Raw genomic sequence first — 444,143 nt, forward strand, 5'->3', positions numbered from 1 at the left:
AAATAGTCTGTCATTTGGTCTGTTTTGACACTACCTCCACCAGCAATAGCAAAGCAAACCGTTATTAAATAATTATTTTTAAGGGTTTTTTTTTTTTTTTTTTTGTCGTTGACATTGTAAGAAGCCAATCTGAAGTCACAGTTAATAGAGTAGCCTTTTCCTACCCTTAGCAATAGTTTCAAAGGCTGTCCCCTTGTAATCCTTCCTCAGATACCAAATCCTTCTTACCACCCCACTCAAGATTCGCTTTGCACACAAGAAGATGAGATTCACACGCACAGGGGATTTGTGCAGTAAGTCACTATAACTCAATTTCCCTGATACTCATGTGAGAGAAAAAGAAAAAAGGAAATGACCAAAAGAAAAAAGAAAGAAAGCCCAATGAACTTGGCAACTTGAAAGAGAAATTCAATCAATTGACTCAGAAGTTGAGGGAATCGCAGGCTCTATAACTAAATGCAAATAGACTTTCAGTAGAGAAAAGTGTGTGGGAGGCATTGGAGGAGTGGAGAGAGGAAGGAAGACAGAGATTTCTTTGGTACTTACCTGTATGGCATCGACTTCAAGTCGTCTTTAAGTGGAACTGACGGTATTACAAACACAATAAGCACTTCTAGACAAACTGGAATAGCAATCACTTCAGGAGCCGAGAAGCATTCACAATTTTGCTGTTGTCAACGCTTTCAGTGGCTTTAATTTTCAATGGTAAGCACAACTTCTATATAGTGTTGTCAAAACCGCAATGAAGTTATGTCATTGAATATTAAAGGCCCAGCCTGCGGAATGCCAACACACAGATTTGAATTTCATGCTCGCTCCTAAACATCAAGACAAATATGTCTAATTTCATAAAAACCTGGCCAGCCCCAGGGAGGCTGACAATCATATCTATTGTTACCCAAGTTCGCTGGAATAAAACCTGGCCCTGCTCAATGTGTGAGGCCAAAAGGGAGGAGGAAAAAGAGAGAGAACAAAAAAAAAAGAGAGAGAGAGAGAGAGAATTATTAGATAAACAGTGAAAGTAGACTGACTTTCTATGGCCATTGTCAAATATTCAGATTCCCTGAAGAGTTGATACCAGCCAGCCAACCTCATCCTGCTAGCCTGGATTTACACTTAATGAGCATCTTTTTTTTTTTCAATTTTTTTGTTTAGATTTCAGTAAACCTTTATTTTATTTACTTGTATGTGGTACTGAGAATTGAACCCAGTACCTCACAAAGGCAAGCACTCTACCACCCAGCTGCAACCTCAGGATTTAATGAGCATCTTTAGGAAATCATGTTGCTAGGTTATGGAATGGATAATGGGAAATGTTCAGGAAGTAGGAAATATAACCAGAAGGGACAGGAAGTAGCTCATCAAGGGCCATCCATTACATGTCAAAGCATTTGGACTCTATCCTGAAGGCAGTAGCAATCCCAGTAGGATTTTAATCATAAGTGAAGTCATACTTGTTTCCTAGAAAGATTACTTTAGCTTCAAAGGAAAAATTGGATCAAGGGAGGTAAAGCTGGAAAGAAATAGAACAGTTAAGAATCAAATGCTTCGTGAGTCTCTGAACTGGGGCAGCTCTCAAGAAAACAGCAACAACAACAAAAAAATAAAAATGGGCAGCTCTTAGAGGTAATCGGAAGATCAGAATCCTTCACACTGGATTAAATAAGGGGGCAAAGAAGGAGCAGTACTACGGGATAACAATTAGGTGTCTTGCTCCAACAATTGAATGGATGACAATCCATGTTTGTGAAGTGTTGACTATGTGCTAAGCTCTAATTCAATGTGAAGGCCCAGCAAGTATAATATGGTAAGTTGCCCAATTAGGAAATGGTAGATCCAAGATTCAAAAGCTCACACCCATGTCAACGGGGTCTAGAGTTCCCTCTTCCAACCACTGCACCATACTGATGGCAGAACTTGCTCTGTGATCAAAGGAATGAGTCTGAGTTTAGGAGCTGAGTTAGTAAAAGAGCAGAGGACAGAGGGTAGAAGAAATATGGAGAGCAGTTAGAAAGAAAGGAGGAAACCACAGAGAAAGCATAGTGCTGGAGGTCACAAGAGGAAAGATATTTACCACAGCTTGCAGGAAGAATAATGTAGAGCCATATGCTGCAGAAAGTATGAGAACTGGAAAAGCCCGATGGATTCAGTCATTTAGAGGTCATTGGAGAATTCACTGGGATTCCATGAATTGGAAGGGAGACTCCAGGGACTTAGAAGAATAGAAATGGATGAGGAGGGTGAGAATCTTCAGCATAAAAGGCAACACAAAGGAAGAGAGATGAACTGTTCAGATGCTGAGGGTACAGAGGCAGCTAGATGTTGAAGAAACTAATTGGATAGGGATGGAGAAGGTGGTAAGGATATCTGAAAGGTGGGAGTAGGTGATTGACTCAGAAGTATCAGTGGGCAGCAAATGTCTAAAGAAGAGCACTAAGGGTATGGAATGACCTAATTTAGGAATGTGGGAGTATCATGAACATACCACGGGGTGGGCCAGGTAATGCTAAGACCCTGGTGAGATTGTGGTTCCACCATTAGCATAGGTATGGTGCCACCAGGCTAAGAACAGGTGTATAGTAGGGTGTACAGCTGAATATTTACAGGACAGTTTTATGCAGTCATCTGATTAAGATGGACAAGAGAACAGTGGACAGATACATGAATCTAAGTAAATGACTAGAGAAGTGTGTGGCTAGAAAGATGGATGACAAATTCTTAAGTTTGACCCCAGAGAAACTATTCCCATCAGACCAACATAAAGCAAGGAATGAGTCAAAGCAGAAGTTCACAGCCTCCATTCGGAGAAGAAATACAAGCATGAGCTAATTAAGTTTTAAAGAACCTTTAAGTGCAGGCAGCTGTGCCTTAGGAAGGCTAAACTCTGTGGCTATACCCTCGTTCCTAGCCTAGGGCAGCTCAGACCACCCAAGGGAGGGTCATGGCATGGATGGCCTCTTCTTGAGCTCAAGTTGAGAGTCATTACTTCCAGATGGAACACTGTTGTTTGAATCCTCATTTCTCTTTTCTCTTTCTGCACACACCCTCTTTTCTTTTCCTGAAGATGCAGGTCAAATCTTGCCTTCTTAATAAAACCTTGCATGTCCCACATCACTCTTCCTGGGTCCAACGTTTCATCACACACCAAGTTTAAGCTGTGTCCTATTTGATCCTGAATCATACCCATTAACCAGTCTGATTTTCTACTTCATGAATCAGTGTAGCACAGCTGAGAAAACTATCATGGTTTCTTTCTGAGCCAGAAAGACCTGATTTTAAATTCCAGTTTGAAGACTGTACAGCAGGTCACTTGGTATCTAGCTTTTTGTCTATAAAGTGAGGGTCTGATACTACAAGGTTACAAGGAGAATTGGAAATAGTCTGCCATTCAACCTAACATATTTTCCAATGCCTGACCATATTAGTTGTTCAAAAAATAAGAATAGTGCTTTCGTTGTCATCAATGATGTTGTTTTGTCCACCTGCATTGCCTCAAGCATACACAGTGGGCCATTATTGGTAGATGTCTTTTATGTCCATGCCAGAGGGTGACTGTAGTTAAAGTCCTCCAACCAAACTGTAGAGCAGAAAAGGGTAAGGATAGAAACCCTGGGAGATGAGATAATAGAGTCTCCAGAATTATCACCAAATTCCGTCCCTACAGAGAGAACTGTTCATTAACGAGGGCCAAGAAAGAAATGGAAGGCACCCAAGCTGGAGTTTGAAAAAGAATTTAATGATGAAACTAGCTGCAGGTTTCAAAAAGCCAACAGAGATGTCAAGGCACCCAAGGATTTGTATAGCAAAGGGTGTCGCTATTCTAGACCGGAAGGAGAAAGAGGAGGGAGAAAAAAAATGGTGTCACCAGAACGCGATAAGGGCTAGAGCCCTGGAGAAGGACTCCTCTTTCAGAAGCTGCAGGTGTGGAGAAACTTCTGCAACCAGAACTTCTGCCTTAGGTGGGCAAAGAGCAGGGAAGAAAGACCTCTACTTCACTTTCTTCTCTATGCCCTGAGTATTCCGCCTCCCTTAGGCTGAATCCATCAGGAAGACAGAGCTGCAGGGACTCTGGGGAATTTAACATGCAGGGGTCTGCAAGCCAAGGCAGACAATGGTACAGTAAAGTACAGAAAAGGATAGGGGCGGAAGTGGCAGATGGAGTGTAATCAGCACGATTAGCAAAAACAGAGAGGCAACTGAGAGGATGTTTGCAATACATTCATCAGACCAAGAGTTAATATTCTCAGAAGGGGCTGCACACCTAATTGGTAAGAGGTGAGTACTATTGCTGATATTTTAGTGGTATTGGGGATAGACTAGGAAAACCAAGAACCCATTCAGACAGAGTGAGAGTCTTATGCCGGCAGCATGCTGGGGTCTCATGACTCTGTATCTTAAGCCAAATTAAGGGATGATGATCATGAAATCCTCTTAGCCAGTCTTGGTCTCATATCCAGATATCGCCTTCATATGGAAATAAAATATAAATAAACTGAGACCTGGCCCAGGGAAGAGAAGTAGCCCTGACTGAAACAGGCCTGAAGACTGAGCAAGTAGGTATCAATCAATTAAAAGAAAATCCTCCTAAGAATGACGGTGGCGGGTGGTCATCACTTTGGGGTCAGGGGTAGTATGACACAGGCAGAGGCCACAGAGGCTCTGATGGCATTGGAGAGAGATTCTTATGTAGCTCACAGACCAGTGGTTATTTTCTTCCTGGAAGGGAATGCAATCTGGGAAATAAGCTATGGTGCTCAGGGGATTAATGGTGCAGCCCCTGCCAGGAGCAGGTGGTAGCTCAGCGGGCTGGAGAGACTGGAGCCCCATATCCCTTCCCCACAACAACTGTGAGTTTTATTAAGAGATGCTCAGATTCCATGAGAGTGGGGATTATGCGGAACTCATCTCACCACACATTTGACTCTGTTGATTAAGTTTCTTTCCCTAAGACCTGTGATGTGAGTGCTTAGAAGGTTGATAAGGGAGAAGCCAGTCCCTGAAAACCTCATTGGGGACAGCAGGTTCACAAGGACTCTAGGCACTTTTCACCTAGGCCCCATACCAGTTATGCCCTTGTAAAAATGACATGAGTGAGGGTTTATAGTGGGTTTGTGATATAACATGTAAAAATTTTTCTGAAAAGGCAAATATGAGATATTATAAAACAGTCCAAGAAATATATCTTCATATGTAAATGAGACATAAAGCTAAATTTTCCTCTTCAAATTAAAATATGCATATTTATAACATGCATATATGTATGTAGTACATATGTGTGCAATATATATAATACATAAATATATTACATTTATTATATATATATAAACACAGTATGTATATACGTGTGCATGGGTGTGTTTTATATATATATAATATATAAAATATATATAATATATATATTTAAAACATATATATATTTTACAGAAAGTGGTTGGGCAAGCAGGCAGAAATGCTGGTGACTGGAGGAACACAGGCTGAATAATATGGCCCTAATTAGGCCACTGTCTCAGTTCCACGAGAACTGATTATGTGTGCTCATTTTATAGAGCTGTGAGGAATGTGAGGTAGAGTGTGGTCTCTTCTGACATCTCTCATAACTCTCAGTGTGGAGTCCATATTTGATTACCATGTGCTTATTAGAGGTCCATACTGAGAAGATGGCCTTTCCGTGGTACCCCTTCCAAGTTTGCACACATGTGTATAGCTAAAAACACCTCCTTGGTTGGCACCCTGTTCCAAATACCATCATTTCTCTCCTGGGTTACCATTTTTGTCTTCTAACTGATCTCCCAGTTTACACCCTTGCTATCTACAGTCAGTCAACTCCCAACACAGGACAAGTCATTTGTCTGTCCATAACCCATTGGTGACTTCCCATTTTACTCACAGAAAAAAACAAAGTCCTTCAATGGTCACAACCCCTCATGAGGTGGTCCCATCACCTCTCTGAACTCATTAGTGTGGCTCACAGCCTCTCAGTCCAGTCACACTGTACAATTGTCCCCTCGTTCCTCAAACATACATCACATTGAGGTTTCAATATAGGCTGTTCCCTCTTCCTGGATACTCCTCCTACAAATGCCTGCCTCATTAATATCTTACCTACTTCTTCTACAATGTCACTTCAATCAAGCCTGCTCTGACCCCCCTATTTAAAATTATTTTCTCCCCAACCCTCACAGTCTGTCTATCCCTTACCCTGCTCTAATTTTTTTCATTGTTTCCACAATGCACAACATTCTAACATAGTATTTCATTTCCTGTTATGTTTCTTGTCTCTTATCTGTCTCCTTCTCTACAATGTAAGCTCCCCAAGGACAATGATCCACACGTTGTTTATAAATACTTAGAAGAGTGCCTGGAATGTACAGAGCTCTCAGTAGGTATCTTTTAAACGAATGAACAAATGAATGAAAGATCAACCAGGTGCCACATTTTAAATCGAAGGTCTATATTCCATCCTGTTTGTGCCTAACATAAATCTTGTCACAATTAATGTTTCCTAAGGGCTAATTGATGATGTCATGTATTCAACCAACATTTATTGTGCGCTTATTTTACCTAAAATACCATGGGAGACACTAAGAAATATAAGATATCCAAGCTGCTCTCATAAGTTATTATTTAATTAACGATGAATTTGACATCACAGTGGTCCCCAGTATCCAATTTCTCCTCTCCTCTGGAAACCAGGAAAATTGTATTTTTTAAGCTGCCTTGGAGTTGGGCAAGGTTATGTAACTAACTGGCCAATGATGTAAGCAGGAATGATAAGTGTCACATCAGGAAAAAAGTCAGTGAAAAAGTACAACCTACTCCTGGAACAGTGACAAAAATGTCCTGAGCTCCAGGGGAAACTTCCTGGATGGAGAAGACCTGCTTATCTTACATCCTGAGTCCCCACATTTAGGTCAGTTGCTTGGAGAATTACCTTGACCTGCAACTGCACACTATAGTTATAAAAAATAAAAAATAAAACAGAAGTGTTGGAGCAATTGTCATTTAGACAGTTTTTGCTCCTGCATAAGCTAGGCCTTCCTGGTTCACATGGAGGCTGGAAAAATCATGAAACTGGTAAAGACAATGAAGCCAGATGTCGAATGTGACCAGTAAAAGATACAATCATTGAAGGATTTGTTAAGAGGCAGGAGTGATGGAGAACTGTTGGGTAGACCCAGCGGAAGAACTAAGGGAATTGTAAGGATGAGCAGGATTTAAATAAGCAGAAGACAGAAAGAACATTTTAGTTGGACAAGTGGATTGAACAAAATCATTTTAATGATGGTGACGATGATGATGATGGTGGCCCTTGAGGAGAGTGCTCAGCTAAGACTGCCCCAGGAGAGGCTGATCAAGTCACCAATCAATGAAGCCCTCCTTACAGGAATAAGCCTGCTTTGGGGTGGGTCCCAAACAGGTAAAGCACATTTCACAGGAACAATGTTACTTAAAATTCAATTTACTCTTTTTTGTTGATTTAGGGTGGCTGTTTAATTAGTTTTTAGCATTGCACGTTGTTTATGTTCACCGTTTCAGTAGAAGTTAAAAGTAAGAAAGTTTACTATGCCCTTGATTTGTAGACAAAATAACTTAACTGTTCCAGATTTCTCTCCTGTCCCCTTGCCACACAGCTGATTTAACAGTGTTCCTGACCTGGTGAATTGCTTCTAAATCATATCACTGTGTTTTCTGAGTTTCTGTTGTGTGGAACTTCTCCTATAAGACAACCTCACTAGAGCCGAGAAAACACATCTCTCAATGTTTTTAGTGATAGGTTGTCTGACATCAAATGCAATAGACCAAATGAAAATTTGTTTTCTGGAAATGGCATCATCCTTAATAAGAAAAATTCCACAAAAAAAATTTTAAGCTGAGAAGTTTACTTCTGAGTTAATTAAGGCTGGTCCCTGGGCAAGCCTAAGACCAAGCTTGAAAGGGGTACCATGGAAAGGGGGACCATCTTCTCAGTATGGGCCTCTAATAAGCACATGGTGATCAAATATGGACTCTACCCTGAGAGTTATGGGAGATGTCAGAAGAGACCACACTCTACCCCACACTCCTCACGGCTCTATAAAATGAGTACACATAATCAGTTCTCATGGAACGGAGACTAACTGTGGCCTATCTAGGGCCATGTTATTCAGCCTGTGTTCCTCCATTCACCAGCATTTCTGCCTGCTTGCCCGACCTCTTTCTGTAAGCCAAAAAGAAAAAACGATTTCTGAGAGAAATCAAAACATAGACAGCTAACAGAAAGTAAAGATTACCTAAAGTTCTAAAATTGAGACAGGGATGGGGTTGATGCAAACACAGCATATGAAGGAATGGTCTATTTTAGGAACATTCCTATTTGTGAAAATTGCAATAAGTAGTTAGAGGATGTGATCTTTGAAAAAGAGGTTTTCCTCAAAGCCACCAGGACTTCATTTCTAACTTCTCTTCCTTTACTAATTTGGACTCTCTGTCCTTCCAGGACAGTGTCTCATTGCCCAAACCCTACAACACACACACACACACACACACACACACACGAGTGGGAGAAGTACAGTGGTTAAGAGCTTGAGAGCTTGGATGCTAAAGCCAATGTACTTAGTTCAAACCCAGCTTTATCACTTTGTAGATATGTAAACCAAACCACAGAGTCACTTGACCTCTCTTTGCTTTGATGGTCTTGTCTTAAAATGTGAATGATCATGGTATTTAGCTTTAAGGGCACTATGAAGAATCACTGGGATATGTGTGTAAAAAAGAATGGAACAGTGCCTGACTTTCTATTGTTGATCTTATTGTGTGCATTTCAATTCAGTGGATGGTTAAAGCAGTCTTTTGAGACGCTAGGGCTATGATCTATAAGCAAAGTATTTTGCACCCTTGAGTCTACTATATTCTTCCTAGGAAGAAGAGACATACATATAGAGACTAACTAGAGAAGATTCTAGAGCCATGGGTACTTGTGGGCCAGATTACAGGTCCTGAGTAGTTATATGCCAGACATATGCCCAGCTCTCAGCCCTTACTTTCATGTCTGACTTTCTTCTCACCTGAGTGCAGTGGGTCAAACATGTAAGCAAAGTCAATACATATTGGGGTGCCACAATTCCCATGGAAACTTGACCTTATCACATATTTCCCTTTTCACACCTTGGTCCTAAGGAGTAAGACTTCCAATGGTGGCCTGTGTTACCAGCAACGTTGAAAAGAGGGGCTAGTAGGTGCTTTGCTCTGTTCTCTGAGCTACTGTTTCTTAGACAGCCAAGAAGCACCTCTCAAAATGCTCTGACTTGCTGCAGCAGCTTCTGGCTTCCAATCTGGAGTCGGTTCTCTCTGCAGGAAGACAACGACCCTGCACAATGGATCTTGTGTCTCACTCATGCATAGGGCAGAAGTGAGAAGAAACTCTGCCATTTTGCTGGCATTATTTATTAGAATAATGAAAGATTTTAGGAACAGAAAAGCTTCTAAATGTTGCACTAACACCATCCCATTTGTGCTCAAGTGTAAAACAATTTATAGCTATGTGTGGTGGCACATATCTATAACCCCAGCTATTCTGGAAGCCAAGGCAAGAGGGTCAGAAGTTCAAGGTCAACCTAGGTAACTCAGCAAGACCCCATCTTAAAATTGAAAAAAATGTATGGGGGGGGGGGGGCTAGCTTAGTGGTAGAGTTCAATCCCTAGTCCCATAAAAACAAAACAGAAAACAATTCCAGTTGATAGGACATGGGGGGCTAGGATAGAAGATAGCAGAATTTAGCAGATGCTAAATGGTTCAGATTAATATTCAAGGAGATGGTTAGAAATGGCAAAAATACATCGGAAATGAGAATCTGCAAAGTGCAATGGCAACTGGTGCGGTACCTGCTGAGGACCATTATTGCCATTATTGCAACACACATATCCATGTGCAGAGTACAAATGCACACATATCTATTTATTTATGTTAGAGGAAATTTCGTACTACAAGATATAACTGTGTACATTGTCTCATTGGATTTTCACAATTGATCTGTTGGATTGGCCAGCTATAATATGATTCTTCACATCACAGGGAGGAAATTCAAGCTTAGAAAAGCAACTTGTTTAGTTCTTAAAATTGAAAAATGTGGAATTTAGATTTCAATCTGCAAGTTTAGTTAGTTTTTCAGATGCCTGTTCCCCTCTCCACTTTCCCCTCCTCTCCTCTTCTTTTTTCTTCTCTTTCCTCCTCTTACTTTCCTCCTTTTTCTTTGTCTCTCTGACTCTCACAGTCCTGTGCTTGGAAAAAGGCTGCATATGTGCATGGAGCATCTGGAATGTGTGTGCTCGCCAAGCCTGTTGATATTCCTCATGAGGAATGAGTCCCAGAGGTTAGCATGATGACTGTCAGTGTGTGTCATGCCATCTCCCTCCTCCCAGAGGACTGGAGCATCTACATGCACACATCTTCTTACATAAGCTCTCTTACCACTGGGGAGCACAGTGAACCCAAAGTGCAGGGGACTTCTCAGGGATCCCATCTGCTGAATCATGCTGTATCAGGTACTTGATATCTCAGCATGAAAACAGGAAAGGGACAGAAGAATGGGGGAGTTGGGACAGTAACCAACATTGAAAAAAAGAAAATGCCTGTATGACTGTCTGAGTTGCCTGAACTCAGGGATGTAGATTCACATAGGGAGCTATAGCAATAAACAAAAACAAATAGAAAAAGAATTGAACAGTATGAAGGAAAATTTCAGGCTTCATATGTAAATATCACTGTCATAGAGCCATATCTGGTTAGCCAACTGGCCCAGTAATGGATCAAAACCCAGAGACTTAGCAATGTACAGAAAGACAGAATCTGGTCTCTGAGGTCTTCCTTTTCCTAGGGATCTCTAGAATCTTCCTTGGTTCAGGGTTCTTGTAAGAATTCTAAATGTTATTGCAGATGCTCTGACACCATCCCCCAGGTGTGTGTGTGTGTGTGTGTGTGTGTGTGTGTATATATATATATATATATATATATATATATATATATATATATATTCCATCCAGTCTTATACTCATCAAAGAGATCCTGAGCCAATAACCTCTCTTTACATCAGAATTACATCAGACTCTGACCTCCTCCAAGATGCTCTCAGGGAAAAATTGATAATCTCATTTCAATATGGGTGATAATGCCCATAAAAGTGGTTTCCATATCTTTGTCCTAGTAGTATCTATGGCTTAGACCACAGAATGAGCCTGTAGAAAAAGCAGATTCTCTGGCCAAAGTTCCATGTAGAACACACACCTCATTTTTCTCCAGCACCCAACTCAGGGAATGGAGAGCAATGAGAAGCTCTAGCCTTGGTACAGCCTTCGTTTGGATTGCTAGGGACAAGAATGGCGGGGTCCTAGACTCCGTAATTCCCATGAAGTTGATACTTCTGAGAAATGAGATCCTGATGTGCACTCCAGAGGCAGCAGGAAGGAGGACCTTTCCTGCACCAGCAGGCCTCGCCCATCCCGACTTCTTCCTCTCCTGAGCTCCAGACCCTGGCTCCCCAGAGGCCTCAACCCTGAGGAAGGCAGACCTGCCCTTTCTGGTTCACTTGCTCCTTGGCACCCTCCCCAGGCCCTGCAGTGGATCTCTCAGAGCCAGCCCCTCTGGGAGTCATCGGAACCTTTGAGTTGGTATTGGTTCCCCTTTAGAACCAATGTCATATGGTCATTCCCCTGTGATACAAATTGATTTATGGTTAAGCCTAGGTATTTAAGAAACAAGTCATTGTTCTTCCTCTCTCGCTCCTGCCCCATTCACAACACAAGCTTCTCCATATTTTTTTCTTACCCTCAAACTTACCTTCTAAATTTTTCTGGACTTTACCCCTCTGTGCTATTGGTGTGTAGCAGCAGAAAACTTTTTTTAGGCCAGTGGGACTAAGAAACTTCACCAGAAAGGGGGTGAGGTTTACCCAGGTGGGAAGAAAGCAGGGACCAAAATTAGTAAAGACATTGATGGCAAAAATTACCTTCCTGCAAGAAGGACTTAGAGATCCTGGCCTTGCTGAGCCAGAGGGTTTGAGTAAGGAGGGAACATGAGATCTGAGAAGAGTTAGCAAACCACACTGATCAGCGCCTCTAAATGAGAGCCAGCCATATAGGTTTTTCCTTGGAACTCTGACTCCATCAGAGAACATTCCTTGGGAATGAACTTAGTGAATGGAGGCATTTGTGGTCATAACAACAACATTTGCATCTGATCAAACACTGCTTTAAGTTTAATGGGTGCCATTGCAGATTACACACCTCCTTAAAAGTTATGCATATGTGAATCTTGTCTTCAAAGGAACTACAAGCTCCTCTAGGACAAGAACAGAATCTCCCTTGGCATTGCTTTCCCTCTTCACCACCATCCTCCATCCACAGTGCAGGGCTGAGTATGCAGTAAGGAGGTCCTGTGTTGTGACTGTGTGAAAAGCCACCCTTGAATGCAGGAGAGCCAGGTTTTCACCTTGAACGTGTCTAATTATCTTGTGATTTTGGAAAAGTCATTTGAATTCTCTGAGCCTTTACTTTCTCACCTTTAATTTGGGTTAACCACACACTTGTGCTACTCTATTTCTCAAATGGCTAATCAGTTTTAAAATGCCTTGGACTAATATATTCTATTCCAACCTTGATACTTCAGATCCTATCATTCACAGATTCTCTTATTCCCTCTTTAACTGCTTGGAAGTGACCCCCAAAATCCTATGACGTGACAGAAAGTCACCATTTTGTCAGGGGCTGGTGTCCATTCAGGAAAAGTACAGTTAGCCTATCAAGTGAGCCTGCAGGCTCCCAGCACTCATCTGTCCCCAAGGGCAGCAGTTCTGCCATTTTCAGGCACTACACCTCATTAGGAATCTGAAGGTGCCATGCCAGTTGTTATTTGTCTCTCCACACCATAATAACATGTTTGAATTCCTCCCATTACCACCTTTGGCCCAACCTAGTCTATTTTATCTTCCTTGGGCTATTGTAGTATCTCATAACTGGTCAGTTTACTTCTGCTATACCCTCGATGGACTATTCTTAGCACAGCAGTTGATATGATCCTTGAAAATCACAAGACACACATTGTTGTTTCTTCATTCAGACTGTCCCGTGTCTCCCCAGTGTCCCCATCAGACCCAGGGCTCTCTGAGGGCAGACTACTGCTCCCAGCTCACAAAGGGCACTGCGTAAACATTCGTAGAATGAGTGAGTGATCGCTGTACTGCGTTTGTAGAGAGAGGGAATTATACATGACTGTGTTTTTCATGCGTTTGAGATTCACAAAAGCCTCAGGATATAATCTCACAGATGTCAAGACTCTCCCACACTACAATAGTAAATAATCCATACATATTTAATTGTATATGGAAGTGAATTGAACAACACCTAAATCCACATTTCCAGACAATGCCCAGAATAGGTGTACAAATAAATCCACGATTGTGCAATGAAGCATGAGGTTAGCACACATGCAACCCAAGCGAGGGTGGGGTCCCAAGAGAGGGTGAGAGGGCGAGAGGATGACACCCCTCCACAGGCACAGGGAGCCCTCCTGGGCTGGCTGGGGCAGGGCAGTTATCACTGCCTGCAGGGGAGGGGCAATGCACCCGGTGACTTGCTGAGAGAATTCTGTGGAGTATGTTAATTTCTGTGGGACTTCAGAGGCCCCATAACTCTTGGAGATTAATAAGAATCTGGGAAGTATCTGTCTTCGCCGGCTGCTTTCATTTGCGCAGTAATAAAGCTCGCCTTTCTTGTTTAATAAAAACAATGTGGAAACAAATGGTTCTGTGCACAGAGGAACTTTAGAGAAATGAATTCGGTGGCACGGAGGGAAGCGTTTCATCACACTGCCGGCTCCCCAAATCTAAAGAGAAGCCATGTTTCCTTTTTCTTCCTCCTTCCCACGCTCACAAATGCCACCCATATTTTGGTAGTGCGTCTGGACCTCGCCCCAGTGCACCAGGCAGAACGGAAAGTGTCTCCGTGGGCCCGCACTTGTTCTGTAAATAGAGGAGGCTGAGATTTGGCTCCTGAGACCCCAGAAGCTGGAAGGAGGTGGGTGGAGGCCTAGCCCCAGACTGACAATAAATACACTAAGAAAGAACTAGCTTTCCTGTTACGAGAAACCTGCCTGGTAAGAGAAACAGCCCAAGGAAGGGTTCAGAAGTATTACTGAGACATGAATGGCTAATGGATGCCAGGGAAGTATTGGGGTCCCTTCTCTCTTTCATTTGTTCATCATGCATTGGTCGAAGGCTTGAGGAGAAAACACAGTCTCCCTGCAACTGTCTCAGCCCCTGAGCCCAAGCACCAGCTAAATCCATCACTGGCTGGAACTTGTTTTCTCAACTGAGGACACTGAACTCATAGAAGAGACTGCGTAAAAGCAGCAGGCTTTGCTAGAAATGTTGGACTTCCTCTCTGGGGTCCTGTGTGACCACTTGGGAAATGGCAGTGAGACTGGTGAAGACCTGAGAGGCACTTACAATAAGGAGAAAGACTCGCAGAGGGCCTCCCCCCCTGCAGGAGAGCTCAGAAAACACAGGATTTATTAACTGCCTACTATGTGCCCTGCCCTGATGGCCACTATCCCCAGGGGGACATACGAATCACAGTAATGAATTAGAACCTCATTAAATTAGACAAGTCGGGGGTCTGGCCTATCTGCATTAATGAAGATCTGATTTATTAACTATCTTTAAAGAAATGCAGTTTTATTACTTTCAAGTATAAGCATTGATTCATATCAAGTGCCAACAAGCATTGCCAAGTGGAGGTCCTGATGGCCCTGCCTTTAACGAAAAGATAAGATTAATTTGTAATTAACAGCATCCATTTGCATGGAAACAATTAATGGGCTAAAGCCCTCATAAAAACAGTGCAATCTATTAACTAGATTAATAATGCCCCCCTTAGAATCTAGGATAACTTATTAGTTTTTTCAAGAAAAGGCAAAGGTCAGATTTCCAGGGGCTTGAGTGCTGTGCTGAGCCCAGAGAAAATTATAAAGATGTCCAAGCTTGTTTTCAGGGTCCCTGTCTCCCTTATCTCTCTTTCCTTCTCAGTTTCTTTCAGCAGGCCCTTATTAAAGGCAACTGAAAGAAATTTAAAGACAAAAATTATAGGATGACCCTTGACCTCAAGGAGATTCCAGGCTGGCTGGGAAGACAAGATGCTCACACGTTAAAAGATTAGGGAGAAATCCAAGCACTAGAACAAGGCAATGTGTAACTACTAAGTAAATTCCAACTGCAGTAAACTAGTTGTGCCAGGCACTGTGGGAAATCCTTGAAATTGTATTTGTTAATTCATAACAAATGAATTTTGTTCATGAAATTTGTCCAAAGCAGCCATTACAACGTCATTTCCCATTCCACAAACGAAAAAGCAGAGGCACTGATTGCTCTGTATCTTGCCTACAATCACACAGCTGATAAGACCTGAGGTTGCCTTGCAATACCTGGTTATTACCCTCCTAAAAAAATGATCCTACAATGAACCACACCCCCAAGTCCTCACACCACTGTGTAGATAGCTCCTCTTGAATTTGGGCTTTTTCTCTGGCTCACATTTGACCAACTGCAGAGGTAATGTCTGACTTCTGTGGCTAGATCATAGGACACCCCATAGCATCTGCCCAAGCATGCTGCAAGGAATCCCAACACTGCCAAATGCAGAGGCTGTGTGAAGAAAGATGTCTGAACAATTCTCACCTACTCTGAACATCTCCACTGAGATACCAGACATTTGAATAAAGACTCCATCTGGACAGAAGCCCAGTTGAACTTTTAGTTGACTCCAATACCAGTTGCCAGGTGACTACAAGCACAAGAAAGATCCCAACCAAAACCTACAACAGCCTATCCGAGTCCAGCCAATCCATAGAATCATTATTTTATATAATTCTGTGCAATAGATAACCAGAACTATCTGATAAGATGCTAATGCAGAGTTAAAAGCTTAGCCACCATGCCATACCAGCTGTTAGGTATGTAGACCACCATTGTTGAGGACATGTGTCTCCCCACCTTATCCTTCATTCTTCCCTCAGTTGAATAGCATCAAACAGGCCTCCTCCTTTATTCTGACCCCAGTGCTCTGAGAATGGTGTTCAGTTTGTGAATAGCCTCAGCTTCCATAGACTAGCATCCATGAGACAAGTGCCAAAACATTGAGCAGAGGGAAGAATGTGCATGTCCCTAAGACCCATTTTCATTCCCTATTTGTAACTGATATCATGAAATTCTATCCTGAGTAACCCATTCAACCTTCTCCCTTTCTGGTGTGAGTGTTGTGTCCTGGTCTCTGATTTTAAGCTCATGTGCCCCTCCTCCAATTCTCATTTGCCTCTCTGGATCCATAGAGTTTGTGCTCTTGAGCTCTGCAGGTGCCTATTTTTATTTGGGAACTAGGTAGGTATCTCTCTGAATTCAAGTGAATTGTCTAGCATCTGACCAACTCCTGGATATTGGTCTACATTGGTCAATCTCCCAACAATGAGTTCTTCCCTGAGTAAAACACTGTGACCTATTCTAACTTTGGGGTCCTCTTACCCCACTATTCCCAACCAAACAAGCTGAGATTCATATGCAACAAGGGGGACAAATGACTACAGCTACTCAAAAGGTGACATTGCTTAAGACTACCACCAGGAAAGTGTGTTTTGTCAGAGTCAAAGTCTGTTACTAGTAAAACAAAGCTCTTGTTGTAAAATTGCTAACAGCCTTACATTGTGGGGTAAATAAATTTCATGAGCTTCTTTTCAACCCCCCCCAAATCCCCAAACCTCCCACCAAGTCAGATGATTACATCTGCCATATATATGGCTGGACACTTCCATAATTGTCTGCATCCTTGAGATGTTACTTAGGATCCCTTTCATAACTAGGAAATAAACTGGGCTTCAACTGGAGGATGAGGCCATCACAAAAGAAAGAAAACTTCCCTCCTCTTCCTCTCAGCTGTCCATACTGCCCAACCCTGTGGGCTCCAAAAGAAACCCCTAGATGAGAAATTTCCTCCCAGAGAGCATGGGACAAGCAAGGACACATCACAAGTGAAGGTATCTTTCTGGAGACAACCTTGCCTCTGGCAGAGCCCATTAAGGAGAATAACATGGCAGTCCTCAGGATCCCCAATCTGGAGGCAATACCCTCATGAAACTTGGACTGTCTCATTTTACTGACTTTATGAATTGGAACAAGTTTCTTAACCACTAAGGCTAGTACCCTCCTCTGTAAAATGGAATGGTTGGTATTTATTACAAAATTTAGATGAGAAAATACTTTCAAAACTCTTATGCATAATAGTAAGATATATATATTATCATTAGATATATCTATTACTGGTTTTCATATATTTGAGTCAACTTATAAGTTTTCAATATTTGACTTCAAGTCATGGCTCCAAACTCAATTTATGTGACTAGAATAAGTTGGTTTTGTGTATCATATTTTCTTAAATTCTCACAAAACTACTATCTCACAACTGGATTTTTATAATGAGACATGGAGAAGTGCAGTAACTTGTATTATCATCCCAAGTTTGGAAGGTAAGAATCTTTAGTTTAGAATAGGCAATGATTTGGCCAAAGTGGCAAAACTCCTTGAAAAGTGAAAGCCAGCTTTAAACTCTGTCTTGAAACTTGAAATTGACCACCATGACCTTTGGAATATAATGATTCATCTGAGCTTATACAGGCACTTGCTCAAGCAGCCACTTTCTGCCCTGCCATAGAAGAAATATAAGATCAGAAGGGGAAAAAAAGTACCCAGGCCTTCTTCTGAAGTGGTCATAATAGAGCAGAAGACACAGAGGAAATATAAGCATTAACATTATTTTTAAATAAATACAAAAAATTATGTGTCAAGATTAAGAACTATAGAAGCTCTAAAACAAGAAAAGAGAGGATAATACTTGGGAGACAAATATGGTAAACTGTGTCAAGGGTCTCCCCAGAATGGATGGGACCGCCCACTTTTGAAGAAATACATCAGCCCAACCAATGAATACGTGGGCATGAGAATTTGGGGTGTCACAAAGGGAAGCACTCCCCAGAGCCTACATGCAGAAAGAGTTCTTATAAGGGAACTGGTAGAATGTGTTTTATTCATTTTCTTCTCCCTGGTCTTTATTTTTTGAGCCACTGTTCCACTCTGAAGATGTAGCCTACAGAGACCCAGAAGAGTTACATTTCTCTTCAATGAGGGTCTACTTCCAGGTTTATCCCCCAACTACCCCTTTATTTTGGACACTAATCCAAGATGTTTATTTGAGGATCATTGGAGGGATCCTCCAGAGTACAGAAACAAGACAGGAAGGAATCAAACTAAGAAACAAGGGTTCCAACCCACAGTTGAGGCTTATCCAGCCAGCAAGCCTGCTGCCCTCTTCAGATCTCAGGGATTCCTCTCCAAAATGCCCAAACTAAGAGAGGATTGACGCTGTCCACTAGTAATGTAACACCATGGAGACATCCCACCCCATTCACTTTTGAGTCAACTTGGGACCTTAAGCTGGGATGTGTCCATTAAACACTGATAAAATAAAGAATGGAAAAGTGAGAAGAATGGAAGGAAGAAGGGAGTCTCAAATGGTTAGTGGACTAATCAGCAAGGACGTCCTTATTGACCACCTGTGCTTCTCCAGCACATCACAGGGCACTGTTGAAACACACAAAAAAGAACATAATCCAGATAGAGGCAAGACAGTGTCAACAGGTGTTCACCTAATAGGACCAATAAAAACCAGAGTAACATAACACTTAACTAGTCATAAGTGTAAGAAGTGGATGCTTGGAAAGCAAATGTGGTAGTGAGTGGATTGAAAAGGAGTGGTCAACCTGAGTGGCTTGAAGGTTACCTAGGATAAATGATGGAGGAAGTTTTCCCAGGTGAAGGGAACAGTTTGGATGAAGGCCAGGATATCAGTATTTAAAAAAAAAAAAAAAAACACGTCCAGAACATTCAGGGTACAGTATTGCTAACATGTCTAGTTCACATCACAAATACGGATGGACACACACCACACACACAACCCTCAGGACCACTCAAGGCACAAGGGATTTGGAGACTTCCTCTCTAGCAGCTACCAGGTCAGGACCAGTCCTGAGGACCTAAGAGGGTGAGAAACCATGTAGACCATCTAGACCTCTTACCCCTTCCAGAAAGCCCTGGAATGCCAGCAACCTGGATTCTGCTCCAACATCCCAGAGAAGGGGTAACACAAGGTCACTTGTCCACTCTTGATAGAAAGTTTATTCTGTAAGAACTTAAATCATTCTCACAAAATATTTTCCTTATGATCACAATCATCCTTATTGCGAATGTGCCTCTCAGTTTCCCCCATGTCCTCTCCTCTCTGTGGACTCTTCCAGGACACCACAGGACTCCTCAAGGGTGCTCGGGGCATTGTCCTCCTGGGAGGCCCCATGCTGATGGCTTCTGCTCTCTCTCTCTCAGCACAGTGCCCAGGGTTAGGCTACCACTTCCTTCCAGAATCCAGGCCCCTACACCTTGACCACTAAAGAAAGCCCATCTGAGGCTCCAACCTAATCATATAGTGCGTGTTTCTGGACATTAAATGGCAGCAACTGTCGTGAGAAATGTCAAGTTTAATAACACAAGAGACCCCACCCACAACTACTCGCCTTCTCTCCCTATTGACACAATCCTTTGAAAGCTGTGGGAGGTAGGAAATTGCTCACTCTCTTTTAATCAAGGACACTCTTTAAGATGCTTAAGTACAATACTATTTAAAAATGGGCAGTTTTATATAAAGGAAAGAAGAAAAATATAGCAGGAATGTACAGTATATCAGATTGAATTAGTTTTTCATGCCACAACATGTAAACAAATCTGTTTAATTAGAACACCTTGTTTTTATTGCATTCTGAGCAATTTTTCAATGATGAGGAGGAAATAAGACAGTGGGGAAAGGATTCTAAACTTCCTCAGGCACCCTCTGGAGATTTTCTGTACTCCCCCTGATGACCTAGGCTCCAAGAGTATTCCTTTATATTCTCCAAAAATGCCCCTGGTACCCGCTCTTTGTATTCACCCCCACTTCTCCAGCTGCCTTCAAAATAAGGACCTTCATTTGCAGAGATTTCAGCAGATTTTATGCACAGAGGTGAAATGAGATAAGGTCTCCGACATGAAGAAAACTGGGGACCCCTCAAAAATGGAGGGGCCTGGACCTGAAAAGCCTACCAGTCTCCAGCCAACAGAGAGGAGCAAGCCCTGGACCTGAGTCAGACATCTGGTTCACCATAGCACTGAGGGCAGTTCCCCTGCTCAGGCTTCTGCCTCCTCCTGAGGCAAGTTCAATTTTTGCAGGTAAGAGCTTGATGGAGAGCCCCTGATGGCCCCACAATGGGATCGTGACCTACGTATCAGACTTATGTTCTGACCTATGTATCAAACCTATGTTCCATACATACCCACCTATGCAGAGAGGCCTAAATGAAAGGATCTGGGAAGGGTTTATAGAAGGCAGCTTGTTGCCCCTCACCCCATTCAGAGCCCAAAGGATGCCCTGAGCTCCCCCCACATTCCTGCTTTGGTTCTCTCCTCTCCATTGTGAATCCTCCAAGGTGCTTACATGCACCTATTCTTTCTTCCTCACCCCCACCATGGCACTCACACCTGCAGGAGTATGTTTGTATTTTTGGTTTCTGGTCGGTTTCCTAACAAGCAGAAGATTTAGCTTTTAATCCATCTGTTGGGTGCAAAGCATAATATATTCTGGGAGTGGATTAGGGGACTAAATTTGGGAAATGTGTTGTCAAAATGTGGGTTTGCGATGCAAGCTTGTTGATGAGGGTGTCATTTGGTGTCTGAAGGCCTTTTTGGAGTCGCTGCAAGAAGAGGGTTGAGGACGAGGAGAGCAACAGGTGTGTAGAACTCATCCTCCTCAGAAGGGTGGAGGTGGAAATATTTCTTTGGGGGATTCCCAATCACTGCATTCTGGGCTCTCCTCTTCCTCTTGCTTCCTCTCTCTCCTATTGCAGGACCCCTCCACAGTACCACCCTCCACACACTGACTTATATTTAGTCACACACAGAAGTGACAGCTACTAATAAAACATGGATCTTTCTTGCATACGTGCATTTCAGTGATAATGAATGCCTTATGTTCTCATGTGGTGGAACGGTGGGCATCAACCAACATTTAGAGATGATATTGGAAAGGAGAGATGGACTCCCATCTCACAGACAAAAAAACAAGTGCCCACTGGACCTATCACTCATGTAACCCCCAAGATCAGCTTGGCCATTAGGACACAGGTTCCCTCTTGCATCTGGAAGTGATCAAAAAGGCTGCAGTTTGTCTTCTTTCTGGCAGTATTCATTGTAATATTCACCTGAAACCTAGGACCAGAAGGAGGCCATAGGAGGGGGTACCTAGAATTCAGGAGTCAGCTGCATACATGGTAACAGAAAAGCAAAAGCCATAAGATGACAGGGTAAGCTGGTAGATGGAACTGAGGGTGTGCAAACAGTGGAATCATTACTTACCCTTCCAGGTGGGGCTGGAGCATCACAGAAAAACAACATGCATCTTAGAGAAAGTTGATAATAATGAAGAAAGCTGTCCAAAGCATCTTGATTGGTCAGACTCCAGTAGATTGTCTGCAGCTAGGGAACATTTATGGCCTCTTGGAGAGGCTGACCACCATGCTCTGGGCATAGACCGACTGTGCAAAGTAGAGAAGGCTGACCCTCCCTCAATACAACAATAGATCAAAATGATAAGATAACAGCCTCCATAGTATACATTTGATACAACAGCTTGGGGTGCAATCTTCCCATCAGACTTCTCTGCCCTTTTCACAGCTGACTTGAAGAAGATGAGACTGAAATCTCCTCTGAATGCTGCCTTTGCTTGTAGCTGACCACACTATCTTCCATCAGTGAAGCACCAAGTATTACCATCCGCTGCCCTGCTCTAGGCAAATGCTAATGCACTAGAGCATATGAAAAGCACAGTCCTTGGTTTTAGGAAACTCACAGTTCACATGGGACTGGGGTGGGAACTTCACCTAGAACATAGAGAGCAGCTCCAAACAGCCAGGAGTAGGGGTAAGGCCCAGAGTGGAATGTGGGTACTGGTAAAGTTAAGTAAAAAAAAAGATCAGGATCATCTAGTGGGAAGCAGCAGACACTGAAGACCCCACTCCTCCCAACACCAGTGCCTAGACCTTGCTTTGGAGCAGACAGCTTTCATGAGACCCATGCTAATTGAAACCTCCAAAACTATCCACCAGAATTATCTTCTTCTCCCACTTCTTCTTAGTGTGTCTCAATAGGACCCAGAAATAGAGCTTGTCTGTACGGCCTCGTGGACTATTATCAGTGAACCCAATTTTGCTTCCTCATGGTCATATCTGGGCAGCAAAGGAAATGGTTCAGGGTTTCATATTCAGAAAATAAAAAATGGTACTACTATGCCTGAGTGGAGATATGATAGATGACAGGAGAGGAAACACTAATGCTAATGGTGGGACTGAGACTGCCAATGGGACTTGATGCAATCACTGGACAGGAGAGAATCATAATAATGTAATGAATGTCCCAACTGGGGTAAGGAATACCAGAAATAAAAGCCGGAAAAGCTTCACCAGTTCCATTGGTGGTTTCCATATCACTGTCCTTTCTCCTTTTCTCCTCTGCATTATCTGTTTTTACTCATATGGATTATTACCATCAGCACATAAACATGCCATTATGTTTTCCACTAAATAAAAGCTTCTTGACCTCATATCTCTTTCTGGCTATTGACCTATTTCTTTATTCACCTTGAACAGACCTTCTCAAAGGGTCATCTACACTCTAAAATTCCTTTCCTTTCTTTCTCACTTGAACCCAGTTCAATCCACCTTCCACCCACACCTCTCAACCTGAAAGGTTCTTACCATGAGCCCTACTGATGTCCACATTTCTGTATTTACCTGCCAATCCACAGTCTTCATCATATCTGACCTATGACCTACCAGCAGGATTCCACAATGTCATCTACCTCCCAGGGGATTCTTCTTCTTTCTCTCTCTCTCTCTCTCTCTCTCTCTCTCTCTCTCTCTCTCTCTCCCACTCTAAATAACTCCTCAATCTTCTTTTCTTCCAACACTCATCTCCTGGCTGATATGATCAGGATCAAAGACTCTAAATACTGCCATGGGCTAATGAATCCCAAATTCATCTCTCCAGTCTAGATTTTGCCCCTGAATTTGAGATGCATATCTCAGACTGCCTATATGACAATCTCCACTTGAGTGTCTGTGCCCTCTCAAATACATGTCCAAAATTGAAAACCTAACTTTTTGCTGCCTTCATCCTTCTCCACCAACAACATTTCCCATCTCAGCCACTCAGGCCAAACATCGTGACTCCTCTTTTTCTGTCATATCCCAAATCTCATCTGCCACTTGATTCTGTTGACTATAGCTTCAAAACACACCCAAATCTGACAAGCTCACGAGCTCCACCATCACCTTCCAAGACCAGTGGACCATTACTTCCTCTCTACATTGCTCGCACAGCCTCCCTTGCCTCTTTAGGGGTGTTTCAAAGCACAGAGCTCTAGCAGGTGCTTTGAAAGGTACTTCTTGTCATTTGATATAAGAATCCTGTCATGCATATGTTTGAAACCTTCCATTGACTCCCTATTTCACAAAAGCACTCACAATGTTCTATGAGATCATCTCTCCCCATGGCCTCTCTGACCTCAACTCCTGTTACTCTTCCCCTCACCCACCCTCTCCAGTTACATTTTCCTTCTTGCTGCTCTTCAGATACACTCTGCATACCTAACTTAGGGTCTTTATTCTGGAGTTATTGTGTCTAGGATATTCTATCCCACAGCTTGCTTGACTCACTTAAGCACTCCTTTCCAGTCTCAGCTCTCACTTTCTCAGGGAGGACCACTGACCACCTTATTTAATCCTGCAACCTGCCTGCCTCCATATCCATCTTGCTCAATCCTCTTATTTTCCTTTGCATTCTTTCATAATATACATCAAAATACTAAATCATTTGTTTGTTTTTATGTGCATATTCCCCTACCAGGATTTAGGCTCTACACAGGTAAGAATCTTTCCTTCGTTCTCATCTTTAGCCCAAGTGCCTATAGAAGTGCCTGGTACACAGGTGCTTAATAAATATTTTACAGATTACCTTGTTAACCACTCATACATAGCCTGCTTCACTCACTCCTCCAAGCTAAGGTCTCTGTGATGCTGCTCTTTAAGACAACAAGTGTCTGAACATCTGAAAAGGATGCTTACAACAGCTACAACAACGCTTGTATTGCTTGCAAGTTATGCCACCTACCAAGCACATGAGCAGGGCTGGCGGTGTACCAGATGCCATGGTAAACTCTTCACAAGAAGTATCTTTTTAAATTTTTTATTCTTTCAGTAAGATAATATGGTAAAATGCATAATAAGATAAAAACATTTCACTCCCATCTCATTTGCAGCATCCACACTTTGGGGTCCCCTGTATGAGTGAGGTGTACTTTTTCTCTTCTCGCATTTCCTTTGAATATGGCTAATGATGTATGAGTGGAAATGAAAGCATCAAGTTCCAAACCTAGGCTCTGGAAGCTCACACATATTTCCTCCAGCTGTCTAGCACTTCTGCCATTCTCTTGAAAAAAGAACATGGCTCACTGGATCTGGAGCAAAATGCCATGTGGATCAGAGCCACCTCAGCAACACCCAGCCTAGATCAGACACCCTTGCTGATCCTCAACCATAGGAGTGGTGAAAGTGATGGTTGTTTTAAGCTTTGAGATGGTTTACTATATAGCAATGGTTAGGTCTTCTTTTCATCTTTAAAATAGAAGATGAAAAAAACGAGCCTGAGCAAAAACAAGTCGTCCTCCCGAGATCTCAGAGTTGCTGAATGGTGAAACCAGGGCCTAATTCACGCCTTCTGACCCCAGAGCCCTGCACTAACTGATAGGCACACCCACCAGCTCTGGGCTTGCCTTTCTTGCTCTTCTGTAGCACACATTGCCTGGATACGCTCTGAATGTCTCTCCAAATGTATTTATTTATTCATTCATTTGATCACCCATATTTCTGAACACTAAAAAAGTCAATTGAGTATCACAACGTGCCAGTAGTTTTAAAGTTGCAGGAAATGCTGAGCGAGAATCTGAGCTAGATAAACAGAAATGTAGCAGAAAAGGAGGAAACCCATAGAGTTTGGCTGGAGAAAGCCATGCTCAAATGAAATGGAGGACAATGAAAAAACTGACAGTGCTGGTGATAATTGCTGAAAGATTCCAAGGAAATAGACTCTGGTGTGCCTTGAAGCACCCAGATTTAGGGAAAGAAGCTTGAGATGGCTGGTCAGTTTTTACCTGGGTGCTCCTGGAGCACTGTCTTCCTTCCTTACAGATACTCCTAACATCCATGACCTTTTGCTTCTTTCTCCTCTTGGAGTAGATAAGAGAACCTAATATTATTAGTTACTGCCACTCAAGGTTAAAAATAGACAAGCCATTTTCAGGCTTCATCAAAACAATATCATGATGAATCACTTATTTTTTAGGATTATGAATATCCAGAAAATATTAAAACCTTCTCAAAAGAGTGATGTAATTCTCATTGCAAGCGAACATGATTCCATATAAAATTTTTGGCTTGCCGGGTGCCATATGGTTAATAGGTGGCATAATTAAAATGAGAGCCAGAGTCTTGGAGAACGAAAAGGAACAGGGATGGAGAAGAGGGACAGGTCATTCTCTGACCTTGGTTAAGTTAGTTAGCCTTCCTGAATCCCTGTTGCTCTACTCATCAATTAAAAGTGAGAATAATTCATAAGGCTATGGTGATGGTGAGTTAAGTTAAAAAATAAAAGGTCTCACATGGTGTTTGGCATCTATCTGGAAGTAGAAAGAAAGCATCATACCCTCCATTCAGTAAATATTCAGTGAATGATTCCACATGTGCCAGGTTCTGTGCCCTCTGTGGGAATGCAGAGGTGCATAAAATGCTCTCCCTCGTGGAGTTAAGAAAATAGTAAGAGGGACGGACAAGTAAAATTGGCAGATACAACACAGTGAGCCATGTGCTATGTGCAGGCGAAAGATGAATTCTCACTGATTTGCAGTTTCTGACTCACAGTTCCCAAACCTGAAACCTTTGTCAAAACCTCAGAAGAGGTTTCAAATGGTAATGCAAAGAACATTTCATCCCTTTAACAAGATGAGAAGGACCCATTCCCAGCACCCTGATGAAGCTGACATCCAACCCAGAGGGAAATGGCCCTGCACTATAAAAGCCCAATGAAAGACACTGAACCGCATCCAACCAAGACCTATGGCTGTCTCCGTTCTGCGTTAATCCCACTCAGACATTGAATGTTTGCTTCACAGCCTCATGTAATCCTCATAACATTCCTAGAAAATGAGAGCTATTATTTATCCCTTTTTCACAGATTAATGAACCGGTGCTGAGAGAAATTCAGTAACTTCTCCAAGGTCACACAGGTGGGAATTGACAGCTAGGAACCCACAGGACTGGGACTTAAATCCAGGAGCTCTTAAGCAGTTAGGGTCCTTCCTTCTTAATAGGTCTGTCTGATAAGGCAAAAGACCCAGCAGACATTGTGCAGGGTGCTCTTGCAGATCTAAGCCTATTTATGATTGCTCAGTTACCAAGAACCACAGGACCAAATTGGGGTTATAAACATAAGAGCTGTGGACAATCTGTGCAGCGTGAGTTATTAGGAAAGACTGTGAAATAGAGGTAGGACTTCAGTTCGTGCCTGGGTGGAGAATAAAAGCAGCATCCACTCTGTAATTCTTTTGATAAAGATGCATGTTCTGTGCACTGAGCTGCAGTTTATTTCTTATTCATCTGCCTTTGTTCTCTTTCTTAGAACATCTTAGATGCATAAAGAAAGAAAACAACTGAGCTTGTTCTATTACTGTAATTACAGCATGACACAGTGGTGATTGGAGAGTAAACCACCTCAGGGGCTGTGGAAAGGAGAGACAAATGCCAAGAGAGCTACCCATGTCTGTAGGAGGGCAGGTCACAGGGCTTGCAGACAAGGAAAGAAACTTCTCGTGATACAGGATTCTTGTCTTCTCGCGGAGTTAAGAAAATAGTAAGAGGGACAGACAAGTAAAATTGGCAGATACAACACAATGAGCCATGTGCTAGGTACTTCTCGTGATGCAGGATTCTAGAAAGCCCAGGATGACCCTTAGACTCGGTATTAGTTCATGATTCTATCTGCTTCACCCTCCCGCTAGGAATGATTCTCTCTTCTCTGACTTCCCATAATAGATTAACTAGGCCTCTTTGGGGCCTCTGGTCCTTTTCATTTTGTATAGAATTATGTATGTGCTGCTTACTTCTCTGTCCAACTTTAATCTCTGTGAAAACAGGGCTCTGTTTTAAGGTATCTTTGGCTCCCTCACAGCCCATACTCTAGCACCTGTGCCTATGATACAGTTCATAAATGTTTATTGAGTGTTGAAGATACAGTTTCATTCCCCGAGGGGGGAAAAAAAAACAAATCTCCCACATCACACTGGCTTCCTTCAAGGGTCTGGATGAGAACAAGGAAATTCCATACAGTTTTCATGAATATCTGGTCCTTGGAAAATTCTGTTTTTCTAAGAGCAGATGTGGAAGACCATCTAAGGTTTAGCTGATGAAGACCATAGGTGAGACCTGAGAGGAACATCAACTATTCAGATGGGAGACAAAGATGAAGGCTGCAGCCCTGGGGGCTCCCCACTCATCTCCCCATCACTGCTTATTCCCAGCCTCTCCTCCCCTCTCAAAATCATCATCATCCCTTGCCCTGACCACCACCTCAGGACAGGTCCTCATCACTGTGTGTCCTCCAGTATTTGAGAAAATCCTGACCCCAGTCACTCCTTTCTGCTTTCTCACCTGAACAATATCACTGGATTAACTTTCTGAAACTCTTTCATCTCACTTTAATCAGAGTAAGAAATGAATAAGCATTGTGGTTGAAAGCAGAGCTCTGGAAATAGCTAGATTTGGACTCAGTCCCAGCCCTACCACTTATGAGGCCTCAATCATCTCATCTGTAAAATGAGGATAATAATAGTACTGCCTCGTAGGCAGTGGTAAGAATTAAATGAAATATCACGTCCATATACCAGACTACCTGGCTCCTAGCAAGCCCTCAAGAAATGTTAAGGAACAGGAAAAATAATTTCCCTACTCCCAGACCTGAAATATCTCTCAGTGTCTATGAGTTGCCTCCCTTTACCTGGTCTTTCCGGCCCTCTGGATTGCCAGTGAAGTTGCCCTGCAGCTATGACTACCCCAGCCCCCATGAGGAGCCCTCTGGTTCAGCCAGATGCTCCTCGTGTCAACATAAGCCCAGGACACTTTCAGGAAGATAACCTCTCCTTCAGTTGATTTTTTTTATTTGTTTTAATTAGCTACACATGACAGTACAATGATCTTGACATATCAAATCTTGTCATCCAACCTGTGGGTAAATACTTGGGAAGCAATCTTTGAAAGACCTTTAATCAGAACGTATTTTAAGGTAAGTCCAACTTAATTCAAGAATGAAGTCCGTGTGTGTGTGTATGTGTTAAAGGAAAACCAGTGTTAAGTTATCTGTTGTTATTATGGTTAAGGCCTTTCATGCACAAGAGCAAAAGAAAAATATACAAATAAAAAAGATTACTGGATTAGACCACACAAACACTAAAAAAATGTCCCTATATCTAAAAACATGCCATAAATAAAGCTGGAAAACAAAAGACCAAATCAGGAAAAGAAAATGTTTGCGCCATATATGCTGAACAAAAATTAATAATTTAAAAGGGCTGTTACTAATCAATAGGAGAAAAAGACCAGTAGGGAGAAATAGGCAATGGATTTAAACTGGCAAATCACAGAAAAAGAAGCCCAGATGGGAAAGAAACATATGGGAAAATACTAGCCTTCTAATAATTAGATAATATCAGAGTAAAGCTGCACTTTGTTTTCTCAAATAGGACATCTTCCTATTGTGGTCAATAATGATCAGTATTGTCAAATCTGCAAATAAACAGGTTTCTTACCCTGATGGGACAGGCGGTGAGCACAATCTGTCCTGAAGCCACTCCAATGAGAGGCACAAACTGTTTTTAAAAGATATATCCTCCCTACTCCTTCCCTCCCCTCCCATGATAAGAAGGGCAGCAGAATAGAATAGACATTATGATTGCTGTATGTATATAGGTGACTCTATGACCAGTGTGATTCTGCAATCTGCACAATTAGAAAAATGAGAAATTATACCCCAATGATTCAAATGTATGAATTGCCAAGATCATTGTAATATCATGAGTAGCTAATAAAAATAAAATAAAATAAAAGATATATCCTCTTGTGGGGGGTGGGGAGGGACTAGGGATTAAACCTAGGGTGTTTTACCACTGAACCACATCCCCAGCCCTTTTTATTATTTTTATTTACAGGCAGGGTCTCACTAAATTGCTTAGGGCCTCAGTAACTTGCTGAGGCTGGCCTCAAACTTGCAATCCTTCTGCTTCATCTTCCTGAGCCACTGGGATTTCAGGCTTTTGCCACCACACCTGGCAAGATACCTAATTTTTGATCAGTAATTTTGCATTTAGAACTTAATCACAAAAGAATCATCCTAGATGAGCACAAAGATTTCTGCACAAAGATTTCCATCATTACTGTTTTTTGGACTGGAAACAAAAATAAAATAGTTTAAATTTTCAACAATAAAACGTTGAAAAGTAAATAATAGTATATTCACAGGCTAGCATGCTATGCAGCCATTCAAGATTATATTTTAGACAAATATTTAATAGTTAAAAAAAATTCACCAAATTTTGTAAGTGAAAAAGTTAGGGAAGATTCCAAATATATAGTTTCGAATATATTCCTAGGGGAAGAAAATCTGGGGGTGGGGGATACATATGGGAATGCTAAGTAGCTGTCTCAGCATAGAAGAATTATCCATAATTATAATTTTTTATTATCATTTCTTTTCTAGGAGCAGAGAAGATGAATATAAGTTTAACGTAACGAAATGCACCTTCCCCAGACTACCAATGTAGCTCAAGTTCCTGTTCCTCCAAGAGGTCTGCTTGGACCCTCCAGATCTCTCTAAACCCTTCATCCTTCTCACTCTTTCTGCCATTAATATGCATGTTATACAATTACCCATTCAATCAGATGCTTTCTTGTATTGATGTCTACCCCAGGCTTGAAAATATTAATTCCTCAACAAGATTTCATTTTGACAACTGGATTAACCTTACTAGTGGCAGATTATATTTCCCAAAATGCAGGGAACAAATTCTTTCATCCACATGCCCTTCCTGACATTAATACTTTTCCTATAAAGAAGCAGGGTCTGTATTCTCTGTCCTTTTATCTGAGTGGGCCTGTACCTGTGGCAGAAATGATGCTATGGGACTTCTGAGGCTGGGACATGAAAGAACTTAGTGTATCCATCTAGCTCCTTGGGATGCTATTTCTTGAAACCCAACTGCCATGCTGTAAGGAAGCCCAAGCCATGTGAAGAGTCCAGGGATGTTCTGGTGAACAGCCCTGGCTGAAATCCCAGTCAACAGGCACCAAGAACCACCAATATGCAAGTGGGAAAGCCTGTGAGATGATTCTAGTCCCACCTACTATGTGTTTGCAAACACATTAGAGACTGAACCAGAACTTCCTAACTGAACATAGTCAATCACCTGAACTTTGAGAGCTGATAACAATAAAATAACTGTCGTATTTAAGTCATTAAGTTTGGGGTGTTTCAATTTTTGTGATTGAGATTTGGAACTTACACTTCCTTTTTTTCTTCCTTTTCTTTGCTACTTCATAGACCTCTCCCCTGGAAAATTTTCAGTCCTCAATCCCCTGGTCCTATAAAAACTAATCCATGTAAGCTTGTTATATAAATGAATGAATGAATGAGAGTTCTAACCTTCATTTTATTCCTTACTTCAAAACTTGTGCATGATAGCGAATCTTAATAATATTTCAACCTAAGAGAAATATTTCCAGCAGAGCAAATCCTTTTTATTCATATTCTGATCTTTATGTTTCCTTCTGTATAATTCCTTTCAGTTGCACCTCTAGCTACTACCCAGCATGCAGAAAAGTTAGTCACTAAAAAAAGAAGAGTTAATAAAATAAGAGGACCCATGAAGACATTGACGGCTCTGGGGTTGCCCTTTCTCTGGAAGCAGCCTCTTTCCTGGAAAAGTCAGGAGCTCTTTGCTAACCAAAATGTTAATTAGATACTGTTATCTTCACACCTTCAGTAAATGAGATTGAAAACTACAGAACTACAGCCCCAAGGAGCAGACAGACCCATTGACTTATGCCCATAGTCCTGGCATCAGTGCCACCTATGTGGTGTGAATTGAAGAACAAAGAGCCTGTTGTATGCAAATCCACCACTTCAGATCTCCTCGAGGGCTAAGCATTTTCCTCTTCAGGGTCTTTCATTACAAAAGAAAATCTCCTGGGGAGGGAGCACATGCTCATGGTGTGACAGAATCATCAGCAGCACTATCATCCTTCTGCCCAAACATCACAGAGCGACCTGTTCATAAGAGTTGGTCCCTGGACTGAGGTGTGTAAGTGTGCATAACCAAAGCAAAGGATTGTGGGCGAGGATGCCCACAGAGAAGAAAGAATTCAAAGAAGAAATGTCTAGAAACACTGAAATCTAGCTTCCCTATTCTACAACTTCAACAATATTGTTTGACCTTCTATTCACTTGATGGGAAATGGTTAAATCTGGCTCTTCATTTTTGTGGATTTTTTTTTTTGGTAATCAATGAATTGGAGTTACCTGCAACTAGTGTAGTTCCCCTCTTTTAGTAGGCCTCAACAGCTCTACCTTATCCTTTGCTTTTGCAAGTGCCCTCAATGTCATGAGCAGGAAGAGTCACCTGGACAGCAAGCTTCCTTTGCCTCAATGCTTCTCATCTCACCAGCTGGACCCAGTGACTCAAAAAGTTAAGAATGTCACGACTCAAAGGAGGAAATAGGGAAGAAGCAGGATCTATTCCAAGCACAGCTTTATATGAAATGCTCTTTAAAGGCAATGGGATCCTCTCCCAGCCTGAAGAAGAGTTTCATGATTGACTTCCTCACCATTTTTCTCTCAACACTGTTCAAAGCAAGGATGTGAGGATGATTGGCTCCTTTTCTGCATTTACCCAACATTTTAGAGGTCACTGACTTGTGGCCACCCATATCAGCTCGAGTTTGCATCTCAATGTGCAATTTTCTGGCCTCACTAGACACCCCACCAGAAAGCTGCTGACATGGGATTTGACATACTTGACACCAAGTATTTGGTTTGATAAGAATCGAACGCAAGAAAAAGGTATTTTCTTTTCCCTTTTTCCAGAGGCATGCTTATTTTTTTCCTGCCAATAATCTTTGCCAGACAAGAAAATGAAGTTCAAGGTAAAGTTTGTTCCCTACGTTTCTCAGCAAATTTCTAAAATCAAGCTCGCTGCCATTGTCATCGCCATCACTGTCCCTACCCTCACTATGTTGCCTCATATTCTATCTTTCCTAGCACCTAAACAGGTTGGCCTCATTACTTTCACCATCTCCATCACTAGTGCCAATTAATCATCACCATTAACATCCTCCGAATAATGGCCTTAGCAAACCCCAACTGGGAGAGGCCTGTTCCCATCGCTGCAGGAATTTCCATATTAAGACTTTCAAGCTCGAAAGCTCTGGAATACACTAATGGAGAGAAAGCGTGTTGGAAAAGACCCCTGGGAGAAGGTGGGAGGGAAAGCATGCCCCAGTCGCCTCTCAAAATATCCAGCAAGCAGCCATCGGGGAGCATGTGCCCGTTCTTTGAACTCCCTCAAAGTACCTTCCCTCTGTTCTAAATCCAGGACCATCTTTGTACAGGGCTTGCTGTTTCTGGATTAATCCTTGGCCCTTGTTCAAGCCCTGGACTGCGTCAGGATGTTCACAGACCCCAGCAGGCAGGCACTGCTAAACAAGCTTTTCCGGCAGGACCCCTTTCCTGTGACACGGATTCCAAGCCCCAGCCCTGAGCGTCTGTGCTCCACAGTCTGAGAAGGCAGCTGCGCCTCGTTCTCATTTCCACTCGCGTCTTCCTGGAGGAGGACCCCACACCTCCACCATCCCAGTCATCGGCTGCTCGGTCCTTTCCTGAGGCACTCTATTTTCAGCTCCATATCATATCACGGACTCTCCTTCCCCATGGAGCAAGCTGGCGAAACATTTTTCCTTGCCTAAGCATTTGCTTCATCTCTGACTCAAATCTCAAATGCAATGAGGGGGCGAGGAAGCCAACAGGGCACCAGGAGGGAAGCCTCTGCCAGCACACTGCACCTCAGTCCACGAGCCACTTACTGTGTGAGGCTAAGCTTGACAGCTCCCCTCTCTGAGCCCCCATCTCACTTCCTGTTGTCGGAGAAAGGGTTTTGCACCATCTGCTTCCTTAGGTGTGGCAGGAGACTAACACTATTTTCCTAAGTGCATTTCCAAAATTAAACACTTTCTCTTGGGGTTTTTCTCCACAAAGGAATCTTTATCGAAATGGTCGCCTTTGTCATTCTTAACTAGCAGGGCATTCCTTCACATCACTGTCATTGATGTCATCGATGATGTCATGAAGCAGGTAGCATGTCAGCCTTGAGACTGCCATCCCCAGGATCTTTTCAATGCCTCCCAAGAGTTCCCTAACTAAAGATGGGTGCTGCATCTGTTGGCAATGTTGACATTATAAAAAATGATATTTCTACTGTGTTTAATGTTTTCCTGCTTCTTTTGGTCTCTGCCCGGTTCCTTGAGGACTTGGATGATGAAGGGAGAGAGAGACAGAAAGTGCCACCTTAATGTGAACCTGTCTGTTCTGAATGGTCCACTGTAATCCTTAGACTACTCCAGTCACTGGTTGCCAAGGCAATGCCATCACCCAACCCACCACCGGGGGTCTAAGGGCAGATATGGTGCTGACTTCCCTGTTGGTGCACCTCAGGTACAGTACAATCTTGCTAGGGTCTAACTAGAGTGGCTTGGTGGATGTAGTTTGGTCAGATGAACCTGGATATGAGAAGACCAAGGAGAATTACACCTTGGCTTCACCAAGCCAAAAGAGAAATCTGCCCCATATATTTTTATACAGTTTTCTTGTCCTCTTTGTTGCATTTACATTTAATATGTTGTCTAAGTCCCAAACAAGCCTGTGAGCAGATCACAGTGGTGTTATTCCCATTTTACAGATGAGAACCAGACCCTGCACATAGAACATCTTTCAAGGTCTTGGTTATCTGGATATTTGGGGCTGGCATCCCAGACTGTTGTCACTTAACACTACACTGCCCACCACTTCCCTGAGTAGAATGAATGTAAGCCACAAAACAAGCCTGAAACCAGCCAAAGGAAGCAAAAAAAAAATATGAATGGATTGTAAAATGTGAGTTCATTGAGAATAATAACTGTTCAGACATGCACCGGTGAGGACACATAGAACACAGAAGGCCGAAGTCACCCGGAACCACAGACACTCCATAAGTCATCAGTGCCGAAAGAGGAGTTGGGGATCAGCTCATGAGACCCCTCCAGCTTGTAGATGAGAAGAAGAGAGCCCTGCAAAGTCACTGGGTAGTCGAGGCCACTCCAGAACTCAGCTCATCTGTTTCCAAAAGCTCTCCCCTCTGAACTTTTCCCTCTCCTTCCACAAGAAGGACATGACCTCCTCACAGAGGTGGAGGCTCCAGCATTTCACTCTGAGCCAGGAGAGTTGGCCCTCGGCCATGGACACAGGCAGAGTAACCGAACACCCAGCCAAGGAACTTCAGAATAACCAGTGAAGCATTCTGTGAAATCGTCTCTTCGGCAAGCTGCCTCGGGGCCTGAACTAACGCCATTGGGTACCTAGTAACATGAGTATGACATGCAGGACTCCAGTACAGATGTGAAAATGCCATATAGGATTGTTGATACCCAGAGAAAATTTTAGCCATGATACCCTGGTGTGACTTAATCAAATATCCATCGGCAGAGGGCAAGGTTCTGAAAAGATAGACCATGCAACAAATGTGTCTTGACAGAAAGAAAGGGGTTCCTGGCTGAACATGGAGCTCTGGCTAAGAGCTTAGTCTAAGCTCTGACTCCTCCATCTGGAGACCAGCCCTGGATACTTGGGATCAAGAGGAAGGGAAAAGTGACAAAGACATATGGATAGAGAAACCTACTGGACCAAATAGTCAAAAAAAAAAAAAAAAAACCACATGCAAACTGGTTATCTACATCTATTTTGTACTGCTGTAACAGAATGCCTGAGACTGAGTAATCTATAAAGAACAGAGATTTATTTCTTACAATTCTGGAGGGTGAGAAGTCCAAGGTCGAAGGTATGGTGAAGGCTTTCTTGCTGCATTATCCCACAGCAGAAAGTAAAAGGGGCAAGTGTATACACGTACTCATGTGGAGCAGAGAAGAGGGTCAAACTTATCCTTCTATCAGGAATCCATTGCCTCAATAACGAACCCATGCCTGGGGTAACTAACTCACTCCCACTACACCAACATTAATCCTTACCACCTCTTAAAGATCCCATCTCTGAACACTGTTGCACTGGGGTTAAGTTTCCTACAAATGTACTTTAGGGGTCACATTTGAACCACAAGACTGACTTAAGTATTCTAAATAAATAAATAAATAATTTTTTTTTTAATAAAAAGACTGTATTGGCTTATGAAACCCAAATGTTGAAAGGTGCTCTGGCCCCAGATCCAGCAGGCTCTCTTCTCTGCCTCGCTCTGACTTCCTTCAGTCAGTTGCATTCTCCTCAAAAACAGCAAACATTGTCCAGGACAGCTTCAGACTCACAGGCCAGCAGCTTGTCACCAGCAATAGAGGTATGAACTCTGAGTAGCTAACCTAAGACCCTGTGTGCCTCCTAACTAATCACTGAGCTCTGATTGGTCAGATCTAGGCTACACTGCTTTCCAAAGCACCACTGGACTGACAGCTGAAACTGTCAGTCAGGAGGCTGGATCAGTCAGGTGGGCAACACTCTCAGCCCACCCAACCCCCATGCTATTGCTGCATTGATGAAGATCTTCAGAAGCCAGACCCCAATTTGGGAGCATCTCTGCTGAGGGACCCCCCTGGCTATGACAGATGCCATAATGATGGGCTCCTGGGGCTCCAGGGTCTTGAGCCCCACACAAGGATAAAAATTCCTGGAAGAAAACTCGGGGCATTCCAGGACTGAATAGCACATTTCCTCCAGAAGGAAACTGTCAAAAACACCAACCAAAGTCACATCATTTGTTTGTTTATTATTTGTTGATTGTCTCTTCCAATATAACTATTAGCCCTGTGAGATCAGAGACCCTGAATATGTTCTCACTTGTTGATTCCCAGCAGCAAACCCGGTGGTCCCTGGCACAATTTAGGGGCTCAGTAAACCCATCTACATGGCCGGAGCCCAGAATACTCCTGAGGCTCTCCCCTGAGCTTCACCTCTACTCAATGCTGGTACTTCTGCTGCTTTTTTGGGTCCCAGGATAAGTTCTGACCGAGTATAAACAGAGATCCCTTCCCTGGGTTCCCTGAGCACAAGGAAAACTGGCCCAGTATTGCTCTCACCCTCCCATGTTTCAAGTATACAGGGGACTCCTCCTCCCCCTACTAGGGCCTACAGATGCTTTGCTGAAGTTAAGCCATGGAGATCGGCTCGTGAAAGTGTGATGCCCCCTCCAAGGGAGGAAGAGCTGGGGCTACTGCAGGTTTGTTGAGGGACTGGCTGGTCCAGATCCCCTGGGTCTGAGTGAGGCAGCAGGAGACCAGAGCACAGGGGGATCCCGGGGTCCGCATGGAAGGAAGACCCACAGGTAGGGGAGGGAGCTATAGATTGGGAAGGGGACATGCACATGGTCTAAGCAAAGCTCTGCTTTCCTTGCTCAGACCTCCCATTTCCTCTGTCTGGGGGAGGCAAGGAGGAGTTGGGGAGGTGGCTGTCATCTTCCTTTCTTCTCAGACACCTGTAATCACAGGCTCCATCAGACTCCCTGTCCCTATGTGGAAGCTGCTCACCACAGCAAGAACCTCAGCCCCAGACTGGAGTTGCCTAGCAACTCAGAGTCCTGAAAAGAAAGCAGAGGAGCTAGACAGAAAAGGGCAGAGGGAATGGGCCTGTCAGAGGCAGGAAATAGGTGCCAACAGCCTTAGGCATAGGCTGCAAACTCAGGGCAGCTTCACAAGCCCCCAGCACCCTCTACCCAGCATGCTACCATTCCCTACCCTCAGATAAGTGTGCAGCATTCCACACCTAGAGATGCTTCCCTTTCAAACCACTCACTTTCCTTCAAATTACAAATACCTGGAGAGGATCTGACTTCTGGGCTGTCCCATGGCAGTTTGGGAGGAACTTATCAGACCCTTCTGAGGAAGAGGGAAGAGAAAATGGGAAGTGCATTATGAGCCCATCCTAATCCATCCTGGGTTTTCCACTCTTTTGTCTATTAAGCCCATTCCATTCTTCTCCATTCATAATCTGCTCACTGGTGCAGGGCAAAAGTGTCAGGTTTGGGTGTTTGACAGCCAACTGCATGACACTTAATGTCTGCTTACTTCATAGAGCTTCAGTTTTTTCTAAAATAATCCCCATTCAGGAGTTGTTGTGAAAGGTAAGCAAGATAATGTATTTGAGATCCCTGTACAATGTTTGGCATATAGAAGGCACATAGCGTGTGCTAGTTTCCCTTCTTGCAGACTGAAATCACAATGCCATAGTCACTGGGACACCTGAAGTCTATATAGCCCTCCTCCTCTTTGGTGACAACTAACTAGACTCTAATTTGGGAAGTAAAATTTAATTCCAAGACTACAGAAATCCCTGGGAGCCAACCTTGACCTCCACCCTTGCCCTTGGAGAATGCATTGCTCAGTGGGCAAAGCTGAACCCCGTCTGCCAGAGAGCAATAGAAAATGGCTCAGTGTGCAGCTCCTGTGTTAATTGGGTGTTCCATTGACTTTATTTTTCATCACTATTGGGGCCATTCTTGCATCTAGTTGCCTGTTTTGGGTTATTTCAGTTACTGCATGGTGATGCTTATGGCTCCGTCTACCTATCATCATTACCGTGAAAGCCAAAGACTTTAAAGAGTTCTCTGGCCAGTGTCAGACCTCTTGATAAAACCAGGGGTTCATTTCAGACCCTTGGGTCAGGATTTAAGATCAAGAGTCAACTAGCAAATAGAAGTGTTTTATAAACTAACAAATCTTGTGTTGCTCTATTCATCCATCTATCCTCTACTTAACAAGTTGGGCTTAGTTCTGCACTAAGTGTAAGGGATGCATAAAAAAAGAGAGAAAATGCGCCAGACTGAGTTTTCTGCCCAATAAAGGAAAATTTTAAAATAGCACATTATTAGAATTCAAATAAAACTGTTTCTCTTGTCAGGGCAGGAGTAGTTCAGAGAAATACTGGAAATGGCCAGCCATGGAAAAGGGCTCCTGGGACAGAGGGCACTTTTTGAAGCTCCCTACTTCCACCAAAACTGGAGAAAAAAAAAAACAATTTTCAAAAGCAATTTGACCTTTTCCAAATTTCACATTCCTAGACCCAACTGAACCCTAGAAAAAAGGGTACCTAAGGATGGAGAGAAAAGTGACAGGCAAGCAAGGACCCCAAAGCTTGAAGGATATTAGAACTGATGGTGAATTGACAGGAGAGAAAAGAAGAGGGGACAAGTGTGCCCCTGGTGTCATTTCCACAGCTGCCTGTTTGGGTGTCTGATTAACAATCTTATACATCAGCTTGGCCTTGAGTCTTCATTCATTCATTGCTCTCACAGTAGAGCAGTTCTGTCCACCATGTTGCCAAGGCTGTGTGGTGTGGAGTGTGCAAGTGTGTGTGTGTGTGTGTGTGTGTGTGTGTATCCACATGTGTATGTTGAGAAGATTTCTGAATGTGCTGCTGAGGCAAGGAAGGCAGACCCACAGTGCATGCAGACAGAGCTTGAATTGCGTGTGTGGATAAAGCTGCACAGATTCGTGATGAGAAGCACCATGATCTCAACATAAGAACTGGTTTGCAAGCCTGAAGTTGGGAATTTGGGGAAGTGTCTGGCCATTTTGTTTCTTTCGGGGTCTCCGTCCAGATTTATTCATGGGACAAGATTTTGCAGCAGAGATAATCTAAAATAAAAGCCCGAGCTTCCCAGAGTCATCCTGGTGATTATCAAGCCTTCCTATCCTGGCTTGGATCATATTTCATACTTGAGTCTCAAGTGGGCTGATCTCTGAAGGGGACAAGATAGAAATCATGAACATGCCCTAATGGCTAATTCCTCAGGAAAGATCATGCAGGAAAGAGACCCCATGGACCAACCCTTCTTCATCCTCACTTCTGTCCTGCTCAGAAGGTCCCTTCATACCTCCAGGGTTTGGCCTTTCATTCCCACTCCCAGCTTTTGACTGCAGCATTTCCTGCTCCAGGAATCTTCTTCCCCTGCTCCGTGGCTATTCAAAACCTCTGCATCTGCTAGGCTAACACCACAGCACTCTCTCCACTGTCTCCTCTCAGATGTCTTGTGCAAACTGCTTCTTGGGAAGTCTACTCCACTTTCTCAATGTTTTGTCTTCCTGAGGCAACTCTTCCCCAGTCAAAGACTCTGACTTAGACTCTTTATAAAACCTTCCTCTCTTGAGTTGACTCTGGAGCAGCCATGTTGCAAGACTCTGGAATAGGGTGCAGTTCACATGAGCAGAGGACTTCGGTGTTTACACAAAGCCACTTCCTGAGAAAAACACAATTTGAGACTCACAATACTCCCTGATGGAGAACAGGAAAGAGCTTAATATCCCCACATTACAGAAAGGAAAGAGGAGGTTCAGAGAGATTCGTGGTTTACTGTAAAGCCATATAGCCAGTCTGGCAAATCTAGGCAGCCAGTCCAATCTACACTGCTCTCCCTGCAGTAGGAGAGAGACCTTCAAATCAAAGCATTTCCTTGATACCACTCAGGTCCTCATTTCAACTGTTTGTTGAAATACATAGCTTAATGCCTTCTAGACAAAGTGTCCCTCCAGCTGCCTTCCAACTACACTTGGTATACAAACCCACCAGCGGTGCTAAATCATTAGTCCTATCTCTACCCAGCCATGTCAGAAGGAGGTTTAGAAATTCGATCACTGTTGTTAAAGGTTGATAAGTGATTAAAAAATAAACACTTAAAAGGCGATTTGAGTTAGAATGGGTACTAATCCCTTAATCCACTCCCCCAACCCCAATGGCAGAATTTCAGAGGAAAGAGATCATTTGGACCCATACTGTTCAATATGGTGGCACCAGCCACATGGGGCTATTGAGTACTCGAAAACTAGCTGATCCCAATTATGATATGCTTTCAGTATAAATAAACATAGGTTTTTCAAAGAAAAGTATGTAAAATATCTCATTAATAATTTTAATAATCACAGTATGTTAAAATTAGAATGCTTTAGATATATAAAATTAAATTTTTTAAACTAATAAAATTAATTTCACCTGCTTCTTCTTATATTTTTTTAATGTGGCTACTAGAAAATTTAAAATTTTATCTGTTGTATTTGTAGCTTGTATTATATTCCTGTTGAATCACACTAATGTGGACAATAAGATTTTTTTCTGTTATTTCAAATAACTCTATGCAAGTAGTTATACACTCAGATTATGTTTGAGGTCCTATTATTTGCAGAAATAAAAGTTCAGAACTGAGTCCTTTAGGAGATGGTAATATTTCTTCTCCAAAATCACCCCCGGCTGTCAGCTTCCTAAGCTTCCCAAGGTTGATGACCACCCCACCATGTTTCTCACTACGTGTCCCCAGCCAAGCCCAGACTGAAACCCCTGTGCCAAGCTCACTGCCCCGCCTGGGAGTCTCTCTAGTATCTTTTTCTTCCACCATATCGGGGCCTGGCCCCTGAAGGAGGACCCCTAGTTAAAATCATGCCCTAAAATTCCACAAGCTGCCATGGGGCACTGAGATGTTATGCTCTCTAGGGAATCTCAATGTCTTCAGAGAGGTTTCTGGCTTTGATCAAAAGATGTAAGGATTAAAGACTGTTTAAATCAAGGTTAATGTCATTTGGTTAGAGTGGAATCCAGGGCCTTCATTGATTGTGTCCTTTGATTGAAGGGAAAAGCCATTTCCTTTAAATACTGTAATCTCAACCTCCCAAGCTGGCACTAAAAAGAGAATCTATTTATGAAAGGCAACTTCTGCCCAGGGTCTCAATGTGTCTCCAAAGTTCATCTTTGCTTAAAGGTGAATTTTGTACCAACACACTGGCCCAAGGAAAACACTACTTCCCCTTCCACACTTGGAGAGAATGCTGATAGAAGCAGGATGAGTTCAGGGACACAGACAGCGAGCTAAAGTCAGTGGTCAAGTCCTGGACAAGAAAGAGAGTCACTTCTTGTCCATCCTCCATGGGATTGCTCACATGGAGCTTCCATCCCTTGATGGGTGGGGAAGGTCAAGAGGACCATAGCTTGCCTCCAAACATTCCACACAAAACAAAGAAGGCCACCCTCAGAGGCCACAACTGGCCTTGACTCTTGCAAGAAGTTCACATGAGCAGAGGATTTCAGTGTTTACACAAAGCAAAAAAAGAAACACATCAACAGCCATTTTCCAATAGAACCAAACCTTGAAACCCCTGAAACATGAATCCACAAAACTAAGAAAGTCTGAAGATCCCAGGCTGCCCCCTCACTCCAAGGGTGGGGTAAGGGACACATAACGATGTCGTTTTATATGATTAAAAATATATTGCATAAATAGCACCAAGAAAATAGAATAAAATATAAACTAAAAACAAATGGTTGAGTCAACTCATCTTTAATGCTTTTCTGTGTAACATCTATTTTGTATAATGGAATACGACTTTCATACTCTGACTGCAAATTTAACCTTGGCCACAAGTTATGATGTACATTACAATACACTTTTATTATGTTACACAGTATTGTGGTGGTTTTTTTTAATCTATTGCTAAGCCCCTAACAGTATGTCTGCGTCAGTGAAGCCCATCTGTCACAACCACAGTGGAGACATTATTATGTAAATAGTTCTAGGGCCTCCTTTTGGGGGAATTTAATATACTGTCCTAATATTCCAGCCGGAAAAAAAAATGCTTATGAAAAAAACCTTTTTTTTTTTTTTTGGTTTGTTTCATTTGTAGAGAAAGGCAGGTCGAGTTGCTAAAGGTTGTATTTTTTTTAAAAGAGTCCAAATCTCTTTTCTTCTGTCTCTCACTCACAATGTCTTTAAAAGCTAATGATATGGCTCCTAATAAAATAAAATAAAATACATGAGAGACTTCTTTTAAACACACCAGCTGAAGTATAGAGCATTAATATCGCACAGCCTAGTGCATTAGCCATCTTTTCTATATTACAGTCATATTTCAATAAACTAAGTTTTCTTAGCAGGTGCCATCTTGGATTATTTCTTTATTAGACAGAGTTATAAAATATGCAGAAAGGTATGCTGAATTTTTTGTTATTTATTACCGGATTTAAACCTTTGCCAAAATTCATACACCTAAATCTTCCTCCTTAGAGATAGAGAGGCAACACCTGGAAGGACAGACAGGCACTTGTGCTCACAGGCCTGTGAGCTGGGGGAGTGTGGAGGGGAGGAGGGTGGTACTGAATGGAGCGTGGCTGCAAGCAGAAGACATCAGTTCCCCAGACTTCTTGTGCATCTTAATTAACCAAGTTGGGATTTTAGGACAGCTTCATATCAGCCAGAACCCTGACTTTAGCCCCTGATCACAGGTGCTAATTATACACTCCAGAACATTCAATCTAGACAAGAGAGAACAAATTAGGGGTAAAGTGGTCCCGTGATTGTATGGGTGGTTCACACCAGGGACTGTAGGAATCCAACAGGGAGGACTCCTATGTAGGGCTGAATTTTTTAGGGAAGCTTCCTGAGGAGGCAGTGGGGGATCAGCTGTGGCTTCAAAGAACACTGGACTTCAGCGGTTGGAGTGGAAGGAAGAAGCTCCCAGGCACCACCACTCAGGTATGCATTTCTACGAGTTCCAGGCAGGAGAAAAGACAATGCAGCCCTGGAGACAGAAAGAACAAAGGAGCTGAGAAAGAGGCAAGAGGATCAGAGAGCAAGTTCCCCAGGTTAGCTTGCTGGGATCAAGACAGTTGTGGAGATCATTGGATCATGGGGTGGGGGCAACTGAGCAGCTTTCCAAGGAGAACCATCACAAATTAAGCAGAGGTCAGAAAGCCAACCCTGGACCCGAGACAAAGTAGGCGTGGTGAAGGAAGGACGGTCATTCTTAGGGCAGCCTGATGCTAGTCCCTACTGTTCCTCCCAGTCCAGCCAGGTCTCAGGTCTAAGAAGGAAACTGTGTTAAAAGGAAAATACAGGGGAAAAAAAAAAAAAAAAAAAAAGCTTTACTGAAAATGCCACCAGCCATTTGGCAAAGACTTTTCTATTTGTCACCCCACAAAATCATGTCACAGACGGGTAATGAGACATTCACTGATGTGTTCCTCTGACTCCACTCACCTTCCATCCCTAGAGTCAGCCTGGGACATGGCAGAAGGGGCTCTAGCCATGTGTATGGAGGGAGACTGGGGTGCCCAGTGGAAGACTACAATGGACCAGGGACAGAGGAGGTAAAGTGGGACATGGTGGCTCAGAGAAGAGGTGACAGCAGAGGAAGCAGGATTCCAACAGGAAGGTCAGCAGTACCTGGTGGGCATGGCCACTAACCAGACAGGGGAAAGTGCATGTGAAACACCATGTAGGGAACTGAGGGTCTCAGGAGGAGAATGTCTGTGTGCTCCAAAGCAAGTAGCTATAATGAATGTGTCTCCATCTTCTTCACTCCATAGATTGGCCTGCAAGTTCTCTGGGGGTTCAGGTTGAGAACATGACTCTTGGGCTAATGTTAGTGACTAGGGCAACTGCTGAGTCTTCTTCATTCTGCTGTCCTCAGTAAGAATTCAGCTAATTCTTCCTGACAGAGGGACCCTCTTGAAGTTCAGCATCCTCCCTCTCCCTGCCTCCTAACAAAGCTAGTTCAAGTCAGGAGGCAAATAGGAGCCCAGAAAAAGTGTCTTTAGCAATGCTATTTATTCAGAGGCTTCTCACCAGGGATTGTAGTAAGGTTGTACCCCATCCATCCGAGTCAGCCAGAAGCCCCCAATCCTGTCAGGTGACAAAGTTCACAAGGATCTGCTTGGTTCTTCCTGTGCACACAGAGTAGCTCAAGACAGCCAAGGAGAGGAGAGGATATGAGGAGGAAGAATGGGGGCTTTCCCAGAGAGCCTGAGTCTGGCTTTGAAAAGTGATAAAAATTTTGATTTGTGACAGGAGGCCCTGGAAGCAGTGAATGGCCAGTGCCCTGATGTTCTCCCTCCTGTCACTCCTCAGAACAGTCAGGATTCAAGCATGTCAATTCCCCTTATCCAGGCCCAAGTCGCATCTCTGCCTGCCATTTGTGCTGTATGATTAAAGGCTATTTTCATAATCTTTCTGACCACGTCCTCATTTGTGAAATGGGATAATGAGGCTTATCTTATAGGACTGTTGTGAGAGATGAATTATCAAATAGCACAGAGTAAGTCTTCAGCAAATGGTAATCATGCTCCTGCCTCTTGGTGTTTGGGATTTATATCCATGAACTCATATAAATATATGTGATACCTAATAATGTTTCAACTTGTGCTGTCCCCTGGGGGTAACAAATCCCACCCTTCAATCCCACCTCCAAGACCTTGCACGGGACCTTTCTCATTGTTCAGACATGCCCTCCTCTCCCAGTTAGAACTTCTAGGTCATGTGGCAACTTCTGAGAGATTAATTATCTGTCAGCTGGGAGGCCACGGGCAGTTGTTGCCCAAGGATGAAAACCAGAAATAGGGGACCCTGGAAGGGACTAAGAGACACCATAGAAGCCAGGGAGGTCTGAAAGACATGTTTTCCCTCGTTCTTGGGCTAGAAGTTGGTTCTTATACCTGAAACCATCTGGCAGCCCCCTCCAGGATGGGCAGCAGATTAGAGACCCCTCCTAAGGGACCCATCAAAAGCCTGAGATATACTGGGAGCAATGGCACATGCCTGTAATCCCAGCGACTCAGGAGGCTGAGGCAGGAGGATCGTGAGTTCAAAGCCAGCCTCAGCAAAAGTGAGATGCTAAGCAATTCAGTGAGACCCTGTCTCTAAAATAAAATACAAAATAGGGCTGAGGATGTGGCTCAGCGGCCGAGTGCCTCTGAGTTCAATCCCTGGTACCCAAATAAATAAATAAATAAAGCCTGAGATTCTGCAGAGAAAAAAAAAAAGGCAGGAAGGAGAACTAATAGCTTCCTACTTCCATCTGAACTTTTTGTATTCAAACTCAGGAATCAGATAACAAATAATACTAAAATAAGATTGCATTAAATATCTTTTCTTCCCAAATCATCAGAAAGAAACTGCAGTTCCTTATTCTACAGATGATTAGATTGATATTCAGAGACCCAACTTGCTAAGGACCACAGAGTGACTCTGCATATCACACCCTGACCCCCCCTTTCCATGTACTTTTCATAGACCTAGAATTATTCAGGTAGAAGTCAGGGCAGTGTTGGTGCAGCCAGTCAGCTGCTTCTGATCTGGAGTTGTGATGCCCAATAGCGAAGGCTTCTTGCCCCAGCTCACCCCAGGGTTGGCCAAGTCCAGAGCTGATTTAGCTGTTGGCACCAGTGGCTGATTAATAAGAGGAAAAGTAAGCACTGTGGGAGGGGCATAAGTGGGAAGGTATAGTTAATGTGTGGGGGAGAAGTCCAGGGAAGAGGCAGCTCCATTTGGAAACACCCCCACCAGGATGCAGATGTTCCAGCAGCCGGCTGGGCAGCAGGCCTGGCAGGAAGCTGCTCTGGCTTTGACCTCAAAATCCATGCCTTTCCCCAGCCCCCTTCTTGCCCTTTCACTCTGCTCTTCTGGCTCCCTCCCCCGCTGCCTTCTTCCTTCCCTTTCTACCATCTCTTTCCTTGCTGCGTTTTCCACTCCTCCACCCTCACACCCATGTCCCTCTCTTTGACCTCTCTGATGCTAAGGACTTCATCTGGAAGATCAGCCGACCCTGCAGTCAGTGTCTTATTTTCTTTCTTCTGGCCAAAACCAGGGAGTGCAGACACAAGCAAATTGTTCGCGTGGGGAGGGGGGGGAATCTTAGGGACATTCTCAATTTCTTATTCTCTCTCTATGATGAAAAAAGAGAAGGAGATAAATAGCCTGATAAACACCTAGAACTCAAGAATTCACCGGGTACAAATCATTTCATGTATTTGCTTTATCCCCAGTCTCAGTCAAATCCCCTTCCCCATTCTTGATGACAACCCATGGCTGTCCTATCATTTCCAATCATTAAAAAGTACAAATGAGCTGAACCTTATTTAGAACTTGAGAGCTCCCAGTTCTTTTTTGGCTTTCCCAGGTTCCTTGCCTATGGAGAGCATACACATTTATCACTTCCAATGGTGTATTAACCATGTCTGTGTGGGCAGGGACTCAAGAGTGTCTAAGGGAGAGGCTGGGGGACCCCGACACCAAAGTCCAGTCCTTTAATGAATCTGTTGTGTCAATGTCACTCAGGACTTGGGCTGCGCACTCAGGTTGGACCCTTCACTGAGCCTAGGAAAAGGGGGGATGGATAATAAAGCATTGCTCAGTGCTTGAGTCCAGTTACCCAGAACACACTACATCGAAGAGAGCAGGACTACTATCTGGACATCTGGAAAACAGTAATTTCTTACTGTGATATTTTTGTTTCCTGAAATCACAAACCACACGTCGACCACACAAGCCAATTCTAGGAGATGGGTCAAAAATTGCAATATCATTCTCCTACCACATTCTGGGGAATTAAAGAACAGAAAAGGAACTTCTTTTTCTCAAGGTCACACAGTGTCTGGAATCAAAACCCTTTGTTCTGTAATAGGTCTTCTGGCCATATTGCTTCTAACACACTTTCTCCCATTCATAGGTCATTCCTTAGGTCTGCCAGAGATAGGGCCAAGAGATATAAAACTTTGGGGATATCTTTTACTTTGTTCTTTTTTCCAAAATGGTCAGATTATGGGAGCCACTGAGACTCCTCAAGGGAATAATGGAGCTTGGAAGGTTTGAATGACAGTGATTCAACACATTCTCCATTTTTCCTTGGGTCCCCCATAAAGATAAGACCCAAGAAGAACTCAACAAATGTGTTTGGATTTCCCAAAAACCCATGGAGGATTTCTTCATGCAAAGGACTTGTCAAGAGCTTTTTGATGAGTTCAAGGTAAATGTATCAGAAACAGATGGATTAAGTTTGCCTTCAACTCACATGTGCTGGAGATTTGCAGCTGAGAAAATGCTTAGACCTGTGCATTTCCAGGGACTGGTCCATTCCAAAAAGAGTGGGATGTTTTGCTGAGTCCCAAACACTGGCTTCTCCTGTCCCTAAAAATAACTGAGCTGTCCAGCTGTTGGATGGAGATTTTCTCTTTTGGTTTTGTTTCATTTGATTTTCTCACAAAGCACCAGAGTGATAAATGACTTCAAAATCTGGTAGAATGTTCTAGGGGAATCAAGCATCCACACACACAAAAAAAAAAATACTGTCACAATTACATCACTGCCCTCACCAGACATTCTGTCCCTTGAATATTACCTGTCATTATTTACCCATCTGTCAATGTCAACTCCAGTATCTACTTCCTCTAGGAACATTTTAGGATTATTTTCATCATCAATCAATCATTGAAACAATTTTTTGAGCACCTACTATGAATCTACAATGTTTTGAGGATTCAATAAGTATATAAGGCAAGGCCCTTGTCCACAGTGAGTTTACAGTCTAATTAAGAAGTTTCTACAACCTCATGAAGGTCAAAATGAAGGATACAAGCATTCAGTGACTTTAGGAATTCAGAGAATGAAGAAAGCACTATTCATATCAAAGGGGCAAGAAACCATGATAATAATATTCATTAACTCCTTCCTTTTGAGGACTTTTACAAATGTTAGATCTTCACAAAAATATCTTTAACAGGGAGTAGGATTTATTTTAATAGAGGATAGAGAAGATGAAATGTCCTTTCAAGGTCACACCCCTATTAAGTGATGAAGCAGGCTAAGAATCCAGACTAGTGACTTGTAACCTAAGCACCTGTGCCTTATGTTGCATCACTTCTTGCAAAGGTGTAAAGTCAAATAGGTAGGTAACTATGGTAACTTGAAGACAACCGGACTCATGTAGACATTTCTAAATATGTTCAAAGTACACCAGCACACTTCACCACCCCATTTTCTTAATTATTTGTGCCATTTGGAATTTTCTCCTCTTCTCTCCCACTTGTAAAGATTCAGTACAAATTTGTTTTCTTGGAACAAATAGGACAATGTCTCTCACTGGTCAACTAATTATAAATGGGGCTGCATATCGCTTTTAACGTTTTTTTAGACTTTTACCTAACTAAACTTTGATTATTGTTTAGTACATCAGTGTCTTGTCTTTTGCAAAGATTAGCTGCTCGCTGATGAGGGTTTTAAACCCAATACCTGGCCCCAACTGTTTTGAGAGTGTCCCATGTTATGTTTAGTAATCATGTATAAAATTCCTGCCCGATGATAAAGACTCCCACATCTGCAGCCCAGCTCCCATAATGCTACAGAACTCTCCACCTGCATGTTCCACATGCTACTCAAGCTCCTATGTTGAAAATTCTACCATCTTCCCCTAAAACTAGCTTCTCTTCCAGAAGTTTCTCTTGCCAACAGAAATAACATAATTCTCCCAGTCTAGCTCCGAAAGTGATCATCAGTGTTGATTTTTGATGATCAAAAATCAGACTAATAATCAACCTCAAGGCCTGTTGATTATTCATATGAAGTTTCTTATAAGTAAAGGGTATCCTATCTTGCACTAGGTGACCTGGAAGAGATAAAGGAAAGGGAACATTCCTAAAAGAAGTGCTTGTTAAGGAAGGGACAAGATACACAAGGAAACAACTAGATGGCAATGCAGGCCCCTGTGTGACTAGCTCCCATTGTCAATGCCATTCTTCAGATGTGGGCACCATGAGCTTGAGTTAAAGTAGCCCATAGATGCTGCCTGGAAGAGGATTCCAGAGATCTTCAGAGGCAGGGAGGACTGAGTTTGGAAAAGAAGAATTAGAAGGCTCTAGAATCCATCCTGTGGTGACAAATGAGAAAGAAAAATGAATGGGCCCTGCTCCTACATATCAGAAGTCTTCCAAAGAGAAGAAAAAGTGAAACTAGTACAAGGAAATATTTTAAATCCAAACAAGGAATATGTCATGTCCAATGGGACTAGCTTAGGGAGCTAAGAAAAAGATTCCGGAACCAGCATTCAGAACCTGGACTTCTTACTGCTCTTCTGGAACAGGGCCTGTGGAATCTCCCCACAACAGGATTCTGGGGTTGTTCTTTCCTGGCCATTGTGCATGCTGTCTGCAAGGAAGAATCAGTATTCAGTGTGATCTTTTCACACAAGAGCCTCTCCACCGGCCCCCAGAGCCCGACTTGAGGTGCCTCTATAAGTAGGACCCTCACTCAGGACCACCTCAGGGTCCCAACGTAATTTTTCAAAGACACAGATTAAGTCAGTGGGCTATTGAAATTCCCCACCAGAGGAGGCATTGGGGATGACTGTGCTTAGCATCTCTCCTCTCCTCTTTTGCCTTGCTACAGCAGCCATGAAAATAAAATTCCACCCTTACCTGCAACCCTGTAAGAATTTATTACTTCGGTTTATATTTGTTCCCCTCTGACTCTCCTAAAGACAGTTGCTCCTGGAAGAGGATGTTGGAGACACATTGGTAGCAGCCATGAAAATGCTGCCTTGGCAATGATGGAGACTCACGGGAGCATAAATGACGGAGGACCCCAACTCCTGAGATTTAAAATCCATCATGGAAACTCCCATGCACTGCTCCAAACCAATGTCTGAATGAGGCAGGGACCCCAGGCTAGCCCATTCCTTTGCTGGTGGCCTTCAGTTCAGGGACTCTTAGGGCTTTGTCAGCATTCCTTAGTCTGAGTAGAATACTTCCATGCAAGCTGCTCCTTCTCCAGATATACGTCAGATATATGTCAGATATACATCAATATCTGATACTTCTTCAACCTTCCCTGTCTCCCTTCCTTTTTCCTATACCAGAGGTAATTTTCTACCTAAATTCTCCCCCTGCTTAGAGAACAGGGCAGAAACTATCAATGACCTCATTCTCACAGAGGTGCTAGATATTTAATGTGTTCCCAACATCCCCCTTTTGGGAACAACTGCTTTTAGGAAAGTTGAGAGAGAACAAGTATGAACCAAAGTAGTAAATCCCTGTGGGGTTGCAGGTGTGGGTGGGGATTTCAGGTCCTCTGACAGGTGGGTGAAGGATTTGCATACCTTAATTTCCCAAGGCTAAAGGATACCTACTCAGAATTCTCAGCAATCACAGTTCTGCCTACGTCTACCAGCAGGTAGGTAATATTTCTTAATCCTAGAAAAATGTAGCCCATCAATATCATCATTAATAAGAGATATTTTTAAAAACCTCAGCCAGAGTTTATTCACTGACTTTAGAACTCCCAACCCCAAAGAGTGTTACTCCTTCCACCTCCACAATTACAGAGATAATCAGAATATGTAGCATACTACATACAGACAAGCCCTGAGGTGGCTAACAATTCCAGTCAGTTCTTTCTTCTTAATGCATGTCTTCCAGAATACTTTTCTTTGGAGAATAAAACAGCAAAAGAAAAAAGAAAAAAAATGGGAAAGATGATTAATTTTTTTTACATAAAATAGTTTTAGGAGTTGTAGACCTGGATGATGCCTAGGAAAAAGAAGGAAGAGGAGACAGATGAGAAAGAAGAGGAGGAAGAGGGGGGGGAGGAGGAGGAGGAGCTGGAAGAGGAACAGGAGGAAGAAAGAAAGTAGGGGCAAATATTCTTTATCTCTCGACTTGGCCCATATCTTCAATATTACAAAATTATACAGTATATCTAGAAAAGGACCTGAAATACAATTGTACACTCTAATAAATAATTTTTAAATGAGTTCCTGTATAATCAGTACAAGGAGGAGATAAAACATGTCCAGCATCCTCAAAACCCTCCAACTGTCTGCTCTGTCAACCTCCAAAGGAAACCACTGTCATAATCTCAATACAGCAATCTCTTGCCTGCTTTTCTTATCTAGTTTGCAATTCTAAACACTGTGGTTTATTTTGCCTGCTTTAGAATCTTATATGAAAGGAATCAACCATGTGTGTTCTTTTAGGTTTGGATCCATTTGCATAATTAATTGTGAAAGTTAACCACATTCTGCATGAAGCAGCAGTTTGCTTGTTTTCTTTATTGTATAGTATGCCACTAAATGAATATACCAACTTTTATTTCTCCATTCTACTGATAATTGATATTTAGGTTATTTCCAGAATGGGCTGCCATAAATTATCTCTTGACATATTTGTGCTCAAATTTCTATTGACTGTGTTCTAAGTAATGAAATTGGTTAAGTCATAGGGTGTGGATGTCCTCAGCTGTGGAAGCACAAACTCTTTTCCAACATTATTGGGTCAATTTACACCATCAACAGTAGTGCATAACAGCTCTGATTGTTCCATGTCCTTATGAAAACTTGTTAACAACAGACTTTTTAAATTACTAAGTCTGTAGTTATAGAGTGTTACCTCATTGTGGATTTAATTTTAATTTTTCTCATGATTACTGATCACTAGTGAAGGTGGACACATTGTCATGGAAACACATTGTCTTTTTGTAGAATCCCTACTCTGGTCTCTTGCCTGTGTTTCCACTGGACTGTCTTTCTTTTATGGATCTATAAAAGCTCATTATTCTGGAAACTAGATTTTTGTTAGTTACATATATCATAAACATCCTCTCTCACAATTGGGGAAATCTTTACTCTCTTGATGGCTTCTTTTAAGACTAGAAATTCTGCATTGAATTCTGTAATCAGAATTCAATATAGATAATATATCAATCCTTTTTCTTTATGATTAGTGTTGCTTGTTTTCTCTCTAATTTTTTTCTCTCATCTGACATTCTGAAAATATTATCTAGCTTGTCTTCCATAAGGTTTATGATTTTGCCTTTTTTTATAGTTATATTCACAACCTATCTGCAAATGTTTCTTTGCTTTTGCGGGGCTGGTTTGTTTGGTTGGTTGGTTTTGTTTTGGTACTGGGGATTGAACTCAGGGGCATTTGACCACTGAGCCACATCCCCAGCCCTATTTTGTATTTTACTTAGAGACAGGGTCTCACTGAGTTGCTTAGTGCCTTGCTTTTGCTGACACTGGCTTTGAACTTGCAATCCTCCTGCCTCAGCCTGCCCAGCCACTGCGATTACAGTCATGCTCCACCACGCCCAGCTGCAACTGATTTTTTTAAATGGCATTAGGTAGGGATTAAGTTTCATTTAAAAAAAAAAAAAAGAAAGAAAGAAAAAGGAAAAAGGAGATCTACTTTGTTCCCTAAGCATTTAACAAATATTTGCCTAGTGCAATATTGTGTCCAAATCAGGTGCCCATGTATCTGTGGGTCTGCTTCTATTAACCTACTGTTAAAATAACACTACTCCATTTTAATTATTGCAGCTTTAAAAGAAATCTTAGTAATTGATGGAATAAATTTTTTCTCTCATTCTTCTTCAAGAGTGTCTTAACTATTCTTAGCATGATTACATCTTGCACATCTTTTTTTTGATTTATTCTTAGGATTTCATTTTATGTTTTTGATGCTATAATAAGTAGTGTGCTTTAAAAGTTCATTTTCTAACTGTGTATGGCTGGTATTTGAAAATCAATTGTTTTTTTAATACAGAGCTATTTACAGAAAACTTGATAAACTTACTTGTAAGTGCTAATAATTTATCTGTAGATTTTTTTAGATATTTTTGCATACAAAATAATGCAATATATAAATAAATTTTTACAATTTTATTTCTTGCATTCCAACTCAAATAATATGTATTTTTTAAATTTTTCTTTCTGCATTGACAAGGACATCCGGTGTAATATTGAATAAAAATAATGAGAGTGGACACCTTAATTTTGATCAAGATCTCAAAAAAAGAATCTGTCAACATCTATGCAAAAGTGTTATTGAAGATAGTTTTTGTAGCTATCCTTTATCAGGAATATTTTCCTTCATTATAAGGAAGTTTATATATCTATGACTATTTTGTTCACATATTTTATCATAAATTTTATCAGTTTTCCTGTACCTATTAAAATAATGAAATATTTAATAGCATATTCCACTAATGTGGTGAAATCCAATAATTGATTTTTAAATATTAAACAAATTCTGTATTTACAGAATAAACTCACATCAGAAGTGACAAATCACTGTGTCCCATATATTGCTGGGCTTGACTTTCTGATGCCTTATTTAAGATGTTTGTCTAAGTGTTCAGGAGAGGCATTGACTTGTAATTTTCCATTCTTTTATCATAGGTTTGGTATCATATTTATGCAAGCCTCATAAACAAGTTAGAATATGTTTATTTATTTTCCCTATATAGAAGTTTGGTTTAAATTGGCATAATTTCTTTGCTGTAAATTTTATACAGTTTGCTGATGAAACTTTTTTCTTAAGTTTTCCTTTTTATGAGAATTACAAATTAAATTCCTTTACTAATTCCAGGACAATTCAAACTTTCACTTTCTTTTTATGTTGCATTTAGTAGGTGTAATTTTTCTAGAAATTTGTCTATTTCAAATACACTTTCAAATTTATTGCATAGAGTTGTTTACAACATGCTCTTTTTCCCTTTTTACAGTCTTAGATCCATAATGATAGCCCTTTTCGATTATTTGCACCCTTTCCTCTTTTCATAATTAATTCTACCAGGACTTTATGAATTATTTATTATTTTCAAAGAATATCTGTGCTGTATACACTACTGCCAGTTAGTCACTTAGGAACTAGGTTATCAGATCTACTGTCACAGCAGCACACTATTGTAGTGCTTGTGTTCAAATAACACTGACTTTTCTTATGAATTACCCCAAACACAATAATAGTAATGTTGGCCACTCAGATATGCCAAAGAGAAGCTATAAAGGGCTGTAAGTACAAAGGTGAAAGTAATACTTTTATTAGAATATATTTTTATAATTTTTATTTTATTTTTAGTTACTGATGTTAATCTCTTACCATGCTTAAATTATAGATTAAATTTTATCATAGGTATGCATGTATAGGAAAAGCTGTGTATGGATGTGCGTGTGTGTGTGTGTGTGTGTGTGTGTGTGTGTGTGTGAGTGTGATTCGGGATTATCCAGAAGGTCCCTGAGGGTCTTAAAATATATCCTCCATGAATAAGGGAGGACTACTATGCCTTTGCTGTTGTTAAATACAATATGCCATATATATTTTTAGGTTAAACTTTATTCATTTTTTTAGACTTATATATCTGACTCAATTTTTTCTGTTTTTCTCTCGGTTAATGAGAGAGGTAAGTTAATACCTACATATATTGACAGTTGATTTGTTAATTTTCCTTTTAGGTTTCTCCATTTTTATGTTTCTATATATTTTAAGGTCATATTTTTAGGTGCATCTAAATTTAAAATTGCTATATCTTCCTCTAAAGCTGAAAACTTTAATGATGAAGAAATCCTTTCTACTTCTACTAATGTTCTTGCATTTAATTTTCTACTTTTTATATAATAAATATAGTATATATTTTTTTATATTTTAAATTGTATTAGCCTCCTGTTGGTAGTTTTGTATCTTTAAAAATCTAACCTGATGAGCTTTGTCGTTTTTCTATAGTGTTTAAGCCATTTTCATTAATTGCTTTATGTAATCATCAACATACATGTGTTTAATTCTACCACTTTACTATTAGTTGCACATTTACTTTTTGCTCTTCATTTCTTCTTGTATCTTTTTTTCTGAACTTTTTTCTTCTACCAGAAGAATGTTCTTCCCCTTCTATTTAGTATAAGAGTACTGGTGACAAATTTCCTTTTTTTTTTTCTTTCTTACAGTGACTTTCCTTTACCTTGGCCCTTGAATGGTATTTCCCAGGAGATAAAAGTTTTAGATGGGTAATTATTTTCTTTTAGCACATTATATCATTATATTGTCTTTGGGTTTTTTTCTTTTTTCCTATGGGAAAATCGCTTATTTTTCTAATTGTTATACTTTGAAGATAATCTTTCACTCATAACTGCTTTTTAATTTTTTTAAAAAAAAATTAAATTGAATTTCTGAAATTTTAAAAGCATATGATACATGGGGCTTAACTTTTTGCATGTGATTCATGTTGGTTTTATATCTCATCTTAATATCTTTTAACATTTTATTGAAAATTTCTCAGATATTATTTCTTCAAATATTTTCTCTTCTCTCTCTATCTCTCTCCTATTTCTGAGACTTCAAACATATCACTCTTTTCTCTATTTTTATTACCTCTTTTCTGTTTTTTTCTTCTTTCTACCTGTGTATGATTAGACTTTCTTCTGGATATTTTCTTTTGACTTGTATTCCAGTGAATTAATTCTCTCTTCAGCTATGTCTAATCTTCAGAGAAATTATTCCATAAAGTTCTTGACTTAAAGTATTATATTTTATTTCTATAATTTCCATATAACTATTTTATCAAATTTGTTATATCAGTATTATAGCTTTTTAATTATCTATTGAAATTTCCATCTGTTTTCATTTGCTTGAAAATAGTTCATATAGTTGTTCCGAAGTCTGGGCCAGACATTTTAATATCTGAAAATTCTATGGGTATTATTTGGCTAGTTCTTGCTTGTGTTGCTTTTGTCTCTTTATATGTGTATTTATTTTTGTGTACTAGACAATACATTTGAAAAGATATTTATTTATAGAAGTAATTTAAGGTATAGAATGACATCTTCCAATAAAGATGATTTTCACTTGCTCTTGACAAAAATCTTAGAACAATCTTGATAACCTTGACATAGTTTCAAATATTGAGAATTTCTGGGTCGTTCAATGGCTGGAGGCAGACTGGAGTTTTGAGAGAGTTCTTTTCTTCTTGTTTACTTATTCCTATGATACAACTTTCCAGAGTCCCACTCTAGTTTGAAGGTGATTTATCAGTGCTTATATGTCTAGATTTTGATGTTCTCCTGAGCAATTCTTGACTACTTTACTAGCTTTACAGTGTCTTCAGGAAGCTTTTTGCTATTGTTTTTTTTTTTTTTTTATTTTTTCTAGTCCTAGGCAAAAGAGTAGTCTGAAATCAGTTAGTCTACCAATTCTGATACCATCCTACATCTGATACATGAATCCAATTCTACCTTCTGACTCCAGAAAGACCTCGGTGTGTCCCTATCACTTCCTAGAGACTAGCAATGGAAATTGAAAGCAATATAGTTTTTTACCCAGAGGACTCAGCTTTAATTCATCTCTGCCCTAGTCTTTGATTTTTGTGCCCTGTAGTATCAGCTGAGCTACTGTCTTATGTCTGTGACAAAATAATGCCCACTTCAATTCTTGCAAACTCATTTTGTTCTTGTCTTTGTGCCTAAAGACAGGCCCGTCTCTCTATAGCTTCCAAGAATGGGGTCTCATCTTGCTCTTTTTCATCTCTTCCTGCACTGCAGTAGCTCTGTGTAAGCAAGATTTCATCACCTGCCAATGTTCCTGGGATGCCACCTGCTGGCCAGGTCATCAGTTGGCAATACCTGATACCCTTCTCTTTTTGAGATACTCTGTGCTCCTCCCAGGACTTCTCTAAGATTAACCATTAGACAGCACAACATTGGTACCCTCCGTGAATTCTTCTCAGCGCTTGCAATAAGAGTTTCTACTGAAAAGTGGAGGTTTTTCACAACCATGTTCTTGGGTTTGCCCACCCAGGGCTGCCTAACTAGCCCCAGCTCCACCAAATCTCATCACAGCTTCCTTCTTGGCACCTAGTCCCAATTGGAGGCAACCTGGCCACAACATGTAGAGAAGGACCTGAATCATAAAGAGGGGACTGTATCTATTCATTTACGCATTTATTCATCCACTGACTCACTAATTTCCTTCTTCATGACCTGGAATTCCAGAGTGAGGGAAACAGTAGAAACCTTGGTAAGAAAGTAAAATAGAACGTTTAACACTTAATTATCATTATATTAACTTCTCAAAAACAATTAGTCTTATTATCAAGTGGACTTTTCAACACTCTGTAGTGGTAATACTAGGTCTAGAAGAATAATTTGTCCAGAGCTTGGCTAAAAACTATAAAACCTTGTGCCCCAGATAATACCTGTTTGTAATGAACACAGTACTCATTTTCATGTAAAGAATGTTTCTGTAGAAGCTTTTCTTTATTTATTCATTGAACAAATATTTATTTAGGCAGGCTCTGAGCTGCGGAAACAGAGGAAAGGGGACCAGAGGCATCGTCCTCAAGAGGTTCCATTCTGCTGAAAGATGTTTACATTGCATTATGCCAAGGGTCATGATGGAGAGCGCATGCACAAAAGGGACTCTGAGCCTGGACAAGGACAAAAAGCAGTGGGGAGGGGGACATTCCTGAGCGCTGGTACTGGCCAAGGCATGTCAGTCAGCAGCCAGAGGTTTCCCTTCTGACTCTGCTCACTGACTTTACAGATAAAATTTTTCAAGCAAAAGCAAAATTCATCTCTTGTGGGTCTGAGTGATTGCTAACTCTAAATTAGTGAGTTTGAGTTAATGAGGTTTAAGATGGTCATTTTTCCCCATATAGTCCAATGAGTCCTTGCTCTGCTTCTGATGCCCCTAGAAAAAAGACTATTTTGTATCTTCATTTTTCTTGTGCCACCTACCCAGTTTCCATATTCAAAGGTCCAATTATAAATATATAGTACTAATACTAGACAAACTGACCCAAAAGCCTCCAAAAGTCCCTATTAGAAGAGTTGACTGCACCCACCCTCTGTTGTTCTTCTCTGTTTATTTACTAAACTGTAAACTAGTAAGCGTTTGATAATCTTAAACTGTGTACCTGGTCCTTAGGTGCTATACACTTTTTACACAGAGTTCCAGATTCTAAGTATGCTTAGAATCTAGATGAATGCAAAAAGATACTTTTATGATTATCTAGGCAGCATGCATTTATTTATTCCACAAATCATCACTGGATATTGAGGTTGTGCTGAGCATTGTGATGGACATTGGAAGCCTTCAGGCAGTAGAACAGGTTCACAAGCCAACAGAAGACTATAGTATTAGATACAGGGAGCCATCTAAGATTTCCTCAGCAACAGCAAGCAGATGACCACAGATTCTGATTACTATCCAGGGTGCCATCATGTTCAACAGCATATAGGTCAACCTGAGTTTTGGGATGCTTTCCATACTGACTACACCTTCCACAGGGGCCTTCCCATGTGGATCCATCCAACCTCTTCCACATCTGGATGGATCAGATCTGAGGTGAGCACATTAATTTATGAAAAAAAAAATCTCTATTTTGGCCACCAGCCTTTGAAAGGGTGCCTACCGAAATAGTGACAATGGTGATCAGGTGAATACATGATATTCTCTCTCTCTCTCTCTCTCTCTCTCTCTCTCTCTCTCTCTCTCTCGGTGGAGATACAGTAAGCCAGTTGATAATAAAACCACAGAAATTATACCAAAAGTATTCAGTCTGAAAAGGTCTTGAGTCTTCCATTTGCCCAAATGAATAGAAGGAACAAGTAAACAGAAATTCTTAAACCAAACTGAATAGAGGAAGTGGCTGGTTGTTAGCAGAAGGAACAATGAGCTCTTGTCTCAAAGGAGGCATCAAGAAAACCCATGCACTAGAATTGGCCTGGATTCTGAAAGCCCTCCCAGGGCCTGGTTACATCACACCTCACATGCACTACTCCCCTGAGTTCTCATTCCTGGGGAATCCAGGGGTGCTGCGTCTGGCCTTGCTTGATAGAAACCCCAGCTCTTGCTATTAATGAAACATCTCACTTTCACCCTAAAGATCCTGAATTCTGTGATGGGAAAGACCCATTTCCCTCCTGGCAGAAGGCCACATCTATGCATGTCCCTCGGTTTGTGTTTCTTTGACACATGGTTGTGGGGCTGAATCTCGTCATGCACACAGGCTGTGGCTATTGCAGGTTGCTGAGGGAGATGTGGGTCATCACTGTTAGAAGCAAATTGGTTACAGTGAAAAGGACAGTGTTACTGAGGAGGTGCATGGTTGCAAGTGAGGGCCATTTAAGTCCTAGGAGAGGAAAAGGAAGGCCTCTCCCTGAGGGAGGAAGGACTTGGACCCTCCCGGGTGGCCCAGAGGACAGAGGCATTCATTCTCACCTTGCAACCTCTTCCCACGCTCTGATCCATCAGATCTGGGTCAGGACAAGTGGGTGGGTGAGAAAGAGAGGTGTGAAGTGACAAACCACAGGTGACAAAGAGGGAAGAGGCCACAGGACATATTGCTCCTCTAGGGGACACTGCAAATTGTGCCCACACTTTATGCAAACAGAGTCCATATTTATGCAAATACCCCAAGATCTCTATTAGTTGCCAGAGGCACAAAGTCCTGCTAGAAGACTTAGAGGGGAGGCTGTTGACTGCACTCTCCTTCAGGAACTTTCTCTTTCCTGGGCTGAAATGCAAAAGTGACATTGACCTCACTGCCTTCTCTTAGAGCAAAAAGGGTTAAGACACAGGTTTCAAATGTTGTTTCTTTAGGAAGGTAGCCCAGGTAACAAGCAGACATGACTTTATTTAGGACCAGAGCCCTTTTGGGGATTGCCAGTTTCATAACAGTTAGACACCAAACCCAGAAAACCCATGATCTCTGTGTCCCTTGCTGGTTCCATCCTGGTCCCACTTCTGGTTCTCTCTCCCATGCTACAAACCTCCTTCCTTCCCAGCTCTCCACCCACTTACCCCACCTCAGGGCCCTCAGAACTTACTAATGCTGATTTGATGCTTATTTCATGCCAAGAAAGTCAAATGCAATACACATTTGAAGAAGTACCTTCAATGCCTGAATCCACAAGGATAAGTATCTCATGGAGGAACTCCAAACAAATATTTATTCTGAATGGTGGTGTTATGGTTTGGATGTGAGGTGTCCCCAAAAGCTCACATATGAGACAACACAGAAAGGTTCAGAAAAGATATGATTGGGTTAGGAGAGCCTTAATCCAATAAGCAGATTAATCACCTGATGGGGTTAATTGAGTGATAACTGAAGGAAGGTAGGGTGCAGTTGGAGCCAGTAGGACATTGTGGGGGTGTGGCTTTGGGGTATATATTTGTATCTAGCAAATTGAGATCTCTCTTTCCGTCTCTCTTCTTTCTGATCATCACATGAGTTGCTTCCTTCCACCACGCTCCTCTTCCATGATGTTCTGCCTCACCTTGAGCCCTGACGAATGGAGCTGGCTGTCTATGGACTGAGACCTCTGAAACCATCAGCCCTTCAACTTTTCCTCCTCTATGATTGCGCTGTTTGGGTCTTTTAATCACAGCAGGAAAAAAAATACTGACTAAAACAGATAGAAAGCAGTGGTCTCCCCTGGGCTTCCAAACTCAATGCACGAGCAACCCCTCCCCAAACCCTACCAATGACAATTAGGACTTGACTCAGTGCTGAGGCCACCATCACATGATGACTCCTCCCTTCCTGGGAATCCCTAATTCTGCATGTTCGTTTCTCTTTCCCAGTAGCTATGTCCTCTAAGGTAACTCTCTTGAAGGAAAGAAAAAAAAAAAGGCTGAATTTTTAGGAAATAACTTCCCTGGAGGCATAGCCAGGGCTGGCTTCTGGAATTCATTTTCCAGCTAAGCACTTTAGAACCGTGTTCCTTGTGGTTATTAGCACTAGTGACAACAGCCTTTTCCTCCCTGAGCCACGCAGATTAAGGAAACCTAAGACTACATTTCTAAAATTGTTTCCATTTCAACCCACAGAGAATCGATACAGGAGAAGAGCATCGCCTTAAACGCTAATGTTATCCAAACTCAAATTCATCTTTGATGGATTGGTGGCTGTGCTTTCTTAAGGCCAGACCAGGATAAATATACACAATTCTTGAGATTCTTTCTTTTTTCTCTCCCCACTCCCATCCCCCATCCACAGAGAGTGCAGTGAATGATACACTTACACCCAGCCATCCCTTCAGGACACAATCTGTATGGGGGAATTGGAAACTATTTCCAGTAAAATGGTCCTGGGGCTCTGCTAAGGATGTCAGCCAGCATTGACTATATGACTCAGGAGTCCCCAGTGTGATAGAAGTCATGGCTCAAACTAAAGAGAGCTTCCAGCACAGGGTACAGAAACAGGCATCAGGACCCTCTGCAGCCACCATTGGACCCAGTCCCTCCTCTTTCACATGGATGTGATCCTTTGACTCCCACCACTTCTGCGTATGTGTATTCAAGCCCAGTTCTGACCCTGGTACCTGGGACCAATCATGGCTTGAAGCAGGAGGAATTGACAAAGCCCCAGTCCTATGTTTTCAGGTTTGACATCCAATCATTGTTGTTCTCAGATATCTGCCTTGCTCCCTTTCTACTTCCAGAATGTCCCCTCCTCACCTTCCTTTTCTTCAGGACTCAGATCAGGCATCACTTCCTCCAGGAAACCCCCTCTTCTGTGGCCCCTTTGCTGAGTCAGATGTCCTCTTCTGTCCCTCCCCATTATATTCTCGGCACACCTCCACTATAATGTTGGTCACCTGGAACAGCTAGCAGCTGTTTGTATATTTCCTCCACCGTGGTGTGACAAACTGAGAACAAGGTCCACGTCTGATTCAGCAGAAGGTACAACACAACACCTGATACATGATTGACAGGAGAAGGAGGAATGAATGGATGAATAAATGAAGCCCCAGTTTGGTCCTGGAACCCAATCAACTAACAGAGCTTCGGTTTTTAATTCCAAGACAACGTTGAAAAATGGGGATCAATACTGATTAGTTGATAATCTGTCAACAAGTGGACTGTTGAGGACTTTGCTTCGGGGCTCAGCCATGTGACTTGCTTTGGCCAACAGAATACTAGCAAGCATGACACAAGGACTAGCTTGGCAAGCTCTTGCTCAATGAAGCACACCCTCTCTTGTTGCCAGGAACCCTCTGACACCATGAACAAGACTGGACTTCCTGTAGAAGGTTAAGAGCCCCTCACCAACCTTGCCATGCTATGCTTGGTGGTCACTGTCAACTGGATTCCTATTCATGAGTGTCCCAGGGACCCCATTGCTGGTCAATCTCTTGTTACAGAAGTGTAGGCTCTGATTATTGTATCAATGGGACACTGGTCTTCGCCCACAGACCTGACTCTCCTTCTAGTACTTTCAACCTGACGAAGGTAAGTCAGTTCCTCGAGGACTCTGTTCTTACTCCCTTCATGGGCAACTTACAGCTTGGTTGTGTACTAGGTATCTCCCATCCCAATGTGCCCAGGCTATACCTGGCTAAGTCTTTAGATAGGTTACTAATGGAAAAATGATCCAACAGAAATTACAAACATGATACACAGAGAAACCAGACACTATTGGCATTTTTGATACCTTGGAGTCAGTACAGGCTAGCTAAAAATGCAGCTTGGAAAACCAACACCCAAGCAATGTTCCAAAGCAAGATTGAAAAATAAATCTAGCACCACCCCCAACCCAACAACTGCCATGAGAAATTGGAGAGTAGCAGAGTAAGGTGGGAAACAGAGGAAACAGCAAAATATCAATCAATAAAGATGAGAGGAGACCTACTGTGGGTCACCCCTGAGATCTTCATCTGAAAAATGAAGGTAATTACCCAAAATTAGAATAATCAGCAATTAATATAAGCTCCCTGTGATGCTGTATCTGATTGCATAGGGTGTGGGGGGGGGGGGGGGGCGGGCAGGGGCAGAGAGGCCAGTGAGATGGTGCTGCAGCAGGAGGTCAGTGTTTGCTGTGAGAGGGATGCAGGTAGGATGGCTGGGTGGGTGGTAGGTAGGTAAATGACAGAGTGGCCTGACCCAAGATGGGTAGTAAGCCGTACCTGTGGTGTAGAGAAAGGAAGAGAGCAGTTTAGAGTGGGTCCAGCTCTGGCCCTAAATTCTAAATGATAAATCTGATTCAACCACAGTTCTCACTCCCTGGAGTAAGGGAAAGCTTGAATTTAGCCAAAATAGAACTTGCATGTCCCAACAAATAGAACTTATGACCAGATCTAGGCTGCCCCTGCATTTTCTCACCTGGTAAGATTTTATCCATGAGAAATATACCCAAATTCCCTCTTTCCCCAACTCCCCTCGTTTGGGCTCCATGGACAGTTCTGTTCTTGGAAGTTGTCCCTCTTAGCCTAAGCATTTTTTATCCAAAATTGGTGAGACCTGCCCTCACCTCTTCCATTGGGACTTTGCCATTTCTTCTCCAATACAGGCCTTGCTGTCTCCACTTCTGCCCTACTGAGTGTTTACTAGACCATAAAATTATCACAAGGTTCAGCACTACATATTTTGTCTCCCTTCTGATCAACAGAGCAGACTGATGTATCGTTACAGTTGTCATTATCATCATGGCATACTGGAAGTGGTTGTCCTGGCTTTCCGGGCACAATGGTTGTTAGAGTCTGTAAACAAGTCAAAATAACACCTGGCATTTTGCCAGGGGAATGTTAGAGTTCCTAAACAAGTCTGGATGGTGCCTGGCAAAATGCCAGAGGGAGTGGTTTGAGAAGTAACAAAAGCGAGCCATTAAGTGTGGAGATTCCTGATTGGTTGACTGCTGTATCTAGTTTATGCTAATTAGATAAGCTGTGTGGAATGTATAAATACCGCTCCTGTCCTACAATAAACGGCTCCTACTCCTGCTGTATCAACGTACACAAGTTGTTCGTCACCCCCCAGTTATTTTGCTGCAGCCGGACTGCGGCAAATGGTGACAGTCTAGGCCATTGGCATGGCTGTTTGGTGGGTGGGAAAATATCCGAGCGATGACAGTGCAAAATGGAAAGTCACCTTCTAGGGAGTTTGGCAGAAGTTTAAAGATTCCATCTCTCGGGTTGGACAGAAACAGAGAGTGGGGAGAAGAACAGATTATGAAAGTATCTTAGTGTTGGTCCCAATCCTAGATTCCTCTTACATGGCTGGCTGGGAGCTAAGCCAAGAAATGGGAGTCTTGATTTGAGACATGGCTGGAGCCCAGGGGAAATCTCCAGAATGGAAAACCATCCTCTGGAGGCTGAGACCCCACTGATGAGGACTTTTATATAAGCTATGGGACTGCACATTCAGTCCCCTCCCAGAGCTTTAGGAGATGGTACAAGTGTAGGCCCATAGAACCCCATGGGGACACTGAGTCACTGAATCCCTCCAGGAGATCCTGGTCTCAATGTTGTCTTGGGAGCCCATCCCCTGTGACCTTTGGCCCGGTAGAAGATCTCTTGGCCATGGAAAGTATTCAAGAGGGTCAGGAATGGCTAATTCTCTTTGTCAGTTTGCTCACCAACTGGAGGATGGACTCTAACCAGGGGCTGTGGCAATGACATTTATTAAAGAAATCAGAGTGATATGCCTTTTGGGTGACTAATTTTTATGACCGACTAAATCTAAAATTTCTTTTTCCTGAAGGAATTCCTCACTGCTCATAATACAAAATTAACTACTAATTTTATATTCTCAGAGGACAAAGGTGACATCTTTTTGGCTTGGTTGTTGCACAGTATGTAACCACATAAATGGAAAAATTTGAGTGAGGTTGTGTCAATTTTCCTGAGCGAGAGAGAGAGAAAGAAAGAATAGGGGCATTGATTACTAATTGACAAGTGGTATTTGTTGTAAAAATATCCTTTCCTTTCCAGTTTCAAGTTTGTAATAAAGCAATTTTAGTTCCAGCAAAATCAAAACCAGGACCCTGAAGTAGCTTGGCTTAGCAAACCTACTCAAGACTATTTATGGCTTGTTTGTTCTTTTATTCATTTATTAAACACCTGCTATGTGTAGACAGAGCATTATCCCTGCCCACAAAATTAATAGAGACATTGGGGGCCAGAGTTAGAAAATTCACATGGATATTGCTAAAGAAAGAATGAGATCAGGCAGCGAAGTGAGAAAAGAAGAGTGAAGATTCTCTCTGCATCAATATCACAACCAATGGATGTTTCCTTATGTTTAACAGGAGCCTGTGCGTTCGCCAGTTCCTGTGCTGCACCTATTTTCTCCTTCTGTCATATTAATTCCATACTATTTATTCTGATATCTAATCATATCAACCTCAACTGGGCAATTCCAAGAGTGAAAATCCAGTGCAGATCTTCACCCCTCCACAGAGCTAACCTCAAAGTCCTTTAAACCTGCTTCAGCCACAGCTGTGGCATGTGTCCTACCTCCCAAGTACCTCTGTCATGCTATGTTATTTCCTGAGGAGAATTCTATGTCCCCAACTACTTCCTCAAGGAACCAGGCCTTCTACTCTTAATGCCCTTATATAGGTCAGAATATACAGTTGCACTAAAAACATTCCCAAATAAGTACATTACAAGGTAAATGAATAGATTGCTTATCCTAAGCCAGTCAAATTATTGAATCAGATATTAGAAGACTTGTTCGCTTAGTAACTGAATCATCTGAAAGTTAATTTCTACTAAACTGTAAAGGGTTAATAATTAAAAACTGTCATTTCTTCCAGATGACATTTGTACTTAAGGAACTTCAGAGCCTTAAACCAAAGAATTATGTTAAGTTGGTCATTAGGGTAGTCGGATTTAAGCCAAACTCATGGTGCTACATCCAGTAACCTACAGGCAAGTTCTGGTTCTCCTTCACACTATCACCACTATCCCTGATGGCATTACAAGAAGATACCTGTTTGTTTAATGAGACCTAACACCAGGGGACATATAAGCAGTCCAGCCCCATATTAGCAAACTCTGACTGCCCCTGCACCAAGGTAATGGTGAGAAAGCAACTACCACCAACAGCACTCCTGTCCACGCGCACATCTGTGTACACACACACACACACACACACACACTCGCATACGACTATCCCTTTGAAGTCTCGCAGTTCCCTCAAAGAACTACTTCTCTCAGGAGAGAGTGGGTTTTTAAGATAAACTCCTTTAAAGGTTGTGTGCCCGCCAGCCACGGATACAAGAAGCATAATTAAGATGGAAAACAACCAAATCCTGCAAGGAGCAGAGGCAGAACAAGACTGGGCCAACTCGGTGAAAAGGCCTCTCTCCCCTGTGGCTCTGTGCTCAAGAGCTCTCCACAAGCAGAGGAATAAGTGAGGGTGGAGAGGAACACATGAATAAAACAAAAGGTGCATTTACAGAGCTTTGTTGGGCACCCCTTACACTGCCCCCTGCTGGCTTGGCCCCTAGGATGACAGTCCAGTCTGGGGCTAGATCACCATGTGCCACTATATTCTTTCCCACTGGCCCTAAATGTGGTAGTTAAATTAATTCAGGTGGGAATCATTCTGAGATCTCAAGAGCAGGGCAGATGGTGAAGGGAGGAAGCCCAGAGGAGAGATAAGAAAATTACAAGGACTACTAATCTGTGACCAAAAGCCCCAAAGAGTTGTGGTGAGGTCAGCCTGGGCTCCAGCATCCCTGAGATACCTAGAACCTCAGCTCAGAGGATGAAGGCACAGCAGCATGAGCCATATGACAGGTGTTAACAAATGCAGATAGGAACAGCCTCATGGTATAGGCATTTGGTTCATTTATAGCCAGAAACCAACACCAGCTTGGGAGGCAAGGAGAAGGTTCAGGTTTACAAACTAGGCAAACACTTGCCAAAGAGTCAAGGCCAAACCTAGGTGCCCAAGGATTAAAGAAGCATCTGCCCCTTCCAAAGAACTAGATGGCAAGATAGGAAAAAAAAAAAGAAAACCAGTTCCAAAGATGGTACCATTAGGGATTAGGGAATAAGTTTTGGAATCAGGTAGATGTGGCCTGTAGATCCAATCTGTTCTTCATTTGAAAAATAGGACACTCACCTCCCTATGGAATTGGTATGAAGACTGAGTGAAACAGTGAATGAAAACGTGATTATTACAGAGCCTGGAATGATGAACATAGTGCTAATGGCAGAAATGGAGGTGCTGGTGTTGAAGGAAAAGTCACAACAGTGATTTCTTGAGTCACAACCACATTGTCTATTTCAGGCTCCACTGGCTTTGGGGCTGAGGCACCTAAAATCTAGCCTGCCAGGATCAATGCAGAAATTGAAGAACTGTAGGCAGAAAGCAGTACCAGCTCCACTTTGCTGCTAGAACTGTCAGAAGCTGGGCTCAGGAACACAGCTCATCTCCACTCCTAGGTATATCACCCCTAGCTCAGATTACAGGGTTAAAAGACATACTCACCATCAGCCAGCCCTTATCAGACAGGTGATCTGCATAAGATCACTCAGCTGGTTTGTAACAGAACAGGAAGCAAAAGTGAATTCTCCTAGCTCAGAGCCTAGTGTTCTTGCCATTACTACTTGGGGTCCATGCCACAGTGATCTGTAGGAAATGTCCAATCCTAACTCCCTCCTGTCCTCACTGGTCCTACTATCTGCAGACAGATCTATCCTCCTAGAGTAGCGTAGCTCTTCCCAGGGGAAACAGTGCTAATGAAAACATCAGGTACAGAGAAGGTACGCTTTCTACTTCTTAGATGTGGAAGCCCCCTGCTCACTGAGGCACAGGGAGCAGGTGTGGATACCGCGGTGGGAACACCATGAATGCCAGCTTTCCCCGGGAATGAGATCCTGCCCTCTTTTCTGCCATATCTTTCTTCTTGTAAAGAGAAACTGACTTCTGTATTCCAAACATGAGACATGAATCAGAACTAAAACTGTTTCTTAAATTCACAATTAAGAAACAACAGCATTTACACTAGATATTTTTGTCTAGAATACAAGGGTAGCCTATGAATAAAATACACACAGTTGGAGAGAATATTCATGTCACAACTCTCTGCCAACACAAAGGCTAGTTGACACCACTAAAAGGAAAGTCCTGTTGACTTTAACCATATTGTGCCATTTTTCGGAATAGATACATACACACTGAAAATCATATATATTAATCATATACGTATCAAGCACACAGTTCTATCCAACCAGAGTTGTTTAATCATTGTTTTGGGATTTTGTATTCAGCTCTCGCATGAGCCAACTTGGGGTGTTGTGTTGATTCAAAGTGGTTAAATTGAAATGAATTAATCTAACTCCATGAATTGCTGGGTAAAAATGAGTTATTTAAAGTAAAGTGACATGAAGTGAATCTAGGTTGGTTCGTTTTAGATTAGGTAACCAAGGCTTTTAACACTGTGCTGGTGGCCAATGGATATGGGTAACTGAGAACTCTGGAAAAGGTGCATCTAGCTTGGCCAAAGCCATTATTGGCTCCTGCAGGGTAGGCCCATGTGGGCGAAGGGAATCCAAATCTGGTATCAGTGAGTTCATTGTGCATCTTCCTAAAGCTCATAGACCAAGAGAACAAAGGGGACCAAAGATATGCCACAGCTTGGGCAAGGCTGTACCCTGTCTTGGTCATTCTCTCTTAATTTAATGTTATCTTCTCTATTAATATAAAATTTAACTTTTCACCTCAAAATTAAATCTGTGTGGATGTGGAGCTGCATAAAAGAAAACACACTTGGGGTGGGCCACACAAACCTGTAGAGTATTTTAGGCATTTCCTCTGTGTCTTCTACCTCCCTTTCATGAATCGAATGTGTTCTATATGGTGAATGTTCATGTCTTTTCTTCCCCACCAAGCCCATGATTCTACTTCTGTCAATTCTTCCTTTCAACTCCCATTGTTATATAAGCTGAATGTCTTGGAAATAGACATATGTCTTAAAAATAGGCCTCTGTATATAATTTAGCTGTGAATGTGGTATTCAAGCAGTCTCCAACTTAAGAGCAGGCTCTGTTCCAAAAGTTTGAGTGTATGTCAGTTTTCTAGTACTCAAAATGCATTTTCCCATAGAAACCATGTTGTGCGTGGTGGTTAGGTCCCCCCGCAGCCCACGGAAGCCTGCTGAAGCCCTTGTAAGTGGAGCACAATACTATCCCAATACTATCCCTAGACCCTACCATGGAATCTTAACCTGAGGTTGGTGGGGCATAGGAGGAGAGCAGCCACTCTACCTGCCTCCAGGACAGCCTTTTCCAGTCATTCCCCCCTCCCTGAAGACAGACAACCTGGCTGGGAATCTATTTCCCTGCTTTGTACTGATATATTGTGGAGAAAACATCACTTGGTTATAACAGGCAAGATGGGAAAGAAAACAGGAAGATGGAGGAATTCCATCAAGGGTTTGGAAATTGAGATGCAGGGTCCATCTCTCTGAGAATGTGGTGAGATTTGGTGACCACTTCTAGTACTAACAGGAGTCACGGGATCTCCCTAAGCCCTTGGTGGCCAGTGGAAAAGAAAAAGGAGAGAGAGGCTCAACGAAAGTAAGAAGGAAGGTGCTTAAGGCTCATTTCATTATCTTAAACACCCCTAGTGCCCAGGATGTGTGTTAAACACATCCAAGAAGCAGCAAACCAGGTTAAGGTAGGAACAGATGAAAAAACAATATAATGCCCCCTTTATATTGACAATCATCTCTGGGTACAAAGAAAACAAAACAAGACAGAATGAGAGAGATCAGAGGAGGAGGTGCCAAGTGAACATGAGCTCCTCTCAAGGGCACCCAGTAGCACCCAGCCATCCCAAGGTATCTGGGAATCCTAAGCCTATGGCAACTTGGGCACCCTAATAACCAGACTCTGAATAGGAATCCCCTTGAGCTCTCTATCAAAGTGATTTCTCAATTCTTCCCAACTACAGTTTTTAATTTCAGGTTTTATTGGGGGGTTTTAGCATTTAGCCTTAAGTCATCTTTTCAATGAAGAATTTATATAGATAATGTTTGGAGAATTAGAGTCTACTTTTTCACTACTATATGAACAACCATGTAATAGATAACCCATCCTCACAGTTCTCACTAAATTCCTTCTACCTCCAGATTTCTCTCAGGACTGAAAGAGGAAAAGTAACTTATTAGCAAAGTTTTCAGCACTTCTTCTAATTGTCCTGAATTCTCTCTCCTTGTGAAGCCTCCATCACTGATCTGTGGGAGACAAAAATTCACTGGTTCTTATCCATCAAGAGATAGGAGGGGTGATTGGGCCCACCTGCCATCCCATCATAAGCTGCCTTGGGCTTTATCACCCAAATAAATACAGGCTTCCACCATTAACACAGAATGGGGTAAACAAAATGTGGTATGTGTGCACGGTATAATCTTCAGCCCTACGTGGGGAAGTTCTGACTATTTCTATAACATGAGTGAACCTTGAAAACTTTATGCAAAGTGAACTAAGTCAAATACGGGAAGCACAATCAGAGTGTGACTCCATTCTATGAGGTACATAGAATGGTCAAATTCAAAAAGACAGAAAGTAATACAGAGGTTGCCAGGGGTTGGGGAAAGGGGTTATGGGAATTTATTATTTAATGAATGCAGAGATTAAATTTGGTGTGATAAATAAGCTCTAGAAATGGATAGAGGAGGTGATTATATAACAACATGCATGGGCTTAGTGCCCAATGAACTTGACAAATAGAAATGGTTAACACATGGCAAATGTCATATACTTTTAACAAATAAATATATAGAGAGACTTTCAGCCTTTGCTTAAATACTCCATTTTATCCCAAAAGCGTGTATGGAGACATGACTATGTGTCAAGCATTGTTCAAGGAGTTTATTGGGGGGAGGGTGATAATTTTAAACATGATCAGAAAAGGACTGATTGTGAAGATGATGTCTGAGCAAAGACTTGAATTGTAAGAGTGAAGATGCCCTGCCAATGTGTGGAGGGAGCATTTGGCAGAAGGACCAGCCAGTACAAAGGCCCTGAGGCAACTTATGCCTGGATGTCTGAGGAAGAAATCATGCTGATGCGATTTGTATAGGTTCATGGTTGTGACTGCTGTAAGGCAGGAATTATTAAGTGGAGCCCTTTTACAGGCAGGTATGCTAGAGCAATGAGTGGTTAAGGGTGTATATAATCAATCCAGGTCTCGTCCACAAAGGAGTAATGAAACTGACCTAGACCACGAATGATCTTCAATGAACTACTGTTTTCATTAAGACACCACATTCCACTCCTTTTGTAACCAATCATTTGAGCCTCTATGGAGTCTCCTTTCTGTAAACTAAATTTTCTTTCTGTGAGGCACAGTGCTAAAGAAGCTCTGGGATAGGGGTGGCAACTCCTCACTCAGACTTTCAACAAATCCTCTTTTTTTTTTTTTGCATTTCATACTTTATTTATTTATTTATTTATTTATTTATGACAGCAGAATGCATTACAATTCTTATTACACATATAGAGCACAATTTTTCATATCTCTGGTCATATACAAAGTGTATTCACACCAAATTGTGTCTTCAAACATGTACTTTGGATAATAATGTTCATCACATTCCACCATCATTTCTAACCCCATACCCCCTCCCATCCCCTCGTACCCCTCTGCCCTATCTAGAGTTCATCTATTCCTCCCACACTCCCCCTCCCTACCCCACTATAGATCAGCCTCCTTATATCAGAGAAAACATTAGGCATTTGTTTTTTGGGGAGATTGGCTAACTTCACTTAGCATTATCTTCTCTAACTCCATCCATTTACTTGCAAATGCCATAATTTCATTCTTTTTTATTACTAAGTAATATTCCATTGTGTGTAAATGCCACATTTTTAATCCATTCATCTATTGAAGGGTATCTATGTTGGTTTCACAGTCTAGTTATTGTGAATTGTGCTTCTATGAACATTGATGTGGCTGTGTCCCTGTAGTATGCTGTTTTTAAGTCCTTTGGGTATAGACCAAGGAGAGGGATAGCTGGGTCAAATGATGGTTCCATTCCCAGTTTTCCAAGAAATCTCCATACTGCTTTCCATATTGGCTGCAACAATTTGAAGCCCCACCAGCAGTGTACGAGTGTACCTTTTCCCCACATCCTTGCCAACACTTATTGTTGTTTGTATTCATAATAGCTGCCATTCTGACTGGAGTAAGATGAAATCTTAGAGTAGTTTTGGTTTGCATTTCTATAATTTCTAGAGATGTGGAAAATTTTTTCATATATTTGTTGATTGATTATGTATCATCTTCTTGAGAAGTGTCTGTTCAGGTCCTTGGCCCATTTATTGATTGGAATATTTGTTGTTGTTGTTGTTGGTGGTGGTGGTGGTGGTGGTAGTGGTGCTTAGCTTTTTGAGTTCTTTATATATCCTAGAGATTAATGCTCTATCTAATGTGTGAAAGGTAAAGATTTTATCCCAAGATGTAGGCTGTCTATTAACCTCACAGATTGTTTCTTTTGCTGAGACAAATCCTCTTTTTAGACCCCTCTCTATGAAGTCCAAAACTTGCTCTCACCTTCTTGGAGTCCTGGCATCTTTTATTATTATTAATTATTATTATTATTATTATTATTATTATTAAATGAAAAATACAATAAGTAAATGAACAGTATGCATCAAGCAACAGAAAATTGGTGCTAGTGTATATAGTTATAATTCCAGAGGCTCTTGGACATCAGATGCAGATGGGACACACCATGGAGCCAGGGCCGAGTTGGAACAGTGGAGTCGTGGGGAGCCCTACTGAAAGCTTGCTTTAGGAATTGGAGTGAGGAAGCAGTGTCTTCCCTGCTGTGGTTTTACCTAAGAGTCTCTTCCAATTTTAAGCCTTTTGTCCTTAAACTCCTTCTTTCTTGCTGGAACGCTATTGGAGTAGGAATTCCTAAAATTTTCCACAAATTCTCTCTACTCTGGTGAGCATTTCTGTTATATAAGGTTGTATTTGCAACTGGGCTTTCGAGAGATTTTGAGAATATTTCAAAACATTTAATATATTGTGTTCCCAAACCATACTTGATCAACCTGTTAAAGGCCACAGCTGGCCTGGGGTTGTAGTTCAATGGTGGAGTTCTTGCCTAGCATGTGTGAGGCACCGAGTTCAATGCTTAGCACTGCAGATAGATAGATAAATAAATAAACAGGCAAAAAAACAAATAAATAAAATAAAGGCCCATTGACAACTAAAAAAAAAAAATTTAAAAGAAGACACACACAGCTCCATCAAAGGAAGATGTATGTCATATTCATCGTCATAGCCCACTTTCTCAACATAGCATCTAACCTTAACTGGTGCTCAGTATCTGTGGAATATATTAATGACTGGCCCTGAGCAGTACAACAAAGTTTCAGTATTGAAATATGTCTCCAGGGCTAGGGATATAGCTCTAGGGATATATGCTTGCCTCACATGCACAAGGCCCTGGTTTCAATCCCTAGCACCAAAAAAAAAAAAAAAAAAATCTCCATATCCCCATTTTCCCCCTGGTATACTTAGGAAGACTAGCGGAAATTGTTCCATTTTGCAGAATAGAACCATAAAAGATTGGATAGTTTATTACTGTGAAAAAAAGAATCACCCCAAAACTTAACAACTTATAATGACACACATTTATTATTTATTATTATTTCCCACTTTCTGTGGTCAGGAATCTAGACATGGCCAAGCTGGGTCTTCTATCTCAACATCTCTTACAGGCAGCCATCCACATGTCCCCTGAAGCCACAGTCATCTTGAGGTTTAAATGAAACAGGATCCACTTCCAAGCTCATGCAATGATTGTTAGCAGAAATAGGTTCTTCATGGGCTATTGGGATAGAAGTCTGAGTTCCTCGCTGATTTCTCACTGGCTAGAGACTACCCACAGTTTCTTGCCATGTGGTCTCTCCGCCATAACAGCTTGCTTCATTAAAGCCAGTGAGCCAAGAAGGCAAGAGAAAGAAAGCTAGAAAGATGAAGTTCACAGTCTTTGATAACTGTTATGTCTTGAACATTGTTCGTCCCCTCCAAACTCATGTTGGAGTTTAATCCCAACATCGTGAGGCACTTAATACTTCTTAATGCCATCTTAAATGATGGTAATTTAATCCAACTATGGTGTTTAGTAATGAGGCTTTGGGGTGGTGTTTAGAATTAGATAAGGTCATCAGAGTGATGCCCCCAAGATTGAATATTGGTGACTTTATAACAAGAAAGAGGAACTAAAGAATACATGCATGCACACCTCTCACAATGTGATGCCCTGAGTTGTCCCTGGACATGCAGATGTTGCTCTGGCCCTAGCCTAGAACCATGAGCCAGAGTAAACCTCTTTTTATTATAATTTACCCAGTTTGAGGTGTTTTGTTATTAGAAACCGAAAACAGACTAAGATAATCACCTTATCTCGGAAGTGACAGTATGAACACTGTGGGACAAGGGTAACTGGGAGTCATTTTAGAAGCAGCCCATCACGAGGGGTGCTGAAGGTACCTAAATCCTCCCATGCAGTGGGTCTGTGATCTAGTGGATTTCAACTTCCCTCCCTCCTCCTCGCCATCCTGGATGAGTGCTGTGTGGCAGGGCTGATAGAGTGCCCACAGGTGGATTAGGAGGGAGGGAAGCAGAGTAAGGAAGGAGGGAGGGAGTACCAATCCATTTACCCAAACTTATTCTGGAAGAGAATTTAAATCTTTCAAGTTATCAAACAGTTGACAAAAATGAGAAGTGACTGCAGGTGTGGATTTATTACCACTAATTCCAAAGCTGTTCCTAATGTTTTAAAGGACTTGCATGTAATATATCTGTTTGGTTTAAATTTGTAACTGGGACCTAGAAAGAAGCAGCAAGCTGGTCAGGGAGCACTGAAGTGCTGAGTTTGCCTGGCACTTTGTATGTGGGGTTTTCTAGTAGGGGTGTTGCTTGCATTGATTCTGGTCCAGAAAACATTGCTCTCAGGGTGTGCTACTGACAGATCTCTCACTTGACCCCACCCCCACCCCTGTTCTCTGGTGCTGTTCAGCAGCTCACCATCCCCTACAGAAAAACAGAAGGGGCTTGGGAAATAGCAATCGTGGGCCAGGGGAACCAGGCTCAAGTCAGAGAGCCTTAATCCAGATGACTCTGAACCCAAATATCTTCCCCTCCTCTATCTGCAATTCCCTCTACCTGAGTCCTCCCCACTGCATCCTCAGTTCTCTCCTCCTGGGGTTTTGTCCCCTGCCCCTTTTGCAAGCCAGGCTTGACTCAGGAAGGCTGAGGCATCTGCACGCCATCTCTGTATCTATCCAGTGTGTGGGGGGAGGTGTGGGGATGGGGGAAAGAGGACTGAAAATCACAACATGTTATTCCAATCCCTCTAAAGAGAAATGGAGCATAATGGGAATGGGGGATAAGGGTTGATACTCAGTTAGAAAAGAAGGGGAGAGGCACGGGGTGGGAGGAGTAGAGAATTATACACCTGGTACACTTTTCTCCTCAAATTAGGTTTTCCTGTTTGGTGCTCAAGGATATAGGTAGCTTGCCCCATCAGTGGATCCAGAACACAGTCCCATAGCTACCTAACTGTGTGTGGCACGGGATTGGCCACATGCCAGACACAGCAGCTGGTCTTCCTCATGATAAGTGGTGACAAAACTCTCCCTCTCCTTCCATCTTACAAATTACGTACATAGATACATACACAGGGCTGTGGTTTGGAAGTGTCCCCCCCAAAGGCCCATGTGTTAAGGGCTTGGTTGCCAGGCTATGGTACTATTAGGATGTACACAAACCTTTAGGAGGAAGGTCTCATGGGAGGAGTTAGGTCATTGGGGCATGTCCTTTTAAAGGGCATATCAGGACCCCAGTCCCTTCCCTAACCCTCCCACTCCCCCTCCCTCTTTCTCTGTCACCATGAGAGAGAGAATTCCTCTGTCATGCTTTCCTTCTATGGTATACTGTGCTGCCACAAGTCCAAAGCAACAAGGCCAAGCAACCATATAATGAAACCTCTGAAACTGTGAGCCAAACTAAATCTTTCCTTTTTGTAAGTGGTTTATCTCAGGTATTTTGTCACAGTGATGGAAGCTGATTAACACACATACATAAATGTATCTATTTATCTGTTCTTGTCCCAACTGTTCCGACTATTTTATATCACTCGTTTTCATTACAGGAGGCCATTCCCAGGTGTACAGTCCTGGAGTGCACCATTAGGAAACCCTTTCAGGGGACTTCAGCTGAGGAGAAGGCCCCTCCATGTTGCTCAGGTTTATTAGCCTTCTTTTGTACCACTATGCTGTGAGCTGAGATCCCCAGACTAGAAATGTAACCTGAAAGTGAGGCCTTAAAGGGACAGAGGATCTTTGAAGCCTGGAAGAGGCTTATGATTGTTGGAATCTTCCTACCACAGGGCCTCATGAGACACTTAGGCCACAGTCTGGCTATGTAGGGACCCGAAGGGAGGAGGCCAGCACTACCTGAAGGGAAAGCAGTCTTTCCAGCCTATGTTTTTTGGCAGGAAGAAGTCAATCATAGCTAATGTGGTAGAAATAAAAATGCCCCCTGGCAAAGATGTCCACGCCCAAATCCCAGGAGGCTGGGAATATATTCCCTTATGTGGCAGGGGTATTAAGATCACTGATGAGAGGAATGTCACTGATCAGTTGACCTCAGAATAGAGACGTCCTCCTTGGGCTGGGCACTTGCCTTACATGTGTGAGGTACTGGGTTCAATCCTCAGCATCACATAAAAATAAATAAATAAAGTAAAGGTATTGTGTCCATCTACATATAAATATTTTAAAGAAAACCAGGGAGGTCCTCTGCGATTATGCAGGTGGGATCGATGCAGTCACAGAGGTCTTGAGAAGAAGAAAGGGGGAGATCATAGTGGGGGCATCAGAGAGACGTGGTCTAAGGAAGACTCAGCCAGCCTACAATGGATATAAAGATGACAGGGACCATCAGCAGAAGAATGTGGGCTGCCTCTCCAAGCTGAAGATGGCCCCAAAGGAGAAGGGTTCCCCCCAGCTAGAGCCTCCAGAGGAATGGAGCCTGCCAACACCCTGGTTGTAGCCCAGTGAGATTTGTGTCATATTTCTGACCTTCAGAACTGTAAGATAATAAATCTTATTTTAAGCAACTAGGCTTGTATAAATTTTTGAAGAGTAGCCATAAGAATCTAAGAGGAAACAAGGCAGTGTTGTCCGAGTGCAACGAGAAAAATCTGTGAGGTCCATAGAAGTGACCCAATCCCTCACCTGATATGGGCTGGGAATTGCTGAGAACTTGTCCATTCCGACACAACTTTGCACTCAGAACTCTGCGGGAGACACTAAGCAGGCTCATTTCCCTTCTCAGTGGCCAAGGTCTATCAGTGAGGCCCCAGACACCGCCGGAGGAGCTCTGAGACCCCTTCTTGGAAACCTCTGGAGTCATCAATTTTGGATAAAATGTAGGAATCTCTAGCCAGTGAGCCACCCAGGGAACTCTGCTTCTCTGACCTCTTCACAATCCATGCTGTTTTGTTTATGTTCCCTACAGTGATTTACAGGTGAACTCTGAAAGGAAAGGGCATTGTGGTTTGTTTCCCAAACAGCAATGATAACCAGAAGAAGAAGAAGCAACAGGAGGAGGAGGAGGAGGAGGAATGAAGGAAAGAAAAAAGAAAGGTGGGGGAGAACTTTCCCATTTTCCATTTTGCAGTCAGCTGGGGCTGCCACAAACCTATGCTAGAGAAATAGATGTCGTCACTAGGGAAGAAGAGTGCCCTGATGCAGCCCTGAGGCAGACAGCAAGAGAGAAAAAGCTTAGGAAGACCATGAGAAGGTCATCCACATAGGCACGGAGCCAGGACCAATAAGAGGAAGCCGGTGGGTATGTCCCCAGGGAGGCCACTCTGCTTAGGGTGGAGCTGGGCTTGGCATGTAGTTGGCACTCGGGAAACAAGGAATATTTTTCTTATTATTCCTGCATAATAAGAAGGAGTCTTTTTGAGTATATTATCAAATTGTCTCTCCATTAAAAAGATGACTCTACATTGTATTCTTTTATGCCAATTATTTTATCTGATTTTTCCATAGCTGTGGTTGACATGATAGGACAGAATGCATATTTCTCCACTATTTCAAAATTTTTTAAATGTCAACTTGAAATCCATCCCTGAATGGATTTGGGGGAGATGAGGCGCTCAATAGGCAACAAGAGACTCTCAGAGCACCTGGGAGACATCCTCCATGACTTCAGCTGAGTGCAGAAAGACTGATCTTCAGACCTTATAGCTGGCCATTGACTTACACCCCACTCCAAGGTCTTTGCTTAGGCCCCACCACAACCCTGTTCCGAGTTCACCTAACTGCCTTGTGTCCAGCTGAATGGGAACAGGGCAGTTGAGGGGCCAGCCACTTGGCAGAATATCACCCACCGAAGCTCAGAGCCACACCCTGGCAAGACTTTCAGCCATTTCTGCCTCCTTCCAGTTCCCAAAGGGAAAAAAAAAATACTGATTGTAAACATCACTTTAAAAGCATGCCATCCCATAGCCGGCTCGGCTGCAATACATCAGCCTGAATTGTACTCATTTATGGTGAAGCATTTTATATTAATGTTTTCATTGCTTATCACAGACACTGGCTTTAAAGTGCTTAAGCCAGCTGTACTGAGTTATTTATTAGGCTTTTCTTTTTTTCCAAGTTGCCTTTTCCTTAAATAAAGTGTTTGTTTTACTTTCATACATTTAAGAATCCCTCTTGTCTCCTGCCCTTCTTTTCTGAGGGATGATGTGCACACACTCCCTGTTTCTCAAGAATATGCTTAGTACCATTGGAAGTCAGGGGGACTGGGGCCAGTGGTGCCCATGAAAAAACAAGCTTCTAGCAAGGTAGAGCTGACTCTGCAGAGCCATTGAGTTTTCCTTCTGCCACGTCTTCCTTTGCTTGCAAGTTGGATTCTATTGCCACTGAAATATTGAAGATCTTCAATGGTGGCCTAAAGTCGACTGATTTGACATCTGGGCTATAATCAATGGTGTTAATTATCTCCCCCTGCCATGTTCTCCTCCTGACATTCTGACAACCATTCTGTCCCCTTCATTAACTCCACCTTCCTCATCTTTGATAAATGCAGGTGGTCTAAGTGTCAGGCCTCAGGCCATCCCCTTTAGAACTAACACCTGTATAAAGTCCTCTGAATGGTAAGACACCCCATTTCCCTCCCCCACTAGTCTCTCAGAAGGCTGGCAGCAAGACAAAAGTTTGGAAGGTTTGTCTCTGGAGGGTCATATTCTTTATACTTGTGACTCCAGAGTTGAGAGTAACAAAATTTCAAGCATCCACTCACTCCATCAATGACCATCAAGTAACAAAGTCCAACAATGACCACAGAATCCCAATCAGCAACATGGTCCCTTGCTCTAAAATATGAACAAAGAACCACAAAACAACAGACATTCAAAGAACTCTAACCAAAACAAAACAGAAATTGGAAATAAGGGATTCAGAGAAAGCAAAGGCAAAGCAGGAAATAAAAGAATTTAAAAAAATACAGTTAGAAATCTTCAGAAAGAATTAAGATACGTATCCATACAAAAAGAACAAAAATATATTGTAAAAAAGAACAATTGGAAATATTTAAAAAGAGTGTGTTTGTTAAATTTTGGAGAACCACAATAAAAAAAAATCACAGACTTCTAGAAGATAAATATAAACAATTTCTTAGGAAGTAGAGAAAAGAGTACAATGTAATGTGTGAAAGAAATAATAGGAAAAGTAAGGCACCTATCAAGGAGATCCAATAGTCTCTCATAAGAAATTTTAATGAGAGAGAGAAAATAAGGGAGGCAATTACAAAGATAAAATCCCCAAAAGATTTCCAGAATGGAATGGTTTGAAAGTCTAGATTTAAAGGGTCCATCAAAAGGTCAAATGCAATTGAGGGGGAAAAAAAAGAGCATTGCAAAATTTCAAAACATTGTCTATAAAGGGTAGGACTGAACACTATGAAAAAGGAGGAAAAGAGGTATCATACACAAGAGTGGAAATGTTTTCAGGCTTCTCAGGTGCAACACCAAAACCTGGAACACTGTGGAGCCAAGTCTTCAGAAACCTATGGGGAAAAAAGTATCCCCATCCTGGAGTGTTACAGGCAGCCAAATGCTAACTCAAATTGTGAAGAAAGAACCAAGACATATTAAAATATGCAAGAGTTCTAAAATTCCACCCGCACTCATGTTTTCACGAGAAGCTACTGAATGGAGGATCTCCACCAAAGCATGGGGCAAAGCAGATGGGAGGTGAGGGCCAGAAAGGAGATCCATTCAAGGAGAGCAGCTCAAGGAAGACCAAGACAGAGGTGTGCAGCGGACCCCCCAAAAAACAGTTTCATATCCAATGGAGCATGGAAATGGGGCCACAGAAAGGAAAATTCCAAAGAAAACCAACGCTGCTTCATCACCCAATGGGCTTGACTGCATCTGGTCTAACTTAGTAGCTCTGCTGGGGAGTTTGTGAAAGAATCAGTGTTATGTACATAGGAAAATGGCAAACTTTCAAATTGTACAGTTATTAGCTCCTGGAAGAATAAAAAGTTTAGGAAAGAAAATAATTATATTTGCATTCCTTTGTGAGGACTTTCATAGAAACAAAACTGAAAATCCTAAAAGTTTAATTAACAGAAAAATACCATATATCCATATCAGGTGAAAGGAAGGAAAAGAAGAAATGATACATTAAGCTAAAAGAAAGACTAAACTTCTGCAGACGAAAGTTAAAAAATAATGACTTCAAGATACAGCAATATTATAATATAATTTAGAAATATGAAAGCAAATGACAGTAAGAAGAGCTAAAAAAAGTTGAAAATGACTAAGACTCAGGGATGAGGAAGGGTGAGCAGAGATAGCTAGATTTTTTTTTCTAAGTCTGTAAGAAATTTGAGTTTTGTATACATGTCCTAGAAAAAATAAATTGGCAAGAAATTAACATTTAATTTAGGTGAATAATCTTAAAGGTTTATGCATAGCTGTGTGTTATGGAAAAGACAAGTGTCCACTTGGAGCAGATGTATATTGGGGAGGCAGAAAAGACATGGTCCCTGTCCTCTTGGAATCTCTCTCTAGACATGGCATGCTGCATTTACCTCTGGACCCTTTATATATTTTTCCCAGACCACTTGGCTGTCTGGGAAAGGCTAACTCATTTATTAATGTATTTTTTACACCTTTCTTGACACACCAGGTAAACAACTTTCTTCGGGGGCCCACTACCCTTTAGGCAAACCTCCAGTGCAGCAAGCTTCTTATTATATTGTGTCCATTTATTTGCAGGATTGTCTCTTAACTAGTCCATACATTTCTAAAATACAAGGGTTTCATTTTACCCTTGGCATGTCCTTAGGGCCTAGTATAGTGTCCAACTCCACATCAAAGTCCAGTAAGTACTTGTCAGATAAATGCAGGAATGATGCATATAGGATACATGCAGAGCCACGCTGTATTTTCTTGTCACCCCTTGAAAGAAACACTAATACTGGTTGGCTAAATAAACAAAGAAGTCTGAGAGAGCAGCAAATATCTAGGGAATTGATTGTACCATCCTCCCTGGGCCAGTATATAGATTGCCCAGCAGGAGCCCCTAGCTCCTCAATGGAAGCTAAAGTACTACATTATTGCTTCCATAGTACTGGGGACCTAAGGTAATACAAAACAATGTGCATGACCCAAGAAGAAAGGAAGGCAGTATTTTGGAAAGGGAAGGCCAGGGCCCTAAAGACACACATTGATGACAGTGGCATATGTCTTTACTTGTGACTTCCAGTAGGATGACCAAACAGCACTTGGGTTTGCCAAATGTTGCTCTCGGATAAGTGTCCATGAAGGAAGAAGCCAGCGCATCCTCCAGAATGACATACCATGTCTAATACAAGGGGCAAGATGTGCTGCTGGAGCATAAGCCTGTGGGTACCATCAACACTGCTTACACAAATCTTTTGCATTCTTTCCGCAGAGATCCCTAAAAGAAATACCCCATCTCTGACCCATCTCACACAGCCATTATCTCAACTGGACACCTACTTCATAGGTTGAGTCTGAAGGGGAAGAGTCCTTACTAAAGAATCAGAGGGCACTTCAAAAGATCTGCTGATGCCACTTCCTCCCTACCAAAAGGATCTCTAGCAATTGAAAGTGAAAATAAATTTCTCACACATCCATCCAGCCCAGGAGGGTTGCTGGTCAGCTTTGTGACATGGTTTAAGTGTAGACTAAAAAGACCACACTGCCCCAAAATATCTCCCCACTGGCCTGAAATTTATTCCACTTCATAACCATGCCGAAAATTCCACCAATTAGAAATTCATTTACAAGCCCCTCTTGTAAAATGTGCAAGAGTGATTAGCTTTATTTGCTGCCGCTCTAGAATCTAAAATTAGGACCAAAGCCTGGGCCTAATAAAGAAAAATTGATGGGCTTTCGTTTGACTGAAAAGCGTCTTGTCAGTTCTTGCTCTTCATCAGGGGGCTGGCAACTCCCAAAGAATAACAGACAGATGATACGTAAGACAAAATCTTCTCCTTCTTGGACAGCTCTAGAGAGGTAGAAAGTTCTTACTTTCAATGGATTAAAATTTGCTTCCTGACACTCTCAGTGGTTTGCCCTAAACCTGACCTCAGCAATATAAAGTCAAATCGTTTGTCCCATATCAAATATTCTAAGCCAGGTTTCCTCTCCCTGGGAGTTCCTGCAGCCCTTCCTCCAGGTCTAACAACTGGGCAATGTGTGTGTTCATGATCCAATTAAATAAGACAGAGCTTTAGGAGTCATTGCCTGCCACCCAGAAAATGGCCATTATTTGGATAAAGTCATAGGGTGACATGCAATAATACCTGCATGTTCTCTGCTTCACACTGACTAAGCCCTCTGGCATATGCAAGGGCATTTGGGGCTGGAGCCATGACATAGGAGTTGGAGGACCCATCAGGCATCAGGTCATAGGAGAAGTCAAGTAAAAGAGAGGGACTCAAGAAGGTAACTGCACCTGGGCTTGTTGGTTCTGGTAAAACATATACAAGGGAGCAAGAGACCTTGATAGTGCACTTTGATCAAGCCAGGGACTCTTTGCTTTGTACTTAATTCTGCTCTTGAAGGCTCAATACCTGGCTCTTTGGCTGCACCAACCTCTCACTAATGAGACTTTGAGCAGGCTTATCAACTCCCATGAGCCTGTTTTTCCATCCACTAAATGAGAAATTTTCTATCTAGCCACCTCTTAGTTTTGTGAAAATTCCATGAGATATGAACTTGGGAATACTTGGAAGGCTGCACAGCCAGGGGTGGAGACCAGGATTGACTTTGTGTTTGTGGGGAAGGCCCAGGTCCCCAGCTGGGAAATATGGCCAGAAGGAGCACCAGCAGGCTGAATGAAGCACATTTCTAATTAAGGCAGAATCCAAGGGCCAAGTATTCCAGAAGCCTAATCATCAATTTATGGCCTCCTGTGCCTTTTTATAACAAAACAATATCTGATGAGGCAACAAAACAATATCCGATGAAACTTTCTGCATAGTATTATCTTTTTCCCAGATTTATTGTTGTATAATTGATGAATGAAAATTATACATATTTAAGGTGTATAATATTATGAGTTAATACACATGCACAATGTGAAATGATTACCACAATCAATCTGATTAACATATCCATCATCTCACATATTACCTTTGTGTGTGTATGTGTGTATGTGTGGTGTGTGTGGGTGTGTGAGAACACTTAAGATCTATTCTCTTAACATATTTCAAATATGCAATACAGTATTATAAACTATAATCACACACTGTATTTCATATCCCCAGAACTTATTCATCTTGTAAATGAAAATTTGTAACCTTTTATCAGCATCTCCCCATTTCCCTCACCACAGACACTGCAAACACCTTTCTACTCTCTGCTTCTGTGGTTTGACTTTAGATTCTACCTATGATCCTTCAGAATTGTCTTTTTGTGTCTGTTTTTTTTTTTTTACTCATCATAATGTCCTCCATGTCATATCTTCCAACATATTATGAAACATGGATGTTGAGGTTGGTCCCACAGCATGGCCAGTTTCATGGAGATACCTTATTGGCTACACAGGTATATAGAAAACTCATTGGCCCATAAACAGAGACATTGGTTTGGGCCATTTTCCAGCTGATCCTGATCTTTACATTTGTAGATAGATGGGAGCCAGAGGTGAAGGGGAATGTAGAGCTCCTCATATAGAAGGTAGAATCAGAGACATGAAGAAGAAACATGGTGAAATCTGTAGATATTCTAATGTGGCCTTAACTGAGGTGTGACTATTTCATGATTTAATTCCTGTGGAAGTCAAGACAAGTTACTCTTGTCTGGGTCCCAACACTTCCATTGAGTGTGGGTGCAACTTAGAGATTCTCCAGGCCTCCCTTAGGAGCAGGACAAGATGATCTTTTTTCTCTAACTTCCATTTGTACCCTTGCATTCAATTTCCTTCCACCGCCAAACAGGAATAACTCCTTCAACATTCAGCCTTCATTTTCCATGTTCAGAAAGGTCTTTCCCATTTTTTTTTTCTTGCCACCTTTGAAACTCTGCAAGAACACTGTGAATAAACCCAAGCTATCTTACTGGAAATTAAGAGTGCCCCAGGCATCCCAATCAATAGTCAGCCAATTTCTGGCCAATAGCCTTCTAACTTCCACACATGTGAGTGAAGCCATCCTAGGATTCTCAAGGCACCAGCCAATTCAACAGCTAACCAGACACCTAAGAAAACCTAACAGTGACCAGCTGAAGCAGTCCAGAAGAAAAAATTGCTAGTATAACCACATAATCATGAACTAAATAAATAGTTGTCATCCTTAAATGAACTAAATAAATTATTGTCATTCATAGTATTATGTAGTAATTTGTTATGCAGCAAAAGCCAACTGATACAACTTCCCCCTTTTTCTATCTTTAACTTAGCAGGTCTAACTCTTGATGAGAGGCACTGAAGGCAAAGATCTGTTAGTTATATTAAGAGTCCAGGATCCCTTTGGGAGAGAAACAATTTGAATCCCTATAGCATAAGCCTCAGAATAAGGAAACCCATCCATGTACATCACGGTGACCATGATCAGTCATTCAATCAAAGTAGATAGATAGCAGCTAGTAACATCTATAGTGCTCAATCTGTGCCAGATACTTTTCTAAGAGAATCTTTACATTTTAGTATCTCATTTGATTTTTTACAACAACTCACCACACAATCCTGTGAGATGAGAAATTTTTTTAATTTCCATTTTCCAGATGGGCAAACCAAGGTACAGAGATGATAAATCATTCTCCAAAGGTCACCCTAAGAGGAAGAGGTGAAGCTGGAATATGAACTGAAGAGTCACATCTAGAGTCCTTGTTCTTATTCAAGATGTAAACCTGCCAAGTCATAGCAAGACAGAATGACTGTCTTTTGGGCAGACCCCCCCAAAAAAAAAAAATGATCTCCCAAGAAGAAAGAGGGAATATGAACTGATTACCTGAGATCAGTCCTAGGGCCCAAGAAGGTTCATGGCATGAAACATGGTAGAAGCTAGAAGAAGCAAGTCATTCTGGAGAAGTGCCTTGGGGGAGCATATGAGAGTGTGGGAATGAGGCACAGCTTAGGAAAACCCAGGAATGTATGTCTGGACACTTAAGGTCTTCATCAGGGCTCCAGGCAGAGACCCAGAGACAACACAGCCTTACAGACCATAATACAGCAGACACTACCCTCCAAGGAGCAGTGCCAGGGTTAATGGATCTGTCAGTTTCCTCCCTGCTTGAGGAGAATGTGCAAGGGGGAAATAAAATGAAGAACTGCACTTTCTGATAATAAGAGCAGTTGATGTCTCCAGTGATGGATCAGGGAAATAAAACAGAGGTGACCATATCTGCACCCAAAGCAGGAGAAGTGGTCTTAGTGTCTTCATAAAGAGGACTGCAAGGTTTATAAAGTGCTTTATTTGCATATTACAATAACCCTGCAAGGTGAATGGAACAGGCGCCATTGTATCTGCTTTTTCAGATGATGAAACTGTGGCTCAAAGCAAGTCCCAGAACCAATAGGAGGCAGAGCCAAGACACTAATGCAGAGCCTTGCCCTCCAGATCCTCCGTTCCCCTGCTCTGGGCCATGGCTCCTCTCCGTACACATGATAAGTGATGTTAACAATCAAACAGAAGTCATAATTCAGAAAAAAAAATCCAAGGATGGACACCGGTGACTCATCAAAAGAACAGACAGTCAGAGGATTCCAGAGAAAATCACTGTATCCCAAGGTAATCATCATGGCTTCAAGGAAAAGGAGGGGACCTGAGCTTGCTTTAATTCACTCCAGCAACTCTTTGTTTCACAGACAAATGGCTCTTTGAAAAGTTGCTGATGAATTCCATCCAGTCATTTTTTAGCAACAAGTTGCTTGAGGCTGATCTGCAAAATAGTCTGCGACTTGATGTAATCCATTTTTACCCAAACTATTTTATGTGCTAAACAAATTGTGGTGATTTTTTTCATGTTCGCTCATTTGCTAGGTTAAAGCAGAGACTTTTCTAAGGTAACAATCCCAGATCTCAACCCCAAATACCTGCCCACTATGGGCCAATTACCAGCTGGTGCTGCTTTGATGGCAAACACAACTTTCCATTGCTGACTGTTGAGCTACTGGAAAAAGAACCAAGTGAGAAGAGGACCCCCTGGCATCAGACGTCGGCATTTTGGGAAGCAGTTTTTATTGTGGAATGGAAGAGAGAAATCGCTGAAATGGGAGGAATTATCATTTCTGGAGTCATCTTTGGATAACAAATTGCTGAGGCCTAAATATCCACAGATTATTCTATCTGAGTTTATCTTGTTGCGACAGATCCGCATGCTGTAATCAATCACGCTGCGTATCCATAAAACAGCTTGATAGTACACATGTATTCTCCTCAAAATAAAGTTGTAACATTTACGCATAATAACTTATTGGGCTGCAGGCTTTGCCTGACGTATGCTCAATATCATCTGACGTTTTATTGGATCCCACACAAACTTTGGCCTAATACAGTCATTCTACAGAGAAAAGTTAATTGAAGTCTTGACTATAATAAGGAAAATTTAAAAGAAAGAAGGATCTGAGGTGACCTACTAAGGGCTGTCGAGAGGCCAGGGTGGCTGAAATAGGGAGAGAAGGACAAGGCAGGGTTTGGAACCCCCCAACTTGTGGACCACATGCTCTGGAACAGAACTCAGATGACTCATTCATAAAGAATTTGGCTAAAATGTAATTTATACAGAGATGTAGCTTCAGGTTTTCTCCCATGACTGTCACTCTCTGTCGCAGCTGTAACCTATTCATTTCTCCCACAACACTTCCTACCATGTGTATAAATATTGCTTTCTGGTTTACTTGATTATTATCTGCATCTCCCCACCCCAATTCCATGAGGTGAAGAGTAGCTGTCCTAAGCACCGTGGTGCCTGCAGCACCTAGCATATAGAGGCACTCACCACACAATGGACAGATGACTGAAAAGTAAATGAGTAAATGAACAGATTAAGCCAGGAACTCATCCTTTCCAACACTCTCAGGGAATTTACACATCTCTATTCTGGGCAGCCTCTCTGGCCAGGTTCCTATGCTCTACCTCTCTTCCTACCTCCATCTGAATCCACTTTGCCTGTGCCCATCCTCTCTTCAGTGTAAACAAGCTAAACATCCCTTTGTGTGTGGCATACATGTCCCTCTGCTCTCTACCCTGAAGAAGTCAGGTGGGATATGGAAGCTGATCTTGGGGACACACCTTATGAAACCCCAGGAACTAAGAAGTGCTGTATAAATATGTAATCCTTTCCTTGTTGAAGCACTCAGCGGATTGGGTGGAATGTAGGTCTGTGCTAGTCATTCTCAGAGCATCAATGTCACCCGTGGAGCTTGGTCAGCTCTCCACCCTGGGCTCTGCTGTTGGAGTGTGGACAGCATGGTTCCTGAAGTTTCCCTGATGTTTTTGTTATGTTCTAAAGTTTGAGATCAGCAGAACCAGACAATGACTTAGGTCTCCTCTTGCTTCAATTCTAATTATAGTTTGTAAATGTTCTTTGAGAGAGGTGAAAGAGGAAAAATGAATAAATGAATTTTTCTTTTTGAAAATTCAATAAGTCTTGGACAAAACAAGTCACCCAAATAGGGAGAGCTGAACATCTGGCCCTTCTAGTTTATTGAAAATAAAATCAAACTAGAGTGCTCATTGTCTACTGAGGATGTCATGTTAATTCTCCACCCATCTTTGGTTTACATAATTTTTCAACCATCAAAATTGTGGTAGTTGTTTCCTCTATAGTCTTTCCAAGTAACACCCATTTGTTTGGGGGAAATGATGGGATATGATCAATCATGTGAAAATCAGATGACAATAGAGCAATGAGTCTGCCTTAGCCCTGTCTCTCCAAGAGCTTGAAAATTTGTATGGGATGGTCCACTCATTCTCTCACTTATTCACTCATCAATCAGACGTATTGAACCCTGTGCTAGGCTTCAGAAACTGAGCTAAGTGCTAAGTACCAAACAAATAGAACAACATGGTCCTAGCTTCCTGCTTAATCATCATTGCTTAAGAGCAATCAACAGTTCGTGGGTACGTGATTGAGAAGCCTGTTAGTATGGACAGTTTCTAGGAGTTAAGAAGACATAACTCTCACAAAAAAAAAAAAATCCTAGACATTATCCTGATGATTAATCCATTCAATTTTCCAATGCTTCATTTTTATACCCTAGTGGGATATAAAAGGCTGATTTCATGTAACTAGGTGAGGCTACTCTGCCCCAGCAAAATATACGAATGAGCAAGGTGAGTTGAACTGTAAATTAAAGAAATGGATCTGGTGCCTTGGCTCCTCTGCTGGGCTGGCTGGACCTTGCTGGAATTGGGCTGCATAGCTCCACAAGCCCGCGTGTTTGACTGGTTACCATGGCCGTGAGGTGGGGAAGGAGGCCCAGGAGCACACTGGGCATAGACAGAAGAAAATCAGCCTAGTGAATCCGTGCTGCTGAGATAATCACAGATATTAGGGGGTCAGGAACCTTCTCTTCTTCTCAGTCCAGTTCTTGTTCCTTGCACAAAGCAGCTGAAAATGGTTTGCATTGGCCTGAGCCAACCTGGGTATTAAGTTGCAAGTAGAGACTCAGGGATTAGGGCCATTTCACATGCCACACCTGTTCCCAGCCACATGGGCCTTAGGTTTGTTCATCCTTCTCTGCGCGGACCATGCTATCTCTCAACAATGATTTGCACAGTGCCAGGAAGGCCCCTAAAGCTGGGAAATGCCCCAGATCAGAAGGAATTCATCACTGATGGCATTCAGCCTTTTCTCCCCAGTTCCTGTTGCCAGCATGTCTTGCTCTCCTAGCCAGGACCTCTGTTATGCCCAAGATACAGAGGACTCCCAACCTACCACACTGCACACACCCTTCACTTTAGTTAATTTAAAGTCGGGCTAGAACTTTCCTAAGGAGCTCTTATTTTAAAAAACCCTGGGAGCACAAAGAAGAGAAATAGATGAGTGCAATAATGCTACACATTTGTATAGCACTTTGCAGTTTACAAAGCACTTGCACATTCATTACCTCATTTACCCAGCATGGATTCCTTCCCCTGACTTAAGTAAGGCCTAGCCAAAGACAGGCAGGGGCTCCCCGAGGAGTTTTCTCCATCTCTGCCACTCTCTGAATCCATCTAGACAACACTGTCAAGCCAGATAGGGTCCTAATAGTCCCCAAAAAAATCCAATTCCTGGCTGCAACTCTGATTTTCCCCTTCCCCAGTTGGCCCACCTCTCTCCTTAAGGCTGCTTCTGGAAGTATTCCAACTAGCTTCTAATGGTGATTCTAAGCATCAAGGGAAGTCATTTCTTATTTCTGGGACAGCACTGGGTTCCATCACTTTCAACTCCTTTTTGGAGAATAACAATAGCTAACACTCCAAGAGCACTTTCAGGGTGGCAGGCACTGCATTTCACATGTATTTTCTCATTTCCTCCTCCTCCTGAAAACCACCAGGTGGATGGTATGATCTCCCCTTTATAGTTAACAGAAGTAATGAATGGATTGGGTGGGATGAAGACATGAGACTGAGCCCACTTTCTTCACTGAGTCTTTGCTCTATGGACACATGCATTTGAGACGCCTTTCTCAAGCTCTTCCCATATGGCCAGACACAGCCACAGGATGCAAGGGTAAATCAGGCTATGTTCTGACATGGGCTGGCAGGTCACCACCAGCCTGCTATTGACAATATAGTGTAATAAGTGATAACTCAAAGACCAGAGCCCTGTGTAGGGCCTGAGAAAATGCCCAGAGGGCATGACATCGGTTACGAAGAGAGGAGGATTGCCCAGTGGACAGAGCAACAGATGCAAGGGTTTGGAATTAGAGACCAGACACATCTGAGAAATGCAAAACACTCAATGTCACTGGTCAGGTAGAGCACAGTGAGTTGTATATTGGCTTAAGAGAACTGGGATTAATCTTGAAATCTCTAAAGCACTATTGATAGGTTTTAAGCAGAGACATTATACAAAAGAGACTTTTCCTGAAGTTAATTTTTAAATTAAGTCCCTGCTTCACATCTTGTTTTTCTGTGGTTGCCTCTTTCCAGTAAAAATGAGTTCTAATGGAGAACTTGTTAAGTAAGGTTCTCTGGTTGCTAATTAGCTCTATATAAAGAGAGGTGAGATGATATTTCCCATCCTGTGCTCTTTTCTCTCTTTCCCCTACTAGAGACTTGGGGAGCTTAAACTGTTTGGGTCCAACATGCTGATAGTGAAGTCCAGGCACATGTCTCTGAATGCTTATAGCTTCATTTCTTCTGGATATACCTTTACATTGGTTGCCTACATACAGTAGTCACCTGCTGAACACACAGTGCTATCAGAGTTTACAAATTGCACACCACTGTCAAAACCCTGTTTGTCAGACACTAAAGGGCTTGTGTCACCACTGACCTTGCTGCCTACATGGCATCTGCTCTTGCCTACACCACTGGGAAATGCCGGGCAGGACCAGGGCCAGGCTTGCAGCAACCTAGACACTGGCATCCACTTGCCCTCAGGAAGAATTATTTGTTCAGCTCAGCATGTGATTGCAGCAGGCACAGGCATAGAGAAGTGAGGGAGGAAAGAACCTTGGCAGGCCATCCAGGTCCACCAATTCAACTCTGGGGAATGATAGCCAGTTCCTTCTTGTATCTGGGATTGTGTCTTATGTTAGTTCAACTCTCCATAGCCCACAGCTTGCAGCACGTATGTGAACTTGTCTTTGGCCATCCTCCTATTCACAACCAGAGTGCTTCTTGGTTTCCACAGATGGGTGAGGCCTCCCTAATTGGGCTCTGAGCAGTTTGTGCTATGATCCGGCCATTAGACATCAAGACAATGAACATGCCTTCTTTGGGGTGGACCTTTTGCCCCTGGTCCAAGATAGACTGGAACAGATTGTGCTGAGAACCATGTACAATTGTACGGAGTGGTGGGCACACTGCTTTCATCAGATCCCAGAAGGGATCCACAGTCCCCCAAAAGGTTAATAAGCCCTGGTTTGGAAGGTGATGGCTAATGTGCACACATCGACCCTATTGCAAACCTCCCAGTCCAAGGCCAACCTTGCCCACAGGGGGTCTGTCCAATCACATCCAGTTGACCCAACTAATGCAAACATGGCAATAATTTATTTCAGTTCAAAGAAATGCAAATTGGGTTAATATCCCTTTCTCTGAACCATCACACATTCAATGTAAACTAATTCATTTCCACAGCAGTGAATTTTTCTAGAAACAAATGATACTCTGTTCTGCACAATTCAAACTAGCACATTTTTTAATGCAACAAACATTTATAAACCACCCATCCCTCCCCCTTTCCCTCCTTCCTAAAAATACCCATTGCAGCACTGACTTCGAGCCTACAGCCTGTCATCCCAAACTGCTGTATTGTATTTATATAATGGGACCGTTTCAATCCCAGTCATCAAATTACCCTGTTTATTATTATCCCCATTTTACAGATAAAAGAACTAGGACAGCGGGAGGTCAGCTGACCTGACAGCCCCAAGCCCCAGAGCAGGGCTAGAGTGGAAAAGATGCATTTCTAGGCTGCCACAGCCGGGGAAGAGCAGAGGCATTCTAGCTGGGTGGTGCATCTAGAGAAAGCAAGAACTTTAGGGGTGACCATGCAGTTAGTTTCTTCCCATAGGCAAGGGACAGTGCAGAGATAACCCTGCCCAGACACATGTTGTGTGGCCTCCTCAGCCACTCCCTGCTCCCCTCAGTCATTCTGGACAGGTTTGGGTAACCACATGCAAAAGCAAAGGGGAAGTTCTACAGAGATGCAGTCACTTGGGACTGGCCTGGCGATCTGGAGCCCCTGGGCTTTGCAACAGTGTCAAAGAAATCTGAACCCTCCCCATTCAGAGCTTGTCCTCCCCCAGCCAGGACCTTCCATGGGTCTTTCCCCACACCAAATAGATATCCAGGCCTCCTACTGTAGCCTGTATGTTTGGCTATGGACAGCAGACCATGTGGGCATCCCCCCTATAACCACATATTCCCCAACTAACAAAGGTTGCCATGTTTCCACTTCATGAAAATGTGACAACAGTATGCATTCAATAGAAACTGTATTTCAAATAGGGAATTTTGATCTTTTCCTAGCTAGCGATGTGGGTCCAATCATCTTGCAATGCTGGGTGATGGCAGTGATCCACAGCTCACAGGCAACTGTGGGAGCACTAGGGAAAACATCCCCCACAGCAAGACTTTGCATGTCCTACTTCCTTTATCTGTAAAATGGGGGTAATAATCAACAGGATTATCCGATGACTGGGATTGAAACGGTCCCCTTACATAAATACAATCCAGCCTTTGGGAATGACAATCTATGCTGTCTACAGTGCACTGTGTTGCCAAGAAAGAATGCTGAGTATTAAATGCATTTTTGTATTACAATATCAAGTGCATCTTTGACTTATATTATTTCTAACTTATGGTGGGTTTATTGGGATGAGCTCCATCATAAGTTAAGGACCATCTGTACACCCAAAGTTTCATTAACTTATTGGGGGCACATAGATCTTAATTTAAAGAACTAAACTCAAGGGGGCAGGATTGTTTGTGGACCCTTCCAATACAATGAGAGAGTAATCTGGAGACTTCATTCTGGTGCCTGTCAAGGTGCCATATCCAGTTAAGTCTCCTATCCAAGAGCTCTCAATGAGCTCTCCAGCCCCGGGTTCCAACTGCCTTGGACCCCACATCTATACCCAAGTGCAACCCTGCAGAGTCCCAGTTTGAGGTCCCCTGACACTTTGGCCTCCATGGGGTCAGCCAGAGGCTGCACCAGATCCACCATCTCAGCACTGTCCCGCAGCAGGACGCATTATTAATAAACACGCAGCTTCGAGCATTTGCTCACGATTGTTTGATATTTCAGTTTTCAGTAATTTTCTCAGTTAATAATTTATTAAATGGATTATTTGTCATTTCAATTTATTAAAAATTGATAAAGGGCTCATTTCTTTTTTCCCAAGCTAGGACATAGGGAGAGCTATACAGGCCAGAGTACAAATTAAAGGCTCCCTGCTTCCTTCTCTCCTCCTGTCCCTGCCAGTATCTGCCCTGTGGACACCCTTGGGTACCCTCCCTGGCATTCCCACACCCAGCTCATGTGATGAGACTGGAGAGGCATGCCCCACCCACACCCAGGTGCTGCCACCACTCCGAATGGTGGCTTCTTATTTCAGCTAATCCCCCAACCAAGCAGGAGGCAAGCTCAGGCCCTACTGCTGCCTGGCTCAGCAAGGAGAAGGTTTCACCAGTTCGCTCAGCCTGCTACAGACTGCAAGGTCCCCACCTGAGGTGGGGCTGCATGTTAAGGATGAGGCTAGGGCGCAGTGGGCCTCCAAATACTGATGCTGGGAGGAAGGAGGGATTTAAAGCAGTGAAAGAACTCACTCAACATGGCTGCCTCTCTCCCCAGCCCTCCCATTATGATTTCACAGCTTTTATAGTCTAATCATGGTCCTGCCTGTGTTTACAGAACAGGCACACAGAGACTGTTGAGGGGAAAGATATAACCAAGACGCTCTCCTGATCCTTCCCCTCTCCTCTCTTCTCTCTGTCCTGCTTCCTCTGCCTCACTGTAGCCCACCAGCCATTATCTGTTCCCTCGCTCTCTCTCTCTCTCTCCACTCTCTCCCCACATCCACAGCCTTTCTCTGTTTCTGTCCTCTTCCTCATTCTCCATTCCTTTATTCCTTATACTCTCTCCACCCACCCCCCATCTTTCTCCCATTTGCTTCCTTGCCTCTCTGGCCCTTCTTCCCCCATAGCCTAGGCCCTAAGCCTGCGGGAATACCTGGATTCCCCTGTCTGTGAACTTGACAGGGAAGAGGCCTCATGAAGCGTCTGTGGAGCTTCATTACCAGTGTCCTGGGAACACTGCAGCTCTGCAGTTGTTTCCAGGCTGAGCTTAGCCCTGGGGCCAACCCACAAGTGTGGGTCCCAAACTCAGCTCCCAGAGTGCCCACCCAACCACAGTCTAAAAAAGGAAAAACAACCTTAGTGCCTTTAGGACCAAAGACGGTGCAATTGAAGGTCCACGCAGCTCCTGCAGAATCACAAAGGGCAGGGGGAAGGAAAAGAAGAAGCCACAGTAGGAGAGGTGGGTGCCTGGAGCAGCCACGGCCCTCAAAGTCACTTTAGCCAAGAGCTTGTGGTCATCATTTTGTCATTTGTGTCTGGCTTCACGGGCTTCTTGAGGTCCCATGTATCATTGTTTTCCAGAGCACTTTTCCAGGGATGAGTTTAATGGCCTTATAAAAGTCACATTGTGCACAAATTGGGAAGTTTCTGAAGCACCGCGCAGGCTCTCATGCATATACACTCACGAAGTTCCCACCGCCGAGCAGGGAAGGCAATTCAAGGCACAAAAACATCCTTGGGTAAATTACTTCCTATTAGTATGTCACATATTTCTTAGATACGACTGTAGTTCCAGGAGGTGACAGCAGCAGTTGACAATAAAACTTTGCACTCTTTTTTATTTATATTTTCCCTGCCTTTCTATTTTGTTTGTTGTATTTTTTTTTCTTTCCCCTCTAAGTTACATAAGAGCACATTGAACTTGAGCTTGTCATGCCCTGGCTCTGGTGAAACAATGCCTCTGGGGTTTGTCTGGACCCCCCTCTCTATGGGGTTGTCCAAAAAGACATCTAACTTCAAGTATCATGGTGGAGCTTCAGAGGGAGTCCCAGCTTATCAGTTAGATAAGAAGCCTGGCGTGGGGCTCTTATAATCCAGGAATTTGGATTCCCTGCCTAGCCACAGCTTCTTGCCTCTCTTCAGATTCATAATTCTCCACTCAATAACTGTCACGTGCCTAGATCAGAGCTGGATGGTCCAGAGGAGAGAGAAGGAAGGAGTTCATGATCTAGTTCCTGAATAAGTCCCATCCAGTAAAACAGTCTCCTCAAAAGAAGAGAGTACGTGGTAGGTGATAAAGTGAGCTTGTTAATCTAAACATGCTCTAGGAGCTGCGCTGGACCAAGGTCAGGCTCAAAGAGTCTACGACCTCAAGTTAGGCATTCACAGACTGATAAAGGACAGTGCTACTGCTAGTAATAGGTAACAGACAGACATGAACAGTGGGAACATGAGGTTAAGGGGATAATTCTATAAACTGGGCCTTCTGTGTTGACCCCTACATGCTTTCTTTTAAAAAACAATTTACCTGTGACCCTGCCTGGCTTAAGCCAATAGGATATGCTACGTTCCTCATCAAATAGCCTGTTAACTTTAGGTGAAATGCAGACCCAAAAGCTTCTACCCTGGCAATAAGAAGAAAACAAGCTACTCTGGAGTGGGTGGGGGTAACTTTTGTGACCTTTACACATACCAGATTTTAGGGACTCAAGGAGACAGGATAATTAAAAACAAAGACCCCATCCCCACCCCTCCCGCCTGCAACCATAAAATCTGAAAGAACAAGTTCCAATAAGATCCAGTCAGCATGAGTCAAAGTGACCTAGAGTTGCCTTGGATCTTTAGCATGTCTTTTAATACTAAAATCTCCCCTCCATGGGTTAAGACCATGTACAATGGGGACTTGAAATTTTAATGCAGTCCTGCTTTCAGACAGAAGTCAAGCAGCTGTGGAGCTTCAGAACTCTCTGGAAACTTCCCTGGAGCCCCCAATAAAACTGGAAGACAAGAAGAGCATGCCATCTTTCTACTTTCTAAGAGGACTTACTCTCTCCCTTGAAAGTGTCCCCTTTTCCTTTTTCCTAAACAAATTTATGCCTGCCACCCTGAGCAATTCATATGAAATCTTTCCGGCATGATCACAAGAACCAGTGAGTGAGGACATCTGCAGTTGCTTAAAATCCACAGATAACCTTGATCTGTAACACTAGGAAGGGACGCCATTTCATCTTTGGAAAAATGAGGTTTTCCCTTCTGATGTTCTTTGCAAGCACCATGGCACCTTGGCATTTATCAAATCCATCTGAATGAAGAAGGAAATCCCTGGGGAGAGTTTCTAGCAGGATATTGAGACTTCCATACAAAAGTTTTCTCTCCATTGTTCAAAGAACTTAAAAAGTCCCTCAAGCAAGTGGATGTGTCCACTTTTCCAGCCTTTGGTCTGAGGGGGAAACACGCAAGGACCTCTAACTTATGCTAAAATTCTGAACATTGCACCTTAGCTGCTTAACTGCAGCTCTAGACCCCATTAGAGGAAGACAGGAAAGCCCTTCATGCTGCAGGACAGAGATGCCCCAAACATCAAGAGGATGGCCTTAGGCATCTCTCTGTCATCCAACAAGGGGCCAAACATTTCCTGTCTTCTCACCTCATAGTCTAGTCCCTTCTCCCACATCCTGGAGGATTAAGAACACCAACTTAGTCTTGGGGGGATGAAGCCTCATCTGGCTCCATTCTTCCCTTTTCTCTCCCAACCACAAGAGCTTGAGTCCTGTGCTCCTCAATCCAAGTTCACAGCAGTTGAGCAAATGGCGGCCCCTTTGCCTGCTCCCTCCTGGGAGCACCCAGCTCATTTTCATTTTCAGACTCTCAGGTCTAAACAGGCACCCTGCTCACGTTTAAGGCTGAAGAAAAGATTTGTTTGTTCTTCCTGGAGTGTTTCAGCCCTGCCCCTATTATGAGAATCCAGATTCTGGAAAAAAAAAAATCAGAACCAGAATATTCAAATGGAGTTCATGTCTACTGACGAGGTCAGTAGGATAGACCTTTGAAGGAAGTTGCTCTGTGTTTATAGTAAAAGAGGTCATTTGTTCTATAACTGGGCAAAGAAACAGTGACAGACTATGGAATAAGGGGCCCAGGAGGAAAGAGACATTGTTTTGTGCAAATACTAATATATTGGGAATTCCGTTATTTTTAAGTTTTCAGCTAAAATTTTCAATACTGCCTTAGAAGTCATTGAAATCATGGAGAAAGTGTGCCACTAAAAAGTTAAAAAAATAATATATCAGATCAACTCTCTAATTGTGAACTGCCTTGTGTACCACCACCCCCCTTTTATTTCTTTTTTTTGGTCAGTGTACATGCATCTTGAATATTTTAGGACTCTTTGGACCTCAATTCTCTAACACTTATAATTCAAAATTGCATCTCCCCCTGCCTTCTCCCAGGACTCTTAATTTCGCTTCTCTCTCTAGCATTATTTATTTAAGCCTCCTAACTGTATTATTTATTTTAACACCATATCTGTATTATTTATTTTACTGTAGCTCCATAACGATATTATTTAAGTCTATAAAATAAAGCTTTCTCCCTTGAACTCTCTGTGCAAAATAAAATTGTATTGTACTGAAACATTCTTTGAAATGCCCTTCTTTTCTACCACTGGATAATAATAATAATAATACTTTGCATTTATACAGTACCTTTCATCCTGGGATTATTTAAGTCTGCAAAAGCAGTTTGTCTGAATTCTGTATGCAAAAATCAAGTTGTATGATAATATTCTTTGAGATGCTCCTTATTTCTCACCACTTGCTGGCACAAAAATGCTCTGTCTTTGTGCACCACTCTTACCTAGGAATTCCAAAGTGGCTCTCTCAATGATGCTCATCTACTTAGAAATGACTAAGTAAATATCACCCCCCATTTTCTGAGTGTTGAAAAAGGAGCAGCAAGATGATTCCCATAGGCAAGAAATATGTGTAAGTGAGAGGGTATCAGAGGAAAGATTTCCACCGCCCCACAAGACTCCTCTCTACCATTGGAACAGCTCCCTGAGTCCCCCACTTCTGGTCCATCTGTTTATAGCAAAGAAACATGGAGCTCTGGAGCTGGAGCTACTGGTTTAAATCCACTTACTCCTGAGTGGTACATCTTGGAAAAAATCCCTTCCTTCCTGAAACCTTTATTTGTTCATCTTTACTCAGCTTCTTCCCGCACACTGGGGAAGTCCAGGCCTCTCCCAAACTGAGCTGGTCCTTTCCACTCCTAGCCACTAGTCCATCCTTAATTGACTCTAGGTCCATCTTTGGAAAGAGCATCTTAGTTAGTTCAGGCTAATGGACTTGGAGTCTTATAAACAACAAATATTTATTTCTCCCAGTTCTGGAGGCTGGGAAGTCCAAGATCAAGGTGCCAGCAGATTCTTTGTCTGATAAGGGCTCATTTCCTGAATCATAAATGGGTGTCTTCTTACTGTGCCTTCATATGACAAGGAGGGACACTAATCCCTTCAACTCCCAAGAGGTCCTGCTTTCCATCACATTGGAGATAGAATTTCTACATGTCAATTTTGAGGCCACTCAAACTATAGTAAAAAAGCAAATAAATAATGGCCCCTTACATTTTCCAATAATGGCAGTCAGTATATGTCATTTTCTTTTTGGACAGCCTTGGATCTTAAGTTTCAAGCCACGTACCCTGGAGCTGGATCACATGTTATTTTTGCCATTTTTAACTGCCTCTTGTGAATGAAATTTTATTTATTGTTTGATTCATTCATCAAATCTTTATTGAGTATCTACTATATATGGAACACTCTTTTGGGCCCTAGGGAGAGAGCCATGCACCAAACCGTCAAAAACAATCTCAGAGCTTAAAATCTTGTGGGAATATATAACCACCACTAGATCAGTAAAACTAAGCCGTAGCATGACTCACACCTTCTTCCTCTGAAAAGCACTGAACAGAGCTTGGCATACACAGCAGGGGAGCCAAAGAGACTTTCTACCTGATTTTTAAAATATTAATGATGAGGAGATACACGACTTCAAAATAATTTTAACAATTTTCTCCAGTTTCAAAAAACATTTTTAGAAAGTTGCCTTTAGCTTCAAACTGGTTGTTAAGTCCCTAACTATCCTTATGATGTTTTATGCAATCAATGTAACTCTTTCCAGAAGTACATCCCTGGGAATGGGATAGTCCATTAGATGGGCTGGTACCTTTTGGTGTCTGGGGGAAACAATGAGAGTCATTCAAAGGGCCAGCACTGTGCCTAGCCAGTAATGGCAGCTAAATAAATCACATGGAAGCATCCTTTTCCTTCCAGGGGTTCTGATTCTAAAGTCATTTGATATCTGAGAGGCTGAAATATTTGGGCTGATGAAAAAGAGCTGTCTGATCTCTCCAGAAAGTTCCCTCCTTGAGAAGACACTGGAGCACAGAGCAGAGAGCCTGTCTCTTCTGAGACTAGTGTACTATCCCCAAGCACTTTGCAGTTTAGCTGGAGTTACTACATGCCACAGCATTGAGTTCTGGCACCCTTCCCTTGTACAGATAAACCCTTTCACCTTCATTTGTTCTCTTAACCCTCACTCCGTGCCCCCCACCCTACCCTGCCATCTATTATATTCTCTGAATGCTATATATTGTAACTAATCCCAGTGTGATTTAGTACTTTGCATTCTTCCTCAGGTTGTTTCACCTTAATCCATTTGCAGGACAATGCTGCTCCTTGTCTTATCAAGGGGTATCCACAGGAGGAAGTGTAGTCGATCCTCAATAAATATTATTTTCATGTCATTTGGTTTGATCGTGCAGGTTGGATGAAGCAGCTATAATTAACCCTTATTTTAACAGATCAGCAAGAGAGATGGGCCCCACTCCCAAGCTCCCCTGATTTCTAGCCCATCCTATGTAAAGCTACATATTGTGTGTGGTTCCTGAGCACCTTCTCTGTGCTTATAATTATGGTGGGCATTGAAGATACATTAAGGAACAAGTCACATTTCCCTCTAAACAAGGACCACAGTCTAGCTGGGGAGACAAAAAGAAAAGAAACAAACGAAAAATGTTGCATGGAAGTTTCATAGGGTAATATCAGGGCCTCACAGAGTTCACCTAACCGAATCATACCAGGGCAAAAATGCTTTTGTACACAGTGACCCTGACAGAGCTGTGTAAAAAAACAGGTACACTCAGGCAGAGGGTCCTAAGGCAAGCAGAGAATGTTCAGAGGCTGAAATATTTGGGCTAAAGTTTCTAGAGCCAAGGGCCAGATCCTGAAGGATCATTCAAGTCCCACTAAAGAATTGGGACATTGCTGTGAGAATACCAGGAAAACATTGGAGATGTTGCAATTGATTAATCAGAGAAGTAACTTGACCAAACACAAAGAAAGGTCCAATGAGGTCAAAAGTGGACGCTAGAAAGGAAGACAGAGGAATGAGAGATAAAGCCTCAAAACAAATGAGAGGAAATTTGTTGAAGAAATATTTGTTTAAAATGTTTCTAAATTGATCTTATATGTAGAAACCCCTATAGAAGTCCACAAAAGCAACTGTTGAGAGCCGATATATGAATTCAGCAAAGTTGCCGAATACAAAATCAACACACTTCTATTCGCTAACAATGAACAATCAGTTACATTTCTAGATACTAACAAAGAACAATCCAAAAAGCAAAAAAGAAAACAATTCCATTTATAAAAACACCAAAAAGAATTTTTTTTAAGTTAGTTATGAACTGAACCAAGAAGACAAAAGACTTGGACACTGGAATCTACAAAATACTGCTGAAAGAAATTAAGGAAGACTGCAATGAATGGAAAGACATCCCATAGTCATAGATCAGAAAGCTTAATATTGTTAACATGTGAAATACTACCCCAAGTGTCTATAGATTTAATAGGATCCCTCTTAAACCCTCAATAGAACTTTTTTGCAGAAATAGAAAACTCCATTTCAAATTTCATATAAAATCTCAAGGAATCCCAAATAGCCAGAGCATTGTTGAAAAGGAACAAAATTGGAGGCCTTATACTTGCTGATTTCAAAACTTACATAACTACAAGAAGACAGCACATCTTCCTGAAACATCTGGAGATGGGATGAGGGGGGAAGTGTATGAAGGAAGTTGGGGGATAGTCAGTGGCCCTCATCAGCAAGGGGGGCTGGTGGGGCTCAGCCTCCTCCCCCAACCTACTCTTTTGTTCCTGGAGGCAGAGTTTGAAGGTAAGTGCCTGGGTCCATTTGCATAAGCACCCTCCTGTTGAAGAATGGAGTCAGTGAAACATACCCATGGACTAGAGTAGGTCTGGCTGAGGCCAAATGGAATAAAAGGAGAGCAAGGTCCCTGGAAAAAAGCAAAAGGACTCTACTGGGAGAGAGCCTGAACTCTATTTTAGGGCTGTATTGGCTCAGGGGAGAGTACTTCAGAAGAGAAAGGGCAGCTTGCTGATGCAGGTCCTCCTGCCAACTCATTCTCCCTGATGCAGACACAGGGAAGGAAAGAAGGGTTGTGATGGCTGGGACCAGTCACCCCTTGCTGTAGGCTGCCTCAGTCTGCCTGGTGAAGAGGTATTCTCCATCACACACCTGGGAAGCCCATTGCTGGGCAATCTTAAGACCCCACTGTGTGTACCTGGAATCAGAGAAACATCAAGGTAGACTGATTCCGCCCTCCAGAGTTCCAGGTAAAGGCTGAATCTTTTATAACAAGCATAATTTAACATTGCTATTGAAAGCAGCAGAGCTTTTCCTAAAACCCTCCAGATGCTTCAGGAAGATACACCATCTTTCTTCCCAAGGAGAAAGCATGGCTTTGCCTGAGCCCCTCGGCCTAGCCTGAGAACACACCAGCCTCTGTTCCAGCAGTGCAGGTCTAACAGAGGGAAGATCAAAATGCCAGTGGGTCTCTTCCTCTGGTGCAGCCTCCACCACGTCACCTCAGGCAGTGTGGACCTTTAACTAATGAGAGATCTTTTCAGCAGAGCATCCCTAGACATAGTCCCACTGCCACTGTAGAAATCCAATCAAATTCCTCTCCTGGCCAAAGAGAGAATTCTCCTCTGGATCCAGGTAGAATCAGGAAACATGACACATGATGGAGAGTAAAAATATGGGGCTTCTCAGTGCATTCATGGGGCCTTAGCACCAGGAAGACCCATGGTGTGTGCCACCAGATTCTAAAACCCAGCAAACAGGTGCTGGATGCCAGCAGGGGCCGCAAGGCAGCCCAGGTGTGACTTTCTGAAGAGCTGGGTTCAGAATCGATTATGCAGCAGGGCTATTTATTGACCACTTTAGATTCCATAGAAAAGGAAAAAAAGATAATCCACCACGAAAATGAAATCCTGTCAGTAACCCCAATAGGCTTGCCCACCAACTAACGAGAACAAGGTAAATTTGAGCTCAATTTACTCAGATGGATAATAAAACTTTCAATTATGGTTGCATTATTTGTTGCTATATGGTTGAAAGATTAGGTGACAATATGCAAAAAATAGTTTCTTCATATTATAATATTTAGTAATGTCATTTTATTTTTTATATGTTTCATTAAATTGTTTTGTGGCTTTATTATCTACCCAGATGCACAGCCCAGAAATACAATTATTCAGATTTAGAAGCAATAAAATTTGGCATGCATTTTCTCGTATTCAGAATTCCTGCATGTTAAAAAGAAATTATAGCATTCTTCCCACATTGCACCGCTCTGAGGCCCTTACAGACCCATTCATTAACCAAAGACATTACAGAAAGCACACCATTTAGGTTAAAGGGCCCTTCAGATAACAGATATGCATGCATGAAGCAAATATTTCACTGTAGCCCCGCCTTTTGATTATGACAATAATAGAGGCAAACGGATACGCGTTTGCTGTAATGTGCTGCTCAATGATGGATCCATTGAGTGGTGAAAACTCAGATTGCAAAGCAGCACACAGAGAAAGCATTATGACAACAAAACCTATCTCTGTAGCTATCGGGAAGTGGGAGTTTTACTATTTGGAGAAAAATGAAGGGCTCCTGGAAACGTGTATCTCAGACAAGCTCTATAAGATGTAAGAATCCTGAACATACTTTGGCTGCCCATGGAGTGGTGGGGGTAGACAGGTGGGAGTTGAGGGACTGTGGCACCCTCTGCCCCAAAATATGCTTCCATTGACAAGTCGCACAATCAACAGAATCCCTTTGTTAAACTGCAAAGATATACCTTAGGAATATATATTCACCGTTGGAACCCTAGCATATGTTTAACATATAATTACTCAGGTTCATAGAAATGAACCTGCAGATACATCAAAGAAATTCACATAAAGCTATGTCAAGAGTTGGTTTGGTTTTAGAGATGGTTTTAAGGGGAAAGAGGTATCAGAGAGGGATAAGAAGGTGCAAAATTTGACCTTATGCACTAAATATAGGAAAAGATATGTTGCAAATTGAAAAATACGTATGTGGCATACATACAGGTTGAGCATCCCTAATCCAAAAATCTGAATCCAACGTGCTACAGAACCTGAAACCTTTTGTGCACCAATTTGATACCCCAAATGGAGAATACTACACCATGAATCTTCATATCATGCACAAAATTATTAAGTGTATTGTATAAAATTATCTTCAGATTATGTGTTTAAAGTGTATATGAAACAAAAAAAAATTGTGTTTAGACTTGGGTCCCGCCCACACGATATCTCTATGTATATGCAAATATTCCAAAATCAGAAAATATACAAAATTCAAAACACTTCTGACCCCAAGCATTTTGGATAATGAATGCTCAATCTGTACAACAACCCCTGCCCCAAAAAAGGAGATCAGTAAGAAAAACAAAGATGACCATAAATCCATACGAAAGAAGCAAATAAAATGATAGAAAGGGACAGAAAACATGAATAACCATTTCTCAGAAAACTCCTATAGCCAATAAACATTTGAGGAAATATCAGGAAAATGCACAGTGAGATGTCTTTGATGCCTAATTGATTGCCAGAATTAAGAAAAATTATATCATGAAGTGGCTAGAGATAATAGAGATACACAGAATGCCAGCAGGAAAGAAAACTGGTGAAACTTCATTGGAAAAGAACTTGACATTATCTCATAAACTTAAAAACAGATAAATATCCTATAACTTGCATATTCCACTTGCAAGTACTAAACTTAAGAAAAACTCCAACATGTATGCACAAGAAGTCCAAAAGAATTCAGAACAGTATTAGTCCTAATATCATAAACCTGGAAATATTCTAAATGGGTAAGTTCTAAGTGTATTCCACAATAAAATATTGTGAGACACTCAAAACTAATGAAGTGCATCTATATACAACAATGTGACTGACTCCTGGCAATACAATAATATTGAAAAAAGTCAGTTCCAGGAGACGACAAGCAATGTGCTTTTCCTTTTCTAAAATATTAAAAATAACTAACCAAGCAATATAATGTCAGGAGTGCACACACACAGTAAAACTATATTTTAAAGCAGATGATGAGCACAAGATTCAGAAAAGTGACTCACTCTCCTTGGGGGTATCAAGAGATGAGCTAGAGAAGCAGCAAAGAAGAGTAGGCAAATCATGCCAGTCCCTGGTTCCTGTGGCAGACTGTGCCTTTGTGACATAAGCACCCACATACAAGGCAAAGAAACCACTTACAGACAGTGACGGGGTGTGCCAGGGACCAAAGATTCTAGGCATTAAAAATACTACATAATTACTCAGCATTCAGATCCCTTTGGCATACTACATTCAGTATGTAGTATGTATATAGAAATATACATACATACATATATATGTAGAATATATATGTATGTATGTATATTTCATCCAAACACACCAGAAAAATAATGAGTTGTTTCTAAACGGGCAAACAAAAATAATCAACTACTGGTAAAATTATAAGAAGCAACAAATTAGACATCCTACAATGAAATTTTTGCTTATCAAAAAGACTGGGGAGGGTGGAATAGCACACGGGAGTAGAGGAATAATGATCCAACTCACATAACTTACTTACAGGATAAGGTTCCCATGGAAGGAAAGCCACAAAAGGTGAGTGAAGGCTTAAAGGAGAAAGGACACCATCCAGTGTGATGGCCCTCAACTGTGCCTGCTACAGAAGGCATCCCGGTGAGTTTAAAACATCCCCAGGTGTTATACAGTGTGTCAACAAGACCCAGAACCAGTGCTCCTGTGGGAAAGAATTAGGTTGGAAGTCAGAGTACCTTGGGATGTTCTAGTCTCATCTCTTCTATGACCTAGAGAAACTTAATAAATAAAGTTTATTTATTTATAAATTATAATATATAAATTTATTTATAAATTATAATAAATAAATAAATTTAATAAATCTATCTCCCTGAACCTCCCTTTCCTAAACCTTCCTTTCCTGAAGTGGATGATGTCCCAGGTAAGAAGCAAAGGCAAAAGACCCCCATAGACTAATTTCTTGATCTCCTCTCCTATTTATATTTTGGGCAGGAAAAATGGTAATCTCAGCAAAAAGGACTTTGCTGGCATCGATCCAAGAGCAGGAAACTGAACAAGTCATCAGTTTCATGGCTGGGTGATTAGCTATAGCCTAGAGGCAGTACAGTCTAGTGGTTAAAAGCAGGATGCTGGGAACTTCCAATCCAGATGGCTCCATGAATTCTCATTCTTAAAAACACTCTCTTCTATAAACAGTGAAAATTTTGAAAGATTTTTTAAAAATCAAAAAAAAAACAAAAAAACCATAGCCAATCTCCAAAACAAGGTATCAATTGCTGTGGGCCAGAAAAAGAATAGATAATCAAGGGATTGAATAGACCTATGGATCTTCTGGACCCCAAAGCTGGAGGCAGGAATTGTAGTCCTGAAATTCAGCTTCTGCAGGTTGACAGAGATCCAAGGAGTCCCAAATGAAACAGGACGTGCATGAATCCAGGGCTGAAGCAGAGGTCCCATCTGAGTGGAAGGAGGCCAGAGGAAAGCAGTAGCTTACAGACAAGGCAACAGCCCTAGGAAGAGACTGTACAGTGAACAAAGAGAGCAAAGAAAAAAAGGCATGGAGGGAGGCTAGGAAATAAGAACAGCTGTAGAATCTGCAACTGGGAGATACACAAGAGCCCCCAAATATGCATCTAGCTGGAAGCAGCACAAAATGTATATGAAGTGGAACGTTTCCTAGAAAAATATGTATCAGCAAAGTTGACTCAAGAAGAAATAGAGAGCCTGATTAAACTTTTGAAAAAATTGCTTCAGTTATCAAAATCTTCTTCCCAAAAAATCATCAGATTCAGACAGTCTTAAAGCTAACTTAGCAAATCTATAAGGAACAGATAATTCCTATCTTGTTTAAAATATCCAGGAGAAAGCAAAAACAAGGAAAGGTAACCTCTCTAGCTTTATTGATATCAAAATATGACAAGGACAATACAGGTAATAAAATTATAGACATTCTTTTGAATACAGATATAAAATCCTAAATAAAATATGTGGGAACCAAGTCAGGAGAGTATTATTTGAAATATGACCAAATGCTTTTATCAAAGGAATGCATTTTTACTATAATATAAGGTAAAAGATAAATATTATACAACTTTCTCTATAGGCACACAAAAAGCAATTTTATTAGATGTCCGGGCCAAGTAATAATATCAAGATTAAAAAAAAAAAAAGACAAGAATTGGAAAGGAATATTCAAAACTAGGTTTATTTGTATGTATGTGAAGCTAAAAGCATCTATCAATTAGAACAAATAATAAAGTTAAACATGCCATATGAAAAAAAATAACCTTTAAAAAACTAATAATGTTTCTATGCATCAAAATGCATGAATAAAAGAATCCCACTTGGAAAAGCAAGAAAACTATAAAGTTGAATAAAACTAAAATATCTGGGTAAAAACTATATAGAGAAAAAATTTAATTATTACCTAGAGTCATAAAATAAACCTAAATAAATGAAAAGACATGCCATTTCCATGGTTGGGAAGACTTACAAATTAATACAGAAATTCAGTGTAATTATACAATCCAAATTTTGACAAGGTTTTTCATGGACTACATCAATGATCCTAAAATGCATGTGAAAGAATAAAAGGCCAAAATTACCTAAATACAAAATTGAAGAATATGGGAAGAGATGTGTCCTGCCCACAAGTTTTATAATAAAGCAATAGTGTGGTACCAGCACAGCAATAAAAAACAGGAGAATGGAGCAGAACACAGAGTTTAGAAAAAGACATTTCATATAGCACAGAAACAGATCATAAACTGAGTGCCGTGGCACATGTCTGTAATCCCGGCAACTCCCGAGGCTAAAACAGGATGATCACCAGGTTCAAGGCCACAGCCAGCCTCAGCAACTTCGCCAATCCTAGGCAACTTACTAAGAATCTGTCTCAAAATACAAAATAAAAAGGACTGGGGATATGGCTTAGTGGTAAAACACCCCTGGGTTCAATTCCCAGTACCCCCCAAAAAAAACTTGCAATTCTCCTTCCTTAGTCTCTGGATTGGCTGGGATTACAGGAGTGTACGCTGCACCCAGCACATTTTAAAAAGACAAATATCTCAACCTCTTAAAAAATGGAATATAATGCAAGTACAGCAGAATATTAAGATTGGATAATAAGTACATGGTGTGTGTTATTCTCTGAAGTTTCATGTGGTTGAAATATTTCAAAATAAATTTAAATAAAAATAAAAGCAGGGCTTTAGCATCAGACAGGCCTACTGTGTCAAGTTTGAGTTCTAATACTTACCAGCAACTATAAATGAGACCCTTGAACTTCTCAGCTATGGATCTCACTTCCCTTATCCAGAAAACTGAGTAGTTATAATAATACACACCTGTGAGTAGGGGCTTCATACAGGATTTCACAATAGCTAGTACCTAGTAAAAGCTAGTTTGAGTTAATAATGTTATTAATTCCATTGTCTCCTATTCCTCTCTCACAGGTAATATACTTAAATCTACACCAAAACAAAAGTCATATTGAGACTTTGACCTAGCTAACACAACACATGCTTCTGAGCAGTGTGTGTGATATGATTGTTTCTAAGGAGGATGGACATCTACAGTCTTGGACAACTCTAAAGTATAGAAGTAATAAGAACTTGGCGTCCACACATCCATCAGAGTCCCCTAACAGCCCTAAAGCATCTACTCTCTGCCCTGACAACTCTGCGACTTCCTTCTTAGGTGTTAACCGATAACAAAGGTGTTAATGAACATTCCTGGGTTTGAAGAGAGGTCTCAGAAACAAAATATTCTTCTGACTCAAAATACTGGTATTAATGGCAGATGAATTCTGCCCTAAACTCCTTCAATCACACCAATTTCTTATAAAGTAGGACTGGATCTGGAACTGCAAAAGTCATGTGCCCTTACTTCTAAACCAGTAATTTTTGCATTTACATACACACACACACACACACACACACACACACAATTTTCTCACCCACCTCTGCTACTCATAATAAGTAGAGAAATCTAGAATAGGCTGATAATTTTATCCTAATATCATGTCATGGTCTGCCAGATAAAGGTCTTGTCCCTGGAAGTACACACAGTCTCCCTGGAGAGGGACAATCATCCCTAGAGTCAATTATCCAAAGAGGTGGCAGGTTCCCGAAAGGCAGGCCTCGGGCAGGGAAGAGAATCTTATTTCTCTCAGAGCCTCATTTTATAGGCACTGTTCTTCAAGGAGTCAAGATGCCTGGGGTGAGCTCCTGGGTAATCGATGCTGAAGAGATGCCCACCCTATGGAGACAGGCTGGCTGCTGGGACGGGCTGAATCCCATCGCTTCCAGAGACCACACCACAGCTTCTTCCTTGGGTTTGCTTCTCTGGCTTTGGCTATGGTTTGAATGTGGCTTTCTCCTTTGAAATTCTTACTGGAGTTTAATGACAATTGTGAGATATTAAGAGGGTGAAAATTTACTCCAACTACTGTGTAAAAGTGGGGCCTTTGGGACATGATTAAGATTAAATAAGATCATCTGGGTGAAGCTTCCATGATTGGATTTTCATGATTAGATAAGAAGGGAGGCAGTGATCAGAGGCGCACATGCATACACATACACACACACACACACACACACACCCATACACACTCCCTCTCTCTTGCCATGTGATGTCCTGCCACCCTGGGACTCTGCCAACAAGAAGACCATCACCAGATATGGCCTTTCAAGCTTGGGCCAGAACTGTGAGCCAAAACCTACTTCTTTTCTTTATAATTACCAGTCTGTGGTATTGTGTTATTAGCAACAGAAAATGAATGAAGACAGCTTACTTCCCAAGTCCTCAGTAAAGTATTGCCAGCCCTCTCATCCTGTGCCTATATTTGTCTCGTTAATGTGCATTTCTGTGTGGTAATTAATGATAGGTCCTCAAACACAAGCTCATTTTTATGTTTTTAACTCATAAAGTGAGACCAGGATTATAAAGAATATTTAAATATGGAGTTACATGTCTTCCTATAACTCAACTATAACTCATGCCCACAAATCCTCACAACCATCCCTTCTTCCAGTGGGGAGATATTTTTTCTTCTATTACCAACTACATCAACTCTGTCCATGTGACAAATCACTCCATAATTTAGTGATTTGAAATAACAATCATTTATTATAACTCATGATTATGTGGATTGGCAATCTGGGCTAGGCTCAGCAGGGTAGTTCTTCTACTGGATACCTCAGGGCTTACACCTATGGCTGCATAGGTCACAGGTATCATGGAGGCTGTTAGGTCTAGGATGGCCTCATTTCTCTGGCAGGCAATTGGTGGCTGTCAGCTGGAGTGACCAGGTGACGGGACCATACGTTTCCAGCAGGTTAACCCCAGGACAGTGACATTGTGATAGGTAGGGTTCCAAAAACAGCAAAAGCAGACAACAAAGTATAGTTGTTTATCAGGCATCTGTTGAAACCTTATCTGGTAATGTACCCTTGATTTAGAAAAAGCACATGACCAAGCTCAGAGTAGAAAGATATTTATACCAAGGTACAAATACGAAGAAAGGGATTATTAATCATCTGGATCTTATTTTATGACACAGAGAAGAATTTTTCACAGGCTCACATGTCCACCCATGTTCAGACACTCACATCCACCTTCACCCATCAAGGTAAATTGCAAATCCTCACACCAAAGTGTATATACATGCACCTCACAGTTATGAACATACCCAAACATGGACTCACCCCCAAAGAGAGATACACACAATTCATTCATATATACAGGCACCAAGTCAATTAACAAAGCAAGGTTTTTGCTGTATGTACTCTCAGCACTTTAACTCTCAGCTTTTCCTTGAGAAAATCTGGCAGAGCAAATTGTGGAGAAGGAATCCACTACTACACACCATCCTTTGATATGAAGGGTTAAGTGTTTAAAGATGACCCAGCCTGCCAGCTGCAGGCCTGTCTCTGTGGTCTGATTTCTCAAGATGATACAGCTCACTTCCCAGCAGTGATTGCAAGATTTAAATCTAAGTCAGGAGAGAGAAAAATGCAATTCTTGGTACGATGTTAGTTAGAGCACAGCTAGAGACAGCATAACCAATGAACAAAAAGGGTTTCGCAGAATTGTTTAAACATTTGACTAGATGGAAAATAAGGAGATGTATTTCCATGGAACTTCAGAGCTCAGGGCCTTCGACGATCCCTTGGATATCTAAAATAGACATATGCTCTAGAAAACACGTGGCTTTTTAAATAAAGATCTCCTCATTTTCTACTCAGAGCATATGACTTTGCTCTGTGATTTCACGTCTCTTTGCATATATTGTTGACAACTTATAATTAATGTTTACCTTACATATTGTAAGTAACAATATTTCTGGGAAAATATGCTAAAATAAGATTATATACATTTCCATTTCTCCCAGGTTCCTGATGGCTTTGGGGTGGGTGAGGTCGGGAGGCACCTTTTCCCTATAGGAGCAAAATTTCCAGAGAATTATATCTAAGGAGTCAAACAGGGTTTTCACGTGTGAATCATTCTTATAAGGTCACCATATCTTCCTGTAATCTCACAGTCCAGGACTAAACTGCATGACCTCCACTACTACCAACACTACCATCTGAACCACTTTGTAAAGCCGACACTCTACCCCTTAATGCCCCCAGATCCCAGCCAAGTGCAATCCCATCTCCCCTGCCCAAATCCACTGGCTGCTGGGTCAGACCCATTCAGTGGAGAAACTGTGGAAGCTTCACACAGGTGGAAAATGACCACTTTGTTTTCAGAAAACAGGTTGTGATTGGCAAGGACAGTAGTTTAAGGTACATATCACATCTCTGGCCTGACAATGTAAGAGTAGCTACAGAGACTCATGGTGCAGAGACTTCGGGGCTGCAAATTCAAGTATTCAGAGGCCCAGACAGGAAACTGAAATTGAGAAGGCAGCTGGGTACAACCAGAAAGTGCATGATGCCTTCTGCTCAGCCCAGAAATCAGGGCCTAACATGTCCCTACCTTCTATAGTCTCTCACATCTTAAACGTGGCCAACTAACTCAAATTATGTCCATCTGCAAGCCAGAGTACTCAATTAATCAATCGATCAACCCAGGAAAAAAGAAAAGATACTTTTCCAAAGCACACACTATGATCTTAAGAAACCCAGTTACAAAGGAAAGAGTAGAAAAGCCTCAACTTCCATTTTCCTAAGATATCTTTGATCTAATGCCAAAGGGACTCATGTCCTAATGTAGGCCCTTGAGCAGGGTCCCTTCTGCCCCACCAGCCCTAGGCTCTGGGACCTGAAGACGGACTTTTATTTCACAACTGGAGAAAGCAGCTATCACCACACATAATGCAGTGTGAGAACACACACCTACTACCTAAATTAAAGCCTTTCCTGGTTTAAACTTCTAAGTCCTCAGCATTCTTCCCTCTAAGTTCTGTTTTACTCATAACCGGTTTTTAATATAAAGGGCCAGGGAGCCAGAAACCTCCTGACCTAAGTGCCTCGGTCATTTCTCGCTTCCTTTTCATCCAAGAGAAGCCCCCTTAGTGTGACTCCCCAAACTCACATATTAAGATATTTGTGTTCAATGTCTTAATTTTCCACCTTTTTAAAATTTTTTTTTTACTTTGGAAGGGGCTATTTAAAGTCAAACAGATTCTGGATTTCTCAGTTCAGGGAATCAACTGTAACCACATTTCCTCCTCTTGGCAGAAGGTGACAGATAACTGTTGAAGACCTGCCCTGGGGAGCCCAAGTGGTCCATCCATACACCTGACACCTCCCAGAAGCTCTGGAGGGGCCAGTGATCCTGATGGGTGCAAACCTGACCTAGGTGCTCCACAGCCTTGAACCCAGTCCTGTTGCTAGGTGGTGACCTATTGTTCTGTGACCATCTATCTACATACCTAGACCACCCCTCCCCCAGAGGAATTCTCCAAGGACAGAAGCCATGTCTTATTTTGTCATCAAGGACTTTACAGGGTACATCTGATAGCTTTGTCCCAAAAGAAAACAGGAGCACCTTCATCACCAACAGCTATTCCCTTTGTGCCAACGGGCAAATGGGCAGGATTTGATGAGGGGATCAGGATCCAGACAGGAAATCACACCTTGGGAGAACATATTTGCTTCTTCATCACATCAGTGAGGCAGGGGACTACATACTGGCTAAACTGGCCAGGGCTGAGGAAAGGTGGAATTCCCACATGGAGAGACCCTGCCACCCTGACTACTCGTGCCCGAAGGGTAATAATGACAGCAAGTTAGACTTTGTGCTATTTACCATTCATATGGGTGTTTCTTGTGTCCCAGGTGCTACACTAAACATTTGGCAAGTATGATCTCATACGATAAAACAGAAATAGGTCATGCTCGTCCCAGCTCCACAGGTATAGATTGTGAGGTGCAGAGCAAGCAAGTAGCTTGCTGATGGTCATGCTGCTGGCAGGTGGAAGAGTCAAGTTCAGATCCAGATTGCCTACTCCAAAGCCCGTTCTCTCAATTCCTGGGCTGTAAGATAAGAAATTAGGCTGAAACTGCAGGTCTACTTGGTGGGAAAACATGCTTACATTCCAGTATGTGCTTCAAATCCTTTTGGACCATGGGAATGCATTAAATAACAACTTATAAATAAATAAGGATCTTGATAAATTCATCCGCAAACTGTTGCCTAAAGTTAATCCTGCCTCTGAGCTAGAGTCTCCCCTGAGGGGAGATGCAGGTGCCAGACTTCAGAAGGGGCTGACATTGCAGAACAGAGGGTGATGGGAGAAGGAGAGGAGAAGGAGAAGCAGGGGTTCCCAGGGCAAACTACTGTCAAGGTCCCCAGAATTGCAGACACTATCTTCACAAAGCCCCTTTGTCCTCCACAGCTACCACAGGGTTCAGGACCCTGATAAGCCCTATCCATCATGTGCTATTGACTCACAAGGATTCCCTTGGCTCCCATCCCCTCCATCCTGACAGCCCTCTCACCAACATCAGCCTAACTTCCTGAAGCACAACTCAGATCCTGTCGTGTCTTGTCCCAGCTCCAACGCATTCAGGGACTCCCACTGCCTTCCGATTGAAGTCTAAAATCCTCAGCTCAATTCAAGGACTTTCACACTCAGCCTCCAACCAACCACCAAATTCGTCTCCAGCTCCTGGCTCAGACACCCAGGCTTGTGCTACAGGCCCAGAGCACGAATCACTGCATCCCAAATGAGCCTTGCCTTCCCACTCTCATGGGTTTCACTCTCCCTAGTATACCACCGTCTTTTCTCAGGTTGCTGACGTTCACAGAGCACCTCCTAGGTATTCTGCATCTGGCTTTTAAGATCAGACCTCTCCTCCAACACTTAGTCCAAATGCTGCCTTCTGTAGGAGGAGTTTCTCAGCCTCCTGAGGAGAAGTAACTTTATCCTTCTCTAATGTGCCCAACGACTTGGCCTTGAACCACAGGTATACATCTGTCGTCCCTAGCTGTACAAGCTCCTGGGGGACAAGAATGTGACATCAATGGCACCTAGCCCATCATTGATGATGGTGAGCTTTGAACCAGTTAGCCCTGGACTTATGGACTTCAGAGTTCCTGGATTATCACTTCCCATTGTCATGTAAATCACAAGGAAGAAAGTATGTCATTGAAATGATCACCAAAATATCAAGGAATGAATTCTCTGAAGCATCTAACTGTTACAAAGACATAATAAAAGTTGCCCAGTCTCCTGGATAATTTTGATTTATCTAACATTTTTCTACTGTGTACCTATACAATTAAATAAACTATAGAAATCCATAACACTTTGTGCTGTCAGACAAGGACCATGCAAGTCGTGATAAAGAGGATTGAAAATACCCTGCCCATTCTTGGGCTTAGATTCTGACCTCTAATGTTAAAAATAAAAGTGGGTGTCAGGCTCAAGACCTATTCATTCAGTCAGCCAGTTGGAAACCATTTATTAAATGCCTGCTAAGTCGAGCCTTGCAGTTTAGCTACAAAGTAAATACAGTTCCTTCCTCCTGGTGTTTCTACTCTGCTCTAGAACACAAGACCTATTCAGATGAAAGAACTGAACTAAACAATTCCTATGTAAGAGACAGGTCATGTAAATTATTAATAAGAATACTGAGGAAAAATCAAAGTAAAAAATAAGTCCAAAGAAGTTGGGAATCATCAGGAAAGATGATTTGAGCCTTCTTACTTCTCGGTAGGGCAATAATTTTCAAAGCTTAGGAAAGTTCTGTATTAGCCATCTTCTGGGATGAGGTCCACATAGTTTTTACAGATAAGGGAGATGCCAAATTACAGATAAGGGTATCTGGTCCTTTAGGCCTTTTATTTTATTCATTTATTCTTCAATTCACTTACTTAAATAGACATTTTTTGAGTGCTTACTATGTGTCAGGCTCTTTGCTGGTGCCTAGAATACAGTGGAAACAAGAGGGACACAGTCCTAATGTACCACTGGAGAGAGTCTCTTTTATGCTTGAATTTCATACATTCAGATGGAGGCTGCGGCTGGGGATATAGCTCAGTTGGTAGAGTGCTTGCCTCGCATGCACAAGGTGCTGGGTTCAATCCCCAGCACCACATTAAAAAAAAAAGAAAGAAAGAAAGAACGAAAAGAAACAGATGGAGACTGCTATTCAAGTGAATTGAATTTCTAGGTACTGAGTGAACAAAGGAAAGGGAGAGCAGGAGAGATGGCAGGACTTAACGAGAATAAATACCAGCCATCACTGACAACATGTCAAGCTTTAAAAGCTTAAGACGGTGGGAGTGGGGGGTCATAGGACTCTCATGGGGGAAAAAAGAAAGGAAGGAAGCCCCTGTCCAAGAAAAAGGTCAGCCCTGCCTCCACCACTCCAAAGCTGAGACTTGGCATTGGTGCCATAAACAGCAGAGCCAAGAAATGGGGGGAAAAAAAACAATGAAATGGGCCTGCCATCAATGAGGAAGCATCGTGCAATGCCAGCACTTGATTTGGAAAGTATTCATAAGGCTTTCTTGGCTAGGATATTTAAGACAAAAATAGAAATATTCTCATCAATGATTTATAAGATTTCTTTAGAGATGGGGCAGAACCCAGTATAACAAAGAGCAAAAAAGTCCTACCCCCTATTTGTCACTGTGCTGGAGAGCATGGGTCGGGGGACACAGATCCATGTGAGGGTGCTCTTTATTCCTAACCCAGAAGTGAGAGCTGAGAAAAGCTACCAATTTAGTCAGTCGGAAGCTCAGAACTCCAGCCACTTTTTAGAGTCTCCCAACCACAATTTTATTCTTCCCCAGGGTTGAAACCTCCAGACATGACATCTGTAAGTTGCATATGTATTGTAAAGACTCATATGTGTTATAGAGACCAACAATTATATTAACAAGTTAGCCGCCAATCAGATAGGAACATTATTCTAAACAAAAAGAATCCTCTTCTGAATTCAATCCTTGGAAGAGGAGGGAATGGGACCAAGGAATGAAATAAGAACAGAATTAGGAAAAAACAGCAAGTAAAAGAATACCTCCCCTCAATAAAGGAAGGTCATTTCACAGTTATGGCATGAGTTTATTGTAAGCCCATTCTTGGATTCTGTTCATTTTCAATTATGCATGAATTGAATTGCCTCCATCTCCTGGACTCCACGGGAAACATATGGGATGGGAGTAGGGAAAAGCACCTCAGCCCTGTACATTGCCAGGTCCCTGGCACCACCTGCCTCCACTCTGTCCTGCATCAGCTCCCCAGCTGATCTTCCTCAACCCAAAATATAATCTAGCCACCATCACAGTGAGGGCAATCTTCAACACCCTATTACCACACTATGACACTGTGACAAAATACCTGAGGGGAAAACAACTTAAAAAAGGAAAGATTTAACTTGGGCTCACTGTTTCAAAGGGTTCAGTACATCATCAGCTGATGTCATTACTTTAGGCCTAAGGTGAGACAGAAGAGCATGGAAGAAGTGTGTGGCAGGAGAGAGCAGTTTACCTCATGGAAGTTGGGAAGCAGAGAACAAAGAAGAGAAGAAGGGACTGGGGGATATAGCTCAGTTGGTAGAGTGCTTGCCTCACATGCACAAGGCCATGGGTTCAATCCCCAGCAACACCCCCAAAAAATAAATAAAGAAGAAGAAGAAGGGGCTGGGGACAACATATATCCTTCCAGAGGATCTCCTAGTGACGTATTTTCTTCAACTAGGGTCTACCTCCTATAGTTTCCACTTCCTCCCAATAATGCTATCAAATTATGAATCCACTGGGCCCTCATGATCCAATCACCCTCCCAAAGTTCCTAACTCTGAATGCTGCATCACAAGGGACCAAACCATCAACACATAAGCCTTTGGGGAACTTTCCAGAATCAAACTACATTCTTGATCCACTTGCAGATCAAAATCCCATGCAGACTGAGGTTCAAAGTTCTCCAGACACCCTTCAGGCAATGTGCCTTCATTGTGCATAGAGGGTTCCAGGCCCTAAGGATACAGAATTGCTTAATGCAGGGTGCCACCATCAAGGAGCTTACAGTTTACTGGGGCAAAGAAAGGAGAGGAATCAACAAGTAATTAATGAGATGATTGCAACTGTGCAAATGGCTGTGAGTGCAGAGCACATCTGCCTGTACAGATGAGGAAGGCTCTCCATGCAGCAGAGATGTTCACACACAGAAGGGAAAGCTGAGCAGAAGTTAGACCACAAGAAAGGAGAAGGGGACTCCAGGAGGATCACAGGATGACATAGACCATGGACAGAGAGGATGAGGATGAGAGCCACTCATCCAGGACATGGAAAAGGAGGAGATGACAGGGGAAGGATCCAGAAGGAAAGACACATGGGACAGGGTGGGTTATAAGGATCCTAGGATATCAAACCACCAAGAATGGGCTCTATCCTGGAGGTAATGGAAGCCAGTGACAACTTTTAAGGAAGAAAATGACAAAGTCAATCTATGTTTTAGAAAGTTCATTCCATGCCCACAGCAAAGTACATGTGGGTCAGAGAAAAGCAGGGCCAACGGCAGAGACCAGTAAGCAGACCATGGTGACAGTATGAGTGAAAGAATGAGGGCTCATGGGAAGGAGATGACGGTGGAGAACTAACAGGACTTGGGGAAAGAGGCCTGTCTTGGATAAGGGAGAGGATGTCGTCATGAATATTCCAGGCCTGACTGAGATGACCAGATGGATGATGGAGCCTTCAGCCAAAATGGGGACTTCAATGAGGGAGATGCTTTCTCTCTTAGGAAGAGAGAAATTCTGAGTGTGAGGTTCTTCGCCATGGAGAGTTCCAGAAGTTGTAAAGAAGAGGCTAGCTCAGTAAGAAAGAGGTGACCAGTACAGGCCATTAGGGTATGGAGGAGAACTGCTAGTCAGTACATGTAGGGAGCGGCCCTGGAAGATGAGGAAACCTAACGAAAGTTCAAGAGTGGAACCAGGGTAATCCCAGTATCTAAGAACTACACAAAGTAAAAGGCTTAGGAGAGGAAACTAATGGGACACGAAAGGTAGACAAAGAAAATAATCAACTCTTGGAAGAAAAGAAAAAGACTTCTAAGAGCAAGTGGTTAACAGCATTAAGTCAAAAAACTAAAAGTAGCTATTGGATTTGGCAGTTAGGAAGCCCCATGGCTGACTTTAGTAAGAACGGCTTTGGTGAAGTGGGAGAGGCAACACCAGAGTGAATTGTCAACTAAAGAGAAAAAATTAGGGAGTGCAAAAAAGGGTAGTTGCCTATTTCAAAACCTTCTGTAGGGGAAAAAAATGAAACAAGGGGTGTCTCAGAATAAATGCATGTCACCACTTAAAGGAACTGGCTGCAACAATTCACAATAGCCAAGTTACAGAAACAGCCAAGGTGTCCATCAACAGATGAGTAGATAAAGAAAGTGTGGTCTATATACACAATAGAATTGTATTCAGCCATAAAGAAGAGTAAAATTATGCCATTTGCAGGAAAAATGGATGGAAGTGGAGGACATTATGCAAAGCGAGATTAGCCAGACTCAGAAAGTCAAGTGTCATATGTTTTCTCATATGTAGAAGCTAAAAAGGAAAAAGAAAAGAGGAGGGACCTCATGGAAAAAAAGGAGAGACCCCTAGACCGGAAGATGGGAGAGAGGAATGGAGGTAAGAGGAGAGGGAATGAGGACTCATGCGGGCATGAAATAGACTGAATTTTGCATTGTGTATGTATGAATACACCACATGGAGTCCCACTATTATGGATATGTAGAATGTACTAATTTAAAAAATTATAGAAAAAAAGAAAGAAACCAGCTCCCTTGGCTAGGCAGACTGGAAAAGCTTTAGGGGTGCTAGAGAATGGATTCCTCCAATGAGTGTGGGAATAAAAGAGGGGACACTGAAGGTCCAATCCAAGCCCAAGATTCCATGCCTTCATGGAAAATAAGATTAGTCCAAACAGTGGTTTCTGCAGCCTATTTAGAATTGAACGCCAAACTTCAGCATCCGGACACCAGGACTGGAGGAGGAAAGAGCACTTTCCTGTGCCTTTTGGATGTGAAGCAAGTCGCATGTACCTTTTCCCTAAAGGATTATGTGAACTGACTTGGGCAAGAGAAAAAAAATTCAGGTAGGAAGAATACCATGGAGGTTACCCCCAGGGAAAATCAGCTCCCTGGAGGAGGGAGCCAGGGAAGGAAGATGAGGCTGAAAGCAGACTGCATAACTGTGGAGCCAAGCCTTCCTTCCTCCTCGTGCTTCCCCAAGGACCAAGACATTGCTCCCTTGGACTCCTGATAATAGCAAAGCCAGGGTAGCTGCTGGGCCTCCACCTCCTCAGCCACAGAGTTCTGCCTGGACAGCGGCAGAGCCAGCTTCCGGGGAACCAGCATCCCCACTGCCTGTGTCAGCCCTGGCCCAGGAACACAGAGCAGAAAGGAGAGGAGGAAAGAGACAGATAGATTGATGGAGGAAGAAACCAGAGACAGAGAAAGAGAGACAGAGACAGACAGAAATGCTAACAGCAAGGAAATTAACATCTGTTGATATAGAGTGTGTTCGTGATATGAGAGAGAGAGAGAGAGAGAGAGAGAGAGAAATCCAGGGTCTGTATCTAACCCTGATCACATCACCTCTCTGAACATTTAACTGCCAAAATTGTAAAATAAGAAAAGTAGATTAGAAGATGACTAAGGTTCCTTTCCATTTAAAAATCCTGTTTCTCAAATTCTGTATCTGTATATATAGAGCACCCCCAGAGGCCAAAAGCATTAGCAGCACAAAGAAAACAGAATGAACCCGGTGAAGAAAATATACTCACACAAACACACACACACGTGCACTTGTTGTGCACGCGCAGGAGGGCGGGTGCTGTGTGGAGGGGGTGTCTATATTGAGAAAAATGGTTGGAACTTCCACACTTAAACCTGCCTGCTCAGTTCATATGCACATCTACTCCAGGTAAGTGCTAAACTCAGCTAAACTAAATACTTAACAAATGAATCATTTTAGGTTGTCAAGCTTTCTAGGTAGCTAAGGATTTACCCTTCAAATGATCAAAACTAATTTTAAAAGCCACCCCAGAGAGAAAATTTTTTATTATTATTATTATGAATATTTTAAACAGACTGCCAAACCTGACTTAACTGCCAGCTCCCGTCGGCACTTAGTTTTCTGTTCTTTCAGCACATGGGGCCACAGGCCATGCCAGAGTAAATAAGCTGCAGGACCATCCTCCAGGGTCCCTTGCATGGGGGGAGGGGCACAGACCTGCAGAAGCTTCCTGATCCAGAGAGAGAAAACAGGGAAGGGCAGGCTTTCTTGCTGCATACCAGCCACCTCAGAGGGAATCTTACACACTGGAAGTGTGGGACAGAGCAGAAAGGAAAAGGGCAAATTTTTTAAGAAAGTCAAAAGCCTTGGGGCTGGGCTGACTTTCCTATTTGGGTGGCTCTGGGCCAACCATCAAGGGTAGTAAAAGGAGAGCAGGTCTAGGCAGAAAGCTGGGTTTAAACATATTCATCCCTGTTATAGGTCAGATATGAGCAATGCAAGGCTCTTCTGAGGTGAAATGAAGAGAGTTGTAACCTAATAAGGGGACCCATGCACTCATGTGGATTAGTGGTGTGGTAACTACAGGAAGGTAGGGTGTGACTGGAGGAGATATGGCACTGAGGGGCATGCTTTGGGGGTTTATATTTTGTCCTTGGTGAGCAGATCTCTCTCGGCTTCCTGGGGCCATGTTCTGAGCTACTTTCCTCTACCACACCCTTCTGCCATGGTGTTGTGCCTTACCTCTTAGGCACAGAGCTATGTTGTCAGCTGACCACGGATTGAACCTCTGAAACCAAAATGTGAGCCAAAATACACTTTTCCTCCTCCAAGTTGTTCTTGTCAGGCCTTTTGGTCACAGCAACATAAAGCTGACTAAAGCAGTCCCCTGTCCATCCCACCACCTGCCGAGGTGCAAGAGAATTCCAGAAGCTATCTGTTCGCCTTCTTGGGTGGGAAACACAGGAGAACTGGAGCCAGGGTCTGCCCCAGGCCTCAGGCTGAGGCCTACACAAGTTGCTGCAGAGGTTGCAGGTGGGTGGAGCAGGAACCAGGACCAGAGGCTACTGGTGGATGTGACAGCGAGCTGGGCTCCAGAGATAGAGATCAAGGAGGTAGCTGCTGCTGCACTCCACAGAGCTCATCAGGGCCCCAGAGCACACAGCACGAGGACAACCTAACGCCCCTCCCCAATCGAAGCGTCTTCTATCTCTGATGCCCCCTGGGTTAGAGGGAAGAGGAGCAAGAACACCTCCAATGACAGATGATTTGACCATACCAGACTGGAATGCCTCAAAAAGAGAGCTAGGGACATTAAACCAGTAGGTTTGAAGTCTTCTTATACCTTGGCATGGGTAAGACTGGGCACAAGGGGCAGGAAAGTAAAATGGCAACTAGAGAAAATAAAGACCACTCCTCAGTGTAAAGCTCTCTGCTACAGTTGGTGGTCTCTCCTCACCTCCACTGCCCCTGCTGAGGGATGCTTCCCAGCGCCTGCATAAGAAGTCCTACCCAGGACTAAAGGCCAGCAGCCCAATCAATAGGGTGGTGCCAGTCTGAGAGACAGAGCAGGGCAGGCACAGGGGCAAAAGGTATTTACAGCCAGGGGACAAGAGGAAGGCTGGGGTCATGAGGGTACTAGGTCTTCTGCCTCCCTGAGTACCAGGGCTTAGGGAAGGGCCCTACGGCCTCTTCTGGTGGCACAGGACAGGGAAGCTGGATGACTTCTTTAGGGGCCACACAGCCCCTTGGCAGTCTGCCTTTGAGCCAGGCTTGGACCTAACCTGTAAGACTTGAGGGGCCAGAGAAAGCCTCAGGATACTTCAAAACTGTGTCCCAACAAAGCTTTCTTGCTAATCATTTTCAAGAAGAAAGGCTGAAGGCTTCCAGTGCTTGACAGCTCCCAGGCAGACCGTGAGAGCAAAAGGAACAGTGAGCGAATAAAGGGAGTGTCCTCTGGGTTCTGCTGGAGGGGACTGGTCTGGGGCTGCACAGATGGGTGGGCCCTCCAAAGACTGGGCCTTGGGCTCTGCCCCTCCTCTGCTGGCAGCCCAGAGCCCAGGGGCATTGCCAATAAGACAGCAGTGAGGAGGACCCTCCAGGCACAGTGCCTTTCAGAGCCTGACTCTATTCTTAGCCCCTGGGTCTCCCTGGCATGACAGTCTGGGAGACACCTAACTCTACTTGTCACAGGCCCCCAAGGTCCCCAGGTCCCACAGCCCATCATTACCCCTGTGCTCTGGACCATGTGCACACATAAATAGATACTTGGTGACAAAACACACACACATACCAAGGTACTCAGCACTAGGACAAAGGCCTATTAGGACTTGGACACCGTCTTTTGTCCCTAGTCATTTAATTATTAGGTTCAGAATGGTGTGGAAATGCTGATGCCCTAAGATTCTGCCATCCTCCCATGGGGATGCAGGACCTGCATGTTTTTTGCCTCCTAGAAATCTACTTTTGTCATTGCCATCATCACCACCCTTGCCACAGGCAGAGCCAGAAGATTCTGTAGAGATAGCCCAAGTGTGGAACACAGAGATTTGTGACACCCTGGTGAGGAGTGATAGGACTCAGGCTGCAGGATGCTCATGAGAGCAGCCTCCATGTTCCAAAAGGGAGAGCGTAGGCAATGAGAAAAGCTCTGCTGCACCCAACTTGTGCACAGAGATGCTCTACCAGTCAGATGGCAGCAGAACTCACACTCTGCACACACAGGACCAAGGATACCTGGTGCCAACTCAAGAGCTCAAAGTAAAGTAGGCCAGTGTCACTACAGTGGTGGGGAAAACTCTATAAGAGAGGTGGCATCAAACAAGCCACCAAGGTGGGCTAGGGCATGTTATGAGGAGATTGCATGGCATAGGATTTTTAAAAGTAGGCCCCCTAATTGTGAATATTCACTGTCAATTCTTGGCTCTGTGACCCTACGAAAGACACCTAATCTCTCTGATCTTAAGGATTCTGGTATTTAAAATACCAGTGCCTCCCTTAAAATTCCCAGAGGGGAAGAACATAGCCTAGAAAAAGGTTGACCACTAGTAAGGAAAACAAAGGCACAAATGTCAGATGAGGGTATTGTGTGCACAGGGGTAGGAGCCAGAGGACAAGGATGACTGAAGAGCCCGGAGGGTCAGGCTCCAGAAGGCCAGGGCTCACAGGCTGGAAGAGGCTATGGCTGAAGGGGCCATCTCTGAGGCCCCATTTCTGAGGAAGCTGCAGCCATGAAGGTGGTGGCCCTGCCAAACACATTGTCAGTCCAGCCCTGTCAGGGACCCTCTTCCCATTGGCCGTGACTCTGACAGGGAAATCGGCAGGCCAGCCGCGCAGGCTTGGGCAGCGCAACAGACAAGGCCCTGGGGACAGCTTAAGTGGACAATAATTGCAGGTTATTATATACCGGGCTGCAGCCAAAGCCAGGCGGCTATTAAGTGTGATTGGGAGAAATAATCCAGAGGAAGAGGATGGATGTGAGGACCAGGCGGCTCTGTCTGTTCTCAGGGCTGCTCAGAGGCCAGGGACTGTGCAGAGACAGGCACGGGGTGGGTGCTGAGAGGAGCTTATTGATAGCACAACACCCTGTGCAAGGGAAGCGATTCCATCGTCATCTCTCATCCTTTCCTCTTCCCGCCAGGTGTGCAGAGTGAGGATTAAAGTGCCCATTCCACAACTCAGGGACTGATGTCCAAAGAGGGCAATGAGTGACCCAAGAGCACACAGAAAGCCTCCACTGAACTCCTTCACAGGAACCAGATGAAGCCCCTTTGTTAGGTGATGGCCCAACACAGCAGCAGTTCTTGGCACAAAGTCCCCCCAAATGGGCTCCGGCTTTGGCCTTGGTAGGTGGACATGAGACTGAGCACAGAGCCCTCGGAACTGGGGGCAGCAATAAAGGAACCAAAAGGGCACAGATCCTACCACATGGGCACCAGGCCAGCAGACAGCACCATGGCAAGGGAATGGAAATTGGGGAAGAATCAGGATAATAATGCAATTGGTTATTTCTCCAAGTTCCATTTCCTCATGAGATACCATTCTGGGATGGGGGAATTTTATGTCCATTTTACAGATGAGGATACACCAACCAGGAACAATTACATGAACTGAGGACAGCAGGGCAGTGACGCTGTGACCAGAGCCTGTAGAACCCACACCTGGAGACCTTGTCAGAGGTGACCTTTACTCCATTCTGCCACCAGACTAGGAGGATTTATGGGTGTTTTTTTTTGTTTTGTTTTGGTTTTCCTCTGCTAACCAGACTTTCCCATATCAGTACACAAGATGGTTCTCCTTCTGGGATACAGATGGCTTAGGGTCAAGCCCCAAGGCGTGTCACTGCGTGTATACAATGTGTGCATGGAACATTCTCCTACCCCCATATTCTCAGCTCTTCTAAGCCCACAAGTCATTTTGGAAGTAAAGAAAGGCACCATCACGCCAAAAACACAGGCCAGGGGATTCTTAAAGGAGATTCTCAGAGGCAAAACCATGCCCTTCATTATTTAAGAGAAGCAACTTTTAGGGAGTCAACCCTACCCTGATGCGGACCGTGATGAAGGCCAACAAGGGAACATATATGATGGTGGGTGGGGGGCTAGCCATACCAGCAAACACACATCTTCAGGATCATCCTGTAAAAGACTCAGGGCCTCCTTCAGGTTCTGCCAGCCTGCCCCTCCCTCCTGGGATGGACTCCCTCCAGCCAGACCTTCCCAATCTGTGTGGACTCAGCCTAGCCCAGTGACTCTGCTTTGCATCACATGAGAACAGAAACCTGGCTCGAGGAAGGATCAATTACACTGTGACTCAGGGAGAGGGCACAGGGCCAGGGAATGAGTCACAGCAGCTCACCCACCCACCAGAGTGGGGGCAGTGCAGGCCTGTGTGGGAGCCTCCCTGGGTCTGGGTGTGCAGGAGTGTGTGGATAGGCTCCCCTCCAGGTGTGTGTGCTGTAGGGTGAACACCTCTCTGAGCCTGAGTGCTGGTGTGCATCATCGAACTACTGGTATGGGAAAACCTCATGGGAGTCCCACCCTGTCATGTCTCCCCCCAACACATACACTCCTACCTGGAGACTTCACCCTCTTGTTCCAGTTTAGAAGGGGGCAGACTGAACTCCCACTATGGATCCCTCTCACCTACTCAACAATTCTGGAAGGACCACTGAGAAGCAGCCCCGAGTATCTTTTCTTTGCAAATTTCCATGTGCCATTAAGAGATTCTAAATGTTATTTTCTGCAACAGTTTATGCCTGGAAAGGAGAAATTTTGTTTACTTTTTAATGAATATACTCTTAATAATCATAGCTAACATTTGTTGGGCACCTGCTATGTGGCAGGCACTACACAATTATTTCCTTTCTTAATGTTCATGACAATTATATGCAATATCATTATCCCTGTGTTTCAGATATGGAAACTGAGACTCTGAGAGCATGACTGTCTGCTCTCAAAATCCAAACTTGTTCTAAACACAATGGAAACACGTGTATGTGGGAAGAAATTTAAGTCTTATATATTATTTTTAAGCAATAAATGTTCAGTTGTATTTATAGACTATATTTTTTTAAATTGTACTCTTTAAGCTAAATTTATGTTTAATATGTCTGTTTAATAGGGGACCAGAATTTTTAAATACAACTCTACATGTACACTTTGAAGACTAAACTTACTAAAAGAAGGCTGCCATCTGGAAAGTATTGGGGGGTGACTTTCTTGAACCCCTGTGGTATCTTCTTTGAAATATGGCATCAAATCCTCATCCACTGAGAATAGAAATGACCTATAGAAGATGGGCCCCATATGGTGACTCTCCTTCTCAGCACATGTGTGTTGGGGGAGAGGGTGATTTCTCCCTTTGTACCCATCCTTAAACACCCAGGTACCTTCCTTATCTGGTCCTATGCCACCAATTACACACTTCTGTGTTGTCAACCGTCAGCATGTGTTCATTGAATGCCACCCTCATCCTTCCTAAGAGCCAGCCCAGCTGAACACTCCGACCTGTGGCCACCTGCCACCCTTAGAACATAAGCCTGCCTAGGGCTCGGGTTGTGGCTCAGTGGTAGAGTGCTCGCCTAGCACGTGCGAGGACCTGGGTTCTATCCTCAGCACCACATAAAAATAAAGAAATAAAATAAAGGTATTGTGTCCAACTACAATTGAAAAATAAATATTTTTTTTAAAAAAAGAGCATAAGCCTGCCTTCAGCCCAACCTAATTACATAAGCACCTTCTCCATCCTCAGCCTCTGCCTCCTCTCTTCAGACTACACAGCCACAACCTTCTTGTCAAATTGTCATCAACACCCAGCTTCAGAATGCTTGAGGAGGGCTCCACCCAGGTGGGTGAGTCTGAGGTCCCCAGAAAACACCCTTTTGAAGACCTGGCCTGGTGAAACACCCTGCATTCTCTTCTTCCTGCAATCCCATCCAGTTAAGGTCCCCCGGTCCCAACCAGCCACCTCACTCCTTCATGTCACCTGCATAGCCTGCAGACATTAAGTCCCTTAACCCCTGCACTATGTGAAGGGTTGCAGGCTGGACTGCAGGAGCCTGGAGGCAACAGGGAAGTTAGCATTAGAGAGCCTAGTTAGAAGTAGTGGATCCAGTGGCATTATCAGAGAAGTCTTGGCCATGCTAAAGTGACATTTATCCACAGCATTGTGTGTGAAATAAATACAACTTACTATTCTAGTTTCCAAAGTGAGCCCAGTGTCTGAAAACCTCAGGGCTCGTGTACAATAAATTAACATAATTAAAAACTAATTAGTAAAACATCACAATTAAAAGGACTTGTAGCGGCAACGCCTCTCAGGTAAGAAGAAGGGGACAGAGTACCAGCAACCAGTACACAGGGAAGGCTCTAAGAAGAGGAAGACGGCCATGAGACCTTATGGCCCCTCAAGGCCTCCATCCCCAAGGAGCACCTTGAGGAACTGTCCTGAAGCACAAAGCACATAAGCAGCCCAAATTTCCTACTCAGGTCTAGGCACCAGACCCAACAGGCTGAGGGGGCTGCCCTTCTCCTCTGCAGGAGGAGAGTCAGCCAGACCCTCAGCCCCCACAGCCTGTTAGCAATGCTCCGATAATATCGGCTGCCCAGAAATTGATCTAAGCACTCTATCTGCACTTACTCATTTAATCTTCAGGACAACTCTATGAGCTAGGTTCTGTTATTTTTCAAATTAGGAAACTGAGCCACAAGGAGATTAAATAACTTGCCTGAAATCACACGACTAATAAGTGGGAGAGGTAGGACTTGAAGCTAGCGAGGCAAAGCCAGAGCACAGGCTCTGCCAGCTTTGCCAGAACACAGCCAAAGCCACTTTTTTCTGTTGACCCGGGCACTGTCCTTTTCATAAAATATAAATTCTCTGGGGAAGATAAGGAGTCCATTTCTAATCCTCCAATGCAATCAAGCTCATCCAATCTAGGTACCTCCTTCTAGAACCCATTTACACCCTCAATCCCCATTCACTCACCTTAGAGTAATTCTTTACATGAAAACCACAGGTCAACATAGACGAGCCACTGTGTCATCTTCTTGGATGTGATGTGAGGAAGGAAAGGAGGGTGGAAGGAAGGGATTACAGTCTCCATTTCACAGGGGTGGGGGAAGCTGAGATCCAAGGAAGTAATGGCTCAGGACTCCTGCTGCCTTCTGGCTCTCCCAATCGCACCACATAGGATCTCCCTGGCCGATTTTGTGCCCCTTTATTCTCACACTGCCCTTGCATTTGCAGCATGTCCTCATCAAGTGAGGCCAAGTTCGAGTTTGGCATGGAAACCTGGAATAGAAGCTGATCAAAGGCATAGAGATTCCCAAAAGCCTTGCCAGCCAGAGTTCGTGGGCAGGGAAGCCCTGACAGACCAGGGGAGCATGTTGCTGGGGCTCAACCAGCAAGGTAAACAGCTCAGAGGACCCTTTTCTGCCAGCATTAGCATCTATCAGAGCCCCTGGAGACAGCCTTGTCTTTCTGGGGGAGACCTTAGATTTTGCAAACACATATAGCACCTTCTCTCTCAGTCTCTTCCTCCCCTCAGAAGGTTTGATTTCCTGGTCAGACTCTCTATGGGCTCAGGTAGGGACCCAGAGGTCCTTCCATGGTCTACTCTAGGTAGTAGGACACTCCTAAAATTAAGTGTAAAGTGGTAGGAATTGTTTTTCTCTTTCGTTCTCATTCCAGTAGTTCTTTATACTATTAAGTCTTCCTAAATTATTCAAGGACGGAGAAGCTCTGATATTGTAATGAAGACCTATACAGAGCAGAGACTGCCTTGGAGCCCCATCTTTCCAACCCACTGGTATCCACGTGGAAACCCCTCTTCATTTTCACTGGAGAACTCACTCCCAGACTGGCAACTCTAACATGCCTCAACCTGCAAGCCACCTCCTTTCTGTCTTCCCAAGCTCAACTGCCCCTGACTATAGGGACAGATCAGGGCTCTCCCTTCCAGAAAGCCTTCTATGGATACCACTGTTCACTTGAGCTCCACCTTCCTGGGGGCTCATATCTACTGAGTCTGCTCCTTTCACTCATGCCCTTGGGTGGCCACTGGGTTCTCTGAGCCGGTCTCTTTGCCCAAACATATGAGCTCACTCCAGAGAGTAGAGGAGACCCTTATCTCCAGGCTGCCTCCCTGACCTCTGCAGATCTGGAGAGAGCAGTCACTCCATAGAAACATCTGGAGACCTAGGCTCTTGATAGGGGGAGCCCAGCTTAGATGGAAGCTCTATTTTCAGCTGGGTCACATCGCAACCTTGGAGAACTTCCTAGCCCAAGTCCAGGCCATCAGCCAGTTCTCTGGCACCCTGGTACCCTCTGTATTTGTTTTAACAAGTGCTCTGATTTCCTCAAGGCCAGTACCCACACCTAACTTGAATTGTTTTCTATTTTTTTTTTTTTTATATTTTCTCCTATGTGGAACTTCTCATGCCTGGAGGACATTTAACCATCTGTTGCCATTTGCTGTTCTGAGGTTTTTTGCTGGATATGACTTTGGTCTTTCTAACTAGACAGTGAGTTCTTTGTCCTTTCTCTGATGCTTCCAGTGGGAGATCAGAAGGACTGGGTTAACACAAGAATGATGGAGTGGTGATGCCTCCAAGCCAAGCAGCAAAAACTAATGAGGTTAAGTAGTTGTGTGTCCTCTGAACTTTGTCTGTCTTGCCCACCCTGCTTTGGGGGTACCAGGGATCAAACCTAGGGGCAGTCGGCTACTGTGCCACATCCCCAGCCCTATTTTGTATTTTATTTAGATACTGGGTCTCACTGAGTTGCTTAGCACCTCACTGTTGCTGAGTCTGGCTTCGAACTCAATATCCTCCTGCCTCAGCCTCCCAAGCCACTGGGATTACAAGTGTGTGCCTCCATGACTGGCTGAACTACCTATTTTCATCTGCAACCTAAATTCCTTCCCAGAGAGTGTCAGCCTGGGCCTTCAGCTCCCCCATCATTAACGCTTAGATGAATTAACACAATATTGACCCCTGCCCAAGTCGGATTAGCTGTTGGAATCTATAAACTCCATCCTGAGTGCCTACTGTGCACCCATCACTATAAAAGGGCTTCAGAGAAGGAGGAGAGATCACTGGATTCCTACTATCCACAAGTGCACCATCTAGATGGAGAGAGAAATTTACAGGCAAGAGAGCCAGAGCACATCCAAGGATGTGTGGCCACAGCCAGGGCTGCAGAATGTGGTTCAGTTGGCACCAGATGGAAGAGAGTGATGGGGGCTCAACTAGAGGGAAGTAATGAACAAAGGGCACCCCCTCCCTCCTTGAAGGAGGGGAGGATGAGCAGGAGGCAATAGTGAAGCCTGAGTTCTTAACTCTCCAACCCAAGACCTCAATCCCACCTGGGACATCCTGACACCCACCAGAGATGAATCAGCAACAAAATTGACAAACCCAGACCGAAAATGAGAAGCACTTGTTCCCAGCTCCCACTTCCATTTGCCAGTCTTCTCCCTCCCTCCCCCCTGCCTCTCTCTCTCTCTCAGTGGTTGGAATAATTGTGGCCATGAAGTGGCACTTGGATAAAAAGTTTTAAATCTGCTTAAATGTCACAGTGAATAATACTTTGCCCCTATCTTTACCTAATTACATTTCTCTTTGATGATCTAAGGTTAAAAAAAAATTAACTCAAGTCTTCCTAGAATATCAAGGGCAAGGATGCCAAAGATCCAACCTAAACATGTTCCATACTATTTTCTCAGGGGTCCTGCTCCTTTACTGCATTCATTTGAGATACCTGTCTGTATTATTTCCTCCTCCATGCTCTGCTGTGGCAGAGGGAGAGGTGAGAGTCTAAGGGATCCAGCTCTGTGCCTTTAAGAGATCAATGCCTTGGCAGAAGCGGCTTCTGCTGCTGTTTACACAGGTAACTCAGTCACAACAGAACGGGTGTCCTGGCTTTTTCTGCCCCAGCAAGCTGGGGGAAGATGGGACAATTCTCCATATACCTGCCAGAAAGCTGAGAGGTGAGGGATGTACTACTCCCCTAAAAGAAGATAACCTAAACCCAAAATGAGCCAATATCAGGTGGGCTAGAGGAGAGGGTGGGAAACTTGCCTAAGAAAGAAAAAGCTCACCCTGGCCTTGGGTCCTCATATGAAGAGGCACAGAACAGAGGAACAGTCTTGCAGGGACCTGGAATGGGCATCTGGAATAGGTGCTCCCATTCATTAACAACTCTACTCCCCCATTCATTCCTGCTCAGGGACGGCTTTTATTTATGTATTGGCTATTATTATTAATAATAATGTGAATAACTGAACACCTGTGAATGATTTACTTGGCCCTGGAGGTGGCGGGGGTGATGGCAAGAAGAAGAGGGTAAACCTTGACCCTGTCCTGTGCAGCCCCTCTTTTCCAGTTGCCTTCAGCTGTCTGCCTTCACTTCCCATTGTCATGACTTTGCTTTGAGGGGGTGGGAGGCAGAGAGAAAAAAGAAACCTCAAGTAGGAATTACTCTCCTTAACTCCCCTGTGATGGCAGAAAATATATTCCACTCTGCTGTGAGATCCTTGCAAGCACCAGCAATGCAAGATGATGTTGCAAGAGATATTTTAGATAGTTATTAGACTCTGCTGATGTGTCCTGGGAAAGGGGGCTCTCAACCTGGTAAGCGCCTACACACACACACACACACACACACACACACACACACGCATGCGTGAATGAGCACAGAGTATGGATACAAACAGCATCTGTGCACATGACCAGGCTGCATTCACACAGGCACACAGTCGGAACTAGACATATGCACACAGCTCCTGCCACACACATAAACCCTCCGTGTACTCATCAGAGACATGTCCACCTAACTACAGTATACCACAGGTACACCAAGCACACAGCTATACCAGGCAGACTCTATATGAAGTTTCTGTTTCATTCCATCAACTTAGGCGATTCTTGGACCAACATATAATACTGGAAGATGTGAGCCCGTGGAACGCCAGTTACAAAATCAACTATACTTACAAACGACTCCATCAAGCAAAGGCAGGAGAATCTAAAATGAAAGGATGAAGTTCCACAGTTCTCAGAATAGTACTTGCTCTTTGGTTTGGGCCCCCATCATCAGGAAGAGGTTTCCGGAGAGGACTGGGGCTCTGGGGCTGCGAACCTCAGGGTATGGGAACCTCCGGGCCTCGGCCTCCTCCAGCGCTGGAGAGTACGGCTTTGTGGTTGTACCAAACGGGTTGGCCTGGGTTTTCAGGCTGCTGGGGTTTCGTTTGTTTAAATAAAATTTTAAACATATTGACTAGTAACTTAAGGTAATTCATGGGTAAGAATAGAAAAGCCCTAAATACCCGAAAGTGGCCCGTCGGGACTCGCCGGGGTTAGGCCAGCAGCTCCGCCCAGCCGTCCCAGCTCCCAGTCCTGCAGCCCGCAGGAGAGCGGGAGCGTTATTCTAATTGGCCCCCGCTTCTGAAGCCAGGAAAAAGAAAGAAAGAAAGAAAAAAAAAAAGCTGTCCTGGAAAAGCAAATGTAGAAGAAGGGCTGCAGGTAAACACCATTAAAATGAAAACCTGCTGCCCCAGCCAAGTTCACCACCAGTCTTCGCCCCCAGAGGCGGGGCTGCTCCGCCCGGCTTCCGCGCCTGCCACTCCCTCTCTCGCGCAGCGGGTGTTCCAGCCCCAGTGGGCTTCGGGGGGAGTCCAGCGGGACTCGGGCAGGGCAGCCGGACTCTTGGCTTTATCCCACAGACGCAACTCCCTGCCTCGCACCTCTGGAGCCGGAGGTGCTGCAAACGAAACCCGCAGGGGCAGCGCATGCCGCGCGAGTCAGGGTCCGGCTGTAGCCCAGTTAGCCATTCAGCGGCTTTATTTCTTTGATGGTGAGTTAAGAAAAAAAAAAAAAATTCCAACTTGAACCAGTAAAGCAAACGAGGGCAAAAATTAAGTCGTCCCCGGTGTTGGCTCACAAGCCACCGCGCCCAGCGCCTTCCTCGCTCCTTGGCAGGCGAGCGGGCCCGGGCACTCCGCTCCTACCTTCCTCCCACCAGCTGCTGGCCCAACCGGCCGCTGCTCTCCGGGACAGGGGAAGCCGTCCGGGACCGAAACACCCACCTCCCGCCTTCGGTGGCGGGCCAGGACGGAGAACGAACCGGGAATCTCTACTCCCCGAACCCCTGGCATGGCCCGTCTGCTCCCCAGCCCCATCCTCCCAGGTGGCTCGAGTGGCGGTAGATGCCAGGTGAGAGGGATAAGATTTGGGTTGGTCTGGAAGGCTGGGGATGCGAGAAGGAAAAAAGCGAAGATAGACACAGACAGGGAGAAACAGGGAGAGCGCGCGCGAGAGCTCTTGTCTACAGATTTATCCACATAATATATATTTATGTAGCTTTTTTTTTCTCTCGACACTGATCAATGCGCACTCGGATCGCTGGGCGGACTCCCTCCAAGCCAGCTCGCTTTTTCTAGTCTAAATAAATAAATAAATAAATAAAGCCAGATGGGAGAAAAAAGCGCCCATTCCACCTCCGCCGCCGCCCCGCCCGCCATCCATGCCTTCGCTTCGCCCGCCTGTCGCCCTAATAGAGCGCAGCTCGGTGGATAACTCCCCCCTACATACCCACACGAAAATGAAAATCAAATGTTTTTAAAATAGAAAAAGTTGCACCTGCTGCTATTACAAAAAGAAGCCCCAAAAGGCAAAGAGAAGAGGCCGGCAGCCCGGTTCCTAACAGGCACCCGCTGCCCGCTGCCGCCGGGCCCGGAATCTCAGCGCCTCCCGAAGAGCCATGCGCCTGGCGCTATTTATAGCCGGGGGCCGTCTCGGACTGTACCACCGCGGCTCCGCGGGGCTGCCGACAGGGGAGGCGCGGCAAGGCCGGCGCCGCCCCATGCCGCCCTGCCCCCGGCCGCCGCCCGCCGCGGTGCGGGCTCCCCCCCACCAGCGCGCCCACTCCCGGCCCCCCGCGCTCCCTTCCTCCGCGCGCGCACACTCGCCGCCCCCACCCCTGGTCTGGCTGGGAACTTGAACCGGTCCAGCCTGTTTAAACGGAAAGGACAGAGATCCTGTCTGTTCAATGTAAAAAAGAAAAAAAAAAAAAAAAGAAGAAGAAGAAGAAGAAGAAGCAGAAGAAGAAAAAGAAGAAAGAAAATAATCAGATCAGACCGAGAAAAGGAGAAAGAGAGAGCGAGAAGAGAGAGGGAGGGAGAGAGAGAGAGAGGGAGGGGAGAGGAGAGAGAGCGCGAGCGAGAGAAGAGAGGAGAAAGAGAGAGAGAGAGAGGGAGAGAGAGAGAGAGTGAGAGAGAGAGAGAGAGCAGAGAACGAGAGGAGAGCGAGGTGTAGAGAAACCGAGGGGGAGAGAACCCGAGTGTGTGTATGCGTGTGCGTGTGTGAGCGCGAGCGAGCGAGTGAGGGAGAGGAGCGAGAGAGTGCGAGCGAGAAAGAATAAAAGGAAAGAAGATTTTCTCTATGTATATAAAGATGGCCACGTTAGCAAACGGACAGGCTGACAACGCGAGCCTCAGTACCAACGGGCTCGGCAGCAGCCCGGGCAGCGCCGGGCACATGAACGGATTAAGCCACAGCCCGGGGAACCCGTCGACCATTCCCATGAAGGACCACGATGCCATCAAGCTGTTCATTGGGCAGATCCCCCGAAACCTGGATGAGAAGGACCTCAAGCCCCTCTTCGAGGAGTTCGGCAAGATCTACGAGCTTACGGTTCTGAAGGACAGGTTCACAGGCATGCACAAAGGTGAGTGCACCTTTCCCTCCCAACTTTGCCAGGGAGAAGGAGCGGGCGGGCGGCCGATCGGCCGGCGACTGACGAGCGGGAGATGGGCGAAAGGGAGCCGCTGGCGGGCGGGCGCCGAAGAGGGAGGCGCTCGGGCAGCGGAGACCTGAGCTGGGGTGCGTGGGGGAGCTGCTCGCTGGGGCAAAGCTTGGTTTTGGGGGAGAAGCTGATAGGAGCTGTGCCGTGGGGAGAGCAGCGGGAGCAGAAGATGAAGAGAAAGAGGGGATGGTGGGGGAAATGGGGCTTGGGTTTTTGAGTAAAGCGACTTGAAAGATTGGGATAGGGACTGCTGCACCGGGCGAGACCTGGACGCTGAGCGGACTGGCAGGCGCTCGCGGGCCAGGGACCTAGGGTGCTGTCCATCGCCGTGGTGCTGAAAATACTACAGGAGATGGTCTCTTCATCCTCCGCTCTGGGCCAGAGTAGCAGGAGCACAGCCGTCTAAAAGGGAGAGAGGTGACAAATTCAAAGAATTTTTTTTTATTTTGCCATTAATTTTACAGTAAACTCTCCTTATCGAGCTGTGTGCCTCAATAATCTGGTTGTTGTGTGAATGGTGGTGTGGAGAGTGGGGGGAAGGGGGTAGCTTGAATGTTTGAAGGAAGGAGTAATAAAACCTAAGGCAAGAATTAGCAAGGACCCTGTCATCCCCTGGGTGGAGTGGGGGTCTGGGAAAACTGGATAGTCCCTTTCCCAGGAAAGCTGAGCTTTTGGGGGAAAATCGTATGTGTGTGTGCAAGATATGCTTTTTGAAGGGTGCACCCGAATTTATCCCAAACTCACCATGCAGAGTCCTTTATAGTATATTACTGCTCCCTTGAAGCAATTATTGCTAGTGAGTGCTTGGGGGAGGGGGAGACAAAATAATCAAAGAATTAAAACCTAACAACTTTTTAGGAAAGTGGTCATGGGAATTGTCTGCAGTCTGCCTGTTTTCTCCTTGTTTTATTATCTTTAAGGCAGAGCCCCAAATGTGTTCAGTTGTAGAATGTGTGTGGGTGGCTGGTGGGTGACGAAATTAGCCCAGTGCTCCGCTCCCTAACAGTAATGTATAGGATGTGCAGCGGGGATTAATCGGTGCTGGAGCTGTGTGGGCAAGTTAAATGCTTTCTGAGAGAGATTGATCGCCAGGCAGGGAAGGAGCACGGGGCTAAGGAAGTTGTAGGGGATGTGTATGGACGTTCCGTTTTTAATAAACAGTAGTGTGGAGAACCGCCGAAGATGCTGTGTTAGAGCTGGTGGTTTCAAAGATGAAAACACACGTACACCCACCCCCACATAGAGAGCAGCCTCATCCTTGGCCACAAATGGGCTCTGAACAGAGCTGATCCTCTAGCACATTAGGTGCAGGGCGCAAAGCTGTCTGGCTCTCTAAGCAGCAGTGGTTTTCACTACCACAACCACCCTCCTTCTCCAGCCCTCCCTTCATCCGAATACTAAACAGAGCTCCAAACTCTTCATAGTTGGAGTCCCAGAGAGCAGTTTTTATTGGCTTTAGCATCTTCCAGCTTGCCTGCTGAGGAGTAAATCTTAAAGTTAATGGCATGTTGAGTAGCACAAAATCACAGCAGAATGGAAATATACTGGGTTTGTTGGGGTGGGGTGATGGTGGGGGCTGTAATGGAAAGAGAAACCAACCTTTATCCAATATGGAGAAAATGCCTGTCTGTTCAAAAGATAGATTGAAAAGGTGGAGTGGGGAGGCAGTCTTCAAAATAGTCAAAGAAAAAAAAAAAAAACACTTTCCCCTCCCTCTCAAGTGAATCATATCTTTGTAGTTTTTCCCTTTCCAATCAAGCTCCCTAGGAGCTAATCAAGGTTTGTATCAAACCTTTGTCATTCTAATACATCCCCAGTTTTAAAAATAGTAATAATAAAAATTTTAATAGCATAGGTAGGGAAGTCTCTTGCCCATCTTAATGATCAGTTCTTGTGGTAATTTAAGATTTCAAACTTGAAAGAATTTAGAACCCACTATAGGCAAAAGACAGTTGTGAGGATCTGGGTGTCCTGTGGGATCTGAATTGGAGCATTTCATTTGCTTCTTTATTTCAAATGAAATAAACTTTAACAATATTTCTTGGTCTCTTCTCAACAATCACTTGCTGATATTACTTTGTTTTTGATGTAATGAGGACTCTCTGGTATTATAGTAAAGAAGTAGAAATTTTATCATTTGTATCAGGGAGATAGAGAAGGTTATTATATGTATATATCATATACATATCTATATGTAGCTATCTATATATAGATATGTACATGATGTATATACACATATCATATATACATATATATAACCCTCCAGAATTCCTAGGACAGGAAAAACTTCATTTTCTAAATAATTCCTCTCCCAAACTGTCTCAGTCAGTGATAGGCAGGCCCGGTGGCTCCGGCACACTGGGTGCTTCGTTGTCGCAGCTCACCCGTCAGCCTGAGCATATATCTTTCCTTATGAAACTTCCTGCCTCTCCATCCCTTTGATTTTTCGAGTTGAGGTTGGGGCACAATGTCTCTAGCAGTGCCTGGAAGCTCCCAGAGAGCTGAATAAATGAGACCGTTTCCAAGGGCTGGTTTATTCAGTCCTAGTAGAGTTTGAACTCCTCCTTCAGTGATGCAGCCTGATTTATTAGCTAATCCTTATAAAATAAGCCTCTGGCCACCTTAAAAAATTACATGCTTGCCATTGGTGATTAATTACTGTTAAGTCAAAAAGCATGATGAGGTTTGAAGAATGAGGATTGCATTTGGCTTCTACATTTCCCCCATTTGTACATTGACAACGTGAGTCTAGGGTAGAATCATGCCTTTGTTAAGCCTGGTTTCAGGGCATGTTTGTGACTCTTGCTCTCCCCTTCTTGAATGTCTAACTTCTAATGAATCATTCTGGGTTAAAATTGAGAGACCCAACAGGGTACTGGCCTCCAGCATGGATGGCATATGTATGTTATTAGTTTTTAAAAAGCAGTAAAAACTAAATGAAATGCATGAGATTTCAGGTGGGTATCCATTTGTTGGGCACCTGCCATTTCAGGTAACTAAAGAAAGAAGGAGTTCTAAGGGTTAATGGAATACCTGCCATGCGTAGAGTGCACCTTAAAAGGCAATTACTCCAGTCAAATTGGGAGTCTGTGGAGGAGGGAGTGGGTGGGTGTTGTGGAGAAAACCCAGCTATGTCTGAGAAAGGCTGTTGGGCTGGGAAGTAGCAAATAGCAGCTGTGGACCAGGGTAATTACTGTAAAGGTATATTTACCCCCTGGAGACCAGCAAGCATTGGGGAGAGGGGGATCTGGGTGCTGGGCAGAGGCAGAAAGGAAAAAAAAAAGCCCCAAATCAAAATTCAAAGAAACAACACCCCAGGAAGAAAAACCACTTTAATGCAAACTCTCTGGTTAACTCAGTCTTCTTTTCTCCCCCATTGGACGCACTTTTCAAAAGATTGTTTTTCTGGCCTGCAAAAAGAAAGACATTTTACTATTGATTAAAGAAGAGTGAGGCAAATTCCCTGGGTAGCTGCAGAAATGAGCTGAGGACCAATTTTGCCCCTTTTTGTAGAATTTTTCTTCCTTGGAGAAGGGAACAGATCACCCACTAGTGTACTTCTCCTCTTCTCTCATTTTTAATTTACTTCTCTATTCTTTTTATTTCCTGGAGAACAAATAGAGGCAATGACCAAAGATACATATATACAAACACACATACACACACACACACACACACACACAGTGGATCACACATGAATAAGCCGGCAATCCATTCATAACTTTGGTCCTGTCTAGCAGGATAGGAGGCAGCAAAGACTGAGTTACTGGGAGACATAAAGACTAGTGCTCTCTGGATAGCCATATTATAATGCATTATCTTTGAAGTCATTTAAGTCCAATTTAAGTGGTATTTAGTATAATATTTATGAATTAATGTAATATAAACATAGGGCTGTCCCCAAAGGTTTAAACAGCCTTTACTACTGATGTGTGCTTGTTCCCAGAGCCTGCAATGCATTTTAATCTAAACAGCTAAGTCCCTATCATAGTACCTCCTGTTATCCATTCAGAGCAGATCTGTGCCTGGGTAACTACTCTGCCTTGAGATTTCTCCCACTTCATGGAGGAAAATGTACTCAACTGACAGTCTGGGCAGGGCAGGGGTTCCCAACCCAGAAGCCACAGCTGCAGGGACATCAGCCTCTCGGACTTTCACACTACACCCAGAAGGAGGGTGGAGACAGAGTAAAGGAATCTTCTGTGGATTTAGCTCCAGAAAGTGTATCATTTTCAGATATGCTCACCATCAGCTGCACAAGCTCCTGTTTCCTACCTGAGTAGGAAGTGCCTGAAGCCCCTTGATTTGGGGTGTGACCGGGAAAAACTGGAAAGACAAGGTCTATTATTATGTTTTGGTGATTTATGACTATCTTCATGAAATTACACTTTATGTTTGCATTTAAATGCAACAATTTTCAGAATATTGCATTTCCACCTCTCAACTTTAGCCGAGGTAGCTCATAGGTGAATTAAAACCACGAGGCTGTGTCTGATTTCTGTTTTAAAATGAGTCTAAGAGTGAAGTTAAAGTATCAGCATCAGCTCAAAAAGATGAACTTTTTCTTAATTACTTTGGAAAATAAAAAGTCATTTTTTTGTACAGGAAAAAAGATTAGCCGAATGACTGGTTACATACCTATAGTTTTTAAAAGAAAGATTTGCATTGCCAGATATAGGGAAAATAGAATACACAGCATATGAAAACAAGAAAAACACTTTCAAAAAATAAGTTTTACCAAAGAAAACGATCAGTAGCAATCATTACAAGACTAAAGTGCATCAAGGCAACAGCCAACATTTAAAAAAAAAAAAAAAAAAACTCCAAATTCCAGATGTTAATGTGTTCTATTTAAAAGAAAAGAAAAAAATTATTAGGAAATTATTGGTTTATTTAGGAGACTGGTGGTTATTTTTATTTGTGCATAATTTTATTTGTCTTTAAAACAGACTTTCTCAGAATCAATACAAAGAAACAAATTAGCAGGCACCTGTGTACTTAATATGTATTCATGTACAAACATGACTAAGTGCATCCCACACATGTGAAAACCAGGGCTGGCCTAGATTTCACTGTAACTCAACAGAGAAATATTAACACTTTCGACCTCCACTCCTAGGCTTTAACCAGAAGTCTGGATTGGGCTGAAAGAAGCCCCTTGGCATACTGTCACTCCCCTCATCACCTGTTCCGGTTGGCTGAATGTTTGTGGCTTCTGGGACACAAAGCAAAATAAAACAAAAACAAAAGCTTTTCTTGAATGAACTCATAGCTTGAAAACAACCTAAAGGAAAACAGTTACAAAATTTTATGCCATAGATGTGCCCCCACATACAGTCATATTGTAAATTTCTCGGAGTTCTTTCAAAGAGCTGTTATCTTGGGGGCAATCCTAATGCCCCATGACCTCAACACTCCAGCAGCTTGCTCATGGCCATCCTCATCACTACTATTAGCATCCTCATCCTCATCATTATAGCTTATACACCAGGAGAGAGAGGGGCTGCCGAGTGATGACCAGGGGAATAGCTGAGGACACTATCACATTGGTTGAGAAAAGAGCTGGTCCCAACTTTGTCTGAGATGAGTTTGAGGAAAACTGCTGACTTCACATCTTCCACATCATCAAGAAATTGTCAGCTTCCAAGTTGACTGAGGAGGGATTTCAGTTAAAGAGGATGTAAGGTGAACTTCCTGTGGAGGAGAGGGAGATGTAACAAGAGAATGAGGCCCAGTGTCACAGGCAGGAAAACTGAAAGTTCTAGGGTCCACATGCCAGCAGGAAATTGGGCATACTGGTTGACGGTGGCCGAAACTGCAGCAGCTCCTGAACTTGGAAGGGGAATCCCAAGTGACATGCAAAGGTAGAGGGTGTGAAAACCAGTGTGTCTGTGCATACCAGAGGGTAGAGGGAGAGAAGATGCTGCAGCCTATGTGGGTGTTGTTGGTGTGAGTGTGTGTGTGTGTGTGTGTGTGTGTGTGCATGTATGCACATGTGTGCACATGCATGAATGTAAGTGGTATGAAGATGATGTTAGGGGCAGTTTTATGTTGCAAGGTGATATGCAGAATCAGGAAGAAGTGTGACGAAGGAAAGGGGAGAATTTGGAGAGAAGGACACTGTCTACATTTTTATATACATCTTCTGGCTGTAACTCCATGGCTGGGGTCTGTCAATGATCCAAGTTCCAGTGTGGAGGTGTGCTCTTTTTTATCTGCCTGATTTCCCTACCCAGCCATCCAGGTTTGGGAGAGAATCTCATCCTCATCCCCCACCCCATCACCCTTTGAAGTCTGGCCTGCTTTTTCTCACCCATTGACTCATTTTAGAAATGACCTTCCATCTGGAATCTGAGTGGCCAGCCTCAGAGCCCAGCTCTCTGCAGGACTAATTTTCACCACCCACTGCTTACCTACCCCACTCACTGGCCCCTGGCATCCCAGCCTACTTTCCTCTTGCAGAGTCTCTCTCTCTCTCTCTCTCTCTCTCTCTCTCTCACTCACACACACACACACACACACACACACACACACACACAGTACTTGACAGGCTTAGTCAAGACAGGTTTCAAACAGAATGCTGCATTTTCCCTAAACACAAGTAGGGTGTGGCAGACACACAGCCACACTCCTTTTGGGCTCTCTATAATAAGAGACGCCCCCATTTATTTCTGTCTTTTCTAAGCCCTTTAAATACACAGCCTCTCCAAGAATCACAAAAGGCATCCTGTGTCACCCAGAGAGCCTAGGGGACTGGACTAGAGCCCACCTTCCAACTTAGCTGTAGCACCTTTCATCATCAATTCTCCTTCTTCTCTTTCACTGAAGAGACCCAAACCCCAAAGTGGGGCCTGATAAATAAGGAAAATGTTCTAATTGGCCATATAAGGAGGCAGTTAAAGGTGCTGGGGCAGAAAGACAATTATAGGGATAAAAAAAAGGCAGCAGAGGGATTTTCTGAGTTGATGTACTTGCCCTTAGAGCTTCCTCCACTTCCACCCATCAAGTTCCAAGTGGCCCTTGGATAGGTATAAAACCCGAGCCACAGACCTCCCCACAGGAACCAGCAAGGCTGCCGGTGGGAAAGCCCAGGTGTAATGCCCTGATTTCTGAATCCCTCAAGAGTAGAAAAGGATGCTTTCGGGATTATACATTCACAGTTTCTCCCCTTTCACTTGCTCCACATTTGGTTTCTCTTATCCTTCCTTGTATCTCCCCTCCAGCATGAGCTGACTGAGACTCTCAAACAGAGCATTCCCAGCAGTCCCACTCAGGAACAAAACCTATGTGGTCATCTGCAAGATGTAAATAAATGGGTGCCTTCATAGAGGCAGATGTAGTCCTGGTTCTGTGAGGACAGATGGCCAAAAATATTGATCAAACTCAGGAAAAAAAATGATAATGAAATGGCCTCCCACAAGAGTTTAATTGACAGAGACTTCCAAGGCCAGCTCTAGACAGTGCATAAACTGACCATGATGTTACTTTATTGCAATACACTCTGCTTTAATTAATTATCACCTTTGTTAAAAAGTGGCTACAGATCAACGGTTTCTAGATACTTGATAATACTAACAAAGCCCCTGATGCCTTGGGCTGCCCCACAGCTGGCCAGTGAGACCAGCAAGTTTCTTGTTTGCTTTCCTCTTCTCTGTTGACTTCCCTCTTTGTTAAAGACAGACGTTCTTGCAGCAGATCTGCTCTGTCCTAGAACCAGGATTATGAGCCGCATAGTCTGTCAAGGGCAGGGGACTGCAATTCAGCAGCTATTTCTAAAATAACAAAATTCAGAGTAGTCCACCTTAGAATCTATCTGATGGAAATGAGGATTGTGTCAATAGAAGGAAAAAAAGAGTTTGGAAATGGGGTTTATAAAAGAGGTGTGTGTGTGTGTGTGTGTGTGTGTGTGTACATGCACCAGGGACTTTGTGCACATCCACATAAATATTATGGGATCGATACTTTTCCCATCCACTGCCCATATCTCTTAACTTCTCCCTCCTGTGACTTGAGCACCTGTGCCACTGTCGTATTTCATGCTGAGAAATGCACGCAACTGAAGCATGCATAGATGATGCTGTATTGAACCAAATTGTTGTTTGGATTCAGTTGTGAAGTCTTCTTGCCCACTGAAGGACCGCTCGCCTGGGCTATGTGATACCTAAAGAATCCACTTTTCAAGATATGATGGGAACTTCACTCCTTGGAGTCCCCCAAACCTACAAACTGACAGGTGACTTACTTGAAAGCAACCCGTGGAGTTGTTCTAGGCAGATTTGAATGCCATACGTGGCTGTTTGTTCATTATTCTAATTTAATGATGCAGTCACACCTAATTAATCCATGTCTGGTTTATTCATACACTATGTCTGAGGATCCAAAAGATCTCTCTAGCTAGCCAGCTTCCCTTCACAGGGACAAGCAAGGGGGCATCCCTGACAAGTGAGCATGTCTGGGTTCAAGCAGGATGGGATCACTATAGAACGAGCCAATAGAGGCATGGTCCCTGATGCCACCGTCCACAGGAAGGCATGATAGCAGTCACAGAGATACATAGCAATGAGCTCTGTATGTCTGTGTACACACACACAAAAGCATGCCTTCTGCCATGGAATTCCACAGACACACTCCCTTCTCGTAGGCAGCAGGCCACACCCCACCATGCAATCAACAAGGCTGGTGGCATGTCAAGTGTCATTTTCGGGGGACTTTGGTGCAGACAGTCAAGAGGTTGAGCTGAGCTGACCTCCTTCCTTCTGGCCTTAAGAAAGTGGAGTCAGATTAATTGCTGACAGTATACACACAAATAAAGAGACTGAGGCTGGGAGTAGCCTGTGTCTCAAGTACAGCCTGCAGCATGGCCTTCAGTGAACCTTCCAGTAGCTGGTTCTGGCCAGACAGCTCCCAGTGAATGCTGTCTCTTGCCTGGCAGGTAAATTGAGAGAACGAGGCATCAACCTAATAATATCCTTATAAAGCCAAGCCTCCTCGCGCAAGTCCTGGGAGAAAAGAGGCATCCAAAGATCAAACACTACATCACAGTGTATTTGTAGGAATTCTCTGATTCTGCTACCTCCCTATAATGCTTTAATTGACTATTTGATCAGCTCTAAAAGGGCCGGTGTTCAAGACAGACTCACTCACACACACTAATACACACACTTACATGCACACTCAGGTATATATGAACACACTCACATGCCCACACACATACACCCACCATAAAAATATGTGCACACAAACATATTCTCTTACACACCACATGCCATCATGTTCACACCAGTTCATCCAACATGGGTAGATTTTCACAGGAGATGCTTGAAGGTGAGTGAAAAGCACACACCTAAGATTGTACACGTCCTTCCAGTAATGTGCTTATCAATACCTTTTAAAGAAATGTGACAGCCAGCCCAGAGTGATTCAGTTGTGTGGACAAAGGTCAGCATATAGATATCCATTATTAATAATATCAATATCTTGGTTGACCAATATAACCAGAAACTGTATCATGTCGCTGCTGATGGGCGAGGCTGGGAGGACTCCGCAGCAATAGCAGGAAATTACGCCCATGTAAAATTAATCATATTGACTGGTTCTAAGAATATACAGGGAGGCAACAATGTTGGTAGTGCTTGCATGGTAGAAGAGGGGACCTTGTTCCCAGAGGCTTCATGAACTCCCAGGAGGAAACCAGCAGGTATGGAGGTGTTCCATGTGACAAGTGAGAACAGTCTCCCTTATCCGGCCTCTGCTTTTCAACAGGGTGAGGTGGAGGAGAAGTGTTCTCTGAACAGGAAAAGAAAGAAATCGGATCCCCTAACCATTCTCCATCCAACATATCTATATCTTTCTGTCCAATCAATACCTGGCTTGGCTTGGTCTCACCGGATGAGACACAGAGAACATCCTTGCCCCTGCTGTGGGAAGAGGTCTATCTCCAAGGGAGTGGTGAGAGCAGTGTCCCTGTTTACATGGTAGGATACTGGCCCTGGGAGAAGTCATTGTGCACTCTGTAGATTGGGTGTCCCAGAAAGAAATGCACCCAATCAGATCAATCACCATGATTGAGTTCTTAGGACCAGAGCCTCAGGCTGCAGTTCAGTCAGCATTGCTGGTGGGGGTGGGAATGTTCTGGACTTTGGAGATCTGCTTCTTGCTGAGGCTCACCTCTCATTGTAGTGAGTGAGAAGGAGAGGGAAAGCCATGTTTCCTTGGCCTTGGAAATCCCTTGGTGAATGCACCATCCCTCATTCCCTTGCCCACTAAAGCCTCAGCTCAGAATGTCCTTGACCCTGAATATTACCTGGAGGTATCTCAGAATGGAAGAGAGCAAGCTCAGGGAGTGTCTCCAGGGACAACCAAATACCCAATAGGCTTTTCTAGGTTCTCAGAGACCCCTTTAAGGCAGCTTGGGGGTCGCCTGCTTTAGAGGTCGGCCCATCGTGGGATGATGATAAATACAAGAGGGGCTGCCAGCCCAGAGCAGTGGCACTTACTTGCCTGTAATCCCAGCCACTCCGGAGGCTGAGGCAAGAGAATCACAAGTTCAAGTCCAATCTTAGCAATTTAGCAAGAGCCTGTCTCAAAACAATACATTTTTTTTTTCTTTTAAAGGGGTTCAGAGTGTAGTACTTGCCTACTGTATGTCCTGGGCTCCACCCTCCAGGACTAGAAACAACTGAGGAGAGAGCGGGTGGGAGCTAGTGGAAAAGCCTTTGATTGGAAAGGAGGGTGAGGAAACAGATGCCTGTGACTGGGGTGGGAGGTGGAGACCTCTTGCGGAAGGGCGCTTCTTTTCCGCAAGGAATGGCGCTCGGTCTGCAGTAGACAGGCTACATCGGATCCTCCTCCACCCACCCAAGCCGGCCACCAAGGGGCAAGTCTCCTGGCTGCAAGCACACTCAGAGTTTCCCCCAGGCTCTTACATCCAGCAGGAGGGATCAAGCCACCTGGAGGGTCACGGTCATTCCTTCCCCAAGGCGCCCTACCCAGTCTCCCTTGCTGAGCCCCAGCCAGTTCCCAGAGTTTGGGACAGGCTCCTGGCTGGGTGTATGGGGAGGGCCGGTCCTGGTGCCAGAGCTCCGACCTCCCCCAGAAGTGTCTTGTCCCCTCTCCAGTCACAAGGCTTGGGTGTAAGTAGCATCAGGAAGAACAAACGGTTGCGTGGAAGCCCGGCCACTCCTTTAGACTCTTTCCATACGTTGGGGAGGAGCCCCCAAACTGTGTGGGGAGAAGGACTCCTCTCCTCTGGCTGTCTCCTGCCCTCTGACGGAGAGAGGAAGAACTCTCCGCGCACTGCCGCGGGCCCCTGAAACCAAAACGCCCTGCGCCTGCCTGCCGCAGTCCAGGCTCCGCCCCAGCCATGGAGCTGTAGGTTCGTCCCCGCCCGCAGGCCACTCCCTCAGGTGAGAGTTGGCTGCCCCTGAAACCAGCAGGTCTCTGCCTAGGTGGGTGATGTGGGTCCCTGGGTTAGTTCCCTCGCTTGCCAAGTTAGGACTGGGCCTAAGGCTCCAGCAAAATCGGACACACACAAGAGAACCAGAAAATCCAGAAAGTGTTGTCTCTGTACCTATGTGAGTTTGATTTCGTTTAAATCATTAATAATTGCAGTCTATGGTTTAGTTTGAGTTTTATTCTGAATTCCATATGTTGGGGAGGTACCATATGTCAGAAGAGGCACCGGAATCTTTTCCAAACTTAGGGGCCCCACTTGCTACTTACCTCAACTTCTGCAAAAAAAAAAAGAAAAGAAAAAGAAAGAAAGAAAGAGAAGGAAAGAAAGAAAAGAAAAGAAAAATCTCCAAATTTTCCCACAAGAGGCACAGGAGCAAACACTGCACCTGAAGAAAAGGGTAGGCCTTAGTGAGGGTTGATGGAGTAGTGATCAGCTGGAACACCTGCCACTGGGGTCCTGCCTGTTCCTGCCTATTTACCACCAGAGGCAGGAAAGTCGCCATGGTTTGTTTTGGGCTTTATTATATTTTCCAGTGGTTTTACTGAAAATAATAATAATAATAATATCTTCCTCTGTACCATCGTCTTGACTATTTCAATAAGCAAATGGTTAGACTTATTTTACACTAAATACTGTTGGAATTCTGTTGAGCAAGTTTGGAAATCCCTTGGAAGGAGGAGTAAGGGGAGAGGCCTGTGTTCGGGCAGCCAAGTTGGGACTCCAGGGAGAAGAGGGGAAGGATGGAGGGTACCCTGGAGGGAAGTGTGTGGGTGGGCTGCTGTGAGCAATCCTTGGGCAGACCAGGTCACAGTGGAGGCTCAGAAGGGACTGCTCTTCTGAAAGGGAGACCTCGATGTTCAGGGGGACCCAGCTGAAATAAGTGGGGAGCCGTCAGGAAAGGCCATACATGCAGGCTACCCTCATCCAGCTAGAGCCAGCAGGAGCCTGACTTCTGTTTTCTCCTGGTGTGATACCTTGTCTGCTCCCCGTGCCACCTCCAATGCCCTAGTTTGTTTTTCCCTTTGTTTCTCAGGTTTCTCTGCAAAACATTAACTCTGAATGTTCTGTCCTCATCTCAGCTGAGCTAGTGATTAGGAGGGCTGGTCATAGCAGAGGCCATGCGGCCAGGAGAATGTTCCACAGACCAGCAAAGCCGGAGGAGGGGCCTGCTGGAAAAGAGAGGCATCACTGATCTAACTGCATTTGGCCTCTGGGATGCCCTGGCACTCCCAGCTCTTTTCTCTGGTGCATGGGCAATCTTTCCTGCAAGCAGGGAAAGAGAATGGGGAAGTATGTCATGCCCTGCCACCAGAAGCCCCCAGGACTGATGGGGGAGACATAGGCCTCTCTCAGAGAGGCACAGATTCATAACAATTCAGTCACCCTAAGTGAGTGTCAGGCTCTGACCTCGGAAAGTGAGTCTCACCAACACAAGGTAACTGGATGTGGTAGGAGGTGGCAACCCCATAGACACAAAACTGCCACTGCAAATGTCCTATGTGGGGAATGTGGGAACCCCCAGAAGACAAGTTCTCAGGTAGGGGGAATGAGGGACTTGGAGCCAGGTGGCCAGGTAGAGAGGGACAGCAAAAACCCAAGCAGGCAGATGGGGAGAAGACGGCACAGGAGACTGGAGAGCTGACAGGTCCGAGTGTTTTGTTTCGTTCCATTATGTTTTGTTTTTGTCCCACTGCAATGAAGTCTCATTCTCAGGCTGGTGGACAAAGGAGTTTCTCCTTTTGACTAAATGCAGACCCACTGCCAGCCGGGCTGAGGGAGAAGGGAGGCAGTTACTTCCAAGGAAATCAGTGACACACACAGGACCTGCCAGGGCTGTCCTTGCTCCTCACCTGCTTTGGGGCTGCAGTGTCCTTCAGCTGTCCCAACTGCAGCCCACTTGGGCTGAGAAATTACTCATAGAATATTTAAACCGTGGCCATGTTCCCTGTCACCGAGGCAGGCATCCAGATTGCCCCCACAGGCTCACTCAGACCAAGGTCCCCAGCGATGCACGGAGGGGTTCTGGGATTGGAATCTTCCCGCACCCCACGCCCTTCCTCTGCACCCCCCCCCCAGTGCAGAAATGGCTGGATGGCAGCCAGGCAGTGAGGATGAAGCTGGGGACAGAGTTTCCTGGGGTGACACTGGTCTTACAGCTGTAGGAATCTTGGCAGGGCCTGGGAAGAACTGCTCCCAGAATGGACAGCACACATGGGCAAGGGTGCAGAGAGCTCCTGGGTAGCCCATGCACTGTAGGAGAGAAGTTGGGTGCCTCTCCCATTTTGGAAGACAGAGACAATAGAGGAGGTGGCCTTTGGGTCAAATTCATCAGGGGATGGGGACTCCCCTCATATAGGTCTCCCATGGACCTTGACCCTGGCATTTTTCTACCTCGGGGATATCTCAGGGGAGACCAGAACTGGGCTAGTCATAGAGCTAGAGTAAATGCAAGGCCTAGCTCCTTGCAGAGAGGTGGAAGTCACTAACAGTGATCTCCCAGCACCATTCCAAACCCCAGGCACTTTTCCTCTTTTACACTGCTCCCCCAACCTCAAGCCCCAAGCCTCAAACCCAAGCCACCAAACCAGGACCCCTGGCTCTTAGGCAGTGAGCCTCAATTGAAACTGACCTCTTTCTCCTATCCTTTCAAATCCAGCCCCTTGCTGATCTGACAGATCACACTGGGCAGATGTGCCCCTGGCAGCTAGTGGACATTAATGTGTCACCATCTCTGTGGCACATGCATTTCAACAGACTTCAGAGTCCAAGTCTTAACCCAAAGGAGCATCTCCAAAATTGGGGGAGGGAGGATTTTCCCGCACAGGCCAGGCCAGGGGATGCTGAGAGGCAGGGAGGTCTGTGGGCAGCATGGGCTTGCAGGCCTAGAGTTCAACTTGCCCCGCCGCATCACCAGAGGGACCCCAGCACGAGGGGGGTGGGGGCTAATAACTTAGCCATCCTCCCAGCAGGGCCAGCAGATCCACAGAGGATGTCATGCCGGAGGTTTAATCAAGTATTAAACATGGTCCGTAAACTTAAACCAATGTCATATCTGGAGCACCAGGTCCCTCTCAGGGAGCAGCCATCCCTGCTAGGGAAGATTCCAGTGTAGTTTTGTCTGGGTGCTGAGATAGGGGATTCCTCATTCATGCCCCCTCTGGGGACAAAGGGGAGAGACCCAGGGACCCTGGCAGGTGAGACTTGTGACAGTCCTCCTCCATTCTATTATTCATTTCCTCTGATTTTTATCTAATCTCTCCCTGATTGTCCTGGTGAAACTTAATAGACAAAGTGAATTTTTATTACATCATCAATATAATCGCCAGCTAATCAGCGGACACACAGGGGCCACCACAAGCCCTATAGCTCCTCATCTGGCTTCATAAATAGTGGGAACAATCACTGACAAGCCCAACTCCTCCACCGTCTTCCAAGAGGGCCCCCCTCCCTGCTGCGCCCCTTGTCCAGGTCTAGCCTGGGGTTTTCAGTCTTCCCACAGATCCCCCCACCCACTGGGCCACATTGCCGGTGATGGCGATATCTTCCCAATTAGTATTTTTAGTTTTCTTCCTTCCAGCTTCAGCTGTTAAAATCACAGATCTGGGGCTTGTGTTTCGAATGCCAAAATAGCCTAATGTCGACTGATTTTGATTCTACTTTCTTCTACATTGGGAATATGATATGTCATAAGATATTACATAATCCTCCGGATCACAGTACATACTATAAACTACATCATATGCCAGAATAAGTCACATGTCCTACTGTACATCTATAACCTATGTACGAAGTTGTTTGCATCAAAGTCACAGCATGCATCTTACATACCGTATCACAGATAATTCTTGCATTTTATTTATATTATCTCATGCCTCCCATTTCTATAGCATTTTAATCTGTAAAGTATTTTTTGTATCTTACTTCTTTTTAGCCCTGTCATAACCAGGTGTAGTTGAGACCTTTTTTTTAATAAGGAAAAAATGGAAAAGGAACAATGAAGGAAATTACAACCCAGTCAAATCCTGCCAAGGTACATGAAGCTGCTCAGGCTTGGGACGGATGCTAGTGAGTCAGGGCAAGTGGCCTGGGTGAATTGAGTTGCAGAGGCGTGACTGCTGATCAGGCAGTCTGATTCCTGGTGCTTGGCCTGCTAGCAAAGGGTCCCCATCATTTAAGGAACAGATCACCCCACCAAAACCGCCCTAAGATAAAAGCACAACTGAGTGCACCACTTTCCAAAGTAAATTGGGAAACCGGGCTCATTCAGTAACGGAAACACACCTTCTCCCCTGCTGTCTGGAGTCCAAGCCACACTGCTCGGCTGTGGCTTGGATTCGGGGGAAATCAGCAAATATTACTGAGTGCTAAATCCTGTAAATAAGGTGAGGAATGAGGCTAATGGATCGGATTTGGGGATCTGCGACACCATTGACTATTTGGGAGGAGGGAATGGGGTTCTCGCAGGATATCAGAGCCAGCTTTGGGAGTGACCGGCCACCCTTCAGAGAGCCGCTCTACCGACTCGCGTGCAGAGCGCTGGTTCCACCATCTCCTCGGCCGCTGGTCTATGTGTGTCAGGGTCCGTGCATAGGCTCCTCTCGGTCAGGCAGTGATTGGCTCTGGGCACAGCCTGCTGCAGGGCAGCTGGTATGCCAAGGATGCACCGCACCCAGGAGCCCGATGCCAGAGTCCTTGCCTCGCCCTGCCTGGGGCTCTCCTGGAAACCCAGCCCCTTTTCACTTGTCCTCTTCTACATCAATGCATTGGAATCTGCTCTATCTACCTCTCAGGGTCATTATGAGTGTCAAATGAGAAGGGAAAACGCAGTGTGAATATTTAAATATCCAGGCTCTTCACCATGGATTAAGGGCTGGCAACCCTACCAGACCACTGAACGGCTCTGACAGTCCTGCCTACTCTCAAAACAGGATGCAAGGGGACTGGGACAACACGAGGGCTCACAGGTGGACAGGAGGGAAGATTGACGATGCACCTACTAGGTGACACACGGAGCCTCTCACCCATTTTATCTCATCAAATCCTTTTGACAAAACTTCCACGGAGATGTCACTGTGCCCCTTTGAATGTCGAAGAAATGGAAGCTCTGAGAGCAATAATTTAACCAAGTTTCAAGCACCCAAATCTGTCGTATTCTCAAGCCCACCACATTTCCATGACTGCACACTTCCTTTGTGGAAATAAGTAAAAAATGTCATCTCTTCATTCGCCTTTGTTTTGCAGATGGGGAAAGTGTTACCAGTTAATGTGTTCTTAGATCATTGCACACCATCTTGTTTGAAGGATCTGAAAACACAGACACATGTACATAGGGACATGCACACTTGAAAGGGCACACACAGACACACCCGTGCACATATACACAGTCACACACCTAGAGACTCACGAATAAATATAAACACATACAAAAATACACTCAGATATGGGCACCCTTGCACTCAAGCACACACACAGACTCAAAAGTGCTGCTATACTCACAAACACATTCACAGACACACGTGTGTAGAAACACTCTGTCATACACATAGACACACGTGAAAATGCACACAGAGATACACTCATGGATACACTTGCATACCCTCACACATACCACTCCTAATGACAAGGCTGAATTAACCACAAGGCCATAGATACAATTGAGCATCCTACTCAGCAGGAGAAGTACAGTCAGCTTGTTTGGAGAAAGGGGTGACAAGGGCCCAGAACAAAGGGGAGACAGGAGCAGAGAGGGCCCCTCAGCTAACCTTTCAGCAGAGGCCAGAGGTCAGAAGTCCTCTCCCTGTGCAGCCCAGGGGTGCATCAAGGCTGAAGCCAAGTCTTCCTTAGAAATCAACAAATCCACAGAAGGCCTTCTCCAAGAGACACTCCCTCTACAATCTTCCTACTATGGCAACCCACAGGATCCCAGCCAAGTTTCTATTAATCTGACTAAGACCAAAGACAGATCCTAGAAAAATGTTGGGCAGGCCCTTCCCAGGACCACCCAGCCCCATGAATTGGCCATGGGCAGCTCTCAGATAGTAAGATGGGATCTGCAAGCATAAAAGGTGGCTTCCAGAAGGTGGCAACTGAAAAATCAGGAAAGAGTAGGGGAGGTCTATATTTGGAGGTTCTCCTGGAGGCCAGCTCAGGCTACCTCTTCTGTGGCCCAGAGCAAAAGACAGTCTGTGCACACTCCAGCCTGTGCCTTGCAACCAAGTCTGCTTCCAGCCCTCTGGACTTCTGTCAGTCCATGGGAACACACTTGGCAGAGAAAGTGGCCCTGTTCACTCAAACACATACAGACACACTGAGCAAAAGGCTTGACATAGGCAAGAAATTTATCAAGGAACTGGAAACCACTGTTTTTCCTTTCTTTAAGACAAACTCCTGACAATCTGGGGATGAGGTCACTATGGTTTTCTCACATGATGGATGAGCAGACCATTTGAAAGTTGAGGCTTTCCAGGAGTGAAGGGGCAACCTGGTTTAGCAGCATCAACTTCTGCTGTATGCTGGATGGGAGATGTGATAGGCTGCTGCTGGAGGTGGTGCATGAGTTGCTCTTCTCTGCACAGACACCCCATGCCAACAGGCTGCAAGGGCCAAGGTTCGGTGGGCACCACTAGGTGTATTCTTAGACTTTGCATCTATCTTGTGTCCTGTGTGTTGTGTACACACGGGTGTGTTGGTGTTGTGTGCATCAGATTTGAAGGGCTATGCTTTCTGCCCTGGTTCTGGAAAGAGAAGAGGAGATGCACAGGGGCTTTCTCCATTCCTCCAGGGCTGCAAGGCTCCCTCATCTGGGGCTCTCTGGTAGCGCCCCATTCCTTCCTTCCCAGCTCTAGGGCTAAGAGCACCTCTGTCTCAAGGTTGAACCTGTGGCTCTGAGCAGAGCTGCAAGATCCGGAGCCCCTAGCTGCGGCTGCAGTGAGAACACTGTGCATGTGTTTGTGTGTCTGTGTGCACACGTGGGTGTGTGCTGTGTGTGCATGCCACCTCCATGTGAGTACACTCCAGTCTCAGTCAGTGAGACCCAAGCAAGGAGATGTGTGGACGTGTGTGCTCATACATGCTGAGTTTATGCAGGCATGTGTGGGCTGGTACGGCTCGGCTGGGCCAATTTTTAGTGACAGATTGTGTGTACGTCTATAACTACAGTTTCTACCAAGTGCATGTAAAAAACAGAAAAGATGAGTCCAACTCCCTGGGTGGGCACTTCTGCAGTTCTCTGCAAATGTGTGTGAGCTTGGATCTTTGGGGGGCCTTTGGCCAGGGCATAGGGGAGGGTTGTGGGGAAGAAAGGTTCTGCACACGTAGTTGTGTGCAGCTTAATTGGGGACATGGAGTCAGACAGTGTCCTCCAGAGACCTAACTGCTTTCCTGGATGTGCGGCTGGGCCATCTGTGGCATTTTCTCACACTCTGCCCACAGATTCCCTGGGAGACCGGAAGAAGAGGGGATCGACTCCCCCAAAAGGTGGCCCTGAAGCCTAGCTCCCTTTGGAGACAACTGCAAGTGGAAGGCCACGTGTGTGTGTGTGTGTGTGTGTGTGTGTGTGTGTGTGTGTGCGTGCGCGCGCATGCATAAGAGAAACAGGCAGCTCTGGGGAGAGAGAGGCCCCCCACCCCCCACCTCCATCTGGGCTGGAGCAGATGGTTGCTCAGACCAGACCAGTGAGGCCAGAGGCTGCGCCTGGAAGCTGCATGTCCTAAGGGAAGGACATTGCCCACGAGGGCCAGGGGGAGCCCAGGAAATGCCCTCAAGCTGAAAGCATCTCTGTCTCATGGGCCTCTCCTTCTGTCCAGACACGTTACCCCAGAGCCTAGCTACAGGTGTCCTGCTCCTTTGCCTCATCTCTGGGCCCTTGGAAGCTGAATCAGCTGCTGGGGTACCCACACAAAGGCAAGGCCTCCGGAGCCTGGCTCCCGCACAAACTCACTGCTCCTGGGCAGCGGCAAGAGGGCCAGTCTTACCCACCAGGCATCCTGGGATCTCAGGCACACACTGAGCAGCCACCTCAACCACTGATCTGAAGGCCCCACCATTCTGGTCCCTAAGGACACCACCCCGTCCTCACACCCAGGCTTTCCGTCTCTATTTCTTCAGCAGGCTGCTCTGGGACACACAGCACACTCAGGTAGACCAGCCCTTCCTAGGACCTTGTATCAGAATTACCCGAGTGTCTGGTGAAAATGAAAGTTCTGGCCTCATCCCCACACCTTTGAATTCCCTGAGAATGGGCCCAGGAATCTGCAGCTGGCCACCAGCTCAGGAATCTCTCTGCAACCTCAAGTCACCTGGTATCGCCAGTCCTACAGTTACCTTTCTGTCTAGCTTGTTGGAATGCTCTGCCTCCCTCTTGGACACAGGAGGACCCCTTCACACCTTCTAGGTGTTCTCTAACTTTCTGTGCCCTGCTTCTTGGCCACCAGGGCTCAGCCTTCTTCCCCAGATGAACAAACTCCCACATACTCATGACCGTCTGCTTACACCATAAGACTCATTCCTTAGCTGCTGCCATGCTGACTGTGTTTGGGACGTATCTTCTCCACCTGCAGGAAGTGGGTTCCAGATCTCACAGTCTCTCCTCTCTCTCTCTCTCTCTCTCTCTCTCTCTCTCTCTCTCTCTCTCTCTCTCCCCACACACACACACATACACACATACATACACATGCATGTCCCCACATACCCAAGATCTCTAATAATACATTTTGTTCAAGTTTACATAGGTGAAGCTATTCCACCCCAGCTCTATGGGATCATTCCTCTGCAGCACAGCTTCCCAGACCCCCATAAGTGGGAGGCAGAGGGCTCAGAGGCAGAATAGGGTGGTACAGGCAGCCCTAAGCTCAACCCTTGCTGCTCCACTGACATACTGTGTGACATTGGGCTAGTCACTTTGCCAACCTCAGTTTTTCTTTGGAGCCAATGGGAACATACACACTGCCTAAAGGAGTTTATTGGGCGTATGGAATGCAGTAATCTAGGTAGAGCGTTTGGCACAGTTCCTGGAACATGGTGAGCCTGCAATAATTGTAGCTAGAGAACAAATGAAAAAGAAAAAAGAAGTCAAAAGAGTTCACGACCCAGGCACCCCTGGCCTGGTGTCCCCTGTCCCTTCCTAGGAGATTAGTTCCATCTCTGCAGCTCTGTGCTTAGGCTGCTCCCCCATCTGGGGCACCCTCTTCCCTTCTGCTTCCCCCCACTAAAGCTGGCTCCTCTGCAGAGGACTGAGCCCCCTCCAGGAAGCCTCAGACTGCTGCAGCACAGAAGTAGCTCAGAGCGCCTGCAGCCTGAGTCTCGCAGCCTGGGGCCCAGACACTGCCCCTCCCAGCTGCGCGTGCCTGTCAGGCCACCTCTCCTTACACTGGGAGCTCTCAGAGGCGAGGCAAGGCCCGGCCATGGCACCCTGTACCCAACCGACCTCCCTGCAGGCTCTGGCTGGACATGTCGCCGTGGGCACACACCTCGTGAAGACTCCCCCACTTACCTGGAGGGACTAGGGGAACCATCACTCTGGCCCTTAGCAAACTCCAGATGCTTTTTAATATGAAGTTTTGGTGGTGTTTTTCTCCATCGTGAATAGTACATGTTACAGGGAATGTAAAGAAGAGGGGAATGTCGGGAGAAGAGAAAAGCATCCTTGATCGCACCTCCCTAAAGACAGCCGCTGTGTGCGTTTTGGTTGCCCTCAGTCTGTTCCAGTCAGAAGCCTCACACTGTCAGGCTCTTACTCTCCTGCGTTCTTCCCAGTGCCCAGCTACGCATTGCATGAGAGGTACACACGAGAGTCACAGTCCCTGCCTGCCAGGGAGGCTTGTGGACTCCTGAGGAGGGGACACTCAGAAAAGCAAAGCTCAAAGCACCACCAAAACACAGCCAACCTTCCCTATAGCACTGCTTGGAATGCTCTTCCACCCCATCACCTGTTCCCTCCATGCATGGCCAGTGGTCAGTGAGATGCCTGGCTTGGAAGAGGCAGGTCAGGGGTATCCCCGGATGGGAGGAGGATGGAGCCCTTTGAGCCTCTCCAGATCTCCACTTTTTCACCTGGGAACATGATGCCATGAATCACCCAAGGGAACACTCTAACCCTGTGATGTAAAGGGTTAGAGGCCAGGATGGAACAACCATTAGGGACTCTGGGAGGATGGGGACGAGGACAAGTATGGGTAGATCTTAGGAGCAGCTCAGAGACCACCATCCCAGGTTGAGGCACCTGGAGAGTCTGGGTCCATGCACACAGCGGAGGGGAAGCTTGCGGCAGGGGCTTGCAGGTGGTTTAAAATGGAGATGGGTGTGAGCCTTGGTCCTCACAAGCATTAGGCCCTTAGCCATGAACCCAGGGAGGCAGATGTGGTGCATTGGAAAGAGTGCTGGACCCAGAGTCCAAACACTTGGGTTTTTATACTTAGGAGCTGCAGTAGGACCACGGACAATGGTTTTTATTCCGTGAGCTCTGAGCTCCTCCTAACCTGGAAGTCAGGAATAACACCGACCCCGTGAGTTATCGTGGCAATTAAATGAGAATATGTAGAAACATCTCAAGCAGTCTCCCATCATTGTAATCATCATCATCATCATCATAAGAGAATAATTAACCCGTATTTATCATTTACCATGTGCGGGCACAATGCCAAGCACTCTAATATGCTATCTCATTTAATCCTTCCAGTTTTACTAGGAGGAAGTTTTGACTCCTATTTTACAGATGGAGACAGAGGCACAGAGGAACTTCCCAGGGCACAGAGCAAGTAAGTGGCAAAGCCAAGATGCCACACTGAGCTCCCGAGAGCCGTGCGCTTGGTTAGGAGTGCTTGTTAAGTCCCTCTGCCCAGGGCTGAGAGAGGCTTGCTACCTGGGTCTCAGCTTTCACACACATAAACCAGGATGGAAGATCAGAGCAGCCAGCTCGTGAAGTTCAGTGGGTGCACAGTAAGCACTCAATAACGAGTGTTTATTTATTGCTTCTGTTTACAGCTCTATTCCCAAAGTGAATTGTTTGTTTAAGTAAGGAGCATTTACCTTTATTACAGTCATTGGTAAATAAAATTATATTTGCATTTCCACAAATATGTATGAGTTTAATTAGTCTTGCAATTCGTACACAAGAGCCAGTCCAGGAAACACATTCATGAGCTCACACTTCTACCTTAGGCAAAAAAAGCCTCCTCCAAAGAACACCATCAGGATTAAATAATTCATTCATTCATAAATACTTATTGATCACCCACTCCGTGCCAGGCACGGGTCTAGCTTCTGGAGACACAACGGTGACCTAGGCAGATCAAGTCTTGGCTCTTCTGCAGTTCACATTTTCTTGAGGTGAGTTAGGTAATGAATTTAAAATAGAAATTAAAAACCTGATCCTAAGTGCTAGGCTGAGAATTAAAATGTATGAATGAGGTTTGAAGTGTACTGGGCCAGTGGGAAAGGGTCTCCTGAGACACTGAGATTCAAACCAGCCCACACCGTGGGAGAAGCACTTCCGGCAGCAGGAACCACAGGTGCAAAGGCCCCAAGGTGGTAATAAGCTTCGTGTGTTCAAGGAACAGAAGGAGGATTCTTATGTCAGGAGTGTCATGAGGGTGGTGGGGAGAGCTGGGTGGGAGAGGCTGGGGGTAGGCTGATTGTGTCAGGCCCGAAGGCCCAAAGAATGGGATATATGAGCTATATTCAGTCAATAGGGAGAAACATCAGAAGAGGCAAGTTCTGTACATTCCATAAAGATCTTCCTGACTGCCATGTGGAGCTACAGAAAAGCAGACATGGAGGTGGGCCACCTAGGCAACAGTGGTGGGGCTTGAACCAGGACCCGCGGTGGATGTTCAAGAAGTACAGAGGTCAGGATGTGTCGGTAGACTGAGTGTGGAGTGAGGGAAAGGAGAGGGGACCAGGACAATTGTGCCACTCAGTGGTGACGCAGCACTTAGTGGGAAAAACGTGCTTTAGGGGCACGTGATCAAAATTCTTCTTTGGCCACGCTGAGACCTGTTAGATGTCCAGGTAGAGGTACTGAGACGGCAGGTGGACATCAACCCTGGAGTCCAGATGGAGGATCCAGGCTGGAGTTATAAATTTGAGAGGCATCGGGATGTCATGATATTTAAAGCCACTTAATAATAGAACAAGCTAAAGAAGACTGTAGTTTTTTTCGTCTACATTTTTTAATTGGTGCATTGTAGTTTTATATATTGATGGGATTTGTTGTTATATATTTGTACATGCACACACTATAACAATAGATGTGATTTTGTTCTTCCCCAGTGTGGACTGAGCATCAATTAGGTCACAGACCACATAGTGTGCGTATGAGGTCACACACACGTGGAGCCAGGGAGTCCTCTCCCCACAACACCCCTCACCCCACTTCCAGGCAGGGACTCGTTGTGTCCCACTTCTAGCCCCTATGGTGTTACTTATGAGCGAATCCCCACTGCACTGTCTCACAGAATTCAACCTGCATCTGTCCATCCGATGCTCCCGCCTAAGTCCCTCATGCTGTAGCTTCATTCCCTCCAGCTTTTGCAAGGGCCACTGCTACTGCGTGTCTTGGAGCGCCCCTCTCCCAGGATGCCCAGGTTGTATCCCACCCAGCCAGGAAGGCAGGAGCCGTTCTCCAGGGGTGAGTCAGCCAATTCACAGCGGAGATGTAGGTCGCCCAGCTCCCTCCTCCCTGCCCTCTGCTGCAGCTCAAACCTCCCACCCTGCTGGCCCTGGCCTGCCTGTCCTTGTGGCCCATACACTCCTGCCCCTGCCCCATTGGTCCCCAAGCCTATCCTCACCAGCTTCATTCCCTTGGGAATTTCTCTTTGGCTCCCAGAGCCACCGGGGAGCCACCACCAAATTGCCTAAGGCAAACTGCTGGCCCTTTGTTCTTTTAAAGTAATGCACACACACACACACACACACACTCACACATACACACACACACACTCACACTCACACAATAAAAACGACAGACAAGGAGCAAAGGTGATGTTTTACTTACGCACTAGAAATGTACTCAGTCAATCAGGGCCCTGAGAGGCTCTGGTCTGGGGACGGGGGCCTGTGGGTCAAAGGCCCCCAAGGCCACAAGCTTCTTCTCTGCCCCTTCACTGATTGCAGGCAAATGAGGGCCTCTCCACTTGAGCCTCACTCCGAACACCTCCCCATCCCAGAGCCATACCTCCTTCCTCACCACCATCAGAGACAAGGATCAGGCTCCACTGTCAGGAGGGTGGTCTCCAAATGGCCCCTGTAATGATGGGTAGCTGGATGGAAGGGCAGATGAAGACAGCTACATGCTCCTAAATACACATGTGCCATCGTTTATCAGGTAGTCATAATAAAACTACATCCAGTGTTTAGTGCTTAGACATTCCAGGCCTGCCTGTTCATGTGACAATATCACCTCTGTCCATCCTCGTGACAAACCCATGACATGGCCAGTTTAATTAATAGCCATCACAACACGTGGTTATTTGCATTAACAATTAATTTCATTTAAATGCTATTTAAAATGTGATCCCTCAACCTCGCTGGCCATGTTTCCAGTGTTCAGTGGTTGAAAGAGACTATGATGCCCCCCAACCTACAATGGGTTTCCACCCCCATAAACCCATCCTGAGTAGGAAACATCCTAAGTAGAAAATGCATTTAAAAATCCCAAAATGACCATGGCTTAGTGCACAGTGCACTGATGTCTCAGTGGCTTCCTTTCATGAAAAAAAGAGAGATCTAAATTCAAATTTTGAAGTCTGATTTTTAATGAATGTGCACAGCCTTTGCCCCATCATAAAGTCAAAAAATCCTTATTCAAAACATCCTACTATGGGAACATCTGTACAGGCGACCAATGCAGTCAGCACGATTGATGCAGAATGTTTCCTTAGACAATGCTGCTCTGAAATATTGCAAGTGGGGAAGGCATGGGGAACACTGTGCCTGCACATGCTAGCACAAGTACACACGTGGAAACACGCATGTGAGCCTGGGGGGCATCACTAGAATGTTCACATGTGCACAGCATATAGGCCATTGTGTGATTGTGTGTATGTGTTTAGGCTGCCATGCATGTGCATAAGAGGTGCCTAGCCCTTGTTCTCCACCCCACACATCCTTCTGCCTGAAGGCATGATATGAACATGATCTACAAAATCTAACCATCTGGGTTTCGAGGCTGGCCCTCTCACTTTCTAGCTGTGTGACCTTAGGCAAGTGGCTTAACTTCTCTGTGCCTCACCTTTCTCTTTATAAAATGAAGATGATAATGGAGCCATCAAGGGTTATTAGGAACATTACATGAGATAATACGTGCAAAGCTCTCAGCAAGCCTCCAGCACACTGCGAGCTATTAATAAACGTTAGCTGTTACTGTCGTTTCCAGAAGGCAGTGTGTTTGCTACACTGGGACAGCCGTGGAGAAGAGTCTGCAGGTGGGGGGGGGGGGCGTGGAGAGCGCTGATCAGATGCAAGGATCGCTTCATACTTGAGCCCACTCACCAGTGTTTAGCGAGGGCATCGGGCGGGGCTGGGGATGAGCTGGTGAGGTGCTGCAGGGACACCACCGGCCCTGGGTAGAGAGTCTGGGGCAGAGACAGTGCTGGCAGCCAGCACAGGAGGAGGCTGGGTAGAAACGGAGGAGGAGCTCAGCCGTGGCGTGTTGTTTACAGCCTAGATCTTCCGCTCGTGCCCTCGGAAATGTGCTGCTTGGTGAGGAACAGTGAGACAGCCACGTGCCTAACTGCTTCACAATGTCAAAATTGCTTTCTATATTCAGCAAAACACCAGGACCGTTATTTCCTCGCACTTGGCCCTCTAGGATCTAAAGTCTCACCTGGGAGATGAGACCAACCCACAAGCGACAACTGGAATGAGAAAGAACCTGAGCAGGGGAAGCACCTGAGGGAATCTCTAGTCCGAGGCAGTCAGAACACAAATCCGCCCAACAGGTATTGGTGGAGTTCCTGGGCTGCGGACAGTCAGCCTTGTGGGTGCTGCAGGGAGGCCCCCCAAAAGAAAAGATTAGCAAGAGCCCTGCCCTCCAGGAGTTGAGGGCCAGGACAAGAGCCCCAAGGGCCTCTGCAGCCTAGTGAGATGCATCCTCAGGGGCATGGGGTCTTGAGTGAGAAGATTGTGAATAGAAACTGGTATTTGAAATGTGCATGAAGGATAAATGCGACCTTACAGAGAGCAAAACAAGTCCACCGAGATTGGGCAGCTTGCCACCCAGGGCCACACTGTGAGTCGACAAGAGCCAGGTGTGAAGTCTGTCCACTGTGGAAAGATGGAAAAAGAAAGCATGCATGTGCATGCGGAATTCGGAGCAGAGCCTAAGAAGTGTCCATGGTGATAAGAGACCTCCATCCCTGGCTTCATCCAGCGGGTCTAACCTCCAGGAAGGTCCCACCCAAGTACAGGCTAGAGACTGCCTGTGTTTTCAGATGTGGCCAGCAGAGGGCATCAGGGCTACTGCACAGCCCAGACCATAGAGTTGGTGGCAGAGTTCTGCATTCAGAGCTTGGACTCTGAGGAGTACAGAGCACTCACACACCAGCATGGGTGAGCCCATATGCAACCCCAGCCATTTCCAAATGGAGGGTTGGGGTCCACCGTGGAATACTTGGGTGGACAGGAGAAATCTCATGGCTCTTCCAGAATCAGGCACGTCCATTAGGTTGAATAAAAGAGGTGTCTCCCAGGAGGAGTTTGCACCTGGTGTAACATAAAATGGGTGTATTTTTTTTCCGTTTCCATACAGGGAAAGCAAAGGGAGGGGTTGCTCCACCTGGCACCATCTCTGGGGTTCATCCCCAAGCAATGGAATAACAAAACGGTCCTGTCATGCTGTGTGTATGGAGTCACAGTGGAGACATCTGCCTGAAACAGTCCCCAAAGACCCGCAATTTCCATGTCCTTTTGCAGACATGTGACAGAGGAACCATGTCCTTTGCTACAGACCTGACCAGGAACTAGCCTCCTGCCTTAATGATAAGGCCATTTGCTGTTAGCCCTTGCTTGCCCTTTCGCGGAGAGACACCCCCAAGGACATCTCGGGACTCTTTCCCTTGAATAAAGGGCACCATTCTCATCTGAGGAGCCCAGGCCTTCTGCAGCTCAAAGCCACTGCAACCCAGCCTTGGCAAAATTCCCCAAATTCCAAAAGATAGGTTCTGAATTTGGCTTTTCTTCTTCCTTCTCTGAGAAGCAGCATTTGTCAGGTTTGGATAGAGACAGTTTAGAGACTCAGATGACAGTAATGAACAAGATGGTGATAACCGAAAAGGACATGCAGCGAACGAAGAAGTGAGGAAGCAGAAGAAAAGACGGGGCTACAGCTGAGTGGCCAGAGGGTGTCAGAAAAGCTGGGCTGAGGGTGGGTGACTGACAGCATCGCAGTGCTACTTCTGAGGGGCATCTCAGGGGGCAGTCCCACCAGGTCCTAGGTGTCCTCAGTTTCATGGGTGTGAATCTTGTGAAGCCAGCCAACCTGCTCACCCTGGCCCAGAGGGGGGCCACCTCTTCCCCCTTGAGGCACAAAGCTCACTCAGGGATGTGTCATCTCCTTTCTCTCCAGGCTAATGGGATTCCCTGAGAGCTAGGGCCTGAGAACTCACACGACCTATGGTTTTATGAGTCAGGGGTGATGGTGATGGCCAGGGGTCAGGAGGAACAACTGCAGACTGTGACAGGACTGGAACACTGAGGTCAAGGCCAGGGGCTGCTTCCCAGCTCTGCCACTCACTCACTGCACCAGGAGTCCTCTCTGCATCTGTGAAGTGCAAACAGCAGTCTCTGCCTCGCCTACCTATTTCACACAGGTGTTACGATGTTCACATTAGGTGTCCTGCCAGGCCTGTAGCTCCGGACACCTCACCTGGGGCTGAGAAGATGGCTGCTGCTCTGTCGGTTCCCTTTGGGGAGGGGGTGGGGTAGGCAGGAAAGTGCACAGAGAGAATCAGGCTCCAGAGAAGAGTGAGGTCCCAGTTGTCCTGGTTCCGACTCACCCTGATGCCTGTCCCAGGGATTCCTGAAGACCACCAGCCTCATCCCACCCCACATTGGCCTGTGGGTACTCAGCTTTCCCTGGGAAAGCCTGTTTGCCACCCCACCCCTCCCACCACCTCTCCTGGGAATATCCTCCCACCTCCCCCCATTGCTGCAAACAGCTGTGATTCAGTCATTTCCAAGGAAACCAAAAAAAAAAAAAAAAAAAAAAATCCCAACGTCAGGGGAAATTTCAACCACAAAGCAAGTGGTTCCAGAGGAGCATCTACAGCACCCAAGACGCAGCTTTGGGCTCCCAGCATTGTCAGCACCATCCTGAAGGAAGAGATGTAAACAGGACATATGTGCAGGAGACGGGGGAGAAGGAGATGGATGCTTCCCACAAGTGGAAATTAAAGTTATAACATTTGTTGTTCGGCCACAGGGCCCTTGCCACCAGAGGAACCAAAAAGGAGAGAAAAAGTTAGCAAGGGCCCTCTTCCCAGGGAATGGATCCTGCTCTTCTCTCTGCAGAGGCAGTCTAGATTCAGGTAGAGCCCTGCTCAGCCAGCCCTGAGCTGTGTGGCAGCAGGTCTCACCTGGGCAGCTCTCTCTGCTGGTTACAGCCTCACCCCCTCAGGAGTCCTTAGGGCTGGTTTGGACTCCACACTCAGGACCTGGTCACTAACTGTTTTCTCACAGCTCATGCTATAGTCGTATTCTCTTCAATAATACACTTGTATAAATTATCTATCACCCTCATCTGCACATATAGGGGCACACACCATGCTGGGCTCTGGGGTATACTGACTGCACCTGTGTCCCTCGGTGTCACTGAATACTAACATGACAAAGTCAGTTGGATCTATGGTCTCACCATGTGGATTTTTGAGTTGTGAAGGCCCTAGGAGCTGGTTAGAAAGTCAGTCCTCAGAGCCCAGGGACCAGTGTCCTTTAGAATAGAAATGATAGCCCTCAGAATTTTTCCAGATAGTGGCCTTGGTCTTGTTTTAACATTCTGATTGACTCAGGAAAACACCAAAAAAAAAAATTATGAACCAAATAGGGTATGTACGCACTCATGTCTTCTAATATAGTGTCTGATTCTGCCTCATCCAAATCAAAAGAGATGTTACTTCAATTCTAGAATCATCAGTTGAATAATCCTTCATAGTCAGGAAGGCTTTCCAGCATGGAGTTTCTACACGTGGAGAAGACCTGGGTGCAGGGAAGTGGGCCACCCCTTAGAGACCACACGGCAGCCGGGTCCTCAGGGCTAGCCAAGCCTTCAGGTAGCTCCAACATAAGGAAATAAATACAGAGGGCCACTTTTCACCAGCCGGTGGTGTAGACAACCTGAGCCTCCAGGACCGATCACCTCAGATTCCCCAGCCTGCGGAAGGGGCTCTGTAAACACCCAGCTCCCTGACTCTGTGAGGCATGTCACCTCTTCTCCACCGCTGAGCACACAATAGGCCGGAACGGGCAGTGCCTGCATTCAGATCTAGTCTTCTACCTTCTCTTCCCTCTCTCCCCCTCCCTTTCTTCCCCTCTGGCCCTTGGGATGTATTTTGCATCCTTTAAATGATCTTGTTTATTCTATGTGTCGGAATATAGTTATCTGAATATTAATTATGGCTTGAGTGAAGTTCATCGGTTGAATGCAGGAATTGAGAATTCCTCCTTCACTTTCAGCCACCTGCTTTGATTTCTCTGTTTATCTGCTTGACTGAGCTGAAATCAGTTTCTGTAAGTGAAAGTCGGCTGCTTGGAGCAGATGTTAATGCTCAGAAATAGTGTACGGTCTGCTATTAGCATAAGTAGCATGATGCTAATAAATAGAGGTGCGCAGGGCTGGTGGCTGTGGCAGTGACGGGGACTGAGGGACAGCGACCTACCAGGAGAGTGAGCCTCAGCCCAGCCCGGAGGAAGAGGGAGAGCCCCAGCCTGGGTGCTGGGCACCTTCTGTCCGAGACAGCCCTGCCGTCCCCCATCCCCAGCACCCAGTATGCAGCCGGCTGGGGGCTGATGATTAATGACAGCCAGGACTGTAACCAAATTGTAGTGCCATTAGCACCAAGTCACGACTGACAACTAGATACATCATCTCTGAGGTTTCTATCCAGCTAACTAATTTAACTATGTGAATACGGGAAACGCTGCACTGATGCCATAAGGCAAATATTGCCAAGACCCGGGAGCGCGTCAGTAACTAATGAGAGATGGGGAATCCATTAGGGCCCAGCGGTTCAGGGTCAGCAGATCTGTCTTTATGGTGTTTGGACTGTGAGGCTTTGGAAGAACTCCACGGTACACCCCAAGGAGCCAGGACCCAACAAGCAGTTAAGCCAAGCCTCCAACTCTGGGACCACCCGCTCTCCTTGCCCTTGATGTGGAGATGATAAGGTTTCTTTCTAAGTCAGTGAAGGACAGATCTGATCATGGCTGTGCCTCTTTCCCCATCCCCCAAGTCCCTTCCCTGTCTCTGCAGCTCCCCTCTCTCTCCAGGAGAGGGACTTGCAGGCGCTTTGTGAGACACAGGTGGGCCTCGCTTCTCACAGGAGCTGCTCCTGAAATAGTGAAAGCAAATTGTTATTATCTTCTTTTTTGTCATCTTTTTTTTTATATAATGAATCTTATTTGAAATGTGCTGTGTTTGCTCATCAGAAGAGCCTTATAAGGAATCCTTTTTGAACTGAAAAAATCCTTCTGCCTTGTGAATAGTTGCCCTTTAATTCATCTGGTTTATGAGCTTGGGGGTCCCACATGGCCATGTTTCTTAAGGCCAGTCCCTGCATTAGCTGGTGATTTATTCTCTAACTCAGAAAGTCCCCCACTCAGGTGCACCTGCCCACACACACTACTGTATGGGCCAGTGTCTAGGTGGCTAGTGGGCAGGGACACTGACTTCATGATAGAAACCCCAGATTCGCAAGCTTCTCACCTGCCTTGCTGGATGCAGAATATCACAGAATGGCTCTTCAGTAAATCTTGTCCGCTGTGTGGGGTTCCCAACCCACATCCAGGGAATTGAGGACAAGCTCATAAAATGACTCCTGAAAGCAGACATTTAGGAAAAGTCAAAGTGCTCCAGCAATGGGAAAGAGACCTTTGTGCACGAGCGAATGTGTAGTTCCGCCATGCACCCATAGCACCTACCTGACGCCAGAGTGCGAGGGCATGGACCAGTTGAGCCAGCTTGCCGGAAAGCTCCATCTGGAAGTGGCCGCCCACACCAGTAAGCTCGGAAGACAGTAATGGCAACAACCCAGATAATTCTGTAAAATTTAGCTTCCATGAGAGAAATCCAGATAATGGAGATGGGAAGAAAGACTTTGGCGCCTGAACAATAGTGCAGCAACACCTTGTTTCCTGACTTATTTTTTTTTTCCCAGAAAATAAAAAGGCAAATTCTGACCCATGTACTCTGATCCATTTATCTCAGACACCTAAGAGCATATATTCCCTTTTCCCTTCAAAGAGGCTATTAGCGTTTCCCTTAAAAGTCTGCTCTGTAATCCAAAAGCTGTTTCAGATGTAAATGGGTACCGTCTCCCCAAAAGATAACGTGTATCCCTCAGTCTCAGTGCATTATTTAACAAACCCTGGACAGGGGTTACAGAGGTGACTGAGAGGCAGTCCCTGCCCTCAAAATACCTACAAAGAAATAAAGTACAAAGCCGCATTTCCCCACACGGCCACAGGAACACACATTCAAAGTGCTGGGGATGCTCAGAAGAAGAAAGGCTGTCTCCTGAGGGGATGACTTGGGGAGCTGCTGCACGGGGTGTCCTTCTATCTCGGCCTTGATGAATGGATATGATTGTGAAATGCAAAGATCAGCAGAATTGCCCTCTGGAAGGAGAAAACGGTTTGAGTAATGGTAGAGAGGTGCTGAGGAAGGGTGCCCACAGCCGTGGTCCCCCGCAGTGCACACAGCAGAAGGCAAGCCAGCCCATGTTGTTAAGGGCCTGGACAGCAGGTCAAGGAAGGTGGGCTATAGGCCATGGGCAGGGGTCTCATGCTCAGGCTTTTGCTTGAAATTTCCCAGGGTGGACTTAACCTGTAAAAAAGTTAGGGGAGAGGCTCAGCCTCTCACCACTCCATAGTGACCAGTGTCGGGCCCTCAAGGACCTCCTCTGTGTCCAGATCTCAGGATGCAGGGGCCTGCCTCTTCCCACTCGTGGCTGCTTCTAACATCCTTAGAGCCACAATGGAGCAGCTGCTGTACCTTTGATAGAAGGAACACAACAGAAGCCTCCACTCCCAAACTTCTCACCTCTAAGGCATTCTTCTTTCCCTCCTCTCCTACCCTACCCCAAGCCCTCCACTCCTTTAAAGGTTTTGCTTTAAAACAAACTGCTCTTATTAAATAAATAATTGATTCCCTTTCCCATTTTTTATTAATCAAAGGCTAATCAGAGCTGCAGATTGGCATGCGGCAACCAGTGTCAGCCACACGGAGTGGATATAATTCTTGCTAAAAGCAGCCAGGCGCTATTTTTGTTTTCCCCCGTGCAGCCTCATCAAGGGGACATGTGTGATTTCCAGGAGGCTTTGTGACATACTGAGAGATGACTGGGGACTGGGGACTCCAGGTTGGTGAGATCAGCCAGAGTCTACACTCTCCGGACACCTCAGCCCTGGAAGGAGACAGTTTGATGTCCAGACTCCTAAATTGAAGAGAGACTAGCTGGGGGTGGACCTGGGACACAAGAGACTCTGGGTAAATGAGCTCAGGCAGCACAGGACTTAGAGAGCCATCCCAGGCAAAGATTCAGACTAGCATCTGACCTAAGGCTGGGGGTCCTTGGGGCCCTCCCAGAAGCCTATGTCCTCACTCCACCCTGCTGAGGTCCTGCCTCAGCAGAGAGACACTATCTCAGCCCCAAGCCTGCCCTCACCTATGACACCCCCAGCTTGAAGATGGCGCTGGTGACATCAGGGTGTTATGCCTGGGCCAGTTTCTTTCAGTCCTTTTTTTCATTTTTTCTTTCAATCCTGCTGATTTTTTCCTTCTTTTTTCTTCCCCCTTCCCTCTCCCTCTGTACTTATTGATCCAAATGTAGAAAAAAGTCTATTAATCCTAAACCCAGAGAAGATTAGAAATAGGGCCGAAAGGGCTTGTCAGGACAGAGCCCCACGAGCATTATCTCTTGGGAAGGTGACTACTTCAGGGACAGAAGGAGGAAAAGATCAAAGGAAAGGAGTAGAGCGTGGACTGAAGAGAGGCCATCCCAAAAGTAAGTGGATCCCTGGTGTCTGCCTGATGTAGCTCTCCAATCTCAGCTTCTTGGCAACCTCCCATTTTTGCAAATGGAGGCTTGCAAATGGGAAGCCAGGCTTGGGCAGGTGGGGAACTATAAGGATGCTCTGAACTCACCCCTTCTTAGGGCATTTTGAAAGTAGGCAGGGGTTTGCACGTTTTCATCTCCTCTTGGGTCACAGAGATGCCCGTTCTTGTCTAGAATCTCCCACAATTCAAGGAGGGCACCTGCTGATGACCAACTCCATGCAATATGGGAAGCATATTTGTGGCTGCTGGTGTGGCACTCAGCAGGGGACTGAGAAGCTGAGTGATCCACCCACCAGAGATTTTAACCTCTCTCTGCCTATTTCCTCCCTCTATAAAATGGGTGCAATCATGATAGGGTTGTGGTTAGAATCATGTGAGATTATATGTAGGAAGAGCCTGAGAATGTGTTAATCTTATTAGGAATAAACAGTTAGTATTATACTTTCACTGGAAGTATGGGAGTCTGGCTGGGGCTGGTAGAGGGTCTAGTCAACTCTCCTCTCAGGATGGGTTGGGGAGTAAGGTCTTTGGGGACAATACAGCAGTTAAGCAGTGTGTCAATGCTGATGTAGCCCAAAGCATGTGGTTCTGTGTGGTGGGTGTTCTCCAGGCTGTGAGTAGACATAGCACAAACTCAGGACCGCCCACGGCAGCCTCTTGAGATTGAGAATTCGTGTCTCATCCCCTCCAGATCCCGCTCTGCAATGACAAGATCAGAATCTCTGGTTGTGTCTTCTTTTATCTGCTCTCATGCAGTGGGCTTGGTGTGCTGCTTCCGGCCAGATCTGAGCTCCTGGGGTCAGAAATAATGTCTTCAGGATCCTGGGCCATCAAGGACAGAGCACTGAACTAAAGGGCTCCCCTATGTCCTGCTTACCAGGCATGCCTCTAGGAATCAGAGGAAGAGGTCATGGCCACCCATCCAAGAACTTCCGAGGACTAGTCCCCATGCACTATCTCATCTATTCTCCCTAGGACTAAAGGCGAGGAAGCTGGAACTATTCTATCCCCATTTCACAGAAGAGGACACTAAGTCACAGAGCATTTGAGAGACCTGCCCAGGGAAATATCCAAATCAAGAGCCTGATTCTAAACCCTAAACTACACCACCTCCATCTGGGTTGTCCCACACAAGTGCCCCAGTGCCTGAGGAAAGCAGTAATTTGGAGGTTAAAAAATAAAGGGATAAGCTAAGAGCAGATGACTTGGTTGTTATTATCTGCCTGAAATTATGACCATTAGAGTCCAAGTTACTGGTTTACAGAGGAGTAACAGCAAAAGAGAAAGCCTGGTACGGTGGAGGAAAATGCTGCTGAACGAGGAGACTGCAGTGTTGAGGTTTTGAAATTATTATTATTATAAAAATAACACATGCACACGGTAAAAAGTGCAAAGGGGTACACAATGAAGTGTGATTTTCACTCCCACTTGAGACCCCCCATCCCACTCTCCAGAAGGCACAGCTTCCTGTGCATTCTTCCAGAAATATGTCAAGTATAGACAGGCACACGCAAACACACCCACATATACTTTCTGTTGTGGAAATTGGAATATGTTCTCTGTGCTGCTGTGCACCTTGATTTTCAGCTTTACAATGTCTTTCGGATCTTTCCAAGTCAGCATACAAATGAACTACCTCATTTCATTTGGTTCTGCATAGTACTCCATTGTCCAGGTTGTCACCACTTATGCAGCTGGGCCCCCACTCCACTGATAGACATGTCACTTATTCCTAGTCTTGTGCCTTTTTTTATTCCAAACCACACACATACACACACACACACAAAAAAAATCCTTGTGCACATCCATTGCATACATGTCCAATTGCACCTGCAGAATAAATTCTTATAAGTGAAGAATTCATTTTCATTAGATTTAAGCATTCTACGTTTTGAGTGATATTTGTCTCCAAAGAGTTTATACCAATTTAAATTCCCATTAAATCTCCTTTAGGGAATTCCTGTTTTCCCAAATTCCTTATTAGCATTGTATATTATCAGAAAATATTATTTGCTAAGACTTGGGTTTCCGATCCTCCCTTACACTAGCTATCTATGTGGCCTCAAATAAGCCAGTTTGTTCCCTGGCCTCAATTTCCTCACCTGCCAACTGAGGTTTAGACTAACTAATCTTTAAGAACTCTTGTAGTTCCACCTGTCTGTCACTTGAGTATCTACTAAGTGTCTGCTGGGACCCTTGAGTTTTCCTAGCCTAAAGGAACTAAAAGTCTAGTTGGGAATCTAGGACATACCAAAGATTTAAGGAGCAGCTTGGGACAGTCTGGAATCAAGTACAAAATTGGGCAGTTTAGACTTTATAGAAAGTCAGAGAAGAGTGATCAAAAGTCCAGGGCCTAGGGGCCACCTTGGAGGACATACCTGCATGGAAAGAGTAGGAAAATGCACAGAGGTGGCTACCTGGAAATAACAACAGAAAATGTGTTGCCCACCCTCAGCCCAGAATCTGGAAAAACCAATCCAAATTCTGTCTCCTCCACTACCCCACAGCCTGCTTGTTTCTCACCACGGACTGAAACCGAGTGAAACATCAGGTTTGTCTCAGAGCATGGTTTGATGTTCCGGTTCAGTGAGGATCAGTTCCCATTCCAGCAGCTTCCCTAAGTACTGCATTCTTTGTGGAAACATTACTTCAGTTTACTGTTCTGGGGGGAAAAACTACTACACATAAACCTTGATTAACCCAACTTCTCAGAAAATGGTGGATTCTAATTAGTTTCGTTTTCTGGGTAATGGAGGGTAAAAAGAGATTTGGAGGTTCAGCTCATCCGAAGAATGATTTTATAAGGCTTGAGCTCCCCACCGACTTGGGTCAGTCTGGGCTGGTGATCCTTCTCTGGTGTTGGATTCAAACTAGAAACCAGAGCAACTCAGGTGGGGCTGACAGTGGCCAAGCTGACATAGGGGACTGCATTGGTATCTTTGGCTGTTGGTCAGACTGGGTCAACTCTCCAAAGTGTGGGGCTATTTTCTTCTTGATAATTGTGTCCATTTGTGAGTGGATTTGGTCCATCTTCCTGCGAGAGGGGTGAGGCAGTAAGGAAACCACTGCAATGGGTTGGGGATTCTGCTACACTGATGTTATACTCTTCAGTTTATATAAATTCGTATTATTATTAGCCAGTTTGTTGCTGTTGGAGAGGGTCCTGGCCCAACATCTCACTTAACAACAAGGATACTGAGTCCCAGATACTTGGAGAGGCTTGTCCCAAAATTCCCAGAGAATCCCTGTGGTGAAAGCATCCTACAAATCCAGGCTCTTTGATATTAGATTATGTGACTTGTCCATACCCCACAGCCCCATGAAGGGCAAAGCTAGGGTTCAAACTAGAGCCAGTGGACATCTGAACTTCTGCAAAAAGGTTCCCAAAGCCCTTGGAACCTCTTTCTCCTTGGGCTTTGGAATCTCTTTGTCAGGTAGGGGCCTCCCTGAGTCTGCATTTGAGAGTACCTAATGCCAGCCTGAGGCTTGTAGTTGGTATGAAAGATCCTGCTCTGCAAACAGGTCGCCTTCTATGCTCCATGAAAATACCATTCTTAGAGAATAGTCCTGCTTTCATGCAGGCTACACCCCCAGGCAGCCACCTCTTATGAGTCCCGCTAGAGGAAACTCAAAACCCAGAACATTTCCAGCCCCTGCAGATCATAGGTAACCTCACAGCCAGACTAATGCAAATTAACTCTCCTTTAAGGGTGACTTGTGAGTTGAAACAAAATGTACCCTCTATGGCCTTGAAGGTTCCTGTATTCTGAGACTAGGAGATAGTCCTAACCTTGGCCCTGTTACCATCTGGCCATGTGATGTGTCTTTGCTGCTTGGTCCTCCAGAGGTAAAAAGAAGATACAATAATTTCCACCCCACCTACCTCCCAGAGCTGCAGGGGTAATTGAGGTCAGTGGTGCTGAAACTTCAGTGTGCCTCAAAATCCCCTTGAGTTCTTGTTAAATGCAGATGGCTGAGACCCACCCTGGAGTTCTGAGTGGCTAAGCAGGGCCCATGACTTTGCATTTCTAATAGGTTCCCAATGATGCCCACCACCCCATCCTGGCTAATGATGGGACCACATGTCATGAACCAATGCTCTAGGAGACTGTGAACAAGGGATTTTTTAGATGCTATTTTTATTATTATTTTTATTTTTTTGTAAAATGCAAGGCCTTTACTTAAAATGAAATAGTATCATTTCTTCCCTAGAATTCCATGTCTGATGAATTTGAATATTCACAAATCCCATTTGCTTGTCCAAGGACCTATGGAAGTTTTAGGAATGTCATAGATCAGTTCAGTCAGTCACCAAAGGAGCCTACTAATATGATCATCCTTCCTTCGTTTTTCCCTACCCATTCCCAAGAATGGTCAGCACAGAAATCAGAAGGGTCTCCCTAAGAAGAAGAGAAACATTAAAATTCCCACCCCTCTGCTCCTCTGCACAAAGGTAGTCACAGACACAAAATCTATGCCCATGCAATCAGGCAGGTCCTCCCACTCCCCTTGGCTCATCCCAGAAACCCACCCACAAGGGCTCTGTTTACCATGAGCATAACTGGTCCTCAGTCTGGATATGGGGTCCCACTTCTACCAGAGTTATTGTCTGGAGTTAGTTAGAAGAAAACGATCTAAAAATGGAAAAGATCCAGAAGACATTAACCCCAGATAAGGGCCTGTTATGGGTGCCTATTGGTGGAGACAGATGTTAAAGCGCAGCACATCTGAAGGGAGGGGCGCGCCCTCGTCCTAACAGGCGGGTCGTGCTGTCCCATCGGTCCTCAGAGCTCAGGAAGGGAATCAGGAGCCACCCTGTGGCCAGTTCTGGAGGAAGGGAGAAGCAGGAACCAAATAACAGAAGAGTGGTCAGACGAGCCAGAGGCACCTAGGAGAGGGAGAGGTGGTTAACAAAGAGAAAAAGGAGGAGGGCTGGAGGAGAGAGGGAAAAGGGAGGGCTGGAGGGCGAGAAGCTGGGGAGAGGAAGGGGGCGCAGACAAAGAGCAGAGCGGGAAGCCGCCGCGGGATGCGCTGCGCCCAGAGCCCCAGCGCCCCCGCCCAACCGGGGGCAGCGAGGCTCCGGGCTCCCGCCCCGGCCTCCGGGGTCTCCCTAGCACGAGGGCCAGGTCACGGCCACAACAGCCGCGAGTCACGGCCGGAGCACGCGGGGAGCCGAGCGTGGGACCCAGCGCGGCACCCGGGTTGGCGAAGGCGGTGGCTCTGGGTGACGCCCAGCGGGGGAGCCCAGTCTTTTTCCCATTCTCTCCCCGCCTCCCCGTCCTTAATGGCTCGGTAATTGATTGGCCCCGCGTCCTATTTTCACCGCGGGCGGCCGGCGCCAGAGGTCGACTAATACCAATATTTCCCGCGGCTGCTCCGCGGTGCAGATGCTCCTGCTCGGGGCTGCCCCGCCGGCCCAGAATTTACCTTTGGTTTAACAAGAAGTGGGAGCTGAGTCAGGGATTAGGGCGCGTCAAGTCAAGTCAAGTCAACACAAATAAAAAAATAAATAAAATAAAGGAGGGGCGATGGGGACGGGGAGAAGAGAGATTCCTCAGCGCAGGAGCATCGCGACAGCCTGGGGTTAATTGTGGGCAAGAGCAGGGGAAATGAGGAGGAGGCAAAGGGGCGGGGAAGGAAGGCAAGAGATGATTGAGGAGGGGGGAAGAGAAAGGGGTTTTAAAGACCCTGGAATTCTTATTCCTGAGGTTGGCATTTGAAGCTCTCTGCAATCGGCCATTTTCCTTCTCACCCACCTTGTCACCCACACATACACACACACACACACACACACACACACACACCGCAACACTATTACCACTGGCACCCTGCAGCCTGGGCCACCTTACCATCTCTCCCCCAAGTTATTATCTAGTCCAGTTTTAAATGGCCTTTCCCTCCAACCGGATATGACTCATTGAAGTCAGGGAAAGAAACTAACATTGAGGGAGGTATGGCCTGATGCTGGGAACAGTGCCAGGTGATAATCAAATATTATCTCATTTAACCTCCTTAATAGCCCCAGAAGACAGACCCCACCAGTGCAGGGCAAGGTGTCTTTCTCCAGGTTGTGTTGACAGCACCCAGGCAGCCAGGGAAACTGGTTCCTCAGCAGAACAATCTGAGAAACAGAGGCTGCACAAACGAATGGCAGTAACATACCTAGGGCAGATATTTGGAATGCTCAGTTAACTGGCATAAATTGTCAGAAGCCACATGCCCTTTCCCCTCCACCACTCCTTCCATCTTCCCCTCTGTTGACTGACTAATTATAGATAATCTGTGGTTATTTTTTAAAGACAGTGTAGAGACTCAAGTTTCACGCTGAGACAAAGGACCAAACGGGGCTGGTAACTTGAGAATGTGTAAGATCAAGGGCTGAGAAGCCAAAAAAGCTGTGTCATCGGGGCTCCTTTCTGTAGTCCTCTGATCTGGACCCCTCCCTGGGCCCACTCTGCTCACAGTCTGAGCTGTAGCGCTCAGCTGATGAGCATCCCATGGTGGGCTTGAATTTCCCAGCACCAAGCCTGCACAGGCACCTGTGGCCTGCTTGCCCATCACTGGTCCTCCCCTGGCAAGCCTGAGTATCTAAACTTCTTATTGATCAGGACTGCTAATGCAAGACTCGGATCCCACAGCTGGGGACAGCCCAGGACTGGGAACATATGGCAATCATCCAGTGGTAAGGAGTGGTGCTTCTCCCTATAGCACCCTGAACACCCTTGCTAAGGAGATTGGGAATTGTGAATAGATTTCTTGATGTCCCAAAAGAACATTTGGGATCTCTCTAAGCCCTATTCCTGGTCCCAAAAAAGACTTGGAGGAGCATGAGACTGGATTCATGTAAGCCCTCACCTTGAGAGAAATGCCCAATGACAACCTCTTAAGACTTCTCCCAAAATGTGTGGTTCCCCCATCTTTTCCTCATTCAATATAGACTCCTGAACACTGCAAACCAAGCCCATCTGAACACTTCCCAGCCACATGGTGAGTCCTGAGGGAAACAGAAAGAGGAGGTGGAACAGTGTCTACTCCCAACCTCTCAGTCTAGTTGTGGATAGCAAACCTGTCCTCTGCTAACCAATTACAGAACAAGGAGAGAAGGTGTGACGGCCTCCTCTTGTGGTTCTTCACTCTGGAAATTCTGCAGCATTCAGAGACAGGAGCATTCATGTGTCTGGTCGGATATGGGGTGGTTTCATGGAGGCAGGTAGTTAGGGCGGGGAGAATACAATGCCAGAAATGTGAGCCAGAGCAAACTGACGGGGACACTTGGGAGACTGGATGTTGTCCCACAGGATGGGCTCAACGTGGACAGGAAAAAGCCAGTGATCAAAGATGCAGACCCAGGCTCTCTAGTGGTTCTGCTACCCTGTTAGCAGGTATGAGGGGGTACCACCTCAATGGCGTGGAGCTCATCTCAGACCAACAACCCTGCACCTATTGACAACTCCTCTACTCCCTCTCTCAGCTCTTCTCTCCACCTCCCTGTTAATGTGAGGAGGAGGAGACATTTCACAGATCAGTTTGCCCCCATCCAACACACATGGACACACACACACACACACACACACACACACACACACCCCTTATCAGTCAGACCTGGCAGGATCTCATGGAAAGGTGACTAAAATTTCCCCTTAAGCTCAATTCCTAGTCCCAATCTCAGTTCATCTTCTCTCTGAGCTCCAAATGGGTCCTAGGCTGAGGCTGAGGCTGGGGCCAGAGGGAGATGCATGGTCCTTGGCATCTGTAGCTCACAGGTCAGAAGATAGAAGACTCCACAGTGGTCACTGTGCCAGCTGTAGATTTTGTTGGATGGTGGGGTGGGGGTGGGGAATATGGGGACAAGAAGAAGTATGGCATGTTGCATGGGTCAGGAGGCAGTGGGACTTATTTAGAAAATAATTGAAGAGGTGCCCTTTCCTGAGGCATTGCTGTGTGTCCTGGGCACCTGGTTCCCATTATCTCACTCAGTCCTGGACTGACTACTAGGAAGGAAGCACCATTTCTCTTCTTTTCTTACAGATGCATAACATGCTATGGGAGGTTATGAGCAGGAGCTCCTAACTCTTTAAACTCGCTGGGTGCTGAGTGATGATAACGTGTCATAACCGGGTGGGATGCAGGAGACAACAAAAGTTCCTCTGAGACTTAAGAGAAATGAAGAGGGAAGCTGGATTCCCTATCCCTACCCCAGAGGGTGCATGCAATGCTGTCCCCTGCTCTCTATAGCTGTCACTCCTCAAGCCCTGCTGCCTGCTTGGCAGGATGAAGGACAGGCTTTCACAGGCAGACGGGAGAGGCCAGGGTCACCGCCAGCAAAGGTTCACCCAGCACTGCTCCTACCGCCCAGACGGCTGCTCTGATCCTCCGCTGAAAATGTCACACGGGAGACAGGCACGCTGTGATCTTCAGAGAGCCGCAGTGCATCTGTGATGACATGTGGGCATCAAGATTTGCATATTTATTATAGATAAGCTGTCAAAATGTATGTTGTCAATTTCACCTTATACTCCAGATTTAATGGTGCGCGTAAAGGACAGAAAATCTTTAATATTAATATTAATATGATTTTAGATTATAAGACCGCATTGTAGATATCAATCAGCCAACCCTTAAGGACATGTCACTCAAGTTGATATAGTTTATAGAAAATTAATGTAATCTATCCTGTATGATCTATTACAGGGGGCACGAGGAGAGAAAAGAGTGTGGGTGCATGGGCGGGGGTTGGGGGCGCATTATGACTTGCAACAGCTCTCCATACGTGCTAATTTGTGTTCGTGCCTGAAACATCAGAGAAGGGAATCTGCACGTTTTAGACTCAGCACGAACCTTGGAGATCAGCCACACCAACTCTTTCTCTTTGCTGCACAGGAAAGGAGGTCCAGAGAATGGAGTGACAGGGCCACAGTCATTCAACTGGTTAGTGGCAAGGAGGAGGCTCCATGCCTCCCAGATACACTCTTTCTCTCTCCCCACAGAGGCTTTCTGCTCATCTGTTTCACAGGATCCAAGGACTCCTCCCCATGCCGAGAGGTCGGGAGGACCTTGGCAGTGCAGAGGGTCTCCGTGGGCAGCTCTGGCACTCACTCTCTTCTCACTGAAATCATGGATGGGACATCTTTATGGACATGGCAGGATTATGAGGACAGAGTGACGGCCAAGAAATGCATGACATCATGAGACCATTCCCTCTGGGTGGGAAGGGATTATCTCCAGAAAGTCTTAGGACCTACACTAAAGTCTCTGCCAGACACTAGCAGACCCAGGGTTTTCTTGAAATGGGCTGTTTAGTTTCAAGGAATCATCCAGGATGGATAGGGCTGAACAGAGGGCACTGATGGCTTGCAGGCTCCTAGCTCTGTTGCAAGGTCCTGTTATCCCTCTACCCAATCACCTGCCCACACCCAGCTTGTTTCAATTATGCAGAAGGGAAAAGACAACTTTCTTTACCAGTCACTTATGAATCTGTGACCCACTACCAGCCGGGTCAACCAATAACCCAGGGGCCTCCTAGATCAGAGAGCCCAGCTCCAAAACCTGCTCTTAATGGCTCAGCTATGACAAAGTCTGACCAAGATAACCCCTCTCTGGGTCTTCCTTGCTACACCCATAAAATAGGGATGAAAAGCCACTCCCTACTTAACCCTCAGCTCACTTTGAATGTGCTCTGTAAAGTGTTGGAAGCACATAGCCCCCATGTGGTCCCTGCAGTTCTGGGCCATGTCCAAGAGCCTGGGATGTGAACAGGGGAGCTGGGGCCAGGGAAAACTGGTGCCTATCCCTCTGGAGTCTAGCTCAGCCAATTTAGGTCCCCAGAACATAGGGTGAGAGAATAGAGGCCTGGCAATATGAGGAATGGTCTCTCTAATCTACACGCCTCACTCCTTCCTTGGGGACCTCAAGTATGCAGAAAACTGGAATCTTTCTCAAGGGCTAACAGGGATGTCCTGCTGCCTGAGTGACCACAGAGACCTTCTCCCTCCATTTCTCCTAGGTCTTAACAAGAAACACCTTGTCTGCCAACAGTCTGCCAGCTCAGGAACCTGCCTTGCTCTCTCAGGCCCCTCTTCCTGCTCAGGTCCCCAGGCTGACTCTCCCTCTAGAGGACAGGAGTCAGGAAAGCTGTGGGTGGGTCGTTCTGGCCCTCAGAGTTTGTACACATCCACACTGCTATCTGCTGCAAGAAAAGTCTGGGTGAGCTACGAAGGTCACAGGCAAAGCAAGTCCAGGGCCACTGAGGCGGTGCTGCTAACTGGTGGCTCCTCAGTGACTCCTGACTGGTCCGGCCAGGCAGACTTGACCTCAGCTGCCCACAGATCTCAGCATCTTATTTACATACTGCTGCAGACTGAGGAACACCTGAAGCATTTTTCATCCTGTTCAAACTACAAAAGCCTTCTCGGGTACCTCTGTGTTACTGCTTCCCTACAATGGCAAAATGCTGATAGGAGGAATTTTTTTTTTTTTCTCTTTTTAATCTTCCACCAAAGCCTCCAAGAAAGATGACCCACAGCAGAGGGAGGAGGGTACAAACAAAGCCAGACAAAATGAAGAGGGCACACCATCCTTGAGCATGCTTCTCTCTCCCAGGAGGATTTCAGTGTGGGAGAGCAGGGCTATCACCCACCCTGTGGCCCAGCACCCCCACACTTCTTGGGGAGACAGCTGATCCCCAGTCACCATCCTGGGTCATGGCTCTTTTAAGGTTTAAAGCTGATAACACAGACACTATGTCCAGGAAAAGAGTAAAAGAAGCAGGTGGGGCTGAAGGGACATTGCCAGCTGTTGACATGCCCCAGGGGACTGCCCTTCATCTACAGGCTTTCAGAACCTGCAGGTGGAAGTGACAGGGACACAGGCTTGGGTTCAATCCAAATATAAGGATTCTTACCTGATGCTTTTGGTGCCCTAGAGAAAGGGGGATCCAAGACCAGTTTTCAGGGATCCAATGGTCCTCTGAATCTTTGGGCGAAATTGCTTGTGTTTGCATGTGTGCTTGTACCTACAATGGGGAGTGCATTTTTCCAGTGTTCATCAAATTTTCAAAGGTCAAAGAACCCCTCAAAAGCATTAACGAACCACTGGGCTACCCCGCAGTGCTGAGCTGTAGAGTCCAGGGCCTCCAGTGGCCTGGGCTACAAGGTGGAAGAAGTGTACAAACAGGACTCCTCACTTGGGAAATCAAAACCGAGCTACAACAAGAATGTCGAGGGCTGAGCAGTGGCAGGAGGTGGGGCGCTTTCTGGCCCCTGCTTCATGCCCTGAGAGGGAAGCTAGGAGTGCACAGGCTCCCTGTGGTTCTGAGTCTCCCGGGTTCTTGGAATCTCTGATCCTTCGTTCTCTGGCGCTCACCCAGAGATTGTTTCCTCCCCTGACCCTGTCTATCGCCAGTTCGCTAATATCTGTTGTTATGCATTCTCAAGTCCCCTTTCCTTCATTTCCTCCATTAATACTTCTTGTTCAGGGGAGGATAAACAGGGTCATCACTGCACTATAAAGTGCGCCACGGGCTGCGTGTCGCTTATTGCCCAGGGGTCTGCTAATTGGAATTTATAAAGTTCAATAAAAACTATAATCCAATAAGGGCTGGAGCTCTTCTTCATTTATCTTAGGGGTAATATTGTGCCTGCCTGCCTGACCACCCTCTTGCCTGCCATCCAGCACTCTGAAACCAGGGAAGAGTCACCCAAAGGGCCTTTTCTAGGAGGCACAGGGTTCCTGAGAGTAGCTAGCAGTGAATCAAGGGCTGGGCAGCCAGGTGAGGGGCAAGGAGGGCCTGGTGCTGGCTTGCAGGATCTCCCATTCCCCAGTGACCAGCCATGGTGACTGTGCTTTAAGGAGAAAGTGTGTAGGGGCCAGACCAATTGCATCTTTTGCACCATTACAGACTTACCACCAGTAACAGTCCCTATCCCAGCTCCTGCAATGGCCTCACACACACCCGTCCACACGTACCCTTTAGGAAAACTCAGGTGATCTGCCATAACCCAATGTAAGCTTGATGGACCCCTAGAAAGGAAGGTGGCTTGCTTAGTCCAGAAGGTTTCACAGAGTAAAGTGTCACCTGGATACACTTTGGCCCAGGCCAGAGCTGTCTCAGTCACCCATGGTGATGCTTGATACCCACCATGAGCCCTTTCCACAGTGAGGGAGATAAGAAAATGGAAAGAGGGATACCCACAGCCATGCTGAAGGGCCCTGCACTAGAGACAGTTACAGAACTGTGTTAGACAAGGGGGTGCCAACTGCCTTGTTTTGCCCAAAACTGAGGTAGTTCCCAGACATGTGACTTGTGGTGCTAAAACCTGATGAGCATGGTGGAAGGACCCACCTGTACAAAATGTTGGTGACAGGGAAGGTGGATGGAATTCAATCCCCCCAGGCAGCTCCTGGAGATCTCCGCCCTGCTGCTGCCTGGCAGCCTCGCTGGGACCAACATCACTTCCTACCAAATACCTACCTGCAAAAAAACATGTCATTTCCCATTACCTTCAAGAAGCCCTCACTTGAAAACTAACATAAATGCCCTCTGGCAGGAAGGTACCCCAGTCCCAAACGCAAACCGCTGGCCCTTTGCTCAGAGCTGCCAGGCCTCTGGGCACTCTCTGAGTGGGGAGGGGAGCTGGACACTCTGCTAGCCCAACACCAGCCTTTCTATAAGGGCAAGGAGAGGGGCTGACGGACCCCACCGTATTCGTGGCTCACCAGGGCTAAGAGGAAGCAAAGGCCTACAGAGGCAGCTGTCCTCATCAGCCCCTGTGTTTGGATAGGGGTGGGCATGTGGTGTACCCATGTGTGAGAATTGTGTGATACCAAGAGTGGAAGGCACAGTCCCGGAAGCCTCTTAGGACTTCCCAGTTTGGCAGAGAGATGGAATATGGGCCATGCTTCTACTGCAGCTTCTCGGGGAGGGGAGTTGGTCAAGAGGTGAAATGGGAACAAACTACTTCCAGAGATGGGCCCTAACAGTGAGAGCCTCACAGCTGAGGGCTGACCCCGGCTGCCTCACAGCAGTGGTGGGGTGAACCATCCTGTCTGAACCCAGGGCCTCATGGCCAGTCAATGTCATGGAAAAAGTTAAGACTGGGGATCCAGAGCTGCCTGGATTCTGAATCGGCTTCCTGCCACACACATGGCATTTAGCCTTGGGTGAGTCATCCATCCAAGGCAAGTCCCTGCTTGAGGAATAATGCCGTAACTTATATAAAGTGCTGACCACGCTGCCTGGTCCACAGGTAGTTAATTCTAGCCACTATTAAGCATCATTTATATTTTTGTGTGAAACAACCAAATGGAGAAAAGGGTCAGACTGTGGCCACGGGGGAGGGTTCTGTCTTCCCCAGCCAAGGGTCAGCTAGCACTTGGGGATGGAAGTTAGTAAAGATTGGAGCAGCAGGATACCTCACTTGGACTTGGGGGTCAGGAAGGAATTCCAATAGGAAATGATGAGAAGGGTTGTCCTGGGGCGGGGAGAGGAGAAGAAAGAACACGTGCACAAGCCTGCATGTAGCCAGAAAGGAGGCCTGAGGGGAGGCCAGGCCTACCATGAGGCAGGGATGGGTTGTTGGGGTCCATGCGTAGGATGATGGAAAGTCAGTTAACAAACATTTTTGCCAGGAAAGGCAGTTTGCAGTCTGGAAGAGGAAAGGTCTAAAACCCCCATCCCTCCCAATCCATCTCTAACCACTCCATTCAATTCCCTCCTCCCCTCACCATTCATTCATTCACTCACTCTCTCCACCAAAGCCAAAGCACATCAAGTGCCTCCATGTACCCAGCCCAAGATGCTGCTTTCTCATGTCCTGCCTGGGCATCTCCCTTTGCTCTCTACCCAGTTCAGTCTCTTAGGATCTGACTGACATTCCCAGCCTCCTGCAAAGCTCCATCTTGCCTTTCCATCCGTTGTTTCATTTATTTATTTGTTTGTTTCTTTCTTTGTTTGTTTATTTATATAGACATACCAGGGATTGAACCCAGGGGTGCTTAACCACTGAGCTACAAACCCAGCCCTTTTTTAATATTTTATTTAGAGACAAGATCTTGCTAACTTGCTTAGGGCCTTGGTAAGTTGCTGAGGCTGGCTTTGAACTCATGATCCTCCTGCCTCAGCCCCTGGAAGTATAGGCCTTCACCACCACACCTAGCACTTTGCTTTTCTTGATGGAGAAACCAAAGGACCAGGAGCCCAGGCCCATAGCCCCGTGTCCCCCACAATCCAGTTGGAGGGTAATACCAGGCCTTTCAACATCCTCACCTATTGCCAAGCCACACCATCTTTCCTCATATAGGTCTGACCCATCTCCCCAGAAGACTGTGAATGCCAGGAGTCTGGAGTTCTGCTAGCTAGAAGAAGGTGAAATGTGTGCTGGCTCTGGTTTCTAGTGGAGGGTGGACCAAGAAGTCCCATTTCCTACTGTTTGTGTTCAAGAAGCTAAGTTTGCACAAGCACAGGGCAAGGGAGAAAGACTTTGATGGGATGGGATCCCCAGGAAGCTTTTACCAGAGGATGCTCAGCAAGGAGAGGCTTGGGGAGGTATAAGGGGCAACCGTGAAAGGAAAACTTGTTGCACAAAAGAATGATGAGAAGCAAAAAATCAAAAACAACAACAACAACCGAAAATAAATAAATAAAAAAGGAATAAGGAAAGACATTGGTGGGAAAGCAGGATGCAGTACAATCCAAACCTGCAAATCCCCCTCCTCCAGTCTCGGGAAGCCTTTCCTTCTACTATAAAAACCACAGCCGAACAGCAAGCCTGCCTGATGACAAAGGGAGATAATTGGCTCTCATGCAGATTTAAGCCCAAAGTTATCAAATAATAATAGCACGCAGAAAAAGACACAGGCAAATGGGCCTGGAGAGCCCGCGTCTTCCAAAGGATGAGGATTTGTTAAAAGTATCTAAATTACGCTCCCGCGATGGAACAGAGAAATGGAGCATTTTTTCAAAAAAAGGATTTTCTTTTAATGCTTGGATACATTTTTAAAAGTTCCTTTATGATTAGGGCTGTAATTTATATAATTTATTTTTAAAATATCCTTTTTTAATTTCCACCCGGTCCAGTTAAAGTTGAACTGAGAAGCCCACAGTAAATGATTTTTTTAATAAAACTGTTTAAAGGAGCCCCGACCTGAAACGGAATAGATATGTGGATTTTCACGGGGGGTGGGGGGGACCATATATTGAAAAAATAAATTTCCTAACCCATTTTTATACCCCAGATTTTATTACCTCCAGAAGCATTTTAAAATTCTAATTCCCTTTGCTTTCCTTAAGCTGTTTGTTTACCTCGGGGGCGGGGGGGGCTCCTTGGGCTTGGGACCAGAAGTTCAATGGGTCAGTTTTATCATGAGTGGCCAAGGTGGTTTTCACTTCCCTTTGATTCCTTATATGATCTGTCTATTTCTTAGTCTGCTTCACTGCTCCCCCGAGGACTGTGAGCTCCCTGAAGTCAGATACCATAGTAAGGGAAGAAATTTCCTCTCCCCTCTCATTAGCATTCAGCATGGTGCTATGCATACAGTCGGTGCTTAATAAATGTTTGCCGGTGATGTGCTATACTGTGGAGTAGTCCTAACCCACCAACCAAGCAGATGCCCTGGGCCAGGATACGTTGCTACCTTCACAAAAAGCTTTGTCTGCTGTTAAAATACCCAGGTCCTAAGAGACAGAGAGGAGAGAAAGAGACAGCTGTTAGTCAAGGATTCCTCAGGTGAGGGTATGAAGGAGACAAGGAGATGCTTACCTGGAACACCAGGGCAGATAGCAGAAGAGTTCTCATTGGAGAAAATGCACAAAGAGTTACCAGAGGATGCTTCAAACTGGAGACATCTATCACCATCTTTCTAGGGACTTGCCCCAAGCATCTCTTATGTTTGCAAAGCCATAACCCCGGGGGATCCCTTCCATGTCTGTTGGGAGATATGCACACATATTGCCCAAATGAAGAACAAGGCACAAACTTAGGATTTGTGAGCCAGTCCAAGGACAATGCAGGAGAGGTAATTAAGACTGCAAATGCCATAGCAAGACAAGGGATGGGGAGGTTCATGAGCACTTCAAGGAGGCTCAATAAGGAGGAAGCATTTGAACTTGGCCGGAAAGTGCAGGCTGGACACTCATCAGAATCAGTGTCAGCACAGGCATCATTGTGGGAATGAGCAGAGTATATTTCAGGAACACTAGGAAAATGGGCTTATCTGAAGCCCAGCAAATAAAACTGGAAAAAAAAAGTTGGTCTTGATTAAGGAGGGCCTGGAGTGAGTGTAAGAATGGAGGATATCAAATCCTTCAAGTAACAATGGTCTCTGCCCCACCCAGTGGTTCTCCAAACCTTTGTCTTTGGGAAATAGATTTCAAACTGGAAGAAACCCACATTGCTGTATATCCATGGACACACATTTGCTGAACACCTTCTGATCACAGAGAAGCCCATAGAATGAGGTTCACTCCTATTCTGAGGTCACTTGGGGGTGACCTATAGGCCACCCTAACTCCAGGATGACAGGCATACTGAAGAAGAGGGCCTAGCAGATGGCAGGTGACATTCTAGACAGCTCAGCCAGAAAAAGCTTCCAGGAGGAAGAGAGACCACAGCTTGTCCTTGGGAGATGAAGAGATTGATCTTAAGATGAGGAAGGAAGAGCCATTGCTCTACTCCCGGCTTCCACTGCTGGACTCCAAGGTTATTAGTGGGCATCAGGAAAGGTGGAAGCTTCTTTGCTTCTCCTGGGCATCTGGGAAAGGCCCTTTTCCCATTTTCACCGGGCTTCCCGTACCAGTGAGATCCCACCACCCTTTTCTGGCCTTAAGCACCCCTCCTCCTTGGAATGCCCATCCCCTCAGTTCTCCACTCCCACAAGTACACACCAAGGACCAGAGGTTGGCACCTCCTGCTGAGCAGCCAGGGAGAAGGGCCACTCCATGAGGAGACAAAGGCAGAGAAGAAGGGGAGGAAAGTCAAAGGAAGAAAAAGAGCAGGAAGAGGAGGTGGATAGGGAGAAGAAGACCAGGAGAAAGAAAAAGGAAGGGAGGAAGAGGAAGAAGAAGAGAATCAAAAGGAGGAAAAGAAAGAGAAAAAAAGATAGGGAAGGGAAGAAGAAAGAAGAGGAAGCGGAGAAAAGGAGGAAGAAAGAGGGGGCAAGGGTGATGGTTTAGTAATTTTAACAAAAGGAGCTTTGAGAGGGCGCTTGGCTGGGAAATCGTCTTGGAGGGGGCTCACTGGCAGCGCTCTACCAATGCTTACCACAGAGATGCCTGGCTCTCCCAGCCTAAGCTATTCCATGGGACATTATAAACTGCAACGGAGAAACTAATAGAAAGTCAGAAAGGTGGCTGAGGGGTGACTCAAAAACAGATCCTCTTCCAAATGCCACAGGAACACACACACACACACACACACACACACACACCGCCCATTCCTGGCCTTCCCAGCCCTGGGAGGATGGTGGAGCACGGGCCCAGAATGCTGCTCTGTTACCAAGGAGATGGCAATTACTCTGTGAGTTGTGTAGGATTTTTTTCTGCCTTTTTTTTTCTTCCTTTCTTTCTTTTTTTTTTTTTTAATTCTGGACCTGATAAACTGCAGTCAGCCTGGCTGCCCCCTCCTCCACCCTAACCCCCAGCCGCTGACTCTGCATTAAAGGTCAGGAGGGCTGTAAACAGTCGCCCTCCAACATGACAGATGCCCCTGCTTAGGGTAAGCATGGCAGGAGAGAAACCATTTGTCAAAGTATTTATAAAGTGGGTGGAGATGCTGAAGTTGTATTCTCTCCAGGTTTAAAAAGGAAGGAGGGAGGGAAAAAAGGAAGGAAGGAAGGGAGGGAAGGAAGGAGGGAGGGAGGGGGCAGCGGGCTGGGAAGGAAAGACTAACCCAGCAACATATCTCACAGGCCAGTGTCCTTTCTTAGCACCTGAGCTGCTTATCGAATGTCAGTGCTGTAGTACATGCAGAGGCAGGTAAACCTGTGCTCCTGCCCTCTGGAGCTCACAGCTGGAGGAGACTCACACCTGTGTAGTCAAGTAACAGTGAGAGAGTGTGTTAGATCAAGGGGATCACAGGCTGATCCTGGAAAAGCAAGGGTGAGTAGTGTGAGGAGGAGGAGAGTATGGGGTTCAAAGGCCTTTGAGTTGACATTAATGGGATATGGGGTGCAAGGAGGTGGGGAGACCCAAGCCTCACCCCTGGGAGCTTGTTGTGCCCGACAAGTGTTGAGTCAAGGTTCACATACTATCCCAGGCAATGGACAGTGGGGCCAGCCTAGCACCATGCCTGCAGCATGCAGCTGATGCAGGCCTATTGGAAAGTGACCAGGTTTCTCTTCAAACAACAGGGATTTCAGGTGGGTAACCATCCTGATAGAGGCTCTCATGCCATTATCTACTCGTTGTTCACTCATTCAACACATAATTATAGAGCAGACCTGGCCCCCACCCCCAAGTGGGCAAAGGCCTAGAGTCTGCACAGGTATCTCCAGGAGTGACAGAAGGAACTAGAAAGCTGAGAATGACTGGCAAGGCAAAGCCCACTCCAGCAGGTCACTCCCTGTCTCCTCAGGCACAGCCCCTGGATTTTCTCTGCCTGTTGAGGTGTCTTCTGCAATGTCTCTATGATATGATGGAGAGCACCCCATGTGTGCAGGCCAGGTGAGGACACCTGGCAAAAGAGTGCAATGTTTCCTAAGAGCCCAAAGGGAAAACAGACACCTAGGAGGAGACTTTACTGTTGTGCCAGGCACAGGGAGGGACTTTGGCAATGTGAAGTCTACCCCCTCAGAGTACCACATGTGTAGAAAGGCCATAGACAAGGGCAAATAAAATCATTCTGCAAGGATGGGGCTGGCCATTAGCACCAACTCATGATGGGGCTTCAGAAGGTCCTGGTGGAGTAGAGAGCATGATGATGGCTAGGCATGATGGCTCAATCCAGGGAGTGAGGGATGCTTCTGTGGCCAAGGGAGGACTTCTGAGGTTACCAAGGAAGCCTGGAGGAACAAGAGAGCCCAGAGCTGAGGCGCCTAAGTGCCAAAGAACCAAATCTGGACAGTGGGCCAGTATCAGCTTCAGAAAAAGAAGGTTAGTGTCTCTGTAGCAGTGTGGCCAGCTAGGCCCAAATAATGTTCATTGGGTTGGGGCAAGGACATGAGTGGGACACCCTAAGGAACTATGTACCAAGAATCCTGGGATGGAATATTCCAGCTTAAATGGGGAGGGGGAAGTAATGCTTTTGCTCTTTAGTGAGTTCATTTCTCCTGATGCTTTCTTTTCTTTACTTTCTCTTTTGGTTTTTAACCATTAACAATTTTAAAGTGTTCCATGGCATTTAGTACAGTCTCCAGGTTGTGCAACAATCACCTCCTTTAAGCTCCAAGACGTTTTCATCACCCCAAAAGGAAACCCTAATATGCAGTAAGCAGTTCATTACTCCCATCCCCTCCTCCTCACATCACTGGCAACCTCTAAACTTCTTCCTGTCTCTATAGAGTTACCTATTCTGGGTGTTTCATATAGTATGTGACCTTTGGTGTCTGGCTTCTTTCACTGAATATAATATTGTCCATTCATATTATAACCCATGCCAATTGTACAAATACCACATTTCATTTATCCATTATCTGCTGATGAAAACATGGGTTGTTTCCTCTCTGGGGCTATGGTATGTCGTGTACAGTGTTGCTGTGAATGTGCATATACTAGTATTTGAATACCCATCTTCAATTCTTTGGGACGTATACCTAGGAGTGGAATTGCTGGATCACATGGCGGATACCTTTGTTATTTATAAATTTCTGATCTAACTGATCTGCCTCAAGTTCTCCGACTTGATTCGGCATAACACTTATTGAGTGACAGTTGTGTATTACATGTGCTCTTACTAATCCTAGGAGTTACGTTGTCTGATACATTTTATTCCATTTCTATAGTTGACAAAACCAAGGTTCAGATAGATCAGGTCTTGGGTATAACAACTGAAAGGTGTCAGGAACTCGGGTGCCAATTCCTGGATTTTTCTACCACACCACACATGGCTCTCCTTTGTGGCCAGAGCACCCAGTACCTGGATGTCCCAGTTTCATGGTGCTTTTTGAAGAACTCAAAACATGTAAATATTCTAAATATTCATTCCATATGAAAGCAGTATCTTCTAGATTCTACTACAAACAAGTGGTTGTGGATTTGGGTAATTTTTAATTGGAAGGGTGACATAAGATTGATAACATTCTTCTGATGAATTAAATTTGTGTAAGTAAGTTGAGGAAAGACAAACTGAAGCTCATTTTGATCCTGAACCCTGAGTTTCACTGGTGGGAGACTGCCACGATCTCAGAGCAGCCCAGACAGGACTCCCAGGTGGGGAGTCCATCAGGGAAAGAGTGTAAGCACAAATTCTAGGAGGCAGAAGAATAGGTTAGAACCAATGGAGGTGACCCTAGGGACAAGAGAACTATAAAAGGCAGGGGTCACCTTCTCTCCATAAACAGAGACTCTAAATCTCATGTCGGCATGTACACAGTTAAGCTGCCTTGACTCAGAAGGAAAGATCCTCTCTAGTTCCCACTCCTACGAGGAAGAGATGGTTAGCTAAGGGCACCAGCCAATGGCAGTGGAAGGGGGTACTCCCAACCCCAAGTCCACCAGACCACTTGAGCTCACAGTATGACCTTGAACAGCACACACAAAAAAGTGATGGGAGCAGCTGGCTCATGTCCGCTGCAGCTGTACCTGTGGCATTAGTCAGCCTGCAGAACAAGCATGTCCTCCCTATCATCCATCAGCCCAGCAGGCAGTGGGTGCCACTCCACACTCATCTCCCTAGCCCTCCACCTGACCCCCACCCTGCAGAAGACCTCAGCTGCTGAGGGTGTGAAGAGACCACAGCTCAAGCCCTAGACATCTGCTGTGGAAGTTTGTAAGGCAATTAGCGCAGCAAATGGGCCCAGAGGGGCCTGTCCTTGGGGACTCACTCCTGTCTCCAGACGTTCTCCCCATGCTCATTCCATGTGCTGAGTCCAAGCTGATGGTGTAGATATATACATCCCCTCATGCTTACCAGCCAGACCCTTCACTGGTTCCCATGTCAGGCTGACCAGCAAGGGGCCTTGAAGCAGCCATGGTAACTCAGCACCAGATTTCAACAAAATCAGGAGAAAGAAGGAGAGGCCCAGATTGGGGCCTGGCTGGGAACACTGGGGACGTGGAGAGGTGGCAGCTCTCCAGACCTGCAGGAGGGACAAACTTGGAGAGTGATGGCAAGACACAGACTTGGGCAGAGTCAGGGACAGAGGCAGGGTGGAGAGGAAGAATCCACTTTGGAGATGGCTATGAAGCAGGTAAGGAAGGAGGAGGAGAGATGTGGATCACCTGGGTATCTGGCTTGGGGATGCCAATATCCATGGTGGACCCCAGGAAGATGGGCAGGTGTGCACAAAATAATAAGCACACCTTTGCATAGATTGACTGCAAGTGGCCCTGAGCCCTGTAGCACAATGCTCAGTAGGCAGTGGTGTGTCTGAGATAAGCACCGGCCAAGCCATGGTGCTTAAAGGCCATATGGGAGTCACTGCTTCCTGGTGAAAACAGCCAAGCAAGGGAGAGACGCCGGGTATAAACCCAGGCAGGCTCTCACAGTCTTCTTGCTGAGGAGCCAAGATTTAAAGTGATCCCTTGAACACTGAAATTTGACTAAGAGGTATGACAGAGAACAATGACACAGAGACAAGCCTAAGAAGCATGTACTGATTGTAGAAGAAACAGGAAATCACAGAAGGTTTCAAAGCAAGGAAGTGGCAGCTCAGAACCTGGCCTTAGGACAATCACTCTGGCCCGAGACTGAGATGCTAGAGGCCAGGGGACAAATCAGGAGGTGATTGTAATGACCCAGACAAGAGAAGATGGGTGAGGAGATAGCAGACAGGCACTCACAGGGAGCCAGGTGGATTTTTGTCCTGACAAACAGCCTCGTACATCAGTTCTAGACAAATATAAATGCTCCGCATCTAAGGAAAAGGGCATTGTAACTGTGAGGGTTAGCCAAGGCCAGGCCAGAGCACAAAGGCCTCCTCCCAACCCTGAACTTGGCACTCAGATGAGCTGGAGTCTTGGGGGAACTTGGGCAGTGTCTGAGAGGAGCAGAGACCACTGTGGTCAACCTGGATTCCTGGTGCATGCCTGAACAAATCAGGCCCATTGTCCAGCAGGGTAAAGAAGGCCAAAAGCAGCAGAGAACAGGGAGTCAACCTTAGGTCACCCCTGAGCCATACTCTTGCTGTTACTTTAGTCCAATTATTTTCTCTCCCCAGCCCCTCATTCACAGGAAAGTGGTAGATCCTTCATTTCTTTTCATCTGTCACATGAAAAGAAGGTCACTCGACCCCCACCTGCTGAAAAGTGAGGAGCAAATGATGTGGAGGATGAGAGGGTGCTTAGGAGGTTGAAAAGTGCCCAAGGAGAAACGAACTTTCCAAAGTTAGAAGAGCCATATAGTGCGAGGCGCGGATGCCTGCCCTCCTTCCAGGGAAGCCGCATTGTGTTTAATGATGCCCAAGCCGCTGAGCTGACATGCAGTGGGCGTCTGTTGGGGCTGGAAGTCTGAGTGGCGAAGGCAGGCAGGCAAGGGAAAAGGAAGCTTCCAGTCCTGCTGGGTGTGGGGGCCCTGCAGGCGGCCTCCAGCTCAAGCTCGGGAAGACACCATTCCCAGGTAACTGCAGGAAGCGGCTCCAGGTGACCGTCCCTGCCTCCCCAGCTTCCTTCCTGGGATGGTGTGACATGGGGTGTGGGTATGTTTTGGGAAATCACTCTGCACTCATGAGGGCTCCTGTCTTGGCTACAGTGTGGACCAGCCCATCTTGAAGGATCAGGGATGGGGGAGTGGGCCCTGAGAGGGTAACCTAAGGGGTCCTTCCAGGTACCCCGTCTCTAGGCTTGTGCTAAAGGGAGCTGGTCAGTCTGTTCACCTCTCCCCACATGGTGGGTTTTTTGGTCGGCTGTGTTTTCCCCAAACAAGCCCATACAATTAGTTTCTTCTTGTTTCCTAAATTATTTTTGCCACTGCTAATTATTTCACACTCCATATACAAGAGTTATTGGGGTGGGTAATGGGAAGCAAGGGATCGCTTCGCGGGAGCATCATGGGCTCAAAGACATGAAGGCAACTTTGATTTGTTTTTCTGCTCAGCCGCCTGCCTGAGAGAAGGAAGAAAGAATGCCCAGAGAACAGGGGGGCGGCGCCAGGGGTGGGAAGGGAGGGCAAAAGACAAACGTGGGTTGAGGTTCTGAATGGCGCAGCCTGCCCACTTCTCTGCCTAGGCCTGGAAGAGGCACATGTCCATGGGGCCATGGCCATCACCCTCCTCCCCCACAGAAAGGACATGGCCTGTTGCAGCTCAGGGAGGGCCGGGCAATCCAGAGGATGCTTTTGCTCCGTGGCATTATAAAAGGGACACATGTGGGGCCTGACACTGGACTGGGAGATTTACATGCGTCACAACAGACCTGGGACACAGTGAGCAATCCTGAAAGTGGGGCTTAAAGAAATTAAGGAACTTTCCTGACATCACATAGCCAGGAAGTAGTAATGCCCAGTCAGGAACCCAGGGCACCGGACACCAACAGCCTGTATCTCTAACTTCCCTGCTCCCCTGCTAACCACTAGGGTCTTCTTTGCTCCCAAGAACATTTCCTAGAAAAGATTCCCCTTGGAGGAGAGCAATTCCTTAGGCAGGAAGGGCTTGGCCTTTATAGTCATCCCCTCCTGGTCTCAGGCCCACTGAGGTACTGGCCCCCAAAAGCCTGCTATGCCTTAAGTACAGCCAGGACAGATGCACCCCTTGCCACACTCCCTTCCAGGCAGACCCATGGAGAGTTTGTCCTTTTTAGCTTAGCTCTGCTGAAGAGAGGTTGACCAGGAATCTAAGTGGAGAAGCAAAACTAGAGAATGACGAGTTGCTAAAAGAAACAGTGTGCAGAGCCCAGGCTGCCTCCCAGGCACTCTGGGTGGCCTGGCTGGTCTGGGCCACTAGGCCCATAGATCTTAGTAAGGTGAAGCCATAGACTTTAGCTAGTGACCAATCTGACAGCAGCTGGATGAGGCCAACCCTGTGACTGTGGAGAGAGTCATCTTCTTACTTCTGACAAGAGACCCCCTATGCACTTTCTCTGCCTCCTCCAAGCTCAGCCCTGGGCATCCCTCAGTGGCCTGAAGTGCTCCTTTGAACACTGAGATTTGACTAAAGGGTATGACAGAGAACAATGTCACATACAGCTCTAGCCATCTCTCTTACCCCTCTTGGGCTTTCTGCCCTCTGACCTAGGCCAGGTGGTCACCAACCTCACTTGCCCTCAACATGCCTGCAGCTAAGGCCAGTTCCTTAGTGAGGAAGCCTCTCACTCCAGCCAGATACTGGGACTTAGGGACATCACCTGGTAACTCTATAGTTACCAGGCAATGTCCATAATCCAGGGAAGCCCTCTGACCTTGCCTTTCAGAGTGCTCTCTCTTTTTCACAGACACACAAGAAATGAAAGTAGAAATGGTGGACTAAATGAGAAAATGTGTGCACAGTGCTCATCTATGTCCCTGGCACGTGGCAAGTGCTCTGTCATGCTGCCAGTGACTAGTGATAGCCACATACCACAGGGAGCTAACACTGGCCAGGGGTGTGTGTCTGAAGCAGGCACTTTCTAGAACCTGGCTTGCATGCTTCCATTTAGCTCTCAGCCCCCAAAGAAGGGAAGTGCTTAGATCCCCATTTACAGATAAGAAAAACCAGAGAGAACATGGCAAAGAAAATTTCCCCAAATCACACAGTTTAAAGGTGATAGTGTCACATAATATGCAAGCTCTGTTCATAACCACACCACACACTGTCCTCATGAAAGGCACTATACAGATCAGCCCATCCAGCTCCACCCCTACCTTATAAATAAGGCCATGGACATCCAAAGGAGGGAGGTGGCTTATCCCTGGGCATAAGATCCATTTTCATGATTTCCAGCAGGTCTCTTCTAAGAGAAAGCTCTCGCTGGGACTCCTGTCCTCTCCCTGCTCCAGGAAAAGCACTCTGGTAGCCATTCTCTCAGCCTTACTGGAAACTTTCTAAGTCTGGTTGACTATTCCTAGTGAAGAGGACTGAGCTCTATCTTTTTCACCCGCCTTGGATGGGGCAGGGTAGAGACAGGAGAGTCCAGGGTGAGCATGAAGCAGGGTAAAGGGAACAGGGCCCTTGACATGCAAGTAGCACTACCTGACATTCAAGTAGCTCTAAGTGCTTCTTACCACCCACACCACCCACCCAGTAAGAGGTAGGGCAGGAATTATCATGTTATAGATGGAGAAACTAAGTCCCAGAGGAGTGAAGGGATTCACCAAACCTTAGTGGCATAAGTGGCACTAGATCTATTTTAGTGATTTTGCTGGAGTGCATCCTGGAGACATGGGTCTCAAAAAATGGATGCTAAAGGCTCTGAGAGAGGAAGTGGAGAGCTGGGGCCTGGTGAGGAGTCTCTGGGCACACGGCTAGGCACAGGATGTGGAGGGGGCTCTGCCAGGGGAGGGAGAGGCTCTTCTGCCAAACAGGCAAGGATGGAACAGTGTTCCTGACCCCATAGTCTCCCAGGGTCACTCAGGCTTTGCTGGCTGGAAAGGCCTGGCAAATGGCCAGTGGTCATAAGAGCTCGCTGAGCCTGCCCTGGGCCTTGATAAACCTCCCGGGGAAATAAAATTCTCCTGTTCTCTGGATCCAAGCACTCCTGGCACAGAGGCTGAGAGCAGAGCCCCGGGCTGACCTTTGAGGCAGACAGTGGCGGCAGAGGCAGGCACTGCCCCGGAACCATCTCCGGGGGTGTGGGGGGAGAGGCTGGAAGATAAAGTATAGCATCTGGCCTTTGGATATGGACACAGGCTTTCAAACCTCAACCCTGTTCTTCCTAGGTTCTAAGTGATCTTGAACATTCCATGTGCCTCTCTGAGCTTCAGGCTCATCCTCTCCAAAAGAAGAAGTCACCTATTCACAGATGTACGGTGATATTCAACCCCATCTGACATCATGAAGCTCCTTCCCTCTAGTGCTCACCCCCAAGCCCAAGGCAGCTGATAGAGATTCAATAAGGGAACAATGAAGGTAGAGCCATCCCCAGCTAGGGGCCTGTCTTAGCCCCTAGTGTTCAGAATGGAGGGGACCTGTGCTACCTAGAGGGCTCAGAGAGGGCTGCTGGGGGGTGATAAATTTACACCCTGACTGATGGGTGTGGATTCACCAGGCACGGGTTATGGTGACCACCCTCAGGCCAGACAGAGGGAGACCATCATGGGCCAGACCTTCAGGGACTTGAGGCAGGCTAGGATGGGAAAGCAGGGAAGAAAACCTAGATTGGTCAGGAGGCTGCCTCTGCTGCCCAACAGAGCCCAAGAGGGGACCTGCTGAAGCAACTAAGAGCAGGAACTAGCCTTGCAGGTGGCCTGGGCCGTCAGCCTGGGCCACTGCACTCTTATGAGCCGCCTCACACCACCTTCCCTGCTAGAGATGATTACATCCTTTCTGAAAAATAAAGAACAGGAGGGAGAAGAGAAGCCCTCCCCACCTCTCCCTCCTCCCACTCTCCCACACCCCTCCCTCCCTCCTTCCCTCCCTGCCTCCCGCCTGCTCTTGCTCTCTGTTGCTAAGTAGATGGTAGGTTTATTTGCGGCTGTCGGTTCCCTGTAGAAAAATTTCGTCTTGGAGAGCCGCCTGGATGGAAATGGCTTCAGCACGGATTTCATGGAGAAGGTCTGTACGGTAATTAGTGTTCATGAGGGAGGAATTGGACTGGCAGGCTCCCAAGAAAACGACTCCCCAAAAGTTAGCTTCAGTCCAGAGGGCTCCATCAAATCCAATTCCAGAGTGTGCATCTCCATCGCTATATATAGACCTGCAGACGAAAACCGGTGGCTCGGTGGCTGGAGGTTCATGGGGGACCCGTGGTGGGAGGCAGAGGCAGCCTGCGCTGGCTACAGGACCATGGTGCAGTGTGCAGAGAACCTGATGCCGCCCAGGGCCGCAGCTTCTCAGCTAGCCCTGTGCTTGTCCTCTCCTTCTTCCCGGGGCTTGCCCTGGAACAGAAACTTGGTGAGGAAGGAAAGGAAAGAAGGAAAAAGAGGGAAAAGGGGGAGGGTGGGCTAGCCCCCGTGCCGGTGCACTTCTAAAGGCATACCCTACCCTTGCGAGTGTCCTGTTTGGGGTTCCTGTTCACTCTAGGTAATAGGAGGGCCTTCCCCTCCTCCTTTTCTCCATTAACACCTCAGGTGTCATTCCCTGCCTCCAGAAAGAGTCCCCCATCTCTTGTCCCTGGCTGTCTTGGGACTCTGCAGTCGCAGACTTGGTCACTGGGTCAAGCACCACCTCACATGGATCCCAATGTCCCCATTCCATCCCCTGCTCCCAGACTAGGTGATGGCCTTTCTTCCTCTCCTGTCCTCTCTCCAGGCCAGGGCTAGACAAAGATCAAATACCCCTGGTCCCTAATTGAAGGAAATGAAGGTAGCAGGCCTCAGGGACCTGCCAGGGGCTCTACCTGGTCCTGCCTGGCCTTCAGGCAAAAGGAGGAACATGTAGAAACAGGATTAAAATCCAGAACTCTGATTCTTGCTTCCCATTTTCCGTTGCTGGAATTTTTTCAGACTGACCTCCCAGGAAGGTAGAGATTTACAAACAAGGAAGCCAGTGTCTCCAGAAGTCCGGGGGCTTGACAGAAGGACCCTATTCTGGCCTCTAATGTAGAGCCACCTCCTCCAGTGGTGTGTCTGTTCACAGTTCGATGCTGCAGGGCCCCTGTGTGCCCATTCTCACCACTCCCCGTTCTTTCATGCAGCCTGGGCCCTAGGCTCTCAGCTAGCCTGGCCTCTCTGCCTGATCCACGTTCCTGGTGCCACTAGGGACTTCTAAGTTCAGCCCCACACCCGAGGGGTGTAGGATGCCGAGGTGGGGGCCTCTGCGCCCAGCCTCAGGGGAGGCTCACAGCTGCCTGGGAGTAGAAATTCCAGGGAGGAGAGGCCAGACCCAGCCCTTCTTGGCCTCAGCCTCCCCAGCTGGCTTTGCTGGCCATGGGGTATAGTCAGCTTAGCCAAGACAGAGTCTAAAGAATATTTGCTAGGAGGCCAAGAGAAAGGATAAATCCAAGGATACACAGCAGACCCCATCAGCTATAGGAATCAGGCCTATTCAGGAGGTCATACTGTTAGGCCCTGGTCTTGAGTTCCCACAAAACCCTTCCAATCCCCACTAATTCCCACTACCCAGAACCTCTTGAGGTCAGTGAGAACAGCCGAAACAGCCATACATACCTCTAGAATCGTGTGAACGTCACAAACCTGTGCTTGCCTTCCCCAAGTCTGATGCAAATTATGCATCTAAGCAGGGGAGGGGTCCTGCTCTGATCTTGGCCCACTCTACCTCACATGAATATGTTCCCCTGTCCCCTTCCTTTTGATATAAAATGGTGGAGATAGTCCTAAAGTCTGCTGCCTTCAGTTTAGGGACTCTCTAAAGAGGCTTGCTCCTTCTCCTCAGGGCTGTGCTGGGCTTTCCAACCTCTCAGAGACTTGCTCTCCTCACTCTTCCCAGGTGGTCAGCAGTGGACCTGACCTCTAGTTCTCTCATGACCAGTCATGTGGTCTTGGGTTGTTTGCTTAATTTTGGCCTTAATTTTTCCTTGATCTGTGAAAGAGAGATGTATACTTCCTAACCTCCTGTCTCATTCATTCATTGACAAATTTGTATGGAGACCCACTTTATGCCAGGACTTTACAGGACATTGGAGTCAGATTCACAGGGAGTATCAAATTCTTTTCACAGGAAAGGAAACTGAGATCCAGAGAGATCTACTGAATTATATCGGAGGCCGCAGCTTACCCATCAAGAGCTTGATGGAGGCCTCCTGTCAGCAATCTCACACAAACCATTGTCCACTCCTCACCCTGTGCTTCTGACTGTATGCCAGGCCCTGTGGCAAGAGCAGGACAGTTAAGGGTCCACAGCAGATGGGGATTTCCTGACCATCAGGAAACTCAGAGTCCCCTTGAGGACTCACAAGTAGCATGGATGAGTGTTCAGTCCCCATCCATTTTCTTCCCACTGGGGAATTCCTCCTGCTCCACCCCAGCCACTTTCTGGGGCTCCCCACTCTTCCAGATGTCCCTTCCTGAGGCTGCCAGTATCCTGCACTGCCCCTGAAAGGGAAGTCTGCCTCCTCTAACCTGCTCCGAATCCCCAGGCTCCCCCCTCTCCTTCCCTCCCAGCCCACATTCCCAGGTCCTGACAATTCTTCTCATAAAAGAAACAATCGACCCTGTGGTGCCTCTTTGGGGAAGCATGAAGCCAGCTCTTTGTCACTCAGGTCCCTGCCAGCTCATTACTGCCTCCAGTCATTAGCATATTAGATACATGAGGTAAACAAAACACACTCGCATCTGAGAATCTGAATGCAAACCACCAATCTCTCTGAGCCCCACACACATGCCAGCCTGTACTGGGCAGGAAATACAGAGAGGGTGTCTGTCCTGGGTGGGTGTGTATGTGGGTGGGTTATAATCCAGTGACGTCCAGTCCTGCAAAGGGAAGCAGACAACACCAGACAGTATAAAGGCCATTGTCAGAAATTTTAAGCATCACATCATGACCATTAATTGCATCCACTGGCTCTGCTAGACAACCACCACCCCTCCAGATGTCATTATCCCCCATCCCAGTTCAGGTCAGGCTATCTAAACTACCCAGAGGCCGCTAGAACAAGGCAGAGGCTACTATCCGAAGCTCCCTCCAAGGTGGCAACCCTTCCTGCAACTCCAGACATCCTGGGAAGAGTAACAATCAGCCCACAGGCTTGAATGGGTTTTCAGAGTCCCTAGCCAGTCTAGGGACAGGAAAAACTGGTGTAACCTGGAGAGGTCAGGAGGTGGATTCAATTAAGTAGATGGACAAGGTAGAATATGGGGTTCTAGTCATGAGACGAGAAAGAGAGAAGGGAAGGGAAGGAGAAATGAAAGGAAAGGAGGAGTGGAGGGAAGGTGGAAAGGAATGGGAAGGAAACAAACAGGAAGAAGGAAGCACAGGAAAGAGAGAAGAGGAAAGGGGCGGGAGGAGGAACAGAAAGCAAGAAAGTTAAAGAAAGGTGCTGAGGAAGGCACCTAGAGGAGGTTTGACAGGTAGTGTTCTTCCAGGCTCCAGACCTTCTAAATCACTCCAGGGGTCCCAAACTTGCCTACTTTGTATTTACATCCTTTTCCTCCCACATCCCTCCCTCAGGGCTGCTCTGGGTTGGGAATTCATTCCCAAAACTCATTTCCCCTAGGCAGAGCTGAGTAACCTCCTGGACAAGGTCTCAGGGCACAGGGTTCAGGACATGGATTCTGCAGGTAGCCTGCTCCAGCTCACATGCTGGCTCTACCATGGAACTGTCCACAAGATCTTGGACACATCTTTATCTTGGGGGGGGGGAGGAGAGTACTGGGCATTAAACTCAGAGGCACTTGACCACAGAGCCACCTTCCCAGCCCTATTTTGTATTTTATTTACAGATAGGGTCTCAATGAGTTGCTTAGAACCTCGCTTTTTGCTGAGGCTGGCTTTAAACTCGCGATCCTCCTGCCTCAGCCTCCCAAGCCACTGGGATTACAGGTATGCTCCACCAGGCCCGGCACATCTTTATCTTTTGATGCCTCATTTTCCTCACCTGCTATTTGGAGATGATAATCACACTATTTTATAGAGGAGTCATGTTAAACAAATCAATACACATAAAGCACTTAGGACAATGTCCAACATATAATCAGAAATCTATGTTTGCCATTGTCATTTGTGCCACCAATAGGCCTTTCACAAACCTTGGCTTAGTAGGTGTGTTTGTTACACACTTATGAGTGGCCTTGCCAGTATCTACCTAGGGTCTCCTTTAAAGCAGGGGTTATGTCTTTCATCATCTGGCAAATTGTGGGCCATCAGTAAAGGGTTTTGAAATGAATGAAACTTCTATTTACTCCATCCACAAATGACAATACCTTCAATATTAGTCACATGGTTTGTTGGGTCTTTTGTATATGCCAACTAATTAGTTGATTCCGTTTCTCTCTCAGTGGATTCTGTGAGCTTGTGGGGGGCACATTCTCTGAGAAGCGAAGATATAGGGCTCAATGCTGGTCTCTGTCCCACCCCAATGGACACTCTCTTCATTTGCCAATTCCCTCCCTCCCCTGCTTCCTGGGCACTACCTGTGAATCAGCAATGGGTGAAGGATGACTTGGGGTAGTTCTAGCCCTTCTCACAATGGGGCCAGCTGAGCCTAAAGCAAATGCTAGCGTCCGTACCCCTCTGCAAAAAATGAACATTTCCTCCACTAGGACTCCAAGGGCTAGAGGGACTCCAAGGGCTGAGGCTGGCACATCTGCCTACTTCTGTGCTGCAGGCCTCAGGTCACGTATTACTAAGTGCCTAAGATTAAACTAGAAATTAACATTGGGTGAAGCCCAAAGTCCAGCCAGAAAAGTGGCTTAAATGGTAAGACCATGAGAGAAAGATGCCCTCTACCAAAAGCTGGACTATGGCCTGCAGGACTGTGTGAGATTGTTTTTCTGCTTTTAAAAAGAAAATCACATTTTCCAAACATTGATCCTGTAATACAGGACTCCTGGATATTGGTCTTTTCAAAATAGCCCGTCTTGGATGCTGAGGTTGGAATTTCTTTGTTGGTGTGAGTGTGTGTGTGTGTGTGTGTGTGTGTGTGTATGTGTGAGAATAATTTTTGTTTTGTCTTGTTTTGTTCCTTCAGTGAATTAGGGTGTGTTAGGAGGAAGCCATAGAATAGAGGCAAGATTGATTCACCTCATGTGGCAGGTCCAGAGTGCCCCATGTGCCCAGACCCATTGCAATCAAAGGGGTGTAGGCATACCCTCCCCCTCTTAATTCTGATCTGGTCAATCCTACTGCCCTATAGGAGATGTGAGAAAAGAGGAGCAGCTGCATGAGTTGTGATCTGGTTGAGGAAACACAATTCCCGCAGATTAGAACAGCAAAGCTACATGATCACGCACTGATTTGAGTGTCTCAGCCATGAACCTGGAAGGACTCATTCAAAGGAGAACCGGTAAAAGCTAGGAAGTTAGGGAGGGTTACATTCAGAAGCTACGTGCTTCTGAGCTCACAGGGTAGGAGGATCTGGTAGAGGACCCAGGAGTAGGCAAAGCATGGGGAGGGAGGGTTAACAGCAAAGGCTCAGGAATGACATGGACACACACTTCTGGAGGACTGTAGTCAGTGGTGTGAATGAGAGGAAGGGTCCATCCCACAAAGGGACTCTGTATAAGTCCATTGTCTTGCTGGTGTAATCTATTCTCTTTACGTAGGAGAAAAGGATCAAAGAGGCCAATCCCCTACACACACACACACACACACACACGCACACATACACACACACACACACACCACGTCCCACCCGTACAAGGACATGAATATGACCAGGAGTTTCAGGCTTGTGGATAGGAGTGCCAGCCTCAGGAACAGCCAACATATAAATTTCCCTGAGCTTCCCCTCTGCCTGGGGAAGGGGCTGCTCCTTGGAAATAAGCCCCACCTCCAGTTAATCAGTCCAACCACCACAGAAATCTCCCACAAGGAGAATTCTACACAAACCAGGAAGTATTTACTGAGTTCTGTTTGCAGTTCTAAGACCCACAGGCTGCCCAGCAAATGATACAGGTCACTGGGAAGGTACTCGAAGGGGTACCATGAGTTTCCCATTCACTGAGGACTTCAGCATGTCAGAAAAGGGCCAAACTGTGTGCCAGGTTCACCCAGTGGAGCTCTAAAGGTCAGAGCAGAAGGTGAAAGGAAGAGGAATCCCAGGCACTGTAGGTAGGAAGCCACCGCAGAAGCTTAGAAGCTCTCTGAGATGAGGGAGGTGATTTTCCTATCCAGCCCAGTTAAGGCCCTTTTGTCAGAGACCCTGCCTATCGCCCATCTCATGAGGTTTAGTGGTGGTTTCAGAGACACCAAGGATGTCTCTAAGACTGGTGGGCTGTTCCCACTCAGCCAAGCCCGACTTCTCACCCTGTTCTTAGAAAATTTAAAATGAAAAGATTTGAAATCCCCAGACAGGTTAATTAGAAGGGAACACAGTTCATTTTCCAGGCCCTAGAGAAGAATTTATCCTGGCACTGATGTGAGTACCAAATGTATTTGAAATCCAACCATGATGCTCAGCTGGTGCCCTCTGTGAGGTGCTCATGGTGTGCCAGCAACTGTGGCAGAGGAAGACCAGGCACCACCTCTACTGATTCCACTGGGTTCCAGCAGGAAGAGATGAGGTCACCCCTGTGCCCCTCACCACAAGTGAAAATTCTTTGGATGAGGGATAGGGAAGAGAGGACTTTCCCTCCAGTGACCCCAGTGTCTCTCTGAGGACCACCTATATTCACACTGTTCTCAGACACTGCTCAACCCCTTAGAGTGGGTCACAGGGACTGAGACCCAAATTAGCCATTGGGAGGCATCAAGCCTCTGTCCCCCCCACCAAAGCCATGTTGCACAGCCTCTCTCAGACCACTTCTGGGCTGTCAAAGCCTGACAGCATTCCCATGCATGCTCTGAGGGGTAAGAATGATGAAGTCATGGATGTGACAGTCCTCTGCAAAGGAACACATAAAAGGATCACCCTCATGCTCTCCTGGAGACCTATGGAAGCTGTCAGCCCAGAGAGGCAGATCAGCCTGTGACTGTGGACAAAACCAGGCACATGCATTTGGCTGAGCAGATCTGGTTCCTCCCATAAGCTTGGAACAAGAAAGGCTAACCCTTACCCTGGGTGCATCCCCCACCTCTCTGATCCTCATGGGCTCGCCAGCCCTGGCCAGAGACTGAGGAGCTCTTTGCTAAGAGGCCACTGATGTATCACGTCCACTTTTTGTCCTTTTCCACAGTGCTGTAAAGATGGGGCAGCTGACACCAGACATGTAATTCTCGAGCATTCATGGTGTAAACAAGGGCAACTGGCAGGGAGAGATACTTGGCAAAGGACCCATGGGCTGGTCCTTTAACCTTGTAAGTTCCTCAGCTCCTTGTCCAGAGCCAATAAGGTCCCTGGATCTGAACTTGCTGCCTTGTATCCATCAAGAAGAGAAAGAGGAGGCAGGTCCTATTCCCTGGGAGTTCTGGGTCTAGGTCAGAGGAAGCTGGACCACCCTGGCTCTGAATGGTCTGTTTTGTGGAAACTAGGAGCAGAATGGCTGCGTGAAGGATGAGACATACTCACAGTCTTGGTGAGGCCCATTCACCTTCCTACAGCATGCGATGGAATTTATCTCTGCCGAAACTCCTTTGCACTTTTGCAGGGAACTTGTTCTTTCTGATTTAAAGAGAGCAAGCTCTGGAGGGCAGCGCTGAGCCTGAACTGTACAGCTGGGGGTGAGATTTCAGCACTAGGAGAGGTCCCCTCCCCACCTTTTCAGCCCATCACCCTCCTCCCCAGGCTGCCTATTCTGAGGAAGATGGACAGCTCCCACCACTAGGGGCCAGAGCCCTGGACTGAATTCCCCAGACCTCCTGCCCTACCTCCTCCACACCTCTCCTCCCCTGCAGCCAGACATTCTCCCTCTCACTGAGCCAAAAACAGAGTGGAGTTTAATAATCTCTGTTGCAGGCTGCCTATCCCTGGGGAAGAAGGGTATCCCCAGAGACAGCAACAGAGGTGCAGCCCATGGCTCCTTTCTCCCATTGGCTACACTGCCCTGCTGAGTCCCAGGGGCCCCTCCTCAAGTAGCTCATGCTTGAGATAGGAATCAAGGCTCACACTTGGGGCAGGCTTAGGCCATGTTCTAGGGTGAGACAAAGGAATCCAGGGAAAGTGAGTCCACAGTGACCAAGGCAGTGGTCAGGGTTTCACTGAGGAGCTGGATCCAAGAGGTGGATCCTGAAGGAAGTGCAGACTTGGAGCAGACACCAGTGGAGAAGAAGAGCACGTAAGTGAAGAACCGCTCTGTAGATGCCTCTGCCCTGGAGGCAGGGTGCAGCCGGCTGCTTCAGAGGATGCTGCCCTTGCACACCCAGACCAAGGGGGGCAGAGAGTGGATGAGGGATGGGCGTGGCCTCAGAACACCAGGAGCCTTCTCTCCGGGAGAGCTGGCTGACCTGCTCCCCTTCTCTCTGTCCACCCCAGATGCTGCTTTTTCCTCTCTGCAGATCATTGTATCTGTGTATTAAATCCTACAGGGGGTTCTCAGATACAGCCTGGGGTGAAAACACTAAGGAACAATGCTCTGGGGTAGGTTTCAGATGCCACCAGCAGGTCAGTGAGTGGAGATTTGGGGCAGAGGGGCCTGGTTTCCTGGATCTCCTAAGATCACATCAATCAGGTATGCTTTAAAGTACACATCCTGCTTTGAAGGAGACCCTCGGTAAACATGCTTGCAAGGCCAGGTGACCAATGTGCAATCAGCGCACCTCCTGCACCCCTAGGTCTGGCTGGTGACCTCTTGCTTCTACCTCCTCCCACCCCCCAGATTTCTCCCACTTCCTCCAGGCCAGCCCATTCCAGGGCCTGAAAGATCTGATGTTTTATTAAAGTCCAGATCTTCCTATTCTAAGGCCACCTTCCTCTGGCTAATTCTGTAATTCAATTAGTAGGAAGTCAAGGCCAGGCTGGGGTGGGAGGAGGGAGCGCTTCGCATCGGGAGCCTTCCCTTCCAGGATGATTACACCCCAGGCTTCAGCCCTGTTCAGAGTTGGGCAGGAAATTGTACTTCCTTCACTTCACAATGACAAGGGCCTTTTATCCCCGCACACGGGGGCTTTGTAAATTACTGCCATCTCCGTACAATTAATTCTGCTGCGCTGTGCTTTCCCCCCACGTGGGAGAGGGCCCCGCCCACTGTCCCAGGCATCCGCAGTGCCCCTTGCACCATAGTCTACAGGCTGCTAGAGCAGTGTCTGCCACCTCTGCCTAATGCTTCAGCTGATAATGCCCTCTGCCACCCACTCCACCTGCCTCTCCCTGGCTGGATCGTCACCTGCCCTGGCCACATCTACCTCCTCCTCCCTTCCCTACTCTGTCCCACGGTTCTTAATCTCCCCTCAGTGCCCCAATTATGGGTCTCCTTCCCCTCCCTCATGGGTCCTCTTGGTCTCCCAGGCCACTGATGCCTGAGCAGGGAGCTTAGCCTCCACTTGGCCCTAGAGAGATGGAGCATGCTAAATCCACCCTCACAGAGTTGACAGTCTATTCAGAGACACAAGCAATGCAACTGGCAAATAGAAGGGACAAGTAAATAAGAATGGGAAGCAGGAAAAGGTTAAGTGGCTATATAAGGAAATGTAAGTGCAGGCCTGTGTTCTGCACACACAGTAGAATTGTGTCAGGGGAGAGGCAGGTCCATGGGGAGTTGGGGAGCCTGGGAGTCCACCTGGTGTACAGGGAGGAGGAGGAGCCCAGACAATCAGTGATGGTGGCAGCCCTATAGTGTGACTTCTCTAATTTTGTCATCTCTCTGCCCCCTCCCTGACCCCAAGTAATTGCCAAAGTCCACTTCTGCTCGGACAGGCTGCAGTTCTATTCTGCTCTATCCCATGATTTAGAAGAGGCTGAGATAGAGCACGCTGACTTGTGAGGAGTAGGACACTCAGGTGATGAGGTGGTGCCGGGAAGAACGATTGGAGACACTGGTACAGAGAAGCAGGAACTCCCCCAAGTTTGGGGATGGTGTTGGGAAGGGTGTCCCTTCCATCATGGATTCCATCCCCAAATAGCATCTCCTGGAACTCATGGCCATGGCCTGAAACAATTTACATTTATAGCTTGTTGGGTGCAAAGAATCTGCATCGAACCCCAGAGATCCTCACCCAGTTCAGCTCAGAGGAAGTTTTGGGGTAGAGCCCAGCAGACCCACCAAGGACAGTTCCATTCCCCTCAGGAAGTATTTCCCAGGCACTCAATGCCCAGTCTGTGTCTGTCTCCTCAAAACCAGCTGCGGGTCCCACATTCTGTCAGGTTCACCCACTTATACCACCTTCTTTTTAATCAATTCTCTTCTTTTAGCACAGTTCTCTTTTTCTTCAAAGTTAATTATGCAAGTGATATATGAATACATTCTGGGTCTAAATGTGTCAAACCAAATAAGAAAAGTGAAAGTCAGGGAAGACGTCCCCTTTCCCCACCCCATGCTCCCTGCTTTCAACTCTGGACGACTTCCACACCTTATCCGTTGCGTGTAAATACAGATGCAAGTACATATGGAAGGAGCACAGCAGGCCTCCATGTGTATGTAGCATGGATTATTTTGCAGCTCGTTTTTTCCCATCTGATGATGTAGCTTTCCATGTTCGTACATTCAGGATCGTTTCATCTTTTTAACTGCTGTAGAGTATTCACGGTTTTAAAATAAAACATTCCTTCCCTGAGGGACTTTAGGTGGTTTTCAATTTTCTGCCATTCCAAACAGCCATAGTGGACCCTCTGTGAGGACAAGGACTGTATACTTTAGGATCAAGCTTGGGAGGGACTGACAGGGCTGTAAGATAGGGAGATGCTTCTGTGCCATAAGCCCCTTCTAAGGAAGGATGCTCCCTTCTCCAGTCTCCAAGTTTAAGCCCTGTGGGAACCCCCTCTCATACTGTCTTTGCCACCACCCAGCAACTCCCTGAGAGCATTCTATAATGTCTCTCACCTCCACTATGAGGTCCAAAATGGCTGCAACAAGGCTATCTCTGGGGACACCTCAGTGCATCCTAGGACAGTGACTTTGGTGAATTCCATGGCTTCCAGGCTGAGATGGACTGAACCTTCTTCCCATCTTCACACCTTCTACCTGCACCAGCCCCACAGCTCAGAGACCCCTCCTCAACCCTAAGGAAGAATAGAGAGTCACAGGAGACCAAATCTAGTTGCTCTGGGGGCCTCGGCCCCATTCCCCCTATGCCTGAGAGGCTAGGGATGTCCAGTGGTTGAGGCCTAGTTACCTTTCCTACCATCACCACATTGAGCCCCACCTCAGTCTCTGCCCCAGGCTCACCATCATCTAGGGCACTCTGTGATGTCATGCTCCCCTCATATTGCCTCCTCCCCACCAAAGTGGCCACTCCCCCAGAGCTCTGCTCTCAACCAGGGAGCAGACTGGCCTCTTCCTTCACACATTGGAGTTGGCATTAATAACTGCTTATCCGTATTTATCTTTCTAAAAGAGCCTTAAGTAAGACAACTAATCTCTCCTGGTGGAATGTCAGACTCACATCTTACTGCTGAAGAGAGGGCTGGAGAAAGACCTGGGGTTTGGGGTTTGCCCAATCTGCCTCTGTGTAAGACTGGTTGGTCCCTCCTCACAGAGGGACAGAAGGGAAAAAGGAAGGAGCTTGGCACCCGTCAGTCTGCTTCACAAAGAGGAACTGGGATTTACAGCATGTTCTGCAGAGGTGGTTAATACTCACTGGCTAGTAGGTCTCCCCATGAATTGCTACCTCCATTTTATAGATGAAGAACCTGGGGTTCAGAGAGAGAAATCAGCAAATGGCACATGGCTGTATAGGGCTCCCCTGGACAGGGTCATGCATCAGCCTATTCGTGGGCAACTGAGGATTCAGGGAGACAGACTAAGAATATACTCTGAACTGGAGGTGCCTGAGGAAGTCCACGGGACAAAAACCACTGCAGCAACCTCCCTATCAACCTCCCAGGACCCCTCAGGCCCTGCTGACACTAAGGAATTCCAGCAGGCCTCAGTGTCCACAGAATCTGATCTGTTCTCAGTAGCCCCTGGGTACCATCTGCATCCCCCAACCCACCTATTGCCCTTTGTCCAATCAGCTGAGGTCTTCAGGCATTCAATGCTCTCATCCAATATGTGTGGAGCACTGCTGCTCTTCTGAGCACTGAGAACCAAGCAGGAACAGAATGGGATCCAGTTCCTCACCTCATCCATGCGTGAGGAGATCAATGAGCAAATATATATTAACATGTCAGGGAGTGGTGGATGCCCAATAAAAAAGGAAACAGGGCAAGGGGTCATAGGATATGTGTGTACTGGATGTGGGGGTTATGTTAAATGATGAGGTCAAGAGAGGTGACTTCAAGTTGTCACCTGAGGAAAATTAAAGCGCAAAAGTATGCAGGCAGCAGGGACGGGATGGAGGGTCATTCTGGATAAAGAGCCTAAGGTAAAGTGTGCCTGGCAGGGCTGAAAAAAAAAAGGAAGGAAGATCTGGGAGACATAAATTCAGGGGTGGAGATGACAGGAAGGGGTCACACAGGGTTTGGGGTTCCCTGCAAAATCCTAGTACACAATGGAGTTGTGAGCTCTCTCAAAAACTATGGCAGAAATTCCTGGAAGCTAGACAAAAGCAACAGATTCTTTTTTTCTCTGGAATCCTTTGCTTGCTATCCTGAACCACAGAAACAATATGGTTCTTTCTTCCTTCTCCTCCTCCCTCCCCTCTTTCTCCTCCTCCTCCTCCTCCTCCTCCTCCTCCTCCTCCTCCTCCTCCTCCTCCTCCTCCTCCTCCTCCCTCTTCCCTCTGCAAACCTGCCCCTGACCTTGTCCCAAGCTGGCTTGCCTGTGTGCAGCTGAAGCAGTGGCTGTCTCTCAGTTGCAGGCAGGAGACAAGGCCAACAAGGGGACGAGGGGACAGGAGAAAAGACGCCCCCGGGAGAGGCAGGCAGCAGCACGAGGGACTACGTCACGGGGGCCTCTGACCGCTATTCATTTCAGTCCCCGTGTCTCCATCAATAACCGTCTGCCAGTGACCAGGGGGGAGGAGGGAGGGGGTGAGGAGGAGGCTGGACGAGGGGAGGGGTGGACTGGGAGACAGGCTCCTTGGCTCTTTCCTCCCAGCCAGGGCAGGAGGGACAGCAGGCACTAGGAACTGAATCTGTCTCTCCGGTTCTCTCCTTCTCTCCTTCTTCCATCACTATATCCCTTTCACACATATTCCATTCCTGCCCCTTCTGAAGGTAGGAGGGGAAGGGAGGCAGGACCAATTTCTACATTTGAAAAGGAAGAAGAGAGATCTGTTGGGAGCCAGTCGGATGGTGGATGAGTCAGGTGCTGCAGAGGATACTGGGAGTCTGGCACCAAGAGGCCAGAGCAAGCCCAGTGACCAGGACTTGTGTAGGCACCAGACTGCCACCACCAGCCTGCAGGCCTCAGGAGAGAAGAACCTGCGCCACTGGGCCTGGCACAGAGAGGACACTCAGGAAATAAATGGCCATGAGAAGAACCAAATGGCTGAGTGTGGGCGGTCAGAAAAGGAGGTTGCTTGCAAATGGACTACAGCAGTCAAGGAGGGCTGCCTGGAGTAGGCAGAACTTGACCAGATAGGCTGGGAAACGCAAAAATGGGAGGAGAAGGCAAACAGACTAAGCAGACTTTGAGCTCAGGAATGGGAGGCAGGGAGGCTAGAAAAGACAATAAGAGATGGAACAAGGTGGGGTGGCCATCTTGTACTTAGCCCCCTTCTCTGGGGGTAAGTGTGGCTCTGCAAAGTCTGAAATGACTGATTCCCAGAGGACTCAAGCCTGTTTGAACCAAAGTGGGCTTTTCCATCTTCACCATGACTTCCAGCCTTGCAGGCCTCCCAAGTCACACCCAGCCACAACTACAGGCAGAGAAAGAGTTCTTTGGCACTTGGAGGGGACCCAGAAGGAAACTCCCAGAAGGACTGTGCCATCACCAAACATTCTCTTTGCCTTGTCATGGTGCCTGAAGGGCCAGCATTAAAACATCACCCCTAGAGTTAGCAGATTGCTCTGTCCCATCCAGATTCCCTGGTAAGGAGAAATGGGGTGGCATTGAGTCACTTAATGGGAAAACCAGTCTGGACTTTGGAGGTAATCATCTCAACAGTCTCAGTCCACAGATGGGGAGACTGAGGCCAGAGTGAGCACATGAGGCAGAGCACCAGGGTTACCAGTAAATTAAAGGCAAACATTGTGACCCAGTGGACTGGGTCTCAAAGAGGCCCTCTGTCCGGGATGGATGTGAAGACCCTCACTACAATGTGACAGCAGGAACTGGGGCAAGTGACACAGGATATTCACGGCAGCCCCATTCTTTTTATTAGCACAGCCTGGCCCAGGGTCTTCCTTACAGAAGGGGCCTTTATTTGGAGGCCTGGAGAGTCCCTCATCATCTCTGACAGAGCAGTCACCTGCACTCCTGAGGGGCCAGAGCAAGAATCTATGGTCAAGTGTGGCTAGAGGAGCAGGGGGTGAAAGCTGTCCCTTTAGGGAGGTAGGGGCTGGAGCTGAAACAGAAAGAGCACCCAGAACGGAGCAGGGAGAGGGCAGAGACGCCTGAGGCACCAGGGCACAGGGACCAAGAGAGACCCGTGGGGGAGAGGGGGTGTGGTGAGGGGAGACTCCGCGGCGGGAACAAAATAGAAAAGCAACGGGAGGAACAAGAGGCAGACAGACTGGCACACGGAGAGGCAGGGAAGCTCCGAAGAGGGTGCACACGGGGGAGAAAGAGGTGGGGAGAGCGACCTGGAGCGGGGAGAGGCGGGAGACTGGGGGCGGGCGGCGGGGCGCGTCGGCGGGCCGGGGGCGCCCCACTGACCCTTCTCGGCGCTTGCTTCCCTCCCCAGGCTGCGCTTTCCTCACCTACTGCGAGCGTGAGTCAGCGCTGAAGGCCCAGAGCGCGCTGCACGAGCAGAAGACTCTGCCCGGGGTAAGTGGCGCCCGCCGCGGCGCGAGCGACAACACGCGCCGACAGGGGGCGACTTCAAGAGGCCGGGCTGCGACGCGGCGGGCAGGGAGACCGCGGGCCCCAGAGCCCGCCGCCTGGCTGCTCCCGGGAAGTCGCGCGCCGCTCCGCGGGGAGGGTGCGAGGGCGTGTGGACGCCAGGCTCGGACTCGCGCGGCCGCCGGGGTTCTGGATTCTCCCTGCCCGACGGAAACTGGGAGGGGGGTGCACTTGGCAATGGCCTGGGCACCCGGGAGCGGCTCCGGCGCCCGCTGCCCGCGCGGGTGGCGGGGGACGCGGGAGCCGCGCGCCCCAGACCCCGGAGCCCCGAGCCGCCTCCACCTGGCCAGTGGGGCCGAGGTGCGACCCTGCAGGCCGAGCGCGTCCTCCGCCACCGCTGTTCTGGGCCGCGATGGGAGGGGGCGCCTCGCGGCCAAAGCTCGGCGCCGCCGCGAGTGAGATCACCGCGGTTTATTTAAGGAGCCAGCCCTCGTCTTTGATAAACTATCGCGCCTCAGCCCTGGTTTATAGCTTCTGTGCGGGGGAGAGGAGAATTATTTATGGCCCCCCTAACTGGGTGTGATATCAGCCATGGCTATTATCGAGGCTAGTTCATCACCATAAAATAAGAAGTGTTCCTCGGGTCAAGGGTCTGCGCGGTCTCTCCTGTGGGCTCCCAGCGATGGGGGGTGGGGGGGAGATATACGGCTGCTGAGTATCTAAAGATAAATGGAAAGATGTGTGTTTGTGGGCATAATTTAAAGAATTTATAAATACACGATGTTTAGGCTTATACAATGGACGCCGCAGGGAAGCACGTGTGTTCTCTGTGTATGCACTGCCATGCTCACACATGCATGTTTACATTCTTACCAAGCAACCCGTATGTAAACACACGTTTCCATTTCTGCCCCACAGCGGGAAAGGTTAACCAGGTAGACCGAGAGAGAAAATGCAACCCGGGGCGGAGACAGCCTTCCTTTGCATCCAAGATCTTTCTTTACCCTTTCAGGGTGGGGAGTGCTGAATTACATGGTCCCTTCCTTCCATTAAGACAGCCTTTGTATTGGATTTTGGTATTTGTGATTGCAAAGCACGGGGCTGAGTCATCTTAATAACATACCCGCGGATGCAAATGTATGGAAATGGAGTGCCGCACAGATTTTGTGTGGAGCCCAGCTCTGGCAGGGTGGCCATTCCCAGTTGGTTTTTTAGTGGCGCGGCTACATGCACATATATTATAGTAATTACTTTCTGGGTGCCCTCTGTAAGATGGCAGAAATATGCTCCACATCGCCCCACGTTATGTGCGAAGCATAAAGCCATATTGTAAGATAATCAAAGGCTTCTGAGAAAGGTTTGTGCTGATTAATAAAGTGTTTATGGTACTTTGTTTGGGGGAGATTGTGATAGATATTTTAGAGCCACCCAAATGGAATAGAAAATACCATATTGTTATAGGAGGCCCTTCATCAGCTTGAGGGAGACTGCTGGGGAGTTCCATGACGGCTAAAAGCTGGAATCAGATGAGGAAACAGAAAGAGAGAAGGTGGGAGGGGGAGGTTTAGGATTTTGAAAGGGGAGAAGCCAGGAACTGGTAGAATTTCAGCCCGGAGTGTGGATTGTTCAGGATCTAACATTAACTTGTGGTTGTTTATTTTACATATAATAGAATAGCTAAATGATGGAGTGTATTAGTTCTTTAATAATTTATAGAAATACTTTGATGTTGCAGTAATTACATTAAAGGTCACATATCAAAGGTAATTTGGTTGAGCAGCTGTGATGGTTTCTCAGAAGCAATCAATATCACTGTCCGTGGTGCTGATTTCACCAAGGGGCCTGCCAGATTAAAGAAGGCTTATTACTAGGCAGAAAGGCCCAGGGGAAATCAGGAGCACATTGGAGTGACGCGCCAGCCCCCCTTCCACCAATAATTAACACTGTTCCCCATAATCTGTGCTAATCCTTCATACTGGGAGATCCAGTGGCATTTTTTTCTGAAATCACAAAGACAAGTTGGGCAAGTTTGAGAGGAAAGGCAAAAAGAAATATGAATGTATGTTGAGAAAGGGGAGGGGTGGAGATAGAAGCCGGTGGCAGGGCTGAAGCATAGCCTAGAGTCCCCACCCGCTGCCTGGAACACCGTCCTTTCTTCAAAGGCTTCTCGGGGAGACTCACAGCCTCAAAAGCCTCATCACACAATTCTCAGGGCAGGCACCAGCCAGCGGGGGGATGGAGGGGAGGTACAGGGAGAAAAGATAGAATTGCAGCTCCAAGTTCTGAGGGCACATTGTCCCCTCACAAACTCACATGCCGACAAATGGGGAAAAAAATGAAGAAGTAAAATTATGCTTTAAAGTGGAGTCATTTTGATTCCAGAAAACGCAACTGGCATTATTATTGTTAGTTGGTTCTCTCCTTGGAGATCAGAGAAAGTGTAGCACTAGCAAATGCAGAGATAGAACCAAGCAAAATGTTACTGCCCAACCGAATAATACCTGTTCCTGCTTACTGAGGCTGTGCCCAGGGCTGCCTATTTGGTTGAGGGGAAAGAGGAAGACCTCTTCTTGTCTGGGGTGACCACACTAGGTGCCCTAGTGGACACACTCCACACCTGACTAAGGAGAATGAAATTGAAAAAAGAACCTGGAAAACTGGTAAGCTCAGCAATTCAGGCACTTTTCCAGACTTCAAAATCCATTAAAATCAATCCATTAAAATCAGCCCTCTACTTTCTCACAGAAGAGAGAAAGAGCAGGGAAAGATTGTACAGGTAGTATTTTCTGTTTCCCAGCAAGTTATGGAGCTAGAGTCCTATTTCCAGCAAGAAAAAGAATCTCATTGTTGTCATGCACACAAGTACACACACCATCACTACCAACAACAACTGTGAAGCAATGGACATAGACCTGAAGATGCCCCTAACATGGGCCATCATCTGGGGACTAAAGAGGGGCACTGACATTCATTTCTCATGGGATAGTGGAAGCTCAGGAGCAAGACCATAGTGGCTGGTCTTATAAATCAGAGGTCAGTTTCCTTGGGACTCAGCCTAATCAAAGCTGTTTCAATGGCTGATGGAGTCATCCTGGACCAGCGTCACAAATGGATTATTAATTTTTAGTTTTGCTTGATTTTAGTAGGATGAGATCACTAAAGCGTGAAGCTTCATTAGGGTCCTTTTGGGCATGGCCTTCTGCCAGAATCTAGGCAGGTGGATTCCACTTTTTCTAACCCCACCCCCATACACACTTTCAATATCTCCTAGTCTCCTAGTCTTCTGGCCCCCTGTAACACATTCCCTTCTGTTTTCAGTGTTTGTACCACTATTGAAGGGGTAGGGTCAACATGGAGCAATTGTGGAGCTAAGTCCATCAGCAAGTCTTTGCTGAGTGTGTATCAGGCATTGTGCTGTGGCCCATAGGAAGCAGAGATCAAAGCACACCCCCCTTCCCTTTTGCATTTACCACACATCATCAAGTCAGGACAGAAGCCACACACAAACAAATATAACTAACCGTATAAGGTAGCGGGTGTTTAAAAATAGATAATGTGGACAATTGCTCAATGATCACAATTAATACTGTTCAGCACTTATTATGTGACTGGTATGAAGCCAAGCACGTTACCTCCATTGCCACATTTTATCTTCTCAATCACCTTTGAGGAAGATATGAGTCTTCCCAACAGATGAGGAGACCGAGGTTTGCCCAAGGTTTGCGCAATTGATTAATAGCACTGGTCTGCTAGCATCACCCAGGATACCCATCTCAGTTAGCATCACTAGTGATCTGAGGAGTTTAGCAGGGACTGAGGTGACTACAGAGTACAGGAATTGCTGAGTTTTCCCTCAGGACATGGGCAGGTGGGAATAGAAAGCTGGGAGTAAAACGAGTATGTCAGATGAGAGACCTGAGAAACCGCTCAGGGATAGGCATGCGCTCAGGCAAGGAGCCCTGCACTGGCCTGCCCACCTGAGCCAGAGATGTGCTGGGCAGCAGAAGCCTGCTTGCTCTGAGAGCTACCTGGGGCCCAGTGTGTACAGGAGACCTTGTGGAAGAACTGTGCTCCTTAAAAATACAGCCCTGATGCTTAGTTCAGCTCCTCTAGCTTTGGGGACTTATCAGGGAGTTGTCTTCCAGGAAAAGCCCATCTGTTTCCAAAGTTGGGAATACAGGGCCGGCCTCAGGGGGGAGGCTCTGACTAGAGAAAACCAGAAGATATGACAAGTGGTGGCAACACTTTGCTCCTTTGGCAGCAGAAAGGTCTCTGCACCAGGGCTGGCAAGGGGAGAGCTGGGTCCAGTTAGCAGGAGGCCTGGAAATGGTGAGAGGCAGGCTGGCTGGGGAGGGGAGCTGTATCTGCTTGGTAAACATTAAAGTTCCAATTCACTAGTTAAAGATTGGCTTTCGTGTCCTCACTCTAGCAACCCTAGAATACAAAGCAAACTAACACCGTCCTCCCCACTGCCTCCCACACCCACCCCTCAAATCAGCCCAGCAGACTTGCAGTGTCCCTGCCATCACGATTCCCGACTGACTCAGGTCACCACAACTCAAGGTGGGTCATTTCCATGGAAATTCAGTGCATGCTTCTTTGAGTTTACCAGGAAAGATGTTAAAATTCAAAATTAAAAAAAAAAAAAAGCTCAATTGAATTCCTAGCACCCCCCACCCCTGTCTCAGGGTGTCTCTTCTGTCGTTCTCCTTTCTTCTCACTTTCCTTTGCCTTAATCCCGTTTTCTCCTCTTTCTCTTTCTCTTTTTCCTCTTTCTTCCTTTTCTGCCTGTTTCCTCTTCTCCTCTCTCTTATGGACATTTTCCTCTCCCTCATTTTCTCTCTTGTTTTGAATCTTCCCCCCCCTCCTTTCTTCCTTCTCGCTGTCTCTCCTATCTCCTCCCCACTTCCTCCTTCCCCCTCTTTCTTGCCCACCCCTCCTTTACCTTGACACCCATAGGGTACTCTAGTGGGACCTTTCCTAGCCTTCAGGGCTTCCCTGACAAGGCCCATCTCCTTCCCTGACAGCCCTGCCATTGAAAGATCCATCTAATTTTATGTACAACTGTAAAGATGAATGATAAGTAGAAAGCATGCAGGCAAGAACAAGATGAATAAATTATAAAGGGCAAATGATGACAAGACAGGGGTCCCCAGAGACAGTGATATGATAACAGAAACTAAAGACGAATTTATGATGGATGTAGTTAGCATGTACGGAGGCTGTTAATTCTTCAGGGTAGTTTTACAACTTCCAGTGATTGGCTCAATCAAAGCGTTTCATTTTAGAAATGTGATGTATTTCCACTTGTCTGTCCTGTTGGGTTTGTCTCTGTACAGTGAGACTGGGTCTTGTCAGCATCTGCATGGAGTCTCCCAGTTCCCGCCTCCCTCTGTGTTTCTGCTTGAGATCATGAGGTCACAGCTAGCTCCACATAGTCCCCCCGCCCCCCAGTTGCCCAGTCCTACTGTCCTTGCCAAGTATTAGTTATGGGAGTGTTGCAACAAAGTACCACCAACTAGGTGGCTGAAATTTATTGTCTCACAGTTCTGGGAGTTCAGAATCCCAAATCAAGATGTCAGCAAGTCTGTTTTTTTTCTGAAGGCTGTGAGAAAGAATCTGTTCCATGCCCCTCTCCTGGCTTCTGGGAGCCTTGGACTTTCGCTGGTTATAAATGGTCTTTTCTCTGTTTCCTCATGTTATCTTCCCTGCATACATTGTCTATTCCTGGTTCCAAACTTTCCTTCTCTAAAGACACCAGTCCTATTGGATTAGAGCCCACTCTAATGACTTCATCTTAACTCGATCATTTGCAAAGACCTTATTTCTATAAGGTCTCATTCACAAGTACTAGAGGTTAGGACTTCAACATCTTTTTGCAGGGGACAAACCCATAAAGCTGAGAATTCAGTGTTATTCAACCCATAACACTGAGAACTGACTCTTCCATGATAGGAGAAAAAAGTTCTTCCAGGGCATTTTGAATCATGGGTGGGGGAGGGTGTCCCACCAGCCCTTTCTCTGTGATTCCCACCTGGTCTCATGCTTTTTTTCATTCTCTCTTGAGAAAATAAGTGACATACAGTTTTTCTTTCCCATATTCCCTAAAAAAGAAATATCCACCTGTCCTGTAGGGGAGGGGATATTTATACCCTCAAGGACATTTGATATTGTCTGGAAATGCTACTGGTACCTAGTGAGGACAGGCCAGGGATGCTGCTAAATTGCCTATGGTGCACAGAACATTGTCCCCAACAATGATCTGACCCCAACCATCAATAGTGTTAAGGTATCGAACCCTGTATTCAGGCCAAGAATGGGGTGGAAGGCAGGACAGAGAGGCCCCAGAACAGAACGTTCCCTATTCCTCACTAGTTCTCATTCATTTTGGGGACAAGCACAAGGGTCCCTAGGGCATGGGGGGTAGGAGGTGTGGCCACACATTTAGATGGTGGGGGTGCAGAGGGAGTTACGAGTGGTAGAGAGCAGCAGCAGAGGGAAAAGGCACTTTCAAGCAAGAAAGCTCATTTCTGGCTGCCACTCACACCCTCCTATCTCCATCTGCAGGGCAGATTTGGCCCAAGGGCCACCAGCTTCAGCACCAACCCCAGCTCACTTCTCTCTTCTGACTCACTGGAATCTGTGATCTGAGTGACGTGAGTTGGGGATTTGTTCATGACAGAACTGGGACCAGAATATTTGCTTCCTCCAATGCCACGTGGGGGATGCCCCAGCCCCTCCCCCTTTGGAAGAGCCCTGGCCCCCACAGGTCTGCCAGGCTTGTGTCCTGCCCAGGCTTCCCAATCCAGCAGCTCAGCTCTCCACCATACGACACAGGCCTGGGCCATTATCCAGAAGGGAGCACCAGGGGTCCTGGAGGGAGGGCCAAAGGGTTTTAGATCCAGAGGCAGGGCCAGCTGGGCAGAGGGGCTGCAGCTGTGGCACCCACAGATCTTGTCTTTCCTTCTCCACACAGGCCAGCCACTCTAGCCCCAGGACCCGCTATTTCTGCTTTGCTCCCCTCCCCCAGAGACATCTTGAAGTCTTCCTCCTCCCCTGGGGCTTTGCCCACACTGTCCCTAACTACTTTCTTCTTCTTGGCCTTGTCCACACTGACTGAGGAGGTGTTCATTAGTCAAATGAGTGACTCTTGACTCCTGTAGGGACCTGTCTTCTCTGTGATCCTCACAACACAGCCCAGGCCTGGCCATGGCCTATACTCAGCAAGGCTCCCTAACATATTTATCTGAAAGAATCAGAGAACCCCAGTGTCCACAGTCAGGTACATGAAAGAAAGAAATAGCAAGACAGCGCCCAAGCTAGTGGACCCAGCCTGGCTGGGTGTGAGAGTCCAGACTGCCAGAGCAGGCCCTGTGGCCCCACTCGACTCCGCTCAACTCAGACTCTCCCTGAAGCCACCCTCTGGGCTAGGAAGGAGGCAGTGGGCCCGATTCCCCCTGGAGTCCTTCTAGCTTTGACATACTTTATATTACTAAGAATAATAGAATTGGCATCACTCACATTACTTCAGATGACAGGGAGATGAGGGGACAGTGGGAGAATGAGCCTGATTGTGTCTCCTGCTCTCCACTGCCTGACGCCATTGGTGACAAGTGTAATAAAGAGGGTCAAATTGTCCCTCCCTGAGGCATGCCAGCCACACTGCTGCCTCAGGGCTGAGGCCAGACTTCTGGCGTCAAGCCCACCCCTGCCCTCTGCTCAGGTCTCTTCCTAGGGACACCAGACAGGCATCTCACCTCTTTGTGCAGTGCTGGCCCCTGCGTGGTTGGGTCTCAGTCACCATGGGAATCGGCCCAGCACCATGTGCAGTAACCTGTAATTTACAAGGCAGAGTGTCAGGCATGGAACATAAATGAATAAGACACAGCCAGTTGAGGAAGGAGCTTGTCATCGGGTTGGGGAGGCAAGTGTGACGACAACTCATGACAGAAGAACCTTGATGGGAAGTGCCTAGGATTCTAATGAGACAAAGCAGGGTGCACTGGGGGCTGCCCAGCCACCCAGCTGATGCATTCCACGTAGGATGGCCAAGGTGATCCTTGTGAGATAAAGCTCCCACCTGAAAATTCTTCAGCCAGTGCAGACCTTCTCCTGGCCACAATCCTCCAGAACCATGGTGTTCTTGTCCAATGTCACTTCTTTTGGATGAACTCTGCCCCCTAGGGAGCTTTCCAGTCCCCAGGAGCATCCTGAACCACCCTGTGCTCCCCAAGCTGCTCCGTTAACTGTAGATTTTGCTTTGAGTCTCGGACCCCAATGCTTCACCTGTTCCTGTGCTGAGAACTGGAACTGTTCAGAGCAAGACGGGTGGACAGGTGTCAGGCAGCCTTCTCTCTGCTGAGTGACATCACTGCCCTTAGCACCTCCCAGGGGCATCCTAGCAGGTCTCATTCTCTCAGTTCCTTCTCCATCCAGATCACCTCCAGGCATCCCTGGAGAATTTCCAGTTTTGCACACCTACCGGGGGGTACATTTGAAAAGAGAAGAAGACCTCACTTAGTGGTCATGAATGTGTGAAGGAATTCTGGGTGGAGGTGCTTTGGCCTGGGTAGCTGCAGCTGGCGCAGGTGTGAGTGTGGGCGTGCATGGAAGGTGTGCATCCCCAGGAGAGGGAGCCTGAGGTTACAGTGAAGGCCATGCCTGCATGAGTCTATGTGAGGCTATTAAAGGACTTCTTGACCTTTTGCAAGAAAGCAAGACTAACAGAATGTCTGTGTGAGTTGCGGCTCCCAGACTGATGTGTTTTAGAATTGACGGGGTTTCTTCTGGAGAGCATGTGCGTGGGCCGGCACAGGGCCAGATGTCTGTGTTGTTGACCAGTGGGGTTCTGGAACTGTGGGCTGTCATTTATCATCAAAGATGAGGAACCCTGGGTGATGATGGCAAAAGACAGTATTGTTCTTTATTCTTCAATTTCTTATGAAAAGAGTTGTTGTAAAGAGAAAAGTCCCAGAGTTCTAAAGGATGAGGTCTCTCTAGGGTGCCCCAAGTTTATTGTGCCTCAATTGCATGTGGCCATCCAAGGCACTTATGGTATGTCTTCATATGACCACGAGGGGGCGCCATAAAGGTAGCTTCCTCTCCTGGCAGCTGAATGGACATAAGGCAGATGTGTTGAAGGTGTTCCTCTTATCCAGCTCTGTGCCCAGCACAGCGCAGAAGAAACATCTGACCCTTCAAACACTGGCCGACTGCACAGAGGGCACCAACCTGCTGGATGACTTGGGTGTGAGCTTTCTCATTTTCTAGTGGAAATCATATGCTATATGGATTGCTATAAACAAGCCAAGTGTGATTTTTAATAACAAAACAATGATGTGAGTGACCTCCATGGTTCTTCACCACAATAAAAGCCTGTGACTATTAATTCATGTACAAAATAATTAGATAATAATGAAAATGTAAAATGGCTCAGATGCCGCTAAATTGCCTATAGTGCACAGAACAGTGTCCCCAACAATGCTCAAATATGCATCTTGGACTATATGCCCCATTGCAATTCAGAGACAGGAGATGCTTGTGGATTGTAATGACCAGAAGGGAGGATAGAATTCTGCTGTGTGTGTGAGGGACAAAGGGTTGGAAACATAGTGTGTTTGTCAGTTTTCCATCACTATAATAAAATTCCTAAGATAATTAACTTATAAAGAGAAAAGGGTTTTTTTTAGCTCATAGTTTTAGAGGTTCCAGCATGTGAACAATTGGCCCCACTGTTCTGGGGCCTGTAGTGAAACCAGCACATCATGCCAGGCAGGGCAAAACCGCTTACATCATAAGCCAGGGAGCAAAAATAAATAGAAGAAGGGACTCACAATCCAGTTAAGGGCATGCCTCTAATGACCTGAAATCCTCCCATAAGCCCATCTCCTAAAGCTTCACCACCTCTCCATGGAGCCACATTGAAGACCAAGTCTTTAGCGCATGGTCCTTTGAGGGTCAGTCAATATTTAAATTAAAGTAGGTTGTAAGAGGAAGAAGACCTTGGGGAGCCAGGAAAACCTGAATGTTTCTTCTGGACTCAGGGACGAAAACCAGGAGAGTGCTTGGAGAATAAGGACACCTCTCTTACACTACTGTGCTTCAGAACCTCCAGTCCCTTACAGTCTACATGTGCCAGTCAACTCCCATCAGGCCAGTCATCCCCAAAATCCTTCACACAATAGGTGTGGCTTCTGTCCAGAAAGTCCCCAGCTTCCTTCTCCCAGGAATGGCTCTGCCTCCTCCTGCTCACCCACCAGAATCTCCCCAGAGCTTTAGGACCCAGACCGTGCTCCTGCCTTCCTCTGAAAAGCTCTCCCAGTCTATCCTCTGTTGCACCCTTCTCCCTCTCGTCTCAGCCTTGACAAGTGCACCCTGGCCAAAGTGTGGACCTTGGGCCAGTGCATGCGCTTCCTCAGGACCCTGTTCAAAATGCAGAGTCTTGGGAGTCACTTCAAGTGGTCTGAGTCACATCACCCAGACTGTACCCACTGCGCTGAACAAGATTGCTAGGGTATCTAGCGTTTACCAGCCTAACTTTAGGCATTAGAGGATGTTGCCTTAGTTTGAGCGCCCCAGAAGCTGACTCCAGGCAAGCATTTGAATGCAAGTGGTGCTTGCCCAAATGGGCTTTGGGCAGTGACCCCAGGAAATACAGTCAATAGTGAGAAGTGAGACAGGGAGGAGAAGAAATCAATAAAGGGCATGTTATCAGTCACAGCAGCTTCTACTATGAGAGGAGCTTAACCCCACTGGGGACTCCAGAACCAGTGTCAGGCACACTCCTCAGAGTCATGCCACTCAGGGTCCAGGGAGCTGGGGTATTGATACACCGATTCCCACCAGGCTTTGGCTGAGCATGTACCCACGGATCATTAACTCCCAAGCTCCTCTGGCTTGCCTCACGGGTGGGCAAAATTAGCTCCACGTTCATAGAAAGTCCTGGAGCCAGAAGTGTGAGTACTGGCAGCTGGAAGTCAGGCCACTGTCACTGAGGTGGGGAGGGCAAGAGAGGTCATGGGCAAGACACTGCCTGCCTCTGCTGGTGATCAAATCTAGCACCATTCTCCCCAAAATGGGAGGATAGATAAAAGAATTCTGCCTCTCTAACCATTGACAGTTGCCATTCACCAAGAGCCAGACACTGCACAAATATTATCTCACTTAATACACTGTCACACGGGTACTCTCAGCTAAGCATTATCTGTGCTGTTGTACAGAAGAGGTAGTTGAAGCACAGGGGCTTACGCAAGGCCATGAAGCCCAGGAGAGTCTGGTGCGGAGCCCACTCTCCTTCCACCACCCTAGAGGACAACCTAGGAAGCCACAGCTGCAGAAGGGTAAGAACAGTGTTATCGTGCTGGGTAATGACTCCACACGTGTCCACAAACCTGACCTGTCCTTGGATTGCAGAAGTATTGTTGCAATTGAACCAATTTCAGCCACAGCTCTACCTGAAGCCTTACTGACTGTGTGTCTTGGGAAGACCTTGGGAAGGCATGGGGCTGTCCTGTGTTACCCTCTCTGAATTTCAGTTTCAGTGACTACCCTATTGGTTAAAAATACATTTGGCAGCCGGAGTGCAGTGGTGCATGCCTGTAATGCCAGTGGCTTGGGAGGCTGAGGTGGGAGGATGGTGAGTTCAAAGCCAGCCTCAGCAAAAAGCAAGGCACTAAGCAACTCAGTGAGACCCTGTCACTAAATAAAATATAAAATAAGGCTGGGGATGTGGCTCAGTGGTCCAGTGCCCCTGAGATCAATCCCCAGTACCCTCCACAACCAAAAAAAAAAACACTTTGGCTGCAATAGCATCAACAAATGGAGCTTGGTTTTCTTTGCATATCATGGCATCTAGGGTCTGGTGTTGGTTCAGCAGCATAATAATGTCAGGGTCAGAGTCTTTCCCTCATGGTTAGAAAGTGGTTTCTCTAGCCTCATGTATCACAACTCCAGTCAAGCAGGGTGGGTCCAGCTAACCTCTGTCCCTTTTATCAAGAATGTGAATAATTTCCCAGAGATGCCCTCCCCAGTAGACATCTATGTATGTCTCGTTTGCCAGAAGTATGTCACAGGGCCATCCTAGCCGTAAGATAGACTGGAAAAGGGAATGTATTCCCAAAGACTAGGCACACATCTGCCATGAACAAAACTGTGCTTCTGTTGGTAAAAGAGAAGAGGAGATGGGTACCACAGGTAGTAAACTGTACACTCTGTCTCCAGCCTGATAGAGACAGTCAAGGGTACACTAGAGCAAGCTAGGCTAGGCGGAACAGCAGCCCCACCCATACCCAGGACAAGTGCACCTGCACTCAGACTACCTTCAAGGCTTGCGGGAGGAGCCTGAGGCTGGAGAGAATAGTCTCAGATTCGTTCCAGAGGTGCCTCTCCCACACAGCACTGCTCACTCAGCATGTGTATCCCAACCACTGACATGGTTTCTAATTCCATGGATCTCGTGATAGGGAGGGAATAGCACGTCAGCCCCTTAGACACCATATTTGTCCCATCTATATCTTTTTTTGCAGTACCAGAGATTGAACCCAGGGACACTCTACCAGCCCTTTTTATTTTTTATTTTGAGACAGGATCCCATAAAAATGTTGAGGCTGCCATCAAACTTGCCATCCTCCTGCCTCCTGCCTCGGCCTCCCCAGTTTACAGTCGTGCACTGCCACTCCAGGCCTATCTCTACCTTTCTTGAACTGTGTTCTTCTGCACCTCTGCATGTGGCTTAGATATCAAAGGCCGACAAGCCAACAGACACTGTCCCCACATTACAGGCATTCCCCAGGCACTTCATCATTCCCACCCTTTGGGCTGATGGTTGTGCTGGTGGGCACACACTCTCCAAATGTGGGTCATCCTGCTTCCAGGGCCAGGAAGTGGTGACAACCTTATATTTTGGAAATGGACACAGCCTCTTCTGGGCTGTGGTAAGGGATGTGGAGTGAGGCACACAGCACACCTGTGCCAGCCCTGCCTGAGAAACCAGCCTCAACTCTCCTGGTGAGCTTCATGCAAATGGCCCAGGAGCTGGGGTGGAAGAGCAGAGAGTCATGGGCTGTCCTGTGTTGCCCTCAGCCCCTGAGGCCCTTCCTCTGGCCATTTTCTGCACCATGAAGAAGGCCTGCTCATGCTCAACTGTCCCCATCCTCAAGGGGCATGTGCTGTCCCAGGATGCAGTGAGCTTTTGGTCACAGGTGTGCTGAAGCACAGTCCCAGTCACCTGTGCAGGTAGAGCAATGCAGGCAATTACCACACTAGACCAGTCCTCGGAAATAAGCCAAGGTCCCATTATTTCACCCAAGTTTGATTTGCTTTTCTATCATAAAAGCCCCCTCTGTGCTGGCCTCACTTCTCAGCCCCAGTCAAAGCCAGAGGTCCCACATTCCCTAGCCTCCTTCTCAGAGGCATGATGGTCACTCCACCCTGACCACTGTCTTCCTTCTCAGAGAACAATAAGGACCCTCAGGTCAAAACCCCATCCATGCCGCTGGGTGGGCTCAGGCCTTGATTTGGTCAATCTGCTTCCAATCCCAGCTCTGCCACTCCTTGCTGTGTGACCTTGGGATGGTCATTTCATTTCTTTGTGCCTCAGTATCCTTTTCTCGGCCCTGGGATGCAAGTGGTGCTTTCACACAGGGGTCGCTTATGGATCACACACAGTGACGTCTGCAAAGCCCTGGACACCCTGCTTGCATGTAGGAAACAGTATCGGTCTCTCTACTGCTGCCACTATTGCTGCTTTGAATCTGTCTCCCCACAGGGGAGCGAGTCTCCCCACCTGTCCCTTTCTGGCCCATCCCTGCCCCCTGACTTCCTAGGTCTGGAGGGCAGCTGACCTCACTTCCCAGCTGCATAACAGTGCACAGGGCTGGCCAGCCACTGAATGGGAGCCAGTTATAGGAGACAGGAGCATCCGTAGAGACCCCGGGACCTATCCCTGCCAAGCCCAGCTGTTTAAAGATGGTTCAAGATCATTCCCTTTGTGCCCCAAGGAAAGCTGTTAGTTATGTCTATTCTAATGGTTTGCACGAGCCTCACAGGGGACCTACGTTCTCCCTCTGTGCTCTTCACTCCCCATCTCTCACCCCCATAAAGGGTAGCACCCCTGGAAGCTGCATGAGGGAGCCCCAAAGCTTGAAAACCCTAGCCAGTGAGAGCAAGAATAAGATCGCATCCCAGATCCCCATGTTTTTTTGAAAAAAAAAAAAAAAAAAACGGTCCAGAGACCCTTCAAGGCAGGGAGACAGAGGCTCTGAAATGAATATGCATTCAGCCTCTCCCAGCCGCCCTGACAGCTGGCATCCGACAGCTGTAACTGCTCAGAGCCTGAGAGAAGGTTTTTAATTCAATTCGGTGTTTCCTGAGCACCCACCAGGAGCATGGCCCTGCACTAGGTGCTGCTTGGCAGGTGGAAGTGAGGAGAGGTCAAGGACCCTGCCGCCCCTTGGGCTTCCCTCTTGAAGAGGAGAAAAGGTGTACATGCCAAACAATTAGAGGACAGCCTATTGAGACTCTGGGCTGGAATCTGGAGCTCACGTAGCTCGAGAGCGCTGCAAGGTGGCGGCTATTTATGAATGCCCTCCATGAGCCACATTGTGCCGGGCATTGGGGCAGTGCCCCCAGGGATAGGCAGGGTGTGGTGGATGAGAGGAACTGAGACTGCATGCCAAGGAGGTGACAGATGAGCAAAGAAAAGGAAGAGGGAAGAGAGGGTGTGGGGAGGCTGGGGTTCATGAGGCCAGGGATTAGGGGTCATGAGTCGTGGATGGGTTGGGGCCCATTTGAGGAGGGCATGAAATGTTCCACTGAGGAATTTGGTCACTTCCTGAATAGGAGAGTGACTGCCTGACCGTCGCATACAGCACGTGTGGAGGGTGAGGCCTGAGCAGACCAATGAGGAGCTGGGCACCAAGAGCAGCCTCAGCGGGCAGACACGGCAAGTTGGAAGTGTACCTGGTAGAGGTGCCCCCTGGGGTCCTGGGCAAGTCCTGCTGGCAGAGGATTGAGGAGAAATTTGACTTTTTCTATGTCCCTGAAGCTGATGAGGGAACTTGGCATTCCCCTGATTACTTGGAGGGGCTTTTCCTACCCAGCAAAGAAAGTCTCTTTTCAGGGCAGGACACAGGGAGCAGGGCAAGCCACACGGTGCTGGAGAGGTTCCTAAGCCACCTCATTACTGCACATCAGAGTTTCTTGGACATTCAGATTTATGGTAAATGCAAAACAACACAGAGGCTCACCTCCCACCCCACCCCCCACACATACACAAGGTCACAAAGAGAAAACACCAATTACTCCTTTTTGGCCGAAAGAGCTTGATCCATAAGGAGAACTCCTCTCTGCCACTATTTCCCTCCTGAGAGCCAGGGCACCTCAAAAAAAGTAGAATGCAAAGGGGCCTTCTCATTACCCACCACCCTCCCTCACCCTCCCCACCACATTTTATACATCCCTGTGACAGTCCAGAGACAATTGAACACAGCTCTGCTGAGGTGCCACCTTTGGGTCCCGCTCTTTTGCCTCATGGCCTTTATCTCCAAGCACCTCCATGATTGACAAATTGAGGAACCTGCTGTAATTCAGAAGTGCTTGGGAGGACACCCATTTCCATTAGCATCCATATTAAGGGGTGTGCTCCGTGCAGTTTTATTACTTTGGAGTAGACAATCCAACACTGTTTTCAAGTTAATGTCCTGCCTCGCCTGCTTTAATGAACAGATACAAAGCATGTGTAATTAGCACAGTGATGGTGTGACACTGAGTACTAGTAAGCCACTTGCAAGCACTCTTCTCTTAGACAACATACTCCTGTAGACAGTAGTTGTGTCTACACTCGGGTTAGTTTTTGCACCTTGGTTTTAGCAAAGACCAATTTTTCCTAAAGAACAAATTACCAAAGCCAGGCACAGTGGTGCACATCTGTAATCCCAGCAGCTCAGGTGGCTGAGACAGGAGGATGGCAAGTTCAAAGCTACCTTTAGCAATGGCGAGGCACTAAGCAACTCAGTGAGACCCTGTCTCTAAATAAAGTTTAAAATAGGGCTGGGCATGTGGCTCAGTGGTTGAGTGCCCCTGGGTTCAATCCCCAGTACCCTCTCCCAAAAAATTACCTTCTGCTTTGACTTAGTGGCCTTGAACTAAACAGACTTCAACTAACTCTTTAAGAAATTCAGCATTTAACAGATGCAAGGAACTTTCAGTAGCAAAGTCATAGGTAGACACAACCCCTCCAGAAAGTCTTCCCTGTGGATGTGAGCCCCCTTTATCCAACATCAGGGGCTGCCTTGCATTGTGAGATGGCAGGGTGGGATAGATCCCACTGAGACCCCTTGATACTATCAGGCCGGTGGAGCTTTGCTGTTGGTCATGTGCTTCAGCCTGCACCCTGTTCCTTGGACACTTCCTACTCCCATTAGGTCACCCAGCAAGAACCCCATTCATCCCCAGCAATCATTCAATGGAGGGAAACCTACTAGCCAGCCACTGTTTGAGCCTTCCCTCCTCCTACCCCCAGGTTTGGGGAAGACTGGATATGACATCTTCCTATAGTCTTATTAAACGATTTATTGGGGGGAACTTAATATTTTCTTTTAGGATAAACTCAGCTAATGCGATGTGCTTGTTTTAATTTGCGAGGTTAACTGAGCTAATTATCTGCGGCGTTTAGTTAAATCCTTGTGCCTGGGCCGGCTGCAGGTGTGGGCTTTGAATCCTGCCAACAGGAAATCTCTTAAAACGAGCTGATCTAACACAGCGGGTCTGCTGGTATGAGGGATTTTCTAATAATGCATGAATTTATTAACAGCCAAAGATAAATAGATGATGTATTTACATTAAACAAGTTCACAAGGAACTGTCTGCTGCTTCCTGGGCCCCCGCCCCCGGGGGATGCCTCCCCCAACTCCTCCGCCTGTGCTGTGCAGGTTGAGCAAAGAGCCCCCATGAGAAGACATACAGATGTCCCTGCTGTAATGCCACAAGGGCTGAGCTGGCCTGGCGGGGGTTAAAGACCTGGAGTTTTAGTTGACCCTAGACCCCAAAGGAGTCAGAGGAGTTGCATAGCTCCCTAAAAGCTGACCCCCACTTGTAAAGTTTGTTAACTTCCCTCTAAGGTAGGAAGGTGATGGGTCTCATTGTGATTGGGCTGGAAAAACGGTCCCTGGTACCTGTTTTTGGAGCTGAAGTATGAGAAGGGCAAGAGAAGTAACCCTTCCATCTCAAGCTAGTTGAGTGGCTTGAAGGGGGACAGGCTTGGCAGATATGACGTGTGGCCTGATCAGAGTGGCAGGAGGAGAACCTTGAGAGGTGGTGAGAGGGAACCTGGGTGCACCCATCACACACAGGTGTCAGGAGAGTTCCTGGCTTCCCAACTGCACCCCCTTCCCTGACTCATTAACAGCTGCCAGCCTCCAACCTGGGGCTCTAGTGAAGCTTGTGAGGACAGGCCGTAGTGGAAGTGTGCCTTCAGAAATGCCATCCATTAGGCTGTATTGTTTGAAGCGTGATCAGACCAAGCAGCCGAAGCGGCATTTGAAATGCACTTCCCATTACCTGAGGCCCAGATGCCCTGACAGCCCGAGTCACTCAGCGCTGACCTGTTTTCAACCAGCATAGAGCTCTCCTCTTCCATGTGAGTGATCCTGGATGAAATTGCACGTGCAAAGGCACAAAGTAGAGCAGGCACACACATGCAGAGTGTACACGTGCGTGCACTCACAGATACAGCTAGCTCCATGTGCACACACTTATCATTCAAACACACATGCAAGCACACACACACACACACACAACCAGGGTTCATGGCATATATGTGTACACACCTTGATGCATGTGCATGTATAAACACGCAGATGTCCTAACTACACCCACATGTGGGCACACAAACACACCTGTGCACATGTGTTCCCTTCCCTAGGCTCCTTTGGAATTGAATGTGGCTCTGTAGGGACAGCTGAAGATAAACTCTTTGATTTCTGATTTCCAGAGCAGTTTGGACAAGGTCCTCTGAAATGCATTAAAATGCTAATCACAGCGTCTGTCTGAACCCTGGCAGCTGTGTGACTTGGGGGGAAATGGAAACAACGGATTCCAAAGCCCGGAGCTCCTCCTTGACTCTCCTTCCCCACTCTCCCCTTTGTCTCCCCACACCCCTCCCTCGTCTGCTACCCCAGTGGCACCACTGACACAGCCTCTGCAGTCTCCAATCTGGTCCACAGTGGCCTTCAACTCTGCCAGACAGCTAATCTCAAGCACATGCTCTCCAGTGCTCACAAACAAAGCTGTTGCCCTTTGTATAGTTCTTCCCAAAGTTCTTTCTGGTGGAGGTGCCCCAGACCATGCCCAGGGTGATCAGAGCCAAGTTCCTCTGCATTCTCTGCATCACAGAAATGGCCTCCCACATTCTGAGACCCTTGCTCTCAGGCATCCCAGCCCTATAAGCCCCAGAACCCTCCTTCCAGGTGAGAGCAGAGAGAACCTGCAGTACCAAGAATGGATGCTAGGACTGTTCAATTTACCCCCCAAAGAGGACATTCTGATGGTAGGATTTCAGGCACTATAGAGATAAGTCAGGGAGAAGATATTCTCCAGAGCAGATTTCTAATGTCCGCCGATAACACTGTATGTGGGCAGGGAAGTAGGACCAGATGCAAGTCTCTGCCCCCTATCTCTGGCTGAATACTCTTCTCTAATTCTTCACCAGCCATAGGTGACATCCAAGTCTTACATCAGGCCTTCATTCATCCCTTCTGTGACCATTAGCCCAGCTTCTCTTCACTACTTCCTGATGGCACCAAGATCTAGGACAGCACGCACTCTAATGCCCCCCACTAATGTGCCTGGGGCTCAGACTCAGGCATCTCCCCATCAGTTTTCTTGCCCGCCATTCTCCTAGAGCCCAAGCTCCCTTTGCCAGGCCAGGCCTTGGTCAGCATTCCAAACTCAGCTTAGAGCCCCCTCCTCCTCTCTGGAGAAGCCTGGATAAGATGCACCCTCCTGTGTTCCCAGAATGTCCTAAGTATACCAAGGTTTGCCAGAGTTGAACGTGACTTCTCTGCCTGTCTCTTGCACTGAGTGTGCACTCTTTGAGAGGAGGCGCTGAGTCCTGCTCGCCCCAGTGGACCCAGTGTTAGCACAGATTGGACTGCTGAGTCCTCAGTAGCTGTGACCATTGGAATATGTAGGTGAGAACCTGAACCTTTGGGATCAGGTTTGTTTTGTGCAGCCCTCCACAGACACACTGGGGAGAGTGTGCCCTCTCTGCTGGAACCTGGAACAGGCTCTGCAGGCTTGTGTAAGTGCAGGCCTTACACCAGGCTCCCTGTGCCCACACCTCCCCACCCCCATCCCATAAGATAGGAGCTCCCAGCACACCATGCTTTCATTTTTCCTCTTAAGCATCAAACTGTCATTTCACTAAACACCATCTGGAGACTCCTGGCTTCAGCCCCTCACTTCTCCCAAACCCTTATTAATGTGATGGGTGTTTATTCCTTCTTCTCTTCTACTTCCTCAGAGCATCTCAGCCATGTGGCCTGCAAACATCCATCTCATCTTTGGGGAGCTCAGCTCTCCGGTGGTGGGCCACTGTCTTGGGCTTAGCTTTAAGCAGCTGAGACATAACAAACAGCAGGCAGAAAGAGCTCACGTGAGTTATATGTCCTCACTTGGAGCCTAGTCACAACCAGCCTGGGAAGGGGGATGACAGAGATGAGCAGGGGAAGGAACATGGTTAACCTTGGTCCATAGTGGCCTTCAACTCTGATAGGTTGATCTTTCCAGAGCTCAGAACTCTCCTTGACTCCCTGGTGCTACTAAACAAATCTCAGCTCCCTAACCCCAGTACCAGGGACTGCCATCTCTCTGTTGCCAGCACACAGTGCTCTCCTTCCCTCCCTGCCTGTGCCCATGCTGTGGCTCTCATCTGAACAGGCCCCCAGTGCCAATTCTTGCTTGTCATGAAAGGAGGAGTGCACGTCTTTTTCTTCCCCCATATTTTATTGGTACATTATAATTATACATAGCAGTGGGATTCATGGTTACATATTCATACGTGCACACAATGTAACAATATCATTTGTTCAGTATCTTTCCCCAGTATTTCCCGTTTCCCTCCCCTTGGTCCCTTGCCTCTACTCTGCTGGTGGGAGCACACGTCTTGCTCCTTCACACAGCCCTTCCTGCCCACCCCACCCTCACCAACATCTGTAGCACTTGCTGCACGAACCACCTTCTCTGCTCAGTGCCCTCACACACATTCACTCTGTTTCCTTTGGTGAATTCTATTTCCCTCAACACACACAAGAGTCCCCTGATGATACCCACAGACCTAGTCCAGCATCACGAGCACAAGTGAGGTCCACAGCCAAACCCTCTGTGGTGAAGCAAAGTGTTTCAGCAGCAGTGACCACAATGAGACAAGCCCCAGCTCCTAGGGGGTGCCCAGTTGCCACTGAGAGGCTCACAGAAAGCCCTCCCTGAGTGCCCATATGAAGGGCCGCCCATTCTCATCGTCCACCACGGTCCAGGCGCTCTCAGAGGCCAACTTGCTTCCCTTGGTAGAGCATTATGCTAATGTGTGTTGTGTCTCATTAGTGCTGTTCTGTTTGTGCCAGGGCCAGGCAGTTTGATGGGTAGTTGATTGGCTATTCTGTTTATTTATGGCAGGAAAATCATTCTTTACTGAGGACTGGCCAGCACATTTCTGTCCCCATGGCAATAAGATCTTCTGGCAATCAAGCAATTATAAATTAAGATTAAATAAATAATATGCAATAAGCAACGAAGACTGCACGCCTCCATGTAGAGAGCTCTCTCTGGGCAGACCATGGCATCTCCCAGGGCCAGGCCTGGAGACAAGCAGAACACTGCCCTGGGAAACACCAGCCATCCCAAACTGGAGGCTGGGCTCCACCCCCACAGTAAGCCTTACCCTCCTTCCATGGGCCTCTGTCAGAACACCTGCTGCCTCCATAGAAAACCTTTCACTTTCTGATGTCACTGATCTCCCCAAAGCTGAGGAAGGGAGGGCAGGTGTTGTTATCTCCAGTTAAGAGGTGAGGAAATTAGGTGAGGCCTGTGGAGGTGGAGAGATCTGCCCAGAAACAGTGAAAGGAGATCTTGAGCATGGTGGTCTCCTAAAGGACATGCAAGGGCCCAAGGAGAGCCCTGGCAGACCTGTCCATCACCCACTAGGAATGCACATGAGGAGGGTATCATCCCAGGACCTTATCTGAGAGCAGTCAGGGTTTTTCCTGCTGTTTTCCTGTGCAGGGTCCTTGGTGGGGTGAGGGCTATGCATTGAGTTTCAAAGTCTGGAGATGACGTACTAGTCCCAGCCACATGTTCACCCACAGGGCAAGCAGCAAAGGGGGCTCCTTATGGGCAAGGTACTTCCTGTGGCCGGACTGTTCTATGACCCACAGAGAGCCAGGAGCTCTGAAACTCTTAAGGGCTGTGATTTTCAACCAGTCTGTCTGCAAAACACACCTCCATTCCCAAAACAGCGAGCCAGACAGAGCAGAGCACCCAGGCTCACCCAGGCAGAATTCTGAGTCATAGAACAGACCAGAACAAAGCTCAGGTATCTCCCTGAGGGCCCAAGAGTGGTCTGTTCCCCTCTATACAGACCCAGCCCAAGGCCTGGAAAGGTTTGCCTGAGTTTCCTGCAGACACCCAGTAGGAATGGGGAGGAGTGGGCTGGGCTTGGAAGGGAGCTGCAAGGGCTCAGGCTGGAAGACTGTAGTCACTGAGAGGTCCCATCACGGAAAGCAGCGTGAGGAGTTTCGCTCTATGCAAATGCCATCTGCGCCTCACCCAGCCAGGGCTCCTCTCCACCTTCTCCCACTCCTTTTCTTCTCTTCCTCTTCATCCTCACAAAAACTAATTGTCTCTCTCACCAGCCTTCGCCCTGTGCTTTCCAGAGGTTTATGCATGAAACTAATTATGCACCGCTAATTTGGAAGCTAGCAGCTTTCCCGCTAACGTTCATTTGATTTGGGTTGTTCTGCTGAGTGGCATTTCTGTAAATATGCCACGAGGCTGGGGGCCTGTCAGGGAGGGTTACCCGAGTTCGGGGTCAGAAGGAGGGGGTTGGAGGTCTGGGGGTGACCCGTGTGATGCACTGGCTCTGTGTGGGGGAGGGGACAGGAGGATTCCATTACCATAATCCAGAGGAGGCCTCATTAGCGGCCCTGGATCACCCTGCTGGGAGGTAGGAATCTGACAGTAAAATGTCACACTCGGTTGGTTGGGAGGGGGCAGGTTGGAAAACTGCCCTCAAAGGTAAAAAAAGTACCAGGTTGGCAGGAGCACTCAGTGGGTGTGGGCATTGCAGGACAGAAGCTGGGACTTCTACAGGGCAGGATGGGGTTGGGGAGGGACACTGGGAATGCAAGAGTTCCTTGCATTGGGGAACCAAGGGAAGATCTCTGGACCAAACTGATTGTGGTGATGTGGAGCTTGGAGGGCTGGAGTTCTGGGTCCAAAGAAGGAACAGATCAGGCAGGAAGGACCCTTTCTCACAAGTTTGAAGACTGTATTTTTGCCATTTCCATTTGTGACTCCTTTTGTGACCTTAGAAAGACAGCTTAATTTCCCCAGGTCTCAGGATCCTCTTCTGAAAATTGGAAAGAATAATTTTTTTTTTCCAAATTCATGGGGTTTTGCAAAGGCCCCATGAAAATAACAGGCTTAAAAATTTCTTTGTGAGTTATCTGACATGGTCCATCACACGAGGGCCCAGCCACACTCTGCCTTCCCTGACCGCTGTAGCCAGGGCCAGCTTTGTGGGCATGTGACCTGCTCACTCCCACAAAATTCTCACACTCAGAACACATCACACTTGGATTAACACTCCACAGCCATCACCATCTTGAAATTCTTAATCATTTTTTAACTAGAGGCTCCATATTTTCAATTCACACTTGCAAACTACGCTGCTGGTCCTGTCAGAACCACCAAGTCTCACGTAGACCCCGTCTAAGGAGAAAGTTCTCTAGGGATGTTTATGGATTCCTGTGTCTCTTGCAAAGAGCTCCCTGAGGACAAGGACTTGGTCCTCTCCTCCTGTTTTCCCCTGGGCACAGGCTGGGCTCCACTTTGCACTCAGCAGAAAACTAGGACATTTCATCTGGGTCTTATTCATTGTGAACCTCGTGCTGTAGGAGATAAGTTAAATAGGATCTATCTATCCTGCACGGTGCCCCTTTTCTTCCCCTTAAGGGGCCTGAAAATCATCTCCCTGCACACCTCCATCAGGAAATACAGGGGGCCCAGGTCCCCCTGCAATGTAGAAGAGTGGACATCAGTGCCAACTGCAGCATTGGCTAATAGATGAGGTCAGGCTCACTGCTGACGCCAGTCTCTAGTGTCCAGGAGCCTGCCCAGCTGACCACTCAGAGATCTCCGGCATACCCACAGGAGAGGGATTAGCAGTGGAGCTGGGTGATACCTGTAGGCCAGCCAGACAGGAAGTCCTCCAAGGGAACAGAGGTGTGGTTGAGAAGGAGAGAGCACCCAGAGCCAGCAGTGGGAACCCCAGTGTGTTGCTTGAAGGGAAGCTGGACAGACTGCTCTCTGGGGGCCACTGAACAGTCCTGGGAATCAGCAAACTCTTTTCTCCTTTTTCTTGCCTGAGGCCTCTAGACACTGATGGAGATGCCTTTCCAGGACAGAGACAGCCAAATGGATACAGTAGGCTCCCCTAAATTACCCTCCTACCTCTGTTGGCTTCTTGGAGGTGCTCCAGGCAACCAACAGTACTTGTGGTAAGAGAAGAGCTTGTCATCTTCTCAGCTCCCTTCCCATTTGCTGAGGACCAAGCGTCCATTACTCACTGTCTCTAGGGCACACTTCTTCACAGGTAAGATGAATTCAGTGCTGTTAGAAATACCATTATGACCACCCCTTTTGATAACCCCCAGTCATGCTTGTCCTTCGCAGTGTCCTCACCAACAGACAGTCAGACATACCACATTCTAATTGCAGACCAATGCTGGGAGCCATTAGCCAAGTAGGTATGACAATTTCCTTGCCAGTGTACCCCATGTTGCTTAGTGGAAGGACTCGTGGAAATAGGACATTTTGCAGTGACATTGCATGTAGGTGACCTTGCTCAAGGACCAAGGCGGATCCGGGTTTAGGGTGTTCCCGGTTTAGGATGATCCGAGTTTAGGGCGTTCCCGGTTTAGGACTATCCGGGTTTAGGGTGGTTCCAGGTTTAAGATTATTCCTGCTGGGAATAGGGCGTATCCTGCTGCCTGAGTTCCCCTTGAGTTCTCACGGGTATTTTTTGGGAGACAGAAGCCCAGTGGGGGTGGATTTGGGCAGAGAACGTGGATTTCCCCAGAACGTGATTGTAGAGTGCTGGTGTGAGTTCGGGAATAAAGAGTTGCTGTTTGAATCTACAAGGTGTGTGGTGGCTCGTGATTTTGTGCCCAGCCAGACTGCGGCAGACCAACCCTGGGGCCTTGGAGCTAATCTCTTACCCATGCTGGCCTCCATCTTCTTATTTGCAGAAGTACATGATGGTCCCCTCCTTTGCAGAGCTGTCAGAGGTGTAGGCAATGGCAACCACTCAGCAAGCAGAAGCTACTGCTATGACTTGGTGGCACTGACCACTCTGTTGCACAACCGCAGTGCTTGTGGGCAGTTCTGGCTGTGATGCTGGCCTTCTGCTCACCTGCACTAAAGTCCATGACAGCAAGACTCAAATCCCCACCTCCTGCAGGGAAGCTGGGTAAACTCCTCCAGGACCAGCCGCCATATCTATAGGTAACTAGTTGCTTCTGTATACCGGGTCTCCTCTTATGAGCCACTTTTCTCAGCCTGAGCCCCCGGCTCTAAGGAAGAGTGGTTGAATGGAAGGAACACAGTGCATGTATTACAATCTGGGTCTTCCACACACAGAATGTGTCATATTATATGGCATTTGTTGCTGGCTTTTCCTCTCCATCCCACCCCGCCCCTCCCAGTGGGATCCAAGTGTCATTTTCCTGCAGGCTTGTTCCATTCCCACTGCAAACCTTGGGAGACCCACTTCCCACTTTGAATCAACCCACAGCTGTTACTTGCTATTCCTTAATGTTGATGCAAGTTTCTGTTAGTTTCCAACGCTGGCTGAGAGGCAGGCCTCATGCTGAGCCATATTGACCAGCCGGCTGTGGTAACCAATGCTGAGTAATGGTTCAAATGGTAACCAGCATTAGCAAATAGTTCCTGTGATAATTGCAGCCTAATTTGTGTGTGTGCACATGAATTAGCATGCATCTGTATGCCATTAGCACTCTGAATTATCTCCTGAGCAGCAGTTCTCGCCTCAGGCCCTGTGGACAAAGCCAACAAGGAGCTCCGATTTCTTCTGAGAACAAAGGACTGAAAAATGGGTTTTTAGAAAGGGAAAGAATTTGCTTCCAGCTCACTCTGTGGACTTGTTCCATAAACTGAGCCTCCAGTCATGCCAAGGCAGGGAAAGCTGGACTTATCCGGACTACTCACTATTGGAAGCTGGCCCAGACAGGGTCCTTAGCTGGGATCTCCAGGGGGGGTCCTGAGGAAGAAATGAGAGCAATTAGGGTCCCTCACTCAGCAGAGGAGCTGATTTCCAAGCTGGGCTACAGAAAGAAGCATGTTCCATTTTAAATGTGTCCCCCAATGAACTCCTGGTACAAAGTAAGAGACCATCTCCTGGCTTGAGTTTTCCTATCAGACTTCCTGAAAGGAGAAACCTTATGAGTTAAGATCCCTACATGGACCTGTTCATGTCCAAACATGGCAATTCCTAGGCAGTGGTGATGCTTAGGAAAGTTCCAGAAAAAGCACCATGACATCAGGTTAATATCCCTTCTACTCCGTTCCTCAGAGCCAATACTACTGGACCATTCTGAATATGAACTATTAGGTTTTTATAAGAACTACATGGAAATTGCTAGCCCATCTTCCTTGTAGTTTTCTGAAGTCTTTTCAATATGACAAACCACAAACCATTTCATCCCAACCCTGTCTTTTAGAGACATTTATTTAGAAGATTGTGTCTCTATAAAATAACTCTCAACCCAGCAAGTGTTCCCAAGTTGATGTGGGATGAGGGACTGAATGTGTTCAAACGTGAGCAGGATTGATTAAAGTGTACCAGCTATGGCCAACAACTGCCTTGCACAAATGCCAAGACCCCCACCACCTTCTCATGGGGCTGAGCACAGCCCACCCAAGGCAAAGGCCAATAGGCAAAGCAGAAGATAGCCATATGAACTTCTGAGTTCTGAGATCAAGTTCACACAGCCCAAGTCACAGAGTAGAGCCCACATCAAACACACACTCCTGTCCTGTCCTCATTCTCCCACTGCCAAGACACCATGTCCATGAACTGTATAGGTGACTGTGAATGTGGAAACACTAGGTCTCCATGCTGAGGAGAGCAGGTGGACAGAAAGGACATAGCATCGTATGGACAAAAGTGAAACGAATCTAGGTAACTGACAGGGAGGAAGAAAACTCAGAGCATCTTGGCTTTAGAGAAGAAACGGAGTCTAAATATGGATCCAACATTGTGAGGAACCACTAGGACCAGAAAGAAAGATGTGGATTCTGAACTCAGCAGCCACCTTGGAGAAAATCCAAAACCTGTGTGCAAGAAAACACTTCAAACCCTGATGGTATGGTCACACGCCCTTGAAAATTCATCATAAGGCAAAAAGTACAGGCAAAGCAAGTAGAATCAGAAAGTGTCCCAGGGCTCCATCATCAGTGATGGACCTTGCAAGCAATGTCAGACTTGTGAATAGCAGCAACGGCTACAACCAAGAGGAGCTGGGCAAGAAATGAAGGTTCTCCGCAAGCAGAGCCATCCACGCTCTGCAGATAGCAACAAGCTTTGTGGATACTGATGAGCTCAGCCTACAAAGCCAGCATCTGCAAAAGACAATGGATTCTACAAACAGTAACTGGTTCTAAAACCAGTGAAGAACTAACTGTGCAAGCAAAGTGACACAGCAAACAACAGGCTCCGCGAGCTGCTGCGATGGGTTCTGCAAACTTTAATGAGCTTTGTAAGCAATGGCTCTGCAAACCCCAAGAAACTTTCCAAGTGGTGGCAAACTTTGCAGATAGTGATGAGCTCTGCATAGGAAGCCTGGTTCTGTGAACAACACACTCTACAAACAGTACAGCTTCTAAAATCATGGACAAGTCCTTCAAGAAACAGCTGGCTATGCAAACAGCAATAGTCTCTACAAATGTCAGCCAGTAGGGATGAGCTCTGCCCATAATCACAGAAACAGTAACAAAGTCTCCTATGTCTTGGTCCCCAAAACCAGCAGACAGAAAAAAACTCCTGTCTACACCAAGAGATGGAATAACTGATCATGCAGCATTCCTTCCACGTAGGCTTTCGGTGATAATAAGGTGCTTCCCCTCAGCAATATTTAAATGAGATGGTCTGCCTCCTCCGTGGAGAAGTCTCCACTAATGGTACATCCTGGTTAGGTCAAAGAAGACTTCCCAGTGGTGGGAGTTCCTATGTGTGCTTAGAACACACTCAGAGATAGTGCCAGCCATGGGTGTGGAAGTGTCCAAAGAAGATGCTCAGAAACCTGCTTCAGGGAAGCCATTGGTCCCTAATGGGAGGAGGAGCTGCCTAGCAATGGGGCAGCCTACCCAACTGCACGGAAGGCAGCCACTCTGCTCCATGACCCCAGCGGTCACTGGGAGGACTCCTTGCCAAAAATATCCTGCGTCTAGCCTTTCTTTGGTGCCTCGTCCCACCATCAGAAATTACACGGTTGGAATTCAAGTGTGACCCTCATGAAAATGAAATCATCACCCACCGCCCACTCTCCCCACACCCTCTGCCTGACACCTCGGTGTGAATCAGCTCATCATATCCTCTCCCTGGTGACAGACATCGAAGAGCAGCGTTGAAGGTGTGTGGGAGCCAGATTACGCCTGAATCCTTGTAGCATCAGATCATACACCAGTGAGGGCTGGAGGAGGAGTGGGCAGCGGTGGGAGACAAGAAGACAACTTGTGGATCGGGCTTCAAAGCAGAGGGGTCATGGTTCACAATCCTGCCAGGTCATAGCCTCCTGGGAAAGTTGGGATCAGAGGATGGAGTGAGGCATCTGCGCCTAGCAGGAGAAAGTGAGGGGAGGGGGGCTGGTCTTCTGCTGCAGGATGTGAGGTCTGCTCCCAGGCCGAGCTCCCAGACCTTGTCAATAGCAGGAAGCCTTGCTCGGTTAATTAATGAGTTATTCAGGCTGACCTTTGATCTCTGAAGCAAATCAAAAGCTTTGTATGGCTCCCATTAACTCCTTGGATTTTTCAGCAGTTCCCTGGGAAGGAGTTGATAGGAGGTCCCTTCCCTACTCTCCACTCCAAGGTCCACATAACCCCAGAGGCCCACAGAGATTTTCAGCCCTGTGCGTGAGGGTCCCAGAGAATGTCCAAAGAGGGCTTTCAGAAGGAGGTGGTGTATCTTCAGGAAAGCACTCAGAGGAGAAGGGAGACCTGGTACATTCCAAGTGGCCCAGGATACAGCAAGGGGCCACCATGGGCTATCTGCTGGAGGCAGCACTCGGCAGGCTCTGGAGATGACAAAGGCCACTTGAAGCTCCTCACCTCGAAAGAAGAATCCAAGACTCTGAGAAGAGATAGCTTCTGCAAGCACCCAGCTCCCTCCCACTCACAGTTCACCTTTGGGATGGGGACAGGTTTTAGAAGCTCCCTTAGGAGAGACACCATCCAGAAGGGATGCTTCCAGAGGGCCAGTGGAGAAAGTCTGGGGGAGAGTGCTGTGGACCAGACTTACACTGCAGTCTGTGAGGATGGAATTATGGTCACATCCAAATATGAGAAAAGAAACAGATGACTGTGTTAAAGCCTGGATCCCCAAACCTGCAGACTTGGGGCTGGAGGAATTCTCTGATGTATGGTCTCAGGCCATGCCCCCTGCCTGAAGAAGATGATTGCTAGTCTGGCAGCACAGACAGTGGTATATGAGTCATCGGGGGCAATCCCAGAGTGAGTGTCCACAGGAGAGCACAGTCCTGGCTCTGCTCTTCATGACTACCTGTCACCTGATTACTCAGGCCTCAGCTTCCCCCGCTGTTAATGAGGACTAAGAAGACCCACCCTGCCTCGACCCAGAAGAATCCAATCAGAAGATGGGAGCAGAAGCCCTTTTGCCAAGATGTGGCCCAGTGGATAAGGGAATCGTTTTCAACATGGAGCTGGGGTGGCCCTGATCCCTTCGAGGTTTCCTTAGGGGCCATGTGCTGTCAGAAATGCAAAGCACAACTCCACAGGGAAGAGGTCAGGGGCATCTGGGCAGCCAAAGAGGAAGTATAGAAGCAGGACTCCAGATAGCTCCAGAAAAGAGCAGAAGCCAGGGCCCAGACCCAACAATGACAACTCATTTATTCTGGTGACACAGAGTGAAGGAGAAGAACAAACCCAGGCAGTTTCCCCAAATGAAGAGGACCATAGAGTGCAGGACGAGAAGCTCTGACACTCAGTGGTATAAGGGGCCTCTGTGCAGAGTACTGAGGGAGTAGGGTGGCTTCTGGGCTCCTAACTTCAGCCTGTCCCAGCTCTGGGTTTTTATGATCAGTTATTCTCTGAGACAGAAACACCCTGATGACCCAGCAACACCTGCAACCCAGGAATCTACTCCTATTGCAGGAAACTGGCACCTACCCACCACTGCCATTCCCTGATGCTCAGGTGGATTGGGGCAGAGCTCTGGGCTCAGACCAGTCAGCCCTGGTCCCTCAACTGAGGGCCTAGATATGGAGGGGCTTCAGGCTTCGGGGAGCCCAAGCACATTCCTTCCTGCCCCCACCCCCAGTGCTGGCGTTGGGGCCGCCTCCCCTCTGCTCTCAGCTGTGCTTTCCCAAAGGGCTGAGAGCCTTTCAGTTCTGAAAATGCAGGTCAAGTGGATGGATACCTGTGGAAACTGAGGAGGAAGTGAGCAGAAACAGAAAAATTTAAAAAATGGGGAATCTCACAAACACGCTCTGAGCAAATTCAGTCCTAAGCCTAAAACAAAGGAAGGAAGAATTTATTTTTGCCCAGATACAGAATGCTCCATACCAGGCATAGTTCATCCATAGGAAGGTGTGAGCAGGTAGACCTGAGAAATTCCCCACCTCCCATCCCCCCTCCCACCTCTCAACGTGTTAAATCCATAAAACTAAATGAAAGCAGCTGCTGTTTTAAGGAAATAAAAGGCTCTCATATTCAAAAGCCCAGAGATTTTGAGTGGAGAAGGAGAAGAATATATATGAATGTGGATTTTTTTCCCCCAAAGTGCCACTTAGGAATGCAAACGCTGGGCAGCTCTGTGAGAGAATGCTGTCATCAAGGGACTGGAACAGGATGGTGGCCATGCTGGAGTCGACTTCAGAGATGGGGCCTGTGTCCTGGAAGTGCAATCACTGGGCACATCAAGGAAGGGGCTGTTAGTTAACTATTGGTCACTATCCTTGTTAGGGGCCTTAGCACATCCAGAAGCACATTCCTGAGCCTGGTAAAGTGGAAACAATGTGTTTTGTAGACTTGTTAATTCCCAAGGTTAATCATGTGATTTTAAAAAATATCTTTTAATGTGTTAACAGCCCCCAATGGAGATAGTTAATTAAACAAAGCATGATGCTGAGAGTAAAGTATCTTTCGCAGGCCTGCTCTATTTCTTTTTCCTGATGCTTGACAGACCTTTCCATATTGATGGATGTCCACAATCTAGCCATCACTTATATCAATGCATTGTTGCCGAATGCCTTGCTTATTGCGGAGGTCCGAACAAAGCTGTGGGTAAATATGGGAAGATGAAGGCCCATTCCTGCCTCCGAGGAGCTGACAGCAATAAGGTCAGAGAACAAGACCAAGGGACACTATGCATGAGGTTAACTTTTCTAAGGTAGGTGCTACAGGGTCAGGGCAGAACTTAGCAGAGTGGCAGATGCTCATCCAGCCACGATGGGTCTCTGGAGGAGCCTGGCTGTATGACTCGGATCACTTGAATGGAGTGAACTTCACCAGGCTCCTGGGTCTTCACCATAGAACAGATCCCATCTGCCACCTGGCATGGAACCTGGGAGATGTTCAAAGTAGCAATGCATCCTCTGGTACCTCCCAGGACCTTTCAGGGCAATGAGGAGCTACATCCCACTTGTTGAAATGCAAGGGAGTGTGCTTTGCTTTTCTGTGTCCCAGGGGACAAATCTTTGCAAAGGAGTTTCCAGTTATTTTTTTGCTGAATTGCAGTTTCCCTTTTCCAAATGTGATGGTTTTGTCTGGAGGCAGGGTCTGGGGTTGGAAAGACAGATGCATGGAAAGGAATGCCTGGCAGGAGAAGGTGAGAGGGGGCCAGGCTGGCTCATTGGAGAGCTGCCCGTCAAGGACAACACAACCCAGTTCAGGCAAGGCCCAAGGGCAGCCTGAGTGACAACCTGGGTTAGATCAGATGGAGTGGAAGGAGTAAAGGGGAGGGAACCAGCCCCTGAAAGGGAGTTATGCTTTCTTCTGGGAAAATAAGCTGCTTTGGTTCTCTATTATTAGCAGAATAGACGGGGTAGAATCCCTGTAAGGGATTCATAACTAGCCCTGTTCTGGGGCCATGTATATCCCTGATTGCAGGCTGCTTTTGAGGCCTTCCACAGTCACTGCATGCTTCCTTCAGCCGACTCACCCCACATAGACCAGCCCCCTTGCTATCAGCCCTGATACCTCTGCTCCATGCCATTGCCCTCTCTCCATCCAAACCTTTCCCCCGTCAACTGTCAGACTCTTCACTCACCCCTCCTCTGTAATCCCACAGCTCTTAGAGTCTGGATGGTACTTTCTAGCCCCAGGGAAGATTTGTGGCAGGGACCAGTTCTCCAGGGTGCCATTCATTCCCTTCTCAGTGGAGATGCTATCTCCAACCAGAAATCCCCTCTTTGGGAGTTGCAGGAACTGAGTCCTGAGATCTGACCTGGGATGCTTCAGAAATGTTCATGAGAATCAGCATTGGGCTGAAGGTCGGGAAAGCTCTAGATACACAGCCTGTGTTCCTGTAACTGCTGTGTGGTATCACCCATCCATCAGGCAATGACCAGAGTTCAAATTCTGTGCAGTCGGTTCTATAAAAACAGGACAGTGCCATTGTGAGCCAGGGAGGGAATGGCAAATACATTGAACCATAAAACAATATTATTTCTACAGGCAAAGAGAAGGAAAGAGAGAGTTCCTAGGGGAGGAAAGAGCAGGGGCAAAGGCCAGGTAGCAAAGTGTGTTCAGGATGCTGGAGAGGGGTTGGAGGGGACACAGGGTTGGAGGTATCCCTTCCAACCCAAACCCAAAGGGGTAGGAGGTGGCAAGGACCAGACTCAAGTCTATGTTGGGGTCTCAGGTTTTGCAGAGGCAAAGAAGCTGAATCCTGGAACCATTTTGAGGTTGAGAAAATGGGGAAGTCAGGATAAGAAGCCTATTGAGAAAATAAGAAACCTGTTTTAGCAAATACTATAGAAAGCCTTCCATGAGGTCTGCGAGAGAGAGGATGACTCACTGGGCAATGCCCAGCAGACTGGGTGTCGACAGTGGGGTAGGAGCTTCCACGGTGGGACACCAACGATATGCACTGCAGATTCCCTCCCAGAAACAACTACTCTGCTTCCAACACAGCAGAGGAGGCAACGCGCAGCCCCTCAGACCCAGGGCCCTCCCTGGGCAGGAGATGCTGAGTCCAACAGCTCAGGAGAAGGGAAACTGCTCCACAAGGCCTAGGCAGACAGACATGGGCCTCTGGATCACCCTCAGGGTCCCAGAGTGTGGTCGCCAAGAGCTGAGCAGTAGGGGTTGGGCGGGCGCCGGCCATCTGTGTGGAGTTGACAGTCGTGGTCTCGCGGGCTGTGAAAGAACGATGGCATGGTGTGTTAGAGTTCTGCCCACAGCACCTGGCACACGCTGGTCTCTTAATAAGCAGTGGCTGTCATTACTCCTGCTGCTGTTATTACTATTATTATATCACCAGGCGTGACTCGAGGTGGTATGGGTTCAACTGCTACCATTGCCACCCCAGAGCAGGAGGGTCAGAGCTGCTTCATTCTGGAGATCTTGGCCCCCAACCCACAGTCCCTGCCTCCTGGCCAGTAGGCAGGCAGCATATGGCAGCCCAGAGAAGGGCCCACAGGGGCAGGCAAAGCACACCCAGGCACCAGGCAAGGAAGACAGGAAGCAAGTTTTGGGGGTCCCACCCCAGCTCATCCCTGGGTTTGCTTCATAGGGAAAGAGACTTTGAGAGCCCAACCAACTCAGGATATAAGAAGCCCACTCTATCCCAGGCCCCACGCATGGAGGACTTGGAGTTGGGCCGCCCAGAGGGTGACATGAGGGACAGAATCTGCAGCAGGGCTTCTTGGGCTGCTCTGAGCTATCCCACTTCACATCTGATGGCTCCTCGGGGTACGCTGACTGGGCGCTAAGTACAGCTGCCCTCCCCGAGACCCCTGTCAGGAACCACTGAGCTGTAAACACACTCCAGCAGGCCCAGCTCAGACACCAGTGAGGGTCCTGTGGGTGGAAGTGCAAAGCAGAGATGTGGGCCAGACCACATGCACACACATGCACACAGACATAGACACACCACAGACATAAAACGTGTGCCTGCACATAGGTACCGTGTGTGTGCACATACCTATGAGTCTTGGTGTGCATGTGTATGTGTAGCATGTATTCTGCATTATACATGCTACACATACACATGCACACAAAGACTCCCAGGCACACACCATACACACACACACACACATACAGAAATGCAAATGTGCCCACACAGTCACATACATACATTCATGTGTGCTCTCTGCAAACAAGAACAAAGAGACACACATGCATTTACAGAGACGCACACACAGCCTGCACCACACTCTCAGCCTCCCCTATCTGGCTGACATTCCTGGACCATGTTGGGCCTGCCTGGGTCCTCCAGGCACCAGAAGGTATTTTCATCCCCAGTGGGATATTTCCTCAGAGTCCCCTTCCTCCCAGGATGCCCAGTGGCTGTCACTTGTCCTTCCCATGTTTTCTGCAATGAAGTGGGGACCACTTGACCCTTCATGCTCCTTTGCAAGAACCTTGGCATTCTCTAGAGCATTCCCTCTACCAAGGCCCACCCACTTCCATGCCTGGTGCTTCTTCAGAGAAAAACTGCAACCGTGGGCTGTTCTGTGTGGACAAACGTCTCCTATGGCCAGCGTCTCATCCTCACACCCGTGGGGTGGATGTGACTGTGGCAGAGCCACAGGTGAGGGGATGGAACAGAGCACAGCTCTCTGACTTCCATACCCTCCTTCTACTCCCCAAAACCTGGTCCAGGGCTGGGACAGGGGAATGCCTTGTCCCTTGCTAGGAGTCTGTACAATACTGGACCCAGGAAAGTCCCAAGGAGTGACTCTGTGAAAGAGGCCCTGCAGGCCGGTCAGGAGGAGAAGGCACCTGGGGAGCCCTCATGGAGCAGGGGTGGTAAGATGCATCGGGTGCCCATGGGGTCAGCTCCCAGGCCAGCGAGGCTGTGCTGCCTGGAGGCCCCAGCAGGGGAGATTGGGAGGGCAACATTCCAGCCACGGAGATCATCAGGGATCGCCATGGCAACGGGGGTGCAATTAAGGCCCCGTTTCAGCTGGGAGCAGCTGTGTGCACTTTATCTGCCTTGAATAAGGAGCTGGGAGAAAAAACCTGGGGAGGGAAGGGGGTGGGGAGGCGAGGCAGGGAGTCGGCAGTCCTTCCCAGGCCCCTTCCTGTGCTGAGAGGCAGGAGGGGGAGGAGAGAGGGAGGCTGCAGAGACAGAAACCTGGACATAGGGAAGAATCCACAGAGAGACATTCCCAGACAGATATGAGCACAAAGAGAGAAAAAGAACAAACTCAAGACACGTGGCCTGAACCTCTCCAGCCCTCTCCCCTTCCCGTGCATGGATTTTTTTCCAGCTGTAACAGGGGCCTTACCTCCTCCTTCCTGCCAATACACACTCATCCTCGCACTCACACATCCACACACAAACCCACCTTCAGACTCTGTGGCTTTCCTCCTCCCCTAGCTGCACACCCCAAACCCCCACCCCCTTGAACTAGAGACACACCCTGAGGTTGCAAATCCAAGCCTCATCCATCCCCCGCCCCTCCTGCCTGGGCAACAAATCCCCCTGTTGTATGACATTTTAGCAGAGGCAGGGAGCTGTCCAGCCTGGCTAAGGGAAGAAAGCCCACTTACCCTGCCCCCAAAGTCACAGCAGTGAAACCAGGTAGAATGGACTCGTGTGGTTCACTTCACTCTGCAGGTCGCAGATGGTCTTTGTACACCCCTCCGACTCAGTCTCTTCTGACTCAGGGCCTTTGCACTTTCTCTTACCTCTGCCTGTAAAGTTCTTCTGATTGCTCATTTCCTTCCAGCTTCTTTCTTTTATCAGAGAGTCCTTCCCCAGCCATTCTAATAGCTTTCCCAGGCCCTAGAGCCAGCATCTCTCCCCTCGCTCTGCTTCACTCTTTCCAACCACTTACACCTGATTTGCATGTTGATTGGTTGTTGGTTTCCCCCCCCCCAAACCCTCACTAGATTGTATGCTCCATGAGGACAGGGATTTTCTTTGCTGCCGTATCCCTAGACCCTGGAAGAGGACCTTCACTAGTGGCATGGGACTCCTTACTGAACCCTGTAAGACTGAGTGAATGGGTGGCAGAATTTCCCCCACCTGCCTGGAGTTGCGTACCCAGCCTCATGGCAGAGTGGGGACGGAGCCCCAGGGCCTTCATGTCCCTTTCCCTGGGCACCACTGTAACAGCCCAGCCTCCCCCTTCCCCTGTCCTCCGATTCTGCTGTGCTGCTGACATCTTTCCACTCACTCACTCAAAGGCAATCTCTGCATCCCCTTGCCTTGGGACAATGTCCCCTCTTTTCACAAGACCTATGTTTCACCTGCTCCAATGGGTCCAATGCCTGCTCCTCCCTGCAGCCCTCCCCGACTTGTACCCTGGAAGCCATCTCTTTCCAGTGCTTTACTGAGCAGGGGCAAGGAACTTCGGGCTGGTGCTCTGACTCCATTCCTGGCTAGCTGTGCCTGGGCAAGTCACCTCTTCTCCCTGGCATTGCTTCTTGACCCCAAAGCAAGAAGGTCCAGCTCTCACTCAGGGCTTCCTGTTTAAACAGACCCAATTGCAGGCTTGGGAGGTCTGCTCTGTGCAGGCCTCATGCAGTCAGCTGGCTCTGCCACTGGGTGACTAAACAGTGTTCATAGTTCGCTGGTCCAAGAAGGTGGGCAGGGTAGTGTCTGTGGGGCCATGTCACAGGAATGTGACTTGATACATTCTGAAAAACCAGATCCCAGGGCCCATCTGAGTTTTCATCCCTAAGGAACCAGGGAGCGGGCTGAGCACTCCTTGGGAAGCTCACAGAGCCTGGAAACAGGGCACTCAGGCTGCCAGACCTGCACAGGCAGCGGGGTGGCCGCATCTATTCCTGGCAGTGCCCTTGAAGGCAGTCAGGGCAGCTTGTGGCAGTTCCCGCCAGCCTCCCAGATGCTGGAGCCCTGTTGGAACCTAGCACTTGGGCAGGAGAGGAAGGGTGCAGAGGGCTGCCACTCCCTGTCCCCAGCCAGGCAACAAATGCCTCGCAGCTGGACAGCCCCCTGCCAAGGGCACTGCGGGCACAGTTAGGAGGTGGCCACACAGGGCTGTACCATGGGAGGCGGGGTGACCCAGCAGGGGGCTCAGCCATTGGAAGGGGCAGCTGTCCTGGAAGCCTCTGAGAGGAGTTGGGCTGGAGCCAGGCCCCAGAGGACTGGTGACTGGTAGGCAAGCAGGGACTTACTCTGGCCTCTGCCAGGACCCCAGCTCAGAAAGATCGAGTAAACAGTCCTGCGACCTCCTACCCACCCTTCAGTCTTCAGTCATGGCCCATGAACCTCAGGCCTCTGGTGACAGGAGACTCACTTGCTCGGCTTCAAGGTGGAAGCCAATGAATCCGAAAGCTACCTGTACTAACCACGTGTGGTTCTGCAGGATTAGTCATTCGACTGCCTTGTGGTGCCCGGTCTATTTGGATGTAGGAGCCACTGAAAGCCACCACGTCCTAAGTTTACACCAGTGTGACTCTAGGGGAGAGTTGTTTCTGTCAGCAGAATGGAGGTCAGGCAGGCCCCAGAGTCCCCAGACAACAGCCGAGAAAAAGCAGAGATGCCTGTGCCCAGAGACAAGGGGTATGTACCACCAGTATGGACCACGCCTAGGCCACCGGGTCTCAGTCAGCAGGTGTAGCAAGAATGGACAGTGGTGGGAAGAGGGGCTGAGAGTGAATGTGCATCTCACAAAAAGACAGTGTCAATAAAAACTCCTGAGCAGTGGCCCGAGCCTGAACAGCAGGCCAGGTACAGATCAGCAGCAAAGGTCACACCCCAGAGTGGCAGAAGGTGCAGATGGTGACCTCCCCCAGGGTTGTGGGAACGCATAGCTGAGCTGTGAAGGGGACACTGAGCCTTCTGACAGCCAGGGCAGCTCCAGAGCCCCTAGGTTACTGCGCAGTGAGCCTGAACAGGGCAGGAAGCAACCAAGTGTCCCCAGTCCCACTACTGAAGGGAAAGGCCTGGGCAGGGACTTGAGCCTGAAAGGAGTCGTGTACACCGGAGGCCTGGAGTTCTGGTCCGAGCTCCGATGACCAGTGCTGGGGCACATGGGCAAGTCATTTTCCCTCTCTGTGCAATGTCTGTAGCTATGGATGGGATGCAATCCATAATGCACAGTGGCCCCTTCATAAGCTGGCACGGGAGGGGGAGGCTGATCATCAGGGCGAACCTCTCCAAGATGCACTCGGTGTCTCGTGAGTGCAGACTCTGTGGGTCTGGTGACTGGCTCCTGAGCACCAGAGCCCCTGGACTGGCCGCAAAGGCATGTCCCCCTGCCACTTCATCAGCCTCACAATAACAGGACCCTGCCTTTTATGAGACTGGATTCTTTTTTCACTCCACCTCTAACACGATGGTAGGATTGTCCTATATTTCCTCACTTTTACAACTGACCGCATGTTGCCAGGTGATTTTTTTTTTTTTGGTCATAGATCTACAGAATACTTTTATTTTATTTGTTTATTTATATGTGGTGCTGAGGATCGAACCCATTGCCTCACACATGCTAGGCAAGCACGCTGCCACTGAGCTCCAACCCCAGCCCCGTGCTGGGTGATTTTTATTGGTGAGTGAGCAAGTGTGTGTGCACCAGCCATGGCTCTCCTTCCTGGTGGGAGCTCCTTCAGGGAAAAAGAAAGTCAGCCATGTGTCATGCCGACCATGGGGTTTTGCACATGGGAAATGCCCCGTAGTGCTTTGCTGCCACTTGGCCACCCCGGGAGGGCTGACACCTAGTGGACCTTTGGCAGGCTTATTGTGGGGAGAGGGGAAGGGGCTAAGGAGCAGAGAGAGGTAGGGCGAAAAGGAACTAGTGACCATTTGGATGATTAAAGACCTAATAACTAGTATGTAGTGCTTGCTGTGTGCCAGCAACTGTGCTGCGTGCAGTACATGGATTGTCATGGAACCACACACCCTGAAGCCTGGGACCACTTCACAGGTGGTGAAGCTGTCACCAAGAGGTCAGCAGGGCTGAACAATGGAATGTAGCTTCTCGGCAGCAGAGCAAGGACTCTGACATGCACCTGTGGAGTCAGCAGCCCCAGCCTTTTCTCCGCTCCCTCACGCATGGGACCTGGCTGCGGGAGCAACAAGAGGTTCTCTGTTCTCAGTTCCAACGGACTCCTTGTCTGTGTCTCCCAGAGGAGCAAGCACCCCCAGGTGGGCACCCCGGAAGGATGGAGCTGTGCAGAAGAGGGCTGAGTAGGAGCTGCCTGGCCACAGACCTGCTCACTTGCCTGGGAGCCCCTGTCCTGCGATACAAGGTCCTTTGCTCTCCAGATGCATTCAGTTCTTGAATGTGAACAGTGAGGGTCAAAAGTGAGGCACAGCTGCAGTATTTGCACAGTTCCAAGCACCCCCTGCAACGTACACACACACACACACATACACACACACACATACCACACACACCCTCCCAGCCCACTTAGACAGAGCCTTTCCACCCTCAACACCCCATTGGCCTTCTCCTGCTGCCGCAAATCTCCATGTGTGGAAGTTTCTCTGGAGCAGCAACAGCGAGCGAGGGGAGGATGGTGCTGACACAGTCACGAGTCACTAGAGTCACTATCGTGGTTCGTGCGGCTCCCAGCCTCCCTTTCTGTGCTCTGAGGATGAAAGCTGCGTGTCCATGTGGTGCCTGCCTATAACAGACACTCAAAGGGTGGAGAATAATGAGGAGGAGGAGGAGGAGGAGGCTGAGGGTGGCGTGGTGATAGAAGGACCGAGAGACCTGCAGGGAACCGGCATCCCTCCACCACGGGTCCCTTGCTGCTTCCTCTGGGCTCTTTTCTCCTCTTCCAGCTTCTCCGGGGAAGCTCTGTGGGAAACCCAAAATGAATCCGACTCCTCCCTCCCTTTTCTCTCTTGGAAAGACTTGCCTCCTCTCCAAGTTCTGGTCCGGTGTGCCTGTCCCCCTCCTGGTCCCTCTGCCTCTGTCTCCCTGCGTCTGTCACCCTGGCAGGAGGCATTGTCTGTGTGCCTGCCTCACCGTCTCCCGCCCGCCCTCCCTCTCTCCTTTGCTTAATCATCTTAATCAGTCTGTCCTTGTAACTCAGCCCTGGGCTGTCTGGCAGCAGCATTGCCCCGAGAGGTGACAACCCTGAGTTATACGCATATTTGGATGCCAGCACTGTGACTTCCAGGTCCCAGTCCCCTTTACAGAAGGCCCCAAAGTCCCCTGTGAGACTCAGCCTCCCCAAACACTGATAAACCTTCCAGGCTCCATTTCTGTTCCCCTGAGGGAGAATGGAGCAAACAAGCCCTTTCTGTCTCCATCATGCTCACCAGGGCAGGATGCCCAGCTCCACAGTCAGACGGGCCCCTCGGGGCTCCTGGCTCCTCCAGGCCTCTGTCTCAGTGGGAGCAAGAGGGAGGAAAAGACACCTTATTCTCTCTCAGCTGGGCCTTTCCCAGCCTATCTTAGGCATCAGGCCACCTAGGTCAGCCTGCGCTGGAGGGCCCTCCAGGCTTACTGCATTTTTAACAAGGGCACCAAAGTTACAATCACACTGCCCCTCCGCCTCCCGACCAGCACAGGCCTCTGCCAATGCCTGAAGCCCAGCAGACTGCACCCCACCACGGGCCCAAACCCAGGAGCCCATGACACACACGCTGGATGCTCCAACAGCACCCTCTCCTGGAAACTGCCTTCATTTCCCAGGGAGCACAGCACACACCTAGTGTCAGAACCTTACTCAAGGAAGGAAGAAGGGAGAGAAAAGGGAATACTTCATCAGGAGGGCCCTCTCCTGACCCTGTGTGGCCCCAGACAGTGCAAGAAGGGGCCAGCAGGACTGCTGCTGTCAGACCACCCTGAACTTCATGTCCTCCATCTCCTTCCTCCTCTGATATTGGACAGGTGTGTATCTGTGTGTGTGTGCAAGAGAGAGAGAGAGAGAGAGAGAGAGAGAGAGAGAGAGAGAGAGAGAGAGATTCTCCTGGAGAAGGGCAGCTTTGTTTATTATGCCTGTAACCTTGGCTTTTGGGTAGAGCAAGGCAGTGGGAATCTTTGGTGCCTGGAGCGAAGAATTTAATATTCATAAGTGACCTCACCATAAATGGAGTCCAGCACCCCTAAAGGACTCACAGATGATGCCCTCTGCCTCTTCCCTCAGTTGCCTCTCTAGGGGAGTCTATAAAAGCCTCCCACATAGCTCCTGACCGACTATCCGCAGTATCCCCAGACCTGCCCTGGACTATTGTCCCCCAAGCTGTGGTCCAGACAGAGCCTGCCTGGGGATCTATAGAGGTGTGCAACTAAACACCCTGGAGATAAGAGGATGGGCCCAGCACCTCACCCAGGCCTCCACACACAGTAGAAACTTGAGCAGGGGGTGGTGGTGCACACCTGTAATCCAAGCAGTTTGGGAGGCTGAGGCAGGAGATTGAGAGTTCAAAGCCAGCCTCAGCAATTTAGCCAGGCCCTAAGCAACTTAGCAAGACCTGTCTCTAACTGTGTGCCTGCTTCACCGTCTCACATAAAAGGGCTGGGGATGTGACTCAGTGGTTAAGCAACCTTAGGTTCAATCCCCAGTACCAAAATAAAATAAAATAAAATAAAATAAAAAGAAAGAAAGAACTTGAAAAATCACATTATAATAGATTCTGATCTTGCATTTTATATATATTGATTCATTTAATTGGCACAGCAACCCATTTACAGATGACACCGTCAAGGTAATGAGAAGCAAAGTAACTGGTGCTGAGGGCTCACAGCCAATAAGTGGCAATGCCAAGATGTAGGACCAGAAATTCTAGAGAATAGAAAAGCTCATGGATACACACAAGTGTATATTGTTGGGTCTATATTCAGTAACCTCTATATTTTTAGCATCTATTTTAGGGCTTGACACTAAAATATGCACATTAAATATTTGTTGGATTGTTACTTGCTTGTTGTAGGTAGTAAATATTTGGTGAATGGTGGTTAGATGAATTTTTGAAGTCCAAAAGGAATTGAATTTGTGAGCAAAGTAAGAGAGTCAAGACACCATGCTGGTGACACCCCATGACACAGGGTGAGGGAGAAGGAACTAAGGGGTTGGGGCCTGGTCCTCATAGACAGGGGAGCCTGGACCTTTTTCCTGAAGGCCTCTGGGGACAGAACCTTTCAGCCACTCTCCAGCCCTTCAGGAACTAGTGCTCAAGCCTCACCACCACTCACACTAGTGATGTCACAGTCCTACTTTGAGACATTACAGCTGCAGCCTCTTGGATGACATAGTTTGGCACAGGCACACAATTTAGGGGGCTTCCTCAAATTTTACAGAAGGTGACAGGAGTCCCTTTCCTGCCAGCTCAGAGCCTCTGTGCAGAGAGAATGTGCTGGAATTGGCATGGGGTGGGGCAGAGCTGGGGGTGGAATTGGGACACCCTCCCTTGTCTCTTTGGCTACCCAGAGCCCACCTTTTGCCTTTACTTTTAAATAAGCAGAATAATGGTTCAGGTCTTTTCTTCCTCCACTCTCACAAGCAAAGGAAGTAGAAGAAAGAAATCTGGGAGGCAAGAGGCAGAGACAGACTGGGCTTTGCTCCTGGGAGGCCCTACAATCTAGGTCTAATCCACTGGGGACTCACCCCACCCCATGGCTCCTCCAGCAGCCCACACTGCAGCATGGGTGTCACCCTGCCACTGAGAAGCAAAGCAGGTGCTCACCCTCCTGGAGCTCTCATTTGGGAAGACAGGAACTACATACTGCAACAAAAATGTAGCTCTTCATGTTTAGCCAAGGCCGGAGGATGAGGTAGGGAGCTAAGAGCAGAGGGGAGTGGGAAGAAAGGGATGAGGAGAACTAGTTGCAAACTGACCCAGGGGCTAGGTGTTTACTAGTTGGCACTGTGGGGAAAAAGCAAGAAGAGAGGGGAGACATTATGCAGCCCTGCCCTGCCTACACCAGTGGTCCAACAGACTTCTAGGGCCCCACGCCTAGTGGTAGGTGGGAGGTGATCTGGTTGCCCCTTCTGAAACCTTGGGTGAGTAGATGAACTCTGTTTCATCTGCCCCTTCCCCAAAAGAGAGTGACCTTATAAGATAGGTGGGTGTGAGAGAGATGATTGGGCTCGGGCTTAGAATTCATCCATTCTAAGGTGCCTCGATGCTTCTCAAGCAGGTGGTTGGGACGCTTTGCAGTTCTTCCACAGTGTGTGCTGCTGGTGGCTCAGCCATGTTCTAAACAAATGTCCGGAGGAGAGGCGACGCCCCTGTCAACTGAAAGTAGCTTTCCACACCATGTTGTGCTCCCGGTGTGGGGCCGCTTTGAGCAGTAGCAGACATTCTGATGACAATCACCCAGCACAGTCCTCCCTCCCTTCCAAGGGTGTTGATACCAGCTATCCCTTCTCCCTTCCTAGAGGGTCTCTTGGCCCACCCAGCCATTAATTTGCAAATGGACCATTTTCTGCTTCAAAGGGCAGATTTTACTTTTCTAAGATCTACAGTTTTTAAGTATTCTCAAATGACTAGACAGAATCAATCTGAGATCTAAGAGCTCAGTGCATGTTGAATGTACATTCTCAACTTCCATCTTTATTTCTTTATGGCAAGATCCAGCCAGCAGACAGATGAATGCAGACCGAGGCAGGGGTCCCCACAGAGGCCATGTTAGTCATTTTTTTATTTGTTCCTTCCGCTGAGTGGCTGCAGCTGATTTTTATCCTATCTTCCCTCTGTGCTCTCTCCTGAAACCCCTGTGTAATTCATTCTCTGTTCACAAGTCTGGCCGGGCCCAGCAGCATGTCCAACCCTGTGCCAGTCACCAGTGGGGAGCCTAAGGAGAAGCTCCAGATGGAGGGCGACACAGTGAGTCGGGGTCTTTGCAGTTCAGACGTGGAGATCCAGAGGGGTTCAGAAGAGGGAGCGATGGGTGTGAGTTTCTGCCAGTCATAGGAGGGACTCCTGAGGGAGGGGCCTGAATAGGGCCTTCCAGACAGCCCACTTCTAGGGCTGCAAGTCTAGCAGTGGGCTGGGAACCAATCTGGATGCCACTCCAGAAACCTTGAGTGAAGAGATGTCACCTGCTCTTTCATATGCACCTTCCCCAGGAAAAAAAAAAAAAAAAGTGACCTTGTGAGATGCCCAGGTTCAGGATAATGGCCCCTGGCTGCCACATCATCCCTATGGGGCCTGGACTAGCTGCCCCAGCCAAACCACCCTGACTTCTATTCCCTCCTTCTTAATTGCCCCATTACTGTAAATAATATCTTCCCATCCAAACAATTAGCCTCCTAATTTTGAAGCTCCCAGTTTGTTCTTTCTGGTTCTGAGACCTTAACATTTAAAAACACAGACACATCCAGCATCTGTCTGCGGTCTCCGTTGCAACCAGCCCGGCCATTAATGCACTAGCAGCCCCCACAGGCCTATTCCCCAGCCCTCCTCCCCTGGTTTGTTTGTTTTTCCTCAGTGCTGAGTTCTGGGAGGCTGGGAGGAGCCAGCTCCCGGTATCAGGAAAACCAGGAGGGGGCTGGCTAGATGCAGCTTCTTCCAGGATCCGCCCCACCCTCCTCAGCTGCTGGGAGGAGATCTGTAAAAGCAAATCCCTATCAACCCCCAAAGACAACAACCAAATCCCAAGCCTTCCTTCCTTTGGTGGATGTGCAGAGTCACTGGTCCAAGGGGGAGAGAGTCTGAAAATAACCTCAGGAAAGGATAGGCTAGAACTCAGCAGCTGCAGATCCAGGCGTGGTGGTAGTAACGTTGTCAGGAATACAAGACACCACTATCTAGGATTTGTATTCCTTGCACTACTTTACCAATCATCCTCAAGCTCATCCGATCCTTTGAACAAGTTCAGGAGATGGGGGAGAATTCTTATCTACATGTGCAACTGGGAACCAAAGCCCAGAGAGTCTGCAGGGTTTGTCCAAGGTGGAAGATAAGTAGGTAAATGGTTAGTCAGGCAGGTGAGTAGTTTGGTGAGCCAGTAGGTGATCCTGTACTTAGGTGGTTGGGTAGTTAGTTAAGTTGACAGAAAGAGGAGATGACTTCAGCTAATATTCCATGTCTCCCCTCCAGGCCACTCATCCCAGTAATCGCCAGCCTGTAGGATGCAGTTAGTTGTATTTTAGATTGAGCCAGTGACATTCACTAATTATTCCCTGCGGGTCTCACCTCCGTGGAAGGGGAAACAGCTTTTCCTCTGTGCCTCCCATTATTCTGTGATGGTATTTTTGGAGCTAAAACTAAGGACATCTGGTCTGACAAGGAGGAAATGCTTCTCAGACAGTAGGAGAAGTGAAATCAGGGCTGCCCTGGGACAGCAAGGTGAGAATGAATGCTACCCTGCAGGGCCCAGGACAAACTGGGCACCCAGCCATGGTCAGCAAGGCCTGGTGGGCTGAACAGGAGGCAAGGACAAGCCTGCCCTTCCTCCTGAGTTCTCTAGGATGTCCTCAGAGCTCCAGGGGGAGAGCATAGCCCAGCATCCCCTCCTCCCCACCTGGTTGTTAGTTCCAGCACGTTCTCCCTCACCAGGGCCCCCCAGCCAAGGCTGCCTGGAAAACTCCACCGGGAGCATGTACAGGACACCTTGGGTCTGATGTAACATTTAATGGCCAAATCTCCCCAGGTCCCTGCATTAATACAAAACTATTTTACTGGTTCTAACTAGACAGAGTCACACTGCTAATGGCTCCAGGGTTGAACTTAGGCAAGAAGGAGGTGATGAAGGAGACGGTGGCCACAGCAAGGAGTGGCAGAGTCAGAGGTCTGTATGCAATTTCTGAGGGCAGGACCCTGCAATGTCATCTCTATATCCTGAGAGGCTGGGGTGTGTACTCATTAGGCAGTCTGTGCATGGTGTCTGAATGAACCTATGAATGAATTTGCCACTATTGGCTTGAGGTTCAGGGACCCTGAGGACTTCTCTAGACATGAAAAAACAGACATATGCCCTTCCTTCAGTGTGGGCCAGAGATGATGTGCACTGTTCAACCTGGGGAGCACCAGGGATTTGGAGAATAGGAAAGCTTATGGAAGAGAGACTTCCTAGAGTAGATGGGCAGATATGGAGATTCCCCCAGGAGTCCAGTAGGGCCCTGGTCCCCAAGGCCCTTAGAATGGTCATGAAGACAAGACTCCTTCAGAGAAAATAGTACACCATGCCAAAAAAAAAAAAAAAAAAAAAAACCCAATGTCAACTGGATGCTGATAAAAAGGTTATGGATGTCCAGAGGTGATGGCACAGCCCTCGCAGTCTCCCAGTTATTACCACCAGACCACATATATACACACACACACACACACATGCCTGCACACAGTCAAAAAAAGGTCTCCCAAAATTGCCATGATGTGATCCTGCTTTCCATTTATGGAAACCCAGTTTCTCTAGATACCACAGAGCAGGAGATACTTTCCCCCAGTCAGCCAGTGCTTGCAGGACCCATCCACATCCCCTCTGCCCCCTCAAGGTAAAAGGGAGCTACCTTCACTCCAGTACTCACTGCAGCCAGACCTGGGGCCCAGCTCTGCTCTACCTCTGGCCAAGTGTGCAGCCTTTCACCATGCCCTTTGCTTCTGCAAGCCTCAGTTTCCTCATCTGTAAAATGAACAGGTGGGCCTAGGGAGTCACGGAGGCTCTCTGTAGCTCTAGCATCTGGGCTGCGGGAGCTGCTGGGCTCTCAGGTGGAGGCAATTTCCCAGATCACTGAGCCCCACCTGGCCACCATTGTGTGAGGGCCTCCCATGGGCATTTGCCGTCTGGAAACACCGCCATCCATCTTTCTGAATATCTGGTTAAAACACTCACCTAATCCTAACCTAATCCTTTCAATTTGGGGAGAGAATTGAAGAAAAAGAAAAAAAAAAAGCAAGCAGCCTGAAGCCTGAATGCTAACAGATGGGTAAAAAGTATGTATAAATTACACCCGCTGCTGTCAATTCAAGCTCTCCAGATAAAGTGATATGAAAGGTGTTTCATTTATAGGGGAAATTAATTGCCAGCTGTATGACTGGATGGTGTGAAGAAACCACAGCCACACGATGTGTCCCATATATTTTTCCTGGCTGGATTCAGCACCTTCTGTGCCAACGGCTCCTGTTCAACTCCCAACCTGGGAGGCACCAGGGTAAACATGACCCTGAACCAACTGTTCCCAAGTTACAATGCAGCCAGGGGAGCTTTGAACAAAGTTGAGTGCATGGCATTGGGAGATAGGGTGCCAGCCCCTCATCACCAGCAGCCTCAGTTTCCTCATCTGTCAGGGCAGCTACTTGCAATGTGTCTACTATATCTATGGGAAGATGCCTTCTGCCCTGTGCATGCCCTGGGCACAGTTTCCTCTCTACCTTCACCCTTTCCTGCTAAGCACACCCACCAGAGGAGCCCTCACTCCATGTCAGTGAAACCAGCCCACTCTGCACCCAGAATCAATCACTTGACCTCCCAGGTGTCTGTCTTCACATCTGTAAAGCATGGTTATCTTAGCTGGGGCTGCCATAGCAACATTCCATAGACTGGGTGGCTTCAGGAACAGAAATTTACTTCTCACAGTTCTGAGGCTGAAAGTTCAAGATCAAGGTGCTGGCAGATTCTGTCTAGTGAGGGCTTATTTCCTGACCTATAGATAGCTACTTCCTTGCTGTATTCTCACATAGTGGGGAGAGAGCAAGCTCTTATCTCTTCCTCTTTTTAAAAGGGCACTAATCCCATCATGAGGGCCCCACCCTCATGAGCTCATTGATTCCTAATTGCCTCCCAAAGGCTTCCTCCAAATGCCATCACATCGGGGTTGGAGCTTCAACATGTGAATTTTGAGGGGATGCAAACATGCAGTCAATGGTAGAAGTGCTTCATTGGAGGTCCACAACTCACTTCCTGAACTAGGACTGTTTTCTAGCTAATAGTAACAGGCAACAAGAGCAAGCCCTCCAGCCTGCCTGAATGCTGCATCACAGGCAGAGGTAGCCTTACCTTGGTGCTCAGGGCCAGGTGTATGGGGATGGGGAAACTGAGTGTAGACAAAGCCCAGACAATTTGCAACCCTGGTTTCAATGGATCCTCCCCAGTAACTAACACCACCAAAAGTATTCTCTAGATATTGGGTGAAGATCTTATTCCCAGTACCATTTCTGAAAAGTGCAGACTGAGATGCTAAGAGCCTTCCCAGCTCCCGGATCACTCCATCCCCGAACAGTCAGAAGCTGGGCACCACCTCTCTTGCCAGCCCCCTCACTGGTCACCTAGCATGCAGGGCAGAGGGGTCACCCAGCAGTCTTTAGTTGGGAAATTGCTTCTGCTTCCTGATTTCTTTGCCTTCTTCTTTCTTTCTTTCTTGGGCAGAAGGTGGGGCAAGGGGTGGGGCCTTCACTGAAAGCGTAATTGGGGAGTACATGCTTGTAGCTTCCTGTGCACCTCCTTGGGGCCTGGAGTGAGGGTCCCTGGCCCCGGCATTGCCTGTTTCCACCCTGCCAGCTGCTGTCCAGACCTCCCAGGCCTGTGGATAGAGTCTTTCCATTCTGTCTAGGGAGGGGGAAAGTGAGAGGATTTCCATCATGTGCCTGCCCCACCTCCCAGCATTTATCAGAACTATTAAGACAATGAGCTAATATTCTATTCAGATTTAAATAATAAATTAATCTGCATTATACTGAGGAGGTTTGAGAGAGACTTAATTATCTGGTGTACCTTAGGGTGGAAATGAAGGCTGGGATCGTGCTGGGAATAGGCAGTTACCCGCATGAGCACACTTATGCAGGAGCTAAGTGGCCAGGCCCCTGGGTAGAGGTGGGGAAGTGGCCCCACTGCCCTCTAGCCCCAGAAACTTCAGCAGAAGAGGAAGCCCCCTCCTCCCTCTCCCCCCCCTCCACTTTTTTTTCTTTTCTTTTTTTTTTAATTTTTGCTTTTGATTGCTGGGGATTGAACCCAGGGGCACTTTACCACTGAGCTACATCCCCAATCCTTTCTATTTTTTATTTTGAGACAGGGTCTCACTAAGTTGCCGAGGCTGGCCTCAAACTTACCATCTTCCTGCCTCAGCCTCCCAAGTTGCTGTTATTACACATGAGCCACCTCTCTGGCTGGGTGCCTTCCTTTTTGACCATCCCTTCATGAAGTGCCAGGAACACAGTGTCTCACATGGCCTGTCCTCCTGAGCCCAAGAGCAGGCAGCAGCCCTGAGGGTGGGGGAGGAGTGAGAAACTGGAGCACCTTTATATCTGAACTGTTTGCTGGGGAAGTGTGGGGGCTCTGAATCCCTACCAAGCAAATGGAAGGTCCGTTTGAGGGCAGACAGCCCACACCTGATCCCACTACTGCGGCTTCCTAGCTGTTTGACCGTTGGCAGCCTCGCTGGCTAATCTGAGTCTTAGTTTCCACATCTGTAAAACGTGGGTGATTCCAGCTGTGTCCACGGTCCCTGGAGGATTAAATGCTGCCAGGTATGGAGCTTTTAACAGAGAGCTGAGCAGGCAGCCATCAGAGAATGGGAACAGTTCTTCAGTGGCAGCGCAGATGGGGGTCTGAATGCTGGAGATGTGGAGGGCTCTGTGACTTGCTCATGCAGGTCCCTGGTGACCGTCTTAAAGGAACTTAGTGGCAAGCAGCGCTGGAGATTTGACACTGGTGTTCTTCAGTTAAGCCAGCCAGTGCCAGGCCCATGGTTAATTTTTTTTTCCCCCTGCCTGGTTCCTGCCGCTCCCTGGGAGCAGAGCTTTTCACACCCTGAGCCAGCCTGCCAGAGAGAGGACTATTTTCAGCCCAGCAGCTACAGCAACAAAGATGTGAAGTCACTCTCACTGCCTTCCATGTGCCCCACCCACCCCAGAGGAATGAGCCTCTGCTCATCTCCAGAGGGAGGTGAGAAGAGAGGTGGGGCCTGCAGCCAGTTGGGAGCACCCCTTTTCCTCCTCTCCACTGGTTTTCCTCCTCCCCCCTTCAAGGCACAGTCTGGGTTTGGAATGAGTGGGGCTCTGCCTGAAGGAAGGGGTTCCTCTGTCTCTGCCCCTCTAGGGTGGGCAAGCCTCAGGTGTCTAGATAGGCTGAACTGGCAGAATGCAGCCTCCTCTGGGAGCCCCTGCCAGGCCTGCTGTGCTGGGATGTGATGAGGTGGGGCAGGCACCTGAGGGATGAATCATCACAGAAAACCCAGGAAAGTGGGTGTTGCCGGGATGCTGAGCTGACAACTTGGTCATTTGTTAAATTCAACCCATCAGTTGTCTTTGTCAGCTCTGTAAAGAAACTGGGGATCAGAGACCTTTCTAAGCAAGAGGGAGAAACTCGGCAGCCAGGGGAAAAGAAAATCAGAAGAGAGGGGGTGGAGACCGGAAAGGTCTACCTCCTCCCAGACCCACTAGAGCCATAGACAGCAGGACAGTGGCACGGTGCGCGCGCACACATACACACATACACACACACACACACACACACACACACACAATAAGCCAGAAGCACTCCCTAGCACACCACACATATGCACACAAACACACACAACATACACATACCAATCAGGGTAGGGATGGGGCTGTAGGCTGGTCACCGGTCAGCCAGACAAGCTCTGGGCCTCCATGGGAGGCACAACCCCTGGGCTTCTGGGTGCTTGTGTTTTTCTCTTGGAGAAAAAGTTCAGGTGGGAAATTCCACTGCCTCTTAAAAGGGGCCTTGTTCAATCAAGCTAGGGTGCTGGATCCCAAGACTGGACTGTTGAGAGGGCAGCACCTCCCCCAGCCTCAGAGGGAGCCCAGGGAAGTCCACACTAAGGCTGGAAGAGAAGAAGGGGGGCCTCCCTAGGCCATCCTCTGCAGGGCTCCCTCCTGTGGCCTCAGGGTTGTGAAGGGCATGGCCAAAGGACTTTAAGTTACCCCCACCACAGGGATAGAAGTGCCCATTTTCCCTTCTCAGGGCTTCACCAGGAAAAAACCTAGATAGGGTGGTATTTTAGGGACACTTAGGGCTGTATCCCAAACCAAGCATTGAAGCAACTTGGGGAATTGGTGAGGGGCAGCATCTCCTGGTCCCTGCAGTGGAGGCCATAGGTGTTCATGGAATATAGCTGTGGTCTCCTGGCCTCAACAGACCACCTTCTGTGAGGCCACCACTTACAGGGACAGTTTCCCAAGTCATCCAAAATATCCTGGCTGAGTTCCGCTGCTCATTCAACCCACTGGGAGGGGAGAATTCTGTTTCCCCGTCACACCTTGCTGTTGTCAAAGGGCACCGGTCCTCGCCTCCAGAGGAGGGTAGGGCAGGGAGAACCATGCAAGAGCCCCTTTTTGTCAGCTTCTGTCCTTGGAGTCAGAAGCACAGAGGGCCCTCCATGAAGGTGATTGGAAACAGCACCCACCCCTAGCAGTGGCAGAATTAACTCTGGGTTTCTGGATGCTTAGTGGGTTCTGTCGGATGGACCTTGCAGTCGAGTCCCAGTGGTCACAACTGAAGTTAATAGACTGAAAATGCCAGAAGCCAGCCTCTGGGGCTTTCCATGAGCCCCAGAGCCTGAAGCGGGTTCCTCCTCCTCAGAGTAACCCAAGGCCTTGTTGTCTGTACTCCTCATTGGGCAGCTAATCGTGTATGGCCTTGAAACGTCGCTTCTCTTTTTACTCCGAACTATTAGTTAACTCTTGCATTATTAATTTACTTTTTATGGTTTATGTTTCAGAGTTTATGTGCAGCTTCCCTTCTCCCCCAGAAAACAATAAGCTCGATGAAGCCTTGCTCTCCTTATTCTTACCTTTGGTACCTGTACACACCTCACTGTCGTAAACTCCCAGCTAAGGTCTCTATTTTAAAGCTTCCAAACTCTGCCTCTTGCAGGGATTGCAAGTCCTGAGGAGCTAGCAATCTCAAAGACTAGTTTCCACAAACAAGCCGTCTTCCAGGGCTCCGGACATCGTCCCCCAGTCTGTTCCTCTACCTCTTCTTTCCTTCTCAAGCCACAGAATTATAAAATCTTACAGAGGGTGAAACTAAGAGATCATATGGCCCATCCCCATACGGGCTCTAGGAATCATCTCCCTGCATCTCACAAATGGTCACCCATCTTTGTTTGCACACACCTGCCACCGTGGAGTTCCCATTTTGTTCCATGACCCATTCTGCTATTGGCTGGTGCTCACAAGATGCTCCAAGACAAAAGTAGCCATGGCCATGACGTGACATCTTGAGATAATTTCCAAAAAAGAAATGTTCAAACAAAGATCATTCTTATGTTAATAGCAATCATTATTGGCCTATTGTGTATTCTATGCTGGACATTTGAGAGCCTGGAAGATGTGACCCCTGTCCTCAAGCAGCACTTGGTCTCTAGTTGGAGTCAGAAAAATGTCCCATGGCAGAATGATGGCCCCCACAGAAGAGAAGACATTAATTGCTGCTTTATGGTCATAGAGAAGCATAGGGGTGTCAGCCCACTCAGTGTCCACTCAGTGAACAACCCAACACAGCGTCCATCACCCCACACCTCCAACAGGTAGCTCACCTAGTTCATTAAGTGCCTTCACTGGCTTTGTACCATGTTGGAAATGTGCTTGGCAGTGGGATACCTGTATTGTGCATACTTCAGACTGGGACAGGAAATGGCCTCAAGGAAGCAACTTGGCAGTACTGACAGGCTGTCCTCTCACCAGGAGCAAATCAAAAGAGTGTAGATTTTCTGGTAGGGAGATGCTGAGAGAAGGCTTCCTACAAGAGGAGCATATTGAGGAGGGTATAAAACAACGAGCGTGAGACCCCTGTGGTGTCTCAGGGAAGCAGAGCCATTCCCTGTGTTCTGCAGAACACAGCCTCCTCAGAAGGGCATCTAGGAGATATCTAAGTCCCTCCCTTTAAGAATGCCACAGACCCTGAAACAGTAAGTGGCACCTCTGGTTCTAGATACAAGATGGATACATGTTGAGGATCTTGGTAGGAACATTTTTGCCAAGTCAAGTGAGTGAGAATATGTTGCATTCATCTGATATTTTGCATTTTAAATATGCTAGCTTTGCATCTTATAACTCTTTTCAGGCCCCCTGCGGCTATCCGAGGTGGCCTTCCCTGCTCTTTATGTGTTGTTTATAAAGCTGAAAGAAAGGTGTAGCCTTCCATGGTTTCTCTTATTTGTTGTTCAGTTATTTCTTTAATTTGTTTTTTTGTTTTTTTTTTTAAATAAGTCAGAAGAAGAACAACTGTTCCCTTTCCCACCCCACTTCCAACTCCCTGCTCTAGGCTCAGACAGGATGTGATGGTGGGGTGGGTGGGATTCCTCAAATGGGGACCAGACAGGGCAGGATGTAGAACCTGTGCCCCTACATTGTCAGGTGACCCTCACAACAGCATCCCATCTGAGATGAGCAGGTAGAGTCCTCCTTCAGGGTAAAGGACTTCAGTGCTGGCTACTTCTCAGCCACCGTGTTTGACCAGGAGATTGGGGACCCAATACAAGTGAACCTAAAGAGAGCACTAAATGAGACCCAAGACTAAAAGCCTCTGGCCCAGATCCAGAGATGACAGTAGATAGGCATCCTTCATGCCCCTAATTCCTTGCAATCAGTGGAAAATTAAATGTTCAAGGTGAGAGGCCTATTTCATGCTTTTACAGTTTTCACGCACAACCAAGGCCTAGGACTCAGGAGGCCTAATTATGTGGGCATGGACTAGCTGCCTCCTGGGACCTTGGTTTCTTCATCTGTAGACTGGGCGTGATGGTACCTGCCCAACATTGTTGCAGATGTGTTAGGAGGATGAGGCGAGAGGTTTAATAAGATGGCACTTTGAAAAGTATAAAATGCTGTGCTCAATTGCCGGGAAAATTTACCAATTTAGTCTTATTCTGGTGACTGTAGTTTACTGAGGTTTCACCTAATTTAAAAGAGAGAAAGGAACTGCCTCATAGAAGAGACCACAAAAATAAGGAGTCGATAAGTCCACCAGGAAAAGAAGTACAGGAAATTAGCATAATGACTTTAACCAGTGAGTCGACCTTTTGTGTGTGTGTGTGTGTGTGTGTGTGTGTGCTCCTGCCAGTTCTATCGTTTTTCCGCAGTGCTGGGAATCTAACCCAGGGCCTTGCACATACTAGGGCTACCACTGAGCTACACCCCTATCCCTAATCAACCATTTTAATTGGGTACCTACTGTATGCCAGGGAGTGAACTAGATGGTGTGCAAGTGACTAATAAGGCAGTGACCCAGGACCACGACTCAGTAGCATGGCCTCCAGCCCTAAGCTTAGGGAAGCTCTCTAGAGCCAGTGTTGAGGGAGGAGGCAACTGGCAACAGAGAGGGCAGGAGACACCTCACCCAGAGACACCTGCAGCTATAAAAAGCTCTGGCCCCACCTTCAGTCCAAGTGAGAGCTGCTAATGGGAGTGCCAAGATCCCCGAGGGGTGAGGAGAAGCGGCAGACACCTCCCTTGGGGCAGGGAGCCCTGGAGGGACATGTACTGGGAGGTGGTAACCAGAAGGGGCCTGACAGGCCACCCCCTTGTATACCCGAATGAGAGGCCAGAAGGTGCTGTGAGACAGGGCACCAGGCGCCTGACCCCCTGCTCAGTACTCCTTCCTGCCTGCTGGCTGAAGCTCCTTGCACTGACTACTTCTGCAGCCTTTTGTGTGTCTGCAAACTGGCCCCAGACCCTGGCTATCTGGGTCAGTTTTTGAGAGGCTGCTTGTGTGTGGCTTCAGGTTTTGTCTGAAGGCCCAGCAGGCTGGAACTTGCCCTGCTACACCATCTTTGCTGGCTCCAACCTCCCCTGCCCCAAGGTGTGTGGGGATTGGGGGCAGGGACCCACTGCAATGCTATTACAGTATTTGCATTTATATGAGGCACAGACCCCAAGACGATCTCTGGGTGCTTTTACAGCCCTGTGTATACATAATTTATTTTTGTGGCTATTTAATCAGTATACACATTGAGATGAAAAGTTTCCAGGGGGCCCCAGGTTATTAGGCAACTTCCAATTCTACCAGCTTCCACTGAGTGGATGGGGTCCCCAGTCCCTGCTCAGCTACAAAGGTGCGGGGTAGGGAGTAAGCAGGGGCCAGCTCAAGCTGAGGCCTGTGGCTGAGGGCAGGATACTCAGCCAAGTCCCATCTCCTGAGGGAGTGGCAATGGGCAATGAGATCCACCCTGATCCTGAGGAGAGAGATCAGAGAAGGAGGGACCTGAGAATAGGAGCCATGATCAGGGTGAGGAACCAACCAGCTTGTACCTGGAGTTTCAGAGTCAGGGAACAGAGAGGGGCTTGACAAGAATTCTAGAAGGTTAAGGGAGGCAAGAACTGCATGTGGGACCTGAGTCAAGAGTCAGGGAGGGAGGAGACCCAAATGTGGGGTCCTCATTAGAAGTCAGTCCATAGATAAAAAATGAGAGTGTGATGGAGTTCCCAAGGTAAGCCTCAGAGGAGAGTCCCTGCCCATGGCCAAAGGCAAGCCCCAGGGTCCCTAAGATCTCCATCTCAAATCATTTTTGTAATGAGGTGAATTATAATTAAATAACCAAATAAGGAGGCAGTGTCATGACTGTAGTTCTTACCTCTATCTGCTAAAGCTGAGACCCTCGGAGGAGAGCAGACCCTGCATCATATGCAGTGTCCCCTGGAAAATTCAGACCCTCAGCACACGCACACAACAAGTACACACACACACACACACACACACACACAAATGCATACAGACACATGCAGAAGTGCAAAAATACAGACCACATAGACATGTGTACACACTCATAGACATGCATACAACCTCACAGACATGCACATGCAACACACGTATGTACACCCACAGACACACTGGCAAACACAAAGACAGGCACAAATGTACACAGAGGCACATACACAGACTCTCATGTACACGTGGGTTCTCTCAGCCCTCCAGCTTCCCTCTGTGTGGCCAAACCCTTGGAGGGAGAGGTCCACATTAGAGGAGAAGGTGTGTTGGAGAGGGGGAGCGGGAAGGGTGAGAAAGCATATTGTCAGGAAATGTAGGTGTCTGATGGAAGGACAGAGCAAGTCCCCAGAGGAACATACCCAAGTAGCTAGTGACAGCCCAGCCCCGGTTGTAAAAGAAGCGATGACCATGTGTTACCACATTCCTTACAACGGGGCGGGGGGGGGGGGGGCTCGTACCATGATGGCAGTGAGAGATCCTCCAGCACCCATACCTCCTCAAGAACACATTTACTCCAGATCCTGGGGACCCAGGTGAATAAGACACTGTCCCTAACCTCAGCGGGTTCCCTTGAGTTCAGCAAATACTCGCTGTGTGCCCTCTGGGCATTAGAATGTTGTTGAAAGGATGCAGAAAATAGCAACGTGTGGCCCCAGCTATCCTGGAGCCCCCAGTGTGCTGAGCTTGGTGGGAGGCATCGGGCCCACTGCCCCCAGGATGCTGCTGCTGCCCAGAGCACAGGCAGAACCTGCTTGAGGCATCACCTTCAGAACCTCTGACCCACAAAATTCTACTGACAGTAGACCTTCCTTTGAGTGCAGACTTAAAGTTGGGACCTACATAACTGAAAAGTGGGGAAACTAGATGATCCTGACTGGGAAAATGGAAATGATGAGTCCTTACAGAGGTTTTTGAGTCCCATAACTGTCCTGGAGATGGAAAAGCTGCTCTGAATGTGTGACACTTTGGAAATGTGGCCATGCCCCCAAGGATATGCTTACAGAGGAAACCCCTCTGCTCAGCATCTCCTTTCTTACAGTAGTCAGAGGAAATCCACTTAAGAGCATCCCTGGAGGCCTGCCCTCTCATTTTACAGAGGAGGAACTGAGACTCAGACAGGAATGTGACTTTGCCTTCCTCACCCATACTCTGTCCCACTTTGGCTCATGGCCCAAATGACCACTGACCAGGTTCAAACTCCGGATCCACGAGGCTCCGTCCTTCCCCTCTCCATGCATTCCTAAGGACTTAGTCGCTGGCCAAATCTTTTATTTTCTTCTCATCACCCTGATTATTCCCTGTTTAATTAAAATTTGTTTCAGCTAATAGGCCTTAAATTAGTATTTTCAAATATTGACATCTACAGGACCCTCATTCATTATTTTCGAAAGCTCTAGGGCTAATTGCTTTATCACCCACCAATTAATTACTCATTCACTGGACAGGTAGCCACTGCCCCCAGAACATGGACAGATATACTATCAGGTAAGCAATGTTGCACATAGGACAGAGGCACACAAACATGTGCCTGCACATGGACACACACACACACATACACACATACACTCTAGACACTTTCTCCAACAAATCAGACCTTCTAGGGTCTGGTTGTGTATATGCTGGGGGACTAGGAGGAAAGCAAAGCAAAGTATGAAATTGACATCACATCAGCCTCACTGCTGAGAACTCTGCAGGCCTGGGCTCCTTCAGGTCGACTTCTCTTTGCTCTCCCTCAAGTGCAGGAAGCAGTGACTCTGAGAGGAGATACCCAAGGCTGAGGAGGATCCCATGGGTGGCAGCTACCCAAGTGACTCAGGACCTTGAGAAGGGAGGGAGGTTCTTGCAGGCCCAATGATGGGGTGGGGAAATAGCCACAGACAAAATAAGATGAGGTCAGGATCAGAGGAGAGGTTGCAGAGAGGGACAAATTGGGACTGAAAAGGTCCCCAGAGGCCACAAAGATCCAGCTCAGGTTGGCTTCCCTCCACAGTTTCCCAGAGGGACCCAGCTGGGGACATCAGCAGATCCAGAAAGGGGCTGAAACAAATCTCCCATGCAGCCCTGGGAAGAGCTGGGTGGGAGCTGTGGAAGCCCATCAGGATAGGGTCCCCTGCGGCCCACAAATACAGGCCTCTGTGCTGTTGTCTGCATGGGCCATTAAGATCTTTAAAGAACAAAAATGTGTCCAGAATGGCACCCAAGGACCCCTGCACCTCCACCCAGTCCTGAGATCCTGTTGGACTGCTGGGGAGACCAGCTGCAACTAAGGGAGGGGGCCCCACCTGAGAAAGGACCTCCCCACCATCCCCAGGCCCCTGCCAGACTGCTGGGCTTCTGGGACTGTGAACTTCACCCAGAGATGCCCAACTTGTTCGCCGTGTCCTGCCTCTGCCAAGCACCAGCAACACTGAGCCTCTGCCCCACAGAGCAGCTACATGGGCACAGTCCCTTGGGTTGGCGGGGCTAGGAAGACCACATGGCCCCTGCCTGGCACTCAGCGCCTTTTTTTTTCACTCCTTGTAAACAGTCTGGAGTGATTGGGATTAAAGTCTCTGCGAGTCACTGGTATCGCTTTTCGGGAGAGCTGAGTAATCCACAGGGATTAAAGAAGCAGCCGTGCTCATCTCCCACAAATGAATATCTGTCAGAGGCATTGACCTGTTAAAATAATGAATTTAATGTGCAGCAAACCGCACACGGCAGCAGCGACGCAACACGGCCTGGCAAATTGTTTTCCATGTGTTCTAATGAGACTTTTAAGGGAACAGGGCCCCCCTGGGCAGGTAGCCCCGCCCCCTGCCCTGCACATACACCCCCGGCCCCCTCCCCAGATAGAGAAAGGATGCTGGTGCTGTGGAAATGTCCCACACTGCCCTTGCCCACACCACCCAGGAAAGGCCATAGTCCCACTTGATTCTCTGCAGGTTTATCACTGGCTTTGTGGCTTCCTCCGTGGCTGCCCGTCAGCTCAGCCCCTGTGTGATCATCATTAAGGCCCAATATGGCCCTTTTGTAAGGCTCTGTCACAGAAGCCTCAGTCAACCTAGAGTAGGCATGGCAGACAGAGGACCAGCCTCCTGATCCTCGGCCCCCTGCGCCGTTCTATGTCCACTGCCCACTTCTGTGGACATTGACAATGACAGTTTGGGCTGCCATGTGACAGCAGGAATCAAGGCTCTCTTAGAAAAATCACAGAGTCAAATCCAGGAAATAGAGGTGTCTCCCTCTGCTCACAGCCAGGACCTGAGCTTACAGGCAGGTCCTAATAGGAACTGAGAAGCCCATCCTGTCTCTAGAGGGGACAGGCGCATAGCCAAATTTGAGAACAGGCTGACCCAAGGGCAAGGCTGTGGCAGGGACATATGGTGGCCACTGACTTCCTCGTCCCCCAGCCACTGTTCGTTGTAGACATGGCAGAGGAGCCTGTCCTGCCTTCATGGTGTCCTCTCTAGGGAATGAAAGCCATGCCTCCCACATCTAGCAGAGAACAACAGGGGCCCAAAAGTCCCCTTCCTGGCAGTCACATAGTTACCTTCTACAGTGCCTCCAAGATGATGAGGACAGTGGCCCCGGCCGTTTGCCAAGCAGGTTTAACTTTTGCAGAGGCAGGTAAGTCAGGCCTGTGTGGGGAGCAGGCTCCTGGTCCTCTGGCTTATCTCTTGACTCTCCCAAGGCTTCTCTCTGTCATTAAACAGATGATTAGAGCAACTCAGTGAAAAGATGATACATTGTCTTTTTCTCTTCCTCCTTTTATTTATTTATTTTTTGTAAGAAATCATTTGATTATGAGTTTCCAGCTCTCGTTATTCTCATCTAGGATGTATTCACACACCCACAGTTGGTTGCACTCTGGGAGACAGGAGGGCTTCTTGCAGAAGTGTTTCTCAGAGACCCTTGAGTCATTCTCACTGGGACTGGCTCCCAGACCTAGCCCACTGTTCTAGGTGAGAATGCTGGAAGGGCCTCGTCCTTCTTGTTCCTGAGCAGTGATGTTAAAGGACATGCACACAGCATCCTCAGTTTGACCTGCAGGCTTGTGAGCCTGTCATCAGCATGCCAAATGGGGCAGGTGGCATTATTTCAGATGATCCTTCATGGCTAAGCATCTTCAGGTTCCCCAGCCCCGTGTTTGGCAGGACAGGAAACCCAGAGAGTTGGAATAAGTCATTTCCATTCTCCAGTGTCCCAGAGTCCTCCAGGAGTCACACATTCACACATAACAAATTGGGTCCCATAGCAAGATAGGATGTGGCCAAATGCCCAGAGAGGGGCAGAGGCTTTGAGAGACAAGGAGTGTCAGGAGCAAGAGCCTGCCCTGAGATTAGTGATGAGAGAACACTCCTGGGGGGTGACAGAGGTGAGGATGGCTAGGACCTGAAAGAGCAGAGCAAAGGACAGCAATGTGGCAGCAAGATCATAGCAGGATCCAGAACACCCATAGCCCTACCCCCCTGGACTTGGGGAGTAGGTAGGGAGTTTGAGCCTCTTCTAGCCAGAAAAAGGGCAGGCAGCATGAGAAGGGGTGGGGAGGGACACAGCCAAGCTATACTGGATCTAAGGCTGGTCCAGCTAGCCAGGACCCTGCTGAGAAGGGCAGTTGTACTCCTTCTGCCTCAGGTCCCCTTATCCACAGTCTCAGGAGAAAATATCTCCCAGGGTGGCCCTGGGCATTGCTACAAAGCAGGTGGGAAGCCTTCACCCAGGCTGCAGCACAGCTGCTGGTGGATGTTCCAAGTACCTGTGGCAAGAGGTGCCTGGGCTGGAGCCAGGCCAAGGTCCTCCAGTAGACTACACAGGGTCTGTAAGGCGACTGGGTGGAAGAACAGAGCTCGCTCTCTCCTTCCGCTCCCTGGGTACAACTGATAATCCCAGTACCTGACAACCTGAGACTCTTAACACCCCTTCCTCCAAGGCAAACCACTCTTCCTCCATCCCCTCTAGACCACCCTCCTCCCCAAAAGCCTCATGATGGTAGCTTCCCCTTTGCCCTACCCACCTATGTCCACATTGGCATTTGGTCTTAGATCTTGTCACTCAGGGTATATGCCACCACCAAATGTTATATAGATCCAGGTCTATATAAAGTCTGTGCCAGGACTTTGGCACCCCCACTATCTGGGTTTCTCATACTTGCCAGGTTTTTTCCTGGGGCTTGGGGAGGAGAATACACAGTGGGCCTGGGGAAATAGAGAGTGACCAAAGCTCTCTGTCAGGGAGAAATTCAAGGTGACACTTAGACTCCCCCTTCTGCCAACAAAGTCTCTGAGTTCCACTTCAAGTTTCCTGCCCACCTCTTCCAGACAGCACTCAGAGCCCACCATAACATTCTGTGGTGGAGTATACCCCCAGTGACATCCTTTGTCCCCAGCCCACCTCCTTGAAACTTAGCATGGCATCCAGGTGGTTCCTTGATGAACCAGCCCATGGGGGCATGGAGCAGGGTCCTTTCTAACTGGAGGACCTGCAGAGTTATTAGGGAGCACTGATGGCCTCATCCCCTGCCCAGCTCAATCCAGCAGCAGTGACAGTGGCTTTGGAAATGAGGTGGAGGGGCAGGCAGTGTGCTGGTCCTCAAAAGAGAACAGAGGTTGGGGGGCAGGCAGTGCCCATGGCAGAAATTGGCAGCCAGAGCACTGTGGGGTCATTTCTACCCAGGAAATAAGGAAAGGGGTGACTCTGGAGCCTTTTCCGCTGAGAAAATCAGGGAGGGGGTGGTCTCCAGTCTGTTTCTTTGGCAGAACACATCAAGGCATGGATTTCCTGTGCTGTGAATGTGCCCAGGGCAAGTGACAGAGGCAGCATCCCTGAGACCCAAGGCTCCCTCGCTGTCACTCATGTGCGGCACATATAGGTGCAGACCCACGCTTGCCTGATCTTTCACACACTCACTCCCACGCGCATAGCACACACATTCACTCACTCGGGTTCTTCTTCAGGTACAGTGGCTCCCTCCTCCCCACTTATTTCTGACACCTGCAGAGCTGTTGTGTCTCCCCAGTGCTGCATTAATAAACAAGGGCAGGGGTTTGGAGTCAAAGCTACAAAGAACATGGGGTAAAAGGGGAATTTGGAGCCCACTGGGAGGCCTCCTCCTCCCTTGTGGATAAATGTCTTGTTTGTTTCACTGACCAGCACCCTGGACTAGCAGGGTTGGGCAACCATTTTGCTTAACTGAGCACAGGCTTGGCCACTGGCTGGCCATCCCAGTGACAAGGTAGGCTGCCCTCCTTGCCCGGTTCCACTGTCAGATGGAAGAGGGGAGGCTAGAAGTACAGCAAGGGGCCTGGAGTTTGTCGTGCTCAGGCCCTGACCCTGACCATGATCTTGGGGGAATTGCCTATCCCTAGACTCAGTTTCCTCTCTTGTCTAACAGGGATAAAAATTTGTTGCCCACATCGTGGCATCTGAGCAGCGTGTCTTACAGCACAAGGGATTTCAGTTAGATGCAAAGGGCTGGTTTTTGAACGGGAGAGTTCTTAAGAACAAGGCTCCAGGAATATCTTTTCTCTGTTTGCTCACATTCTGCAGCTTTCTAAAAAGCCACTGCGTGGGTGACCAGAGGGAGGTGTGAGGATTGCCTTCCCAGAAGAGAATCAGGCCATGCTAATCCGCGGCGCGGAAGGCTTGAGTTCCTGTCAGATGTTTCACGACTCGCACTTCACAGGTTGCACGTGACTGTCCTGGGGCTGCTGGACACTCTGTTTGTTCCAGTCCATTCTCTCCTGAGAGCAAAAATTGGGCTCAGTCTCTCTTACGCTCGAGTCTTCTATCCATTTTATCCATTTATTATTTGGTGGCTCCATTGAGTCCTACCGTGTGCATAGGCCGTGGGGACTCCAACAAACATGGGCATGCAGCCACGGCAGCAGGCTGCAGGTCACCGTCTGCCTGGGAGACATGACTCACATATGACACAATTGAGAGCAGGGGTGGCCGTAAATCAGAGCAGGAGGCTGGGGGTTGGACTCCAAGTGCCTCCCCCTTCACAGGCTGAGATGCGTGTAATCTGACATAAGGAAAGAAGAAACTTTATGGGACCCAAGGTGGTGGCAATGAGGCCATCCTGCCTTTAAGAAGGCTGAAGAGCCCCCGAGGCCCCAACAGCTCAGCCAGCCAGTACACAGGAAGGGAGAGAAGGCAACTGAGCAGGGAAAGCTTTGGTCTTGGAACCGGGAGATCCGAGTTCCAGTTACAACCCTGCCTGTAACACGCTTCACATTCAACACCTCCGAGCCTTAGTTTCCACCTCTGCCAACTGGGGATGCAGGGTAATCCCTCCCCACACTCCCTGAGCAGTGAGCTCTGAAATTTTTGGCAGAAGTGGGACTGTGCCCAGAGGGAGCTGGGAGGGAGGTGGAAGGATCAGGTCCCGCGATCCAGCAGATCTGACACTCAAGTCATGTGTCTAGGAAAGGGAAAGAGAGAGAAGGGAAGGGAAGGGAAGAACCTTGGCTAAGGAGACTTGAACATCTCAGGTCAAGTGCAGGTTTACTTGAGTTGAAACAGAACAGGGAGATATAGCATCAGCTCTTATTGGGGAAAGACAAGATCGTTTGGTCCCTGGAGGCTCCCAGGTTGACCAGAAGGCAGGCCTCCAGGGAGTGGGGAGTCTCCAGGAGGGAGGCCCTAGAGAGGCATTCTCCCTAGTAGGGTAGGTGTGCCTGGACTGAGGCTTATGCTCAGAAGTTTCTCCTTATGGGATTCATGAAGCGATCATGCCGTTAGCCAGGCCCAGCCCCCACGTTCAGGGAACAAGCACTTGTCCCTAGCTCTCCACTAGAGTCTGGGCTGTCCTGTGGACACTTGCATCCCCTCCCTACCGTGGCCTTCCGGACAGAGCATTCTAGCAGCCAGGAGGCTGACACATGGTGCCCCCACCCCTCCCCCAAGTGTTCCCAGCACGGTCCCACCCCCACACTTTTGCTCACACAGTGCCATGCGCGTCCCTTTCTCACCACCCAGTTCAAGTCCCACCTCCTACACAAAGCCTTTCCTGAGGATCCCGTTCACAGCCTTTCTCTCACACTGCATTCACTATTTCATTCACTCCCGTGAGGTAAGAGCTGGCATCCCTTTTACCAGATAAGGAAACTGAGCCACCAGACTGAAGAAGCTGCTCTAAGAAACTTGGTGAGTGAGGGCTGAGGCTGGGGTGTGCACCCCCAGGGGGGTCTGGCTGCAGGGTGTGCACCCTAACTGTGGGGCCACTCTGCTTCAGTGTGACTGCCTGTTCTCTAGCCTTGGACCTGAGTAAGCCCTGCAGCTCCTTCTATCCTGAGGTCTGACAAGCCACGTTCTGGACAGGGCGGGGCTTGGATGGCTTTGGTCCATCCTCCCCACCCCTAAGCCTCCCAGCAGGGTGTCAAAGGCTTATGGCTCAATGTGTTGCTGGATACGAGAGCAGATGGTTCACATGACGACTGGATGCAGCTGCCAGAACCCGGGAGTGGCCATTTTGTGAGTCCTTCGCAGAGGACGACCTGCCCGCCAACCCTGTACCACCACAGGGCTTGGTTCCCCACCAGGGTACCCACTTTGAGGTAGCCCAGCTGATGACAGGCTCAGGAGGAGGAGCAGATGGTTCCTGAACCCAGGCAGGACTACCCCCTCTTAGCTCTTAAGAAAGTTCTGCAGGAACCCTCCAAGTGTGGAGTGGAGCCCACTTTCTACTGGGGAGGTTCTTTGCGCACTAGAGGGTGTTCCTGAGGTTCTGGGGTCTTCACCCAGCCCTCCTACTGGCCCCCTGAGCAACATGGCAGACCACAAGCACACCAGGCCTGCCTCCCTCTCACTCTCCACCCTGACCACGCCTGGAGGCAGCACACTGGTCTCACCAGTAAGGACTCCCTGACTCCTTCCCTCAGGAAGAGTGGGCTGGGGGCTCCAGCCATCTTCAGGAACACTGTGGGTCCTTTCTCAACCTTGGCCGCATTCCAACTCCCAGCATTCTGAAAAAGGTGCTAGCTGAGGAGTCTTTCTGGGGTCACAGGACTCAGGTCTGGTCCTATTTCCCCTGCCTCTTTCCTAATTTACAGAGTGCCAGTGACTCCCTGAGAAGGACTAAAAGGACTAAACCCCCTGCCCAGTACATCTCTCTCAAGTTGTAAGCACAAAGATAGGTCTGGAACCATTTTTTTAAAAAATATATTTTTATCATTTAAAAATACGATTCATTTATCAATCCTTGTAATCAAACACAGAAAAATAAAACCAATATTGTTTATTAGTTGGCTTATACATCCCACAGCATTAATTGAGCCCCTCCTGAGTGCTAGACTCTGCTCTAGGCACTGAGGAAATAAAAACCAATAGGGCATCAGCCCACTCTTGAGGGAGGCAGAGCCCTACACCTTATGAGCTCACTGCTGGGCCCTGGAGCGTCAGCCATGTCAAAGGAAGCCAGCAGTCCCTCCCTTTTGTCCCCACAAAGTACAACTACCATGTACATCAGCCCTATGCTGACACAAGGACAGCATGAAGTGTCATTTGAGTATTCTAGAAGGAATTGTCGGTGCACCTAATCTTTGCTCAGAAAGCCTGGTGCTCCAGAATGCATTGGCTCAAACTGCCCCCCACACCCTACCCCACCATTGTTTGAAAAGCTTTGGGCCTCTGGCCAGTTCCTGAATTTCTTGGGGCATTGGTTTCTTCTTTTAAAAAAACCGATCAACAATCTTCTTCCTGTTTGAGCAGTGCTTTAAAATGTATATATTATTTTATTATTATTTTCAGCAATTCTATGAGACAGGCAGGGTGTGTTATTTTGGAAATGAGGAAGATATAAGAGAGGCCAAGTAGCTTGACTAGGATCACACAGGGGAAGGAATAAGAGCCAGAACCCACGTCTTCTAGGTCCTTCTTCACTGTTTTTTCCAGTGTTGTGGTCTATGATCTACAAAGTCCCTCTCACTTTGAAAATACTATGAATTCGCAAAATTGAGGTGGGGAGGCTACAGACAGAGCCTAAGTCAGGCAAGACCGTAAAAGTACAGTGGGAAGAGGTTCAGAGGGGGCAGGGTCGTCCTGAGTAGGAGAGATCAGGGCCACTGGGGAGGCAAGCACCAAGAGCGAGTGACAAGGACATGCTGAATTCTGCTGCTTTATGACCGTGTGTAGAGCAGACCTGCCCGTACTTGACCAAGGTTGAAAACTCTGGGATGCATAATAATTAGATTTTTCGACAACGTTCCCCCTCTGGTTTATTTATCCAGCAGTAATTACTACCAGCAGAGCTCAGTACTAGGACTGCACTGCTTCTCAACCACATGGGTTTCAAGCTTGGTGGGGAAGGGACACAGTTGGGGTATTTGATCAGACCACTTTTACCTCAAAAGAGAGGCAAAATTTCAGTGATGTCCTGAGTAAGTGGCATTTCCAGGACAGCAGGCACACTGAGGAAGTGGGCAAATGTTAACCTTTGAATTGAGAGCCCCAGTGGTTAAGTGGCCCTGGGTCCTAAAAAAAAAAAAAAAAAAAGAATAGGGGTTCAGGAACTTGAGGCTCAGTTGGCCCCCAGACATCCTTCAGATCCATAAGCTATCAACCACATGACTCATTATGAGCAGGTGGCACTTCATACCGTACCCCTCTGTGGGTCATGGCTCTTACTGGCATTGCAGGGAGACAGAGATGCCCAGAGGGTCCATAGCAGCTTCAGGACATCTGGGTGGTGTTAGGAGAGTTAGGAGGGTGTCCATGGTTAGGATCTGTGGTCCCAGTGAAGGTGGCATTTGGAAGCCTACTACCAGGTGCTGCTAGAAGCCACTGCTAGAAGCATCCCTCTGGATCACTGCAGGAGTCCTATAGGCTGCTGAAGATAGTCCTGGTGCCACTTGGCCAACAAGGCATTTCTCTGGGCTTGCAATATTTGGCTGGGCAGATGCTGGGAAGATGTGGGGAGAGACTCCAAACCTGGGCAAAAGAAGACTCGCCCACAGGTCAAGCCAAAGAAATAGGCAGGCAGGAAGAGGAGAACGGGGAATCCAGGGCTCTGGCAGCTGGAGGGGAGGTGTGGCTGTAGGTAGGTGTGGTCCTGGTAGCAGCCGGCCAGCCCTCCCCACACCTTGCTGGTCAGCCCTGTGGTGGGTGGGCATGGTTGTCCCAGACCCAGGTCCCAACAGGCTGCTTCCTTTATTTTTTTCCCCTGCTTTTCGTTCCCTTATTTCCTCCCTCCCTCTCTTTCTTCCTTCCTTTCTTGCTTCCGCAGTATTTTTCTTTCAATTTCTATCTCCCTACTCTCTCTCCCATTCTCCTCCTCTTTCTTTCCCTCCCCCATCTCCTTTCCCTTCCTCCCTTCCTCCTCCCTTCTCTGTTCCACAGGGAGATGCTGCCACCCCTAGCATTTCCACCTGCCTTGCTCTGAGCCTACCTGCTTGCAGAGCTGCATTCCTGCATCCTCAGTACAGAGCAGGTGCAACAGAGCAGCCAAAGTGAGGAGAGAGGAGGAGGCCCGAGCCCCAGTAGCAGGCCCTGGACAAACCAGAGTTCCAAATTCCATACCCCCCAACTTCCTAAAGGCCTAGATCTGAGTATGATGCATGAGAAGACAGAAGGGCCGGCCAGGCTGGCTAAGCAGCGTGCCCAAGGATTCACTGAATCCTTTTGTAAAAGGATGATTTCAAGACCCCAGCCCCAGGGTTCTGATTGAGGATGCCTGGGGCAGGGCTCTGGAATCTCCCTTTGTAAAGAGCAGACCAGGTGGTGTGAAGAAGGTACCAAAATTTTCTGGGGCATCTTGGGCTAAAAAGACAAGATACTCACATGGAAACTGTGTACAGTTTTACTAAACGTTGTGGAATTCCAGGGTGTGGGCCAGAGGGCTGGAGAAGCAGGTGGCTCCTGAAACACTGGAGCTGGCTTTGACGGGGGGAAGGATCTGCAGGGGTTGTGGGAGAAGGGAGGGCTACAGGCAAGAGAAACTTAACTGAGTCAGATACGTTGAGTGGCAGGCAATAAAACAGATGGACAGATAGATGGATGAGATGGATGGATGGATGGATGGATAGATAGATGGATGGATGGATGGATGGGCGGGCCTCAGATGGCCCCAGCAGACTGCTGGGCTCTGCATTGCTCTGCTATATGGCATTTGCAGGGCTCTTGGGGGTATGAGACACATCCCCAACCCAATCTCTTACCCTAGGGCTGTCCTCACATATTCTGGAAGTGACCAAACAAGCAGATGAAGGTTAAATCTGTCAGCTCCCCCTTCCCTGCCCCACCCTGGGCCCAACGTTCAGAGAAGAATTAAGTGACACAGCCTCGTTCTCCTGTATGAATTAATAATTGATTCGGTAACAAATCACTAATATTGCAGTAGTCGTGGTGAATAAGATAATGAATGTGTTCTGTCCAGGGAGTGTCGTGTTGTGAGGATTCGGCTGAAATTATTCATAAATGTGCTACTTTTCCTCATCTCCAACTGCTGCTAGTTTAGCTTCTCTTTTTAATCTTCCCAGCCTGTCACATTCGATGGTGGAAATCGTCAGGCTCCATATACAGCAGGATATTAAGGGGGAACTGCCGAAGCATTATGTCAAATTTCAATAGGTAATAGAAATAAAGTGCTTCAAGACCCTTTCCCTTTTTCTCATGAAGTTTAAAAAACAGGATTTCCCCAAAACTTTCTAGAGGAACTCTCTGTCTCATCGTTGGAAAGAAATCCCCAGGTCAAGGAGTCCAGGCATTTGACCCATGGATACTACTTTGCCACAAACTTGCTGTGTGACTTTGGTCTGTGTGCTCAACCATTCTGGACAGTTTCCATTTCTAAAAGACAGGTGAGAGTGCCTTCCTAGTTATCTCCTAGAGGTAATGAGAGAATTACAAGGTGACAGGAAGGGAAGTGCGTGGACACTAAAAAGCTGGGTTTTCTTCACCGCCATCCCCTATGCATTCATGGGATTTCAGTCAAGCCGGGTTCCTTTCTCTAAACATGCCTCCCAAGTGCCTTCTCCTGGGAAGCCCCTGCCTTGTCCCCTCACCATCCTTGTCTAATTCTTTCTCCTTCTGACCCCTCTCCTCACTGGGCTCTATCAGCCACCTCCCAACTCATGACATGGTTCCTGATCCCACCTGTGAGTGCGCTGTCTCTTCTCTCTGGTCCTCTCTTACACTGCTCTTCACGACATACTGTCTTCCCTAGAAGGGTCTAGGCATTTCAAGAATGGAAGGAAGCTGCTGGGTGTACCATATGACACCTGTCATCTCAGCTACTCGGGATCCTAGGGCAAGAGGATCCCAAGTTCAAGGCCAGTCTAGGCAACGTAGGGAGACCCAGTCGCAAAAATAAATTAAAAAGAGGACTGGTGATGCAGCTCAGCATGGGTGAGGTCTTGGGTTCAATGTCTAGTAACACACACACACACACACACACACACAAATAGAAGCTGACTTCTACATATTTGAGTACAGTAAGAAAGAAAGAAATATTTGTAGAATGAATTTTTTGGGTAGGTGAGTGGACGACTAGATGGATAGGTGAATGAATGGGTTGGTGGCAGAAGAGGAAATTTAAAATTGTAATCATCCTGTTTTCAGACAATTCATATTTTTTTTCTGAATCTCCTCCATACTTTGGTGTTTATCTTTGCTGTATCAAGTTGCAAAACAGAAGAAGTGTCAATGACTTGGCACTGAGTGTGCTTGGGACTGGAGGACAGTGATAAGACTCTCCAACAGGGGAGTAGAGATCGTGATATCATGGCTGAAAGATGTGGGGCCTTAAGATGGGCCTTTTGAAGGTCTCAGTGTGGCCCTTCGCCTTATGAATGAGACCTGGGTACAGCTCAACCATATAGCTGGTTTGAGGCAGGACCAGATCCAGGGTCTCTAGATGTCCAGATTTTGTTCTTCCTGCACACCAGGGGGCGCCACACATGAGGAGGGTGAGGGGACTGAGAGAGGAGGACTGGGCTCTGGAAGGCTGTGAAACTTGGAAGAAAGCACGGTCCATAGGGGTTGATACTGGTTCTGCCAAGGGCTAAAAGGAGGTCAAGTGCTCTCTGAGGACCCAGGTGGCTTCAATGAACTGGGATGTTTCCCCATGATGATCCATGGAGTCATATGGATCAGGGTCCCAAACTAAAAAGGGATCCCCAGAGCCCATGTCACAGGAGGGGAGGGCCATGAAGGAGTGTCTTATTTCCCCTGTTGTGTCCACATGTCTTCAGTATCTCCATACAGGCACATCCAAATCAAATCGAACCTTTCCCAGGCAGCCCACAAATACCCTCATACAGCCTCAACCACAGAGCTCCAAGCAAATGCTGACGCTCCCCCCTCCCCATACACCCACAGATGCTCCTGATGTAGGTGAACACCACCCACAGACACCCACATAAATGCAGAAATGCACCCCGTAAAACACACATGTCTACACGCACATGAACACATGCAGGCACAGTCATGAAGAAACACACGTGCTCATCCAAGCCTTCACTCTGAGTAAGTTATTAAAAATGTAGACATCGCTGGCTCCCAGGGTCAATATGTTGTTTTTAAATTTAAACATGAATTTCCATTTCATTGAGCCTCCAGGGCTAACAAGATGTGCTGTGACAGGAGCAGCTAGCTGGAAAAGGCATGATTGAAGAGCGAGCCAATAATGTGTGTGCACAGCCTGGGTGGGGAGTGGAGCCCCTTTGCCCAGCCCCCACAGCCTGGTGTGAGCCACGGACAGGCAGTGAGGGTCACTACCACCACTCAGCACTGAGTTCTTCCCAGTTGGCCAAACCATGTTTCCTGAGATAAAAGAACAGAGTGTAACAGCAGAAGCAACATCCACCCATCCATCCATCCATCCACCCATCCCTACACCCATCTATATCTTCTGAAACCCCAGACATGGATTAAGGACTATGGGGGTGATGGCAAGAAGACAGTGCTGTCCCTGCTGGAAGTTTCCACCGGAATAAGATATGGTCTTTGTGAATTCCAGCTGGGGGACCCTCTGTGTCCTCAGACAGTGGCACAAGCTCTGGTTTATAACCATGCCATAAACAATCTCCCCCGCCTGGGCTCTAAGTTCTGTAGCAGAAAGCATTGTATCTGTTTTGTCCAGCAGTGGATTCTCGATGCCTAACCTCATAGATGCCCAAGGAACATGTGGCGAACCTGAGTCGGAGTGGGTTGGAATCCAGAAGGCAGACCCAGAGGTTTTGTGGTGCCCTTATAGCCTTCCTCACCCCCGGCGCCTGGCTGGCAGCGGTGTGAGTGGTGCATCAGTAGCTTGGAAGTGAGTGAGTGGTGAGTGAGTAAATGAAAGACTAATACACAGTAAGAAAGGGCTGCTCGGTGGTCAGGAGGTGGACAAGGAGGAATGTCAGACAGCAGAAATAGTGGCTAAGAGAGGAAGCCTTGGCCAGGGCTCCTGGCTAGAAGGAAGGCAGAGTCACCACCTTGAACTAGGTCTTGGTGGGACTGGCCGAGGTGAGCGCAAGGGCTGCCTCCCCTCAATAAGCTCTGGGCTTCTGCTCATCTCAGATCCCTAGGGGCAGTTCTTTGAGTTGTTGCCTATTCTTTGAGTTCTGTCCCAGTTGGCTAAACCATGTTTCTTTGGCCATGGTGTTGCCTATTCTTTGAGTCCTCTGATTGGACTGGACTTGGTGGGCTCTGTAGGATTTTAAGCATCTTACATGTCCTGAATGCCAATCAATTCCTAAAGTTCTTCACTCAACAGAAGGGTTAGGGGGAGAAAGAAGGAACAGCAATGCCCATCATGGACAAGTGGCCCCACAGCCTCGTCTCCTGGAGATGGTTTGCCCAAAGCTGGTCTACCATTGTCCCTCATGCCATGCAGACACTCATGCACACACATGTGTGGGCACACATGCAGAGATGCAGCCAAGACCAAAAGTCACTCGCTAACATGGTATCAGACTCCGTCAAACTCACAAGCTCTCACCAGTGCGTCCAAATGTGGGTACACACACACACACACACACACACACACACACGAGATAGTCTTTCCCTCACTTCTAGATTTCTGAATTCGAAACAAATCTTCAAGTTTCTTTCCATAATGACTGAGCCACTCAGTCTCTATCTCTGGAAAGCAGCCCCTCTCCCTGTCTCTGAACCTCATGGAAGCAAAACTCCAGGAAGAAGGAGCAATTCCCCTACAGCTCAGCGGGATCTTCCAGCTCCCCCTCAGGACACAAGACCAGACTCCGCTTATACCCCCAGCTGAGGATTACACAGGCTGTGCCCACCTTGGTGGCTTGCGTGCTTCCCTTGTATCTGCACCTGAAGAGGGTGTGCATGCCTCACTCACTCAACCATGCGTGTCTACGCATGTGCACAGTGCAACCGCTGGGTACACACAGAGCCTGCCCACACCATATCTGTCTCCCCCAGCAAGTCTATGCATGCCAAAATTGTACACAGCCTGTGTGCAGAGACAGTTCCCACCAGAGCACGTGGGCATGACTGTACATCCGCGCGCGTGCATACACATGGAGACAAGCTGGCACAGAGTTTGCAGGGATGCCCACACGTATCCAGGAGCACCGAGGTGTGATGTCAGTCCTCATCATCCAGTTTGCCAGCCTGAGATCCTGGCAGCACAGGCATGGGATGGGACAGAGGGCAGGGGCTGCCCACCTGCCTGCAGCCCAAACCTTCATGGGCCCGGGAACAGAGGCCTGTGCCTCTGGCCCTTTAAACATCCATTTAAAGTCTCGCCTCTCAAATAATTCAGCAGAGGCATCAGCCAAAAGGGCACACTCTCCTTCCCTTGTCTTCAGGAGCAGGAGAAGGAAGGAGACAGGGGAGAGAGTAGATTAATTGGAGCTGGAACTCGAGCCAGGAATTGTGTAAGCCTGGGCTGCCAGGGAGGTGGGGTGGTGGGAGGGTGGGGGTCTACGCTAGATTCTCTCATCATCTCCTGTTTCTGTCCTTTATGTGTCACTCTCTCCTGAGGACCCCACTCACATCTGAATGGGGAGGGACAACCAGGCTGTCCAGTCAACATCTGAAAGTGGCCTGGGGCCGCCTCTGCCTTAATCATTCTCGCTGGCCTTTCTCACCTCAGTGTTAACAACCAACCAAAATCTTAGAGACAGAATGGCTTTCAGGCTGGGCCCAGTGGGCGTGCATGGCCCCGAGGCACTGCATGTGAGGGGTCACTTTGTAAAGCCAATTCTGTCTGCGGTGCCCAGAGGGAACCCAGATGGAAGGTGGAGCCTGGGCAGGATAGAGCATGAAATGGATCTGTAATTCCTGCAGAAGGTTCCAGGTAGACACCTCAGGTTCCTGCTCTTTCTGTTCTCTGTCCATCACCTCACCCCATTACCCCCACCAACTACCCACTCCCTCCTCCTCGAACTGCCCCAGGGTGGGAACAGGGAGACCTGAAGGGCAGCGCTGCCCAGCCTCCATTGACCCATTCACCCATGTGCTCTGGGCCTCCCCAACTGTGCCCACCTGATGTGACCCCCAACTCCAGGCTTTCAGAAGCACCCCAGCAGAGTCTGTGCTCAGTCTGCCTGGCCCTCTTTCCAGGGTATCCTAGAGTGGGCCAGGTATGAGAGGGATAAGAAGCAGGTTTCATCTCAGTGTGAAGGGCTTGAAGAGCTTCCCTGTCACGAGGAGTGTTCCGCAATGTGGCAGTTCCTGTGCCTCCACCAAGCTTCCCCGGGGGGAACTGAGGTGCCCTCAGAGTTCCTCCCGATTCTAACATGGTGAGTCGCCTCCAAGACCCAGTTGGCCCTTAAATGGAAATCAGTGCTTCCCTCCAGGAAGGGGCCCTTCCCCAGGGCCTGCACCCCAGCTCCCAGTTCTCAAGAGAGTAGCGGGCAAGAAGAAGCAACCCCACTCTGGATTTTAGTCCAGTCCTCTCTGAGAGCCATGGGAAGTGTTTATTCATGTGGGAAATCAAATCGCTGGGGAGAACCACATTCCCCAGCACAGGAGTTATGTAGGTCAGGCTCGGGTTTCTTCCGCATGACCGCCCTTTGGACATCTGAGGAGAGTGGGCAGGCTGGGTCTCCGCCCCAGCCCCCTTGCCTTCACTCATAGTCACTGAGCCCTTAGGCCCTGATCCTGGGTGCAGGGGATCCCACAGAGATTAGGACAGGCCTCTCCTGCCTGTAGTCTAGAGGCGGGGCCTTGCAGGACCAGAATGTGACTGCTGCTGGAGTGGGTACAGGGGAGAGGAGACAAAGACCCACATACGTGCCACAGAGCAGGACACAGTGAGGACCTTGCACCAGGAGGGGCGAGATATGGGATCTGGTCAGCAAGAGGGGCTGGGGGTGGGGGTGCCCCCAGAGGGTGGCTGGGACCCGAGTCCAGCCTCTCCACTTACAAGCTGTGGCCATGGACAATGACTTAGGGGTGGCCAGCCTCAGCCTCTTCAGTTCTTCCATGAGAATAAGGATGATGCATGCTGGCAGCTTCCAGAGGAGGGTTAGTGCCACACCCTAACACAGAGCCTGGTGCACAGCTGGGACTCAACAAAGGGTAGCCATGGAAATTTTGAGAAGAGCTGAGTGGAAAGGCGCCTGAAACCTGGGGTGGGAAAACTCTGCCTCCACATCTAGGAAGTGGGAAGAACCATAAAGAGAGTGTGGGGAGGCCTTTGGGTCTGCCAAGCCTGTATGAAATCTCCATGCTTCCTCCCCTCACACCGTCCCCACCCCATCCCCCCAAAAAGCTTTCTTGACTTTTTCATGAAAAACGTGTGTTTGGTCAGAGTGACTGAGAAGCAGCCGTGTGAGAGGAATGTTGAGAAGTGAGAATCTTGGGTGCCTGGAAAGTTGGGCACTTGGCCCCAGTACAGTTCTTTGAAAGATGTGGCTCGGAGTCTAAAGGCTGACACTTTGCACACACTCATCATGCATTGGAAATAGTTTCCATAAACAGTCCTGCTTTCAGATAATAGTCACGGTCGCTGAGTCCACTGGTCTAAGAGCAGCAGACCAGGGATGGGAGAGGGGAGGGCAGTGGGAAGAGGGGAGGTAGGCGGAGCTAATGTTCCCGAAATGGGTATCTTATTCAGATTCCACTTTCTGCCCTCTAGCTACATCCCCAGCCATTTCACCTCACTGATACTCTGCAGGCCCATTTTTAGTATATGCAGGGATGCCAGCCTAATCGGGCCTTTAAAAAATCCTTTACTTTCAAATCAATGTAAAAATATTCTGCGGTACAGAGCAGATTTGATTAAAAAGGGAAAAGGTTGCCTGAAATATGCCCCCCAAAAATTGAGCTAATGGGAATCTCATTCATTATTTAATCTCCTGCTTATCAGAACAGGACCAAAATGGAATCTAATATGGCATGTGTGTGGTGTTGTCCTGGAGAGCAGGGAACAGAAGCAGGGAAGGACGGATCAAGATTTGCCATTTCACTTCATAGATTAAACCAGGCTGCAGGCTTTGAACCAGATTAATAACAGCAGTGGACCTGAAAATCCCAATAAATGTGTGCATGCATTTTTTACACACACACACACCACACACACACATACAAGCACATTATATATATATTTATCTAGTATCCATTCTCATATGTTACACAGTGATTCATAAGCTGCTGCACTACTGGACTTTATTAAACACAAATAAAATGTGCCTCCTCTGGCAGCAGCCCACAAGGTGGTGAGACCAAGGAATGACCAGGCACGCTCTGTGTCTTGTTCACTTACGCTGCGCTGGCAAGATCTGCCTTGTTCTAAAAGGGCCTGTTAAGAAAACACCCAGTAGCCCTTCCCCTGGAGTGATCTTTGGAGAGTTCCCCATGTCCCCACCTTTCTGTATACCTGTTGTGCCTTTAATCCCCATAGCAGCTCTGAAGATAGTATCTTCATCCCTCAGTCTTGCATTTAAGGAAATTGAGACACAAGGGTGTAGAAAACTGGTCCAGGCCCAACGAATAGCAAACAGCAGATCTACTGGACCCTATGATATGTGTTGTTCTTTCACTAAACCATGCCTCCTCCTGGCTTTGATAGGCATACCTCTTCCCTGGTTTTGACCATAAAGTATATGGCCTCCATCCTAACTCTCCAGACCCTGAGGTCTATCAAAATGAGGTCTGCCATTCCACCTCTGCATGGATGCTGATACACACATCCCTGCTCACTGTAGCTTTCGTTTCCTTCACACTAGTCTCCTCCACCACCCCCAGCTATGTCCATCTTGACTCTCAGGTGCACCCCATTCTCCCACCTTCCCATCCCCCATAATACTTCTCCCTGCCTTTCCTCCAAAGCCTTTCCACCTTCCTTACCTAGCCTGCATTCCCTGAGGTCCACTTGCTGAGCACTTGCTGAATACCAGACTGGCAAGGGCCAATTCCATGTGCAACATGAGCAGGTTTTCCTCTTCTTTGACCCTGCCCCACAATGGATGGTATATTCTTCTTTCAACATACTTCATGGTCTTAGTGACTAATAGGTCAGGTATGTTGAGACATTTCCCAGCAAATGAACACCTTCAGAGTTGCCTGTGGATTATTTATCATACAGATCCTTGGTGGCCCCACCATCCAGGATCCCAGTGTTGAAGAGTCCATTACCCCCATTCCCTACAGGCCCACAGTGCATGATTCAACCACAGCAATAGGGACATATGTGAGAGGCAAAGGAGTCTCTCCAATGGGAAGTATGTATCCAGTGAGTATCCTGTGGGCTTTCCCTGGGGCATCTCCCCTTCTTCCCCATGGTCCCACCTGCCAAACCTGAACTAGGATATGGTGAAGGCATGTGCAGAGCTCCTGGGGTGTAGACAAGATCCACATGATTAAACCTATTCACTTCCTTCCCTCTTTTCATGACAACAAGGGACAGATTTCCTTCACTCCTCATCTTTGTAATTCAGTTTGAGCTGTAAGGAAGTTAAAAAAAAAAAAATCAGAGCACGCCACCAAGCAGCCTACAAAACAATTCAGCCAGACAGTTTCTTCAGCAAACCCATGTCTTATATCTTCTGTGACAAAAAGATTTATAGCGATTTTTTATTAAAAAAGAGAGAGAGCGCGAGCTGCGGATAATCAGATCTGAGATGCAGAAATGGGTGCGTGGGGTGTTACACATGTGTATTATTTTAAAATATATGTTAGGTACCTGATGGATTTTTCCAATCACTGCAGTAGGGGGCCAGTCCAGCCCCAGACCACCCGCATGCCTGGCCTAAAGTGGTGGAACTGATGTGTGGACTCCTATTCTAGTATTTTCCAGACACTCTCCCCAACTTCCTTCCCAGCCACAGCCCTCTTCCTTCAACAAATACAGAAGGGACTCCTGCTGCCTATTAGAGAAAAGGACACAGCCACAGGCTCTTAACAGATGTAAGCTTAGGAACCCCGTCCTCCATTTAGTCTCTCTGCCTTGGTTTATAAATGATGCAAATGGTGGTTATACAGGGGAAGGCTCCCCTGCATTTTGGAACAGAGATAGGCCTCTGCAGCAAGGTCTCCTGAGTCTTGAGTCCCAAAGAACAGTCCCATTCACAGGAAAGGTAAGGGCAGAAACTGGCTTGTCCCCCTCAGGGAAAGAAGTCGGGCCTGACCCAGAATGGGCAGAGTCAGTGGGGTGCTGAGATCTGAACTGGCCAGGGCTGGGAGGCTGGCACCAGGAGAGGCCTTACCAAGAGGCTCTGTTCTGTGGGAGAAATGGCAAAGGCAGTCTTGAGGACTCAGCAGAATGAGTGACAATGCCAGGGCAGGAAGAAGCATGGAGCAAGGTGTGGGCGGTGCTGAAGCCCAAAAGGCACAAGGTGGTAAGTCCGCCTGTGGTGAAGACAAGGAAGGTACCAGAAGTGCAGTGGCTTTCCAGGTGCTTGGTGGCACTAAGATAGCCACACCTCCTCCCTGGCTTTGACCATAAAATATATGGCCTCCATTCTAACTCTCCAGACCCTCTCTGGACACCTGTGTCCTCTGTAGACTGACTCACCCAGAACCAGAGTGCATAGGGGGAGAGGGTTGAGGCCATGTCTAGGCATTGGCACAGCCCAGGTGTGAGAGGTCCTGTGGGTTTAAAAGCGCTCTGGACACCCAGGTGTGCACATGCCCCATCAGGCAGGGCTTTCCAAGTTTCCTTCCCCATCTCCCCTCCCCAGGCCTCATTTCATCTCTTTGTCAGCAAGTTAATAATCTCAAAAAAAAAAAAAAAAATCCTCCAGAGGTGCCCTGCTCAAAGCAGCCACAGGAATCGGAAACCGGGGCGGGTGGGGGTGGGGGTGTCTCTTTTTTTATGGGGTGATATCTGGAGAGGAGAGGAGGCTTCCACTACATGACTGAGACTCTATGCTTCCCCTTGGACTACCTACTGGGCCAGGCTGGACCTGGGTAGGTTTGTGTGATATGCACATGCCTATGGAGTGAGACCTCTCCAAGCTGTGGTTGTCTTATCTGTGAAATAGTTGAGAGCACCTGCTGATGGGGCTGTCATGGGAGTGACCAAAAAGAGGAGTGGGAAGTCTTATGAAGGCCTGGCCAGGCCCTGGGTGGGGATCCATGAATAGCGGTCAAAGATTCCAGGTGGAAGATATGGGTTTTCAACTACCCCACTGCCTGGTAAGGACTCTGCCCTCTGGACAGATGACCTCACGGCAAGGGGCAGGGCCAGTTGCTGGCACCTGAGTCAAGGGGCACAAGTGGGCCTCAACACATAGGAAATGGAACTGGGGCTGGACTGGGAGCATCTGTGCATCCAAACACTTGTTTTCTTCATTGAACTCGGGGGCACTCGACCACTGAGCCACATCCCCAGTCCTATTTTGTATTTTATTTAGAGACACAGGGTCTCAGTAAATTGCTTTGTGCCTCGCTTTTGCTGAGGCTGGCTTTGAATTGGCGATCCTCCTGCCTCAGCCTCCAGAGCCACTGGGACTACAGGTGTGAGCCACCACACCAGGCCCAAACACTTATTTCTTAAATGCACCCTGGACCAGTAGTAGGTCTCTGTGCTTCTATCTCTGCCTCAGTGTCTGTGTGCCTCACACACATGACCCATCACCCATCGTTTCACATGTGTTTATGGAAACACCGACATGCATCAGTCACCCCTCTGGCCAGGGCTCACAAAACAATACACCCCTGCACTGTCACACCTAGTCACAAGCCCCAGCCCTGGCCCCACAATTTGGAGGCCTGCACACCCAGTCAGGGGCAGGTGTTCCAGGCCTCTGCCACTATCACACACCTGATCTTAGCTCCTCTCTCCCTTATCACTCGCAAACGCTGCTACCCTGTCCTTCCCTGCCAGCCACTGGCCCCCAGTACTTCCTATGGGCCTTGCTGAACTGGGGGAGGGGTGTGCAGAGCAGCCGGAGAGGGGGTGGCCTCGCCTTCATGGAGGGTGACTCCTGGCGTTATTTTTAAACATTCCCCTCATTTGCTAAATGAGGCTTTCGCTCTGGCTCCCTTTGAAGCGGCTGCTCCTCTCGCAGCGGGGGGCGGGGAGGCAGTGCCCTGACAGATGCTTAAGAAATTATGGGTGAAACTTGCTGACTCAGGCCCCAATTATTTGCTGTCCCGGGACTGTATTTAGTCCAATAAGTGCTGCTGCGGCTCGCCCTCCTCCGCTTCCCCTCCCCTCCTCTTTCTTTTCTCCTGGCCTCTCCCCGCCTCCTCTCCCTGCCTCTCTCCCCTCCTCTGGCTGCCTCTGCTACACCCTCTTTACCCTGTTCCCTCCCCTCCTCAGTATCCCCCACTCCTCCAGCCCTCCTCCCCGGAGCTGGCCGGCCTGCCCCAAGAGGGAAAATATGTCCCACCCAGACCTGAGAGGCACCTGCTTCCGGACCAGGCCCCGCACGTACCACCCAGAAGGTCTGGGATGGGTGCAGCGGGGAGGAGCCTGGAAGCAGGGCAAGCTGAGCTGGGCCTAAAACAGACCTTGAACTTGGTGGGTGGTGGGAGAGTCAGGGCTGTCCAGAAGAGGTGGAGAAGCTCTGGCCAGTCCTAAAGGCAATATAAGCCAAGAGTGGGGGTGACCAGGGAGTTCTTTCAGGAGGCAGGAAAAACATCTTGAATTTTGGAAGTTTCCTTTGGCTTGAACTTTTATTTATTGTCTCTCTTCCACATCCAGACCCTGGCTCTTTGCCTAAATTAGGAATGACAAAAAAGCTTCTACCCCAACTGTCCCCCACACCCACTCCCCATCTGCCTCCTCTGAGATGGAAGGATTAGGAAGGAGAACATAGGAGAGGAGGGTGCACTCCTGTGGAATTCAGAAGGAAGGGGTTAGAGAAGGGGCAGCTGTTGGGGGGCGGGGGGCTCTGATCCTGAAACCCTGGAAGGAAATGAGCCCATGGAGGTGGGGAGCTGGCATACATTCCAGGCTTATACAGTAGAAGGAGCATTTAGAAGCAGGAGCAAGAATCTTTGGGACCCAAATGCCTCTTCTCCCATGTGGGCAACCTTAGAGATGGATGGTAATTAAACTTGAATGCAAATTAAAATGGTTCAAACCAAACACTTAAAGACTCACCTCAGCAGCCTCCTGGCTCATTCCCACATGATCATTTATTATACAGCTTCAACACCAGAAGGGGCAGGTCCCCTCCAGGTGGCCCCAGAAAAAAAACAGAAAGAGGATACAGCAGGAGAGCTGGAGACCCAGAGAAGTACACAAATTTGTTCCAGGCCACCAGCAAAATGCTGGCATATTTGGAGCTAGATTTTCAGGCCAGCAGCCCCAAGGAGACAGAAGACTGTGTGGCCAGAGAAGGATATACCTAACTGGCAGAAAGACCTAGAATCCAGCCTAGACTTCCTTAAAGATCACTCCATGCCCCAGATCAAGGCAACTTAGGTCTTAACACGCCATGTCCCCAGATCCTATTGGGTTGAGTAAAACCCTGTAGCCCCCAGGGAGGTGAGAGCCTGGGTCTGTTGTGTGATTGGGTTGAAAGATCATCAGATTGCTTCCTTTTCTTTCTCTCCATTCAAATAAAAGCATCTCAAAGGCAGAAGGCTTTCTGGCCCATTGCAGATGCCTGGGAACTCGTGCATCCATGTCCTATCAGGAGAGGTGCGCTGTCTGAGCTGAGCTCTGTGGTTTGCTGGCTAGGAAATCTTGGACAAGCTCCTGAATGCTCCTGTTCTTTGGTTGCATTGTCTGTAGCACTTTTATAGGGCTATTCTGAAAACCAAATGAGCTAATGCGTGGACAACCCTTGACCCCTGCTCAGTCTGTAAGAGTTAGTATTAGAGGCTGAGGATTAGCTCAGTTGGTAGAGTGCTTGCCTCACATGCACAAGGCCCTGGATTTAATCCCCAGCACCACAAAAATAAATAAATAAATAAATACAAATGACCATCAGATCACACTGTGAAAGGCACTTTCCTGAGACCTTCCCCAATAAGAGCAGAGCTCACTCTTTCTTCCATGATGATGCAGTGCTCATCAGAAGCCTAGAAATAGGCCTTTACATGGTAGGCATTTGCTGAGATGCCAGACACAGCCAACCACCCCCAATTTTCACCAACTGGCCTTGTGGTTCCATTAGAAGAGAAAGGACTCTCTAGTGGGGGAGGGAAGTTTGATGAACACTGCCCTCTCCATTGCACTTCCCTTCTCCCACTGCAGTCACCAAGTGCTCCAGCAGGAGCTCAGTAAAGCCGAGGTGTGCCACCGGCCAGTCACGGCCCTGTCCAAGGCCTGGCTGCACAGCACTCCGGGAACCAATGGAGCCCAGCAGAAGCAGCCAAGGAAGGGTCCCCCATCTACCCTGAATCCAGAGCCAGCCCTTGGGGCCCCTGCCAGACCCAACCCTGTGTCAGAACAGCCCAGGACCTGCTGGGATCAAGCTGTTCCAACAGTGGAACACAAATCAGCCACCCTCAGCCCTGCCATTTGCCAGAACCAAATTCATGAGCCTCTGATAAATAATTCAGGCTTCTCCATCTGTGGAAAAGTTGGATTTGGCCTAATTTCTCTCATAAACAAAGAACATCATCTGCTCAGAACAGTAAAGTAGACACCGGTCTAGTTTTTCAAAAAAATATAGATTCCAGTGAAGCTCACCCAATCCAGGCCTGAGATCCTGGAATCCAGATTGTCTTTATGAATCCAGCAGACATGGTGGGTTGAGAACATGACACCTGATTTGAAAAACTGGGGCTGGGAAGTCACTTGATTGAAGAAAAGGCTGTGTTTCAAGGGTTTCAGTCAATGGTTTGGAGACCGAGGAATACACCTAACTGCAAGTGATTCTTCTCCACTTAACAGAAATCAGCAGACCAACCAGTCACATTTCCTGGAAAAAAACAGGAAGGCTACAAATACATTTATTTAGAAATGAAACGGAGCCCAGGTGTATCAGTCAGGATTCTCAGAGAAGAAATATTTAGATTGATAGACAGTAGATAGATAGGTAGACAGACAGACAGATAGTTAATAGATTTCAAGGAATCAGTTCACATGATTGTGGGTAACCAGCCTGTCCAGAATCTGTAGGGCAGGTCAGCAAGACACATTCTCAGGCCCAAGTTGATGCTGTAGTCTAGAGGCAGAATTTCTTCTTTTTCAAGGAAATCTTGGTTTTGGTTTTTAAGACCTTTCAACTGATTGGATAAGGCCCACCCACATAATTAAAAATTATCTCCTTTACCTATAGTCAACTAATTATAGATGTGGATTGTAGGTGTTAATTGCATCTACAAAATTCCATCGCAGCAACACCTGGGAAAGTGTTTGAGTAATTTGGGTGTCCAGAGCTAACCCAGCTAACTCATAAAACATCTCACCAGTTTGCTTTCCCCCTGGTATCTCCTCTCCCAGATGGCCTACATCAGTGACAGTCATCCGCATGGGGGAGAGGCAGAGCATCAGGGAACATCTAAGCCAGGGCATAGCTGGAAGTGGATGTGCTTGGGGACAGTTAAGCCATAAGAACTGAGTTGATTTGCCCAAGAGCATGTTGCCAATTGGGTGGGAAAGTGTCTTTTTGAGTCAAGACCTTGGTTCTCCCCTCTGGAGGAACGAACTCTTGTCCGGCTTCCAGGTCCTGAGCAGGACTGCATGCAGCACTGTTGCAAACCAGCTCTGAGTTAGTGGCCAATGACTGGTGGATCTGTCTTAGATGTTTTGTGCTTCTGTTTTGGGGGTCTTCTAGACCAACTGTTGTCCAGCCTGTTAGTAAAAGCCCCCATAGAATACCTGGTATCATGCTGGTGTTCAAGTATTCCTGAACGAAGAACAACTGTGAACATCTCCTGTGAGTTTTGAAGCTTGGGAAAGGTACCCTCCAGGACAATTCCTGATGTAATAGATGCTCTGGAAATGTGGATAAGAAAGGGGGTTCCCAGAGAGGGAAGAAGTGGGCAGGTCTTTACCTATAGGTGGAAATATAATAACCATGACAAAGTAGTGCAGTATGGGCAGTTTGAAATAAACACGTACACTCAGGCCTCTGTAAATCTTCTCTGCCACCTGAAGGCTGTGGCCACCGCCGTTTTACAACTGAAGAGCAGGCCTTAGCAGAAGGAACTTGTTCCAAAGTGGCTGGGCTCATGGTGGGTTCTCTATGACAGCAAGCATAATGCCCCACCTGCCAAGCTCCCCCCCTCCAGTGAGTCCCCACACCTGGTGGACAGAGGCCAGAAACTCCATACAAGTTAGTGGCTAGTGCATGTTCGGGGCCTTCTCCCTTGTGGGTCTCCTTGGGGGGAACCCAGAAGGTCTGGGAGGAGGGTGACATGGAGAGTTAGTATGGCCTGGTGCCCCAGCAGAAACCCTTTTGGGAAGTGAGGTCCTCACTCCTGAACCACAGCAGGAGGCTTCCTCCACTAGCCTGGAGCTTGGTTCTTACTCAGGCTCCCTGCATTCCAGGGCCAGGCCACAAAAGAGCATGTGCCACAGGCCATACAGGGTGACTTCTCTCCAAAGGTCATTGTCTGAAATAGAACAGCCTCCTCCTTCATGATGCACCAGGCCATTGTCCCAGGACAGGATTTTTACTGTCATTCTGGCTTTCTTTTGCCCACAATTCCAGCCCCCTCTTGCTTCTGACCTCTAAACTCAGAACTTTAGAGGAGGAAGTAATTTGGCCTGGACTGTTATTAGAAGGGAAGGAGAGACAGACCTCACAGGCTATAAAAGCCCTCCTGGGTCCCTCTTCCCAGCCGTGGGTCTAGCAGCTCCATCCCTTACCCTGCACACCTGTCCTCCCTGAAGCACCTGCCCTTCACACTCTAGATGGGCCCAGGGCCCCTTTACAGCCGCTGCTGCCACTGCTGCTGCTGCTGCTGCTGTTGCCAGCCTGGCCCAGGCTGGGCAGGTGGGCCAGGAGGGAGGAGAAAGCATGATCAGCAGAAGAGAGCAGGGAGGAGCCCCTGCTTGAAAGAACAGAACCAACCTTGTGTCAGAACAAAGTATATCCAAAGGGCCTCCAGAGGTCTCAACCCAGGATTCCTGGCAGGTGCGGGGCTGTGAGACAGACCAGGGTTCAAGCCTTGACTCAGACCTACCCCAGCTAAAGCTGGGCTTCTATGATTAAAAAACAAGCCAAAGCCAATGACCCTGACTCATAGGATCCTTTTGCAGTCAATATTAGCAACGAGTATACCATAAATCAGGAGACAGTCATAGATCATTGGCCTACCCTTGGCCTGATTTAGGGCTGCCTGCTTGTGTAGCTGTAGAGAAAGTACCTAGAGGGGCTTAAAGCCCAGCCTGCCCAGCCTCTCACCACCCATGGACTCCCAGGGCTCCCAGTTCACAGTTTGCAGATCCCAATCAATCCCTTCAATCTGCAGGTAAGAAAATCAAATCCTAGAGATCCCTGGCAATCTGAGGCTTACCTAGATGGTCCTGCCCTTGCCAGCTGCAGTTTAGAGTAGACACTCCAGCATGCTCCACCGTGCTGACCAGCCCAGCACTAGGAACAAAATATACAGGGCTCTGCAAATCTTCCTCTACCAATGAGGAGCCTCCAAGCTCTCTGCGCAGGAATGCACCTGGGCTTTTTAAATGGAGAGGTGAGGGCCTGGGTGTGCCAGCCCTGCAGGAAGTTCAGCAAGTCACAAGCAGAGCCAAGCACGTAGCACAGAACAGCTGCTCTGTGTCTGCAGAGAAGTGGATGTCAGGCCTTATGAGGTCTGGAAGGGGTGAGGTTTGTGGGAAGCTGGGGGTGATGGGGCAGAGACAGGAGGACTGAGCTGCAATCCATCAGGGCTCCCACACTCACCTCCCTGTGAGGCCCCCGAGGCCATGTGTCCAGCTGCCAACATAGGCAGGCACACCAATGGCACAGCCAGAATGAAGACATCCAGACTCGAGGCTGCACCTTCAGAGACAGAATCCTGGCTCTTGCTACTTTAATTAAGAAAAACAAAAGACATGAGCAGGGCACGTTTGCCTGCGCCATGCTCCGGAGGTGGAGTAGATGGGTTCTTGGCTTCCTTTAGGAAGCTGTCTGCAAGGCTTTTGGTGATTTGGCAATGCTGTCAGCAAGATCCCACAGGAATGGGGGGAAAACCCAAATCCCTCATCCCAGACTGATCTCAGCTACTGACTCAATGACCTTAGTTCTCTGTCCAGTCACCCGCCTCCTCCATGTTCTCTATTACAAAGGGCACTGGCAAGGGAGGGCAGCTACATTCACTCCACCAGCCTTTACCCATGATGCACCCTGCTCTTTTAGTTGTTTGTTTGCCTGTTTTTAATTCTTTCCAAAGCCTATTGACAGCCACCATCTTGAAGCATGTTCCAAATAGCCAAAAATTTACAGATGGAGAAAGGGCAGCAGAGCTAGGACAAGAATTTGGATCTTCCATTCTCAAACAACACATTCTTACAGCCTTGTGGCACATGCTGTACTGACTTGGGCTGGCAGGTTGCCCCCTTGGGGCTGCACAAGGGATCTGAGGCCAGGTGTTGAGGTGGTGTTCAGCTGTTGTAGGGAGCTGAAAGAGGGAAGCAGAGGAACTTCCAACCTCACATCCCACAAGGCCATCCAAATGTATCTCTGCTGGGTCAATGTAAGAAATTGGAGGCACTGTCATCTTGCACTTGTGATTGGAGGAAAAAGAACTCACCCACACAGACAAGGCAGGATAGGCCATGAGATGGATTTACCTAGACAGACTAGAACAGGGAGAGGTATCCAAAGGTGGACTTAGGAAGAACAAAGACTCCCAGGAAATGCAAGACAAAATTGCTGGTGTCCATGAAGGGAACAGGTCAACAGGAGAGCAGGATGTGGTTGGAGCAAGTGGAGTTAGATGGGTAAGACTGACTGGAGGGGGCCAGGAGGGCCTTGGACCCCAAGCTGGGTGATTTCCATTTGACACCATGAACCCTGGAGAGTTTCAAAGGCAGAATGAGCCATGCAAGCCTCCTTTCTCTTGTGCTGCTGTGGGCATCAGAACTGGGTTTGGCCCTGTTGTGTGAGATTTGGAGTCCTCACACCCTGGTGAGGAGGTCTGGCCCCAGTCAATCAAGAGATCAGCTGAATTGGCCTTTAGCACCCCTACTAGTCCAGTTGCCTCCCTCGCCCCAGGCAGGAAACCACCAGGTGACAGATTCACACTGTGAGATAAGGACCCCTCACTGACCCAAACCCTCAGGGGGCTTTGTGTTTTACAAGAGGAGCCCAGAGAAAAAGTTACAAATCTAAAAATGACAGACAACTAATGGAGGACACCAGGACACTGTCACTCATTGTCCACACCTCTCCAATGAACACCTGCCACACATAAAGTGTGGGCGCAATTAGAAGGGTTCAGGGCAGACCCCACAGCCTGTAGGAGTCTGGAGGGAGTGGAGGGAATACAGGTAGTGCTTGCACTCTGACTGATGGTGCCCGGGGAGGAGTGGTGGGAGAAGCACTCAAAAAACAACTACCCAGGACCAAGGGTTCTAAGTGCCTTAAGTGAGGTGCCAACAGCACTGCACCTCAGTGGACTGTCCACGGGGAAAGCGGTGCAGCCAGGACATGTTTAAACCAAGAAATAGTGACCCAGGCCCACAGAAGATCTGGAAACTCTATAGCCATGGGGCTGGAGGGCCATTGTCCACGATGAGGACTGGCAATGGGCAGGTGGTGAACTTGGGTCTGCAGACTCGCTCTGGGGGAGAGAATTGGAGGCTAGGGGAAGTCAAGGGCATAGCCCCAGAGCTGCTGAAGTGAGGGCCACTAGTTAGCCCTGCCAGAGAGGGAACAGTGCTGGGAAGCCACCCTGAGCTTGGGAGGTGGCGGCAGCTGGCAAAGCCTGGGCAAAGCTGACAGCAGATATTTGGGGCCTGGAGATGGAAACCCTGCTGGGCGTGGCAGCCTTTCAGCCCCTCACCGCTTTGCCCCCTCTTCACATCTGTCTGCAGTGCAGTGGAGGGGATGCTGGGGCTGCCATGGGAGGGCCTGGCATCGCGTTATTAAGACATCTGTGTCTCTAATGAAAAGTTACCCGTTGCCGGGCAGGGGAGAGACACAAATCATTATGAATCAATTTAGCTCTGGCCAGCCATCTGCCCGGGCCTCACGTGGGGGTAGCCGCCGCACTGCCGCAGGGAGGGGTCGAGCGCTCTCTGCTCCCAGCCCCGCCTGGACTCGCGGCCGGAGGGCACCCGGCTGCCCACCTGGTGGGACGCCGGACCCAGGGAAGCCCAGAGTGTCGCGTCGTGTGCCCGAGGACGCTGGCCAGGTCTAGCGGCCGGGCGACACAATTCCCCGCCCCGCCCGCATCCCTCTGCCTTCTCTGCTCTCCGCCAGGCCCCTCGCGCTGACCCGAGCTGGTGGCGGCGTAGCCGAGCCTCTGCTCCAGCAGCGGTCGCGGCTCGGTTGCTATGGAAGCCGGCCCCGCCCCCCCTGCCCCCGCCGGGCGGTCCCCGAGCATCTGCCGCTGGCCCCTCCCGCGGGCCGGGAGCCGAGCGCCGCCCGGAGGAACGCGCCAGTTGTCGCGCGCGCCCTGCGGCCCCCGACAAGCTGGCAATTTGTTGTTGTTTGTCGAGTGCTTTTGTCATGCAAATCCCAGAGCCGGCCGCTGGCGCTCAGCTCGGCTGCGAGGAGGTGGGGTGTTTTTACCTTTTTTTTTCCCCCTTGGCCTTTGTAGCTGCAGTCGTTGGTGTTGCTTTTTTTAAAAAAAGAAGAAAACACACAAAGGAGTATCTCTTATTTAATTCCATTTGGTTTTATTGTTTGTAGCTTTCCAGTGCGCCACCCCCACTGCACCTTCACAGGGTGTGGTGGTTGGGGCAGGGGTCTGGTGAGGAGGTGAAGGAATCTGCGTGGATGGATGGGTGGGCAGGCTTACACCATACACACCCCACCACCACCCCGTTCTGTTGTCACCCCGTAGCGGGTGTAGGGCCTCGGGCTACTGGCAGAAGTTCCCCTTCATGGGTAACGTGTTCCCCTCAGGACTCTGGGCATCCCAGAGTGGCCTCGCCCACACTGACCTGGGCTGTAGAATCCAGAGAGATGGTTCTTGGAGATCAGAGCCACCTCCTCCCCACATCCCTGTATGATCCCTCTAATGATGAAAGACGATTCCTAACTGGTCGTTTTGTGCCATTTTGTGAAAGGCAGGAACACAGCTCACTCTCCAAAGGTAATTTTAGTGAGTTCTTGGCAAAACCTAATCATCCCTAGAAAGCAAAGACTGTCCCCTCTGTGTAACCTTTACCCAGTCTCATATTTGCATGGTTCTGAGGGACTTCGAGCATGTCCCAGGCCCAGGTTTGGGATAGGTCTTCCCCACTGGGTGCTGGGCCAAGCCAGCAGCCTTTCATCAGGAGGTAGGAAGACTGCAGGGTTTTCTGGAGAAAAACAGCCACATTCCCAAGCCCTGCCCTGTCCTCCCAGGCCAGGTGTTTGTTGAAAGCACAGTGCCTGAGTGGCTGCTTGGTGCCAGGACCATGTTAGCACAGGGGAACCACAGAGGACACACAAAATATCTGTTCTTGTGAAGAAACATAGTGGGTGGGAATAATCCACAAATAAGCAAATGTTATCAAGGTCAAGTGCGGTAAGTGCCTTGAAGGAGGATGAAGCAAGCAACCAGATAGAGAAGAAGGAGGCTTTTGAGATGAGGTGCCAGGAAAGATTCTTCTGAGGTGACTTCCACATGGAATCTTTCCTGAAATGTGCTTGGGAATACAACAAGCTGGTTCTTCCCTCCCCTTTCTCAAGGTTTACCTTCTTCAGGAAGCCTTCTCAGATGTACGAAAATGGACCTCAGGTTGCAGACAATGCAGTGTGTGTGTGTGTGTGTGTGTGTGTGCGCACACATGCACACACATCACTGCAACAAACACAATTGGCCTGTACACTATGAATTATCCAAAGCATTTGTAAGCATTCAAGCCAGGATTTTGGGGACTGAGAATTAAATGGCCCCCTAGGGAGTGCTGCCATCCCACACTGGGTAACATCCTTCCCTTTGCCCAGGCCACAGAGATTTCTGAAGTGCAGGGAACAGCCTGTCATTTTAGGAAAGGCTGACTGACTGTGTGGTGGGTGCTCTTTCCTCCTTCCTCCTTCCTCTCTGCTCTGGGTTCAGATTTGCCATTACTTGCCCAGAGTGAAAGCCAGCTCTCGACATCATCTTTCACAGGCTGTGCACACAAATATGAATGGCTCAACAATATTTTCAAGGGTTTCTCTTATGCAAAACAGGGAGCCAAGTATAAATTCAGCAGTGGAAGCTAGAGAAGGGATGGCTGTGGGTGGCACTGTTGTGTGGGTATCCTGGCACCTGGCTGAGCGACAACATGGGTCAGGGGCTGGCATAGTGCTGGAGGGGCTGCTGGCCTCAGGTAACCAGCTCAGAGGGCTTCCCTAGATCCAGTTTGTCTGGGGAGCCTTTTTTTCTCCCACTTCCGTCATCACAGTGAGGCACAGATATGGGCATGAGAAGCTGAATCATCATCATAGAATCCTGCTGAGGAGGAGCACATGTATTGAGCATTGACTGTGGACTTAGACTCAGGGCATTGAGACAAGTAAGGGAGGTCATGGTGTATGGGGGGTGCAGGGAGACAAGAGAGAGAAACAGCTCACAGCAAAGACATGGGTGAGGAGGGCCAAGAGCCCAGCCTAGAAGACAGGACCACTGGAACACAAAACTGTTCTAGCACATGGGATCTTGTCAAGCATTACCTGCAGCCCGAGGGCCCACCCTGGGATCAGAGACCACAACACAGGCCACTGATGCTACAAGACCTTGGAGTAAAAAGGCTACTTTGTGGAAAGAAGCCAGGGAGAATTCCTGTAGGCATGGGCATGAGTGCAGATCCTTGAAGTGGAGCAGAATTGCCTGAAGATGCATCTATGTGTCCTAGATGGTTAAGGAAAGGTTCGAGGTCCCCCGACACTCTCAAGAAACAAATATGGAGTCAAGCGTAGGGGCCTTTTGCTGCTGCTCATGCTCAGTCTCTGGCCACATCCAGGCTATGATTTAGGGCCCCCTCCCCAGGTGGCCTGCTCCCTGTCCTCTCCTCACTTTGTGCCCTCTCTGTTGGCACCCAAAGTCAGCCAGAGCATCCCAGACATGACTGAGGTAGGCAGTCTTCTGCACTCAGGCTATTGTAACAGCTGATGAAGTTACAAGGACATCAGGGAGGACGGGTGGGCCTCTCCCTGTGGCAGCCGTCCCTCTGCTCCATTCCATTAGGATTGATCAGGCTGGGTCAGGGATTGCCCCGGCCTTCACCAGGCACCTGGAGCTTTCACAATGACTAATGGCAGCGTTGCCCTGGCTAGTGGCACCCCCACCAGCCCTCACTCTGGAGGCCAGCTCCCTCCCTCTCCTTCCACTTGTTCTCTTTTCTCCTGCATTCACTTATTCATTCATTCTGTATTTACTAAATCCCAAATTGCTGTACCCTCTGCCCCCTGCTGGAGCCTGCTCATTTTTATCCTCCACCCCAGCATACAACGCACGCTCTCCTACTCGCCTTAGCCAGCCCCCCACGTGCCCTGTAACTAGGGAGAGAAGACCCGCATGCATGAAACCTCTAGGAGATTCAACCCAGACTGGGTGTGGCCAAGAGATGGCCCAAGTGGCAGGGTTTCCACCTCCCAAGAATCTGGGAGACCTAGGTTGCCAGTCTTCTCATCCCCTGAAGCTCTAGGAGCTATCAGGGATGTGGTGGAATGAAAAAGAGGAAGGATCAGGTGGAAAAGCTGACACATAGGCACCTCATGTGGGCACCTCCACACACTAACGCTAGGCACTCCCAAGCAGCACACCATCGACATATGCCACCTACTTGCATGGAGAAAGTAAGGACCTAAGTTCGGATCAGCAGGGACACAAAGGGACAATCCCATTATGACTGGCTGACAGAATGCTCCTGTGTCCTTCCTCCTGGGTGGACAGGGCAGGCTAAGGCCTTGATTCCTACACAGAAGGGATTCTGGGTCTCAACATGCTCCCTGGGCCCACGTCTGAAGAAGGATCCATGGTGCATGAGCAAGTGTAAGGCCTGGGCAGTCTCCTGACAGACTCTTGGTGTGAGGTCGCCAGCCGTGGCTCTGTGCCTGTGTGTCTGTGAGCAGGGTGAATTCGCTATGCCTGGCCGGGTGTGACAGATGAGGGGTGTGTGGAAAGGGGGAGCATCATACTGGTGTCATGGAGCCTACCCCTGTGAATGTGTCTGGCCTCGGGTGTGTGTATGCACACGTGCACACTTGCAGTACACAGCATGGCATTGTGAGTCTGTGGCTGTAGGGCAGAGCAGGGGGCAAGGTGACACTCTGGTGAGTGCACGGGGGTGAGTTCTGTGTTCCCATGCTTCCCACCTCCCCTGGGCACACTTCAGGTCCAGCTGCGGGCGGGAGTCACAGCTCAACCCCCCTCTCACACACTTTTAATCAATTTGGCACTTTCTTGTCAAGAACACAAGCTATTTGCTTCCTGAGGATCAGATGTTGATGGATGAAATATAGGGAATAATTAAATTAGCAGTGTAATGGTGGTGCAAGCCTCAATTAAAAAAATATTTCCATTGTCATAAAAGTCTAGCCATAAATTTTAGGAGCCCTGTATTCTGGTGTCCTGCAGTGCTCCCTGGCTAGACTGGCCGCCCCATGGATATGGGTTCCAACCAAATCTGGGGAGGCCCAGTGCAGCCTGGGCTGCTTGACAGAGATGCTGGTATTGACCATTTGAAGGTCCCTCTGTGCCACACCCACTTTTCTATTTTGTCACATCTAAGCCAAATGGTGTCAAAGCTTCATCTGGCACCAACCTGATGTTTCAAGTGTGTCCTCCTCTCTCAGCTTTGTTGATCTCTCTTCTCACTTAAAACTGACCATCAGGAACTCCTGCCCTGCTCTGCTGGCACAGGGGGAGTCCTCCTCGCCAGCGTCTCCTAGCCTGTTCTGGAGGTGCTGGCTGGGAGCCTCTGAGAGCTTCAGCTCATCCTCAGGATGCCTATCAGAAGGAAGTCACAATGCCTGGGTCACAGGAGCACCCAGGAAGTACCTAGTGACTGACCCGCTGATGGAATGGACCAAAGTCACACTCCAGGGTGGTAGGGAAGGTCTCCTGGACAGGAGAGTGCCTTCAGGTGACAAATGCTCCAAACAGAAGCAGAGGGTGGGGCAGGGTCCATTAGACAAAGGGAGTGATGAGGCAGAGGGTAGGAAGGCTGTGCTACGGAGGCACCCCAGGTGTGTTCTGTGGAGGCCCTGGGAAGGCCCCCCACTCCTGTATGAGGGAACCCACTGCGTCTCCCTCCCACTGGCACTTATTGAGATAACTGTTCATCGTGTGACCCATTATGCTAATGAATTACAGCAACAGACCTAAAAGGGTTTCGTTGCTGTCTTGACTTCATTAGTAACAGAGAGGGCCTCATGCATCAGGAAAGTAGGAGAGGGAACAGTGCTGGGTTGAGTCCAGGCCCGGCCTCTGCTGGTGCTAGGAGGAATGGAGGGAAGGGACTAGTGGGGAGGAGGAAAGAGGAGCAAGAAAACACAGGAGAAGGGGGGATGGAAAGGACGAGGAAGAGGAGCAGGGGGAAAGGAGACAAGAAGGGGGAGAAGAGGAAAAAGGAAGGAGGAGTCCAGTGGTAGTTGGAGGTTAGAGGTCAGCCGTGACCTGTCTGGGGAAACTGGAGAGTATCCCTACCCTATCTTTGTCACCCTCAGGATCAAGTCTCACAAACGTGCTGAAGTTGACATTTGATCACTCATTAAATAAAGGCCCAGTCTAGTCTCCTGGACTTCACAGTGTCTCTGGGTTGGCTCACCAAGATTAGAAGGAATAACTGCATCTAGGCCTCTGGCAGGTAGGAACTGGCAAGCTGGGGCCTGGCTTCGTCTTGGGTTCAGAGGCAGGGGCTCCTGGTTTCTGATGGACTCCCTGAGGGGACTAAGAGATGACAGAAGCAGTTGGCTGGCTGTAGTTTCAGGCACCCAGACCATCCATGCAGGGCCAGCCGGGGCCCAGGGGGAGGATCTGAGGGCCCCCTGCCACCTTGTGGTGAGGGCAGCAAGGCCTGGCCCAGAGGCTTGGGTGTAGCTTCACTGTGAGTCTCAGTTGGCCCAGACTCACCCTCTAGGATGTCCCTGGCTGCCAGCAAATGGAAGGTAGTTGGATGCAGGGAAGGAGGGGCAGCCCAGGTTTCTGTGAGAAGCCTTAGAAGCCAAGTACTGCCCAGCACAAGGAACGAGACGATGGCGGGCTCATTTCCCTCCTTCGGCTGCTAGAATCTATACCTCGGACAAGGATCAAAATAATACACATACATCCCCAACTGGGACCAGCCAGGCTGGAGAGCCCCATGCAGCCGGCTCAGACCTGGGAACACACCCTTCCTAATGCGCTCTTTCCAACTGAGAGCTGAGAAAGTCAGGATCAGATGCGAGGCACAGTCTACAATTTTTTTTTTTCCTGTTGGTGGTGTCTTCTTCAGGTCACTGAGAGTACAAACTTATCCTATAGAAGGTAATAAAAAGCTTTTTAATGCGAAGAGAATTCACAGAACCCCACTCTGTACACACCCTGTGGTGTGAGAACAAAGTGAAGAGGTGAGCGTGTAGTCAAGGGCTTTTTCTTTGAAACCCTAGAGGGGAAACTATTTAGGAAAAGAGAAACTATTTAGGACCATAACAGTTAAAGATTATTGAGAATGGGACTGAATTGTACCTAGGTGTTTGGTTCTTTTTTTTTCTTTATGGGCTTGTTTTGTCAGACTTTCCAATCTCTTGTTTAATGACGCCATGTTCAAGTTAATTTAATTCAATCAAAAGTTCTATTTTGACTTTTTCTAAGGATAATTAGTGGGGAAGCATGTGTTCCCTCTCTTCGTTAATGGTGTCATCATCAACACTGTCTCCAAATCAGAACAGCTCAGCGTCATCAGCGCCCCATGCCACCTCACTGTCTCTCCTCTGACTCTGGGATCCTCCTGCCTCCTCAAGCCTGCCTCTAGCTTCCTGGCAGGGCCCCAGCTCAGGGTCCCCCACCAAAGCCAATGCTGTCTTCGCTTGCTGTGCCTCAGAACAGCCTCTCTAAACGTGAAGTGTCTTTTTCCTAGGTACCACCCCTCAGCCTCTTCACGCCGACTGCAAGTGAGGGCCAGGAGTTGGAGGTCCATCACGTCCTGGCCTTGGTGCTACCGAACAGCCCCCAGACTTGCTCTTCTTTCAGGAACTCTCCCCTCCGCCACATGGCCTCTTATCCCTCCCTTGTCACCACTTCTGTCTTTTTGCACATTTTGTCTTTCTTTCTCAGTCTGCTGAATGTCCCTCTCTTCCTTCACACTTTCAACAAACTCTTTTTTCCTCCTATTTACTTCATTCCGATATCACCTCTTCTTTGAAGGCTTCCCCTTCTTTGAGTTAATTATTTTTTTACTTAGCTTCCACAACATTTGAGTTCAATACGCATCACATGATATCGCCATTCTCTTTGTATATTCGTAGGTCCCATCAGAGCAAATGCTCTTTGCAAGGGCCCAAAGGGGTCGGGGGAATGTGCTTGAACCTAATAGCAAGTAAATTAAAATAGAAAATATAGGATAAAGATAAAAATTAATTCACGGTCTGGGGATAATACATCAACAGTAAAAGTATAGCTAATACATCTAAAGGTATATGTAATACACCCATAGTGGAGCCTTAGGCCAAGGCACATATCACCACCTAGTGGCCACATTTAGAATTGCAAGTTTAGTTTAATTTGATTGAAGGAATCCCTGAATCTAAACTTTTGAAGTAGTAATAATGTTACATTTGAACTCTATGAGTATAGTGTCTAGAAATCACAGACTGCTGACTTCATAGGCTTTTAAAAGGTGAGATATTTCAAGTGATTAAAATATTTGGAAAATTGAATAAGTATTTTGAAAATAGACCACAGGTCTGGTCTCTGCCAGGTACTGTGGGGAAAACAAGATTCACACATGAAACAATGAGAGAAACAAAACTGTAGGTGTGTGGCACAATATCATAGAAAAACATTCTGAACTGGATGTCAGGGAAGGCTTCATGAACAGGGTGATGTTTGAAGAATGCATGAAATTAGAATGTCACCCGATGAGCAGGAGGTTAGGGGGAGTTGGAGGGGAGAAAGGGGCCTGACTAACTACTTAATAGTTAATTAGCAGGTTAACTGGGAGGTGTGGACAAGATAAGTTGGGGGAAGCTATTGAATATAGCAGTTGTCCTTCTCTCTCTCCATTTCTCTTTTTAAATTTGATGGTAAGGATCAAACCCAGGTCCTTGTACATGCTAACCACATACTCCACCACTAAATTACAACACTAGCCCCAATTCTCCTGATGTCCCCATTGTTGCTGCTACTACCTCTGCAAAACTCCCTGGAGGTGATCATGTTTTCTTAATTTAAAAAAAAAAAAGACACACAATCAAAAATTTTAAGTACATGAACCAAGGGAGAGAAGTTTTAGAATGGAGATTGACCTCACAACTCTGAGATGCATGGCTCGGTACCCATTAGTGAGTTTAACGGGGGTGAGTGAACCTATGGAGGAGGGTTAGTGGCTTTGGGACAAAGAGAGGTCACCTCTCTGGGTAGGCTGTGTGGAGGACAGGCCCTTATCCAGGAAGGACTGAGTAAATTGGGAGGTGTCCCTCAGCCCAAAAGGTACCCATTACTATGAGTGGAATGCAAGCGACCACTGTGTCCAGCCAAAGTGACCATGACATTCCTCATTTATTTCTCCTTGCACCTTTGTTTTCTCTGCTTCCTGGCACCACCACCCTCTGTGGGCTCAGTCTTCTACAGCATTCCTTTCTTATAAGAGTCCCAATATGGCCTAGGGGACCTCCAGATGCCAGTGGGAGCCATAGGCCCGCACTGGGGCCTGTCTTACCGCAGACCTAACCTGCTGAGCTAGGCACCTGCCAGTTCCTCCACTGCAGGCTGGCTTGGGTCCCTGGCCCCCTTGACATGGTACCCCTCCCCACCCTGCCCCACCTGCATCTTCCCTCCATAGTCCCTATTCCCAGCCTTACCACCTCCCTCTCCAGAGCTGAGGCCAGCCTGAAGACAGATATTAATGTGCAAATTAGCACAACCCGACTGGGTCCAGATTGCCACTTAGAATTTGCATATTAATAAATGTTTTTGTGACAGCATTTAGCAGCTCAGGAAGGACAGAGAGTATCCCCTCCCCCACCCCTATAAGCCAGCTAACAGGACTGGGGAAGCCAAACTTGTCCCCCTCCCACCAGCCAACCTGAACACTTTCTCCCATCAATCTCTCCTCTCCCCCACCGCTACCCCCAGCCCCCCAGCCCAGGATTGAGCATCTCTGCCTAGTCTCACAGTTAGCTACAGAATAGGCAGAACAAGCTCAGCATCATGCCCAGAAGAGCAGAGTGTGTCTGGAGGGAGGCTGGGGAGCAGCTGAATTCCATGAACAGGAAGAAATAGTAGGTTTAAAAAGAATTCATGCTTTCCCATGTTCCTGAGGGTCTGTCACCTTTCTAGCTAGCCAAGAGAGGGCTCAAGAAATTACAAGTACCCTGGACAAGATGTCAGGAGGCCTGATCCTGTCATGGGCCTCGGCCATAAGTTGTACAAGCATTGCAACACTTTGGGCCTCTATTTCCTCTTCTATAAATTAAGGTTAACACCTAACTCCCTGCTTCTCAGGACTATCATGGGAAGCAAACAAGAGAACAGATATGAATGTGCTTTGCAAAACAAGGAGTGGCTTGTGGATGCCACATGGCATTTGGCATGGGAGGAAAAGTCCCGGAGCTGTATATTACAGACTCCTGTATTAAACATGAACCATCTGGAAACTAAGTATTATGTGTGATGGCGTTTTCAGCTGGCTGAGAGTTGCCTTCTTCAAGCATCAGAACTTTTAAACTTTCATTTTAACGTTTAGGAGGGAACATCTTTCCAAAATGCACTGAGTGCTCTGGGTTCTTACTCAGTACGAAAACCAATGTCCCCAACCCCCATTTGTCCTCATACAGGTTGATGCTGTCAAGAAAACCCAGGAAAGGAAGGGCCATTTTCTCCAGCTGCCTTCTTAAGCTTCTTGCTTTCCCCAATAACCGTTGCTCAACTTGCCCGCCAGGCCTTGACCTCTCTCAGTGCCTCTGGACCCTTCTGATTAAATCAGTGGCCAGTCAGCTCTGAAGATGGAAAGTGGAATCGCTAAACTTCACCAGGTCACCCAGGAGTGGGTGTGCGCCATGCTCCATCTGGCCCGGGATCATGGCGCTCACCTTTCTACAGAGGGGAGTGGGATGCCAACACTGTTGGTAAACCAGCAGTTAATAGCCCTAGAGTGGGTTTTCTATGAGCAAAGTACACAAGAGTTTTAATACATGGACCGTAAACATTTTACATTTGTTGAATCAATGAAGGGATTAATAAGCCTTAGGGGCCTTTATGACCTACTTCCTGCTTCTATGTTCAGTTGTGTTGTGGAGAGAGACGGCTTGCTCGCTAGTTCCATTATAGATGGAAAAGGCATTCCTCCTGCAAGAGCCTGTGCATGTGCACATGTGTGAATTCACCTGGCTTTGACCACTTAGAAGGGACAAACAGAACCTCTGGAAACTGTTGGCCAGTCTGTGCTGCCTTCTCCTGGCACATCTAAGGTACAAGGTGTAGGAGCAGGAGCCCCAAGTCTGTGGTTGCTGAGCATGAGATGGAGGCTGATTTGGTGATGGACCAGCTGTGGAGCCAGGGACACAGCAAGTCTGAATCTCCCTGGGTCTGCATGTCCCGGTTCCTACAAAGGGCTCCTGCCAAGAGATGCAGAGCCAGGGAATGGCTGGAGAGAGAGACAGCCAGGTGGGCCTGACTGCTGATACCAGCTCAGAAAAAAAGAGGTCTGGACAAGCTTCTGATTTCCTGTGCCTCAACTTTCCCATCTACAAAATAGGAGGCAGAATGTCCCCCATCTCATCTCTATGAAAATGACCTTTGTTAATAGATGCCCAGCACTTAGACCAATCAGGGCCAGAACATAAGTTCTAAATAAATATTTGCTCACTTTTTGTTAAAATTTAAAATTTTTGTTTATTTACTTAAATGAACATACCATTACTCTCCTGTTTTTTTTTCTGGTGCTAGAGATTGGGCCCAGTTCCTCATGCATGCTAACCATATGCTCTACCCCTGAGCCACACTCCCAACCCCTCTGTACCATTTCAAAAATAAATGATGTAGTGTATATTTAAAGTATAAAACATGATGTCATAAGAAACATATATAGTAAAATGGTTACTATATTTGAACAAATGAATATATCCATGCTCTCACATGGTTACCCTTTTTCCCCAGCGGCAAGAGCAGTTATAATCTACTCATTTAGCAAAAACACCTGCATACAATACGCAATTATTAACCATAATGTTGTACATGAGAGCTCTAGACTTGTTAATATTTGGTGCTTTTCTTTTTGCTTTAACTTTCTTACTAGGTTGATTGAAGGGCCAAAAGATATAGTGTGAAGAGTGGGCTGTAGGTTGGAGGCTCCTTCTCCCAGGCATGGAGCCCTGGAGGCTCCCCTGGGTTGCCACTCGCCATCCTCTTCACCTCCACTGGGCCCATCAGTGACCCATCATGGCTCAGTCAGCCTGTGATGAAGAGCAAGCAGGCTGAGCACAGGACAAGAGTGGGTCTGCTGTGAATTCTCTGGGGATGCAGAAAGCAAGCCAAGGAAGAGGGGATGCTAGGGGCCAATAGGAATCTGAGCCTTAACCCAGATGGCAGCAGGGGGTCCGTGAGTATCTCCCCAATCAGCAAATCAGTCACCAGACATCTGTCAGCTTAGCCAAAACCTTCAGCATCCAAGTCCTGCTCTGGGGATTGGGCAGAGATGAGGAGGCATAGATGCCACCACTGTGCCATCAGAGACCCATTTCAATACAAGGTGAGGCCCTCCTCAATTTCCTGCTCCAGAGTAATTCTTGTATGGTAGGGTATTCAGTCCTACCCTAGGGCACGTGCAAGACTCCCACCTAAGGCAGCCCACGGGCCCTCCAGAGTTTCCATGTGGTGTGACACAGCCTTAGCATTCCAGGCGTTCTGAGCCCAGAGCCAGAAGCCCTGAGCCAAGCCATATGGAGGGTGCGGGCCTCATCCGGTTGTCCTATAGAACTCACCTGAAAGAATACCTCCTCCAGGAAGCCTGTCCCCATCTTGTGACATAACTGCTAACAGATTCTCTACATTCTTTGCTCTAACATGGCTCCCAGGAGGCTAGGAACAGAACTTATTCCAGCACTCGCAGAGGGCCTTGCATTAAGTAGGCCCTCAATACTGGTTGTTGGATGAATGGATGGATGGACGGATGGTTGGATGGATGGATAGATGGGTGGACGAACAGTATCCAAGTCCTGTTCTGGGGACTGGGCAGAGATGAGGAGTGGATGGATGGTGGATGGATAATAGGTGGTGGATGGAGGGGTGAATGGATGGATAGAGGGAGGATGGAAGGATGATGGGTGGATAATTTGTAAAGGAGTGGCAGGAGTAGTAGAGGCCAGGATACAGAGGAGGACATGCGTGTGGAATTGGGCAAGGATATTGTGGGGATGGGCTCCCTGGTAATGGGGAACGAGAGCTTGCACACAAACCTTTAGCCCAAGGCCTGGGAGAGAAAGTCTCAGCACTCCATGGGCTCTGGGAAGACAGAAGTTTCCCCAAAGGGACAGCAGCAGACAAAGTGGAAAGTTAGCGGTGTGGTGTTTGGCAGACGTGGGAGGGAGGACATCTGGCCCAAGAGGAGGGAAGGACAGGGGAGCCTCTTTCTGCATCTCCAAAATCACAGCGGTTCTCAGCTTGTCCTCAGTAACTCACCCTTGGGCTCCACCCAAATACAGGACTGGGCAGGAGGGGAGGCGACCAGATGAAGGGCATCTGAAATTTTGGCCATGACTCGGTGGAAAATATGGGCACAAGGCCTGGCCTTGAAACCACAGTTCCCTAAAGCAATAATGCTTTGAGGGTGAGTCCCAGGGGGTGCAGGGCCCCAGCGCAGGACAGCAACTTGGTCTTCCTCACAGAGGCACCACCCCGAGAGCCGGAAGTTAATCCACCTTCTGCCTCTCTCCAATCCATGTGCTGTGCTCCCAACAAGGGAGGTGAGAGGACAGCGAGAAGCCAGTCACAGATCTCTCAAGACATTCAGCCACTGTCTCAGAAGAACCCTTTCCAGCTCTCTCATGCCCTAGCACCTGCAGAAAGTTCTTCTTTGAGTCCATTCTTCATCCCTCAGTGCATTTGTGAGTGGAGAAGTAGAGAAAGCCCAGTTTGAGGTCAGGGAGGACAGTTCTTAGAATTTCTTAGAAGTTCTCTCAGGTGAAGAGACATTGAAGGACTTTTCTGGTTTTAGTTTTAGATCTTGCTAGTTCATTCAAGAGCAAAGAAATATATATATATATATATATATATATATATATATATATATATATATATATATATATATATATCTTTTTCCCCCCTCATGGCCTTTTATTTGTGATGCCAGAGCTGGCCATTATGGACGTGATTAAATTTAAAGACACTGCAGTAAACTCCAGCCTTCGAAAGGCAGCCAGCATCATTAACACATAATTGGAAGCTAAGCTTAATGAGGTAAGAGAGAAAAGAATAAGACTGGCAGCCCCTTCTAGGGTGCAGACCCACCTCGGCCTCCATACACTTCCTCAGTAGCACCGGCCACTGGCTAGGGATGGGAAGTGGTCATAGAATGCCACTCCAGGGCCAAAGGGGAACACAGGGCAAAGACAGCCCCTGCCTCAGGGAGGCTGCACCCATCCATCCCTCCATCCTTTCATCCAATCTTCCATTCAGCTCACAGTTATGAGTCCCCATCAGGTGCCTGCTCTAGATCAGGTCCTGGGCAGGCAGAGGTGACCAGCTGGACAAGGCCCTCTCCCTCTAGGACAGACATCTAGCTCAAACCTACAGAGTACCAAGTCTCAGCCAGGATGGGACAAAGGAACACAGGACCCAGGTGATACCAAGCAAGTGGAGGAGATGGCAGATTGAACACCCAGGCAAGAAGACCCTGCAGAATGGGGAAGGGGGAGCAGGTTAGTAAGGGTGGGGCTGGTCTGTCTGTCTCTCTCCTACTACTCCCCTCTGTGGGGAGGAGGGAACCTGTCAACCTCACAGAGTGCAAAGGTGCATTGATGCTGGAACTGCAGGTATTGGCTGCGTTTCTGGTCCCTTCCATGCTGTCCCTATGCCCACTTTGGGGGGCAGCACACCCCACAGCTGCTGTTCCCCTGCCTGTGTGACTTAGCCGTGGTTGACATCAGGTGCTCCTCTTAGACCTCCTTTTCCAACATTTATGGGCTTCCATAAAATCCTAAAATGTAAAAGCACACTCACCCCAAGTGCCATTTTCCTTTAATCTGGGGGTATAATCTATCTGTGTTTACTCCGCAGCAACAATGCTTCCAAGGGACGTGCTTGTTGTGAGCATCGTCTGATTTATTTCCTCTCTAAGCTCTAGAAGAATGCGGTTGTTAATAACAATAATGCCGCCCATCTTACAGCGCTCTCTGCTTTTCGGGGCATTTTAAAATCCATTATCCTATTTAATAGAATTGTAGACTCACAGGGAAATTGTAAAGTCGGGGGAATTTGTCCTTGGCCACCCCTGCAGCCCTCTCAGTGACTGCCTCCTCCCTGCTCCTCCTGTCCAGGTGTCAGCCCTGCAAAATCAGGGGTCCATCCCCACTTCCTGCGGCCCTAGCAACAAGCAGGGGGTGGCCAGGGAAGGGAGGGGTCATTCTTCTCCACTAGCCTCTGGAAGAGACTCACCCATGTGAGAAGAGCTCCAGTGAATGGAGCTGACCTCTAGTTTATAGAAGGGAACAAGCTGTAGCTACCTTCTACCCTGCAGGAGGCTCCTAAAGTCCAGCTGGTCCAGATTTGGAGGTGCATGAGAAGGGTCCTGCTCCCTCCTCTCAGGGCCTCTGCTTTCCACTGCCCTAGGATTCCTCCCCCTTCTCCCCCTTTTCTGTCTGTGGCTCTGCAGTCACCCCTTGCTCCTCCCCTCCTGTGCACACTGCCTGTCTCTGCTCTTCCTAGACTCTGAACCGCCCCCACCATACAGCTGCCAGCCCCACCCCGGCTGAATGAGTCCAGTCCCATCTGTGCCCTCAGTTCTGAGTTCCCATCCAAGAGGAATCAGCCAGTTCAGATGCTGGAAGGGGCTCTGGCCTCTAACCCAGCCCCCAGAGGCAGAGTGCCAGCACTTCTTCAGGAACACACCTTCCTCTCAAAGTGCAGCCCTAAGCATCAGGTCCTAAGCCGGATTTGCGCACATTCGTTCTATTTTCCCTGCTTCTCTTGTCGCTCTTTCCTCCGTGCAGTGCTGAACCTCCCTCTCCTTTCTGATGCCTTCAGAAGCAGCCCTCAGCTGGCACCCGCCCAACCCCATTCAGCATCCAGCGCCCAAGCTTTAAAATCACCCGAGGAGCTTAAAAACAATTCCCACGCCACGGTCCCACGTGCAAATTTTGGTTGAATTAGTCAGGAGTGGGGGCTGTTTCTTTCTTTTTTCTTTTTCTTAACTCCCCAGATGGTTCTGAAGTGCAGCCTGAGCTGGAGCTCACTGAGGTGCCTTTGTGCTGTGTAGGGCCTTAAGCTGGGGTGCACAGCTTTAGAGAAGCTGGGGGACTGTCCTTGCTCAACCCAGGGGACCAGAAGCCAGGCAGCGGCCAGCACACAGGTCCTGTGCCCTGCTCCTCCCAGCCCCACCCCCGGACCCAGCTCCTTTCTGAGCTCTTTCTTGCTTTTCTTACCTTCCTCTCTCCTCCTTCCTCTCTACCCTTCCCCTCTCACCCCCTCCCCAGGATGCTCCTTGATGTGCACCCACCTGAAGGTAAATACTCAGTGTTAAAAGCCACCAAGTGCATCCAAGAGGTAGGGAGGGACTCTGCTCTTCTTTCAAATTGAGCCTCTGCAATTCTTTCAAGTTGATTCCATAACAGAGCCCACACCAGGATATGTCCACCAGCATGACTGATCTCCAGCATAAACTGGACCCCCACTCTTGCTCAGCCAGAGCAAAATGGAGCTGCCCTCCCCCACACCCTGGGAATGAGTCAGCAGGCCCTGCAAATGCTGTGCAGAGACCCCAGGGCTTGCAACCCAGGTGAGGCCAGACCCTGGTTCTCCACCCAGAGCCCCAGGCTCCTGGGGACCATGCATCATTGCAGAACAGAAGTAGAGGGGGTCAACAACACAGCAAAGTGTCTTCACAGCCTTCCCCGGATTCTCCAGTCCCCAACACTGTGAGTAGGAAGTCTTGAAGGCCAGAGAAAGACTGAGCCATGGAAAAAAAAAATGGGGGAAGTGGGGCATAGACCTAGGGAGTGGCAGAGTTGAAGGAGAAAGCAAGGGGTGGGAATGGAGATATTGTTTGCAGGGACAACACAGTGGCCAGGTTGGGCTGCAAAGGCGTCCCAGCTAGGGAGAGAAGAATAACCAGGCCAGAGCAGGGTTTGGGCAGATTATAGTGGCCTCAAGGGTCAGGAAGGAGGAGGCTGAGCTTGATCTTGATTCCATGGGGGTTGGGGAGCCATAGGAGCTGGTATGGGACCCTGAGAGGGACATGGCCTGCAGAAGTAGGAGAAGTCAATAGGGAAAGGATTAGACGGGGCATTGTCCCTAGAGGGAAGGGCTGAGGGGTGGTGCAGAGGAAGAGGTGGAAGCAGCCTGGGACGGATGCTTCAGGTGCCCTCCTCATTAAAAAGCCTGTCTCTGCTCCTGACGAACCTGCCCACAAGTCTGTGCTCAGTAAAGGAAATTGATTACTTTCCATTGCAATTAACATCTGGTCCCGGGTCACATCGTTAGGATAATTTGTTACAGGAAAAGCAAAGGAACTAGCTACCCAGTAATAAAGTTCTTGTGGACCCAATTAAAGAGGTCTCCTCCGGCACATGGGGAGGGGCCAGAGTAGGCATGCTTCCCTTAGGCCCAAGTCTGGGACCTGGAAGCCCAGAGAGAGAATCATCAGAGACAGATGTTTGGGGGTGAGTAAAAAGAGTATGGAAGCTTCACAGTGGCCTCAGCTGCATCCCACATGCTTGGCCCTCTATCCCCCAAGAGCTGAGTGGGTGCAGCATGGTTTCCTGGTAGGGGCCAAGGCTCTAACCTCACAAAGACTCAGGTTTACGTCTTAGCTTTACCACTTCAAGGAAGCCACTTACCTCTCTGTGCCTCAAGTCTCCCTATCTGCAAAATGGAAATAAGTTCTCCAAGTCATGGGGGTGTGGAGGGTTAAATAAGCCATAGGGGTTCAGCTGTTTGTAAGGGTCAGTGGTCAGCAGATGCCAGCTCTGGTGGATAATTCATGCACTCATCCTATTCTGCCACCAGAGTTCAGTCTGTGAAGGTCTCTACCAGGTATGTCCCTCCCTTCACTGATGGGACCAACCCTGAAGGCTGGAAGTGACCCAGCTGTTAGCACCTGTCCTGGACCCTGAAAACTGTCCTGCCTGCTTCATCCTGTGGACGCTTGTTTCCTTTGGAGCTCTTCAAACCCATCACTTTCCTAAAACCCCCAAAGTTACCTTGCCATTCATTTGTTTGCCAAGGGGGGAGATTTATGGCAGGTATCTGTATAAATATTTATACTCTGCGGCAAGGAGGTTTTGGAGGACGTGTGAGTACACACACACACACACACACACACACACACACATGCATGCACACACACACACACATACACAGACTTTCTTGCCTCACTCCACCCAGCACACAGCACCCCTGGCACAGGCCAGCTGCAGCCAAAGATGAGTGATGGTCACCTCCAACATGCTCAACCTGAAGACACAAGTCTAAGGCTAGAGAGGCCCCCACACCACAGACACACCCCTCACACCAACCAAAACAGACCCACATGCACACTATCCTTTAACTGCAGGAGTGCCCTGTCCCATCAGTGGCCCTGAACACCACAACACAATTCCATGTGGCATCTCACAACCACCTGACAGCTTGCTGCCTCCTCTGTGCATGAAGGAAGGGCCGCCGCTCAGCCAGGGCCACCAACCCTCAGCTGGGAACTGGTAAGAGGCAGAGGGCAGATTTGAACTCAGTACTGAGTAAGAACAATACTTCTCCACCCTGTGCCTTCCTCTCAAGAGGGGTCACCACTCACAGGGAAAGAAATCGGGCAAGAAGGGACACTATGACTCTCCTGAGACTTTTCCATCAAGGCTGATTCAGACAGTCTTCCTGGGGTTGATGAAGCACCTGGTAAGTGCTATGCCCTGAATGCACTCAGGGCCAGACCAGGAGCACAGGCATGACATTGACCTTACAGAGACCTTACCAGCTCCCAGGACAGGCAGTGAGCCCCACAGTTGCCTGAGAAGGTGGAGCTCAGAGAGGAATGGCTCCTTAAGGGGAAGGAACAAGGCCCAGAGGGCAGGAGTTGGGGGTCACAGGATGAGCCGAAGAGCCACAGCTGGGCCAGGACAATGAGCTGCTCTAGCACTGGAGAAGGGCCACCCAGACCCCAGACTGAGGCCTCCCAGTCTGACTACCTGCCTTTGAAAACTCACCTTGTTGAGGTTTTAAGGGCAATGTTGGGGGTATGAGGTGGGAACTTCTCCCCCAAGTGTGGCTTGATGAGTTTGGCCTGGTGAGCTGGACAGCTCCAAGCTGGGAACAGACCTCTTTCTAGCCTGTGAATTGCTATGGACTTGAGTAAAATCCATACTCCCAGCCCACCGCTCACCTCCCACATCCCCCTTTGGAGCTGAGGTTTGGTGCTCATCACTTCCCAATATTATTGTTCAATTAAGTCAGCTGTTAAGCTGGCGGCTACAGATCATTGGCATCTGGGAGACGGTGGGTAGCTTACCCTCAGCTATGGTGATGAGAGTTGCCCCTACCCCCCCCCACACACACCTGGGCTTCTCCTGGCCCTGGCCAGAGCACATAGGCATGGGCCACTCCATGTCCTGCACTGGCCAGCTCCATGCCCTCCCTGGAGAGCCTGCCCCGCTCCTCCTTTATGTCGTTTCACCTCTTCTCAGTCTGAATGTCTATTTCAGGGAAGTGTTGGCTCTGGAGCTGGATGGCCCTGGGCACACTGCTGACCCTTGTGTTTCAGTTTCCTCATCTATAAAATGTGGGTTCTCACAGGGTTGTGGTGAGGGTGAAGTGGGTAGGTGCACCTGTCTGATCCCAGGTAATGCTACTCAGCACCTGGACTGTTCTCACGTTCTTTGTCCCAAGACTCATAAGGAGCAGGAGACCGTCTCATGTGGGTTTATTTTTTCTACACTTCAGCGTTTGGGGACAGGCAGGGTCTGGGATACTGTTGTCTGTGGTCAGGGTAGTCAGGGTGTATAAGAGCCCAGTCATCCCCTCCATATCTGAAGCCTCTAAGGGTGAGTCTCAGGGCATAGGTGGGTATAGAAAAAGCCCTCCCTCAGAAGCAACTTGCTGACTGCTGCTGACAGGCCACCAGAGCCCCCATCATCCAGCAAAGAGAAGGGGCCAGTCTCCTCCTATCTCATACTTTAAGGTTAGCAGGAGCGAAGGGCAGGGAGAGAAGCAGGGAAGGCCTTATGACTGTGTCACCACTCACTGGGTGGGGACCACTCTGACCACAGTGTCTCTGAGCTGCCTTGGCATCCCACCTGTACAATGAGGGTTGAATCAAGACCTCTCAACTGAAACCCTCTCCTAGTAATAATGACTCTCGCTTGTCCCTGATCACATCTCCTACCCCAGCCCTCAACAGGTCTCCCAACACACTTGCCCAGGGTCCTGCCACAGAGAAGATGCTCCCCTTTTTCTAAGGCTCTATTGTCTGTTACTGTCTGTACCAAGCTCCAACTGCACATTGAAAAGAAGATACACACATAAAGAAAGATAGGCTTAGGAACTTCTGAATCAACTGCATCTCCATGTGATGGTCACAAAACCTCTTCTGGACTTCAAATCAGGCTTACCTTGTGGCCATCGCAGGGCCTGGGTACTGCCCCAACCCTCTCTCTGTTTTTATCCCATCCTGGGCTAGTTCTTTGGTCATGCTCACAGGTGTGGCTGCCCCTACCCAGCTTCCAAGAGCTCAGCTCCCAAAAGCAAGACTGGGCTTCTTCTCTCCCTTCCTCTCCACCAAACCATGAGCCAAGAAAACCCACACTAGGATTCTGTTGCACAGGGAGCTTGTCTATAAGCAGGTTTGGAGACACCCGGATTTTTTCGGTCCAAGGCCTCTGTGGAAAGGAAGGATCTTTCTACCAGGACAGGTGTGGCCACAGAACTGAAGGAGGCAAGTGCTGGACAAGATAGTCAAACAGAGCTCACCCCCCAACCCCAAGGTTTCATGCACATCCTCAGAGGTCAGAATCCCTGGCCTTCTGGCAGGTAATCAAGCCCTTGGGACCCACAGAGCACCTAAGACCTTGGCATCCTGTGAACTGCCAGAGGGCTTGCCCCCTGAAGCTTTTAGCTTTATACTGAAAGTTTCAATATAAACTTTATACCCTTTGCTAGCATGATCGGTAGATGTTATTGGCTAATGACTATATGTTCTTGGTTAATGACTTTTGAGGAATTCTGGCAAATGGGAATGGTATGGTGAGGCCCCCAGAGAGGCAAATGTAAATCTGATTTCCACCAGAGAGAGGTATCCTCCCAAGAAACAGATAAGTCAGTACATGCCATCCCTCTGCAAGACTCTAGAATAGAGTGTATGAGTGCTCAGCCCTTGGCATCTACCAGATCCTCCCCAAGAAGACTGGCCAGTGGCTGGATCCTTTCACAGACAGTCAATTTGAGTTCTGAGATCCTTGGCAAGTTTACATAGTTATCTTATGGACAACTAAGAAAGAATGGTATGGAACAGCAGAATCAGATTGGACAGTAATTGGTTGAAGACCTGTACCCAGGGTGTGGTAGCAATTAGACAGCATCAACCCAGGGAGATGTCTCCAGAATCAAGAAGCAGCCTCTGTCCTTAGTCCTACTGTAATCCACGTTGTTATCAATGACTTGACTAAAGATATGTCGGTCAGAATGACCACTTTTTCAGATGATTTAAAGCTGAGAGATGGAAGTGATGGACAGAATCCAACAAGATGATGTTCAATAGGGAGAAACATTGGGCCTTTCACTTGGGGCTGAGAATCTGAGTGCAGATGCATGAACAGGAGAAAGCATGGCTGAAAAGCAGCTGCTGTCACCAAGGGCCCGTGCTGCTGCTGGCAGCTCACTAGGAACTTCCCACATTGTTTGGCTGCCCTGGAACCTAATTGCTCCTTAGACTGTTTTAAGATAAGTGTGATGTCTGGAAGGAAGAGGTGTTGGTCCCAATCTGTTTGGTGGTATTCCAACCAGTTCTGGGCACCTCTGAGACACTAGGTGAAGACCACACAAAACTTAGTTCAGAGGAAACTTCTTATGATAGTAAGGACTTTATGTGCATGACACATGACACCGGGCTTAAGGGACCAACACTGCTAAGCTGAGGTGATCCAACTTGGAAACTGGTCATTCAAGGATGGTTCCAAGGAAAAGGTTTGTTTCCTATGGCTCCAAAGGGTAGCATCAGGGACTCTTATGAACACTACCAAAAAGTCAGTTTTGGGGTAAACAAAAGTATGGTAACTTTCTTTGTGGTTCAAGGGGTACATGACCACTTTAGTGGATTTGTTAGTTCAGGTAGATGAACCTGGCACTTCAAAGCAGGAGTCATCTAATGGGGATTAGGGCCAGAATGTGGAGACGCTGGATGGCCTCAAAGTTCCCTTGCAAATAAATGCATCTGGGTTCAGTGATCCTACCAGATGTGGAGAAATCCAAGGACCACTTCACCCTGACATATACCTTCTAACTGGAATGATTCCAATAGTATCCAAGACCAAGGCGCATAGGGCTGGTGGGAATTTGGAGCCCTAACCCCATTTCTGGGCAGCAGGATAATCCATTAGTAATATAATCTGGGAAAGATGGCCCTACCAAGCAGAGAGGCAGGGTCACCTGCTTCTCCTCAGGCTCAGGAAGGTAGTGGCTGGACCCACAGAAGGAGGGGTAAAAGGCACCAGGCCCAGAGATGCTTTCTGTAATAGGCCCTATTAGATTAGGAGCTGGAAGCTCTTATGGGGCATTAGCTTATAGGCCTTGGGGGTTAGGGTCTAGGTCTCTCTTGCTTCCTGGCTTTCTCTGTCCCTGTCACTATGGTTTCAGAAACAGGTGCCTTCTGTTGTAAAGGAACCCTAGGCTGAAGCAAGTCAGGCTTTGTAATCTCAGCTCAATGGCAGTAAAGAGAGCTGTGGCTTCCTGTTTTTCATGTACCCCAAGGCAAGGAGGACATAGGCAGGGGTCTCATAGGGGACACAATGCACTTGTCCTTCCCTGGGCAGCATCTCTTCAAACCTGCTGGGTGACTGGGGCCTCAGAAATGAGGACAAGAAGTTGTGCATGGGATTAGAGGAAGCAGTGATTCTCAAAGTCACTTGGACCAAACCACAGAGGACTATGAATGCCTGGCTGAGGATTTAAAGGTAGTCCTTTTAAACTGGGGAGCCATAGCATGTCTGAGCAGTTGAGTGGTAGCACAAGATATAGGTGTGAGGCAATAAGGAGCAGAACTTGGGCAGTGGTGGTGACAACAGAAAGGTAGAGGCAATTCCAGAGTGTTTAAGGAATTGCAAATTCCTTCAACTATACCTGGCCCTTGAGTATGGCAAGGAGAGAGAGCGGCAGGCTGCTGCTGAAGCTTAGGAAAACACCCCCATATTCCTAGGAAGGGGACCCCTCTTACATTCCTCTCCCATCTGAGCACAGGTTGACACTCTGTCCCCAGAGCCACTCATAGATTTCCCAGAAGGACCAGAGAGCCAATGCTTTAGAAAACACTGAAGCTACAGTGAGTGGGGGACAAGGAGGCATCTGGGGTCAGAAAGGGCTTTAGGCAATTGGGTGGGAGAGGTGTGGGTCCTTCCAGAGCCTGAGACAGAGCCCTGCTTGCTACTGCCCCCAAACACTGCAGTGTTCTGGGAGAGAAAGTTCTACATCACCTATCACATGTTGGGACTTCGTACAAGGAAAGGGGGAACAGTTGGGGCCACTGTGGAGTGGATGTTTGCCTTTTCCTAAGGTGATGCCAATCACCCCAGCCTGCCTCTGCCTCCCCTCCCTCTTCTGAAATCCCTCCCAGAGCTGCCCAAGCAAACACTCATCCTCTAAGGCAGATGCCCCTGAGGTTTGCAGGGCCCAGGAGCTGAAGTGTGCAGGCTTATGTGCACCGGGAACACACACACCCACGCCAACAGGGATGCCCAGGTGTTCGCCCAGGTCCTCACAGGCACACACTCCTGTTCGCACACAGATGGTGCATGCCCACCTGCACAGCCATAAGGCCCAGAGCACACAGGTGTACCTGGGCAGCTCATCTGTGTGTGCATGTGACTGCTCCACCAGGACGTAGACCAAACAGGCAAGGCTCCCACACTGATATATGGGCCAGTACCACGGTTGCCTGCTCCCTCCATGCCAACGTGGCCCCAAACCCTGGGGTCAGGCTGGAAAAATGACTTTGCTGGCTGAGAGTGATGGAGGCGAGGTGCCAAAACAGAAGAAGGAAGTTTATAGCAGAAAATTGGATCTGAAATCAAACCAGGCCCCTGGGCACAGGGATGGTCAGAGACTGTGGCAGCCAGGATGGGATGGGAGCTTGGCACGGGAGTGGGAGGGGGGCCAGCCAGGAGCCAAGGGGAGGGAGACACCGCCCTCCTCGGCCCTCCCAGGGGAGCCAGCAGGCCCTGCTACATGCTGTCTCACCGTTGCAGGGATGATTAAGGCCAGGGGCCCAGCAGGCAGCAAAGGCTGGAGAAAAGATTCTGCAAACACAAGTTGGAGGGCATGGGGAAGAACAGCACTTGGGCTCTCTGGTCAAGAACAAGGGAGTTGGCAGGGAATAGCGGAGGCTAAGGCTGAAGAGGGAGGTGGGATCAGAGGGTACAGGAGGGAACCCAAAATTCATAGAGCTGGATTGGAGGTGGGGGAAGGATGAGTTCTCAACTGAAAGATGATAAGCAAATAAATGGATGCCTATGTCCTGGGACAGAGATGAGAGTCTCATCATACCCAGGTTACAGATGGAGTCACCGAGACCCAAATGACCCGCAGGCTGAGTTCTAGCTAGGAGAGGAACTTGACTCTGTGACACCAGGGCTGGCTGCCACCCCACAGCCCCGCCTGGGCACTAAACCCACCCTCCCCTGGCCCTAGTGGAAGACTGGCGGGGTGTGGGGCGTTAACACAGCCAAACAATTAACTGGAGTTGCACAAAGGGGGTGGGGAGGAGGCTGCTCTTGGCAACGTAGTCGGCTGGCGTAAGGAGAGATGGGTGAACTTTCCCACTTCTCCGGCGCCAGGAGCTGACAGTAAATATCAGAGGTAATGATATTGACTTTAAGGTATTATGGCTCCAAATGTCACTTGTGCTCTCGTTCTCTTTCTCTCTCTTAAGGAAAAAAAAAAAAAAAACAGTCTCCCTGATTTGATTTACATTTTTTCCTTCCCCTACTTCCATGTTTCTAGAGCAGGAAAGATGGAAACAGCCCTGTATCTTGCTCCTGCTAAGCCCCAACACCAGAGCTCCTATGAAGGCCATCTGCGGCTCCCTTGTCCCTTTTGTCCTAAGTGTCTCATGCAGGACAAGGAGACATCCCTTCCCTCCCTCCCCACTTCCCCCACCCTTCTGTGGAACACATACAGCCCCAAGGCTGGGAGAATTAGGAGCCACAGGTCCTGTCCCTTCTCTTCCTAGGTCCATCTCCCTCCTTCCCTATGTGTGTCTCCTGCCGGCTCTTCTCCCCCACCATTCCCACCTACCTGTCAACTCATGCTGCTCCTTCTTGTTTACCTGTGCCCCCCTCCATCTCTTGCTCACATCTCCTCCAGGAAGCCCCACCACCACCTGGGCCTCATCTCCCTCCTCCTGCTACAAACATTCCCCCCCCCACACACAAGATTCTCCCATGTCCCCTCCTGGGAGGGGGCTGGGCCCGCAGCCTCCCAGGTTTCCTCTCCTAGATCTGCTTCTAAAGCTAGGTGAAGGCTTCTGAGAGGCTAGGATCCCTGCTCCCCACCCCTGGATCCCGCAGAACTTAGTGAGCACCTCTTAGATGAAAAGACAGGAAGGGGCCACTGAGATCCATGGGGCACAGGGAGATGTGTGGGAGCACAGAGAAGAGAGGAGGGTAGGATGGGAGCAGGGTACAGATGAGATAGATTTGCCCAGCAAGGAAGTTCAGAGTGTAGTGGGAAGAATAGAACTGGGCAGATCTGAGATTTAAACCCAGAAGCTCTGTGACCCCAAGGGTGCTGTTCACTGTCTCCAAGCCAGTCTCCTTGTCCCTCCAATGATAATGATGCCTCCCTACTTGATCCTTCCTTCCTTCATTCCCAATGGAGATCAGGAGTTCCATAGGGATGAGTGCCCCCACTGCTGTCATCTGCTGGCTGCATCTCCATAGGAACTGAGCCTCAGGTCCCACTGAGCCAGGAAAGGACCAGACAAGGGTCCCAAACAGGAGTGTGGGAGAAAACGGTCCAGGACAGGCTCTGCCCCTCTACTGGCCCCATGACCCACCCACCTTTCAGTCTCAGTTTTTTGAAAGCTGAAACAGGAGAGGGAACTATCCTGTAAGTCTTGTGTGAGGTTTTCAGCCAGCAGGTAGAAGTAGCAGAGGACCTGGCATAAAACAGAGCTAGCATCCAGATGTGACTTGGGCACAGTCATGGATGTTACGAATAACTGTGATGATAATGAAGACCTGGTTTGGTGCCTGCTTTGTACTAGAAGCAGACCTGTGGGTCTACCCTGTGGCTTTTCCAGCCCAAGCCAGACCCCACTATGTACCTCAAGATGCTGCTCAGCATGGTCTATATGGGTCACAAGAACACGAGGAGAAAGATTGCCTCACCAAGACCTCTCCTATAAGCATCCCAGTGAAAGGAGCTCATGGCCTCTTCAAGAAGTTCAGTCCCAGGCTGGGGATGTAGCTCAGTGGCAGAGTACTTGCCTAGCATGTACAAAGTCCCGAGTTCAAATCCCAACAACACATATATACAGCAAGTAAGTCGGGGCAGGCGGGTGGGAGGGAGGGGAGATGTTCTGTTCCATAGTCACCTGTATATAAGGTTAGAAATTTCTTCCTTTCTTATTTTTCTTTTTTTGATACAAAGGATTGAACCCAGGGGCACTTAATCACTGGGCTACATCCCCAGCCCCTTTTCATTTTTTTTATTTTGAGACAGGGTCTCACTAAGTTGCTGAGACTGATCTCAAACTTATGATCCTCCTGCTTTAGCCTCCTGAGTCACTGGGATGACAGGTGTGTGCCACTGTGCCCAGCAAAAGTTCTTCCTGAAGCTACGCTAAAACTTTATCCTCTAAATTCCTACTGAAACTCCCAGATTGTGTCCACTCAAATAGCTGTCAATAGGGGTCCTTTGCTTCTAATTATCCAATTGATTATCTGGGCCTAGAGGTGGAATTTTATGATTATCTATGTGAAGTATCATTTTCAAAAGTTGATCCAGTGTTCAGCTATTGACTTAGTTTTAAATTTGCCCCATCCACCTTCAGGGACCAGGGAGTGAATATTCTTTCTTCTTTGCCTCATACAGACCCCTCCCCAGCCCTTGGCCCCTCACCAGAAGGGTTACTAAGGGACGTCAGGAAGAACTCAACCCACTCTCCATTTCCCAGCATGGGGTGCTTGAGACCCACACTCCTCCCTTCCTAAGGCTACACACCTGCTCAAAAACCTGTAGCTGCTTATTGCCTCAGTGATGAGCCTTCAAGGACTTTCCTATTCCAGCCTCACTCTTCTCCCATCCCAAAAGGTCCCTTTTGCCAGCACGTACCTCTTACTTGAGTAAGATCATTCTCTGCTGTCGCCACCTTTCATAAGTTGTTCTCCCAGTAAACCTGCTCATCATCTCCATCTCCCCAAACCCTCCTCCTCACGGACCCAGCAAGATTCCTACCACCCTGGGAGAGTTAGCAACTAACTGAGGGTTCCCACCGACCTCCCTCCTCTTATCTCCTCCTGCACCTGGTGTCTGACTCTCCTCAGTGTCACAGTCACTATCACCTGAACTCTCACCTGATCCATGCCCATGGGCCTAGCCTGGAGTCCCAATGCTGGACCCTCTAATAACTTACATAGGATTCTTGGGTTCCTTGTTCTCTTTCCCAGCTGCAGCTTGAGTATCTGGCATTCAGGGTTTTGTCCTGGAGCCCAGGACACAGATGGGCCAGTTCCCAGATGGCTAAGGAGAACTGAGAGGACTTGCCATTTCTCCTGCCCCAGGGACAGGACCCCAGGTTGGCAAACAGAGTAAAAACCAAAAACAACATGTTTGTGGAGACTCTGGCTGTAGGGAAGGGTCAAAGAGAGGATGACAAGAACACAGGAAGAGAGGGAGGCTGGCTAGGGATAGAGCAGGTGCTCCTAATGACCGGGTGCCTGAAGCTCATGAGAAGTCCCTAAAAACTTTCCTCTGGGAAAGAATCCAAGGATGAAGAATTTCATAGGCAAAGAAACTTGTTCCCAGCCAAGAGGCTACTCCCTGATCCCGTGTTCAGTCTTCTCCCAGAGACCCTGGGTTTCAGAAGGAAGGTGTCTCTGGAGACATGTGGTCCCCAACCAGCAGTCCATGCCACTACACACAAGTGGACACCCTGGGCAGAGCAGAAAAGGCCAGGGAGTGGTGGGGTCCTAAGCATGAGGCAGGGGCTGGAAGCAGAACAGAGGAGGGCACACAATGGCAAGGAGCCTGTTAGTGCACTGTCTGGGGGCTGGGAGAACTCCCAGGTCCAGCCTCTGCTGCTTGGTTAGGAAGAAGCTGGAGTACATAACTTATCCGAATCTCTAAAGATAATACAGGTCTCTGATAACCCACACCTTTTTAAATTCCAAAGTCTTACTGTCCCTCCTATTATCCTATCAGGAGGCAGCCTGATGGCTTCTGCTTCTATTAGTGTAACTCTCTAGTGATATCTGCCACCTGCCTCCCTTACAGTATCCTAACTGCAAACTCTTGCTAGGAGCCCAAATTTTCAATCCTGTTAGAATTCTGCCTAAAGTAAGAGTTACCAGGTTCTCAGATAAGACCTGCAAAGATTTCTCATGTGAAAAATGTCTGTACTTATTTTCATTATGTTGATTTTGGATACTCGGGAAGTGTTCCCTCCTTCCTATTTCTTGTTCATAACCTGGTACGTGATAAATTTCTGTACATGAAAATAATGCCTGTGTGAGAAGTTTCTTTTCTTTCTTTCTTTCTTTCTTTCTTTCTTTCTTCTTCTTCTTCTTCTTCTTCTTCTTCTTCTTCTTCTTCTTCTTCTTCTTCTTCTTCTTCTTCTTCTTTTTTTGGTCAGGAAACTACTAATGGGTTTTTCAAGGCACAAGAGCATACTCAGCACCACCTAAGCTCACCCAGCTCCTCCCCACACCACTGAGAACCCTTAGTGAAGGCCCCAAAGTGCAGGGTGAGCCTCTGAGCTCCTGTTCCCACCCCCACCCCTGCAGGCAGCTGCCTGAGTGAATTCCACCGTGCGCAGGGGAATGCCTAAGAAGGAAAGAAATCAAGAGCCTCAGGAAGAATTGGAGGAGAAAACCAAGATAGAAACCAGAAGAACCCAGAGAGAGCCTACTGTGTGCTGGACTCTTAACCTCTCCTGAGAGGCACTTGAGTGAATGAATACCAGTTCTATGGTATAGACAGGAAAGCTGTCCAAACTGTCCCAAGACACCTACAAAGTGTGCAAATGTGTAACAATATGTGGCAGGAAGAGGAAGGACCCTGGAGGCAAATCCAGAGGGAATACACAGGAGATGAGCAGATGGTGGGCAAGAGATGAGGGGAAAGACCGTGGGGGGCACAGGACACACAGGGGTTAGAGTGCTCAGAGAGGCAGGCAAGGAGAGCAGGAGCCCAGGGGCCTCTTCTGACCCGCTGAGAAGCCAGGGTCAGTTTGCTCCCTGGGCTGTGGTTACCATGGCCCTCCCTGTGCCCTAGTGGAAGGGTGTCCATTGCGCTCCCTGACCCCAACGCCATCTGAGGGCCATGATCTTTCCTAGAAGCCCTGCAACCCATGGGCTGGCCCTGGGCCCTATGCACACAGGACCTGCAGAATCTCCAATCCCAGATGAGATGGGGGCTGCTTCTCAGGCTTGGCCTTGACCTTCGCTGCGGCTGGGGAGGGGTTTGTCTGCAGCCCTGACTTGATTAACATTTAAATGCCATTTGGTGTGAGGTGGAGGAGGAACTGGGCTGGAGCAAACAAACCCCGGAGCTGGAGCTGGAGCAGGATTGGCATCTGGCCCGGGAGGCCTGTGCATCTGATGCCAATGGTAGATCCGTGCTAGCCCCTGTGGGTCTGGGCCACGACAAGTCTGGGGTGTGGCCAGGCCTCTGTCCTTCCTCGTGGGCCTCCTGTCCAGCTCTGCCCTGAGCCGTTGGGCGCTTAATCAAGATTGAGGAACAGTAGCCCTCTGGGTTCCTCTGACTCTGTCACTTCCTGCTTCTGCAGCCTCTTGGCCTGACCTGGACTCAGAGCCCCCAAGGCACCCTCTGAAGCTCTCTGTTGCCCCCTCCCGCTCTCCCTCCAGGCTTCCTCGGGGAGCTGGGAAGGAATCCCTGCCCTTCCCAGCAGGCACTGCTGCACAGCTGCTCTAATGGGCCAGGTTGCTCCCCTGGCTGGGCATCTCTGAGGGGAGTCTTTCCTCGAGATGTGAGCAAAGGCTTTAAAAGCCACTTAAAGTTTCCTTGATGAGCGGCAGTGACCCCTTAGGAGGAAAAAAGGGGCCAGAATAGAACAGGGAGCTGAGAGGAACTACGGGGTACTTCCGTCCCCTGCCCCCCACTGTACTTAGGTGGGGCCCAGGGCCCTCCCCAAGCCAAGTAGGGGAGCGGTCTTAAGCTAAGCAGGCTAATTTTGTTAACAGCCTTGGCTTGATTTGCATATCCAGGAGTGCTGTCCTCCCTCGGAAATCATTAACACAGAAGTCTAAATAACTTCACTAATAACGAGGCTGCAGCAGTTACCCACATTTGCCTGCCCAGTTGGCCGGCCAAGCTCCCCCCAGCTTTCTGGGAGGAGCAGAACCAGGAGGGTGAATGGATGTGGGGGAGGAGGGGGGTGGCAGAGCACCTGGGGAGCCACAGCCCCAACTAGAAACCCATCTAGAAATTTTAATTCTGGAACATCCTTTAATCCTCAATATCCCAGGTTAGTTCTTGGCTCAACTCTGCCCTTTGGAAGGAGAAGTTTGCTGAGCTGGGGCAGGAATCCAGGGCAGGAATCGCAACACTTCCAAAGATTAGCATCCCTGTGGCAATGCTAAGGTAGCTGTACAAAGGACAGCTGGCTTTCCTGGACAAGCTGCCTTCCCAAGCACAATTTTTCAAGGCTTCTTGTGTGTCCAACATTGCTGGGGGCCCTGTAGGGGAAGGCTGCTCATACTAACTAGAGTAACTAATTAGAGTTACCCATGACTATGGGTCATGGCTGTGCTAGGCCCTAGTATAGAAGGTGTACCCTCCCTGATCCTCACAGCAACACAGGGACAGTGACAACATTGATAACATGATCCCAGGGAGACTGAGCAAGCCCAGGTAATTTTTCACAATATTGGAGTTGCCATTCAATTCCAGACCTGGTAGCTCCCCCTGTGGACCCCTAAACTCACCCACCCACCACAGGAGCAGGAAGGTGTGCTACCTTCCCTCACCCCTCATAGGGGTAACCGATAACTCCTATAACAAAAGGCAGGTTAACAAGAGAAAAACACAGACAATGTATTTAACCCAAGTTCCCTGTGACTTGAGAGCCTCCAGAAATGAGGACACAGATGCGCGGAAAACTACTTTTATAGGTCCCATGAAGAATGGACAGCCATGTAGAAATGTGATCGGACAAAAAGGTCTGATTAATGGAAATGGATTGAGGGGAGGCCCCGCAAAGCCATCTGTTGAGATTTTTCTTGGTCTCTCTGTGCGCATCGCTCAGATACTTGTCTTGAAAATCAGGTTGGGCTCCTTGTTCTCCTGGTGTTGAAGATTAAACTCCGGAGAAATGCTGAGACAAGAGAAAAAAGTAGATTTTATTTCCTCTGGAGAGGAAGGGGCCCAGAGCTGGTGCCCCCGAGGGAGTGGAGGTGTCTTGCCCCTTCACAGATTTTAGGTTTCCTTTCTTCTCATGCCTTGGTGACCAAAAGAAGAAGAGAGTCATTCCGGAGGTGATTGCATGTGTCGAAAAGTGCAGATCCTCCCTGCTTCGCCAGAGGCTGTTAGCAACCCATCGACAGGGAAGGGCTATCTACCCATTTTCTTTTCTTTGATAATCAGCTACCTATCCTTTGCCTGTCTCACCTCCCCCACCCCCGCCCCGAAATGGGGCAGGAAACCTCTGGAATGAGGGTCTTCAAGAGAGAAGAGAATGTCCCTCCAGGTTTTATGGCTGGCTTTGCGGGAGAGGGGTTCTGATGTCTATGACCCACCTTGAGGAAGAGGAATTCTGGTTTCTATAACTCATTTTGGATGAGAAGAAGATAGACAGGAGGACAGGAGAAGGCCAGAGTGACTTTGCTTCTGAGCCCTTCCAATGTCCTTCAGTTCAAAGTACTCAACGAGCTGGAGCCCCATGGTTTGGGTATCATATTCTGAGCTCCAGCATCATAGATCTGCAGATGCCTGTCCAGAATACCAATATCAAGCCAGCAGGGAAGCCATCCCTCCCCAGAGAGGACACTGGGGCCATTCGGAGCCTGGTTCTGGAGCAGGACCACCTGCCTCCAAATGGGCTCCAAGCCGCCCAGCTGAGCATCTTTGGGCAAGTGACTATGCATGACTGGGTCTCAGTTTCCTCATCTGTCTTCATCACAAGGATGATGTTAGTAATATAACCTGCTGGGGTCTCTTATTCACCTGCGACTCCACTGCTTCTCCATGTGAAGGGCTCTGCGGAGGACTTGGCTGCAGGTGGGGCTTGGCAGGCTGGGTGCCAATGTCGAGTGAGGTCCCTGGGCCAGCAGTGATGAAATGGTGCTTACCTGGAGTCTTTCCACTGGACTCACCTGAGGTTCCATGATGGTGGTGGCCAGAAATCAAGAAAGGGCATTGGGCAGGCAGAGCTGAGCAAGTGGAACAGATAAACCAAAAGGAATGGCTTCACTGAGGTTCAGATGATCCTCAGCTGCTCAGGTCATGCCCAAAGATAGCCACTCATCAGCCCTTCCCAGGCACACCTGAGTCCTCCACAGGGGCCGGGCTTCAGGTTGCCAGGCCTGATCTGCCTTTTGCTTGTCCCTTGAGGGTTATCATCCTTTCATTTGCTGGACAGGACTTTACTGCACTCTGCTTTGTGTCAGGCCACAGGGAACAAGGCAGGCACACCAGATGCCCTCCAGAAGCCTGGGGTCCCAAAGTAACCAAGTCAACATCAGCTGGAACTTGAGGGAGGGCGTTCAGCCTCATGTCTTCATGCGCACACCTGCATCACGCCCCGTGCCCACATTCAGTGAAGATTTCCAGCCAGGTGTCAAGCGCACCTGGGCTCACTCAGGAAAACACAAGATAGGATAGCTTTGGGGGGCCCTACCTCCCTCCCAGCCTCACCCTAGCCCTCTGCCCTCCCCATCTTTCTGCCCCCCCCCCCCACCCCACTGCACACAGCTCCAACTTCCCTACCTCTGCCCTTGCTGTTCCCTCTCCTGCAATGTGCTTGGACTTCATGGGCCTGTGGACTCCAAGCTCAAAACTCAGCTTCTCTGGTATCCTCTGCTCACACCCCAGACTCTCTTCTAAGGCTCCCACCAGCTCTTGCATAAACCTCTTGGCATTTTAGGTTAAAAAGTCATCAGATCCCAGATACGCACAGAGGGATAATGTGCAATGGAGGCAGGTGGAAGGGTGAGTGGGGGGCTGGGGATCTGGAGTCCTGCAGGAGCAGTAGTGGCCTGTGGTGGACTTCCTAGGTGGGTTAAGAAAGGTAGGGCAGGAAGGCCTGGGGAGGGTGTCCTGGTGGCTTCAGGGAGCTCAGCCAGAGGCTATGGGGGTGCAGAGGAACGTCAGGGGCTTGGATGCCTGAGCCTGAGCAAGATGTCCACTTCCTGGCATAAACCTGGGCCATGGTGGAAAGATCTGCGTCTGCATCAGAGAAATCAAGGTCAGAACATGGCTTGGCTGGGGACTCAGGCAAGTTACTGAAGCTCACTGCCCCAGGTGTTTCCTGTAATACCTTTCAGGAATATTGAAAGGACGTGGTAAGGACACTGTAATGTAACTGGCCCACCACTGCCCATGGTGGGCACCCAGCTATGCTGCTCCCTTAACTCTCTGGGACCCACTGTGTGTCTTGGGGTCCAGGCTGTGTCTCCACCCTGCTTCTTCTCCTTCTGCACCTCTGTCCTGCAGGATACCTCCTTCTTCGTCCTCCTTTCTGTCCCCACCCCTGCTCGATGCCTCCCCATCCCATCTCTCTCTGCTACCCCCAGATCCTTCTGTCACACTCCCTTTTATTACCACAACACAGAACAGAATATTTTATTATTTTGTGTCTTTATTAAATCAAGTTTTATGTTCTCTGTTTTTCATTTTTAAAGTAGATGAGTGCCACACTATATTTTCCTATTAAAAAGCAAAAATGTGACGGAGTAATTTTGAAGGCCCCATAATGGTTTTGTCTATTGGTCAGTGATTCTTGATAGAAAGAGAAGATGGGGGTTTGTCCTTGGCCATGAGGCTGCCGCCTGAACTAGAACACAAGGGGTCTCAGCCCACTCAGAGAACATTATCCAGAAAGACCTTAGGAGCCAGGCACTGGGCGGGGCTGGGTGCCTGTGGCTGGGGAGATAGGGGGTGCCGCCCAGGCTCAGAAATGAGGCCTGGAGGCATTGAGGCCCCACCCCGAGCTCTGGCAAGCTCCCATTGCATATCCTAGCAAGGGCTTCCTAGGCTGCTCTGCTCAGTGCTGGCTGGGTTAGCTGTAGGGGACTGTGTTAGCCAGAGTCCAGAGGTCACTCTGGGCTCCCCTTGGTCCTATCTGGTGGAGGAGAAGGGACATATGGGGCTCAGAAACCACCTCCACCAGGGAACCTGCCTGGACTGATGCCACCCACTCTGCTCTTGGCACGCTGTCCCTTCAGGCCTGTGTTTTCAGTTTGAGGTTTGTAACTGATCATGTTATAGCACGCACACATACACACCAGTACACCCTCAAAAGCACAGCATGCACTCCTGGACACAGTTCATCTTCCTAAGTACATTCACCTGTGTGTACTCCCAGACCTGTAGACACCTATACGAGATACACACTCACAGATACAACTGTTCACTCTCATACACACACACCTTACACCCCAAGCACACACACTTTTTCCCAATTACATACAAATCCCATCCTGCTTAGACACAAAAAATTTCTATGCAAGATGGACACAGTGGCGCATGCCTGTAATCCCAGTGGCTCAGGAGGCTGAGGCAGGAGGATCATGAGTTCGAAGCCAGCCTCAGCAATGGCGAGGTGCTAAGCAACTGAGATCCAGTATTTAAATAAAATACAAAAAGTGGGGGCTGGGAATATGGCTCGGTGGTCGAGTGCCCCTGAGTTCAATCCCTGATAACAACAAAAAAATTTCCATGCATGTACATGCGCACACACACAGACACACACACATACACAGTACAGGAGTGCAAATACACATTTGCGTGCACGTGTACACACATCTATATGCAATACACACATGCACACACAAATACAGGAGCATACATGTGACAAACTCTTAACCCCAAAGAACCTTGTTGAGAAACAAAGGCTTCCTCCTTATCAGAACATATGTCTTCATAGGTTGAGGCCTCATTGGGGCCTGAATGCTATTTTCCTGCTTCCTACCAAAACCAGAATGACCAAAATGCCCTGAGCCACAGGGCAGGCACTTAACAGCTTCACAGACCTTCACCAGGGACCCTGGGGATGGGAGGCTGGGCAGAAGGCCTGGTGGGAGGCCCATGGGGCTGTTTCCCTCCTGGTTCCTATCCTGGGCCTCTGCAGTGAACCTCACAGGGCCTCAGGGTGAGAAATCATGGGAGCAGGAGCCAGAATGGGACCATCCTGTCCCTGAAGGTCTCTATTGAGGGTCTCTAATTTAGACCCTGGCCCTAAATGCACAGGGGTTTGCTGAGAGGATATGTGTTTCCTACCCATAGGGAACAAAATGTTTTCCAGTTTACATCCGTATGTAGCTGAGCATGGGCCCACAGGAGAACCATCCTAGCTGCATACCCACAGGTGTCTTTCTGTTCTCCCAGGCGCCCTGGTCAGGGTGCGTGCCCAGGCCCTCTGTGCCCCCAGCAGGACCCACCGTCTGCTGCGTGTGTACTTCATTCGTAGTGCCTCAGTCTCCAGGGCAAGCATGGAGGTCAGGCAGCTTCAGGCAAGGCTAAGCTCGCTGTCACTCTCTGTGCCTTGGTACGTCATTCACCAGGACTGTTCGTCCTTCTGTGAGATGGGGATAATAGTACTTCCTGGCACAGCTGTTGGGAAGGGGAAATGGGCTCCTGGCACACTGCCTAGAACATAGCAGTGCTCATCAGGGGTCAGCTCCTCCCCTCGCATCTTAGCCTGAGGGAAAAAACTACAAACTCTCACCTGTGTCTCTGACCTCCCTGCTAAGAGCCAGTCCCCACCACCCCACTGGGCCACATGACATTTCTACCTGAAGTCCGAGCAGTTAAAAGCAAACTCTTCATCTCCTTCTCCTCATCTGTCCACCTTCTCCCTGCTCTGGAAGTCCTTATCGCTGGCAACAGTACCGCAGCCATCGCATTTCGTGTCCCCTTGGATGGCTCCCAGTCACTCCTGCGCCTTAACTGTCAGCTGCCCCCAAGCCCCAACTGGCCCTGCCAGCTCCACACCCTGCATCCCCCCTCCCCCACCCTCCACCCTCCTCCTTACACCATCCAGTTACCTCAGATCCTTCTTCAGGGGCCACCCTAATCCCTCCACTCCCATCCCCAGGGATTGCTCAATCTGGCTTCACTCTAGAGTTTTACTCTGTGAAGTCTTATGTCAATCAAGCTCACCCCTCATCCCTTAACCCCTCAAAAAGATCCTACCTTATTCCTTCTTGTCACCCCAGCCTCTGTGACAATGGCTGGGTTCTCTGATGGTTAGGCCTCATTCCACACCAGGGCAATAGCCAGGCATCCTTCTGCCCAGTCCCACTCCTGTGCCTTGGCCCTGTGTTTTCTGGGATTCCCAGGTGCCTCCTCCCTGGAGCCTTTCCTACCTGAGCCTCCCGACCCACCTCAAGAGGCACTTTCTTGGTCTGTCAGTGCCCTGCTCTTCCTGCAACTTCCGGACTCTGACTTGTGCTTGGCTCCTGAGGTGTGGATTAAGGCAGCGCCAGCTTGGGTCAGGCTGCCTGAGCTCCTGACCATTCTTTTCTGCAGAATGGGGTGGAGGGGGCCGTGAGAATGGATGGGAAGGTGTGTGTAAACTCTTGGGACAGCATGAGGTGAATCACCGCTCAGAAGTGGCATCCTTCAGGGTCACCTTGCTTGGTGGCTTGCTTTAGGGTCCTCATCCTGGCCTTGCCCAGGAGAGACACTTACAAAGCCATAGGCTGGGCTCCTGCTTTTGCAGCACCCAGGGTAACAGAACAACCAGGAGGGGGCTGCCAGCCCCACACCGCACACGCCTCTGCAAACAAAGCTGTGGACCAGAGCCCGTAGAGTTTCCTTGCAGATCCAGTCTTTGCCATCTGAACTTCCTCTGCTGGCCATTCCTGTGGTTGTCCAGAGCTGCTTCCCCTGAGTAGCGGAAATTGTTTTTGAAAGCTTTGCTTCTAGATAGATGCTGGTTCAATATCAGGGTAAAACCAGCCCCTTCATATCAAAGACAACCCACTGTGGGCAACCAGGAAATTGGAACTGAGGACACATGCAACCAATTGGAAACCTGGGCTGGAGGCTCAGGGCTGCTGGAGTCCTCCCAGGATATTTTGGGCCAGTGGGCCTGAGGGCACGGGCAAGTGGAGAGGGGAGAGGCTTCGTTTCTTGGAGAGGAGGCCGCATGTACATAATGTGTATAAATGTATATAATAATCATTAGCAGCGATTCAGCTGTCTGCCGCTGGTTTGCAAGATAAATTGCATTAATCAACACGATGCCTTCAGAACTTTTGGTGAGCCGTTTCTTATGCTAATTGGGCCACTTAAAGTAGACTGTCATTGCACCAGGATCTCCGGCTGTCAAGACAATTACTGGCATGTGCAAGCCCCTCCCTCCCAGCCCCCTCTCCCCCACCAGCACCTTTTCTTTTTTAAATATAATATTAATGAGAAGAGCTATGCTAATTACCTGGCCAAAAATAAAACCCAGAAAGAAGAAGGGGGGTAATGGGTAAGAGTGTGACCGACAGGGAGACTTGGGTCACCTTGAAGATGAAGGGAGAGGATTTCTGGGTGGGGGCTCCCCAGAGATCAAAGATGGGGCCAGGTCAGATCTTGACCTACTGTTGCTTCTGCTGTGGGGTCCTAAACTGTGCCCCTTCCCCTTGGTGACCCTCAGGGCTTCATGAAACTTGGCACTAGGAATCCCAGAAACCTAGGGCTGTGTGTAAGAGAAACCTACAGTCCCAGGATCGGATATTTGAAGGCTTCTAGACTCTGAGAGATGAAGGAATCCTTAAAAGACTGATTTCGGCTTGATCAAGCAAAGTCAAGTTCATTGTCTGCCTTAGTAGTAGAGTGCACCACCTTGGTGGTCTTCATGAAGTCTCAAAAGGGGAGGTGTCTCTAAGGTTGGGGGATGTGTCTAAGGGGAGGTGTCTCTAAGGTTGATGAAAGGTGGATCCTGATTGAGATTGAACGGTGTTCATGACATGATGGTTTAGGACAGGTGGGCACAGCAGGAAGGGGAATTTGAGCAGATGACGATAGTAGACAACCTCACAGTCTAGCAGGTGTACCCAGATGAGTGACCTGTTGTCCTGAGAAAGGGAGCTTGAGCAGTTGATTGTTTTGAAACATGGGTTTCAAAAAGTCCCTGAACAAAATCTTTGCCTCTTTCTCTTCCTGGAAGAGAGTTCCCAAGAATAGTCCAGCCATATTTGTGTGGATCATCTTGGTTTTTGCCTCATGAGCTGTGTGGCTGCAGGCTGTCTGTTCTCAGTGTCGTGCATTTGTCAGGGTGGGGACAAGGTTTCTGTCCCCTTTGAATGCCTGTCCCTCAATGCTAAGGGTCCCTTATCTGCTTGCTTAACAGGGCACTAAATCTCCTAGTTCTGTCCCATGTCTCTCTCCTAAATTCCACTGTCCTTTCCTGGCTTCAGGACCTCCGTGGCCACTCCCCCTCCTTGTGGAGGCTGCCAGAATGGTCCTCCAAAGAGCAAATCCAGTGATGTGGTGATGCCACTTATGTATCAGTGACCGCACTAAAGAGCCATACCTAGGCTTCACAACCAGCCACCTCGGCCTGATCCCTGCTTGCTTCCCCCGCCCCATCTCTTGTCCCTGAGACTTTCCAGCACCCCTCCCTCTGTGCAGCACCTCAAGCCTCCACTCTTCTCTCCACAGGGTTCTCTGCCTCTGAGCCTCTGCACCAGCTGTCCCACTGCCCAAAGCCCCTCTCAGCCTGTGCTCCAGGCAGCCTTCAGGAATCAACTGCACCAGGAGCCCTAAAGAAAGTCCTAGGTCACTCACTGCTTTGTGTTTCTCATGGGTCTGGCCCGAGCAGCTGCCTGGGTCTCAGTTCACCTGCCTGCCCTGTGTCTTGTGCCAGATGCATCTTTAGCACAGTGGTTGGTCTATCATTCACACTCAGTTAACACTTGTGGAGTAATGAGTACATCTTTCCATTGCCTTCCAAATTCAAACAACAAAAAAGTTCTTCCTTAGACCAACTGCAATCCCTCCTGCTTTACTTTAAGCCCACCTCCTGGTCATCTCAAATTATCCTCTCATTTCCTCCATTCCTCCATAAACCCGCCAAGGACCCAGCCATGATGGGCCCTCCAGGCCATCTGAAGTAGACAAGAAAGCCTCAGGTTTCTCCAACCACCTCCAGCCACTTCTTTCTGATCCCATACAGTTGCCCCAGAGGAGGCCCTCTGTGCTTGATTCAAGTTCAGGTTCAGAGGACAGAACCTACTTCAGGAAACTGGGAGCAGTACAGAAAGTGCCCCCTCATCTCAGAGATTTCTGACTTTGTTTTTATGAAGTATGAGTTACGTTGTGTCCAGCATTTTCTGCTTCTGGTGACCTGGCAGTGGCATGGTGGTCTTCTCCCAGGGCTCTTTTCATGTCTCTTGGTCACACTTTCCACTTCATTCCTGCCTGGCGGGTTCCACCTTAGGAGAGGTGCATTGGTCAGCAAGGCAGGTGCTGTCAGGGGCCATCTCCATCAGCTGGCACCTCCCACAGACCCCAGGCCATGTGCAGGAGAGTCTTCTCTGGGCTCCCACTTGCCTTTGGGACAGTATCTCACTGAGCTCTCCCCGGGTAGCCCTCACTGACTGCTCTCCTCACCTTCAAAGGCAGAGGGGTACCTCCCAAAGGAAAAGAAGGCTGGGAAAGAAATGAGGAGGGAGAGCCACCAGATTGAACCTTGATGGTTTCATGGGCTGAAAGATCCCACAAAGACCAAGACCAGAAGGAAGGAATTTTGCCAAGGAGACTTTTGAAGACCCTAATCCTATCCCTTGAGCTGCAAATCCAAGAAGATGGAAAAGGGGGATTGCAGAGCAAGTGGTTTGGAGCTTGTGCAGTGACGTGGGCAGGACGGGACCCAGCATGGGGCATGGCTCTGCGGCAGGGATAAGGAAAGAAAGAATCAAAGACGCCAGGTGATCTGGAGTGAGAGCCCAGGATAGTGTTCGGGAGTCTGGCATGGGGTCTGTATCTCTTGAGCTTCACTGCGTGGGTGAGAGGTGCTGTGCCCACTTTGCAGATAAGCAATCTGAGTCTTAAAGGGGTCAAGTGTAGCTGATTTCTGGGCTCCTTCCAAAAGACTGTTTAGAGAAGGAGAGAGAAAGGGGAGCAAGAAAGATGAGAAAGGGGAGAAAAGGGAAGAAGCAGGGACAGGAGATAGCATCCAGGGCATAGACAGGAGCCCTGGAGACCAAACCTGGGGAGGAACAGCCAGGCTGACCTCGAGTGCTGGGCCCACCCACCATGCCCTCTCAGTCTCTCTGAAGGACGGGGCTGTGCCATCTCATTGGTCCCTTCACAGCCAGGAACATTTTGAAATCAGTTTAAAGAACAAAGGGAGCCTGGGGTGGGGAGGGGCTCATCTCTAATTGAGCCTTAGTCCAAGAACATCCAGCTGACCCTTGTCCCTGAAGGCCAGGCCACAATAGTTATCCGCTTCCTGCTTTCTGCCCTTCCCCTCCCTCCACTGGGCTTCCCACCACTTGCAGCTCCGGCACACATGTGCAGATGCACCAAGTCCTCAGCAGCTCTGGGTTCCTCCTGCCAGGGTGCCCCGGGCAGGTGCAGGGCTGGCTGGACTCCCCTCAGATTGGTGCTCAGGAGGGAGGGAAGCAAAAGATGAGGCAGGCTGAGGGTGTGCAGGCTGCCTGCAGACCACAGTGCAGGTGAGGGCCAAGCAAGGGGCCTCAGGGGCCAAGAGGCAGGGTCCTCTCTGGGACCCTTTCTGGGATAGAAGCAGACACTCAGAGTCAAGCACAGTGGCGGGGGATGGGCTGGCGATCTCCTTATTAATCATTGAATAATTGGCCTAGCGTTTCCCCTGATTGATGAGCACAGCAGCATCTTCCACATGAGGGCCACAGATAAATCTCTCCTGTGTGGCCACTGTCACAAACCCACCTGGCCAGGGCAGGAGGGTGACAGGGAGACCCTGGAGTCTGGTGCTCTCCCTCGTGCTCTGGGCTCCTACTTATCTTCCCAGCAATGTTACTCTAGACTCCACCCGCCCCGCCCCCAGTACCCCCTGAAGTCTCACAGGGGTCAGCACTGCTTCCTCTGACTTCACCTTTATAAGCCTGGGACCCTTCCTCACCTGCCATGAGCAGTTCCTGGAATCCCCATCTCCACATGGGAGATGGGGGGCTGGGAGTTATCTCAAACCCACCCCAGTGGCCTTCACAGCCTAGCATGAGTGTCCTCCTGTTTCCCCTCCATCTCCGTCACTCTGTTCTCCGTGGCTCAGGTGAGGGACCCTCTCCTTCAACAGTGCTGTGGGAACTCGGATTTCCCTAGCCGGGGAGTAGCAGTGGCCTCTTCTGTCCCCACAGCTGTCCCAGCTTCCTCACCCCTGCCAACCTTCACATGAGCATCTCCCATTGACAAAACTACCCGCCACCGGCTCCCTGTCCTCATCTTCAATGTCACCTCCTCAGAGACGCTGTTTCCAACTGTCCATCCCGCAGCCCTCCTGAATTGGTCATGATTCATACAGCGTCTGTTAGCACACACATGGTTGCCTCCTGCCTAGATTGGATGGTCCATCAGGAAAGGGTCATTGAGACCTGGTACATAATAGGTACACACTAAACCTCAGTCATTTGATGACGAAAACAAGTTAATTCCAGAGCGCCAGCTCTGAAGTTGGCAAGTCCGTCAGAGCTATTTCCTACTTTATGTTCATTCCTTGCTTCTTCTCTAGGGGTCTAGAGCCCTGTTTTCCCTGGATTCCCCCGCTCTGGCCTACCCTGTTCTGAGTATATCACCTCCTAGGGGGACCTGGAGAAGGGGACTTGAGCCTCCTTCCACAGGTGATGCTTTGATGCTGTGACAGTGGCTACAGGGGTGGTGGATTGGAGGTGGTGGGGCAGGCACAATTCCTGAGTGGAGAGGAACCCTTCATCCCTACCACCCTAGGACTGTGGGATGGCCGCTGTTCCATGCCCCAGAGATGGTGTTCATGGCAGACCAGGGGGACAGGCACAGCACGGCTCTCCCTAGGAAGGAGCCATTTGGAGCAATTCGTTTTTTAATTACTAGTAATTAAACGTGTGTAACCTGCCCAGCTGCCATTCTAAGAACTGGGACAGAACTCCAGGGGCGCCCTGGGCCAGGTGCACACTGGGAGTGGCAGAGCCCCCTTCAGCCACCTCTGTGCTGCCAAGACAAGTGGATGGGCCACCAGGAGATGCGCAAGTCCCAGCAGAGGCAGCAGGAAGAAGGATCCTGGAGGGTGGAGGAACAGGATGGGGTGGGGGGTGCCTGCATTTGCATCTCAGGAGTCCCCATCTTTCCTGGGGCCTGTTTCAATTCTCTCTGCAGCTGGGAGCGGTAGGACACCTGTCTGGGTCTTGCTTGCAGGAGTCCCACCCTGCAGTTTCTTCCTGGTTTCAGCCACTCCCAAGGGACCCCTCCCTGGAATCCCCAGACCAGAGCCCATAGGGCAAGAAAGCCTGCCCCACCCAATCCTAAGTCTTAATAATGGTTGTTGACTGCCCTCTGGTTGCTGCACGGGGCTCTTCCAGGCTGTGTAGCTCCTCCCCAAGGAGCCTCACGGCCCGCCCCATCCACGCAGAGGTGAGCTGCAGCCTGGCGGGCTCCAGGCTGCCTTGTCTTGCCCTCCAAATGCTTCTGGTTCCTCCCTTTGTTCTGCTCTAGGGCTCCCTGGCCTCTCTGCCTTGCCTGCCCTCTCATTCTGTCCCTGTCCCATCCTGTCCCCACTCCACTTCATCTCACTCTTACGCCTCCATTCCATTTTCTCAGCTCTCTCCCATTTAGGGTCCTCTGTAGAACAATTAAGTCAAGACAGAGGCAACCTTGCTGTTTTGCAGTTTGCATTTGGTGAATCAGGCAGTGGGGCTGCCCCTGCCAAGAGGAAGAAGCCTGGCTTAGCCTAGGGGTGCGTTAATCAAACTCCACTCTCTACAGTTCTACCCTCCCCAATCCCTCCGTTTGTGAAAGTTCTGAACAATAGGATGGGAGGGCTGGAGACATGACTTGGTAGTGTGTGTGAGGCCCCAGCACCACACATACACACACACACACTCACGTTAAAAAAAGATAAATAACTTATTAACTTTTTTTTTTTTTAAGACAGGAAGAAGGTTCCAGCAGTTAGAGTAGAATTTGGGGCTAGGGCTCCAATGGGGTCAGGGAGGGCACACCCCCTACTGAGAGTCTCCAAAAAATGGTGAAGGTTTCTGCGTACATTCCTAGGGGAACAAATCCTGAAGGCTACTAGCAGGACTGCCACAGGGGCGCATTCCCTGCCTCTGGAACCACGTTTCCCTCATTTGTCAAACAGGCATGGTGACAGCCTGTCCTCAGGTTCACAAACATCTGCGTGCCTCTGAAAGCCCTTTGCCAATGTGTAAGGTAGGGTTAGTCCACAGATAGCAAGGTACAATGAAGAGTGCAGAAAGCTGTGCACGTGTGCACAGTGTTGGTGGCTCCTTTTAACTCTAAGAGAACAAGATTTCATGGCTCACACTGGAACCTTTCCTGGCATTAGCAAGAACCAGTTCTTCCAGGGTCTACCTGTAGTTCCTCCTGCTATATCCAAGGTATAATGCCACCTTTCTATACCTGCCTCATAAGCAGGTGGGTCTTAAAAATAGCCCTAGGGAGCCACTGTGCTCTGCATTGCCTCTTTCTCCCTGGTTCCTTCCCTCTGCTCCACAGCATCCCAGTGCTCTGCCATAGCTTGCTGATTCTTCAGGAACTCACTTGTCCTCTGGCACTGGCCCCCTGGGACCCTGAAGGGCAGACAAGTTGGAAATGTGCTCTTCAATGGCCAGGCTTTTACCTGGCACTTACTCTGGGTACCCATTCCTGTGCCGGGCTCCATCTTGCCCGGCAGGACTCAAACTCTCCAGGAAGACTCATGAATGAATCAACTGAGCAGACGGTTGCTGGAGTGTGGATCCAACAGTCCAGGGAAGAGGTGGTCAGAGAAGGAGAAAAATGGGGGACTGATTGATCCTGGGAGATCCAGTGGGCTTCCTGGATCGGGAGGCTCTTTGATAGAAGTCTCTGAAGAATGGGTCAGAATTTGTTCAAAAAGAGATCACTCTGGGCCAGGGGAAGCGTGGGCATCAAGAAGGAAGTGAGCTGGGTGAGGAGGAGCAGTGGTGGGCAGGCAGACTGGCGGGAGTGAAAGGTGGAGGTTTGGAAGTGGAGGGACAGGATGAGTTCCGTCTCATCCGTGCTGGTGTCCTGGAGAACTAGATTTTACAGGGCATGGAGCATGAGCAGCATCCAGGCAACCAGGTGGTCACCGCAAGGAGAAGGCAACAGGCACAGACTGGTCACCTCAAATATATGCACAGGTGCCCAGCCTTCAGTCAGGTAGTTCCTTTCTGCAGATGACATACACTAGCTCCCACACCCAGCCACGGAAGGCTGGGGAGGTGAAACAAAGCCCAGCCCAGCCCAGCCAACGAACTGTTCCCAGCCCTTAGACTGCACCTGGGCGCCACCTGGTGGTTATATGGAATACTGCGTTCCCTATGTTTTTCAGTTTCTTGGTGCCTTCTTGGCACAGAAGTGGCATCATCCTCCCCATGGCTCCCCATCTACACACACACACACACACACACACACACACACACACACACACACACTCATCAATACCCAGCCATGACATAAGGGCCCACACACAAAGGGCCTCACAATAGAACTGCCCTCCAGCAGGTACACATGGACACAGATTCAGTCTTACCCATTCACATTTTTTTTCTCCTTCTCACCAAATGAAAATGTAGGACACAAGGATTAAAAACACTGTTTTTAGTATAGCATGAGTGTAACCACAGCCAGCATCTTCTGCATATCCCTATCGACGGGCCTATTTTCAGCCTGGGTCTATTTCCTCCTGAGGTCACAATGTACACCTGGTTTCAGGCTCCCAAGTGGAAATGTGCCCATGTTTCAGGTCTTCCTCTTCAGTGTAAGAACTGGGGTGTTCAGCAGGCAATCCCCACCCGTGTAGCTTCCTCCCAGTGACACCACATCCATGGAGACCACCAGGGATGACACGTTGGGGCCACTCTCATAGTGTGCTCTCCCATGTCAGAACCCACGGGCTTCCTTGCACACCTAGAACTAGTAAAATTCAACAGTCTCACATTTTTGGTTTTGTTCCATGTGTTTCACAACATGTCCACATTAACTCAACATTAGCTATTATTTCCACCCTCCTCCATTATTTCCCCGAAGAAGGCACTGAGGTTCAAAGTCACATACCAGGACTGGTTGCAGGGATGCTAGCCTGCAACCACTCTGGCTGGACTCTATTAGAAGCGCTTCCACTGATACCAAGCTAGAGTCTGAGCCAATAGGAAAGGCCCAACTTTACTTCCTCAGGACGACTGGACTCCCACTCTGGCTGGACTTTGGCCTGTGCTTTCTGAGCAGAACTGAAACCCTAACTCCAGTCTGGGGTGGGTGCAGTTGCAGAGACTGTGGCAGGGCAGATGCCCACTTCCCACTCCTGTTATCCCTGTCTCCCAGAGAGCTGCCCTGCCCTGTGAGCCAGGGACTCTTCCCCACTAGGCCTGCAACAATAGAAAACACAACATGGATCACTCGCTCTGACCCCATGCTCTCAGGTTTTCTGACCTGGGGGTTCTCCAGGCTGATTCTGCTCAGAGAAGGTTGCTTACTATGTTTCACCCTCAGGATTGCTGGCAAGGAGCAGGAAACCTCCAGAGGAGGTGGAGAGGCTACTGTGTGTGTGTGTGTGTGTGTGTGTGTGTGTGTGTTTGCACATGTGTGTGAACTCGTGTTCTTTTTCTTCAATCTAAATTCTTATATGGAGGCAAAATGGCGATAGCTCTCCCAGAACAGAATTGCTGGGGATGGCTCAGGCCAGATAGAGGTATCCTGGAGGAGGAAAGGGGCTGGTGGTAGTACCTAGGATGAACTTCCTCTGCCTTCAACCTTCCGCTTTCCAACACCTTGGAGATAGTGTGATGCTCTACTCCTGCTCAGCTGAGTGAGCCCCATATCTTTCTTCCTTCTGAGAGGAAACTGGGACTTAAACACAAGCACACCACACCATGCCGAGTCCCACAGACAATGAAGCCTGCAGACACCCATTTATGGATAGATCACAAACAAGGAGGGTGTGCAAGTCCTAGCAGAGACACAGATTGATTAATCATGGCAGACTTCCTGGAGGAATTGAATCTCGAGCCCAGTGGCATCAGAGAGCCTTAGAGAGATAAATGCCTGCTATAAGCAGCTTTGTGTGAATATCTCATTCAGTTCTCTCAGTAACCATTAGTTGTAGGATTTATAGTTTCCTTTTTCATATATAAAGGAGCTGAGGCTCAGCAAAGTCAAATAACCAGTTTAAGGAGGCACAGCCAGTAAGGGGCAGGGTAGCAACCAAGACCTCCACTTTCTCTGCTCCTAGGGGCACTATTTTTTTTCTTTTTTTTTATTAGTTGTTCAAAACATTACAAAGCTCATGACATATCATCTTCCATACATTTGATTCAAGTGGGGGGCACTATTTTTTATCACCATGCAATCACAGAGTTAGAAAGAACCTAAGTGATCCTTGGTCCCAACTTCATACCACGCAGCATCCCCTCTAGAACATGCCAGAAGGCAGGCTGCAGGCTCTGCTGGATGGAGCCTGGCCACAGGACAGAGGACACTCTCCAAGCTTCAAGGTGGCCTATCAGAGCCTTGAATGAGTCTACTTACTTACAAGGCATTGCCAAGTCCTGTCCCACGGAGCCAGGTGCAAAACCCTGACACCTCCCACTTTCCACCTACCAGCCCTTTGGAGACAGTGCAATGCCCCAACCCTGCTCAGAGAGTGACTCCATCTCTTCAACCCTCCTCATGCAAGGAGGCTTCCAAGGATCTCCTTTAAAAAGAACAGACTCTGTCCAAATCGCCATACTTCTCTGTGAGCATGCTACAGGATGGCTACTAATTTCTCAGACCAGAACCCAGCCTGCTCCCCTGTCAACCCTTCCAGAACACACCCAGGCACATCCACAGACTCTAGTGATCCAAACCCGGATGGATCTGTCGCCTGCAGGTTACAGTCAAACCCCTGCCAAAGCTTAGCTTCCCTTCTATGTGCCCCGTGAAGCCCCTGAGAAGGTCTCAGTGATGGAGCTTTTGCCTGCCTGCTGGTGGTCCTTACCACCGGTTGTCCTGAGGAAGAGAAGTTGGACTTTTCCCATTGGCTCTGACTTTAGCTTAGTATTAGTAGAAGCATTTCTAATAGAGACTCATGGGAGCAGTGAGCTTCCCAGCACTCTAGGCATTCAAGCAGGGGCTGTGGGAGCCCTGGAGGGTACTGTGAGGGTTTTGCCAGTGTCTTGTAAGTCATGGGAGTAGAACTCTTTAATCTTCTCTGAGTCTATGACTCACAGTCACTATCCTCCCCTTCAGCATGAATATCCTGAGCAACAGTAAGATTTGTTTAGTTTGGCTGTCTGAAAAAAATCCAACAGACCCCAAATGTCTCCATCCAGCAGAGCCTGGCACAGAAGCAGAAAAGGCACTGACCACAGGGGTCTTCCCTCAGGCCTGGGTGCTGGGAGACTTGGCTCAGGAATACTTGTTAAGAGGATAAATGAATGAATGAATGAATTAGTTAGTAAATGAATAAATGAATAAAGAGTCAGCCACAAGACCATGTCCTCACTGAGCACTCTCTTCCCTAAGGCTGGCCCCCAATTCAGAGAGCCTATGAGCTCTCCAGCCTCTAAGGTCCCAGCCCAGATCCCTGTGAGAGTCACTATAATTCTGTACCTGGGACCCTGATGTCTTTGTCACCAACTTGAGGCACTCCAGCTCAGTGGGTAAAGAACCCAGCCCAGCTGGCAAAGGTGTAAGCCAAGAGCTCAGAGCACCATAAACTGGCTCCACCCTCCTGTAGATGTGTTTCTGAGGTCAGGATGGGTGCCCAACTTTGGTGTTGACTGACTGCACTTTAGGAAGAATTCGTGAGACTGGGGTTTGTAGGGAAACTGTGCCAACACCCAGCATGCAACCCTAGCCTGGGCATCACGGTGGGAGTCAGGAAGATGGGGAGACCCCATCTCAACTTCATGGAAAGGAGTCATTGAAGGTTCTTGAGCAGGAAAGGGCCTGACAAAGCAGGGCTAAACAGGTTAACACATGACAGCATGCGGGAGGCACTGTATGGGGAGATGGGGGACTCACAGTTCCCAAGTCACTGGCAATCCTGGGGCTTTGGACAGTTACTCTTGCCCTTGACCTTGTTTCCTTGACCCCTTGCCCTTGCCCTTGCCCCTGCTCCCTCTGGCAAGGCCATAACCCCATGTCCACACACAAGATGTCCTAGCAAGAAGTCGTCTAGGCCTTTTCACACACAACAACATGCACGGGCACACATGAGTGCTCACACAAACACGCTCTTGTTTCTCCGTGTGTGCATCTGCACACGGAGCTCAGGTGAGCACTCTCTCTCCCCCTGATCCCCAGGAAGTTCTCACTTTCCAGCCAAAAGATCCATTTGGGGGACAAACACTCCCCCTCCCCACACAGAGAGAGGCTTGGCATCAGGGTAAAATTTATCATCATTATCCTAATATCATCTCCAGGCTCAGCAGTGGCAGCAGCTAAAGAAAATACCAAGGCTTAACTTGGGGCGCGGGAGAGAGAGGCAGGAGATAGGAAATGTGATTTATGATGGAAATCAATGCAATCATAATACTTTGTGCTTATAAAATTGGGCTGTGCCTCCTGTGGCCCACACAGGCCCACTTCAGCCTTGCCTGTCACAGGAGGTTGGGGACCCTAGGGACTGGGACTAGGGTAATGGAAGGTCCCAAATGATGGACATTTCCAACCTTTTTCAGGGGCAGTGGAGTGCAGGCACTGTACAAAGAGGAAGGCAAATATGGAGCTAGGCTTGGGTTTTGCATTGGTGTCTTGGTCCATGCTGCTTGTTCCACTCTCAAAACTACCCTGTGAACTCAGATGATTGCGTGGGTGCGCTCTCGTCAGTGAGTAGGTCCATGGAACAGGACAGAGGGGAGTGTGGCTGTGGAGTCACAATTCAAGACCCCCAGAGACCAAGGTGGAAGCAGGTTTGATTTTATTGCGTAGTTCCATGTATACATATTGGGGCAGATTATAGGCAGCCACCAATACAATTCTTTGCCAGCTGTCCTTGCAGCAACCAATCAAGGAGCGGGCCATGGAGCAAGCGCTGTGACTGCAACACGTAGTCCTACGCCCAGGGCTGTGCCTAGTGGGTGAGCCGTCTGCCACTCACAAGCCTAGCAAAAGGGGAGTGGCCTATCACTCAGGTACACTTAACATATGCCACGTATGCAGTATTCCGTGCACTTGTCCCCACAGATGATATTTAATACCTATCCTATATGAAACACAGAGAGTCTTGGTGACTAAGTTAAGGTCAAAACTAGTCATGGCCAAACTAGTCATACTGTTCCTGCCATATCACGTGGCCTGGGGTCCAGCCTAACACAAAGTTCGTAGGTGGCTGCCATGCCACAAGTGAAAGGGTCCCCAGGAAGGCTCTACCCTACCCAGAACAGTCCCCCTACCCACACCAGCATCCACAATTCTGACAATAGTGATACCCCTTTGAGTTAAGCCATATCTCTTGCAGGTTATAAACTGTGTTGGCGGTGATAGTGATGGTGTTCATGGTGACAGTGGTGGTGGTGATAGTGATGGTAGTGATGGAAGCAACAATGGTAGTGGTGACCATAGTGGTGATGATAGGTGGTGACAATAGCAATGGTGACCAGGGTGGTTTTTCAGATAATGTGTGTGGCTAACATAGGGCAGGTCAGAGTAGAGCACAGACAGGCATCATGAAGAGTATTGAAACTAAAATTATTTCTGTTCCACAGCTTTTCTAGAACTAAGCCAAGAATCCAGTACCCTGCATTATGGCATGGGAGACCCTGGGGTCTTCCTCCCTGGTGTATTTGGACATCAACTTGCTCTGTCACTGATTGGCAGACCCTTCCACTCTGTGACAAGTCATTCATGCTAGAATCAAGGGAGAGTGAGTGATGGAGAGGTGATTTCTGAGGATGTCCTCCAGCTGAGGACACTGCCCACCTATGGGATGGGGGGAGCCCAGAAACTGAGAAGCCACTTGTAAGGGCATCTCCTTCTTCAAAGTCTTTTAGAACAAAAGACTTTGGGGTTCAATCCAGTGGACAGCTGGATGAACGAATGTTCTCGGGAGTGGCTACCTCCTGATGGCACTTGCTAAATTCAGTGGCAGCCTTTGAAATGAGGCTCTGGGAAACAGAGGCCTGGCAGGAGAGGAAATAGAGACTGACAGCTGACAGAGAGGCAGAGCTCCACCCAGGGAACCTTCAGGGCAGACATCTCAGGCTGGGTCCTTTGGCTGGGCTGAAGATGGAGGAAGTCCAAGGACAGAGTGTGAGCTCAGAATGTGGAGTCGGTGTCTTCTAGTTGCTCCGGCACATTCTCTTCTCCCTTCCTTGGTTGAAGCCACACAGGCTCAGGCCAGCTCTGCATCTACTCTCAGCCTCCTGTCCCAACCCCCAGGCCCCAAGGCCACTGCACTGAGACCCTTCTCCTGGGGTCTCAGTGGGCACTTCCAATAGCACCTCTGAGCCACTGAGGACATAGACTAAGGTCATGTGCACCAGAGCAGGATGGACCATAGCAAGAAGAAGCATGGGCGGACCACAGACAGACCACCAGCCTGAGGGCAAAGTGCCAAGAGTGGCAAGCAGACACGGGTGGGACGAGCACAGCCTGCGCACAGCAGAGACAATAAGATGGAGAGAAATGAAGCAAGATGCGGCCCAAAGCCTGGGGTCACAGGGCCACCCTGCGCCTTGGCCGGGGGTTGGGGTGATTGCGCTGGCATTTCAAAGGGCACCCTAGGGCCAGCACCTGCCTTGACGAGACCTCAGGAGCTCAATAGACTTTCCAAACCTAATTAGTGTTTAATGGCCTGGAGAGACGCCGCATCCACCGTCACCGCCGTGCAATGCCGTCCAGCTTCAGGTTCCTAATTAACCTTTAAGGAGATGATCTGCTAGTGGCCGCCTAGGGAGGCCACATCCGTTTCCACTTGCGTGAACATGTGCATAGGCCCGAGGGATCTGGGGATGCACTGTCCCACATGCAAGTCTGAGGGTGACCCCAACTGCCCCAACTAATGCTGCCTTTTGGGAATGCACAATTCCCACTGGGGTGCTGGTGGCTACAGGCCCAAGACCAGTGCATATTGAGGGAAGGCAGTGCTAGGAGCCACGTGATAAAGGGAAGGAAAGAGGGAGATGCAGGCACCTGCCACGTGGTGAGGAAGCCCTTCCCCAACAAGGCCTCAAGGGGCAGAGGGGACAGACAGTGAGTACAGCCAGGGAGTGGGTGGCCACCAACCCCAGGAGAAGGGTCTGATCCTGTAGGCAGGGAGAGTCGCTGAGGCCTCAGGGCTGCTCAAGGTTCAGAAGCATCCTGCAAACATGTAGGACAGAGCAGGATCTGGGACAATCCAGGCAGAGAGCAGCAATTCCTGGAAGAGGGCTGGTTCCAGCCCACCAAAAGCAGGAGATATTGGAGAGTGTGAGTTGGGCTCCTGGGAAGGCCCTACAATCAGGGAACCACAGGGGCACGGGAGAGACTTTGGGCTGGAGGTCATTCGAGGGAGAATGACCAAGAGGCACTGTGAATACACCAGGGAGAGAGGGCAGGGAAGGCAGTGGGATTTTGCAATTATCTCCACAAGAGTGTGAGTTGGGTGGAATCTTTGAGGCGGGAGAGGAAGGGAACATGGCAAGGGGCCAGTGGTACCTGCCAAAATCCGTGTGTTCAGGGTACCAGGAGGACCTGAGTGCATCTGGCCAGAGGCAGAACAGGGGAGAAGAGGGAATTTGGAAAAGAACTGGAAGAGGACACAGTGGAGACAAGGAGAGGGTACCAGCAGCCTACACCTGAATGCACACCCCCAACCCATGCATCCAACACGCACATCTATGCTATACATATGTGCAAGACACCCCCCACCTAGCCACACACTGCACACATGCATACTGCTCTCACACACACAGACACACCCACTCACACATCCAACACCCCCATAGTCACCCACTCACCCACCCACATGCTTGCACACGCCCTCACCCATAGACCCCTTACCACACACTCCTCAGGCACACGAGCTCACACTTGCATCTATGCCTGACACACTCACAGGCAGTGCCCGTGACCTGGAGACCCTGGCATGTTCCAGGAGGAGGGCTGTGATCGATGCTTATTAATGAAGCTGCCCCGGAGATGGCTAATTGATGGCGGTGTGCGGCTGTTGTCTGGAATTTAACCTGATTCATCATTTAGCCTGTTGCAGGCTGGAGAGCTGTGTTAATTAATGCCAGGAAAACAGACTTGGACGGGCTGGCGGTGCAGGCTCATATTAGAAAAAGGAGAGCAAGGGAGCAGAGGGAGGGAGGGCAAGGAGAGAGAAAGAGAAAGAGAGAGAGAGAGAGAGAGAGAGAGAGAGAGAGAGAGAGAATGATTAAATCTAAAGCCCAGAGACAAAACAAATTCCAAAAAGCAAATGTCGGTGCCATTTCTAGAATGACTCAGGCTCGCGCTTGGCCTGCATCGTCAGGCTGTGGCGTGGGGATTAAGAGCAATTTCCTCTAGATTTGTCATTTACTTGGTGTGGGCTTTGTTTTTTCTTTTAACATGCCTGGGGACTCTCTCTCCCAGCCTCAGAAGAGGGCCAGGAGCCATGTGAGGGAGGAGGGTCTGGGTTGGGAGCAGGGAGCTCAGGACCCCATTCCTGGCTGTGGAGGGGGCTCAGTCTGGCAGCAGGGCATGCAGCCTCAGGGACAGGCCTGCTGGGGGTGTGGGACCCAGGAATATACTCATTAAGGGAGGCCTGTGAGCAGGTGTAGATGAACACACACTATCTTGGGCCTGCAGAGCCACTGGGAAACTGTGGATGGCCTCTGGAAGATGGGTTCAACTTGTCCTGTGGAGCTCTGGTGCAGGGCAGCTGAGATGAATAGAGAAGGAGGTGGGCCCTGGCTGGCAACACCTCCTTCCTAATCATCAGAGCTGGCCATATTGGATCTAGGACACGCACACAGCAGGGAGACCAACCCCTACCACTATAGGGGTGTGAGCAAAAAGAGCCTAGGTCAGAATGAGGAAGGGACTTTCAGGTGAGTGGGTAGCTGGTCCCTAACAGTGCAGGACCATGCAGCTGGGCATTCAGGGAATGCACAGGGCACGGCTGGGTCTGGGAAGGACAGACCTGGCCAAGGATCTTCTGGAGACAAGGTAGAACTCCTGGGTTGGAGGGATATCATGCAACAGGCCTGGCATGCAGAAACCCTCCACAAGCACTGGGTAGGTGGATGGGTGAAGACATGAATTCGGACCCATCAGAACAGTGGGATGCAGTGCTGGTGGATCAGGTGGAGAGGACAGACCTGGGGCAGCTGGCAGGACGATGGGGACATAAGTCCCTGTGTCAGAGCGAGTCCTGCCTCTCAGTCACTCCTGGTCTCCCCACTCCAATCTCAGCTTGTCCCCAGAGGCTGTCCAGTATTTTTCCTTCAGTGGAGTCTAAAAGAGAGCCAGGGGATTCAAGAATGGAAAGGAAAAAGAATCAGATCCCAGATTCTGAGCATTCCCTCCAATATAATAGAAATACTAAGAGAGAGGAAGGGGAGAAGCAGGAAGAGGGGAAAGACACAGGGAGAGCAGAAGGTACGGGAGAAGGGAGAGAATAGCTGTCACTCCCTGAGCTCTAAGAGCTTTCCCTGAATTATCCCATTTAATCCCCCAGCCCCAGGAGGGCATGCCTATAAGGGGCTAAGGAACTGCCCCACTCCCCACTCTCCCCCAACTAAATCAGGCCTTGTTTCACCCAGAATCATCTATCTGCTGCTGCTTTTTCAAATATCACAGACCCCAACCCTGAAGAGGGTTAGTGACCCAGCCCAGCCGTGCAGGCTAATTAGCTGGTTTCCACGGCAGCAGGTCTTAATTAAGACCACAAGGATCCTCCCACCCTCACCAGCGCAGCCCTCGAATGTTGGTGGGAGAGGTAAAATGGACATGGACTTAGAGACAGAGCCGCTGCCATTGGCTATGTGGGCCTCGGAACCCTGACTGGGAAACAGGGGCACGTAAGCCCAGCTGTATCGGGGTGCAGATCCATCAGGTCTCTTTTGGCCATGTCTCACTGTGTGTGACCTTCCACCTTATCTGCCACGGCTCCGAGAAGCATTGACCCGCAAAGATACCTGCCACTGCAGCAGGGAAGGAAAGGGCAAGGGACACTGAGACTTAGCTGGCAGTCCCTCTCTCCTAGAAGCAGCAGTGGGCTTGGGGCTGGAACTCTCGGGGAACCTGTGACCAGTCCAAGGGGCACCCTCTTCACGTGAGCCCTTTGGGTGAGGAGAAGGCAATCTGTGAACATAGGTTTCAGAGAGTAGGGAGAGGGGGAGGCTTGGGGAAGGAGGAGAGAGAGGAAGGAGAACAGAAGGAAGGAACGTGGGCAGCTTGGGCCGCCCACAAACAGGCTCCCCAGGGCTGCCCGCTGCAGCCCCCTAGATGTTGCTGAGCAGGGCAGCCTGTTGCATAGCAACTGCCTGGGCCTGTTGGTGGGGGCTGGGACCAATAAGGATGTGTGTGCTGCAGAGGGGGCTGCCTGGACTGAGGACGCTGCATCCCACCCGACATTTCTTGGCCGGGCTCGGATTGGGCAGATGAGTCACTTTGGAATCAAGAATAAAAGTCAAACTGGGGAATATTTAGTCAATTTGTGCAGAACCTCTTTGCACAGGCCACGGACTTCTCTTCCCACAGGTGGGGTGCCTTGCACCATGTACCAAACATCACTGCCATTCTTGGTCTAGAATTTGCCTGGCATTTCTCAGTCCCCCTTGACCTGGCTCCACCTGCAAGTGCCTCCTCCCTCTTTCTAAATGTGGTAGAACATTATCCCTGCCTCAAATTAACAGGGGCTGCACTGCCCACTGCAGAACCCAGGCCCTGCACTACCACACCAGGTCACTTCTGCCTCCACCCGAATGTTTACACATCCTGGGGCAACTTCCCTCAACTTCCACCTCTAGGTTATTCCTGTTATTCCTATCCCTGAGTGCCCATCCCCATCCTTATCCTGTCTATCCCACGAGTTTAGGTTTTAGGAAAGACTGACAGACATAAGCCCTGTCATGTGGTCATTGCTAATCTGGAGTGTGGGAAGGACTTCATAACCTCACCGGCCATAGTTCACCTGTGCCCTGTCCAGGTGCCCACAGGCCCGATTTCTCATGTCCTGCCCCCAAACCAGCACACCCACCCCTGGGCTGGACCACAGCCATGTTATTGAGACAGTGAGGAGACTGTGCTGCCTCACGGTGGTCTTCCCTCATCCTCTGGAGAGCCACTTTTGACAGCAGCAGACCAAAGTGAGTCCAGAGGCAATGACTCAAGAAGTGGCAAGTGTAATTGGGTGGACCTGATCACAAAAAGCTAACTAGAGGAAGTGAGCCTTGGACCTCACTCTATAGGCAAATATGAAGGGAGATGAGGGATAAAGGTGAAGAGTGGGAGTCAGGGGCCTTGCAGCCAGCATGGAAAGGCGGTGAGACATCTCTGGGTATGACCCAGAGGCCACCTCACATGCTTTGCCCAAGGGATGGGCTGAAGGTCTTGGGTGACCAACCAGCCCCACCCTGGACGGCTCAAATGAGGAGAGGGGTGAAGAGCAGACAGGGCCTACATGCTGGATGTGTCCTGACCCGACAAGCATCAGATGGCCTCCTCAGAGCTGGGAGTGGGAGCAGAAGCCAGATTTATTAAAAAATCTTATCTGGAGGGTTTGCATTTCAATGGGCTCTGGATTTGCATATTTTAACAATAACCCCCGTTCTTCTGTCTGGTCGGTGCTCACTGGCTGTCTCTCTAAACGATGATCGCCGCTTCAATAAACCCTTCCTAATCCGAAGGTACAACAACACCACTTTGCTGGAGGAGGGAGGATTAAGAGCCTTTCCCTTTGGGCTGGAAATAAGACTGTCCGGCTGGTGACCTGCTTCTGGCCTTTGGGCACTCCTGCCACAACGGCACAGCAGAGGGAGGCGGAAACAAGGACAGTGGTGGGGCCCGGTGGAGGATTTGATTGTGCATTGGTCAGTATTTCTTCAACACTCATTGTGTGCCAGGTGCCATGCTAGGTGACTTCTGTGTGTGCATCAGGGACAAAAGAGGCACTGGCCTTCCCTCACAGAGTGGAGACAGACATTAAACAAATAAACCCACAAATCTGGGACTGCAATGGTTCATAAACTGCAACAAGGCAATGAAGGAAAGATTGGGGTGCTTGCAAGGACACCTAATTTAGATTGCAAGGCTAAGAGGGTAAAGAGACTTGAGGGAGGCTAGGAGGTGGCCAGCAGCAAGGGGACCAGAGCAGCTGCTCCAACTGCCTTGGGGGACTGCCCTCTTGCACCCTAAGAGGGCTGTTGCCAACTGGCCTGGTCAGGTGGGCCTCAGTGTCTGGACTTTGCAGGGGAACCATCCAGGTGCCACTCTGCAATAACCTCTGGGGGAGTCTATGAGGCAGAACTTTACGAGAACAACAGGATTCCTTGAGTCTCTAGCCCCTCTCTATGGAGAGAAACATATGCGATTTATTAAGGAGGTAATTAAAGCACTAATATATTTACAACAAGCTGCAAATAATGTGCACCGCTTCTGCCATTCCCTCGCGGTCCCGGCTCGCTAGGGGACATAGACAGCCCTCAGGCAGGGGCTCATTCTTTCCGTCAGCATGCTGAGAGCCTACTAAGCGCAGCTCAGGGAATCCAAGGACCACACGAAGCAGACCCTGCTCTCCTGGGGCTTTAAACAAATAATTTTGTCATCAATTAATTTGTCAGTTGTAATTTTTTAAGTGCCATGCAGGCAAAGTTCTGATGGATGGTCTGGAACACCACCCACTGGGTTCCCTCAGAGCACATTTGCGAGTTCACTTCTCTGTCCACAGTGGCAGGGTTGTGTCCACATTGCCAGCCTTTGATGCCAATGGCTGAAAATTCTCAACTGAGCCTTTCAAAATCACCCCAAGTTCATCTTTAAAAGGCACATCTTTAAGTAATCCCACACTCAGAAAGATCCCATACTTGGAGTTTATTGCTTGGTCATCACCATCTTAAAATTCTTAAAATTTTATCTTTGAACTTGTATTTTGTAAGTGAAGTTTCAGGTTGGAGGAGTATGGGACAGGGGCTTGGAGTCTTTGCTAATGCAAGATCTACCCCCTTCCACCTGTCAATCCCCTATTCCTGGGCCTCTCCTGCAATCATGCTATTGTCTGTGCCAACAAATAGTGCCCTGGGCACAGGGTAGAGGTGTCAGGGTCTGGCACAGTCACCTAGCTGTAGAGCAATGGCATGTCTGGTCAGCCAACTGGGATCAGGTAACAGCAGGCCATGCCTGCCACCCAGACACCTGTCCAGTCCCTGGTGCAGTTTATAGTACCATTAAGAATTGCCTGTCCCTCTGGCTTAAGGCAAGGGGCTTATAGGAAGGGGTGATGTCTTCCTCGACTTCCCAGGGCCCACTATCTCCCATGGCAGTCTTTGGGCCCAAGCTGTCCCTAGGTTGCAGGTGGGGCTCTAGGGGCCTATGAGAGTCCCAATGCCTAAGGAAGACATCTCTTGGGACCTGTCCTTGCCTGGAGACCCTTTCTTTCAACCTTCCTGAGTTTGCCTTGTGTTTGTCTCTTTGGACCAGCTCAAGGCATCCTCTAGACACCAACCACAAAATACAACTTGTATAATTTCAGTGATTCTGCATAGGAGGTACATGCTCTGGGATTGGCATTGCATAAAATAAAGAGGAATGGTAAAATTCATACTAATAACTTATAATTTATATTTTTCTTTACTTAAAACAACATTAAGGGGCTGGAGTTGTAGCTTGTAGCTCAGTGATTGAGCGCTTGCCTCACATACATGAGGCACTGGATTTGATCCTCAGTACCATATAAAAATAAATAAAATAAAGATATTATGTCCATCTACAACTAAAAGAATGTTTTAAAAAACAACATTAAACAACAAATTAAAAAAAAAAAGACTAATAGAGAGACCATAGAAGAAAGGAAGAGCATTATATTTCAGTAATTTTAATGACACTATTTTCTTGCTCTTGGAGTAAGGGACCTTACCAATTATATTTCTCTTGCCAGAACAGTGATGCTGCTTTGAGTCAGGACACAGACACCCTAGTGAGCTCCAACATGTCCTGTCTGCTGTTTCCTAGTGTCCATGGTTCTCATGTGTTCTGGGGACGTGGGTGGAGGGCAGAAAGCCTGAGTCCTCAGGGAGAATAAGAACTGGAAATGCCCAAAACAACAGAGGTGAGTGAGGAGCAGGATCCAGATCCACATATCCACGAGTGAGCAGGCAGAGCTGCCCCTCCTGAGAGGACCAAGCTATGCTTGCAAGGAAGGCTACAGGCCCGGGCAAGATGAGAATCCAGGTCTCCGGATTTCATGGCTCAGGGGAAGATGTGGGCCCTTCTGTTGAACCCAGAGCAAGTATCACTAGGTACTCTCACATCCCAAAAGGAGACAGAAAGCAGAAACCTCTGCTTTAAGCCTTGCACACTATGGAATTATACCCAGGGGCTTAGCAGCTGACCAGAGAGTACTCTGGTCATCCCTCCGAGCCACCACAATAACCTCAGCTGCCATCTCATCTATCCCGGCCTCCCTAGCTCTGCTGGTCCATTTCCTGAGGCATTTCTGCCACAGATTGGGGAACCCAGGAGGCTGATCCTATTGAGAGTCTTCTCTGCAGTGGGCACTGCCCTAGAGTATTTCCTCCACCATCTCTTTTTATCTTAATTCCCCTCAGCCAAAGGGAATTCTTTTAGAATGTCTGATGTCACACAGCACTAATCAGGCCTGCGTGTGTGCTTATATGTACATGCACACATGCTGCAGGGAGGCTCAGTTGTGAGGTTGGGTCTGGAGGGATGAGCTCCTAGGAAGGGTCTAGTATCCTCTGGGCAGTGAGGGCTGTCCCGAGGGAGAGGGAAGCAGGATGAGTACACCAGTGGAATTCAGGAAGTGAGGGAGGGAGAGAGGCTCAGTCCCAAATCTCCACCCAGGCCTCAGAAGAAGGTTGCAACAGAAAGGTGCTATCCCTTTCTTTGGTGGCAGAGCACAGTTGGGCACTCGAGAACCACTGGGACACCCCTCTCCAGGCTGGCTCTGCTCTGGTGGGGTGCTCATTCCAGCTTCTGGAAGCTCTTTTTAAAGTAAGGGAATGCAAGTACATGCAGGAAAATGACTCACACAAGCCCGGTGAGCAGAATCCAGGTTTTACCAGGAAGACCAGGAAAAAAGTAACTGGAAGTTGCACTGTTCATCAAAGCCATCTTCCCAGAGGGAAGGAGACCAGGAGACGGAGACCTACAGAGACCCATGGGGAGCAGACATGGAGAGGGACCTCATAGGAAGAGGTGAAGTCTGGCTCCCATCAGAGAGCACAGAGAGGAAGCAAGGAGGGAGGTGGAGGAAGGGGAGAAGGAGTCAGGAAAGAAGCTGGCCTGTCTGTCAGTCTGTCTTTCCACCAGCACAGGCTTCTCCTTACACAGGGAGCCACGACCGGACAGGTGAAGCCTTTCGACCAGCTCAATCATCGTATTTATTCTAATTGTATCGTAATCGTCCCCAAGGAGCCTGGTTCAAATGAGCTTGACATTATTAAAATTTTAATGCCCAGTTTTCATAGCTGAATGAATATTTAAAGGGTATGTCCCAGCTTAAGTTATGATGATGAAGAAATTAATGGAATGTCTTGTTTAATGCATGGATATGTGTTGATGCAAAAAGTGGCAGAGGGCCTGGGAGGGGGAAGGGTGCCACAGTCAGAGTGGAAAGGGCTGGGGAAGGAGCCACCTGCCTGTGCACCCTCTCCTACAGCAGGAAGCAGAGGTGGCCCCTCATGGCCAGGACCTCTCGCTCCTCCTGGAGGAGGGTGTGTGGCTGGAAGAGAAACACAGCTAGTGGTGATCCCAGGGGACAGGCCCCAGGAGCCTCCAAGGAGGTGTCAGGGGGCTGTTTCTGACTCAGGGAAGGTGGCCCGAGCTGGGCAAAACTCCTCTTGGACACCTGAAGGCCACAGGGCCACTGTGTGTGGGGGGGAATGCTGATGACATCTCAGAAAGAGAGTCAGTAAGAAGCTCCTGTATCCGACCAGGCTCCTGCCAGCACAGCCCCAGTGTCCCCTTAGGGGCACACTGCACTGCAGGAAGGAATGGCTGGACAGGAACGTGAGACAGGGGAAGACAGGCACCAAAGGAGTCTGGAGGCCAGGGCCAGGGCCTGAGAAGCAAAGTTACAAGAGCAGGGTAAAGAGATGGTGATTCTGGCCCTTTCCTCACTCTTCAATCCTCTTCAGGCCCTTCATTGTCCCTCTGTCTTCTTGGGCATTCTCCTGGCCTCTCCCCCTCCTTGGCCATGCTCTGTTTTGTCCTCTCGTCCCATTTCTGAGGCCTCACCCAGCCTCTTGTCCCCAGGCTAGTTCGATCCATCCACACTTCCCTCCCCAAAGCAGAGTTAGGGCTTGGCCAGGCTGGACTAGGGCAAGGTCAGGAGCAAGGGAAAGAAGTCCCCTTCAAGCCCAAGCCTAACTGAGAAACCCTCCCACCCCAGTCCAACAAGTCATTTCTGCTGAGAGTGGAGAAAGCACAGGATTATATTTTTTCTCACCATCTAGCCCAGCACCTCTCTGACAAGCCCTGCAAAGGCTATCTGGACACTGACAACCCTGAGCTCAGAATGAGACATGAAGAATCTCCCCAGGAGGCCCAGCACCATGAAAACCAAATGCGTTCTGCTCCACTGATCTGCTTGGAGTACCCATGGGTGCCCAGCCCAGGACTGAGGGCATGTTGGAGGCTGAAAAAGACCCCAGATGCCCCCTGTTTGAAAACCCACAGGGAACCTGGAAAGAAGCCAAGGGACCTGTGTGTGAGGGGGCGAGCCCAGCACCTAGCCATGGAGGAGCTCTGGCATGCTGTCCAGAGGTGACAGGAGAGTTCCCAAAGGGCATCTGACAAGCCTAAGACAGGAGCATGGGTCTGGGCATCACAAGCACCCGGGTTCCATGAACATGGAATCTTCATTCCCTCATTAAATTTACCATGGAAAATGGGACCAATCGTGTTAGAATTAGCTCTACCCAAGGCCCTGCCCAGCAACAGGACTCACCCCAACTGCTCTCAGGCCCACCCAGAGAAGACTGGTGTGGAACCCAGAAACAGGGAAGGAGTCTCCTCCCCGCAGCCCAGCCTTCTTCCCTACGTCGCCCCTAAGGATGAGGGATCTTCTAAGCACACTCTGACCCATAATGCAGCCTCCTGCACAGCCTCACTCCCTTTCTCAGCTCCACACACTTTATTCCTCAAAAGCGAGCCTAAATCCCTCACCCCAGGAAGGTCAATCCCCAGCCTTGGGTGTGCCTACTATATGGAAAAGAGGGCAGGATTCCCTGTAGTATCCTTTCCCCCTTGGGGAATCTCCAGGCTTTCAGACTAGGGGATTTAGTCTCCTGCTGGGGCTGCCATAGCAAGATGACTGGGTAGCTCAATAACCAAGATGTATTTCTCCATGGTGGAGGCTGGAACTATGAGATCAAAGTTTGGGCAGGGTTGGTTTCCGGTGAGGGATTTCTTCCTGGCTTGAAGGGGATCCCCTTCTGGCTGTGTTCTCACATGGCCTTTTCTGTGGGCGTGTGCCCCTGACGTCTCTTCTTTTTCTCATAAGGACACCAGTCATGTGGGATTAGGGCTCCACCCTTATAATGCCATTTATCCTTAGTTACTTCCTAAAAAGTTCTATTTCCAAATATAGTCACATTGGGGGTTATAGCTTTACCTTGTGACTCTGGAGAGAGATGATTCAGTCCACAACAGGAACCCTACAAACTAGCCCTGAAGAATGAATAGGCTGTCAAGAGAAGGAGGAGGCTCAGGGGCAGGGAAAATTTGCAGACCCAGAGAATGGACTTGGAGAAAAAAAGGTGGAGGTAGAGGGAGGTGTGGTACAAGAGGACCGGATATCAGGATGAAGAGTTTGTATTAAGTTCAATGGCACAAAGAACAGGACCCTAGGGCTGGGATGTAGCTCAGTGGTGGAGTGCTTTCCTAGCATGTGCAGGGCCCTGGGTTTGATCCTCAGTACTGCAGAGATAGTGAGAGAGAGAGAGAGAGAGAGAGAGAGAGAGAGAGAGAGAGAGAGAGAACCTGGCACCAAACTGTCCTTTCCACATGGATATTTTCCCCGCTGACTTCCTACTTGGGCCCCTCCTCCAGAGCAGCTGGGGTCACTGATGGAAAATACAGGACAGCCAATCACATGACATCGTTAGCACTGCACCTGCCCCTCCTGGCTGAATCCCAGTTAGGTCTCCTCATTGGCAAGATGGAGATAATAATGCCTTCCTCAGAGAACTGTAAACTTACGTAAGCAAGAAGTCTGTAGAATTATGTGCAGGAGAATATGATGACCCAAACAGTGTCCAGGCATCCAGGCCAGACCGTGGGACCCTCCTGGAGTAGAGGAGGCTTGGGGGAAGACGAGGAGGAAGGGAGATCCCTGGAAGAAAGGATGAATCTAGAAAAGGATGGGATGCTGCATTTCAAAAAGCAAACCAGAAGTGACCTGGCTGCCCCCTGGAGCCCCTCTCCCTAGCCAGACACCTGGTGGACCTTCTAAACTCTCTCCTCAAGACCTAGAAAGGAGATGGTTTAGGGGAAACCAGAAACATCTTCATGTCCCTCTTTTTTTCCCAGGGATTGGGGTTTGCTTTAACACGACAATTTCCTCTGCTGCCAGAGCTTATATACAAAGCACCTTTCTTTCCCTCAACTCCATCAGGAATGTTGAGTGGGGACCTGGTGGCAGATAATGACAGCCTAGCCCCTCTCAGTGGACTGGCCCCCTGTGCCCCTTCCCGGTCTGTTCTGCGTCCTGCCTCCTGCTTCTGTCCTTCCTTGCCATGGCTCTGCCCTTCCCCTGGCCTCGGCTTCACCTTGCTGAGTCACAGGCATCCTCACTCCCTGGCCCCCGCCACCACCGTTGTCTCGACACAGCCAAAACTCACTTTGAATCCTAGACGGGAAGGCAGGCGGCAGCTTGTGACTGGCTGGCCCGACTTCTGTTCCGGAGGGGAATTGGCAGCCCAGTCTAAAGGTGCATTAGGAAGCACAGAAACAGCCTTGGCAGGCCTGGTTCCCAGCCTCCTCCTGCCACAGGCGGCGTGGAGAAGCTCATGCCCTTCTTTCTGCCTTGGCTTCTCTATCTCTAAAATGGGGGTGCCCTGCTGCCCTGTCTGCCTCTAAGGGTCTGAGAAGGTGCAAGAAATGCACATGCAATAAGAGATCTAGAGGGACATGACAGGCAGAAACACTGGCAAAGACATAAAATACATGCTTTGGCATGATTTCTATTATTTTTATTGTCTGAAATACGATGAGAACGCAGGGCTGGCAAACTCACCCTGGTACAACAGGCAAGGGCTGAAGATGGGCTGCAGAGCCAGGATGCTTGGAGTTCAGAGACCCCTAGTGGCCCAAATGGGGCATTGACACGGATCCAGGCAAGAGGCCGGCAGCCAGCAAGCCTAGGGAGTCAGTCTGTTCCCTAGTGTCCTGCCGGCACCTAGACAGCACCAGAGACAAGTGGCCATGCCCACTCCACACATACCTTGAGGGGATTACCCTGGCTGCAATCAGGAGCCCTAGCCCTGAACTCTGCCTCAGTCACCCCTGTCCCATAGGTCAAATCTTCCAGGGTGAAGTGAAGCTCAATGCCATGCCCTGGCCTAAGCAGGGGCTCTGTCTGCAACCAGAAACCAGCTTGATTCAGCAAAACCTGCTGCCTTCAGTGACTCAGGGCTGGGTCACAGATGAGCTTTGGGTACATGAGAGCCTCGTGGGTGTAGGAGATGGGGCAGGCATTCCGTCCACCTCGGATTCTGGTATCTGGCTAACAAGATCTGCTCAAAGTGGAGGAGGAGCCCCCAAAGTTTCTCCAATCCAGAGAAACCCCCTGAAATAAGGCGCCTACAGGCACTGTGCTGTGAAGGGAGATGGGCGGAGCTTTGGGAGGCTGAGCCTGTTAGCCTCAGTGTGTGGTCAGAGTATGGGTGGGTGTGGTCTAAGCACTTGCATCCATGTACCTGTGAGTGTGGGGTGCTGTCCCCTCCTCCCCAGGCCCACTCTAACATTGTCCCTGTGTTCTATTGCAGATGAACCGGCCAATCCAGGTGAAGCCCGCGGACAGCGAGAGCCGAGGAGGTAGTAGCTGCCTGCGCCAGCCCCCTTCACGTGAGGGCCCACTTGTCTCTGCCCCTCACTTCCCCTCTTCCCTTCCCTCTTGTCCGGGTGCAGCGACTCCTTGCTGCCTCCTCCTGTCTCTCTGGGGACCTCATGGTTGGGGATGGGGACAGGGCTTTGGAGTTTGGGGTGACTGATATGGATAGGCAGTGGGAGAAGGGGAGACTGGATTCAGCTGGCTGCTGGTCTGTGCCTCTAAGAAAACAAGTCACTTGTCTTAGGCATTTTTCTGCCTGCTCCTGGACACCCCAAAGGGCGTGTCCACTTCCATGATGTCAAGAAAAGCCCTGTTGACTATTCCAATAGATGCCTGACCAGGAGGTGGGCAGTGGATGTAGCTGTATCCAAAGAGTATGCAGGCTGGAGTGGGTATAGCTACGGTGGGGGCGGGTGGACAACAAGGCTGACATGGGACTAAAAATCAGAGAGGTTGTATTAACAGTGGACAGAGAAGTACATGGTCTCACCCATAAATGCTTGCCCCAGAATGCAGAGCCTGCCGGAGCCTGGCATGAGGTAGCCAAGCCCCACTGCAGAGCCCAGGTGTAAGGAACTGTCTCCCTGAAGCCCTGGCCAGCCAGAGGCAATTCTGTTTCCAGGGGATAGCCTCTCTAGAGTCACAGTGCCTTTATGGCTACTACTCACCTTCGCCTCAGTTCCCGGAGCAACCTGGGTCCACTCTGGGCACAGAACTGTCCCTAGCACCACCATCACACCCCATAGGGTCCAAACACACTACAATTTTAAAGAAGACCTCCAGCACCAAATGTCAAGCCTCTACCACCCAAGTACTGGCTCCTCCTGCAACAAACTGCCCCATGGTGCAGAGCCTGTCTCACCTCACCCGATAAAGACAAAGAGACCTACCAGCCAAATGGAGGAAACCATTTGCAGACCCCTGCTAGTCTTCCCTTCCTGCCTTGCCTCCTGTGGGACGCGGGTACCATTCTTCCTGATGCTCCTGCTGACTGCCAGCCCCTTGCCACCTCTTACTGGGCCTCATGCCTACTGGGCCCTGCCCAGCCTCAGCCCCAAATTGTGCTCTCAGAGCACGAAACTCAGTCCCGGACCAGTCCAAAGACCCTCCAGGAGGCGCTCCCTCCTGGCCTGTGGTGAGAAGATCCACCCCAAGCACACACAAAAGCCCTACTAGATGGTAAGCTGAGCAGCCACACGGGAAGGACCAGGACAGAGAAGGAGGAACCATCTGCTCCAGCCTTTTCCAGCAATGGGAGAGGCCTTGGCCACCCTTCTACCTCAGAGGAAACTCCCACAGAATAGGAACTGCCTAGAAAGGGTCTAAAAATCCAGAATACTCCATCACACTCACTCAGAGAAATGTACCCTGAAAAAGTGACATTGGATACAGCTCCCTGCCCAAGGTCTCCCAGCCTACTCTTCCCCCGGCAGGCCTAGTGGGTCCAGCATGAGAGCCCAGGTAATAGGACAAGGAAATCAGTCACAACCATCTGCTGCCTCTTGGCCTGGAGCTCCTGGCTTCTTCTGCAAGTCCCCACCACCCTAGGCTGTCACCCAAGTGCCCATGTTCACCACCCTCCCCAGGCCTAGAACTTTCTACTCTTTGAGTCTTTCTGCTCCTTAGCTCAGCAGGGTACTAAGGAAGTTCTCTCTCCCTCACCCTTCGCCACTACAAAAATTTACCAGGGTTAAACTAAGGGCAAAAGATGAAATGAGCTAAAGCTACTTACAAATTTGGAGAGTTAATTGTGCTGGAGGGGATTGTAATGTGACTGATCACAGGTGGCCTGCTTGCCCCTCCCAGAACACTCCCTCATCCCCTCTAGCTCAGGCTGCTCAACTAGGCACAAGGCCTCTGTGGCTGAGGTCCCCCGCTCGCCTGGGCCTGGAGTTCACACACCAGGGCTTGGCTGGCATCTTTGTGCTGCTTGAAGGAGTCATGCCCCAAGATACAGACACACCACCCCAGGCCCACTGAGTCCTTCCTGTCCCGAGGATGCTGATAATACAGGTCCACTTAGTTGAGGGGTAAAGATGGCTCAAGTGTGAGGGGCCTGAGTGCGCAAAGTCTGCCTGGCGTAGGATGCCTGCTTCTGTTCTTTCCCTGGATAATAAGAGTACATCCTCACTCTTCCTTACCTAGGACTCATGAGGCTAATGGCAGAGCAAGGGGCCTCTCCTGGAAACCATCTCCAGTAGGCAGGCACAGCAGAGCCAGGGTCCCTGGTCACCCAGGCATGCAGGGACTCACCTGTAGCACCCTGTTCAGGTAGCTGGACCAGGATGCAGCGTCAGAGGGAAATCTCAAGAGTACACAGGTAGCTTGCACAGTAGTCCTAGATGGGTGCCCCGAGGAAGGGACAGCTAGAAGCGTTGGAGGAAGTGACATTTGAAGAGGGTCAATTCTGGTCTTGAAGGAGGGGAGATTCCACACCTGGAAGAGAACAAGAATGGCATGAACAAGGCCCCACCCAGTCTGCAGCTGAAGGGGGTGGGCAATGCCCTCTGCCCAGCAGCCCAGCTGAGCGCTACCTCTAGCCCTGTCGTCCCTCACTTGCCTGGGAGGCAATGGCTCTCTGACTCGGAGTTGCTAACCTCATCTCCTTTCTCCCGTATATCTCCTGCCACTGACGCTTGCCCCAAGCCAGATTAATCAGCTCTTTTATTCTTCCTGCGGTAGAAAGGGGAGAAAGAGAGCCAAACCTAAACATCTATCTATTAATTGCATATTCAATATTAAACAGTGAGATGGTCCTGAGTCAGCATTATTACCAAGCAATTTTTTTTTAAAGAAAGTTGGTTTAAAATAATTTAATATCCATTAAATACTTCTTGGGAGGGGAGTAGGGAGGAAAACTTAAAACAGATTAAAGAAACAGGGGAAAGAAGAATGTGGAAGGACTGTGGCGGGGAGAGTGGGGTCAAAAAGGAGGATGTGAGGGGAGATGGGAAGGAGGAGAGAAGAGAAGAAAGAAGGAAGTGAGAGCAGTAGAGAGATGAGGGGGGCAAGCAGAAGGAAGAGAGAGAGACCTGAAGAAAATGGGTTGGGGGAGGAGAATGCAGGGGCAAGAAAGGACATGACCCCACAGGAAGTGGGCCCCAGCCCTGCTCACTGGTGAGTCCTGTCCTCACCCCAGTTCTGGGAACTTCCCTTTCAAACCACACAGTGTCCCAGAGACTTGATATAGGATACATATGCCCCTGTGACCTCCACCCAGCTCCCTCTGGTAGCACTTGATGCCGGTAAGCAGCATTTTCTGCTCAGGAAACATGTTGGGGCCCTGGCCAGGTCAGGAGGAAGCTTCCTCTGCCTCACCACACCGGAGGCTGCAGCCCATCAATGGGCTTCTCTGCCCATTCTCCTTCTTCTAGAGGTCACATCAGCCCACATGCATGAGAACAGGGCCTCTGGGAATGGTCATGGATGGAATATGGGCAAGAGGTCTGTGAGTGCAGGGCCTGAGGCTGGCAGGCCACTGTCCTGGCAGGAGCTCAGTTCTTCTTCTCCAGTGCGAGGTTAGGCCTACCACATGAGAGGCAAAGTGGAGGCCGGGCCCATCAGGGTCTCAGAATAACCAGACCAACTTTTGGTAGGTCACTGTCTTCAAACATCCAGGTTTGATGCATCAGGGAGCCTCCCTGAGGGGAATGCAGCCTTCCAGGGTGTGCCATCCCCACCCCCAGGTCTGGGAACTGGAACCCTCACATGCACAATACATACAGCTCGTCGTCTCTGTGGCAGAATCAGGCACAATTGCTTAGACACACTGCCAAAAGCAGTCACCAGCTCACACAGACCTTTGACTGTGGCAGGTAAGGCCCAAATTAGAAGGAAGGACAAGCTGCTAAGGAGCTCCCAAGTTCCTCCCTGGCCAGTGGGGACTGTTCTGGGGAGGCCTTTGCCAGGCTCAGGGAAGGGAGGCTGAGAATCTGGATGGAGGCCCCATAAGCCAGGGGTGGAGGTCAGATGAATGCAGGAAGGGGCTGCGCCTGCCATAATGAGATCCTGTTTTCCCCCACTGACTACAGGACTGGGGGTAGACTGGAGAGGGACCAGTGGGGAGCAGTCCTGAGCTTCAGCCATGAAGGGAGCTCCTAGAGGTATTTGTAGTAAACTACTATAGGCAGACATCCCAGGGAAGCTTCTAGAAGGTGAAGAAACTTCTTTATGCCCCACCCACCCTCCCCAAATCCTGTAGAGTTGCCTGGAGCTAAACTATCCCATTGAAGTTTCCATTTGCTCAGTGGGCCTTCGTTTCTAGAGTTGGCACGCCTGTGCCCCTCTCTCTCTGATTTCTGTGTACCTGTCTCTTAACTTGTCTCTGGTGGGACCTGGGCAGGGCAAGGAAGGCATCAGAGGTTTAGGGCAGATGCAACAGCCATGATTTACTCCATTTCCACTTGGAGCCCGGAGGCAGGTGCTGGCCAAGTCATTTAGCCACGGTCTCTCGGCCTTTTGCTGCCCCTGGTACATTTAACGGCATCTTCAGGGTGTCCTTCCCCTCACTGCATAGCACTGGTGTGGTGGCAGAGTCCCGCTGGGCCGGCTAATGAGGTTGGACACAATGCGTGTGACGCAGCTCCCAGGCCCTCCCGGAGGCCACGTTCCCCACCATAAACCCAGGCCGACTCCCTCCTCCCAGCCCCTCCACCATCTGTAGCCCCATCGGGTCCTGTGGCTTTTTAAATCCTATTAAGTTCCTCATCTCTCCTCCGAGCATTATTTTATTTCTAAACAGACAAACCAAGTGCTGTCCATGCGGGCTCTGAGGGGCTGTTGAGGACCAGCTGAGGGGCATTGGGCCCAAGTGGGGCAGCTGCATGCTCCTGCAATGGTTCTGGCCCCGGGACATGGCCTGGGAGACCCATGGCTGCAATTGTTGACCTCCCAATGCTGCATTTCTCACTTCCAGACTCTCTTGGCTGTTCAGTTCTGTACACTGGAAAGGCAGTTTAGCCAGCGTTCAGATGAAATGGACATGTAGGCTGGTCCCGTTTTATAAAAACGCAATATACAAAAGTGTCTATTTTCCAATCTATGGAGGCAATGAATGACTGTCTAGACAGGAACTCCTGGGGGAGCTGAAACCCCTCAGGGTTCTGCCGAGGAAGCCCTCAGGCCAGGCAGGAGGGGCGTCAGAGATTTGGAAAGCAGAAGGCCAGGTGAAGACTAATCTAAAATTCTCCTGAATCAGTAAGGAAAAAGGGCCCTATCCTGGCCTAGCACATCCTCCTTCTAGGAAGATCAGGGTGAGCAGAGCAGAGCGGACCCAGCCCAGCCCAGAGGGATGAGAAGGTGTCTGATGACCGAGGTCCCAAAGAGGCCCCTGAAGAAGAAGGGACCGAAACCTTAGGGAATGAATTTCTTCATTTCCCCACCAGACCCTGTTCCAGACCAGGGCCTGCTCAGCTCCTGAGACGGCACCACCCTCCTTCTCCAGGGCTGTGTCTTTGCTCTGGGACCCTGGGTGAGAAGGCATCATGGCAAACCACGGGGACCTTGGCTGGAGAGAGCTAATGGTTCTACTGACCCGAACAGGAACCTGGGAACCACCCTAACTCCACCCATGATTTTGCCTCTCACCCAGCCCCTCCCCTTTTTTATCAAGTAGCAAAGCCACCACAGTCTTTCTCAGTCTTCTTTTCCAGGAATTAGAACTCCTGTTTTCTCTGCCTGTCCTATCCCGTCCCTCCTGAGATTTCTCAAGTTGTACAATAGGTCATGAACAAGCCCCATGGTTCCTTGAAACATCCCAAACCCATGTCCCAGCAGATTATTTGCATACTTAATTTCTAGATTTATTTTGGACTGATATTTAAGGAAAGACATTATAGTATTCAGCTTGAAAAGTTCAGGTGAAGCTTAAGACAGCACAGCATAGACAGTCTGGGGTACACTGGGAGCAGCCTGGGAAAGAAGCCGCTGTGGGCCCAGCCAGGTCTGAGAGATTTGGAAGGGCTGCAGATTAGACACCTAATGACCAGTCCAGGTCCAGGTTGACCACCCAGGGCAAGGCTTCCCTGATGGTCAGGAAGTTCTATCATATATCTGACAACCATTCCTCCCATTTTTTAAGTATTTCCAACATTCTCTACATCCTGGGATAGCATCGCCCTGCCCTGGGGTTTTGTTCTCAATAATTTCTGTTCTTTTTAACTAAAAACTTAAAGGAATCTTTGGCTTATTTATCCAATCCCTTTTTAAAATAGTTTTTTAAAAATCCAGGAAGCCCTCTGCAGTTTACACAACTGGACCCAAATAGCAGCTGCGTGAAGCTAGGTCTTTGTGTCTGGGGAGGGAAGTGGCTGGTAGGGAAGGGTCCCTAGGGAGGGCCAAGAAGGCTCCAGAGGGGCAGACAACACATTATAAATACATCTGTAATTCCCGCCATAGGTGCGAAAATATAATTAACTGCAAACCTGCTGAATTTAAATGGACTTTGGGTTTTCAGCTGGGGGAGGGGGTGTTGATTGATCTGCATTTTGTTGTTGAAGTTTTTTTAATGCGTTGGGAAAGTTGAGTTGAGACTCGCAGCTCCTCCACAAATTCCCTCTGGCCCTGGCTAATTTAGCAAAGGACTGTTTCGGGGGAAATGGGATATTAATCATAGCAAATGGCCTTCTGGATGATATTTAAAAGTTGCCTCCTGCCTGTGTGCCCAGGAATAGGAATGACAGAGAAAGAGAACCAGGCCCCCTCTGGTGTCCCAGCCCATCACCAATCCTATGGCATCCCGTCCCCAGCACTGTGTCAGCAAGGAGGAGCGTGATCCCACTTCTTGAAAGATGGGTTAGATGAGAAAGTTCACAGTGAGAACTTTCTGGGCCAAGCTGTCCTCAGTGCTATATTGAGTGAACCCTAGCATGGGTGTCATGTGTCCAATGTCCCGGCACACCCTACGGAGTACAGCCTGATAACAGCATGGGCGTGACAAGGGCATGGAGAGGGGAGAGTGGGAAGAGACAGTGAGTACCAGAGTTGAGAGGAAGCAGCACCTGCCTGCCCTCAAAGGATGCTCTCCAAGAGTAAAGCTTCCAGGCTAGGAAAATGATCTGAGTCCGGGCAGGTGCAGGGCACCTCCATAGCCAGAAAGGGGATCTACTATGAGAAAAGACATGATATGAGAACCCTGAGTCCCAGAAGCTATTTTACATGGAGGTATTTATGCAGGGGAGGCCATCTGAGGCCTTTGGGCAAGCAAGTGACATGGTAGAAGTGATGCTTTAGAAACAGGAGTCTGGGGAATTCTCAGCTACATGGTGGAGAGCCAGAGTAGGGAGGTGGACAGGCACAGGGCTGGGCTTCAGAGCCAGGTTCCTTGATTCCAATTCCTTGTCAGGCTGCCCAACCCTGAGAGCTGCATCCTCCTATTGCAAAGCGATGTCATTTTTCCCCTGAGCCACCATAGGTAGAACAGTCTGAGAACGGTGGCATCTCCCCTGATGGCACCTAATGGCACTTCATCATCCAAACCCTGGTCAGTCCAGCCAGTTAGACTGTCTTCTTAGCTCTTCCCCAGTGGCTTCCCAGCTCAGTTATCATTTTATTTTTAGAGTCTAGTTCATGGGAGAAGAGGGGAGGTGGTAGGGTGGGGAGTCTGACAAGGTTAGATGAACCAAGTGCTAATAGAAAGTATATGCCCAGGGTTGGAGATGAATTGATCACATGAATTTCCAGAATGGGACAGGACAAGGAAGCTTTATGTCTTCCTGGAGGTGATGACAATGGGGATGATAGGGAGCATTTAGATTCAGTATCATGGACAAAGTCGTGAAAATAGAGAGAAGCAAGACAAACACATGGCATCTGACATTCTTAAATATTATCACAAAAGAATTGGCTTGGCTGGGCTGGGGTTGTGGCTCAGAGGTAGAGCGCTTGCCTAGCATGTGTGAGGCACTGAGTTCGATCCTCAGCACCACATAAAGTAAAATAAAGACATTGTGTCCACCTATAACTAAAAAATAAATAATTTAAAAAAATAATTGGCTTCTCTGGAGAGACGAGTCCACTTTCTGGAATAGGAAGACCCATATTTGGTGCACTGCGGTCTAATGGCTCCTGCATTCCAGGGCATGCACAACTATGCTCACATGCATGCAGTCTGAGTCTGGGGATCTTGTCTCTCCTGGTCCTTTGGCCCAAGCATTTAGGCCCATGAATTATCATGTCTTATTTCTCTATTCGTGCTCCCTGTGCTTCCTCCAGATCAGACAGTCCCTGTTGGACCTGCTACTACTCCAGCCTGACCAGGGCAGATGGAGTACAGAGGACCAGTGAGTACTTCCAGAGCTCTGAATGTAGATAATTAGAGACAAATAGTCCTCAGTCCTGTCATTCAGTCATCCAGAGCTTCCAGTCAGTGTGCCTTGAGTCTTGCAGTGACCCTGCACAGGTGGCTAGACATCACCCCACTTATGGAGAGGGGAAACAACAGCTGACAGAGAAGGGGTGACTTCCCCAAGACCACACAGCCAGTAATCAGTTTTCATGCTTCAGTCCTGGGGAGGCCTCCACGCCTTGCTGGCTCCCCACAGGACTGGGCTGGGCTGTGCTGGGCTGCCAACCCCCAGAGTTCTCTCAGCATCTGTGCTGACCACCAGGTCCACAGAGGATGAGGCTGGACCACCAGCTGCAGGATGGACAACTCCCACTCCTCACTCATGCCCTTTGGGAGTGGGAGCTAGAAGACCTGTGTAGATGCAGGCCCTGGACAGGGTGTCAGGGTACCAAAGAAAGACCTCCACCATGAGGCGAGGAGTAGGCACCTCTGCCACAAGGGGGTGGGCAGAGGGCATGCGAATTAAGCCATAGGTTCAAGAGCCCTCTGTCACCATGAAATATAGACCTCAAAGCCACTCCTGCCCTGCCTAATACCTGCTGCCTTCAGAACACTAGGCCCATACTCCCCTTGGACAGTCCTCTCTGACCCTCCTCAGCTGCCTGGCTGCACTCATCATCTAAACCCTGGTCAGTCCAGCCAGTGAGACTGTCTGCTTAGCTCTTCCCCACTGGCTTCCCAGCTCAGAGCTTCTTTCCTGCCCTCTGTGTGCACCGTAAAGTCAAGCATGGGTGTTTCTCATCTGTGAAGACTGTGTCCTTCTTGAGGGCAGGCGTGTCTGTCATCCCCAGAGGCCCACTGGACACCAGGCCTTGCATGATGCCAGTCTCCCACCTGTGTCTTTTAACAGGAACCTGCTCTGCCCTGCAGACTGTCTGCGGGTCTAGAAGCAGCCCTCGTTTTCTTCTCCCCACCCCCAAGCCCTACAGGCAGGGGTGGGGGTGGGCAGTGGGGCCGGTGCCACTGACATTGGCATTCTCCTTGCAGCACATCTTAATAATTTAATGGCTATTAGCAGGGACGCTGTGGTGGGGGGGAGGGGGCCGCGGGGGGAAGATTTATAGAGAGAATTCACTCCAGGTTGGGGTTTTGTCTTCCTCTGTTTTCCTGGCATTTATCATGCATGTTTTAATTTGGATCGGAGAGTTGCTACCATCTGGCCATTATCGCAAAGAAATATTCATTTTCGCTGAGTGACACGGGCTCCATTCATCACAGAGTGTGCTGATTGCCCTGTGAGTGTGGGGCTGCACTTTCTCCTTCATTGGAAATGAACCTTGAGCTGTGAGCAGGTCCAATTTGCCAGGAGCAGAGCCACAGGGTGAGCAGCTGCCACTGACCCTCCCAGCCAGGCAGACAGGAGGCACTTCAGAGGACAGCCATCACACTTTCCTGCCTCCCCAACCGCTCCCCAGGGAGGTCTTGGGGTCCATCTCAATCTCACCCCAGGCTCCTGAAAAACAGTTTCCTTATCAGTCCCCAGGTCCAGGGTAGTCAGACCAGAGAAGTGGCAAAGGAGACCCTCTGCCCTTTCCCTGGGCCCCCACCTCTAACAGAGTCACTGGTGCTATCCCATCAAGAGTGTACTTGGCTTGAGCCATCTATCTCCACCAGAACATCACTCTATTGGTGTCATTTGAGGTCAGGGCCATGTAGGGGGACTGTAGGGCCATGTGGGGGACTGTAGGGCCTCCTTGATCTCTCCTCACGTATGATGGCACCATCAAGGCTGGGTCCATGGGAAGAGGTGAATCTGCCTCCAACTGGGACATTTCTTTTTATTGACCTGTCACTCACCATGGCACGCTATCAGGGTCTACTGAAGGTCTCTTGTCACCTGTGGGCATGGGCCCAAACATAAGGCTGGGACCCCTTAATTAGACTGGACCCTGCTTCAAACCCACTCAGTAAGCAGTCATTCTGGTCTGCAAAACAGAGACAGGAGGAGAAAACTCTCTTCATTGTAGTTGGGAGTTGGGGCTAAGAATTGGTTGGGCCCCTCTGGATTGAATGCCCTCCTGGGAGGAAGGGTTAAGAAGTATGGTTTGACACAATCACCATGAAGTCACACACCCAGCCGAAAGAGATTCAGATTCATAGGAATGAAGACTGGAGCAGAGCAGTTCCCCCCACTCCACCTCTGCCAGCATTAGATACTCCAAGGGGAGGAATGAATTGGGGATGGCGCCACAGAGTGATATTTGCCTTGCCAGAAAGAGCTTTCATCTACAGTTACTTTCCTCCAGGTCTTGGCAGGTACCCAGGGCTGACTGACTCTTTCCCTTTCTTAGGGTCTGGAATCAGACCCTAAGCCTAAGGCTCCAATCCCCCAACAGGACTCAGGATTAACCAAGGCCTAAGGGACCCAGCTGAATCCAAGGGCAGGCCTCTGTGAGCTTTGGTGAGTCTTCCCCGTTAGGGCAGAAAGCCACGGGCCACTATCCATCCAGCCCCAATACACTGACTTTTCTGAAAGCACCGAGTGAGGGTCCATTTCTGGCACTCCATACCCTTACAGAGACAGATGTCAAGGAGACTCTTGGCTATGGAGAGTTCGCAGTCTCGCTGGGGACTTGGGTAAAATCAATGAAACAACCAGAAGAAAAGACAGTCAATCCACTGAGTAGACCATAATAAGTGTCACCAGGTGCTAACAGGAAACCAGCTGACTTTCACAGCCCCCCACCCCACCCCAGGGGCCAGGAGCTTCCTGTGTGTCTGTGTTTCTTTCCCCCAACTCCATGACTTAGGTATTATTGCTCCATTCATTGTATACATGAAGCAAATGAGGCTCAAGGGTTCATGTGCTGGGTCATCAGCTGGTGGATGGAGTGGCTAGGAAGAAGGTAGGCCTCTGATTCCCAGGCTACCTGGCTCCCAACACCTCCCCACTGGGGGTCTGGAAAAGCATGAATGGCATTGTGTAGGAGACTGCATTTCAAATGGTAGGAATAGGCAGTGACCTGGCCAGGACCTGCAAGAAGGCCAGGAGGGGAGCAGAAACATTCTTCACAGGGGACCTGCGTCCTGTCCCTAGCCCTAGCTTTCTACCCTGGCAGTTGTTAAACTAAATTAGCAGGGCCTGCCAGACCTCTCCTCCCTCCAGCAGCCTAGGGTGGGGTCTCCTCTCCTGGTGGAATGCCGAGACATTCTGGAAGGTGTGAGGGGGTGGGGCTGGGCCCCCACCAGAACACTGCCTGCGCCTCCTCCCCTGGAACTCATTCAGTGACACCAGCAGCTCTGAAACATCTGCTCCTCCATCCCGGACCCACAATTTGAATAAATTACCCCGACGTGGCAGCAGCCTGTTATTAATGGCTCGAGTTTTATAAGATGCTTTAGTTTAATAACACTGTAGCCCGCCGCTGCGCCTCTCCCGGATATTTTTATATTTCGCCCCTTCGCCTCCCCCTGCCCCTTGCACCCTGCGGGCGCCTCCAGGGCTCCGTCCCAGCCACACACACACCCCTCCCATCGCCCCTCCCCAGCGCTCTGTCGCCCACTCCTGGCCCCCAACTGCGCCCCAGTCCTCCCTTCCACCACACCATGCTTCCCCACTACACCGCACCAACTGTCACCTTCACAGAGACAGGTGGGGGACGCCAAGTTGAGTGCCTCTCCCCCTAAAGAAGCCCACCAGGACCACGTGGCTGAGGTTGGGCGGTGCATAGAGGACACAGTCCCCAGGCCCTTTGGTTCTGGGCTCCTCACTCTACAGCCAGTGCTCTGCGGACCTGGCAGGAGCTGGAGAGAGGGTTGCCTCTTCCCAGTTGGTCTGGCAGCGCCACAGCTTGAGGCCCGAGCTGCCCTGGGGTTCTTCATCCTTTTGTTGGTTTGTCTTCGGGCCCACCAGTGCTCCTGGCCCCTTCTGCAGGAAGCCCTCCCAGATTACAGTGGCCAACACCTTCAATAGCCCTTTGGGCTCTTCCTACAGTGGCAGCTTCATCTCTTCCCCACTGCCCTCTGCCCAGCATTTTCATCCACCTGCCTTCTCATGGACTGCTCTGGGGTCTGACCAGCCCCTAACCCTTAGTCATCCCTTCTAGAATCTCTAATTAACAGTAGGTGCTCACACGTGTTTTCAGTGTGGCATCTTCAACAAGTCTCCGTGCAGTGTTTGTGAGGGTCTGGCCTTGGGCAAAGATGGATATACTCTCAGAGAGGGAGGAAGTAGGCCAAGGTGTGGGGTAGGGGTGGGTTAGTTGGGGATATAGGATAGAAAAGGTTGCCTTCAAATAAGTAGCCAGTGGATTCATGTCCTCAACCGGTTCCAAAAATGTAATCCACAATCACCCAGCAGGAAGCACAGAGATAGGACACAAGCTCCTTGCTGGCGGGTGACTGGCACCCCACTGGAAATGGCCCCAGATTGGGGAGCCTGCTTCCTGGAACACCCTAGAGTGACTATGTCTGGAAACCGAAGGAAAGGGCGTGGCATGGGGGCTAGTATGTCCCCTCAGACAGGAGGCCAAACTTGCAGACTGTCTCCCAGAGGGTCCCAAGAGCCCAGATGTGGCAAGCCCCAGAGAGGACTACTTGTAGGACACTTCCATGCCAGGGCCAAATTTAACTGTATAGTTCCCTGCTCCTGGGGACCCACGGGTGAGTCATTCACTGGCTCTGGAAGGATGTGCTGTGCCCACTTTCCTCCCCACTCCACCCTTACCCACCCAAGGGCTGAAGGAAACTCAGGCTCTGGCTGCTTCCCATTTGCTCTAATGTTACTGCGGGACTCCGTCTTTTGCTAAGAGCCCCACCATTATAACATAATTACTGCTGAAAATGACCTTTAAAATATGTTTTAAATTCAAAATGTCTTTAAACCCTTCACTGAGCACCATTTTTCAATTTCAACGACTGTTTTCCTTTTTGGGGGAAGTGAGGAGTGGGGAGTGAAGGAAGGAGCCCTTGGCGTGGATTTCAAAGGTTAATCTCTCCCCATTGCAGAGGAAGCTTCGCAGGGGGCCTTGGAGGGCCAGAGGAGGGAACACAGCCCGCCCTTGCTCACAACCTTAATGTTAGGGGCCTGAATCTCTAGAAGCAATAGGTTCTGCCCACAGCTCCACTCACCTGTGCCTCTGTCCCCAGCCTGCAGCCTGAACTTGTTCTTTGGAAACACCACCAAAGAAAGGGCTGCGAACAATAGAGCTTGGGGTAGTTCCTTCCCATCCTCCTCCAGTTTTGCTTTCTCATTTTCCCTTCTTCATGCAGCATTCAGTTTGCCACTTGCTTAGCAACCTGCAGAACCCCCTTCTCCATTGCTGCAGACTGGGGCCCTTCTCCACTCCCTACTCCCTCACCTCCATCTTTGCCCTGGCTGGCTGAGGCACCTGGTCCCTCAGACAGCTTGTGTTCCTTGCCACTTCTGCCCATTCTGATGGATAGCAGACCAGGAGCACAGCTGGTAGAGGAGGTCAGGTACAATAGCTGCAGGTGCCCCTACTCCTGCCCCCCTGGTGGCTCACACCAGCTGGTCTTGGAGGAGGGTGTGACTTACAGATAGCCACAATGCTTCAGGGCCACATTCTCTGTCCTCATATTCCGTAGGAAACTGCTCTGCCTCCCTCCTGGAAGCATCCCCAAGCTGCTATCCTCACTAATCCATGTCCCACCCCCACTCCTCTTTTCCACCTCAGGAAACTTGCTACCTTGGCTGTCACTCCTGCGTCTTCAGATGTGGTCTCTGGTTTGTCCCCTCCTTCCTAGGGCTTTTCATGCCAGGCTTCCCTTTGTGCAGCAGCTGCCCTCCTCAGAAGGGGGCTTCCAGGGACTTGTCACTAGTGGGTTATATGAGGGATAATTGAGGCAGTGCTTGCTAGAGGGGACAGAAACAGGTTGAGGCCTCCTGGCCCCTTAAAGTAGGTACTTCAGGGGGCTCAAGTCATGCTGGCAGCAACAGGATCTCTATTTTCTCCTTCTACTGGGATGAGGCCAATATAAGCCACAGGAGAGGAGAGAAGAAGGAGGTGATGTAGTGGTAGGTAGGATCATTAGTCCCTGAACTCCATTCATCCCTACTAGGGAGAGGTGGTCAGTGGACCTCAGACAGTTCTTTCAGTGTATTCTTGGAACTTTCCCTAAATGGCCCCAATTCCCACACGTATCCAACTTGTTCACTCCGTGAAAGTCAGTACACATTCCAAAACCAAACCAAAATGATGCAAGCTCTGTGCAGCTCTTTGGATCAACTGAGTTTTCAGATTGCCATCTTCCCTCTGCCTGCCCAGGCCTGGAGCAGGCAGGAGGACTTGACAGATGTGACCAGAACAGCAGAGAAGGGAGAAGGTAGAGGTCTGAAGAGAGCCCTGCGTGTTCCATGATGTATAGGAATAAGAGAACACATTGTTTCCCAAACTGTATCATAAATATTGTGTTTATAACATCAATTAAATGTTGGTGACTTAAATTACTTATAATGGTGATACTCAAGGAGTCATTAGCAAAGCCAGTACCTCTCACTCTTAGCAGGGGCCAACAGGAGGCTTCAAGCACCTCCCAGATGGTGGCTCCCAGGGCTTAAGGAATAGGGAGAGAAGGCAGCATGGGAAAGGAGAGCCCCCACCACAGGGTGGAGATGAGCGGGAGAAGCCACCTGGCCCGATACCCTGCCCTGCACAAGGCAGCCCCCTGGACAGTCACCTCCAGGAGCATCCTTCACCCAGGAGCTTTCCTGCAGGGGTGGAGGCTCTAAATCTGGGACTGAGGGAGGCAGTGGTTTTGCCAGCGAATGCTGCAGTGGGCACTGGGTCCCCACAGAGAGCCATGCTCACGCACACACACGTCTCTGCCTTCTTGTAATGTTGAATCTGGTAAAGGATAAAGACAAGGATCAGTCAGGAGTAAGAGCATGTGTGGCTATCAGGGATGGTGGGAGATACCTGCAGTGGCCCCTCCCTCTAACTGAGGCAATGGGACTCACTGAAATCACAGAAGGTCATACTGGAGTCCTCACTTCCCACAGCCTTGATCATCTGCCCCTCTCCTCAATACCCTACCTTCTCTGAGCCTCTTCTGCCTCTGGGATGACTGCCTTCCTCCACCTGTGCCTCCCCGCCACTCTACATGCACACAGTGGCCCCATCACAATCTGTGATCATCCCCACTGAGAGGGAAGTCCGGAGTCTTACCTCAGTCTTGCTGCCTCAGTAAGCCCTTGAGCACTTGTTCCTGCCCCCTGGCCTTGTGGCTATTCCCCTGTCCCACCCTTGCACTAGCTATTCCCTCTGCCAGCCCTCTCTCCCCCAGATGCCACTTCCATTCACCATGTCTCAGTTCCTATGTCCCTCTCACCAAGGCGTGTTCTGACTTCCAATTTCATGCAGCTCCAGCCAGGGGTTCCATCTGCCACCTTGTTTTTATTTTGTCCATGGCACATATCTCTACCCTGATCTTTGCTAATCATCGTTCCCCTCTCCCAATTTAAAGATGAAATCCATGCACATGGGGATTTTCTTTGTTTCCCTCTGTAACTTGTCACCTTTTACAGTGGCTGGCTCAGAGCAGGGGCTCAGAAAATTAATGGCTGAATGCACAGGATAGGGATCCATCTGGGCAGTTCTGGGGCACACAATCCGATGGGATGCCATCAGCAATGTCTATAACAACAGGGGTTACGTGTACCAGGGTCAGAGGTGAAGGGAAGGTCCCACCTTCAAGGAACCTCAAAAGCATTAGGGAGCTCCAAGCTTTGTGGAGCTTTGTGGGCCTGAGAAGCTGGGGAGACTTCCTAGTGATTGGGGAGCTCACAGTAAGCAGAAGATCCGGGTGATGAAGGGTTATGGGCTCCAAGCTCCAAGCTCTGGGTCTGAGGAGTACAGGCTGCAGGAGAGCATGCGTCAGCCCACTGGACTCCAAAGGGAGTGGAGAAGCAGGAGGAGGCATTGGATCACAGGGCTGGGAATGTGACTCACTCAGCCTGGCCAGCTTCCAGAAAATTCTGTGCAATCAAGCAGAGAAACACATTTGAGAAAACAGAATTGTGAGAGTAACTTTGAGGCCTCCGTTGCCATGGGAACATATCTGTAAATACTTAACTGCAAACATTAAATGACATACAGGGAGGAGTGAGGCAGGGTGCTGGCTGGCACTGTGGGAGACAGCCCAATCCACCGGTGCCCACCGTTCATTGCAGCCCAGGTTTCTCAGCCTTGGAGTCCCTCCCCTTCTTCATACCCTCCTTCCAGGAGGGCAGGGTTCCAGTTCTCTGCTAGTGTATCCCAGGACCCAGTGACTGGGCCTCTGGCCACTCCATTTATCACCCCTCACTTCTAAGGCATGGACACAGTAAAATAACATAGAAATCAAGAAAATCTTTGCAACAAGTGAGTTTGAGAGACCCATCTGTTTTGCCTTTAGGAGCACCTGGACCAGCTTGGTGATTCAGGCCCCCTCCTCTCATCTGCTGTACTCAGATCTCCCACAGCTTCTTTGCCCAGGGCACCTAGCCAGTCCTACCTCTCCCATGGTGATGGCAGGAGGCCTGGGAGGGAGCTCCCCACAGAGCCCTCTGTCCTGGCTAGACACTGGCCTGTCTGCTCTGGTCCTGCTTTGAGGTTCTTAACCTTTCTGGGTCACAGACCCCTTTGGGAAACCAAGAATGGGCTTGCATCCATCCGTTTAAGTGTTCCAAAAAGGTTAGGGAGCACAGCTGTCTGTCAGGCCCTGTGCAAAGAACAGAGTGACCCCTGCCCTCCTGGGACATATGAGTTAGGGAAATGGGCAGGCTGTGTGCAAGAGACTCAATGGGAAGAGATGATGACAGCTTGTCAGTCAGTGTTCAAGGTCAGGAAGAGGCTCAGCTTATGGTAGAACAGCAGGAATATACGCAGGGGATGGGGCAGATCCTGTATAATTTTGTAGACCATTTTAAAGACTCCATCTTATTCAGAGTGAAGCAAGAGGCCACCAGGGGGCTTGAGCAGAGTAGCAGCATGCCCTGTCTAGCTCTGGCAGCTGTGTGGAGACAGCATGTAGTGGGTCAGGTAGAAAAAGGGGACGGAAGGTCACTGCAGTGATGCAGAAGGCATGGACACAGCTAACGGCATGATCCTGGCACGAGAAGAAAAGCCACACCCCTTCTCCCTGGAGGAGGGAGCATTTACAGATCCTTGGACAGTTTTTCCAACTCTCCAGATGCTCCTAGACCCCAGGGTTCAGCTATAGCCACCCTGATTTAGACCCCAGCCTCTCAGGTCTCCCACCTCAACTCTAGTTGACACTGCTAACCCTCAGCCTATTTGTGGAGTGAGGCCCAGCACAGGCCACGAGAGGGGACAGTTAACAGTAAAGCCATCAGTGGCAGTACCTCTGACCAAAGGGACTCCTGGCTCCAAAACACCCAGCAGGCTCCACTCAATACCTAGTCAAGACAGGCTGCTGCTCACCTAGCCGGGCTTCTGGTCCCTTGGATGACCTGAGAAACATGGAGGAATCTTACAGATGTCACGCTGAGTGAAGGCCGCCAGGCCAAACAGATATATAACTAATGAAGTTTCAATATAGGCAACATGAAACACTGGTGGACAAGTGCAGAGACAGTGTCCAGGGAACTTTCTGGGGAGAACTTTCTGTCTCTGTCTTCATGGAGCAGTAGGGGGTGTATCCACATTTTCAAAGCTGTTTAAATTACACATGTATAATTTTGCATATTTCACTGTTTACAAATTATATCTTAAAAAATAGGCTTTACAAGTATGGCATATCCCAGACAGAAATAGGAGTCAACTTCCTAAGAAGACTCACCCACCAAGGAAAAATGGTCCCTTACCCTTGTGGGGTACTCTGAGGCAGCTGCAGGGAGGGGAACTGCTCTGATAGAGGAGTGCAGGTGGAAAAGTTAGAGACTGATGTTGGAATAAAGTGATTTTGCATTTTAAAAGGGAGTTCTGAAGAAAGCAATGGTTACCCGCAAAGAGATGACACACTGATGATAGGACTCAAAACCCTTGGTAGCCAGTAGGTAGGGGCCTCCCAGTTCCAGCCAAGTGCTATACCTAGCAAATAATGTTCTGTGTGGCCATGATGGACAGAAGAGCAGGACAGAGAAGGAAGAAACCCTGTTCTTATCTCACCCCTTTCAGCTGTCTCTCTACTAGCCTCCCAGCCCTACTTGGCTGCCTGGCCTTTGCCTCCCCCGTTCCCCTCAGATCCTCCTCGTTATCATATCTCCTTTTATGGTTGTAGGTGAGCCATCTAGAGAGTCTATCTCAGTCTGATGTGTTCCTCACCTGGCCCAGACCAGGTCCCTGTGGGTGGGAAAAGGCTAAAGGAGACATTCTGCTCCCTGGGTACTACTGACTTAACCACTCCTAGAACACTTACCATGCCCACCTGGACAGTCTGACAGCCTCCATTAGGAAACAGGAAGAGACAGGATGATGCTGTCTCATGGGTGGGTCATCAGTATGGGCTGATGGAGGAGCAGCAGAAAGCCATTAGGCTTTCAAGATGGAGGCAAACTACCACCAGCAACGGAAGGCTGATAGTACGAAAGTAGAATGCCTGAAAGTCCCAATATGCCACAGCAGGTCTGCAATCACCCATTGTCCTGAACTATTAATACTGTTTCCCTTCAGACTAACAAGAGTCCCAGTTTGGGCAATCAATGTTATGGTCACTGGCTCATTTAAAACAAAAAAGATAGCTGAATGGCAAAGCCAAGAGGCAGGTGTGCCCGTAAGTGTGCCAAAAGGCTGGCATGAGGACTGTTGCAGGGGACAGGGAGAAAGGAAGGAGACAGCGGGAGTGGCAGGGAGTGAGGGGACCAGGAGTAGTGTGCCTGTGCATGCCAAGGGCTTCAGCGGCTCCCTGCAGGGATCCCTCCCCAAGTGAGCTGGTCACAGCAATCTCATAGGCTTGTATACACAAAAGAAGTTAAAGACCCAGGAAAGTGATACAAGCTGCATAGCTTGTTTAGTGATGAATTAGGACACATGCCACACCTCAAGCCTAAATTCCTCTCTCACTGTCCAATGCTAGTAGGAAATAACCCTGGGCAAAGGGTGATAATTGGTTGTCCCACTTCTGTAGGACTCCTCTGGCCCACCCTAGATTTCCAATGGGGATATGAGTTGGATCACATTCCAGTGCCACTAACTGCGACCTTGGGTGAGCTTCTTGTAGGTCTCAGTTTCCTTCATACAACAATAGTGTCATCTCTGATGACTGGCTCAGTGCAGGAATTCCAAAATAGACAGAGCCCCCTCCCCGAGACCAGTGCCCCTAAAGCAGGGATCTGGGATGGGCTGAGGCAGCATCCAGGAAAGACCCCAAACACCAGGGGCTTTCAGAACAGCCCTTCCTAGAGGAAGGTGAGGCACAACTTAAAGAAATGCCCCCTCCCTGCTTTACATCAGAGCCCTAAGGGAAGAGGGAGGGCTGTTCTTCACTGCCTTGGCTCAAAAAATGGATACCCACAGGACAAAGGCGGTGCCCCTGGAATGTGTATTGGGGTCTTCCCACCAATTATATCTTCTGGGGAAGCAAACTCTAAACTACATCTAGGCAAAATCAGAGGAGTTTGACTTATGTATTTCTTCAATCCTCACCAGCAAAGAGAAATGGTCTTCAGGATGAGAAATGTAGGTAAATATTACAAAAAAGAAAGTTAGCATCTGAAGAAGGCAAGGAGATCAAATCGAGCCCGGTAAATGAGCTTGTCTCTCCAGGCCAGAGCAAACTCTGAGCACAAATCAGATGGGTCTGAAGGCTCTTAGAGCTGCTGGGGGTCATCTTGGAGACTCTCTGGAGCCCAGAAAGGGACAAAGGTCTAAGTTTTAAAAGGTGAAGAGGCTGAGTTGAAACAAACAAACAACAACAACAACAAAAATAATCAGCAGCCTGGCAATACGGAATACAACCTTCGACAAAGTTCTGGAACAAATTTTTCAAATTGGTGGCTTGAGAGAACTTCGGGAGACATGATGGTAGCTTAGGAGCTACCAGGTTCTACTCAGAGTAAGGGAACTGGGGATCTGTTTTGATAAGGGATGTCCCATGTATACACAGAGAAGCAGTGTCTCACCTGACACTGTCACTTAGTGAGGGTGCCTCGCAAAGTTACCCAGGTAACTTAGGGCTGGGTGGGCAGGGAGGGAGGTCCTTGGTGACATCTATGGCCATGGCCTTTGTCGTTGTCACCCTCCTTTTTGCATTCTTATCAAGGACTTCACGGAATGGGGGAGTACAGAAGCTGATCAAAAATGCTGAGGACCCACAGCTGGTCTGTGGGATGAGGTGCTGGATAATAGATTCAAAATCCAAAGACATCTCCCCAGTGAAATTGTCATTCCAGTTGCAAAAGCACGGGAGTTCCTTTCCTGTCCCACCCTTCCCTGCACAGCAGAAGACAGATTCAATAGCTTCCCTTCTAGCACCCCATAACCTGACCCCCAACCTGGTTGGGATGGAGGGTATCAAACGTTTTCTGGAAACTTCCCTCCCTTCTCCCTGACTGCCACATGTTTCACATGATAATCAGGCACACTTTGGGGTCCCAGGCTCCTTTGAAAATCTGATGGAAGCTATGAACTCTTTATCCAGGAGAAATACCCAGAGATATGAAGTGGTGATGACCATTGCACAGGTCCACAGGTCCCCTGTAGCCTGTTAAATAACTTCTTGGGAAGCCAAGTGTTTTCAATAGCCAGCCCCTGCCTGCAGCCTGTCTGGTGGTCATTAGTACCTCAGTGTCACTCCATCTATTCCTTTCTTCATGGGGGAATAAGGGCAAAGTTCATGTAACCCTTAGTGCCTATGCTGGGTTGAACAGTGTCCCCCAAATTCATGTCTACTCACAACCTGTGAAAGTGAGCTTATTTGGAAACAGGATCTTGGCAGATGTAATCAAATTAAGATGAGATCATACAGGATTATGATAGGCCCTAAATCTATGTGATTGGTGTTCTTAGAAAAGGAGAAAACACAGAACATACAGGGAAAGCACTATGTGACAATGGAAGCAGAGATTGGTATGATACAGCTACACAATAAAGAAAGCCAAGACTTTCTGGCAAACACCAGAGGGGAGGAAGAAGCAGGCAAAGATCCTCCCCTAGAGTCTCAGAGAAAACTCAGCCCTGCTGTCACCTTGATTTCTGTCCTCCAGCCTCTGGAACCATGAAAGAACAGATTTCTGTTGCTTTAAGCCACCCAGTTGTGGTAGTTTGTTACAGCAGCACTACAAAACTAACACAGTGACTGAAGGAACCTGGGGAAGCAGGTATAAGTCCCCCAGGGATTCCCATGAGCCCAGCAAATCTGCGACTGGGTTTCCACCCCGTTCCTCACCCCAACCACATTTCGTGGGGTCTTGTTGGTGCTGATTTCACCTGAGCCGCTGCCACCAGGCAGCCCCCAAGCTTTGCCAGTGAGAAGGTTACAGGCCACTTAAAAAGAAGTTAGAAATCCCAGCACATCCATCTTAATAAGTTTTATTACAGCCTGCCAGTTTAGACTAATGACTAATTTACTATATAAAATACCAGCAGCATTTTTTTTATTTTGTTAATTAATTATCTCAAACAAAGGTGAAATTTATAAAAGTGTCCAGAAAATGGTGCACATTGTAAAATCGCCTTGCAGCAGGAAATGCAATTATTCCTAAGCAGGATCAAGTTATTACTATATTGACTTAGTTACTTTATGACTTTGTAATGGATTTCTTCATTATTTTCTTGGGATTGTGGCATTCGTGATTGCATTAAAGTCTCTTAATCTATGCAAATATCATTAGGGACCACTAATAACCTCAGCAACTTTCCTTCATTCCAGGGAATGTGCTAAGTACTTGGCCTGCACAGGTCACTTCTGGAGGAAGGGAAGAAAGCCAGACAGGAGGACATTCTATTGGGAAGCCCTCTCCATTCAGTCTGGCTAGAGGCAGAATGAGTGGGCACCTTATTTTGGTTTTGAGGCTCTCAAGAAGGTCCCTTTGCTCCAACTCTCTTACATCTTTCTCCCATGAGAGGGATGGATATGTCACCATAAACCTCCATCTTATTGAATTAAGGCTTTGGAGGGCCTCCTTTAGATGTACCTGATCTGGAAAGAAATACTCATTGACCTGGTATCTATCATGGAATTGACACCATGTTCAATGAGTGCCTTAATTTGTTCTAGCAGCTGTAACAAAAGTGCCAGATACTGAGTAGTTTATAAACAACAGAAATTTATCTCTCATAATTCTGAAGGCTAGGAAGCCCAAGATCAGGGTGTCTGATAACCTCACTTAATGTAAAAAGGACAAAAACAAGCTCCTTCAGGCCTCTTTTATAAGGTCACTAATCCCATTCACATGGGCTATGCCATAACCTAAAGCCAAAGGTCCCTAATACCATCACCTTGGGCGTTCAGACTTCAGTGTATGAATTTTAGAAGGGCACACAACATTCAGGCTGCTGCAGGAAGCATAAGACCTTGCCGTGATGGGACAAGGGACTGGTCAGTTTTACAAAGGCTAGAAAGAGCACTGGATCTGATTGTGGGTGGTGTCTGAGTAGAGTTGGCCAGAATCAGATGTACTAGTGATCACCTGTAGACCCTAGCAACTAGGAGAGATATCCCCAATGTGGTAGAACAGAGGAGCCTTTAAGTAGAGTTAATCACCCTATAAGCAGCCACCAAGTCAAAGGGACACTCAATACCCATCGCCTTATCAGCCAGGACATAAGGCTAGCCCATGGCAGCAGACTCCCCATTTTTCAACCAAGGTAGGCAGTGAGACTAGTTTGAGCTCCTTTTACCAATCCCAAAACTGGTCACACCATTAAGAAACCAAATCCAAGCCTCTAGCCCCTAACTCCAAGGCAGTTTCCCATTTTGCTTTTGCTGGAGATGCACCTTGATCACTCCAGGGCATGGGGTGCAGAGCACTGTGTGTGTGAGTCCTGGCTCCTTTCCCAACCTGGAGCTTTTTCAGACTACACTGCACATCCATCCATGCGTTACTGTCACTCTTCATTCCAATAGCGCTTGAGGAGCTTGCTCTATGAGGCAGGCACAGAGCCAGGCCCAGTAGTGGAAAGACACAAAGCTCCCACCCCCACATCAGAGGAGATGCTGACTCATGAGTGTTAACGGGAAACTGTTTTGGGACACAGTCACTCTTGCTCTCCTGGTTATTATCATTTTGGCCACACAGAAGGATGGGCTTGATTCAGGCTCAGAGTAGGGCAGGAACTGGACCCAGATCTCAGTTTCTGGAGCCCAGGGCTAGAGGACACTTTACTTCCTGTGTATCTGGGGTGGTCCCTGCCCTGCACTGTCTTGCTGTGCTCTTGCAGGTGAGCTGGGACCAGCCTGGGATTCACTGTGCTGCAGCACTTGCTCCTCCTCCCCAGAGCTCCCTCTGCCCTCCTCGGATCAGCATTCCCAGGCTTCTCAAGGTTAAGGAGCCATTTTTAACATCAAAAATGCATCAGCACCCCCCTTGACAGATGTTACACTCTGAATATCCATTGTTTGAGAGAATACAAAATGACGAAAAGTTACCTTGAATTGGGCAGTGCTTTCAAATGGATTTGTATTTTTTCGATCACAACAGCATCTATGTGCATTTAAAAAATAGTCACACATACCTATAAAAAAACTATTTCTGATGCAGTAGGCAGACAAATTTGAGGTGCCTGAGACCTCAAGCATGGTACTTCTGTTATGAGCGGTCTAGCTGTTGTGCCATGGGTGGAGAGGAGGGTGGGAACAGGCAGGGACACTTGCTCTGGCCATAAAGGGCTGACCCAGACTGAGAGCCATTGTTGTCCCTTCTTCTCCTCCTCCAGTTCTTCCTCCATCAGCTTTTTCAACCCCCTCTTTCTCACCCTAAGCCCCGGCTGCAGTTGGGAGCTCCTCGCCTACAATCCATGCACTCCCACCCCACCATGCATCCTGTTATTATTGCAGGCCCTCCCCTCCAGCCCGGCCTGACTGCTCTTTGGCCTCCCCACAAAGTCCTTCTCTCAGTCACCAGGCTCCTCCTTCCCACCCTGGCCTCCCTTGACCCTGATCCCAGCCCTTTCCTTTCAGGATGCCTCCTTCCCTTCTCCTTTTCCATGCAGACACTACAGGCCTGAAAGCTTAGCTAGTCCTTTTGATCATAAAAGACATTTTCTGGTAAAATCTGTCATGTTGAGGTGACAAGAGCCACCACATTTCAAAGGCATCCCTGGAGAGGGCAGTGCTGAATCCAAAGGTGTGGAACCCCAAAATGGAATTCCAGGCTTGTGTTTTACTTTATTGCCCAGGACAGAGAAGGCCTGATGCAGCTGTTAGAGAGGCCAGGCTCCAACTCCACCCACACTACTCACTGCTGGTGGGTGTGGGCTTCAGTCTTTACTGAGCCTCTGTTAACTGATCTGTCAAATGGGGATGTGATCCTGTCACAGGTAGTGAGAAGTGAGTGGAATGTGTGGAAATGCCCAGCTGGCTCAGAGCTGACTGTCAGGACATTCCCCGGGGGCAACCACAAGGTTCTCAGATGTGGCTGCAGAAGAGTGGGAGGGTGAACTGGGGGTACCAGACAGTAAGCCAGAATCCTCACCCACTTCCTTCACTCCTAGGGCACCTGCTTCATGCATAGTGGCTTCCACAGTGTTTGTCACTCAAAGTCACCTCCCTTGAGACCTTTCAGTGGTAGGGTCATGTCTTGCTTTTCAAAACCTGATTCTTCAGCTCCTTGTAAACAGGCCCTTGAGCTGAGTAAAGATTTTCGCATTTTCTCCTACCACCAGGTTCCCTTCCTTCTCCTTACCTCTCCCCAGAGATGGGAGGCAAGGTGGTCTGTCCTCACTGCCCATGGCCTCAGCCAGGATGATGCTGCATCCCAGCAAACCCTTCATGTGCCATGATGTATTGTCCCCATCCTTTCTCACCCCATTATCTGCATCCGGCCCTGCCCTTCCACAGCTGGGTCATTCAGACCCTAATTTGGAAGTACTTTTACCCAAAGGTCAGTCTACTTCTGATTTGTCCTAACAAAGTACCTAATGTAGTTTGTTGACTGACAGCATGACTAATTAGTGAATAACTGGAAGGACCCAGGGCAGCCCAAAGCAGGTGTCTGAGACATGAAAGACCCCCTTTCTTTCACTCTGTAACCAAATATTGCCAACCAGAAGGCCTCAGGAAACCCCCGCCTTTAATGACAACAGCAGGTTCCTCTGTTGTTAGCAATGCCAGCCACACACCAACAGTTAACATGCTGCCACCCTTCAAAATAGTTTGTTCCCTTGAGGAAGCTGACACTCCCCACTCAATCTCACTAGTCATTACACATAATGCAAGTCATGCAGTCTCCAGAGCCATGTGTCCCTGAGTTCACGGCAGCTTCATGGCCATCTGGACTGGTGAGCAGAGCAAAGGACTACCTTCTGCATGGTAGAAGAGAGCTCAGGAGCTAGAACACATGGGTTCGAATCCTGGCTTTGCTGTTTATCAGCTGTGGGACCTCCAACAAGTTGTCAAACTTCTCATGCCTCAGTTTCCTCATTTGTAAAATAGGGGTAACTACCTCATAAAATGTAAGTGCTCTGAATGTTGCTTGGTCTGTAGTGAGTGCTCAGGAAGAACTTGCTATCCTGTCCACCTGACATGAAGGCATGGTCTTGGCTTAAAGTACCAATGGCTGAAAGAATCTCTGTGCACATCATAGGGGCTGACACCTGCCATCTATCATGCCTGTCAAACTCCAAAAGCCCCTCTCTGTGGGGCTGGAAGCCATTTCTTTGGCCTTTGAGGAGCAAGCACCTATACTGGATCCATCCCTCCCCACAGGAAGAGAGGTCCTCATCAAGTACAGTGGGGGCTTAGGGGGTGGGCGTGGCCTGCCTGTAGACTCAGAGAAACCAAGAGAAATCTTCATATGTCCAGAATATACCAACCTGAATGCAACCCATATAACCACAAACTCATTGGAAAATGTGGAGTTTCAGGGCCTGAAGTTGAAAGAGAATGATACGTCTGGAGCTGAGGAGGGTTTCTTCCTTTTAGAGTCAGTACCCAAACAGGTGTGGGTGCCCCCACATCTAATATTCTGACCATTTTCATTTAGACCCCATTATCTGAAGTCCTTAGAAACATCTTAGCCATCCATCCATTCACATTTACCTGTCGACATTTATGTGCCATCCATCATAAATCTATCTGCTTTCTGCAATCATTTTTCTCTCATCTGTGTATCTATCTATCATCTAACATTTAATCTGGATATCTAGCCTTTATTAATCATGTCTACCATCCATCCATCCATCTCTGTGTCTATCAGGAGTCCATTATCAGTTAGGAGTTAACACCGTGTGTACTTAAGCATGGGCCTCCAGTTTCCATGGGGTGTGTGGCATGACCTCCCTCCAGGAGGGTTGAGGTGACTGGGTCAAAGTGAGAGAGGAAGAAAACCAGAGGATTGATTAAAGAGAGTCCAAGTCTTCTCTCTCAGAGTAGGGCTGGCTGATAGAGGAAGTGGGAAGGGGCATAAGAAAGAAAAGAAGAGGAAGAGGAGGGGACTTGCAAAATCATGTCTAAGGGTTGTTGACCTAGAGAACTCCCCCTCATGCCACCTCCCCAAATCAGAGCATTCTTTCAGGATGAGTCCTGTGAGTGACGGAAGGGATCAGGATCAGGCACTAAGGAATAGAAGGTGAGTGCTTCCATCACTCCCAGCACAAACAAGGCCCCGAATCCTGCAGCCTGGAGGAATGCACTCCTGCAGGCAGGGGGAGGCCCAGAGACATGGTGCACAACAAGAGGGGACAGCTTGGAAAAGACCCATTGCAATCCTTCACAGCCCTGGCTACATGTTGGTATCACCCGAATGGCTTTCAAAATCCAAAAACAAAAATACTGATGCCTGTACTCTACACCAATCAATCAAATCCAGATCTCAGGGGTCAGCCCTAGACATCTATATTTTCAAAATCCTCCAGGTGGCCTTCAACGCATCCAGGACTGATATCCACCATCTGACAAGATCCAAGACAGCTGGTGCTAATCTCCAAAGGGTTGCCCTGAGAAAGAGGAGCAGGCCTTGGGCTCTGAGTAGATCCAGGGAGGCACCTAAGATGGCCTTCTTCAGGGCTGTGTCCTGGGTCTTGCATAGGCCAGTGGGGCTTCTGCCAGGGTGGTCAGGAAGCATCTCTTCACACTGGATCATGATGGAGGAGGCAAGGCCAAACAGACTCTGAAGATCCCATATCTACTCAGGATCCCCAGAGGTCCTTGGCACAAAGGACCAGGGTAGAGAGGGGCTGGGAGCTGTGGCCTTTAGGCCAGTCTCTTGATCTGTGGGACTCCTGTGTTAGAAAAGTACCTTACATTCTGAGGTGCCGTGTCTCCTCAGGAAGCTGAGCAGCAGGCCGTTAGCTCCTCCATCATCCACAGGAAACAAGGCATCACCCTCAATATTAGAAATGGGCAGTGGGTCAGAGGGGCAGGTGGCTTGCCCTGTATGCTGTGTTTTGTCTCTAGCAGTGACAGGGAATTCAAGGGAGCCCATGAGTACCCACCCTCTCAGGGCAGCATGGGAAATTGGGCCACAGCTCACAGGAGCATCAGCCTGTGGTCAGGCATGGAGGGTCACCTGTAGGCATCAACAACCATCCTGTGGCTTTGAGACTGAGCAGCTGCCCCACTCAGCTCGCTATCCCTTGCTCCACAGTTAATAGAGACAAACAGCTCCAAGGGGGTCTTCTATTTCTTCCCCAGCACTGTGGCCACTCGGAAATGATATTTTGCCTGTCAGTGAGATGCTTTTGACAGTAGCCCTTGGTCTCTCCTCCTGTCTCTTCCTCCCCCGTGGACCACCTGGCCCTACCTAGCCCCTGTAGCAACCTCCTTCCCTAGCTGGGATGAAACCCTCCTTTGTCTGTCTCCTTGAGAGCCGAGGACAAACTGGCCATAATTTATGCTCCTGCATGATATAAAGGAAAAAAAGGCCCCATTATGCTATAAATTATCCTGTGATGGGTGAAATGCCGTGAGTGTACCAGACGCCAGCGGAAACCCCATTAGACAACAGGGTTCTGCTGCTGAGAAGTCCCCACAGAGCTCCAGGCCGTCTGTCGTGTGCCGTGCGCCTGGTAAGGATAATGTAGCAGATCAAATATATAATCAGTTACCTGGAGAGATGGCTGCGCACCAGCGCCCCAGCAAAAGGTGACTTCTACATAGAACCTCCACAGTGTTGGGCTCCCGCTGGAAGGCCTGACGCAGACTCACAGGTGGAGGGGCACGGGCCTGAAAGGGGCAGTGAGGGAGTGGGTATGGTCTCCAGAGCCCCCAGGGCTCAGCTCCTGCCCAACTCAGGACCCAAATGCCAAGGAATCATCTCTCAGGCCCAAAGAGACCATTGGAGTCCCCTCCCAGAGGGTGGTGATAGATATCAGGTTCTAGTTCTGTCTGCACAAACATGCTGTAAGCCCCCAGAGGGCACAGAGCTACCCTTGCAAGCCCTCTTTACAGGAGCCATACCTCTGCCCTGAGCAGGGCCCACGGAGGGGCTTTTGGAGCTGGAGTGGGGAAACTGCAGGTAGGGGTGATTGTACAAGCAGGTTAGAAAAAAGAGGCCCCTCTCAGCCCCCAGATCAGAGGGTGGGGAAGGCCTGCGGACTCCAAAGGAAAGAGAATTACTTCTTGGGCATTCAGGGAACTTTAAGACACCAGGCTCTGGGCAGAGAGATGGGAGAGATGGAGGAGGGATTGTAAGGCTAACTGGGATCTCTGGACAATCAGGGATGGACATGAGAGTAGGCCACGGACACCCTGCCCATCCACCCTCTGAGTCCAAGCCTTGGTGGGATGCTAATCTTTTTTTTTTTTTTTTGATGTAATTTCAGTAACTTTATTTTCCTCTTACAATAAAGCTACTTTAACATTCTCCTCTATGTCCTCTGAAGGAATGAAAACATAATTTTGTTATTGGGGTAAAATTATTGGATACAAAAGAGGATCTTTTCACTTTGGTTTAGTTCCAAAAAGTTTTTTTTTTTTTTTACTTCTTTTTTTTTTTTATTGGTTGTTCAAAACATTACAAAGTTCATGACATATCATCTTTCATACATTTGATTCAAGTGGGTTATGAACTCCCATTTTTACCCCAAATACAAAGTGCAGAATCACATCGGTTATACATCCACATTTTTACATAATGCCATATTAGTGACAGTTGTATTCTGCTAATCTTGAAGTATTTAGAAGGTAGAGTTAGCTAAAGGAATGCAAGGGAGGGAGGACTGGCTGCTATTTTCCAGCTCCTGCTTCCTCCCACCCCTGACATCAAACAACCCAGTCCCAGAGGGAATGGAGCAGATCAAGGCCTGGCACTGCCTCGGCCCTGGGGGGGTTGGAGCCGGGTGAGGGTCTTCATTTGCATTCCATTGCGGCCCCCTCCTCCGTCCCCATCCCAGCAGCCTTTGATCTGGTTTGATGTCTCCTTCAGCCTCTTCCCAGGCAGGAAGGCTTTCATCCTCAGGAGGCAGCTCCCAGCCCAGCTGCATTGCTGGCTCGGCTCTGGCACAGTGTGGTGGGGGGAGGAGGGAGGGCATGGTTGTCCTCTCAACTGGTCTACTTCATGCTGAGAGCTCCCTGAGGCCTGACGTGTGACCCCATATTCCAAGTGAAGGGGCTGTTCTCAGGGAGGGCAGTCATCCTGGTTGCATGGCTGCAGAGGGATCTAAAACCTGAGCGCATCACCCTGGTGTGGTCAGCGACTCTGGAAAGAGTGCCATCCATCATAAATCTATGGTCAGCGACTCTGGTTTTACGAACCTGACAGTAGGCAACTATTGGTTTCTCAAGCTCTGGAGAAGGTGGTGCAGACCTTCAACCCTGGCAGCACCTTCTTGATTAGATCGCAGGTCAAAGGCTATGAGGTGACTCTACCAGGGCTGGCAAGGAGAAGGCCAAGGAAGCCTCAGGATTTGGGAAAGGGTAGTCAGGCAACCTTAAAAATTGCACAGATGTATGTAGATTTGGATGAATCAGCTTGATTTCTATTTTCTGTTCAGAGCCATAGGTGCTTGCTGATCTGGACTGGGAGAATTCATAGAAATGGCTCATAGGAATGCTGAAGTGTAGCTCTCGGGAATGTGTTGCTTGTTTTGCTCAATCCAGGTAGGCCAAGGACTATCTCAGTGGTCTCCAAAACACCACCTGATCGATGGTCAGGGTGGTGGAAAGGAAAGCCTGGTTTCTTAAGCTGACCTGTCCTGGCATGACTTTGTTCAGTTCAGTGTCCCCAAGTGTCCTCTCTACACCTCTAGGGGGAGGGGTATTGCTGTCTTACCAGCCCAGTTACAATGGTTGTAACAGTCATAATAGTTGCATTTATTGAGCACGCGCTGTGCCAGGCACTGTGCTAAAAGCCTCGTGTATCTTAACTTACTTATTTCTCATGTGGCTCTGCCCAGGGAATGTATATACCTTGTCTTATGTTTGCACAACAAAAACATGGTAGAACTAGGATTTGACAGACAGCCTCATTTCCTTTCTGGGTCAGGTGTAGCTCCCAGCCCCCTCCTAGGGAAGAACTCCCCGACCCACAGGTGAAGTGAGAGAGAAGAACTGTGCCCTTCACCCCCTAGACCCATGCCTCTGGGCCCTTAGGCACCAAGCAAATGAGCCTGAGACCTAGGATACACCTTGAATCAGGGAAGACCCCATGGGAAACAAGCAGTCTAAGAGACCCCTGAGGACCCTGCATGGGATAGTCCAGGGTTTCAGGCTTTGCCCAGCAGCTGAGGGGCCATTCTGTGGGGTACTTGAGTCTGGGCTCTTGCTGGTCCTGATTACCCTCAGGACCGAAGTCTACAGGAAAGAACAAAAGCCTCCAGCTCTGTCATCATGAGTGTCTGACAGTTTCCTCCCACTCTTAAGATGTTGCCTTTGAATCTCCACATCTCCCAGCCACCCCTCTGTCCACCCACCATGTGCAGACCTCAAAGCCATTTATTCCCATGCTGGCCCCTGGCCCCAGGGTTCTCCCCAGTTCAGTTCCCTCCCCACAAACCCTGCCTCAGCAGCTGGAGGAAAGAGGATAGTAGAAGTCTATTACAGTAATAAAAGGCATTAACCATCTGAACACTCGTCCACAGTGCCCCAGCAGCCGTCTATCCTTAAGCAGGAAATATTGTTTAGTGCCGATGGTAATGAGCGAATCAAATTTTGAAAATTAAACCGGAATTTGAGCATTAGCGCAAGGATGCTGGCATTTGGCAAGTCGAGTGGTACTGCTGTCACCCGCCTCCTCCTTGCTCAGGGGCCACTCACTCTGCAGGGCCAGCAGCATGCTCCCCACACTTCTGGGGTGTGTGTGTATGGTGGGGGGCACTGGCTAACATAGAGCCCTAAAATATCTCTCTGTGAGGCCTGTTCTAATCCTGAGGTTCCACCACAGACACATCATGCTTCTGTTTTTTTAACTCTCCTTTAAAAATGCAAACCCTTCCTGCCCTGACACCCCTGTCCCCTGTTCTGCCCTGACACCCCTAGATGAAGGAGCACAAGAGTCTTGTCTCCCAGTGGAGACAGAGATTCTGGCAATCAGACTCCACTGGGGCCTTCATATGTGCCTATAGCTTCCCAAGAGGTGTTACCCAGTGCACTTTATAGGTCAGGAAACCAAAGCTCAGGTTTAGACTGGAGTTCAGGAAGAATAAAAAACATTCTGAGGCCAGAGAAATGGAAGATATTTATGTTGGTGGGAAGGACAGCAGGAAGGAGGCTGTTGGAACAGCACTCAAACCTCCCCAGGGTTTGAGTTGCAAGTCTTGCCATAGGAAGGAACTAGTTGGGAGCAGTTGAGAAGGGCAGCCAAAGGTCCCTCACCTCCCAGCCTTGGTTCAAATTCTGCTGTGCACCGGGAGCCCTGGCATCTGCCCTATGCATATGACCTCCTCCTGGGACCCTTCAGGATATGGCCACATTCCCCTTCCCCAACCAGCCCCTTCAACCTGCAGCCCAGCCTGAACTACTGGATTTAAGACAGACTGCCAGGCCTGTCTGTTCTCTCTTATCTGGAGCTATGGCAGAGACTCTAGGACCCATGGTCTAAAGACTTTAGATTCTCCAGGAATCTCAGAACCATGCATAACCTCCCAACCTATTTAAAGAGAAAATCCAGAAGGGCCCTCAAGACTTATCTCAGGTCCTCTGTTCAGGCAATTCCCAGGCACAGAGTAAGTACTCAATAAATATTTGCTGAAGGAGTGGCCAGAGGAGAAATCCAGTAAATGTTAGGTGCTCTGGCCCAGCCTCTCCTGGAAAGACTGCCATCCGATACTTTTATCCACTTTGTAGGGGTAGGATATGGGGCACAGAGCCCAGCTGCCCTCCCCTTGGTTGCAGGCAGGGTTGGGACTGGCTCCCATTTTCTGTTTTCCAGTCCTTCTTGGGAACCACACTCCCTGTCCCCAGAGTCCCAGGTGCTCCCACATACCTGCAGACATAAGTACTCCATTTTAAAAGAGCAGGAGTCAGCAGCAAGGGCCATGCCACTGAAGACCAAGAGGCTGGGATTGATTGAGGTTCAGCTGAGGGCACTCCTGTGCACCCAGGTGCTGCCTCTCCGGAAAAGCACAAGACCTTGGTGTTATCCAGGGTTCTGCCAGCTCTACCACTTTGTGGCCTCATTCCTCCTTAGATAGGCACACTGGTTCTGGGGGCTGCAATGTGGCATCCCAGCTAGCCGTTGTCTTGTTAGAGGACCTATTGATTATGGAGGTACTGGCTCCCCTCTGGATGTCAGCTCCAGTGAGTATCTCCACCTTTTGTTCAATTCTATAGAAGCAGTGCTTAGAGAAACTTCTGGTACAGAGACAGTGTTTGTCAGGCAGTTGCTGAATGACTACAGGAACATGCTCCCTTTGCTCTACCCCATGCCCAGGAGGAGTCCATATAAAGACCCCAGGGTGGGAGGTACAGAGATGTCTGCACTTCCTCCAGGCCTCTGGCATGTCCTGTGTAGCCTGACAGTCAATGTTTGCCTGTGCTGGGTACTGGCCTTGGCCCTGGGAGTTGGAAGGTGGCACAACATGGTGTCCTGACCTGAGCTGGCCTGTGTTGAGTGGAGGATGACAGACTCCCAATGCTGGCCTCTGATCGCTCACCATATCCTGGAACCCCCCAGGGGTCTCAGTGATCTCTCAGTCAGGGGCATCTTCAGCCCACCTGCACACTGGCTTTGAGGACTTTCCTCACCGTATCTCCTTTGGCCAGTTCCAGCAATGTCTACCTGAATAACTTTTCAGAGGAGCAGCAGCCCTCTTACACCCTGATCATGGGAGACAGTGACTTAGGGCACCCAGGAGAGGGAGCCCACCAGAGCCTCCCCATCACCCAAGGTCCCCAGCTTAGAGAGCTGGGTGTGGCCAGGGTCTGCTCAGCCTACATTGGGAGTTAGGATCTGTGTCCACATTGGAGGAAGGTGAGCACTCATCAGGAAGCTCAGGCAGTCTCTGAGACTCTTGCTAAGTTGGTATCAGATCCAAGACACCAGCTGAATGGTACTACTCGTCATCTAACAGAGCTTGGGACATTGCCTAGGGAACCAGAAAGAAGGTGGGCAGGGAGAGTAGATTACAGGGTGATAATCTCTCTTCACTGGTCACCCACAGCCCAAGTCTGGTCCATCCTATTATCTCAGGTGCCCTCTCTACCCTAAGTGTGGATCCTCTCTGCAGAGGAGGACCTGTCTACTCTGTCTACTCACAGCAGGGGTGATCTTCCTGGCCAAAATAGGGCAGGGAAAACCAAGGGGGCACAGTATCCCATTTCCTTTTTCTTCTATCTAGAGAAACCCAACTAGTCCCCACTATTACTGCTTTCCAGGCCATTACCCCTGCAGCATCTCCCAGAATCCTAGCTATGTGAGGAGAATATATTTGTCCCCATTTCACAGATCTAGAAAACTGAGGCAAGGAGCAATTAGTTACATAGTCAGGTGTGAATCCCTGAGCCTGCCCAGAAGGAGATCTGCTGGGAACTCAGAATCCTTCCAGCCAAAGACAAGCCTTAGGACCACAGTAACAAAAAACCCAACTAGAAACAGAGAATACAAACTCAACACATTCAAGGATCCTAAAACAAACATTTGAGTGAGGTGGGGTTAATTCGAGAATACCTGGAAGAAGTGGGTCTGAGGTGTCTTCTTGCAACCCTTCAGAAAGGCAGACTAGCTGCACTTTCCCTGAGGAAATTGGGATGGGCAGGAGAGGGGAAGCCTGGCCTCCTACACGTTTAGAAAGGTCTCCAGAGGGACACAGGCTTGCAATGAAGAAATGTGCAGGCAAAGGACTTCAGGGGAGGGGAAGAGAAATTAGCAAAAAAAAAAAAAAAAAAACCACTGGCAAAAGGAAAGAGGCTGGATAGAAGACACGTGTGGATGAATTTTAATGCAATCAGAAAGCTGTCATAATGATAATAAAGGAATACATTCAGACGTCAGGAGAGGGAAGGCAAGGAGCTGTGTCCCAGCATTTAAATCAGGCTGGGGGAGGAGGTGCTTCTCTTTCCTTCCTTTTTCTTTCCAATAGAGGAAGTGGAATTTCTAAACTGGAGGGCCAGGGATTTGCAAGGGGCGGGGTTTCACTTCAAAGTTTCTCTGGAAATTCCATTTAATGGGAGCCAAGGGCTGGGGGAAGGAGGAGACTGGGCTTTGCCTCAGAGAAGTTTCAATTGCTCTACAAGAGGAGGAAAAGCTCCCCTTTCATTCAAGTGAAACATTGCTACTGCTGTGTGCTGCCCTGAGTCTAACCTTAGGGCCCCACCTTGGTCTCTGTTTCTTTCTCTTCTTTCTGCCCACCTCTCTTCTCCTTGCTTTTTGTTTCAAATTCCTTTTCCTCTGTCTCCTGCCATCTCGGCTCTCCCTCTCCACTTCTAATTTCATCTCTTTCTATTCCTCTTCACTTCCTCCCATTCACTCTCTCCCTCTGTTTTTTCCCCTTGGTTTGGAGTTGATGAGCTGGGAACCCCACAGGACTGGAGATGAGGTGAAATATGCCCAAAGTCCTGCCATGACCCAGAGTCAGATAGAGCAGCCCAGGCTGAGGCAGGTATAGGGCTGGGTTCTGGCACCAGAACTTCTGCCTCAGCCCAACTATGTGAAGGGCCAGGCTGATGTTGTTCCCAGTCCCAGAGCTGGTAACAGAAACTGCCAATGGGTCCTGCAGGTTAAGGAAGGAACAGGGATCCAGCACCACCTCATCATTGAGAACACAGTCAGTGCCAGTGCATCTGGGCTAAGGGGTACCCACAGGGTAAGAGCTCTCTGCAGAGGACCTGGGGTTGCTTGCTTGGCTTTGCTCTAGACCAGGGAACAGTCCCTTAGTTCTATCTGAACTCTCTGGGCAGTGAGGACTCTCTGGAGGGAGATGGGGGGGACACGAATCAACCACCTTGGGAACAGAGGGACATCAGGGTCTGAGTGCCCTTGTGTTCAGAGGAAATCACAAACACATTACTATTTGCAGTTTTGGGGGTCAGCATTTCTGCAGCTTTCACTGTGTCAATCATTTACCAGTCCATAAACATCTAGTGAGTGCCTGCTGAGAGCTGCCACCACTGGGACCTCGTTCCAGTCACTATGGCTGCATTCTAATTTAGCCCAAAACCAAGTGGTGTAAACCAACTGTTTATTATGCTCACAGATTCTGAGGGTCAGGAATTCACAGGGCTCAGAAGTCTTGCCTCTACTCCAGAATGTTTGAGTCTCAGGTGGAAGACTCACAGGTCAGGAGCTGGAATTATCTAAGGACTCATTCACTCACAGGTCTGGTGGCTGACATTGGCCTTCAGCTGAGTGCACTGGGTGCATCAGTGGAGTCCGTGTGGGCTCACTGGAGGGCTTCACATCATGGTGGTTGGTCTCCACAGAGCAAATATCCCCCAAAGAGAGAGCCAGCCAAGAGCTGCTCCCTTTTATAACATAGTCTAGGAAGTTATAAGTCAGGGGCACCACTTCTGCCACTCTTCTTTTGTTACAACAGTCCTAAGAAGAGTGGAAAGAACAAAGGATGTGCTGGGTGCAGGAATCCTTTTGCATTCATTTACAAGCTGCTGCAGATCCATGCAGCCCAGTGGGATTCCCCATCACCTTGAGCACATAACTGACTGGGGTCCACAAACAAATTGACACTCATCACAGCATGGGTGCTGCTGAAGCACCTACAGAAACAGGCTCCTGGGAAGTGCCCCAGGCTGAATTTTACAGGATGAACATTTAGGAAGGTCCAGACCAAGCACTGGACATCAAGATGGAGGTAAAAGCAAGGGAGACAGAAAGGAAGTGCACACCTAGGAAGGGCATAGGGCATGCTTCATCCATTCTGTTTCTTGATGATACTGAGCACCTCTTCTGTCGCAGCAGAAAGGCTGGACCTTCTTCCCTCTGGAGCATACCTGGGATGGGCCAGGCAGGGCCCCACAAAATTCAACTACACAGGCAAAGCAGTAGATAATTTTTCTTTTGAAATTCTGGCTATAGGGATGGGGGACTGAGAATAAGAGAGAGGAGGCACGAGGGGCATGGTGAGAAGGCGATATTTTAAACTGAGACCTAGAAGAGAAGAATCCAGCCTTATGAAGACTGCTCGCCAGGCAGAGGGAACAGCATGAGCAAAGTGGCCACTGTAAAAAATTCTGGCACCTGGGGAAGACAATGTGTGTTAAAAGGAGGGGGAGAAAGGAACAGGGAGCCCAGACTACCCTTCTGCCCTAGGCGAGGGCCAGACCAGGGGCTTTGCTCCTCAAGCGTGCTGCCTGCCTTCTAGGCAGGAGGAGGCCGAGTTGCTGCCACCCAGCTCCCTCCTTCCTCTCCTGCTCCCATCGCTATGCCCTACTCTCCCATCCTGCTCCTCTGCGGCCACACTCTGGCTGCTCAACTCCTCCCTCTCGAAACCCGCTCTAGCTATGGGGGGGTCCTCTCCCTGCTCTCTCCCCGTTTCCGGCTGTGAACCCCCAGGCCCTTTTCCCGCAATCCTCCCTCCCCCCGCCCCTTATCCTCCACCTCCCGCCGTGCCCTCCTCCCTCCCACCCCCGGGACCGTTCCGCGCCACCCGGCCCCGGTAAGCATCTCCTAATTTTGTTCTAGAAGATAGAAAACTCTTCGTGGGCATGCTCAATAAGCAGCAGTCAGAGGACGACGTACGCCGCCTTTTCGAGGCCTTCGGGAACATAGAGGAATGCACCATCCTGCGCGGGCCAGACGGCAACAGCAAGGGTGCGTGGGCGGGGCGTGCAGCCACGTGGGGAGGGAGTCTGGGAGCGAGGCTTGCAAGACTCGGAGCTGTCCAAGTCCGGACCGGGAGGGCAGGGTTTGGGGTGCTTTCAAGCCTTTGGGCCCGTCTTTCCGTTCTGTGTGCTCTGTCTCTTGGTCTCTCTCTCTTTCTCCCCCCCCACCTCATTCTGCTTTCATCTAGGTTGCGCCCTCTCTCTTGGGCCCTTCCTTTGCCCTGCCTCGGGGTTCCAGTTCTCCTTGGCCCCTGGCTCGGCTCAACCTGTCTTCTGTCCCCGCAGGGTGCGCCTTTGTGAAGTACTCCTCCCACGCCGAGGCACAAGCCGCCATCAATGCTCTGCATGGCAGCCAGACCATGCCAGTGAGTGTGGCCCTTGGGGCGGGGGCTGGGCCAGCTGGAAACCTAGACATCTGCCCCGCAGGACCCCGCCAGAGGGCCAGTGCTCATAGTCTCCCTATGAGACAGGAGAGCATTTCCCTTACACTGTTTCTCAGACAAGGACACTGAGGCCCAGAGATGTGTTAAGGAATAGCCCTGTGTGTGGTGACCCAGATAGAAAATGCCACTGTCAGGTTGACAGCTGAGACCTATACTCCTGGGCACCAAGCTGTTGCCCCCACCCGGTTAAAGCGCATGACAGAGAAAGCAGGAGGCCCAGGCCAGGGGTGCTGACAGCTGGGGACCAGCCATGGGGCCGGTGGGTCTCACATTCCACCCTGGCTGCAGGGAGCCTCGTCCAGTCTGGTGGTCAAGTTCGCAGACACTGACAAGGAGCGCACGATGCGGCGGATGCAGCAGATGGCTGGCCAGATGGGCATGTTCAACCCCATGGCCATCCCCTTCGGGGCCTACGGTGCCTACGCTCAGGCAGTAAGTGGGGGCACAGATGGGCGAAGGTTCTGGAGCTTCCTCCCAGAGCTCCAGAGAGGAGGGACACATAACCAAAAATGTTACTCTGCCCTGGGGAGTGAGTGGAGCCAGGCATAAACCCAGGAAGGATAACCTCACAAAGGATTAAGAGAAGGCTGGTCCAGTTGTGGGTGGTTGCCAGGAAGAGGTGGTTTGTTGTCTTTGTGTTTAGGAGAGGAACTAGAGAGAAGGCTTTCCGCTGGGCAGCAAGATGGAATACCCCAAATGCCCCTCCCACTTAGCCAAAGCAGTGCAGAATCCTAGGAAGCACTGATGGGGAGGAGGGAAGATGCCAGTGTTTGTTCCTCATCCCTGACTTGCCCCCATGCATGGAAGGATATTATCAGTCTCTGGTCATTCGCGGCAAGGGTCCTGTGAAGTGACACCTGTACTTCCCCTGTGACACCTCAGGCCCCCCTTCTCCCAGGCCTCTGGCCCACCAACTTCTTTCTTCCACAGTAGAGCCTTCTCTGACAGGATCTCCCCAGCTGCCTCCAGACTTGTAACCACAGTCCCCACACAATGGCACTGAAGTCAGCTAGTGTTCTGGTTCTAAACATACCAGCTCACCTCATTTCCTCAGGAGTGTCCAGCTGTGGCCACTTCCAACAGCCTCTCCTGCTCCCCACTCACCTTTTGACAACATTGAGGGTGTCTGGGGTCTATTCATGATTCTCCTGTAGCTTCTGCCCAACAGACTCTGGGTTAAGACCATTTGGGGCAGAAATCTATGCCATTAACTCTACAGAGGCTTATCCAACTCTCTGGCACTTTGGATGTCACATACTCACGAATGAGAGGCCTTACCCATGAAGCCAGTCCCCTTCCCTTACCCTCCACAACAACTTCAGAATCTCAAAGACCTTACTATTACTTTTGAATGCAGTCATCTCCCACGAAGTCATCTCCCTAGTAGTAGCCAATGAGGACTAGGGCAGGAATGGGGGAGGCATTAGGGCTCCCTGGATGTGGTGACCAGGAGACGTCTCAGCTCCCTGGGGCTCAGGGCCTGGGAAGTTGGTCCACAGGAGCTGAGCCCCCTGGTGGGGAGGGATACCCCTCTGGAAGCGTGTGATATTTTTTCCACTCCCTCTGCCCCAGCTGATGCAGCAGCAAGCGGCTCTCATGGCATCAGTCGCACAGGGTGGCTACCTGAACCCCATGGCTGCCTTCGCTGCCGCCCAGATGCAGCAGATGGCGGCCCTCAACATGAATGGCCTGGCGGCCGCACCTATGACCCCAACCTCAGGTGAGCCCACAGGTATCGACATAGGACCTGGCCCAATGAAAAAGCACCTGGGTCTAGGCTAGGGCCTAATTTCAGCTACTAGTGAATCATCCTGGGGCAAGAGCACATGGTGCCTAGGCCCAAGCTGGCCTTGTTGCCTGGCACTTTGTCTCAACAATATTCTGATCAGTGAGGATGCAAGAGAAGATGGGATATGGGTCCATGAAGTCCAAGGTAGGAATTTCAGGGTGAGAATATCTCTGATCTTGTTTATCCGTGAATTGTTAGGAATTAATTCATCTTGACCTCTACTAACAATCAATATCTGCACAGAAATTGATATGCCCTTCAAGGTCTGAAGGAGAAGAGCCCTGCCTGTTCTGTGTCCCTAGCCCAGACATAGGAAGAGCCATTTTTCATTTTACTTTAAGCCAACCTAGAGTTACTGGTCTTTTCCAAAACAACTACATAACCAGCAAGAGAGAACCTTTATCAAAGGATGATGGGGGTTGGAAAAAACCCAACTCACAAAGCATGTTTTTGATTGGCGCTTGGCTATTGTCCAGTTCAGTGATTCTCAACAGTGCAGTTTTGCCCCAACCCCCAGGACATCTTGGCACTATCCAGAGACATTTTTGTTTGTCACAGCTGAGAGAGGGGAATGCTACCATAATCTGGCAGTAGAGGCTGGAGATATTGTTACACATCCTACAATGCACAGCTCAACTCTCCCACAATAAGGAAATTCCAGGCCAAATGACTGTAGTGTTAAACTTGAGAAGCCCTAGTCTAGTCCAATAACTAGCTCAACACCACAAGCTCTCATTTACTGAGCTGACTCTCTATGTTCAGATAATAGTACTGATCTCTCTGACATCTGGGAACTGTTCCTTTCTCAGCTGAAAACAAGGAAAGACTGTGCTATCTCTGGGCTCAACTTGAACACTTCCCCCTTAGCTTTGGTCCCCAACCTCAGGGATACTCATGAATTTAGGCAGTGGGCCATCCTCATGTCCTCATCCAAGGGAAACCCTGATTTTACATGAAGAGGAAGGATCTTTCCAACTTCAGGGTCCTCAGTGCAATCACCATAGCATTCATATCTTGGGTTCCATCTGGAATAGGGAGGACACTTGGTATTGCTATCTGATCCTGACTTTCTTCTCCTCACCATGACCACCACAGTTGCTTCAACTGCAGGAACATTTGTGTCTACTCTGTAGGAGATAGGGCTGAGGCTGGACTCTGCAGTGACCTCTTTCAGAGCCTCAATGTAAGGAACCAGAATTAAGACCTTCATCTGAGCAGCAAAACTTCTTGGGGAGACAGATCAGCTCCTCACGGGACAAACAAGGACCAGCCAATCCTGACTTAGCTAGAGTTAGCAAAAGCCTCTGAAAAAGAATGAAGGATAAACAAGTATGATTAAAGCCAAGGGCAATGAGAATAGCCTGTGTGGTAAGAGAAGCCTACCCATCTATTGGGTAGATAGGACTTGAACTCTTTGTTGAAGGATGGATAAAATTGGGATGTGTGAAGTCATTTCATGCAGAAAGATAAGCCAAGGCATGGTTCACAGTTAAGACTGAGCTGGTGTAAGAGGTCCAAGTCTATCCTCAGGCTCCATGGGTTGGCCTTCCTCACCTTTGTTCTGTTTGCCTCCCTTCTTTCCCAACCCCTTTGCATCCCTGGAACCAGGTGGCAGCACCCCTCCGGGCATCACTGCACCAGCCGTGCCTAGCATCCCGTCCCCCATTGGGGTGAATGGTTTCACTGGCCTCCCCCCACAGGCCAACGGGCAACCTGCCGCGGAAGCTGTGTTTGCCAATGGCATCCACCCCTACCCAGGTGAGCACATCTGGCAGTCTCCCTTCCTCAGGAAGCATACTCACCATTCTGTCCTTGCTGTTACAACTAGGAGCATGTGGCTCCTGCTCTCTGTCCATTCCTTGGTAGATCCCAAAATGTGATCAAGGAGATCCAGCTTCCTGCCCTGCTTCTGAAAATGTGCAGTTGGAGAGAAGAGACTAAAATCCCACCCTTGGAGATGTGGCTGTCTGATCATGACAGTCCCATTCCAGTGACTCCCTTAGGGAAGAAAAGACACTGGGTGCACTTGTATAGCCAGGCCAAGAGTAACTGCAAATTAACAGAATGTGAATTTGCGATAAAACAATTAAGGGAATAGAAGCTAAAAGAATAATCAGATTTAACGTTTAGTAGGAAAAGACTCATTGGGGAAGGAAATGGAGACATACTGGTTGGCATACATACTAACTAGTACCCACCAGTCAGTCGGGTCTCTTGACGCACAAAAAACAGCACCTCAGACAGCGACTTAGAACTTTGGACAGTTCCCAAACCTGCAATTCAGAGTGTGGCACACAAGAAAATCCTGAAGGCCTGTTCCTGATTACTTTTACTCCTTTCATACTCAGCACTTGTCACGCAGTGAGAGTGTGCAGTTGACCTAGAGCAGCTTGCCTCTCTTGTCTGGAGGGTGGACTAAAATCAGTGTGGGGAACTTCCAACTGGGGAAGCTGAGCCCTGAGCTCAGTCCAGCAGAGGATAATGTAATAAGATATGAAGACTGCTGTCCCCCTTTCCTAGAGGGCAGAGGGAGAAGTTTCAGAGTGCAAATGCATATTAGCAAGTGTCTGGTCTGTGCTGAGTGAAAGGAAGGCCCCAGGGGAGGGCAAGACATAGTCTATCCCCTTGGAGGTTGAAGTCCAGGTGAGAACATAAAATCCATCTACAGATCCAAGAGACTGTAAGGCAGAAAGAAGTTGAATCAAGAGTGAATATTCTCAGGTTGAAAACACTGAAGGACTCAAATGATGGGAGAATCCTATAAGCTGAAGAAGCCCCAGGGGCCTCCTTGAGGAGGAGGCTCAGGGCAACTTTAACAGGTGGGCAGACATTGGAAAGATGAGGATGATCAAGGTGCACACTCTGGTGGGGCCTTTCCTGGAGACCCAGAGGCAGGAGGGGACCTGCCTAGTAGGGGCAGAAATGGTGAGGAGGTTGACCTAATAGGACTGAGGAGTTCAGTCTCACCATCCCTGCCCCTACTAGGCAGCCCCCTCCTGCCACTGGGTCTTGTTCCCCAATCTGGGTGCCCATCAGAATCTAGGGATTTGATAGAATTACAGAAGCTCAGAGGTTCTGATTTCACTGTCTGAAGTGTGGCTCAAACATCTATAGTGTATAAAAGTTCCACCAGCAGCAGAGTGCAAAGCCACTGTGCTGTAGGGACATAGAGGAGGAGAATTTTGTGTCTCTGAACTTGGAGTTGTCCTTAACCCCATTCCAGTGCTTGTAGTACAGGCACCTCCAATTCCTCAGAAAAATGGCCAAAGGGTTCTAGAAAGTGATGTGGTAGGGCCCAGAGTATTGGAGTGGTATTTGAAGATGAAGGCTCCGGCTGATAGGGGAGGCAAAGAGGGACTTGGCAAGCTGGAGGTGGAAGTGACTCCACTAATATCAGGCTCATGGGCTGGGAGATGCCACCCTCAGCACATCTGGACTCTCCATTCCTCCTTCCCTCCAAGCCCATCTGGATCTCTGGATTCAGGGAAGCCATTTCCTTCCCCACCCCCACCAGCATCTGTGAGCCATTTCCCTCATGGAACTTGGAAATGTTTCTTTCCCCCATTTGTAACAATCTGGCACCTCCCATAAACAATTCCCTGCCAGAGCAAGAGGAGGGATGGAAGGAAGGAAAGGAGAAAAGTAGTACATTAAAAAATTAATTTACCATCTTTAAATGCGGAGTTTGGAGCCACTGTAATGAACGAGATCCTTCAAAATGTTCACTCTTTGGCAGTTACTAATGAGGTCATTAGGCAGAGAAGTAGAAAAGGGTTTCATGAATGTTTTCTTCGCTTCCTAGCCCCAGGTAGTTTCTCTATCCTTCCCTCTTTTTCATGGAGAAGTTGTTGGAAACACACAGTGTGGCCTTTAATGAAAGGGTGGCTCTCACAAACATAAAAAACTGTTTTTTCTCCAGTAGTTCTATTTTCCTGGGCACTCACTGTGTTTCTGGCACTCTGACAGGGGCTGCCATGAAGTTGTGCTGGTTATATTTTGCACAAGGGCACCAAACTATGTGCCCTGATGTAGGGGTAGCCTTTCTAATCTGCATCAAGGCACTGCATGGGTGAGAAGCTGGGAAGACCAAGAGGACAAGCAAGATGTGGCTGTCCCTCTAGAGAGCTCAGATTCTGGCAGAGGAGACAGGTAGAGGGAGCAGGAGGCAGGAGGAGATCACTCTGCCATCATATTGCAGCTGGGGGCTCTTGCTCCAGTCTCCATGGAGGAAATATAGGAACAGGGTTTCAGACTGGGATAGCCCCAGGCAGGAAAAAGCCTGTATCATAGCCTTTCTTTTGTTCTTCAGTATTGATTAGAGCCCCAGTGGGCCAGCTCCTCTGCTACTCCTAGGGGGTATTAAGCCTGTCATCCAACTGACTCTAGCGGCCTCTGCCTCAGCCTGGGCTCCCCTGAGGTCTAGATGCTATTTCCTAATAGTGATTAACTGAAAAACTCAGGAAAAGAGCTCAAAAGGAGAGTTGGGAATTCTATCCATTCTACAGGCCTCAAAAACTGCATAGCCAGATAGCTTGGCTGGCCAGAGTTGACAGGCAGATGTGCCCTGGTGGTTCTCTTCCTCCCATCCTGTGTTACCCAGTTTGCCCAGACATATGGGGCTGGGTCTTCCATGTGAGTGGGCATCTGTCCTATCCACCTTTCTGGGCCTCCAAGGCCAGCCCAGTCCCATGTCAGTCATCACCGACCTTGGTCACTAAGGGTTGTGCCCACCGCTAATGCATGCTTCACGCTTTTGCCCACAGTTCCTCAAGAGACAGCAAAGGCCACAAGATGAACCAAGCCTTTCCCTATTCAAGCTTCTCTGAATGTATTGCCAAAGTTTCAGTTCAAGGGTACTAGAATTACAGGGCAGAAGATAGGGGAAGGCCTTTGGTTTTCTAGCTCTTTGGTGTCTGTGGGCAGCACTCTACTCCCAGCCCATAGAGCGGAACTCAACTATGTGGCCAGTCCCTGCTGCAAGAGTCTCCAGCAAGACCAGGAGTAGAAGATCTCCATGCATAGTGAAAATTCCTTAAGAATGAGGGAGGGGGTGCTGGGGTTGTGGCTCAGCAGTAGAGCACTCGCCTAGCACTTGTGAGGCCCTGGGTTCCGTCCTCAGAATCACATAAAAATAAATAAATAAAATAAAGTTATTGTGTCCAACTACAACTAAAAAATAAATATTATAAAAATAATGGGAAACGTAAATTAAAAATGAATGTTTTCTAAAGAGAATGGTATGAGAAAACAGGTCTGGGTGCTATAGTCAGGAAAAAGCCTGTCTCAAGGTTAGTGAAGCTGAGAGGAATTTTCATGCAACTCAACGCAATTTGTAAACATAAAAATATATGAGGCATATGTAATAAACTAAATTTTAAAAGAAAGAATGAGGGAGGGGTCCCTCTGAGCTGGAGTGGGTGGTCCAGGAGGACAGAGTGGCAGGGTGAGGCCCCCCAGTGGCCTTTCTTTCACCCAGATGACATCTACCAGGCTTTTCTTCATTTACTGTCCCTGGCTTCTGCTGAGGATCAGTGAGGATGAACCCCTTCTGACAGATTCCAGCCCTACAGCCCTGGTGGGAGCTCATGTGTTTCCCTACCAAGACCCTGGTGATCAAGCCCTCCTCTGGCCTCTCTTCCCCAATCCTCATATTCCTCTGCATGAGCCCCTATCTCAGCCACACCTAATCCAGCTGTAACATGCCTCCCCCAACTATGGAGGGCAATGTAGTAGGAGCCCTGGGCTTGGTAGGGAGACCTCCAACAGGGCCCAGCACTCAGCGCGCCTGTCCCAGACACTGCCCTAGTAAGCATGTAGTGACTAGAAGGGGCAATGCAACTATTATGTTGTCCCTGGAATGGTGGGGGCAGGGGCCAGTTTGGGTGCGCACCACTGACTTCTGCCCGTTGGCTTCCCAGCAGCACAGAGCCCCACCGCCGCGGACCCCCTGCAGCAGGCCTACGCGGGAGTGCAGCAGTATGCAGGTCGTTAGTATCCACGCGTCCCCTCGGCTCTTTTCCTGGCTGCATTCATCCTTCCACGCCCGTGGCACCAATGCCCTCTTCCCACCCCAGACCTGGGCCCTGCATGGGGGTGGGGAGAGTGGGTGGTAGGGTCCTCAGGGGAAGGAGGGAGGGCTATACTGGCTCCACACCCCCACCCTCTCTGGGCTGACTCCCTCTCTCAGGCCTCCTAGCATTCGGTGCAGTTTTCCTGGCATGGCAGGGTGGACTGGTAATGGTGGTTGGGCAGAACCCCAGATGAGATGAATTTAGTTACTTGTCTTTGAGGCCCAATTTCTCTTCCCTGTGGTACTGCCAGGGTACTGCAGAGCCCCTCCGAACCCCTCTCCTCAAAGAGATTGCTCCCCTGGGCCTCTGGACTCACCTTTGCCCAGGAGCACCAAGCTGCACAGCAGCAGTGGGGGCCAGGCCAGACTTGGGGTGCTGCCTAGCATAGTCCACAATCACTGGCTCAGGAAGCAGAGATGCCTGGGTTGGAGAGAAGGAGGGACTCTGGAAAGGAAGCAGCTTCCACCAGCCAGGCAAGTAAGTCAGTTTGCTGGGAGAAAATGGAGCCTGAGATAGTGTGTGTTTGGTGAGAAGAGACAGCTTGAGGCCAGCAGATGGCCTGGGGCCAATGAGCCAAATCAAGCGGTCAGCCAACCATTCATCCCCACCCAGCCTGTGCCCTGTTGTCCGATCTGGTCAGGTTACCTCATTGCTGGCTTTGAAGAGCCAGTGCTGTCTCCCCTGAGGGTAAGTGGGCTCCCTGATGAGATGAGAACTGAAGGAAAGCTGGTCTTCCTCCTCTAGAGACCAAAGAAAGCTCTCTCACTGGTCCTGGAGCCCTCCCTAGCTCCTATGTCAGACCTTGCCCCTGAGGGAACCAGGCCAGGCAGAGGGATATGTTGGACTTTACTGTCCTACCTCTGCTTTTTTTGAACTGGGGCCTACCTCTGGCAGGTTCCCTAGAGGCCAGGTCCACACATCTGGCAACTCCCCACCTCCCACACAAGTGCCCTCTGAGAGGGAGTGAAGGCAGATCAGCTATGGCTATCCATTATTGCAGATTAGACTTGCCTGACCCCCCAAGTGCACCCCACCCCCACCCCCACATATGCACACACTTCTCCAGTCCTCATCCTGTGCTTCTTTGCTGGTACCAAAGACTGAAGGCTGCTTCCTCTGAAGCAACTGAGATAACACATACCAGCTGGCCGGCTAGCCTTTACTGCCTGACACTGAAATCTCTCTCTTTCCCACCTCTCACCCTGTCTCTTTGCCTCCTGTTGTCTTCTCTCGCCTCTTCTCTTTGGCCCTCCAGCAGCCGCCTACCCTGCTGCCTATGGTCAGATAAGCCAGGCTTTTCCTCAGCCACCGCCAATGATTCCCCAGCAACAGAGAGAAGGTGAGTCTCATCCCCTCCTGCCCCTCTTCCCAAAGAGACTGTTCACCTGTATCTCTGGTCTCACCTGGGCCTCTGGCCATGGCCTTGGTTGGAAAGGCAATCTGGTCTGTGTGTGTGAGGAGGTGGGTGAGGGAAGGCAGCAGGGTTATGGGATGTGGCACTCTCCTATCCGGGCATGGAGGCGCACGTCTTGTGGTCAGCTCTGCAAACCAGAGTGGCGGTCGGGCCCAGCACAGGAGACTGGACAGAATGCACCAAGGGCTGGTGGGTCATGCACGCGACACCTTTCCCACTCCCCTCTATCACTTGCCACTGGGATGACACAACTCACACACTGATATCTTGGTTTTTTAAAGAAAAAAAAAAATCCTGAGAATGGTTGCTCCTTCCCTAGCAAGCCCTGAACAACCTAGCCTCTGTATTTTTCAGTGGCAGCCTGGCCCCTGCCCCAGGAAGCACCCAGCTTTACTGAGAACATAGGGGCCTGTCCTTGGGGTCTTCATCTGAGGTCCCACTGCTTGTTCCCAGGGAACTGACAGCATAGCTAGGAGCTGAGACTGTGTGGCAGCTTTGGCAGCACCAACCCTGAGAGCTGTGGGTGTTGAGAAAGAATCAAGGTGGTCAGGAAAATGAGGAAAGTGATGCTCTGTAGGAAGTGGAGTCCAAGAATCCCCTTCCCTGGTAAGCAGGATTTGGCCAGCAGAAAGGACAGGAAAGTGCTTGCTCATGGCTGGGGGTTTCACATTCTTGTTCATCCTGGAAAGGAGACCTTGTGCCCTGGGTGACCAGGAGAGGAAGGTGTGGCTCCCAGGTAGGACTTAATAGGCAGGATGAGGCAGGATGAGGCAATAGGCCTTACTCAGGCCTAGTAAGGACGGGGGTTCTTGAAAGCCACACCTAGAGACCCTGATGCAAACCCCGAAAGCAGGTAAGGTCCACTGGCTTGGGTGGCAGGGACTGAATGACAACACTCAGTGTGTTCCCATCCCAGTGCCTAGTGATCCCTGTAAGCAGAAAGATAGGAGACTAGGTTAATAAGCCCTTCCTTGGGGGCCTGCACACAGATAGCTGAACTTGAGGTGTAGGAACACTAATAAGGTCCTGTCTTCTCTCCCCCCATGGGAACTTCACTTGGCAGCAAGGCCACTGAGTTTGTCCCAGCAGCCCACATGGAGGTATTTCCCACTGCCCACCTCATAGCCCCTACAGCAAACTGCCTTGGAGCCATGGGATAGAGCTTACTCAGAAAGATCTGGGGCATCTGCTGGTCCAAATCCCTTTGGCGAGACCGGCCACTTGAAAGCCCTAGAGCTTGAACAATTAAGAGCCTGGGCTTTGAAGCAAACCCTCTGATTTCCAGCTCTGCCTCATATGACCTCAGACAAACCTTCTTATACCCTTAGCATCTTCATCAGAAATGAAGACAGTAAGGACCATTTCTTAGAGGGGTGTGAAAGTCAAACTTGCTCAGATCTGCCCTCTGAACTTCATGCAGCAATTATCTGCACATAGCCCTTCCTATACCAAGTTGTCACCCCTCCTTGCCTGAAAACTGTACAAGAGGAGTGCCATCCTAGCTCACAGGCTGACAGCTCCTGAGATCTGCATCATTAGACCTCTCTGTCCTAGGAGAGCTGAGCTATAGTTACCCAGAGGTACAGACTCAGTTGTCATGCCCTGGCGCAGCTAAGTGACACCTGGAGCCCCCTTCAGTGAAGTGGGGTAGGAATGGTCCATCAGCCTTGCCTTCTTGCGATGGCCCTGGCTCTGCTTTGCCTCTGCCGTCCCCTGTGCCTTCACCAAGCAGGGCAGAGCCACAGGGGCTGGCCCAGGCCTAGAGCAGAGAAGTATGTCCACAGGCCATGACACTTTTGTCACCATGCTGGCTTCTGGCTGTAGGCAGCTCCCGGTGTCACTCTAGCCTGTGGGCTCATAAATCTTTGAATCCTGTTTTACACGCACATATGTGTGCGCAGAACTTCAGGTCAGTACAACCCTCACCCAACACACATGAAGATTCTACTGCTGGCTTTTAATTTGGTCCCACATTCACATCCTGCCCTTCTCCCCACCTACCCCTCTGCATCTGCCTTTGAATTCATACTTTCTCCATCTCTGAGCAGCTTCAGACACACATGCTCCCTGCTCCCTAGACCAGGCCACGTGGGCTGCTTCTTACTTCAGCCCCTCTCATTGCTTTACCCCTTTCTCCCTGGTCATGGTGCACAGGCCAAGCTACCCCAGGAGAGTGGGGCTGGGGTGGGGTAGGACATAAACCCAGAAACCAACAGAGCCTCACTTATGCATAGGTGAAATGGTGACACTGGGTGTGGGTTTCTGGGAAGGCTGGAGGGAGGGAGAGGTCTTCAGCACAGAGAGGTAGGGAGGCAGGTATTCCAGGCAGGGGTCAGTAGGAGCAAAGGATGCTGCCAAGCAGGAGGTGAGCCTGGGGCCAGGAGATAGGCAGAAAGGTAGGCTGCAGTCTGACCAAAGCCAGATCCCATGGTATTGTATGAAGCCTGAACAAGAAAGAAGGCATATTCCTCCTGCTTCACCAATGGTTGTCCTCTTATATCATGGCCACCATTCCCTGTGGAACACCACTGAATATCAGAATATACTGGTTGTTGGGGAGGATCCTCCTACAGTTGCCTGAATCCCCGAAGGCCACCTGCTCCACAGACGGAACAAGGCTACCCTCGGTGGTGGCTGCAAGTGCAGTTCTGCCAGGAGTTGCAGGGTAGTTAGTAGTAGTCGCTTTCTGTCTCTGAAGTGCCATTTCACCATTTCTTTGGGTTGGACCAGATTATCTCTAAGGTCCTGCTAGTCCTGCCATATAGATACTCTCTAATCTTAATGAAAAAGCAGAAGGACTTAAGGGGGTGTAGTTTCACTTCTGGGGGTACTGAAGCTGCTGTCTGTCATCCTACCCAGGCTGGACCTAGAAGGCCATCCCTGGGTACTCAGCTATACACCATGCAGATGGGACTGAGCCTGTGGCCCTGACTCTGAAAGCTCCTTGTCTCTTTAAGAAGAAGAGAAGTAAACTCCTCATGAAACAGCTTGCAGAACTTAGAGTTGGAGCAAGGGCTCTGAGTCTGAGGAGTGTGTCAGCACGGGGTGGAGCCATCAGGGAAGCCCAGAAGAGTGAGAATGGGAATAGGAAGGGAGGACAGAGGGCACATGAACAGGAGGACAGGAGAAGGCACATGCCCCCACCTCTAGGGAGTGACCGGCCTGGTAGGAGAAAAAACTTCCCAGAAAGAGCCCCAACCCTTAGAGCATGGGGGATGGACTCAGGGGGCACCCAAAGGGAGAGGCCAGTGGTACTCTTGGGAAAAGAAGGTATGGGTGCTGGAAGAGGTGTTAGAACCTCAAGAATGGTTCCTGCCCCAAGGGAGCATCCATCTACCTGGGCACCATCAAGGGGTACATTCACATGGCATGCACTAGTGAGAACACAGCATGATGGGAGGGGGACAGAGAGGGGACAGGGAGAGGAGGGCCAGCAGAGCTCGGGGAGACAAGGGAACACATCTGCGCCTGGTTCTGAATGCGCCGTTCTCTGGCAGAGTGCCTGAGTGGGTGGGTGGGTAGAATGTGGGGACCAGGGACCAAAGAAGTCAGAGGCTCAGCTGGGTGGCTTCAGTGGGCAGGGTAGTCCTCTCTATAGGCTGTGGGCCTCCAGGGGGTGGAGGTAGATTGAGGAGGAAGGAGGGGAGTAGGAGGGGATAGGAGGGAAAGAAGGAAGAGAGAGAATCCAGGGTGAACTCTTTGCCCCCAAATTGGATTATCTGGCAGCCTCGCTGGTCCCAGAGAACCAGGACAGTTGGTTCTGGCCACAAAAACTGGTGCCTTACAGCCCTCACTTTTAAGCTCATGCTTAGGTTTCCACCAGGCTCGGATCAGAACCCCAGTTCTTACACAGCTCTCAGTGTAGCTGTCTCCTTTCCACCAGCCAGAGGTAGAAATCATCATCACTGCAATGATCACAAGTCACTTCAAAGGGTTAAATGCTATGTGACACAGGGTATTTAAGATGGCAGGAAACAGACCATGCATCTTGAAAAGATTTCTATTTCTGAGAGTTAAAATCAAGCATTTTGACTATTCAAAAAGAAATCTTTAACTATCTGGAAATTTCATGAATCTAAAGACCTCCAAGTGTTCAGGGCATCTGAGAAGTTAAGATTTTATGACAAGTAGAGAGAGAATACACATTGTGGAGGCCATGGCCTAGATTCATATCCTGTCCCCATTTCCCTCACTAGCTGTTTGTCCTTTGGCAGGTGACTTAACCTCTCTGGGCCTCAGTGTCCTCATCTATGAAGTAGTGATGACATTGTAGTTAAGTCACAAGGTTGCTCTAAGGATGAAGTGAATTAACATACATAGAAAGTGCTTAGAACAGCCTGGCACATGTTCATGCTGCACAAGTTGGCAGGACTGTTACTGTTGTGAGGAGATGAAGAAAGTTTCATGGAATGAGGCTCAAGGGTGTCCTGGCTAATTGTGGCACCTTGGTGTGCAGTTTTTCCTGTGTCACCTTCTAGAAGAAGCAGGGGAAATCTGGCTTTTTGCCTTCAAGACTAGGAGACAGTGTGATGTGTGGCATAGTGCAATTGTGCCTCCATGGCCAGATGGGAAGGAGTGGCTGCAGGTCAGGTGACTGAACCCAGGCCACCACCCATGGGCACTCCAGGCCAGTCTGTGCTAGGCCTGTGAAGATAAAGTGTCTCTCCAGCACAGGATGTTGCTGCCCAGGCCATTCCTTTCACCCTCCCCAGAGCAGGGGCTGAGCAGGAGGGAGCCCCCAAACCTCCCTGCCCCTCTTTCTCCACAGCTGACCAAGCTTTGGCATGCTCATCCCATTCTCTCATCGACTCCACCCACCCCAGCCCCAGAGATGCCAGGTCCATGTTACTGATCCATTTTGCAGAAAAGTCGACTGAGGCACAGAGAGGTTCAGAGACTTGCCCAAGGACAGAGTGGAAACCAGAGCTCAGACTTGGGGCTCAGCAACCCCATTCTTTGGGGACCCGTTGGATCTTGAATGAAACCCCCCCTCCTAACCTTGCCCCACCTCTCCCCGCTGCGCTGCCTAACTCGCTCACCTCTCCTCTGTCTCTCTCTTCCCCCACCCTGCCATCCCTCCTCCCCGCCCACCCCCTCCCCTCACCGCAGGGCCCGAGGGCTGTAACCTGTTCATCTACCATCTGCCCCAGGAGTTTGGGGACGCTGAGCTGATGCAGATGTTCCTCCCTTTCGGTAATGTCATCTCCTCGAAAGTGTTTGTGGATCGGGCGACTAACCAAAGTAAATGCTTTGGTGGGTAAAGATAACAAACCAATTAGCTTCACTAGGACAGGGCTGCTCGCACCAATTACAGGTGTCCAACTGCTCCTCACCTGCTCCTTCGCATCGCCCCCAGGTGCTCCTGGATCCAGCCTCCATCTCTCAGCCCTTTTCTGTCTTCCCCTGTTCTTTCTGCTTCTCGGCTTTCCTACCCACCTCTACCTGGCTCCCACCTCCCACATCCCAGCCCAAGAAATGGATTTCCTCTTCCAGCCAAAAGGCCCAAGGCCATCCCCTGAGAACAGGAGGGGCCACTTTGGGAAGGGCTGGGAGAGGCAGTGAGCAGAGCCCAGGACATCCATTCTCCCAGTGGCCCCTCCTCTCATGATCTGAGTGGCCATCCTGACCCCTGGGGTCAAAGCCCTGTGAGGCCCTACCTTGCCTGCCCCTTATCTGCTCTCTGCCTGTCTGTCCTGCCGCCCCCTCTCTGTCTACCTGTTCCTTGCTCCCCACCTGCCATGCTGTGAATCCCCCACCCCACCCAAAGCCAACAGAGCTGAGAACTGTTGAGGAGCCAGGAGGAGACTGGTCACTTCCCCAAGAAGCCTAAGCTCTGAGCCCAGATGGAAATCACAGCCACTCAGCTGCAGTGAGCTCTGCGAGGCACCACACAAGGAAATGACCAGGAAGGCAGAAGGAGAGACTTGGCAGAGACGTGGGGTTGGGAGGAAAGGGGTAAATGGCAGGGAAGAGGTGCAGGAGGCTTCTGGGATATCAGCAAGGGAGAATTTATGCTGGGAGGTCTCTGGCCATTCTGATGAGGAGACTTTAATTGGTGGTAGGTCATGGGAGATGGTGTGAGAATGGAACTATAGCTTTCAGGAAACTCACTTGGTGGCAGGGTTTTAGATGGGAGAGGTAAGACCTAGAAGGATCCAGGAGTCTGACAGATAAAATGCAGGACACCCTGTTAAATCTGAATTTCACAGACAATACTTTTTTAGTGTATGTCCTAAATATTGCATGTGATAGGTCCTATGTAATATTGAGGATAACACACTAAAAAAATATTCATCACTGGTCTGAAATCCACATTCAGCTGGGCATCCTGTTTTTATCTGGTAAAGCTGACAACCCTAACCAGGAAACTCCAGACCTCCTCATGGAATTCCCCCTCTGCCCCACACCTCTCCCCTCTGCTCCTCTTTGGTCCTTCTCACTCCTCCTCTTCTACTTTGATCAGCCCATCTTTTCAGGGCCAGATCCATTCATGAGCCCTTGAGGACTAAGTAGTATAGTCCCCAGGAAGCCATACATGGGACCATAGCTGAGTCTACCAGAATTTCCTGATAGACCCCCCAGGTTCTGGAGCTGTGAGGAGAGTGGGAGCCTGTGTTGGCTAGGGAACCCTGGTCACAGCTTGGGGGTAGTGGAGAGGAGAAATACACAGTGGAAAAACATCTGGAAGCCTGGAGACTGGCTTTCCTGAACCAGGAAGGACTTGAGAATTCAGGGCATATTTCCCCAAATCTTGTACCACTGTCCTCTCCTCTCTGGCAGATGCCACAGAAAACCTGTGGTCCTTTGATGGCACAGAGTTGCCCCGGTAGCTCATTTCTTTTGGGCATGAAAAGCTAAAGAAAGACAGGGTGTACTACTCGGTTGTCTGGGATATTTCTCCTTATGAATATAGTGGTATATGTAAAAACTACCAAGTGCAAATCAGTTATATTTGCTTTCAAAATAGGATCCAAATATTATGTAAATGAGAACAAAACAGCCAGGAACCTGGGAATCACTAAGTTCATCCAGGCTTATTCTCCTGTCACATCTGGGCATATCTGCACTGTTCCTGTGGCATAGCCTGGGTTTTCAAAGGCAGTTCCTCAGAATCTGCCCCAAGCAGTACCCACTAAGGCTACTAGCTAACTTAAGATATCCAGGACCAGGACTTGCTTCTGCTTTTCATAGAAATCATCCTCTGTATACTTCTATTGTCTCTTTCTTTTCTTCTCAAACTCTCATACTAAATGTCTTCTGGCCTTGAGAAAGGACAGGTTCCCACGACACTGGCCCAGCCAACTGTTCCTCCTTTAGTCACTTGAGTTCTCCAACTCACTCCAGCAGTGGCAGTGACAGCATAGCCTTCTGCCACTCTCCCACAGACCCAGCCTGTGAGACCCTCACTCCAGTGCTCACTCATGGGCAAGTCACCAAACACTCTGAACCATGGGATCCTCTTTTGTGAAATGGGGATGTTTGCAGTCACCCTCAGGGATGCTGAGAAAGTTCCATAAGATGGTCTATAGCAGAGGCTTGGCCAGAGCAGACCCTTCAGAAATACCACCATCCCTTTTCTTCTGCCATTTTTGCCACAAATGTGGTCCTGTGTTGAAATGAACTTGAAGGTTGTACTCTGGATAAGCATCAGAATGAATTTATAAGCAGAACATTCCCGAGGCCTTCATGAAGATATGTGCTGCACAAATGGTCCCTATGTTGGAAGGAGGGCTGGGGGATGCTAGGAGGATGTCCTACTTGTGAGGTTTTCCACAGTGTCTGGGAGGTGGGAATGGGGCAGGGGACTCTAGGGGAAAGGAGACTGTGCTGTGAATGGAGAGTGCACTGAGCTCTGTCCACAGGGGTCTCCAGTCTGTGGGCAGATGGCCAGTTAACAAAACTAGGTGAGGGAAAAAAGTTCCCTTCAACCCAGAATCCTTCCCAGCTCCAATGTTTCCAGATACCTATAAACTCTTCAGGAAGCTAGGTTTCTTCCTTCCTCCAGAACCTTCCCACCTGGTGGCTAGCTCTTCTTTTACACCTCACCACAGACAGCCTCTTCATCCCCTTTTATCTTTCTCCATTCTCTCTGCTTTGCTCATTTCTTTACCTCAAAAAGATCCACGAACTCCAGGTGTCAAGGTAGAGCTGGTGCCAGGAGGAGTAAGGGATAGAGCATGTCACCCACAGTCAGGTCACTTTGTCTTAGCAGGGACAGAAATTTTAGTTGTAACCATCCTCCTTAGTCAGGAGGAGAGCAGTATAAACCCAAATATTGCTCTGGTCTGCTAGGCACCTGACTATAGTCATCAGGGGATGGGCCTGGAGGGGATGAGAGGAGTGGGGGAAAGGATGACAGGAAGCAGAAGTTCATTGGCAACTGTGGATAATCCTCAATCTTTTCTATTTACTTTAGTATATAGATTTGTATGGATGTTGGTGTTGCTGTGCTTTTCCTAGCTCTCACCAGTTATGGCAGCATTCACATGTGTGCACTCATGTGTCCACACATGTACAAGTGAGACACACATGCACACACACCTTCTTCCCCCATCTTTGATGGTATGTGGCTGAATGACAAATTGATCAAAGGAAGGAGAGGAAAGAAAGAAAAGAGACAGATGGAGGCGATGTCTGGGGTTGGGGTAAAAAGGGAAAAAGAGCTACCATGTGGGAAGAGTGAGGAGGGAGTTACTTTCTTGGAGTAAAGGTGCAAGCACACCTACAGTGCCACAATTAACTAAGAAGATAGCTTCTGTTTCAGTAGTCTAGTGGTGCATCTGTCTCTTACCTATCTAATGGCCATTTGTGGGACAAGCACCCCAACTGAGGCACATCCTATAGCCTGTATATCTCACCAAGCTGGATTTCACATTTTGCAGGATCTAAGTCCATTTTACAGGAGAAAGTCATCTGAAGTGGAATGAATTTAAGGAAATACTAGATGAAACGAAGCTATAGAGATTTATTTACTGGAGAACTTGGAGTGAGAGGGGATGTTTTTATTTATTATTCCTTGAACTGGCCGGGAGGGTCCTGGCTATAAACCTACTGGCCACAGGAGCCCTTTCTCAAGGCTCAGTTTGGGAGTTTGGGAAATGTTGATGGGAAGTCTTGTCTGCATGAGGAGATACACTCTAAGTTCCTGAAAGTGACTTTTGAACTCACTTTGGAACACCACCCATTCCAGTCTGGGAACTGCTTGTTTAGGACTGTGAGCCAGCAGAACCTGATGTGTCTGGGAACTCTGGAATGAGATTGTAGTCCCCATACAAAGTAGTCTCTAACTTTTACTCATACTGTTTTAGTAATCATATTAATGTCTACTATTATGGTGGTTGGAGTTCTCATGAGGGGTTGTGGGGTACATATCAGTTGGCGCATGCTTGGTCAGGGAAAGAGCACCTGCTCCCAGGGCTTGGAATTTTACACATGTGGATGGGGCTGCTGACAGCCCCTGGGGGCCAGGTGGTGGGTTAATGCAAGTCGGTCTGGTTAATGCAAGTCGGCCCGGCCAAGCAGCCTCGGGCAGGGGCAGGGCCGGGAGTGGGGACCAAGGAGCTGTGAGGACCTAGCCTCCGGCCCTCGGCCCACGGCTGGGCCGCACTCGCGCGGGGGGCGGCCGGCAAAGGCGGCGGAGAAGCTTTCTCCGAGGTGCCTCCCCTCCCGCCCCCTCGCACTCCTCTCTCTCCCCAGGCCGGCACCCCGTGCCCTCCCGCTGCCAGGCCCCCTCCTGTCAGGGAGGACAGTGTCCAATAAACTCCTCCACCCGCAGGTGTGTCCGCCCTCTCTTACCGAAGGAGAGGGCCGAGGTGGCGGGGCCGGCCGGGGTGGGGGGCGGGCGCCTCTTGAGCCCCGCTAGGCCGCGGGCGCCCCTGTGGGAGAGCGGGCGCCCCAAGAGTGGCGCCGCCCAAAGCCGAGGTGTGGCGCGCCAGCTGGGCCGCGCAGATCGGCGAAGCCGGGGGCTCTGGAACGTCCATCCCGGGAGGGGCCCTCGCACGCGGGCGGAGGGGGGCGCGGGGCGCGGGCACTTGGCCCCGCTGGGTTTGAGGCTGGGCCGGGGCGGGCCCGGGGGAGGAGCCTCGGGGCCCCGGGGTGGAGCCTCGAGCCCGGCCCCGCCCCTGCCCGGCCTTCTTCCCCCCCGCCCCTCCCCGCCGGGAGCGGCCCCCGGCGGCCCCGTGGAAACCCAGGCCCTCGTCCCTCGTGTCTCGCCAGGCTTCGTGAGTTTCGACAACCCGGCCAGCGCGCAGACCGCCATTCAGGCCATGAACGGCTTCCAGATCGGCATGAAGAGGCTCAAGGTGCAGCTGAAGCGGCCCAAAGACGCCAATCGCCCGTACTGAGCGCCGGCGGGAGCGTCCCCCGGGGGAGACCAGGACTCGCACAGGTAACCGGGGGCTACCGGGGTGTGGGAACGGGAGGTCTGGGAAGCGGGCATCAGACGGACCCGCCGTCTTCTTGGGCCTTTGTGGGCCTGACCCTCATTTGTGCCTTGGACCCGATGCGCCTGCCTCAACCTGCTCCTTGCCTAGTGTCTACAGGACAGGAGCAGAGCTATGGTCATCCTGGCAGAAATGGGCAAGGTCGTCCCCTGTTGTGGGGCCAAGAGGAGCAGGAGTGAGGGAGTCATCTGGGAAAGTGTACAAGGCCTATACTGGCAGTTCTTCTTGCCACAGACCCTGGGGTGGGCAGATGGCAAACACAGAGCTATAGCCACAGGTTGAGGCCTTCTCCCAGACTTCCTGGCTCTCCTCTCCTCAGTTCTGGGAAGGGCCTGCAGCCTTTAGTCCTTTGACCCCTCATCTCTCCAGCTGCCTGTAGCTCAGTCAGGACAGAGGAGGCAGGATTTTTCAAAGGGAACTTTACCAGGAAACAAAACAGAATGGACCAAAAGCTGGGGAGGGTTGATATCACAGCACTGAGGTCCCTTACCCTGTTACTTGGGTCATGAGTTGTCACCTCATCTGCTCAGGCTGGGGCCTGCTTAGCAGCTGGGAGCAGTCAGCCACTCATTTTTCAGGCCAAATGTTCCTTCTCAGAGCCTTCCTGAGAAGGGCATATGGGGAGATGTTCTAGGCCATCAAAAGTCAACCTCAGCCAGTTTCCTTGGTGCTGTTTGCTACTGCAGTCCTCACAGACCAGAAATGGAGGTCACCTTTGAGTTCTACTGACTCAGGATGCTTCCCACACTCTGTTCCCCATCTAGTCAGCAGTATGGTACTTTAGGAACTGTTAGGGTTGCAGTGGTGACCAAGACTGAGAAGAAGGGGGCTGACAATAGATTACCTAGCATGTCAGAATTGTTAACTAAAGTTAAATCATATGGTCAAGGTGCCCAGGGCCAGCCTCATTGCAAGGGTAACATTAGAGCAAAGATGTAGTCTTTGTGTGCAGACATCCTCTTTCTGAGAACACAGCCAGTATGTAAGTCCCAAGGTGAGGTCAGGGGCAGTGTGGCCAAGGAGCAGCAGGGGGCCAAGGTAGGCAGAAGGAATTTAGGAGATTGGGCCAAGAAAATGGCAAGAGAGTCGTGGGTTAAGAAAGAATGTCCACTTGGGGCCTGCACGCCATTATATGAACTTTGATCTCCTCTGAGATGGGAGGGGGCATTGGAGAGTTCTGGTAGAAGAACTTGCATTTTGGCAGATCACTTCAGCTGCAGTTGATATCAGGTTGTAGGAGCTGAAGCATTGTCTTGTGTTAAGATGGGAGTTCCTCTGGAGATCTTACTAGGAAACTAACGCAGGAAGAGTAAACAATAACGTCAATGTGACAGGTTCACAGCCAACAGTCAGAACACTCCCACCAAGGTTCTGCCCAGCTCAAAGACTGTCCCCTGAATCCCTTCCTGCCACTAGGTTAGCTAGTACATACTGAGCCTTAATAGCAGGACGGTTCTCAGAATCCTCGTCCTGAGGTTTTGTGGGTTGGAGAAGGTATCAAGCTGTGTGTCTGACTCCATGGGAGTCCTGTCTCCCGGGCCCTGGGCTTTGACTGCAAGTGTGCTTTTGCACAGTATCTGGAGTGAGCTTTGCAGGTACAGGTGCCCCTCTCTGACCTGTGCATTGCAAAGCTGTAGCTTTGGGCCTGGGCCCTCTCTGGCTAGAACCCAGATGTTTTAAGACCTGACATCTGAATTGGTTGGGCCAGGCCATCATTTCCTCAGCCAGATCAATGAGTTGGAACTTCCTAGACCTGATCTAAGCTTCCCCATGCTGGTTAGTGATCCCGCTGCCACCTCCAGGGCTGTGTTCTATAGGACACCCCAGAGAGTGGCTGGGAATGGTTGCCCCTACAGGCAGAGGAAGCAGGTAGCCAGCTGTGTACATGCTGGGGAGGCTCCTGGGGGCTGAATGCTGTACTGAGTGTATGTGAGAGATGAGGATGTGTTCAAGAGAGTTCCCTACACTGGGTTTTGAGACTTCAGTTCCAGTGCTCAGCATGGTGCCTGGCACTGAGAGGCAACTGGGGGAGGGAAAAGGAACAAGCACAGGGAAGGCGTGAATGCTTGTGAGGTACCCAGGACTGGTGTGGAGGGCAAGGAGGAGAGTCCTCAGATTGTCCCTTAGGTGCAGTTGCCAGAGCTAACACCTGATGGCAATACATTTCTAAGTTCCATAGGCCTCTTTTCTCATACCAAAGGAAACTGCCAACATACTGGGTGGATCTAAGAGCTTTTGGGAGGGGTTGGAGGTGCAGAGGAGAGGGACATTTCAGGACTTGGTGGGCATGTGATAGGCCTTTGTCTGGGTGAGGGAGATCTGATATTGGAAGGATAGAGCTCAGCTTGGGTGGGCAGACAGGACAGGGAGTCTATGGAGGGAGGGAGATTGGAGAGTGCTTCTGTGATGGCTGAGCTGGAGGCAGTGACTCAAAGTAGAGTCACTGCTCAGCTACTGCACAGCTTATCTATTATGACATTGTAAGATCCCAGGGGTCCCTTCCCACTCACTCTAATGGAACAAAAAACTGAAAGTGGAAGTCTGCTGCATGGAGAGGCCTGGTAGATTGGAAACCCTGGTAATAAATTCAAGGCACGTAGGCTTTGGCACAGGCCTGAGTGCATAGAAGAGCACAGGATGAGGAACAAGCTCATGAGTAACCATGGGGTTGGAATTGGGGACCCCAAATCCTAGGGTGGGGGCAAAGGATCATGAGATGGTGAATGAGGGAGATGGCAACTCAAAGCTGAGTAACCTGATTTGTCTGATAGAGAGAGGATCTCATTTCTCAACCATTAGGGCTCCATCAGGAGAGAAAATGGTCAGACCTGGCCAGCTAGAGAGAGGGGGTGGGCTGGAAAGGGGAAGAGGAGTAGGGTGGATGGGGCTCAGCAGAGCCAAAGTGAGAGCAGCAAGGGCTGGAGATGCAGGGTCACTGTGCCACCCTCTCTGGTGTGCCACTCTGTGGTGTACCTGAAGCCTCCTTTGTGACCCTTTTATGGGTCAGAGCTACAGAACCTTTGAAGGGCTTCACACGCCCTGAAGCAGCCTCAGTTAGGCCACCTTGGGAACAAATCAAAGGGTATGAGGTAACCATGAAATGAAATTGTAGGGCCCCCCTAGGCCTGTTGATAGAATTCCAAGAACATAAGTGTAATTTAGGAAATTTCAGAATGAAGTATTGTCATTTTCCGAAGGTTCTGAGGAAAAAAGGTGTATTAAAGTGGAGGGGAGGGGATCAAAACTCCCTTGTGCGTGCTCATGCCGCCTAAAGACCCCTTTCCTAGGGTGGGGGCTGGGATCCACAGGCTGGAGGGCTGAGCTGCTGCTCGTAGTATACCATACTATGGTGGCCAAATGTCTCCTGTGGCACTTGCCTTAACCATCCCTACCAATCAGGGTCAACCCCACTGGCTCCCACTGCTGATCCTCAGGCTGGAGCCACAGAAAGCCAGGGAGCCAAGGAGAGCTCAGCATCTGGGGGAGAAAAATCAAGGGTGTTAAAAGCAGAGAGCTTGCTCCCTGAAATCTGCTTGCTGGCCACGGTGGTTTGAGGGGCTGTTTTATTTTTTCCTGGCCCTCTTGCCAAACTGCCTGTGCCTCTTCCTTTTCCCAACGCATGATGGATGCCCTTAGTGGCCCTGTGTGAGGTTCTGCTGCTGTTCACAGTGTATCATGTGTCTGCATAAACAGCTGTGTGCGTGTATGTGTGTGTGCGTTGCTGTGCCCATGTCGTCCGTCTGCGGGCTCCTCCATCCTTTGAGTTCTTTTCAGTTCCCTTATGATTTGACTGCTGTTCTCCCATCAGAGCTTTTAGATTGATGCTGTGGTCTGGTGCTGTTTAATATTTTTCCTTTCGATTTTGTTTTAACTTCTTCCTTGCCCTTCTTCACCCTCAACCCAACTCTCCCTACCCCCCACACTCCCGACCCCACCCCACCTGCCCCTCCTCTTCCCTCCCTGCCCACACTCTCCTGTCCTCTCTCTCTCTCTCTCTACATATATAAATATATATATATATATATAAAAATCTTTTCTTCTTTTGTCATTCAATCAAATTCCAACAACCCAACCAGGGCCAGTCAAATCCACCACAGTCTCGCGCTGAGCTAGGAATAAAGTTCACGTAATCACATGAGAGTGGAGAAAAGTCCCCCATCCGTAAGTTCAAATCAACTCAAAGTTCACAGTGTGACATGATGGCGTCATGTAACAAGGCTAAGAATCGGTTGCATGACAATTGCCGTCAAGTTTCGTGGAGGTGCTGTGATTGGAGCGTTTTTCTTGGATGTCGTATCCGTGGATGATTGGCCAGTCATGATCACACGTGCATTTTCTTGACTTTTGTGCTGCCACGATCTTTTTTGCTGTGCTCATTTTCGTTTCGTTCTTGGTGCTTGCAGTGGTTTTACTTTCTGTTGTTTGGTTTTTCTTGTTCAGCGTTTTTTTATGCTTCTCTAGATGTCACATAGAGAAAAAAAAAAAACTAAAGAAAAAAATTTAGTAAAAATAAAGATGAATTCCTGAATTATCAAACATGGGATCATTTAACTATGCAAACCATTATTTTTTTTTTCTTAAAAATAAGGAAAACATCTTAAAAATATCTATGCGTGGTTGATTTACTTGCACTTGAAAATATTGTGATTTTATTTTTTTCTAGAAATTTGGGGGCCTTTTTCAATTGACACTTTCCTAGGTCTGGTCTTTTTCCAGTTAGGCTATTTTAAATCTCACCTCAAAAGGAAAAACCAAAACCCAAACCAAAATATGTAATATCTATAGTAACAAAATGATTTTAAGAAAATTCTAAACCAAAAAAAAAAAAAAAAACAAAAACAAAAACTAGAGTACAAAGCCAGAGGCCTCTGAGAGAGAGCCCAGTAACAATTATAAGGTTTGTATTATAGCTACTCCTGCTAAATTCAATGTGGGGAGGGGAGCGGGGGACTGGGGGCTTGGGAGGGCTTTTTTGGTTGGTTTGGAAGAAACAGTACTGACAAAAGCAAAATGCACCTTTTTGTTTACAACTGAAAAAGGGTCCTTGACAAGTGTTTTTTAATTTTATTATTATTTTATTTGGTGTTGTAATTGTTTAGACTGCTGTGTACGGTTTGCTGTTTGTTGAATCAACAGTGTGAAAAACCTGCCAGCATGGATTGATATACGCATGACGTTGTCCCCTGGACTGGGGGCTTTGCAGTTCTAACTTTCTTGATGTAACCAGTCACCCCCATGTATAAGTGGAAGCTGCTTGCTAGAATGGAGATGAGTCTCATTTGTTAATTCACAACGATAAGCATTTGCCTTCTGATTCTAGTCAGATCATGATTTTTTTTTCTTAAAAGCAAAACACCAAAAAGCCACCATTTGAAACAAAATCAAGAACTGTCTGAGTTAATTTACTTAAGTTTTATAATGAAATCTGTTCTGACCTTTTTTTAGGTTCTCCCATCCATTCCCTGGAAGTTCTGAATTTCCTCTAAATTCCCTGGCATGTATGAGAAAAGTATTATGTATGTGTGTATATGTGCATATACATACACACATATCCATGTATGTCCACATATGTGCAGGTGAATATATTCTACACATATATCCAGATATACATATATATATACACGCAGCCTCGCAAATAGTTACTGATCTGGGGAAAGAAGTGGTTGGCTGGAAACTGGGCAAGGATTTTACAAAATTCGAGTCTTGGCTCTGTCTTCCTTCTTTTCCTTAAGCTGGGGAGGAGTTGGCTAGGTTGTTCAATTCTTGCTTTCTGGTTTGCTAGGCTTCTGTATACATATTGTATCTGGGCTGGATCCCTCAGGGACAAGTTTAATTATGAATTCACATCCCACTGTCCCAAATTCTTCCCTTAGATATAGCCATCCCTCAATCCAGAACTCTAAAGGAACCCAAATCAAGAACTCTCTCCCCACATCTAAACCTCAGCTACAACCATCGCCACTAGACCGCCAAGTGGTTTCTTACTCTGAATAGAAGAGCAAATTTCTTTTGACTGTATCATGATCATGACTAATTCTCATACTGGTCTCTCTTCCTTCCCTCCTGCCATCCCCCAGAGTTCCCATCCTACCCCAAGGCAGGTTCCTATTGGTGTTTGGATGCATTTTGTGTTTTCCCTCATGGCTTAATCAGCCCCGATTTTCTTCATTTTAGGGCAGGATGCTGAACGGGCTACATTAAAAAACAAACCTCTCTCTCTCTCTATTTATAAATGAGAACTGTTGGATGACACCTTTGACATATCAGCCAATATCAATCAAGCTGAAGACTCCAGACACTCTGAGACTGTAACATTTCTTCAAGGAAAGTATAACGTCTATGGAGTTCAGAGGGAACGTGTTTGGGGGAAAAATATACATGACATAAAGAAGACGACAATGAAGAAAAATGAGGAAAAACATATACACATTAAAAAAAAAAGGCAACTTTAAAACAAAATAACATGAGACCAGACGGGGAGGCTGAAGGGCTGGGCACTGGGAGAAGACGCTGCTGCTTACCGATCCTGGGGCTTTTCCAGCCCATGGGCGCCTGAGGCAGGCGGGGGCAAGCGTGTGGCGGTGGGGGCCTGGTCCCCAGGGGGCGGCTGGGAGGCTGCCACTGAGCATCTCTATCTGTCATTCCTTTAGCTGTTTAGGGACCAAAGGACCAAACTTTTTATTGCAGATGTGTAGCTCTATGTCAAATAGAGGAGGAATGGAGGACTACCTCCTTCCTGCCTCCTGGCTGTTCTTGAAACAGCTTAGAGCGATTCTATGAAAAACATAATAAAAAATTCAAAAAAAATACAAAAAATACAAAAAATGAAAAAAAAAATGCTTCAATGCTTTTAAAACAGCAAGATAATAGTTCTTTGATACTTTGAGAGGCGCTTTGATTACCCTCATTGAAGTCTATGAAACTTTCCTATGGTTTTCTGTATTATATGTCTGGATGGAGCTGTTAAGATGCACAGATTGGTGGATATTTGGGGAAAGCAACAAAAGTATGAAAACTTATTAACCATGAAGTGTGAGGAAAACAAGGAGGGGAACAAAGGATCTTCCAAGACAAGGTAATTGTTGTGAAAAGTCTGTAAATGCTTCTAACTCTTCCCCCTCTTAAAAATCATAATAGTTGTACAGAATTTTAAAAAGGAAAAGTTTAAAATACCTATATAATAGAAGAAAAAAAATTAGAGGAAAGCAAAAAATAAAAAAAATTAAAAAAGGAAAAAAAAAAAAACTATAGAAGTTAGCGTTACTGCTAAAATCCCAGATGTTGTAGGACTGTACTTTTTGTAGAGTTTAGACTGAGCATCAATCCCTTCTCCCCGCGAGTGCTGTCGGACGCCATTGTCCCGGAGGGCCAGGCCGGACTCTCCCAGACCTGCGGGCTCCCGGCCGCCCGTCGCGGTGGAGGCCGTGCACCCAGCCGGGAAGGGCCCCTCGCCCGCCGCCGCCGCCGCCGCCGCCGCCGCCGCCCGCGCCTCTCGCTTCGCTCCGGGAGCTGCGCGCTCGCTCTCCGCAAGCCCTGGACACCTCCCGCTTCACTCGCCTTCCCTGCTTGATCCAGAGACTTTCCGGGCAAGGGAGAACTGGGAACTTTCATCTTAAAACAACTAGGCAACACACACACACAAAAAAACCTTAAAAAAGAGAGAGAAAAATAAACAATCTTTGAAGAATTTCTGAAACTGTTTACAAGGAATTTTGAAAAACAGGGATGTTTAAATGATGCCGGCTCTGTTTTTCTGTAAATAAATTTGCATATTTTGTAGGACTTTTAATTGTAATGATAGAGAAAAAACAAGGAAAACTATTTAATGAAAGCACGATATTTATCTTTGGTAAATGACTTTAGAGCAGTTAAAGACATTGCTTAAAAACTCAGAATCAGAAAATACACTGAATTATTTAAGAACACATATATTTTAAAGTATATCATATTTATTATAATTTATTTGCACCTTTGGGAAGACTTACGTTGGCATTCTGCCTCCATAATTCCTTACTGATGGCCAGTTCATCCAGAGACCAGGGGGGCACTGGGACCTATCACTTTTTTTTTTTTTCCTTTAGAAGAACAAATTTCTGGTTCCTGTCAGGCCTCCTGTCTTTCCTTTCCTTTCTATTTTGTTTGTTATTTTTTTTTTCATGTTTTTAATTTTCTTTTTCTTTCTCTTGACTCCTCCTTTTAGGATGTCCAGATGTTGTAAAAAACAAAACAAAACAGCTGCAGTTCGGTACAACTGCTCTTTTCACACTCAACTCCCTAAAACTCCTTGTAACCTTCTGTAACTATTGGATGACGCTTTCTCCAGCTTAGCCCTAAATAAAGCACAGTTTAAAAAAAAAAAAAAAGACTCTTTTTCATTTTTCTGTTCCTCTCTTGATTCTGGCCAGCTATGCCTCCCAGTCCCCAGACTCGCCCACTGGAAATAACTTTCTGTTCCTGAAATCTGTGTGCCACACAGGCCCTGGTTGTGATCTTCAGCAGCTTGGGGCTCCTTCTAGAAGGTGATGGGTGCAAACCCATTCTTTGGGGTCTCTGGGCATAGATGACTGCAGTGCCCAAATATAACACTCGCTGATAGGAGCAAAGCAAGGCCACCTGACCTAACAGTAAGAACAAGTTTTTTGGGGGGGAGGGGGAGGGGTGGTGGCAAGGTGGTGTGACACCTTGGGAGAGAAGGTAGAGGGAAGAAGGGACAATGATAAAAGGAGGGTGAGGATGCAACCCCAAAGATGCCACTGAGCCTTTGGCCCTTGGTCCTGCACCTTCCACTGCATGGAAACTTTGTGTGGATGGAGAAAAGAGCAGATTCTGCATGATGGCCACAGGGTCAGCATCCTGGGGAGGGGGTTGTAGAAGGAGAGGTTGGGGCTCTGCCCTGGGGAGCTTCCTGGAGTGCTGCCTATCCCACACTTAGACATGGAGATATTTAAACCCAGAACACCCAGGGGTGGGGAAAAGAGCGTTTTTAAAGGAAGAAGGACATGAAACGGGGCTTGGTGAAGAGGAGGGGCAGGTCTCCTGAGGAGAGCCTAGACAGAGGCACACCAGCCACATGCCTTCAGCAGAGCCATTCATAGGACAGACCTTTTTCATTGTTTCTCTCCCTGTCCCCGGCATTCCCCATCCCTTCTGCCTTGCAAGCTGGTAGAGGGATGGGAAGATTCCTTCCAAGGGTTTCCACCACTTTCCAGGATGAGGGGCAGGGTGCTGTGTGGCTTTGGATGCCTAGGGGAGGGAAGACAACCCTGGGAGACCAGGGTGTTTGTCTAGGCCCTCCTCCTTGGAGAGTGCAGCATAGATTCAGGCTTCCTCATCTGTCTTCTCTGCACTGGGGGTGGGGGTTGGGCAGACCTCAGAGCCCCACCTGCAGAACAATACTTGGACCCTATGTTCCTTCCCTGCCTCCCATCTCTCTTCCCAGTACCAGAGGACCAGGTCCATGTTTCTAACTTGTGAGGATCAGCCTGTAGGGAAGAGACCTTCATGTTTCAGCCAAATCCTTGACTTCTATGTAGAGATGGTTTCAAGACAGAAGCACTACCCCCAAAATTGATCTCCCTTCTCTGCCCACCAGGCTGTGAGCCCAGGGGTCAGTCAGCCTGCTCTGCCCTTTCTGGGAAGCTGGACTTCTTAGAAGAACTGGCTGCCAGGGGCTGGATGTCAGACTGGCTATCACACTAGCAAGGAACAGAAAGGTGTTTCTTAAGGAATTCTCTGGGGAGCAAGGGGCAGGGGATATCTATATGTTTTGAGCCTCAACCTATCCAAACCCATGGTTTCTATTGGATATTTATCATTGAATGTCACTAAATCTGCCAGAGGGTGACAACTTCAACAATTCTCAACAAATTAAGAGAGTGCAATCTATTAACTTTTGGGGCAGGGGTCAGGGCAGGGGGTTGTGGGGTGTCACCGATTCCATGAAAACTCTCTGGTCAATTGGCAACAATTCAGGAAGGAGGGATCCTGGCTGCTCCTTCATCACTCCCAGGTTAGGAACTCCTGGCTTGCAGTGACAAGAAAACCCAAGGCAAATTCTCATGGATTCCTGCTTGTTCTCGGGTTTACGTTCCTCTGCTAGTATCCTACCTGGGCATGTGGCTCCTTCATAGCTCTCCCATTTGTAAGAGAGCTTTTATAAGCTTTTACTTATAATTATAAATTTGTTATTTCAAGCATAATAATCCAAAGTAAAGATACCAGCATAATGAACCCCCATATGCCCGCCCCTTAACTTTAGCACACATCAGCTCATGAATCAGTTTGATGCATAAGTCAGATACTAATTGTTTCATTGGTAGGTGCCTCAGTTTCCCTTCAGTGATCTTGTATTGAGATCTAATGGCTGGGGGGCGTCTAGCCAATGCGGCCTCTCTACAGTCTTTTCCTGGGTTGGGCCTGCCTCCTGGTGACTCGGGGTGACTGGACCTACCCCAACAGCACTTCCAAAGTACTTGTAGTGCTTGCCTCTATCACTTGTGTCATAACTTCTCCCTCACTATTTTCTTCTCTCCCTTCTCCTCTCCCTTCTCTTTTTGATGTTAACTTGAATATGTTTGTTGAGCTATTTCATTTAATGGCTGAAATCCCCTTTGGATGCCTAGGGGAGGGAAGACAGATCTGACTCTGTGCAGGATCCTGCCCCTCATACACACACCAAATAGCATAGGACATGTACATGCCACTGCCTCCCCATTGGCTCACATTGCCCAGCCTCTATCTTCCAGAGCTGCTGTTACCAGTATGGGCAAATATGCAGCTTTTCAGGGCACAAGGACTTCAGGGACCATGTTCAAATTACATCAGGCTGAACCCATCCTGTCTATCTGGTAGGGTGGATGAAGGGACATGTGGATAGTGAGCTCAGGGACAACAGCATCAGACTTGGCTATTTTCCAAAATAGAGTCCATTCTCCAACAAAAATTATTAGCTGCTATTGATGTATTGCCTTTAATAGAAAACTAACTTCCCACAGTCACATCTGAATCAATGTGGGGTTTACTGCCTGTATGGACAAATTACAGGTGACTTAAGGCATGTTCCAAAGATGACATTTTAGCAGTACTAATGTTATATTTGGAATAAGCGTGTAATCAACACCTCCCTCCCCATGAGAGTATACAAGTATAAGCTCCTTGGCAACCTCCTCCCTCTACTAACCTTGCTTGTTTCCCTAAGCTGTCCTGTCATGTTGAGGTACACATGCCTCTGAATCTCCCTGATCTTTTCCATGGACTCCAGTTAGCTGATAATCCCATGCCACATCTGCCCTCTTTGCCCTTTCTTTTTCCCAAGCGCATTCCCAATACTGCTGTGCCTGCTGCTCCTTTTGGTTATGTGTCCCCCCATTACCCCAGTCTCAGGTCCTCAATACTTTGGCTGCCTCGAGACCAGCCTAGGGCTGGAGCCAAAACCAGCTCCCAGGCCCCTCCTTATCACCCCAGCTTCTTCCTCCTGCCAGCCTAACTGTTCACCTCCTCAGGGAACTCTGAACGTCTGCACCGCTGCTTCTACCTTTGAAGAGGTGCCCAGATTAGGAGAGGCTGTGGGGAGGCTAGTGTCTCAGACTAAAAAAAGCATGGGCTTTGATTCCAGACTAGGACTCAAACCCTAGTTCTTTCCAATACTTTCTGCATCATTTCGGACAAGTTGTTTAACTTCTCTGAACCTCAGTTCCCTTATCTCTAAAAAGGGATAATACCATGCCCAAAGTGCTGAGAAGTAAACGAGATGCAGCCACAAACAGCTCCATTCCACCCCCAAGGACTCTGCAAATTTCTTTTTATAGCACAGGTACTCAAAATGGATAGTTCAGGCTGTGAGCCTCTCCTCTTCTCCTGTACTCCAATGACAATGCCCAGCGTAACTGAAGCAGCTTGAACTTGAGCAGGACACTTAGCTCATTTTTTCTGTGAAGTCCAGTCATCCCATGCCACTCCTGGAGGATTCCTGTCATGTTGAGGTACACATGCCTCTGAATCTCCCTTCTCTTTTCCACGGACCCCAATTAACTGATGATCCCTTGCCACGTCTGCCCTCTTTGCCCTTTTTTTTTTCCCCAAGTGCATTCCCAATGCTGCTGTGGCTGCTGCTGTCTGTAGCCTCTTCCTTCTGATTCACATGGCCTCAGGCTTCGTACTAATTTGGTCCTTGCAGTTAAAATTTTTACCCAACTTTTTGAATAGGCAATGTATTCGCATATTCAAAAAGTAAGAAAAATGATACAATGAAGTATTCCCATGCCTGAATCCAGTCACCCATTCCTGTCCCTAGAGGCAACCAACATTCCCAGTTTTTCTTGTTTACCATGGTCTTTAAATGTAGGGATGTGGGGTGTGTTGGTGGCAGGAATTCAGTTCCATCCTCATGAAAGTGTAAAGATGCAGAGCTAGGCAGCAATTATGTGGGGACCCCTGACAGAGAGGATTGGGGGCTCTCTGTCACACTATTGTGGCTCCACTCTGAGGCATGGACATAGCTGCTTACTGGTATTTTCACTGAGCTAGACAATGTTAAGAGTCACTAATTAGGGCTGAGTTGTGGCTTATGGTAGCTTGTCTAGCATGTATGAGGCACTGGGTTTGATCCTCAGCACCACATAAAAATAAAATAAAGATACTGTGTCCACCAAAAACTAAAAAATACATATTAAAATAGTCACTAATTAGAATCTCATCTAATTCTCACAATAAGTCTATGATGTAGGTGCCATAATCCCTGAGAAAATGGTGTCTCAGTGAGGTTAGGTCACTTGATGAGATTGCCCAGATTTGAAACCCAGTTCTGTCTATGTAACTGTGCTGCTGGTCTCTACCTCCTGTTTCCCTGGGACTGCAACTTCCCCCTTGGTTATACATGCTGTCATAATTGCACCCCTCCAACCCTTATTTCATGTCTCTCACCTCCCTTCTTCTACCTTTTTTCCTTAACATTCCCCATTTTTCTCTTAAGAAATGGCAGCATTGTGTTGCCTGGGGTGCCAACTGCTTCTTCCCTTCTCTCTCTGATTATCTGAGCCACAAGTTACTAGACATGTTGTTAGTAGGTGCACAGTTTCTCCTCTATGGTTGCACCTGCTAGTGGTAGGGACAAATGGGACAGTATTTGTTTAGGATGAGAAAAAAAATCCCAAATACCTAATTAGTTTTTCTTATTAACAAGGAGAGGAAATTAAATTGAAATAAATGTAATATTTCCTAACATTTTCTTACCTGAAATCTGAAAGCTTTTTGGGCTATGACAGCTTTATTTCCCAGGACATTGAAATATGGAGAAAAGCCTGAGCAAATTATTAAAATCAATGCAGACTCCATCACTTAGGACAAAAAGGTCATGTTAACCATCTCTGATTGAGATGTGAACATGCCTCTTGTCTTCAGAGTCTCCAAAGTGACTCACCTTTGCCATCACCTCTCAGTCTTCCCTCTTCCTGGGGCCAAACTCTGGGGGCCATGGTCATCAGGGTGGCAGGAAATCAGGAGATCAGAGCTGCCATTCTGGTCTCCCTTCAATTCTCTGTTTTCTTCTTGGAGACCAAAGAGGGGCTTCATAAGCAAGGCCACTGTGAGTCATTTTCACTCTGGACAGGCAAGATGTGGGCTCCTGGCAGCCCATATAACAGACATGAGGGCCACTGGGCAGACCCAATATACCTGCCCAACTCCTCCCTGTACTCTAGTCCTGCTCAGGACCTTGGATCCCATCGTTGGGTTTTCTTTTATTTTCATTTTAAAATGAAAATTGCCTTGGGATGGGGGAGTTTATTTGTTCCCTAACTTGCTCAACCAATATTTATGGTGTATGTACCCAAATATCAGCACTGTACTAAGGATTAGAGATGAAGAGATGAAGACAGTGCACAAGAAGCAACCTTTTGGGCACAGTACAAGGTATGTTATGGTGTCATCTCTAATACTGAAAGTAATTCCACAAGGTTCTGCCATCAACTTCCTTTTACTGATGAAAAATCAGGTTGGACAAGGTAGGTAGCTTGCCCTAAATCACACTGCAAGAAAGTAATGGAGTCAGAAAAAAAAATCAGCTGTACCCATTGCCCCATATGAGATTCCTGACAAAAGACAATTCATCACAGAATAGAATGGTAGAATGTGCAGGAGCCCGGGCAGCCCAGAGGAGGGTAAACAAATGGGGAGGATGAGACACCTGGGCCAGTGTTGGAGGGTGAGCAGGTAGGTGGTAAGTAGACTTGAGGGTGGAGCATGTGGAGGAACAAAGGACTCCAAACTGTCTGCAGAAATGCAGGATGTCATAGCTGGGAAGGGATTTTGCTGGGGGAAAAGTACAGGGCTTGTTTAAAACCAGTCCACTAACGGATCAATTGTCACCAAGCATCCCAGTTTTCTTCCTGACAGCCCTGGCCCCTTGGTGCAGATGAACTGAAATGGAGTGCAGAGTCCCATGGTGAAGAGCAGAGCTGGGAGTTGAGCCCAGGTCCTCCTGATGGCAGATCTTGAGTTGAGAGTCACCATATTACCGTGTAAGAGGCTCCCTTTGTGGGTCCATGTATGACTTGTGTCTCAAAAGCCCGGTTGCATTTTCAAGCCCCGAATAAAAGTACACAGCCTAAGTGAAGGCCAGAGAGTAGGGTCAAGCCTGTCCTGGAAACTTGGTTTCCTCCTCTGCAGAGTGAGAAGCTGTCTTGACTCTCAAAGACTTGGCCCAACTCCAGTGCACCTGGAGTTCTCTGCTAAGAGCTGGGAGGGGGCAATGAAGAGAGAGGGCAGAGGAGGAGACATACCATGTGGGTGCTCACAGCCTTACCCTGCAGATTAGACTCACTCTGAATGAGAGGACTAAGCACAGTGCTTCACCCACCATTTTATTCTGTTCTTGATTCTGGGTAGAAGACACTTGCTGCCTTGCCCTGTGTGCTGTGATCTTAGTGGAGAAACTTGTGACCTTAGCACTCTGGGCTCAAGGCATCCATCCTTTTAATCAATCAAGAACTGCTTGAGCATTAATGTCAGTGCCTGGCACAGAATAGATGCTTGATGATGTTAACTGACTGCATGAGAAGAATTGAGGTTGGGGGGATGCTGTCCATGAGCCCCTTCTGAAGTAACCATGCCTGGCATATCCTTGGCAAGGCCCTTCGGTTCCACTTTGCCCCAATTCAGAATAGGAATCAAAAGAAACCTGGGTTATGAACTCCCATTTTTACCCCGTATACAAATTGCAGAATCACATCAGTTACACATCCATTGATTTACATATTGCCATACTAGTGTCTGTTGTATTCTGCTTTCCTATCCTCTACTATCCCCCCTCCCCTCCCCTCCCCTCCCCTATTCTCTCTCTGCCCCCTCTACTGTCATTCATTTCTCCCCCTTGTATTATTTTCCCCTTTCCCCTCACTTCCTCTTGTATGAAATTTTGTATAACTCTGAGGGTCTTCTTCCATTTCCATGCAATTTCCCTTCTCTCTCCCTTTCCCTCCCACCTCTCATCCCAGTTTAATGTTAATCTTCTTCTCATGCTCTTCGTCCCTACTCTGTTCTTAGTTACTCTCCTTATATCAAAGAAGACATTTGGCATTTGTTTTTTAGGGATTGGCTAGCTTCACTTAGCATAATCTGCTCTAATGCCATCCATTTCCCTGCAAATTCTATGATTTTGTCATTTTTTAATGCAGAGTAATACTCCATTGTGTATAAATGCCACATTCTTTTTATCCATTCATCTATTGAAGGGCATCTAGGTTGGTTCCACAGTCTTGCTATTGTGAATTGTGCTGCTATGAACATCGATGTAGCAGTGTCCCTGTAGCATGCTCTTTTTAGGTCTTTAGGGAATAGACCTAGAAGGGGAATAGCTGGGTCAAATGGTGGTTCCATTCCCAGCTTTCCAAGAAATCTCCATACTGCTTTCCAAATTGGCTGCACCAATTTGCAGTCCCACCAGCAATGTACAAGTGTACCCTTTTCCCCACATCCTCGCCAGCACTTGTTGCCATTCAAATTCTTAAGCCAGAGTCAAAGGTCCATCTACTTCAGAGGACTCTACCTCAAACTGAGCATCTATCTTCTGTCCTCCTATTGTTCCCAAAGTGGAGCTCCTTTCAATGGCCCTGGTTCACATGCTGTTCTATGTTGTTCAGAATTTGTAGCTCCAGTCTCAGCTGAAGGCCCTGGAGACACAAAGTGAAAGTGAATTCTCTCCTTCCCAGCCCCCCTCCTAGTGCTAGGCTAGTGGAAGAGAATAGGGAGGGGCCAGGAGAAGACTAAGGATTTAAATGAAATGTGCCCAGTCATCAATGGATGGGTAAAGGCAGGTGAGAAGCAGCATCTTCATAGTTTTTCAAGTATCTCTCACAAGATAGCTACAAGAGACCAAGGGAAAGTTAGTTATTTTAGTGGAGAAACCTGACCACCACCACCACCACCCTAACCAGGTGATCAAAATTATCACTAAGAATCTAACAAAGCTACCAAGGATCCTTGTTCTGATGCACTGAGGACACTGCACCACTTATTGCAAATGCATAACCTGACTCTAATCATTGGGAAACATCAGGCAAACCCAAACTGGGTAACAGACTATAAAATAAATGACTTGTATTCATCTAAAGAAAAATAACAACCAACTGCAACTTGTGATCCTGGATTGGATTCTTGGCTAGAATTTTTTTGTTGGTTTGTTGTTTGTCAGGGATATTAATTAGTACAATCTTTGACAAAATGTAAATAAGATCAATAGGTTAGATTAGCTAATGGTGCTGTCTTAGTATTAACTTCCTGATTTTGATCATTATACTGTGGTTATGTAAGAGCCTATCCTTATTTTCAGGAAATACATGCTGAAAGAGAAGCTTAGGCCTGCAATTAATTTCAAATATTTTGAGGAAAAAAAAAAGTAATTGTATGGGTGTTTGTGTGAGAAACAGTGAATGACAGAGCAAATGAATTAAAATGTTCACTTCAGGGCATATGGGTGCAAGCTGCAGGGATTCTTTGTACAGTCCTAAAACTTTTCTCTGAACATTAGCTGGGACAGCCTGGGGACAGCTAGCAGTCAACTGGACCAAGAATTTTATGGATAAGCTCCAGGTCACATGCTGAGTGACCCAAAAAAGAGAAACCCCAAACTCAGACATAAGGTGTTTATGTCCTGGACAGTGTGATGAGGATACTGGAGGATACTGTTTTTTTTCTGTGTCCAACTCATTCAGGAAACATTAACTAGCCCTGGCTCAGAAAGAGATGGGAATGTCCATCTCACCCCTCTCCCCAGGAACAGTCTGACTAGCCAAAGAAAACTATTTCAGCAGTAATTCTGTTCAGAAGAGAGAAGGCACGGATGTGAAGGTGGGGAGTGGAGTCTGGGGTACAGAGGGGAGGAGGAAGTGTGGCAAGCTACCCACAGGCACCCCAATGAATGAAGAAGACCATGTGAACCACAGCTCAGAGGTCCCAGCTCTTGGTTGTTCCTGCTGGGGTCTAGAGAATCACAAGGGTCTCCAGAAGCCAAGACCCTTGCATGGGACAATGAAGTTACATCTGGTGGGAGAAACAGAGGTAGGTAGATGGCACTCTGAAATTGGGATGAGGAAGTGGTGGGCTGCCCTATTGGAAGCACTGCCTAAGGTGGTGGCAATCAGCAGGGAAGCAGCAATGGTTGGGAGTGGGAAGGCCCAGTTCTTCTCGGCTGTCATGGGATCCCCTGCTTTCTCCATGCTTCAGAAGGGCTTGTTGCCCCTTGCCAGCCTTCAGATACACCATGAGAGCACAGCAAGTGTATAATGCCCTGTGCAGTTGTTTACCCAGCAGGTACATGGACACCTTTCATCAGACCCCCATGTACACTGTGAGCCAGGCAAAGGCAGGTGGGGGATGCATGCTATCAACATTGTGCAGATAGCGATGGCAGATAGATAGTTTGGACTGGTGAAGGGAACTGGACAGTGACACACAGTTATACCGGCAGAGCAAGGACTTGAACCTAGGCCTCATATGGGCACCAAGGAAGCTATGCATTCTATGCAGGTTTCTTCCCACTGGGACCCACTGCTCTTCAAGGTTTAAATACCAAGATTACCTTTCAAGGCTGTTCATGAGCTCACTCACCTTGGGGGTCCTTGTCTCTATGCCTTTAAACTACTGCTCCTCTGCATGGGAAGGGATTGCTATTCGCATTTCTCATTGTATTTATTCCAGGAAATTCTAATTGCAGTTCAACTTGACTTTCTGCCTTGCTGTAACATATGCTGCTAGAAGTTAGGAACTGTGTCATTGCACTTGACCAAACACATTGTAGATAGTGAGAAAATTCTTTGGTGCTCACTCAAGCCCAATGAGTTCTGAATTTTTTGGATCAAAGATCCCTTGAGAATTTGATGAAAACTCTGAATCTTATGGTCCAGGTCAGTTCCCAGGTGAGCAGTGAGGGAGGTGAGAGAACTCTATGAAGACAGCATTTCACCCAGACTGATGCTTTAGGCACAGATTTGTCATCATGGAGAGACAGATTTTTTTTTTTACTACCAGAACCCTACTTTGACACCTGACCCTGGATAGGTTGTGACAGAAGGCCACTGGGGTCCCTGGCTCCATTTATCTGCTCAAAGCATGGGTGGGAGGCTGAGGGGCTGCTATTCCAGCCAGGTGTGCCCCTGGCATGGCTTCTCCTCCCATCTGGAGCACAAGCCCACAAAGAGGTAGGAGTTCTGCTTGACACTGTGGCTCCCAAGAACCTTCTCACTCTCAGCACTGCTCAACTTTTTCCTCCAACACAGTAAATCTCCTTCTATTATTCTCTAACTTGATGTAGTAAGCTGTGTCATTTTGAGAAGAAATACATAATGGTATATTAGAGGAATCATGGATCTCCTCATTCATGCTTAGAAAAAAATTTATTACAATGTAAGAAAGTCTGAATAGCATGAATTTATTATAATGATTTAACACTCTAGTACTTGAGTTAAAAATGCCCCTCCATAAATAACTGTCCTCGGAAAACATAGCAAATTTACACAGTTTACTATTTCTCAATGTTATATAAATCCAACAAGTTTAAATCACTTGCAGCTGGGAGGAGAACGTGGAAAATGCGCTGTAAAGTTCATCCCATCTTACCTGGCAGCAGCAAGACGCCCATCTTTCCTTCCTCTGGCTCCCGCATCTCAGCACTGGACTGAGGGGATTTAAAAGTGGATGGAGGACAGTGGGAGAAGAGCAAGGTGGGGTGGCACCTGGAAGAATCAAGGAGGGGCAACCACAGTTTCCTAACAGGGGAAGGGCAACAGGGCACCCTCGCAGAGGTCAGATCGTGGCTGTGTGATGGTGCCACAGAGGTGTCAGCCAAGGCTGTCTAGCTGGGGATTCAGGGGAGGAAGAGGACAGTTCTGATGCCCTGTCTGCCTTTCACACGGGGTCAGGTCTTTGGCTTCTTCTATTTTCTCCCACACACTAACACTGCTTCTTGCTCCTGGGCCTTCTGGTTTCTCTGGGTTCCAAGCAGCCCCTCTGGCTTTCCTGGACACCCTGGCAGCCCCACTTTAATGGGCACTTTGACAGCATCATTCTGATTTTTTTCTGGTCTAGGTCCTAGGGCTAGCAGCAGTCCAGGCACCAAATCCATAAGGTAGAATTATCACCTTCACTTTTACAAGTGATTTTATAAATTATTATATCTGAGGTTCAGAAGGTCTAATAACTTTGCCTAAATTTCCACAGCTCACAAGTGGTGAGGCTGGGTTCTCCAAGGAGATTATATGTTGGTTTGGACACTTAGCATTCTAGTAGGAAAAACAAACCATGCACAAAACAATATGGCACCAAGTGAAGTAGGCCTTACAAGGCCCTACGTGGTATTATTGGACCCAGGAGTATACAAAGCCTGAGAGGCTAGAAAAACATCATGCAGATGGTGACAATTAAGTCTGAAAAAATTCACCCTGGAGAGAGGTACCTGGAAAAATCACACAGGCAGGAAAGAGCAGGATGTCTTTGCAGGGTGGGCAGCCTATGGAAGTGAGGAGCAGAGGGAGTAGAGATGGAGGGAGATGACAAAAGAGAGACAGCCCAAGAGTCCCATGTATTTCTCTAAGGGATATGCTCTGTGCTCTGTGAGCACTGGGAAGTCCTTTGGTATTTGATGCAGGGAAGTTCCAAATCTTAAATTTGAAAGAGAAAATATAAGTCACTGTGGAGGGAGCAAAAGAGGTGTCCCCAAGCCCCTTCTTTCCCCAGTTGCGTCTCAGTATGGCCCTCATTAACTTCTCTGTTGAGAGCTGTGAGCAGTCTGGGGTGGTACAAAAAGTACTGGATTTGGGAGCCACAGACATTTCATTTATCCCTTCCCACGCACCCACCTATCTACCTATCTGAAAAAGAATGATTAAGGGCTTACAAGGTGTCAGGAATAATGCTGAGTTCTGAGGAATTATTGATGAATAAGACTTATATCACATTCTGGCCATCTTGAGGCTTCCAATCCAAAGAGGAGTCACATCAGTAAATTCTAGCACAATAAGTGCTGTGATAAAGGCTTAGGATGCTCATAAGGAGGTCAGTTGAAGAACGGTACTTTTAGGAACTTGCAATGGAAGTTCAGGGTGGCTGGAGCACACTCTGCAGAGAAAGAATGTGGGAAAAGAAGGGGCTGGAGGTCTGAAGACTGCAGTTATCAAGTCACGAAGAATCCTGAGGACTATGCTCACAAGGCCAGAATCTCAAAGGCAAAAGGAAATGCACGTTCTTCTGGGGTATGACATGATATGATGACTCTGGTAGCTTCTTGGAGAATAAAACTGGAATAGGTGTCTTCATTGAGAGCTTTTTATATTCTGCACTGAGCACTCTCCATACACTAGTTTACTTACCCTTCACAATAGCCCTGAATAAGTAAGTTATGATCTCCACTTATTTTAAAAATAAGAGTAAGGGGCTGGGGCTGGGGCTCAGAGGTAGAGTGCTCACCTAGCATGCATGAGGCACTGGGTTTGATCCTCAGCATCACATAAAAATAAAATAAAGGTATTGTATCCACTCACAACTAAAAAATAAATATTAAAAAAATAAGAGTAAAGCAGAGATGAGCACATGCTCTAGGATGAATCCAGGTCCTTTGGAAAGAAAGACTAATGATGTACAAGAGAAATGTTAGCAGTGACACAGAGAAGTGGGTAGGTTTGAAAAATAGAAAATGAGCTAGGTTCATGGTGCTTGCCTATAATCTCAGACTCAGGAGGCTGAGGCAGAAAGATAGCAAATTCAAGGTCAGCCTCAGTAAATTACTGTGACCATCTCAAAAGAAAAAATGAAAATGACTGAGGATTGTAGCTCATTGCTAGAGTGCCCTTAGGTTCAATTCCTGGTACCACAGTAAAAAAAGAAAAAACACACAAAATAGAATGTGTCTTGATGCTTTTAGAGATTGTCTGGAAATAGGGAAGACAGGGGAAGAAGGGAATAATGATCCTACCAATCTATGAGTTTGAATTTTACTTCTTAATAGCTGACAAACTTGGCAAATCTTGCTAAGCCTCATTTTTATTATTGGGTGTAAAATAAATCAACTTCATGTATTAGGTGTGTAGTCAATGAAGGGTTTGAGAAGGCTTATAAGAAAAACGCATATATTTAAATAATTTTAAAAATCTATGAAAAGAGGCCCATCTCATAAGGGTTGAGGAAGGTGGCACACAGGGCTATGGTACATGGTAAGAGCTGTTTTCTTCCTGATACCTGCTGGCTTCCATGCCACATGCTTGATGTTTGTATTCCTGCCTTCCTCGTGTGGGGTCTAGGTTTTTGATCTTGTTCTGGATAATTCTATCATTCTTAGTCACCACCCCACAAAATTTTTCCCTCACCACAAATTCTTCCTGTCCATGCCTTTTCTCTTTGTTCTTTAACAGTAGTTCCCAATTTTTGCACATCCTAGGAGCTCCTTTCTTCACACCTACATGCATCCCATGTTGGGAAACAAATTATCAGAGTACACATGTAGGTTTATGTGCCAGTTCTTACTAAGCAGATTCATGTATGTTGCGTGTACAGGCATGCCAACCAGAGACAACCTCTCTGGTCTGCCCAACTTGATTTTACCCCTGACTTTCCAGCACTCCTAGCCAGTCAGCCATCAAGGCCATGAATAGTGTTTTCATTTTACCCTTCTTCTTCCCTCCTTTATTTCTTTTGGTTTTATGAGACATAATACATTTTATATAATATACTGATTTAAAATATATACCTTAGCCATCTTTAGAGCATTAAATTATGCCACCATCATCACAAGGTTAGGACAATTTTCATCATCCCAAAGAGAAACCCTGTAGACTTTAGGGTTTCTCCATCCCCTCCAAACCCTCCATTCCCTTAGCCCTAGCTGACCTTTAATTGACTTTCTATCTGGACATGTCATATGAATGACATCTGACAATATGTGGTCTTCTCCTGGCTTCTTTCATTTAGCTTAGTATTTTTAAGGTTCCTTCATGTTTTTATGTGTATGTCATTCCTTCTGATTGCCAAATAATATTCTAGCATATGGCTGAAACACATTTTTGTTTATCTATTCATTGGTGATGGACATTTGAGTAGTTTCCCTTTCTTTTCATTTCTCTTGGGTATATATCTAGGTATGGAATTGCTAGGTCATAATTTAACTGTTTCACATTTTTAGCAACTGCCAGACTATTTTCCAAAGCAGACTCACATTTTACATTTCCATTGGCTGTGTACGAAGGCTATCAAAATAAAAAATCTAAAATCTTTCCTTTTACCATTATCATTGCCATTATTGGGGCTGAACATGCTTATCCACTCCACTGGAGTAATTTCTGACCTCTTCCTCTATCACTTGCTGGTCTCCTAGGACCCCCGCTCCAGGCCCTGTTATTTATCTTGTCAGTGGCAATCTTGACTTCCTTCAGTATACATTCTCAATCTGGCCAAGTTGATGACAATGCTACAGTTGAGGTCTTTCTCTCCAACTCAGTCCCCAGCATGTGTGTCATATTCTAGGTGTACTTGGTCTATAGCCCATAACTCTCCTTTGGGTGGTTTAATACAAGATCTAGACTTGGGAGGACTATTGGAAAGTTTGATGGTGGTAGTATATCAAATATATATACCCTTCTATTTAGGACAATCAGCACAAAACTAAGAGGTGACTGATGGGGTAAAGTAGGAGTGACAAACTTGCAACTTGGCCTGTGGCAATAGCTCATAATTGGAGTCTTTGCCTAAAGTTTCACCTGCTTAGACCAGCATGAAGAGACTTGCGTGTTAGAACAGGCATGAGTGCAGAAGAGACAGCTGCAGTCCCCTGGTGCAATCACAGCTCTGAGAGTTTCTGGCTGAAGCATGACACTCAATCTCCTCAATCTCTCCAAGCTGTCTCCTCGTCTATGATACCAGGATAATACCATTCACTCCTTAGGGATGCTGGATGAAGTAAATGAAATAAAGTATCTAAAGACTTTACTTTGTACTTGGTAGGCACTCCATGTTATTTTCCTTATTTCATCCTAATTGAGAGTGACACTACAGCTAACTAGATTGTTGTTGTTTGCATTATTAGTGATTGAACCGAGGGCCTCATACATGCTAAGCACCGTGCTGTATGTTCAGTCCCCTAAATAGATATTCCTTTACAAATAATTGCAAAATCTTTTATGGCTTTTCATTGCTTGAAGGATAAAATACTTCATTGCCTGATACTTAGCATTCTGCACAATTTGGGCTCAACCTCTCAGCTTATTTCCATACCTTCTCTACTAGTATCTCATCTCACCTGTTAGCCATGACCTCTTCACCATTTGTTCAAATCCATCTTGTCTGCCAATGAGTACTCAACTTCTGCACTTTCCCATAAAGTCACCTTCCACTCTGTTTTAGAGATACTCTTTCAAAGTCTATGTCAAACCCCTCTTTCTTCTTTTCCTCTGCCCATAAAACAGAGTAAATGCAGCCCAGAATCTGCTATCCTGAAACCATAGTACTTATAGCCTGCTCCCAGCCACTGGAAAATTCACTGATGGCTCTTATTTTATTGTTATTAAAAATTTAATGGAGTCTTAATAAGATATATCCTACGCTTGTATAATTTTATCAAAATGGATTCTACTGTCATGTATAACTAAAAACACCAATTAAAAAAATTCCCAAGTTTGAAGCTTTGTCTTCTATCCAGCATTCGTAGGCCCTTCCCATAACATTATCTCATGTATTTTGTCTATGAGTGCCTACCAAGTGTGAGGTAAATCTGTAGACACTTTATTTCATTTAATTCACCTAGCAACCCTGGGTGGCATTATCCCTGTGTCATAGATAAGGACATGGCTTGGAGAGGTTGGTGTTTTGCCTCAGCCGAACTGTGAGAGGTATGCACCATCATTCCCATTTTTCAGATGTAGAAACTTACATTCAATGTGGTGACTATTTTGCCTAAGATCATTCAGTTAATAATTAGTGCTAGTGAGATTTGTACCACTTGGTTTCATTGCTCATACTGTTAGCCACTTCCCCAGAGGGATCAACAGCATCTAACATGATGCTGAGCCCAGTGGGAGGGGCATTTAACTGACCACAGCACTGATGAGGACCTGAGGACCAGCCTTGAGATCTGGCAGGTCACAGAGTGTGGTTGGTTGCCACACTGGCAATATATGCTAGTGATAGTTCCTACTGGACTCAAGTACCCACCTACTGGCTTACTTCTACAAAAATAGCTACCATTTCCTCCACCCAAGGTGGGGGGGCTCACCCTCATTTTGGTCTTAGTTTTTTTCAGAAGAGGTCTTCACTAGGACTATAACAGCCTCATTGTTTAGAGAAGACAATCACATTTGGAGATATATCTCTTTTCCCTGGGAATATACTTTAGATAGACTTCCCATGTCCTCCACTTCTGAAGACAGAAAGAAGGTACAGGCAGAGGCATATAATCCTTGAGGATCACCAACCTTCAGATCTCCTGAGGAATGAATATGTTACCATGGCTCACGTGGTCTGTGAGGGCTCCCTCCTGAGAGATGGTGGTGAAATGCACTGAAAATGCTCATGTTGGAATACCAGATCAGGTAGGTGACATGCTGCAGTGAGGACATCAACCTGGCAGCCAGACCTGACACTGATAGGATGTGGCACCTCAGACAAATCAATTTTTTTCTGAACTATCTTCATCTGTAAAATGGAAGTAATGGATTACCTGGGCTCTAAGGTCCAATCCAGCCATAGAATTCTGTGACTAGAACGTGATAGATTGATGGTGGAGACAGGCAGAAAAGGCTAGCAGCATTTTCTACCTAGTTTGTATTCTCCAAAGTTCGGGAGTTGCTAAAGTGATGGTATTGAGAGGTGGGGGCTTAGAGAGGTCATTTAGGCAATCCTTAGTGGGATTAAGGTCCTCAAAAAATAGTCTTCATGTGGCATCACTATCTTGCTCTCCAAATAGGCATGCCAACCAGAGATAACCTCTCTGGTCTGCCCAACTTGATTTTACCCCTGACTTTCCAGCACTCCTAGCCAGCCAGCCATCAAGGCCATGAATAGTTTTTTCATTTTTCCCCTCCTTCTTCCCTCCTTTTCTTCTTTTGGTTTTATGAGACATAATACATTTTATACAATATACTGATTTAAAATATATACTTTAGCCATCTTTAGAGCATTAAGTTATGCCACCATCATCACAAGGTTAGGAC

The 444,143-nt window shown here is 48.1% G+C and overlaps 1 protein-coding gene across 14 annotated transcripts; it reads left to right on the forward strand.

Annotated features, from left to right (window-relative positions):
- Positions 1 to 134,032: 134,032 nt before the first annotated feature.
- Positions 134,033 to 424,962, forward strand: Celf4 (CUGBP Elav-like family member 4). Of its 14 annotated transcripts, none has more exons than XM_027935558.3 (14): positions 134,033 to 134,318; positions 209,714 to 209,796; positions 360,680 to 360,758; positions 398,160 to 398,288; positions 398,585 to 398,664; positions 399,031 to 399,174; positions 400,315 to 400,462; positions 402,140 to 402,289; positions 406,453 to 406,518; positions 407,858 to 407,941; positions 413,126 to 413,209; positions 417,713 to 417,791; positions 418,232 to 418,403; positions 424,633 to 424,962. In XM_027935558.3, the coding sequence occupies exons 1-14, from the start codon at positions 134,033 to 134,035 to the stop codon at positions 424,657 to 424,659; spliced, it is 1,611 nt and encodes a 536-aa protein (XP_027791359.2). In that variant the 3' UTR covers positions 424,660 to 424,962. The 14 variants fall into 14 exon arrangements, with proteins under 14 accessions (XP_027791359.2, XP_027791360.2, XP_027791363.2 ...); XM_027935559.3 differs by having other exon boundaries at positions 407,861 to 407,941; XM_027935562.2 differs by having other exon boundaries at positions 399,031 to 399,171.
- Positions 424,963 to 444,143: the final 19,181 nt, after the last annotated feature.

This window comes from Marmota flaviventris, chromosome 16 (assembly GCF_047511675.1).
Source record: "Marmota flaviventris isolate mMarFla1 chromosome 16, mMarFla1.hap1, whole genome shotgun sequence".
NCBI classification, from domain to species: domain Eukaryota; kingdom Metazoa; phylum Chordata; class Mammalia; order Rodentia; family Sciuridae; genus Marmota; species Marmota flaviventris.

Coding starts and splice junctions, on each gene's coding strand:
- Celf4 (XM_034635863.2), top strand. CDS start 134,033: ATGTATATAAAGATGGCCACGTTAGCAAACGGACAGGCTGACAACGCG. Junction 402,290..406,452: donor TGGCATCCACCCCTACCCAG/GTGAGCACATCT, acceptor GCTTCCCAGCAG/CACAGAGCCCCACCGCCGCG. Junction 407,942..413,125: donor TCCCCAGCAACAGAGAGAAG/GTGAGTCTCATC, acceptor CCCTCACCGCAG/GGCCCGAGGGCTGTAACCTG.